At 46.1% G+C, this 576,716-nt stretch overlaps 2 protein-coding genes across 2 annotated transcripts; one reads left to right on the top strand and one right to left on the bottom strand.

The window, feature by feature from the left end:
* Positions 1-219,688: 219,688 nt before the first annotated feature.
* On the top strand, positions 219,689-449,622 carry RNF17 (ring finger protein 17). The gene is made up of 34 exons (XM_044288148.1): positions 219,689-219,809; positions 230,471-230,571; positions 235,239-235,410; positions 248,668-248,741; positions 252,219-252,293; positions 254,032-254,318; positions 261,267-261,329; positions 279,023-279,103; positions 279,215-279,373; positions 304,777-304,966; positions 311,926-312,091; positions 334,763-334,953; positions 338,583-338,712; positions 338,942-339,101; positions 339,847-339,962; positions 360,565-360,682; positions 361,900-362,011; positions 376,417-376,611; positions 382,942-383,089; positions 385,060-385,178; positions 397,696-397,786; positions 398,572-398,687; positions 403,128-403,432; positions 411,004-411,170; positions 417,837-417,956; positions 418,830-418,910; positions 421,210-421,332; positions 427,018-427,074; positions 437,195-437,311; positions 438,114-438,255; positions 438,336-438,471; positions 445,946-446,135; positions 448,041-448,151; positions 449,448-449,622. Exons 3-33 carry the CDS (start codon positions 235,279-235,281, stop codon positions 448,137-448,139), a joined length of 4,260 nt encoding a protein of 1,419 aa, XP_044144083.1. The 5' UTR covers positions 219,689-219,809; positions 230,471-230,571; positions 235,239-235,278; the 3' UTR covers positions 448,140-448,151; positions 449,448-449,622.
* Positions 449,623-461,361: 11,739 nt separating this feature from the next.
* Positions 461,362-527,623, bottom strand: CENPJ (centromere protein J). Its single transcript, XM_044287859.1, has 17 exons — positions 527,518-527,623; positions 522,999-523,468; positions 514,339-514,462; positions 510,382-510,627; positions 510,197-510,287; positions 504,057-504,162; positions 498,106-499,618; positions 496,750-496,882; positions 494,646-494,811; positions 493,886-494,131; positions 483,682-483,772; positions 483,398-483,501; positions 482,532-482,630; positions 481,239-481,379; positions 471,994-472,078; positions 470,940-471,060; positions 461,362-461,715 (listed from the first exon to the last, which is right to left on the bottom strand). The coding sequence occupies exons 2-17, from the start codon at positions 523,401-523,403 to the stop codon at positions 461,523-461,525; spliced, it is 3,864 nt and encodes a 1,287-aa protein (XP_044143794.1). The 5' UTR covers positions 523,404-523,468; positions 527,518-527,623; the 3' UTR covers positions 461,362-461,522.
* Between the last annotated feature and the right edge of the window lie 49,093 nt (positions 527,624-576,716).

The following is a 576,716-nucleotide window of genomic DNA, read 5'->3' as shown; positions in this document are numbered from 1 at the left end:
CGCAGGAAACTCCACTGGCTCCCAGTGAAAGAGAGAGTGCAGTTTAAGCTGTGCTGCTTAACACACAAAGCTCTCTACAAAACAGGTCCCATCTACCTGCAAAAGAAGATAACACGTCACCATCCTCCTAGAGAACTGAGATCCACCTCAGCCTCCCTTCTGTCGTTGCCAAGAACCCGCCTCAAGACAAGGGGGGACAGACGTTTCTCAGTATTGGCCCCAAAAATCTGGAACTCCCTCCCAGAATACATTAGAACAACATCAGATTACCTGGAATTCAGGAGGTTGGTTAAGACCTGGCTTTTTGTGTAGGATGACGAGGGGCCCACCAATATAGCCGTCGACAAGCGCTTCGATCGGATTGAGTTCCTCTAGAGCGCTATACAAGGACTTAGTAACATAATATAACATAACATAACATCCGCACATAGTTGTAACCACTCCTTATGGGAAAGTGGAAACAGTCCCACCTAGTGATGGTATCTAAGGCCTATCAACTCCTTTAGCATCATACATACAGAAAATGCATATATCATATATAACCCTTTGCAATTGAGTACTGCCTTGCAGAGGGAACTTACATGAGTTTATGCAAAAATTATATGACTTTTTGCATTTTTACACCATTCACTCTAGCTTTAAGTAGGTGGAAAATGAGCATGGTTAGCTATGTTAATACATTTCTGACTTTTTTAAAAAGTGGGGAAAAAATCGCTAGCTCACTCCAGTAGAGCATGGAGTAAAAAAATGGAGTAGTATTTCTAGACAACAGTGTAAGGTTTAAAGGCACAGCAAATTTAGCAAACAACATAATAAATTTCATAAATTTGGAGCAAAGTATGCAATGAAAACTCAAGCAAAACTGTCTTAAAATAATACCCCACTATATGTAGTGAACTGACATTTTAAGATAAGACATTTGTTTTGGAAGAATATAATCTAACATCGGCATATCTCAGTGTATACTAACTAATGTATAAATATCCTAAAGGTGCAGATGACGTACAGTAAATGTCTATATTTCACAAATTTTTGCATAACTGCAAATTTGCCGTCCCTTACAATGGGGTCGTATGAGATTAGAAAAAACAAATTTCCTTTCTTTTCCCAGAAATGGGCTCACAAACGGATGTTTCTGGTACTGCAGATCATTCCCAATCTTTTATAACCTCTGTAAATTGAATGTCCTCCTTTTAACCGCATGTAATGTTAACCATTAACACATGATGTTACATAGAAAAAAAGAAATTATAAAATCATGGCTGCCTGTAACCTCAATAGAGCGAGTTTAGGAGCTTACTGCACACCTACTTTAGGGTTTATTCACACGAGCATTGAACGGACAGTGCATGGACTGAACACTGACACAAGTCCGATTTTCTGCATGGACCACCAGTATGCAATAAACTCCGAAGCTCCCTCTAGTGGTGGCCGAAAATAATTTCTATAATGCTATCCTTTACATTGGATTTAACGCAGGAAAAATAAAACATTTCACACTATAAAATATACATGTATGAGGAAATTACAGGGATTGTCAAGCAGAATTCTTATCTTTGGCATGATAGCCTCTATTTCTGACTTGACCGTGTCTGCTTTATTTTCCTTCCTATTATTTTTTATCCTATAACAACAATTTTGCCCCTGTGTGCACCCCAGCAGTTGGGAGTTGTATCTTCACAACAGCTGGAGTGCCAAAGGTTGCTGACCCCTGCGATAGGGGACAAGTATCTGAAAAACAAACATAATTGGTATTGCCATGTCCTTAACAACCAGAAAAAAAAACTACTATTTAACCTGCACAGAGAATACTGTAAAAAAAAATACTATAAAACGAAATAAATGAACACTGAAATTGGTATCTTTTTGGTCAGCTCGCCTCCCCCAAAAAAGTGAATAAAAAATTAACAAAAAGGTTCCATATATCTCAAAATGGTATTAATAAAAATATTTAAAAAATGAGCCCTAACACACCTCCGTCAGCAGAAAAATAAAAAATTATGGGTGTTAGAATATGACCACACAAAGCAATAATAAAAAAAAACTTTTTCAATTTAGTATATAACAAAAACTTACAAATTTGATTATCTCTATCATCATACAGACCCACAGAATAAAGTTAAAATGTCATTATTATCGCTGAGTACCGTAAAAAAAAAAAACTAAAAGCAATGGCAGAATTGTGCTGTTTTTTTTTTAATTGTCACCACAACATTTTTTTTTAAAGCTATACAATTCATCTGATGTACCCCAAAATGGTGCCATTAAAAAATACAACTCACCTAAAACAAACTTTCCTATTGCTATGTCGAGGGAATGGCTTCTGGCTTCTGGAATATGGAATTCAAAAGACCAAAAAAAAAATAATCGCTGAGCCTTAAAGGGTTTCTGTCATCAGAAAAATGGGTATTAACCTGGCTGACATTAGCGATGTGCTAATGTCAGCTGAACATAACTATATTAGTCACATGTCACTATGTGCTGCCGTTATTTAGAAAAACAAACTTTTATAATATGCAAATTAGCCTCTAAGAGCGGGGGGGGGGGGGGGGGCGTTGCACCTGCTCCCAGAGGCTCCGTTCGCTTACCTCTTTCCTTGCCCTTCTACACTTGATTGACAGGACCAGGCCAGCGTTGGTCTCCTGTCTGCCGGGGAAATCTCGCGCCTGCGCCATCCCGTTCGGTATTCGGTGCAGTGAGGGAAGGACGTTTGCCGGCAGCCTCACTGCGACGTTAATGTCAGCCAGGTTAATACCCATTTTTCTGATGAGAGAAACCCTTTAATATGTAACTATCATATTTTTTATCATATTTTTTTTATTTGCTAGTTTATTAGAGCTAGGCATGTATAAATGAGTCAGTCTATCAATGCTTGCCAAAAGATCTGCAGTTACCTTATTTCTAATAGCTTTCATTAATGCCCCCTGTCCCTTTCCACTGGTCTCTTAAAAGACTGTTGCTATGTCTTTTCTGTCTTCCCTTTAGTGTAAACAGAAGACAGAGGGGCGGTCCTCCACACTGCATGCCTGCATTAGGCTTCAGAGTGAGGAGGCGTGTCTCTCAGTAATCTAATCTAATTGGCTGGCAAGGAGCTGCTGGCTACAGCAAATGTGTATGTGAAGTGAGGGAAAGCAGTTTTGGCCTCAGAGAACTGGCAGAGGAGCCATCTTGAGAAGATCCTTATATTGTAGGGTACAAAACAGCCGTAACTAAAGGAAAAACTCAAGGAAAACAGTGGTATGTGAAGAAACTAAAGATGGCTTTATGCATAATGCTAAAATATATAAAAAAAATTATGAAAACATGGCCAGGGGGGTTACGGTATTCTTTTTATTTAATATACTCTATTAAAAAGGTACAAATATACATTTACATTTTCCCAGAATTAAAAAAAATAATCTACTTCTGCATTCAAACCTTACGTTTACAGATCTGACTGCCCTTCATGTAATTTTAAGATATTTTTAAATGCAAAAGAAATAAAGCCTGTCAAAGATACAATGTCAGATGGTTTTAATAAAAATGTATTAAGAACAACTTAGACAAGAGTACAAAAGAGCCATTATGTTCTATTTAAAAGGAAATAAAGTACCGGGTATGTAGGTAAGAAAATACTAACAAAAAAGCCATTATTTTTATTATTCTATAGAGTCAGAATTATTACAATGCTAATAAGAAATAATAAAACTTCTACTTCTAGCTAGGATTTGGAGAAGCCTGTTGAAATTTCTGGAGCTCCTGGTGCATGCAAAGATTCATCACCATCCTCCCCCACGAACTGAGTTCAAAGGACATTTTTCAAATTTTTTCTGTTATAATCAGTGTTATATTACAGAATATTCTCATGAGAGGATTCAATTTCAGACATTTTACAGGAAATGTTTATATAGCTGCAAAAAGGTCTTAAAGGGTTTGTCCTGGATTAGAAAAAGTTGGCTGATTTCTTCCCAAAAAAGTGCCACACCTGTCCACAGGTTCTTCTTGGTACTGCAGCTTCTGCTACTGGTTCATTCATGGTCCTGGATTATGAAGCAGCTTGGCTCGGTCACCACTGTGGCCAATCACAACAGTCACGGCAGATATGATGTAGCATTCAAACCTGAGGCCTCTAATTGGCTGCAGCAGTCACGGGACCAAGCCGATTCCTGGTCCTGCAAAGACTGGTTAGGACCCCAGAGTTTGTCAGCTTCAAGGCCAGACAACCCTTTTAATGGAGCTGATTTGCATCATGTGTTATGGTGGCACTCCATGCCTGCCACCACCCCGCTATCCTGGACGGGCAAGGACGCTGCATCACTCACTTAGCTTCTGCCCAGCCATCAAATTCCTGTGTCCCATGCTGCAGGTCGCAGGCTCGCAGCCTGGCTGCACGTCCTCTTCCTATGTGTGCAACAGCTTGACTAATGAGCTCATTAATTCACCTATATAGCTGTTCCTCTTACCTCACTTCCTTGCCTGTGCGTTTAGGTCTTAGTATCATTAGGTTCTTCTCACCTGCTAGAGCTATTTTCCATTTGTGTTCCTGTGTACTGACCATTGCTTGTCTCCTGGATCTTTTACATCTGCCATGTGCCCTGACCTCTGGATGGTGGCCCCCTGCAGCGAAGGCCAGATCCCCGTATGGGGATAAAGGGTAAAAACCTAGGGACTATTTACATTATGGACAGCAGTTTTGCCAAGTAAAAAGACATGTTTAAGTCTAGGTGTGGCGCTTCAGTGAGTGATATATCTAACCACCAGGGCCGTTTCTACAGCCGGGGCGAGGGGTGCGACCGCACGGGGCGCAAGCGTGTGATAAAAAACTGAATGTGGTACCCAGACCCGAACTTTTTCACTGAAGTTCGGGTTTGGGTTAGGTGTTGTGTAGATTGTATTATTTTCCCTTATAACATGGTTATAAGGGAAAATAATAGCATTCTTAATACTGAATGCTAAGTAAAATAGGGCTGGAGGGGTTAAATTTTTTTTATAATTTAACTCGCCTTAATCCACTTGTTCGCACAGCCCGACTTCTCTTATTTCTTATTTCTTCAGCACCTGGGTCCTTTTCCTCCTGCACCGCAAATAAGAAGAAAGAAGAGATGCCGGCTACGTGAACAAGTGGATGAGGTGAGTTAAATTATTATTATTATTTTTTTAACCCCTCCAGCGCTATTATACTAAGCATTCTGTATTAAGAATGCTATTATTTTCTCTTATAACCATGTTATAAGGGAAAATAATAAAGATCGGGTCCTCATGCCGATTATCTCCTAGCAACCATGCGTGAAAATCGCACCGCATCCGCACTTGCTTGCGATTTTCTCGCAGCCCCATTCACTTCTATGGGGCCTGCGTTGCGTGAAAAACGCACAAAATAGAGCATGCTGCGATTTTCACGCAACGTACAAGTGATGCGTGAAAATCACCGCTCATGTGCACAGCCGCATAGAAATGAATGGGTCGGGATTCAGTGCGGGTGCAATGCGTTCACCTCACCTGCCTGTGGACTTGACAAAGCAGAACTTCCAACAGAGTGTGAAGTACAGTAACACTCAGGAAAAAGGGTGACTGTTTTCTATATGAACTTTTCATGTGTGTGAACGATCACCAAGCAACTTGCGTTTTTGTTTCGCTTTTACGTGTGAATAAACACTGGTGCTTTGAACCAAGAACTTGCACTTTGCCTCTGTGCTGCACCCGCTAATCCTAACTACCAGAGCAAATCTCCACAAGGGGCACAATGGGCATTACTACTATGAAGGGAGCACAATGGGCATTATTAATATGAAGGGGGCACAGAGGACATTACTACTATGAAGGGGGCACAATGGGTGTTACTACTATGAAGGGGCACAATGGGCATTACTGCTATGAAGGGGAGAGCATTACTCATGTGAAGGGGATGGGCATAACTGTTATAGGGCACTGAGTGAGCATTATTACTGTGAAGGGGGCACAATGGGCATTACTAATGTGAAGGGGCACAGAGGACATTATTACTGTTATGGGGGCACAGATAGGGCATTACTACTGTGAAAGTGGCACAAAGAGGGCATAACTACTGTGAGGGGGGCACAATGTGGGCGTAACTACTGTGATGGGGGCACAAAGAAGGGGTAAGTACTTTAAGGGGGCACATTGTGGGCATAACTACTGTGAAAGTTGTACACTGAGGGCATAAATACTGTGAGGGGCCACAGTGTGGGCATAACTACTGTGAGGAGTCACAATATGGGCATAACTACTGTGAGGGGGCACATATCTGGACAAAACTACTGTGAAGGTTGTACAATGAGGGCAATACTACTGTGAGGAGGTACAATTTTTTTAAAGTATTTGGGAGGGGGGTGCCAGAGAAATAAACTTACCCGGGTGCCAAACATCCTAGGCACACCACTGGCTCTGACATAACAATAGGCTTTAAAGACAAACCCCATTTGGAGGTGACTGGAGCCATCACTTACCACAGGAGTCTATTTCTTATAGGGTGACCCACCAGTGGTTTTTGTATTTCTCTGGATCCACTTGGGTTTGTAAGAATTAACTGGCTGAACTTGATGGATTTAGGGGGGGGAGGGGGGGGAGATTTATCATTTTAGGTGTATTTAAATTTATTTCTAAGATTGAAAAAGCTATGCTAACCAAGTACCTTACATTTAACTATTTGACTGCTGTAGACCACCAGGAATTCATACATTAAACCCTTCACTGCTCTAGATCACCAGAGATACTGTGATTAACCCCTTCTCTTTTATAAATACAGCTAAAAGCGACAATCACTATAGGCAATTATTTTCAGTACCCATAGGTGTTGCCACTGCCTTCCCACATAGGAGAGAAGAGGGAATGCAGATCTTCCACTTGGGAGGAGGACCCAACCAGACTAGGAAAAAAATTTTCAGTACTTTACTAATTTCTATTATATCGACTTTTGCCTTTTACATAAGGATGATAAACATTGAAAATGTCATAAATATCGTCTAAAATGAAGTGACTATTTTGTTTTAAAATAGGTAAGGCAAAAATAAGAGCAAGTTGTTCACAAAGCTACATGTTTTCCTCTTGTTTTTCTAGAATTTCATGGTTCCTCTTTGGCATATTGCAGCATTTTTGTTGTGGTAATAGGGGTTTACAGACTATTTGTTCAGTTGCCCCTCTCCTCATCCATATGTAAATGCTTACTAAACATTAGGAAAACCAAGACACCCATTTTAACTAAAGTTCATATAGGCCGTAAACCCCATCCAGTATGGATGCCAGAAAAGCTCTCAAGACTAGAACCCAGAATTATGAATTTCAGCTACTTTGCAAAAAAAATAATTGGCAAAAGTGTCAGCCTCTAGATATGCAAAGCTGGTAGAGACATACCTCAAAAAACTTGCAGCTATAATTGTAGCGAAAGGTGGTCCTACGAAATATTGGGGGCTAAATACTAATGCACGCCACACTTTCCAGATTTATATTTGTAACGGCACAGTTTCAGCAGACAAGGGGTTAAAATCCGTTTAGGCGATATGCCCCTTTCCGAGAGACAGGCACAGCTACTGCAGAACACCAACCTCCCGAACTGGATACAAAATAGCACTCCAAACTGGAACCTTGCGAATAGCTGTCAGGAGAAGAACAGGAAAAGCGTATCAGTCAGCTTACACTCCTGGCAATCAGTCTCCAACAGCATACAGGGAATCCCCCCAATAACGAGACAAGGCTCCGTGTTGAGGGTCAAGCAGTGGTCTGACGTGCTGGCACACCCAGCCTGGTTTTTATTCCAGTTGTTGCAAATACAGAACAGATACAACATATCCCCACAATGCATCATGGTTTCCTCCCCTCTGTCCCGGAGACGACCGAAGACAATCCAATTATCTCTCAGGACAAAAGGGAGATCGCCAATACACATGTGGAGACAACAGGACAGACATCACCATTTAAACATACAATGGGACAATAGAAACACACCCACACAAAATCCTCCCCTCTGCCGATGATGATTATTTGAACACAAGGGCGAATATAATTATCAAAGGCAGAGAAATACAGTTTTATAAAACATATTACAGTAACCCCAAAACATGCAATAACCCCATAACCAATATATCCTCGGAACCGGGGGATCTGGGTGAACCACATGTCCAAAATTCACCCACATCCGTTCAGTAGTTTGGAAGATACAGTTACACTGAAAATATACATGTTATACCGAAAATAGTCACTAATAAATGTGTCCCCTGTTTGGTAGTTTCAAACTACTGAATGATGTCTCTGTGCACCAAATACAGGCAAGATAGCACCGTGTTGAAAAGTCAGAACAGTGTCTGTGAGCTAAAATGGCCGCTATCTATTGTTCTCACCATGTGCTTCATCCAAGCAAGTAAGGCAAAGGATGCAATCCAGGGACAGAGGGCTCCGTCCCAAGTGCCTTAAGACCCAATAACTTAAGGGACCATAATCCCAGGGCAGGAGGCTGGTAAACAGCCCCCTCCAAAACACTGTGGCGAGGTTGGTTTCGCCACACATCTCCCCCCCAGGGAAGACTAACCAGATACCTGACCTCACGCCGGTCGGTACCTGAGTTAGTCTGGCAGGCCACCCACAACAAAATACTGGACCTGCTGAATTTCGTAGCCTGTCTCTGTCCAGTGAATCCACCAAGATTATATTTGTAGCTGGTACTCCCGGTCTCTGAGTTGCTCCCTGGCTTGGAGTGGAGGTTGCTTTGTGGGCAGGGATCAGCGGTACTCTGCCCTGGTGCCAGCGTTACCACGGAAGAAGCCTGGTTGGAGTCTGGTTGTTGGAGGGGGAAACTGACTGTCTCCCCTTTGGCTAAACAGCCCTGTTGCTGGGGGACAGGACCGACTGTCCCTACCCCCTGTGCTGTAAGTGCAGAGACCACGGTCCCATCTGCACAGTTGTGGGGCTTACTGTCTCCCCCTGGTGCGTTAAGCTGCCGCTGGGAAGAGGGGGTACTGTGCTCCTCTCCCATACATACTTCCAGCCGCTGGGGAGGGCGACCGACCGCCTCCGCTCCCAATACAGTGTCCTGCTGCTGGGGAAAGGAGACTGGGCTCTCTATTCCCTGTAGGACACTCTGCCGCTGGGGGACAGGACCGACTGTCTCTGCCCCCTGTAACTCCGCCTGCCGCTGGGGAATGGAGACTGGGCTCCCAATTCCCAAAAAATCATGCTGCTGCTGGGGGGCAGGAACAACTACCTCTGCCCCCTGTAACTCAGCCTGCCGCTGGGGAGGGAGGCCGCTGCTCTCCCCTCCCTGCACTTCACACTGCCGCTGGGGAATGGAGACTGGGCTCCCACTGTCCCGCAACCGTAAATTCCGATGGAGGTCCACCCAACGTGGCAGCTGACCGTCACCTTCTGCCCGGTATAGTAGGGTCTTATGTAGTGTACGGGAGAGTAATACCCCGTCACTACAGAAGGGTCACTTGGGTACTGTCGTTCCCCCTGTATTTATGGGGAGGTTGGTATAGAACATCTTGTCAATGTCATGCTATGTATTTCCCTGTTACTGTGAAACGTGCATGTGCAGGCCGGCTAGGGTGTTATTCCAGCTCTGAGTCACTAGAGGGAGCTAGGGAGCCCTAGTTTATATAAGGCCCAGTCAGGGAGTAGTAAGCAGGCAGACAGTGGGAGAAGGAGTCAGAGATGATCCTGTGTCTGAGTCAAGGCCAGGCCATGGGCCTGTGAGAGTAGAGCAGGCCTGGAGCCTGCCGACTAGGAGAGGGTGTCATAGGCCCTGTAACCGGGTTCCGGATCCAAGGAAAAGGTTCCCCTCCTGAGTCATCATCCGTTTTATCCGAAACATCATAATCAACCAGCCGGGACACAGAATACAACAGAGGCCAATCTGATAAAGCAAGAGGTACTCAAGATAACAGAGGAGGTACTAGATAAAAATAGCTTCAAGGATACGCCAGAGATAGGGCATTAGACCTTGGAGAATAAGTCACATATATTCAGGACCAGTCAGGAATAGAGTGCAAGCCGCCTGTACTGCAACTCCTGTGATTAACACTCTGTAAAGAACATTCCTAAAACCGGCCAGTTTGTAATTTCTATGAAACCACTGTCTACTCCTGTAAAACCAACTGTCTTTCCAAGGAACTGCGCTTCCACCTATGTCCGTGCAAGATTACTACTGACATTCAGTAAAGTTCCGTTTTTGGTTGGCTATCCCGTGGTTGTTCCGTTATTCCACATTACTTTACACGGCGTGTCACCGTTTAATTGACACTGGCGTCACGAATATTTACGAACTGCCTGTTCCAGTCGCTGCCCAGATTGAAGACGACAGTGAATCCCAGGTTAGTGGGTTGCTCTGCACTACAAAGCCCAGCATATCTAAGACTTCACTACTGACCCCCTGGGACACTGCATCGCTCTTTTTGGCGTCACGAACAGGATACGCATACTTCTGAAGTGCAGAGAAGTGTGAACTGTGTGCTTTAACTATTCCACCACCGTATTGCAAAGACTGTAACCTTTATTCCCAAATCTGTGGATTACAATTGTGCCTGGGAGGAATCGGAGGCGCTGGGCTATGCCGCGCTACCCCCAGAGAAAAATTGAATTGTTGGACTGTGACTTATTGGACTTTTCATCAACCTGCTTGCTGTCATTGAATTGCGGCAACAGCACACCCAAGATGGCCGCCGACGCTATGGAGCTTTTTACTGCGCCATCACGATGTACAGAGGCGCGAATATTTGGCGCCAAAACCCTCCAAGAGAAAGGAGGAGATTGCCCTGGAGCGCCGCCCACCTTGAGGAGTGATGATGCGGCTGACTTCACTGAAGAGTTACGCCTGGGAGGCGGGCCTGAGATGGAGGTAGACCAGCCCAGTCAGTGGGAGGAGCCAGTGTGGTCTCTGAACTCAGCGCAAGAGGAGATGGCAATGGCGGGTGCTGAGAGGCCAGAATTTGATGCCACGTGTGAGTGGGGCGCCACTCCACCGGACTGTCCTGCTTTAGAGACATGGGCCCCCCCAGCCTGGGCGGCCGGTTTCCAGGACCAATAGCAAGCCATCGATCTTCGAGTGACCCGTCGCCGGCATGCGCAATGGCCGACCCTAATGACCGAATTAAAAGCCGCGGTCGCGAAAAAAAATACCAGCCGGAAGAAAAGATTCGAAGAGATGGCTAAATCCATTCAAGGGGACTCCTTCCCAGGTAAGCCCCAGCTGGAAAGGCGCCGCGGGATCGTGGTGGCCTTTGATAAGGAGCGGGGGTTCGGATTCATCCAGGAGCTGGGGACTGGCCGGGACTTCTTTGTCAACCGGCGCTCAGTAAAGCGGCACTATCTCCCGGAGCGCCTCCATAACTTAACACTGGGAGAAATAGTGGAATACACCCCAGCGGAGAGCTTAAAAGGCCCCTATGCTACCGCCGTCACTCGCCCAAAGGCGCCGGCTGAAACTTGGGACCCAGAAAAAGAGGAGACAGACCCGAGTGAGACAGAGGAGGCGAGAATTGGGCCGGCCCGAACCACTCACCTTCACAGGCAGATTTATCTAGGCCCCGATGTCTTTTGGGAGCCCATCGTTTTGCAGGGGCCGGAAGAACAATACCCCCCTCCCGATGCGGTGAAGCGGGAGGAAGAGAAAGAGAGGCTGGACAGCTACCAGCGGGCGGAAGACTGCGCCGAGGCCCGGCGTCTAGCAGCAGCTGCCGCAGTTACCCTAGAGGCCACTGTTACCGGACCCCCGGTAGCACCGCTGACCAGCACAAAGGCCGACATAGAGGCCCTGCGCAAGAGAGTTTACTGGGTGGAGGACCTCGGGTACGCAGGATGCGTTCAGTGTATCCCGTTTCCCAGAACTGATGCCGAGATGGAGGCAATGAAAGACAAGCCTCCTCCTGTAAAGATCGTCAGAGGGGACGGATTCCAGATATGGCCGGCTAGGCCAGAACAGTTGCTGCAAGAATCTTTTGTTGAGTCGTCATCGGATGAGGAGTATGACACTCGTCTGTGAGTAGGCCTTGCTAGATGCTTATCTCCAACATGGCCGAGTTGTCCCTCCGGTTGGCAAAGCTGGTGAAGCTCGCTGCCAGTTCTACACGGCCGGTGGCATGATGACCAAGAGAAAGTGCCACTGTATACCACAGCTCCCAGCCTGCCCATGTTGTGTTTGGGACACCCGGCCTGCTGCTACAATATCCCGGTTGTGCCTTAAGTTTGCACCATTTATCCCTTTTTAACCCCCATTTCAGGTTGAAAAGACATTTTTATGTCAGCACTATTTTAAAGGGTAAGCAGGACTTGCCAGGATAACATGGCCCTGGTATTGTTAGAGTCCTGTATTGTCATTTTATATATGTGCTGCTGACTGTATTTAATAACCGGTTTTTATTCACGTCTATGTGCCCAGAGATGGACTTCCTATGTGCAAGCCTCTGAGAGGTTGATTTTATTATGGACTTATTTATTGTCATGGACTATCCTGGTTCTTTAAACATCTCGCTGTGCCAGGTCAGCGCCCCCGTTCCACTCACTATCCTGAGAAGAAGAGAACGACGCCCCTTGTCACCGCACTTCACCTTTGCCAATTGGGTCTGATAAGAGTATAAATGACATATCTGTATGCATACATGTGTCTTTCTCTATTTCAGGTCATGATTCCAGTTGGGCGGGCCCTGATGGAGTACGAGGTCGTACTCAGCTTAAAGCAGCGGGGTATGTAGTGTACGGGAGAGTAATACCCCGTCACTACAGAAGGGTCACTTGGGTACTGTCGTTCCCCCTGTATTTATGGGGAGGTTGGTATAGAACATCTTGTCAATGTCATGCTATGTATTTCCCTGTTACTGTGAAACGTGCATGTGCAGGCCGGCTAGGGTGTTATTCCAGCTCTGAGTCACTAGAGGGAGCTAGGGAGCCCTAGTTTATATAAGGCCCAGTCAGGGAGTAGTAAGCAGGCAGACAGTGGGAGAAGGAGTCAGAGATGATCCTGTGTCTGAGTCAAGGCCAGGCCATGGGCCTGTGAGAGTAGAGCAGGCCTGGAGCCTGCCGACTAGGAGAGGGTGTCATAGGCCCTGTAACCGGGTTCCGGATCCAAGGAAAAGGTTCCCCTCCTGAGTCATCATCCGTTTTATCCGAAACATCATAATCAACCAGCCGGGACACAGAATACAACAGAGGCCAATCTGATAAAGCAAGAGGTACTCAAGATAACAGAGGAGGTACTAGATAAAAATAGCTTCAAGGATACGCCAGAGATAGGGCATTAGACCTTGGAGAATAAGTCACATGTATTCAGGACCAGTCAGGAATAGAGTGCAAGCCGCCTGTACTGCAACTCCTGTGATTAACACTCTGTAAAGAACATTGCTAAAACCGGCCAGTCTGTACTTCTATGAACCACTGTCTACTCCTGTAAAACCAACTGTCTTTCCAAGGAACTGCGCTTCCACCTATGTCCGTGCAAGATTACTACTGACATTCAGTAAAGTTCCGTTTTTGGTTGGCTATCCCGTGGTTGTTTCGTTATTCCACATTACTTTACACGGCGTGTCACCGTTTAATTGACACTGGCGTCACGAATATTTACGAACTGCCTGTTCCAGTCGCTGCCCAGATTGAAGACGACAGTGAATCCCAGGTTAGTGGGTTGCTCTGCACTACAAAGCCCAGCATATCTAAGACTTCACTACTGACCCCCTGGGACACTGCACTTAGACACTAGACTCCTCACGAACTTCACGTATTTCTCAGCTGGATTGGGTCCGAAGAAGTTCAGCCGCAACCACATCATACGGTCAAATTCCTCCACAGAGTATCTGTACTCCACTGCTGGTTCCATCCTGGTGCTTCTAGGGTCGCTGTACTGAGACATGCGTTGCCCTTAAGTTGTAAAATCCAAAGAAATGGTGTCTCCTGTAGCTGTCCTTCTGGCTGTAGGAACGATCCCACTGCTGCCACCAATGTAACGGCACAGTTTCAGCAGACAAGGGGTTAAAATCAGTTTAGGCGATATGCCCCTTTCCGAGAGACAGGCACAGCTACTGCAGAACACCAACCTCCCGAACTGGATACAAAATAGCACTCCAAACTGGAACCTCGCGAATAGCTGTCAGCAGAAGAACAGGAAAAGCGTATCAGTCAGCTTTCACTCCTGGCAATCAGTCTCCAACAGCATACAGGGAATCCCCCCAATAACGAGACAAGGCTCCGTGTTGAGGGTCAAGCAGTGGTCTGACGTGCTGGCACACCCAGCCTGGTTTTTATTACAGTTGTTGCAAATACAGAACAGATACAACATATCCCCACAATTGACTGAGGAAGGGGCGATATTATCCCCCGAAACGCGTCTGGTTTGGCTCAAGACCCCCCTAAAGATGTGCCAGCTTATTGATTGAAAAGGACTCCAATAACGATTATGCCGGAGATACACGACCTGACACGCTGATTCCAACTAACGAACAGAAACACAGCTGAGATCAGACAAGCGTCTGGCTGTAGGAGCGTGAAAGAGGGTACGCTGAGCTCGTAGGACACCGGCTCTATTACTTAGCGGAGCGGTGTCCAGAGCGATTATTCTGAACGGCAGAGTCCTTTTTTCCTTTATTGTGCAGCAGCACCAACACACGGCACCGAAAAACAGCTACAAATAAGCTGACCTCGCAAGGACCCAACAAGACAGCGCTGACTAAAGTGAGTAAAGCGGGACGCCGCAATAACGCTCACCTAAGAACTAATTGAATTGTTCCTGTATCCAGGAATTATCTTCATAGGAACGGACAGATATCTAGTGCCTTTTAATCATTTTACTCTCTACATTATATGAGATTTCCAGAGACTTTTATATTATATATGAGATTTAGTGATTTTAGTCGGGATAACACCATGATGTTTTAATATTGAACAGTGGGTAATAAGCAGATGGCTCACTCCGAATTGCCACAGTTGGTGCGCAGGTTCGAAAAGACACACCCCCAATTCTGTGCTATAAATAATATATAAAGTGGAACCGGCACTCAAACAGTCGGAGTACACGTGGAATTGTTTTGAAACTTTTATTAAATAATAACTATTTGTGCACTTCTTAAATAAATATAAAAGCATAAAAATGGTACACACATTCAGTTCGAGACTTACAATGATCAAAAAGCACTTGCTAATATGCTGTCCTGATAATTCGCTGCACCATATATCACTGCATCCGTATCCCACTTATTTAGTGTGACTGATGAATCGCAGCTATCTAAGGTCAAGCGGCTTGTTTATAGGGCTATTTGTTTAGCTCCTTGTAGATTGACAATTTGAAACCAATAGTTAAATAAAAAATCACTGCAACAGGTGCACAATGTGGTTTTCAAACAATAGTTCGTACTAGACAGTGTATCGGTCCTCTGCCATGATTCCCTTAAGGCTCCAAGTGTGCCACCCAAGCAAGATCAATAGTCCGATATGGTATTTAAAGTCCCACCTGTGTTGGTATCGTCACAGGGGTATGGCGTAGCTCCACATGTATTTCTATCGATTGAAAGTTTTACTCACTGTGTCCCGTATGGTCTCACTATGTGTATCCCGTAATCGGTTGCTGCCGTGGCATCCCACGCTTCCACCTTTCTCCGGTATGTTTGTCTTACTTCCGGCTCTGTCGGGATCTCGCCTTTGATCTCGCGAGAATCTTGTTTCAGATAGTTGTTTCGTGAGTCCCAATAAGTGTGTGTGAGTTGACTAGCGTTCTTCCCGTCTCTGTTAGGATTATCGGGTCTCGGTCCTTTAGTACATGGCCATGCACCGTCTCACAGGTAACACCCAGACGCGTTTCGATATGCTATCTCTTCATCAGTGGGTATGTTTTAATATTGTATTGGATCATTTATCTTAGAATTGTGTACTGTTTTTTAATAATCATATCTTTTTAATGATTTAAGGTATTTTACCAGAATCACTTAATAAACATATGGTAGTCCATGAATTAGAGTGCCCAGTATATTCTTATTTGATTGTATTCTTGTTCAGAGGAAGGGCGAATCCTCTTTACTGAGAGCACCTTTCCAAAGCTTCACCATTCCGGTGCGTCACATATCTAATTACATATCCCCACAATGCATCATGGTTTCCTCCCCTCTGTCCCGGAGACGACCGAAGACAATCCAATTATCTCTCAGGACAAAAGGGAGATCACCGATACACATGTGGAGACAACAGGACAGACATCACCATTTAAACATACAATGGGACAATAGAAACAGACCCACACAAAATCCTCCCCTCTGCCGATGATGATTATTTGAACACAAGGGCGAATATAATTATCAAAGGCAGAGAAATACAGTTTTATAAAACATATTACAGTAACCCCAAAACATGCAATAACCCCATAACCAATATATCCTCGGAACCGGGGGATCTGGGTGAACCACATATCCAAAATTCACCCACATCCGTTCAGTAGTTTGGAAGATACAGTTACACTGAAAATATACAAGTTATACAGAAAATAGTCACTAATAAATGTGTCCACTGTTTGGTAGTTTCAAACTACTGAATGATGTCTCTGTGCACCAAATACAGGCAAGATAGCACCGTGTAGAAAAGTCAGAACAGTGTCTGTGAGCTAAAATGGCCGCTATCTATTGTTCTCACCATGTGCTTCATCCAAGCAAGTAAGGCAAATGATGCAATCCAGGGACAGAGGGCTCCGTCCCAAGTGCCTTAAGACCCAATAACTTAAGGGACCATAATCCCAGGGCAGGAGGCTGGTAAACAGCCCCCTCCAAAACACCGTGGCGAGGTTGGTTTCGCCACAATATTTATAACATTTTTTGAAAAACACGTATCATTTTCTTTTCACTTCATACATACTTGCTAAATACATTAAGGTTTGTGTGTAACATGAAAAAAGTGGAAAAGTTCAAGAGGTATAAATACTTTTTCAAAGCTTTGTAGATGTGCCATCGATCCCCCAATGAATGAGCTCACGCTCAATCATTGGGTGATTATTGATGCTGACACTAAAATCTTTGTTTGTGGGCAGCATATCTAAACGGTGATCTATAAAGGGACAAACAATCACAGAAGTGATCGCTCATCCTTGTACAGTGGAGGTGATTGCTGCATGTTAACGCCATACTCGCCTCCTTTGACAAGCAGGCAATTATCGGAACAGACAGTTCATTCCCAATAATTGACTGCTCATATAAAAGGAATGCATGGTTGCATTTTACTTGTCAAACTGTATAACATGACAGCACTAACAAACACAAAAAGTTTTGGTTAAAAACATCTAATTAAATCTTTCCTAATCGTGCACCATGAGCATGTCATCTGTCCATTTATATCAGGTTTCACAAAGATTACAGTTCGCCTATGATCATTTTTCATTTCTAATAGAAATAAATACCCCGCTGATACCAAAGCCATGTTTGGATGACAGATCAGATGAATGGTCAATGAATTGTTTATTCTGGAAGGAAGATGAGTCAGAGGATTAAATAAGATACGACCAGCTCTCTGCAACTCAAGAACACAGAGATCACTGGGTCCCCATGAACCCGAAACCCTGCTCACTATAAATTGTTGTCCAGTGTGACTTTAGTATACTGGTCCTATGGAAGATGAGAATATGTCTTTACTGCTGACAGTCTGGATCTGTGAAAATAATCTAATTACTAATAGGATGATATACTCCTGGGGGTTCCTAAAATTTATGCAGCATCAATCTTGTCTCTTACCATTAATCCATATTGAGTCTAAATAAATGTGCAGAGTAGTGTTTGTATTCTCAGGCCATAGTATTTGAATACTTCACTTACTGTGACCCTGCCTGGCATCTGTTCTCTCTGCTTTACTGGTGCTGGGATAATGTATCATGGGAATGATGAGATGTGGTTACTTACCCAAAAGCAGTAGTTGTACTAATTACTACCTACACATAGACGACCCTTCACATAACCTTTTTTTTTTTTTATGGCGCTGCTTTTCACACGTTTTCCAAGCGGAATCCGCACAAAAACACATCTAAAAAGCCTCTAATTCAAACAGCGTTGAAAAAAAAAGCAGCATGCTCTATCTTGGAGCCGAATTATGAAGCACTGATTCTTCCATGGAAATGAAAGGGCAGCTAAAAAAAAAAGAAGCTGAAAAAAACACACCGAAACTGCGCAGTAAATCAGCGCAGATTTTTTTTCAGCGCTGATTTTTTAAAAAATTTCTCAAAATCCGTTGCGTAAACATCCCCTTATGGTATGATGTAACCCTAGCGCTACACTACAATTTGAATATGATTCATACATAATTTTTGATTGTCGTTTTTTGCACTTTTGCATTTTTAGTGGCATTTTTTGCCCATACAGTTTTTTATTCCTTTGTTTGTGATAAAACCGCCAGTTCCAGCTGTAGGTTTTCGGGAAATATGACAAAAGCAGGACACACAAGCATTCTCTTTCTGCTACTGGTGTTTTTGTTAGTATGGTTGAGTTTTTTGGGGTCTTATTTATTTATTTTACGCACTTATATAGCACTGACATATTCCACAGTGCTTAACAGACATCACTTGCTGTTCTCAGAGCAGCTCACGATCTAAGTTCCCAATTGGCGTCTCTTCGGCACGGGGGAAGAGACCCACAAAAACACGGGGACAACATACAAACTGTCCATGCAGATTGAAACCTAGGATCCTAGTGCTGGAAGGCACCAGTGCTAACCAGCTGGTGCTGGTGGGGGGAGGGGGGGGGGGTTGGTGTTTTTTTTACATTCCCTCTATAAGGGAAAAAAAATGCCATTAAAAAAGGATCACACAGTCATTTAGGCTACTTTCACATCCGCGTTTTTTCTGGATCCAGCAGGGATCAGCAAAAACGCTTCTGTGAGGATAATGCAACCGTCTGCATCTGTTCTGAACGGATCCGGTTGTATTATCTCTAACATGACCAAGATGGATCTGGCACTAAAACCATTGTAAGTCAATGGGTGCCGGATCTGTTTTCTTTAGTGTCCAAAAGTCTGATCTGTCTTGATCAGTATCTTATGACGCACACAAAAAAGCTGCTCGCATCGGTTTTGTGTCCAGCATGGGAACGCAACGAAACAGAATGGGAGAACTACTACCATCATTGCTACTGCCTATACCCAGCTATTGGGGAAAGCCTACTCTGTGATATACCTATTGCTTCTATATGTACTGCAACTCCCATCATCTATTCAGTAAAGAGAGACTCTTATTATAACCAAGCGGGCTGTTCATTGACTCCACCATTATCTGCAGCCTGTTCTCCTGCCTTGTACCCATCTACCTAACAACAAGGGCACCCCAGCCACCATCAGGCAGGAAGCCCCCAAAAGTCCAGAGTGTGCCCCGAGAGGTGAAAGGGTGTGCCTCCAACCACTGCATGTGCGGCCTGTAGGCAGGCTCGGACTGGCCCACAGGGGTACAGGTGAATCCCCCAGTGGGCCCCTGAGCAAGGTGGGCCCCTAGTCTCCCACCCCCTGCACAAGTGGCACAGAACACAGTAGACTTACTGCACTGCATGCATATATTCAATGTCCATCACCTCAACCAGCCAATGTTCATAAACAAAACTTGATAGATTATTAAAGAAACTCCCCAGTTTATTATATAGCCACGATTAGATAGCTGAGATGACTTCTAGGTATAGAGGAAAGCTAGCCAGTGTCCTCTTCTCCCCAGGTCGTACCTTCTCAAAGTTGCTGCAGGGACCCCCATAATCAATCATCTGGTAGCATCTTGCTGCTGTATGAGCAGGTAATATTTGAATGTATCCGTACAGTGGGCCCCCAAAATAAATTTTACTGTTGCGCCCTATGCACCCCAGTCCGACACTGCCTGTAGGAGTGCTAGAAAGATAGATTAGCCACCATGAGGACTACAACCTCATTACCACTGCCACAACTCCCATCCTCTTTTGCTTTCCAGCTCTATCCACCAGGCCTCCCCTGTGGACTAGCGTGCTGCACAGCGATGTCTCAGCACACGCATAATAAACTGTGATTATATGAGATGCTTACCATGACATAGAAAAAAAAGTGAATAGTGCTCCTCTAAATCAATATTCTCAAGGATTATCTCCATACCTCCCAACTGTTTAGAATAGAAAATGGAATACACTGGGTGTCCAAAGGAAATCTTTTGGTTAAGCCAGACCTCTAACCCCACTAAAGCATGCACCATAGCTCGCTTCTTCTCCTGCTTCTGTCTTTGCCCTCAAACCACTTGACTCCTTCTCTCTCCTTGTGACTGCTGACCAGAACAAGCCACATCGGCCAGGACTCACCTTCCCTGCTCCTCAGGACCTGATCTGGATGATGTGGATGCAGTCATTTATTTGGGCAATGATCTGCTCCTAAAAGGTCCTTAAACAAGCCAATAGACTATATCTTTGATAGCATTCTTCACAGGCAAAAATCTGTCTTAGTAAAGCACCCTTACATTTATGGAGGCAGCTGTAATTTTGTAATATATTTTCCCTTTATGGCTCCTGTCTCCTGTTCTGGGCTGTGGTCACATGATCATGTCCTTGCAGCTCTTTCTTACTTCCTGTGATGTTATGTCCAAGGGCGGGGCAGTGATAGGGGAGTGTCTATGTAAGTAGCTGGGTGGGAGGAGCTATACGCTAGCTGGGTGTTGTTAGGGCCGGTGCTGGAGATGTGGTGGAGCAAAGAGACGTGCATCATGGGTATGGTTGGATGCAGGAACAGGAAGTGCGACATACAGGATGGAAACAAACCAGAGGGATTGGTTTACATGGTAAAAAAGTGTCAGGAGAGTCCAAACTTAAATGGCATCTGTCAGCAGATTTGTACCTATGACACCGGCTGACCTGTTACATGTGCACTTGGCAGCTGAATGTATCTGTGTTGGTCCCATGTTCATATGTGCCCACATTGCTGAGAAAAATGATGTTTTAATATATGCAAATGAGCCTCTAGGAGCAACGAGGGCATTGCCATTACTCCTAGAGGCTCCGCTCTCTTTGCAACTGCTGCTCCCTCTTTACTTTGATTGACAGGGCCGGGCAGTGTAAACATCATAATACCTGGTCCTGTCAATCAAAGTGCAGAGGGCGGGGCAGTTACAGAGAGAGCAGAGCCTCTAGGAGTAATGGCAATGGCCCTGTTGCTCTTGGAGCATATATTATAACATCATTTTTCTCAGCGATGAGGCCGCATATGAACATGGGACCAACACAGACGTCTTCAGCTGCCAAGTGCACATGTAACCGGCCAATAAGCTTCATAGGTACAAAACTGCTGACAAATGCCCTTTAAAATAGGCTGGGGAAGATGTACATGAGGTAAGCAGCTCCATGAACATATCTGTTAAAAAAACATAGTATTCCTGGAAAAAAAACCTCTAATCTTTCCTTTACCTTAACACACCTGCTGCTAATGGTGGTCTTTGCTACAGGACCCCAAGGTTACTTGTCGCATCCCTGGAGCACTGGCTTTCCTCCTCGCACAGAGCTCATAAGAGGTCAGTATGTGGATGACAGCTCCACTCTGTTGGATAGCATATGTCTGACGCACACATTTTATTGCAAATTACATTTTCTATTTCGAGCTTTTGCAGAACCAATTACCAGTCCTGTGATTCCCTCAGGACACGGACTCAGTTTACATAACTCAGAACTGTTTTTCTCAAGAGGCTTTATTATGGCGTAACTCATATATAGCCGTCTAATCAACACATTGCATTACCAGCTCCAAATCCCTGGTTTATTAATGATATGGTTCAAATAGGATACAGAATAAATACTTCCTCTACTGTTTATTTTTCATGTAAATTAGATTGATATACATCAAATGTAACATGTTTTTCTTATGAAGCATGTTTTAAAAGGGTTGTGTCACAAAGCATATTCTACATTTTTCACACCAGCACCTGGATCTGAATACTTTTGTAATTGCATGTCATTAAAAAATTTGTATAGCCAGTGAGCTATTCAATAAAATGTATCTGTATAGCGCCACCTGCTGTTTGTTCTTTTCCTTATTTTTTGGCCATCTCACTAAGCTGGTCGCACACGCTCAGTTTAAATGTTCAACTGCCACCAGCCATATGTTCTGTTAGAAGCTGTGACAGTTATAGAGAGAGAGCTGCCGCAGAAAGGACACGGTCCCTGCACGCCCAGGCTGAAGATAATCTAGCAGAGCAATGGGAGCAGTGAATGTACAGATCTCTGGATCCATGTGAGGTACAGGACTGGTTATAGCTTTGTGAGAAATAGATTGTCATGCCCTATATGATGTCTGATTTTAATTTTGTTTACATCAGTCATGGCATGACCTTCCCAATTATTTGCTTATTGTTTCCATCAGCAATACATGCACCCCAATATCCCCAGACAAGCTAATATCCTCCAATCAAATCTATCTAGGGTATTGTATGTTAGCCATTATTATGCCAGTGTAAGTCATTTATCCCTTTCAGCCCTTTTTGAGTTTTAGTTTTTTACTCCCTTTTTTTTCGGAGCCATAACTTTAAAAAAAAAATTGTTCACATAGCTGTATGAGGGCTTGTGTTTCGAGGGAAAAGTTGTACTTTCTAATAGTACCATTTAAAGTGGTTGTTTGGGTTCACAGCTGAACCCGGACATTCCTCCATTCTCACCCCGGCAACCCCCCTGACGAGCATCGGAGCAGTTCATGCTCCGATGCTCTCCTTTGCCCTGCGCTAAATTGCGCAGGGAAAAGGCATTTTTTGGAGATCCGTTGACGTACCGGGGCTCTCCATGGGGCTTCCAAGAGGTCCGGTGACATCACCGGCACTGATGGGTGGGATTAAAACGGCTAGGGCAGCACTAAAGCCCGCCCATCAGAGCCAGTGACGTCACCGAACACACTGCCGGGCGGAAGCTTCTGCTCGGCAGTGTGTTATGATAAACAAAAGAGCCCATGCCCCGTGCGATTTAGCGCAGGGCAAGGGAGCGCATCGGAGCATCTGATGCTAGCCTCAGGGGGGGCTGCCTGGGTGAAAATAAGGGTATGTCCGTTCAGCTCTGAACCCTGACAACCCCTTTAATGTTGCATACAATATAGTGAGAAATTTGAAAAAATGTGCAATTCTGATATTTTTGGGGGGTTACGTTTTTATGGCATTCCCTATGGGTTAAAACTGACCTGTTTCTTTCATTCTTCTAGTCAGTATAATTACAGTGATACCAAACTTTGGCGAAAAAAAAGCATTTTTCTTTGCATCACTGATCAATATAGGCATTTTTAATAGTAAAGTCTTTTTTTTTTTTTTTTTTTATGGGAGGAGGGGTGATTTGCAGCCAATGCTGTATTATAGTTAACCGAAGATGAGTCCAGGACTCACCTCAAGTGGCATGAAAGGCATACAGGAGAAGCCAACTACATACAGGTCCTACTGCTACGGCAATGATTCCAATGAAAATGGATTTACAAGAAAAGGGCAAAAATGTAATTTGTGATGTAACTATGTATTTTCTGTGCACCAAGAAGTTTAGAGTTAACAGGCCTTGGTGGGGCCATAGGGAGTGGTTAGAGCATTTAGTGTAGAGACAGTGGATGTCTGTACAGTGTGGTGTGTGCTGAGGCAGCAAAACACAGCTCTGAGGAAAACTAGCTTACCAAGAAAGTTTAAACATAAGCTAAAGTGGAGAGAAAATAATTTAGATCTTTGAAAAGCATACCAGTGCCAAAAGGAGGTGTGAGTAGAAGCCCTGTGGAGATAAACTGCTTAACCAGAAGTTCATAGACTAGTTCTATAGCTGACATTGTCCAGAGAGAGGAAAATTGCTTTAAGGAGACAACTTGGTCTCTTAACTGTCCCTGCAGCTGTGTAACCTGTAAGAACTGTGGAAAACTGCACATAGTATAAGAACTGCCAGGTCATGCATGCTAAGAACTGCAACTGATGTACCTGAGTCTTCAGTAAAGAACTTATCTACTGCAAAACTGCCCTATCATTGCCCATGTGCACCCCACAATTCATTACCGTGAAGGGCACCCCGAACCACCACTAGACGAGAATCCCCAGAACCAGGGTGTGCCCCGAAGGGAAAGAAAGGTGCGCTCTTCCCATCACTGCACAGCCCAGGGGATTGTCATAGTGAGGACCAACTACAACCATCATTCTTTCTACTGTCACTCCCTTCCTCTCTGCTTTCCTGCTGGGTTGCTGCATACAGTACATCTGACTTTACTTTACATCTTTGACAAGTTGTAAATTCTTTTACGGTTTTGGTATGAGCATGTTTGGAACTCTATAGCCCTACTGCATTATATCATGCTGGTGGTGGCCCCAAACATACAGTAGTTACAGGTTCCCTTCAATTTTGCCTCTTCCTAAGGTGCAAACACAAATCATATGAAAAATTGGTACTAATGATGAGAGAATCAATTCGTACAAATTGAATTCCATAAAAAAAAATCAGCCTCCTTAAGGAGTAATTGGCTGGCCCCGCTTCTCAAGAGACTCCGAGCTCCCCCTCTATTAACAGGGCTTTACATCTTGCCTATCCGTGTCAATCTCATGCCTGCGCCTTTGCACCAAGATGCCAACTGTGCATGCGCAGCTCACATTTGGGTATAGCCAGAAGTGTAGAGGCACATGCAAATTTGGCATTTGTGCAGCACAGATAGCAGCAACAGAGCCTCTGCATTTGTGCCGGTATTTGGAGCTCCTGCGAGTGCTGAAGTCTTCTCAAACAGCTGATTGACAAGAGTCCCAGGTGTAGGACCCTACCAATCAGATACCGAGGACCTTTCCAGAGGATAGGTTATCAATATAAAGTCGTAATATACAGTACTTACTGCATCTAGATTATTCTATTGTGTACTGCCATTGGTCTTCTTCATAGCGGGAGGTTCACTCAGCCTAAGGCCTCCTGCACACGACAGTATTTTTTAACGTCCCGCAAAACGTGGTTCCGTTGTACCGTGATCCGTGCCCGTTTTTTCTTCTGTGGGTCTGCCGTGATTTTTGGAGGATCCACGGACATGAAAAATGAAAAAAAAATCTAAGTCAAGTTTGCCATTGAAATGATAGGAAAAAACGGACACGGATCACGGACACGGATCACGGACACGGATGCCAATCTTGTGTGCATCCGTGATTTTCACGGACCCATTGACTTGAATGGGTCCGTGAACCGTTGGCCGTGAAAAAAATAGGACAGGTCATATTTTTTTCACGGCCAGGAAACACGGATCACGGACGCGGCTGCCAAACGGTGCAGTTTCCGATTTTTCCACGGACCCATTGAAAGTCAATGGGACCACAGAAAAACACGTTAAACGGGACAACGGCCACGGGTGCACACAACGGTCGTGTGCAGGAGGCCTAAGCATGAGGACATCACGTGGCCAAGTCCTCCCATAGGAGCTGGCCGATGTGTCATTTTTGGATAGGACGTCTATTCTATTTTTTGCTTCTGGGAAGGTTTTTTGTATTCATTATCAAGCTTTCCTAGAAACAGACAAAGGCCCCATGCACACGGCCGTTGTTCTCGGCCGTGTGCGGGCCGTGGAACCGCGGCCTGGATCCCTCCTGAGAGCAGGAGCGCACGGCGTCACTGGTTGCTATGACGCCGTGCGCTCCCTGCTGCCGGCACAGTACAGTAATACACTGGTATGATCTATACCAGTGTATTACTGTACTGTGCCGGCAGCAGGGAGCGCACGGCGTCATAGCAACCAGTGACGCCGTGCGCTCCTGCTCTCAGGAGGGATCCAGGCCGCGGTTCCACGGCCCGCACAAGGCTGTGAACAACGGCCGTGTGCATGGGGCCAAACCCAAGAAACTAGCGAATAGCCTTTTTAACAGCTTGACAGGAGAGGTCAAGTCAAGGACTCATACATATAAGTCAAATATTTGTATTAACCCCCTAAGGTCTGGGCTTGTCTTTTAGGCCTTTGGGAAGCAGCATTTTTTCATCTGCACATTCCAAGAACTAGAAGTTTATTTTTTCTGTCAACATGGACCTATTGATTTGTTGATTTAAAGGGGTTGGTCGGCTTTACGAAAAAAAATTATAGAAGGCATGCAAGGTGTTAAACCAGTAAACGAAGTTATACTCACCGATCCAAGTGATTCCTCTGTGCCAGTGCTACTTCTCTGATATGCCCGACTGGGCTTTGTTTACATGACTGCGGCAGTGATATGTCAGTATATACCGCATGTGACAGCTGCAGCCAATTATTGGCCTCAGTGGTCTTGTTCCATATACTGCTGAGGCCAGTGATTAGCTGCAGCGGTCACGTGCAGTATGCAGAGGTGATGAGGTGGTGGCACTGGGAACAGGTGTGTAGCTTCTTTTATTATTTTAACACCTTCCCATCTTTTGTTAACTCCTTCAGTGTCCTTACACAAATTAATTTACACATGGAATAAATCCCTACCAACCCCCATCCCAGTCCATGAGAAAGTTGTCTTGCATGAAACTGGTCCGTGGTGCAAAAACGGTTGGGGACCACTGCCTTAGATGACTCGGTCAATAGCTACTGACAGCTGAATTTAAGTGGTTATTTGGCTAGGATGACCCCACCATTATTGTGGGAATTGAGCTGTCAAACCCCGCTGAGTAATTATCCTAAGGCCTCATGCACACGACTGTTGTTTGGGTCCGCGGCTGCGGACCCATTCACTTCAATGGGGCCGCAAAAGATGTGGACAGCACTCCGTGTGCTGTCGCATCCATGGCTCTGTTCCGCAGCCCCGCAAAAAAAATATTAACATGTCCTATTCTAGTCCGCGCTTTGCGGACAAGAATAGGCATTTTTATTGCCGGCGCCAGTTCCGTTCCGCAAATTGCGGAAGGCAACACGGGGCGGCTTCCGTTTTTTACGGATCCGCGGTTTGCGGACCGCAAAAAACGACACGGTCGTGTGCATGAGGCCTATAAGGGTACTTTCACACTAGCGGCAGGACGGATCCGACAGGCTGTTGACTCTGTCGGATCCATCCTGCCGCTATTTCGCCATGCCGCCGGACCGCTGCTCCGTCCCCTATTGACCATAATGGGGACAGGGGCGGAGCTCCAGCGCAGCACGGCAGTGCACAGCGAAAGGCCGCTGGACTAAAACTACGACATTTCCAGGTTTTCAGTCCGACGGCCTCTCGCCGTGCACTGCCGTGCTGCATCGGGGCACCGCTCCGTCCCCATTATAGTCAATGGGGATGGAGCGGCGGTCCGGCGGCATGGCGAAAAAGCGGCAGGATGGATCCGACAGGGTGAACAGCCTGTCGGATCCGTCCTGCCGCTGGTGTGAAAGTAGCCTTACACAAGTGATTCCATGGTGCACCAAAAGGTTAAAGGGAGATGCTCTCAGCTGATTTACCATACTGAAATCTTGTGTAAATGGAGAAGGGTGAAGGTGGAGACCGGGTCCATCAGCTGTGATCTACTCCTCTAGTTAGAGAAATCGACTGAAGAGGCAGGAGGTACAGTTGCAGTGAATTTGATTTCCTTACATCCGTCCCACTAGCATCTGAATCACTTCACTGTCTAAGTAGGTCCCTAATATTCACCAAAAATTAGTCTTAACCTTTCAATAGCAATTAAACTAAAAGGCTGTACTTAAAATAATAAAGAGGTTATTTATATTAATTAGCGCTAATTGAAGTGAGAATTTACTGGTTTTATTAATAGAATTAGCAGATATTATTTAATCTCAAGGGGAACGCCATTTAATTGCTTGAGAAATTAAGAAATAGGTTTCCTACACATAGACTTAAAAACGGTACATCCAACTCCAAGGGTAGACATGCAGTTATGAGCAGACGTGGTGGGGCTTAGCCCGATCAGGATTTCTCTCTTTTCCTCAAGGAGACCAATATGAAGTGCTGTAGACACCGAGCTGTGCTTTACTTCTTCAAAAGCAGGGACTTCACGTAGGAGGACACCAATATTTCTACATCACTTCAGGATGGCCACATAGTAAAGGAGAGGTGCAGTATTTGCTATATACAATGGTTCCTGGTTCCTGTGGCAGTAGTGGCTTACCCTCAAATCGGCTTCATTGATGGTGTCATTGAAAGCTCCATGCTGCAGGGGCAATTATGTGTATGTGGAGTCTAGGGATCAGTGAACTTGTGTTTTCAAGTTTGGCGTACAAGGTTCGGGTTCGGATTATCTAAGAATTCCGTTATGCATTCAGCTACCACGGACCATAAGTTATGGTCCGTGGTAGTGGAATCCATAACGGAATTCTTAGATAACCCAAACCTTGTACGCCAAACTTGAAAACACAAGGTCGCTTATCCCTAGTAGAGTCCAGACCTCTCCTGGACAACCGTAGTCTCCTGCAATCTCATGGACCTATCGGCAACCTACATTATTGTCACAGTAGCCTACAGCCAGTTAACACTAGTTTTTGGCACTGATTTTGGGGCATTTTCTCCTCAAAACAGCCTCCTATTCATTTCAATGGGAAGTAGCATGTCCTGTCTTGGGGAGGAATCCACGCTGACTCTTCCATTGAAATGAATATGAAGCATGAAAAAACAGGTCAGAACATGTCCGTGTGGTTTTTGGCACAAGCTTAAAATGCAGTTTTGTATTGAAGTAATCATGCATTGGTTTAAAAAAAAAGCATAAAAAAACACACTAAAAATGCACAAAAAAACCACTTGCGAAATTTGTATCTCCGACATATTCAGGCCTTAGGTCTACTAAAGGGATTCCTTTAGGGAGTAGTAGTAGTAGTGGCTATGATGGTGGTAGTTGAACTTATAGTTTGTAGGGTAATCTCCATCCTGGCGCTCCATGGGGCCATGCAGTGAAAGGAGGGTGCACCCTTTCTTCCCTCGGGACACACCCCAGTATTGGGGCTCCGGTCTGGTGACAGTTGGGGTGCCTTTGATGAATATGTTTGGCTGGGTGCAAGGCAGGACTGGTGATGTTGTAGACAGTGGTCAGACCCGTTGTAATAACTAAAGTCTCTATTTATTAGGTTGATGATAGGGAGTGTAGTACAAATAGCAGCAAGGCACAATTCGAAAGGACATCACAGTGCAATATTTCTCATTAGCAGCGTATGGGCAGAATGATGGTGGTTATAGTACTCCTTCTCACTAAAGACACTTTGCAGTCTTTCAGCAGAACCACAGGTTTACAATAAGGTTCTTGTTAAGTTCTTATGCAATTCCCATACTGAAAGGTACAAAACTGAGATACAGTTGGCCAATCCATCTCAAAGTATGGGGGGATGCTGTAACAACATTCCCTTCTACAGCAGCAAAATCTTTCTGCCATAATCTCCTTCTCTCTGGATTACTTTTGTAGTATGGCTACAAAGGGCAATTGTAGGCTCAGAGACTAGGGTTCTCTGAACTTGTGCCTAGTTGTGCAGGAGGTATCTTAAACACATCTGTCCTCCAAACTGCTTCAGACTAGACCTTCACACTAACTAGCCAAGGGGCGAGCCAGTCCATCACCCTGACAACATAACACAATTTGTTAAATTGTTAATAGTGTTGGGCGAGCAAGCTCGGCCGAACACTAGTTTGGCTCGAGCATCGTGATGCTCGGCCGAATACCGTGTGTGCTCGAGCGCGGTGCTCGAGTCTCCTCCCCGCACATTTGTTGGCTGCTACGCAGCCAATAAACGCACAGGTAAGTACTGCCATTTACTGTAATGCCGTAGCTGCTGACATTACAGGGATTGGCTGGAACGCGTCATCGGGTGCTATATAGCACCCGGTGACACGTGTTCGGCTCAGTATTAGGGAGAGCAGGAGAGCAGAAGGGAGAGATAGTGTATGGATAGAGGCAGTGTAGTGAAATAGCAATATTTTAGTTTTTATACTTGTTATAGACCCAAAAGTCCTTTTAAGGACTATCATTGTGTGTGGCAGCAATATATAGTTTTAGCACAACCTGCGCTAAATTGCTAAAACTTGTTAGAGACCCAAAAGTCCTTTTAAGTACTTTAGTTATATCTGGCAGCAATATATATTTTTAGAGCAACCTGCGCTAAATAGCTTGCAATTGTTTGGCCTCTGCAGACAGCGACATTATCTGCGCTACATCTCCTGTCTAACGTGGGCGCAGCCTAAAAATATCTGTGACATCCAGTGTACTTTTTCCATAGACGGTGTCCACTGCAGACAGTTGCATTATCTGCACTACATCTCCTTTATAACGTTTGCGCAGCCTAAAAATTTCTGTGACATCCAGTGTACCTTTTCTGTAGATGGGGTCCGCTGCGGACCGTTACATTACCTGCGCTACATCTCTTGTATGACGTTTGCATATCCAAAATATCTGTGACATTCAGTCAAATTTTTTTCGCAGCTGGTGACAGCAACATTATCTGCGCTACATCTCCTGTGTAACATGTGCGCAGCCTAAAAATGTCTGTGTCATCCAGTGTACTTTTTCTGTAGACGGTGTCCGCTGCGGACAGTTACATTACCTGCGCTACATCTCCTGTATAACATTTGCGTATCCGAAATATCAGTGACATTCAGTCAAATGTTTTTGCGGCTGGTGGCAGCAACATTACATGCACTACATCTCCTGTATAACGTTTGCCCATCCTAAATATCAGTGACATTAATTCAGGGTAATTTTTTATTAGTCGGTGGTGACAGTCACATTACTTGCGCTATACCTCCTGTTTAACGTGTGCGCATCCTAAATATCCGTGACATTCATTCAGTGTAATTTTTTATTAGGCGGTGGTTAAAGCGACATTACTTGCGCTATACCTCCAGTTTAATGTGTGCGCATCCTAAAAATATCTGTGACAGTCTGTGTACTTTATTTGCGCATACACTAACAAAACCTGCGCTACTGTACATATGACATACTTGCAAGCATATATACAATTTAATATGCGCAAGGAGAGCAGTAAGGGACAGGGAAGTGGCCGTGCTGCTAATAGTGCACGCAGAGGCCGTGGCCCTGGGCACGGTGAAACTGTGCCTGCTGCCAGAGCACAAGAAACACACTCATCCACGATACCTAGCTTAATTTTCCAGTTTTCAGGGTGGCACAGGACACCACTCTCAAAGTCAGACCAGTGCAACCAGGTGGTCGGTTGGATTGCAGCAGATAATGCTTCCAGTCGGTTAAGCACCACCCTGTCTTCCACAAAGTCCAGTCTCAGTAGCCAAGAGTCTGGTCAACAAAATCCTCACCCTGATACTCCTTACACCCTCCATGGAGAGTCTTGGCAAATAGGTGATCCCACACTCAGATTTTTCGAGGAGCTGTTTTCATCGGCATTCCTTAATTTGGGTCTTTCGCCAAGCCCGCTTGAAGAGGGACATGAGGAGATCTTGTGCCCTGATTCCCAAACTCTGGAGCATCCACAGTCAGAAGAAGATGACAGTGGGGAACGGTAATTAGTGTTTCACGAGGTGGATAATGATGATGAGACACAGTTGCCAATAAGTCAACCGCAATTAGTGTCTCAAGAGGTTCATGATGAGGATGAGACACAGCTGTCAATAACTGAGGTTGTTGTTAGGTCAATAAGTCAGGAGGATAACCAGAGTGAGGAAGTGGAAGAGGAGGTGCTGGACGATGAAGTCACTGACCCAACCAGGGAAGGTGGCAAGCCGAGCGAGGACAGCAGCACAGAGGGGTAGGGATCTGCATCACCGCAACAGGCTGGAAGAGGCAGTGGGGTGTCAAAAGGGAGCAACTGTTCCCCGGAGCACCCCCTTGCAACAATCTCCCTTGCCAAGGGGTAGGTGTTCTGCCATCTGGCGCTTTTTTGAGGAAAGTGCGGATGATAAAAGAATTGTCATTTGCAAACTGTGCCGTACCAAAATGAGCAGGGGCGTAAACACTAGCAACCTCACCACCACCAGCATGATCGGCCACATGGCATCAAAGCACCCTAATAGATGGGCCGAACGCCTGGGTCCACAACCAGTGTCTGCTGGTCACACCACTGCCTCCTCTTCCCCTGTGTTACGTGCTGGCCAATCCCCTGTCCAAGACGCAGGCCCGGATGCCTCCCGCCATGCACCTGGACCTTCGCAAGCACCATCAACTAGCACATCCACTTCTGTGTCCCAGCGCAGCGTACAGATGTCTATACCCCAGGCCTTTGAACGAAAGCGCAAATACCCAGCCACCCACAGGCCATAGCACTTAATGCGCACCTTTCCAAATTGCTGGCCCTGGAAATGTTACCATTTAGGCTCTGTCCCCAGCCGCCAATATTTTTCATGGTGTGCCGTCCCAGCCTTACACCAGCATGTGTCCTGTAACATCACCCGTGCCCTGACCAACGCAGTTATTGGGAAGGTCCACTTAACAACTGACACATGGACAAGTGCTTTTGGCCAGGGACGCTACATTTCCCTGACGGCACACTGGCTGAACGTTGTGGAGGCCGGGAGCGAGTCGTACCCTGGGATGGCACAGGTGCTACTGATGCCAAGGAATGAGGGCCCTACTTCCATCAGGGTTTCCGCCAACACCTACGTTAGTGGCTGCAACCCCCCCCTTCTCCTCCTCCACTTCCACCTCTGAATTATCATCTTGCAGCACCAGTCAGACATCAGTCAGTAGCTGGAAGCAGTGTAGCACATGCAGTGGGGAAGCGGCAACAGGCCTAGCTTAAACTGATCTGCTTAGGTGACAAACAGCACATCGTCGCAGAGCTGTGGCAGGGGATAAGTGACCAGACTGAGCTGTGGCTCTCACCGCTCAACCTACAACCAGGCATGGTTGTGTCTGATAATGGCCGTAACTTGGTGGCGGCTTTGGAGTTCGGCAAGCTCGCACACATACCATGCCTAGCCCACGTGTTTAACCTAGTGGTTCAGCGGTTTCTCAAAGCCTACCCCAATTTGCCTGAGCTACTGGTGAAGGTGCGCTGCGTGTGTGCCCATTTCCGCAAGTCATCGACAGCTTCCGATGGTCTGGAAACGCAGCAGCAGCTGATCACCGACTGTTGTGCGACGTGAGCACGTGTTGGTACTCCACGTTCCACATGTTGGACAGGCTTTGTGAGCAGCAGAGGGCAGTAGTGGAATACCAGCTGCAACATGGTCGTCGCCTTTCCAGTCAGCTTCCGCTCTTCACAAGTGACGAGTGGGCATTGATGTCTGACCTCTGTGAGGTTTTACGCAACTTTGAGGAATCAACACAGATGGTGAGCGGCGATAACGCTATTATCAGCGTAACCATCCCACTCCTGTGTCTACTCAAATGCTCGCTGCTCACAATTAAGGCGGACGCTTTGCATGTGGAAGAGGTGGAAATGGGGGAAGACAGTACACAGGATGACAGCCAGACCACCCTCAGTTCGTCTTCTCAGCACAAATTGGATGATGAGGAGGAGGAGCAGGAGACGGTTGCCTCTGCTACAGAGGGTAGTACCCATGGAAGTTTTATTGCATCTTGTTCAGTGTGGATGGGTAGAAGAGGATGAGGAGATTGAGAGTTATCCTCCTGATGAGGACAGCGAAGTCTTGGCTGACTTTATGTTAGGCTGCCTTTCCCGTGACCCTTGTGTTGTACGCATTTTAGCCAACACCGATTATTGGTTGTTCACCCTTCTCGACCCCCGCTACAAAAATAACTTCTCATCCATCATTCCTGTGGTGGAGAGGACGAGCAAAATGGTGCAATACCAGAAGGTCCTTGTGGAAAAATTGCTCCAAAAATTTCCAGCTGACAACGCTGGCTGCAGAGTACGTAGTTACTTGGCCAACCAAGGAGGGGAGACAAGGGGAACACACAGCAATTTCAACAGAGGCAGGACTACACTCTCCATGGCCTGGGACCGTTTTATGACACCCTGCCAGCACCCTCAACCTGATGTGCGGCCTAGTGTCACAAGGAGGGAAAAATTTTGGAAGATGGTGAAGGAGTACGCAGCAGACCGTGTCAGCGTCCTCAGTGATCCCTTTGTGCCTTACAACTATTAGGTGTCCAAGCTGGACACGTGGCACGAACTGGCGCTGTATGCCTTAAAGGTGCTGGCCTGCCCCGCCGCCAGCGTTTTGTCAGAGTGTGTATTTAGTGCTGCTGGGGGCATAATAACTGATAAGTGCATCCGCCTGTCAACTGAAAATGCTGACCGGTTGACTCTTATAAAAATGAACAAGGCCTGGATTGCCCCTGACTTCTCTACTCCACCAGAGGAAAGCAGCTGAACATAAAGGCACTCTAAATGTGGTGTATTGAATAAACTGTATTCCCTTGCACCCCTTCCACCACTAAAAAGGCTACATGGTTAAATCTCCCCTTTCTCATCCTCCTCCTCCATCATATCCACATGCTTATTAGGCTGCCCTCGCTCCTAATGTTTTAGAGGGTCACCAGCAGGCCCTCAACCATAATGTTTTAGAGTATCAGCTCAGCAGCAGACCCTCACCCCTAAATTTTTAGATGGTCAGCTCGGCAGCAGGTCCTCGCCCACAAAATGTTTTAGATGGTCAGCTCGGCAGCAGGCCCTCGCCCACAAAATATTTGAGATGGTCAGCTTGGCAGCAGGCCCTCACCCACAAAATTTTTTAGATGGTCAGCTCGGCAGCAGGCCCTGGCCCACAATTTTTTTTAGATGGTCAGCTCGGCAGCAGGCCTTCACCCATAATGTTTTAGATGGTCAGCTCAACAGCAGGCCCTCTCCCACAAAATCGGAGTGCCTCTTTCTTGTAATTTTTGGCAGCACTTGCACTTTACATACAACTAAATATACAGGAAAGAATGTTTCCTAACAATTTTTCCTCTAAAATAAATGTCATCTTCGGTTTGGTGCGTATTATTGTCAGTCTGTAAAAGTGGCGTAGTACTCGGACAACATCGTTCCCGGCAGCGACCTGGGAGTCCAAGATGCATCCAGACATCCTCCCCATGCTGTTCCCGAACCATTTCAGTGGTGTTTCCATAAATTTCTGACCTTTTCTTATGAACCAGACACCCTCCCCTCTTCAGAGCAGGGGGTGCCTGGTTTAATGCTCTGGTTCTCCCATTGACTTCCATCGTGCTCGGGTGCTCGGTAGAGCACCAGAGCATCCCGAGGTGTTCTACTCGCGCACCCGAGCACTTTGGTGCTCGACCAACACTAATTGTTAACCATATGTTGTTCATACTGCACTTTTACGTGCATGTATATAACAAATCACAACATTTAAAAGGATTTTTTAGGATTATTTACTCCAAAGGGTTAATTACTATCAGCAGAGTTAACCCCGGTGTCGGACCCCCACTGATCACATACTGATGACCTATCCTGAGGACAGGTCATCAGTATATAAATCGGAATCGGAAAACCTCCTTTAACTCAAGAAACTTTAGGTTAACTCTGTTAATAGTAATTAACCCTTTGCAGTAGTCCTTCTGGGGTACTGCACCACCATTCTTGGGACAATCACCTGTGAATTGTCATGTACCAGAGTCTATAAATCCTTACGGGCATTAAGGAGGAAGATCAGAGGATGCCTTACACTCTGTGTCTCAATTTAGTCAGCGTCCAACTGATTCTGGTTTAGAGAATCCACATTCTAGTATGTGACCAAGACAGATAGAAAGTGCTAAAATCAGGTCAAAAACACTTGTTACCCACTTTCCCCACCTACTTAGTCCATTCCTATGATCAGACATAAATATCAGGCCATGTGTGGTCACCTTCAGTTATAAAGCAGTCACTGTGGTGCCACATCTGTAAAGCATTTTATAATCTTCCCACATATCTCAATCTTATGGTTAGGCTGCTGATTCTAAGAAGTTAGACTGAATTAGAAGGAATCAGAAATCTAAACTTTGGATATTGCTGAATAGTTCATATACAGTATGAGATAACCTGATTTTCGCATATGACTCATGGGCTTATGCTTTTTAGTGAAAATCAGATGTATTTGGTTTATGATTGGAGCAAGGTAGGATAGCATAGACCACTGCTTCTCAAAGCGTGAGGTGCACCTCACTGATCAGACAAGGCTTAGCGGCTGGTGAGACGCACTTCCCAGTGCCATTGTCCGCACAAGGTAGGGAATCAGAAACTTCACTAATAATGCAAGTCCTGCATTATCAGTTAGCATAGGTGAAGGCCTTGCGATGACATAATGAAAATCCAATATGGTGCAGAACTCTCTATCGTCAAGTAAATGGGAGCTGAGCTGCAGTACACCGACACCACACAGTGAATGATACGTTCTGCTTCCAGCTCTGCTCACTGTTATTTTTTTTCCGGTGTACTGACCAGTAGGGTTGCAAGCTATAGGACCCCCCACTGATTATATAATGATGATCTATCTTGGTGAAAGACTTGAAAATCCCTTCAATGACAGCAATGCATGTTACCAATCGGGGTGGATCTCTCCTCAACCTTCAATCCAGAAACAAAGTATTCCACACCAAAAGTCCTCGCCAAAATATTTAGAACTTCCCCACTGCTTTCCATGGGGAATCCGAATGTAAATTCTTATGCAGGGCCGTCTTTAACATGGGGCAAAAGGGGCAGCTGCCCCAAGCCCAGTTGCTCCTGGGGGCCCAAGGCATCTGCCTTTTGAGCCCCGCTGGCCACTGGTGACGTGGGGGGTGGCGGCAGGGCACAGGGAGATGAGCGCTTCCATTGTTCAAGCGCTGATCCCCATAGTCATCTGTATCGCTGTCTTCAGGACAGCGATACAGATGGAAGTGCTGCAGCATTAGAGGCAGAGCTTGTTAAGAGCTCATTTGCATCCCTTTGTTCCCAGGATTCCAGAAGAGCATATATGGCCTATAAGTCTCCTCACGCCAATTAAGGTGCTCTCTCCCCAAGGAGAGATAGTACCCCAAAAAAAATGTGGCCTAAGAGAAACAGCAGACAAAAAAATCAAGATTCAAAAATACACTTCTGGTGAACACTATTTTTTTTATATGTGGTGGTAAATAAACTAGGTAAGTGTTTGCATCTGGAAGTCTGCGTGCTGATGACCTTTTGAAAAATTTGGACATAATGGTCACTTGACCATGAGTGCGCAGGTCTTACTCCCAGCAGTTCAGTGGGAGTCTGTAGCGATGTAAGGGAGGAGGGTTGTGTGTAAAATGTTGCTCTTAAGTACATCAAGCCAAATTATCTTCAGAACCCATATCCACCATCCTACAACCGCACTCTAAACCTAATCCACACTAGAGATCACACAGAATCACTTAAAAAAAATATACAGTCTCCAAAAATGCAGCACTTTCCTAAATGCTTTTTTTCACCACCACCTGTCTCAGCATCAAGTAGCCTCCTCATGCGTCCAAAACCTTCTGGGAGCCAGAAGGGCAATGCTACTTCCACTAAGGGAGGGCTTCTCGTGGATTGAATGCTGCTGTGGGACAGAGGGGGAAACTGAAGGGGTTCAATGCTTCTGCCAGTAAAGGTAGTAAGAGGAACAATGCTGCTGCCAGTGGTGCTTCACTAAGGTTATTTTGTATTGCACTATGGTGTTTGGTGCCCCTGGAGAGATATAGTATTTTTTGCACTTTTGTTCTGTACTGGGGTATTTTTTCACACGTCTGAGTAGGTATTTTGTATTGCAATATAATATTTGTTTGGCACTGATGGATAGGTATGTTAAGCTTTACTATGGTATTTGGTGCTACGGAGGTGTATTATGTGAACTGTCTGGGGTGTGTGATAGTTTTTGCTGATGAGACCCCGGCATTATCATTGATTGGCTGTTAAAGCATGAGTAAAAAAAGGTTGAGAAGCTGTTGTGCAGAAAAAGTATTGAGTATCCCTCATTAAACATGAAGAAGGCACAGGACAGAAAATTATTGGAGATGCGAGGAGATAAAAAGCCAAAGGATAATTCCTTCTTTTATGCTTCTTGGCTATGATCACACTTACAACCCCTGTCTATGTGACCAATTAGAAGAAATGGACCTCATGGAGGAGGATTGGGGCTCTCATGCTCAGTTCTGCTACTCTATTGTACAGAGCATAGAGAAAATCTTTTTCTCTGGCAGCACCAAGATTGCTTATTCTCTTGGAGCACAACAACCATCCAAGATATTTTGTCTTTACATTAAACCTTGAAGTGGATCTCAGCTCCTGTGCATTTGAATTGCTATTGATTCTGTATTGAGCTTCCGCCTTGTTCCTGCCTTGTCCTTTGGTCTCTCTGGTTCTTTTTGTGCTTTCCTGCTTGTGGCTCCTCGACTGCTCCTCACTACATTCCTGGTTATCCCCTGGCTTGACTTCCTAGTTATAACCCCTAGCTCCATTTCTGACCACACCTCCTCTCGTCAAGACTATCGCCACCAATCCAAGACTATTTTGGGGAATGTGACCTATGGGATATGTCTTGAGTCAAGTCACACCTACTTGCTGTGATTAGTGTGAAAACCAAAGTATCCCTCAGACTCAGCACCCTAGTGTAGGCTGTGCAAATTTTAGTGAGGCTTTGAGGATTCAAATTTGTGTATGAGATATTAGGCAGACAGTATTCTGCTATTTGACTATTTCTATGTAGGGACCTTACAGTTTATCTTACTCATTTATATAGCGCCAACATATTCTGCAGCACTATACATAGATTGCCATCGCTCACTTTCTCCAGTGAGGCTCAAATTCCAAATCTGGAGGAAACTGGAGCACCTTGAAGAAACTCATGCAAACACAGGGAGAATACACAATCTCCATGCAGATGTTGGCCTTGGTTGGATTTGAACTCAGGACTACTGTAAGGCAATGGTGCTAACCACTGCACCATTGTGGTGTACAAAAGTGTTCCCTGGGGCTTGAGGTCAATGCTATGTGCAGGTCAATCATGTTCGCCCACACCAAACCATAATTTTTGCTCCTAGACGTTTGTCATTATGAAACAGGGATAAGCCTCACAAAACTATTGCCATAAAGTCAGAAGCACAGTTGTAAATAATATATATTAGGGTGGCAAGCTTACTTTAAGCATCTATCAGCAATGGGTTAAAAGGCCTAAACTAGTTTTCACATGTTTTTGGCCACCAAAGTGCCAGTGAACAATGGCAAAAATGCAGATATGAAAGTAGCCTTACTCAAATGTTCTTGTATCCCCCCCACAGAAGTGAAAGGAGGATTCTGGGGGTTGTAGTCTCAGAACAGCTGGAGTGCCGGAAGTTGCTGATCCCTGTCATACAGCATTACTCAAAGACCACCCTCCATTAACTCAGACGGTCCTAATAAGGTGATTAAAAATGGGCTTTCTAAACCAGACAACCCTCCCTTAGGCCTAAGACACACACTACAACATTTCCGCAACCTGATTAATATGCAGGGAGGCCCTTATGAGTTATTCTGTATGTTCCTTTGTTTCCCTATATCAACAGTGAACTTAGACTAACCTTGGCACACACAAAAGCATCCAGGCACAGCGGGATGTCTCCCAGTCATGAGTCAAAGTATGTCCCCTTCTGAGCTCTGCTTGTCCCACACCTAGCATGTTTTTTGACCCGCGGACTCCATGTCCTCCCACAGGCTTACTCACATTTTACTCATCTGCTGGAACATTTGTAACAACCACAATCCTAGCAGTCTTTAAATGCAAATCCCTCATATTTGCCAATTCTTCATACCATTTTTAAAATGTAGAAATATTATGTATTCAGGTCAGACTATTAAAAGGATAAGAAAATACAATTTCATAAACAATAATAAATTTTTTTAATTTTTATATTTTTATTGTTCCTTGCATTACTATGGGCACAGCCATATTGCCCCAGCTGGTAAAGATTTGCTTCACAGCAGACACCTGGACGCAAAAAAAACCCATCATATGCGCTGGCGGACTGGAAACTTAAAGTGGCCCTGGAAAAAAAAAGCTAAAAATGGCCCCATGTTGTAGGGTCCAAATTGACAGAATGCAGGTCCAATATAAGTAGGCAGGTCCAGCAATACTATAGTGCATCACAAAATACTGCCCCAGCAGAGCCAAACACACAGTGCAGCACAAAATACTACTGCCCCCCCGAATACGCATTCAAGTCTATCAACATTCTAAGGACGGCAATACACTTTAATGCAGAAGGGCACTTTCTTCTGCCAGCTAGTACCAGGTGCTCATATCATTAATTCATGTTGAGAGTATCAGATTGCTATTTACCTAATGGGCGGCTGTGAGGAGGCCATGGGTGGCCCTCTGGGCACTGGCCCACTAGGAAATTTCTCTGTAGGGTCTATGGCCAATCGGCTCCTGATCATATGTGCAGTAGTAATTTTACAGGGGGAAGGGGAGTAGGTGTGTCAGTATGGGATCTGCATCTCCACGGCAGGGTGGCAGATCGCTGTCTACACATTGCAGCACTATGGGTCCCAGTACTGGCTTACCTTGTAGGAGACGCAGGTGCCTGCCAGCATACCGTCGCATCCGTCCTCTTTGCCAGGTGTCATCTGATGAGCTATAGCACGCGCGCGCGCACCTCTCCCTTTCTTATAGGAGTAGGCAGCTGGTTCCTGATTACCATCCCCACCCGAAGGCGGGACTAGTTGTATTTAAGGCAGCTTCACTCATCATGAAGTGCCCAAGCGTGGTTGTTGTACCTCTGGACTCCCGCTGAAGCACTCCACTGTGTCTGTTTGTTGGATTTCCTGGATTCTGACCTCCGCTTCATTTGACTACGCATCTGCCTGCTGTCTGTTTATTGGACCTCCTGGATTATAGACCTCTGCACTGCCTGACAACGCATCAGTCCATCTCTTCCAGTAAGTCTGCCTGGATCCAGTCCCTGCGCTGCCTATGAGACTGCTTATATCTGCACTGCCTGATTATGCATCTGCCCATGTAAAGTCTGCCTGGATCCAGACCCTGCGCTGCCTCTGAGACTGCTTATATCTGCATGCTATATTGCTCTGAACTTTGTGTTGCCTGTATCTGTCAAGTGACTTTTTGAATACTGTCTGCCAGTAAAGACCATCTGTTACTTTATTCTGCCTTTGTTGGACTCTGTTCACACTACTGCAGGTAGCTGCATTCAAGGTAACAGGTGCAGACACCAGGGTCCTGTCTCTGAGAGTCAGCAGTCTGCGATATTGGACTAATTCCAGTCCTCTATCAGCTGACACAGAGGATCCACATCCTCTGGTCGTAACAGTACGCTTGGGCCATGGATCCCGCTGGCTCTAAACCAGGAATGTCTGAAGTACTACATGAACTTGAACAACAGCGTACCACCCAGAAACAGGTGATAAATTACTTGCAGCATGTAGCTGCTCGCCTGGACTCCCTTGCTACAGCACAGTCTGCACAGGCTCCTACTGCTCCTGCTGTCCCTGTTGCGGCTGCAGCACTGCCAAGCATTTCTGGACCACGTTTATCTGCTCCGCCCCGTTACAGCGGCAACCCGAAAGCCTGTCGTGGGTTTCTTAACCAGTGTACAATTCACTTTGAACTGCTTCCTCATCACTTTCAATCAGACCGCGCCAAAGTGGCGTTCATTATCTCTCATCTCGAGGGTGAGGCTCTGGCCTGGGCGAATCCAATATGGGAGAGATCTGGTCCTATCACCAATAATGTGGCACTATTCATGGGCTCTTTTAAGAAGGTGTTTGAGGAGCCAGGTCGAGCTTCTTCTGCGGCTTCCTCTCTGCTGCACGTCCGTCAAGGAAGCTGGTCGGTGGGCCAATACGCCATTCAGTTCCGCACCTTAGCGTCTGAAGTTTTGTGGAATGAGGAGGCTTTGGTGGCGGCCTTTTGGGAAGGGTTGTCTGGACGTATTAAGGATGAACTTGCAGGTCGTGATGTGCCTACCTCCCTTGAGGCTCTGATCTCTCTGGCTATTAAAATCGACATACGGTTTTCGGAGCGAGCTCGGGAGGCCCGTCAAGAGAAAAGACTTCCACAACAACTGTTTAAGTCTAATATGTCTCAACCTCCATTACGCACCTCCTTTTCGGATCCTGAACCCATGCAGGTGAATTCCACTCGGCTCTCGGATGAGGAACGTCGTCTTCGCATGTCTTCTGGACTCTGCCTCTACTGTGGTGGTTCGGGTCACCGTGTCCGCAACTGTCCCCAGAAGTCGGGAAACTCCAATGCTTAGGGTCTTTGGGAGAGGCGGCTCTAGGCGAAAACTGCTCCACTCTCCAAATTCCTGTGACTCTGGTTCTTGGGGGCATCAAGGTCTCCATATCTGCTTCCTTGGATTCCGGGTCTGCGGGGAACTTCATACACCAAGCTATGGTGAGTCAATACCACATTCCTGTACGCCTGCTTCAAAATCCCCTGCTGGTGACTGCCGTCAGTGGACAAGTACTGACGGATCCAGTCCGGTTCATCACTGAGCCGTTGGAACTGCAGGTAGGGTGGTTACACGTTGAAAAGATTTCTCTATATGTGCTCCCTGAACTGTCCCATTCTCTTTTGCTGGGGTTGCCCTGGCTTAGGATGCACAATCCAGTAATCGAGTGGAGCTCTGGAGAGGTTCTTCAATGGGGACAGCTGTGCCAAGGCAAGTGCTTATGTTCCATTCAACGAAGGGTCTCTATATCCCCCCCTAAAAACCTGGAGGCCTTGCCAGTGGTCTATCATTCCTTTGCGGATGTGTTCGATAAAAAAGAGGCTGAGACACTACCTCCCCATCGCCCCTATGACTGCCCAATTGATTTACTATCTGGGACTTCTCCTCCTCGGGGTCGTGTTTATCCTCTGTCCCCTGCCGAATCGCAGGCAACAGCAGATTACATTAAGGAGAACCTTGAGAGGGGTTTCATCAGGAAGTCTTCCTCACCTGCAGGGGCAGGATTCTTTTTTGTGAAAAAGAAAGATGGGTCTCTTCGCCCCTGTATAGACTACCGTGGTCTGAATAAGATCACCATCAAGAATAAATACCCTTTACCGTTAATTTCTGAATTATTTGATAGACTCCGTGGGGCTCGGATCTTCTCTAAGTTGGACTTGCGGGGGGCATATAATTTAATACGGATTCGTGAGGGTGACGAATGGAAGACAGCTTTTAATACCAGGGATGGCCACTATGAATACCTCGTGATGCCCTTCGGGCTCAGTAATGCCCCTGCTGTCTTCCAGGAGTTTGTCAATGACATTTTTCGAGATCTGCTCTATTCTTGTGTTGTTGTCTATTTGGATGATATTCTTATTTTTTCCAGAGACATCAGAACTCATCGCAGGCATGTGCAGATGGTCTTACAACGCTTACGAGAGAATCGTCTGTACGCTAAATTGGAAAAGTGTGTCTTTGAAAAGTCGTCCCTGCCCTTCCTGGGGTACATCATCTCGGATCATGGTCTCAAAATGGATCCTGGAAAGGTGGCAGCAGTGCTCGACTGGCCCCGTCCCTCCGGCCTGAAGGCAATACAAAGGTTCCTGGGCTTTGCCAATTATTATCGTCAATTCATCCGTAATTTTTCTACCCTAACAGCTCCTATTTCTGGCCTGACCAAGAAGGGTGCCAATCCCAAACTATGGTCCCCTGAAGCAGAGACAGCATTTTCCTCCCTCAAGCAAGCCTTTTCTTCAGCTCCAGTCCTTAGACGCCCAGAACCCAACAAACAGTTCTTCTTGGAGGTGGACGCATCCTCTGTGGGAGCCGGGGCCGTCCTGTCACAGAAGAATGCCTCAGGTCGTATGTCTCCTTGTGGTTTTTTTTCTAAGTTATTTTCCGCTGCCGAAAAAAACTATTCTATTGGGGACAGGGAACTCCTAGCAATTAAGTTGGCTCTAGAGGAATGGAGATATCTTCTGGAGGGTTCTAGCCTACCAGTCATAATTTACACCGATCATAAGAACCTCACCTATTTGCAGACAGCTCAACGACTTAATCCTCGTCAGGCCCGTTGGTCTCTCTTCTTTGCCCGATTTAATTTTCAATTGCATTTTCGGTCCGCTGACAAAAATATCAAAGCGGACGCTCTCTCCAGGTCCTTTGAAACCACAGATTCAGAAGACGAACCCCAGTTTATCATTGAACCAAATAAAGTAGTCCCAGTGGCTCCAGTTAACCTGTCCAAGGTTCCCCCAGGTAAGATCTTTGTTCCGGAATCTAAACGAAGGAAGGTTTTACAGTGGGGGCATGCATCCAAGATTGCCGGCCATCCAGGTCAACGGGGGACCTTGAATCTCATCTCCAGACATTACTGGTGGCCATCCATAACAGCGGATATTGTAGACTTTGTGGCTTCCTGTACCTTGTGTGCCCAGAATAAGTCTCCCAGACTGAAACCTGCAGGTTTATTATTGCCTCTTCCGGTGCCTGAGGTCCCCTGGCAGCATATTGGTATGGACTTCATAACCGATTTACCTGTCTCTGAGGGCTGTACAGTCATTTGGGTTGTCGTTGACCGTTTTTCTAAGATGTCGCACTTTATTCCGCTTCCAGGTCTGCCATCTGCTCCTCGTCTTGCTGAGCTATTTATTTTACATATCTTCCGCCTTCATGGATTTCCCCTCCATATCGTCTCGGATAGAGGAGTACAATTCACCTCCCGGTTCTGGAGATCTTTATGTAAGTCTCTGAATGTCTCTTTGGACTTCTCTTCTGCCTATCATCCACAGACTAACGGCCAGGTGGAACGCATGAACCAAATATTGGTCAGCTTCCTGCGACATTTCACCAATGCCCATCAGGATGACTGGGTGAAGCATCTTCCCTGGGCAGAATTTGCTCATAACAATAGAGTCAACCAAGCCACAGGTAAATCTCCATTTTTTGTGGTCTATGGACGACATCCAAGTGTTCCTCTTCCTGTGCGGCCTTCTTCTGGAGTTCCTGCGGCAGATTCCTGTGTGGAGCAGCTGTCTCGGGTCTGGTCTGACACTAAAGTATCGCTTCGGAGAACAGCGGACCAGATGAAAAGGTCTGCGGATAAGAGGCGCAGACCTCCTCCTCAGTTTGCCATTGGAGACAAGGTATGGCTTTCTTCTAAGAATATCCGTCTCAGACTTCCCTCTTACAAACTGGCTCCGCGATTCTTGGGACCTTTTTCTGTGATCAAGAAAATTAATCCTGTTGCCTACAAGCTCAAACTACCTGCTACCTTGCGGATTCCCAACTCATTTCATGTTTCATTACTTAAGCCAGCTGTCTTTAACAGGTTTTGCAAAGGCACTTCACAGAACCCTCCTCCTGTCACTATGGATGATGAGTTTGAAGTTAAGGACATTCTAGACAGGAGGATTATCAGAGGTAAGACCTTCTATTTGGTGGACTGGAAGGGCTACGGGCCTGAAGAAAGGTCATGGGAATCTGCAGAGAATATTCATGCCCCTCTGTTGCTGAAGAAATTTCTCTCCAGGTCAGCCGTGTGGAGGAGGGGGCGTAAGAGGGGGGGTACTGTCAGTATGGGATCTGCATCTCCACTGCAGGGTGGCAGATCGCTGTCTACACATTGCAGCACTATGGGTCCCAGTACTGGCTTACCTTGTAGGAGACGCAGGTGCCCGCCAGCATACCGTCGCATCCGTCCTCTTTGCCAGGTGTCATCTGATGAGCTATAGCACGCGCGCGCGCACCTCTCCCTTTCTTATAGGAGTAGGCAGCTGGTTCCTGATTACCATCCCCACCCGAAGGCGGGACTAGTTGTATTTAAGGCAGCTTCACTCATCATGAAGTGCCCAAGCGTGGTTGTTGTACCTCTGGACTCCCGCTGAAGCACTCCACTGTGTCTGTTTGTTGGATTTCCTGGATTCTGACCTCCGCTTCATTTGACTACGCATCTGCCTGCTGTCTGTTTATTGGACCTCCTGGATTATAGACCTCTGCACTGCCTGACAACGCATCAGTCCATCTCTTCCAGTAAGTCTGCCTGGATCCAGTCCCTGCGCTGCCTATGAGACTGCTTATATCTGCACTGCCTGATTATGCATCTGCCCATGTAAAGTCTGCCTGGATCCAGACCCTGCGCTGCCTCTGAGACTGCTTATATCTGCATGCTATATTGCTCTGAACTTTGTGTTGCCTGTATCTGTCAAGTGACTTTTTGAATGCTGTCTGCCAGTAAAGACCATCTGTTACTTTATTCTGCCTTTGTTGGACTCTGTTCACACTACTGCAGGTAGCTGCATTCAAGGTAACAGGTGCAGACACCAGGGTCCTGTCTCTGAGAGTCAGCAGTCTGCGATATTGGACTAATTCCAGTCCTCTATCAGCTGACACAGAGGATCCACATCCTCTGGTCGTAACAGTGTGAGCTGTCCACATCAGGGGTTCACTCAGACATTTAACTTGCAGGGAAGTTTCTGAGGGATGTACCTGCCAGCTGCTGGCCTCCACCACTGCCTGCCCATTTCTTAATTTCTCTCTGTCCACCTCGGTGCCCCTTGTCAGCAGCCACTGTCCATCCTACTCTTGTCTAGTAAGATGTAAGGGGTGAGTAGAAAAGTGGATACATACAGTGGAGGAAATAATTATTTGACCCCTCACTGATTTTGTAAGTTTGTCCAATGACAAAGAAATGAAAAGTCTCAGAACAGTATCATTTCAATGGTAGGTTTATTGTAACAGTGGCAGATAGCACATCAAAAGGAAAATCGAAAAAATAACTTTAAATAAAAGATAGCAACTGATTTGCATTTCATTGAGTGAAATAAGTATTTGAACCCTCTAACAAAAAAGACTTAATACTTGGTGGAAAACCCCTTGTTTGCAAGCACAGAGGTCAAACGTTTCTTGTAATTGATGACCAAGTTTGCGCACATTTTAGGAGGAATGTTGGTCCACTCCTCTTTGCAGATCATCTCTAAATCCCTAAGGTTTCGAGGCTGTCTCTGTGCAACTCTGAGCTTGAGCTCCCTCCATAGGTTTTCGATTGGATTAAGGTCCGGAGACTGACTAGGCCACTCCATGACCTTAATGTGCTTCTTCTTGAGCCACTCCTTTGTTGCCTTTGCTGTATGTTTTGGGTCATTGTCGTGCTGGAACACCCATCCACGACCCATTTTCAGTTTCCTGGCAGAGGGAAGGAGGTTGTCGCTCAGGATTTCACGATACATGGCTCCGTCCATTTTCCCGTTTATGCGAATAAGTTGTCCTGTGCCCTTAGCAGAAAAACACCCCCAAAGCAAAATGTTTCCACCCCCATGCTTGACGGTGGGGACGGTGTTTTGGGGGTCATAGGCAGAATTTTCCTTCCTCCAAACACAGCGAGTTGAGTTAATGCCAAAGAGCTCTATTTTGGTCTCATCAGACCACAGCACCTTCTCCCAGTCACTCTCTGAATCATTCAGGTGTTCATTGGCAAACTTCAGACGGGCCTGCACATGTGCCTTCCTGAGCAGGGGGACCTTGCGAGCCCTGCAGGATTTTAATCCATTGCGGTGTAATGTGTTTCCAATGGTTTTCTTGGTGACTGTGGTCCCTGCTAATTTGAGGTCATTAACTAACTCCTCCCGTGTAGTTCTAGGATGCTTTTTCACCTTTCTCAGAACCATTGACACCCCACGAGGTGAGATCTTGCGTGGAGCCCCAGAGCGAGGTCGATTGATGGTCATTTTGTGCTCCTTCCATTTTCGAACAATCGCACCAACAGTTGTCACCTTCTCTCCCAGCTTCTTGCTAATGGTTTTGTAGCCCATTCCAGCCTTGTGCAGGTCTACAATTTTGTCTCTGACATCCTTGGACAGCTCTTTGGTCTTTCCCATGTTGGAGAGTTTGGAGTCTGCTTGATTGATTGATTCTGTGGACAGGTGTCTTTTATACAGGTGACTAGTTAAGACAGGTGTCCTTAATGAGGGTGACTAATTGAGTAGAAGTGTCTAACCACTCTGTGGGAGCCAGAACTCTTAATGGTTGGTAGGGGTTCAAATACTTATTTCACTCAATGAAATGCAAATCAGTTGCTATCTTTTATTTAAAGTTATTTTTTCGATTTTCCTTTTGATGTGCTATCTGCCACTGTTACAATAAACCTACCATTGAAATGATACTGTTCTGAGACTTTTCATTTCTTTGTCATTGGACAAACTTACAAAATCAGTGAGGGGTCAAATAATTATTTCCTCCACTGTAGCTCAGAGGCCGCCCATACTCACTTGGTCAGCCCGTTTCTCTCTGTACTGAAATCTCTGCCGGCTTGCTGCTCTCCTCTGCAGACTCTGATAGCTGGCTCCCCCTCTACTGTGACATGCTACCTCCAGGGCCCCTTTAAATCTAGACAGAGGGGGTTAGCCGGGGACACAAACCATGTTCCACACACAATATGAACTAATCATGGCCAACAGTCCTCATAATCCATGCAGTTCCATTAAGCGCATCTCCAAAACGTATACTAGAATGTGTATTCCACAAACCGATATTTCATATATATTTAGTAAATCCTAAATGCTTTATTCATTTTTTTGTAAAGGCAAAACCATTTCATTCTGTCAGTTCCGCGTCAATGTTCATTCCAATTCACGTGCACTCCTTCGGCATCCTACTGACCACAATTCACAAGCGTAGGAGCAGCATACTGCATTCAGATTCACAACATTTTGGGGGACATGCCTTTGTCATGCATATGAGCCACATGAGAAGAAAATGCGGAATGGGGCATGGGAGGCCTCCATCCCAAGCAGACCATGAATACAACTAAGACTCCAGGTCCAAAGGTATTTCAGACTTAAAGGGGTTATCCTCAGGATAGGTCTTCAAAATTAGATCAGTGGAGGTCTGACACCCAGCACCCCCACGAACAGCTGTTTCAGGCAACCACGATACTGGAAACTATACTGTGTACGGAGCACGGCTCCATACACAGTCTAGTGGCCATGCCAGGATACTGAAATTCAGCTCCTATTCAAGTGAATGGAAGCTGGGCTGCAGTATGCCAGCACCAGAAGCTATTTCGTATACAAAGCCTTCCTCTTTCACTCCGAACCCCTTTACATCCAGACCCCATACCTCACTGAGATCTCAGTCCAAACCTCAAAATAAAATCAACTGAGACTCCAGACCATCCAGTTTTACTTACCGCTCCTCATCCCCCCCCTCCTCCGTCCAACTCATTGATGTGCAATGCTGCACACAGGGTCCTAACGCCGGTTACTATCTGTTTGATTTGATTTACATTAAGCAAATCAAAGCCATTAGATAAAAGCTGACTGATAAAAAAAAATCTTCATTGAGTTAGAGGTAGGTGGTCTTGATTTTGATAGATCATGAGTGTGCTACTAGTCCCCATCGCCTATCATCAATGATGGGATCCTGTAAGGTTATATCGGGTTCACTCTTCTTTTGTTGGAGGTTTACTTTTAGAATATTTATTTAATCAAAAAGAGACATGGAACGTGTAACACCGTATAATTAAATATAATTAAAATAGGTCCATTAATATCATCGGTGGGCGCGTGGCACCGGGTAACCCGTAGATCAGCTGTTCCCTGCAGCCATAACAGTTCCTCCAGAGACTTTCCTTGTAGCTCCAAAATTTTCTAATAGGGAATTTCAAAATGGGTTTTTATAAGCGAGATATTTGATATTAAACTTAGAAATGCCCATTTCCTTGTAACACTGGTTAATATAATACTTATCAGGGTAATAGAACAGTTTCCCCATCTAGCTGTCTTTGTTGCAGTCAGCCCAGGAGAGGCCAATGAAGGATGAGAGTGCTAGTTGTGGCCCAGATGGTGAATGTTGTGCTCAAAGATCACATTGGCAATCTCCCCTGCAGTTATAAGAAGGCACCTTTTTGTCCCTAAGGGCACCCTGATGTTGGGGCTCCTGACCGGTGGTTGTTGGGGTGCCCCTGGTGTTATGTTAAGCAGCTGCAATGTCCAGCGAATGGTGGAGTCAGTAACCAGGCCAATTGGTGTTTAGAAATAATCCTTTCTTTACTGTAGTGCAGAAGAGGAGTAGTAGTACATCCAATGATGACAAAGCACAGTTCCAAAGTAGATCACAGTGCAAATCCTTCCCCAATAGCAATGAATGGACAACAGCAATGATGGGGGTTATATTGCTCATTCTCTCTGTCTCTCTAAAATCTCTCTGTAGAACCTTAGGCATGCGATGAAGTTCTCAGCAAACAATGCTGCAAATTCCCGGACTTAGGGATGCAGATTTAAAATACGGTTGGCTGGACCATCTCACAGTGTGGGCTAGCAATTTTCTCCTTCACAGCAGCAAAGTTTCTCGGCCATAAACATGCACAATACCTTGCTGAATTAATCCAATGCACAGCCTTGTAGATTCCGAACTGTCGGATTTCTCTTTCTCTGAAGCACTTTTGGGTAGCACTTGGCTGTAGATTGTCTCAAAGACAAAGGTTCTCTGAGATCAGGTCTAGCTCTGAAGAGCTTATGCACGTAGACAATCAACTTGGCTATCTCATACATAAATCGTACTTGCAACTATTTAGCATATGATTAGTTATGCAGATTCTTGTCACGTAACTGCATTGTTACTGTTTCCCTCCTAAAATTCTAAATTTTAATTTCCATTATTTTGTAAATTCACATTTGGCTTTCAATACTGCCTGAATCCTTCAGATTCAAGCATGTCTCGACCGAAATCTGTTCCCAGGTCTCTTCTACACTTTCCCAATGTTGGTACATACTGGTCGACTCACTTGGGTACGAATACAACTTTTTCTTAGACTCTACTCACAAGTGTTCAATTGGGTTAAGGTCTGGGGATGTCAATCTAGCACCTTTACTCCATTGTCATTGAACCATTCTTGATGTATGCTTTGGGTCGATGTCCTACTGGAACACCATGTCATCCTTTTCATACCCATAGAAGTAACTCATCTTGTAGATTACTCACATATAGCTCAACATTGAGACCACCATCAATCCTAGTCTAGTATCCAGTGCATTTGGCTGTGAAACAACCCCATATCATCAGGCTTCCAAATTTCTCGATCTATTAGCCCCCTGTTCCCTTGTTTCTTCCAGACCAATTTGCACCCATCAAAGCCCAGTCTAGGCTTCTTCACCTTTTTACAGCCCACCATTCCAGACTTGTGCAATGCATATCACACGGTTCTTGCGTGGATGTCTGTGATCTCACTATTACGAATCATACAAGCCACCTCCACTGCCATGTTTGTTGTGCCATAACTGATAGACCTTGTGATGAGCTGACATGATATTTTGCCTGGATGGACAGACTTCATTTTGTATTCTTCTAACGGTCATGACACTCACATGATGGAGTTCAGCAATTTTCTTGGCCGAGAAACTGCTATCGATGAGCTGGATGATGCTGTTTCTCTTTTCTTGGGAAATCTTCTTCATGGCTGCTCCTGGATTCGAACCAGTGACTTTTCACTTGGGAATCAACCTACTAACACACAGAGCTCTTAGGGAATGTGAGAGAAGGTTGTAATTTGTAGCATAAAAGAAGTAAAAGGTTGTTCCACCACCAGGAGCAAAACAGTAGCAATGCAGTTACATGACAAGAATCGGCATAACAAATCATATGCTAAATAGATGCAAGTCCAATTTATGTATGAGATAGCCAGGATGATTGTCAAAAAAATGATGGTGGTCTCACGTTCAAAGCTGTAGTGGATGGTGAGATATGGAGCCTGAAAGTCAAAAGTTCAAAACATTGTTACCCTTTTGCTCATCAGTGTATATGTACAAACACAGTAAATCAGAACATTTTACGTAAAGGGGTTATACCATTAATAATAAAAATAAAAAAATGAAAATCAGACATCATATAGTTCATGACAATCTATTTCTCACAAAGCTATAACCCATCCTGTACCTCACATGGACCCAGAGATCTGTACATTCACTGCTCCCATTGCTCTGCTAGATTATCTTCAGCCTGGGCGTGCATGGACCGTGTCCTTTCTGCTGCAGCTCTCTCCATGTAACTGTCACAGCTTCCAACAGAACATATGGCTGGTGGCAGTTGAAAATTTTAACTGGGCACGTTCGACCAGCTCAGTGAGATGGACAAAAAATAAGGAAAAGAACAAACAGCAGGTGGCGCTATACAGATACATTTCATCGAATAGCTCACTGGTTATACTAAATTTTTAATTACATGCAATTACAAAAATATTCAGATACAGGTGCTGGTTTGAAAAATGTAACATACCATAGTACCGTCGTTTATAAGGCTGAAAAAAGACATCTGTCCATCCAGGTCAGCCTGTTATCCTGCAAGTTGATCCAGAGGAAGGCAAAAAAAAAAAAGGTACAATATGTTTTGTGACACAACCCATTTAACAATAAAAGATTACAACAATAACTGTTTTACAGTAACCCTATTCTGGGGTGCTGCACCTATATATAAGCAAAGTAAAATATTCATCCATCTCAGTTGTCAGGTATTATAGATATATAATAGCCTCCAATTTTCTTATCGTTATACATCTGTGCATGCTCTAAGATTTCCTTGACCTGCCGTCTCCCGTCTCCTTCCTTTAGGTTCACCTTTGGTTGACCTACAGTACATGAATGTATATTATGTATTCTCTAATATTATTATGTGAATCATTCCCGTTAGCTGTGGGACTGTTTCAATAATAAATATGCAGGTCCGCAGTCAATCTCAAGTTAACCATGGCTGTAGTCCAAACTCGAGCCCCACCGCCCTGCATGAACATGATCAGAATGGCACCAGGGAGTGATTCAAATAATAAGCACACTAGGGAGCTGTCACTTGTGCGATTACCTAAATTATTTCTGTAGGTTCACCAAAGGCCAACCCATGGCAGTACCTTGACGGTCCTGTGCACCAGGGCCCTCCAAAGATCACGTGCCATGGTAGTACTGTTGATACAGCAGAAGGACTGTCAGGTCCTCTAAGGTACCAGAGCCCGGGTGTAATTGCAGCATCTGCACCTCCTCCGTGCCCCTGAGTCAACCTATACGTCAGTATTATTTGGAGACATTCCCATATTTTGTTCTTAACTATCTTCTTATTTTTCTATTTAATTTCTAATGTACAGTAAAATTTCGTATATTATTAAAGCTTGTCAAATATCGAAATGTATTTGAGAAGCTGCAATGTCAGATTTAGGAAATACTTCCAGCTCCAATTTTAGTTCTGGCACAATGTGTAAATCCTTTCCTAACTCCACTTATACGTATAATGGTTACCATCCCCAACATCTGCAACTTGGCTAGAATATTACACATCGCCGTTATCTGCAATGACGTATGACGTAATGCTGCATAATGTGATTTAGCAAAGCACACTTTTAATTTTCATAAGCCAAAAAAAACCTTGGGGATATTCTAATACCCAAGGCTGGGATTTTGTAAGACGGTAAAAATGTCATTCATCCATTAGCCGACATTTCTGCAAGATCAGCTGGAATGTTTGCATTACATCATGGATATTAGGATATAGTCGAGGGGAAGTTTTCCGAATGTCCACATGTCACTATATTCACTTATTAGGCGTATGGAGCATTACTTTGTTCCTTTAAAATCAATGGACTATTCGAGTATCGTATGTGCAGTGAGCCCGAGAGAGGGAGAGAGGAGAGGATAGGAGCGGAATTAACAAGAATGGTGGTTGTAGTGGTTACTCACTTTGATACTTCCCTGGGCTGTGCAGTGATGGGAAGGGTGCACCTTTTTTCCCTTCAGTGCACACACTGGTTCTGGGGTTTCTCTTGCTTGATGGTAGGTCAGGGTTCCCTTGAGGGTAATGAATTGTGAGGTCCCTTTGCAGCTGCAGATGTCAGTGCAGTGTGGCAGTGCAGGAAACAATGAGGCCAAGTTAACAGTAGAATGGTTCTTTACTGAAAAATCTAGTTCTGGTACGTTAGTCTCAGTTCTCAGCATGCATGGACTGGCAACTCATACACAAATGAAACTTTCGACAGGTCTCACAGATTAGACAGCTGCAGTAATAGTAAACAGGCCCATTTCTGTCTCTGACGCAATACTCCTCACACTGTACTTCTCTAGCAGTCTTTTGCATAAGCATCCAGAAATAGGGGTGCAACACTCTTTCACTATGCAACCACAGGGCAGCCCCCAACATCAGACTAAGTTCTGAACCTCTTTTACAGGTTGTCATGCTCACAGTAAGTGGTTCCACAATGTCCTTAGCGGGATGTGGATCTTTAGCAACATCCACAGTTGCTTATAAATTATGTCCAGTTAAACATTTGTAGTCAGCTCACCTGGCTTCTTCTATTGTAGTCCTCTGGGTGCACAGAAAATAGCTGGAAAGCTTCAAACATGAAGAAAGGAATATCCAACACTCCTGTGAGGGGTGTAGGTAGGCGCAAGGGCCCGTCGTTGACGGAAGGTATGTGTCACCGAGGTTCCTGGTGAAGTAAGAGCCGGTAACTTCAGGTGTCAGCGGCAGCTAGTGCTGATTGACACTTTTGCTATTGTAGTATGGCTGTATAGCTGGTCCGGGACGGCTCTTACTGGGAGTATTCAAAAGTGCTGGGTGGGTGACTACTCCCCATGTTCCAGGCCGGGTCTTGACTAGCTTATATCAAACCCAGCCAGCAGTGTCAGCTGGGTGTGGATTACTCCTCTCTGACAGTGGAGCGCTGTCAGTCTCTGTATTTGGGATCTGAGGCTTTGTGCCGTGCTGGAGGGCTGAGAGACACACGCTGGGAAACAGGCCCCCTAAAGCCTGCTGTGGACCGCTGGCGATATAACTGCAAACAAGGTGATTTTTTGTTCTGTGGACTTTTTATTGTGTGAACTAACACCAAGACTGAAAAGTGTTGTTTTGTTGTGGCCTTATGTGTGAATAAACACTGAAGTTTTGCTTTACAAACTGTTTTATTTGCCTCTGTACTGCGTCCGCTTACCCTGCCTACCAGAGTGAATCACCACTATTGGTGGAGGATGCGGGCAAACGCATTGAGGCTGGCCCGAAGGTCGAAAAATCTTAGTTTTTCCGGGAACGGTTGCATGTCTTACATCAAACCAGCGAGATTACAACCCGTGTCCCTGGACAAAATGGAAGCTGTCATGAAAGCTCTCATAAGGACTAACTTGCAGCAGCGGGAGGCTAATAAGCAGCAGCAGAAAACCAACCAGCTGCTGTTGCAGCATTTGATGGCTTTACAAGCAGCAGGAGCGTCCCAGAACGTCCACGATGCCTGGAAAGCGGTCCGTGCGGCGATCCCTAAGATGACCCCCTCGGGCAACATGGAGACCTATCTGGTGGTGTTCAAAAAGGTGGCCGTGAAGGAGAATCTACCCCGAGATCAATGGGCTGAGGTCGTCGCTCTGTTCCTAGCATCCAGACCCCAGCAGGTGTGTTTCGACTTACCAGATGATCAAGCGGCCGATTACACGACAATAAAGGGTGAGATTCTGGCAAGACTGGACGTGAATGTGTTGGTCCGGGCCCAGAGGGTGCATCAGTGGGAGTTTTACCCGGCTGAACCTGCGAGACCTCAGTATTATGATCTGTTACACCGGTTGCAAAAATGGCTGAGTTCCACTGCTATGTTGGACCGTCTGTTGGCTGATGTCTTCTGGAGGGCTTTGCCATACCCTCTCCAGCACTGGATCGGCCAGGTGTCTCCTGGTAATGCCCTTGAGATGGTCGACCTGGTGGAGTGCTATGAGGCTACCAGGAATCTACAGGGGGGTTCTTTTGGGAGGGGGCCAGTCAAACCCCGGAAATTTCCACCCCAGACCTGGCTGCTGGTGCCAGGAAAACCTGACCGAGATGTACCCCTGCAGACCTATCTCCGATGGTCTGCTGGCGGTGTCAGGAGCCTGGCCACATAAGGGCCGACTGTCCCCATGGGGGCGAACCCATGGATACTAACTATGGCTACCGCCACTCATTGTATGCCAGGAAGCTGTGTGCAACAGGTACCCCCGAGACTATAGACAATAGCCACCTGTGCCAGGTGGAAGTGGGAGACACTCTGGCGGTGGCTCTGCTGGACTCAGGGAGTCTGGTGTCCCTGGTAAGAGCTTCCCTGGTGCTGCCCGCTGAGTATACTGGCCGAAAATTCGGGGTCATGTGCATCCATCGAGACTAAAGGACTATCCCACCACCCTGGTGTCTCTGTCCATGGTGGCCAGCAGATAGACTCACGAGGTGGCCGTCGCTACCAATCTACATTATGAACTTTATAAATTGGAAGACACTTCCTGGGTGTCCCGGCACTGTGGCCTGATACGAAAGTTACTGATACCCGTGAGACAGGTGTAACCCTAGTAGAGTGGCCTTGCTAAGGGGGGAAACCGGAACCCTGGGAACCTGAGACCAAAGGGCAAGCTGTAGGGGTGACCATCACTTCGGTGGAAGAGGGGGAGACAACCCCGCTGAGTGTAATGGTGGGAGACGTGGAGGATTTGCCGCCAGTTCCTGAATTGGCAGACCTCAATGTCCCTGGTGAAAATTTCGGAATCGCACAACACCGGGACCCAACCTTATCCCGGGCCTGGGAGAATGGGGTAATAATTGATGGTGAACCACAAAAAACAGGAAATGCTGTATCGGGTAAACCAACTACGGGGTGAGCATATTGAACAGCTGCTGGTGCCCAAGGTGTATCGCAAGCTCATATTGGAGCTTACCCACCAACATGTTCATGGGGGTCACCTAGGGTGGCAGAAAACGCAGGACCGGATACTACAGCGGTTTTACTGGCCCAGTGTGTTGAGAGAGGTAGAAGAGTTTTGTAAATCTTGCCCAACCTGCCAGATAAATAGCCCCCAGTCACATTTCTGTAGTCCCCTGGTACCTCTCCCGATTATCGAGGTTCCATTCGAGCGAATCGTTATGGATCTCATAGGCCCAGTACTGAAGTCCGCTAGAGGGCACCAACACATCTTGGTCGTCCTAGACTATGCCACTTGGTACCCGGAGGCGGTGCCCCTGCTACATACATCAGCTAAACTCATAGCTAAGGAGTTAATGGAGATGTTTTCCCGAGTGGGACTACCTAAATAGGTTATGACTGACCAAGGGACCCCTTTTATGTCCAAGGTCATGAGGGAACTGTAAGTTCTATGTTTAGGTACTGCGCGATGCACTCCTGTTTCCCTTCCTGAGTAGTAGGTGCCAGAAGAAGACAACAACCACAAGGTACACTTTGGCTTTACAAGCTTCAGATCGGTATTTACCTTTTCTTGGGTTCTTGTCTGTTTGCCTGTGTGTCTGTGGTGTCCTCTTTATTTCTGCTCCTGCATCCAAAGTGAAGGGGATATTGGGAGGCTGGACCCTATTGTGATTAGTTTTGCTCAGCCTGCCCCGGCCGGCGGCAATGCTCAGTTTCAAACTCAGCTCGCTCGCGCTCGCACGGCGCGCTTGTGTGACATCACAGTAAGAGCTACGGATAGCTAGGAGGACCAAAAAGAGCTCCAACACGTTTCGAATAAGACGTTATTCTTCCTCAGGGATACTGGTATGGATTCCTAGTGCTGTTTATGTAGGTCCATGTCTCCTCCTTCATTTAACCCCCTCATATCTTCTACGCTTTGTGGTATGTTTACTCAAAGGCAAATAGTTCAATTTCTGAATTTAACCCTATTGGTGCCAGTGTGTTTAGATTAAAGATCCAGCGGGTCTCTGCTCTCGAATTTTTTTTAATGAAATCCCCCCCTCTTTTGTCTTTCTTCACTATCTCTATTCCACTAAATGTGGTGCCATCACTATTACCCCCATGTTTATCCTTGTAATGTCTTGAAAGAGGGTGACTTTCATATTTTCTCCTACAATTTTATATATGTTCCCCTACCCTCTTGCTTAGAGTTCTTTTGGTACGACCCACGTATAGTTTCTTGCAGTGACATATTTTTACATATATAACCCCCTGACCTCTACATGTAATATGGTCTCTTATCTCCTGAGTGGATACATTGGCTCTCCATTTGTTGTTTATTTGCGTGATAATATGCTGTTTTCTACTTATTTTTAATTTTTTACAAACTCCACATGTACCACATGGGAAAAAACCTGCTTCTAATTTTGTTCTTATATCCCCAATTTTTGTCTGACTCTCACTAATTTAACTTTTTTTGCTTACACATTTATTAGTGGGGGCTATTAGGCTACCCACGTTTCTTGCCTTTCTATATATAAATTTCGGGTTATTGGGGATGTGGTCTCCTAAGATTTTATCTTCTTTCAAGGTTTCCCAATGAATTAACCCCACCAGAGCGTTTAGCTTGGGGGGAAGCATGGGGGCAATGACACCATAGGTATTACATAATTAGGATTGAAGTAGGATCCATGTCTCTTTCCCCTGTTTGTCTTTTCCCGCCCTTTTTCTATTACAGGTACATTTACCTCAGAAAAATGTGTTACCTGTAGTCTAGAAGATTCCTGCTGTACAAGTGAAGAGTGCAGCTGATTGGTGCTAACTGTTGCTGGGGGAGATTTCCAGCCCTCTGATTTGTTGTTGGTTTAGTGGCGGGAAGCTGTTCCCCTTTATATTTACAGGTTCGGCGGAGCTGGCTCAGATGTGCCTGAAGAACTGACCAGCGTGGGACATGGAAGAACTCCTGCAGCAGCTGATGAAGAGAGCGGGGTCCGCCGGCGGAGAAGAGTGGCTGCGGAGCTGTTTGAAGATGCCGGCGCCGCTGCTATCAAGCCCACCTGAAGTGCTGACATCGCCGCCGAGCTCGTCTGTACCGCCGCTGGGGTCCCCGATGTTACCGCCGCCGTCTCTGGAGCCGCCGCCAGCTGATGAAGAAAGTCCGGTGCCAGCATGGGGAAGCCGTCCGGAGCTGCGCACCACCAGAGGATCCAGCGGCCGTTTCCGGGAGGAGGAGGCTGCAGCGCTACCCAGCAAAAGAGCTAGAAGTGCAGGGAGCGCTTGTACTCCTCCCCCGGGGGCGGGGCGTCGGCGCAGCACCAATCGGAGAAGAGCAGCTTCTCAGAGTGGCCGGCAGTCCTCCAGGATCAGAGAGTCTGGAGGGCAGAGCGGCAGTTCCTATACAGAAGCTGTTCTCACTGGTGTGGAACGTCATCAGGATGCTGCCACTGAGGAGCTGCAGCAGGAAGTGGAGCAGCAGATCCTGCAGGATGATTTACAGGGGCTGCCTGTTGAGAGGCTCCCACTTCTGCTGGTTGAGCCATCTCCGGGCCCCCTGGGAAGATCACCACACCTATCATCTGCTGCCTATGGTCCACGCCAGGAAGGACAGCCAGTGGGTGAGAACATCAATGTTGTTCCCTTGTCTGAGTCGTCTGTGTTAAATGGTCTGGTTAAGCTGCTAGATGAGTTTTCTAGCAGGCATATGGTTCATGCTGCTTCAGATGTCTGGAGCAGTGGTCAAAGTACGGTGGTTATTCCGTCTGGTGTTAGTAATGCTGGTGGTAATGCTGGTGGTAATGCTGGTAGTAATGCTGGTAGTAATGCTGGTAGTAATGCTGGTAGTAATGCTGCTAGTGTGGTGCCTGTGCTGGAGAGAGGCGCAGGGGTTAAGGAGACTTGTTTAAAGGAGGCACTAGCTTGTGAAGTATCTCCTTTAGGTTATCATCTTAGTGCGACTATGAAGGAGCGTATTTGGCGGATGGAATACGTGGAATTAATGGCGTTATTACCGTCCGCCAAAGATAGTGCTTTCAAGAAAGATGAGAAAATAGAAGATGATAAGAAACGCTTTCCCCCTAGATCATTTAATAATTGGCTTCAGGCATTTTGTGTTTATGCTGCGGTTTTGGGGGAGAAGCACTCTGAGCTATGTTCAGGACTTTTCCAGCATTTGGATATTGTTACTGAAGCCTATAGGAATTTTGGCGGGATGGCTTGGTTTCATTACGATGAGACATTCCGCCAAAAGTTAGCTGTCCATCCATCCCTTAAATGGAGTGTGAAGGACATTGGGCTATGGGTAAATTTAATGTTGCCGCAAAAAACTATACCGGCAAAACCGCCGGCGTCGGCTCAGACTGTTATGAGGAAAGGCGTTTGCTTTGCTTATAACGAGTCTACCTGTAAATGGTTAAATAATTGCCGTTTTAAACATGAATGTTCTTTTTGTGGGGGGTTCCATCCTATGTCCCGTTGCTTTAAAAGGAACTCCCAGTCAGGCCAGCAGCAGCCAAACGTCAGGGAACAGGTGGCAAAAAGCGTGGAGTCCAGTGAAGTTAGCAGAAATGCAGCCATGGCTCGCTCTTTATCCAGACCGTCAGAAAGCTGATTTAATTTTCTATGGGTTTTTATATGGTTTTGAAGTTCCACTTTTTTCTGGTGTTGGCTGCTGTTGGGTTGAGAACTTAAAATCTGTGAGTTTACATAAAGAGGTAGTTCATAGTAAGATTCAGAAGGAGCTTGATTTGGGGAGGATTGAGGGCCCCTTTTTAGAGCCGCCGTTTGCTAATTTTAGGCTTTCTCCTTTGGGCGTTGTGCCAAAGAAGGAGCCTGGAGATTTCAGGTTGATTCATCACCTGTCGTTCCCAGAGAAAAGCTCTTTGAACGATATGGTGGATAAATCTAAGGCCTCTGTTTCATATGCCTCTTTTGATAATGCACTAGCTTTAGTCAGGACTTTTGGTAAGGATGCCCTGTTAGCTAAGGCTGATATTAAATCTGCATTTCGTTTATTGCCTGTTTGTCCAGACAGCTTCAACTCACTAGGTTTTCATTTTGACGGTTATTTTTATTTTGATAAATGCCTGCCAATGGGTTTTTCGTTGTCCTGTTATTACTTTGAAGCATTTTCTTCTTTTATTCAATGGGTTGTTGAGTATGATGTAAGTTTTAATGGGGTTCTTCATTACTTAGATGATTTTTTATTTGTTGGTTCTTCTAATTCTAGTACTTGTTCAGATTTGTTAAGTAGGTTTTTGGATATTTGTTCTTGTTTTGGGATTCCAGTAGCGGAAGAGAAGACGGTTGGTCCGTGTTGTTGTTTAGAGTTTCTTGGGATAGTTATCGACTCTAGTCGCATGGAATTTCGACTGTCAGAGGCGAAATTGGAAAAAATGCGGGTGTTACTTTTGCTTTTGTTAAGTAAAAAAAAATTTACTCTTAGAGATATGCAATCTCTTCTGGGGTCACTTAATTTTGCTTGTAGGGTTATCCCCATTGGTAGAGTTTTTTCTAGTAGATTATATTTTTCAACTAGGGGCCTTAAGTCTCCTAATTCCCACATTCGGTTGACTAAATGTTTGAAGGAGGATATGGGTGTTTGGTTAGAATTCCTCCAGGAATTTAATGGTTCTAGTTGTTGGCAGGAGGAATTTTCGAGTTCTGACGCTTTGGGTTTATTTACGGATGCGGCCGGTAGCTGTGGATATGGGGCTTTCTGGAATGGTAAATGGTCGGCTGAGAGGTGGCCTGCTTCTTGGGTTTTTAATGGTCTTACAAGGAATATTGTTCTATTAGAGCTTTTTCCAGTAATTGTTGCTGTTGTTCTATGGGGATATGATTTTAAGGATAAGAGGATATTATTACACACGGATAACAAAGGGGTTTGTTTTGCGATCAATACTCTTTCGTCCAAATGTGATGTAGTTGTAAAATTATTAAGGCATTTAGTTCTGTTGTGTATGAAGTTTAATATATGGATCAAAGCGAAATATATTGTAGGGTCATCTAATGTGTTGGCTGATTCTTTGTCTCGTTCACAGTTCCTGAGGTTCCGGGAATTGGCTCCGGAGGCGGATCTGGATGGAAGCCCATGTCCTCAACATCTGTGGGGCTTGATTTGGGACTGATGTCTGAAGCTATTGAGAGGTCCTTGGCCCCGAGAACATGGGCAGCTTACTCTGCCGCATGGCGGGATTGGTGGTATTTTTTAAATGCTTGCTCAATGGATATTAAAGGGGATGTTTTAAGTTGCGGTGTATTGTTTGTTACTAGCTTATTTAATAGGAAATTGGCGGCTTCATCTGTGGCGAAAGTAGTGGCTGGTGTTTCATTTTTTCAGAAACTGCGGGGTGAGAGGCCGTTATCGTCCTTTTTTCAGATTAAGGAGGCACTGAAGGGTTACAAGAAAGGTATTGTTAAGTTGGATGCTAGGAGGCCAATTTCTATCTCTTTACTGGGCTATCTTTGTAAAGTTTTGTCTGACGTGTGTAGGGACCAGGGTGAAATATTGCTTTTTCGTACAGCTTTTGTGTTAGCCTTTTTCGGGGCTTTTAGGGTTAGTGAGTTAGTTGCGGCAAGCCGTAATAGTGTGTCAGGTTTGGGTTTTTCTGATGTTATGGTGAGTAATTATAAAGTTGAGATTCTTGTTAGGAAGTCAAAAACTGATCAGTATGGTAGGGGTCAGGTAGTTAGTTTACATTCTTGGGTGGGTTCTGAATTTTGTCCGGTTAAATTGGTAAGGTGTTTGTATGAGATGCATCCCGCTAAGTGTGGTTCCTTTTTAATGCACCAGGATTCCTCCCCTCTCACTAAATTTCAGTTTAGCGCAATTTTTTAAAAATGTTTGGGGAAATTGGGCCTTAGTTCTGCAAAATTCTCGTCACATTCTTTTAGGATAGGTGCTGCGACGGAGGCTGCCAGGTTTGGGCTGGATGATTCAGTAGTTAAAAGAATTGGGAGGTGGGAATGTAATAGGTTTAAAATTTATGTTAGGCCGAATTTAATGCTGCCAGTCTGAATGCTTTTCTATTTTTGCAGGAAGTCAGTTTGTGATTTGGATTGTGGGACATTCATTTGTGTTTTGGGCTCAGAAGCGAGCTGAAAAAAGAATATACTCAGAGAATTTGTCGCTTAATACATCTGACGTTCTTATTCTTTGGCAAGGTGTTAGAGGGTTGTGTTGGAAAGGGTTAATGGATGAAATTAATAAGCTTATTAAAAAATGGCCTGTTCCTCATTTGGTTATCATTCATCTTGGGGGGAATGATTTAGGTAGGATAAGGACCTGTGAGTTATTGTGGGTCATGAAGAGGGACCTGGCCTTATTACATCATAGTCTTCCTAGTACTAACTTAGTTTTTTCAGAAATTGTCCCTCGCTTAGTTTGGTCCGGGAGGGATGGTAAATTTATGGAAAAAATCCGGAAAAGAGTGAACAGGGCCCTTGAAAAATTTCTCCCTTTAGTGGGCGGTTTTAGTTATAGGCATTCAGACTTGGAGGGTTTTTTGCCTGGCCTTTTTAGATCCGATAACGTTCATCTTTATGAGGTAGGGATTGATATTTTTAACTTGGGTTTTCAGAATATAGTGGAGAAATGGCTGCTGTCTTGTGGGGGGCCTCGCCTATGTTAGGCGTGGCTTGTGGGGTAGTGTCGCTTAGCTCATGCTGAGTGGATCTTGGTCTTTATATGGTTAATTTATTATTGGTCTTTTGGTATCGGTTATTATGGTATTTTTTAATTAATTAATTTATTTAATTTATGGTTGTTAAATATTTTAAGTGACCCTTAATAAAGCTCAGCGGCCATTTCCTCCACTATGTTGTTGTTGTCAATCATTTATTAGCGTTAAGTTAGTATTAGAGTGTGTCATTTGCCCCCATGCCTTTTAATGATATTCCTCAATATTCCTGTCTGCCCGTTGTACTGCGTGAAAATTGATGGCATTTGAAAGGATTCGTCTTTTCCATCCTTATTTTCCTGATTTTTTATCTTTTTGTTCATTAAATCCTGTCTGTTTACCTTCCCTACCAGTTCTTTTTGATATGTTAGTTTTTCTTTATTATAACCTCTCTTTTCAAATTTCTGTTGCAATTTGTCTGCTTCTGCTTGGTAATCATCCTTTTTTGTACAATTGCGTCGGATCCTCATGAACTGGCTTTTTGGGATGTTTTCTAACCATTGTGGCAAATGACAGCTATCCCATGAAATGAAACTGTTGGTATCTCCGGGTTTGTTTTATGTTCCTGTATTTTGCCATCTTCTATATAAATGGTAAGGTCCAAAAAATGTATTTCCCTATTGCCGAATGCCGGTGTAAATTCTAAATAAAATTCATTTTTATTAATTTCATTAAAAAACATATTTAGTTCTCCCCCCCCCCCCCCCCCCCAAATGAATACCACGTCGTCTATAAATCTCTTCCATAGGACGAGATTCGCCCGGAGCTTGCCATTCGGGTGGATAACCTGCTGTTCCCACTGACCTACGTATATATTAGCGAACCCTGTAAGTTGCTCCACATAAAACAGCTACTGATGTCCGTGTATCATCCTCAAACGGATGGCCTGGTAGAGAGGTTTAATCAAACATTAAAAACATGTTGCACATAAAAGCCCTTTTGCAGGTGATCACTGCCATAAGCAGTGGGACATTGCGTATGGGCATATGTAGCTGCTCTTCACTGATGAGGGTACTGAATGTAGGAGCTCAAATTTTTACCACAAAATTTCCTAATAGGTAATTTCCAAATGGGTTTTACAAACCAGTTAATAGATTAGCAAACAAGAAAGGAGCTAATCTAAGGGACCCTAATGTGAGCCGTTTAACAATATAACAAATCAATCATCTAAAGGACCTGTCACACAGGCCAATGTAAACTGGAAGGTGGACTAACCATCATTTGTCCCCATTCAGTGTGTATATTGCTAGCAGCACATCCCCTGTTTACAGGCGACCAGCAAGCATTTTTATGCTCTCATAAAAGACCCAATCAACTAAATAAACAATGTTTGCTCATTTGTTGGGCGATTACTGCCTTCTTTACACTGGGCAATGATCTCAAATTGGCCTTGTAAGGAACGCTCAAAAACATGAAAGTGAAGAAAAGACAAAATAGAACACCACATCTTATATATTTGTGAAAGACACAAAATAAAGTGCACAAAATTTTAAGAGTAGACCATGTCTCAAAGACGTTCGTGCACTGCTAGCAAAACACTGCTAGCTTGTGCGCGCGACCCGCCTCCTCCGGACCGGGGGACGGGCACGCACATGCTGGCGCTTTGGCAGAGATTCATGCGCCATATAACGAGCGGCGCCTATTAGTAGTCTATCTACAGGTGAGAGGGGGTTGTTCACAGGTGGGTTGGGGCTAGATTATCAACCTCTCACCTATCCCATGCGCCGAGCTATCATGTCTAGAGGTTTGGGCCAATCCATGAACATCATTGTCATCTGTTTGGTTAAATGTGTCTCCTATATATACCCAATGTCGACACCATTGTAGCCACTTCCCTTGAGAGAGCAGCACGCGAAACGCGCGTCGGGGAGTGGACTGGTGGTGCCTGGTTTAAGGTCTGGATTGTGGTCAGTATACTGTATATTCTAAGACTGTCTTCATTGATTTTTCTCTGTGCAGATATTATAGTCTGCTGATGATTTGTACTAGTTTTATCTAGTCTTCAGTCTTTCCCTATATTGCACTATTATACTGTATATTTTGTGTGCCACATTGTGGCGCCAGTGGTACACACTGTGTTTGTGCATATACCATCTATTCTTTCTTTATATAGACCAAATTAATGATTCTATCACTGTTGATGAACAATATTTTCTCTGCTGATCGCATTTTGCACTTGCACTTTATTTCTTGACCCGCCAATCATGCACCACCAGCCCTAGAGCTTTTTTAATAGTGTTTTTTAACCTTGTGTTTTGTCAATCGTGAGTATTTATGTGATTCTAATAAAATTGTGTATGGTTTCATTATATCGTGTAGTGGTACATTATTTTATATCGTATCTTTTTTGGTTAATTATGCTATTATATATGGATCCGTTACATTTATATAGGAATTAGTTTTGGTTGTTCTACAAATTACAACCTGTTCTCACATTCCCTAATAGCTCAGTGTGTTATTAGATTGATTTCCAAGTGAAAGGTCACTGGTTCAAATCTAAGGGTTAGCCATGAAGAGGATTTCCCAAGAAAAGAGAAACCGCATCATCCAGCTCATCAATAGTGTTATCCCGGCCAAGAAAATTGCCAAACTGCATCATGTGGGTACCATGACAGTTGGAAGAATACGAAATGAAGTCCGTCCATCTATTCCAAAGCCAAGAGGTGGATGTCTAAGCAAAATATCGGAGTCAACAAGTCGGCTCATCACAAGGTCTATCAGTTCTGGTGCAACAAACACGGCATTGGAGTTGGCTCGTATGCTTCGCAATAGTGAGATCACAGACGTCTATGCAAGCACCATGCGATACTCGTTACACAAATCTGGTATGGTGGCTCGAAAAAAGGTGAAGAAGCCTCAACTTCAATATCATCATAAGAAGTGTTGACTCGAGTTTGCAAAAAAGTATGAACAGTGGACAGTAGAAGATTGGAAACGGGTGATTTGGAGCGATGAGACGAAAATCAATAGACTGGGCTCTGATGGGTGCTAATGGGTCTGGAAGAAACAAGGGAAAAGAGGCTAACGGATCGAGAAATTGAAGGAACTGTCAAGTTCGGTGGAGGAAGCCCGTTGATATGGGGCTGTTTCACAGCCAAAGGCATTGGATACTTGACCAACATCGATGGTTGTCTCAATGCTGAGCTGTATGCAAGTATCCTACTAGATGAGTTACTTCATACACTTAAGTACTATGGGTATGAAAAGGACGACATAGTGTTCCAGCAGGACAACGACCTGAAGAATATGTAGAGATTGGTGAAGAAATGGTTCAATGATAATGAAGTAGAGGTGCTGGATTGGTCCCCACAGTCCCTGGTAGGGTTGTTTCGATACCAAAATTTTTATTCGGTTTCTATACCATAAAAAAGTAATGCGATACTCGATACCATTCAATACCAAGCGGAAAAAATAAAACACCCAAAAAGCCGCGTGCATTCCGCATTTTATGTAACATCCGGCCCATAATTCAACAGTCCTATCCTATTTTTGGGGGGAAAAAGGTGACTAAAAAAAATTGCGAATCGTGCGGTTTTTATTTATTTATTTTTTCTGCATAGGAGTTTTTTTTTATATTTTAATAGTTTGGACTTTTTAGACGTGACTATATGTAATCTGTTTATTTATTGTTTATATATTTTATATGTAAAATTGGGAAAGGGGGCGATTTATACTTAAAGGGAACCTGTCATGTGGACATTTGATTATAATCTAACTAATTATATACAATCATTAACTACTAAAAAGTGCCTTTAGATGTATTCACTTACTGGTGTGACAGATGGTTACCTCTTAATATACACACAAAGATGCCACATGCCGCATGCTAATAAGCTGATTTGAGTCCAGCGTGATGTCAGTGAGTCTAGCGTTTTTTAAATTCAGAGCTATAGCCACTCCCCTGCCCACCTGCTGCTGATTCATATGGAAAAAAACTTCAATCAGCAGCAGGTAGGCGGGGAGAGTCAGGAACTCATGAATATTCAGGACTCATAATTATGAGCTGGAGCTTTTCAATACAAGATGTTGGCAGATTGACTGGGTCAATTAAAGAAAGTGACCCAGCATTTTGCTAAGAGAATCAGTCACTTATTTATGTTGCCCTTAGTTAGGACACTATAAAACTGGTGACAGGTTCCCTTTAACAATTTTTTTTATTTTTTTTACTTTTTATTTATTTAATAACTATTGCCCTTAGGGGCTAGATCTTTTAATCCCTTGTCCTATTCACCCTAATAGATCTCTATTAGGGTTAATAGAACTTTACACTGTCCCTGCTGCCCTGTGCATAAAGCACACAGCAGCAGGGAGCTTACCATGGCAACCGTTTGGAGCCCCAAGATTACACTGCTGGAGCTTCGAGCACAAACTGCCACTGCAACTAATAAAGAGGGGATCCTGTGGCCACTGCCACCAATGATTTTAATACTGCGCCACCAATGACTTTAATACTGGAGTTTGGGGGGCGCACTGCGCCACCAATGATTTTAATATGTGGTGGAGGGCGCACTGCGCTACCAATGTGAATTAACCTTTAATACAGATACAGATACCGCTGGCACCTGCCTCCTGTATTTGTATTAAAGGTTAATTATCATTGGACGATGCTGCTGCCGCTGCCGGTCGCCGAGCTCACTAGCTCAGACGGCACAGCAGTGTATTCCCTTCCCCTTCCCGCCTCCTGCTTTAATTAATAGCGGCACATTCATTGGTGCCAGTGGTGTGGGCAGCATCATTGGGCTGGGCGCGGCCGTGTCATAGGAGGGAGGGACTCCCTCCCTCCTTTTCAACTGTCTGCGCGCGCGCCGAGCGCATGAGAGGAGGATCTAGTATCGAAAAAATGAACATCCTGATATTGAATCGATACTGGCATAAAAGTATCAATTGGGTATCGAAAGTTCGATACCCGAAACAACCCTAGTCCCCGGACCTCAACCCAATCGAACACTTGTAGGCAGAGTTAATGAAAAAGCTGTATTCGTACCCAAGTGAGTCGACCAGTATGCACTAACATTGGGAACGTGTAGAAGAGACCTGGGAACAGATTTCGGTAGAGACCAGGGCCAGACTGGCCATAGGGCAGACCGCGCATTTGACCGGCGGGCCGGGCCGAACACAATCCGCTTGGCCGCCGGCTGAGTTTTTTTAAATTTTTAATTAATGTGGCAGCAGCCGGGCAGGAGTGGAGATGAGCGCTTCCATTGTGGAAGTGCTCATCTCCATATTCATCTGTATCGCCGTCCTCAGGACAGCGATACAGATGAATGGAGCAGGGGAGAGACGTCTCCCTTGCCCATTCCTCTAATAGGCTACAGGCACTAGGCCTGTAGCCTATCAGAGGCCGATGCAGGCGGAGCGATGACGTCATCGCGCGCCGCCCGAGCCGTACAGCGCGGGACACAGGCCGGAAGAGGCCTGCATAGCATCGCTGACAGCAGCATGGAGGTAAGTATATGAGTTTATTGTTTTTATTATTTAATTTTATACTATATTGTGGCAAGAAGGGGGGTGGGGGCCCTATATACTGGCACAATATAGGGGGGGTTGGCACTATGGAGAAGAGGGGAAGCACTATGAGGCCATATATACTGGCGCAATATGGGGGGCACTATGGGGCCCTATATACTGGCACAATATGGGGGGACACTATGCAGAAGAGGGGAAGCACTATGGGGCCCTATATACTGGCACAATATGGAATATGGGGGGGCACTATATACTAGCACAATATGGGGGGCACTATGGAGAAGAGGGGAAGCACTATGGGGCCCTATATACTGGCACAATACGGGGGCACTATGGAGAAGAGGGGAAGCACTATGGGGCCCTATATACTGGAACATTATGGGGTGGCCCTATGGAGAAGAGGGGAAGGATCACTATGGGGGCATCTACTGGGGGCCCTATATACTGGCACGCATTATAGGTGGGCACTATGGAGAAGTGGGAGACAAGAGCACTATGAGGGCATTATATAGGGGCATTTAACACTGGCACCCATTTTGATGCCACTATGGGGAAGGGAGGAAAGGAGCATTATGGGGGTATCTATGTGGGGCAGTCTATAGGGGCATTTTATAGTGCCACATTATGGAGGGCACTATGGAGACGAGGAAGGAGCACTATGGGGGCATCTTCTGGGGGGACTATACAGGAGTATTTTATACTGGCACAAATTATAAGGTCACTATGGGCACCTAAGCTCAACTGGTGGCACTAAGTGTTTTTTGTAGTGGAACACAGTACGGTCATTGGAACACATGAGGGCACTCTGGGGACATTGGCTCTACTGGGGGCACTAAGAGGAGGTATTTCTTTTTTTTACTGCCACACAACGGGGCATTTTTTGTACTGGTGCACATTATAAAGGGGGGTTCTACTTTCACACACTATAAAGAGAATTATTACTATCGGGGCATTATGGTGGGCTTTATTACAACTGGGGGACTATGGGAGCATTATTACTTGTGGGACACAATTACTGTTGGGGACACTGTAGGCGCACAATTACTGCTAAATGCACTCTGGCAAAGAAATAATTACTATTGTTGGGACTTTGGGAGCACCATTACTTTGGGGGCATCAGCTTAGCACAGTTCTTTTTGCAGTATAGTTTTGGGGAGCACAGCTTCTCAGTATTGGGGGTACATGATGGGATGTTAATTGGAGGATGATGGAAAAGTAGGAAACTAAGATGTCTGTCAAACTCTGCAGAGACGTGAGATGGCTGAAAGAAATTATCATGGCGGTCTGGTCTGAATGGAGAAGATGAAGAAAGAGAACATCTACATCAGAGGAGACGTCACTGGATATAAGAGGTATGGGGCACTGTAAGAGGCTACTTTCACATCTGCGATAGTGATCCTGGCAGGCTGTTCCAGCAGAGAATTCACTGGATCCGGCACTGCTGGATGCTGACGGAATGCCCGCCAGCCCCATTAACTATAATGGGGTACGGCAGGGGTCCGGCCACAATCTGGGAAAAATGCAGAGAATCAGCGGGACATAAACCGCTGCATGCTGAGCTTTGTGTCCAGTCGATTCCTTGCATTTTCTGCCGGATTAGGTGGCCAGATCGTACTAAGACCCCTAATGTCACCTGGGGACCCCCAAAGAAGCTTGTTTGTTGGCTGAGGCCTTCCTATCTTACTGGTGGCTGGCCCTGCCTCTCAATTGTGCTTCCGGTTTTGGCTCCGCCCCTAGACTGCAAGGGGGTGGGGCCTGTTGGGGGTCATAAGATTGGGCTGCTCAGTCAAAAATGCCCGGGCCTATTTTTTCGCCCAGTCCGGCCCTGGTAGAGACGTGCTTGAATCTGATTGAGAGCATGCCCAGAAGGATTCAGGGAGTGCTAAAAGCCAAAGGTGGATTTACAAAATGCTAACATAAAAATTTAGAATTTTAGGAGCAAAACAGTAGCAATGCAGTTACATGACAAGAATCTGCATAACTAATCATATGCTAAATAGTTGCAAGTCCAATTTATGTATGAGATAGCCAAGATGATTGTCTATAAAATGATGGTGGTCTCACATCCAAAGCTGTAGTGGATGGTGAGATATGGAGCCTGAAAGTCAAAAGTTCAAAACATTGTTATCCTTTTGCTCGTCAGGGTATCAATAGCTCTCTAGTAATCCAGAATATTTGCTAATTCAGCATTTGCCACTTCCTAAAGTATTGAAATGAAAAGAAGTTTACTGTACATTGTACTAACTATGTCCACTATTACACTGTATACCCCCTCCAAATCTAGTAATATTATCACTAGGGGTGAAGTCCTTCGAGAATGTAATTTGTTCATTATCTGTCTTCACATTTCCCTTGCCGTATTATGATAAATTACAGCAGAATTTGAGCTTACTCATTAAAGGAGAAGAAGGATATGAAAATCTGTTACAGGAAAATGTGGGTTTCAAATTCCGAGAGCCTATTTCATAGGATGTCATAATATTTTTCTAAGCGGGTCCCTCAGCATGTTAAGGTTTTCTTGTATAAGTTGTAAAATTGAGGCCGAGGGAGATACAATTGCTGATAGATTTTCGGGAAAGTTGCCAGTCACAGTGTTGTGCTCAGTATTATGCAGGGAATTCAGCAATTAATGTATCATGATACAATGTCCTGTGAATGTTGATGATGTGCAGGAAATGTGCTCTTTCTTTGGGCTTCGGGCACTATTACTTTGTTTAAAAATCCTTTATTCGCATTTTATTTCCACTTTGAAACCATATGTATAGCAATAGAGGAAAAGGCTATAAAATATCACCATCAGTCCAGCTCCATACACAGACAATGAGTGCAGTTTTTGATACATTTAGGATACAAGTGGATACAAGAAATAAAAAGTATAATGTATTCTATTATACCACATTTCTTTAGGAATTGGCAAAAAAATTATAAATAAAGTATTCTGAAGGGTCCAGTGTGAACCAAGCCCTAGGAGTCTTTGATAAAGAAAAGGATAGCTAAAAGATGAAACAAATAAAGTGAAGGGGTTGTGCACTGAATAATATTTGACATTATCTGAATACTTTTGTAATTGCATTTAATTTAAAATGTAGTATAGCCACTGAGTTGTTGTTATTATTATTATTATTATTATTATTATTATTATTATTACCACCTATTTTAAAGCACTATTAATTTCATGGCGCTGTACATCCAATAAATAAAAACCACAGTAAACATATTCAATAAAATGTATCCGTATAGCGCCCCCTGCTGTTTGTTCTTTTCCTTAAAGGGTATACTGTCCTCATAGCACGGTGTGTAATCTGACATGTAGCTAAACCTTCTCTGTCTTGATAAGAAGAGAACACTGTACTGCTTTAGCTTTCTCTTTATTGATAGTAGATTGACAGGAAAGGTGAAACTACAGAATAAAACAGTAGTATTTTAGAACATAAATATCGATGGTACATGGCATAAGACACAGAATAATCTGCTATACATACAGTACATGAGCTCTCAGATAAATGTCACATAGATAGTGTCCTTACCGACTATGCTTGAAAACAGGCTGAATAGCAGATGATGGGGCAGGAAACCAGTGAGAGAGTGTGGCTCCTGAGACATAAGATGGTTGCTGCTTGCTGTACCAGCACAAGTCTAGAAATAACCAGGAACTACCCACAATGCCCTGGGACTCCCATAATGCATAGGAAAAACAGGCTGGATGAGATACATGAACTCATCAGTAGATGGTGCTGTTACCATACAATATAAGGCAAATGAATTACAACACAGTTCAATGCAATGTCAAACTGAAAACAACTGGATCTGCATCTGGGGACAGAACAAAGGGGGTGTCTCACTTCAGCAAGTGGCATTTATCATGTAGAGAAAGTTAATACAGGGCACTTACTAATGTATTGCGATTGTCCATATTGCCTCCTTTGCTGCCTTTATTGCCTCACTTTATCATTTCATTATACACTTCTCGTTTACATGGTTACTACCACCCTGCAATCTAGCAGCGGGGGCTGTGCTTGGAAAATATAGGAAAAAATGCTGGCCTACTGTATGAGCGCGCCCACTATCCCAGCCACAGAGAGACCGGCACTTTTTCCTGTAGTGTGCAAGCACAGCCACTGCTGAGTGGTCATAACCATGTAAACAAGCAATATATAATGTGATGGGAGAATGAATGAAGCCAGTAAAGGAGGTAATATGGACAATCACAATACATTAGTAAGTGCCTGTATTAACTTTCTCTACATGATAAATGCAATTTGCTAAAGTGAGACAACCCCTTTAATTCTTGCCCCCCTCACTTTGGTGGTCGCACATGCTCAGTTTGAATCTTCAACTGTCTTCTATTAGAAGTTTTGGCAGTTAAGGGAAAAGAGCTATAGCAGAAAGGGGATGCCCCCTGAGCTGCATCAGAAAGGACACACCCCCTGAGCTGCCAGCTTGAAATAAATCTAGTAGAGAAAGTGGAGCAATAATTGGGGAGATTTCTGGATCCATGTGAGGTACATGGCTAGTTCCAGCTTTGTTAGAAAGGTGTTGTCATGAACTATATGTCTGATTTTCATTTTTTACATCAATCATGACATAACCGCTCTTAAAAGACATTGCCAACATCCCAATTATGCCCCATTATACCAGTTATGAAAAGTCTTTATTCATTGCAAATAGCATCATTCATCCAAATTGGATTTTCCAAAGGTTTAATCCCCGAAATACGCCATCTGATTGTTGATTTTACCTAGTAGTCCTCCTTCTAACAGGCTGTGCATGCTGTAGGAAGGCGCAAGGGACCGCCGTTGACGGAAGGTATGTGTCACCGAGGTTCCTGGCCTCGGTGAAGTAAGAGACAGTTTTCATGTGTCAGCAGCAGTTGCTGTTTGACACCTTGCTATTTAGTATAGCTGTAATAACACCCACTAAAATATAAATGTTAGCCCACCAACATGTTCTCGGGGGTCATCTAAGAATGCAGAAAACACAGGATCGGATACTACAACGGTTTTACTGGCCCAGTGTGTTTAGGGAGGTGGACGAATTCTGTAAGTCTTGCCCGACCTGCCAGGCAACTAGCCCCCAGCAGTTTTTCCGCAGTCCCTTGGTACCTCTCCCGATCATCAAGGTATCATTTGAGCGAATCGCTATGGACCTCGTAGGCCCAGTACTTAAGTCCGGTAGAGGACACCAACACATCTTGGTCGTCCTAGAGCACGCCACTCAGTACCCGGGGGCGGTGCCACTGCGACATACATCAGCTAAACTCATAGCTAAGGAGCTAATGGATATGTTCTCCCGAGTGGGACTACCTAAAGAGATTCTGACTGACCAAGGGACCCCTTCTATGTCCAAGGTCATGAGGGAACTCTGTAAGTTGCTGCATATCAAACAGTTAGGGACGTCCGTGTACCATCCACAAACGGACGGTCCCGTTGAAAGGTTTAACAAAACACTAAAAACCATGTTAAAAAGGGTGGTGTCTAAAGACTCGGACTTTCTTCTGCCCTATCTCATGTTCGCTGTGCGAGAGGTACCCCAAGCCTCTACTGGGTTCTCGCCCTATGAATTGCTATATGGCAGACATCCTCGTGGTTTGTTGGAAATAGACAAAGAGGCGTGGCTACAGCAACCCACTCCGCATAAAAGTGTCTTTGAGTATGTTACCAAGATGCAACAGCGGATAGAGACCGTTTTGCCTCTTGTCAGGGATTATATGGAGGCCGCTCAGCGAGCCCAGAGTCGGATCTATAATCGGCAGGCTGACCGTGGACAGTAAGGTCCTGGCCAGGTGGCAGGGGCCCTATGAGGTACTTGAAAAAACTGGAGTGGTAAATTACAAGGTACACCAGCCAGGAAGGCGAAAGCCGGAGCAGGTCTACCATGTGAATCTACTCAAACCGTGGAAAATAGGGAAACCTGTACTGAAGACAGCCCGTGGCCAGGTTTTCTAGGGGAAGCGGTTTCGGCCTCTCTGTCTGAAGCAAGGGAAGCGGCTGCCACAGTAAAAGTTGCTGACAGCCTCTCCTTTAAGCAGGCTCAGGAGGCCAGGGAGTTTATTAGCCACAACACGGATGTGTTTTCGGATCTCCCTGGACGCACTTCCACAATTCGGCATGACATTGTCACTGAGCCTTAGGCGAAAGTCCGGCTAAAACCATACCGGGTACCCGAGGCTTGGCGACGAGCCATCTCAGAGGAAGAGCAGATGATGCTGAGTAGTGTTGATCATGAACAGTCTAATCATGAATTTTTATCGCGAATATTGGAACCTCGAGAATTCGTGAATATCTAGAATATAGTGCTATATCTTCGTAATCGCAAATATTTTTGATTTTTTTTTCATCAGTACCCATGATCCCTCACTGCTTCTTGCCTGTGGGCCAATGAGAAGGCTGCAATATCTTTGACTTTAGGAGTAGTGTTGATCGCAAATTTTTGTATCGCAAATTTTCCGATTGCCGATTTTCGCAATCAAGAAAATAATGACTGGAGATCACAAATTCTCGAATTTGCGAATATATGACGAATATTTGGTCAAATATTAGCAAAATATTGCGAATTCGAATATTGCCCCTGCCGCTCATCACTGATGCTCAGGCTAGATGTCATTGAGGAGTCTAAAAGTGAGTGGGCTTGTCCTATAGTGCTAATACCCAAGCCAGACGGGACACTCCGGTTTTGTAACGATTTCTGAAAACTAAACGAGATCTCTAAGTTTGATGCATATCCCATGCCTCGGATGGATGAGCTTATTGAGAGGTTAGGCCAAGCCCGGTATTTTTCTGTTTTGGACCTCACCAAAGGGTACTGGCAGGTACCAGAGGGGCTGTACCAATATAAGGTGTTACCCTTTTGTCTGCATGGCGCCCCTGCCACTTTTCAACGGCTCATGGACATTGTACTTCGTCCACATCGTCTGTACGCTTCGGCTTACCTGGACGATATCGTCATCCACAGTACTGACTCCCTTAGGAAGGCTGGACTGACCACTAACCCAAAGAAATGTGCGATAGGGTTAGAGGAGACTAAGTACCTGGGGTACATCATTGAATGTGGAGTCATCAAACCCCAAATGAATAAAATAGAGGCGATACGGAACTGGCCCCGACCTGTCACCACTAGGCAAGTAAAGTCGTTCCTGGGAATAGTGGGCTATTATATGAGGTTCGTTCCCGATTTTGCCACTTTAGCTGCTCCATTAACAGGGCTCTTGAAGGGACGGAAGTCCGTGATGGTCCGCTGGAATGACCAGGCGGAAGAGGCTTTCTCCGTGTTGATGTTGGTCCTGTGCGGGTCACCTGTTTTGGTGACGCCCGACTTCAAGAGAGAGTTTGTGGTACAAACCGATGCCTCTGAAGTAGGCCTTGGAGCTGCACTCTCTCAGGAAATCAATGGGGAGGAACATCTCGTTGTTTTCCTGAGCTGCAAACTCACCCCAGCCGAGACCAGGTACAGTATAGTGAAGAGAGAGTGCCTGGCCATCAAGTGGGCACTCGAGTCTCTCAGCTATTATCTGTTGGGGAGAAAATTCTGTCTGGTGACCGACCACTCCCCTCTCAAGTGGATGAGCCAGGTTAAAGAGAGGAATGCTTGGGTCACCAAATGGTTCTTGTCATTACAGAACTTCAAGTTCTCAGTGGAGCACAGGGCAGGCCGCTTGCAGGGAAACGCGTATGCCCTGTCACAGGTACACTGTCTGGCAAGTGTTCACCCCCTCAGGGTTGAACAAAGGGGGAGGTATGTATTAAGGCGCAAGGGACTATCGTTGACGGAAGGTATGTGTCACTGAGGTTCCTGGCCTCGGTGGAGTAAGAGCCAGTTTTCATGTGTCAGCAGCAGTTGCTGTTTGACACCTTGCTATTTAGTATAGCTGTAATAGCTGACCCGGGACGGCTCTTACTGGGAGTAGTCAAAGTGCTGGGTGGGTGACTACTCCCTACGTTCCAGGCCGGGTCTTCACTGGCATATATAAAAAAAAAATGCCAGCAGTGTCAGCTGGTGGTAATTACCGCTCTCTCTGACAGAGGAGCTCTGGCAATCGCTGGATTGGGATCTGAGCCAATTGCTAGGCTGGAGGCCTGAGTTTGGGAGGTCTGCTCTGTCCTGAGCAATGTTGATCGGGTGTGAACTAACACTAGGATAACAGGTGACTGTGTTGCTGTATGAACTGTCTAGCTGTGAACGAACACCAAAACTGCAAATGGACTGTCGTACTGTTTTGTTGCCATAAGTGTGAATAAAACACTGAAGTTTTTGAGTTACAAACTGGTCTTTGCCTCTATACTGCGTCCGCTTATCCTGTCTACCAGAGCGAATCCCCACAATGCTCATTCATTCTCTGCTATTCTGGAATAGCAATTTACTTCCCCTTCTTTTGCTCTTAGCGCATGCAGGGTTTTGCCACTCTCACAGCACCAAACAGCAATTGCTCTTGCTGTATTTACTCCTCTCCTTGATGCAGCCTCATCTACAATCAGATGTAAGTGGCCATGGTGGTCTGCTGTGCTGGACTGCCCATTTTAACAGTGGCATGGAAGCGTCAGGAAGCCACGGGATGCTGATTTCCAAATGGACAAAGGAAAGGTAGGAGGTGAGTGAAAGCACATTTAGTATGCATCTTTTTTATATAGGGACTAGTTGCAATAGTTTACCCCCTTAAAGGGGTTGTCTCATCTCAAACAATGGGGGCATATCGCTATATTATGCCCCAACTGTCTTATAGGTGCGGGTCCCACTGCTGGGACCCGCACCTATATCGAGACCAGAGCCCCGTGGCTGGAGGACTCTGGTCCGGCCACCACCAGGCCGGCTCCCCATAGAAGTGAATGGGAGCGTACCGTGCATGACTGGCAACCGCTCCCAGCGCTCGGCTATTTTCGCCAGCCCCATAGAAAATGAATAGAGGGCGGCTGCGCATGCGCAGTGCACCCTCCTTCCCTTTCGGGGCTCCGTTCTCTATATAGGTGCAGGTCCCACACCGATAAGACAATGGGGGAATATACTAGCGATATGCCCCCATTGTCTATGATGAGATAACCCCTTTAAGGACAACGGTACACATACAGTGGAAGTCTGAGGTTTAAACATGGTGCCTGCTCAGAAGCTGAGCGGACGCCACAACTGCTGGGTTTATGATGTTTTAAACAGCAGACACCCAGAGGCAATGTCCATTATCAGCACTATCACCAATCACAGACACTTAACCCCTCAGATCTGAGCAATGAAACCCTAGGAGTGCTGTGCTCCCGGGGCCGGTACTGATCCTGCACACTGAGATCGAGGGAGTTATTTGATTGCTATGGCAGCCTCGAGCTATAAAGGATCCAAGACTTGCTGCAGCAATGTTCTTGTGGAGCCCTGCTTTATAGCAAATCTCCTATTGGCTGCAAACATAATTCATTTCAGTCTATCAAAGAAGCGACCAGTTGATCGCATGTACACTAGTTAAAAATAAGTGAAAACATTTGTGAAAACTATATAATCATTTAAATTACTCCCTTTACCCATATTAAAAATAAAAATAACAAATAATAATAAGCAATAAAAAATAGACTGCTGCATCCCAAAATTCCAGAACTACTAAAATTTAAATGTATTAATAATAATGGTAATAATAATATTCCGCAGCGTTTTACAAAATATTAGGGTTCATGTACAAACCAAAAGACCACATCACAGCATAATTAGCTAATATACAGGGTAGGCCATTTATATGGATACACCTTAATAAAATGGGAATAGTTGGTGTTATTAACTTCCTGTTTGTGGCATATTAGCATATGTGAGGGGGAAAACTTTTCAAGATGGGTGGTGACCATGGCGGCCATTTTGAAGTCGGCCATTTTGAATCCAACTTTTGTTTTTTCAATAGGAAGAGGGTCATGTGACACATCAAACTTATTGGGAATTTCACAAGAAAAACAATGGTGTCCTTGGTTTTAACATAAATTTATTCTTTCATGAGTTATTTACAAGTTTCTGACCCCTTATAAAATGTGTTCAATGTGCTGCCCATTGTGTTGGATTGTAAATGCAACCCTCTTCTCCCACTCTTCACACACTGATAGCAACACCGCAGGAGAAATGCTAGCACAGGCTTCCAGTATCCGTAGTTTCAGGTGCTGCACATCTCGTATCTTCACAGCATAGACAATTTCCTTCAAATGACCCCAAAGATAAAAGTCTAAGGGGGTCAGATCGGGAGACCTTGGGGGCCATTCAACTGGCCATTCAACTGCTATCAGTGTGTGAAGAGTGGGAGAAGAGGGTTGCATTGACAATCCAACACAATGGGCAGCACATTGAACACATTTTATAAGTGGTCAGAAACTTGTAAATAACTCATGAAAGAATAAATTTACGTTAAAACCAAGGACACCATTGTTTTTCTTGTGAAATACCCAAAAAGGTTGATGTGTCACGTGACCCTCTTCCTATTGAAAAAACAAAAGTTGGATTCAAAATGTCCGACTTCAAAATGGCAGCCATGGTCACCACCCATCTTGAAAAGTTTCCCCCCTCACATATACTAATGTGCCACAAACAGGAAGTTAATATCACCACCCTGTACAACTGAAACACTAGGAGTAAGGGCCCTGCTCACAAGAACTTACCATCTATGATGAAATTGATGGATTAGTGGTCACGACAATGCTGATTTGTTCTATTGCAATTTTGCTGTATTTACATTATTTATGTTTTGTGTCTATGGCATGATTTTAGGTCATTTTGAAAACTTAATAGAAATGGATTGTTGAAAAAATAAACAAATGTATTTATCCTGTATGATTCATTGTTTTTTCTTCACTTCACCTCCCCAAAAAATTGAATAAAAAGTGATCAAAAAGTCATACACATTCCATAACTGCAATAGCAATATATTACTATTGTGCACATTATAAGTACACCTACGTTGATATTGTGTATATCCTGAACAGTAATTAATAGCTGTACCTACAACCCTGCTAGATATATAGTAACATAGCCTTTTGGATTTTTATATGTGTGTTGATTTTTAATTCAATTTTGAATATAATATTTTAGACCAATAAATACGTTACTCCATTTGCAAGAGTGCCTGCTAATATATTCATTATACATTCCAAAATGGTATCAATAAAGACTACAGATTCCCCCACAAAAATTAGCCCTCATAAAGTTCAGTAGATGGTATTATACACCAGTAAAGCTGCACAAATTTTACAATACATGTTCAAATATGTGTTGGAGGAATTGTAATCAATGTGGTACCCTTTTCCACATCTTTTGGACATGCCCAAAGCTAGGAAAATTAAAAAGGGATTTACATGAATTAACCAACATGATAGCAAGCAAAAATATTTTGCTTACTCCGGAACTAGCCTTACTGAATATGGGAATGGAAGCGATAGATCCATTAGTCAAAACACCCTTAATGCATATTTTCATTACCTATCGCACGCTGTTAGCAAAACATTGGAAAACAAACATAATTCCAAAAATCACTGAAGTTACAGAATTGGTATCTAAAAATTACATAAACGAACATATACATGCAACGATTAGGGGAAAAAGAGATATTATAGAAAGAAAATGGAATACATGGCTATTTCACTACCCAAAATAAAAATCATATACATGAAAGATGTCAAGGACTGGTCAAAAACATCAAATATGTCAAACAACAAATGTGACATACAAACACGAACTCACAGCAGAGGATTGTTAATAATTGTTTATAAAATGTTTCTACTTTGTCTTTATTTTATATATTAACTTTCATAATTTTCTTTGTAATTTTTTATTTATTTCTTTTTATATTGAACTAATTAACGTACTTGATCAGTAACAATACAACTGAGACCTATTGTACGTAAAGTTAACTATAATACATGTAATAAGTATTATTCACATGACCTGTTAACAAAATTTTCACTCACTGTGATATTGAACAGGTGTGCAAGAATTGTTCTCTTTACTAATGATAAAAAACCACTAAAAATGTATTATGACTAAAGTTCAGTAGACTAGGGTCAGAATATGGCGATGCAAACAAAGAGAGAATCTTTTTTTAAAGTATTAAAACAGAAGAAAAACTATATAAATGTGGTATCACTGTATTTGTACTGACCTGGTTGAACCACCGCCAATCTGATATTGATGACCTATTCTAAGGATGGGTCATCAATATTAGAAACCAGACAACCCCTTTAACACATTAGCCCACATTTACTAACATCAGTTCACCAAGACACTGTAGTAAACAGCTCCAAAAACTCATTCGATTTGGCGTGTTTTTGGCTCATCTAGTTTTCGAGAATTCCTCTGTACCCAGCTTGGCAAAGGGGCATGGTTTACCTGAAAAGAGGTAGGGCTTCCCAGGACATTAGGCATGGCCGAATATGCTACAATTAGCACCAAAATGGAGCCACAATTCTGGTGTAAAATTCTAAAAACAAAGACAACCAATAGTTGTTATAGAATTAGATTTATAGGATTAGTAAATCTGACTCATTGTGTTCGTATATAAACTCAAGACAAGGGTTCCTGGAGATCTTCGCTTACCTGTGTTGGTAGGAGCACCACTGATTAGAAAGATCTGAGTTTTCCATTATTGTGTAGCAGTTGCTACAAACAAAGGCACAGTATACAACACTTCCATAGGATTCCGGTCTTAAAATTGTTCCAAAGCACATTACCCACAAGGAACGGAGATGATTCATACCCCTGAAAAATAAAGATGCATCACAAACTCATCAGAGGAGCAAAAATATTTGCAGAACCTCATGGTGACCTGTTCCTCATTAGCATGATATTTCTTATCTAACAGGTCTATTCCTTAGCTGTGTTTACTGATTCAGAGGGTTGGAATGTCCATCTAGGAGAGTATAAAAGTGGTCCTGTTCCAAGGTGCTCTTGCCAGTCACGTAGGAAATATTATTTTAAAACATCTGATTAAAAATAGTTTGTACAAAGAAGTCATTATAGCTCTTATCCCACAGGAACTCTTGAGATTTTGCAGAATGAATATTTGTTATTCAAAGTGAAATTGAAACCATCTTTATCAAGGTACTAACTAATTTAACATTGTTTAAACTGAACAAACAATTCCTCTGACATATTACCTTCAGGGTATCTATTCTAAGGTGTTGTATAAAGTAAGTTTAACACTATTAGACATAGACGGAGATACAAATAAACTTTGCCTTGTGGATGAATGGATGAATCATCATAAAAGTACATACTATTGCCAAACATGCAGGATATTGAAATTCAACATACCCAACCCTTCCCCCCATGAGATAGGCAGAATATCTGATATACTTTAGACGGTCGGACATTCCCACCGAAGTCGTTGGTTTTGGATGACATAAGACTAATGTGTATGGACACCTTAAGATTCAAGTTTCCAATTTAGAATGAATACATATCAGAGCTCCATTCACTTGATATTATCCATTCATTTCAATATGGAGTAGTGTAAGAAGAAACATGAATTACAACAGCCCTTTACTTCTTTCTTGCTGAAATTGATAGATTTTCTTAAAATAACCATAATATCTTGCCTGAACAGGAAATTGTACTATGCCTGTATGTCTATAGAGCAAACTTACTAGGTAATAAAATCCTGTGATCACAGCAGCATCAACACTGACTCAAGGAGGCAGTCTCTGAAGTGTGAGAGGGGAGGCGAGTAGTGTGGTAAGTACAGTGTGAACTAGCAGGAATATAGAAACTGGTGATCAGGCTTCACCTTCACTTGGCAGAGAATAACAACTTCCTGTAAATGATTTAGGTCGAAAGAAAGGTAAGTAACACAACGGATGAGCTTTGAATGAAAAAAGCTTACAAAAATACTACACATGTGTATCTAAATGCACAGTGACTTGAAAGACTAAAGGGGTTGTGTCACTTCAGCAAATATCATTTATTAGGTAGAGAAAGTTTAGACAAGCCACTTACTAATGTATTGTGATTGTCCATATTGCCTCCTTTGCTCGTTTCCATTGTTTATGACCACCCTGCAATCCATCAGTGGTGGCCATGCTTGTGCAATATAGGAAAAAGTGATGGCCCTTTCTGGTGGCTAGGACCATGCTTTTTCCTATAAGTGTGCAAGCGCGGCCACCGCTGATGGATTGCCGGGTGGTCGTAACCATGGAAACAAACAGCGTATAATGTGTTGGCAAAATTAATCCAGCCAGCAAAGGAAGCAATATGGACAATCACAATTTGTGCCTTGTAGTAACTTTCCTCACATAATAGTGACACAACCCCATAAAGGTGAGTGATTAAAGAGTAGAAAGTCTTGAAGTGTTAGGAGAACAATTGTAATACAATGTGTCACTGTGTAAAAACATGCTAACTTAACTTAGAACTTTCGGAATCATATTTTTCTTAAAAAAGAAAATTCACAATTAATCATACGCCGTTGTTGACATTACCATATTTCGCTTCCCTGCAAGGGCTCCTTTGTTTTTGATGGAAAAATTGGTGTACAATTGCCAGAACTAATTGACAGCTCCTGTAAGAACAGTGATTGAAGCCACTAGTGGTTGCCACTTTTGGTAATCTGTTAAAAGCAACAGATATCTCTGGCTTGTTTCTTACTAACTTGGTTCTATTATCAATTTGCTTATTCTGGTGTTTGCTGGGAGTTTTTTTTTTTTTCCATTTCTATGTCTTTAAATAGCTTTAGTTTCTGTGCCTCTTTGTCAGGTGTAGTAAATGTTCTCTGCAGCTGTTTTAAGAGTCTGGAATTCTCGTCCATTTCCTTTCTTTCAGCTCATCCTGTGATTTGTGGTTCCATTGTCTTTTTGTTAGCTGTATTGGATTTATGTGTACTTCAGCTTTCGGCTGCTGTCTAGTTAGACTTAGGATACTTTCACACTTGCGTTGTTAATTCCGTTATTGAGATCCGGCAGAGGAGCTCAATACCAGAATTAAACAGATCCGTTTTGATTTTGTACATCAGGATGCATCTGTTCCATTAGGATGAGGTTGTGAGAAATTAAAACAAAAAAAACTGATTTGTCACACAAAAAAATCATCATAGACTTACATTGTTTTCAGTGACGGATCTGTTTTTTTCCGTTTTTATGACCGATAAATCACAGTTCTGATCAATACGAACATCAGAAGTCCAAATTCGTCACTACTGTCGTTTTATTCAAAGAAGTCACAAAGCACCTTGCAGAGGTTTTGTGTCCGGTCACAAAACGGAATGCTGACGGAACGGAAGACATCCCGATGCATCCTGAACGGATCTCTTTCCATTCAGAATGCATGGGGACTAAACTGAAACATTTTTTCCCGGTATTTAGATCCTCTGCTGGATGTCAATATCGGAAAACAACAACGCAAGTGTGAAAGTAGCCTTAGCAGTTCAGGGTCAGATTCTACAGTACACCAGAACATGGGCACTCTAAAGGATTATTGATGCAATGTTATATTGTTAAGTGAAATGTTCTTATTTATTGTATTTGTATACCTAATATCATTGTATGAACGGTTTAGGGTTAACAACCTTGGCTCATCCCCTTAGGATGCCAGGAGATGGACCTGGGTCTGCCCCCTGGTGAGTTAGAGAGTTTTTTCTTAGCTACCTACATGTGCAAACTCCTCAGAGCTAGGCCTGGGCTCAAAAAATGTTCATCTCCGAGACATCAACAGCAAGGTACCTACTTTATTATCAAAAGCGCTCCACAAAGAAGTTTAGAAGGTCAAGAATTTACAAGGCCATGGATTTTGAGTCAGTCAGCAAGGTATTATGCACATTTATGGCAGAGAGAGACCTTACTAGTGTGAGAGGGAATATTGCCAGCGCACTCTTGCACACTCTGAGTTGCTTCGGCCAACCGTATCTTAAATCTGCTCCCATCAGTCCGGGAATTTGAAGAAACATTTAACAAGAACCTCATGGCATGCGTAAGGTTCTGCAGAGTGAGACTTTAGGAAGGTAGAGCGAAGGAGTATTATAATCCCCATCACTGCTGTTATCTATACAGTCACCTAAAGAATTATTAGGAACACCTGTTCTATTTCTCATTAATGCGATTATCTAGTCAACCAATCACATGTCAGTTTCTTAAATGTATGTAGGGTTGTGGTCCTGGTCAAGACAATCTCCTGAACTCCAAACTGAATGTCAGAATGGGAAAGAAAGGTGATTTAAGCAATTTTGAGCGTGGCATGGATGTTGGTGCCAGACGGGCCGGTCTGAGTATTTCACAATCTGCTCAGTTAATGGGATTTTCACACACAACCATTTCTAGGGTTTACAAAGAATGGTGTGAAAAGGGAAAAACATCCAGTATGCGGCAGTCCTGTGGGCGAAAAATGCCTTGTTGATGCTAGAGGTCAGAGGAGAATGGGCCGACTGATTCAAGCTGATAGAAGAGCAACGTTGACTGAAATAACCACTCGTTACAACCGAGGTATGCAGCAAAGCATTTGTGAAGCCACAACACGCACAACCTTGAGGCGGATGGGCTACAACAGCAGAAGACCCCACCGGGTACCACTTATCTCCATTACAAATAGGGAAAAGAGGCTACAATTTGCACAAGCTCACCAAAATTGGACTGTTGAAGACTGGAAAAATGGTTTCTTGAACATGACAATGAGTTCACTGTACTAAAATGGCCCCCACAGTCACCAGATCTCAACCCAATAGAGCATCTTTGGGATGTGGTGGAACGGGAGCTTTGTGCCCTGGATGTGCATCCCTCAAATCTCCATCAACTGCAAGATGCTATCCTATCAATATGGGCCAACATTTCTAAAGAATGCTATCAGCACCTTGTGGAATCAATGCCACGTAGAATTAAGGCAGTTCTGAAGGCAAAAGGGGGTCCAACACCGTATTAGTATGGTGTTCCTAATAATTCTTTAGGTGAGTGTATATTGCTATTAGGAAGGATTTGCACTGTGATCGACTTGGAACTGTGCCTCGTCACTGTCGGATATACTACTACTTCTATTCTGCACTTTAGTAGATAGACTTATTTATTGATATCAACTGGTCTGGTTACTGACTCCTTCACCATCCTCTGACCATCAACTAACATCAAGGGCACCCCAACCACCACCAGGTTGGAGGACCAATACCAGTGTGTGCCCGAGGGAGAAAAGGGTGTGCCCTCCAGTCACTGCGCGGCCCTAGGGAGTGCCAATATGAGGATTTCCAGTGTGATTTATGAATACAACTACCACTTCCAGAGCCACTACCACTCCCATCTTCCATCTGCTTTCCGTGGGCCACTGAATTTCTGCTAGGTTTTATCCCTCCTACCCTCCATTCATTGGTCTTTACCTGTATGCCATTGCCATCTGTTCCACTGTCAGGCTCTTTCATATCCGTTCCAATCTTCATGCAGTATTCTGTCATCTATCAGTTAGTTTATTGTTCTATATTTGTTGTCTGTCAATCTGCCTCGTACATCTTTTCTGGCGACCGCCCAGTTATTAACTTATTCTGTTTTGCTCACATAAAAGTACTGACCGCCAGCTCACAAATAACAGACCGCTGAAATCAGTGGATCTGTCACTATAGTACAGGTGACAGGTTCCCTTTAAATAAGAAAAGTGTGAGCAATTTTTAAAAATAATTAAACATAAGAGGATAGCAGAACTGTTTACAGTATTTGGTGGTCCTCACAGACAGACTACATTTGTTACCGATCCACATTGGCAGTGGTATACTTATTATAGATTTAAAGGGAACCTGTTATTCACTTTATTCACTGTCCTCACTCAGGGCAGCATACCATATAGTAGTGATGGACACACTGATTTCAGTGAGCTGCTACGTATCTACTATTGTAAAGTCTGCCAGAGAACAATCCTGCCCACCGCCTATATTCTTTCCGTAGAAGAAAACTGTCAGTCAGCGGCAGGTGGGTAGTGAGATCCAGAGCTCACCAATAAGCCAGACTCTTCTCTAGTGCATGCTGGCAGCATTATACAGTAAGATCTGCAAAACCACTTTACAAAGGCAGATAAGTGACAGACTGCTGAAATCAAGAATGTCTGTCACTACTATATGTTACCCTCATTGAGAGCAGCATAAAGTAGAGGAACGGTTCCCTTTAAAGGCTATGTACACCTTTGAGGGGCAATTTTTAATTAATGCATTGTACCCAATTTGAGCTAAAAATCCTTTTTTTCAATTGGTCTTTAACTAAAAATTTTGATCCCCTTTCTCTGTGCAGCCTTGAAATTTTCTAGTAGCGGGATCTGAATTTTACTGTGTTCCGTCAGGCAGCTCAGCTGATGGCTCCTTATCTTTGATCTGACATTATAAACAGTATAGACATCATAGCTTAGTTCTTATCTTACTGATAATAATGGGGCTTAGGTTGCATTTACACGAGCCAATAATTGGGAAAGACCGCCTAAACGTGCCGCTGATCACCCGATAAACAAGCAAATCGCTCATTCATTGTGTAATCCTGTTCTTCATGCAGACACTGACGATCATGGCTTCTGGGAAGATCGTCCCTTGTAAATCCAGCTTTTTAGTTTATGTTTATGACCTTTTACTAATTTATAGATAATGTTTATTAGATGACCGTCACAAAGTGGAATTGCAAGTACAATTCACAGAGCTAGACAAACAGTTAAGCCTTTCAGACAGAACAGCTCAATATTTTTAATAAAGACCAATTAAAAAAAATATATAATTTGAAGCCCAAAATGAGTAAAATGCAATAAAAAAAAGATTGCACCCAAAGGTATACATAGCCTTTAACCTCTTGGGGACACAGGGCGTACCTGTATGCCCTGATGTCCCGGTACTTAGGGCGTACAGCGACGGTGGTGATCGTAACACAGTGCCTGCTGAAATCATTCTGTGACAATGCCAAGGGGTGTCCTGTGACCCCCCCCCCCGTATTGGCGACCTGCGGTTTGCTGCGTTTCCGGGTTTTTCGGGTCTCTAGTGACCCGATAACCTGGAATAGGATGGTGATCGGTGGTGTGATAATTTGATATTGGCTGCACGGGCGAGTGGGGGTTGACTTCCCCCAGCTCAGCTCTCCTCCTCTATTCTGTGTCCTGGAGTGAAAGAGAGAGCAGCCCGTCGAGCTCCTGAGCCCAGCACCCCCAGCACCCCCACTGACCCACCACAGTGCCATCACGAAAAAGGTACCTAGGGACAGGTTAGGGAGAGCTTAGATTAGGCAGGGATACTCGGGGAAAGTTTAGGGGGGAGAAGTTTTATTTTTGCATCACCCTGATCGGGTGTCTGGGGTCCACAGCACACTCAGCTGTGTGACCCTAGACCCCCCCCCCAGGGGTGCTGCAGCTTGCCCCCCCCCCCCCCCTCCACACACTTTTTTGGGGCCCAAGCACTTATTCTTTTTTTTTTGTGTCCATACGCTGACTGTGGTCGGCACTCTTAGCGTCCGGCCACTGTTAGCGTCCGGCCACTGTTAGCGCATCGCCCACACCACCGCTGATCAGCTTTGGACTGCTGATCAGCGAGTTTGAATCTTTTTTTTTTTTCTGTTAGGTTTAGGGTAAGTATGTGAACGCCCATGCCCCCACACACACGCACACTAAATAAAGTTTTCCACACATGCACACACACACACACTCCCCTATGGCCCTGGCAGAGCAAGGGGACCCTGTGGCCCACACTAGTACGAGCAGCTCTGGGGCTTGTACTAGTTTTCCAGCCCACCAGATTAGTCCACCTGAGCCCCCTACCAGTGAACTTGCATTGTGTACCCCAGAGGATTTTGAGCCTGTGATTCCTGATTTTGTGATTCCAATCAGAAATCCAGATTCCCACAGTGGGCTTCACTGAATATGACTATTTTAGTTTTTTTTTCAGTGACCACTTTGGGAATCTGATGGTGGAGCAAACAAACTTGTTCGCCCAACAGTTCATTGCTCAACACCCTGGCGCCTTTTTGGCTAGGTCCGGTGGCTGGACTCCGGTCAGTGCAGCCGAGATTAGGATGTTTTGGGGCCTCGTGATGCACATGGGCCTAGTCCAAAAAAAACTGTGTCAGGCATTACTGGAGTGAGGACGTCCTCTACCAGACCCCACTCTACTGTATGGCCATGACACGTTCCCGTTTTGAGGCCACCCGGAAATGCCTGCATTATGCAGATAATGCAGCATGTCCCCCTGTACAAAATCAGGCCGGTTATCGATCACTTCAAGGCCAAATTTTTGGAGGCCTATGTACCTGGAAGGGAGGTCTCTCATTGCTTTCAAGGGGAGACTCATTTTCCGCCAGTATGTTCCCTCTAAGCGGGCGAGGTATGGTGTGAAGCTGTACAAACTTTGTGAGAGTACCTCAGGGTACACTTACAAGTTTTGTGTGTACGAGGGGCGAGATTCCCGTATTAAACCCCCAGAATGTCCCCCCACTCTGGGTGTTAGCGGGAAACTTGTGTGGGACCTTATGCACCCACTGCTAGATAAGGGTTACCACCTGTACATGGATAACTTTTATACTAGTATCCCCTTGTTCCAGTCCCTCGCCGCCAGATCCACGTCCGCTTGTGGGACCGTGCGGAAAAAGCAACGCGGCCTCCCTACCCACCCACTCCAGGTACCTATCCCCAGGAGTGAGACCCGTGGCCCTTACCAGTGGAAACCTGTTGCTGGTCAGATATAAGGACAAGAGGGATGTCCTTGTACTGTCCACAATTCACGGTAACGGCATCACTCCTGTTCCTGTGCGAGGTACCGCGGCAACGGTCATCAAGCCCAAGTGTATCATCGACTACAATCGGTATATGGGAGGAGTTGATCTCTCTGATCAAGTCCTCAAGCCATATAACGCCATGCGCAAAACCCGGGTATGGTACAAAGAAGTTGCGGTCTACTTGGTACAGGTTGCCTTGTACAACTCTTTTGTGCTGTCCCGGAGCGCTGGCAACACAGGGACATTCCTTCAGTTCTATGAGGCAGTCCTCAAGGCCCTGATCTTTTCTGACCGGGAAAGAGCAGGCTGGAGTACCTCGGGAACTGGAGGCGCCTGGATCGTCCCTGGCCAACACTTTCCAGGTGTGGTCCCCCATACTGGAAAGAAGGGACGGTCCCCAAAAAAGTGCAGAGTGTGCCACAGGAGGGGTATACGGAAGGACACCACCACTCAGTGTGACACGTGCCCCGATCATCCGGGCCTCTGCATTGACGGTTGCTTCAGGGAGTACCACACTTTTTATGGAGTACTAAATTTATAATCCCCTTCCCCAATTTTAATTCTATTTGGACACAGACAATCGCCCAGAAAAAAATAAAAAAAACTATGGCTCTCGTGACCTAACCCTTCAGATGAACACTTTGACTTTGTTTACACCGTTTTTATATTTTTTGTGTGACTGTGTTCATCTGAGGGGTTAGGGCGTGTGCTATTTTTATAGAGCAGATTCTTACGGACGCGGCAATGCCTAATATGTCTACTTTTTAAAATGTATTTAGGTTTTACACTATAATATCCTTTTTTAAAAAAAAAAAAAAACATTTTAGTATCTCCATAGTCTGAGAGTCGGTTTTTTTTAAAAAATTTTTGCCAATTATCTTAAGTAGCGGCTCATTTTTTGCGGGATGAGAGGAAGGTTTTATTGGCACTATTTTGGGGTGCATATGAATTTTTGATCGCTTGCTATTACACTTTTCGTAATGTAAGGTGACCAAAAAATAGGTTTTTTTGTCACCTTACATCACAAAAAGTGTAATAGCAAGCGATCAAAAAGTCATATGCACCCGAAAATAGTGCCAATAAAACTGTCCTTTCATCCCGCAAAAAATGAGCCCCTACTTAAGACAATAGGCTAAAAACAAAAAAAAAATCAATCTCAGACAATGGAGATACTAAAATGTTTATTTTTTATTTTTTTAAAAGGGATATTATAGTGTAAAACCTAAATAAATTTTAAAAAGTTGACATATTATGTATTGCCGCGTCAGCACAAATCTGCTCTATAAAAATAACACATGACCTAACCCCTCAAATAAACACAGTCAAAAAAATAATTTAAAAAAAGGTGCCAAAACAGCTATTTTTTGCCAAATTTTAAATTTTAATCCATTTTTTCAAGTAACAAAGCAAGGGTTAACAGCCAAACAAAACTCAATATTTATTGCCCTGATTCTGTAGTTTTCAGAAACACCCCATATGTGGTCGTAAAATGCTGTATGGCCAAACGGCAGGGCGCAGAAGGAAAGGAACACCATATGGTTTTTGGAAAGCAGATTTTGCTGGACTGTTTTTTTTTGCACCATGTCCCATTTGAAGCCCTCCTGATGCACCCCTAAAGTAGAAACTGCATAAATGTGACCCGGGCCCCCAGGCATGAGGCTACTTTCACAAGAGCAGCTGTGCTCTCCAGCAGGTTATTCCGGCATAGAATGCTGGGAATTGGCTGGACAAAAAAACGTTGTGTGCAGCATTTTTTTTCTGGCCAAATCCCGAATTGCGTCCAGATCTTCGCTGGACCTCATTATAGTCAATGCGGCCAGTGGGCATTTTCCAATAACTTCCGGCAATGACGGATCCAGAGAACTCTGACAGGCTGTTCTCTGCAGGAGCAGCCTGCCGGAGAACACAGCTGCAAATGTGAAACAAACCTTACTCGATGATTACTCTGTAAGCCAGCCTAGTATCTTCCTGACGTCACTGTCCTCTGAATCTGAAATCCTGCACCTGCACAGGGCCCGCGCATGCACCATATAATACCGAGCACATATTTTCCCCAGATCTCCCTCTGCAGAGAGTTCTTCCCCATCCTCACTGCATAGGGAGAGCATGCACAGTGAATGCTGGTGTATCTCTGCCAACATCCTCTGCATTCACTATGCACTACTCAGCTACAGCTGGACATGTACAGAAGAACATTCAACAGAACCACCAATGAAAAAACTCCACATAAATAAAGTCCATGCATATTTATTATTTATGCCACATATCGCCTATTGGCAGCATACAGCTGAGAACAAGGAGGGTCCTTCAGCCAAGAGGAGATGCAAGGCTCTTTGGGTTATGATGTTAGAAATAGTGGTCACGTGGTCAGAGCAACAAGACTGGCCTGTCTGTTCTAAGAAGAAAGCCTCATGATCGTAAGAAAAGGGATCAAAGTACATAGAAACGGCGGGACACTTATGTGGCCGTTCGTTGGCCATCAGCAGTGATATCACACGAGTGTAGGCAGTATGACATGCTTCCAGCTCAGTGGGGACCGGAAGTGGTGAAGAAGAGAGCTTGGAGCTGGAACGAGATCCCCCAGGTGAATGGTGATTCTTATTTTTTATAATACCTGCACCTTGCCTATACATATCAAAAAGGGTTCTCAAGTCTCAGAAAACCCCTTTAACGCTAACTATATAAATCTATGGAATTTAGTGCCCTCTAGTGGTGGCTGCATGCTGTCAGAATTATATCTTTATCAATAGAGGACAACAGAACTTCCCTATACAACTAGATTACAAAAACTGATCAGTACAAAATTATAGCAGTGATCCCCTATGATTTCTGTATACACCCCAGTACATCGACGGTGAATTATAACACTGTATTATGGAGCAATATAATTCTTAGCTTAAAGGGGTTGTGCCGTAAATTACTTTTCACTCTAAAGTGTATTTTCATCAAGTACTGTAGCTCCCATTTCAATTTGGATTGTTTGTTTGTTTGTTTTTAATTTACCTCATTTGCAGTTTTCTCTTATCTTTCCATGCTTAATGGGAGCCTGTTATCTAGCTTACTCATGTAAAACTGTTCAAATCAAACCGTATGTCACAAACACAGTTCACAAATGGTACTTTTTTTTATTTTTTATTGTCTGTTTTATTTTATTGAAATAGTGTAGTGGTAAATAAGTACATGTTAGCATTTCTTGTCATTGTTCACAGAGTACAGAGGACATAAGCGAATTAGGAAACTTTTGAACAATACAATATTCAAACATTGAAAATAGGGATTAAGAATGCTAAAGGCAGTGTTAGGCTACTTTCACACTAGCGTTCGTCGGTCCGCTCGTGAGCTCCGTTTGAAGGAGCTCACGAGCGGACCCGAACGTTTCCGTCCAGCCCTGATGCAGTCTGAATGGATGCGGATCCGCTCAGACTGCATCAGTCTGGCGGCGTTCAGCCTCCGCTCCGCTCGCCTCCGCACGGACAGGCTGGACAGCTGAACGCTGCTTGCAGCGTTCGGGTGTCCGCCTGGCCGTGCGGAGGCGTGCGGATCCGTCCAGACTTACAATGTAAGTCAATGGGGACGGATCCGTTTGAAGATGCCACAATATGGCTCAATCTTCAAGCGGATCCGTCCCCCATTGACTTTACATTGAAAGTCTGGACGGATCCGTCCGAGGCTATTTTCACACTTAGCTTTTATATGCTAAAATAATGCAGACGGATCCGTTCTGAACGGAGCCTCCGTCTGCATTATTATGATCGGATCCGTTCAGAACGGATCCGATCGAACGCTAGTGTGAAAGTAGCCTTAGCCACACGGTATATACCCAGGTTCACATATAGCGAAGGTATACATGCCATTAGCTATCTATCAATTCCCTCTTGTAAAAAAGGAGAGAGGGAAAGAAAATAAAAAATAAATAATAAGTAAACGACAGGGGTATCAACACTTTACACGACACATAAGGGAAGGTAATCAGGGCTAGGTACCATAATCTCTATGGACTTGGCTCAAGGAAGTCATCCCATAACTGCCAAGTTTTGTTAAACTTATCTATCCTGTTAGACAAACTAGCTAATAGATACTCCATTTTTCTGACCTCGATTATATTTGTGAAAAGGTCAAGTTAGGGTAGGCGGATTTGTTTTCTTCCAAAATCTCGCTATAAGGCGTCTAGCTGCTGTCAAAATGTGTAAAGTTAGGAGCAGAAAATGCTTCCTCAATGGCATAAAGAAAAGGATCAAGTGGGAGTCTGATATTAAGAAGACCGAAAAGAACCTCCTGTACCATTTGCCAAAAAGGCCAAATCAAAGGACATTCCCAGAAAATATGTATATGAGACCCTTCACCCGTAAGACATCTCCAACATCTATCTGAGATATTAGAGTTAAGGTGTTTCAGTAATTTTGGGGCGTGGTACCAGAACATTAGCACCTTGTAGGAGGTTTCTCTATTCGCAATGCAAGAGGAGGTCTTTGCTGTCCTATCCCATATCAGCCTCCACTCCGCAAATGAAACAGAACGGTTAAGGATCATTTCCCATTTAGTCATTTAGGAGTGCTTGATAGTTGAGGACGATAAAATAGAATATACGTGTATCTGTGATATAAGACCCTTGGTTGTGTTTGATAGCTTACATAATTTCTCAAATGATGTGGGAGTAGAAATGCTTGAAGATTTAAAGAGGGTAGAAAACAAATGCTGTATTTGTAAGTATTGATATCCAGAAGATTCTGGCAGCTGGAAGGACGACTGTAATCTATCTAATGGCAGTATTCGAAGGGTTCTATGATCTATTATATCTACAAAGCGAAATAGTTTATTGGAGAACCAGGGCCTAAAAAAAGAGGTTTGCATACCCATCGGAAACAGAGGTTATATAAAAAAAAAGTCATGGAAGACTTTTCAGGGGCTAGGGAGAATTGACGGTTACATCTTTGCCAAATATGATAAGTAAGAGACATTGCTCCTAACATCTCTGGTATTAATGTAGTTGGTAGTGTAGACCATATAAGTGAGTTGGGGTGAACAGGGGCTATCCATAGTTTTTCAATTTCCAACCATCTAGAGTAGGCATATAGGTTGGCCCAGGCTGGAATTCTTCTAAGATGCGTGGCCCAGTAATATCTCGTAATATCTGGAGCTGCTAAGCCTCCCTGAGTTTTAAGTGCTGTGAGGGTTGCGCACGCTATTCAATGTCTCTTCCCATTCCATATGAATTTCAGCATACATATTTGAAAGGCCCGTAATTCCTTTCCAGGTACAGGGACTGGAAGGGTCTCAAACAAATATAGTAGTTTAGGCAAAATGGTCATCTTGACTGCTGCTATGCGACCTAATAAGGATATGGGAAGAGGCATCCATTTGTTCAAAAGAACCCTGAGTTCACGAAACGTGGTTGGGAAGTTTTGAACATATAGGGAGCCATAGGTCGGAGTTAAGTTGATCCCAAGATAGCGTAGCGCTGTGTCTTTCCACCGAAAAAGAAAATTAGCTTTCAGTTTGTTTAAACTATCAGGGGGGTAATTAAGGGGAAGAGCTTCTGTTTTAGCTGTATTAACTTTGTATCCCGACAATCTCCCATAAGTCTCCAGTAGGCGAAAGAGATTAGGAAGTGAAATATGTGAGTTTGTCAATGTAAGCAGAATATCGTCTGCAAACAAGGACAATTTAAACTCCACCCTATTTACCCTTACCCCATGAATGTCAGAGTGGGCCCTAATGACCGCTGCAAGGGGTTCAATACAGAGAACAAAAATCAATGGGGACAGCGGGCACCCCTGACGCATACTGTTAAATATGGGGAAAGTTGAAGAATGGGCATGGGACATTTTCACTGTAGCCATGGGTTGGGCATGGACCAACAATGCCAAAGGCCCCAAGAGTGGAGAACATGAATGGCCAATTTAGGCGATTAAAACGCTTTTTCAGCGTCAAGACTAAGCAGTAAGGCTGTGTCATTGCGTTTGTTAACGATCTCTATTAAATCAATAGTTCGTCTTGTATTATCTCCTCCCAGTCGGTCTCTGACAAAGCCCACCTGATCTTTGTGTATTAAATAGGGAAGCCAGTTAGAGAGTCGGTTGGCTAGAGTTTTGGTGAATATTTTTAGGTCCGAATTAGGGAGAGCAATAGGACTATAATTGGCACATTCTAATGGATATTTTCCAGGTTTTGGAATTACTGTTATATAGGAGTGTGAAAGTGAGGAAGGTATTTGGGGGCCCTGTAGGAAGGAGTTGTACAACAATAATATATGGGGTAGTAGGATATCTGAGAAAGTCTTATAATACACGTAAGGCAGAATGTCAGGTCCAGGGAATTTGTTATTAGGAAGTTGCTTCAGCACCTCTTGTAACTCCTCAGATGTAATAGGAGCATTTAATGAGGAGAGAGTCTCATCTGACAGCTTTGGGAGATTACATTGAGATAAGAAGGTATCAAAAAGGCGCTGACGCTTCTCCTGATCAGACGGTGTCTGTTGTGGGATAGAGTAAAGTGATTTGTAAAACTTTTGAAATAGTTCCGAGATGTTCATATATCAATGTTTCAACTGCTGCCCTCATAGCCGTTGAGTTACCCATTATGTTGGACTCGCGTAGCTAATGCGCTAAAAGGGTGTGAGGTTTATTGCCCCATGCATAGAATCTCTGCAGCGAATATAGTAAAAGCTTTTCGGTTTTTTGGCATACTATGTCACGCAATCTAGCCATAAGAATAACTATACGGCGGAGTAAATGCCGTGAGCAACGCAAGTCCAAATTTTCCAAGTCTCTAATTTGAGCAGTAAGGATAGCCTGTTGTTTATTACGATCTTTTTTTAGCCTAGAACCCATGGCTATACAATTACCCCTGAAAACTGCCTTATGCGCCTCCCATAGCGTGGAAATCGAAGGGACAGAAGACTGATTTAGAGTGAAATATTCTACAATACTATCTCGAAGTTCCTGTCTAAGCCGCAAACTATTTAGAAAGGTCTCGTTTAAGCGCCAATGACATATTTTTGTTTGGTAACCCAAGCTTCTAAGGGTAATAGTAATTGGCGCAGGATCCGACCATGTAATATGGCCTAGGTCAGCATCATCTAACATTCAAAGGATTGAGACATTACCAAAGAAATAGTCAATGCGAGTGTGAGTGCTATGAGGGTGAGAAAAAAAAGTGTATAATTTTGCAGAGGGATAATTTACTCTCCAAAGATCATAAAACGCATACCGTCGGATGAGGCGAAATTCTGCATTGTTCACGCTAGGGTGGAGAATTATTTGGAGGCAATCTGTCCATATGTTCAGAGAAGGAAATGTTGAAGTCTCCACCTAGAATCATAGGGGGTGGGAGGTACTGGGACAGTTTCAAAAACACTTTGTTTAAAAAGGGGATTTGGGCCGAGTTTGGTGAGTATAGATTACACTAAATAAGTGGGTGCCCATTGAGAGTAGCTTTGAGTATGACATATCTGCCCCCTACATCAGAAACACAGGGCTCTACATGTAATGGACATTTAGCGGCTAAAAGGATAGCTACACCCGCAACTTTTTTCCCTGAGGTTGCAGAATATACACAGTGAAATGACCTCTGTGCAAATTTAAAGGTACCCTTTTGGTCAAAATGAGTCTCCTGAAGGAGACTATGTCTGCTTTTTGTGATCTGCACTCATTAAGCGCTAACCGCCTTTTAGTGTTAGAATTAAGGCCTTTCACATTTAACGACATACACTTGATCACTGATAAGTGAGTGTGAGAAGAGATACTTGCTATGTTCAGGTTTTTCAACAGGAATCTCAGATCAGGGGTAACTTCCACATTCCACAGTACAGAACAGATATACCCATGACACCTAGCTGTAAAAAACATAAAAGGGAAGACACATAAGGGAGGGGGGGGGGGGGAGAAACACAAGAGACTTCACAAATAAAATCCATAATCACAAAAAATTGTCATAACATTGGACAGAATTGCCCAGACAGGGATCAGTAAGATATAGCAAACATAATCTGCATCAGATTGAAACCATCTCTCGATCCCAAGAAAGAGAAAGGATAGAGAGAGGGTCAAAGTACTCATCCCTTGTATTGTGACTGAGCGTCCTCAAAAACACCACGTGTGGAGGACAGCTGGATAGTAAAAGGAGTAATAGCATCGGTGAAGAAACCAACAAATATCTTGGAGAACCAAACATGGTTTCCGGAAAGAGAGAGCATGTACGCCGCATAATAGCGGAATTAAGAACAGGAGACGTGAGTTTTAAAGCACTGTTCAGTACATTACTCAAGGGGGTGCATCTTGGGACTCAAGGTTGGACGGGACGTCCTTGTGGGGTGACCTTCTTCTTTTCTGTCTTGCAATCTGCCAGACTGGATCCAGAGCAGGATTCGGATCTTGAATTTCCCAGTCTGCAATAGGAGGTACCTCAACGTCTAAGGCTAAGCAAAAAGCTGGAAGGTCCGCATGTTGACGCAGGATGGAAGTCCTGCCATTTTTTGTAGCTATCAGGGCGAATGGGAATCCCCAATCTATATCGTATTTTCTTTTCTCTTAGGAGATTCAGTAGAGGCTGTAGCACTCTCCTTTTCTGGAGTGTCCACCAGGAGAGGTCTTGATATAATTGGACGGTTTGACCGTGAAAATCAATAGACCGCATGGATCTGGCTTTGGCCATTATACTTCTCTTTTAGCTGAAAGTTATGCACACAGCAGATCACATCTCGCGGTTGTGCAGCAGAGGACTTGGGGCGCAGTGCTCTGTGAGCCCGGTCTAGTTTAATAGCTTGCGGCGTCTGGGACCCCAATATTGAGTTGTAGAGATCTGACAATATGTCTTGTAGATTTTCATCTGCGTCCAACTCAGGCAGGCCTCTAATGCGAATATTGTTTCTACGCCCTCTATTATCCAAATCTTCCAGATGACGAGTGTTTTCTCTGATAATTTGAGACTGAGAGGTTATGATAGATTGTAGGTTGGCGACACTTCTGCGTGTGTCGTCATGTTCTGTTTCTATGGAGTCCATGCGACCAGACAACTGTTTAAAATCTTGTCTGAGAGAAGATATTTCAGACTTGAAAGTACTTCTCACTTCTGCTATTAACACTTTAAAGTCTGCTTTGGTGGGTAGATGCTGCAGGGTCTGGTGGAGAAGTGCAGAGGATTGCGTGGATGGCATGGATCCCTCCTCCCCTTCATCCATAGAATCTGATAAATGATTCCAAGCAGTAGCGTCTCCTTCAACTCCTGGCCGGTGGTGACTTGGTTCACTAGGGTCCCCAGGGGGCTCATTCCATTCCCGGCGCCGCTGGGATGGTGTAGCTGTCTGCCTAGTATGCTTAGGTGCTGCTTTAGGTGCATAATGGCGGTGCGATCGGTCACTGTGTTGTCACCTTATAGTCGCCCCTAACAATGTCCTCTATAGGGGCACCCAGGAAGTCTGGGAGTAAATACCATCACCGATGGGGATAGGGAGGTGAAGGTGAGTCCCTGGGAGCGCTCACTCGTCTCACTCCGAGACGGGAGGCCTAGTGCTGCCGCAGGTCCGCACTCACCGCGCGCTGTAAGTAGTCTCTCCGGAGGTCGTCGGAGGTAGGCATCAAGCGTGTAGTTTGCCTTGATGGGAGCCTGGGAGCTGCCTGGGTGCTTAGGGTGCAATTTCTTCCCCATGAGCTGTTTTAACGAAGCATGTAAGTCTCCTTTTGTAAGCCCAGGCCACGCCCCCACAAATGGTACCTTTTAACCTCTTGTCTGCTGCTCTGATGGTCCAAAAATGAACTTTGAAGCCATAGGTAAATGAGCTTGCAAGTGCCCAAGGGTATTGTTTATTACTGTAAGTGCCTGGGCCCTCAGGAATTACTCGGTGATAATTCCTCCCCTGTCTGGCTGTAAGCCAACCTAGTATCTTCCTAACGTCACTGTCCTCTGAGCCTGAAATCCAGCGCTGAGGCATGCGGTGTCCCTTCACTGATGCTGCTGCCCACAATCGGTATTATATGGTGCATGCGCGGGCCCGGTGCAGGATTTCAGATTCAGAGGACAGTGACGTCAGGAAGATACTAGGCTGGCTTACAGAGTAATCATCGAGTAAGGCTTGTTTCACATTTGCAGCTGTGTTCTCCGGCAGGCTGCTCCTGCAGAGAACAGCCTGTCAGAGTTCTCTGGATCCGTCATTGCCGGATGTTAACGGAATGCCCACTGGCCGCATTGACTATAATGAGGTCCAGCGAAGATCTGGCCGCAATCCGGGATTTGGCCAGAAAAAAAATGCTGCACACAACGTTTTTTTGTCCAGCCAATTCCCAGCATTCTATGCCGGAACAGCCTGCTGGAGAGCCTCACGCCTGGGGGCCCGGGTACTTGCAGCAATGGACAACGCCCCTGGGCACTTGCGAGCTCATTTGCGTATGGCTTCATGGCAAGTTCATTTTTGGACTATTAGAGCAGCAGACTAGGCAATAAAATGTACCATTTGTGAACTGTGTTTGACAGACACAACTAAGGCCTCCTGCACATGAATGTGTGTGCCCTGTAGCCATGCTCTGTCTATTTTCTATCTGCCTGTCTGTCTGTCCATCCATCTATCATGCATAACTGACATTGCACATAGAGGAGCAGTGATTGAAGAGAAGGAATAGAAGCGCTGTGAGCATGTGCGTCCTGTATTACGAGGCTCCACTACAGGACATAATCAACAGCAACTGAAATGAAAACTGATTTGCCACAGAGTTCAATGGTCAGCTAATAAACTTAGAATAAGGGCTCATGCACATGACCAGGTGTATTTTGCGGTCCGCGAAACACAGATTCGCAAAAAGTACAGATGACATCTGTGTGCATTCTGTATTTTGCAGAACGGCTGGCCCCTAATAGAACAGTCCAATCCTTGTCCGTAATGCAGACAATAATAGGACATGTTCTATTTTTTTTCCGGAATGGACATACGGAAACAGAATGCACACGGAGTAACTTCCATTTTTTGGGTGGACCCATTAAAATAAATGGTTTTGCATACGGTCTGCAAAAAAAACAAAAAACGGAATGGACACAGAAAGAAAATATATTCATGTGCATGAGCCCTAAGGCAGTTTGGATAAATGGTATTTGGGGAAAGTGATATAATAGCCATGTCTGTTGGGCGGAATACATTTCTATTATTGGCCTAACCCCTTTAAAGAAATTGATTGATGTCTGTCTGTTTAATAATATAATAATCTATTGTTGGATATTAACATGTCCTAACAATGCAGTCCCTGGAGACAATGTGGGATTCATGCCCAGCATGTACTTGGATTTCATCAAGGAATAATAAAAAAGTGAATGGGCAATTCATTTGGACAATAAAATCAGGAAATATGCCTGGAAGAATTACAAACAGCATATTTGTCATTTATATTAGGAAACTTTACACATAATGTTGCTTAGCACCAAAGGAAGGCCGGATGTTGGAAAGTAATTAGCGCTAAAATTATACTTCTGCTACATAATATATATAAGGAAGATGCTAACCTTTTCAATCTGCAACGCCAAGTGTATCAAACATTGTGCCCAAGAATATTGTTTTTAATACCGTATCTTTTTCATAGGCTTCGCTTCCTATTACTGATTAGAACGCCCTAGAATTTACAAAGCAAACACTTCTTAATTGTCAGGTTAAATGTCAGTTCTTATACCACCGATCAAATAATGACATTCCTGTGCAAGGACCAAGGGGGCATTTACTAATTTACGCCATTTGTGCAGTAAAACTTTTGACTTTTCCCCACTCATGCCACTTTGATTGACGGAGCCAAGCAGTGTAAAGGTCATTATGCCTGCCTGGTCCTGTCAATCAAAGTGGAAGGCGCTGCAGTTGCAAAGGGAGCAGAGCTTCTAGGTGTAACAGTAACGCCCCTGTTGCTCCTAGAGGCTCATTTGCATATTTTAAAACTTTATTGTGCTCAGCAATGCGGGCACATATGAACATGGGACCAACACAGATGTTTTCAGCTGTAACAGGTCAGCAAGTATCATAGGTACAAATCTGCTGACAGATGCCCTTTAAATCTACGCAGCAGAGGGCTGGTGCAGAGCCAGTCTGTTGCATGGCCTAATGGACGAAACCCTAAATGTATGTAGAGGGCTTCCCCCGGATCTCTACATAATGTTGCCGCTTACTCCGATAGTGCAGAGGGACTTGAGAGTAGTGTGGGAAACGCATCTTAATAAATGTCCCCCCAAATGTATATACCATTCAGTATACATGGACTCTATGAGAGGAATTTACAGCGTCGCTCTTAATGCAATTACTTTTGCATAAGTCATTAGTACATATATACATATATACTGACCTTTTTTGAACTGACCAAATTTGCACAGAAAAATTGTGTTTTTTGAGGGTGTTCCTCTCAAAGAAAAAAGTATACAAAATGGTCACCTAGCATAGGGCACTAATGGCCCAAGCCGTACACCCTAGGGATGCTGTGTGGTTCTCTGCCTTACATTCTAGGGGCCCGGTCCAACCTCCAGAAAGGATAAGAACAGATACTACACTTGATCTTAGCCAAAAGGCCGACACATTCTGGTTTAAAAAAAATGATATTTTTTTCTCAAGAAATTAAAGAAAATGAGGGTATTGAGGCCTTCAAATAAGGGGTCTTAAATGATCTAGGGAAGATTGAAACTAGCAAACTTAAAACACTGAATCTGAATGGAGATCAAAGGGTGTCATTGTAATAAAGCCAGTGGATAAGGGGGCGGAATAATGGTAAGGAATAAAGAGAAATACAATCAAGAAATATATTATTGTCAGATCAAAACACCTATAGTGTCTTAAAAATTGTTCCAACAAGTAGCTATTAAAAAAGTGCTAGAGATATTGTTAAAATAGTTATAAGAATAATGTTTTAAATAAGAGTGAATTTAAATATTTACCAAAAATCCACAAGGATTCAAATAATCCACACCCTTTCCCCCCAAGACCGCCAGTAGAATCTGGCATCAACTCTTTCACCAGCAGAGTGAATATATTAATTTTTATTTATAGACATAAGCACCCGGCGCCCTCATTTATAAGAAATACGACATCTTGAATATTTTCATAATTTTTACTGATGACATGTTTCTTATTGCTGATGATGTAGCATCACTGTATACAAACATTCCAATACTAAAAGGATTTGAAGCATTTAAATTCCGTTTAGCTAAGGATGATACAATAGACCAAAGCCAGGTTGTGTTTATTTTGGATAGTTTGTATAAATTAAGATCATTTTTGGTTTGCGGATACTTTTTATTTACAGGGAATCGGAACAGTGATGGGGGGAAAATTTACCCACAGTTTCACTAATACAGTCCTGATCAAAAGTTTAAGACCACTTGAAAAATGGCAAAAAATCATATTTTATATTGTTGGATATTAACAAGGTTCCAAGTAGAGCTTCAACATGCAACAAGAAGAAATGAGTGAGACAAAACATTTTTTAAGCATTCGATTAATTGAAAATAACGATTAAACTGAAACAGGCTGTTTTTCAGCTGATTAAAGGTTAGGATCACAGGCCTTTAAAAGGCCAAATCTGTGCAAAGATGTGGATTCATTGTCATTTTCTGTCAGGTAGTCACACGTTGTGATGGCAAAGGCAAAAAAACTCTCCCTTTTTGAACGTGGTCGGGTTGTTGAACTGCATAAGCAGGGTCTCTCACAGCGCGCCATCGCTGCTGAGGTGGGACGCAGTAAAACAGTCATTTGGAATTTCTTAAATGATCCTGAAGGTTATGGAACAAAAAAGTCAAGTTGAAGACCCAACAAAAATTTCACCAGCACTGAGCCGGAGGATCCAATTGACTGTCCGTCAATACACTGGACGATCCTCGACCCAAATTAAGGCCCATACTGGTGCCAACTGCAGCCATCAGACGGCATCTGAGACTGAAGGGCTTAAAAAACAAAAAACGTCTTCAAAGACCTCGTCTCCTTGAACGCCACAGAACTGCTCGTTTGGACTTTGCAAGTTTACAAAAATGGACAACAGTTCCAGACAGTAGATGGCCTTCGTGTGGCCGTCTTCACCACTTGGAGAAATGTTCCCACTCACCTCATGGAAACGCTTGCATCAAGCATGCCGAAACAAAGGCAGTGTAAAGTGATCAACAATAACGGCGGAGCTACTCATTACTGAGTTCATGTTTGGAAGTTGGATTTCTGTTTTGGGGGGGTTTAGTTTTTTTTTTGGAGGTGTGGTCCTAAACTTTTGATCAGCTGAAAAACAGCCTGTTTCAGTTTATTTGTTGTTATCATTAAATTGAATGCTCAAAAAATGTTTTCTCTCACTCCCATTTCTTCTTGTTGCATGTTGAAGCTCTACTTGGAACCTTGTTAAGATCCAGCCATGCTAAATATGATTTTTTTGCCATTTTTCAAGTGGTCTTAAACTTTTGATCAGGACTGTTCTTATACTTGACATAAAAAGCTGCCATTATTCTTTCTGGATTCGTAATATACCGTAGGGACAAATACTAAGAATATATAGATATTGTACTAAGAAGGAAGGCTAGCTAAAATAAAGTATGGTAGTGAAAGATAGTTCTCTGGGACAGGAGTATAATCAGGGAGAACTGGAGAAATCTGTAGAGGAAGGAGAAGGGATTAAATCACATGAAAGAAAAGGAAGAAAAGTAAAATGACTACAAATTTGAATTTTAAAACAATTTAGTGTGCAGGATGGTCTTAAAAAACTATCCAGTTTTAGGACAATTATTACCCACAAAGCCCCAATTTAAAGAGCAAGTTGGTAGATATGTAATGCCCCAGAGTGGCATTACCACCTTTGCACCTCGCTACTGTCTTTATTGGTTAACCTCATGTCATTATGTGTATTTCTTTCAGGTCCAAGCACTGTGCATTTCCTATTTTGCAACTATTATGTTCTTGTGTAATGTGCCTGGTTCACCAGCAGATGGCAGCAAACACAGCAGAGCTACAGTTAGGTAGGATCATCTCTCCATTCCATTCTATCCCCCTCTGTGGAGGAGTGGGCGAGTCCCATTTCCTGCAGGAAGGGTGGGGACTAGACTCTAGGAGCAGTTTAGCTTACCCCTCCTAGGGGAAGGAAGCAAGTGCTGGGCACGTCTCTGCTGGACGTGCCCAGGCCAAGCCAAGCCCAAGCCAGGCCAGGCCAAGCCAGCCAGAGCACTTTCAGCTCTGCTGGACATGGAGGCCACAGCTTGGAGCCTCAGGAGCCAAGAGGAAAGTTCCCTGGCCTACCCAAGAGTCAGACTACACAGAGAGAAGTTGCAGCTTAAAGAAGAAGCTAAGTTATACAGCTAGCTTGTCAGTACAGCAGAGCCAGAGAGCAACAGATGTAGCAATGACGAGTTTGCCTGCCAGAGTTTTAATGCTTAAGCCTGCTGGGACCAAGATCAAGTTTGAAGATTGTCTTGGATGAACGTTTACCAAAGTAAAGCTGCTATTCAACTGCATCACAAGGTATAGACTCAATTATTTCTTCGATCCCTCAATAATTTACCCCTATTTGTCTGCTTCAGAACCAACGCCAGGGGTCCAGCTGTATCCAGGTAGGAACGTGACACTTATACAACAGAAAGGGACATTGTAGGCCACCCTATACCACTCAGCCATTCCTACACCTGGGCACCCCAAAACACCTAATAGGGGCCAGGGGGCGTCCCGCTGCAGATAGTAGCCTAAAGAAAATGAGGTTATAAGGGGCATCAGTTGACATGGTACAGATTCTGTACTGGTTTACACTTGTGGAGGCTAAAGAAGATCAACTGTATGCATTCCACGAGTGAAGGGTAACATCAGATTGGGGTGATCTACATGCTGGAGTACCTGTGCAGCCTCCAGTATGTGGGTTGAACCCTAATAAAGTAGAAAACCAGGATTCAACAACATATTGGAAACATTAAAAAGGGAGTGGAAACACAAGGGGGGAAATTTATCACGAGGGGAACATTTAAAGTTTATGCCACATTTATTAAATGCCATGTGTTGTTTGATAAATTTGTCTTATCCTTAAATCTAACATTTTTGTCTATAAAAGCTCGCTCCTCCAGTTTTCCTTCTCCACCCTCCTACCGGAGTGAGAGTGTGACTTTTTTTTTTGCGACTTTTTAAAAAAGTCTCAGAGATAAGGCTGAGTTCACACGAGTGTGTCCGGATTAGGTCCGGATGCGTCCCGGTGCATTGCGGCAAACCTGTGCGAGTAGGTACGCAATTGCAGTCAGTTTTGACTGCGATTGCGTTCCTGATGTTCAGTTTTTATCGCGCGGGTGCAATGTGTTTTGCACGCGCATGATAAAAAACCGACTGTGGTACCCAGACCCGAACTTCTTCACAGTTCAGGTTTGGGTTAGTTGTAGTGTAGGTTGTATTATTTCCCCTTATAACATGGTTATAAGGGAAAATAATAGCATTCCGAATACAGAATGCATAGTACAATAGTGCTGGAGGGGTTAAAAAAATAAAATAAAAATTTTAACTCACCTTAATCCACTTGTTCGCGCAGCCGGCATCTCTTCTGTCTTGTTCTGTGAAGAATAGGATCTTTGATGACGTCACTACGTTCATCACATGGTCCGTCACATGATCCATCACCATGGTAAAAGATCATGTGATGAGCGCAGTGACGTCATCAAAGGTCCTACTGCTCACAGATGAAGACAGAAGAGATGCCGGCTGCGCAAACAAGTGGATTAAGGTGAGTTAAAAATGTTTTTATTTTTTTTTTAACCCCTCCAGCCCTATTTTACTATGCATTCTGTATTCAGAATGCTATTATTTTCCCTTATAACCATGTTATAAGGGAAAATAATAATGATCCGGTCCCCATCCTGATCGTCTCCTAGCAACCGTGCGTGAAAATCGCACCGCATCCGCACTTGCTTGTGGATGCTTGCGATTTTCACGCAATCCCATTTATTTCTATGGGGCCTGCGTTGCGTGATAAACGCACAATATAGAGCATGCTGCGATTTTCACGCAACGCACCAGTGATGCGTGAAAATCACAGTTCATGTGAACAGCCCCATAGAAATGAATGGGCCCAGATTTAGTGCAGGTGCAATGCGTTCACCTCCCGCATTGCACCCGCGCGGAAATCTTTGGCCGTGTGAACTCAGCCTAAATCTGGAGTGAAACTCATTAACATAGCTAACCATACCCACTTTTCCCACCCATATTTCAAAACTGGAGTGAGTGGTGTAAAAAGTCTCAACATTTTTGCGTTTTTTTGAAGTCAGAATTCTGAAGTGAAAGCATAGTGTCTGCCTGCATCTTAACCCCTTAGGCCTCTTTCACACGAGCGTGTCCAGATAAGGTCCGGATGCGTTGCGGCAAACCCGCGCGAGTAGGTACCCAATTGCAGTCAGTTTTGACTGCGATTGCGTTCCGTTGTTCAGTTTTTATCGCGTGGGTGCAATGCGCTTTGCATGCGCGTGATAAAAAACTGAATGTGGTACCCAGACCCGAACTTCTTCACAGAAGTTCAGGTTTGGGTTCAAGGTTCTGTAGATGTAATTATTTTCCCTTATAACATGGTTATAAGGGAAAATAATAGCATTCTGAATACAGACTGCATAGTACAATAGGGCTGGAGGGGTTAAAAAAAAAGTTAAAAAAATTTAACTCACCTTAATCCACTTGTTCACGCAGCCGACATCTCTTCTGTCTTCATCTGTGAGGAAAAGGACCTTTGATGACGTTACTGCGCTCATCACATGGTCCGTCACATGATCTTTTACCATGGTAAAGAAGAAGACAGAAGAGATGCTGGATGCGTGAACAAGTGGATTAAGGTGAGTTAAATTATTATAAAAAAATTTTAACCCCTCCAGCCCAATTGTACTATGCATTCTGTATTCAGAATGCTATTATTTTCCCTTATAACCATGTTATAAGAGAAAATAATAAGGATCGGGTCCCCATCCCGATCGTCTCCTAGCAACCGTGCGTGAAAATCGCACCGCATCCGCACTTGCTTGTGGATGCTTGCGATTTTCACGCAGCCCCATTCACTTCTATGGGGCCTGCATTGCGTGAAAAACGCACAATATAGAACATGCTGCGATTTTCACGTAACGCAAAAGTGATGCGTGAAAATCACCGCTTATGTGCACAGCCCCATAGAAATGAATAGGTCCGGATTCAGTGCAGGTGCAATGCGTTCACATCACGCATTGCTCGTGTCAAAGAGGCCTTAGTGACCACCAATACGCCTTTTTACAACAGTAACCAAGGGACCATAAGGTGGACTGCTTTTTACAGCAGAAAAGTCTTAATGCTAAACAGTTCTCAAAACACCTCAATGTTTAAATTCTGAAATGTCATCTCCATTTGCCAATAATTCTTGTGGAACACCTAACAGGTTAAAAAAAAGTTAGTAAAATCAGTTTTGAATACCTTGAGGGGTGTAGTTTCTTAGATGGGGTCACTTTTATGGAGTTTCTACTTTAGGGGTGCATCAGGGGGGCTTCAAATGGGACATGGTGTAAAAAAAAAAACTGTTGAGCAAAATCTGCCTTCCAAAAACCATATGGCGTTCCTTTCCTTCTGCGCCCTGCCGTTTGGCCATACAGCATTTTACGACCACATATGGGGTGTTTCTGAAAACTACAGAATCAGGGAAATAAATATAGAGTTTTGTTTGACTGTTAACCCTTGCTTTGCTAACGGAAAAAATTAATAAAAATTGAAAATTTGGCAAAAAATAGCTGTTTTGGTAGTTTTTTTTTTGTTTTTTTTTACTGTTTTCATTTGAGGGGTTAGGTCATGTGTTATTTTTATAGAGCAGATTCGTACGGACGCGGCAATATCTAATATGTCTACTTTTTAAAATGTATTTAGGTTTTACACTATAATATCCTTTTTTTTATTTAAAAAAAAAAACATTTTAGTATCTCCATAGTCTGAGAGTCAGTTTTTTTTTATTTTTAGCCTATTTTTTTAAGTAGAGGGTCATTTTTTGCGAGATGAGAGGACGGTTTTATTGGCACTATTTTGGGGTGCATATGACTTTTTGATTGCTTGCTATTACACTTTTTGTGTTGTGGGTAAACAGTTTGAAGGTTTTCTGAGAGATGCTATGTTAGAGCATCTTAACGGAAATAAGCAAATAACGTCATATCAGCATGGCTTTGTGAGGGATCAGTCATGTTAAACTAATTTAATCAGTTTCTATGAGGAGGTAAGTTCTAGACTTGACAGCGGCGAATCAATGGATGTCGTATATCTGGACTTCTCCAAAGCATTTGACACTGTACCACATAAAAGGTTAGTATATAAAATGAGAATGCTCGGACTGGGAGAAAACGTCTGTATGTGGGTAAGTAACTGGCTGAGTGATAGAAAACAGAGGGTGGTTATTAATGGTAAATACTCAGATTGGGTCACTGTCACTAGTGGAGTACCTCAGGGGTCAGTATTGGGCCCTATTCTCTTCAATATATTTATTAATGATCTTGTAGAAGGCTTGCATAGTAAAGTATCAATTTTCGCAGATGACACTAAACTGTGTAAAGTAATTTACACTGATGAGGACAGTATACTACTACAGAGCGATCTGGATAGATTGGAGGCTTGGGCAGATAAGTGGCAGATGAGGTTTAACACTGACAAATGTAAAGTTATGCACATGGGAAGGAATAATGCAAGTCACCCGTACATACTAAATGGTAAAACACTCGGTAACACTGACATGGAAAAGGATCTAGGGATTTTAATAAACAGCAAACTAAGCTGCAAAAAACTGTGTCAGGCAGCTGCTGCCAAGGCCAATAAGATAATGGGTTGCATCAGAAGTGGCATAGATGCCCGTGATGAGAACATAGTCCTACCACTTTAGAAATCATTAGTCAGACCACACATGGAGTACTGTGTACAGTTCTGGGCTCCTGTGAACAAGGCAGACATAGCAGAGCTGGAGAGGGTCCAGAGGAGGGCATCTAAAGTAATAACTGGAATGGGGCAACTACAGTACCCTGAAAAATTATCAAAATTAGGGTTATTCACTTTAGAAAAAAGACGACTGAGGGGAGATCTAATTACTATGTATAAATATATCAGGGGTCAGTACAGAGATCTATCCCATCAGCTATTTATTCCCAGGACGGTGACTGTGACGAGGGGACATCCTCTGCGTCTGGAGGAAAGAAGGTTTGTACACAGACATAGAAGAGGATTCTTTACGGTAAGAGCAGTGAGACTATGGAGCTCTCTGCCTGAGGAGGTGGTGATGGTGAGTACAATAACGGAACTCAAGAGGGGCCTGGATGTATTTCTGGAGTATAATAATATTACAGGCTATAGCTACTAGAGAGGGGTCGTTGATCCAGGGAGTTATTCTGATTGCCTGATTGGAGTCGGGAAGGAATTTTTTATTCCCCTAAAGTGAGGAAAATTGGCTTCTACCTCACAGGTTTTTTTTGCCTTCCTCTGGATCAACGTGCAGGATGACAGGCCGAACTGGATGGACAGATGTCTTTTTTTCCTTATGTACTATGTTACTATGTTACTATGTAAGGTGACAAAAAAAGCTATTTTTTTTGTCACCTTATACCACAAAAAGTGTAATAGCAAGCGATCAAAAAGTAATATGCACCCCAAAATAGTGCCAACAAAACCGTCCTGTCATCCCGCAAAAAATTAGCCCCTACTTAAGACAATAGGCTAAAAATAAAAAATAAACTGAAAACGGGTTGCTGGTGGCTCATCTGGCCAAAACAATGTGTAGGTGCTCTAGGTTTAACTGATTCACACAAATCAGGAATGGAGAGTATACAATAAAAATGTATGTGGAAAACCGGCATTCTTCACCTGGTGGAGATATTAAAATGTTTTTTTTTTTGTTTAAAAAAGGATATTATAGTGTAAAAACTAAATTTTTTAAAAGTAGACATATTAGGTATTGCCAAGTCAGTAAGAATCTGCTCTATAAAAATAACATATTACCTAACCCCTCAGATGAACACAATCAAAAAAATTAAATAAAAACGGTATTAAAAAAGCTATTTATTTAATTTATTTGACTGTGTTCATCTGAGGGATTAGGTCATGAGAGACTTTTTTTATTATTTTTTTGTGGGCGATTGTCTGTGGCCAAATAGAATGAAAATTGGGGAAGGGTATTATAAATTTTGTACTCCATGGAAGTGTGGTACTCCCTGAAGCAACCATCAATGCAGAGGCCCGGATAATCTGGGCACGTGTCACACTGAGTGGTGGTGTCCCTCCGTATCCCCCTCCTGTGACACACTCTGCACTTTTTTTGGGTCCGTCCCTGCTTTCCAGTATGGGGGACCACACCTGGAAAGTGTTGGCCAGGGACGATCCAGGCACCTCCAGTTCCCGATGTACTCCGGCCTGCTCTTTCCCGGTCAGAAAAGATCAAGGCCTTGAGGACTGCCTCATAGAACTGAAGGAATGTCCCTGTGTTGCCAGCGCTCCGGGACAGCGCAAAAGAGTTGTACAAGGCAACCTGTACCAAGTAGACCGCAACTTTTTTGTACCATGCCCAGGTTTTGCGCATGGCATTATATGGCTTGAGGACTTGATCAGACAGATCAACTCCTCCCATATACCGATTGTAGTCGACGATACAATCGGGCTTGAGAACCGTTGCCGCGGTACCTCGCACAGGGACAGGGGTGATGCTGTTACCGTGAATTGTGGACAGTACAAGGACATTCCTCTTGTCCTTATATCTGCATGCTGCATCCGGATGGCCTCAAAAACAGGAACGTGTCATGGCCATACAGTAGAATAGGGTCTGGTAGAGGACGTCCTTACTCCAGTACTGCCTGACACTGGATTTTTTGACTAGGCCCATGTGCAGCACAAGGCCCCAAAATGTCCTCATCTCGGCTGCACTGTGGGGTCCACACCAGTCATTAGAACAGGGGCCCGTGTTTCCCCTCTCGACTGGAGCAGCAGACACACATGCATGTCCAATGCTCCTCTCAACTCTATAGAGCTGCTGGAGATGGGAAAGTGCAAGCGCTCGGCTATCTCTGGCAGTCCCATAGAATTGAATGGAGCAACAGACACCCATGCTTGACCGCCGAAATTGGGTGCATCACATACCGGCAATAGCAAACACAATACTTAGAGTTACTAGATTTTACTAACCAAACCGTGGGGTACAACGTCTCAGTGTGATCTCACAACCCTGCCAACATAAAGCTGCGATAAAACAGTAACGTATAGAAATAGTATCAATATATTTATTTTTGTATTCGTAATTTTATTTATTTTTTATAATAGCAAACTGATATTTTGAAAACACAAACAAAGGCTAAAACCACAGGGAGGGCTTGTCATCTTGAAAGGCTGAAGCTGCAATGCACACTGAAGAAACTAACACTAAGGCCTCATGCACACGACCATTCAGTTTTTTGCAGTCCGCAAACTGCAGCTCTGCAAAAAACGGAAGCCGCCCGTGTACCTTCTGCAATTTGCGGAACGGAACGGGCGGCCCATTGTAGACATGCCTATTCTTGTCCGCAAAACGGACAAGAATAGGGCATGCTGAGAAGTTGAATCCGGGGGGGCGGAGCTAGCTGCCGAAGCGAGCGGACGTCTGTAGCTGGAGCTACCGCTGCAATTTATCTAATCCACTAGCATCCAAACCTTTAAAAAAAACACAAAAGCGTTTATAAACGCTAGAAATAAGCCCGACACACAAATATAGCAGAGGGAGCCACCTACTCCCGGATGGGAGCTTTTCTCTGCAAAAACCCAGGTTATGGCCTAGTTGAGCCTCCGGAGCAAGGGACAGAGATACTCCGCAAAGAAAATACCCACAGCTACATTTAAAGAAGGGAAAAGGCATCTCCGATATACAGAAGAAACCCAGACGGAGGTTCCGTAAGCCACAGGTGAAGAGCGGTGGCTGTGGTCTACTAGGACCGAAAGCACCGTATTGGATTTGGAGGCCGGCCAGCCAAACATTGGATGCTGCCGACCCCTGACAGCAGCCACGGGCAGAACGGACTCAGATTCTGGTGCTGGGGTCGGGCCTCTGTGGAACCGCGATCTTGGAAAGGAGATATAGAAGCTGCGGCCCACTACTTACACCGGAAGTGCCGGACTGAACTGAAGGCATGGGCCAGACAGGCCAGCCGAACACCCACCACTTATTAGATCCGCGACAACTACGGAGGAAAGCCCGAGGCTCTGGCAACGAGATCCCGCCCCTGGAGAAACACAGACCGAGACTGAAGGTACGGAGGTAGGAGTCTGTTGGGGCGGGGAACACCGGATTGAGCCGAGAAAAAACGGGATGAACACTAGGCACTGCTGATCAGACACTAGCACAGCGGAGGGACCGCAGACCCAACATAAGCCCTAGTGCCGAAAACCTAACCCCTGTGAAGCCCCCAGGCTGAGACAGGAGATACGCAGATTGCCGCTTGTCAGATGACTGCCGTACCAGTATAGGTCCCTTCATAGTGAGACGATACCCAGCAGGTCAGTGCCTGCACTAAATATACCTGTAGTGAGGTCCCACCAGTAGCTAACTGTGTGAAAGGCTGTGATCTATTAGATAAAGGATTGGAAAGAGTGGAGGTGTGATATAAAGCCGTGCAAGAAAGTAAACACACAGTCCGACACATCACTACACCCAATACAAGGTAAAGGAAATTCCTACAGAAGAGTGACTGACTATGCCTTAAAACAAGGTAAACATTAACCAACTAAAAGAAATATACCTATCTTGAACTGAATGCATGTAGTGGCCATGAAGTCATGTACCCACTGATTTAATCCAACAAACATCTCTCCCATGATGTAATATTTAGCTGTCTTCTGCCTTCTCTATCTAACAAAGCTGTGCATAAACTTGATCAAATAAAGCATTTATTACATTATCTACTCTACATAAAGCATGAAGAAAGCGAAAAGCCTAATTGAAGATAACAAAACTGTCAAGACACCCAAAAAAATATCTGAAAACAGTAAAACCCCAAAAGATACGTCTAGTATCTCTGAACACTTTAATACAAATATGAAGTCGAAAAATAAATTCCCTCCACCTCAAACAACAGGTCTGGAAGTTGAGAGCGAAGAGGAAGACTACGATCAAGAACAAGAAGACCTAACTGACCTTAAAGGATACATCAAATCACTTCCTACCTCTAAAAACATGAGGGATATGTTCCAAGAATTAACAAGCACCTTAAAGTCTGAACTTGCTGATATTAAGACAGACATCAATCAAATATCAACAAGGGTGAACACCTTTAGAAGATTCCTCTGAGAGAACCATTCAACATGCCACCTATCTCGAAGGTCAAATCAAGTCGCAACAAAAACAGTTATATGAACTAAACATGCATATAGACGACCTAGAAAACAGGTCAAGGCGCAACAACCTTAGAATAAGATGCATTACAGAAAATGTTGAAGACAAAGATCTATATGAAGTCTTGACACAAATCTTTTCAGAGCTCCTAGGCAAAGAAGGCACCCAAGATCTAGGACTGGAAAGAGTTCATAGAGTATTCCGCCCAAAGAATGCACCTAAAGATGCACCAAGAGACATTCTCTGCTATATCCTTAGCTTCCGTCTGAAAGAGGAGATACTGAGAAAAGCTCGTATTGCCAAGAGAATTGAATACGAGGAAAGAGAAATCATGATCTTCCAAGACGTCTCTAGATTACTCTTGAAAAAAGAAGGCAGCTACTACCATTCACAAAAGCCCTCAGAGAAAACAACATCAGATATAGATGGCTCTACCACTTTGGAATTCTAGTAACTCACAATAGCAGACCCTTTACCATAAGAGGACCTTTACTTAGTGATACCCAAATTGAATATTGGACATGTGGATGTCCCAGACTGGACTTTTGATGAAGGCGCAGATAATGTTCCAGAGTTACCAACAACAGACAAGTGGGAGAAGTTCACCACCCCCAAGCAAAGAAGGAAAGAAATGCGCGAATCTCCCCGCCCAAGATTGAATAGAGAAAATGAGAGAGGCTACGCACCTGGCTGATATCTTCTCTATATCCTTTGCTACACATTGTTCTATTAACAATCTGTTTATAAAAGGTTAGGGCGCATGAAGCCACTGCTTTATTCATAAGTTAATGAGCGACTGGGTCAGTGATTTTGGCCCTTACCGAGGGCCGGGATCGCTCACCCACTCAGGCTAATTTAATACCTTTTATGGCATTAATCAGTTCTACCATACGTTGTACTTTAGACCAATTAGTTGGTTTCTTTCCCAGTTCACAGACTTTCAACACTAATACTGATAACACCCACCCCTCACTAGTGGTGTGTATTTAACACCGTAAACTCTGTGTTACAGGAAGGTCTGTTTCTGGCCTCCCCTGTGATCCAGACACTGTTTTAGTGTTCACCCCTCAGTACCACACTCAAGAATATATTGAGGTGTACTGACAACTTATATTCTAGTTCTTAAGTTTTACTGTTTCATTAAGTCACACCAGTCAGAGAAATCTATATCCTAACAATAACACATTTGTGTCATAACCGTCACTGACAGATCTTACATGTGCTACGTACAATACAAATGGTCTAAATATCCCCTCAAAAAGGAGTCAAATCCTAAAATTATTTCAAAAGAAAAAAATAGACGTGCTCTTCTTACAAGAGACTCCTTTTTTAAAAAAAGTATACCCCAATACAAAACACAGATATTATACTAGGTGGTACAATGCTTGCACACCCTCTCAAAGGAGGAAAGGAGTGTCTATAGTATTTAATAAACATGTACAATTTATACACAAAGACTCTCTAGTAGATCCAGATGGGAGATTTATCTTCATCAAAGGACTCATAGAAAATAGATTATACACATTTGTTAATCTATATGCCCCAAATGAAAAACAGTCCTTTATTTTCAAAATGGTCTTCAACAAGCTAGATCCCTTTTTGGAAGGTTCCTTAATAATGGGGGGAGACTTCAATGTAGCCATGGATCCGAAAATAGGACACTTCCCATGGTAAATCAAGCATGCCCTTACTGAGGCTTAAAAATATTAAAAAGTTACTCCAACAATATCAATTAATTGATACGTGGAGAATGATCCATCTGTAGTGTCCCACTAGGTAAATGTGGGCACTACACAAGGGTCAATTGGGCCACGTGGTACTCCTACTCCTAAGGGACAGTGGCAGTGTATTTTGCAGTCCATTTTAATGCATTTTCATATGTATTTATGTGTAGTCTCCCCTGTTAGCTATGCAGCAGGCCTATTGGGGTGTACTTTATCATTCCTAGACACTAGAGGGAGATAGGGAGCCCCTAGTATATATATTTAGGCCCAGACAGGGAGGGGTCAGTCTATGTAGTCAGGAGTCTGTGGAGAGACAGAAGTGAGAGTGCACCTTAGCCAGAGAGAAGCTGAGGGCCTCCTCCTGACATGCAGCTAGACAGCCCAGGCTTCTAGTTGCCACCAGGAGGCTAGGGGAAGGAGTCTAGCCTGCCTGAAGTCCTTGCGCCTAAGTTAGCTCAGAAGATTCACCCCAGGAGAAGGGTTTGCCTCCTGGGAGAAACCTGCAGTTCCCACAGAGCAAAGAGCAGAGCAGAAGAGTGTTCCAGCCAGACAAGTAAGCTGAAGGGCAGAAGTATTATTAACTCCAAGCAAGGGATATATACCTGAGGAGGATTGCTACTAAGGATTAATGCCAGCATTAGGGCATACGGGCCTTGGGATAAAGACAGACAGGATATCTGAGGAATAGTTCAGCCTGGTCTGTGAGTGTTGATTTTACCCTCTCCGTATCTTGCAAAGAACCTTACGTGCCATTGACATAAATCCTGCTATTGATTGCTGCTGCAAATTGGAACTGAATTCAAATTGTATAAAGTTGAACTGTTTCCAGTAAAGAAAAGTTTGGTTCACCACAACCTGTGTTCCTCACTTATTACAACTATAAACCGGCGTGCCACCGTTACAGGCACTGGCATCACGAATCTTAAAGGGACATTGCCCCAGGCACATTAAACACCTGCAACATCCAGGGCACCTCATCCACCATCAGGCCTGGTCTCTGAATACAGAGAGTGCCCCAAGAATAGATTACATATTTATAGGACAAAGAGACATTGACAGTGTCAAGAAAGCAGAATATGACCCCATATTGTTTTCGGACCATGCCCCTCTTTGGATCAAACTACAGTTTTATCCCCCGCAAAAAACGTATACATTATTTTGTGAATACGGTATAAGTTATTGTCATAAGGGACAACCCCCTAAAGTACTTCTACTGAAGCCTAAGCTGCGGCTATACTTTGCTCAGAATTAGAAAAAATATATATATTTGCGATTTTCAATTGAAGTTTACAGAATATAAAATACTTCTCTACAAAAGCTTCAAACTAATAAAACATTTCCCTTTATTCCCTGTCCTTGGCAGGGAAATTCTAGTGTTTCCATTAACCCGGGCCAGGTTATTGCGACCTACAGTAGTACACGCTGAACCTTCCAGCATGTGAAAGATTTGCGGAATGCTAAAAATCAACGCTTTCCCAGCACAGATATATCCATGAATGAACCAAACCCGGTCCTTCCAATAGCCAAAGTCAAAATCAGCATATACTTGGGTTCTATGGCGTGACCTCCATACGGCTGTAATGATAAGGCTCATGTGGCGCTCATGCAGGCCTGGCTATTATGGAATATGGTCAGACTGTACCGTATTGCTTTCTTGTGTGTGGAAATTGTACATCTGCCTGATACAGAACATTTTATTGGAACAATATATATGAAAAGAAATACAAGATGAATACCTGAGATACAACAGATCCTATGCACAAAGAAATATGTCTGGCACCTAAGAGACCGGGTAGCACATTCTTCTGACACTGTACATGGAAGGGAGGTTCCCTACGTGTTACGTGTCATAATTTTACCATGAGTCATTAGATCTGCAGATTGTTATCCTTCCTATAATATAATGTGTGCAAACTCAGCCTTATCCCCAGATTAGATTTTCTGTGACAGAAACATAGGAGACAATATGACCTTATACTGTACATATTCAGGTCAATTTTACTTAATTTTAATTTACAAGAAAAAAAATTCAACTAAATCCAAACCTAAATTATTCAGATACTTATCACGAGTTCTCCTCTGAACAACATTGAGGTTCAGGAAAACTTTGAGTAAGGGATCATGCACACGACGTGTGCTGGCTGGGCCCGTGCTGCGGACCGCAAATTGAGGTCCGCAGTGCACGGGCACTGACCGTGGGGGCCGCCCGCCACATGCAGATCGCGATCCGCATCCGACGGTCTGCACTTCAAAAAAGTAGTGCATCCACAACTTTTTTGTGGTGCCGAGGCACAGACAGGAACCCCACGGAAGCACTCCGTAGTGCTTCTGTGGGGTTCCATGCCTCCGTTTCACACCGACCTTCCGGATTGCGGACCCATTCAAGTAAATGGGTCCGCATTCGTGACACTGGGAGCACGCTGCTGGTGCCCGTGTATTGCGGACCCGCTGTTTGCAGGCCACAATACAGGCACAGCCGGGCAACGGCCGTGTGCATGAGCCCTGACTTTAACATGGCCGGGCTTCTGACCTGTGTCAGAAACCCACAAGATCGGTCATCAGAACTTGTATTATATTGATGCCCAACACCCTGTACCCCCAGAGCTGCAATCTCATTACCATTCCAACCTCTGGAATGAACTATGGTCCCTTCCATTTGCACTGTGGTCTCCAGTGGGCCATTTACTAAAGTGTTACTAAATGGACGTTTACTAAAGTGTTTACCCCACTATTGTGGAGTAAAAATGTCGCAAATTATGGCGCTAGCTTTCTGTCTCATTACTTTTTAAAAGTGGCAAGATGAGTGAGCTGGGGCTTAGCAGGAGGGGGGTGGCCTCTGCTGCACGCCGGAATTACTATTAATTACGCCAGAAACTGTAATAAATGATAATTGAAATCAAGCATAGATTTGAAAGTTTGGCGCACGACTGCCTGGAAATTTGCCAAACTTATTAAAAGGCCTATGCCTCTGAATAAACTTGGTGCATTGTGCACCGACGGACAATATACTTGACTGGACTGGTGTTTCTAATGTTTTGGTATATCTCCCCCAATGTGCTGTCATTAAAGGGAATCTGTCACCAGTTTTTGTTGCCCTAAGTAAGGGTAGAATAAGCTGGTGACAGATGCCCTTAAGTTGATCGGTGCTCGTTAAAGGGGTTGGCTCTTCTCATACATTGGGGGCATATCGCTAGGTCCCGCACCTTTCTCTAGAATGGAGCCTGCAAAGTGAAGGAGGGCAGACCACTCATGCCACCCTCCATTCATTTCCATGGGAGTGCCAAAAATATGCAAACGATGGCTTGGCTATTTCCATCAGCCCGATAGAAAATAATGGAGAGGTGGCCAAGCTTGCGCAATGCGCCTCCCATTCATTTCTATGGGACTTCGGGTATTTTCGGCACTCCCATAGAAATGAATGCTTTTCACCTAGACATAGGTGCGTCTCCTAGAGGTGGGACTCGCACCTATCAGACATTGGTGGCATATAATGTACACAATGGGCCAACCCCTTTAAAGACCCTTCACATTGGCCAATGAGCACGTCAATCGTTAGCCCCCACCTCCCCCTCTACACATTATATTATGTCCTCTGTTTACAGGGGAAGAGGTGCCGCTGACCAGCAAGCATTTCCTCTATTCTCATAAACGATCCATTCAGCATCTTTCGGCCGATCGATGACCTGTTTACAGGGGGCAATGATTGGCAATGGGCATTTGAATGAGCGCTTGCTCAGCAGATGACGAGTCTGTGTAAACAGGCCCTTACATGAGCAGAACTGATTTTTAGAGAAATTTGTATATTCGTTATACAATGAATATCATTTATTTGCTGAAACCATAATACCCTTTTCAGAGAAATACTGTCATCTGCCGGGGGCAGTTTCTACCCCTTTAATCTACCTCCGCCGGTGTCCATGTATGAAAAGAAATATGTGTGCGCATAATCCCGAAACTATTTTCCCCATGCTGTGCGGCTTCAAGTACCGCTCCAGACTATTGTTTGATACCAGTAAGCAATATCTGAAGTTAGATAAACACGAGGGAAGATGAACTGAATTAAACTGATTACAATTCCTTTGATTGCAGCAGCATAAGTCTCTATGTAATGCCGTCCCTTAGCCAAAAAAGCATGTTTGCGAGCGATATGAAATGGATGTAATGTAATATCCTACATTTTTATACCATGTACAATTATTTATTTTCATTCTATTCCGAAATCCTAGGCAGATTGCCTCACGAGATGAATGAGTTTTGTCCCACAATCTGTTTTTATGAGACAAGAGACATGGAATCCATAAAAGGATCAGAAATTAAAATGTTTATGTAACCCACCACATGAACTTAGTCTCAGTATTCGGAAGGATAAAGGACGGGCTGATTGCTCGCTGGTTGAATGAAGTAAATTGCAGTCATTTCGTCTTTCAATAAATATGTGATTAGCAATGCAGAGAGGAAATATCCTATTTGATTTCAATATTAATTCTTGCTTTTTGTGGTATTTTCAGCTTAGTAGGAAAGAAAAGCACTTAATGTCTGGGGTTTATGTTGCTGGGGTCACGCTCACATACAGTGCATTTACAGTGATTTTTGTGTTACAGCTGCTTAGTGATCACTGGCCGGCCATTACTGCTGTATATCATCTTGTGAAGTGCCCATATGCCTTCTATTCCTCTTGAATATGTTTGGTTCAGATATCAGTGGTGATGCTGGGCTAATGTCCTTCTATGGACTAAGTCCTGTCCAGCTCTCCTTGTGTCACGGCCCATGTTCTGGTACCGTCTCCATGTTCTTGAGACAGTGGTGGCAAAAATGGCATGTATGGATCTGCTATACTGGAGGAGCAGGACTTACCTGTGCAACCTGATTGGGCTGCAGTTACCTCCTCATGCTACCAGTAGTCACAAGGACACAAGCACAACACAAGATCAGAGAAGAATCAGTCAGAGAAGAAGAGTGTAAAGGTGGATTTAGATGGACCGACTGAGCGGCTGATTGATGCTAAGGAAGCGTTCCTTCCCGATAGTCGGCTGCTCGTTCAGTGAAGAAGACCACGCATTTAGATGCAGCGATCTCCTTCACTGTATGAGGACGATGGATCGCTATAGCGAATTATGGCTTCTGAGCCGCAGATCGCTGTTTAGACCACACGATCTGCTGCCCAAACCCCATGATCGGTGGTGCCTGCAAGAATGACAGGATCATAAAATGCTCATTCATCGGGTCATTGGCAGCACATTTAGATGGCCAGATGAATGATGATTGCTGTTTCTAAATTCACCATAATTGTCTATAGCAACCTTCGGCCAAATCCAATCGGGGGAGGATTATCGTCTGCCAGAACAAAAAGATCAGGCACTGAAATTCAACTTGACTAATCCTTCTATCCCCTTATCTGGAATAGAGTTGGTACATAAGGGCCCTTTTATACGGGCCAAGAATCCCACAGATAATTGCTAACGAGCATTCATAAGAGCGCTAGTTAACAACTATCTGGCGGAATGTCGGCCAGTACACTGGATGATGCAAGAGGCTTACAGGGCGGGCCAAGCAATAGGCTGGTGAGGGGTCATGTGAGAAGAAGACAGAGCGGCCTGGGCACTTACAGCCGGAACGCCACCCCTGGGCACTTACAGCCCGAACACCACCCCTGGGCACTTGCAAGCCCTCATTTACATATGAATAAGGCTACATGCACATGACCGTTCTGTTTTTTGCAGTCCGCAAACCACAGACCTGCAAAAAACGGAAGCCGCCCGTGTGCCTTTCGCAATTTGCGGAACGGAATGGGCGACCCATTGTAGAAATGCCTATTCTTGTCCGCAAAACGGACAAGAATAGGACATGCTATATATTTTTTGCGGGGCCACGGAATGGAGCAACGGATGCGGACAGCACACGGAGTTCCCTGCCCCCTTAACAGTGACCTCCACAGCAGCCCGCCCCTTTAACAGTGACCTCCACAGTGGCCGCCCCATTATTAGTGACCTCCACATCTACCCTATCTCCTTAACAGTGATTTCCACAACACCCCGTCCCCTTAACAGTGGCCTCTACAGCAATCTGCCCCTTTACACTGACCTCCATAGCGGTCCGTCCCCTTAACTGTGACCTCCACAGCAGCCTGACCCTAGGATGGCCAGAGGTCCGGTTTTAGGCCGGACAGTTCGGCTTTCAGACTCCCTGTCCTCCGTCCGGCGCAAGGCCTGGACGGACACAGGGATGTCCTTTTAAACAGCTTACTCTCAGACAGCAGAACTGTGCTGTCTGAGCGTGAGCTGAAGGGAGAAAGTCACCGTCCCTCCCACCCCTGCAGCTGACAGAAGTTGATTTTTACCTTCATTTTTTCAATCCCTGTCGGCTGCGGAGTGGGAGTGAGCATAGCCTAACTGGTTTGGGGGCGTGGCTTAGCGGGGCCTGGGGACGGAGTTTTTAAGTCCATCTTTTGAAAGTGGCCTGAATGGCCACCCTACCTGCTCCCTTAACTGTGACCTCCACAGCACTCTACTCCCTTAAGAGTGTCATCCACAGCGCCCTGCCCCTTTAAAGCTGAACTACAGCAGTGAAGAAAAATGGCTAGGTTGTTATGAAAACCTGGTGTAAAACTGTGTGCATGTGGAGACTAAGGGCCTGCGAGCTTCTATTGGCTGATAAGGGTCATGTGACCAGGCTTCTATTGGTTAATGCATTTTTGGGGAATATCTCAGGAACAGCACATGCAAGAGAGCTGAGACCTGAGGTACCTGTGTGCCAAATTTCGTGATTGTAAATGCGATGGTGTGTATTCCTTTAGCGGACATACACACATACATATACTCAGCTTTATATTTCAGATTGATATCACTTTTTTAGTAAATTTTTTGGTAAAAAAACAGTAAATCGGCCATGGTAATTTTTTTCCAATACATCATTCACCGTATGTAATTTTTTTCTATATTTTAATAGTTGTATTATTTTCTAGTTAGCAGCTGTTCCTGACTGGTATATGTAAGCATCTATGCCTTCGTTATCTGCCTATTTTTCTTAAATCTTCATTTTATCTTATCTTGGATGACATTTTTAAGGCTTTGGAACCAATTACTCAACTTACAATGGTCATCCTGGAACCAATTAACATTGTAACTTGAGGTACCACTGTATTTAATTTTGGGGAAGGAGGTGATTTTAATTTTATATATATATATAAGTTTTTACATATTTTTAAACATTTTTTAGTCCCACAAGTGGACCACAAAATGCAATCAATTTTGCATACAGTAAAGTAATTTTAACCATTACCATATACAAAGATAAGCATATTCCAGCCTTCCCCGATCACAGCCAGGGGGAGGCATTCCTGCCCAGGAAGAGCATGCTTCCGTGTTTCTTGCCTTTCAGATGTCATCGTTACATTTGACTATGGCATCTGAGGGGTCAAATGTTCGCGATCGGCATTACCACCAATTGTGGACATTAGTCCCAGGTGTCTGCTGTTTGAACGGACACCATCTTTAAAGACCCAACATATGACGTACTATTACATCACATGTAGGGAAAGGGTAAATGGAAGACCCTTTCCATATGTTCTAATTAGAACATATGGGCACCACAGAGAACAGTCTCCCACCAAGGACGCTCCTCTGTTAGTAGGCCCACCGGTATCCGCACTGTTTACATATGCCGCAGCATGGGCATGGTCACATGCTTCGTTGCAGCCAGTGACTAGCTTCAGCAGTGACATGGCCAGAAGCACCAAGTCACCACTGAAACCAGTCATTGGCTGCAGTGGAGCATATGACCATGCCCATACTGGGGCAGATGTAAACACTGCACAGGGACCAGAACATGAACATGCAGGAGGCAATGTGGAGAACTGGAGCAGCAAGGAGCAGGTGTGAATTTTCTGTTTACAGAGACAGGCTGGGACACTTGCAAAAAGATCACGTCACCATTTTACTACAGTAAACTCATTACTAATTATTATGAGCCACTTACTGTGGCTGTGCGACTCCAGAGTCCTGCTCTTTTTGGTGCAATTTGTGGATTTTTAGCTTTTGCCCCAATGGTCACTGTAAACCAAAAATTCTACTACAGTGGTGTTTTTGAAATCAGATCAATTAGCGCTACTTTGTACTCAGGGTTAAAAAAAATTCAAGTCAATAGGGCAGATTTACTAAACATATATTAAACTTATACAGGCTGTCATGAACCAAATGTATCACAGGGTCTCGGGCTGGATGATAAATGTGGTGCAGGGATGGACACTTTTGTTTAGGGCACACGACACAGAAAAAAAAAAGACACTAAAAAAATGTCTGTTAAAACAGATCAACTGTCCATTTTTAACAGACTTTTTTTTCACTGATGCCTTTCTGAGAAACGGACGTTAAAAACGGACCCATTCAATTGTATGGGGGTAGTCATCAGTAAAAAACTGACAAGACAGAACATGTTCTATTTTTTTACATCCATTTTTCACTGACCATCAAAAAAACTGCCGTGTGAATAACCCCATAGACTACCATTGGTCTTAAAACAGACGTGATGGCCGTTAAAAAAACGTCCATCACATGTACGTTTTTCACTGTCGTGTGCCTGTTACCTAATTCTCTATTTGTTTGCTTATTTTGTGACAAAAACAGCACATCTTAGGTCCCGCCTGCAAAACAAGAAAATGTAAAAAACCATAGTTGCGGCAAACTGCACCCCTCTTTAGGCTGGGACAGTGATTGAAGGTCTGAAAAAAAAAGAAGAAAAAGAAAAAAAAAAGAAAAAAACTAGCAAACTTTTATTACGACTTAGCACAGGCCAGAGGATCAACTTCTTATTAACTATATTGAACTTAAATCTGAATACGGTACGACCGTTCCCACAATTTCCCGGTCACCAAACACAACATTATAATGGTCTCATAAATACAAACACAACTTCTTATCATAGTTCATAATCTGTTGATCCATTTGGCTTTCTCACTAGACAGACAAGGTTTATACTTAGACGAACAATAAGTAAGAAATGTTTGCTCTATATGTAACAAAGCTATTTTAAGTATTTTAACATAGCCTGCAGTGATGGTTGTGATGTTTAGCCAGCCGCACGAGAATGCAGTGTACTCTCTACGTTATAATGCACTGTGTGAGTCAATTTAATGTTCTGCTAGGATCAAAGTCCAGCATGATTGCACAGTTTTATATTACTATAGCATATCCTTATTTAACCCCTTTGTGCACCCCAGCATACACATTCATCTTAGGTGATTGTAACATGAGGAGGCAGTAGAGATACCTCTTCCCTCATATCCCTGTTGATTCTTTTCTTAATTCGGGGAATACTACAGTATAAAGTATCTCCTTATGGATGATATTGTATCCCCAAAATCCTGACATAGGCCTCTCAGCCAGTTAAGCCAGTACTCTGGCAGAGGAGATGCTGTTTAAAGAGTAACTAAACCTTTGTAAAACTTTTTTTTAAATGTTCTAAATAGCTGTTTTCCTGCTCAAATAGGCACCCAAACTCCTGGGTGCTAATGTAGTACCCCACAGCGGGCACTACCATTCCAACACCCTGCTACCATCTCTAATGGCTAACAAATAATGTCATCTGTGTATTTGATTTCATGTCCTTTTATATTGTGCTTTAATAATATTGTTATCAACTGTTATTACATGTAATGTGCCTGGTTCACCAGCAGGTGGCAGTGTATCTGTCAAGCAGAGATCTTTAGATAGAATGAAACTTACCATTCCCTCATCCCGTTTTTTGGGCAGAAGTGGGCTAGTCCTGCTTCCTACCAAGGGATGAGTTGTAGGAAGCTATAGTTAGTCAAGAGTGAAATTGAGAGTTTGGGAGAAGAGACATGTGGCATTGAGGGGAGCGCCCCCCTCCCCCCCTTTTGCAGGAGTCTTCCAGGAGAAGCAGCTTGCAAAGCACCCTGACTCTTTGCAGTTCATGGACTGAGTATTGCGAGGGGGTCAAAAGCAAAAGGCACCTGTGACACAGTGAGGGAAATGGTCTCGGAAAACAGGTATTTTGCTCCCAGCGTGTGCTGCTGGGCTGATTTGCAGCCAGGTGAGGTCAAATACCGGACTGGATTTTAATTGCCGGTCCGGGTTTTTGGCAGCACCTGGCTGTCCTTAAATAGGCAGCTGGGCTCGGCAGCAGGATCTCTGTGTTGGAATCTGAGGCTTGGTTCCAGGTTGGAGGGCTGAGACCCATGGGCCGAGGAAACAGGCCCCCTAAAGCCTGCCGTGGACTGCTGGAGGCAGTACTGACATCAAGCTGACTTGTCTTATATAAACTTTCCAATTTGTGTGAAGTAACACCAAGATGTACTTTCCATTGTGTATGAAGTACAGTCAGGTCCATAAATATTGGGACATTGACATAATTCTAACATTTTTGGCTCTATACATCACCACAATGGATTTGAAATGAAACGAACAAGATGTGCTTTAACTGCAGACTGTCAGCTTTAATTTGAGGGTATTTACATCCAAATCAGGTGAACGGTGTAGGAATTACAACAGTTTGCATATGTGCCTCCCACTTGTTAAGGGACCAAAAGTAATGGGACAATTGGCTTCTCAGCTGTTCCATGGCCAGGTGTGTGTTATTCCCTCATTATCCCAATTACAATGAGCAGATAAAAGGTCCAGAGTTAATTACAAGTGTGCTATTTGCATTTGGAATCTTTTGCTGTCAACTCTCAAAATAAGATCCAAAGAGCTGTCACTATCAGTGAAGCAAGCCATCATTAGGCTGAAAAAACTAAACAAACCCACATCAGAGAGATGGCAAAAACATTAGGCGTGGCCAAAACAACTGTCTGGAACATTCTTAAAAAGAAGGAACGCACTGGTGAGCTCAGCAACACCAAAAGACCCAGAAGACCACGGAAAACAACTGTGGTGGATGACCGAAGAATTATTTCCCCGGTGAAGAAAACACCCTTCACAACAGTTGGCCAGATCAAGAACACTCTCCAGGAGGTAGGTGTATGTGTGTCAAAGTCAACAATCAAGAGAAGACTTTAACAAAGTGAATACAGAGGGTTCACCACAAGATGTAAACCATTGGTGAGCCTCTAAAACAGGAAGACCAGATTAGAGTTTGCCAAACAACATCTAAAAAAGCCTTCACAGTTCTGGAACAACATCCTATGGACAGATGAGACCAAGATGAGACCAAGATCAACTTGTACCAGAGTGATGGGAAGAGAAGAGTATGGAGAAGGAAAGGAACTGCTCATGATCCTCAGCATACCACCACATCATCAGTGATGGTCAGTTCGCAGTGTTCGCCAGCGAACACATGCGGGCTGCCATCTTAAGTAAGGTAGACTCACCCGTCCAGCAATGCACAGGTAAGCCCTTACCTGTGAAAAATACCAAGGTTAAACCAGGCACTCAATGTGGAGTTAATTGATCAAACTATTTATTAAGGGAAGGTGCCCACAATAACAATAAAATATACCAAAAAAATAATATAAAATACCATAAAATCACATATATTCACATGAGAGAAAACACTGATCAATAGCAGCAATGGTAGTCATATACTTTAAGGCAGCGATGCGGCTTGAATTTTAAATACCGCAACCCTTATTCCAGTCTGGAAGAAATCGCAATTCCATATATTGTATTAAGTCTTATGAACATTCGTCGGTCTTAAATCGGTAGTCACAAAGTGCAACTGTGCACCAAGGTGGCGTCCGACCTATTTGAGCAACTATGTTGCTTTGTTTTACCTGGCCGGTATGTCCTTATCCTACGTCCGGACCTAAGGAGATGCGCTGTGGGCACGATGTCACCTGGATATCCGCTCACGAAACTATGTTTGTGGCTTTTTGTGCAGGGATTCCGCCAGTGTTCGTCGCTCTCGATCACAGCTGTTCGGTTTCAAAGTCCAGGGGAGCTACTGTCCCAGCATGCCGGTACAAGGTATTAACCATACGCGTTTCGGGGTTGTCTAGATGACCCCTTCCTCAGTGGTAACCTTGAAGTGCTTCCCCACATCCTTTTATATAAAATCGTGGAAAAAGGCAAAGTCCGGACAAGGATCTCGTCATACCAAAAACATGGAAAACTCGGATTATCCGGTATAGTCATTGTATGCGATTTTTCTTGTACAGTTCTTAAAGTGCGATTTTTTAGAAATTGTGTTTTATGCTCCATTGCTGCTTAAATATAAATTAAATAATATACCATATCATTTTTATTACAATATGATTTTTAAAATAAGTTAAAAATGTAAAAAACACAATTATATCACAAAGTCAACAATTCTTTCTATTCCTATTCATCAATAGTGTTATAACTTAGAATATTTTGATGAATTAATATCTGGGTTAAAAAGGAGGGGAGGGGAGAATCGAGAGTCATGGGATCACAAGAAGCCAAAAAGTTCCCAGTCGGCATTCAGTCCCTTCGGAACTAGGGAACCAAAATCAAATATGAATTTGGATTCCACCCTTGACATCTTTTTTTATCAAATCACCTCCCCTCCACTCTGGCGTCACCGTTGTTAAAGCTGTATAAATAAGACCTGTTGGGTACTTATTTTGACATAACTTAAAGTGCTTTGAAACTGTGTGATTTTCATAACCTTTGCGAATATTCGCTACATGTTCCGAGATCCTTGTCTTGAGGCACCTCTTAGTGCGACCAATATATAGTGCTTTCTACAGGGACAGGTTAACAGATAAATGACATTCTTACTGTTACATGTCAAAAAAGTTTTAATTTCATACGAGTATTCATTACTGGTCGAAGATGCTTTCATTGTTTTCCTCGGGAAATTCGTTGTTTTACAATTTGAGCATGTTCTACACCTAAAAGAGCCCTCAAAACACAACCTTTGGTTATCCTTTTTTTAAAATTATTTCTAGATGTTTTTATCGTAGGTGCTATTTTTAGACCCAGATTATCGGAACATGTAGCGAATATTCGCAAAGGTTATGAAAATCACACTGTTTCAAAGCACTGTAAGTTATGTCACAATAAGGACCAAACAGGTCTTATTTATACAGCTTTAACAACGGTGACGCCAGAGTGGAGGGGAGGTGATTTGATAAAAAAGATGTCAAGGGTGGAATCCAAATTCATATTTGATTTTGGTTCCCTAGTTCCGAGGGGACTGAATGCCGACTGGGAACTTTTTGGCTTCTTGTGATCCCATGACTCTCGATTCTCCCCTCCTTTCTAACCCAGATATTAATTTATCAAAATATTCTAAGTTATAACACTGTTAATGAATAGGAATAGAAAGAATTGTTGACTTTGTGATATAATTGTGTTTTTTAAATTTTTAACTTATTTTAAAAATCATATTGTAATAAAAATGATATGGTATATTATTTAATTTATATTTAAGCAGCAATGGAGCATAAAACGCAATTTCTAAAAAATCGCACTCCAAAAAAACGCACTGTAAAAGAAAGAACTGTACAAGAAAAATCGCATACAATGACTATACCGGATAATCCGAGTTTTCCATGTTTTTGGTATGACGAGATCCTTGTCCGGACTTTTTCCACGATTTTGTATAAAAGGATGTGGGGAAGCCCTTTAAGGTTACCACTGAGGAAGGGGTCATCCAGACAACCCCGAAACGCGTATGGTTAATACCTTGTACCGGCATGCTGGGACAGTAGCTCCCCTGGACTTTGAAACCGAACAGCTGTGATCGAGAGCGACGAACACTGGCGGAATCCCTGCACAAAAAGCCACAAACATAGTTTCGTGAGCGGATATCCAGGTGACATCGTGCCCACAGCGCATCTCCTTAGGTCCGGACGTAGGATAAGGACATACCGGCCAGGTAAAACAAAGCAACATAGTTGCTCAAATAGGTGGGACGCCACCTTGGTGCACAGTTGCACTTTGTGACTACCGATTTAAGACCGATGAATGTTCATAAGACTTATTACAATATATGGAATTGCGATTTCTTCCTGACTGGAATAAGGGTTGCGGTATTTAAAATCCAAGCCGCATCGCTGCCTTAAAGTATATGACTACCATTGCTGCTATTGATCAGTGTTTTCTCTCATGTGAATATATGTGATTTTATGGTATTTTATATTATTTTATTGGTATATTTTATTGTTATTGTGGGAACCTTCCCTTAATAAATAGTTTGATCAATTAACTCCACATTGAGTGCCTGGTTTAACCTTGGTATTTTTCGCAATCTTTTCCGTGACTGGGTGGGTCACATAAACCAAGAGCACCTTGAATCCATTACCCAGCTGTAGTGATCCACAGACACTTTATTCTGAAGCCCTTACCTGTGCCTGTGCCGGGAGCCAGTCTGAAATCAAATGCAGTCACCGTGAGCAGGCAGTTCCAAGAACAGCTGCTGGGGACCTTCATCGGGCTGTTCTCGGAACTGCCTGCTCCCAGTGACCGCATTGGATTTCAGACCGGCTCCCGGCACATGCACAGGTAAGGGCTTACTTGTGCATCGCCGGACAGGTGAGTCAAGATGGCAGCCCGCATGTGTTCACTCGCGAACACTGCGAACTGACCATCACTGCTCAACAGTGAAGCATGGTGGTGGTAGTGTCATGGCGTATGGCTGCCAATGGAACTGGTTCTCTTGTATTTATTGATGATGTGACTGCTGACAAAAGGAGCAGGATGAATTCTGAAGTGTTTCGGGCAATATTATCTGCTCATATTCAGCCAAATGCTTCAGAACTCATTGGACGGCGCTTGACAGTGCAGATGGACAATGACCCAAAGCATACTGCAAAAGCAACCAAAGAGTTTTTTAGGGTAAAGAAGTGGAATGTTATGCAATGGCCAAGTCAATCACCTGACCTGAATCCGATTGAGCTGCATTTCACTTGCTGAAGACAAAACTGAAGGGAAAATGCCCCAAGAACAAGCAGGAACTGAAGACAGTTGCAGTAGAGGCCTGGCAGAGCATCACCAGGGATGAAACCCAGCGTCTGGTGATGTCTATGTGTTCCAGACTTCAGGCTGTAATTGACTGCAAAGGATTTGCAACCAAGTATTAAAAAGTGAAAGTTTGATTTATGATTATTATGTCCCATTACTTTTGGTCCCTTAACAAGTGGAAGGCACATGTGCAAACTGTTGTAATTCACCTGATTTGGATGTAAATGCCCTCAAATTAAAGCTGACAGTCTGCATTTAAAGCACATCTTGTTTGTTTTATTTCAAATCCATTGTGGTGGTGTATAGAGCCAAAAATGTTAGAATTGTGTCGATGTCCCAATATTTATGGACCTGGCTGTAACACCAAGACTGCAAAGTAACGCATTGTTTTGTGCATTTGCCTCAAGTGAGAATAAGCACTGAAGTTTTGCGTTAGGAACTTGTCTTTTGCCTCTGTACTGCGTCGCTTACCCTATCTACCGGAGCGAAACCCCTTACACCCCACTTAAAGTTACCAGAACTTTTATAAAGTCACATAACCAGACTGAAGCCAGAGATAAGCACAGCAGAGAGATAAAACCAAGTAGTTAAGTTCACCTGCCAGTGCACCCTAAAACCTGCTGGAGCCAGAGAAAGATCAGATATTGGGTGGAAGTTTATTCAAGTAAAATTGTTGAACTTTATCAAATCTGGACTTGGCTTAGGCCTCATGCACACAACCGTTGTTCTGGTCCGCATCTAAGCCGCAGTTTTTGTGGCTCGGGTGCGGACCCATTCACTTCAATGGGGCCGCAAAAGATGCGGACAGTACTCCGTGTGCTGTCCGCATCCGTTGCTCCGTTCCATGGCCTCGCAAAAAAAATATAACATGTCCTATTCTTGTCCATTTGCGAATAAGAATAGGCATTTCTACAATAGGCCGCCTGTTCCTTTCCGCAAATTGCAGAAGGCACACGGGCGGCTTCTGTGTTTTGCGGATCCGCAATTTGCGGTGTGCATGACGCCTTATTCTCCACCAACTACAACTCTCTTCTTTGAATGCTACGGAGCCTAACCCCAGGGAGCGACGGTATTCAGGTATGAGTACCGTGATACACAAACTATTCGGGCTGCATCACCATTCGGCATTACTGAACACTGGGACCCGATCAGACCTGGGGGCAGCACGTTGCACTGTCGGGCTGTAAAATCATTATTCTAGTAGTTTTTTTAATACCGTATATATATTTAAAAAAATCTGATTTGTGACACAAACAACAACATAGTCTAAAAATTTATGAAATATTACAATATAACTAGGGATGAGCGAATTGACTTTGGATTAAACATCCGAAGTCGATTCGCATAATACTTTGTTTGAATACTGTATTGAGTGAGCACTCCGTACAGTATAAGAATGTATTGGATCCTTGGTACCTTGGAACCGAACCCGAATGTTCAGGTTTTTTTACAGTAGAAATTGATTTATGAAGTTATTATGCGAAGTCTCGCGAGACTTCACAATGTAATAACTTCAGCTCAAAGGAGCCAATACATTCTAATACTGTACGGAGCGCTCGCTCCGTACAGCATTCAAACAAAGTATTATGCGAATCGACTTAAGATGTTTCATCCGAAGTCGATTCAGTCATCCCTAAATATAACATTATTTCTCTCGCATGGTGAACACTCTTGAAAAAAATAAAAAAAACAATGCTAGAATGCAGTTTTTTCATCACCCCCCAAAAGTAAAATAATGATCAATAGTTCAATGTACTTCAAAATGGTCCAAAAGCAAAACAAAAGTAGATCACCCACAAAAAAACTGGATCTCACAAAACTCAACTTACACAAAAAAATGTAAAAAAATTAAGTGTGTCAGACTATGTCAACACAAAACAAATTTTCTAAATGTTTCCACTTTTTTTTAAAAGCAATAACACATAGGAAAAACTTGAACACATTGGTATCAATGTAATCATACTGGACTGCAGAAAAAGCTAACGTTATATTTACCACATAGTGAACACTATAAAAACAAAAAACTAGATACAATGGTGGAATTGCAATTTTTTTCCACTCAACCCCACAAGTAATTTTTTTAAACATTTTTGCACATTACTTTGAACATTAAATGGTGCCATTAAAAAGTGCAAACAGTCCCATAACAAAAAGCTCTAAGCTATGCTGATGAAAAAAAGTAATGGCTCCTGGAAATTCCTCAGTGCCAAAATTGTCTTGGTCCCGAAGGGGTTAAAAGGAACCTGTCACATTGAAAGTACAGTCTTATCTGTAGTCACATCGGATGTCTAGGCATTAGTCCAGTTCTGTCAAGACACATTCCAGCATATGCTCGGATATGGACTTTACTTTTTCAGTAATGCTTTATCACCATCATTCAGATCCTGCGGCTGGGGGTCCAGATACACTAAGTTCTTGATGTGGCCCCACAGAAAGAAGTTGCGGGGTGCCACAACAGTGGTGAATAATTTATTCTGGCATGGACAATCTAACAGTCTTGATTAGTTTCATTCAGATATTGGCAAACATCCAAATGAGGAGGACCATTCTGCTGATAGATGACAGTATGTTTGACAGATCTTCCTCTATGTGTGGCATAAGCCATTTTCTTAAAATTTCCAGGTAGAAGTGGCCAATGAGGGTATTTTTGGCCAAAAAAATAGGGAACTGTACACCTTATTCCTGCTCACTGCACTAAACACATCTAGTCCTTCAGAAAAAAGACGAGTGGGTTCTCCAAGCCCCAGATTCTAACGCTGAGGTGATTGACCTTCCCACTGAAGGTAGCCTCATTGCTGAACACCATCCTGTGAGCGAATTTGCCCTCTTCCAATCGCCCTTGCAAGTCAATACAAAAGTCACTGCGTTACGGTTTGTCGTCTGGTTCCAGCTCCTGGAGAATTTGTAATCTGTATGGCTTACAAGATGGACATTTTTGTAAGATATACCATAGTGTGATTTGTGGCACTTGTAGTTCCACATTAATCAGCCTGGTCAACTTTCCAGGACTGTGCTCGTACACGTCTCAAATCCTGTTCGCCGTCTCCTCTGAAGTCTTTGGGTGGCCCAGACTTTTCCCAAGACAATAAGTTTTGAATTGCCAAATTTATACAGAAAATTTTGCTGTACTGTTTCAACAGACCCTGTTCTTGCAAATTCCAACACACAAAAAAGCTTTTTCTTGCTGCAATGTCTCCATTTTAAATCTGCTCCTTTGTGTACAGGTTAAGGGTCCATTCACACGTCCGCAATTTCATTCTGCATTTTGCGGAACGGAATTGCGGACCCATTCATTTCTATGGGGCAGAACAATGTGCTGCCCGGATACGGAATTGTGGACCCGCACTTCCGGGTCCGCAATTCAGTTCCTGAAAAAAATAGAACTATCCTATTCTTGTCCGCAATTGCGGACAAGATTAGGCATTTTCTATTAAGCGCCGGCGATGTGCGGTCTGCAAAATGCGGAATGCACATCACCGATGTCCGTGTTTTGCAGATCAGCGGAGGCCGACACCTAAGAGGTATTATATAGTGTGGGTTCGGCATGCATGAGGAGCCTGCATCCCCTGACTATAATGGAGGCCATTTTGGCACCATAAGAGGCATAATATAATGTGGGCTCGGCATGCATGTGGAACCTGCATTCCCTGAATGTAATGGAGGCCAGTATGGCACCAGTTAATGTGGTATTTAGTGTTAGGTTCCCGGCTTACTGAGATCACCTTGACGTTTGGCAGACGGGCTTAAAATATTTTGTACAAAATGATTTGCCAAGCATCTCAAATTTATTAGTGTAGAATTTGCACCAGAATACTTTCTATTATTTTGGCATTATTGTACTTTATTTGGTTTGCTGTTGCATTGTATATATTTTTTGCCTTTGTGCTTTCAGCCATGGCAACGCGCGCCTGCGCACTGGATGTGCTGACTGACCCCCAATTTTTCTTTGCTATTCATGATACCTAATCTGAGAGTAGGCTTGACTCCTAAATTTCGCTCACAATAAGTGATAGAAATAACTGACCAAATAACTGAAGTGTGAAATCAGCCTTACAGATCAATGTTAGTTTCAGGTCTAATTTATCGGCATGGACTAAACTGTGCAGTGGCCCATGATTCAAGTAGTGGCCCCATGACAGTGGTGAGGGTGTCAGCAGTAAGGCTGTGTTCACATCACTGTTTATTTTCCCATTCTTGTGATCCATCAGAACAGCACGAAAAAGCGGATCCTGCATTTTGAGCATCTGCCTTCGTCAGTAGTTAGTCAGCATTTGATCAGTATTTGCAAGTCAAAAACAGGAGTGGGTCCAAAACAGAGATAAAATGTTATTAAAATATTTTCATCTATTCTATGTTTTGCACCCACTCCTGCTTTTGACTTTCAAATCATCATCAAATCCGGATGTAAAATACTCACCATGTGATTTACGCCTCATGCTCAATTTGCATTACTTTTAGTCATTTGTATCTGAAATTGGTTTTATTCAGATTGAAAAAAATTCTTGCATACAGGAATTTAATGGCCTCTATCACACTGTCAGTATTTGGTCAGTTTTTGCATCATTATTTAATCAGTATTGGTAAGGCAAAAACAGGAGTGGGTCCAAAACAGAGATAACATGTGATGGAAGTATTTGCATGTCTTCTGTGTTTTGGACCCACTCCCACCTTTGGCTCCCAAATCATGATCAAATCCTGATGCAAAATACTGCCCATGTGATAGAGGCCTTATGGACGCTCAAACGACAGGACTTTTTTTGTTTTGTTATTTTTCTGTTCTTCTGACGGATCATAATAATGGAAAAATAAACGGTGATGTGAACATGGCCAAACCGGGAAACTAGTGTGGCAACAGCATGAAGAGTCACAATAGTAGTCCCGGAACAGAGTGGGGAGGATGGCAACAGCATGAAGAGTCACAATAGTGGCCCAGAACAGAGTGGGGAGGGTGGCAACAGCATGAAGAGTTACAATAGTGGCCCCGGAAAAGAGTGGGAAGTGTGGCAATGGCATGAAGGGTCACAATAGTGGCCCCAGAACAGAGTGGGGAGAGTGTCAACAGCATGAAGAGTCACAAAAGTGGCCCTGCAACAGAGTGGGGAGGGTGGCAACAGCATGAAGAGTTACAATAGTGGCCCCGGAAAAGAGTGGGAAGTGTGGCAATGGCATGAAGGGTCACAATAGTGGCCCCAGAACAGAGTGGGGAGAGTGTCAACAGCATGAAGAGTCACAATAGTGGCCCAGGAAAAGAGTGGGGATGGGGGGGCAACACCAGTGGCAGTAACAGCACAAGATGGTGGCAGATCGCAGTAGTAACAGATGGCAGTAGAGGCAGCAGGCGTGTGGCAACATCAGAGTAGTGGCAGCAGCACATGTAGTCAGGGGTCAAGTCCTGGGAAAAAAGTGTCGAAACTCACCCAAGATTCACTGCCACCAAGATTCACTGCCACCCCTCCCCCCTCCCCCCCCCAAAAAAAAATATCCAATGCTGCCCATAATTATTCATACCCCTGGCAAATTTTGAATTAAAGTTACTTTTATTCAACCAGCAAGTAATTTTTTGACAGGAAATGACATAGGTGTCTCCCAAAAGATAATAAGACTATGTACAAGAGGAATTATTGTGAAAAAAACCCAATTTCTCAGCTTTTATTAAGGCCTCTTTCACACTTGCGTTGTCCGGATCCGGCGTGTACTCCACTTGCCGGAATTACACGCCGGATCCGGAAAAACGCAAGTGTACTGAAAGCATTTGAAGACGGATCCGTCTTCAAAATGCTTTCAGTGTTACTATGGCACCCAGGACGCTATTAAAGTCCTGGTTGCCATAGTAGGAGTGGGGAGCGGGGGAGCGGTATACTTACAGTCCGTGCGGCTCCCGGGGCGCTCCAGAGTGACGTCAGAGCGCCCCATGCGCATGGATGACGTGCCATGCGATCATGTCATCCATGCGCCTGGGGCGCCCTGACGTCACTCTGGAGCGCCCCGGGAGCCGCACGGATGGTAAGTATGCTGCTCCCCCGCTCCCCACTACACTTTACCATGGCTGCCGGGACTTTAGCGTCCCGGCAGCCATGGTTACCACTCTAAAAAAGCTAAACGTCGTATCCGGCAATGCGCCGAAACGACGTTTAGCTTAAGGCCGGATCCGGATCAATGCCTTTCAATGGGCATTCATTCCGGATCCGGCCTTGTGGCAAGTCTTCAGTTTTTTTGGCCAGAGCAAAAAGCGCAGCATGCTGCGGTATTCTCTCCGGCCAAAAAACGTTCCGTTCCGGAACTGAAGACATCCTGATGCATCCTGAACGGATTTCACTCCATTCAGAATGCATTAGGATAATCCTGATCAGGATTCTTCCGGCATAGAGCCCCGACGACGGAACTCTATGCCGGAAGACAATAACGCAGGTGTGAAAGAGCCCTTACATTTTAGCAAAAAGTGTCCAGTTCAAAATTATTCATACCCTTCTCAATAATCAATAGAAAAGCATTTATTGGCTATTACAGCAATCAAACTCTTCCTATAATTGCAGACCAGCTTTTTGCAGGTCTCCACAGGTATTTTTGCTCATTTTTAGCAATGCTCCCAAGAGCTCCAAATCTATCAGGTTGGAGGGTCTTCTTGTCATCACCCTGATCTTTAGCTCCCTCCACAGATTCTAAATTGGATTCAAGTCTGGACTCTGGCTGGGCCACTCCAAAACGTTAATGTTGTTGTCTGCTAACCATCTCTTCACCACTTTTGCTGTGTGTTTTGGGTCATTGTCATGCTGAAATGTCCACTGGTGCCCAAGACCAAGTTTCTCTGCAGACTGCTTGATGTTGTCGTTGAGAATCCTCATGTATTGCTCTTTTTTCATGGTGCCGTTTACTGTGATTAGGTTCCCTGGTCCATTGGCTGAAAAACACCCCCAAAGCATTAGGTTCCCACCACCATGTTTGACAGTGGGGATGGTGTTCTTTGGGTTGAAGGCTTCTCCTTTTTTACGCCAAATGAAGGAAACATCATTGTGACCAATCAATTAAATTTTTGTTTCATCTGACCATAACCCAGAAGACAGATGTCTTTTTCTTTGTCCAGATGAGCTTTTGCAAAGGCCAAGCGAGCTTTTGTGTGTCTGGTCTGCATCCGTGGAACCCAGCAGTGTGCAGTGTCCGTTGGAGTGTCTGCCTTGAGACAGTGCCACCAGCAGAGCCCAGATTCACCAGGATGGCCTTGGTGGTGATCCTTGGATTCTTTTTCACCTCTCTAACTATCCTCCTGGCCAGCACAGGTGTCACTTTTGGCTTCCGACCACGTTCTCTGAGATTTTCCACAGTGCAGAACATCTTGTATTCCCCCCCCCCCCCCCACAATAATGCCTCTTGTACATCGTCTTATTTTCTTTTGGGAGACACCTATGTCATTTCCCATCAAAAAATTACTTGCTGGTTGAATAAAAGTAACTTTAAGTCAAAATAATGAATAATTATGGGCAGCACTGTATATATTTTGCAGAAAATTCAGTGCAACATAAAACTTAAACAAAAACTGGCATTTGCGCTATGTCTGTTCAGGCGTAATTCGTCTCTTTCATATTATAAGCTCCCCTTATATATAATTTACTTACAGTTCTGAAGACTCAGGGGTGCTAACAGGCTTAGCCTCAGGGGTGCTGACCTGGCTTGGCCTCAGGGGTGCTGGCTGGCTTGGCCTCAGGGGTTTCTGGCTGCCTTGGCCTCAAGGGTGCTGGCTGGCTTGGCCTCAAGGGTGCTGGCTGGCTTGGCCTCAGGGGTGCTGGCTGGCTTGGCCTCAGGGGTGCTGGCTGGCTTAGTCTCAGGGGTGCTGACAGGCTTGGCCTCAGGGGGGCTGACAGGCTTGGCCTCAGGGGTGCTAGCTCTCTTGGCCGGGCAGGAGTGTGGGAGACTGTGAGTCCTTTATTCTCCAAGCTGCTCCGGAAAAAAAATATATGTTTCATTACACCTCAGGTCAGACCACCAATCAGACCCCCAATGTTAATCAGACCTCAGCTAACAGCCCCAATAAGATCCACAATGTTAATAAGACCCCAATAAGACCTCAGATAACACCTAAGCTCAGACCCCAATATGAATGACCCCCAATCAGACCTCAGATAAGAGCTCCATGCCTCATAGCAGCCCCCAGTAGCTGTCACGCTGGGTAGAATACAAGATACAATAAACACACAGAAAACCACAAAACAAGCGTCTAGGCCAGAAGCTGGGAATAAAGGTCATCTACTGACAATTCCCTACCAGCTCTCCCTGGACTTCTGTGCCCACATTCAGACCCTAAAGGTGGCAATCAACGTGCCCCCGTGCCTAAGGCTGTAGATTCCCCAAAGTCCCTAAGATAGTGGAAAGGGGGAAAGAAGCAGCCTGCTTCCTCAGGACCTGGCGGAGGCAGGTGTCTCTCTAACAGCCTAGACAGGACACACAAAAAGGAACTTATCTTGTAGCTGAGCAGAAACAGTGAATCCACCTTTCCTCAGAGCAAAATAGAAGCTATAACCCGCACAGGACACTGGGAAGGGGTGTAATTTAAACTCACACAAACGACCACACCCAGTGCACCTGAAGGGAGGCGGATACAGCTCAACTTCAAACCCAAAACAAACAAAAAACTACACATGTGCTGCTAACCTGGCAGACCTCCGCACATAACCTGAGCAGGGCATGACAGTAGCCTCATAGCAGCCCCCAGTGGCCTTATTGCAGCCCCCAGTAGCATTATAGCAGCCCCAGGTAGCCATATATCAGCCCCCAGTGCCTCTCCATCAGTCCCCAGTGCCTCTCACCAGTCCCCAGTGCCTCTCCATCAGCCCCCAGTGCCTCTCACCAGCCCCCAGTGCCTTTCCATCAGCCCCCAGTGCCTCTCCATCAGCCCCCAGTGCCTCTCCATCAGCCCCAGTGCCTCTCCATCAGCCACCAGTGCCTCTCCATCAGCCCCCAGTGCCTCTCCATCAGCCCTTAATGCCTCCCCATCAGCCCCCAGGCCCCTAAATGCCTCTTCATCAGCCCCCAGGCCCCCCAGTCAGTGCGTCTCCATCAACCCCCAGGCCCCCCGGTCAGTGCCTCCCCATCAGCCCCCAGGCCCCCCAGTCAGTGCCTCTCCATCAGCCCCCAGGCCCCCCAGTCAGTGCCTCTCCATCAGGCCCCCAGTCAGTACCTTTCCATCAGCCCCCAGTGCCTCTCCATCAGCCCCTAGTGCCTCTCACCAGCGGCCCCCCAGGGCCTCTCCATCAGCCCCCAGGCCCCCCCAGTCAGTGCCTCCCCATCAGCCCTCAGACCCCCCAGTCAGTGCCTCCCCGTCAGCCCCCAGGCCCCCCAGTCAGTGCCTCCCCATCAGCCCCCAGACCACCCAGTCAGTGCCTCTCCATCAGCCCCCAGGCCCCCCAGTCAGTGCCTCTTCATCAGCCCCCCCAGTCAGTGCCTCTCCATCAGCCCCCAGGACCCCAGTCAGTGCCTCTCCATCAGCCCCCAGTCAGTGCCTCTCCATCAGCCACCTCATAGAATAAAAAAACACTTACCCTCTCCTGCTCCTGGACGCCGCCGCAGCTCCTCTCCTCCTAGGCGATGATCCTGCTGTCGGCTGTGCTGTAAAGGATGCGCACAGCGTGACGTCACAGACCGGCTCAGCCCTCATGCCTGTGTGCAGCCCTGCACAGCCAACAGCCGAGGACCAGGAAGCGGCGAGCACAAAGCCTTCACCGTTTCCCGGTCCTTTTGCCTGGCGACCAGCGTTTAAGACAAGCGGCCCTGAAAGGGAACGGCGTTCCTGCTATGAAAAAAGTGCAGGAATGCCGTTCCCACACGTTCCCGCAGGACTCGAGCCCTGCGTGTAGTAATGGGCTATTTGTCACAATGTTCCAGTGTGGCAGCACACTACAGTCAAATCATTACTGCCAGAGTGATCTAGTCTATTATATCAGGCACCGGTGTCAGGAAATCCCGGTTGATCCACGCCTGATTCATTTTTATAAAGCTTAGTCTCTCAACATTATGTGTTGAAAGGAAAGTTCTCTTTGGGGTAACTATGCCACCCGCCACACTAGTTATTTACAAACCGGATTCCCAAAAAGTTGGGACACTAAACAAATTGTGAATAAAAACTGAATGCAATGATGTGGAGATGGCAAATGTCAATATTTTATTTGTAATAGAACGTAGATGACAGATCAACCGTTTAATCCGAGTAAATGTATCATTTTAAAGGAAAAATACGTTGATTCAAATTTTCACGGTGTCAACAAATCTCCCAAAAGTTGGGACAAGTAGCAATAAGAGGCTGGAAAAAGTTAATTTGAGCATAACAAAGAGCTGGAAGACCAATTAACACTAATTAGGTCAATTGGCAACATGATTGGGTATAAAAAGAGCTTCTCGGAGTGGCAGTGTCTCTCAGAAGCCAAGATGGGTAGAGGATCACCAATTCCCACAATGTTGCGCAGAAAGATAGTGGAGCAATATCAGAAAGGTGTTACCCAGCGAAAAATATCATCATCAACTGTGCATAACATCATCCGAAGATTCTGGAACAATCTCTGTGCATAAGGGTCAAGGCCGTAAAACCATACTGGATGCCCGTGATCTCCGGGCCCTTAAACGACACTGCACCACAAACAGGAATGCTACTGTAAAGGAAATCACAGAATGGGCTCAGGAATACTTCCAGAAACCATTGTCAGTGAACACAATCCACCGTGCCATCCGCCGTTGCCAGCTGAAACTCTACAGTGCAAAGAAGAAGCCATTTCTAAGCAAGATCCACAAGCTCAGGCGTTTTCACTGGGCCAGGGATCATTTAAAATGGAGTGTGGCAAAATGGAAGACTGTTCTGTGGTCAGACAAGTCACGATTCGAAGTTCTTTTTGGAAATCTAGGACGCCATGTCATCCGGACCAAAGAGGACAAGGACAACCCAAGTTGTTATCAACGCTCAGTTCAGAAGCCTGCATCTCTGATGGTATGGGGTTGCATGAGTGTGTGTGGCATGGGCAGCTTGCATGTCTGGAAAGGCACCATCAATGCAGAAAAATATATTCAGGTTCTAGAACAACATATGCTCCCATCCAGATGTCATCTCTTTCAGGGAAGACCCTGCATTTTTCAACAAGATAATGCCAGACCACATTCTGCATCAATCACAACATCATGGCTGCGTAGGAGAAGGATCCGGGTACTGAAATGGCCAGTCTGCAGTCCAGATCTTTCACCTATAGAGAACATTTGGCGCATCATAAAGAGGAAGGTGCAACAAAGAAGGCCCAAGACGATTGAACAGTTAGAGGCCTGTATTAGACAAGAATGGGAGAGCAATCCTATTTCTAAACTTGAGAAACTGGTCTCCTTGGTCCCCAGACGTCTGTTGAGTGTTGTAAGAAGAAGGGGCGATGCCACACAGTGGTGAAAATGGCCTTGTCCCAACTTTTTGGGGATTTGTTGACACCATGAAATTCTGATTCAACATATTTTTCCCTTAAAATGGTACATTTTCTCAGTTTAAACTTTTGTTCCGTGATTTATGTTCTATTCTGAATATTAGAAGTTGGCACCTCCACATCATTGCATTCAGTTTTTATTCCCGATTTGTATAGTGTCCCAACTTTTTGGGAATCCGGTTTGTACAATTGATCACTAGGGACCAGTGGTTGTCTCTGTGTTGACACGTGTTATAACTTTGTATTTAAAATATAACATTTATTTCTCATCCCTAAAAAACTTATTATCAGCTGCGTCTGCACTACCGCTTTGAATGGCCTAGTTTAGCAATGTAGCTGGCTGGAGGGCTGCACTACACTTGGATCTGCCTGATTAACTCCTCTGTTTAGACACGGCAACAGCCGTGTACGATGTGGTGTGTACTGTTTGTTCACAGTCCGCTACCCTGAGATCAGTGAGTGCACCTCCTAGCACTCTCTATACACTCATTCTCATTGCTTGGCCATAGCTTGGCAGAATACTGGCTGGCTACAGGGCCGGCGCTACCATAGAGGCAAGGGGGGCAATTGCCCCCGGGCCCCCGACTCCTTAGAGGCACCCAGCGCCGGCCCAGCCGCAACTACTATATTATCTATAATTGAATAATTCTATTGTGTGCCTGTGTCTGGAGACAGGGGCCGGCGCCGCTCCGCAGTAATGTAATTAAAACTAACTGGGCTGGAGTCTGGAGTCAAGTGGAGGGGCAGGCATGGCACAGGCAGGCACGGCACAGGCAGGCACGTCTAGCGTCTGGCTGACGTACGTTGCCACAGGCTCCGCCCCCCCCCCCCCCCCGCCCAGAGCAGAGAACTTGGATTGAACTTAAGGAGGCATTGAGGCAAGGAGCAAGCAAAGCAAGCAAGCGCCATTGGCATTTGGCAGCCAGTCAGCCACAGCCCAGAGCCCAGTCTGACTCTGCCAGCAGTGCCAGGGAAGGCCCGCCGCCCACAGTCATAAGGCAGCCAGCCCACAGCCAAGTTCCAAACTTCCACTGACTGGTAGGTTCATAATTCATTGGTTATATTGTTTTGTTGTTAATTAAACTGGATCGGATCCATGATCCATCCATCCATTCCCAGTGTTTCCCACTCACTGACTTACTTAGTCCGGCACCATCTCACCCGTCCGGGCCGTCCCAGTGTACTACTAGCCCGCCCTGCGGCCCTGGTTCTGTCTGTGTTTGGAGTCAGTTGGACTGGAGAAATGTGCATTGGGGGGGGGGGGCAGTTACTGGTACTACCAGTAACTGCCCGGCCCCCCCCCCCCCCCAAATGCACATTTCTCCAGTCCAACTGTCCAAACAGAACCAGGGCGGGCTAGTATACTGGCACTGGGACGGGTGAGATGGTGCCTGAGATGGATCCGACCCAGTTTAATCAACCAACCTACCAGTAACTGGCCCTCTCACACCCCCCAAATGCACATTTCTCCAGTCCAACTGTCCAAACAGAACCAGGGCGGGCTAGTACACTGGCACGGGTGAGATGGTGCCTCGGATGGATCCGATCCAGTTTAATCAACCAACCTACCAGTAACTGGTTGGTTGATTAAACTGGATAGGGATCCATCCCAGTCTGGTAGGTTGGTTGATTAAACTGGATCGGATCCACCCAGGTACCATCTCACCCATCCCAGTGCCAGTATACTAGCCCGCCCTGGTTCTGTTTGGACAGTTGGACTGGAGAAATGTGCATTTGGGGGGGGGCAGTTACTGGTAGGTTGGCTGATTAAACTGGATCGGATCCATCCCAGGCACCATCTCACCTGTGCCAGTGTACTAGCCCGCCCTGGTTCTGTTTGGAGTCAGTTGGACTGGAGAAATGTTGCTTTGCCACTTGCATTTGTTTACAATACGGGACGTTAAAGTCAGCAAGTGTCATGTGGGGGGGGGCCTTATTGTTTTCCGCCCCAGGGCCCCATTTCACCTAGAACCGGCCCTGGCTGGCTAAAACACATTGATTACAAACTGCCCCCCGACATGTTTCGCCAAACACTTGGCGTCTTCAGGGGTTTGGGCAGTGAACTGTGAAGGGTGTGGGACCAGGCTTTTAAAACCTGCCACTTAGTGTCATGATTCTGTTAGCTAATGTGTAACTCTTTTGTTACTGACTATGTTTTTTGACCAATCTATATCCACTTCTTAGGATCTCCTTATCCGATGGTACTTCCCACAGTGATATTGTCCAATTAGTATCGGCTTTGCTACTACGCTTGCGTTCGCGCTTAGTGCGTATCGGGATCAGTGGTTAATAGTGCGCATGTCTGGGCACTTAATGCTAATAGCGGTCATCAGTGCTACTGCGCATGCGTTAGTAGTTTGAGTTAAAAACCTCACTGTCTCCAACGCATGCGTGCATATGGCTTATGCATTGTTAAATGGCTAAGTGTTAGTCTCCAGTGCGCATGTCTATACACTTAGATGCTGACTAGGGGGTTCCTACCGATCTGCGCTTGCGTCAGGTGACAGTGCGGGATCACACTCTCTCCTTCCACGCATGCGTCGGGACTTAAGAAATCCTGAGTGACTCCATGACCTCCACTGCATATATTTGCCTCCCCATTTGGATATTGGCGTTGTGCCGTATCTCCAGTGCGGATGTCTGGGCGCTCATATCTGCCAAAGATTATTTCTTACATTCTATGCTTGCGTGAGGAGACAGGGACCCACTCTTATCCCCTACTGCGCGTGCGTCATGCCTTAGCCGTTTACTAGGTGGCATATCCACTGATGCGCATGTCTGGCCACTTAAATATTGGCTGGTTGGGGTCCTACCGATCTGCGCTTGCGTCAAGTGATGGTGTGTTGACATACTGTATCCTTCTGCGCATGCGTCGGGACTTTGCCGCTCTAGCGGCTCCGTGACCTCCAGTGATCTCGTAAGGACTTTCCACTATTCTACGCTTGCGTGATGTGACATGGCTTTATGGATTATTATATGACTACACATGCGTTAGGGGCCAGATGTTCTTACTCGAATTTCGTGTAGCGTGGACATTATTGTATGACCTGGTGTTACCCATAAGGCTGGCTCCAATTACTGGGTCACCTTTGTTATTAATTTCCAGTTAGTCCCCGAGTGCATACTTACTATATCTTCTGTATTTCCCTATATGTTCCACTATTGTGGGTCTGCTGAGTCTTTCATCTTGTTTTTATTTCCTGTTGCGCATATACCAGATGTTAATTCTTTTCTACCATAACCATTATCTATTATTTCATGCGCTTGTAGTTGATGATGGACTCTTAATACCTACTTATTATGATATTCGTGTACTTTTTTTACAGATGGTCCTGGGTCTCATCCTACCATTTTGGATTGGTAGGTATATATGTATATTTATTAGTATTTTACCTGCAATGCATTCTTATAGGTTCCAACCGATGTCATAAGGGTTGTCCTCAAATAATGAAGTGGATTTTCTTGGTCGTTTAACAGGTTTTAAAACTGGTTTTCCGCCTTGCTCTTACTCATTACATAGTTCAATAGATAGTATATCTCTATTCTAATTTGTAGTTTTTAATTCCCGAATTTTCGGAATCTATCTTTAGAGGAACGACGCATATGTAAAGCCCTCATTCAGACCATGAGGGGCCAGACTGCCCAGACGGTATATCCATCGATTTTCCTTCTGTTGTAGTCTCTTGTCCAGGTTCCCCATTCTTGGGCCTAACTTCACTTTTTTAATACCCCATATTTTTAAAGTCTGGGTGTTCCCATTATGTTTAGTTTGTATATGTCTTGAGAGGGGTGTATCGCCAGTCGTATTTATTGTACTGAGATGTTTAGAGATACGCCTCCTTAATTCCTGTGTTGTCTTACCCACATCGATTTTGGGGCAACCGCATTGTATGGCATATACTACTCCCGTAGACTTACAGTTGATATATTCTTTGATCTGATACTTTTTATTATCAACTGGATTAATGAATTATTTTTTTTGGTATAATTTTTTCGCAGAAAATGCAGTCGCCACATGGGTAGGATCCCACTGTGCTCAGCCAGGTAGGTTTATCTTGTTTTTCACCCTGCGTGAAATGACTATGCACAAGCTTTTCTTTTATGTTCTGCCCCCTTCTATATGTAATAGCTGGGTTCAGGGTAATGATCTCTTTTAATTCTTCATCCGCTAGTAGTATATGCCAATGCCGTCTTAGTATACTCCGTATCTTTTCATGTTGCCCGTCAAAGTTTCCTGCACCGTACTACTTTCTCATTTTTATTTTCTGATTGTTGTTTGCTGTCACGTAGCAGAGTGGTTCTGTTGCTTTTTTTGGCCCGATTATACGCGTAGTGCAATTTTTTTTTAGGGTACCCTCTGGATATAAACCTATCATATAGAAGTTTGCACTCTTCCTCAAACCCTTCGTTTGTCGAGCAATTCCTTTTTGCTCGAAGGTATTGTCCAATTTGGATTCCTTTTTTTGAGGGTTATGGGGTGATGACTTTCCCAGTGGAGTAGATTATTTGTAGAGGTAGGCTTTCTATATATAGTGGTTTTGACACTTCCATCCTCCTCCAGGGCAATCGTAAAGTCCAAGAAGTTTAGTGTTTTCTTGTCTATTTCAGCTGTAAATTTTGTAGATTATTATGAAGTTCCTTGACAAAATCAAGAAAGTGTGTGACCCGCCACACTAAACACCCACTCTAATGCCACACTACTGGCTGGGCAGGAAAGCTTCTCCAGGGCAAACTCGACCAGTTGCAGCCACAATTCAAGTTTGGCTTCCCAGTAGTCCAGGGGATTTTTGATCTGGGGTGACAGGGTGAGGCCGAGTATTCCACCACCTGCTGGTTCAGGTTCTGCTCCATGTCCTGCTACTGCTGGGTGGTTTCTTCAGTAGGGGGCTGAAGAAAACTGCTCATCAGAGACTCAAGACTTAATTTTCTGCTGATGGAGCTGGAGCTGGTGCTGCTCCTGCCCCCCCCCCCCCCCCCTCCAGCAGTCATGACAGTGGTGACAGTGGAGCGTGAGCTCGGAGGGTCGCCTGGTTAGAGATTTGTGAGAATGGGCGATGGTGCACATAGGCAACGATCAACCGACTGCAAAGTATGTCTTGACAGTAGTTAAGTATTTTATCCCTCTCAAAAGGTGTAAAAAAAGGCACCCATTTTGGACAGGTTACATCCTTCTCTCGAATAGTGATAATGTGGCTGTCACTACACCAGCAATTCAGCATGCATCTGGCCTTTTGCACAAAGGACTCAGAGGAACTCCCTGCCTCCATCTCCACTGCATACTGCAACAGTCTTTTGGGGTTATCTGCATCCTCTTCATCATCACCCTCTAGGCTAGCTCCTCTCCTGTTGCTTGGGCAGAGAAACCACCTAGTACTATATAAAATTCCTGGTTGTTTATGTCCTCCTCCTTGTCCTCATCCTCCTCCTGTGCCAGTTCAGCCTCCACAGGGCTCAAGTGGCCGTGAGATGTAGGTGCCATGTCTTCTGTCCCCTCACCAGTCGGATTTATCAGTATCCCCTCCAGGACGTGAAGGACTGGAATGACATCATTCATCCCGTAGTCCTGGCAACTGACAAATATAGTGGCCTGCTCAAAAGGCCTGAACAAACAGCAAATGTCACACATGAGCTGCCACTGTTTAATGTCAAAGTTACATCGGGGAGTAGTCCTGTCCATCTGCATCATCAAGAAATCATTCACGTGTTTCTTCTGCTCATACAGTTGGTCCAACATGCGGAGCGTGGAGTGCCAATGTGTGGAAACATCGCATATGAGGCAATGTAGAGCAACACCATTCTGACTTTGCAGGTCAAGGAGGGCCTGTTTTACATGGTAAAAGTGGCTGAAATGCATGCACAATGTTCTTAACATTTCCAAGATGTCTTGCAGTTGGCTGGAAGACTTCAGGAACTGGGTGACAACCAGATTAAATACGTGCGCCATGCAGGGTGCATGGGTCAGTTCTCCCTAATGCAGCGCAGACAGAATGTTCTTCCCGTTATCGGTGACCATGGCTCCTATCTCCAGTTGGCAAGGAGACAGCCAGGATACCATTTCTTGGTTGATGAAGCTGAGCAGTTCCTCCCTGGTGTGACTCAGTTTGCCCAGGCTGACCAGGTGCAGAACTGCGTGACAATCCCATGATTTGCATAGGTGGTAAGCTAGAGGACCACTCTGAACTGTGCTTATAGTGGAGACTGAGGACAAAGTAAAGGATGAGGAGGTAGAAGAGGACATTGGCGCAGAAATCCCACGATTAGAACACGGAGGCAGCATTGCCATCACCTGGCCAAGTTGCTGGTGTGCCTGGGCCAGAGGCACATTTACCCAATGGCTGTAAAGGACATATATTGTCCTTGACCATAGTTACAGCTCCACACATGAGCGCTGACATGAACTGTACCAGATGCCAACAGGCTAAAGGACTGGCCCACCTTCTGCTCAACATACGTGTGCAAGGCTGGTACAGCTTTTTTTAGAGAAAAAATGATGGCTTAGGACTCTCCACCTTGGGTGGGCACAAGCCATCAGTTCTCTAAAAGCTGTTGCTGCGTCAGGCTGTACCACTACATTAGTGCAATGGTTTTTCCAGGCCAGTTTCTTGTGACGCTCCACACTGCCGAGTATGGCATTTTACCCCCACCACTCCGTGCTGACCGCCTGCTGTTGCCTTTATGAACGCGTCCACCGCTAGTTGTTTCCTGACAGGTAGGCTACTAAGTAGTTTGGCTCCAGATCTCCCACCCTGTTGGCTTATCGGCCTGCTGCCACCCTCACGCCCTGATGATGATGCCTCCTCTTCACCCGGCTCCCACGATCAATTGGCTACATCATTTACCACTACTGTATGTTCGTCAGTTATGTCACCCTCACCAGTCTCATGGCCACGTCCATGACCATTAGCAACACGTGCTCCGAGCCAACTGTTTTATCACTAGTTGCATGCCTAAGGGAGGATGCAGAGGACCTCTCCTCCAAGTCTGTGCTGGCCTGTAACTCCTGACTGTCCTCACTAAGCTCTTCCTCGCTGAAAAGGGGAGAAGAGCTGGTGGCATGCATTACTTGCCAAGCAGAAGGAGCAGCAAAATAAAGAGGCAATTGAAGGACACAGAGGTTGATCCTTGGCCATACCAACTAAGGAGGAACCCACCAATTCCTGGCTGTGAGTATATGTCGTCACGTAAGATGATGTTAAAGAACGAGTCAACCATTCGAGTACAGCTGGACTGTTGGTCAAAACACGACTGCTGGAGGACACTGACAGCTCTGGCCTGTTGCTGAGGCTGCTGCTACCACCACCCCTTCTTCTGCTGCTACTTGTGCCGGCTACAGCAACATTTTTACCACTGCCAGTTCCTTTTGAGTGTTGGCCATAGTGTACAGTAACTGAATCAGTAATGTCAGTGGCGTACCGCCAATATAGGCAGACCACGCCGTTGCTATGGGGCCCGCAGCACAGGGGGGCCCGGAGCACACAGAAGGCCCCGCCCCCTTAGTTTATTTTAGACAGTACACAGACTTGTGGTGCAGGCGCAGCAGGCCCTCGGCACTTGCGTTTGATCGGCGGTTCCCGCACCCCCCCCCCTCCAGACCCCTTCCCCAGCGTCTGGAGTCTTTTCTGACCTGCCTCTTAATTCATCCGGCCGAGCTGTGTGCGTGTTTTGGTTCACACTGGTCAATCAGCACAAGGAGGCTGAATTAAGTATTGCAGGCAGCAGGAGCGGGCGCTGCTCATACATACAGAGCGCGTGAGCGAGGCAAGTAGGCGACGCACAGGGCCCCCTGCAAAGCCATGCTGAAAAAGTCATCTGCCACTGCCCTGCCGTTTCCCGGCGACAGCAAGTGCAGTGACACTAGTGAGTGAAGGCCAGACTGAAGGACTGCCCGCTCCTGACCAGACACCGACGGTGGTCTGTTGATTGATTGGTTGGTGGTTGTGTTGTGTATGGGAAGGGATAATGCAGCATTGCCAGCAAGAGAACTCCTAGGGAGGGAGGGGAGGCTCATAGAGGACAGTATGCTTTCCTCCTACACTGTCCTCTATGAGCCTCCCCCCCATGAGTCCCCTAACCCCTAATGCCCCCCCAAAATGCCCAGGGGGGTGGAGTAATAGGAGGAAAGCACACTGTCCTCTATGAGCCCCCCAACCCCTAATGCCCCCCAAAATGCCCAGGGGGTAGAGAAGTAGGAGGAAAGCACACTGTCCTGAGAATTTTGGGGGGCATTAGGGGTTGGATGGGCTCATAGAGGACTCAGGAAACCCCTTGCTGCTGATGCTAAGTGTGCACATAGCCACCAATCACATTCCCCCAAGCCACCCATCCCCCAACACATCAGTCACCTTTGGGGGGGGGGGGATATGATTGGTGACTATGTGCACACTCAGCATCAGCAGCAAAGAGTCAAAGGGGTTTGGGGTAAGAGAAGTGATGACAAAATGGCGCTGGTAGCAAAGGGGTTAAGATGTGGGGGATGGGCTACATCTGGCTTTAGCACAGTGGACACAGGCAGGAGGAGCGATGTGTATGCGGGCTCCGGCCCTGCACTCGTTCAGCTATGCTCGCATACATATCGCGCCCTGTGTCCACTATCCTGTGCCCACTCTGCTAAAACCTGACATAGCCCATCTATGCCCGGCTTTACCAAAGCAGACAGGTATGTATGTGTGTGTGTCTGTGTTTGTGTCATTATCACCATGCCCACAATGTTCCTATGTCTTGACGCAGCTGCATCAGGACGTTCTGTGCGGAGCAAGAAGATGGGAGAGGAGGCAGCGCCGCCAGCATGGATTCCATGGAAGAGACACAGGGAGGAACACTAAGGACACAGGTAAAACTACCACATGATCTACTCTAGTGTTATCTGTGGTTTTCCATAGGACTGCAGGTAACACTACCACATTATCATCACTAGTGTTATCTGTGGTTTTACATAGGACTGCAGGTAACACTACTAAATTTTCGGTAATCAGAGAGCCATCACTGTGTTATCTGTATTCAGAAAGCTATCGCTGTGTTATTTGTGCTGTTACATAGGACTACAGTTGACCTCTACTACATTATCTGTACTCAGAGAGTTATCACTGTGTTATTTGCAATGTTACATAGGACTGCAGATAAAACTTTTATGGAATATCCACAGTAGTCCCATAGATTCAGATACCACAGGGTTTTGTTCCTACGGCATTCCCTTTGCCGCAAAAATGACCTGTGCCCTTAATTCTCTGGGTCAGTACGAATACGTACGAATGTATGTATACATTTCTTAATTGGCAAATGGGGGGGTGGCGGGGAGGAGCCAGGACAGGAGGTGGGATGGACCAGGGGTGGGTAGTGGGCGGGGTTAGGGGGCCCAATTCAGATTCTTGCTATGGGGCCCAGTGATTTCTATGTACGCCCCTGAGTAATGTAACTATGTAACTAAGTATAAATGGTGCAGCAGGTGAACTACATAAATGCACCTATATATTAGATGACCTGTTGACGCTGAGACTGATGCACAGTAAGTCTATGTATAACAGAACAGATTAATTATAAATGGCGCAGCAAGTGTACTAGATAAACACGCCTATATATTAGACTGAATGTTGACTCTGCATTTGTGTCACGGCTGAGGATGGGGGAAAACCCTCAGCCGTGCGATGCCAGAAGATGTTAGTGGCTGCTCGGCCAGGACTACAGAATTAGGAAGCAGGTCACCTCCTATCGCGTCCCTAATCTGACCCTGACTCCTAACCATATGAGCCATCCCTGATGGTGTGAGGGCTCATACACCGGAACCTAATATTCCTACTCGCCCTCAGGGTGGCCCTGGAACAAGGAGCAGGGTAAGACGACCTGTTCCTTCTGGACACGGAGGAACAGGAGTCTCACTGGCCAAGCTGCAAGGAGATGGGGTACATAAACAGACGTATGGATATGGCAGGAGAACTACTCTTGTTCCCACCTAACTGCCACAGCCTTGCTGACTGGATCCCGTGCTCACAAGCTGATGTCCAGACCAAACATAAATTGACACAGCAAACACACATACATACACAGGAACCCAGATCCATAGCTGCATTAAACATGAAAGGAAAACAACATCAACTTAACATCACATACAGTGGCGGAAATAATTATTTGACCCCTCACTGATTTTGTAAGTTTGTCCAATGACAAAGAAATGAAAAGTCTCAGAACAGTATCATTTCAATGGTAGGTTTATTGTAACAGTGGCAGATAGCACATCAAAAGGAAAATCGAAAAAATAACTTTAAATAAAAGATAGCAACTGATTTGCATTTCATTGAGTGAAATAAGTATTTGAACCCTCTAACAAAAAAAGACTTAATACTTGGTGGAAAAACCCTTGTTTGCAAGCACAGAGGTCAAACGTTTCTTGTAATTGATGACCAAGTTTGCGCACATTTTAGGAGGAATGTTGGTCCACTCCTCTTTGCAGATCATCTCTAAATCCCTAAGGTTTCGAGGCTGTCTCTGTGCAACTCTGAGCTTGAGCTCCCTCCATAGGTTTTCGATTGGATTAAGGTCCGGAGACTGACTAGGCCACTCCATGACCTTAATGTGCTTCTTCTTGAGCCACTCCTTTGTTGCCTTTGCTGTATGTTTTGGGTCATTGTCGTGCTGGAACACCCATCCACGACCCATTTTCAGTTTCCTGGCAGAGGGAAGGAGGTTGTCGCTCAGGATTTCACGATACATGGCTCCGTCCATTTTCCCGTTTATGCGAATAAGTTGTCCTGTGCCCTTAGCAGAAAAACACCCCCAAAGCAAAATGTTTCCACCCCCATGCTTGACGGTGGGGACGGTGTTTTGGGGGTCATAGGCAGCATTTTTCTTCCTCCAAACACAGCGAGTTGAGTTAATGCCAAAGAGCTCTATTTTGGTCTCATCAGACCACAGCACCTTCTCCCAGTCACTCTCTGAATCATTCAGGTGTTCATTGGCAAACTTCAGACGGGCCTGCACATGTGCCTTCCTGAGCAGGGGGACCTTGCGAGCCCTGCAGGATTTTAATCCATTGCGGTGTAATGTGTTTCCAATGGTTTTCTTGGTGACTGTGGTCCCTGCTAATTTGAGGTCATTAACTAACTCCTCCCGTGTAGTTCTAGGATGCTTTTTCACCTTTCTCAGAACCATTGACACCCCACGAGGTGAGATCTTGCGTGGAGCCCCAGAGCGAGGTCGATTGATGGTCATTTTGTGCTCCTTCCATTTTCGAACAATCGCACCAACAGTTGTCACCTACTCTCCCAGCTTCTTGCTAATGGTTTTGTAGCCCATTCCAGCCTTGTGCAGGTCTACAATTTTGTCTCTGACATCCTTGGACAGCTCTTTGGTCTTTCCCATGTTGGAGAGTTTGGAGTCTGCTTGATTGATTGATTCTGTGGACAGGTGTCTTTTATACAGGTGACTAGTTAAGACAGGTGTCCTTAATGAGGGTGACTAATTGAGTAGAAGTGTCTAACCACTCTGTGGGAGCCAGAACTCTTAATGGTTGGTAGGGGTTCAAATACTTATTTCACTCAATGAAATGCAAATCAGTTGCTATCTTTTATTTAAAGTTATTTTTTCGATTTTCCTTTTGATGTGCTATCTGCCACTGTTACAATAAACCTACCATTGAAATGATACTGTTCTGAGACTTTTCATTTCTTTGTCATTGGACAAACTTACAAAATCAGTGAGGGGTCAAATAATTATTTCCGCCACTGTATAAACATTTATGACCACAAGGGTGGCCCTCACTGGCAGATGGTATAAGGAACCAGGAGGGTGCTTCCAGCTTACAAACAAGGCCAGGCTTTATAGCTTTATAGCCCATGTAGCCACACCCACACACAGACACACCCAGTGCACACACACTAGGAAGGAAGTTAACCCTTCCAACACAAGGCAAGGGAAGACGGCCACTTAAAGGGGAAGTACACACATAAACACACACTTCACCTGTTGCCGCGGGCAATGGCATGCGTGGAAACCATGTCCTGGGGATCATCCAGAAGGCTGAGACACTGTCACCACATGCATACAAACACCAAACGTAGTCACGGGCAACCAAGTGAAGGAAAATGTCACTACGCACACTATAGGCCGTGACAATTTGACACACAATTTGTCTATGTATACCAGAACAGATCAAGTTTTAATGGTGCAACAAATGAACTAGATAAATGCAACTATATATTAGACTGCCTGTTGACAATGAATCTGACGCACAGTAAGTGTATTTATAGCAGAACGGATTAAGCATTAATGGCACAGCAAGTGAACTAGATAAACGTGCCTATATATTAGACTGCCTGTTGATAATAAGCCTGACACAAAGTAAGTCAATGTATAACAGAACAGATTGTCATGTTCCGTAGGCCAAAGGCAGACCTCCGGGATGTCTTGCAAACAAGAAGAAGGCAAGATACAGACCAGGGACCAATAGAGTACTTTATTACACAAGTAATAAAAGAACATGACAGTACATATCAAGTGCTCCGGCAGACCAGAGGAAAACCCAGGGGGCGGAGAGCCAGTGAGCCCTGTTCTTCACAGAGCCCCTGGTGGAGGGGTTGAACTGGGCCGAGGGCTCACTGGTTGAACCTCCAGGAAGATCCCGACACACTTGGCATCTGCCTGCAAAGAACCACAGAAGCAGATGCCTGGATCCCAAGCGGAATGGAAGCATGGCGGTCTTAGGCAGAGCTGCACACAGACTAGAGATCCTCCTTCCGGAGAACCCAGGGACCCTCTCATGAAGGCAGGACAAACACAGGAACAGAAGCAGTAAGGCACTGCAGGACAGACAGGGAACAAACAAGATCAGAAGCAGTAGGCACTGCCAGGCATGACATAGCACAGGATCAGAAGCAGTTTAGCACTGCCAGGCTATCAGACGCAGTTAGAGCACTGCTAGGCTAGACATGGAACAGAGCGGATCCAGACAGAGAACAGGTACAGAAGAACAGGCAAGGCATGGACAAGGATAACAACATCTACAGTACATTGTACAGGACAAGTACAGGAGATCAGACAAGGACATAACATCAATGCATTAACAGGCGACACCACAAAAAAGGGGAGATGGCAAAACCCCCTGGGTCAGCAGCAAGGGGCTGCACCCAGTAAGGCACTGGACAGAACTGACCCCCTGGGTGAGCAGCAAGGTGCACCCAGCAAGGCAAGATAGACTGACCTCAAGCCCCACAGCTCACAGGTAGATATAGCTTCATAATAAGGGCACCTAATAAGACACAACCAGGAACAGATCAGGGAATGTTAACCCCATCTGAACCAAACAGGGAGGGGAGCCTGCATGAACAGAGAAGTGAACACAGGCTGCAGTGCTGAACGTTGCCCCTGGCAACCAGCATACACGGAGACACCCGCAGCCAGTACGCCAGAGCACAAACAACCCGACACACAAACAGAAATGCATCCATACTAAGGCCATGTTCACACACAAGGCCGCAGCCAGCACGCATCACAGAACCAGCATACATGGGGACATCCACAGCCAGTACACAAAGCGCATGCAGCCAGCCTGCACGGCACCGGTGACCGGAACCACAGAGATGCCAACACGGGGAGTGCACACATACACGGGCATAGTTCACACAAGACACCGCAGCCAGCACGCAGCCCCAAGCAGCCAGCATACACAGGTTTCAGACAGTACACAGGAGATCATGCAGCCAGCCTACACGGCCAAAACTGTCACAGTGAACCACACATTGACAAAGGTTAAGTATTAATGGTGCAGTAAGTGAACTAGATAAACGCACTTATATAATAGACCACCTGTTGATGCTGAGTTTGATGCACATTAAGTCTATGTATAACAGAACAGATTAAGTATTAATAGTGCAGCAAGTGTACTAGATAAACGCGCCTATATATTAGACCACCTGTTGACAATGAGTCTGATGCACAGTACGTCTATATATAACAGAACAGATTTAGTATAAATAGTGCAGCAGTCGAACTATATATTTGACCACCTGTTGACAATGAGTCTGATGTGCAGCAAGTGTATGTACAGTACAGACCAAAAGTTTGGACACACCTTTTCATTCAAAGAGTTTTCTTTATTTTCATGAAAGTTGTAGATTCACACTGAAGGCATCAAAACTATGAATTAACACATGTGGAATTATATACATAACAAAAACGTGTGAAACAACTGAAAATATGTAATATTCTAGGTTCTTCAAAGTAGCCAACTTTTGCTTTGATTACTGTTTTGCACACTCTTGGCATTCTCTTGATGAGCTTCAAGAGGTAGTCATCTGAAATGGTCTTCCAACAGTCTTGAAGGAGTTCCCAGAGATGCTTAGCACTTGTTGGCCCTTTTGCCTTCACTCTGCGGTCCAGCTCACCCCAAACCATCTCGATTGGGTTCAGGTCTGGTGACTGTAGAGGCCAGGTCATCTGGCGCAGCACCCTATCACTCTCCTTCATGGTCAAATAGCCCTTACACAGCCTGGAGGTGTGTTTGGGGTCATTGTCCTGTTGAAAAATAAATGATGGTCCAACTAAATGCAAACCGGATGGAATAGCATGCCGCTGCAAGATGCTGTGGTAGCCATGCTGGTTCAGTATGCCTTCAATTTTGAATAAATCCCCAACAGTGTCACCAGCAAAGCACCCCCACACCATCACACCTCCTCCTCCATGCTTCACGGTGGGAACCAGGCATGTAGAGTCCATCCGTTCACCTTTTCTGCGTCGCACAAAGACACGGTGGTTGGAACCAAAGATCTCAAATTTGGACTCATCAGACCAAAGCACAGATTTCCACTGGTCTAATGTCCATTCCTTGTGTTCTTTAGCCCAAACAAGTCTCTTCTGCTTGTTGCCTGTCCTTAGCAGTGGTTTCCTAGCAGATATTCTACCATGAAGGCCTGATTCACACAGTCTCCTCTTAACAGTTGTTCTAGAGATGTGTCTGCTGCTAGAACTCTGTGTGGCATTGACCTGGTCTCTAATCTGAGCTGCTGTTAACCTGCGATTTCTGAGGCTGGTGACTCGGATGAACTTATCCTCCGCAGCAGAGGTGACTCTTGGTCTTCCTTTCCTGGGGCGGCTCCGCATGTGAGCCAGTTTCTTTGTAGCGCTTGATGGTTTTTGTGACTGCACTTGGGGACACTTTCAAAGTTTTCCCAATTTTTCGCACTGACTGACCTTCATTTCTTAAAGTAATGATGGCCACTAGTTTTTCTTTACTTAGCTGCTTTTTTCTTGCCATAATACAAATTCTAACAGTCTATTCAGTAGGACTATCAGCTGTGTATCCACCTGACTTCTCCACAACGCAACTGATGGTCCCAACCCCATTTATAAGGCAAGAAATCCCACTTATTAAACCTGACAGGGCACACCTGTGAAGTGAAAACCATTTCAGTTGACTACCTCTTGTAGCTCATCAAGAGAATGCCAAGAGTGTGCAAAGCAGTAATCAAAGCAAAAGGTGGCTACTTTGAAGAACCTAGAATATGACATATTTTGAGTTGTTTCACACTTTTTTGTTATGTATATAATTCCACATGTGTTAATTCATAGTTTTGATGCCTTCAGTGTGAATCTACAATTTTCATAGTCATGAAAATAAAGAAAACTCTTTGAATGAGAAGGTGTGTCCAAACTTCTGGTCTGTACTGTATAACAGAGCAGATTAAGCATGAATGGTGCAGCAGTTGCACTGTGATTACACTGAGTCTGCACTGCTCTTTCTACAGTTTGTAAAAACTCTTCCTACGATCTTCCTACACTGTCCCTGCACTGTCCCTTCACTCTCTCTATCCAATATTTTACAATTAAAAGCTTTCTAAAACACTGTCCCAAGCGCTTCCCAGGGCTATCTCCCTATGCTCAGTTCACAGTGAAATGGTGGCGACCACGCTGGATGAGGCTTTCACAGGGCTGTGACATCACAAGGGATGGCTATCTGCTGATTGGCTGGCTACACGGCATTGAGTCATATTGTGTTCCCGGGCTTCTTACTTTCACTTTTTAACACATATAGTGGCCATTTTAGGAAAAAAGACAATTTGTTACTACGAAGCGTGAGAAAATTCAGATTCATGGCGAACGGAATTTTTCATGAAATTCGGATCAAATTCCACTTTGTTAACTTTGATTCGCTCAACACTACCTGTCAGTATGGTACTAATAATATAATACACTGTACTGCATAAGCAGTGCAGTGTTTTATACAAGAGATCAGAATAATGTTTGTGAGACTAATAAGTAGTAAAAAAAAAAACATTTTACCAAAACTTCAAGGTAAAAAATACACATTTTTCCGTTCAAAAATTACAAAAAAGTTGCAAAAATAAAATCCCCTTCACATATTTGGTATCACCACATCTATAATGACCCACACTACACAGATTGCCTTCTTCAGGTAAATCCTTCTTACCTGAAAAGGAAGGTGATTCGCCTTCGAAATAGTGATCTATAACTGCACCATTCTAGTGATCTGCATCACACACAGTACTACTTATCTATTATATTACTGCACAATACTAGTGACCTGCTACATCAACACACGGCACTAGTGATCTATTATATTACTGCTCAATACTAGTGATCTACTACAGTACATCAACACACGGCACTATTGATCTATTATATTACTGCCCTATACCAGTGATCTATTAAATTACTTGGCAGAAGTCACGTTTATCCTAAAATTTTGAATATCTTTCTACTTTGCAGTGGTGCTGCACAATACTAGGGATCTGCTACATCAACACATAGTACTAGTAGTGATCTATTATTGCGCAGTACTAATAATCTGCACAATACTACTGACCTGCTACATCAACACACAGTACAAATAATCTATTACTTTATATTACTGTGCAATATTAGTGATCTACTACAACAGACAGCACTAGTGATCTAGTATATTACTGCACAATACTAGTTATCTGCGAATCTGCTACATCGAAGCACAGCACTAGTGATCTATTTATTGCACAAGACTACTAATCTAGTACATCAACCCACAGTACTAGTGGTCTATTATATTACTGCACAATATTTATGCACAGTTCTGGCAGTCTATTATATAATTGCTCAGACTTTATATGGGCAATCTTTTAGAGGTCATCTGCATAGTAAATACTTTTTACAAATACCAGCCGCCAAGTACTGTTAGGAATGATGGAACGAGCTGTCAGGTCCTAAATATAAACTGTCCTCAGATACACCCAGCGTAATAACCACAGAACTGTTGGACCGTATTATAATTAGGTGACAGTTATCCGTGCATGAGACACTTACTCATATATCGGTATACCGTCACATTCCGCGCTCGTCGTCCATAGATACAGGAAGGTAACTTCAGTCCTGCATCTAAGAAGCAGCAGGTGAAACCAGCCATCTGTAAAAAAACAAGTAGAAAAGATAGAAAAGAGAACATAAAATATCACAGAGCGTTTCCACCTGACACTGTCGTCCTCCCTGACACTTTTCAGCCACCAGTTATATCTGTTTCTTTTCTTCAAACGTGACACAACCACGTGACAACCTGCAATGCCAAATCTGCCTAGTTTTTTCCTAACATAGAGAAAAAGATATCTCCCATCATATAAAAAAATGTTGCGAGTGAACACATATTTGAACTGTGGGATATGTATTGCCCAGATATACTGCAGTACCTCAGACCTGGAGGTATCTGCAATTGCTGTATGTTTTATTATGTAATGTTATATATTGTATTGTTAAGTCTTGGTTGGCTGTGTGTTCCAGCGGAAGAGGGTATGGTTGGCAATGGTTGGCAGGAACAGGTCTAACCACCCTGCTCCTCCCCTCTTGGTAGGAGAGGGCTGGTCCTACTTTCTGCCAGGAGGGGGAGTTGGAGTCCAGACAGCAAGGAGTAAGAAGCACATGTCAGAGCTCCTACTTCCAGTTCTCCTAAAAGACTATTACTCCAGGACATTGCCAGAATTGAGAAAAGGACTTGCCAAAAAGAAGCTACAGCGTACAGTCAGCAGACTGATCAGTAAGATTCAGCTTCACAGACCCTGCTGCAGGTGAGGGAAAACAGGTCAGACACCCATCACCTAGAACAGCGATGGCGAACCTTTTACAGACTGAGTGCCCAAACTGTAATCCAAAACCCACATATTTATCACAAAGTGCCAACACGGCAATTTAACCTGAATGCTACAGTCCAATATAGTATATTTTCCATGTACTTTATCATTTAGCTATAATAACCTGCCTATACTCAGTGCCCTGCCCAGGGGCATTGCTAGGGTCTCAAAAGATCTGGGGCCCAAGCCCTAATGAATTTGGCCCAGTTCTCGAACCCTCCCCCCGCATTTTGCTGTACTTGCCATACAGCAGCACATAGCTGTCACATCCAGGGCCTCCCAGGTGGCGTCTCCTCCAATGTAGATCTTCTCATCATCTTCTCCATACGGTCCGGACAACTTCTGTCAGCCGCGCCAAGTCTCTGCAGCATGTGACACACGGACATCTTAGCATCCTCACTTTTCTATCATCATCCCCCAACCTGGAGCCCCCACAGTGTTATCCTGCTGCTCGCTGTGCTCCCCAATACCCCCAAATACTATCCTGAAGAAAAATGAGTGCCCCCATAGTAATAGTGCTCCTCATAGTCCCACCAATAGTAATCCCCTTCTAGAATACCCTCATTAGTAATACTGCCCCCTACAGTGCCCCCAACTGTGATAACGCTCCCCAAGAATGCCCCCATTAGTAGAAGAGCCCTCCAATATTAATAATACCCTCACAGAGCCACCAGTAGAAATAAGACCCCCTATGTTCCCCCAGTAGTAATAAAGCTCACTACAGACCCCTCAGTAGTAATAAGGCCCCCATAGTGCTCTTAGCAGAAATAAAGCGGATCTATAAGTCCCTCCTATAGAGCCCCCAGTAGTAATAAGAACGTCTATAGTGTCCCCAACAGTGCCCCCAGCATTTATACTGCCCCCTACTGTTATAATGCTCACCCTGAAGTGCCCCCAGTATTTATATTCCTCCCTCCACCATACAGTCCCATGTAAATAACATCACACCATCTCTCCTGCCCTCTCTAAAACACAGTCCCATGTAAATAACATCACCTCCTCCCCAGCCGCCTTCAACATACAGTCCCAAGTAAAAAATATCACCTCCTCCTCAGCCGGCTCTAACATGCAATCTCATGTAAATATCATCCCCTCAACATTCAGTCGCATATAAATAACATAATTCCCCCCCCACCAGCCACTTTCAACATACAGTCCCATGTAAATAACATCTCCCCTCAACATTTAGTCCCATGTAAATACCATCACTCCCTCCCACAGCCACCATCAACATACAGTCCCATGTAAATAACATCGATTCCTCCCCAGCCATTTCCGACATGCAGTCTCATGTAAATAACATCACTCCCTCCCAGAGCCGCCTCCAACATTCAGTCCTGTGTAAATAACATCATCCCCTCCACCGCCACCTTCAACATACAGTCCCATGTAAATATCACCACCCTGCCCCAGCTCCCTCCAACATTGAGTCCCGTGTAAATAGTATCACTCTCTCCCACAGCCGCCATCATTATACACTCCCATGTAAATGACATCACCCTGCCCAAGCCCCCTCCAACATTCAGTCCCATGTAAATAACATCACTCCCTCCCACAGCCCCCACCAACATACAGTCCCATGTAAATAACATCAGTCCCTCCTACAGCCGCCATTAACATACAGTCCCATGTAAATTACATGACCCCTCCCTCCCCAGCCACCTACAGCATACAGTCCCATGTAAATAACATCCCTCCCTTCATTCCTCTGCCTCTCCCTTCACTTAGCTCTCCTCATGTAGCAGACATCACCACAGCTTCTTCCCCCAGGTATTCTCCTCCTCACTGCTGTCCTCTCCTGCACTGGTCACATGATGGTGACATTATCGCAGGTCCTTCTCAACCACAGATCCTTCAGAGCTTCCACTGCATTAGATTCAATTGTATTGCCGTCCTGAGGACATTCGGGCCTGGGACAAAACATCAGGGGCCCAGGCCCCGAATGTTTTAGCCTAGCAGCGCCTCTGGCCCTGCCCGTGCTGTTCATAGTGCGCGCTGCGCTGATGAATGGCAGGAAAAGTCTAAGGCATATTGGTACAACATAGACTTTTTCCAGGGTGCGGGTGCTCTGAGTGCCGCCTCTGGTACCCGTGCCATCGGTTCACCACCACTGCTCTAGAATAACCGCCAGGCCATACTAACTGCAAGCCTGAATCTCTCAGTGGACTACTACAGTATATCCACACATGTCTGCAAGTGCTATTTACAGCCACCATATCTCCTCACCTGGCGGCAGAAACTGCACTTTGTACTTACTACTGCTGGATGTGTCACAAGTTATATTTTGCACTAATTAAAGAAAGACTTTTATACATTTACTTCTGGCCTGAATCTTCAAACTGCTATTCCACTGCACCGATTCCCAGGGAGAAGCGGTCTGAGGAAGCGCACTGTGACACATCTCATCAGGGCTACTACCACTCCCATCCTCTGCACCGGCTCCTCAAGGGCTCACTGCACAGGCAATCAGAATTGTATTATTTGCCATTTTTCCCCCTAGGTTATTCCTTGCATCCCCCCCCCCCCCCCCCCCCGCTGATTTCCCGCCCTTCCCCTTTAAAATGTAACGCTAGTCTGGCCCCATGGCCCGGCGGCGGGCGATCCGAAACATCACACACTGACGTGACGTGGGTCACACGAACACGCTGCCTGCAGATTTGCGCGCCCGGCCGCCGAGCCGCCAGTCAATTCTGGTTTGCAGGCGGGAAGTGTATGGAAGCCAGGACTAGGAGGAACAGAGCAGGACTTGAAGCGCGGCAGCCGTGCTGAGCTAAGGCTGCTCCTGGCGACTGATTGCTCGATTGCTGCTCTCTGTGGAAGGTGGGAAACACACAGGCAGTTTAGTTTAGTTTCCTGCTTAGTGCTTCCTAAGGGGAAGGGGAAAAACTGATCATTGACAATGACAGTCAGAGTCAGCAGCACAGTGACTGCACTGGCTCATACAGAGGGGGTACTGTGCAGAGCTGCCCCCCTAACACTGTCACTGACCCCGACTCACGACACAATGATCCCCCAATGTGCTCTTGGATTGAGAGGAGGGGCCTGAGTGCAGCTTGCAGGATCATTGTGAAGGGGAGGGGGTGCTATTAATTGGTCTGGCAGGACTGGGGGGGGGGGGGGTACAGTTAGGAGATCGCTTTGCATCACTGTCCATCACTTATTAACCCCTCCCTTGCCAGTCCACCCAGCCCCATTGCTGTGTGTTATGCTTTGAACTTATTTTTTGTCCATGAAGGGGTAAATTAAGTGTGTGTGGGAGGGGGGGGGGGTTATTGTGCATATTGTGTTTGTGTCCCCCATAACAGTGTGTCATCCACAGATCCCCCATAACAGTGTCATCCACAGATGTCCATAACAGTGTCATTCACAGATCCCCCATAACAGTGTCATCCACAGATCCCCCATAACAGTGTGTCATCCACGATGCCCCCATAACCGTGTCATCCACAGATGCCCATAACAGTGTCATCCACAGATCCCCATAACAGTGCGTCATCCACAGATCCCCCATAACAGTGTCATCCACAGATGTCCATAACAGTGTCATCCACAGATCCCCCATAACAGTGTCATCCACAGATGTCCATAACAGTGTCATCCACAGATGTCCATAACAGTGTCATCCACAGATGTCCATAACAGTGTCATCCACAGATCCCCATAACAGTGCGTCATCCGCAGATCCCCCATAACAGTGTCATCCACAGATGTCCATAACAGTGTCATCCACAGATGTCCATAACAGTGTCATCCACAGATGTCCATAACAGTGTCATCCACAGATCCCCATAACAGTGCGTCATCCACAGATCCCCCATAACAGTGTCATCCACAGATGTCCATAACAGTGTCATCCACAGATCCCCATAACAGTGTGTCATCCACTGATGTCCCCATATCAGTGTGTCATCCACAGATGCCCATAACAGTGTCATCCACAGATGCCCATAACAGTGTCACAGTGTCATTCACTGATGCCCATAACAGTGTCATCCACTGATGACAGGACTTTGTTTTCCGTCTTGCATAACGGGACCCAGACGGATCCGTTATGCTTTCTCTTTAACTTCTATTAGGACAGAGCAAAACGGAATGCCTCTTAAAGGCTTCCGTTTTGCATTCCATTATATTCCTCTTGAAACGGAACCTATAACGTAATGGCACAACGCAGATGTGAACCCACCCTTAGCAATAGATTGTTCCTGAATACTCAAGCGTACCGAGGAATAAAAAAAAAACTCTTGAAAGCTTGTCTTTTAAGTATTAGGTTAGTACAATAAAAAGGTATCCCTGTATACCGCAATACTCTCGTATTTTGTTATCTTATTTATATATACTTATTTAGTTTTTTTTCAGTAGTATGATTAAGTCGTGAAAATTATTAGTGCCCCCCCATTTTTGACTGTGGTATCTTATGTGCCCCCCCTATATATTGTTCCTAGAGTCGCACTGGCTCAGCTCATATCTTACACACTGGTTTCATAGTCCTCATGCATGGTACACTTTTCTTGTGGAAATCTGCTCCTCTAAAACTGAGAAATGTTTCTTTTAACTTATATGCAAATAAGGTTTTTGGTGCACAGTGGGCAGGGCTGTTCCATTTGGTGCACCACTGATCAACTAGTAATGGTGCCATCACCTCCCTTCAGCCCTACTGTTAGACATACTTGGAAAACATTACATACACAGCTACAAAACATACAGGGTAATACAGCTCTGCATACCCCGCCATAATAATTTCTTTTAGCCGTCTGTTGTCTCTGCAGAGTTTGACGGACATCTTAGTTTCCTACTTTTTTATCCTCCTCCTGACCTTCTGAACACCCCATCCTGCCACCTCTAATACTGTGCTCCCCTATACTATACTGCAGAAACAGATAATCCCCCTGAACATAGTACTAGCACACAGATAGTTCCCCTTCAATAATTATTGGCACACAGTGCCCCAAAAAATAACTGTGCCCAGCGAATAGTGTCCCTCAAATGTATAGTTCCGTAAATATAGTGTCCTCCAAAAATAATTGCGCTAAGCTGATACTTTGCCAGGGTACCTCTCAATGTAACAGTCCTCCCAAAAGTCCCATCAATAGTAATAATTCTCTGCCAGAGTGCACTATGTGGTAACAGTGCACCGAATAGTAATAATGTCCCTCATTTTGCCACCAAAAGTAATAATGCCCCCATAGTGCCACCAGTAGTAACAATTCCCCCTATAATGTGTGCCAGTAAAATAATTCCCCCTTGCAATGCATGCCAGTACAAAATGCTCCCTTATAATGTTTGACAGTACAAAAATACACCCTTATGTGCAAATAAGAGTCCCTCTTAAGCATCAAATGGACATTTCATGCTGGGTGCTGTGAGCTGAGAACCCCAGAATGATTAGAGGGGCTGCCGTGTTCCAGTAAAGCTTGCAGGATATTACAGTCCCATTGAAATGTCTGCAGGTGACATGAGGGCAGAGTTTTTTTTTAACACCTCAAAAATGCTCTCTGTAAACCAGGCCTTAAAAATATTCTTTCTCAGTTGGAGTCATACAGCGAGAGGCTGACAATCTGAAGGGTACAGCACCATCTTGTGGTCATGTTATACACGTACTCCTCTACCATAATGCTGAAGAATAATGCGAGGGCATACAGCAGGGATGTCAAACTCGTGGCCCTCCAGCTGTTGCAAAACTACAACTCCCATCATGCCTGGGCATACTACAGCTATCAGGAAATTATGGGAGTTGTAGTTTTGCAACATCTGGAGGGCCATGAGTTTGACATCCATGGCATACAGGATACGTAAATCCATTTATTGACCTGCAAAACCAGGAGCCCAATATGCAAATCGGTTCGCAGCGTTCCTCTCAAGGTGTGATGATGGAAGTTTGGAGAAGACTTGGGAATTTGTGTTGTACATACCCACATGTTTGGTTTGTATTTGAATGGGCCCCCATGGGTCTCCAGCCTTTCATTATTACCAGAGCCATGATGCCTTTCATTGACTTAGGCTTTGTTCACACTGGTTTCCATTAATAATGGAAGACATGAAACACAGCTGGATCCGATGCCATGTCTTACAATGGGGGTCCATTGTGGTTTCTTTAGTTTTGACAGGAAGAATAGCACTCGGTGTCTATCCAAATCTGCCATGACTGCCGGTGGGGCCTGTACACAGCAATGTCAACAGAGTAATAAGCTGGGGCATCAGAATATGGTGACATGAAAGGGTTTTATAGGGGTTGTCCATTCATTTTATATTGATGGCCTATCCTCAGCATCGGTCAATATCCGATTCACCATGCTGAATTGCATCCTGCAGAAGAGATGTGGATCCGTACATACCATGTCTGATGATATCTACCAATACATCCACTGCCTGAAAAAGCTGCTCCTGGACTCCAACCAATTCCAGGATCTGCCAAAGGCAAGAGTTTAGGGGTAACTGGGTACGGACAACATTGATGCTGGGAGGACAATATAGGCAGCCGGCATGACAGTGGGAAGTAGGGTAAGGGGTGTCTGGCAGCAGTGGGGTACGAGTGGGTGGTTAGCATCTACAAGGGTTAGAGAGGGCTGGCATTGCCTTCTGCAGAATGTGGAGCTGGAAGTACTCCAATGACAGAAGGCTAGGGGTTGGGTGGACACTGCTGGGGCCACCACTGGGGTGATTAGTCACCGACGACACACTGTCAGGAAGCTCTGACTGCTTGCTTCTTCTGAATGGAACACCAGTGAAGGAGCTAACTTAGTATCTCAGAGTCAGGCACAGAGACTGGGGCAGGGCACAAGCGTGGGCTCTGGGGCAAAGTTGGGGCATTGTGGTGCCAGGCTGATTGCTGCTTTTTGCGTCTGTATGATGTGTCTGCTGCCAGGTATTATGGGCATGTGATTTACCTCGCAATGATATAAAGTTCTGGCTGGGCAGCACAAACGACTCCTGTCTGTTGCGATCACACACATCGATGTATCAGTAACAGGAAACAAATATAGAAAATATTCCACCATTTTTTAGTTCAGCGCCTGGATCTGAATACTTTTATAATTGCAAATAATTAAAAATGTAGAATAGCCACGGAGTTATGCACTAAAAATCTATCTGTACAGCGCCACCTGCTGTTTGCTCTTTTTCTAGTTTCTCTGTCCTCCCCGAGAACGTGCTCAGTTCCATCCTTGAACTGCCACTAACTGCAGTAGACAGGACACGCTCCCTGAGATTTTCAGTTTCACACTAATCATGGGATAACCCCTTTAACAGAAGTCTGTGATGGATGCCATGAAGTGGCATCTGCCACCCATAGAGTCCCACTGTAAAAATAATATACATAATGACATCCTGACAGTAAGGTATAATGACAGTAAGGTATAATGACAGTAAGGTATAGCGGCCAGACAAAAGCCTAAAGGTCAGTCTTTCCCAGCATATGTTCTAAATGGTCACCGCAACTGTGATGCCAACATAGCCTGACTTACATTAAAGGGGTTGTCCCAATACAACACCGCATCCTTTATGCACAGAATGGAGGATAAGTATCTGATCTGCAGGGGTCCATCCTCTGGGGCCCCCATCGATCACCAAAATGATCACCAGCAGCGGTCACACATGCAGACACCTGTACTCGGCTATGTCTGGGGTGAGGACAGGGATGTTACGACTGTGACTGGGCCCAGAGGGGAAGGGGCCCACCAAGATCGTCAGTCAAAGAGCCATTTGCAACTGCATCCGCAGGATGGGGGATCCAGTTGATAACTGTGGCAGAGCATACGGCTACAGGCTCTGTGCTCCGCCATTTACAGGCTGCTGTCTGCCACAGGTCGGGGGGAGGCCGGGGACGGGATGGCGTCACTACACTGTACTGCCTGCGCAGAGCCCAACACATCGGCAGGAGGAAGTAGATCAAGTCCAGGCAACAGGATTAGGCGGGTTTCAGCTTTTCATTTTATTTGATGCAAAGGGGGCATGAAATGGGACAAAAGGGGTCATCAATTGGGTCAATACTAATTCAGGAAATAAAGGGGACAATATTATTGTATGGGGGCACATAGAGGACATTATTATTATATTAGGGCACGCAAAGCAGATTATTATTCTATGGGGGCACTTGAAGGGCTTCTGTCAGCCCACTAAACCGTTTTTTTTTTTGGGGGGTTAATAATAATCCCTACACTGCGAGCTCCCTATACATAAGCTAAATATTCATTTGGTTCTGTAGATTTTGTTAAAAAGCTATTTTTATAATATGTAAATTACCTTGCTACCAGCAAGTAGGGCGGCTACTTGCTGGTAGCAGCCGCATCCTCCTCTCATAATGACGCCCCCTCCGCTGTGTGAGTGACAGGGCCAGGGAACGGGATCGTCCTCTGCTGGCCCTGTTTGAATTCAAAATATTGCGCCTGCGCCGTACCTGTCTTTAATCGGCGCAGGCGCACTGAGTCTTGGCCGCTCCATCCTCAATGCGCCTGCGATGATGACGTCACATCTACACCCGGCGCAGGCGCATTGAGGATGGAGCGGCCGAGAGAGCGGCCGCCTCTCAGTGCGCCTGCGCCGATTAAAGACAGGTACGGCGCAGGCGCGATATTTTGAATTCAAACAGGGCCAGCAGAGGACGATCCCGTTCCCTGGCCCTGTCAATCACACAGCGGAGGGGGCGTCATTAGCAGCGGAGGATGCGGCGGCTACCAGCAAGTAGCCGCCCTACTTGCTGGTAGCAAGGTAATTTACATATTATAAAAATAGCTTTTTAACAAAATCTACAGAACCAAAATGAATATTTAGCTTATGTATAGGGAGCTCGCAGTGTAGGGATTATTCTTAACCCCCCCAAAAAAAAGAACGGTTTAGTGGGCTGACAGAAGCCCTTTAAGGGGAATATCATTATGGTTGGGGCACATATGGAGATAATATAATTAAATGGGTCACATAGGGAGACATTATTAGGGCACTTTCACACTAGCGTTATTCTTTTCCAGCATAGAGTTCCGTCCTAGGGGCTCAATACCAGAAAAATGCATTCTGAATGGAGAGTAATCTGTTCAGGATGCATCAGGACGTTTTCAGTTCAGTCTTTTTGACTTTTCAGGACGGAGATAATACCGCAGCATACTGTATTTTTCTCTCCAGCCAAAAATCCTGAACACTTGCCGGAATGCCGGATCCGGCATTAATTTCCATTGAAATGTATTAGTGCCGAATCCAGCATTAAAATTGCCGCATTGACGGATCCATTATTCCAGTCCGCGCATGCGCAGACCTTTAAGTCTGTAAATGAAATAAATACCGGATCTGTTTTTCCGGATGACACCGGAGAGACGGATCCAGTATTTCAATGCATTTGTCAGACGGGCCTGACAAATGCCATCCGTTTGCGTCCAGATGGCCGGATCCGGCAGGAGGTTCCGGCGACGGAACTGCCTGACGGAATCCTATGCCCTTATGGTACTACATGGGGACATGAAGAGAACATTATTATTGTATGGGGGCACATGGGGGACATTATTATTGTATTAGAGCATAGAGTAACAAATTATTATTGTATGGAGGCCATTTTTATTGTATTGGGAGAAAGGAGGGGGGACAATATTATTGTATGGGGGCACATATGGGACATTATTATTATTGTATAGGTCATTATAGAGGACATTATTATTATACACTACGTGCAGAATTATTAGGCAAATGAGTATTTTGACCACATCATCCTCTTTATGCATGTTGTCTTACTCCAAGCTGTATAGGCTCGAAAGCCTACTACCAATTAAGCATATTAGGTGATGTGCATCTCTGTAATGAGAAGGGGTGTGGTCTAATGACATCAACACCCTATATCAGGTGTGCATAATTATTAGGCAACTTCCTTTCCTTTGGCAAAATGGGTCAAAAGAAGGACTTGACAGGCTCAGAAAAGTCAAAAATAGTGAGATATCTTACAGAGGGATGCAGCACTCTTAAAATTGCAAAGCTTCTGAAGCGTGATCATCGAACAATCAAGCGTTTCATTCAAAATAGTCAACAGGGTCGCAAGAAGCGTGTGGAAAAAGCAAGGCGCAAAATAACTGCCCATGAACTGAGAAAAGTCAAGCGTGCAGCTGCCAAGATGCCACTTGCCACCAGTTTGGCCATATTTCAGAGCTGCAACATCACTGGAGTGCCCAAAAGCACAAGGTGTGCAATACTCAGAGACATGGCCAAGGTAAGAAAGGCTGAAAGACGACCACCACGGAACAAGACACACAAGCTGAACGTCAAGACTGGGCCAAGAAATATCTCAAGACTGATTTTTCTAAGGTTTTATGGACTGATGAAATGAGAGTGAGTCTTGATGGGCCAGATGGATGGGCCCGTGGCTGGATTGGTAAAGGGCAGAGAGCTCCAGTCCGACTCAGACGCCAGCAAGGTGGAGGTGGAGTACTGGTTTGGGCTGGTATCATCAAAGATGAGCTTGTGGGGCCTTTTTGGGTTGAGGATGGAGTCAAGCTCAACTCCCAGTCCTACTGCCAGTTTCTGGAAGACACCTTCTTCAAGCAGTGGTACAGGAAGAAGTCTGCAAGGTAAGAAAAACATGATTTTCATGCAGGACAATGCTCCATCACACGCGTCCAAGTACTCCACAACGTGGCTGGCAAGAAAGGGTATAAAAGAAGAAAATCTAATGACATGGCCTCCTTGTTCACCTGATCTGAACCCCATTGAGAACCTGTGGTCCATCATGAAATGTGAGATTTACAAGGAGGGAAAACAGTACACCTCTCTGAACAGTGTCTGGGAGGCTGTGGTTGCTGCTGCACGCAATGTTGATGGTGAACAGATCAAAACACTGACAGAATCCATGGATGGCAGGCTTTTGAGTGTCCTTGCAAAGAAAGGTGGCTATATTGGTCACTGATTTGTTTTTGTTTTGTTTTTGAATGTCAGAAATGTATATTTGTGAATGTTGAGATGTTATATTGGTTTCACTGGTAAAAATAAATAATTGAAATGGGTATATATTTGTTTTTTGTTAAGTTGCCTAATAATTATGCACAGTAATAGTCACCTGCACACACAGATATCCCCCTAAAATAGCTAAAACTAAAAACAAACTAAAAACTACTTCCAAAAATATTCAGCTTTGATATTAATGAGTTTTTTGGGTTCATTGAGAACATGGTTGTTGTTCAATAATAAAATTAATCCTCAAAAATACAACTTGCCTAATAATTCTGCACTCCCTGTATTAGGGCACGCAAAGCACATTATTATTGTATGGGGACACTTAGGGGGAATATCATTATGGTTGGGGCACATATGGAAGAGACATTTTAATTGAATGGGTCAGATAGGGCGACATTATTACTCCATGGGGACACATGCGGGACATTATTATTATTGTATGGGGACACAGAGTAACACGTTATTATTGTATGGGGCACATGGGGGACATTATTATTGGGCATAGAGGGACATTCTTATTGTATGGGGTCACAAACATTGGGTGGCTGCTCGCCTTTTACTTCCTGTAAACAGCAGAGCAAGGAGAATGTGGGTTTCTTGGACACACGGAGCACTGGCTGGCACTCTCCCGGGGAGACTTCCAGGACTAGACTTGTTTTTTTCCCGGATTCAGTGATGGCAGTAGGGTTCAGCGTTTGTCCCCGTCGTTGCATGTACTTGAGTCTGTCTGTGCAAACTATGTCCTATATACAGCAGAACCACCAATCACATCACGGCCGCCCTAGGTTAGGGAATGTGACTGGCACTTTTATAGGGGACACTAGCTTTAGGAGGATGATCCGCGGTGACATGTCACAAGCAATATAACATTCAGAACAAATCAATTGATTTAATAAAATATAATAACATAAATTGCCTTAAAGGGGGCGCTATGGAGGTCACTATTTTGGGAAAAGACCTTTCACTTTTGCTACATAAAGTAATGTCTCTGATGCAAGCTAGCATGGGCACAATGTTTAAGAGGCTCCCTCCTGGGGGCGCTGTTGCTGCGTGTGGGGGGAGGGGGCTGAATAAAGATGTCTACCATTTCTATAAAGACGTGATTGGTGATTCACGTGGACACCGTCGGGGCCTAGAGCATCTACCGCTCATAAATAACATAAAAATAAAAAAATCCCGTACATAGCCACGGGATGGTCACGTGACACCGCGTACTCGACAGCAGGGGAGGACCGAAACCGCGCTAACGCGCATCACGTGATATCAGGGGAGCTGGAAGCCCCGCCCTCGGTCACAGAGTCGGCTGCGGAGCCGTTCGGAGTGGCGCGAAAGCGGACGGAGGCTGTCAAAATGGCTGACGGCGTGGAGAAGTGTGCTAGCTGCCACAGCAGCGCGGGTAAGAGCAAAACAGTGACATGGCGGCACACCCTGCCTGTGCACAGTGGGGGCGGCCTAACAGCTGGTCGTGTCTGTGTCAGGCCTCATGCACACGGCCCTGAGTGCGGCCTGCATATGGCGCGGTGCGCTGTCCTCCTCTTTTGAAGCACCATTGAGATCAATAGTTCCGCATCCGATCCGCAAAAAATGCATGTGAACTGAAAGCAGGCTGTGTGCATGAAGCCTAATAGCATGACTCCAAGTGTGTGTCCCTCATCTACTCAAAGGGGTATTCCCATCTCAGACACTGGATGGACCCCATTGTCTGATAGGTGCGGGGCCCACCTCTTGGAACCGCACCGACACCTACACCGACAATGGAGCCGTGAAAATTGTGGAGGCGCTGGCAGCAGCACCGCAGCCCCAGTGACGCCACAACTAGTATCAACTGGCCTGGGCGCGGCTAAGCCCTGCTCACTTGAATGGAGCTTAGCCGCGCCCTAGTCGTGACGTCACTGGGCCTGCGGTGAACAGCGAGAAGGTCGCGGCACTACTTCTCAAACAGCTGATCGGTGGGGGTCCCGGGTGTCGGACCCCCGCCGATTAGATCATCAGTTTAAACAAACTGCAGAACCCCTTTTATGGAATCTTGTGGTGCCCCCCCCCGTTCACCTTAACATACACAAAGAGGAAAACAATATTTGTAACATTTTTTTTTTATTACAGATAATTTAAGTGCAAACAAGTACAATCATACCCAGTGTCACCCATAGCCAGTCCCCTGCCCCCCTTAATCATACCCAGTGTCACCCATAGCCAGTCCCCTGCCCCCCTTAATCATACCCAGTGTCACCTTTACCCAGTCCCCTGCCCTTCTTAATCATACCCAGTGTCACCCTTACCCAGTCCCCTGCCCCCTCAATTAGACCCTGCCCCCCTTAAATTAAGGGTGACAGACACTGGGTATGATTAAGGGGGGCAGGGGACTGGATAAGGGTGACACTGGGTATGATTAAGGGGGGCAGGGAACATGGGAGGAGAGAGGCACTTGATACTGGCACATGATGCTGGCATTTGATAATGGCACAACTCCCCATTGTCTGATAGGTGCGGGTCCCACCTCTGGGACCCGCACCTACAATGAGAACGGAGCGGGGAAGGTGTTGGCTGGAGGAGCCCTGGTTTCCCAGGGTCCGGTCACCACCAAGTGCTCTCCCCATAGAAGTGAATGGGAGCGTACTGGGCTTGCATGACCACGGGTCCCATTCATTTCCATGAGCGAGCCCTCGGCTATTTTCATCATAGAAATTAATGGAGGGCGGCTGTGAATGAAGTGTCGGACCCCTGCTGATCAGATGCTGATGATCCATCCAGAGTATAGATCATCAGTTTAAACAAACTGCAGAACCCCCTTTAACTATAAGAGATCCGCTACCTGGAAAATATGCCAAGAATCAGCCGGATGAAAGCCATTGCGCGCATATTTGCCTGGTTGCAGCTAGGTCTCCGCCGGTCCCCTTTATAGTTAATGGGCCTGGACGACAACGCTTGTGCTTCCGGCAATGCCAGAATGCAGGGAGGTCCGGCAGGCCGTTTCCTGCTGGAATAGCCTGCCAGATATTAAAGGGGTTGTCCAGGATAAGAAAAATATTGCTGCTTTCTTCCCAAAACAGCATCACACCTGTCCACAGGTTGCACATGGTATTACAGCTCAGCTCCATTCACTTCAATGGAGCTCAGCTGCAGTACCACACACAACCTATGGACAGGTGTGGTGCGCTTATTAGTAAGCAATGTTTTTCTTATCCTGGACAGACCCTTCAAGCGCTAGTGTGACTAAGTTTGGGCTTACGGAAACACCTGAGCGGGCAGGCTATGGGGTTTGCGTAGCTGACATTAACTACTGTAGTAGTTACGGAAAAAATTTAAGCTGGTCCGGTTGGCTGTTTCCCTAAGCTTAGCCGCCTGAGGCCCAAGCTTCGTCCTATCTTGCTGTTGAGATGGGACAACCCTTTTAATAATAGTAAAAATAAAAAAATATTCCAATACATTTTTTTCTTTCTTTTTTCCACTGATGACCTGTCCTCAGGATAGGTTATCAGTATCTGATCGGTGGGCGTCCGACACCCCCGCTGATCAGCTGTTTGAGAAAGCACCGTTGCTTACAGTAGCGCCGCGTCCTTCTCAAGCACAGCGCCGTACATTGTATAGTGGCTGTGCTTGATACTGCAGTTCAGTCCCATTCACTTACATGGGGCTGAGCTGTGCTTAGGCCATGTCACTGATGAACGTGATGTCACATGGTTTAGACTAAGCTGCAAAACCTATAGGTCATCAGTATAAAAATAAAAAGTCTTGGAAAACCTTTTTAAATTTCTTGCTGGTCCCCACCGCTTCTATCCCCAGTGGGTATGCAGTGGTCACATTTCTGTGCATCATTCATGTGACCGTTGCTGTCAGTCACTGGCCTCAGCGGTCCCATGTGCATAAATGTTATGTGGCAACTGAGGCCAGCGCCGTACATGTACTGCACAACCGGACGTGACTTAATGCCCAACACCGTACATGTACGGCGCGCTGATTGGGCGGGTGTAGGAGCTGCTGGAGTGACTGCCGGACCCCTGCCGTATGCGCCGGAATTGGTGAAATCACCGATGCTGGCTCATTAACCCTTGCACTGCCGCGGTCACCGCTGACCGCGGCACGTGCAGGCTTTAGACGTGTGTGGGTTGTCCATCGGGTCCCTGCGCTGCTGTGACGGGGACCCGGTGGCAGGGAAGGTAGCCCGATGCCTTCCTTAGGCATCGTGACTGCCTTCTGGGAGAGCCCGTGAGATGGCGGTGGATGGCTATGGCATGGGGCTGATGGCTCTGGCTGGGGGACATAGATGATGGCCATGTAATTTGTATACATACAGAAGAAAATAATATATCGCAATATATTGTTATATCGCGATATAGATTTTAGGCCATATGGCCCAGCCCTACAGTGTACTATAGGAATAGTGTATTTTACAAGTGATCAAAAGGTTGACTGTAAGGGCACATGTTCAGGATTCATGTGCGGAGAATCTGCACTGAAATCCCCAGGTGTTCGCAGGCAAATCCGTGCCGTCAAGTGAATGGAGAAAATCCAGACAGGAAAAATAAAATAAATTGACGTGCTGCAGATTTTAAAATCCGCACGGAAAAAATTTGCATCGTGTACATTAAATTTCAAATTCTCATAGAATATAATGTACATGATCTGCGGTACGGATTTTCCGCACGGAAAATCTGCACGCAAGCCTGATCGTGTGCATTTAGCTTTATAGTCCCCACGTCGGACTTTTAAATGATTACAAAAATTTATTAAATAAAAAATTCCAATAGACGCTCTTCAATGGAAAAAATTCTAAAAATAAAATCTCCCCCACCATATTTTTGGTATCGCTGCTTCCTTAACGACCCGCGCTACACAAATATCATGTAAATCATCCTGAGCGCTGTAAAAAAAATTGCTGCTTTTTGCTTAATTGCCACCAAAAAAGTAATAAAAAGCGATCAAAAGATGTTATATCCAGGGTTGTGGAGTCGGTAGATAAATGCAATAAGTGTATATTTATTGGTTTGGGTAAAAGTTATAGCGTTTACAAACTATGGTACAAAAATGTGAATTTCCGCTTTTTGAAGCAGCTCTGACTTTCTGAGCACCTGTCATGTTTCCTGAGGTTCTACAATGCCCAGACAGTAGAAAACCCCACAAATGACCCCATTTCGGAAAGTAGACACCCTAAGGTATTCGCTGATGGGCATAGTGAGTTCATAGAACTTTTTATTTTTTGTCACAAGTTAGTGGAAAATAATGAGATATATATATATATATATATATATATATATATAATATTATTTTTTCTTACAAAGTCTCATATTTCACTAACTTGTGACAAAAAATGAAAACTTCCATGAACTCGCCATGCCCCTCACGAAATACCTTGGGGTGTCTTCTTTCCAAAATGGGGTCACTTGTGGGGTAGTTATACTGCCCTGGGATTTTAGGGGCCCTAATGTGTGAGAAGTAGTTTGAAATTCAAATGGGGTAAAAAATGTCCTGTGAAATCCTAAAGGTGCTCTTTAGAATTTGGGCCCCTTTACCCACCTCGGCTGCAAAAAAGTGTCACACGTAGTACTCAGGAGAAGTTGGGCAATGTGTTTTGGGGTGTCTTTTTACATATAACCATGCTGGGTGAGAGAAATATCTCTCTAAAAGTCAACTTTTCCCATTCTTTTATACAAAGTTGTCATTTGACAGAGATATTTATCTCACCCAGCATGGTTATATGTAAAAAGACACCCTGGTGGAGTGGGAATCCCAAAATCCCTGGGTCTCCAGAATAATCTGAACAGGTTATCAAATAGAGTGGTTTTCAAAACCCCCAAACAAATTTTCGCTAACACAATTCCAACCCAACCTTTGGCAACATTATTCCTAGTCAGGAAAAAAAAAAAAGGCACATTTCGAACAATCCTAAACCTGAAACCTTTAAACAAATTCATTCTTTACCAGAAATTTAGGATGGAAACCCTTGCATCCACAATACCACTCCTAAACAAAGACGTCTTCATGTGTACAATAGACCTGCGAGACGCTTACTACCATATTCCTATTCACGTCGACTCCCAGATTTTTCACTGGTTCGCAATCCAGGATGTAACGGGGAAAATTCATCATTATCAGTTCAAAGCCCCCCCCCTTCGGGGTCTCATCGGCCCCGAGAATCTTTACCAAAATGGTGGTGGAGATGGTTTTCCTTCGTCAGGAGAAAGGGACTTATGGTGGTACCCTACTTGGTCGACTTTCTCCTGATCAGCGATGGTCTCTATCAGATCAACTCGGAGCTGAAATATTTTCTCTCCATCCTAAACAACCTCGGTGGATTATAAACGAAAACAAGTCCGTCCTCACCCCCTCAAGAAAGGTCCGTTTTCTAGCCATGACCATGGACTCCCGAAGGGAGTATGACCCTGGACTCCCGAAGGGTATTTCTACCTCAAGACAAGATCTGGATTCTTCAGCAAAGAATCAAATCCTTTCAAAAGAAAAGATCATGCTCAATCAGAGAAGCAATGAGTCTGCTAGGTCTGTTAACATCAGGTATTCCGGCAGCTCCCTGGTGCCAGATTCACTAAAGACCTCTTCAGTCTTGGATCCTGGGCGTCTGGAACAGGCGTCAATCCTCACTGGATCATCGAGTAATCCTACCATTTTGGGTACTTCAGTCCCTAAACTGGTGGAAGAATTACTAGAACTTATCCAAGGGGACTCCCTGGTAGAAATCTCCTCTAATACAAATAGTAACGGATGCAAGTCTGTCTGGCTGGGGCACAAAGGTAGGAGATCATTTTTTTTCAGGGCACCTGGCCACAATCTATCAAATCCCAGTCGTCAAACTTCAGGGAACTGAGAGCAGTTTGGGAGGCATTGAAAGCAGCAGAGGAAATACTACGTCTTCACCATATGAGTGCTATCGGACAACACTACTGCCATTGCTTACCTCTCCCATCAAGAGGGAATGCGGTCAGCAACTCTTCAAACGCTGACAACTAAGATTTTGTCATGGGCAGAGCAGAAAGTGACCTCCATCTCTGCAATTCATCTGAAGGGAACGCTGAATCTGGAAGCGGATTTCCTCAGCCGCCACAGGATTGATCATACGGAATGGTCCCTAAGCCCAGAGACATTCAGGCTAGTGGTAGAAAAGTGGGGGATGCCCGATGTGGATCTATTCGCCACCAGGGTAAACTCAAAGGTGGAGACATTCTGTTCCTTAAACCCCAGGGACAGACCTCATGCCTTGGACGCCTTTGCCATCCGTTGGCATTGGAAGCTATGCTATTCCTTCCCTCCACTTCCTTTAATTCCGAAGGTAATTCAGAAGATTCGCCAGGACAAGGCCACAGTAAACGTGATAGCTCCCCTGAGGCCGAAGAGGAGCTGGTTCGCATCTCTCCAGAGATACTCCCTCCAGGATACCAGGCCCCTTCCTATATGGGGGGATCTACTCCATCAGGATCTGGTTCTACACCCAAACCCACAGCTTCTGAAACTAGCAGCATGGATCCTGAGACCCAGGCTCTAAAACAACAGGGCTTATCAGATAAAGTTATTACTACCTTGAAAGCCTCCAGGAAGAAAGTAACATCCGCAATCTACCTTAAAATCTGGAAGCGCTTCTGCTCCTGGAGTGGCGAAGAATCTCCACACCTGCATAGACCCAACATTCAAAGAATCCTGGATTTCCTGCAACAGGGTCTCGACCTGGGACTTAGACCCTCTACCCTGAAGGTCCAAATCTCAGCCCTAAGTTGTTTTTTTTACCAAGATATTGCTAGTCATCGTTGGGTCAGAAGGTTCATTAAAGCAGCTACCAGACTTCGTCAAACAATCACCTCCCGTGTCCCCTACTAGGATTTAAATATTGTCCTTATGGGTCTCACTTTACCACCATTTGAACCCATTACCGATTGTCCAATAAAATTGTCCCTAAAAACTGCCTTCCTAATTGCAATAACCTCGGCCCACAGATTAGGCGAGTTACAGGTACTATCCGTTAGGGAACCCTACTTTCTTGTCCTGGATGATAGGATCATTCTCCGACTTGACCCAGGTTTTCTCCCTAAAGTTGTATCCAGTTTTCATCGGAGCCAGGAAATTACACTGCCTTCCTTTTGTCAACACCCCTCTAATGACTCTCTGGACGTTAGACGGGCAACTTCCACTAGGGCCATGTCTTCCTCTCAGGCAGAGGGAGCTGGCGCCTCCCTGGAAGAAATATGTTGAGCTGCCACTTGGTCCAGCATCCATACTTTTATAAAACACTACCACCTGGATCTTTCTAGATCCTCTGATCTGTCCTTTGGATGGAAAGTCCTCCAGGCCGTAGCCCCCCCCTTAACTGATATATTTTGTATATCTCCTTGTATGCCGTCGTGATGATGCTATGGAAAAAACGGAATTAGACTTACCGGGACTTCTGTTTCCATGAGATCATCACGACTGTACGTTATTCCCTTTCCTACATATATTTCAATTTTTTTTTACTTTTGGAGGGTCTCCAGAAGGTATGAAGTAATACCCCTTACATGACTGTCCTCTGGATAGATCATCAGCATCTGATCGGCGGGGGTCCGACACCCGGGACCCCAGCCGATCAGCTGATTGAGTAGGCAGCGGCGCTCCAGCAGCGCCGCGGGCTTCTCACAGTTTACCGCTGGCCCAGTGACGTCACTACTAGTATCAACTGGCCTGGGCGCGGCTAAGCTCCGTTCACTTGAATGGAGCTTAGCCCCACCCAGGCCAGGTGATACTACTCGTGACGTCACTGGGCCAGCGGTAAACAGTGAGAAGGCCACGGCGCTGCTGGAGCGCCGCTGCCTACTCAATCAGCTGATCGGCGGGGGTCCCGGGTGTCAGACCCCTGACGGTCAGATGCTGATGATCTATCCAGAGGACAGTCATGTAAGGGGTATTACTTCATACCTTCTGGAGACCCTCCAAAAGTAAAAAAAAAATTTCCACAGGTCACAAGAAATCATTTTGTCCTCCTTCTGCTAGAATCCCAAAAATGAAGGTGAGGAAAAATTCCATACGCTAGATGTAAAGTGATGCGTGTGTAAATACTTAAACTCAACGGTAGTGTGCGGTCCGCAAATTGCGGATCCGCCAAACACGGATGGTGTTCGTGTGCGTTCCGCAATTTGTGGAACGGCACGGACAGCCATTAATATAACTGAGTATTCTTGTCCGCAAAACGGACAAGAATAGGACAAATATATATATATATATATATATATATATATATATATATATAATTTATTTTTTTGCGGACCACGGAACGGAGCATCGAATGCGGACAGCACACTGAGTGCTGTCCGCATCTTTTGAGGCCCCATTGAAGTGAATGGGTTCGCATACGAGCTGCCAAAACTGCTGCTCGGATGCGGACCAAAACGGTCGTGTGCATGTAGCCTTAACGAAAGAGTGGAGGAAAGCCCCCTCAGTTATTTGTTCAGTTCCAGGGCCCAAACAAGGGTTTAAAAGTTACTAACCGTACGATTGCTCGATGGATAATGAGAACTATAAGTCTAGCCTACTCTTCAGCAGACCTTCAGGTTCCTTCAGGGTTCTCGGCCCACTCCACAAAGGCTACAGCGGCTTCGTGGGCAGAAAAAGGCTGTGCCACAATTGACCAAATCTGTAGAGTAGCTACCTGGAGCTCTCCAAGCACGTTTTATAAACATTATTAATTGGATATATCTTCTGCTCAGGACTTAGCCTTTGGGAGAAAAGTCTTGCAGGCAGTAATCCCACCCTAAAAAATTATCTAGTCTGTTGCTCTCACAGGTGCTGTCATGGGGCGTAATGGAAATGCATTTATTACTCTTACAGGTAATCTGTTTTCCATGAGCCCATGACAGCACCTACATTATTCCCGCCCTATATATAAAAAATATATATTATATATAATAATAACAAATATGTATGTTTATGTACATAGTGTTAAAAGTGGTCTTAAAGAGGACCTTTCACCTGTAAAAACAATGTGAACTAAGTATGCTGACATGGAGAGCGGCGCCCGGGGATCTCACTGCACTTACTATTATCCCTGGGCGCCGCTCCGTTCTCCCCTCCGGTACCTTTGCTCTGTAAGTTATAGTAGGCGGTGTCTGCCCTTGTCCTGTGGGCGTCTCCTAGGCTGCAGCGCTGGCCAATCGCAGCGCACAGCTCACAGCCTGGGAGAAAAAAAACTCCCAGGTCCTCTTTAACCACCTCCGGACCGCCTAACGCACGGATGCGTCTGGAAGGTGGTTGATTCATTCCTCCTGGACGCATCCGTGCGTCATCTCGCGATAGCCGAGATTTCCTGTGAACGCGCGCACACAGGCGCGCGCGTTCACAGGAACGGAAGGTAAGCGAGTGGATCTCCAGCCTGCCAGCGGCGATCGTTCGCTGGCAGGCTGGAGATGTGATTTTTTTTAACCCCTAACAGGTATATTAGACGCTGTTTAGATAACAGCGTCTAATATACCTGTTACCTGGTCCTCTGGTGGTCCCTTTTGTTTGGATCGACCACCAGAGGACACAGGCAGCTCAGTAAAGTACCACCAAACACCACTTCACTACACTACACCCCCCCCTGTCACTTATTAACCCCTGATCACCCCATATAGACTCCCTGATCACCCCCCTGTCATTGATCACCCCCCTGTAAGGCTCCATTCAGAGGTCCTTATGATTTTTACGGATCCACGGATACATGGATCGGATCCGCAAAACGCATAGGGACGTCTGAATGGAGCCTTACAGGGGGGTGATCAATGACAGAGGGGTGATCACCCATATAGACTCCCTGATCACCCCCGTCATTGATCACCCCCCTGTAAGGCTCCATTCAGACGTCCGTATGATTTTTACGGATCCACGGATACATGGATCGGATCCGCAAAACTCATACGGACGTCTGAATGGAGCCTTACAGGGGGGTGATCACCCATATAGACACCCTGATCACCCCCCTGTCATTGATCACCCCCGTAATTGATCACCCCCCTGTAAGGCTCCATTCAGACGTCCGTATGTGTTTTGCGGATCCGATCCATGTATCCAAATGCGTAAAATTTTTTAGACATTTATATTCCAGACTTCTTCTCACGCTTTAGGGCCCCTAAAATGCCAGGGCAGTATAAATACCCCACATGTGACCCCATTTTGGAAAGAAGACACCCCAAGGTATTCAATGAGGGGCATGGCGAGTTCATAGAATTTTTTATTTTTTTTGGCACAAGTTAGCGGAAATTGATTTTTTTTGTATTTTCTCACAAAGTCTCCCTTTCCGCTAACTTAAAAAAAATATGTAATCTTTCATGGACTCAATATGCCCCTCACGGAATACCTTGGGGTGTCTTCTTTCCGAAATGGGGTCACATGTGGGGTATTTATACTGCCCTGGCATTTTAGGGGCCCGAAAGCGTGAGAAGTAGTCTGGGATCCAAATGTCTAAAAATGCCCTCCTAAAGGGAATTTGGGCTGCTTTGCGCATCTAGGCTGCAAAAAAGTGTCACACATGTGGTATCGCCGTACTCAGGAGAAGTTGGGCAATGTGTTTTGGGGTGTCATTTTACATATACCGATGCTGGGTGAGATAAATATCTTGGTCAAATGCCAACTTTGTATATAAAAATTTGAAAAGTTGTCTTTTGCCAAGATATTTCTCTCACCCAGCATGGGTATATGTAAAATGACACCCCAAAACACATTCCCCAACTTCTCCTGAGTACGGCGATACCAGATGTGTGACACTTTTTTGCAGCCTAGGTGGGCAAAGGGACCCACATTCCAAAGTGCACCTTTCGGATTTCACAGTTTTTTTTTTTTTTACAGATTTTGATTGCAAACTGCTTCTCACACATATGGGCCCCTAAATTGCCAGGGCAGTATAACTACCCCACAAGTGACCCCATTTTGGAAAGAAGACACACCAAGGTATTCTGTGAGGGGCATGGCAAGTTCCTAGAATTTTTTGTCGCAAGTTAGTGGAATATGAGACTTTGTAAGAAAAAAAAATCAAAAAAAAAAAAACATTTTCTGCTAACTTGTGACAAAAAATAAAAAGTTCTATAAACTCACTATGCCCATCAGTGAATACCTTAGGGTGTCTACTTTCCGAAATGGGGTCATTTGTGCGGGTTTTCTACTGTCTGGGCATTGTAGAACCTCAGGAAACATGACAGGTGCTCAGAAAGTCAGAGCTGCTTCAAAAAGCGGAAATTCAAAGTGAAAAATGTCATATTTTTTGCAAAAAAATCGTTACATTTCGATTAATAACAAAAAAAGTTAAAATGTCAGCAGCAATGAAATACCACCAAATGAAAGCTCTATTAGAAGAAAAGGAGGTAAAAATTATTTGGGTGGTAAGTTTTTGTGTGGGGGGGGGGCTTTTTTCGCTACTAAATTGGTGAATGAATGAGCACTTTGTCCTTCTTATTATCCTCAGAACTAATCAGAAAATGTATGTACTGGATACGGGGATAGCTTTGCTTCTCTGTAGTGATTTTTGTCACCCCCAACTTGTTACCACCCCTCTGTAGTAACCCTCTCTTGTACTTTTATATTGAAGGGATATTAACCCCTTAGGGACCGAGCTCATTTTCACCTTTAGGACCGGGCCATTTTTTGCAAATCTGACCAGTGTCACTTTATGTGGTGATAACTTTAAAACGCTTTGACTTATCCAGGCCATTCTGAGATAGTTTTTTGGTCACATATTGTACTTCATGACACTGGTAAAATGAAGTAAAAATTTTTATTTATAAAAAAAATACCAAATTTACCAAAATTTCTGAAAAATTAGCAAATTTCCAAGTTTCAATTTCTCTACTTCTATAATACATAGTAATACCTACAAAAATAGTTATTACTTTACATTCCCCATATGTCTACTTCATGTTTGGATCATTTTGGGAATGCCATTTTAGTTTTTGGGGACGTTATAAGGCTTAGAAGTTTAGAAGCAAATCTTGACATTTTTCAGAAATTTTCAAAAACCCAACTGTTAGGGACCAGTTCAGATCTGAAGTCACTTTGTGAGGCTTACATATAGAAACCACCCAAAAATGACCCCATTCTAGAAACTACACCCTCAAGGTATTCAAAACTGATTTTTACAAACGTCGTTAACCCTTTAGGTGTTGCACAATAGTTATTGGCAAATGTAGATGAAATTTGAGAATTTAAATTTTTGGGCAAATTTTCCATTTTTTCCAGTAACAAAGCAAGGGTTAACAGCCAAACAAAAGGCTATATTTATTGCCCCGATTCTGTAGTTTGCAGAAACACCCCATATGTGGCCGTAAACTACTGGACTGGCACATGGTAGGGCGTAGAGGGAAAGGTGCGCCGTGTGGTTTTAGGAAGGCAGATTTTGCTGGACTTGTTTATTTACACCATGTCCCATTTGAAGCCCCCCTGATGCACCCCTAGAGTAGAAACTCCATAAAAGTGACCCCATTTTGGAAACTACGGGATAAGGTGACAGTTTTGTTGGGACTATTTTTAGGGTACATATGATTTTTGTTGCTCTATATTACATTTTTGTGAGGCAAGGTTACCAGAAATATAAATTCAGAAATTTCATCTCCATTTGCCATAAACTGTTGATGAACACCTAAAGCAGGCATCTTCAAACTGCGGCCCTCCAGTTGTTGTAAAACTACAACTCCCACAATGCCCTGCTGTAGGCTGATACCTGTAATCTGTTCGGGCATGCTGGGAGTTGTAGTTTTGCAACTGCTAGAGGGTCGCAGTTTGAGGATGCCTGACCTAAAGGGTTAATAACGTTTGTAAAATCAGATTTGAATACCTTGAGGGGTGTAGTTTCTTAGATGGGGTCGCTTTTATGGAGTTTCTACTCTAGGGGGGCTTCAAATGGGACAAAAAAGGCCATCAAAATCTGCCTTCCAGAAACCATACGGCGTTCCTTTCCTTCTGCGCCCTGCCGTTTGGTCATACAGCAGTTTACGACCACATATGGGGTGTTTCTGTAAACTGCAGAATCGGGGTAATAAATATTAAAGGGATTCTGTCATGACATTTTAGGGCTATAAACTAAACATATGGCCAGGTCCGTACTAATAACCTGAATCCGAAACTGTCCTTATTAAATCTGCCTGTGGCTCTATTAGCACATAAAACAGGTTTTTATAACCTGTCCTTCACCTACCTGTGTCCGGAACAGGTTAAGCACGAGAAAGACTACTAACCTGAAGGTTTAGGCATTTTTCACAAGCTGTTATTCTTTGACACTAAATTGCATGAAGGCATCCCTGATTATAAAGCTGAGTGAGGTTTTCCCAATGTGCCAGAAAATGGATTCCCTAGGATTTGAGTGTGGTTCACAACCTGCTATTGTTAATGGGTAATGACCTAGAGGGATATGCTGCAGATATCCACAAGGCTAGGCAGGTCGTTAAGAACCATAAAATAAACCCAGATGAATAACCGCTTTTATTTTTTGTTGTTCAGGTGACTGTATAGAACCCCTGCCATGTGGACATTACCTGTGTGGCTCTTGTAGGATGGAGTCCTTAACCATCATGTGTCCTGTGTGTGAGGTAAGATTGTTTAGCTGTGTGTTTCCAATGCCTTTACTTTTCCTTACCCCCTTTGCCCGATCATTAGTTATCTGCTCTCCATCTTAAAGTGGCTGCACATGGTGCAGATTGGTGTGCAGAAAATCTTCAAGAAATCTGCACCAAAGACGCAAACAAATTTTCAGCATTTATTGCAATTTTGGTGCTTTTTGTGCAGTTTTTTATGCACTTTTTGGTAAGAATGTAATGCAGGTTTTCCACAGATCTCAACCTTCCATTGAAAAGGATGAAATCTGCACACTAAGGCCTCATGCACACAACCGGTTTTTTAAGGTCCGCAAAAACGGGGTCCGTAGGTCCGTGATCCGTGACCGTTTTTTCGTCCGTGGGTCTTCCTTGATTTTTGGAGGATCCACGGACATGAAAAATGAAAAAAAAATCTAAGTCAAGTTTGCCATTGAGATGATAGGAAAAAACGGACACGGATCACGGACGCGGATGACAATCTTGTGTGCATCCATTTTTTTTTACTGACCTATTGACTTGAATGGGTCCGTGAACCGTTGGCCGTGAAAAAAATAGGACAGGTTATATTTTTTTCACGGTCAGGAAACACGGATCACGGATGCGGCTGCCAAACGGTGCATTTTCCGATTTTTCCACGGACCCATTGAAAGTCAATGGGTCCGCGAAAAAAAACTGAAAACGGCACAACGGCCACGGATGCACACATCGATCGTGTGCATGAGGCCTAAAGCTGCAAAAGCAATTGACATGCTGCAGATTTCTAAATCTGGTTAATTTCTGCATCTAAGAAAAAAAAACATAATGTATATGATATTTTTCTTTTCTCATACACTTTGCTGCTACTGTATTACGCTGTGTAATCTACATCGTGTCCAGGCTCCCTTATTGGTCCAGCTATGATGTTAAGATGCAGTTAATGTCTGAGAAGACCTCTAAGGGTACCACCACGTTGTGCAGTTGTGTCACAGTTGCTATGCAACCGCTTAGCGGTCAAGTACCATGCGGCCATACGGGCTGCAGCATGCTCTGATTAATCTAGTGAAGACTGCACAGTTTAGCTGATCTGCGTTAATAGCCACGTAGCACCTTCAATAATGTACCCCTGTTAACGATGTAGAGCGACTAAACAGTGTGGTGTTCATTAGTGCAACATGACTTTGATGTGTGGTTATACTCTTGTAGGGACATTGTTATAAAGGATATACCATCGTATTATGATCTGTAAGGATCCGACCTCCTAGACCAGTGATGGTGAACCTTTTTAAGACCGAAACTGCAACCCAAAACCCACTTATTTATCGTAAAGTGCCAACACGGCAATTTACCCTGAATACAAGAGTCCAATATAGTATATCTTCCATGTACTTTATCATTTAGCTATAATAGCCTGCCTAAATTCAATGCGCTGCATGTGCCTTCATAGTGCGTCCTGCACTGATGAATGGCAGGAAAAGTCTAAGGGTACTTTCACACTTGCGTTGTTTGATTCCGGCAGGCAGTTCCGTTGCCTGAACTGACTGCCTGATCAGGCAAACTGTATGCAAACGGATGTCATTTTTTCTGACTGATCAGGCATTTTTTAGACTGATCAGGATCCTGATCAGTCAGAAAAATGCCTGATCAGTCAGAAAAATGCATTGCAATACCGGATCCGTTTTTCCGGTGTCATCAGGCATTTTTTTTTTTTTTTAAAGGTCTGCGCATGCGCAGACCGGAAGGACGGATCCGGCATTCCGGTATTTTGAATGCCGGATCCGGCACTAATACATTCCTAGGGAAAAAAAATGACGGATCTGGCATTCAGACAAGTTTTTTCGCCGGAGATAAAACCGTAGCATGCTGCAGTTTTCTTTTTTGCCTGATCAGTCAAAACGACTGAACTGAAGACATCCTGATGCAAACTGAACGGATTGCTCTCCATTCAGAATGCATGGGGATATGCCTGATCAGTTCTTTTCCGGTATAGAGCCCCTGTGACGGAACTCTATGCCGGAAAAGAAAAACGCAAGTGTGAAAGTACCCTAAGGCGTATTGGTACACCATAGACTTTTTCCAGGGTGTGCATACTTATGTTGGAGCACTGCTTCTTGACTGCTTTCGGCTCTTTCTTTCCTTTCTCTCAGTTTTAGAGATAGCAACAGGAAGGGGGAGAAGGTATTAGATGGTATAGTAGGCTAAATGTGAGGGAGGAGAGGATGTAGGATCTGCAGGGTTTAGAGATCGCACAGGATGTTTAGTGAGAGGGGAGAACTCGCAATAGAATCTGCAGCAGAAGTGTGGAGGGATCGTGCACACAGGCTGTGTAGAGAGAGAAGCTACTGCAGAATCTGCAAGGGGAAGTGAGAACTAAAGCCTCTTTCACACTTGCGTTGTCCGGATCCGGCGTGTACTCCACTTGCCGGAATTACACGCCGCATGCGGAAAAACGCAAGTGTACTGAAAGCATTTGAAGACGGATCCGTCTTCAAAATGCGTTCAGTGTTACTATGGCATCCAGGACGCTATTAAAGTCCTGGTTGCCATAGTAGGAGCGGGGGAGCGGTATACTTACAGTCCGCGCGGCTCCCGGGGCGCTCCAGAATGACGTCAGAGCGCCCCATGCGCATGGATGACGTGCCATGCGATCACGTCATCCATGTGCGTGGGGCGCCCTGACGTCACTCTGGAGCGCCCCGGGAGCCGCACGGACGGTAAGTATGCTGCTCCCCGCTACACTTTACCATGGCTGCCAGGACTTTAGCGTCCCGGCAGCCATGGTAACCATTGAGAAAAAGCTAAACGTCGGATCCGGCAATGCGCCGAAACAACGTTTAGCTTAAGGCCGGATCCGGATCAATGCCTTTCAATGGGCATTCATTCCGGATCCGGCCTTGCGTCAAGTCTTCAGGATTTTTGGCCGGAGCAAAAAGCGCAGCATGCTGCGGTATTTTCTCTGGCCAAAAAACGTTCAGTTCCGGAACTGAAGACATCCTGATGCATCCTGAACGGATTTCTCTCCATTCAGAATGCATTGGGCTAATCCCCGACGACGGAACTCTATGCCGGAAGACAATAACGCAAGTGTGAAAGAGCCCTAAGCCGGAAAAAAACCGTGGTAATTCCTGACAGCTAGTGAAGACATCATCATCCTGGACAGATCTCGCATTCAGCGTGTGTTACTGGGAGGGACATGAAAACATGAGGGAAGTCTGAAACTAGAAGCAGGTTGTAAACAAAATATGAGGGAGTCTAATTGATCTACAGCAGATTGTTGAGAAGTTTGTGTAACAACCATAAAATAAGTTTTCACTCATTTGTTTTCTAATATCCTGTCCTGATAGGGGTGTGAACCAGAAGACTGCGAAATCTTAAGTTGTTCTGAAGACCTCTCCATCCAAAGTAAAATTCCTGCAAAGTAAGTTCTTATGTTAAATTAATTTTTTTTTATTTTTGTGGTCCAATGTTTATAAATTCTATCAAAACATTCCCTAGTTATGAGGAATGAAACATTCACCTGAACATATCACTGGGTAACTGAAGATGTGGTATCTGAGAAAGCCATAAAGTGAGACATACTGACCGAGCTTGACTGTGATAAGCAATTATGTGTATTATATTCGGCAGGGTGCCACATATGGCGAGTTTTTTTTGTTTTTGTTTTTTTCCTGAGTTGGACACAACTGGTATATGTGTATGTGCACTTAGTGAACAAGTCCAGTGTCTATGGACTGACAGACATATATCGTGCCGTTTTTTTTTTTTTTTTTGGGTCCAGTTGAAGTGCTGGGTTATTCCCATAAACTATGCACCACACCAGGGTAAAACTGAGCAATATTGCTAAATAAAATGTGCCTAAGTAGTATATTCTTACGTGTGTGGAATCAAAGGACACACTCTCCTCATCTTGGACATAATTAACCTGTCTTGCTCTTCTGTTCACGTTGAATTCAGTGAAAACGATATTACAAGTGGGTATCAAAGAATCCTCTTGTCTTACTTTTATTTTTATAACTTAATTTGGGAAAGATTTTGTGTAAAATATTTACATGAACCACTAGTTTTCCTGGAGGAAGAGTCATTTTTCCAGCCATCCTCCCTTTTAGATAGCTGTTTCATTCTTGTAAAGTTAGAGAAATTTTATTTTTTTAAAGGAATAGAAATCCTGCTACTCCTGTTGCCACCTTGGAGGAGGAAATTGTGACACTTTCTGTGTCTTCCAAAGAATGTTCACAGTCTCCTTGCAGGTAAGAACGCAGTATGAACATCCCGCTGAAGGCTCATGCACATGGGCGTAAGTGTTTTGCTGTCCTCAAATGGTGGATCTGCAAAACACGGATCCCGGCTGAGTTCATGCCGCCATTTTTTTTGTTAAACTTCTATAGAAATGTCCTATCCTTGTCCACAATAAGGAGAAGAATAGGACTTTTTTTATATTATTTTTTTGCATGGCGTGTGGACGTGCGGGTGCGGATGCGGACTCCACACGTTGTGCTGGCCAAATCTTTTGCGGCCCTGTTGAAATGAATGGGTCTGCATCTGATCAGCAAAAAATATGGATCGGGTGCGGACTGAAACTACAGCTGTGTGCATGAGCCCTGACTGTGAATTTCAATTGTAAAATAAGATATTTGAATGGTGCTCATTTTCCCATCTGATAACCTTTGTTATCTATTCAATTATAACAGTTGTTTGCATTTAAGTACAGCAGAATACAACATGTCCATGACCTAAGCTCGCTAACAAAAATTTTGCATTTTAATAAAAGGCTAAAATTTATGGGTTGCTTCTGCTCCAGAGAGTGGACTTGGGTCAGCATGCCTGAGTCGTAGCAGGGAATTCATCATACAACTTTCTGTAAAAAAAAGTCACAAATTTCAATGCCCCTATACAACGGATGTGTGCTGTGAAGAGGCCAGAGTGCTAGTCAATCACTGCTGCCCCTTGGAATAGCTCATTGTCAGGGGTACTGGGGGTCAGACCCCGCCAATCAGATTTGGTGGACTAAAGCAATACGGCAGAGGAACGGCCTACTGGAGTTCTCCAGATCCGGCCTAGCTGTATACGACGTTCACCTCCAAGCCCATTGTCTCTAATGGAAGCCGTCAGGGATCTGGCTGCTCCCCGGCATACATGCTGGGATTCAGCCAGACAAAAACTGTTGCATGCAGTGATTTTTGTCAGGCTAAATCCCAGCATTCATGCCAGTGAGTGACTGGATTCCTACTGGATCCCATTATAGACAATGGGTTCTGTGGGAATGCAGCACTATTTGGCCACGCCGGATCCGCAGAACTCCAGGTTATGTTCGTTGTGGTTTTCTAATTGTTTGTAGGGTTTTGTCTGGCTGCCGGAAAAGAGCCGTTTCACTAGCAAAATCTAGCGAGTTGTTAGATTTTTAAAAGCCGTGTGGTTTTATTTGTGACACAGCAGTTTTTTGTCAAAATCAATGCAGCCAGACATGTAGAGTCAATTAGAAAGCCACGATGAACATCTCAATCATACCTCAGCAACGTATTGATTTGGTATAGGTATCGTGACAGCTCTTTCATTCTAAGGCCAAGAATGTGATTGCTGTAATACTGTTTAGCATCTTCAGATCCGCTCGGTATTAGAATTCTCAGTTTGCTGGTTTCTTGAAGGCTTTGCATAATGCCATTCCCTTTCTTTACAGTGTAGACTCGCGTATGTCAGTTGAAGATGGATCACAGATGAAAGAAGCGGTAAATGGTAAGTCTGAAGTAATGGGCTGAGAGGACCACACGGTTCTAACATGAGTCCTATGGTTTTTGTAGTTGTGTATTTACAGTACATTTAAGGGTAACTTCACACCTGCAATAAATACTTCTGTTCGGCACGGTTATAGGAGCAGAACAATGAAGATAATGGAAGAGCCAGTGCATTACACAAACGGACACAAACAACACCTGATGAACCCTGAGTTTCTGTCAGGGGACCGGCAATCTTATTGTGTAAAATAGCCTTGACAGAGGCTCCTAAAGACACATTTGAATGAAACCTAACTGGATAGTTCAGATTTGCAACCCTGTTTTATTTTTCCATTGCTTCTAGAACGTGAAATGCATTTTGCAAATAGTCTTCATTAAAACACAAATCTAGTTTCATGTCTGTTTACAGCTTTTGGGCAGGCGTTTTAAAGGGAACCTATCATCACTTTTTGCCACAAACGTCTGAAATGTCAGACATTCGAGTGAGGTGGGTGGGCTTGCGGCTGTGACTTGGTGAATCCAGCTATACGACCCCGTCACTGCAGGTCCTAAACCAAGCTTGGGTCAGGCACAGTTTGTATATCCCCCACCCCCTTACCCCGGGAAACATGTTTTTTTTTACTGTTTTAATAAAAACAGATTTAAGGGCACTGTAATGTTCCCAGCAGCCACATGCCATCCCTTTCACCATTTGCTGAATATGCAAAATGTGATTACAGGTTCCCTTGAATGCTAGCAGACTGCAGACAAAGCCTGTATGGTCTGATCTTGCAGCCTTATCTCCTTTCCCATGTCCTTCATTTCTTGCTGACTTTTTAAATGTGTGTTAGTAAGTAATAGAGGATAGGTGGATGCCAATGTAACTACAGGATCAGAGTATACAGAAAAAAGTTGCATATGATGGGATATTTTTAATTCAGACCATTTGTAAAGATTCTTCATTTTACATTTTAGATGCTTTTTAACAAAAAAAAGCACCTTTGGATTAGATGTCTGTGTTTGATATAGGGTCTTTGATATTGGTTAACATTTCTTTAAAGTATTAATGTGGCTTTCCAGAAGCAGATTATTGATGACCTGTCACTGATAGGTCATCAATATCAGATCGGTGGGGATCCGACTACTGGCACCCTGACGATTAGCTTTTTGAAGAGGCCGCTACCTTTTCCTGGGCCAGTGACTCCATGTTCATCGGTCACATGGCCTATTGCAAATCAGTCGCATTCAAGTGAATGTAAAATGTACGGCGCCATGCTTAGTAGCTGTGTGGGGCTGCCACCTCTTCAAGCAGCTGATTAGTGGGAGTGTTGAGTGTCGAACCCCCACTTATCTGATATTCATGACCTATCCTGAGGATGGGTCATCAATGTTCTACTCTCGGAGAACCCATTTCCACAGGTTTTCCAGAGGAGTAGTTTTTCTCTCTCGAGTCATTGGGGACACAGAAGTTTGTGGGTATAGCTGCTGTAACTAGGAAGTGACACTAGTTTCACATCTGCGACAGCTATTCCCGGTGTGCCGGAATTCTCACTGACGGATGCCGCCGGCCCTATTAACTATAATGAGATGGCAAAAATGGCAAGAATTAGCGGGACAGCAACTGCTGCACGCTGCGGTTTGTGTCCGGCTGGTTCCTGGCATTCTCTGGTGGTACTGGTGGCCGGATTACGATGCCGCAGATGCGAAAGTAGCAGCTCCTCCTATTGGCTATCTCTCTTCTGCAGACTCTGAACTAATCAGTTTTAGCTTGGTGTCTGTAGGAGGCAGAGATATGCCTGCTTGCAAGTCTCCTCTTTATTTCTTTTTTTTTTTTCCTTTTTTAGTTTTCACATACGAATAGCCAGGTAGCATCACACCCTGCTTTTAACCTAAAAGAAGGAAGATCAGCTTGGTTACCAAGCCCGCTGCTTGTTCCCCAGAAGACAAGGAGGTGTGGTGCACCATCAAATCCGCCGTTTCCCATCAGCTCATGATCACTTTGTTTTAAGACCCTCTTTTCCAGTGGAGCTTCCCCCCACAAGGGTCAGCCCTAAAGTTGACCTTTCTCCCGCCCCCAAACTACCAGAGGTTCCCAGAGCTTATCGTCCACCATGAACTTGACTGTTTTATGTCTAGTCACTGAGCAGCAGCCTCATGGTTTTGTTCTTTCTCTTTCTATTGGTTTGTACTCCGGCCTTGGTATTGCCAGTCACTGCACAGTATTTGGTTCATGACTGCATGGTCTGAAATGTCTGCACACATTCTCTTTTACATATGTGGGGTAATATGACAAGCACTAGTCACCGTCTCTGATATGGGTCTGCAGTTGTTTCACCTTTTTTGTATGCTGCCAGTAATCACCTCCCCTGCTATAGGCAACTACAAGATATGGCAGCTTGTCCTTTTTCCGTTACACAGCTTCTGCCATCTGGTGCTGTCTTCGCCGTTACCAGACCACCATTTTAGCACCTCACATGGAGCGGTTCCTGGCACCATGCTTAGTACATGGCTGCAGCTAGCAAAGGATAGTGTTCTTCTAGTCTAATTTGGAAAGATGAGCTGGGTTCTGACTGGGATATGATTCTCCTGTCTGCTCTCCACTGCAGCTCTCAGTTTTTGTTATTTTTCTTTGTAGTATCACTTCCTCTTACATACTGCGCAGGTGGTTGATGAGAGTATTTCTCACCCATTCCATTGGGGGACACAGACCATGGGTATAGCTTAGGCTACCACTAGGAGGAGACACTATGCAAATAAGAAAAACCAGCTCCTCCTCCACTGGCTATACCCCCATGCTCCAACAGGAGGACCTTTTAGCTTAGTGTCGGATAAGGAGGTGACTCCTGCAGGGTTGTCCCTGTAGTTTTTTCTTCTCCTGTTTGTTGTTTTTCTAAACAGAGGACGCAGGGTCGCATGGTGTGTCCCTGGTCTCTCAGCGGAGCGAGCGCCGGGGTCGAATGACCCGTCCTAGGCTACCTCCCTTTTCCCCCCCAGAAGATAAGTGGAACCGGGCTCGACCTGCAGCTCCGGTGGCCTACCAGATCCGGGGTCACCTAGTCCTGCCCTCTTTCCAGTGCACTGCCACTCCTCCTTGTGCCAGATGACTGAAGAGGTGACCCCCCTGCTGGTCCGGAACAGAGGGTGAAGACTGCAGGACTCAGATAAGTACAGCTCCTGCAAACTCCTTAGGGCTTACCTATGGAAGGGCCTGCTGGGTGAGAGGGAGGAGGGATTCCTTCTTGGGGCAGTGGCTATTCGCAGCGCCATGCTGCTGTGCCTTTTCGGTTTTGTTCAGAGGGCTCCTTATCTGCACGGCGGGCGCCATTTTGGAGTAGGGGGCTGCCTTCTTTCATGTTTTCCTGCGCGCGCTGCTACTCCAGCTCCTCACAGGTCACGGTAGGACAAATAGGAGACCCTGACTCCGGGATTGCCGCCGTCATGCCTAGACTTGGGGCCCCCCAAAAATCTAAAGCGACACTTCAGCTCCCACTGGGATCCTGTAAGGTTTGCTGCTTGCCACTATCGGTTACAGGCTCCTGTAACTCTTGCCTTGCCTCGGACAGGATCATCCACCAAGCCAGCTAAGTCCCTCCTCCGCCCTTTCGGAGCCCGCAGAGCCCTCCTGGGCCTCTGCCATAGCTAGGGCGGCCACGGACTTGGGCCATGTCTCGCGCGTGGCCATGGCCTTTATGGAACGCATGGCGGCCACGGATCCACCGCCTGCGGTGCCTGTGGTTAGCACCGCTCCAACCTCCCGGTGCCCCCCACAGAGGACGCTCGACCGTTAAGAGGCAGCGTACGCAGCAGCATCCCTCCTTGGGTGACTGATTCTCCCCCTCGCCTGGAGGCGTGTTCAGCCTTTCCCCCTCGCGTGGACTGCAGGTCTGAAGGGGAAAGGTCCGGCTCGGACGAGGACACGGAACCGGATCCCTCGTCTAAGCTCTCCACCATGGTGGCAGACTTGGTCACGGCGGTCCGTAACACCTTTGACATCCAGGGGGAACCTCCTTCTGCTAGTAGCCAGGAATTCCCCCTTTTCCACTTCAGAAGGGGTGGTGCACCTGAGGCAGTCAAATTCCCCATTCATGGAGAGTTCGCCAAGGTCCTTTCAAAGGCTTGGGAGCGCCCTAATTACCGTTTTTCTGCCACAAGGCGCATGGATACTCTGTATCCTTTCCCAGCAGATAATGTGCAGCAGTGGTCTTCTCCTCCTAAGGTCGACCCGCCGGTGGCCAGATTGTCTAAAAATACAGCAATACCAGTCCTGGACAGGTCCTCCCTACAGGACTCCGTTGACAGGTGTTTGGACTCTTTCCAAAGCCATCTTTACTCTGGCGGGCACAGGTCTGCGGCCCGCGTTCGCCTCGGCCTATGTAGCCAGGGCGCATTCGGTGTGGTTGCAGCGCCATCATCAGGACCTCGTGGAGCAGGATGCCTCTGCGGACACCCTGAACTTCATCCTCCAGATGTCCCAAGCGACAACATTCCTCTGTGAGGCCTCATTGGACGTCAGCACTCTCTTTGCGCGGGTTTCGGCCCTCGGTCACGCAGCGCAGGGAGGTCTGGTTGAAGGTCTGGGACTCCGACGCTTCCTCCAAGCGCTCTCTCACTAACCTCCCCTTTGCGGGCTCCAGGCTCTTCAGTGCTAAGCTGGACGAGATTATCTCTGACGCTACGGGGGGCAAGAGCACACACCTGCCCCAATCTAGATCCAAGCGCGCCTTCAGGGCTCGCCCCTTTGGCTCTAGAAACCAGTCCTTTCGGCGCTTCTCCTCCTCCAGGTCTGCGTCAGCCCCCTCCTCCGGCGGCTCTCAGGACTCCTGCAAGAAGCCTTTCTTTAAGCCTCAACCTTCCTGGCGCCCGTGGGCGCAATTCCAGGGGAGTTCTGCCCGCCCCGCGGCTCTCAAGCAGTCCTCCGCCTGAAGGGTGGTGGGGGGCTGTCTGTTCTCCTTTCAGCAGGTCTGGAGAGCTCACATTCAAGACGCCTGGGCCCTGGAAATAGTAACTTCCAGTTACAAGATAGAATTCGCTTCCAGACCTCCGGAACGTTTCTTCCCTTCTCGGGTTCCGGGGGATCCGGCCCGAGCCTCGGCCCTTTTACAAGCGGTCTCTTCCCTTCTCGACCGGGGAGTAGTTGCCCCAGTTCCTCTGGAGGAACAGGGTACAGGGTTCTACTCAAATCTCTTTGTAGTGCCAAAGAAGGAGGGATCAGTGCATCCGGTCCTAGACCTGATGCTCTTAAACAAGTCCCTCCGCTCAGTTATTGCTCCTCTTCTTCCAGGGGAGTTCAGTGGACATCCGGGACGCCTATCTGCATGTCCCTATCGCAGAATCTCACCACAGATTCCTACGTTTCGTCATTGGCGGCCGTCATAATCAGCTCGTCCCCCTTCCCTTTGGGCTGGCGACAGCCCTGCGGGTATTCACAAAGATCTTTGCGCCGCTCATGGTGCTTCTTCGCACCAGGGGTATATCTCTGTTGCCCTACCTGGACGACATACTGATAAAGGCTCCCTCTCGTCCCCAGGCCGAAGACAGCGTCAGGATCACTGTTCAGACTCTACAGCAGTTCGGCTGGCTGATCAACTTCCCGAAGTCCTCTCTCCAACCTTCCCAGAGGGTGACCTTCCTGGACACCACTGCAGCCCCGTGTATCTCCATCAAGGAGTGCATGCAGGTTCTGGGGCTTATGATGGCCTCCTTCGAGGCCGTCCCCTTTGCCCAGTTTCACACTCGGCCTCTGCAACAGGCGATCCTGTCCTTCTGGGACAGGACATAGAGGGGTCTGGACTCTCAGATCCACCTACCTCCTCGGGTTCGCATGGAACTCCCGTGGTGGCTGTCCACTCAGAATCTGGCTTCAGGGAGATCGTTGCTTCCAATCTCCTGGACAGTCGTCACCACCGATGTCAGTCTCCTGGGTTGGGGTGGCGTTCTCCGGGCTTGGGCGGTTCAGGGGGTGTGGTCAGAGGGGGAAGCCCGCCTTCCGATCAACATACTGGAGCTCAGAGCAATTTTCCTCTCTGTCTCATTGGACCCCCCTCCTAGCGGGTCTCCCGGTAAGGGTCCAGTCGGACAATGCCACAGCTGTGGCCTACATCAATCATTAGGGCGGAACCCGCAGTCGGACGGTGATGCAAGAGGTGAAAAGGATCCTCCAGTGGGCGGAAACTCATGTTCCAATATTGTCTGCAGTGTACATCCCAGGGGTCGAAAACTGGACGGCAGACTTTCTCAGCCGCATCAGGTTGGATCCGGGAGAGTGGTCTCTGCATCCGGACGTATATTAGAGGACGTCTGTCGCCGTTGGGGCTGCCCTGGACGTGGACCTGATGACGTCCAGGCTCAACAACAAGGTTCCCATGTTCCTGGCCTGAGCTCAGGATCCGGAGGCATACGGGGTGGACGCTCTGGTGTCTCCGTGGCAAGACTTCGCGCTCCTCTGTCTTCCCACCACTGCCTCTACTCCCAAAGGTTCTTCGCAGGATCGCGGCGGAAGGGATCCCGACCATACTCATTGCCCCCGATTGGCCTCGCCGCGCCTGGTTCTCTGAGGTCACTCGGATGCTGGCAGACGTTCTGTGGCCTCTTCCTCTCAGGGAGGACCTGCTGTCTCAAGGACCGCTCTAACACCAGAATTTACCGTCGCTTCGTTTAACGGCGTGGCTGTTGAGACCTCCATCTTGAAGTGGAGGGGCTTCTCAGACTCTGTCGTGAGGACCATGATAAGAGCCAGGAAACCAGCTTCCTCCCGGATATACTATCGTACCTGGAAGGCCTTTCTTGCCTTTTGTGAGAAGTCAGGTGTTTTTCCCCTTCACTTCTCCGTTCCGGTGGTCCTCTCCTTTCTCCAGTCGGGTTTTCAGATGGGAATGTCCCTGAGCTCTCTGAAAGGTCAGGTCTCTGCTGTGGCCATTTTCTTTCAGCGGTCTCTAGCTCTGCTCGGTCCGGTGAGGACCTTCCTAAATGGGGTGGCGCATTCGGTCCCTCCGTATATCCCTCCCCTGCCCCCCTGGGATCTGAACCTGGTTCTGTCTTCTCTCCAGACGGTGAGTTAAAATGAACTGTAAAAGCTTCTTCCTGATACATGAGAAAACACGTATTGGTCTGGAATACTATCACAATGGTTAGATTTACTGGGTGTGAGTTCCTGGGTTTCGCCCTGTCCCAGGATTTTTTCAGCTTGGTTTCTTTTTATTGTCCAGTAGGAGGAGGTATAACTGGCTGAAAGAGCTGACACATTTTGGTTTCTTGTCTGCCTTCTAGTGGCAGATGCTATACCCACACTCCTGTGTCCCCCAATGAACCTAGTGATAGAGATTTTTCAGATAAGTACACAAAAACAAATTTTATGGTGTTGTCTCCAATGTGAACTGACAGTAGTAGATAAGGCATGAATGAATGACCTAAAACGGAGTGCAGAAGCCTACTTGAGTATGTGACATTTACATTGCACATATCAGCTCTTGCAGTTTGGTAGTTCCCAATAACACATTTTTGCTCATCTATTTAACAGCCTGTGTCACAAGACAGATCGGCAGTTAGCAGGAAAAGTAGGAATGCTTTTAACAATGCATGATCCAGATACCATACCCCTTCTCATACCATGGAGTTCTGGGTCTCCAAACTACTGATGGCTTGCCCATCAAAATCAATAGGGCTGTAATGCAGATGTCTTATATGTCAATTACACATATTCAGGGTTGTGCCTTTGCCTGCATTAATTAGAAATGTATTTTCTTTCCCTTACAGAAGATAATGCCACACACATGATGGATACTGAAAATGCCATATCTGGCGATTTGAAGGTACATATTATTAAGCAAGATATGTATATAGGTAATCTTGGTGTACCTGAGTTTACAAAAAAAGTTTGCGTAATGGCTGGGATTCTTTGTACAATCATAACTGTGAGGGAACAGTTATGTTTGAGCTTCCCTAAAGTCTTTCACCCATATTATTCCCTGTTTTAGCAGCACAGCTAAATGCATTTCTCTCACAAGCAGTGGGTGTCTCCCTTCACTTGAACGTGCCAGCACTGTATGCAGTGACCTCACTTTCCTTACTGCCCTCTGTTTTCTTCTAGGAAGCTCAGAAAGCTGATATTTATAAATCACACTTACAGAAAAGCAGGAGGCTACTACCGTATGATGATCGTAATCAGTGTAGAAGCAGTTCTTCTCAGGATCTCAGCTAGCTCTGACACGCCTCCATTTCCTTTTAAACAAAAAAGAGTGGTAGGACAGCACCACTTACTTGAATTCATTCAAGAGGCTTTGCGGCGGTGCTCGTGACGTCAGGTCCCGGCCTCATAGACCCCACAAATACCAGAAAAAACGAAGAAGGTCACGGCACTCCAAAGGCTATTCAGTGTTTTTATTACACCACAAAATCAGCAGCAACGTTTCGACAATAGTCTTTTTCAAGCTACAAGCATGTTCACAAATGACTCACAATATATAAGGGTACTAATTCATACCAATTACCCAGTGAATGTGCATTAACACAAATCCCACCCCTTCTCAGGTACATACAATCATATAACTAATTAATCAACCATCGTGCGTATTTAATATGAGGCTTACCAAGCGTTCACATGTGCGGCTGTCACTGTGTAATGCATCCATGGCGAGCGGCGTCTTCCGCATACATATGCGCCTGCGCGAACATCCTAACGGGATTCACAAACATCTCAACGTCATCTGGACAGTCACATGACCATCGACGCTGTTCTCGGTCATCTGACTGGTGACGTGTCTAAGCGTCTACTCGCTGTCATAGTGACCACAGGTCCTATAAGGGAAAACTTTCCTATCCTGTAGATTCCTTCTTTGGATATTATTTTTGATACACACTGAGGATTACACAGACGCCGGTCACCATGGGCGCAACATCAGAGAGACAGCCTCATTAAACAACAATAGAGAATAAACAAAAACAAAAACAGCGACGAGAGAACCGATCTCAGCAGGCCATCTATAAGACCTCAGTCATAGCTAAATTGCGGTTCAATTCACCAACTATGAATATGTCCGGCGGAGACACATGATCTCACACATAAATATGATCACATAAAAAGAGATCAAAAAAAGGAATCAACATGAGATCCCATTGGAGAAATTTTAGAAAAGATCCTACTGGAAAAACAACACAGGGCTGTGCAAACAGTGTAGTCCTCTTAATATTTATTTAATTGGAAAAATATTATTCAAGTGTAGCATATAGGTTGAGATCCCGTGTTATACACGGTGCAAAGTAATCAGACCCACCCGAGTGCTAATAGCCAGGGGTGTAGCGGTACAATATGATAGATCATACTGTCCACCGCTGTTGGACAAGGAGTACTGGGGCCACAACCATCGTCCCCCCTCTGTCAAAAGAGGGACCACCGATGTGTGCCCCCGCCTGGTCTGGGCCCCACCGTCAGGTGGACCCCTACCATGCTTACCCCCGAGGTCTCCTACAAAGATCTAAGAACTCCAATAAAAAACAACCTATGTCACCAGCCATCTAAATTCTTCTGTCTGCATAAAGCAGCCTCCGAGATGGATAATGTAGGATCTAGTCAAATTGTCAGTTTAATGAATAATGTATTTCCGCCACACATAATCAGTTAGTGGAACCTAATGCACAACACGTGCAATAATATAATAACCTGCTGGACGGCTCCCAGGTCACTGTTCCCATCTCTCGCGCACATCCCGCGTGGATGCCTCATCTATTAGTGAAAAACACAAAAATACAACAAGAAGAATAAAATTTAAAATTTATAATCTCGATTATATATCGGGTACTGTTACTTATTACATATAAAAACCCTTACTTTTCACATCCTGTTAGACGACTCAGAAGAGAGAACCCACCTTGAACTCCCGATTGAGTCCCTTAGGCTCAATGGTGTCCAACTCAAAGATCCATCTGAGTTCCAGACGTTTCAATAGTCGTTCCCGATCGCCCCCTCTCTGAGGCGCGGGAACGCCATCAATAACCCTAAACCTCAACTGTGCAACGGTGTGCTTGAATCTGTAAAAATGTTCCGGGACCGGGAGTTCACTCTCCAGGATTAAGTTAAAAGTTTTTTTCAATGGTCAGACTCAGAGACCCAGGGAGGGACCTCCTCCCGGGGCCTCTGATGACACTGAGCACAGTATTTTAAGATTGACTGATTTGGGGCTACACATTAAGAGTGATTTCCAACCCCCGATATACCACAAAGCAATAGACACTTTTATATCCTTGGTCCGGTCGGATGTCACTAGATTGAGACAACAGAATGATGGTGTCTCCGGTTCTAACCTGACCAAGGATGAAAAGGTTGCATTGACCTCCCTTGGTCGGCGTAAAGAGCTTACGATTAAGGCAGCCGACAAGGGAGGGGCAATTGTGGTTATGAATACTACACAATATGTCAGTGAAATTGAGAAACAACTGCAAGACACAGAAGTGTATAGACAAGTCAATGAAGATCCGAAATTCGGTGTGATGAAAAGAATAAAAATACTGGTAGATAATGCTTATGCTAATAACATCATAGATGTAAAACTCCATAGCTATCTGATAGAGAAACATCCAGTGACGCCCACCCTGTATGTCTTACCGAAGATACACAAAGACTTATACAACCCGCCAGGACGTCCCATAGTGGCGGGCATAGATTCCGTCTTTGCCCCTGCGGCTGTGTTCATCGACAAATTGTTGAGGTCTGCGGCAACGGGGGCGAAGTCATATGTGAGGGATACGACTGAATTCCTCAACAGGATCCAACAGTTGACGTTCGGTGCGGGTGATAGACTGGTGTCCTTCGACGTCACCAGTCTATATACCTGCATTGAACATAAAAAAGGCTTGGAAGCGGTGCAGTGGGCCTTGCAACAAACTGACCATCCCGCTACAGTATGCGAATTTGTCAGCTCACTGTTGGAGATCCTGTTGACGTGTATCTATTTTAACTTTGACGAAAAGTTTTATATCCAAAATCGTGGGACTGCCATGGGGTCTAATATGGCCCCGACATATGCCAACATCTATATGACATATGTGGAGGAGTCGTTTATATACCCATCCACCCTGTTCCAATTTGTGTCCGGGTGGATGAGGTATATAGACGACATCTTCCTCATATGGTCAGGGACTGATGTGGAGTTGGGAGAGTTTCATGACTTAATCAATAGTGTCCATACACAACTAAAGTTCACTAGGGTGGATTCGTTGCACTCTATACAATTTCTAGACACATCAATCTATGTGGCTGAAAGTGGTCTCCAAACAGACATTTTTGTCAAACCAACGGATCGAAATAGTATGTTACGCTTCGACAGCGCCCACCCTAAGAACATGCTGAGTTCTCTTCCATATAGTCAACTTCTAAGGGTGAGACGCATCATCTCAGATGATAAAAAAATGGATGAGGGATTGCAGGCAATGAGCTCTAAGTTCATAGCCAGAAGGTATCCCAAAAAGTTGGTTCAGAGACATCTTGACAAAGTCAGACAACATACAAGGACGCATTTGTTGACCTCGACTAGAATTAAAACTGAGAATAAGAGATTACCCTTTGTGTCTACACAATCGGTTTTGAGCAAACAAATAACGGATTCGCTCAGACGAAATTGGTCGATCCTGACACGTTCTTTCCCAGACATTGCCGAGTTTCAGACACCACCGCTTATGTCCTACAGAAGGTCTAAAAATCTTGGAGATCAGTTGGTGCATTCCTTTCTGCAGAGGCCTGATAAGTCACGCCTCTCCAGAAAGGGATGCTATCCCTGCCTCAACTGTTGCAATTGCAATAATGTACAGAAGGGACAAACCTTTTTCCATCCACATAGTGGGAAGAGGTATGATATAAAGGGTTTCTACACGTGTTCTTCTGAATTTGTGATCTATACATTGCAGTGCCCGTGTGGTCTCATCTATGTGGGTGAGACCACACAGGCCTGCAAATTGAGAATTAACCAACACAGGTATTCCATTCGGAAACTGTTTACGAAAATGGAGAACACGTCTGGAAATCTGGAGAGTGAACTCCCGGTCCCGGAACATTTTTACAGATTCAAGCACACCGTTGCACAGTTGAGGTTTAGGGTTATTGATGGCGTTCCCGCGCCTCAGAGAGGGGGCGATCGGGAACGACTATTGAAACGTCTGGAACTCAGATGGATCTTTGAGTTGGACACCATTGAGCCTAAGGGACTCAATCGGGAGTTCAAGGTGGGTTCTCTCTTCTGAGTCGTCTAACAGGATGTGAAAAGTAAGGGTTTTTATATGTAATAAGTAACAGTACCCGATATATAATCGAGATTATAAATTTTAAATTTTATTCTTCTTGTTGTATTTTTGTGTTTTTCACTAATAGATGAGGCATCCACGCGGGATGTGCGCGAGAGATGGGAACAGTGACCTGGGAGCCGTCCAGCAGGTTATTATATTATTGCACGTGTTGTGCATTAGGTTCCACTAACTGATTATGTGTGGCGGAAATACATTATTCATTAAACTGACAATTTGACTAGATCCTACATTATCCATCTCGGAGGCTGCTTTATGCAGACAGAAGAATTTAGATGGCTGGTGACATAGGTTGTTTTTTATTGGAGTTCTTAGATCTTTGTAGGAGACCTCGGGGGTAAGCATGGTAGGGGTCCACCTGACGGTGGGGCCCAGACCAGGCGGGGGCACACATCGGTGGTCCCTCTTTTGACAGAGGGGGGACGATGGTTGTGGCCCCAGTACTCCTTGTCCAACAGCGGTGGACAGTATGATCTATCATATTGTACCGCTACACCCCTGGCTATTAGCACTCGGGTGGGTCTGATTACTTTGCACCGTGTATAACACGGGATCTCAACCTATATGCTACACTTGAATAATATTTTTCCAATTAAATAAATATTAAGAGGACTACACTGTTTGCACAGCCCTGTGTTGTTTTTCCAGTAGGATCTTTTCTAAAATTTCTCCAATGGGATCTCATGTTGATTCCTTTTTTTTATCTCTTTTTATGTGATCATATTTATGTGTGAGATCATGTGTCTCCGCCGGACATATTCATAGTTGGTGAATTGAACCGCAATTTAGCTATGACTGAGGTCTTATAGATGGCCTGCTGAGATCGGTTCTCTCGTCGCTGTTTTTGTTTTTGTTTATTCTCTATTGTTGTTTAATGAGGCTGTCTCTCTGATGTTGCGCCCATGGTGACCGGCGTCTGTGTAATCCTCAGTGTGTATCAAAAATAATATCCAAAGAAGGAATCTACAGGATAGGAAAGTTTTCCCTTATAGGACCTGTGGTCACTATGACAGCGAGTAGACGCTTAGACACGTCACCAGTCAGATGACCGAGAACAGCGTCGATGGTCATGTGACTGTCCAGATGACGTTGAGATGTTTGTGAATCCCGTTAGGATGTTCGCGCAGGCGCATATGTATGCGGAAGACGCCGCTCGCCATGGATGCATTACACAGTGACAGCCGCACATGTGAACGCTTGGTAAGCCTCATATTAAATACGCACGATGGTTGATTAATTAGTTATATGATTGTATGTACCTGAGAAGGGGTGGGATTTGTGTTAATGCACATTCACTGGGTAATTGGTATGAATTAGTACCCTTATATATTGTGAGTCATTTGTGAACATGCTTGTAGCTTGAAAAAGACTATTGTCGAAACGTTGCTGCTGATTTTGTGGTGTAATAAAAACACTGAATAGCCTTTGGAGTGCCGTGACCTTCTTCGTTTTTTCCTCCATTTCCTTTTAGCCGTCTTCTGTGTCTGTTACCAGGGATGGTTCTTGCCTGAAAGCAGGTTGTGGACTGCAAGTTATATGGAAGTGAGACACCTAGTGGCCATGACTTTACATCTTTTTTTCAGGTGGATAGAGGCAGATTTTTTAAATGTAGTAATTTTAAAATTTGTTAGTTAGACTATTGTCTATTAAATGAAATTGTGTAAAAGTACAAAAACTCTTTAACCTCCTCAGGACCGCCGTACGCAGGATTGCGTCCTGCCGCCGGCCCTGCTCTTCTGGGTGGACGCATATACGCGTCCTCCCGCGAGAGCCGAGATTTCCTGTGAACGCGCGCACACAGGCGCGCGCGCTCACAGGAACGGAAGGTAAGCGAGTGGATCTCCAGCCTGCCAGCGGCGATCGCTCACTGGCAGGCTGGAGATCTGATTTTTTTTAACCCCTAACAGGTATATTAGACGCTGTTTTGATAACAGCGTCTAATATACCTGCTACCTGGTCCTCTGGTGGTCCCTTTTGTTAGGATCGACCACCAGAGGACACAGGTAGGTCAGTAAAGTCGCACCAAACACTACACTACACTACACTACACCCCCCCCCCCGTCACTTATTAACCCTTTATAAACCCCTGATCACCCATGATCACCCCATATAAACTCCCTGATCACCCCCCCCGTCATTGATCACCCCCCCTGTCATTGATCACCCCCCTGTCAGGCTCCGTTCAGACGTCCGTATGATTTTTACGGATCCACGAATACATGGATCGGATCCGCAAAACACATGCGGACGTCTGAATGGTACCTTACAGGGGGGTGATCAATGACAGGCGGGTGATCACGCATATACACTCCCTGATCACCCCCCTGTCATTGATCACCCCCCTGTCATTGATCACCCCCCTGTAAGGCTCCATTCAGACGTCCGTATGCGTTTTGCGGATCCTATCCATGGATCCGTAAAAATCATACTGACGTCTGAATGGAGCCTTACAGGGGGGGTGATCAGTGACAGGGGGAGATCACCCATATACACTCCCTGATCACCCCGTGTCATTGATCACCCCCCTGTAAGGCTCCATTCAGACGTCCGCATGATTTTTACGGATCCATGGATACATGGATCGGATCCGCAAAACACATGCGGACGTCTGAATGGAGCCTTACAGGGGGGTGATCAATGACAGGCGGGTGATCACCCATATACACTCCCTGATCACCCCCATGTCATTGATCACCCCCCTGTCATTGATCACCCCCCCGTAAGGCTCCATTCAGACGTCCGCATGTGTTTTGCGGATCCGATCCATGGATCCGTAAAAATCATACGGACGTCTGAATGGAGCCTTACAGGGGGGGTGATCAGTGACAGGGGGGTGATCACCCCCTGTCATTGATCACCCCCCTGTAAGGCTCCATTCAGACGTCCGCATGTGTTTTGCGGATCCTATCCATGGATCCGTAAAAATCATACGGACGTCTGAATGGAGCCTTACAGGGGGGGTGATCACCCTGATCACCCCCTCTCATTGATCACCCCCCTGTAAGGCTCCATTCAGACGTCCGCATGTGTTTTGCGGATCCGATCCATGGATCCGTAAAAATCATACGGACGTCTGAATGGAGCCTTACCAGGGGGGTGATCAATGACAGGGAGGTGATCAGGGAGTCTATATGGGTGATCACCCCCCTGTCATTGATCACCCCCCCCCCCCCCTGTAAGGCTCCATTCAGACATTTTTTTGGCCCAAGTTAGCAGAATTTTTTTTTTGTTTTTGTTTTTGTTTTTTCTTACTAAGTCTCATATTCCACTAACTTGTGTCAAAAAATAAAATCTCACATGAACTCGCCATACCCCTCACGGAATCCAAATGCGTAAACATTTTTAGACATTTATATTCCAGACTTCTTCTCATGCTTTAGGGCCCCTAAAAAGCCAGGGCAGTATAAATACCCCACATGTGACCCCATTTCAGAAAGAAGGCACCCCAAGGTATTCCGTGAGGGGCATATTGAGTCCATGAAAGATTGAAATTTTTGTCCTAAGTTAGCGGAAAGTGAGACTTTGTGAGAAAAAAACTAAAAAAATCAATTTCCGTTAACTTATGCAAAAAAAAAAAAATTTCTATGAACTCTCCAGGCCCCTCATTGAATACCTTGGGGTGTCTTCTTTCCAAAGTGGGGTCACATGTGGGGTATTTATACTGCCCTGGCTTTTTAGGGGCCCGAAAGTGTGAGAAGAAGTCTGGGATCCAAATGTCTAAAAATGCCCTCCTAAAAGGAATTTGGGCCCCTTTGCGCATCTAGGCTGCAAAAAAGTGTCACACATCTGGTATCGCCGTACTCAGGAGAAGTTAAGCAATGTGTTTTGGGGTGTCATTTTACATATACCCATGCTGGGTGAGATAAATATCTTGGTCAAATGCCAACTTTGTATAAAAAAAATGGGAAAAGTTATCTTTTGCCAAGATATTTCTCTCACCCAGCATGGGTATATGTAAAATGACACACCAAAACACATTCCCCAACTTCTCCCGAGTACGGCGATACCAGATGTGTGACACTTTTTTGCAGCCAAGGTGGGCAAAGGGGCACATATTCCAAAGTGCTTAAAATGAATAAACAGGGCACTCAAGGATAACAGAGACCAGGTACTATAAGCAAATATTAGCTTTTATTACTACAACGAAAAAAGTTGATAAAACAATGTAGCACAATGTATCACAAATATAACAGATAAAACTATGTATCATAAGGATTGTAACATGGGTAAGCTGTAGACAGAGTAAATTGTGTTTGATGACCAGCTGATAAATATTCAAAAATGCGATCTAAATAGGCCTCTTAGTCCAATGGGAATGACTCCGAAAATAATGTCAGTATTTCATTAACTGCAGTATTTCAAATAAATATGGCGACGTCACGCCAAAGCAATCTAGGTAGCGGCGTCCCGCTCCTGAATAGCTTGCAAAGAGAGATAATCCGTTACCTTTCCTTCGACCTGTTGTTCATCCGATGATATTACTTTGAGCCTTCAGGTGTTTTTACTCCCAGAATATGCCTTTAGTTGTTTTTAGCACTATTCCATCAGGATATTGGGGTCGGCTCGTTTTTTCGGTTGCGGTCGGTTGGTTGGTAAATTCAATGTTTCAGTACAGCAATGGGGTGTAGCACCAGACGCGTTTCGGGGTTCAACCCCTTCCTCAGTGGCATTGCCACTGAGGAAGGGGTTGAACCCCGAAACGCGTCTGGTGCTACACCCCATTGCTGTACTGAAACATTGAATTTACCAACCAACCGACCGCAACCGAAAAAACGAGCCGACCCCAATATCCTGATGGAATAGTGCTAAAAACAACTAAAGGCATATTCTGGGAGTAAAAACACCTGAAGGCTCAAAGTAATATCATCGGATGAACAACAGGTCGAAGGAAAGGTAACGGATTATCTCTCTTTGCAAGCTATTCAGGAGCGGGACGCCGCTACCTAGATTGCTTTGGCGTGACGTCGCCATATTTATTTGAAATACTGCAGTTAATGAAATACTGACATTATTTTCGGAGTCATTCCCATTGGACTAAGAGGCCTATTTAGATCGCATTTTTGAATATTTATCAGCTGGTCATCAAACACAATTTACTCTGTCTACAGCTTACCCATGTTACAATCCTTATGATACATAGTTTTATCTGTTATATTTGTGATACATTGTGCTACATTGTTTTATCAACTTTTTTCGTTGTAGTAATAAAAGCTAATATTTGCTTATAGTACCTGGTCTCTGTTATCCTTGAGTGCCCTGTTTATTCATTTTAAATAATTTACTGTATTGAGAGAGTGGTCTCAATTCACAGGAGCACCTGGTGTGGTTTCAGTGTCTTAGTGCGACATTCCTTAATTTATATTCCAAAGTGCACCTTTCGGATTTCGCAGGCCATTTTTTACACATTTTGATTGCAAAGTTCTTCTCACACATTTGGGCCCCTAAATTGCCAGGGCAGTATAACTACGCCACAAGTGACCCCATTTTGGAAAGAAGACACCCCAAGGTATTCCGTGAGGGGCATGGCGAGTTCCTAGAATTTTTTATTTTTTGTCGCAAGTTAGTGGAATATGAGACTTTGTAAGAAAAAAATAAAAATAAAAAATAATCATCATTTTCCGCTAACTTGTGACAAAAATAAAAAGTTCTATGAACTCACTATGCCCATCAGCGAATACCTTAGGGTGTCTACTTTCCGAAATGGGGTCATTTGTGGGGTTTTTCTACTGTTTGGGCATTGTAGAACCTCAGGAATCATGACAGGTGCTCAGAAAGTCAGAGCTGCTTCAAAAAGCGGAAATTCACATTTTTGTACCATAGTTTGTAAACGCTATAACTTTTACCCAAACCATTTTTTTTTTTTTGCCCAAACATTTTTTTTTTTATCAAAGACATGTAGAATTATAAATTTAGCGAAAAATTTATATATGGATGTCGTTTTTTTTTGCAAAATTTTACAGCTGAAAGTGAAAAATGTCATTTTTTTGCAAAAAAATCGTTACATTTCGATTAATAACAAAAAAAAAAGTAAAAATGTCAGCACCAATAAAATACCACCAAATGAAAGCTCTATTAGTGAGAAGAAAAGGTGGTAAAATTCATTTGGGTGGTAAGTTGCATGACCGAGCGATAAACGGTGAAAGTAGTGTAGTGCAGAAGTGTAAAAAGTGCTCTGGTCATGAAGGGGGTTTCAGCTAGCGGGGCTGAAGTGGTTAAAATGTATTTGTTACAAAGGTACTTTTCAGCCACTGGTTATTCTTGGACTTGGACACTGGATATTGTATTCATAATACATTGCGTCTTTCTAGCTCTTTTAATTTAATTTAATTTCATTTTATTTTTTAGTTTACATAAGTACCTTCTCCACTGGCTGTGATTCTCTCCGCCCTGATTGGATCGCGGCACAGCCAGGGAGAAGGAGACGCCCATTGAGAAACCCTGGCGCCTCCTACTCCCTGTACCAATGCTCAGTATTAACATACTGAGTGGGAAAACTGCAGGGGGGCACAGCGGAGTGTAGGAGCGATATTTGAAAAAACAAAAAAAATGGGCAGGGTGGCAGCATCAGTGAGGGGTGCCCGGCAAGAAAAGGTATTTATCTAAACAAAAAAAAAAAAAAACATGAAAGGTCCCCTTTAACCCATTCGCTACCAGTGCTGTACAGCTGTACGGCGTTGCAAACTAGGTGCAAAATACCAGCGCGGTACAGCTACGGCGTGCTGATCGGGTGGGTGCAAGAGCTGCACCCGCCAGATCAGCGGCAGGGGTCCGACTGTCATTGATAGCCGGCCCCCTTCTGTATCACAGATGACATCACAGATGCCGATGCATTAACCCTTGCACGGTCACGGCACGTGCGGTATCCTAACGGGTGCCTGTGTCCATGGGGTCCCAACGCTGCTGTGATGGGGACCCCATGGCAGGGAAGGCTGCCTTCCAGGAGAGCCTGTGAGATCCAGCCCCCTGGATCTCACAGGCAGGAAGCTGTAAGTGTTATTACACTTACAGCCAATGCATTACAATACAGAAGGCGTTTCCCGATGCCGTGCAAAGCATTGGGCAGCCTCTGCACGGCATCGGGCTGCCTTGTTGCATCGGGTCCCCGCCACAGCAGCCTGGGGACTCGATGCGATTACCCACCCGCCACAAACCACTTCTATGTCGCGGTCAGCGCGGACTGCGGCATAGGAGGGGTTAATCCCCCGGCATCGGCTTTTACAGCGATGGTGGTGGATACAGCAGGGGGCCGGCTACCACGGACTGCCGGGCCCCTGCAGGTATCGCGCGCACTGCTCTGGTGCCCGCGCGATCACTATGACGTACTGTTAGGTCAAATTGCAAGCTCCCATGACGTAGTAGTACGTCATAGGTCGGGAACGGGTTAATGTAAAAAGTATTAAAAAATTAACATAACTGGTATTGCCCTTTCCACAACGACCCAATCTATTAAACTATACCGCATTTAACACTGTACCACATATAAGGTTAGTATATAAAATGAGAATGCTCGGACTGGGAGAAAACGTCTGTATGTGGGTAAGTAACTGTCTCAATGATAGAAAACAGAGGGTGGTTATTAATGGTACACACTCAGATTGGGTCACTGTCACTAGTGGGGTACCTCAGGGGTCAGCATTGGGCCCTATTCTCTTCAATATATTTATTAATGATCTTGTAGAAGGCTTGCATAGTAAAGTATCAATTTTCGCAGATGACACTAAACTGTGTAAAGTAATTTACACAGAAGAGGACAGTATACTACTACAGAGGGATCTGGATAGATTGCAGGCTTGGGCAGATAAGTGGCAGATGAGGTTTAACACTGATAAATGTAAAGTTATGCACATGGGAAGGAAAAATGCAAGTCACCCGTACATACTAAATGGTAAAACACTCGGTAACACTGACATGGAAAAGGATCTAGGAATTTTAATAAACAGCAAACTAAGCTGCAAAAACCAGTGTCAGGCAGCTGCTGCCAAGGCCAACAAGATAATGGGTTGCATCAGAAGGGGCATAGATTCCCGTGATAAGAACATAGTCCTACCACTTTACAAATAACATGGAGTACTGTGTACAGTTCTGGGCTCCTGTGAACAAGGCAGACATAGCAGAGCTGGAGAGGGTCCAGAGGAGGGCATCTAAAGTAATAACTGGAATGGGGCAACTACAGGACCCTGAAAGATGATTAAAATTAGGGTTATTCACTTTAGAAAAAAGACGACTGAGGGGAGATCTAATTACTATGTATAAATATATCAGGGGTCAGTACAGAGATCTATCCCATCATCTATTCATTCCCAGGACGGTGTCTGTGACGAGGGGACATCCTCTGCGTCTGGAGGAAAGAAGGTTTGTACACAAACATAGAAAGTGATTCTTTACGGTAAGAGCAGTGAGACTATGGAGCTCTCTGCCTGAGGAGGTGGTGGTGATGGTGAGTACAATAAAGGAATTCAAGAGGGGCCTGGATGTATTTCTGGAGTGTAATAATATTACAGGCTATAGCTACTAGAGAGGGGTCGCTGATCCAGGGAGTTATTCTGATTGCCTGGTTGGAGTCGGGAAGGAATTTTTTATTCCCCTAAAGTGGGGAAAATTGGCTTCTACCTCAGTTTTTTTTTTTTTTGCCTTCCTCTGGATTCAACTTGCAGGATAACAGGCCGAACTGGACGGACAAATGTCTTTTCTCGCCCAGTTTCCTTGGGGGACACAGAAGACCTTGGGTATAGCTCATCTCCCTAGGAGGCGTGACACTAAGTGAAAACTGTTAAGCCCCTCCTCCACAGCTATACCCTCAGCCTGGAGAGAGAGACTGCCAGTTTTTGCTTAGTGTCCAAGGAGGCAAGACACTCCCTGCTACTGCAGGGCTGTTTTCTCCTGTTTAGTTTTAGTTTTGCTTTTTACTTTTTTCTTTTCTTTTTCTTCAGATCATCAGGGACAACAGAGACGCACTAGACCTCTCTGTTTCTCCCGGGGTTGAGCTGCGCCAGTGCCGGCATCCGCACTGCTGCCTCCCCCACAGAAGACAAGGTGGACCAGGGCAGCCTAGCTCCCCTGCATCCCGCCAGCGTAAGGGTCGCCCGCACGCCAAGTCCCTCTTCCAGCGTCCTGCCACTACGGTGCCAGTAGCTGAAGGGGCGACCCTGCTGGAACAGACCGAGGGTGAAGACGGCTATGGTGAGAGATTGGCTTCTCCAGCCCTACGTCCCCCCCCCTCACCCCTCACCCCACCCCGGTCTCCTGCGTGCCTGACCCCCATACTGGGCCTCTGGACCCTTCTGTCCCTGCTAGACTAGGCTGGCCCCTGGGCTGCCGCAGGGCGACATTCTGCTCCCTCTCTCCTGGTCTCCATAGGACATTAGCACCTTCTCTCTGCAAGAAGGATGCCTAGGGAGCTGCAGAGGTCCGCACCTAGCTGCCCCTGACGGAGGGGTTATGCAGGCTTCCCACCCTCACTGGCACCCGGTCTCAGGTCTCCCTCTCTTACCGGCCACTGCTTCAGGGCCAGGGGGCCCGCGCCTTGCTGCCCCTGACCCTCCTCTACCCTCATGGGCACCGGTCCAAGGGCAAGGTGGTTGTGGCTGCCGGCCATATGGTGCAGTGAAATGGCTGCCGGGCGCAGGGTCCTCGCTTCCGGGCAGCGGGGTGGGCACCCGCGGCCTGCAAATGAGCGCTATGCTTCAAGCCCCCGGCCGACCGTCGGAACATTCCGGTCGGCCGGGCGCAGCGAAATCAGGGTCCCCGGCTCTTCCGGCCCGCGGGGTGGGCATCCGCGGCCGGTATGTGCAGGCGCCGCTCCGTAGGCCCGGCCGGTATTTGAATACTGTGCGGCCCCGGTCAGCCGGGCGCCGCTACAAATTTAGGCCCCGGCTTCACGGCCTGCTAGGCCGCAAAATTCCGGCCTCTGTTGGAGGGGGCTGGAACTTCTCCAGGCGCGAATTCTTCGCGCCTGGAGGTTCCCCCGCCCCCAGGGGATCGCAGCGCCGCCCCCCAGGCCGGATCCCTGTTAACCCTTTGGGTACAGGCCGGCTTCGGATGGGCCTGTGTGGCTGCCCCCCCCTTTTTTTCCCTGCTTCTCAGGGATTCTGTGCCCCTATAGGTGGCTCACCTTTCTGCCTCAGTGAGGCTGTTATAATAATAAAAAAAAAAAAAAAAAAAAAAATATATATATATATTATTTATTTATCTATTATATATACCTTGTGGGCTGCGCAGGACGCTGCAGCCTGATCTCAGTAGTGCTGCCTGTATACATGCCCCCCTTCCATAGGCGGCATGTCGCGCTCCCCGGCTGCGGCGCTGCCAGGGTCATTTTCCCCTTCTAGGCGTTTTTCTTGCCCTCTTCCGCGATACGGCGCTGGTCAAGTGCATGCGGCCCTTTCTGTAGGCAGGATTCGTCACCCTCTCCAGTTATGACGCCTGCCATGTGCAGGACCCCCCTCCTCGGCGGGATACTGCACTCTCCCTGGCTGCGGGTTGGCCTTGTGCATGAACCCCTCTTCATTGGCAGACTACGGCAGTTTCTCCGGATACGGTGCTGGCCATGTGCACGGCCCCCTTCCACAAGTGGGACGCTGCCTCTCACTGGTTTCGTTGCCGATGATGTGCATGACCCCCATCATTCTTAAGCGGAATACTGCACTCACCGGATACGGTGCTGGCCATGTGCACGACCCCCTTCCATAGGTGGAACGCTGCACTCTCACTGGATTCGCTGCTGACCATGTGCGTGACCCCCTTCCATAGGCGGAACGCTACACTTGTGCGTCGCTGACGCCCATAGGCATGGCTCCCTTCCGTGGACGGCATTCGGCACTCTCACTGGATTCACTGCCAGCCATGTGCATGACCGCTTTTCCATAGGCGGTACGATGCGCTCTCATTGGATTCGTTGCCGGCCTTGGGCATGCCTCCTTCCCTGTGGCGGCATACATACACTCCCTCGGTCAGTGGTTGTTCTCTAACCGGTACGTTGTTGGCCATGTGCATGAACCCCATACGTGGCGGGGTGCTTGCACTCTCACTGGATCCGCTGCCGGCCGTATGCATGACCACTCTTCCGTGGGCGGTGTACGCACTCTCACTGGTTTCGCTGCCGGCCATGGGCATGCCTCCTTCAGGTGACATACACACATTCTCACCGACTGCTCGCACTCTCCCTGGATGCGATGCTGGCCATGTGCATGACCCCCCCCCACCCCCCCCCACTTTTTTCTGGGCGGCATACTACACTCTCACCGGATACGTTGCTGGCCTTGAGCATGGCCCTCTAACATGGGTGGAACGTTTACGCTCCCATTGTATACGGTGCTGGCCTTGTGCGTGACCACCCCTCATTCCTGGGCGGAAATTTGCACGCTCACGAGGTTCAAGGCTGTTCTTGTATGTGCTGTGTTGGACTTGCACATGTTTCCCTTTATTAGCGGAGTTGTTACACTCTCACGAAATTTCGGTGTTGGGTGGATTGTTGCACACTCACTTAATGCTAGGATAGCCCTGTGCATGTCCCCCTTTCACTAGGTGGACTTCCTGCTGGATACTGTGTGGCTATGTGCATGGCCCCCTTCTGGGCGAAGTATGATACGCCCTACTTCTCTGACGTAGGTACGACCTTGGGCATCCCCCCCCTTTTTGGGGCGGGCCTTTGCACTCTTACAGACTACAGTTTGCCAGGTACATTTCCCCCCTTTCGGGGCGGTCAGTTTGCGTTCCATCGCATAAAATACTAGTCTTGTGCATAACTCTTTTTCAGTTTGCACTTTGCACTTCCGTAGATTCTGTGGCGCTCTGTGGCTGGCCCTCTTCGCTGAGTGATATTTTTGCAGTGAGCGGACGCTCTCGTGCGTTGTTCGGGCCGCGTATGCCTCCTCGTTCCGTAGGTGGGTTGGCCTCACTGCTTACGGGGCTACTCGTACGTATGCCTCCTTTCCTCCTGCGACATATTTATTATCTTGGGAGTCGGTGGTTGCAGCAAGACTTGCATTATTCTCTACAGAGATCATTCTGTCCACCTGTGTGAGCCTCAGGTGTTGTCCAATGAACAACAAATGAATACCTTTTATATATATAAGTAAACGGGCTCTACCTGCTCGCTACTGCACCGAGCTGGGCGGTGCTCATTCATTTCGTTGGCCCTTCCGCCCGGGGAGTGTTCGTGGTTCCTAGATACGTACCCATTCGTCCTCCCGTGGCATTGTTTCCCTGCGCTGGTGGTTACATGGTCGAGAGTGCTGTCTGCAGCGCCCGTCGCATTCTATGTTGGCTCTGGCGGGACTACAGTCCCCTCACCTACTACTATTTCCTCCTCTGCGAGTGCGGTGTGGTATGATTCTTTCTTTCCGGTTGGCGCCCTCGGCGTTCAGTCTGCTCTGCTACCAGGTTCGGCCACTCTTCTTGGGAAGGTCATCCAACTTCTCTTGGGTGCTCGCTTACCCAGGTCCGGAGGACCTCCACCTTGGGTTCTTCAGGGTATTCGCCTTCTGCGAGGCGGTGAACCGGGCGTCTCAGTGTAGCGGGGTTCTGCCTTTGAGCTGTCCTATGGCTTCTCTGTTACCCACTCCTCCTTTCGTTTGGAGGGTGTTATGCCGGCCTCTTTCTCGACTGCCTTTTCTCGCCGTCTCTGTTTGGCTCCCACTCGGTACGGATCACTCCGAATGTGGCTTCTGTTCCGGCCACGCTTCAGAGGCTTTTCCTTCACTGCCCTCCCCTCTGGGGAGAGCATGGTTGTTCATGTTGATGGTTCTGGTGTTCCTTTTGGCCTCGTACTGTCCCCCTTGTTCAAACTGGCTGTACTTGCTGTGTGCCTATTTACCGGGTCTACCGCGTTCTGTCCTCCCGCTGGGTGCAGATTGCGTTTTTTCCATTCTAGGCAACGTTTCTGCTATGGGCTTACCTTCTCGGTAACTTGGGAGGACTACCATTTAGTCAAGATTGTCTTTAGATCCCCCACATCGGGACTGTAGTCCGTCTTCCTGTGGTGGCTACATCGGCTTGGGCTTTAGCCTGTCTTGTACTGGCATCTGGCGGTTGCTGGACGGACCCTTTGGTCCCTGTCTGTCTGTCCTTCTGCTCCCCCACTCCGGTGGATACGGAACACCTTTGTTCGGGGCCGACGGGACCAGTTCTACGACCGTTCTGCCCGGGTTACTGGTCTGCGCCTGTTCATTGGGTTTTCGCCCGCTTGCCCAGGCGACTATTGTGGGCTCGCTAGTGTCACTCCTGGCCGTGTTTTCGTCCAGGATCTGTGGTAGGAATTAGGGCTTTCCTTGGGGTTCTGTGGGAAGCTGGGCGTTCCCCCAGCTCTGCCTTTCTCTCTCCATGGTTCTGTCTTTCTCCAGTCCGGCCTGGACCTGGGACTGGGACTCTGTTGCTTGAAGTATCAGTGTCTGCGCTGTCCTTCCTCTTTCAGCGTTCCCCGCCCCTCTGGGCCTGTCAGGACCTTCTTCCGTGGAGCGGCTCTTGGTTTCCTTTTGTACTGCCCTCCGGTACCGCCCTGGGAACTACATACTGGGCTCTTGGCGCTCCAATCTTTCCCTTGGAACCGTTACAGCAGTTCTCTCTACTCCTTCTGTCCTGTACGGTTGTGTTTCTGTAGTCATCGTGTCTATGACGGGTGCCTGAGTGGCGGCCCTTCTTGTTCCGAGCCTTCTGTCTTTCCCCAGGACAGGGCTGTTCTCCATTCTGTCTCTTCCTTCCTTCTGAAGGTGGTGTTCGTCTTTCCTTTCATCAAGGCAGTCGTCCTCCCCTTCTCACCCCCGGGAACGGACACTTCACCGTTTTGGACGTTGTTTGGGCCTTGCAGTTTTTCCTTGGGGATCTCCGACTCTTGTCGACGTTTGGTCTCTTGTGTTTCCAGGAGGTCCGCGCAGAGGGTGGATGGCCTCCAGGGTGGCTTTCCTCCGCTTTCTCGGAGTGGCTTTTGCTGTGGTTGCCGCACCAAGGGCAGGGTTCTGCTTTTGGTGTCGCCATTCATTTCACCAGAGCTGTCGGTTCCTCCTGGGCCGGAGACATTAGGCTTCGGCCATGCATTTGTGCAAGGCGGTCACTGGTCTTCCTTGCACACCTTACCGAGTTCTGCAGGGTGCATACTCGGGCTTCGGCGTATGCTGCCTTGGGCCGCCTGGTCGGCAGGCGGCGGTTTTTTGATGCCTTCGGGTGCTTCGCCTTGGTGCTGTGGTCCCTCCCCTCTTGGACTGCTATTGAACGTCCCAAGGTCTTCTGTGTCCCCCAAGGAAACTGGGCGAGAAAACGAGATTTTTGTATAACTTACCAGTAAAATCTCTTTCTCGCTCTTTCCTTGGGGGACACAGCACCCACCCATTCTTTGTTTTTCTTGGCACGGTTTCCGAGTTGTTTTACCCTTTGGGTAGTTGGCTTGTTGGTTCCACTTTTGGACTTTGCCTTTTTTTCACTACTTGGACACGCAACTGGCAGTCTCTCTCTCCAGGCTGAGGGTATAGCTGTGGAGGAGGGGCTTAACAGTTTTCACTTAGTGTCACGCCTCCTAGGGAGATGAGCTATACCCAAGGTCTTCTGTGTCCCCCAAGGAAAGAGCGAGAAAGAGATTTTACTGGTAAGTTATACAAAAATCTCGTTTTTTCGGCCTCATGTACTATGTTACTATGTTACTATTTAACCTGCACAGTGAAAGCTGTTTAAAAAAAATGGCAGCATTATTGTTTATTTATTTTTTCAAAAAAGAATAAAAAAATTATGTAATAGCATATCCCAAGATGATATCAATAAAGCTATAGTTTGCTCAGAAAAAGTGAGTTATAAGTACCTTCAATCTCTCTTGCGGAAGTGCCACGATTGGAAATTCACCATGGTGGCTTAATCTGAAAAGAGGGTTGTCTGAACTTTCAAGGGGTTGTCTGGGCTTAATATAAGATCGGTGGGGATCCGACACCTGGCACCCCGCCGATCAGCTTTGAGGAGACGGAGCGCGCAGTGTCTCTCGTCCTGCTGCTATGTCTATTGCGAAACGGCGGCACGCAGGAAGAAAGAAGGGAGACGGCACGTGCTATTTTAAGTTATTTATTAGTTAAAGGGTTTTTCCGGGCGTTTAATATTGATGACCTATTCTCAGGATAGGTCATCTATATCAGATCGGCGGGGGTCTAACACCCGACACTTTAAACTTTAAATGGCATAAGTAATTTGTACTTCCTTATACACTATATAGACATGTAGCACACAACGTGCAGATTTACTGAAGAAAGTCTCCGCATGTAAATTGACGTGGTGCAGACTTAAAAGTCTGAAGCATGTGTATTTGTTTTGTGGATTTTACACTGTGGATTTTACCGCTTTCAATGTGTGGGGTGAAATCCACTGCAAATCCATGCAAACTCGGCATTTAATCTGTCTCGTGTGCAGGTTCCCCTTTTAGCAACTCTTTCCATAAATTATAATGTATTTTCTTGCAGTAATATTGAACCACACACATAAGCCCACACGTGTACTGAGTGCTCCCCAAATGTAATAAATCCACGTCGCCTAGCTTCACAATAGGACATGACTTAACGGCAAAGGGGCATAGTCTAAAGGCCTACACACACACACACACACACACACACACACACACACTATCAGAAAAATTGCGACATTTCCTTCCATCCTGCCTCCTATTTATAAATCAGCGTTTTCCTTCACTGCAGAGGACAGAGCTCACTGGTTATTACCATCTCCTGCCAATCCAGTTATAGGCGCCACTTTACCTTGCTGGTGGGGAAGGCGCCTATTGGTTAACGCTTGAATGACCAGGCCCGAAAAGGCCTTAATGAACAGACACTTTTTTGTCATTTAGTTGTCATTTTGTTCACGTGAATGGTAATGGTGACGGTTTTGATTGATGTGGGTGCTTTTTCTTTTATGTATTATTTTTTTTAACTTAATATATTTCTGCTACATAATATGTCCCCCAAGAGGTCATAAAAAGACCTTGGAGGACACTGTCACTTTTCAAAATTTTTTATTTTTTACTTCTATTTGAATTTTATTAATATTTTATTGTATTTTTTTTATAATTTTATTTTTTAGAATTTTCAAAAAAAAAAAGTAAATATATTTTTGCCACATAATATGTCCCCAAAGGGGGGGCTACTGTCCCACTTGCGTTGTGTGAACTAAATGTTTGTTTAGTCCTCATGCAGGGCTGTGGAGTCTGTAGATAAAGACTGTTGTGGGACAGTGAACACTCTTTTATTTAGCACTTTTTCCTTTTTATTGTATTTTTTTTTGTTTTATAATTTTCTATTTTATTGTGCCACATAATATTTTATTTCTTTTCTTTTATTTATATTTTTATTTAGTTTTCAAATTTTTTTAAATCATTTTTTTTTACTTTTTTTTAAAATATATTTTTAACACATTATTTGTCTCCCGTTTGGAGCCCCAGTTACAGTGAAACCAGCCTGCTGCGAGGGCTTTGTACCAGGACAGCGCTCCTCTGTTCGCCAGGTCCACGTGATCGACGGGTCCACACTGCAGAGCGCTTATAGAGGAGAAGACAGAAGCGCTAATAAAGCGCTTCTGTCTTCTCCTCAGCTTCCCCACTCTCACTAATAGCCGGGAACCCTTTCCGCTTCTGCTACAGTGAAGGAGCAAAACCTGTGATCCATCTGCTGTGCGGCTCTCTGCAGAAACACAGCTTATTGCAGGATCAGCTGTGTTTCTGCCCAGCAGGGTGGGGGCTGCAAACCATGGCTCTGGGGGCCAGGTTGTGCAGCCCTGGTATAGAGTAAGAGAGAAGTGTCTGTCCCTGAACCACATGTATCATCCAGCCTGATTGCCTGTGCAGGCCTAGACGGCCTCTCTAAACGTACACCATCTATACAATTGCTAAATTGACCCTATTGTGTTTTTTGTATTTTCAGGACAATGTTTTTCTCAAGATCGATGAGGCATTGATCGTTGCACATGACACTCTTCATCATCTAAACTCGGACTTCCAGGTACACAGCAATATCATACGGCTTAAAGAGGACCTTTCATCGGTCCAAACATTGTGAACTAAGTATCATGATCTGTACAGCGGCGCCCAGGGGTCTCACTGCACTTACTATTATCCCTGGGCGCTGCTCTGTTCTCCCGCTATGCCCTCCGGTATGTTCGGTTACTTGGTTATAGTAGGAGGAGTCTGCCCTTGTTCTCCTTGGCGTCTTCTTCTCCTAGAAAAAAAACTCTGCGATTGGCCAGCGCTACAGCCTAGGAGAAGGAGACGCCCAGGAGAACAAGGGCAGACTCCTCCTACTATAACTGTTATGGACTATTGATACAAATGGATACTTGCTTGTTGAGGACTATGTTTAGCTAAGATGGCGGCCAGACATTCAGCCTACACCTATAAACTAGAATCTTACTTTGTGTTTTTATCATGTGTTTCTTTGTGGTTTCCGTTCAGCTCAAGCAAGCAGTTACAAAGAAAGAAGTAGTAACGGTTTCACCCAGGGGGGAGGGAGAAGGAATTTCCTCTGGCCGTCAAGGTTACAGAAAAGTAGAGAGTTCATAGCCAATAGAAAATATATACTTTATCTTTCACCCCCCTCCCACTCCATCCTCTCGTGAAACCCATGTTGTTTTCAGAAATAAACCAGAGATACTGATTAACTCCATGTAGTGAGTTGTCTGTCTGATCTCTCCGTGCACGTATCTTAATTAATTAATTTGGAGCAGTACATCAACTGAACTGGCAGCTTTGTCAGAACCAGAACAATTTTGGCACCCATCGTGGGGCTCGAGGATTGGACCCTCTGTTCCCGTACCCCCAGAGACCAGACGAGGAGAGGCGCACTAACGGACACCGGGATCGCAACCCGTGATATGAGGTAGGAAAATTGAGTCATCTTGCCTATAAAGTGTCCCCTGGTGTAGCCTCTTGGTGTTCGTCTGAGGGAGGGGTGCGGAAGCAGTCTGGGACGTCCTCGAGGGCATGAAAGTAAGAACCCCATATGTTTTCTTAAAGTCTTGATGTACTGTGTTGTGCCTATAAGTTGTGAAGACCCTGTTGACAAGTATCACTGACGGAGACACAGAGTTCTCCTGTGTTCCTGTATCGGAGTTCAGCCCGGTGTCTGACTCGAATCTCCATAAAGGGGACGATCACAGATGGGTGGAGAGCGGTTCGCGGTAGCCCAGAGTGTGCTGACCGGGACTCAAAGGTCTTCACGTCCAGTGATTACTCTATGCAGAGGTCTTTAGGCGGCTTCAGTAGGTACGAGAGATAATGGGAAATGAGGAAAGTGTCCCGAAGGGTTACTGTTCACCTGAACAGTACGTGGCGGACAGGAGAGGCAAACGTTTCATAAAAGGATTAAGTAAGTTGGAGAAGAGTTAAAGGTGTCTGTAAAGGAGGCATCCTCATAAAAGGATTAAGTAAGTTGGAGAAGAGTTAAAGGTGTCTGTAAAGGAGGCATCCTATGTAGTGCTACCTGGCAAGTGTTGTTAAACGAGAAGAGAGGGAAGTTAGAAGATGATGAATTGACAGACATGGTCCGTGTGTGGTTGGACTGTAGTAAAGAATTTGAACAGACCGGGGGGAACTAAATTTTGATGAGAAAAGACAGAGATATTTCTGTAAGCCTGGTGTTGCATTGATACATGACTAGCCACCACCCTATAATGGCGCCGGGAAGAAAGCAGGTGGGTGGACCTGCAAAACATGTGGTCAACAGAATCCCTCCTCCCGTGATACGTGCCTTCCCTGTGGGGTTCCCCACCCACAAAACCACACCTTGGTAACTACTCCCCGGCACGTCCCATCACTTCCCGTGTTAGCTACAGCGCCATCTTGTCCCCAGGCAACGCCCATGAACGGACCTTTAATATCATTCGGTCCGGACCCCCCCCGTCACTCCTATGTCACCCTTGCCCCTTCCTACTACCTTGTACCCGATGATAAACCCGGACGGTACATTCATGCTACCCCACTCACCTGCCACCCTTACTCCTATAATGGTAGGGGGGCAACCTGATGAAGCAGAACAGGGGGATGCAGACGGTGCTGCAGAATCCACAATGGGCATACAAAATGCACCGGGTAATATGCAAACTCCTTCGCGGGGTACCCCGACAGACTACGGTGATCCGCCAACTTTACCCCTGGCACCACAGTGGACTGTACCCATGACCGTGCGCCCATCACGACGTTCACAAGATCAAATACTGCAGGGTCAGATTACAGAGTTACAAAAGAACTTACAGAAAATTGAGCAGGGAAACCTTGAGACACTGAAAGAAGCCCTAGCACTTAACCGGCCACAGGGACCACCAAAATATGTGTCTTTCACCCCACAACAGTTATTCACCATAGTGAATTTACTGCCTGACCCTGAGACCCATCCCATGCCCTTTTTCAGGAAACTGTCCCAAGTGCATCAAACCTATGGGTGCACATGGTCGGACCTGCAAAGTATAGTGGAAAACAAGACAGGTGAATACTCCACACTGATAATGGATCAAATCCACATCCCTAAACTTAAAGGTGCTAACTTTGACCCCCAAGATCATGAGTCTGGAGAATTCTTTATAGAACAACTACAGAAATGGACAAAAGCTAAATTTGCAGATCATTTCACCACACTGCAGGACAGCTGCGGGGGATCAGTTGACCCCCACCTTTTTTCTTTTCACAGAAATGTTAGTTTCTGCTGTGTTAGTTTAAGCTCCTCTTTCTGATAAGAAACTGTCTCGCTTCTTGGTCTTTGTGGTTTTCACTCAAATTATGTGACACCCACGGCTGCCGGATGTCTGACAATAAAATTCTGCACTGATTTATATGAGCAAGGGGATTCGCTGCAAACCATTTTGCACCTCATCCCCAATACTCTCTGGGCCAGAGGACCCCAGGATATTGGATACCTCAGTGTCCCACCAGTCACTGTGACCCTGAAGGACCCCAAAGTCCTACCATACAAAGAGACTGGACCCAGTAGCCAGAGAAGCCCCTTCCTGTGTCAGAGCTATCCATGCTGCCAGCTCTCTTCTAAACGTCACATCTGACGTTGTGCTGGGTCATCCCCTCACTATTCTGGCTCCCCATGACATTTCTGCCATCCTCCAGCAGACTCAACCTAAACACCTCACTGCACAGCGCCACATCCGGCTTCCATGTAGTTTGCTTCTGCCAGATAATGTCACCATTCAGAGGTGCCGCATCCTCAATCCTGCTGCACTCCTTCCTCTTCCAAGGGGGGAGTACACTGGAGAATCTGAAGATTTTATTGATCTACAGGCACACTCGAGCTGACACCTCTGAGGCCAGAGGAAACACCCTAGCTGATCAAGCAGCAAAGGAAGCAGCAGTGAAAGAGGAAAGAGTCCAGTCAGACCAGATTATGATAACACAGGAAGACCTGGAACAAGAAGAAATCACATGGGACCTCCTGAAACAAATACAGAAACAGGCCACGCCACAAGAAAAATTGGATTGGCTAAAAGAGTCAGCCCAAGAAGAGAAAGAATCTGGACTGTGGACCCAAGGAAAGAGAGTATCTCTGCCCAAAGCTCTCTATCCTCTGATAGCTTCAATAGCTCATGGGCCCACCCACCAATCTAAGACCATCATGAAAGAACTAATAGACAATGGCCCCAGGGATAACCCCTGTCCTGGTGAGGCATACTCGGTCTTGCCTCATCTGTGCGCAGTGCAACCCGGGAAGACCTGAGCCTACACCAACCAAATGTCTCCCCAAAGCCTAGTACCCGTTCCAACGGATTCAAATTGACCACATCCAGATGCCAATGTGCCAAGGGTTTCAATATGTGCTAGTAGTGGTAGACTTGTTCTCTGGGTGGCCAGAAGCCTACCCCGTCCGAAACCAGACAGCAACCACTACTGCAAAAAAAAACTGATGCAGGAGCTTGTCTGTAGGTTCGGAGTACCTGAGGTCATTGAGAGTGATCAGGGCCCAGCATTCACTGCTAGATTAACCCAAGAAGTCTGGAAGATGGTAGGGTCACACTTAGCCTATCACACACCCAGACCAAATGGCAAGCCACATGTAGTAGAGACGAGCATTACCAACAAAATTGTTAGTTCCATCTTCATATATCCCATGATAGCGCAGATGTGGGATCATCTGGTAGTAGCAACAGACTACCTGGATGACCAAATATGGGAAGTGATGAGACTTATGAATACCTCAAACATTGTGCAAAACCAGTTAATCATTGTCACCAACCAACACACATTAGTTCTAGATTATGTTACAGCTAAAGATGGAGGTATGTGCCAGGTTGTGGGACCCTCTTGTTGCCATTACATAGACCCGCAGGGTAATTTGCAAGTTAAGGTGGGTATAGAGAAAATGGCGGATTTAAGAGATAAATGGCTGGATGCACATAAAGCTGATAAAGATACATGGTGGTCTGATACCTTCTCTTCCCTTAACCCCAATAACTGGTTCAAAGGTATTGGGGGTTGGCTCATGGGAATTGTCCAGGTAATATTGCAGGTAGCCCTAATAATATTGGTGATATATGTAGTGATTAAGCTCGTTCTTATTTGTGTGACTCGCTTTTCAAAAAGAATGAAGAAAACTGATGAACGACCTATTATGCTCCTCTACGATGAGGAAGGACAGAAGGAAACATCGTTCAACACAGCTCCCCCTCCTCACAATGATGCCTGGCTGAGATAGGGTGAGATGAATCCCAGGGTATTACCACAAGTCCGAGCAACCGGGAGCCTACCTATAAGGGGTAGGTTGTCGCCACTGCGGGTGAAGAGGATACGAATGGTATGCCCAGGGGATTCGCTAGGCGAAGGGAAAGTCTACAATCAAGTCTCCAAGGGGGGACTGTTATGGACTATTGATACAAATGGATACTTGCTTGTTGAGGACTATGTTTAGCTAAGATGGCGGCCAGACATTCAGCCTACACCTATAAACTAGAATCTTACTTTGTGTTTTTATCATGTGTTTCTTTGTGGTTTCCGTTCAGCTCAAGCAAGCAGTTACAAAGAAAGAAGTAGTAACGGTTTCACCCAGGGGGGAGGGAGAAGGAATTTCCTCTGGCCGTCAAGGTTACAGAAAAGTAGAGAGTTCATAGCCAATAGAAAATATATACTTTATCTTTCACCCCCCTCCCACTCCATCCTCTCGTGAAACCCATGTTGTTTTCAGAAATAAACCAGAGATACTGATTAACTCCATGTAGTGAGTTGTCTGTCTGATCTCTCCGTGCACGTATCTTAATTAATTAATTTGGAGCAGTACATCAACTGAACTGGCAGCTTTGTCAGAACCAGAACATAACCAAGTAACCGAACATACCGGAGGGCATAGCGGGAGAACGGAGCGGCGCCCAGGGATAATAGTAAGTGCAGTGAGATCCCTGGGCGCCGCTGTACAGATCATGATACTTAGTTCACAATGTTTGGACCGATGAAAGGTCCTCTTTAAAGAAATGTTATTTTTAGTTTTTATCCAAATCAGGCTTGAACAAGGTAATAAATACAATTGCTGTGTGCAATGTTTGTCGCAGCTCCCTTGTCTATTAAAGGGGTGATGCCAGTAATATATATGTATAGCTGTGTCGCTACAATGTAGCACAAGTCCCAAACTAGGGGACTATACCTGGCTTGTCTGTGGGATTCAAATTGGTTAATGGTCTTCGCCTGTGCCAAGCTAAGTCACCCGGCCTAAGGCTGCATTCACATGTCCGTGGAACACGGTCCGTGTGATACCGGCCTGGATTTCTTCAGAGAGCAGGAGCGCACAGTGTCATTGGTTGCTATGACGCCTTGCGCTTCCTGCTGTCGCCGCCGCTGTACAGTGATACACTAGTATGATCTATACCAGTGTATTAATGTACTGCGGCTGCAGCAGGAAGCGCACAGTCATAGCAACCAATGACGCCGTGCGCTCCTGCACTCTGAAGAAATCCAGGCCGGTATCACACGGACAGTGTTCCACGGACGTGTGAATGCAGTCTAAGTATCAAAAATGTAGACAGCTTGCTGTGTAATGGATTTGGGGGGGGGGGGGGGGGAATGGGTAAACACCATACTAAATTGTAATTCACTTTTGAAATAAAGTTTCCAGAGCTAAAGCATTGATGGGTAATCTCTGTGCAGACAAGCTGTTGTTACTGGGTAAACTGTAAAGGGCTTGCTGGAGCGTTCTTATCTTAAGGCTACTGTCCCACTTGCGTTGTGTGGACTAAATGTTTGTTTAGTCCTGATGCAGGGCTGTGGAGTCTGTAGATAAATGGTCCGACTCCTCAGTTTTTGGTACTTCCGACCCGACTCCTCTGTATTTAATATGCGAATGTATTTTATACATTCCTTGAAGGAAAGAAAGGCAACATACATGTCATTACCACAGAACTACTGGCCAGGAAGCCGCTGCCTTCTCCTGTGTGTGCTGATCTTCTGCTGAAGATAGGGCAGCCGGAGGATCCAGGAAAGGGCATTTAATGTTTTAAAGTTTAAGCTAACAATATGAGTTTACAAGTTTTTATAGCCTTAGCTGAATGACAGCAGTATTTCTAATGGTTTACAGCTTCAGTCTTGAGCTATTGACTATCCATTCCCTTCACTTATACAAGTGTCTCTAGTCCTGCAAAAAACATATTTACTTAATCGGTTATCAGCGAGAGGCTCGGTTAACCACGGGCGTTGCGTTCCCTGTAACAGCGGAACACAACACAATGGAAAGTATTGCCGCTCCTTAACTGTGCATTGCGTGCCATATAGTGAAGCATATGAAAAGCATCGGTCACTTAACGTGTTCGTTTTGCGGTAACGTGACGCACTGCATGCATTGGCCTTTATTCTTACAGTAGAGAAGTACCGTATTTTTCGCAAAAGTGGGGGAAAAATAGCAGTGCGTCTTATGGGGCGAATACTGCGACCGTCCAATGAATAGGCTGAGAGGGAGGAGGGGCCGGGGGCCGGCATCTGTTTCTGTAATGGCAGCGGGGCCCGGTGCAGTCACTATTCTACTACACCGGGCCCCGCTCACTGTAGTATACGGTAATCATATCTAACTTGTGGGTATTGTTAAAGTATTCCAATTATCTTAAATCTAGCGCTGTACTACTTACTACTAACTTCTTGACAGTCAGGAGGCCGGGTGGGCGCTCGTAGCGTAGCTCGCTACGTCACGCGCCTGCTCCGCCCACTTTATGAATGAAGCAGGCATCGGGCGCCGCTGCCATTACAGAAACAGATGCCGACCCCCATTCACTACACAGGGACACTGTTATGGGGGGGTCTGTGGATGACACATAAGATAAGATGCTGTATATGTGTCATCCGCAGTTGCCCCCATAATGATCCCCCATAACAGTGCCACCCACAGATTCCCCCATAACAGTGCCACCCACAGATGCCCCCCCATAACAGTGCCACCCACAGATGCCCCCATAACAGTGCCACCCACAGATGCCCCCCCATAACAGTGCCACCCACAGATGCCCCCCCATAACAGTGCCACCCACAGATGCCCCCCCATAACAGTGCCACCCACAGATGCCCCCATAACAGTGCCACCCACAGATGCCCCCCCCATAACAGTGCCACCCACAGATGGCACCCCCCCATAACAGTGCCACCCACAGATGGCACCCCCCATAACAGTGCCACCCACAGATGGCACCCCCCCATAACAGTGCCACCCACAGATGGCACCCCCCCATAACAGTGCCACCCACAGATGGCACCCCCCCATAACAGTGCCACCCACAGATGGCACCCCCCCATAACAGTGCCACCCACAGATGGCACCCCCCCATAACAGTGCCACCCACAGATGGCACCCCCCCATAACAGTGCCACCCACAGATGGCACCCCCCCATAACAGTGCCACCCACAGATGGCACCCCCCCATAACAGTGCCACCCACAGATGGCACCCCCCCATAACAGTGCCACCCACAGATGGCACCCCCCCATAACAGTGCCACCCACAGATGGCACCCCCCCATAACAGTGCCACCCACAGATGGCCCCCCCCCCATAACAGTGCCACCCACAGATGGCCCCCCCCATAACAGTGCCACCCACAGATGGCCCCCCCCATAACAGTGCCACCCACAGATGGCCCCCCCCATAACAGTGCCACCCACAGATGGCCCCCCCCATAACAGTGCCACCCACAGATGGGCCCCCCCCATAACAGTGCCACCCACAGATGCGCCCCCCCCCCATAACAGTGCCACCCACAGATGCGGCCCCCCCATAACAGTGCCACCCACAGATGCGGCCCCCCCATAACAGTGCCACCCACAGATGCGGCCCCCCCATAACAGTGCCACCCACAGATGCGGCCCCCCCATAACAGTGCCACCCACAGATGGCCCCCCCCCATAACAGTGCCACCCACAGATGGCCCCCCCCATAACAGTGCCACCCACAGATGGCCCCCCCCATAACAGTGCCACCCACAGATGGCCCCCCCCATAACAGTGCCACCCACAGATGGCCCCACCCACAGATGGCCCCCCCCATAACAGTGCCACCCACAGATGGCCCCCCCCCCATAACAGTGCCACCCACAGATGGCCCCCCCCATAACAGTGCCACCCACAGATGCGGCCCCCCCCCATAACAGTGCCACCCACAGATGCGCCCCCCCCATAACAGTGCCACCCACAGATGCGCCCCCCCATAACAGTGCCACCCACAGATGTGCCCCCCCATAACAGTGCCACCCACAGATGCGGCCCCCCCCCCATAACAGTGCCACCCACAGATGCGCCCCCCCCCATAACAGTGCCACCCACAGATGCGCCCCCCCCCCATCCCGTTCCATAACAGTGCCACCCACAGATGCGCCCTCCCCCATAGCAGTGCCACCCACAGATGCCCCCAGCATTCAGTTTTGTGACCGGACACAGAACTGCTACAAGCTGCGGTTTTGTGTCCGGTCATAAAAACTCATTTGGCACTGAAAACAATCCATGTCAAAAGGATCCGTCACACATTGACTTTTAATATATTTAGTGACCGATCCATTTTTTTTTTTCTTTCGATTTCACAAAACCGCATCCTGATGTGTAATAGACTAATAATATTTTAGTCCCATAAAATACATTTAAGAAACAATAAATCTCAAAAGGAATGATTTAGAAGTAAAAATTTCCTCAGATACATTTTTTCAGTTTTTCAGCCAGCAGGATCTTCAGCATTTTCTGGAAACTAACAGTCTTGTAGATATCATGCAGAAAACAAAGGGGGTCAATTTCCTGCTGATCAGTTAAATTTTTGGCTGAGTGGTGATTTTGGGTGTTTCTTCTCCCCCCCCCCCCCCCCCCCCCCCTCCCCACACACACTTTTGACCAGGTAGAGAGGGGTTGCTCCTGCTGCAACCAGTTGCCTTACAACCAGACACAAGAGCAGGATGGGGACATGGCTCATCTCCTTGGACATGAAAACTCTGAAGTTAGAGCACCAAAATAAAATCTTCAACTTTTATTTCTTTACATTAAAATGGCATCCATCACTTAGGCATTTTGGGTTGTTGCGCTCTTCCCGGCAACCCTGCCAATCGGCTATCTGAAGAGGTTACAGCACTCATACGCCTCTTCAAAGTTTACCTGCGTATCGTCTGCTTTGTAGCGGCGGTGCAGTGTAATTACAACTGCTAAGTCTCATACAAGTGAATGGGATGAGCAGTTGTAATTACACAGTGTGCAGGTAAAGTTTCAAAAGGACACAGTGCTCGGACAAGTGCCGCAACCCTTTCAAACATCTGAAGGGGTGACGGGAGTAGCAGTTTTAGGCTACTTTCACACTAGCGTTCGGGGCTCCGCTTGTGAGTTCCGTTTGAAGGCTCTCACAAGCGGCCCCGAACGGATCCGTACTGCCCTAATGCATTCTGAGTGGATGCGGATCCGCTCAGAATGCATCAGTCTGGCACCGTTTATCCTCCGCTCAGCAGGCAGACACCCGAATGCTGCTTGCAACGTTCGGGTGTCCGCCTGGCCGTGCGGAGGCAAACGGATCTGTCCAGAGTTACAATGGATGTCAATGGGGGCGGATCCGTTTGAAGGTGACACAATATGGTGCAAATTTCAAACTGATCCGCCTCCCATTGACTTTCAATGTAAAGTCTGGACGGATCCGTCTGAATGCAAATTACACTTAGACTTTTTTCTGAAATATAATGCAAACGGTTCAGTTCTGAACAGATACCATTGTTTGCATTATAGGAGCGGATCCGTCTATACAGATACCAGACAGATCCGCTCCGAACACAAGTGTGAAAGTAGCCTAACCTGTGTGCGGTCTTCACAGTGGTGCAGTGTAATTACAACTGCTTTCCCATACACTTGTATGGAACATAGCAGTTATAATTATGCTGCATTGTCGCTATAGTGGGGACGACATGCAGGTGGTTTTAAATAGGAAGCGGCGCTCGCATGATCACTGTCACCCACCTTCAAACAGCTGATTAGTGGGAGAGCCGGGAGTTGGACTTCCACCAATCAGATATGTCATCAGTATTATGACGCTGCGCAACTCCTTTAACTTCTGCAGAGCTAATTATTGTATTCAGTGATCATTTTACACTGTATGCATGTCATGTTGAGAATGTCGAAGAATCACTCACTTTTGACTAGAAGCTGTTAATGACTGAGTTTCTTTTGTTCTCTTCCTCGAGTTTAGACTTTAAAAGAGCTGGACACAAGAAATAAGCTGCTGCAAAAGCACATATCTTATACGATTCATGATGCGTTTGGTAAACTTGTGCTTGCTCTAAAAAAAAGGTGGGTTTTGTTCCGTTGTTTAATGTATTCATTTGACCGGTATATAGAAAGCAATGTTTACCTAATGCAAGACCAGCTTTGTGGTTTAAATACATTTATAAATGTGGTATTCTGTCTGAGTGGAGGTTTGAACCTCTCTACTGTCGGGTATTTATTTAATATAAGATATGAAATCCTAAAAATTATGATTTCATATTTTTATGAAATATGAAAAATTTAATTGGCGGACATATAAACGCCAGTTCTTTTATTGATGAGATCTAAAGTTAATTTGTGCAGCTAATGAAACAGGGTGCAATTAATTAAATAAAATATAATTTATTACAAATAGATACATGCAGTAAAAATGGCATACAAATGAATACAAGGATAATATCAAAATTGACCACAAGATGGTGCTCCACTGTTTATGCCGGACTCACTTAACCGCCTCCGGACCGCCTAACGCAGATGTGCGGTCAGGAGGCGGCAGCCCTGCGCAGAGTGACGCATATACGCGTCATCTCGCGAGAGCCGTGATTTCCTGTGAACGCGCGCACAGAGGCGCGCGCGTTCACAGGAACTGAAGGTAAGCGAGTGGATCTCCAGCCTGCCAGCAGCGATCGCTCGCTGGCAGGCTGGAGATGTGATTTTTTTTTTTAACCCCTAACAGGTATATTAGACGCTGTTTTGATAACAGCGTTTAATATACCTGCTACCTGGTCCTCTGGTGGTCCCTTTTGTTTGGATCGACCACCAGAGGACACAGGTAGCTCAGTAAAGTACCACAAAACACCACTACACTACACTACACTACACTACACCCCCCCTGTCACTTATTAACCCCTTATGAACCCTTGATCACTCCATATAGACTCCCTGATCACCCCCCTGTCATTGATCACCCCCCTGTCAGGCTCTGTTCAGACGTCCGTATGATTTTTACGGATCCACGGATACATGGATCGGATCCGCAAAACACATACGGACGTCTGAATGGAGTCTTACAGGGGGGTGATCAATGACAGGCGGGTGATCACCCATATAGATTTCCTGATCACCCCCCTGTCATTGATCACCCCCTGTAAGGCTCCATTCAGATGTCCGTATGATTTTTACGGATCCACGGATACATGGATCAGATCCGCAAAACGCATACGGACGTCTGAATGCAGCCTTACAGGGGGGTGATCAATGACAGGCGGGTGATCACCCATATAGATTCCCTGATCACCCCCTGTCATTGATCACCCCCCTGTAAGGCTCCATTCAGACGTCCGTATGCGTTTTGCGGATCCGATCCATGGATCCGTAAAAATCATACAGACGTCTGAATGGAGCCTTACAGGGGGGTGATCAATGACAGGGTGGTGATCACCCCATATAGACTCCCTGATCACCCCCCTGTCATTGATCACCCCCTGTAAGGCTCCATTCAGACATTATTTTTTTTTTTTTTTTTTTTTTTTTTTCTTACTAAGTCTCATATTCCACTAACTTGTGTCAAAAAAAGACTTTGCCTATTACTGGACCCTACCACGGTAATTCTGAACTTACAGACATTCTATTCCCTTCCACCTCTAACTATTTCTATCCAAACCAATCTGTTCACCTGGCAGGTATATTTATCTGTCAGCTTTAATATATATATTTTTGTGTGTAGTTTTAGAATAAAAACTAACGATTTCATCGTTCCAGTTTTGCCCTGGTTACTTGATGACCTGATCTATGCTAAGAACTCTGTCCTCAAAAGACATACTACCAAATTGTTTTATTTTTATAAATTGTTAATGTACTAGCTAGGTTGCAAATAACCGTTTCGTCCCTTTAGGATTAGCTAGCCGGGGTCTCTTCGCCCCGATTCAATACGAAGAGTGGTGGCAGCAAATTAATTTGATTTCCAGCGTGAAATCAGTAATTTTATTTTTACCGATTGTACATACAATCCTGATTGCATCCTGTCTGGGCCCACCAACCAATCTTAAACGTCTTCTGTGCTCACAGTGGATTCGCCTCCAGAAGTCTCTAGTGGAGACCTGTATGGCAACTGTGGCTTAGTACGACGGGATTGGCGGGTGGTCGTCACAAAAATAAAATCTCACATGAACTCACCATACCCCTCACGGAATCCAAATGCGTAACATTTTTTAGACATTTATATTCCAGATTTCTTCTCACGCTTTAGGGCCCCTAAAATGCCAGGGCAGTATAAATACCCCACATGTGACCCCATTTCGGAAAGAAGACACCCCAAGGTATTCCGTGAGGGGCATATTGAGTCCTTGAAAGATTGAAATTTTTGTCCCAAGTTAGCGGAAAGGGAGACTTTGTGAGAAAATACAAAAAAAAAAAATCTATTTCCGCTAACTTGTGCCAAAAAAAAAAAATTCTATGAACTCTCCATGCCCCTCATTGAATACCTTGGGGTGTCTTCTTTTCCAAAATGGGGTCACATGTGGGGTATTTATACTGCCCTGGCTTTTTAGGGGCCTGAAAGCGTGAGAAGAAGTCTGGGATACAAATGTCTAAAAATTCCCTCCTAAAAGGAATTTGGGCCGCTTTGCGCATCTAGGCTGCAAAAGAGTGTCACACATGTGGTATCGCCGTACTCAGGAGAACCTGGGGAATGTGTTTTGGGGTGTCATTTTACATATACCCATGCTGGGTGAGATAAATATCTTGGTCAAATGCCAACTTTGTATAAAAAAATTGGAAAAGTTGTCTTTTGCCAAGATATTTCTCTCACCCAGCATGGGTATATGTAAAATGACACCCCAAAACACATTCCCCAACTTCTCCTGAGTACGGCGATACCAGATGTGACACCTTTTTTGCAGCCTAGGTGGGCAAAGGGACCCACATTCCAAAGTGCACCTTTCGGATTTCACCGGTCATTTTTTACAGATTTTGATTGCAAACTACTTCTCACACATATGGGCCCCTAAATTGCCAGGGCAGTATAACTACGCCACAAGTGACCCCATTTTAGAAAGAAGACACCCCAAGGTATTCCGTGAGGGGCATGGCGAGGTGAAAGTAGTGGAGTGCAGAAGTGTAAAAGGTGGCCTGGTCATTAAGGGGGTTTCAGCTAGCGGGGTTGAAGTGGTTAATTTACTACACCAAGTACAATACAATACTACTCTTATTTCTTTTATCAAATTATTACCGATTAGTGTACTGGTTATCAAAATATTATAATGCAACAACAAAAAAAACAATAGAGATGAATCTGTGGAAAATCCCTTATGCTCAAAGAATATGGCAGTAAGAGACACCTTATAAATACGCCCGTTGGCCTAACTACGAATAATAAAATCCAATCGGAGATCCCACTCTTATTACAATAATGTAATTACAATATTACAGGAATTCTAATGATGTGCACGTTCATTAAAATTTCCCATAAAATTGTTTTAACACTATTGACCCACTAATAATGGGGTCTCAACTATATGCCAATTGGAGCGATTTTATAATTACTGCAAATGAAATAAATTATACATTACCCCTGGCTTTGGGATAAAGAGCTTTTAGAAGGGACCCAGCTTTCCAAGATTTAGATCTGTCCCGTCCTGTGGTACGTTCCTGACGTGTGAAGTGATGCTGATGTATGAATCTCCAAGTGATTTCCTGATCTCCAAAAACTGGATCAGATATTCTAATCCTTATCTATGCCCATCCCCTCTTGGATTAGGTATTTCCAATTAGATGAGGTGGGTGTGACGTATGGTAATCGTGGGGATGATGTCATTTAATTGGCATCTCTTAGAAACTTCTGCCCATCTACCACTTGATGGCACTGTTGTATCATATAACAATTTTAAATATTTTAAGAATTAACACATATATATTGCTTTATTACACCACTTAAACTTTGACCTTTTCCACCTTAAGTTCTTCAGCTTCCCTTCTTTACTTTAATCGGAAGAAGATATGGTTTGCATCCTTCAGGAATTTCAACTTTCTCAGCAACCATGATACTTACGGCATAGGGCATATGTTGTCCCCATCGTAAGGCTTGTTCTACATCCTGGAACCCCTCTGAGTTTCCTGGCAATCTGGACCATAAGGTGTTATTCACCAGGTCAATCTGTACGGCAAATCGGTGCAGAAGGTCATTACCTATATACATTTGATTTGATTTAAATGTGCTCCGTAGTTTTACTTCCTATGGAGATAGACAAAATGCATCTTGCATCAACATTATGACTCTGGGAATCTCCATCCAGATCATGAACCCATTGGTCCTGTGGAGAGGAACTTTTAATAATTTTAGGATTGGTGACCATAGAGGTGGGGTTAGGGCAAGGGAGTTACAGCCTGGAGTGAGGGAAGGGCTACCCCCTTGACTTCTATCGTGACTTGTGGAGCTGGAGAAGAGTACTTTATAAGGCGATTTTTTTTCATGCATATACATGGCAGAAAAGCGGGACAAGACTGTATGATAACACAATGAGGATGATCTATAAGGTACTTTTGATAGTTTATTAAGTGAAATGCAGGTGAAAGGTTTGCTTTAAGCTTTATTCACATAAAATAAATGTCACAAAAAAAAAAAAGCTAAATATTATAAAATATAATCACTACTATTGTCCATGGTCTTTGATTGGTATTGCAGGCAAACCATTTAGCTTATTCACTATATGGAGTCAGTTTAGATATTTTTATTTTTTTGTTATTTTTCTTAGGAAATCTGATCTACTTACTGATTTAAGAACAAAAAGTGAAATGTATACTGCAGAGCTGCAGAATGCTGTAAAAACCCTAGAGAAGCAGAAAAAGTGTTTGGGGACTAGAGTTGCATTTGTTGAAGGACTGAAAGGGTCACCAATAATGACAGCGTATTGTAATCTAAATCAAGTAAGTATGCTTTGTTTAAATGTGCCGTTTTAACAAACTTTGCATAAAGCAATAGTACAAGCAAAATTACTAAACTTTGTAATATTTCTTTTTAGAGAAAATACTACTTTCCTCCTTCCTGCATTTATCAGTCACTGTTAATTCACGTAAAATCTATCCTGACAGAGGTATAGAGAAACAAGACAGGTTGTAAAAGTAAATTTACCATCAAAAATGCCCTGTCTGACGCAGGAAAAAATGCAGCCTTAAGATTAAAATAGACAAATCGCCAGGACCAGATAGCATACACCGCTGTATCCTAAGAGAATTAAGTAATGTCATAGCCAGACCCTTTTTTTCTGATATTTAAGGACTCTATACTGACAAGGAGTGTTCCACAGGATTGGTGCTTAGCAAATGTGGTGTCAATATTCAAAAAGGGTCCAAAAACTTTTCTAAGAGATGCTATGTTGGAGTACCTCAATGAAAATAAGTGAATAACGCTGTATCAGCATGGCTTCATGAGGGATCGGCCATGTCAAACTATTTTAATCAGTTTCTATGAGGAGGTAAGAAGCTGTAGACCAAAATGTTTGAATATTTTTTTAACAATTTGCAAAATTTCATTTTACTGTACAAGATATTGGTTGCGAATTTTATTTCCCTGGTGGAATCTGGTACTTTTGAGATAAATATATGAAGTCAGGTCCATAAATATTGGAACATCGACACAATTCTAACATTTTTGGCTCTATACACCACCACAAGGGATTTGAAATGAAACAAACAAGATGTGCTTTAATTGCAGACTGTCAGCTTTAATTTGAGAGTATTTACATCCAAATCAAGTGAACAGTGTAGGAATTACAACAGTTTGCATATGTGCCTCCCACTTGTTAAGGGACCAAAAGTAATGGGACAATTGGCTTCTCAGCTGTTCCTAGGCCAGGTGTGTGTTATTCCCTCATTATCCCAATTAAAAGGCCCAGAGTTTATTCCAAGTGTGCTATTTGCATTTGGAATCTGTTACTGTCAACTCTCAAGATGGGATCCAAAGATCTGTCACTATCAGTGAAGCAAGCAATCATTAGGCTGAAAAAACAAAACATCAGAGAGATGGCAAAAACATTAGGCGTGGCCAAAACAACTGTTTGGAACATCCTTAAAAAGAAGGAACGCATCGGTGAGCTCAGCAACACCAAAAGACCCGGAAGACCACGGAAAACAACTGTGGTGGAGTCACCAGCGCTTCCTGAGGTTTGCAATAGGAAACTATCATTACCAGTTTGTCGCCCTCCCGTTCGGACTGGCAACTGCGCCTCAGGTCTTCATAAAAATTCTGTCCCCTTTTCTCGCCCTGCTCCGTTCCAGAGGCATCTTCCTTATGCCTTATCTGGACGACATCCTCATCAAGGCTCCCTCTTTCGCTCAGGTGTCGAGCAGCGTACGGATAACGCTGGAAGCCCTTGCACTTTTCGGGTGGCTGGTCAATCTGCAGAAGTCATCTCTGAGTCCCTTCAGACAACTAGTCTTTCTGGGTATGCTTCTGGACACTGAAGCGGCACAGGTTCGCCTTCCTCTGGACAAGCGACTGGCCTTGCACCGTTCGGTGAGGGTTCTTCTCGATTGCAGGCTTCCGTCCATTCGTCTCTGCATGAGGACGTTAGGGAAGATGGTCGCCTGTTTTGAGGCGATTCCCTTTGCCCAGTTCCACTCTCGCATGTTCCAGAGAGCGATCCTGTCCTCCTTGGACAAATCGTCCGAGAGCCTGGACTAGCTCATCCGCCTCTCTCCCCAGGTGAGGTCGTCCCTTTGTTGGTGGCTGTCGGTTCCAGTTCTGGGAAGGTCTTGCATTCCGATATCCTGAACTGTTACCACCGACGCCAGTCTGCTGGGTTGGGGAGGAGTTTTCCCTCCCAGGACAGTCCAAGGCACATGGTCTCCGTCAGAGTCTAAGCTTCCCGATCAATATCCTGGAGCTCAAGGCGATTCTTCTTTCCCTCCAGCACTGGACCCACCTCCTGAAGGGTCGCCACGGTGGTGGCGTATATCAACCACCAGGGGTGAACACGCAGCCTCGCGGTGATGCAGAAATCTGCTAAGATCTTGCGGTGGGCAGAGGCCCATGTTCCGTCAAGCCTGCGTCGTCCAGAATCTATTACAGGACCTGGAGGTTCTTCCTGGGTTTCTGTGAAAGCCGAAATATGCCACCACTTTGTTTTTCTCTCCCCCACGGTCCTGTCCTTCCTTCAATCAGGGTTGGACCTTGGTCTGACCCATAGTTCTTTGAAGGGTCAGGTGTCGGTGCTTTCAATCCTTTTCCAGTGCTCTCTGGGGCCTTTAAGGACTTTTCTTCAGGAAGCGGCTCATACGGTTCCTCCATACCGTCCTCCTTTACCACCTTGGGATCTGAATTTAGTCCTATCAGCGCTCCAGGCTTCCCCCTTTGAGCCCTTGCGGGAGATTTCTCTATGATGCCTGTCCTAGAAGGTAGTTTTTCTTGTCGCTATCACTTCCATCAGATGGGTGTTCTGAGTTGGCCGTGCTCTTTTGCAGAGAACCCTGCCTGGTTATTCATAGGGACAAAGTGGTTCTCCGGCCTGGCCCTTTTTTCTTCCGAAGGTGGCCACGGACTTCCATATTAATGAGGAAATTTTCCTTCCCTTACTGTGTCCATCTCCTTCACACCCTAAGGAAAAGGAGTTACACCATTTGGACGTTGTCAGAGCTCTGAAGATCTATTTAGCAGCCTCCTGTACCTTCCCCCGTACGGATTCCCTTTTTGTCATTCTGGAGGGTCCTTGCAAGGGATTGCTATTCTCTCTCTCCTGTCCGGAGTGGGGGGAGAAGCCTCTGGTACTCAATGCCCCCTTTTTCCCTCGGGGCCCTTCCCCCTTCTCGGCGTGCCCAGTCCTGTGCTCCACCAGGGCCGCTTCTAATTGAGGCCCCGGCTTCTCTGCAGCCTACTCCCACTTCGGCTCTTCACAGGTTCTTCTATCCCGGTCGGCATCTCCGTTCGGCCGGGGCTCTGGGCCTCTTTAGCAAGGACAGACGGATTGGGCCTGCGCTTCCCTGCGTTTTCGCTGGGGACAGACTACATTTTGGGGGCGGGGCATGAAGATCTCTCCGCTCCTCCTTCTCCATCTGTATTATGGCACGAATCTTGGCACCTTTTCTGCCTCCACCCACCTCCTGTTTAAAGAGGACCTCTGTGGGACTCTGGCTCAAGGCACCTTCGGACAAGCTGCATTAAGGGAAACGGGCCTGGTAAGCTCTGTCTCCCCTTCCTACAGGGTTTAACCTACCCCCTCATCCTCCTACTTGTCACTACAGGGTACTCATCATGTCTGAGCCCAGGCCCCAGGCCCCAAAGCAGGCGGTCACTTCTACGCGCCATTTTGCTTGTGCTTCTTGCCGCTGAAAATTTTAATCCGCTCGGTTAGATTCAAGTGGCTCGTCCCCTGACCCAGTCGCCCCTACTGCCCAGCCTAATGGTATAGTCGGAGTGGGCGCGCTCCCTGTCAAGGATGGTACAGGACATCTCCCATACCAACAAAGCCATTGTGGAAATACTGGGGCGTTTTTCCTCAAGGCCGCCCTTTGACCAAATCTGACTCTGGGGATCCTGGGCCTCATTGCTATCACGGCCGTCCCACTAAACAGGCCAGACCTCCCTCCCTAAGAAGGGTGTCTGCGTCCCCCGTTTCCTCTGCCTCTCCACCACCTGCCAGAGAGTCTCACTCGAATGTGTCCTCCTTGGAAGAGGGATGTTCCGAGGAAAGGTTTTTAGATGCGGACTTTGTCTCTCCTCAGAGCCAGTCTTCAAAACTGTCCTCAATGGTGGACAATCTCATTAGTTGTTAGAGTCCTTACAGGTTCAGGACCCATCACCCTCATCGGCCGGCTCGAATTTTTCCTTCAGGCAGTCCCTTTGCTCGCCCAAATGTTTCCCCAACTACCAGTATTTTGATTCCTCTCTAATCCATTTCCGGAGGATTTGACTATATGAAGTGGTCGTCCTCACCTATTGTTGACCCACCAGTATCCCGCTTGGCAAAACATACCACTTTGCTGATGGCGGATGGGGCTTCTTTCTCTATCAGGGATAAAAAATGTTTTATCTTTCGCAAAATCATCCTTTGAAGCAGTGGGCACAGCACTGTAACTGTTTTGTACCTCTACATGGGTGAGCATGAGCAAAGCTATCGGTGAGTGGGCAAACAAACTGCGTCAGGGTCTCTCCTCTGAGGACTTTCCGATATTGCCCTGCAGCTCTCCCATGCTAGTGCATATATTTGTGAAGCCTCTCTTGACAAGGCCAGAATAATGGCCCGCTCCCCAGCCCTTTTGGCGGCTATTCGCCGTACCCTGTGGCTCTCCTGCTGGGTGCCAGATAATGTTTCAAAGCGGACCTTGACAGCCCTCCCCTTTTTAACTGCAGCAGACTTTTTGGCAAACGCCTGGACGAGATCATTTTTGACGCTACAGGTGGTAAGAGCACTCATTTACCACAGAACAAGTCAAAAAAGCGTAGACCTCTTTTTTGCCCCCTTTCAGAGCTTTTCCAGCCCCAACCAGCCAACCGACAAGTCTGCCCCGGATCAGAAGCGCAAGCCTTCCTTCAAACCTCGCCCTTCCTGGTGTCCCCATCAACAGGGCTCCAAGTCCTATACCCCAAAGACCTCATGTTCCTCTCCTTTCTCCCTTAGACGCCCGGCTAAAACCTCCTAAAATGGGGGTCCCTTAGCCTCCCTCGCCCTTCTGGTACCTGTCGGCTATGTGGCTGAATTCCAGGTTGGAATATACTGCGGCGGGCGGGGGATTGGTAGCCGCAACCCCGGTGGGGCTCTGGGCTCCAGACTTGCTCCTCTTCATTGCTGGAGGCCGCAGGTGTCGGGAACGCAGAGCGTCTGACATCACTTCCGCCAACGTAAGGGCAACCTGAAGTAAGATGGCGGCACCCATAGTAGTTGGAGCGCACGTGCGTTCCACACAGATACCCGAAATCAAGATGGCGGTGCCCTACAGCCGTTCTCATGGCGTGGGACGCATCCCATCCGGTTGACTCTCTTAGGATGAGTCCCGGAAAGGAAGAGGAGGAGCATCACGGCAACAGTAGGGGTATGTGCCGAGGGCATTTAAACCTGAAGGGGGTTAGCAACATGGTCCTTACAGATGGATTCCTCCAGCTCTATTAGGAGAGAGCAGTCCCCAGAGCCTCCTGTCCAGGGTCATGGGGAAAAAGACTACTCATAAGGTGGAACCTAAAAGGAAGCCTAAAAGATGTGCTACTTGTAACAAAAGGCTTCACGATGCATAAGCAAAAAAATTATGCTTGGATTGTAACAATAAAATAATTAAAGGACAGCCTTCTCTCTTAACAGACCTTATAGCCATTATTAGGGAAGAAGTAAAAGCATCTGTGATCCCTTGTTGCCCTTTCCTGTTATCGGTCATACCCTGAGAGCCAAGAGACCTAGAGAGATCTTAGATTCCGACTCATAGGATGTGGAGGTACAATATACGCAGTCGAACGATGGGAATGAAGAGGATTAGATTATTCACCCTCCACATCCTATGATGAATAGTGGAATTACTGCTTCTCATCAGATGATATGGATTCTCTTCTTCTTGTGGGAGGAAATCCTGAAAATGGATACTCCTGTGGCTAGAAAAACGGCTTTTCCCTTTGAGGATTCATCTCTGCTAAAAGAACCAATGGATCGTAAGGCAGACTGACTCTTGAGAAAAACGTGGGAAACATCAGCAGCCTTAGTCTCGAATAACATTGCCGCTACCTCAGTGGCAAGGTCCATGCTTTTATGGTTGTCCCAGTTGGAAAACCATTTAAAAATGGGTACTCCCAGGGAGGATATACTGGAATCTATTTGTCTCCTAAAAATGGCGACTGCATTCGTAGCAGATTCGTCAGTCAGGTTTGTGGCAAAAAACGGTGCACTTCTGAATACGCAAAGAAGAGCCTTATGGTTAAAAAATTGGTTGTGTGACCTAGCATCTAAAAATAAATTATGCGCGATTCCTTACTCAGGGTCTTATGTTTTCGGCCCAGTATTAGATAAAATCGGGAAGATGGTCCTATCAGAAAGGAAGAAAAGGCTTTTTTTTTTTTTTTTTTTACTTAACCCCCAACACCCCCCAGAACAAACAATGACACCAGGCAGGTGGGAGGAAGACTAATATTATTTCTCCCAGTATGGCGCCAGATAACGAAAAACCTGTGGGTGCTTCAAATCATACAAGAAGGCTACAGAATAGAATTTTTGTCAGTTCCTCAACACAAATATGTGCTGACTTGGTATGGAGAAAATACAGCTCAAAGAAACATGATGGAAGACATTACAAAATAAAAAAATTTGGGTGCAGTGAATCGGGTCCCAAAACATCAGGAAGGCAAGGGGTATTACTCAAGACTGTTTCTTGTAAGGAAACCAGATGGTTTGTTCAGAACCATAATAAATTTGAAACCTCTGAACAGATCAATAAAATATTGGCGCTTCAAGATAGTCAGATCGACCAGAAATACTTAAGATTTGCGATAAGGGAAGAAGGCGGAGTGAATCATTATCAATTTGGGTGTATCCCATCAGGCCCCTGTGACTTATTTGTAGACTCGAAATTGCAAAAAGCCTTCCGGAGAAAAGACAGTAAAATCTGATTTTTTTAAAGAAATCAGTTTTTGTACGATCAGAGAGGCAATGAGCATCCTAGGCCTGATGACAGCTTGTATCATGACTGTGCCATGGAGCCAGTATCACACAAGATCACCTCAGAAGATTATCCTCTCTGTTTGGGATGGGAACTATCAGTCCCTAAATCAGAAAATTCTCATAAAAGATGATGCTCTGAAGTCTTTGGAATGGTGGCAGAAGCTGGACAACCTGTCAAAAGGATTTTCCTGGAACCCAAGCCCCTATACTGTTGTAACAACAGATGCCAGTCAGCAGGGTTGGGGGGCAAAGATTGGAAATCATTGCTTCCAAGGAACTTGGAATCAAGCCATAAAGGGGAGATCCTCACATTACCGTGAACTCTGAGCAGTCTGTGGAAACTCTGCAACAAGGTCAGGATCTTCTGTTGGGCCAGCCCATAAGAATTTTGTCAGACAGCATGACGACGGTGGCGTTTCTCAAACAGGGGGGACAAGATGCCCTCTACTTCAGAGTCTTTCCAACAGGATTTTCTCTTGGGCAGAGGGAAAAATCCTATCAGTTTCAGCAGTTCACCTAAAAGGGTCAAAAAAACAATTGGCAGATTTCCTCAGCATGCATTACCTAGACCTAAGCGAGTGGTCCCTTAACAAACAGGTTTTATTGGATTTTACAGCAAAGCGGGGATATCCCAAAATAGACCTTTTTGCAACACGAACAAAATGCTCAAATTCCTTCTCCCGGGATCCAGCAAACCATCCGACTGTGGTAGATGCCTTGTCCCAGAGATGGAATATGAAGCTAGCTTATGCTTTTTCCCTCTTCCCTCTAATTCCAGCTATTCTCAGAAAAAGTAATCAAAAGTGATTTTTATAGCCCGTTCTGTTCGAAACAAGCGTGGTTTCCTGTTCTAACCTCGTTGGCCTTGGAAGATAACTCTTCCCTGGGGACCAGATCTGCTGTCTCAGGGTCCAGTTTGGAACCCGGAAATAAGCAGGCTAAAGTTAACAGCGTGTCTTCTGAAAGAGACTTATTAAAATTACAGGGGTTTTCGGACGATGTGATATCAACCCTTCAAAAAGGCCATAAACAAGTAACCGCTGCCATCTATAATAAAATTTAGAAGAGATTCTGCTCATGGATAGCTTTGAGAAATGGAAATCTGCTGCTTCCAGGTTTGGGGGAAATTCTGAAGTTTCTACAAGATGGCTTTGATAGGGGTCTTAGACCAAGCACCCTAAGGCTGGTTTCACACTGGCGTTGAGGGAACAGGTGCGAGTGCATTGCGGGAACACGCGCGATTTTTCTGCGCGAGTGCAAAACATTGTAATGCGTTTTGCACTCGTGTGGAAAAAAATCGCGCATGTTTGGTACCCATACCCGAACTTCTTCACAGAAGTTCGGGCTTGGGATCGGTGTTCTGTAGATTGTATTATTTTCCCTTATAACATGGTTATAAGGGAAAATAATAGCATTCTGAATACAGAATGCTTAGTATAATAGCGCTGGAGGGGTAAAAAAAAAAAAAAAAAAAACATTTAAAAAATTGAACTCTCCTTAATCCACTTGATCGCGCAGCCGGCATCTCCTTCTGTCTTCATCTTAGCTGTGTGCAGTAACAGGACCTGTGGTGACGTCACTCCGGTCATCACACGATCCATCACATGATCTTTTACCATGGTGATGGATCATGTGATGACCGGAGTGACGTCACCACAGGTCCTGTTGCTGCACACAGCTAAGATGAAGACAGAAGGAGATGCCGGCTGCACGATCAAGTGGATTAAGGCGAGTAAAAAATTTTTATATATTTTTTTTTAATCACTCCAGCGCTATTGTACTGTTAACTTCTGTATTCAGAATGCTATTATTTTCCCTTTATAACCATGTTATAAGGGAAAATAATAATGATCGGGTCTCCATCCCGATTGTCTCCTAGCAACCGTGCGTGACAATCGCACCGCATCAGCACTTGCTTGCCTGCGTCACGTGAAAAACGCACAATATAGAGCATGCTGTGATTTTCACGCAACGCATAAGTGATGTGTGAAAATCACCGCTCATGTGAACAGCCCCATGGAAATGAATGGGTCGGGATTTAGTGCGGGTGCAATGCGTTCAATTCACGCATCGCATCCGCGCGGAATACTCGCTCGTTGTTGAAGGGGCCTAAAAGTCCAGATAGCAGCCTTGAGCTGGTTTTCTAAACTGTTCCCTGGCAGAAAATAGATGGATAAGCAGGTTTATTAAAGCAACAACACGGATTAGGCCAATTCTAAAATCCTCAGTCTCACCTTGGGACCTGACAATAGCTCTCAATGGTTTAATAAAGAAACCCTTTGAACCTATGCAAGACAGCTCTTTGAAACATCTATCCCAAAGAACGGTCTTCTTAGTGGCAATTACATCGGCCCATAGGTTAGGTGAAATTCAAGCTTTAACCACCCGAGAACCTTACCCTAAAATTTTAGTCTAGAGCCAACTTTCTTACCAAACATAGTTTGCTTTTATGTTCCATCTAAATCAGGAAATTATACTGCCTACCTATTGTGCGGATCACAAAAATGGCAGGGAAAAAAAGCTTCCACTTGTTAGATGTCAGACGTTCTCTTATCTATTTAGAAGCTTCCAGTGGATTTAGACGGGACTCTAATCTGTTCATACAATTTGCTAGCCGAAACGAGGGCAAGAAAACTTCAAGACAACGTTAGCCAGGTGGATAAAATCGGCAATTAGGGACTCCTACCAGCTGCAGGGAATATCCTATCCTCAAGATTTCAGAGCCCATTCCACCAGAGCAGTTGCAGCTTCATGGGCAGAACACGTAGAAGCTTCTATTGACCAGATTTGTAAGGGGTCTACATGGTCAAATTCATTCATACCTTTTGCAAACACTATAGATTAGATATTGCAGGAAACATGACCAGAGGTTTGGATGGAAATTTCTCCAAGCCGTGGTCCCTCCCTAGGTCTGTGTATTAATCTGGTATTACTCCATGTGGTGCTGTCATGGAGGACGTTGTGGAAAGTAAGAATTAGTCTTGCCGGTAATTGTATTTCCAGGAGCCAGACATGACAGAACCCGGAGTTCCCTCCCTATTTTTCCCTTAAGATTATATTTATTATTCTACTATTATTTTGTTTAAGGGATTACTGTAAGATATCCATTATTGGGTGATAATTTAGAAAACACTGGTGTGTGTGGGGTGGTGGGGAACTTTAAACCTCTCTCTGTTTCGTGGGGAGACATCCTCCATGTGGTGCTGTCATGTTGGACTCCTGGAAATACAGTTACCAGTAAGAAGACTAATTCTTACTTTTCAGGCTATCCACACACTTCTGCTGCAGGGAGTGATCGTCCCGATTCCTGCGCAAGACCGTTTTCGCGGTTTATACTCCAATCTCTTTGTGGTCCCCAAAAAGGAGGGGACGTTCCGTCCCATTCTGGACCTCAAAGCACTCGACCGCTTACTTCGGCTCCGCTGCTTCCAGATGGAGACCCTGGGATCGGTCATTACGTCCATGGAATCGGGGGAGTACCTGTCCTCGATTAGACATCAAGGACGCTTATCTCAATGTCCCCATCTGCGTCAGTCACCAAAAATTTCTTCGGGTCTCTTTCACTACCAGTTTGTGGCCCTCCCGTTTAGCCTGGCCACAGCTGCTAGAGTCTTTATGAAGATTCTGGCGGCGGTCATGGACCTGCTTCTTGCCAGGGGTATAGTGGCGATTCCATACTTGGACGATATCCTGATAAAGGGTCAGTCATTCCGGGCAACGGCGGACAGCCCTGCGCATAGTCCTGGACACCCTGGAACGCTTCGGATGGATCCTGAACCGGCCAAAGTCAAGTCTTTATCCATATTAGCGATTAACCTTTCTGGGATTGTTACTCGACACCAAGGTACTCTTGCTCCCCGGAGAAGCTATTCACTCTCCATCTTCAGATTCTCCCATTGTTGCGGCCCCGTCCTCTTCCCATTCGTCACTGCATGCGGGTTCTGGGTCACATGGTCTCTGCCTTCGAAGCAGTTCCCTATGCTCAGTTCTATACCAGGACTCTTCTGCGAGCCATTCTAACCAATTGGGACCGTTCTCCAGCCTCCCTGGATCGGCTCATACGTCTCCGCCCTCAGGTGGTGGTTGGTTTCCCCGATGCTGACGTCGGGCCGCTCTTTCCTTCCCCCTCCGCTGGATGGTGCTGACAACGGACGCAAGCCTCTGGGGTTGGAGGGGAGTGTTGGAAAATCTATCCATTCAAGGCGTGTGGTCACGCGAGAAGCGCTCCTTGCCAATCAACATTCTGGAATTGAGAGCGATTTGTCTCTGCTTTGTTGGACAAACCATCTCCGGGGACCTCCGGTTCGAGTTTAGTCTGTCAACTCCGCGGCTGTGGCATATCTCAATCGGCCAGGGTGGCAGCTGGAGCCCGGCAGCCATGGCGGAAACGGCACTGATTCTCAGCTGGGCGGAGAGCCATGTTCCGGTCCTGTTGGCAGTTCACATGCCCGGCGTCGACAACTGGATCGCACACTTTCTCAGCCGGCGTCTAGATCTCAGCAAATGGGCTCTTCACCCGCAAGTTTTTCTAGTAGTCTGTGAGCTACAGGGTCAGCCGGACGTGGATCTCATGGCCTCCCGCTTCAACCACAATGTCAAGAACTTTATCGCATGGTCCAAGGTTCCCATGGCCCTGGCATATGACGCCGTTGTGATTCCGCAGAGTCAGTTCACATTTTCTTACGCGTTCACTCCTCTTTTCCTCATTCCGCGTCTCCTCTGGAAAATCAGGTCCGAAGGTCTGCCCGTCATTATCTTGGCCACGCCTCTTGTGGCACGCATGTCTAGTCGCCCTCCTCGCCCACTTCCCCTCCGGGAGGACCTCTTGGCGCAGGGACAGATTTTCCACCCGAATTTAGGGTCTCTACATTTATCAGCATGGCAGTTGAAGCTGCCGTACTAAGGGCTTGGGGTTTCTCGGATGCTGTTGTCCAGACCATGATTTGTACCCGGAAGCAGTCGTCCTCCCGAATCTACCACCAGACCTGTAAGTCCTACTTTAGTTGGTGTGAGCGTCCCATTTGTTTCTCATTGCCGCAAATCTTTTTTCCTGCAGTTGGGCATGGACTTGAGGCTGGCTCTCAGCTCCCTCAAAGGGCAAGTTTCGGCTCTTTTTCCATTCTTTTTCAGTGGAACTTGGCTTCGCTTTCTGCGGTTCGGACCTTTCTGCAGGGGGTTACGAAATCTGCGCCTCCCTTCCGTCCTTGGGATCTTAATCTAGTTAGCGCTCTACAGTCTTCACGGTTTGAGCCTTTGCAGCAGGTGTTGCTTCACTTCCTGTCCTACAAGGTGGCCTTTTTGGTGGCAATCACTTCCATCCGTAGGGTGTCGGAACTCTCATCTCTTTCTTGTCGGTCACCCTTCCTGATACTCCATCAGGACAAAGTAGTCCTTTGCCCTGTTCAGTCCTTCCTGCCGAAGGTTGTCTGCATTCGATCTCAATTAAGAGATCATTCTACCTTCCTTTTTGTCCTGCCCTGTCTCATCCTTGTGAGCAGTCGCTCCACACTCAGAATTTGGTACGAGCTGTTCGCATCTATCTGTCCCAGTTGTTATCTTTCCGATGGACAGATTCCCTGTTCGTCATTCCAGAGGGGCAGAGACGAGGGCTGGCTGCGTCTAAAACTTTCATTTCCCGATGGATCAGTTTGGCCATTGTGTCATTGCATCAGTGACCAGGCCCCACCCTTCCGTGTTACTGATCATTCTGCTCGCGCAGTGGGGGTCTCTTGGGCATTGCTTCATGGGGTTTCGGCCCTTCAGGTATGCAAGGCGGCTACGTGGTCGTCTTTGCACACCTTTTCCAAAATTTACAGAGTACACACCTTTGCGTCTTCTGACGCCTCTCTAGGGCATAGAGTTTTGCAGATGGCGGTTCTCTAATTGGCCGGAGGGTTCTTGTTTATGTCCACCCTTGGGACTGCTCTATAACGTTTCCCTGGTCAAGCCTGTGTCCCCTAATAATACGGATGAGAGAAACTAGATTTTTGTTCTTACCGTAAAATCTTTTTCTCTCCCGTTCATTGGGGGGGGGGAGACCGACGACAGCTGTTACCCGTTCTTACCCGTTCTCTCTTTTACGTGCCTCTTCTGGCCTACGTGGTACATGGTTTGGTTTTCCTGTTTTTGTCTTGCTTCTCCTACAGCTTTTGCACTAACTGATTTAGCTTAATCCCTGTAGGAAGGGTATAGCTGAAGGGAGGAGCTCACACTTGTGCTTAGTGTCCGCCTGCTAGTGGCAGCAGCTGTACCCATGGTCAAGCCTGTGTCCCCCAATGAACGGAAGAGAAACAGATTTTACTGTAAGTACAAAAATCTAGTTTTTTATCTTTCTGGGTAATGTAGTTCACCCATTCCAGTTATTACTTTAGTTTCCCTCCTCTGTACCCCCGCTGGCTTTGCTGTCTGCCTTGTTAACAGGAGCCCTATGGTATACTGCTCATACACTTCTGCCTATGGATGTCGTGTGACATGACAAATGTAATGTTATCCAAGTACATAGCATGGTATCATATTCCCCTGTAGTATGGTTATTTGTATTGTTTTACAGCTTGTTGCAGACCTGAAAATGAGTTTTAAAAATGAAGCCATGCTTGATTCTCTGAAAGCTTCTCCTGATTTAAGGTATTTTTATTTTATTTTATTGAATTTGAAGTAGAATTGTAGTAAAAGTGGAGACCCTAGCTTCTACCGCTAGGGGGAATCCTGTTATGAGTATTAGTTGCCAGTCTTAAAAGGGTTGTCTTATCTCACTGTTACTAAGGCTAAGGGATCAGGTTATACAGGTGCCTGAAAAAATATTCATACCCCTTGAACTTTTCCACATTTTTTTCACTGTACACCCACAAATTTGAATGCATTTTATTGGGATTGTATGTGATAGACCAGCACAAAGTAGCAAGTATGTGTGAAGTGAAAATAAAATGATAAATCCAGTGCGACCAATTGCCTTCAGAAGTCATTTCATTAGTAAATAGAGTCCACCTGTGTGTAATTTATTCTCAGTAGAACTACAGCTGTTCTGTGAAGGCCTCAGAGGTTTGTTGCAGAACATTAGTGATCACACAGCATCATGAAAACCAAGGAACACACCAGACAGTTCAGAGATACAGGGATAAAGTTGTGGAAGTGTAAAGCAGGGTTAGGGTATTAAAAAAATAAAAATAATATCCCAAGCTCTGAACATCTCACAGAGCACTGCACAACTGCAAATTTACCAAGACGTGGCCATCCACTTAATCTGACAGCGCAGGCAAGGAGAGCACTAATTCGAGAAGCCACCAAGAGGAGGCCCATGGTCACTTTGGAGTAGCTGCAGAGATCCACAGCTCATGTGGGAGAATCTGTCCACAGGACAACTATTAGTCTTGTACTCCACAAATCTGGCCTTTATGGAAGAGTGGCAAGAAGAAAGCAATTTTTGAAAGCAAGCCATAAGAAGTCCCGCTTGCAGTTTGCCATGTGGCAAACGTGGAAGAAGGTGCTCTGGTCAGATAAGAGCAAAGTTGAACTTTTTGGCCTAAGTGCAAAACGCTATGAATGGCGGAAAACTAACACTGCACATCACCCTGAACACACCATCCCCACCATGAAACGTGTATTGTGGCAGCCACATGCTGACAAAAACCTGGTGGAGGCTGCAAAAACTTGAGACTGGGATGGAGATTCTCCTTCCAGCAGGACAACAACCCTAAACATACAGCCAGAGTTACAGTAGAATGGGTTAGATCTGTGATGGCTATCCTCTGGCACTCCAGCTGTGGTAAAACTATGACTCCCAAGATGTATACTTGCTTGGCTGTTCTCAGAACTCTACAGAAATGAATGGAGCGTGCTGGAGGTTAGCCATCACTCGGATAGATCAAAGCATATTCATGTGTTAGAATGGCCCAGTCAAAGTCCAGACCTAAATCCCATTGAAAATCTGTGGCAAGACTTGAAAATTGCTGTTCACAGACGCTCTCCATCTAATCTGACTGAGCGTGGGCTATTTTGCAAAGAAGAATGGGCAAAAATGTTAGCATCCAGATGTTTAAAGCTGGTAGAGACGTACCCCAAAAGACTTGCAGCTGTAATTGCAGCAAAAGGTGGTCGTACAAAGTATTGACTTGTGGCTGAATACAAATGCACGCCACATTTTTTCCAGATTTTTATTTAATTAAAATGTTAAACTATGTATCATTTTTTATCACTTTACACATACTTGCTACTTTGTGTTGGTGGGTGTAATGTGAAAAAAAAGTAGTAAAGTTAAAGGGATATGAATACTTTTTCATAGCACTTTAGCTGCTACCAATAGAAGTCTATTGCATGTGTAGGGGGAGGAGGAGGGAACAGCTGCAGAAAGAGACACCCGGACACTGCTTCTTCTAGTAAATGTTTTGTGATCTCACCCCAGTACTGAATTCACAGAAACATGACTTAGTACTGCTGTATAATGTATAGATATGAATTTAGAGGATAAGGGATCTCCTCTGTATAAGTTGTGTATGGCATAACGTTGCCAACACAACTGCTGACCTATTTAAAGAGGACCTTTCATCAGTTTTGACATAGGCTAATTATGGTATTACCTTGTAGGGCAGCCACTACTGATGCCATGGGTGATCGCGCTCACAGCCATTGCGAGTTTAATGCTCATTATAATACAGTGCGCCAAATCATCGGGGTGCCACAGCGGACAAATGGGGGGGTTGGAAAAAAATATATACACCCATGGCATCATAATTAGCCTATGTCAAAACTGATGAATGGTCCTCTTTAAATGATAAAAGTTTCAGTGTCATAGTTACATCTTAGAAGTTTTGATCTGTGGGTGTTCTGGTTCTAAAATCCTCACTAATCACTTAAACAAAAAAGTAGAAGAGCTCAGTCTTCGCTTGTGATTGACTTGGCTATTCTTGGAGAATGGAATGAGCTGTATACAGGCTTATAAATTGTCTAAGTTCTTACGCCACTTGGTCAGCCACACAGAACAGATCAGACACAGAGACTGGAGCAGCTAGTAAGTGTTATACCTCACCTAAGTGCTTTATTAATATCACTACTACTTAGTATTTCTCTATAATGTCCTTTATCAGTGGTTGAAACATATGGCATGGGTGCCAGAGGCAGCACTCGGAGCCCTCTCTGTGGGCACCCACACTCTGGAAAAAGTCTAAGGCGTACCGATATGCCTTAGACTTTTTCTTCCATTCATCAGCGCAGGGCGCACTATGAACAGCACAGGCAGCGCACTGAATGTATGCACGCTATTATAGCTAAATGATAAAGTACATGGAAGATATATATTGGACTATGGTTTTCAAGTTAAATTGCCTTGTTGGCACTTTGTGATAAATAAGTAGGTTGTAGGGTTGCAGTTTGGGCACTCCGTGTCTGAATGGTTCACCATCACTGGCCTATATGCTGCTTCTGAGTGACAGAGCAGAATCTCCTAACTCCATGTGTACTATATAGGCAGACATTACACCTAGTCTCTCCCACACCAGTTAAGGGGCAGCTAAAATTATAGATGTAGTCTGCAGAGGAGAAAACTGATAAAAATGCAAATTATACACCATTTAATAGCCAGAAATAGTGTTGGCACTTAGATATGCACATATCGCAGCTTATTCTGAAAAGTCATCTGATATGACAGGTACTCTTTATGCATTACACATTGCTCATTTAAATGTAAAGGTGTAGGCAAAATGACTATATAGCACTTACTAATATAGCCATTGTATTTTCTGTGCTATTAGGCAAATCGGCCTCCTCCATTCAAATACACAGTGTGTTTGAATGGAAGAGACATCACATGGAGGTGATTTGCCTGGTTACATGACTATCAGCAGCCATTTTACAAAGGGCTTGGCAAACCGGGGGGGGGGGGGGGGGGGGTGTATATACCTTACAAAATATAGAAAATAGTGCTCAATTTCAACAAACTGTATTAGTGTCATATAATAATCTCACAAGCACATTGATCAACTGTGGCCAACCTCCTGACAAAACCTGTCAAGATAACCGCTAATTTCCAGGGGCCCCAACAGGTTGGCATTTGTGATCTGCTCATTCTCAAGGGAAGAGCTTTATTGTGATTTACTTTATATTCCACAGATTCACTATAGACAGTGAAACAGTGCTGGAAACCTTTGATAATATGGGAGCGATTTACTGTGTTGGCAGTCCGAAGTATGTACAACTTTTTTTTTTCTTTTAATGTATTTCATTGACTATTGCCCATTCATATGACTTGTACAATAAATGTGGAGTCTGTAGTAATGGTGCACATGCACAAATTTTATTATATATATATATATATATTTTTAAAGCCATTGTGTAAAAAAATTAAATAAAATGTCATCAATATTAGATCACCCTGGTTCCAACACCCCTGCAGATCAGCGGTTTGGGAGTTGCTCTGGATACAAAACTGCACAGTTCTGTCTATCGTGTAGAGCAGGCATGCTCAACCTGCGGCCCCCCAGCTGTTGTAAAACTACAACTCCCACAATGCCCTGCTGTAGGACTGATACCTGTAGGCTGTTTGGGCATGCTGGGAGTTGTAGTTTTGCAACAGCTGGAGGGCCGCAGGTTGAGCATGCCTGGTGTAGAGGACAGAGCTGGTTACAGCAGTACTGCTCTCATTCGCTTCAATGGGAGCATCGCTGCAGTAACCAACTCTGTCCATTACACAAAGCTACTCCTGATCAGCAGTTTGTAGGACCTACACCTGTCTGATGTTGATGAACTAGCCTTAGGATAGTCCCTGTGACTTTCCATTTTTGCATTTTAATTTCTTAATCCAGGCCTTTCCGAGCAATAACTTTATTTTTCCATTCACATAGCTGTACGATGGGCCTGTTATGTCTGGGGATAAGTGTCACTTTCTGTAAGCACAATCGACTATCATACGTTGTAGTGGAAAGCAGGAAAAAAAACATTCCAAATGGGATGGAATTGAAAAAGAAAACACAATTCCGCCATAGTTATAGTAATTTAGTTTTTACGGCATTCCTTGTGGTACAACTGACCTGTTAGTATCATTCTTCGGGTCAATACAATTACAGCGAGGCAACATTTTTATGTTTTTTTTCTTGTGTTTTAATATTTAAGAAGTAAAAAGCATATTTTATTTATTTTTTGCATCGCCATATTCTGACCCCAGTAACGTTATGGTTGCGTCTAGGGAGCAGTGTGAGGGCTTATTTGTTGTAGAGCCATCTGCAATTTTTTTTTATTTTTATTGATGCCTTTTTGGAGTGTGTATAACTTCGTGATCACTTTTTATGTAATTTTTTTAAATTTTTTTTTTGTGGAGGTGAAGTAACAAAAGGGCATATTACGACGTTCACCATATGGGATAAATAAGTTTATATTTTAATAGTATGGGTTCAGGTAGTGCAAATCTTTTATATATTTTTTGTTTATTTTTATTATGGGGAAAAGAGGATTTGAAATTTATATACATTTTTGTCTATATTAAAACATTATTTATTATTATTATTATTATTTTTTTTTTTAACACTAATATTACATCCCCTTTTGAATTGCCATTGCTGTCTGCGATCGCTGTCATAGCCACAGAGCCTTTAAAAGGTGCAGAGGAGCAATTCGTGACCCGGGAACGCAGTGCTTCTGGGGAAAAGCCTCTCAGATGCTGTGGTCACAATTGATCATGACACCTGAGGAGGGGTTAAAAGTCTGTGATCAGTGTTATCGCCAATCAGACATTAGTCCCAGCGGTTATGGCACCCACGCCGCTCCTGAACGGGAACCATGTTGAAAGACCCAGATTCCTCCTTACTTGTATGGTGGAGGTATTTGCCATCTGACAACTTCTGTACAGCTACACAACTGTTTTCCCTTTGACTCCTGATGAGAATTGCAATATTGTATATGTTGCTTATTATGCTTTTTTTCCTGACAGATGCCAGTCCACATCCAGTGGGAATGAGGCGTTTAAGAAAACTCACCATTTAGCTTTCAGGCCAGAAGATGGAAACCCTGAGGTTCATCTTAATGATTGCAGAAAAGGTTTTATTTATGAACAGTGTGAATCTGATTTTGGATTTACAAAAACAGTTGAACACAAAATGGACACAACCAATCAGCTGACCCCAGGAAAGGACTTTCATGCCTTTCAAAAATCACAGTCCCGGACTACCCCTGATGTCATCATTGAAGAAATTATCGAGGAAGACCAATCTTGTAATGGTGTGTGTGATTTTTTTTTTTTTTTTTTTTTAAGAGGAATGAGAAATTTTAATTTTTTAGGGTGGGCTGATTTATTATGAAAGTCTACATTTTGCCAAACTTTGGAGGGAGTCGGGCTCTTTAGTCGTGATTTATGCAGTAGAGGTTTGCCTACTGCTGCTAGCTTGAGTAAGAACTGAAAGGCTGTATTCCCAGAAGAAATGCCCAATTTTAACAACTTTCCTTAAAGAGGACCTTTCACTACTCTACAAACGAAAAACTAACTATACCTGTGGGCAGAGCGGCGCCCAGGGGTCCCCCTGCACTTACTAGTTAGTCTGGGCGCCGCTCCGTTCGCCCGGTATAGGCTCCGGTGTCTGCGCTCCCTCTGACTGATTTCTTGTAGGAGGCGTGTCCCTTGCTGCACTGCTGGCCAATCGCAGCGCACAGCTCATAGCCAGGCTATGAGCTGTGCGCTGCGATTGGCCAGCAGTGCAGCAAGGGACACGCCTCCTACAAGAAATCAGTCAGAGGGAGCGCAGACACCGGAGCCTATACCGGGCGAACGGAGCGGCGCCCAGACTTACTAGTAAGTGCAGGGGGACCCCTGGGCGCCGCTCTGCCCACAGGTATAGTTAGTTTTTCGTTTGTAGAGTAGTGAAAGGTCCTCTTTAAGTAAGTGGCATTTATCATGTAGAGAAAGTTAATATAAGGCACTTACTAATGTATTGTGATTGTCCATATTGCCTCCTTTCCTGGCCGGATTTATTTCTCATACTTTTTTCCATTGGGGGACACAGACCATGGGTATAGCTTAGAGGTATTAGTAGGAGGGACACTATGCAAATACAAAAGAGCTGCTCCCCCTTGGGCTATACCCCCCCGACTCCACCAGGAGGAACCCAGTCTTTGCTTAGTGTCTGGTGAAGGAGGTTGACACTTTTTTGATTCGTCTCCTTTTTGTTATTTTCTTCTAGATGGGGACGCAGGTCGGCATGGCACCTTCCTGGTCCCCCATGGAGTGCCCGCCGCCTTCTGTTCCACGCTGCCTGGCTGCCTCCATTATCCCCCCCAAGAAGGCAAGTGGATCCGGGCTCGACCTGTTAGCTCCGGCATCCCACCAGCTCCTGGGTCACCTGTTGCTGCCCTCCATCCAGAGCACTGAACTCAGGTGAGTCAGATGTCTGAAGAGGTGAGCCCTGCTGGTACAGGACAGAGGGAGAAGACTGCAGGAGCAGATAAGTATGGCTGCAATCCTCTCCCTTCCCTCCCTCTCTGCCTCTGCACTATGACCTATGGGCCGCCTGGGTGAATGGGGAGTGGGGTGTTTTTCCTTCTGTCTGGGGTGCTGTTCTTTTTTTTTATCAGGGCAGGTGCACTACAAGAGAGGCCCAGCTTTACTGGCTCTCTTTATTTCAGGCGGCATGTCTGATACCAGAACGGCGTCGGCGCTGCTACTTACTTTTGCAGCACTCTCACCAGTGGCGGATCTCTGCCTTATCTAGGTCCTCCGTCTCTCCTGCCGGGGGCGACATGTTTGTTATTAACCCCCGCTACACTGGACGGCTCCGGGGACCATTTTTTTCACTCATCTTCCATGAGAGGGAGAGCGCGCTTTTTTCGCGCTTCTATGACTCGGCTGGGGGCGGAGCCTAACTCTGCGCTCCGGCTCCTTCTTCCGTCTGCTGAGAAGCTCCTCAGTTCAGGTGGCCGCTCTCCTGCTCCTCTCTGGTGTTGTCTCCAGTGCTGTTGCTGGGTGGTAGGACTATACAGTTATTGCTGCATCTAGACCCCCCCTTTTTTGTGGAGCCATCATGCCTAAGCCTAAGTCAGTTATGACCTCTTCTCAGACCCCAATAGGGTCCTGTATGGAGTGTCTTCTTCCACTTTCGGCCACTGGTACCTGTGCCTCCTGCCCTGCGCCTGGACAGAATCCCCCTTCTCTTGTACAGCCCAGCCCCCTCCCGGTCTCTGCGGAGTCTGCGGCTCCCGCTTGGGCATCCGCCATGTCCAGTGCGGCTGCTGATTTGGCCTTATTCGCCAGGACAGCCATGTCCTTTATGGAACGAATGGCAGCCTCCAATACTGCGGCGCCAACCACTCCGTCTCCTCACAGTGGTTCCCGCAGAGGACGCCTGACTACTAAGAGGCAGCGTGAGCGACAGCATCCCTCCTCGGATGACTCCCCCCCCCCCGCCTTGAGGTGTGTTCGGACGACAGCCCCCACCCCCCTCCCTAGGGTGCGCAAGTCTGAAGGGGAATTGTCTGGCTCGGACTAGGTCATGGACCGGGGCCCTCCGCCTAAGATCTCCACCATGGTGGCTGACTTAGTAGCGGCTGTCCGTGACGCCTTTAATCTCAAAGGGGATTCTCTTCCTTCCACTAGGAGGGAGTTCGCCCTTTTTCCTCCCAAAAAGCCGGAAGCTGCTGCCTTTCCGGTCCATGAGGAATTTTCCGCGGTCATATCCAGGGCCTGGGACCGTCCTAATCAAAAGTTTTCTGCCACCAAACGCATGGATACTCTTTATCATTTTCCTGCGGACAGTGTGGAGAAGTGGTCTTCTCCCCCTAAGGTGGATCCCCCGTTAGCTAGGTTAGCCAAAAACACGGCCCTCCCTGTTCTGGACGGCTCCTCTCTGCAGGACGCTGTGGACAGGCGCCTAGATTCTCTGTCCAAATCTATTTTCTCACTGGCGGGCTCGTCCCTGCGACCTGCCTTTGCCTTGGCATGGGTGGCCAGAGCTCTCTCGGTCTGGTTGCAGCGCCATCACCAAGACCTGGCAGAACAAGATGCGTCTACTGACACACTGGATTTGATTCTCCAGATGTCTCAGGCTTCCAATTTCCTCTGCGAGGCTTCCATGGACATTGGTTCCCTCTTTGCCCGTATTTCTGCCCCTCGGTCATTCAGCGCAGGGAGGTCTGGTTGAAGGTATGGGACGCCGACGCTTCCTCCAAGCGTTCCCTTGCTAACCTCCCCTTTGAGGGTTCCAGACTTTTTGGGGCTCAACTGGATAAGTTAATCTCTGCTGCTACTGGGGGCAAGAGCACTCATCTTCCCCAGCCTAGGTCTAAACGCCCCTTTTGGACGAGGACTTCCGGTTCTCGGTACCAGTCCTTTCGCCGCTTCTCTTCTAACAGGACGTCGCCTGCTCCCTCTGCAGGGGGGTCACAGGACTCCCGCAAGAAGCCCTCCTTCAAGCCCCAGCCTTCCTGGCGCCCGAGAGCACAGTCGGCCCGCCCTGCTGCTCCCAAGCAGTCTTCCGCATAAAGGGGCGCCCCCACCCTCAGTGGTGGGGGGCCGCATGCTCGCATCAGCGGGTTTGGAGGGCTCATGTTCAGGACGCATGGGCTCTAGAGATTGTAACGTCTGGTTACAAGATAGTTCGCGTCCAGACCGCCGGAACGTTTTTTCCCTTCTCGCGTTCCGGGGGATCCGGCCCGAGCCTCGGACCTCTTAATGGCAGTATCCTCCCTTCTAGGACCGGGGGGTTATTACCCCAGTTCCCTCCGAGGAACAGGGCACAGGTTTCTATTCAAACCTGTTTGTGGTCCCAAAGAAGGAAGGGTTGGTGCGTCCAATCCTGGATCTAAAACTGCTCAACAGGTTTCTGCGGGTGCGGAGGTTTCGCATGGAATCCCTCCGCTCCGTTATTGTTTCTCTTCTTCCAGGGGAGTTCCTTGCGTCCGTGGACATCCAGGACGCCTATCTGCATGTTCCGATCGCAGACTCTCACCAACGATTCCTGCGCTTCGCCATTGGTGGTCGACACTATCAGTTTGTCGCCCTTCCTTTCGGGTTGGCAACCGCCCCTCGGGTCTTTTACCAAGATCCTGGCACCGCTCATGGCGCTTCTTCGGACCAGGGGCATTCCTTTGCTGCCCTATCTGGACGATATCCTGATAAAGGCCCCCTCGATTCTGCAGGCCGAGGACAGCGTCCGGATCACTGTTCGAACTCTGGAACAGTTCGGTTGGCTGATCAATTTCCCAAAGTCCTCTCTACTCCCGTCCCAGAAGCTCTCCTTCCTGGGGATGATTTTGGACACCTCGACCGCCAGAGTGTTCCTTCCAGCCTCCAAGTCCTCCCAGATCCAGGGGGCAGTGTCGCATCTGCTGCGCTCCCCGTGCCTCTCCATACGGGAATGCATGCGGGTCCTGGGTCTTATGGTAGCCTCTTTCGAGGCTGTTCCATATGCCCAGTTTCACACTCGCTTGTTGCAACAGGAGATCCTTTCCTTCTGGGACAAAACCTCTCGGGGTCTGGACGATCGCATCCGCTTGTCTCAGCGGGTTCGGGCAGCTCTCCCTTGGCTGTCCCCACTGAACCTGAGGTCGAGGAGATCCTTTCTCCCAGTCTCCTGGACGATCATCACCACCGGTGCCAGCCTCCTTGGGTTGGGGCGGCGTTCTCCAGTCTCGCACGGTTCAGGGGTTTGGTCGGCGGCGGTATCTCGCCTTCCGATCAATATTCTGGAGCTGAGGGCGATTTTCCACTCCCTCTCCCATTGGACTCCTCTCCTTGCGGGCGTCCCGGTGAGGATTCAATCGGACAATGCCACGGCTGTGGCCTACATCAACCATCAGGGCGGGACCCGCAGCCGGATGGTGATGCAGGAGGTGACGAGAATTCTGACGTGGGCGGAGTCGCACGTTCCGGTGTTGTCAGCAGTTTACATTCCAGGAGTAGACAACTGGACAGCGAACTTTCTAAGCCACAACAAGGTGGATCCAGGCGAGTGGTCTCTGCATCCAGATGTGTTCGAAGACCTCTGCCACAGATGGGGCCGTCCGGATGTGGACTTGATGGCGTCCAGGCTCAACAACAAGCTCCCTGTGTTCCTAGCTCGCGCCCGGGATCCGAAGGCGTACGGGGTGGACGGGCTGGTGTCTCCATGGCAGGACTTCAGCCTTCTCTGTCTTCCCTCCGCTTCCTCTACTACCAAAGGTTCTTCGCAAGATCGAGGCGGAAGGGATTCCGACCGTTCTCATCGCCCCAGAGTGGCCTCGCTGCGCGTGGTTCTCAGACGTGGCTCGGATGCTGGCGGACGCCCCATGGCCTCTTCCCGACAGAAAGGACCTACTGTCTCAGGGCCCGCTCTTCCACTGGAATTTACGGTCTCTTAGTTTAACGGCGTGGCTGTTGAAACCGCCATCCTGAAGAAGAGGGGGTTCTCGGATTCGGTGATTAGAACCATGATCAGTGCGAGGAAGCCGGCTTCCTCCTGGATTTCCTATCGTACCTGGAAGGCCTTCCTGACTTTTTGTGAGAACTTGGGGTTCCCTCCCCTTCGCTTTTCCATCCCGATGGTGCTAGTCTTTTCTTCAGTCCGGACTTGAGATGGGACTGTCGCTGAGTTCCCTAAAAAGGGTCAGGTTCCGTCTTTTTTCAGAAGTCCCTTGCTCTTATGGGTCCTGTGAAGACTTTCCTTCAGGGGGTGGCACATTCGGTTCCTCCGTATGTTCCCCCTTTGCCTCCTTGGGATCTCAATTTGGTCCTGCGCGCTCTGCAGTCGGCCCCCTTCGAGCCTCTGAGAGAGGTCTCCCTGACTTTTCTCACCTGGAAAGTAGTCTTCCTTGTGGCCATAACTTCCATCAGACTGGTGTCAGGGCTGGCCGCTCTTTCCTGTTAAGAGCCTTTTCTGTTTTTTCACCAGGATAAGGTTGTGCTCCGTCCAGTTCCCTCCTTTTTGCCCAAGGTGGTCTCTCCCTTCCACCTTAACGAGGATCTTGTCCTGCCCTCCTTTTGCCCTTCTCCAGCAAACCCCAAGGAACGCGCTCTGCATTCCCTGGATGTCGTACAGGCCCTGAGGGTCTATCTCAGCGGCTACCGCTTCCGCTCGCCGGTCAGAATACCTCTTTGTGATTCCTGAGGGACCTCGTAAGGGTCTGGCGGCCTCCAAGGTCACTGTGGCGCAATGCATCCGCTCGGCTATTTCCGCAGCTTATCGCGCTCGTGGTAGGGTTCCCCCGGCTCGGATTACCGCTCACTCCACTAGGGCGGTGGGGGCTTCCTGGGCAAGGCGCAGTCGTGCCTCTGCGTCTCAGCTGTGTAAGGCGGCCACCTGGTCGTCCTTACATACCTTTACGAAGTTTTATCAGTTGCATTCTCTGGCTTCGGCTGATGCTGTCTTTGGCCGCAGGGTTTTGCAGGCTGTGGTTCCTGTTTGACCGTTGGACGTTCCTCCTAGCGGTGCTGGTATTTTTTCCCACCCCATGGACTGCTTTAGGACGTCCCATGGTCTGTGTCCCCCAATGGAAAAAAGTACGAGAAAAGGAGATTTTTTGTGAAACTCACCTGTAAAATCTTTTTCTCGTCTTTTTCCTTGGGGGACACAGCTCCCACCCATTCTGCCTGTTGCAAGAGGGGTTTTCAATTCAGTTTTTTTGTGGTTGGATCTTATGGCTTGGTCCGATGGCTTCCATTATTTTTTATTGTCTCCTTCTCCTACTGCTTTTGCAACGCCTGAGTTCCTCCTGGTGGAGTCGGGGGGTATAGCCCGAGGGGGAGGAGATCTTTTGTATTTGCATAGTGTCCCTCCTACTAATACCTCTAAGATATACCCATGGTCTGTGTCCCCCAATGGAAAAGACGAGAAAAAGATTTTAAAGGTGAGTTTCACAAAAAATCGCCTTTTTTCCATCACATTATACACGGCTAGTTTTCATGGTTACGACCACCATGCAATCCATGAGCAGTGGCTGTACTCTGGTGGCCTGAATGTGGGAGTGTGCATAAGCATTAATATCTGCGCTATAGCACTGGCTGTAACATCTGAAAATGAGCAATGTATAATGTGTTGGAAAAATGAATCGAGCCAGCAAAGGAGGCAATATGGACAATCACAATACATTAGTAAGTGCCTTGTATTAACTTTCTCTACGTGATAAATGCCATTATAAAGTGAGACAACCCCTTTTAATTGCTTTTCTAAATTTGTATATCTACTGTTGTTCATATCATTTCAGGTTTGCCTGAGGCTCAAAATAATACTCCTCTTGACTGTACTAATGTAAAACCTTTGAAGAAAGGTAAGATCTTAAGATGAATAATCAATGCCAGTTGGATATACTGTATATTTAATATGAAATTGAATAAGGAGCACTTGCTAACAGAAAATTCCTTGGACAGATGTCACTGTATATGCATGCAGTGCTATCCATCGTCCATAGGCTCCCATGTTAAATTAAGTTACACGAGCCCAACAAGGGTAGAAGGAACCCCCTTTCTGCCTCTGTCGGTTGCACTCCCAGAGGTGTTTTTCAACAGCTTTTTTCTCTCTGCCGTTGAAAACAAATGCATACTCAGCAAATCCCAGCATACATGCATGTGGAGGAATAGCCATCAATTGAACGAACATTCAGCCAACAGCTGTTTCCCCCTTAGTTCTTGTTGATAGTAGAGAGGATCCGTCAGCTCTCTGGACACTTCTGTTTTAGTAAATTCTTGTGTTTCCCATAAATTTGAAGGATATTTTCTCAGAACCTTGCTTTGTGGTATTCCTTATTATGTTCATCCTGGAAATGTACTATATGCCTACATTGATAACTCAGCGTTACAGACAATGGTTTTAGCCGACCGATGACAGAGCATTATTGTCTGAAAAGAAGTCGGCCATGTTTAATATTTTTGTCCGATAGTCGGTCAAAAGATCTTCCTAGAAAGCTTTTTCGTCCATCGTCCGGTATTTTTGAGCATGTAGGGGCGGTTTGAACAACAGTAACTGCTAATATGGACTAAAATGTGTATGACTGTCTGCGAAATGAACGTTCACCAGATGTTTGTTTGTTCAGCCATCAACCAACTGTGTGTCTGTGTATGGCCACTTTGCAAATCTGACCAGTGTCACTTTATGTGGTGATAACTTTAAAACGCTTTAACTTATCCAGGCCATTCTGAGACAGTTTTTTCGTCACATATTGTACTTCATGACACTGGCAAAATAAAGTCAAAAAATCATTTTTATTAAAAAAAAAATACCAAATTTACAAAAAAATTGGAAAAATTAGCAAATTTTTAAGTTTCAATTTATCTACTTCTATAATACATAGTAATACCTCCAAAAATAGTTATTACTTTACATTCCCCATATGTCTACTTCATGTTTACATCATTTTGGGAATTATATTTTATTTTTTGCGGATGTTACAAGGCTTAGAAGTTTAGAAGTAAATCTTGAAATTTCTCAGAAATTTCCAAAAACCAACTTTTTAAGGACCAGTTCAGTTCTGAAGTCACTTTGTGAAGCTGACATGATAGAAACCACCCAAAAATGACCCCATTCTAGAAACTACACCCCTCAAAAACTCAAAACTGATTTTACAAACGTCGTTAACCCTTTAGGTGTTCCACAAGAGTTATTGGCAAATAGAGATGAAATTTCAGATTTTTTTGGGGCAAATATTTTTTTTCCAGTAACAAAGCAAGGGTTAACAGCCAAACAAAACTCAATTTTGGGGCTCTGATTGTGTAGTTTATAGAAACACCCCATATGTGGTCGTAAACCGCTGTATGGGCACACGGTAGGACGCAGAAGGAAAGGAATGCCATACGGTTTTTGGATGGCAAATTTTGCTGGACTGTTTTTTTGACACCATGTCCCATTTGAAGCCCCCCTGATGCACCCCTAGAGTAGAAACTCCATAAAAGTGACACCATCTAAGAAACTACACCCCTCAAGGTATTCAAAACGGATTTTTAGAAATGTTGTTAACCCTTTAGGTGTTCCACAAGAATTAATGGAAAATAGAGATACAATTAAAAAATTTGACTTTTTGGGCAGATTTTCCATTTTACTATTTTTTTCCAGTTACAAAGCAAGGGTAAACAGCCAAACAAAACTTATTATTTATGGCCCTGAATCTGTAGTTTACAGAAACACCCCATATGTGGTCGTAAACTGCTGTACGGGCAAACGGCAGGGCGCAGAAGGAAAGGAATGCCATACGTTTTTTGGAAGGCAGATTTTGCTAGACTGTTTTTTTTGGACACCATGTCCCATTTGAAGTCCCCCTGATGCACCCCTAGAGTAGAAACTCCAAAAAAGTTACCCCATTTTATAAACTACGGGATGGGGTGGAAGTTTTGTTGGTACTAGTTTAGGGTACATATGATTTTTGGTTGCTCTTTATTACACTTTTTGTGAGGCAAGGTAACAAGAAATAGCTGTTTTGGCACAGTTTTTTTTTTAGTTTTTTTTGTTATTTACAACATTCATCTGACAGGTTAGATCATGTGGTATTTTTATAGAGCAGGTTGTTACGGACGCGGCGATACCGAATATGTATACAATTTTTTTTATTTATTTATGTTTTACACAATAATATCATTTTTGAAACAAAAAAAAAAATCATGTTATAGTGTCTCCAAAGTCTGAGACCCATAGTTTTTTTTTTTTTTTGGGCCATTGTCTCATGTAGGGGCTCATTTTTTGCGGGATGAGGTGACTGATTTGTACTATTTTGACGTACAGTACTTATCTTAAAGTGGACCCTTTTAAAATTCGCTTTTATTGATTTCATTTAAAAAAGCATAAGTATAAACACCCATTGATAACTGGATGCCCAAAACAAATAATAGGACAAGGTGTTGTCCAGCTATCACCGTGAATTGGTGCAAAAAACTATTAATTTAGAAAGATACGTAACAAATTCCTGTGGCGTTATTGACTTTTTAGGCTTGTGGTTGGGTGGAGGGTAAAACACCTCTGCCCAAGGCATATGGATCTGGGTATTCGGGATAGTTCTTTCCCTGTACCCGCCCTATGATAATCCTCTGCCCAGGGATGAACCCTAATGGTGGGATCACCCTGTCCCCGTGCCTTCCCTGTCTGGCCCTGTACAGTGGGAATTCGTTACCAATGATGTCTTGAGAATTTTATATTTTTACCCCGACGCGTTTCCCCACTTCTGGTTCGTCAGGGGGTCGTTATAAGATACAAATTAGAATTAACATCATGCAAGATAAAGTAGATATTAGATAATATATAGTTACTGTGTCCTGCTTGATGCCATATTCGGGCAGTCCATTATGGAGGAACCGTGGATTCCCCAGTGGAGGGAGAGTCACCTAGGGATAATACATTATACATGAACCTGCTGTCAGCCTCAATATTATTGCCATAAAAACGGAGGTTCATATTCATACATATTCCCACTCCATGGCGACTTACATATATGCGTCCTCCTGTCACTTAGACTGCCGCCTGCCGTTTCCAATGGGGCAGTGAGGCATCCCTGTGATCCTGCTGCTTATGAGGGGACAGTCAGGGAGCGCTTTCTCCGTTCGGAGCCGCATTTCCGGTGTGTGGAACGCACGCTCCACCACTTCAGGGCCTTTGGAACGCACCCTCCACTTCCGGTTTATTGGGACGCAAGTACTGCTTCCTGTCTGCTGAACCGCAGACGTCATTTCCGGCTAATCGCGATAACGGAGCGCTCCCAGCATGTAATGCCTATTATGATGAATTCGAAATTGCGCCCTTGAATATTCCTTTATTTATCACCACAGGTAAATCGATCACATGTTCGGCCACTCAAAAGGTATTTACAATCAGGGATTTTATCAACTGTAAAAGCAAAGGGGTAATTTATATTTGCCGCTGCCCCTGTCCTAAGGACTACATTGGAAAGACCTTGAGAGAACTAAGAAAAAGAGTGGGCGAGCACATAGGCGACATTAGAAACAACAGAATTACGCCGGTGGCAAGTCATGTGTCACGGCTGTTTAAGGGTAACAAGAGTATACACAGTAAAAAGAGCTACTGACCGGACCCCAAACTAGGGAAGAGAAAGGGTGACCCCTGTCAGACCCTCAACACTCTCCCTATGCTGCTAAAGCACATGCCCGGATCCAAATGGTGGAACGAGGCATGCCCGCGTACCTTAGACTGATGAGTCCTGTAACCCCTACAATAGTGGAAGGGGCACGGCCACCGATGCCCTGCTCAGAATATGGAGGGAACCGGAGCCACCTCAGATCCAGTCAGGAAATCACCAGGTACATAACAAAGTCTGCACACTTAGCTGATGGAGCTGCAGCCGCAGAGAAGACGGATCCAAGGACCGCTGGCAATATCCGGAGTGCTTGCAGCAGCAGAACACAGGTCCAGAGAACTAGCAGCTAAAGAAGTGCAGATACTCAAGGCAGAGCTACAACTGAAAAGAGAAATATAATCCACGCCCTGCAATAGGAGGAGGGGTGATTTAAAGGCAGAGAAATCAAACGCAGGAGAGACAGCTGGGAGTAAAGACCTCATCACAGGGGCGGAGAAACAGAACAGTGAGAAAACCTCGAACCCTAAGTGACATCATCACAGGGGTGGAGACACAGAGCTGTGAGAACGTCTCAAAGCTCTGGTAGTGACATCATGTACATGAATACCATTCAGGAGATCCTCGTTCACTCAGCTTCTCTGCGTTAGAGCTTGTACCCATGTCCCCAAGGAGGGGGGATTGGGATAACAAGGTTCTGCGCAGGGAAGCTGAATGGATCTATAGATGTCATTCGCAAGCACCTGTTGGCCTTAATGAACGATTGACCTTTACGTGTTTTTTATAGGGGTCCGTCACACCTCATGAAATGGAGAAAATAGCCAAGTGGGCTCAGGAACTCTTTTTCTCTGATATTTACCTCTAGTCTCCGACATTTGTAACAACGGTCTCAAACTAGTCATGGGCACATAAAGTACCCAATATAATAATATTAGAAGGGTTTATGTTTTATCATGCATTACCCAGCTAAATCATCCATTAATTAATCTTTTTAAAAAAATTCTTTCTGTTCAGGTGTATATGCCGACTACACACTTGTTTTCTACTGAAAGGATAGCTATAACCCAAAAAAATGGTCCTGCCACTGTGCTGCTGGGCGTGATTTGATAGGGTCCGGCTGATCATAATGGGACTATGTATGAATGACCCCAAAAGGCTGCCCCATCTGGCATACAAAAATTTGCCATTTAGGACATACTAAAGGTATTAGAAGAATGTATTTTATTTGAATAAAATATCTATGCACTTCTCAGATGCCAGATTATAATAAATATTAGGAATATTCAAGGGCGCAATTTCGAATTCATCATAATAGGCATTACATGCTGGGAGCGCTCCGTTATCGCGATTAGCCGGAAATGACGTCTGCGGTTCAGCAGACAGGAAGCAGTACTTGCGTCCCAATAAACCGGAAGTGGAGGGTGCGTTCCAAAGGCCCTGAAGTGGTGGAGCGTGCGTTCCACACACCGGAAATGCGGCTCCGAACGGAGAAAGCGCTCCCTGACTGTCCCCTCATAAGCAGCAGGATCACAGGGATGCCTCACTGCCCCATCGGAAACGGCAGGCGGCAGTCTAAGCGACAGGAGGACGCATATATGTAAGTCACCATGGAGTGGGAATTTGTATGAATATGAACCTCCGTTTTTATGGCAATAATATTGAGGCTGACAGCAGGTTAATGTATAATGTATTATCCCTAGGTGACTCTCCCTCCACTGGGGAATCCACGGTTCCTCCATAATGGACTGCCCGAATATGGCATCAAGCAGGACACAGTAACTATATATTATCTAATATCTACTTTATCTTGCATGATGTTAATTCTAATTTGTATCTTATAACGACCCCCTGACGAACCAGAAGTGGGGAAACGCGTCGGGGTAAAAATATAAAATTCTCAAGACATCATTGGTAACGAATTCCCACTGTACAGGGCCAGACAGGGAAGGCACGGGGACAGGGTGATCCCACCATTAGGGTTCATCCCTGGGCAGAGGATTATCATAGGGCGGGTATAGGGAAAGAACTATCCCGAATACCCAGATCCATATGCCTTGGGCAGAGGTGTTTTACCCTCCACCCAACCACAAGCCTAAAAAGTCAATAACGCCACAGGAATTTGTTACGTATCTTTCTAAATTAATAGTTTTTTGCACGAATTCACGGTGATAGCTGGACAACACCTTGTCCTATTATTTGTTTTGGGCATCCAGTTATCAATGGGTGTTTATACTTATGCTTTTTTAAATTAAATCAATAAAAGCGAATTTTAAAAGGGTCCACTTTAGGATAAGTACTCACGTATATGGACACTTAGAATATATGTAATTCTTTAATAAAGTACTATTTTGACGTACATGCAATTTTTTTTTTATCACTTTTATTACCTTTTTTTGGATGTAAGGTGGGCAAAATGTCAATTTCCTCATAGTTCTTATTTTTTTTATTTTTATGGAGTTCACTGTGCGGGGAAAGTAACATGAACGTTTTATAGATCAGGTCGTTACGGACACGGCAATACCTAACGTGTAGTGTGTATATATATTTTTTTTTTATTAAGTGATGTGTTTTTTTTTTTTACTTTTTTTTTGTCGCTTCTATTTTTGACCCAGACCCGCTTGGTTCTTGAAGATCCAGTGGGTCTGATGTCTGTATAATACAGTACAGTACACTATATAGTGTATTGTACTGTATTTTACTTTTTGTCTGAACAGATCTATGCCTTTAGCACAGATCTGTTTAGCACCATGGACAGCAGGATGCCTGAGAAGGCGTCCTGTTGCCATGGGAACCTTCCCCGTCTGCCACAACTGAGCAGACTGGGAAGGGGAACGAGGGGAGCTCCCTCCCTCTGTGACCTCATCCTATCTGGGGGCTGCAAAGGCACAGCAGCCCCCCGATGGGAGAGGGAGGGAGCTCCCTGACTGTTGACCCTTTCCTTACCGCGGTCCGTACGGACCGTGGTATGGAAAGGGTTAAAGGCTGACATCGCAGCACAGATCTCTGCCGTTTATACCAGTGTCAGCAATGTGTGGACCGCACATTGACGGCACTAATAGAATAGGACATGTTCTATTTTTTTCGGTAACGGAATTGTGGACCCGGAAGTGCGGATCCGCCATTCCGGATCCGGGCAGCAAAATGCGGAAAGAAATTGCGGACATGTGAATGGACCCTAAGAGGTTAATTGTTGTTCCATATCTGGTCAACCCCAGTCCCCCTCAGAATACAATCACAACAGAGTGACAGTCATGACCCTGTTCATCCCATGGGGCCGTGAGTTGCCATTGTTTGACTCTGATCTCGAACCAAAGTCGCCTCTATGGTAGATAATATGGTTATCTGTGAGACTTTACATATTCAGGACGCCATGCCTTACACCAGCCACAAGGATTTTTCACTCACAGGACCAGACATGGTCTTCCCCATGAACAGTTTCCTTTCTAAGGAAGGGGAGTAACCATTTAGGCATTTTGATGCTTCTAAGCACCTAGGACCTTTAATATCCCATCTAAGAAGGAAGGTCGATGCAGACGATTTGTTATTATTTATGGATGATTGGAGGGTGTCTCTCCCGGCGGCAATGGAAGTTATTAATGGGTTTGGGAAAATGTCGGGTCTATGTATTAATTGGACTAAGTCCGTGCTGATGCCATTGAAGGAAGACATTGCTAACATTATCTCCTGTGTGGAAGGCTTACAGGTTGTTCACTCTTTCAAATATCTGGGCATTCAAGTTTCCTGCAATGATCTAGATTTTGAGAGACTGAACATCTCCCCTCTACTCCAGAAGTTTAAACAGAAGGTTAATGCCTGGACAAAACTACAATTATCCATCATAGGTAGAACGAATCTAGTAAAAATTATACTGATGCCACAGCTTCTTTATGTGCTACACAATGCCCCTGTGTGGCTTCCCCTGAGGATATTCTATGTAGTTAATGCAATTTTCAGGGATCTTATATGGAAGAAGGGAGCGCCTCGCATCAAGTTGGCAACTCTGTGTAGGCCAAAGACGAATGGGGGTCTGGGTGTTCCGGATCCATGGATTTATTACCTAGCGGCACAAATGCAGCATATAAGAGGATGGGAGTCGACGGATGGCTTGGGTACTGCCAGAAAAATTATTCAGTCATTGGTGGGGTGTCAAAACTTGAGGTCTGCTCTGGAGGAGGGTACTTTCCATGCAATGGGTAGTACATATCTGATATTGCGTTCCATTCACAATACTTGGTGGAAAGTCAGGGAAATAATAGGTGTACAGGGTTACTCTGATCTCACTCCTATTTGGCCGAACTATATGTACGCAGAGGTGGACAAAGTCAGTGGAGTCAAGGTATGGTCTGCTACGGGGCTTAAATATGAGTCAGCTGTTTGATAATGTCCTCAGAGTTTTCAGGGTTGCAGCAGGAATTCGGGTTGCAGAAGTCCCAATTCTATCTTTATCTGCAACTCAGGCACTCTCTACGTGCTCAGGGACAGGTAGCGGCTGTATGCCCTGCGCAGAAAAATTCAGTATTAGACTTGGTGAAGTCTGGTGGAGGTACAGCAGGAGTGATATCTCTAAACTACGCATGTCTAATGGAAGCGCAATTTAAAAAGCAGGAATTCCCGTTATATGATAAATGGAAGGATGCCCCTGATTTGACTGAGGAGCAATGGGACACTGTCCTGGAGGAGTTCACTCAGGTAGCGGTGATTGAAGCTCAAAGGGTGTCTCAACTCCTGCTGTTACACAGAGTATACAAAACGCCTGTTCTATTGAAAAAAATGGGGTATAGAACGGATGATTGTTGCCCGAGGTGTGATGTGGCGAATGCAGACCTCATTCATTTGATGTGGAATTGCCCTAGACTGAGAAGGTACTGGATATTAGTGGGTAGTTGGGATAGTGAGAACTGTCTTTGATGTTGAGCTCAGTGTGGAGGTTGTGACGTGTATATTGGTTTGCGTGGATGTACCAGGATTGGTGCCTGAAAAAAGACTGGCTATCATTAGAGTGCTATATCAGGCTAGGAAGGTAATTGCATTCCACTGGTTAGATGCTCAACCCCCATCAGTGGGTGAATTAGAAAAAAAAGTGCATGTGCTGATCAGTCTAGAAAAATATGTCTACCAAAAGAGAAACTGTTTGAAAAAGTTCGAAAAGATATGGTCACTTTGGATTCAACATTATAGTCTGCAAGTGTAAGGGAATGAATGAAGGAATGTATGAGGGATGTAAAGGAATGGGCGGAAGGGTGAGCGAAGAAATATAAGGGGAGTGTTCACTTAAAAAGGCAGCCTTGAACGAGTTCGGGGATAGGAGTGTTCCATAGTATGTATACCTGACTGTTAAAGAATGTACCACATTGCTCAAAAATTTACTGTACTGATTTGATACATTGTGATATGTAAGATTAATGTGCTGATATGTCAGATCATATGATGTGATATCATCTAACTGCTCTTGTCCCAAGGGGTTATGTTGGGGGGGAAGGGGGAGGGGGGATTGGGGTGACAGTGTTCTGTCTGTGGTTAAAATTGAAAATCTTTAATAAAAAGTATCTGATTTAAAAAAAAGGAAGGTCGACCCACCTGCATCTTCACTCACCAGTAACACTACTGTTTCCACTGCAAATGGTTCTTTGTTCTGGAGCCCTTCAGGGGTGGATTGGGAAATTAAAGTGGCCCTGGAAAAAATAAGTGGCCCCATTTTGTAGGCAGGTCCAAATTAGCAGAAGACAGGGCAACATGAGTAGGGGGTTTGCATCAGCCTACCTAAAGAAATTTCCCTGTAGGGTCTATGACCAATCCGTCCCTGGGCCCCTTCCACCATGGTCTGAAAGCATTTGCAAACTATGCTATTTTAGGCTGGCAGTTTAGGCCAGTTTTTACCTTTTGCTTGTGTTAGAAAGAAAATCAAGTTCTTCATCTCCACAAAGTCATCTGATCCAGAATCCTCTAGGAAGACCCTGATGCTTTGGATCTGCAAATTTTGCAGACTCCTGCTTGTTCTAACCAAAACAAGTACTTCCAGTCCTTTCTGTGTTTCTTTAACATGTCTCAAAAAATAGAAGGGACAGCAGGCGTGAAGGTGTCTTCCTTCAAGCCCTTTTCTTCCTGGCACCCACTCTCTCTGGCTTTTAAGAATGGATCCAGTATAATTCTAATCCTAATTCTTGGTTCATACCACCTGAGCCCTCAAAATTGTTTCCTCCTAGATCGAGTTCATTTTCAGGCAGTCAAATCTGTTTGTGGCCACCAAGAACTACACTGTGGTCACCCAATTCTTGACTTCAGTCTCCTCAACTGGTTTGTCAGAGCTCAACAGATCAGGATAGAATCTCTTTATTCAGTCATTACCTCAGTGGAATTCCATGTGTTTGTCTCTTCTTTGAACTTCAAGAATGCATCCCACATCCTAGTTGCACCCTCTCCCAAGTGCCTTCTCAACTGAGGGGTCCACGCTCAACTTTATCAATTTGTAGCTCTAAGGCCTAGCTACAGCCCCTAGTGTTTTCACAAAGGTTCTCTCTCCACACTCATGTCATTTCTTCGATCCAGGAAGATCTCTCATCTTTTACCTACATTGTATGCAAGTGAAGGCCCCTTCCTTTTTCCAGATTCTGGACACTGACTTGCTATGGATGGATGATCAACTTCTAGAAATCCTGCTCTCCCCTTCCAGATGGAGTTCATTATGGTATCAACCTTCCTCAATTCTTCCTCAGGACAAGTGCTTGTTGCTTCAGTGGAACATCTTTTTCAGGAAATTCCCTTTTGAGTCTGCTTGAGGGTCCTAAGCTTTATGGTCTCCTCCCTGAAGTCCTTTCCTTATGGCCGGTTCACACTCGTACCTTTTTTAATTCTGTCTCATTGAGATCTTTTTTTTTAAGTTTCTGGACTGCCTCATTCTTCTTCCTCTGAAGTTTTACAAGGCTCTCAAGTGATGGCTTTCCGTCATTAAAAATCCTTGCTCTCACTCCACTGGACAGTCATCACAACCTACACGTGTCTTCACAGCTGGGGTGGTGTCTTCCAGTCCCGGACAGTTCAGGAAATGTGGTTATCTGAGGAGACCTGTTATTCAATTAATCTTGGAAATCAATGGATAGAAAATGTGAATGCAGCAAAGTGCCATCCAGTTGACAGTAAATAATCGCAACAAGGCCTCATGCATAAAGCCATGTTGTACAGTGCTGTAATACAGAACCATGAGGACCTGTTATACTTCGTCTGCCATGGGATCTTAATCTGGTTCTGGACACTTTGCAGATGGCTCCCTTTGAGCCTTTCAGGCTCAGTTGTCTTCCGCTTAGTCATCTGGAAAGTGCCCTATTATGGAATTCACCTCCATCAAGTGACATGATTATGCAGGTGCAACCTAGCACTCTCAACCAAGTGCATAAGAAAAGGGAGGGGATGGCAGAGGACGCAGGCAGATCAAGGGTTCACAGTCTATTGGACCTACCCTCAGTGCACTTAACTGCTCATTTGCATAGGAATTAAAACTTTTTCTCCAGAAAATATATCATTGCATTTAACTGAGTTAGCCCCACAAGGTATTGTGCCTGGTTTACCAGTATATTTCCCGATGACAGTCCCTTTAAATAAACAATGTGTAAGGCTATATTCACATTATCTTTTGTGTCACGTCTAATGTATACACATGGCATACATGTTAAATAGATGGCATACAGTCACTATATGGTTCCATTTAAAACAATTAAAAAAAATCAATTTAAAGTTTTTGTCACAATAGACAAAATCTTATTGTGGATTAAAAATTTTATGTGAAGACAGGCTTACTACTTTCACACTCACGTTTTGACTTTCAGTTAGTGAGATCCGTTCAGGGCTCTCACAAGCAGTCCAAAACGGATCAGTTTGCATGAAAAGGATCTGCTCAGAATGCATCAGTTCAGTCTCCATTCAGCTTTGGAGACTGACATTAAAACACTGCTTGCAGCGTTTTGGTGTCTGTCTGATGACACAATCTGGCACAATAGAAAACGTATCCGTCATCCATTGACTTTCAGTGGTGTTCAAGATGGATCCGTCCTGGCTATGTTAAAGATAATACAAACGGGTCCGTTCTGAACGGATGCAGACGGTTGTATTATCTGTAGGGATCCGTTCACGACCGATCCGCAGAAAACGTGTGATAGTAGCCTTATTCTGAATCTTCTCCCACAAAACTACAGGGAGTGCAGAATTATTAGGCAAATGAGTATTTTGACCACATCATCCTCTTTATGCATGTTGTCTTACTCCAAGCTGTATAGGCTTGAAAGCCTACTACCAATTAAGCATATTAGGTGATGTGCATCTCTGTAATGAGAAGGGGTGTGGTCTAATGACATCAACACCCTATATCAGGTGTGCATAATTATTAGGCAACTTCCTTTCCTTTGGCAAAATGGGTCAAAAGAAGGACTTGACAGGCTCAGAAAAGTCAAAAATAGTGAGATATCTTGCAGAGGGATGCAGCACTCTTAAAATTGCAAAGCTTCTGAAGCGTGATCATCGAACAATCAAGCGTTTAGTTCAAAATAGTCAACAGGGTCGCAAGAAGCGTGTGGAAAAACCAAGGCGCAAAATAACTGCCCATGAACTGAGAAAAGTCAAGCGTGCAGCTGCCAAGATGCCACCAGTTTGGCCATATTTCAGAGCTGCAACATCACTGGAGTGCCCAAAAGCACAAGGTGTGCAATACTCAGAGACATGGCCAAGGTAAGAAAGGCTGAAAGACTACCACCACTGAACAAGACACACAAGCTGAAACGTCAAGACTGGGCCAAGAAATATCTCAAGACTGATTTTTCTAAGGTTTTATGGACTGATGAAATGAGAGTGAGTCTTGATGGGCCAGATGGATGGGCCCGTGGCTGGATTGGTAAAGGGCAGAGAGCTCCAGTCCGACTCAGACGCCAGCAAGGTGGAGGTGGAGTACTGGTGTGGGCTGGTATCATCAAAGATGAGCTTGTGGGGCCTTTTCGGGTTGAGTATGGAGTCAAGCTCAACTCCCAGTCCTACTGCCAGTTTCTGGAAGACACCTTCTTCAAGCAGTGGTACAGGAAGAAGTCTGCATCCTTCAAGAAAAACATGATTTTCATGCAGGACAATGCTCCATCACACGCGTCCAAGTACTCCACAGCGTGGCTGGCAAGAAAGGGTATAAAAGAAGAAAATCTAATGACATGGCCTCCTTGTTCACCTGATCTGAACCCCATTGAGAACCTGTGGTCCATCATCAAATGTGAGATTTACAAGGAGGGAAAACAGTACACCTCTCTGAACAGTGTCTGGGAGGCTGTGGTTGATGCTGCACGCAATGTTGATGGTGAACAGATCAAAACACTGACAGAATCCATGGATGGCAGGCTTTTGAGTGTCCTTGCAAAGAAAGGTGGCTATATTGGTCACTGAATTGTTTTTGTTTTGTTTTTGAATGTCAGAAATGTATATTTGTGAATGTTGAGATGTTATATTGGTTTCACTGGTAAAAATAAATAATTGAAATGGGTATATATTTGTTTTTTGTTAAGTTGCCTAATAATTATGCACAGTAATAGTCACCTGCACACACAGATATCCCCCTAAAATAGCTAAAACTAAAAACAAACTAAAAACTACTTCCAAAAATATTCAGCTTTGATATTAATGAGTTTTTTGGGTTCATTGAGAACATGGTTGTTGTTCAATAATAAAATTAATCCTCAAAAATACAACTTGCCTAATAATTCTGCACTCCCTGTATATATTAATGTACTCTGTTTCTGCTGCTCTATAATGTGCTTTCAGCAGGTTGGATTGTTTTCAATAGGACAGTTTGCTTTAAAGTTCATCAGTGCTGCCCAAAGGTGCACAAATAAACATGCAAGAATCAGGGTCAACTCTTTTCTCTTCCGAGATATTGCTAACAGTAACCAATTAGTGCAAAAGTGAATTTTTGGGGAAATGTAGGATAACTTGTCTCACCTTGGAAGTCCCCATACCACTAAAGCCTAAACAGATAGTGGATTCTTCACCCTGCTAAGGCTGACACCACACCTATACCTGTAATTTTAGGAACCTCTACAATAGGTTGGATGGGATTGCAAAATATTGGCATCAGCCTGCAGTCCCACTGTTACTGAGAGCAGTGGGGGATTAAGTGGTCTGTATATGTCTTATATAGGAGGTATATTGTTTTATCACTTTTGGGGGCTTTGGGATGTTTTTGAAATAAGTCAAATAACTCTTCTTGGTTATATAGGCTTAAAGGGGTTGTATGGAGTACAGATATTGATGACCTGTCGTCAGAATAGGTAATCATATTATTGGTAGTGGTTCAACACTCAGCACCCCCTACTGTTCAGCTGTGGCACTGTCAGCTATACAGTGTATGGGGTGGAAGCAGAAGGCTCTGCATACTGTGTATTTTTCAGCGTAGGGTAGTGCAGCTCAGAATGGGAGCTGGGCTGCAGTTCACAGACATGGTCACTACACAGTGTAAGAAGATGTCTCCTTCCAGCACTTTACACTAAAAAGTCTCTCGTGCTGCAGCTGCCTGAAATTGCTGATAAGCGAGGATACCGGGTGTCAGGGCCCACCGGGCAGCATGGTAGCTAAGTGGTTAGAACTGGTACCTTGCAGCCCTGGTATTCTAGGTTTGAATCCAATCAATGACAATATCTGCATGGAGTTTGTATGCTCTTTTTGTGTCTGTGTGGGTTTTCTCCAGGTACTCCTGCACACACTCCCAAGATATACTGATAGGAAATTTAGATAGTTTTACAGTGGATTGTTAGGGACGGCATTAAATAGGCTTAAACAGGTTGTCTCATCTCAACCATTGATGACATATCGCTAAGATGTTCCACCAGTTTCAGCGTCCGATCTTAGAGAAGCTCCTCGTTTACCCTGCCAACCAGTGCCCAAAATGGTATCCACAAGAGGTAAGGTAATGTTCTCACAGACGTCTTGTTTGGAGCTTACTTTGTTACATGTAAAGCTCCTTTATACCCCCAGTAGTATCCCCTCCTAAGAATCTTCCAGTGTGCATTATGCATATACAGTGAACTCGGCTCTTAGTTATGCAGCATTGTGCTCATCTGTAGAAGCCACAGAATAATAGGGTTTTGTATCTGTTTACTTCATTCTGAAGTAATAAAGAGAGAGAACCACTAAAATGAACCGTAAAGCACAAAAGGGCTGTGGAACGTCAGTGTTGTATAAGTAAAAATAATCCTGAGGATAGGTCATCAATATCGTAGCCCTTCTTGAGGTATTAGGCTACTTTCACACTTGCGTTTGGGGTTCCGCTTGTGAGATCCGTTTGAGGGCTCTCGCAAGCGGCCCCGAACGGATCCATTCATCCCCAATGCATTCTGAATGGATAAGGATCCGTTCAGAATGCATCGGTTTGGCTCCATTCCGCTCTGGAGGCGGACACCAGTGTTTTGGTGTCCGCCTGGCCGTGCAGAGCCAAACGGATCCGTCCTGACTTACAATGCAAGTCAATGGGGACAGATCCGTTTGACGTTGACTAGGGATCGACCGATATTGATTTTTTAGGGCCGATACTGATAATTTGTGAACTTTCAGGCCGATAGCCGATAATTTATACCGATATTCTGGGAATTTTCATTTTTGAAAAAAAAATTAAAATTCCCACAAATCTGCTGAAAATTAATGTTTATTGTTAATGTGTATTTTTTTTTTGTAAATCTTTCTTTTTCATTTATATTTTGGTGTTTTTATTATTTTTTTTGTAATTTTTTTTTTTTTAACTAACTTTTAGCCCCCTTAGGGACTAGAACCCTTGTCCTATTCACCCTGATAGAGATCTATCAGGGTGAATAGGAGCTCACACTGTCCCTGCTGCTGTGTGCTTTGTGCACACAGCAGCATGGAGCTTATCATGGCAGCCAGGGCTTCAATAGCGTCCTGGCTGCCATGGTAACCGATCGGAGGCCCAGCATTACACTGCTGGGGCTCCGATCGGAGGAGCAAGGGAGAGGGGATCCTGTGGAGGGGCGCACTGCGACTGGGGTGGGGGGCCCTATGCGCCACCACTGCTTAATACTGGGGGGGAGGGGGGGGCGCACTGCGCCACCAATGCTTAATACTGGGGGGGCTTGGGGGGCGCACTGCGCCACCAATGTCTGATACTGGGGGGCTTTGGGGGGCGCACTGCGCCACCAATGAAGCTTAATTTCATATACAGGAGGTGGGAGCTGGCTGCAGGATCACATAGCCGGCTCCCGACCTCTATGAGCAGTAGCTGCGATCCGCGGCACCTGAGGAGTTAACTACCGCAGATCGCAGCTACAGCTCATAGAGGTCGGGAGCCGGCTATGTGATCCTGCAGCTCCCGCCTCCTGTATATGAATGAATGATAGATTAATCTTCATTGGTGGAGCAGTGGCCATAGCTCCTCCCCTCCTCCTGTCCCCTGTCCTCTCATTGGCGGCAGCAGCAGCAGCACAGGGGGAGGAGACACTGCTTCCTTCTCCCCTGTGCTGCTAAGGGGAACACGGAGAGCGCTGTCAGCAGCGCGATCTGTGTTCCCCATACACTATCGGAATATCGGCAAAATAGATGCCGATACCGATAGTGTTCAAAATCCTGAATATCGGCCGATAATATCGGTAAATCCGATAATCGGTCGATCCCTAACGTTGACACAATATGGTGCAATTGCAAACGGATCCGTCCCCCATTGACTTTCAATGTAATGTCAGGAGTTTTCTCCAATCCGATGGTATATTTTAACTTGAAGCGTCCCAATCACCATGGGAACTCCTCTGTTAGAATATACCATCGGATTTGAGTTAGAGCGTGAAAACTCAGATCCGACAGTATATTCTAACGCCTAAAGTTAGAATACTAAGAACTGTGTACATAACTGCCCCCTGCTGCCTGGCACGACCCGATCTCTTACAGGGGGCTGTGATCCGCACAATTAACCCCTCAGGTGCTGATCGGGTGGTGCCAGGCAGCAGGGGCCAGAACCCCCATCCTTCCCCAGTATTAAAAGCATTGGTGGCCAGTGCGCCCCAGTATTAAAAGCATTGGTGGCAGTGGCCACAGGCTAACAACCCCCCCAAAATCATTGGTGGCAGCGGAGCAGCATTTCCGATCGGAGTCCCAGTTTAATCGCTGGGGCTCCGATTGGTTACCATGGCAGCCAGGACGCTACTCCAGTCCTGGCTGCCATGGTTACTTAGCTTATACTTACCTGCGCTGTCTGCTTGGCGGCTGGCGCTCCTCCTACTGGTAAGTGACAGGTCTGTGCGGCGCATCGCACAGACCTGTCACTTACCAGTAGGAGGAGCGCCGACCATGGCAGCCAGGACTGGAGTAGCGTCCTGGCTGCCATGGTAACCGGAGCTTCAGCGATTAAACTGGGACTCCGATCGGAAATGCCGCTCCGCTGCCACCAATGATGTGGGAGGGGGGTTGTTAGCCTGTGGCCACTGCCACCAATGCTTTTAATACTGGGAGGGGCGGGGGCACTGGCCACCAATCCTTCTAATACTGGGGAGGGAGGGGGGTCTGGCCCCTGCTGCCTGGCATCACCCGTTCAAGGGGCTAAGATCCGCACAATTAACCCCTCGGGTTAATTAAGCAGGGGGCAGTTATGTACACAATTCTTAGTATATTCTAACTTGAAGCGTCCCCATCACCATGGGAACGCCTCTGTGTTAGAATATACTGTCGGATGTGTGTTTTTACGATTGTGAAAACTCAGATCTGAAAAAGATGTTATGCAGACGGATCTGCACTGAACGGATACCATTGTTTGCATTTATAGGTGCGGATCCGTCTGTGCAGATACCAGACGGATCTGCACCTAGCGCAAGTGTGAAAGTAGCCTTTAATGTGTACTTAATACTGTTCTGTTGAAAGTTTGAATATTGTATGTAATTTATGCATTTCCATTGTATGCTCATTGATTTATTTTTTTTTTATTGTATTTACAGAATTCAGTAATTGTAAGCCAAAGAGAGTCAAGAAGAGCCAAAAGATGACGGGCACCTGTGCTCCATTTTCTAAAAAGAAAAGTCAGTCCCTCTAATTAAGAGTTTCCCTTTCTTCCTGTCTGTAATTTTGTCTGTCATCAGGTATGCATGCATTTAATATTAGAATAACTTTTATTTTTATTTTTTTTGCAGTCACACAGGAACACGTATACCTAACTCACGTGATAAATCCCTCCAACATTTACGTCCAACGTTATTCCCAAAAAATGCAGCTCATCATGCTTGAGCGAATGCTAGATATGTTAAGTAAGACGGGCAGCCGATGTCATCCTGCTGACATCTTGGAGCTAGGTATTTATATATGTTCTGACTTGTATAAGTTAAGCATGCAGCGTTCCTTCCTGTTAATTTCCGTAAAATCCTTTTCTGTTTGTTGAGGTACACAAGCCAAACATGGGTATAGCTGCTGCCAGTAGGAGGCAGGCACTAAATACAAAAGTGTTCTCTCCTCCCCCCAGATATACCATTCCCACAGGGACTAAGTTAAATCAGTACATGCTAAAGCAGTAGGAGAATTAAACCAAGAGAGAGTCATGAAAATCTAATAAAAAGGCCAGTGAACCTGGAAAAGACATAAGCAACTGAGTGGGAGCTGTGTCCACTAATAAATGGAGGATAAAGGGATTTTTACAGTAAGTCACAAATATCCATTTTTGTCAACCATGTCTTTAGGGGACACAGGCTGACCATGGGACATTTTTGAGTCGTTCAAATGGTGGGTAGACAGAACCGGGCTGCAGCACCTTGCAACCCACATCTGTGTCAGCAGATGCAATGGTATGCACCCAATAAAGTTTTGTGAGGCTGGGACTAGCCCCAGCCTAAAGATGTGGAGAGAGGACATCATATAGGGCATGACAACCTCTTTCTATCAAAGCTAGAACCAGCCCTGTACCTCACATGGATCCAGAGATCTCCTCATTCATTGCTCTGCTAGATATATATCAAGCGGACAGCTCAAGGGCAGTGTATTTTCTGTTGCAGTTAAGGGGACGTGTCTCATCTCTCCCTATCACAGCTCAGGAGGCTGCTAAAGGATGAAACTGAGCATGTGTGACCATCTCAGTAAGCAGGAAAGAGAAATAATAAGAAAATAAACAGCAGGTGGCGCTATACAGATACATTTTATTGAATAACTCAGTGGCTATGCCAAATTTTTAGTTACATGCAATTGCAAAAGTATTCAGATACAGGTGCTGGTTTGAAAACTGTTGCATATTTATTTTTCATGTGACAACCCCTTTAACCACCTCAGCTCCCCTAGCTAAAACACCCTTAATGACCAGACCACTTTTTACAATTCTGCACTACACTACTTTCACGGTTTATTGCTCGGTCATATTGCTCGATCATGCAACTTACCACCCAAATGAATTTTGCCTCCTTTTCTTCTCACTAATAGAGCTTTCATTTGGTGGTATTTCATTGCTGTTGACATTTTTACTTTTTTTTGTTATTAATCGAAATTTGCCGAAATGTTTGCAAAAAAATTAAACTTTTCACTTTCAGTTGTAAAATTTTTCAAATAAAACTACATTTCTATATAAATTATTCTCTAAATTTATTGTTCTACATGTCTTTGATAAAAAAAGTGTATATTTATTGGTTTGGGTAAAAGTTATAGTGTTTACAAACTATGGTACAAAAATGTGAATTTCCGCTTTTTGAAGCAGCTTTGACTTTCTGAGCACCTGTCATGTTTCCTGAGGTTCTACAATGCCCAGAAGTAGAAACCCCCCACAAATGACCCCATTTCGGAAAGTAGACACCCTAAGGTATTCGCAGATGGGCACAGTGAGTTCATAGAACTTTTTATTTTTTCTCACAAGTTAGCGGAAAATTATGATTTTTTATTTTATTTTTTCTTACAAAGTCTCATATTCCACTAACTTGTGAAAAAAATAAAAACTTCCATGAACTCACTATGCCTATCACAAAATACCTTGGGGTGTCTTCTTTCTAAAATGGGGTCACTTGAGGGGTAGTTATACTGCCCTGGCATTTTAGGGGCCCTAATGCGTGAAGTAGTTTGAAATCAAAATGTGTACAAAATGCCCTGTGAAAACCTAAAGGTGCTCTTTGGAATGTGGGCCCCTTTGCCCACCTAGGCTGCAAAACAGTGTCAGACATGTGGTATCGCCGTACTTAGGAGAAGTTGGGCAATGTGTTTTGGGGTGTCTTTTTACACATGCCCATGCTGGGTGAGATAATTATCTCTGTCAAATGACAACTTTGTATAAAAAAATGGGAAAAGTTGTCTTTTAGAGAGAGATTTCTCTCACCCAGCATGGGTATATGTAAAATATACGCATTAGGGCCCCTAAAATGCCTGGGCAGTATAACTACCCCTCAAGTGACCCCATTTTGGAAAGAAGACACCCCAAGCTATTTCGTGATGGGTATAGTGAGTTCATGGAAAATTTTATTTTTTGTCACAAGTTAGTGGAATATGAGACTTTGTAAGAAAAAAAATTAAAAAAATAAATCATTTTACACTTGTGACAAAAAATGAAACATTCTAGGAACTCGCCATGCCCCTCACAGAATACTTTGGGGTGTCTTCTTTCCAAAATGGGGTCACTTGTGGGGTAGTTATACTGCCCTGGCATTTTAAGGGCCCTAATGCGTGAGAAGTAGTTTGAAATCCAATAGTGTTAAAAAGGCCCTGTGAAATCCTAAAGGTGCTCTTTAGAATGTGGGCCCCTTTGCCCACCTAGGCTGCAAAAAAGTGTCAAACATGTGGTATCTCCGTACTCGGAAGAAGTAGGGCAATGTGTTTTGGGGTGTCTTATTACATATACCCATGCTGGGTGAGAGAAATATCTCTCTAAAAGTCAACTTTTCCCATTTATTTTTTTTATACAAAGTTGTCATTATAGAGAGATATTTATCTCACCCAGCATGGGTATATGTAAAAAGACACCCCAAAACACATTGCCCAACTTCTCCTGAGTACGGCGATACCACATGTGTGACACTTTTTTGCAGCCTAGATGCGCAAAGGGGCCCAAATTCCTTTTAGGAGGGCATTTTTAGACCTTTGGATCCCAGACTTCTTCTCACGCTTTAGGGCCCCTAAAATGCCAGGGCAGTATAAATACCCCACATGTGACCCCATTTTGGAAAGAAGACACCCCAAGGTATCCAATGAGGGGCATGGCGAGTTCATAGAAGATTTTTTATTTTTTTGGGCACAAGTTAGCGGAATATTTTTTTTTTTTCTCAGTCTCCCTTTCCGCTAACTTGGGACAAAAAGTTCAATCTTTCATGGACTCAATATGCCCCTCAGCGAATACCTTGGGGTGTCTTCTTTCCGAAATGGGGTCAAATGTGTCGTATTTATACTGCCCTGGCATTTTAGGGGCCCTAAAGCGTGAGAAGAAGTCTGGAATATAAATGTCTAAAAATTTTACGCATTTGGATTCCGTGAGGGGTATGGTGAGTTCATGTGAGATTTTATTTTTTGTCACAAGTTAGTGGAATATGAGACTTTTGTAAGAAAGAAAAAAATAAAAAAAAAATAAATTTCCGCTAACTTGTGCCCAAAAAATGTCTGAATGGAGCCGTACAGGGAGGTGATCAGGTAGTCTATATGGGGTGATTAGGGGTTAATAAGTGACCGGGGGGTGTAGTGTGGTGCTACTTATTACAGAGCTGCCTGTGTCCTCTGGTGGTCGATCCAAGCAAAAGGGACCACCAGAGGACCACGTAGCAGGTATATTAGACGCTGTTATCAAAACAGCGTCTAATATACCTGTTAGGGATTAAAAAAAATCGCATCTACAGCCTGCCAGCGAACGATCGCCGCTGGCAGGCTGTAGATCCACTCGCTTACCACGCGTTCACAGGAAATCTCGCGAGATGTTGTGTAGATGCTTGACTGTGCCTGAGTGAGCCGCATCCGGAACGCGATCCTGTGTTAGTCGGTCCGGAGGCGGTTAAGTAAAGATTTGAAGTGTATCAAAGGAAGTATCTGAATAAAAATGGATATGTTTAACAGATGGAAATGTATTGTCTTACATTTCCATCCGTCTAATATAGAAAAAGTATATATTTCCATTTCACCACCATGACGGCACACGAGAGAGAGATTGACCCCTGACCTCTGTAGGGGCAGGAACAGGGGTTAAATTGACCCCTCCCACCACCATACACCAGTGTGTTCCTGCCCCTACAGTGGCCACGACAGAGAAAGTCCTCTTTGCCAGTCAGGGAGGTGAAACGTATTATGTACCCCCCCCCCCCCCCCCTTTTTTTTTTTTTTTATATATAGTACCTGGCAGCTACATCGGGAGCTCGGCACTTCCCTTGCAGAGATCTCGTTCCGGGTACGTCCCCTGCTTTCCGGAGGCGCACGCCAAAGCTGACAGGGAGACTGCAGGGTCACTCTCCCTGTTAATCAGGTGCCTTCCCTGCGACTGCCACGGGCCTCCTATCTCCTAGTGAGATCAGCTGGCCGAGACGTCGCACGTATGTGGGCGTCTGATGTCACTTCCGTGTCAAGGAGTATACCCGGAAGTGACTCTCAGGCGGGGAATTTAAAAAAGCTCCGTACCTTGCTGACAGTCACAACATGTCGGACCAGGAGCTACAGCAGCCAAAAGAGCATGACTCTCCAACACTTCAAACCGTGAGTGTACACTTTTTTGTGTAGTGGCAGCAGACCCACCAATGAAAGGGTCCATAGTGGGGATTATAGGAGGTAGTTTGGAATAACTACTATGGAATGCCTCCCCTTGGGCTAGTACCCTACATTGATATACTATACATTGAATCCTGCATTAACCTCCTTGGCTGTATTCCTGAGTGTGACTCAGGGTTAATTTTCGCTGCCAGGAGTGGTAACCCAGAGTCACACTCGGGGTAACATTGCAGAGTCCCCCTCACCTTCTGCCGGCGATCCGGCGATGTCCTCCGCTGTGATCGCCGGAGAGCGCATTTGACTTCCTGGTTCCGTTCCCTGCGAGCAGCAGCTGCACATGGGAGCGGAACTGAGCGGGATATTCAAATAAATATAAACACAAAAAGTCCCACGCATAAAATAGGTTATACATTGTAATCTGAGAGGATTACACTTTATAACCTCAGATCTGACTGAACAGTGCCCCTTGCCTGCCATTTTACTGTCATTTTACTGTCATTTTTGCCCATAAAATAAATTTATAACATGACATCAAAAAAGCGCAACTTTACTATAAAAGCGCTTTTGGACCAGTTGAGCGACAGTGACGCGGAGGTGCTCGCAGAACTTAGCGATAGTGAGTTGTGGTGAGATTTGTCGTCTGACCTGGCAAGTGACAACGGCGATGATCCTGCACCTGACCTCAGCCATATGCACACTTGGTGCCCTATTGACTGCGATATGGACCAGATAGCGCCCCCAAGATTCCTGTTCACTGGATCACCTAGGATGAAGGTAGATGTTGAGCGTGACAACCCTCTGGCATACCTGCAATTATTCCTCACTGAGGAGGCAATTCGAAAAAATTGTCACGGAGACAAATTGCTACCAAGAGCAACAATCCGCTACGCTGCATGCCACCTTTTCCAGAAGCAGAAAGTGGGAACCGGTGACCAAAGAGGACATGTGGCAGTTTCTGGGACTTATCATTCTTCAGGGGGTGATGGGGAAACTGCTCCAGAAATGGTACTGGACCACCAATAAGTTACTGGATACTCAATTTTTTTGGCACCATGATGTCAGAATACGGGTTTTCCCTCATCATGAAGTATTTCCACTTCACAAACAATGAAGAATTTGATGAGGCCACGCATCCTGCGCCCAAACAAAAAAAAAATCTGGGAGGTATGGCAAATTTTTGCGACCAATTTCCAGCGGACCTACGTGCCAGAAAGGGACGTCAGCGTGGATGAAAGTTTGATGGCCCACAAGGGACGCTTAAGCTGGATACAGTACCATGCATCCAAAAGAGCGCGGTTTGGCATCAAATCCTACATGCTCTGCGAGTCATCCACTGGGTACATCTGGAATTCGGTCATTTACACCAGTAAAGGCATGAAGTTCAACCCCAGGTACATCTGTCCTTACACTGCTAGAGCCATTGCTAAACCAGGGATATTGTGTGACCACGGACAATTTCTACACATCTCCGAAACTGTATGAGGTTTTGCTACAAAACAAGACTGATGCATATGGTACCGTTAGGCCTAACCGACGTGACATGCCATCTATGTTTGCCAAGAAAAAACTCAAAACCAGAGAAATGGTTGCCTGGCAGAAAGGTAAGATGATGGCAATGCGATGGCGAGACAAGGAGGATGTGTGTCTCATGGTACTGTGCACAATACTTCTACTGCCATGGTCCACTCAAAAGGTGGAAAAGATGTGCTGAAGCTGCAAGTCGTGATAGACTCTAATAATACCATGGGAGGTGTCGACAGAGCTCATCAGGCAATGACATTTTATCCGGCTAGGCGCAAACAGCAAAAAAAATATTTTAAGAAGATCTTCAGGCATCTTCTGGAACAATGCCTTTGGAATGCATATATCCTGCACAGAGCAAAGAGTGACAAGCCTCTTGTTCATTCTGAGTTTATATGGAAGGTGGTTGAGCAGATTTTTGTCAACCACCAGACGCCATCAGTAGCTGTGAACAGACCTGGACGTCGTGCTGTTGACGTTGTCAGCCCAGAATTGCCTGACTGGTCGTCACTTTATCGACTACATCCCGCCAACCGCAAGAAAGGCAGCACCTACCAGGATGTGTGTGGTTTGCTGCTCCAAGAGAGATGGCAATAGAAAAAGTCTGAAAAGAAACCAGGTTCCATTGTCCCGATTGTGATGTCGGACTTTGTGCAGTCCCATGTTTCAAAATTTATCACACTCAGGATGTTTATAGAATTTTCTGTGTTTGACAACTTTAATTATTTTTCTTACATTATTAAATAAAATTATATTATTTATTAGATTATAATTCATGATTTTGTGTTTGAAATTTCTAAAGTCTTGTTTGGTCAGGTTTAAGTAAGTTATTATTGCTGTAAACAATATCCAGCTCACCTGCTGCCTCTACCTGATGCACGGAGACCTTGGTAAGACCGTGAAATAGTAGGAAATAAAGCGATGAATCCAGCATCGAAGTTAGAAAATATTGTGGGTTCCTTTTATTCGGTGTAGTACAGATCCATACAGTGACAGCATCACCTCAGTGTTCCAAATAAACGTCTACACGTTTCGAACAAACATGTTCTTAGTCGTGACCGATCAAAAGTCCAAATGGCCATGTCTATATAGGCTACTCGCAACCTCTTTACTTTTTGGGAGAGATGATGGGGCAGGGAAGGAAGGAAACACAGCAGTTGTGAAAAATCTCATTATTCCACCCACTTTTGGTTCTTACCTACAGTAATCAATTTCAGCAGGTCAAACGGGTAGTATCGGAATGTATATCAATTCTATATGATGACGATATTTTACATGGTTTACTGCAGGATGGTTACAGAGTGGCAGCTAGACTGTCTTCCACGCTAGCTACATTCCTGTCCCCTTCATTATTTAAATTAGCTTCGAGAAGAACCCAGACCAATACTTGGCTTAAATACACCGGGTTCACATGGTGCGGCAGCCATCCCTGCAAAACTTGAGGCTATGTTGTGCCTACCAAAATCTTCGAGGATTCAGAGCATATTTCAACCTTCCCTATTAAATCTTATATAAACTGCAATACCACTGGGGTAATTAATGTTATTAGATGTACTCTGTGTGACCTTCTTTATGTGGGAAGCACTACAAGAAGGTTGAAGAACAGAATCCTGGAACTGGATCTGGTCCATTCCTGGTGTGCTTATATACTCAAATATATTCTTATTGTGTTGTTCCATCGAGATTAGCAGCGATTAGTATACTGTCGCCATGCTTGATTTGCATTTTCTGTTTTTAACATTGTAAGCTACTATTCAGACCATGCGGTTTTTTCAGAACATATATATATATATATATATATATATATATATATATATATATATATATGTGTGTGTGTATATATATATATATATATATATATATATATATATATATATATATATATATATATATATATATATATATATATATAAAATTTTTTTTTTTTTTTTCTTTTCTCGTACATTCCATTGGGGGACACAGACCATGGGTATAGCTTAGAGGTATTACTAGGAGGGACACTATGCAAAAAAAAGAAGCTCCTCCTCGGGCTATACCCCCAGGCTCCACCAGGAGGACTTCAGTCTTTGCTTAGTGTCCGGTAAAGGAGGTTGACGCTTACTCTTCTCCTGTTTATTTTTTTCCAGATGGGGATGCAGGTCAGCATTGCGCTTTACTGGCCCCCATGGAGTGTCTGCCACCGTCTTCTGACATTCCCAGGCTACCTCGCATTCCCCCTACAGAAGAAAAGTGGATCCGGGCTCGACCTGTCAGCTCTGGCATCCCACCAGCTGCTGGGACACCTGCTGCCACCTTTCTCTGTCGCTGGTACCTGTGACTCGTGCCCTGCTCCTGGACAGGATCAGCCTCCTTCTCTTGCTCAGCCCAGTCTCCCCTCTGCCCCTGCGGAGCCAGCGGTACCAGCCTTGGCCTCCGCCCTGTCTAGTGTGCCCGCGGATCTGGCCTTAGTTGCCAAGGCAGCCATGTCCTTTATAGAGCGTATGGCAGCTACTAATCCCGTAGCATCCACCATTCCATCTCCTCTCAGTGATTCTCACAGGGGGCGCCTGACCACTAAGAGGCAGCGTGAGCGGCAGCATTCCTTCTTGGATGACTCCGCTTCTCCCCCCCGCCTTGAGGCATGCCCGGATGACTCTCCCTCTCTCAGGGATCGCAAATCCGAAGGGGAATTGTCTGGATCGGACGAGTTCATGGATTGGGAACCCCTGCCTAAGCTTTCTACTATGGTAACTGATTTGGTGGCGGCTGTCCGTGACACCTTTAGTGTCTGTGTTCCCCGTTCATGAGGAATTCACTGCGGTCATATCAAAGGCTTGGGACCGCCCTAATAATACATTTTCGCACACCAAGCGCATGGATACGCTTTGCCCTTTTCCTTCTGACACTGTGGAAAAGTGGACTTCTTCCCCTAAGGTAGATCCTCCGGTGGCCAGGTTAGCCAAGAACACGGCCCTTCCCGTCCTAGACGGTTCTTCTCTGCAGGATGCGGTGGACAGGCATCTGATTCGCTTTCCAAGTCCACTTCTCTGCGACCGGCCTTTGCATCGGCTTGGGTCGCCAGAGCCCTTTCGGCGTGGTTGCAGCGCCACCACCATGAACTGGCGGAGCAGGATGCCCCTGCAGACACTCAGGCTTCCAAATTTCTCTGTGAGGCTTCAATGGGCATCAGTTCCCTCTTTGCCCGTATTTCGGCCCTCTTTGGTCATTCAGCACGGGGAGGTCTGGTTGAAGGTGTGGGACACTGATGCTTCTTCCAAGCGTTCCCTCACTAACCTCCCTTTCGAAGGGTCCAGGCTCTTTGGGGCCCAGTTGGACGAGTTCATTTCTGCCGCAACGGGGGGTAAGAGTACTCATCTGCCTCAACCAAGGACCAAGGGCCCTTTTCGATCTCAGGCTTTAGGTTTCTGGGTCCAGGCACTTCGTCGCTTCTCCACTGCCAGAACGTCGGCATCTTCTTCAGCCGGGGGATCCCAGGACTCCCGCAAAAAGCCCCTCTTCAAGCCCCAGCCCTCTCGGCGACCGCGGGCGCAGTCAGCGTGTCCTTCTGCTCCCAAGCAGTCCTCCGCATGAAGGGGTGCTCCCACCTCTCGCGGTGGGGGGCCGCCTGCTCTCCTTTCAGCAGGTTTGGAGGGCTCACGTTCAGGGCTCTGGAAATTGTAACGTCCGGTTACAAGTTAGAGTTCGCGTCCAGACCACCGGAACGTTTTTTCCCTTCTCGCGTCCCGGGGGATCCGGCCAGGGCCTCGGACCTCCTTTTGGCCGTCTCCTCCCCTCTGGACCGTGGTGTTATTTCCCCCGTTTCCCTGGAAGAATAAGTCACAGGTTTCTACTCAAACCTGTTCGTTGTTTCAAAGAAGGAGGGGTCGTGCGTCCGATCCTAGATCTGAAACTTCTCAACAAGTTTCTACGGGTGCGGAAGTTTCGCATGGAGTCCCTCCGCTCCGTTATTGTTTCTCTGCTTCCAGGAGAATTTCTCATGTCTGTGGACATTCAGGACGCCTACTTGCATGTCCCTATTGCAGAGTCTCACCTTCGTTTTCTGCGTTTTGCTGTCAGGGGTCGTCATTACCAGTTTGTCGCCCTTCCTTTCAGGTTGGCGACCGCCCCTCGAGTTTTTACCAAAGTCCCAGCGCCTCTCATGGCGCTTCTTCGCACCAAGGGCATCTCTTTGTTGCCTTACCTGGATGACATTTTGATAAAAGCCCCGTCACTTCCACAGGCCGAGGACAGCGTCCGAATCACTGTTCAATTTCTGGAACGGTTTGGTTGGCTGATCAACCTCCCCAAGTCCTCTCTCCGCCTCTCCCAGAGACTCTCCTTCCTGGGTATGGTCTTGGACACTTCGGTTTCTTGAGTGTTTCTTCCGGATTCCAAGTCCTCCCAGATTCAGCTGGCAGTGTCGCTCCTTCTACGATCCCCGCGTTCCACCATTCAGGAGTGCATGCGGGTTCTGGGCCTTGTGGTTGCCTCCTTCGAGGCCATACCGTATGCCCAGTTCCACACTCGACCACTGCAACAGGTGATCCTTGCCCTCTGGGACAAGACCTCTTGGGGTCTGGACGCTCCCATCCGCCTGTCCTGGCAAGTTCGGGCGTCTCTCCCTTGGTGGCAGTCCCCCCTGAACCTGTCGTCGGGAAGGTCCTTCCTTCCATTCTCCTGGACGATAGTCACCACGAGGCCAGCCTCATTGGTTGGGGTGGCGTTCTCCGGAACCTCACAGTTCAGGGGGTCTGGTCGGCGGAGGAATCCCGTCTCCCGATAAACATTTTAGAACTGAGGGCGATTTTCCACTCCCTCTCCCACTGGACTCCTCTCCTTGCAACTCGTCCGGTGCGTGTTCAGTCTGACAATGCCACGGCTCTGGCTTACATTAATCATCAGGGCGGAACCCGCAGTCGGGTGGTGATGCGGGAGGTGGAGAGGATCCTCCTATGGGCAGAGTCTCATGTTCCAGTGTTGTCGGCGGTGTACATTCCAGGAGTCGACAACTGGACGGCGGATTTTCTGAGTCGCACCAAAGTGGATCCAGGCGAGTGGTCTCTACATCCGGAGGTTTCCGAAGACATCTGCCACCAATGGGGCCGTCCGGACGTGGACTTGATGGCGTCCCGGCTCAACAACAAGGTGTCGGTGTTCCTGGCCCGCGCTCGGCACCCGCAGGCGTACGGGGTAGACGCGCTGGTGTCTCCGTGGCAGCAATTCAGCCTCCTCTGTCTTCCCTCCACTTCCTCTGCTGCTGAAGATCGAGGCGGAGGGCATACCGACCATTCTCATCACCCCGGATTGGCCTCGCGGCGCCTGGTTCTCGAACGTCGCTCGAATGCTGGTGGACGTTCCATGGCCTCTTCCCGACAGAGAGGATCTCCTGTCTCAGGGACCACTCTTCCACAAGAATTCACGGCCGCTGTGTTTAATGGCGTGGCTATTGAGACCTCCATCCTGAGGAAGAGGGGGTTCTCTGATGCGGTAGTGAGAACCATGATCAGGGTTTGAAAGCTGGCTTCTTCACGGATCTATTATCGCATCTGGAGGGCCTATCTGACCTTTTGTGAGAACTCTGCTTTTCCGCCCCTTCGTTTCTCTGTCCAAGTGGTGCTGTCTTTTCTCCAGTCCGGCCTCGAGAGGGGGCGGTTGCGGAGTTCTCTGAAGGGTCAAGTTTCGGCCCTGGCTGTCTTTTTTTCAAAGGTCCATTGCTTCCTTGGGTCCTGTGAGAACCTTCCTGCAGGGGGTGGCGCATTCGGTTCCTCCGTATGTTCCTCCCTTGCCCCCCTAGGATCTCAACTTGGTCCTGCGCGCCCTTCAGACGGCCCCCTTGGAGCCTCTGAGGGAGGTCTCGCTGACCTTACTCACCTGAAAGGTAGTTTTCTGGTGGCCATAACCTCCATCAGGCGGGTTTCGGAGCTAGCCGCACTTTCCTGCCAGGAGCCTTTTCTGTTTTTTCACCAGGAAAAAGTGGTGCTCCGGCCGGTTCCTTCATTTTTGCCCAAGGTGGTTTCTCCCTTCCACCTTAACGAGGATCTTGTCCTACCCTCTTTTTTTTTTGTCTTTCTCTGGCAAACCCCAAGGAACGTGCTCTCCACTCCCTGGACCTAGTCAGGGCCCTGAAGGTGTATCTGGGGGCTACCGCCTCCTCCCGCCGTTTGGACTCCCTCTTTGTGATTCCCGAGGGGCCTCGTAAGGGTCTGGCGGCTTCCAAAGTCACTGTGGCGCGGTGGATCCGCTCCACTATGGCTGCGGCCTATCGCGCTCGTGGCCAGGTTCCCCCGTCTGATTACCTCTCACTCCACAAGGGCGGTGGGAGCTTCTTGGGCTAGACGCAATCGCGCCTCCGCGTCCCAGTTGTGTAAGGCGGCCACTTGGTCGTCCTTACATACCTTCACGAAGTTCTATCAGTTGCACTCGCTGGCCTCGGCTGATGCTGTCCTTGGGCGTAGGGTATTGCAGGCTGTGGTTCCTGTTTGACTGTTGGATGTTTCTTCTCCTGGCGGTGTCGGGTTTTTTATTTTTCCCCACCCCATAGACTGCTTTTGGATGTCCCATGGTCTGTGTCCCCCAATGGAATGTACGAGAAAATGAGATTTTTTGTGAAACTCACCTGTAAAATCTTTTTCTCGTCTTTTCCATTGGGGGACACAGCTCCCGGCCCTTTTTTCGTTTCCGCCTCATGGTGTGCTGTGTGATGGTTTCCATTGTGTTTTCCATTATCTCCTTCTCCTACTGCTTTTGCAACGACTGAAGTCCTCCTGGTGGAGCCTGGGGGTATAGCCCGAGGAGGAGGAGCTTCTTTTTTTGCATAGTGTCCCTCCTAGTAATACCTCTAAGCTATACCCATGGTCTGTGTCCCCCAATGGAAAAGACGAGAAAAAGATTCTACAGGTGAGTTTCACATGTCCCGCTTATTATATAATTTTTCGGAGACTGGAGTATTTTGCTATTCCAGGTTCAGAACCAGGAGCCTGAATAGTATATATTTTATGTGCACACATTTGGTTTTTATAGATGCTTTTGCACCAATGTTAATTTTAGCTACTCCTAAAATTGTACCACTTTTGGTACAAAATTCCTGACATAATCATACCGCCAGGGAGGTTAATACAGCTGCTCTCACATAGGTCTCTAAACAAACCTTGAAGAAACCCAGGAAGACTATGAGATGCATCCAATGCTGTGCTAAACTTCCTGATATACTAAAAAGCTCTGTAAGGAGTGTATTACAAAAATTGTGAGCGATGAACAGCCGTCTATCATGCAGGAATTCAAGTTCAGGATCCAAGAGGAAGTTAGATCTTCATTGGCATCCTTTCGCGAAGAAGCCCTTGCAGTACCTTCTCAAACGCCAAAAATTGATACATATCCTCCTCAGACTGAAGGGTTGGAGGACGAGGCTTCCTCATCTAAAAGAGATTAAGACGAGCATCCCTTATCTGAAGGGGAAATAACAGATGAATCAAAAAAAATTATTTTTCTCCACGACTGAGATGAATGATCTTTTAAAGGCGGTTAGAGTTACTAATGGGAGTAGAGGATGTCCAAAAACCTCACTCAATTCAGGAGATTGGGGGATTAAAAACGAAACGCTTTAGAGTGTTTCCCATGAATGAAAACATTAAAGAAATGATTATGGATGAGTGGCATTCTGTGAGAAAATATTAGGCATTTCTAAGGAATTCAAGAGCAGATTATTTGACCGCACTGAATCTAAGGTATTTAATATAATACCTAGAATTGACATCCAGGTAGCAAAAGTAAGTAAATAAAAAAACTCGCTACCTTTTGAGGACTCTTCCCAATTAAAAGATACTATGGAAAGGAAGACGGATAGTCTCATGAGGAAGTCTTGGGAAGCGGCAATGTATTGCCTTAAGACGAATATCACCGCAACCTCAGTGGCTAAATCGATGTATCTCTGGTTGAATGAACTAGAGAGACATTTTATTAATAAAACATCACAAGAACAGATATTAGATTCAATTCCATTATTGAAATCAGCTACAGCTTCCTAGCTAATGCCTCAGCAGAAACTATCAGTTTTTCAGCTAAAGATGTGGCTTTATCCAATGCCGCCAGAAGAGCTCTTTGGATGAAATCCTGGGGGGGAGATATAGCATCCAAAATTAAGTTATGCTCAATAGCTTTTTCTGGGGAGTATGTATTTGGCCCCGTTCTGGACACGATCCTAGAAAAAGCTACCGACAAGAAAACAGGTTTTCCTGAAGAAAAGCTGACTAAAAGGAAATTGCCCTTTCGTCCCCAGTTTAATCAAGGGAAATCCTTTCGGGGAAAAGGTAAAACGGGCCGCTGGAGCTATTCAAAAAGGGGGCAGGGTAGAGGATATCTTCTTAATCCCCAAAACAAATCCAGCGACGATGACTCCAGGATAGGGGGAAGACTACCCGCAGTGGAAATCCATAACTTCAAATCTTTGGGCTTTAAACATAATAAAGGACGGTTACAGGATTCAAAATCTCTCATCATCCGGCACAGTTACCATTAATTTGGGAAAGAATTCAGGATCTCCAAAAATTGGGAGTAGTAATTCCAGTCCCTCTATCTCAACAGGGTCAGGGCTATTACTCAAACCTGGTCCCGAGTGTTAAAAAATAAAAATAAAAATGGGGGTGCCTATCGAATGATAATAAACTTAAGGGACCTAAACAAGCATGTTACCTACAGGAAATTCAAGATGGAATCCCTGAGCTCCACCATCCTTCTAATAAAAAAAAAACGCCCTGATGTATACAGTCGACCTAAAAGACTACTAGTCGCACTACCACGTTCCGATCCGTACTGAGTCTCAAAAATATCTGAGGTTCGCCATAAAAGATTACTCGGGGAACCTATCCCATTTTCAATTCGTCGCCCTCCCCTTCGGGATATCATCTGCCCCCAGAAAAAAATTAGGCATTTCTAAGGAATTCAAGAGCAGGTTATTATTTGTCTTACATTCGTCCCCTACTTAGACAACTTCCTAATCATATCAGACTCCGAACAACAGATAAAAATAGATCGAGACAGGTTTTGCGATCTTTTAAAAAATCTAGGATGGATAATAAACTTAAACAAGTCCTGCCTATCACAAAAAACAAGGGTAAAATTTCTGGGAGTTCTTTTAGACTCCACAAAACACTACAGAACCCTCCAGGCTTGGCTTCTGAAGAAGTGGGACAAGCACAAGTCATCACTAGACCAAAGGATTCGGATCCCAGGACACGTAAAAAGCTCCACACTCTGGTGGTTGGATTAAAAAAATCTAAGGAAGGGCGTAGAATGGCAGAAAACACCAGCAATAATTATCCACACCAACGCAAGCGGCATGGGATAGGGAGCAAAGGTCAACACAAACCTCTATCAGGAAATCTGGTCTATGGAGATAGCAATGCGATCCTCGAACTATCGGGAACTCAGAGCAGTATGGGAGACCTTGAAGCCGGCCTCGGCAGAAATGGTAAACAACCACATAAAGCTCTTCTCAGACAACGTAACAACCATATCCTACCTAAAACATCAGGGGGGTACAAGAGCAGTAAGACTACAGAATCTATCCGCAAAAATATTCTTCTGGGCAGAGGGAAAAAGTAAAATCTGTCTCTGCCATTCACCTAAAAGGAGAACAGAACTTAATAGCAGATTTTCTGAGCAGGACCACGATAGATCAGTCAGAATTGTCCTTAAACAGCGAGATATTCAACCTGTTGGTAGAAAAGTGGGGTCTCCCATCGATAGACCTATTCGCGTCCAAACTAAACGCAAAAGTCTCATTATTTTGCTCCTTGAACCCAAGGGACAATCCTTAGGCAATAGATGCGTTTTCCCAAAACTGGAATTGGGGCCTCGCTTATGCTTTTCCCCCATTCCAGCTAATACCCAGGGTTCTACAGAAAGCCATGCAAGAGTCGGCAAAACTAATCCTAATAACCCAGTTCTGGCCCACGAGAAGTTGGTTCTCCATACTAATGAAACTATCTCCACAGGAACCTTTAACTCTTCCACTCAGGAAGGATACCTTGGTCCAGGGCCCGATCTCACATCCACATCCGGAACTCTTCAAACTAACAGCATGGATCCTGAATCCGACATCCTAAGACGCAAAGGCCTTTCTGAGAAGGTAATATCTACTCTCAAGGCAAGTAGAAAAAAAGTTACCGGTGCCATTTACCTCACAATATGAAAAAATTCTGTATCTGAAGTGAAGAGGACACACCTAACCACTCAGAGCCCAATATTCAGAAGATCCTAGACTTTCTTCAAAAGGGTCTAGAACTGGGCCTCAGACCATCTACCCTGAAGGTTCAGATTTCAGCCGTAAGTGCCTTCTTTGACATTGAACTGGCCAGTCATAGATGGATCAGGAGAATTATTAGATCCACATCTAGACTAAGACCTTCAGTCAGACACCGGATGCCTTCCTGGGACTTAAATATGGTTCTTAAAACAGGGGCTCCATTTGAACCTTTAGAATACATCTCTTTAAAGGACCTTTCACAGAAAACTGCTTTCAGCCCTTTCAATTCGTGATCCATACCTCACTATACAAGAAGACAGGATAACCCTCAAACTAGATCCAGGGTTTTTACCTAAGCTAGTAACAGATTTCCATAGAAACCAAGAAATATTACCTTCCTTCTGCACAAACCCCAAAAATCCTGGGGAGAAGCAATTCCACTGCCTAGATGTCAGAAGAACGGTCCTCAAATACCTGGAAAACACCAAGGATTTACGCCAAGTGGCATAATTAACTTATCCAATTCCGAGGAAGAAATAAAGCAAAGCAGTATCCAAAGCAACAAACACTAGATGGATCAGACTGACTATTTCAGATTGTTACAATATTCAGGGTATTAGTTGCCCTGTAGGAGTTAAAGCCCATTCTACCAGGTCAATTTCCTCATCATATGCTGAATGAGCACGGGCTTCTCTGGAACAAATATGCAGAGCAGCCAAATGGTCTAGTATGAATACTTTTGTAAGACACTATAGATTGGACTTATCCAGATCCTCAGATCTTTCTTTTGGGAGGAAAGTTTTACAAGCCATAGCCCCCCCCCCCCCCCCCTTTAATGTTGGTAATCTAGTAGGTCTCTCATGTGTGCCGTCATGGTGGTGAAATGGAAAACTGGAATTAGACTTACCGGTAGTTCAGTTTCCATGAATCCACCATGACTGCACAATATCCCACCCCCAAAAAAATTCAAAATAATTAAAATATGTGCTGGTATGAGGAAATACAAAAAAATAAAATAAAATGCATGTTACACTTATAGTGGGTCGGAGCACTGTAATCTGGAACTCACTGGTGTAGGGTGGTGGGAGGGGTCAATTTAACCTTTCTCTGTTCATGCCCCTACAGAGGTCAGGGGTCAATTTCTCATGTGTGCCATCATGGTGGATTCATGGAAACTGAATTACCAGTAAGTCTAATTCCTGTTTTCTATACTTTTTTATTTTATTTTTTCTGTCCTGCAAAAAAAAAAAAATAAAATATGCTGCGTTATTCAGTCCTGACAAAAAAAAAAAGTACAACTACGTTAACTGCAAACAGTCAGTCAGAAGTATGCACTTCTGATCTAGCTTTGTCCAACTATAGTCAATGGGTACTTCAAGCCATACATTTGTTTTATCTTTTTACGAAAGTATCTGCTTGATGTACAGCAAAAATGAGATTTAAACAACCTGTAATTTTAAATAGCTTACCGCCACAACGTATAAAGTCATGCGGTGGTAAGCGAGTGTGCATCTTGGGGGTCGTAGTTTTACTACAGCTGGAGTGCCGGAGGTTAGCCATCACAGCCCTAGACTATTAGCTGCTATAATATGTCTGGTACTCAAGGTAAGGGGTCCATATGGCTTTTATCAGTGGTTTTTCATGCTGTGTGATGACACCACGGAAGTACATATTATAGTCTGGGTCCGTGAAAACCGTACACAAAACATGAATCTGTTAGCCCAGTGGTTTTCCTGGACTATTGGTAGGTGCTCTGGAAATTTAATTTTCAGCCTATCAGTATCTGTGGAATATAGATGACGCATGGAGGGCAAAAAAAATAAACCTGACTAAACGCTGATACTTAAAGGGTTTGTCACCACAATTATCCCTATTAAACAGGCTGACATTATACATGTGCAAATATCAGCTGAATCTAACTGTGGTATTATTTTTCTTAGGTATGTCCCCATTTTTGTGCAATTTTATGTTTTATTATATGCAAATTAGCCTCTAGGAGCAGAGGGGGGTGGACGGCCTTGTTCCTACTCCTAGAGACTCCCTTCTCCCACCTCGTGTCACGCCCTTCCATCCTTGATTGACAGGGCCAGACAGCGTTCACCTCCTCCTGCCGGCCCTGTGTGCTGGGGAAATTTTGGTCCTGTGCCATGCCGTTCAAAATTAGGCACAGTGAGGGAAGGGCGCTCGCCGGCTTCCTGCCTGCGCTGAATACGTCACATTGCTCCCGGCATTGCAGAGGAGGAGAGTTCTGTGATGTTGCTGGATCCTCCTATGTGGTATTTTCCTAATTGGCCAGCGCTTTATTCCCATTTGATACCACCAGTAAAAAATAGAAAGCTGTACTAATAATTATTATATTTATGAACACTATCACCAACGAATCAAATTTATTTATATATAGATATAGATTATTTATATATAGATATAGTGTGTGTATGTATATATTTATATATCTAATATATAAAGTTGAGTTGACGTATATCCGCTAAAGGAATCCGCACCGTCGCATTTACAATCACGAAATATGCCACATAGGTACATCAGGTGTCTGGGAAGGTTTTGGACTAGGTCTAAGCTCTCTAGGACGTACCGTTCCTGAGAGATTACCAAAATATACATTAGCCAATAGAAGCTTTGTCACATAACCCTTATCAGCCAAAAGAAGCTCGAAGGCAGTTGGCCTCCGCAAACAGTTTTACTCCAGGTTTCATATGTCACCAGGATGATCGCTGTTGATGTAAAGTCAAAGCCTAATAGCACTAGTACCTTATTTCAAGATGTGCTTTTGTTCCAGCAATAAATGTTTTTATCCTTTGAAAATCCAGTTTATTTGGTATGCAAATGAGCCAGTAAGGTGTAGAGGGGAATCACTAAAGGGGTAAGACGAACCTAAAAGGGTTCTGCAGTTTGTTTAAACTGATCTATCCTCTGGATATATCATCAGCATCTGATCGGCGGGGGTCCGACACCCCCCCCCCATCAGCTGTTTGAGAAGGCAGCAGCGCCGCAGCCTTCTCACTGTTTACCACTGTGCCAGTGAAGTCACGACTAGTATTAACTTGCCTGGGCACGGCTAAACTCCGTTCACTTGAATGGAGCTTAGCCCTGCCCAGGCAATTTGATACTAGTCATGACATTACTGGGCCAGCGGTAAAGAGTGAGAAGGCCGTGGCGCTGCTGGAGCGCCGCTGCCTTCTCAAACAGCTGATCGGTGGGGGTCCCAGGTGTTGGACCCCCGCCGATCAGATGCTGATGATCTATCGAGCGGGTATAGATCATCAGTTTAAACAAACTGCAGAACCCCTTTAAAACCTCTGCCCCCAGGTCCCACTAAGCCACACCCCTGATTCGTTTAGGCAACGCCCTCTCCCACTCGTCAGCCGACAGGGATTGAAAAAATGAAGTTAAAAATCAACTTCTGTCAGTTGCAGGGGTGGGAGGGAGGGTGACTTTCTCCCTGCAGCTCAGGCTCAGACAGCACAGTGCTGCTGTCTGCGAGTGAGCTGTTCAAAAGGACATCCTGTCCAGGCCCTGCATCAGACAGAGGACAGGGAGTCTGAAAGCTGGACTGTCTGGCCTAAAACTGGACCACTGGCCATCCTAGGGGCAGGCTGCTGTGGAGGTCACAGTTAAGGGGATGTTCCGCTATGGAGGTTAGTGTTAAGGGGTAGATTGCTGTAAAGGCCACTGTTAAGGGGGCGAGCCCCTGTGGAGCTCACTGTCAAGGGGGTGGTGTGCTATGAAACTCACTGTTAAAGGGGAAAGCTGCCGTAAAAATCAAAGTTAAGGGGGTGGGCTGCTGTGGAGGTCCAATTTTAAGGGACGGGCACTGTGGGGGAAGGGGTCATTGTTAAGCGGTGGGGGGGGGGGGGTTGTGGAGGTCATTGTTAAGGGGTGGGGGGCTGTGGAGGTCATTGTTAAGGGGGTGGGGTGCTGTAGATGTCACGGTTATAGGGTCAGGCACTCAATATAGAGTTCAATGCAAACAATGTAGACAGAATATTTCCTTACATGTCAATGTCCCTTTCAGTGTATCCTGATTTTACTGGAATTTTAAGGTCTATATATATACATTTGTGTAATACACCCCTTTTATTCACTTCTTATATAATAAGAACCGATTTATTCACACCACCTATATGATCACTTGCTCCACAATAGACATGAAGTGCAGTCATTGGGCTTGGACTCCCATATTGTTGAATGGATTAAGCAGTGGCTGAGGGACAGGCAACAGAGGGTTGTGGTCAATGGAGTATATTCAGACCATGGTCTTGTTACCAGTGGGGTACCTCAGGGATCTGTTCTGGGACCCATATTGTTTAATATCTTTATCAGCGAAATTGCAGAAGGCCTCGATGGTAAGGTGTGTCTTTTTGCTGATGACACAAAGATTTGTAACAGGGTTGATGTTCCTGGAGGGATACACCAAATGGAAAAGGACTTAGGAAAACTAGAGGAATGGTCAAAAATGTGGCAACTAAAACTTTATGTTGATAAGTGCAAGATAATGCACCTGGGACGTAAAAACCCAAGAGCAGAATATAAAATCTGTGATACAGTCCTAACCTCAGTATCTGAGGAAAGGGATTTAGGGATCATTATTTCAGAAGACTTAAAGGTAGGCAGACAATGTCACAGAGCAGCAGGAAATGCTAGCAGAATGCTTGGGTGTATAGGGAGAGGCATTACCAGTAGAAAGAGGGAGGTGCTCATGCCGCTCTACAGAGCACTAGTGAGACCTCATTTGGAGTATTGTGCTCAGTACTGGAGACCATATCTCCAGAAGGATATTGATACTTTGGAGAGAGTTCAGAGAAGAGCTACTAAACTGGTACATGGATTGCAGGATAAAACTTACCAGGAAAGATTAAAGGACCTTAACATGTATAGCTTGGAAGAAAGACGAGACAGAGGGGATATGATAGAAACTTTTAAATACATAAAGGGAATCAACAAGGTAAAAGAGGAGAGAATATTTAAAAGAAGAAAAACTGCTACAAGAGGACATAGTTTTAAATTAGAGGGGCAAAGGTTTAAAAGTAATATCAGGAAGTATTACTTTACTGAGAGAGTAGTGGATGCATGGAATAGCCTTCCTGCAGAAGTGGCAGCTGCAAATACAGTGGAAAAGTTTAAGCATGCATGGGATAGGCATAAGGCCATCCTTCATATAAGATAGGGCCAGGGGCTATCCATAGTATTTAGTATATTGGGCAGACTAGATGGGCCAAATAGTTCTTATCTGCCGACACATTCTATGTTTCTATGAATGCTCACTATTTTATAGATGTTTTTTTTTTATATATAGCCATCTGTCGTCCACACTAGAATAATATTGGGTGTAAATGGCTCAACCGTGTTTTACATATATGATTGAGGACATCAACAATTGATTCTATTGTCCATTTTGGATCTGGACCTGACTAAGATACATATGGGACATACAGTTGCAACAAAAAGTATGTGAACCCTTTGGAATGATATGGATTTCTGCACAAATTGGTCATAAAATGTGATCTGATCTTCATCCAAGTCACAATAGACAACCACAGTCTGCTTAAACTAATAACACACAGAGAATTAAATGTTACCATGTTTTTATTGAACACACCATGTAAACATTCACAGTGCAGGTGGAAAAAGTATGTGAACCCCTAGACTAATGACATTTCCAAGAGCTAATTGGAGTGAGGTGTCAGCCAACTGGAGTGCAGTCAATGAGATGAGATTGGATGTGTTGGTTACAGCTGCCCTGCCCTATAAAAAACACAGGGATCGACCGATTATCGGATTTACCGATATTATCGGCCGATATTCAGGATTTTGAACGCTATCGGTATCGGCATTTATTTTGCCGATATTCTGATAGCGTATGGGGAACACAGATCGCGCTGCTGACAGCGCTCTCCGTGTTCCCCTTAGCGGCACAGGGGAGAAGGAAGCAGTGTCTCCTCCCCCCTGTGCTGCTGCCAATGTAAGGACAGGGGACAAGAGGAGGGGAGGAGCTATGGCCACTGCGCCACCAATGAAGCTTAATCTCTCATTTATTCATATACAGGAGGCGGGAGCTGCAGGATCACATCGCCGGCTCCCGACCTCTATGAGCATTAGCTGCGATCTGCGATAGTTAACCCCTCAGGTGCCGCGTATCGCAGCTACTGCTCATAGAGGTCGGGAGCCGGCTATGTGATTCTGCAGCTCCCGCCTCCTGTATATGAATAAATGGGAGAGGGGTTGTCCAAGTTATATTTATTGATGACCTATCCCCAGGATAGGTCATCAATATCAGATCGGCGGGGTCCGACACCCGGCACCCCCTCCGATCAGCTGTTTGAAGAGGAGACTCACACGGTGTCAGCGCTGCCTTCTCTTCACTGTTTACCTTCTAGCCGTTGCATCTGCAGTGGTGAGCAGGTGTAATTACACCCAAGCCGTCCCATTCATTTCAATAGTAAGGCTTGGGTGTAATTACACCTGCTCACCACTGCAGATGCAACGGCTAGAAGGTAAACATTGAGGAGGAGGCAACGCTGACACCGTGCGAGTCTCCTCTTCAAACAGCTGATCGGAGGGGGTGTCGGGTGTCGGACACCCTCTGATCTGATATTGATGACCTATCCTGGGGATAGGTCATCAATAAATATAACTTTGACAACCCCTTTAATCTTCATTGGTGGCGCAGTGCGCCTCCCCCCCAAGCCCCCCCAGTATTAAGCATTGGTGGCGCAGTGCGCCCCCCAGTATTAAAAACATTGGTGGCGCAGTGCGTCCCCCCCCCCCCCCACAGGATCCCCTCTCCCCTCCTCCTCCGATCGGAGCCCCAGCAGTGTAATGCTGGGGCTCTGATCGGTTACCATGGCAGCCAGGACGCTATTGAAGCCCTGGCTGCCATGATAAGCTCCATGCTGCTGTGTGCACAAAGCACAGAGCAGCAGGGACAGTGAGAGCTCCTATTCACCCTGATAGATCTCTATCAGGGTGAATAGGACAAGGGTTCTAGTCCCTAAGGGGGCTAAAAGTTAGTAAAAAAATACAAAAATAAAACACCAAAATATTAAGTATAAATGAAAAAGAAAGATTTACAAAAAAAAAAATACACATTAACAATAAACATTAATTTTCAGCAGATTTGTGGGAATTTTTTTTTTTTTTTTTTTCAAAAATAAAAATTCCCAGAATATCGGTATAAATTATCGGCTATCGGCCTGAAAGTTCACAAATTATCGGTATCGGCCCTAAAAAATCAATATCGGTCGATCCCTACACCAGTTCTGGGTTTTGTTTTCACAAGAAGCATTGCCTGATGTAAATGATGCCTCGCACAAAAGAGCTCTCAGAAGACCTACGATTAAGAATTGTTGAAAAGTATCTACAAAAGCCTTGCTGTTCATCAGTCCACGGTAAGACAGTTTGTCTATAAATGGAGAAAGTTCAGCACTGCTGCTACTCTCCCTAGGAGTGGCCGTCCTGTAGTTTAAGCAGACTGTGATTGTCTATTGTTGTGACTTAGATGAAGATCAGATCACATTTTATGACCAATTTGTGCAGAAACCCATATCATTCCAAAGGGTTCACATACTTTTTCTTGCAACTGTATTTGTACCTTTTGTAGTATTGTTTATATACATAATTGTGGTCGATCTAATAGATCTATCATTTTTCTCTTGCGGCGTTCCAGGACCTTTTGCGGGTCAGGTGAATGTCACGTGACTGATGGCGCGCCAGACATGTGACCGGTAACAGTGACTCTTACTGGTTCACATGCGGTGCTTATGCATAATTGGACACAGCCTTCTTGCTGTGTGAGGCGACGGTGCCTCGCCCCTGCATCGACGCGATGACATCACAGACATGCACAATACGCCTATGGAGACGCCGACATGTATTGGTAACATGAGGACGCAGCTGGAACCTACTTAGTGAGCATCAGGTACATTTGATTGTTGGAGCAACATTTTTATTGGTAGCAGTGATCATTTTAATTAATACACAGGTGTTTTTGAATATTAGTTTGTGCTCATTGGCTATATGTTGTCACATGGGGGGCCGATTAGGGTATTTATATGTTTGATTGATCTTGTACTGGTATACTTGAGAAAGGCTACTGCGTAGCCGAAACGTCGTACTTGTGTGTGCACTCTGGTCCCCAATAAAAGTCACACTGGACATGCTGCTGTGATATTTTCTGTTAACCATTTATATCTGTGGGGGAAGGGGTCATTGTTAAGGCGTGGGGGTCATTGTTAAGGGGTGGGGGGGATGTAGATGTCACTGTTATAGTGGATAGTGTTGATATCTTTTAACGACACACAAACATTAAATTAAATAGATTAAATATACCCGAGAGAAGGGTCCTTCAGCTGGTGTATGTATATGTGTGTGTGTGTGTGTGTGTGTGTGTGTGTGTGTGATATAATGTAGTGTGTGTGTGTGTGTGTGTGGCATCCTTCCCTCGCTCCGCCTGTGCCAAATACTGAACGGGGCGGCGAAGGCGCGAGATTTCCCTTGCACATGGGGCCGGCAGGAGAAGGTGAACTCTGCCTGGCCCTATCAATCAAGGATGGCAGGGTGTGACATGAGGTGGAAGAAGAGAGCCTCTAGGAGCAGAAGCAACACCCCCCTGCTCCTAGGGGCTAATTTGCATATAATAAAACGTAAAATTGCACAAAAACTGGAGCATACCTAAGAAAAATTAATACCACAGTTAGATTCAGCTGATATTTGCACATGTATAATGTCAGCCTGTTTAATAGGGATAATTGTGGTGGCAGAAACCCTTTAAAGGGGGTTTTCAATGAGTCGGGTAGTTATCTGGACCTGTAAGGGGAAACACTGGCTCCCCGCTCCTTCTCAAGGCCTATGATGCTCCACTGGCCTTGATGTCAGCAGCTGGTTTGACATCACATGCAGGCAATCACTGGCCCCAGTGGTGACCAGCTCCACTTGAGTAATGACAAATGGTCACATGATGTAAGGGGATCTGGTCTCCACCACAACCAGTAATTGGCTGTGACACTATCAAACAGGACATTGACATCAATGGAGCCCACTGGAGCATCGAAGGCCTGGAGGAGTAGGGATCCAGTGCTAGGAAGCAGGTAAGTCCTGTCAAGTGATGGGGTTTGCAATAGCATCATCCTCACAGATGAACCACTGACCATCTTGTTAGGAATTTCCGCATTGACATGTGGATGAAGACTTAATTCACATGCATTTCTGCCTGATAATAAACAGTTTTGACAGAATTATAAAACATTCACATCTTAAAACTGTTGTGTTTAGGATTTTGCTGTTTCTCTTTCCTAGGAGAAATAATTGCTTTCAAAAGTACTGTGCGTCAAAGATTGTGCCGTGGAAGCATTACTGAGTTGACTCCTCTGGAGAGCAAATGCATAATAAAACCTTGCGGTCCAACAAGATATATAATAAAAGACATTGCAAGTCTGACACTCTTATTAATTGATTATGGAGGATCCGAGACTTTTGTGGCAACAAGGTATGTTTTGTCTGTGGTATATGGTCCTCTTTAAGGAGTCCATTCACCTCGCCTGACAAGCCTGTTATAATTGCTTTATGCATCCCCCATGTAATAACCATTGTGGAGCATCTATTCTTATGGTTCTATTTTGATGCCATTCCTTTATTATTTCAAATAGAAGTTGTGAATGAATTGCTAGATGTCTGCAGTAAGGGTACAGAGAGGTGTTAACCAGTTGGGGCGGTTTACCTGTACAGTCTGACAGTATCCAGTTAGTGCTACCATTGTCAGACTGACTGCAGACTGCTAGTAATTCATTCATAACTTCTAGTAGAAATAACATAAGCAGATAAGCATACTGGAAGTTGATGGAAGACAGAAACTTGTCTACCTTTAGGGAAGCAATTACCGACCTGAGGGATTCAATGCGAAAGTGACAGACCCAGATGAAAAAATTCAGTGCAGGGCATGGGGGAGCATCGGAGTGTGAAATGCTCCGATGCTACACGTTTTCATGCTGAATGAGGGAAGGAGTTATCAACTTATAACAGAGTCCTTTTGTGAACAGTTAAACAAGTTGAAGATGAAATGATCTCCAAAAGACATAAAGGTAAAGATTAAACACACTTTCTCGTGCATGGCATTGGGGGACACAGCACCATGGGTATATGCCCAGCTGCCACTAGGAGGCTGCCACTAGAAACAAAAAAAAAGTGTTGGCTCCGCCCAGGTGTGCTATACCCCTCTGCCAGAGCCGAGAGAGATCAGTCTAGTTCTAGTGTCCGTAGGAGGCAGACATGACCTGCTATCTTTTTTCGCAGGTCATCCTCCTAATTTTATTTTTTTATTTTATTTTTCTCTTTTTTTCTCTGCAGGTTTCTGCCTGCTGCAGGGGTGGCTCCATCATGTTTCACTTTAGTTGCCCCCCTGCGGGCACGTACTCGGGTACCTAGCAGCTCACCCAGTCCCCGCTTGATCTGCTTCCGCAGTGGAATTCCGGTGGACCCACGGCTCCCGTGTTGAGTCCGCCGAGGGGGTGGTCATTGCTGACGTCGGAAGGTGAGTAGGGATCCGGATCCATTCCGGGGATCCTGTAGTCCCCTTCCCCTTCCCTCCTTCTCCCTGAGCCCCTTAGAGTAGCTGTTGAGCAAGGGGGCACTGCCTGTGGCACTTCTCATCTCCAGGGGGTCATTTTTGGGCCGGGACTCCTGCAAGGGGGCACATGTTTTTTTTTCTTGGGCCTGTCCCTTTATGACGGCCGTTATCGCGGTGATCGGAGCCTTCCTGCACTGACTGATCTTTTTTCTGCATCTACCTGGACGTCACCGCGATCGTCCGTTCTCGCTCTGGCACGCTGTCCCGCAAGCGACCTCGTACGGTCTCGGCTGGGTCCCGCTCTTCCTCAGCTTCCTCGGACCATTCCCTGGATAAGTCTGAGACAGTCGAGATTTCTTCTTCAGCCGCTTCCGCCGCTCCTGGAAACTCCTCTGCTTCTGATTCTGAATCGGAGCAGTGCTCGGCGATGTCTGCGGCCATACAGGATCTCATCAAAGCCGTCCGGGACGCGCTCCATGTGCAGGACGATCCTTCTTCCTCCTCCAAGGAGTCGGTGTCCTTCCGCCATTCTAGATGGTCCACTGTGGTTTTCCCGAATCACGAGGATCTTGACGCACTTCTGGCTAAGGAGTGGCGTCACCCTGACTGGCGCCTTCACCTTACCAAGGCCTCTGATGTCCCTTATCCTTTTTCTGAGAAATCCGTCAATCTCTGGACGGTTCCTGCTCAGGTAGACCCTCAGGTTGCTCGCCTGGTGAAAGCTACTACCCTTCCCCTGGCTGACGCGGCTTCCTTGTCGGATCCCACTGACAAACGGGTCGACTCTTTGGCCAAGTCTGTTTTCGTGGCAGCGGGTGCCGCCATCCGTCCTGCGTTTTCTGCCTCCTGGGTGGCTAAGGCCTGCGCTATCTGGGCTAAACAGCTTGTCCGAGCCTTACCTCCAGACTTGGTCCAGGGGGAACTGGCGGTGCTTGCCTCTCAAATTTACCAGGCGTCCAAGTTTCTGCGGCCGCTAACTCTGTGGCCATCTGCCGCACCATCTGGCTTTGTTCTTGGGCAGCGGATTCCACCTCCAAGAAGGCTCTAATTTCCCTTCCCTTTCTCGGTGGGAAGCTCTTTGGGAAGCGTTTGGAGGAGCTCATCTCTGAGGCCACTGGCGGTAAGAGTTCTCTTCTTCCCCAGAACCAGCCTCGCCGCCGTCGCTTCCCTGGGTCGTCTTCTCGGGCGCAGTCCTTTCGTTCCTTTCGGGCCCCTCCCGCCCGATCAGACAAGAAGTCCACCAGGCCTTCCTTTAAGGCCAAGCCCTCTTGGCATGCTAAGCCCAAACCTGCTCGCCCCCAGTCCACTAAGCCTCCTTCTGCATGACTCTGTCAAGGTGGGAGGGCGCCTGCTCGCCTTTCAGAATGTTTGGCAAGCAAGTGTGGAAGACGCTTGGGTTCTGGAGGTGGTTTCCTCCGGATATAAGATCGGAAAATTCGATCTTCCGTCTGGACGGTTCTTCCTGACGTCGCCCCCCAGGTCTCCTGCCGGGGCAGAAGAGTGTTTTCAGGCCATTCGTTCCCTTCGCTCTCTAGGGGGTCATCGTTCCGGTTCCGGAATCAGAACGTTTTCAGGGGTTTCTACTCTAACCTGTTTACGGTTCCCATGAAGGACGGTTCGCTCCGCCCAATCCTGGACCTGAAGGCGCTCAATCACTTCGTCCGGGTCCGTCATTTTCGCATGGAATCCCTCCGGTCGGTGATCGCCTCCTTGGAGGCGGACGAGTTGCCTGTCGTCCATAGACATTCAAGACTCTTATCTGCATGTCCCCATTGCCCTCTCCCATCAAAAGTTCCTTACTTCGCGGTAGGGTTCTCTTCATTTTCAGTTCGCCTGCCCTTAGCCTGGCCTCCGCTCCGAGGGTTTCACAAAGGTGCTAGCGCCTCTCGTGGCCCTTCTCCGTGCCAGGGGTGTCACCTTTGTGCCTTACCTGGACGACCTTCTGATTCGGGCCCCGTCATTGGAGGACAACCTGTCCAGCCTACGCATCACTCTCTCGGCTCTTGCCCAGTTCGGGTGGCTCCTCAACCACTCAAAGTCCTCTCTCGTCCCATGCAGGAGGATGCTCTTTCTGGGCATGATCTTCGACACTCGCCTCGGGCGGGTGTTCCTTCCCCCAGAGAAAATTGCCTCTCTTCAGGCGGGGGTGACTCGTCTCCGCGGCCCGTCCTCTCTGACAATCAGGATGTGTATGCGCGTCCTGGGGAGGATGGTGGCCTCATTCGAAGCCATTCCCTATTGCCAATTCCACTCCCGGGACCTTCAGTTGTTCATCCTATCCAGGTGGGACAAGTCCCCGGCAGGCCTCGATCGCTGGACTCGTCTCCCTCCCCAGCTTCGCCAGGATCTCTCCTAGTGGCTGAATCCTCGGACAGTGTCCCTGGGTCGGTCCTTCCTTCCCCCCAGTTGGCGGGTGATCACGACGGACGCCAGCTTCTCGGGTTGGGGGGCGGTCTTCGAGTCCCTCACTGTCCAGGGTCTTTGGTCTGCTCAGGAGTCCTCCCTGCAGATCAATGTTCTCGAACTCATGGGCAATTATCCTGGCACTGTCTCACTGGACCCCACGTCTCCGCAGTTTCCCGATCCGAGTTCAGACTGACAATTCCACCGCCGTGGCCTATCTGAACCAGCAAGGGGGCACCAGGAGTGTGATGGCCCTACAGGAAGCCTCCCATATCCTGCGGTGGGCGGAGAGGCACATTCCCGTCCTCTCCGCCGTACACATTCCCGGGGTCAACAATTGGGCGGCAGACTTCCTCAGTCGTCAGCTCGTCGACCCGGGCGAATGATCTCTCCACCCAGAAGTGTTCCTCCAACTTTGTCACCGTTGGGGAACTCCAGGACGTGGATCTCTTCGCGTCGTGCCTCAACCACAGGCTCCTGTGCTATGTCACGCGGTCCAGAGACCCTCAGGATCTCGCGGTCGACGCCGTAGCTCTACTTTGGTCTCAGTTCGACCTTCTGTACCTGTCCCCCCCCCCCCCCATTCCTCTCTTGCCCCGAGTACTCAAGCGTCTCAAGGCAGCCCGTGTTCTGGCGATCCTGGTTGCTCCGGATTGGCCCTACAGAGCGTGGTACGCAGATCTGGTGTTTCTGCTCGCCGACGTTCCGTGGCAACTTCCTCTGCGCCACGATCTCCTTTCTCAGGGCCCTCTGTTCCACCCGAATTTACCTCCGCTTCGTTTGACGGCGTGGCTGTTGAGACCGCGGTCCTGAAGTCCCGTGGCCTCTCGGATTCGGTTATCCAGACGATGCTTCACGCTCGCAAACCCCAGTCGACCCGCATTTACTACCGGACCTGGAGAGCGTATTTTGCCTGGTGTGAGTCCGGGCGTTTTCGCCCTCTCCGTTTCTCCATCCCTAACATTCTGGCCTTCCTTGAGGCCGGTTTTGAGAAGGGTCTTCACCTGGCTTCTCTCAGGGGGCAGATTTCGGCCCTCTCGGTCCTTTTCCAGCGTCCTGTGGCCTCGCGGGCTCAGGTTAGGACTTTTCTACAGGGTGTTGCTCGCCGAGCCCCTCCCTTTCGTTTTCCGGTGGAGCCGTGGGACCTGAATCTCGTCCTCGACGCCCTTCAGTCTTCTCCCTTTGAGCCCTTGGCAGAGATCTCTGTCTTTTCTCGTTTAGGGTCGCCTTCCTCGTGGCCGTCACCTCCATCCGCCGGGTCTCTGAACTGGCGGCGCTTTCTTGCCGTTCGCCTTTCCTGGTGTTCCATCAGGACAAGGTGGTTTTGCGCCCCGTTCCCTCCCTTCTCCCGAAGGTGGTCTCCTCGTTTCATATTAATGAGGAAATCGTCCTTCCTTCCTTCTGCTCTAATCCTTCTCACTCTAGGGAGAAATCCCTCCATTGCCTGGATGTTGCTCAGGCTCTTCGCCTGTATCTTCGCCTCACGGAACCCTTCCGTCGTTCGGACTCTTTGTGGTCCCGGCGGGCCCTCGTAAGGGTTTGCCTGCCTCCAAGACCACCATCTCTTCGCTGGGTTCGGTCGGCCGTCAAGGAGGCCTATGTCGCTAAGGGCCGTGCTCCCCCTTCCAGGTTGACCGCTCATTCGACTAGGGCAGTTGGGGCTTCCTGGGCGGTGCGTCATCAGGGATCGGCTTCCCAGGTCTGCCGGGCCGCCACCTGTGCGTCAGTTTACACTTTCTCTAAGTTTTACCATATTCATTCCCTGGCTTCTGCTGACGCCAGCCTGGGGCGCAAGGTTCTGCAAGCAGCTTTGCTTTAGATTGGCGGCATGGCGTTTTTTTCTTCCCTCCCTCGGGGACTGCTTTTGGATGTCCCATGGTGCTGTGTCCCCCAATGCCATGCACGAGAAAAATTAGATTTTTTGTACTCGCCGTAAAATCCTTTTCTCGTAGTAGGCATTGGGGGACACAGATCCCACCCTTCTTGAGTTTCTTCTTGTTTGTGGTCCCGGCGTTTGCCTAAGTGGTCATCTGGTTTCCCCAGTTGAAGGCTTGTTGGCTTTCAGTTTTTCTTTTTGGTTCCGGTGTGGCGTTCCTACTGCTTTTTGTACCGACTGATCTCTCTCGGCTCTGGCAGAGGGGTATAGCCCACCTGGGCGGAGCCAACACTTTTTTTGTTTCTAGTGTCAGCCTCCTAGTGGCAGCTGGGCATATACCCATGGTGCTGTGTCCCCCAATGCCTACTACGAGAAAAGGATTTTACGGTGAGTACAAAAAAATCAATTTTTTCCACATTTTCAGCAATGTCTGTGTTTTATAGTGGTTTTGTACAATTTTAGATTGAAAAAGGAAAGGAGTACCTTGCAAAAGTATGGGAACCCAAGGAGATTTGAGCCCTCAGATAAGTGATTGAAGTCTCAGACCTTAAATGGCCTGTTAGGGTTAAGGCTCGTTTACTATCATCGTTAGGGAAGGCTAGGTGATGCAAATTTCAAATCTTTACATACCCAGACTCCTTTAACCTTGTCCCAAAAAACTGCATCCATGGGTTCTCCTAAGCAGCTGCCTAACACTCTTAAAATGAAAATGGTTAAGGCCCACAAAGCAGGAGAAGGTTATAAGAAGATAGCAAAGCGTTTTCAGGTTGCCATTTTCTCAGTTTGAAATGTAATTAAGAAATGACAGTCAACAGAACAGTGAAGGTCACTCAAAGGTCTGGAAGACCAAGGAAAATTTCAGACACATCTGCTTGTAGGCTTGTTAAAGGGGTTGTCTCATCATAGACAATGGGGGCATATCGCTAGGAAAGTGTTTGCTTCAAATAAAAAAGGAATGTGTCATCTTTAACTTGCTTAACTGTTCACACTAAGGCTACTTTCACACTTGCGGCAGGACGGATCCGACAGGCTGTTCACCATGTCGGATCCGTCCTGCGGCTATTTTGCCGTGATGCCGTACCGCCGCTCCGTCCCCATTGACTATAATGGGGACGTGGCTGAGCTCCGGCGCAGCACGGCGAAAGTCGCCGGACTAAAAAGCCTTACATGCAGTAATTTTAGTCTGGCGGCCTTTCGCCGTGCTGCGCCGGAGCCCCACCCCCGTCCCCATTATAGTCAATGGGGACGGAGCGGCGGTCCGGCGGCACAGCGAAATAGCCGCAGGACGGATCAGACATGGTGAACAGCCTGTCGGATCCGTCCTGCCGCAAGTGTGAAAGTAGCCGAACAGTAATTTTGACCAAGGGTACCAAATTTGTATATACGTTTCATGCTTCACCTGTGTAATGGAACAGATGCAGTTTTTTATTTTGGGTAGGACCCCACAGTGCAGCTGTCCAGACGCAGCCAAGCCACACTATCTGTGGCAGCCACTGGGTGTACGATTTTGTGTGGAACTTGGTGTGTAGGATTTTACCTGAAATCTTTTCATGTAATGAGTATTTTTGTGATTTAAGTGTGTCTGTCTGGTTTTTTTTTGAAGGTTTGCAGGCAGCTATCTCGCCAAGAGTGACCCGGTGGTCTGTGAAACTAAAGTTGATGCTTTGGATAAAATCCTAATAAAACTGACTTCAGCTGATGAAGAAACTATAAGGTTTATGCCACCCTATGCCCTTCATTGCTCATTGGGTATTGTTCCACCAAGTCCAGTAAGTGAAACATTGCATATTTTCTTTCCGACATTAACCCCTTATGGACATGGCCATTTTTCACCTTATAGGGGTTCTCCAGGAATTAAAAAAATAAAAATACTTAAATATTTTATAATAAATATATTCACATATACCTTTCATTACTTAGAATGGCTTTTTTTGTCCAGGGAGCCATCATTAGGAGAAATAAAATGGCCGCCTGTCCTGGGCAGGGAACGTGTGGACCCCAGATAATTGTCCCTGCATCACGTCGTTTTTGTTGAAGTCTGGAACAAATGTGGGACACTGGACGTTCACCCAATGGCGTCCACATTGTACATCAAGATACCACGCTTTGTGCCCAGATCCCGAACACCAGAGCGGTAGCGACCGACGCCCTAGTGGTTCCCCGATGCAAGTTCATGCTCCTGTACATATTTCCCCTCTGCGCCCCAGGGTTCTCAAAAGGTCAGCAGAGGGCGTCCCAGCAATCGTCCTCGTTCCGGACTGGCCCGGACAGTGGTTGCATGCTGATCTGGTGGCTCTGCTAGCAGACGTCCCATGGCCACTAACCTCCACGCAAGATCCCCTCTTCCAAACTAAGTTATTCCACCTGCATTCAGAAACACTTCGTTCAACGGAGTGGTGGTTGAAACAATCATTTTACGGGATCATGGTTTTTCAGGACCCAGTGGTCCGAACACTGATAAGAGCTAGGTAGCCGACTTTTTCCAAGATGTGCTATCGCACATGGAGGTCTTTCTTTTGCAGGTGGGAGAGTAACCACATTCATCCTTTTTAGTCTTTCCATTTTCTTAAACGCCCTTTAGCTTACAGTAGCAGTATGTACTTCTACCCAGTGGGGTTATGCAACTGGTACCCCCATAACGTCAGCCTACCACTCCTTGGGACCTCACTTTAGTTCTCCTTCAGGGAGATTCCTCTCAGCCTTCTCTATTGGTAAGTCGCCTTTCTTGTGGCCATCACATCCATACAGTGAGTGTGTGAGCTTGCGGTGCTCTCAACTAGGCCTCCTTTTCTGATTTTGCATAAGTTCAAGGTCGTCCTGAGACCAATGCCCTCCTTTCTCCCCAAGTTAGTAGGATGGTCCTCTCTTCTGTTTGTGGTCCCTAAACGAAGTCACTGGATCAAGGTGTTGATCTGCGAGACTTGCTTCTCTTTCAAAGGTCTTAGCGCCACCCCTACGGTGATGGCTCATTCTACCAGAGCGCTTGGTGCATCTAGAGTGATACGCACGAGGCCGCTGGGCAGGTAATTGGTCCTCCTTACACACTTTCTCGTAGTTCTATAGGGGCATGCTTTTGCATCCTCTGATGCGCCTCTTGGTCACAGGGTGCTGACAGCACTCATCCTTTGTCTTCCTACCCATTTGGAGTGCTCTAGAACATCCCAAGGACTTTTCTGTGTCTTCCAATGACACGGATGAGAAAATTAGATTTCTCAGACTTTTATCCATTGGGGGACACAGACCATGGGTATAGCTTAGAGGTAGTAGTAGGAGGGACACTATGCAAATACAAAAGAGCTCCTCCTCCTCGGGCTATACCCCCCGACTCCACCAGGAGGAACCCAGTCTTTGCTTCGTGTTCGGTGAAGGAGGTTGACACGCTCACTATCTCTACACCGGTTTGTTATTTTCTTTTCTAGATGGAGACACAGGTCAGCATGGCGCTTTCCTGGTCCCCCACGGAGTGCCCGCCGCCGTTCCTTGGACGTTGCCTGGCCGCCTCCATTCCCCCCCCCCCCAGAAGAAAAGCGGATCCGGGCTCAACCTGTTAGCTCCGGTATCCCACCAGCCTTTGGGTCACCTATGCTGCCCTCCACTCAGAGCACTGCACTCCTGGAGTCAGACGTCTGAAGAGGTGAACTCTGCTGGTCACTTTCAGAGGGAGAAGACTTCAGGACAGATGAGTACTCCTCGTTGTCGTCGCGCCCCCCTACTCTCCTCTCCCCCACCTATGGGCCGTCTGGGTGAATTGGGAGATGGATGTTTCATGTGGGGGATGGGCTTGGCGGCACAGGGGTTTTATCTTGGGGTTGCTCCCTGCTCGACCGGGCATCTTACTTGGGCAATGATCTCTTGCTGCAAGAGCCTGGGACATTGTGAAGGCATAGTGAGTTGTCTTCTTTCTATTGCATCTCGGGGGCGCTGATGCAGACTCCGCCCCCCGCTCCTACCTTCCTGGGCAGCGCTTTGTCAGCGGTGGGTTCCCGTTTTCATAAGGGGTTTCCGCCACCCGCACTCAGCTTTAACCCCCGATACGCCATTTGCGGCGTCCGGGGAAGGGGACAATTCAAATAGCGTACACGTTTTTTTCCCCGCCATTGACGTCATTTTGGGGGCGGAGCCTCGCACTCCGCTCTGACTCCTTCCTGCTGACAAGCTGTGCACATCGCACTGCAGTTCCCGGCTCCTCTGCTGTTAACTCTGCGTTGCCTGGGTAGTAGGACGTATTTATCCTTTTCTTCAGCGATTTTTGTGCTGCCATCATGCCTAAGCCTGGGGCCCACCCTAAGTCTGCCAAAGCCGCTTCTCAGACCCCAATGGGGTCCTTTAAGGAGTGTCTTTTGCCTTTTGGCTGTCTCTGGTTCCTGTGCCCCCTGCCCTGCCCCTGGACAGAATCACTCCCCCCCCCCCCCTCTCTTTCCCAGACCAGCCCCCCTCTGGTCACTGTGGAGTCAACGGCCGCCGCCATGTCTAGCGCAGCCGCCGATTTGGCCCTATTCGCCAAGGCAGCCATGTCCTTTATGGAACGTATGGCAGTTCCCAATCTTGCGGCGCCAACCACTCTGTCTCCTCACAGTGGTTCCCGCAGAGGACGCCTGACTATCACGGAGCGGGACCTTCCGCCTAAGCTCTCCACTATGGTGGCTGACTTAGTAGCGGCTGTCAGGGACACCTTTAACCTCCAAGGGGATTCTCCTCCTTCCACTAGGAGGGAGTTTGCCCTTTTTCCTCCCCAAAAAATGGAGGCTGCTGCCTTTCCGGTCCATGAGGAATTTTCCGCGGTCATATCCAGGGTCTGGGACCGTCCTAATCAAAAGTTTTCTGCCACCAAACGCATGGATGCTCTCTATCCCTTTCCGGCGGACAGCGTGGAGAAATGGTCTTCTCCCCCTAAGGTGGATCCCCCGGTGGCCAGGTTAGCCAAGAATATGGCCCTCCCGGTCCTGGACGGCTCATCTCTGCAGGACGCTGTGGACAGGCGCCTAGATTCTCTGGCAAAATAAATTTTCTCCCTGGCAGGCACGTCCCTGCCTTTGCCTCAGCATGGGTGGCCAGAGCTCTCTCTATGTGGTTGCAGCGCCATCACCAGTACCTGGCGGAACAAAATGCGTCAGCTGACACACTGGATTTGGTCCTCCAGATGTCTCAGGCTTCCAAATTCCTATGCGAGGCTTCTATGGACATTGGTTCCCTTTTTGCCCGCATTTCAGCCCATGGAGGTCTGGCTGAAAGTATGAGATGCCGACGCTTCCTCCAAGCGTTCCCTTGCTAACCTCCCCTTTGAGGGTTCCAGACTTTTTGGGGCTCAACTGGATGAGTTCATCTCTGCCGCTACTGGGGGCAAGAGCACTTATCTTCCCCAGCCCAGGTCTAAGCGCTCCTTTCGGCCTAGGACTTCCGGTTTTCGGTACCAGGACTCCCGATAGAAGCCCTCCTTCAAGCCCCAGCCTCCATGGCGCCCGAGGGCACAGTCAGCCCGCCCTGCGGCTCCCAAACAGTCGGCCGCATGAAGGGGCGCCCCCACCCCTCGTGGTGGTGGGGGGGGGGGCCGTCTGCTCTCTTATCAGCAGGTGTGGAGGGCTCATGTTCAGGAAGCATGGGCTTTAGATATTGTAACGTCCGGTTACAAGATAGAGTATGCGTCCAGACCGCCGGAACGTTTTTTCCCTGCTCGCGTTCCGGGGGATCCGACCAGAGCCTCGGACCTCTTAATGGCAGTTTCCTCCCTTCTGGACCGGGGGGTTGTTACCCCCGTTTCCCCGGAGGAACAGGGAACAGGCTTCTATTCAAACCTGTTCGTGGTCCCAAAGAAGGAGGGGTCGGTGCGTCCAATCCTGGACCTAAAACTGCTCAACAAGTCTCTACGGGTGCGGAGGTTTCGAATGGAATCCCTCCGCTCCGTTATTGTTTCTCTTCTTCCAGGGGAGTTCCTCGCATCCGTGGACATCCAGGACGCATATCTGCATGTTCCGATCGCGGAATCTTACCAACGATTCCTGCGCTTCGCCATTGGTGGTCATCTCTATCAATTTGTCGCCCTTCCTTTCTGGTTAGCAACCGCCCCTCGGGTCTTTACCAAGATCCTGGCACCGGTCATGGCGCTTCTTCGTACCAGGGACATTCCTTTACTGCCCTATCTGGACGTTATCCTGATAAAGGCCCCCGCGCTTCAGCAAGCCGAGGACAGCGTCCGGATCACTGTTCAGACTCTGGAACAGTTCGGCTGGATAATCAATTTCCCAAAGTCCTCTCTCCTCCCATCCCAGAAGCTCTCCTTCCTGGGCATGATTTTGGACACCTCGTCCGCCAGAGTGTTCTTGCCAGCCTCCAAGTCCTCCCAGATCCAGGGGGCAGTTTTCCTCTCCATACGGGAATGCATGCGGGTCCTGGGTCTTATGGTGGCCTTTTTCGAGGCCGTTCCATATGCCCAGTTTCACACTCGCTTGTTGCAACAGGAGATCCTTTCCCTCTGGGACAAGACCTCTCGGGGTCTGGACGATCGCATCCGCTTGTCTCAGCGGGTTCGGGCAGCTCTCCCTTGGTGGCTGTCCTTGGTGAACCTGAGGTCAGGAGATCTTTTCTCCCGCTTTCCTGGACGATCGTCACCACCGATGCCAGCCTTCTGGGTTGGGGCAGCGTTCTCCAGTCTCGCACGGTTCAGGGGATTTGGTCGGCGGCAGAGTCTCTCCTTCCAATCAACATTCTGGAACTGAGGGCGATTTTTCACTCTCTCTCCCATTGGACTCCTCTCCTTGCGGGCCTCCCCGTGAGGATTCAATCGGACAATGCCACGGCTGTGGCCTACATCAACCATCAGGGCGGGACTCGCAGCCGGATGGTGATGCATGAGGTGACGAGAATTCTGACGTGGGCGGAATCGCAAGTTCCGGTGTGGTCATTGGTTTACATTCCAGGAGTGGACAACTGGACAGCGGACTATCTAAGCCGCAACAAGGTGGATCCAGGCAAGTGGTTTCTGCATCCAGAGGTGTTCGAAGAAATCTGCCGCAGATGGGGTCGTCCGGATGTGGACTTGATGGCGTCCAGGCTCAACAACAAGCTCCCGGTGTTCCTGGCTCGCGCCCAGGATCTGAAGGTGTACGGGATGTGTCTCCTTGGCAGGATTTCAGTCTGCTGGTGTCTCCTTGGCAGGATTTCAGTCTGCTCTATGTTTTCCCTCCGTTTACTCTACTACCGAAAGTTCTACGCAGGATCGAGGCGGAAGGGATCCCGACCGTTCTCATCGCCCCAGAGTGGCCTCGCCGCGCGTGGTTCTCAGACGTGGCTCGGATGCTGGCGGACGCTCCATGGCCTCTTCCCGACAGAAAGGACCTATTGTCTCAGGGCCCGCTCTTCCACCAGAATTTACGGTCTCTTCGTTTAATGGCGTGGCTGTTGAAACCGCCATCCTGAGGAAGAAGGGGTTCTCAGATGCAGTGATTAGAACCATGATCAGGGCAAGGAAGCCGGCTTCCTCCCGGATTTACTATCGTACCTGGAAGGCCTTCCTGACCTTTTGTGAGAGCTCGGGGTTCCTTCCCCTTCGCCTTTCCATCCCGGTGGTGCTGTCTATTCTTCAGTCCGGGCTTGAGATGGGACTGTCGCGGAGTTCCCTGAAGGGTCAGATTGCGGTGCTGGCCGTCTTTTTTCAGAAGTCCCTTGCTCTTATGGGTCCTGTGAAGACTTTTCTTCAGGGGGTGGCGCATTAGTTTCCTCCGTATGTTCCCCCTTTACCTCCTTGGGATCTCAATTTGGTCCTGCGCGCTCTGCAGGCGGCCCCCTTCGAGCCTCTGAGAGAGGTCTCCCTGACTCTTCTCACCTGGAAGGTGGTCTTTCTTCTGGCCATAACTTCCATCAGATGGGTGTCAGAGCTGGCCGCTCTTTCCTGCCAGGAGCCTTTTCTGTTTTTTCACCAGGATAAGGTCGTGCTCCGTCCGGTTCCCTCCTTTTTACCCAAGGTGGTCTCTCCCTTCCACCTTAACGAGGATCTTGTCCTGCCCTCTCTTTGTCCTTCTCCGGCAAACCCCAAGGAACGCGCTCTACATTTTCTGGATGTCGTCCGGGCCTTGAGGGTGTATCTCACGGCTACCTCTTCCGTCCACCGGTCTGAATCCCTCTTTGTGATTCCTGAGGGACCTCGTAGGGGTCTGGCGGCCTCCTAGGTCACTGTGGCGCGATGGATCCGCTCTGCTATTTCCGCGGCTTATCGCGCTTGTGGTAGGGTTCCCCCGGCTCGGATTACCGCTCACTCCACTAGGGCGGTGGGGGCTTCCTGGGCAAGGCGCAATCGTGCCTCTGCGTCTCAGCTGTGTAAGGCGGCCACCTGGTCGTCCTTACATACCTTTACGAAGTTTTATCAGTTGCATTCTCTGGCTTCGGCTGATGCTGTCTTTGGCCGCAGGGTTTTGCAGGCTGTGGTTCCTGTTTGACCGTTGGACATTCCTCCTGGCGGTGCTGATATTTTTTCCCACCCCATGGACTGCTTTAGGACGTCCCATGGTCTGTGTCCCCCAATGGATAAAAGTCCGAGAAAAGGAGATTTTTTGTGAAACTCACCTGTAAAATCTTTTTCTTGACTTTTCCATTGGGGGACACAGCTCCCACCCATTCTGCCTGTTGCAGGAGGGGTCTTCAGTTCAGTTTCTGTTTGTGGTTGGACCTTATGGCTTGGTCCGATGGTTTCCATAATTTTTTTCCTGCTCCTTCTCCTACTGCTTGTTCAACGCCTGAGTTCCTCCTGGTGGAGTCGGGGGTAATAGCCCGAGGAGGAGGAGCTCTTTTGTATTTGCATAGTGTCCCTCCTACTAATACCTCTAAGCTATACCAATGGTCTGTGTCCCCCAATGGAAAAGTCAAGAAAAAGATTTTACAGGTGAGTTTGACAAAAAATCTCCTTTTTTTTTAATTTTTATTACTCACTGTTAAATCCCTTTCTCGTCTTATTCATTGAGGAACACAGCACCCACCCCTCTTGTATGTTATGTTACCTGCATTATGCATGGCTACCCTTGTTGGGTTGTTTTCCCGTTGGTTTGGATATGTTATTTGAAAAGAACCCATCGGCAGGGGGTGGCCGAGCTGATGGTCCTCTCAACCATAGATACAATAGACTATTTGGGAATCCGGATAAGTACTGCTACCCAGGATTATTGTAAATGAAATATTTTGCCTATTATGGAAAAAGTCGAGGGTAAAATCTGAGCGTGGCAAAAACTCTATCTAGCCAAAGCAGATAGAATAGCATTGATAAAAATGATTTGCCGAATATGGATAGAGGACAACTTATTTAACCAATTTGAATTTGAACGTCTCTTCAATGACCTTTCTGGGGCCGCTCTAGAGTGCGTATAAAGCAGAAATACCTCTGGCTTTCCCATGAAGATGGAGGGCCTATCTGTGCCCTTTTTTTGCAGGGTTATTATTTAGCAGCTCAGATACAGTGGTTGAGGAGTTCAGACCCGATTAATTAATATGTAATCACTAAGTATGTAGAATGTCATGGTAACATCCTTTAGTATATTGGAGACCGTGTATATGGGAGTAAGAGGTAAGAAATGCCTCTTTTGGCGTGGTTTGGACGAAGCTTAAAAAACTACTGGGGATTTCTTGTGCCATGAATAACCTCAGAGAGTTTGTTAATCAAGGATTATAGATATTGGGAGATAAAAGGTCTTACACTGGTGGAACATATTCACTAATGGTCATCCTAAAAAAAAAAAAAAAAGAGGAGGACATAACAGGGGAACAAGTAAGATATCATATGTTTAGATATCAAATAAAGCATGCTTTTTTTATGCACGATAGATAAAAAATATTTACAAGTTAGGGCCCATAATTTTATGGATTTCTGTTACACAGTTAAGGATGGTAGGGTATCCACTGCACAAATTTATAGGAAACTAATAAAAAGTTTAGCTAATGTTACTAAGTTTAGGAGTAAAATAAGGTGGGCACAAGAACCTGGTATGAATAGTATTATTAATTGGAAGCAAATTTATAGAAAGATTAAGAAATCTTAGTTATCGAACAACCATGGGCTAGTACAATTTAACCACCTCCCGTCTGCCCATTGAATATAAACGTCCGGGAGGTGGTTGTCTCTCTCCTAATGGACTTATTAAAAAGTCCTTTCAGGGATCGCAGCTGCAGGCTAATCGTGCAGCTGCTTATCGGATTTCCCGCTGTCAGTGACAGCAGGGCAACCCTTAGAGAAGGCAGGGACAGTGCCCAGGTGTCCCTGCCTTCTAGATCGCTGTATACACAGCGCTTACCGCTCTGCGCTTCCTGTTTCCGGCCCGGTGGTCATGTGATCGCCGGTATCGGAGAGTGCAGGAGCTGTGTGAGGTCTTTCAGAGACCTCGATCAGCCTCTCTGGGGGGGGGGGGGGGTGGGGTGTATTTCTTCTGTAACTGGGGCTACTATGTCAGCCCCTGTTACAGGAGAAATCAAAAGTAAAAAAATAAATTTAAAAAAAGTTAGTTAAATGTCTCCCAGAAGTCTTGTATATAAAAAAAAAAAATATCTTTTTTTTTACATTTTTAAAATAAAATAGACATATTTGGTATTGCCGCGTCCGTGACGGTCGGCTCTATAAATATATCACATGATCGACCCAGTCCGATAAACACCATAAAAAAATAGCCATTTTTGTGACCTTGCATCACAAAAAGTGCAACACCAAGTGATCAAAAAGGCGTATGTCCCACAAAATGGTACCAATAAAACAGTCACCTCATCCCGCAAAAAATGAGCCCCTACATAAGAAAATCGGTTAAAAACAAAACTATAGCTTTCAGAACATGGACACATTAAAACAAAAATTTTTTGTTTAAAAAATTATATTATGTAAAACTTAAATAAATAAGAAAAAGTATACATATTAGGTATCGCCACGTCCGTAACAATCTGCTTTATAAAAATGTCACTTGAACGCTGTAAAAATAAATAGAAACTGTGCTAAAACAACCAATTTATTTGTCACCTTGCCTCATAAAGTGTTATAATTAATGATGTGTTTTTTCATCACATATTGTACTTCATGACCGTGGTAAAATGAAGTAAAAAAAATTCATTTTGATTAAAGAATACCAAATTTAACAAAAATTTAGAAAAAATTGCAAATTTCCAAGTTTCAATTTCTCTACTTCTATAATTCATAGTACCGTATATACTCGAGTATAAGCCGACCCGAGTATAAGCCGAGGCCCCTAATTTTACCCCCAAAAATGGGAAAAATTAGTGACTCGAGTATAAGACTAGGGTGGGAAATGCAGCTATAATGCAGAGTGTATGTGTATATAATGCACACACTCTACATTATATACACACATCTGCAAGAGGGTGACTCAGATTGATGGGAGTCTGACTCTGACTCCCTGTATTTAATGCAGTGTGTGCATTATATACACACACACTCTGCATTAAATACAGGGAGCCATCCACAGATCTCCCCCCTAAACAGTGCCATCCACAGATTCCCCCCTAAACAGTGCCATCCACAGATCCCCCCTCCCCTAAACAGTGCCAGGATGGCACTGTTTAGGGGAGGGGGGATCTGTGGATGGCACTGTAGGGGGATCTGTGGATGGCACTGCCATACACAGATCCCCCTACAGTGCCATCCACAGATCCCCCTCCCCGACGCTCACAGCAGTATATTTATAAAGTAGTATTCATCAGTATTCTTTAACTTTGGATATCTTACTTTGTCTTTACTCCGGTAATAGCAGCCGCAGGCAGTGCGGGGAGCGGCGCTCACTCACTGACGTCACGCGCCTGCTCCCACTAGGCGGCGCAAGCGCGTGACGTCAGTGAGTGAGCGCCGCCCCCCGCACTGCCTGCATTACCGGAGCAAAGACAAAGTAAGATAGTAGACTCGAGTATAAGACGAGGAGGCTTTTTGAGCACAAAAATTTGTGCCCAAAAACTCGTCTTATACTCGAGTATATACGGTAATACCTCCAAAAATAGTTATTACTTTACATTCCCCATATGTCTACTTCATGTTTGGATCATTTTGGGAATGACATTTTAGTTTTTGGGGACATTACAAGGCTTAGAAATTTGGAAGCGAATCTTGAAATTTTTCCGAAATTTTCAAAAACCCAATTTTTAGGGACCAGTTCAGGTCTGAAGTCACTTTGTGAGGCTTACATAATAGAAACCACCCAAAAATGACCCCATTATAGAATCTACACCCCCTCAAGGTATTCCAAATTAATTTTACAAACCTCATTAACCCTTTAGGTGTTCCACAAGAGTTAATGGCAAATGGAGATAAAATTTCAGAATTTCAAATTATTTTTTTTTAGCAAATTTTCCATTTTAATCCATTTTTTCCAGTAACAAAGCAAGGGTTAACAGCCAGACAAAATGCTATATTTATTGCCTTGATTCTGTAGTTTTCAGAAACACCCCATATCTTGCCGTAAACTACTGTACGGGCACACAGTAGGGCGTAGAGCAGGCATGCTCAACCTGCAGCCCTCCAGCTGTTGCACAACTACAACTCCCAGAATGCCCAAACAGCCTGCAGCTATCAGCCTACAGCAGGGCATTGTGGGAGTTGTAGATTTACAACAGCTGGAGGGCCGCAGGTTGAGCATGCCTGGCGTAGAGGGAAAGGTGTGCCGTATGGTTTTTGGAAGGCAGATTTTGCTGGACTGGTTTATTTACACCATGTCCCATTTGAAGCCCTCCTTATGCACCCCTAGAGGAGAAACTCCATAAAAGTGACCCCATTTTGGAAACTACGGGATAAGGTGGCAGTTTTGTTAGGACTATTTTTATCGTACATATGACTTTTGGTTTATCTATATTACATTTTTATGAGGCAAGGTTACCAGAAAAAAATCTGAAATTTCATCTCCATCTGCCAATAACTCTTGTGGAACACCTAAAGGGTTAACGACGTTTGTAAAATCGGTTTTGAATACCTTGAGGGGTGTAGTTTCTTAGATGGGGTCGCTTTTATGTAGTTTTTACTCTAGGGGTGCATCAGGGGGGCTTCAAATGGGACATGGTGCCCAAAAAAAAGGCCATCAAGATCTGCCTTCCAGAAACCATACGGTGTTCCTTTCCTTCTGGGCCCTGCCGTTTGGTCATACAGCAGTTCACGACCACATATGTGGTGTTTCTGTAAACTGCAGAAAGAGGGTAATATTAAGTTTTGTTTGGCTGTTAACCCTTACTTTGTTATTGAAAAAAAAACTGATTAAAATGGAAAATTTGCCCAAAAATAGCTTTTTTGGCACAGTTTTTTTTTTTACCGTGTTAATCTGAGAGGTTGGGGGGGGGGGGGATATTTTTATAGAGCAGATTCTTATGGACGCGGCAATACCTAATGTCTACTTTTTTTAATTTATTTATGTTTTACACTTATCTTTTTATAAAATTTATGAACAAAAAAAAATAACATTTTAATATCTCCATAGTCAAAGTAATTATATATATATATATATATATATATATATATATATATATATATATATTTAGTATTTATTTTTTATTTTTTTGCCGATTTATCTTTTTGCGGGATGGACTGTTTTATTGGGACTATTTTGGGGGGCATATCACTTTTTGATCGCTTGCTATTACAAATATTGTGATGTAAGGTGACAACATTTTTTTGTTCATCTGAGGGGTTAGGTCATGGGGTATTTTTATATAGCAGATTCTTATGGATGTGGCGATACCCAATGTCTACTTTTTTTTTTAAATTTATTTTAGTTTTACAAAATAATATTTTAGAAAAAAAATTTAGTTTCTCAAGTCTGAGAACCAGTTTTTTATCCGATTTGTCAGTGGCTAAATTGGGATATAAATTTAATACTCCATGGAAGTGTGGTACTCCCTGAAGCAACCGTCAATGCAGAGGCCCGGATGATCGGGGCACGTGTCACTGAGTAGTGGTGTCCTTCCGTATCCCCCTCCTGTGACACACTCTGCACTTTTTTGGGGGTCCGTCCCTTCTTTCCAGTATGGGGTCCACACCTGGAAAGTGTTGGCCAGGGACGATTCGGGCGCCTCCAGTTCCCGAGGTACTCCGGCCTGCTCTTTCCCAGTCAGAAAAGATCAGGGCCTTGAGGACTGCCTCATAGAACTGAAGGAATTTCCCTGTGTTGCCAGCGCTCTGGGACAGCACAAAAGAGTTGTACAAGGCATCCTGTACCAAGTAGACCGCAAATCTTTTGTACCATGTCTGGGTTTTGCATATAGCTTAAGGACTTGATCAGAGAGATCAACTCCTCCCATATACCTATTGTAGTCGACGATACAATCAGGCTTGAGGACCGTTGCCGTGGTACCTCACACAGGGACAGGGGTGATGCCGCGTTACCGTGAATTGTGGACAGTACAAGGACATCCCTCTTGTCCTTATATCTAACCAGCAACAGGTTTCCACTGGTAAGGGCACGGGTCGCACCCCTGGGGATAGGTACCTGGAGGGGGCGGGTAGTGAGGCCTCGTTGATTTTTCCGCACGATCCCACAAGCGGACGTGGATCTGGCGGCGAGGGACTGGAACAAGGGGATACTAGTATAAAAGTTATCCACGTACAGGTGGTAACCCATATCTAGCAGTGGGTGCATAAGGTCCCACACAAGTTTCCCACTAACACCCAGAGTGGGGGGACATTCTGGGGGTTGAATACGGGAATCTCGCCCCTCGTACACACGAAACTTGTAAGTGTACCCTGAGGTACTCTCACAAAGTTTGTACAGCTTCACGCCATACTTCGCCTGCTTAGAGGGAACATACTGGCGAAAAAGGAGTCTCCCCTTGAAATCAATGAGAGACTCATCAACCACGACCTCCCTTCCAGTTACATAGGCCTGTACAAATTTGGCCCCCAAAGTGATCGATGACCGGCCTGATTTTGTACAGGCGGTCATGGCCGTACTGTAGAGTGGGGTCTGGTAGAGGGCGTCCCCACTTAGTGTTAAACCGAATAAATTCCTAATGGGTAGTTTTATCAAAGAATAATGTCACTGGGGCCAACTACCTAAAAAATAAGTTTTAATGGTAAATACTAAAAATATACGCACAGAGGTCCCTCACATGGGGACTAATAGACATACGACAAATACAGACAGACAAATAAGAGCCAATTTGAGGATCAGACAGGGAGGCTAAATTTGGTGGTTCACCGGGGTAACAACCATATGGGTCCCTATGGTGTCCCTGACCTTATCTCAGCCCAGAGATGCACCCTAGTGGTGGGAGCACTCCGTCCCCGTACCTAACCTGCCTGTCCTTAAAATGCCCTTATAGCACATTGACCCATATGGATGTCCGGGTCCTGCAACAATGAATTAACAAAATATTACGCCTTAATTGAAGAACCAAATAAATATCTGGGTCTATCAACAAAAAGCCACAGTTAACAGAGGTAGTTATAATACTGTGAATTAAGTCTGTCTCTTGACCCATATAGATGTCCGGGTCCAGCAACAATGATTAACGAAATATTACGTCTTTAAATGAAGATCCTGATAAATATCTGGGTCTATCAATAAAAAGCCACAGTTAACAAAGATAGTTTTAATACTGTGAATAAAGTCTCAGTCTCGACGCGTTTCCCCTTAATGATGTGGTTCATCAGGAGACCATAAAAGAATATAGACAAGTACGTTGCTGCTACAGTCTAGCGGCGTACGTTGCTGCTACAATCTAGCGGCTACATGACAACGGTTCAAGCAGACCCATGATCCAAGTCCAAAATGAAAAAAAAAAAAGATTTCTGGAGCACTCCGAGGCGGTGTTCCACTGTCAGAGACCAGACATCCAACACATGAGCAATGAAAGTACTAACGATAATTATAATGTACTTATCCGGTCCTGTCGATCCTCTCCATACAGTGGTCCGCAGTCAGGGGTGCTCCAGGGGGCAAAAAAGATAAGGCTCCAACTTGCAGACCGATAATGTGACTAGTTATACCCTAAAAGGGGCGGTCCCCCATTCTCGTGCACCAACCACCATGCCTCATTACATCATGTGACCCCAAATACAGATATCGGTATGTGGGGCCTAAAAAAAAATATATAATAGCCTAGCTTGTTAAACATCCCCATCAGTGTATATGTTGGACGGTCATTATCACATAAGGATTAATAAACAATTATAGGCCTCATTATTATTATTATATATAAGAAATGTAATAAAAGGTGTACTTGGCTGGTTATTATCAAATAGGGCCCGGGCATGGTGCACAGGAGTCTTATTAGTGAGCAACCATAGACAGGGGATATAAGTCATGGTGAGATCACTAATGGCCACTCCATGGTGATACATATGGAGTAGGAATAAGTCACATATCGGATTACAAACTGTCTGCAATTGACGAGACGTAAATAAATAACTGATACAGGAAGATGGGTGATCAGCGGACCATCCTGGTGTAGATTAGTCCTAAATTCTATATGTTGACACTTCACGTGTCGATAATCTTATTATTTCTGTCATACGAGGACGAAGTAGCGGGTAAAAACAAGGATAAAAATACCGGGGGGCCAGATGCATTATAAGAAGCAAGAAAACGTAAGCTGTTCGTTCAGTCCCGCTGGAGATTGCGACTGGAACCGGAAGATCCATTCCGATTCCTTCTGGAGGATCCTGCGGTCCCAGTCGCCCCTCCTTGGTGAGGGTCTGACCAATTCCAATGCGGAGAACCTAAGAAGTCTAGGATCTCCGTGATGGACTTCCCACATATGATTCGCAAGTGGAGTGTCCTTTTTATTCTTGATATCATTCAGATGTTCAAGTATGCGCCTCCGAAATTCCCTGAAGGTTTTGCCCACATAGTCTTTCGGACATGCGCATTGGGCTAGGTAGACCACCCCCTCGCTGCGACAGTTGATAAAATCCCGAATATCAAAAATTTTCCCTGTCACCGAGCAGACATTCAGTTTGGTGTTATTGATATTCTTGCAGGCCAGGCAGGATCCACAGCGAAATGTGCCCAGTGGTTTCCGGTCTAGCCAGGTTCCTTTGGGAATAGGTCCCGAATAATGGCTATGAACTAACCTATCACGGAGGCATCTGCCCCTTCTAAAAGTTATACTGGGGCGGGGGGAAAGTCTATCCGATACGTCTGGATCCATTAAGAGGATAGGCCAGTATTTGTTGATGATATCCCTAACCTCCTGACTCATGGTGTCAAAAGTTGAGATGATCCTAATAACGTCATCTTTCCCTTTTGATTGTCTTGGTATCAGGAGAGTATTACGTTCACATAGGGATGCGTTCTGGAAGGCCGCCTTAAGGACACGTTGTGGGTAGCCCCTAGTGGAGAATCTCTTTTGTAGTTTTCTAGATTCGTGGTGAAAACTCTCACGGTCCGAACAATTTCTTCTCATGCGTAAATATTGTCCGCGGGGTATACCCTTCTTGAGACTAACTGAATGGTGGCTGTCCCAATGTAGCAGACTATTAGTGGCAGTGGTCTTCCTGAAGGTGGAGGTGACAAGACCGCCCCTGGTCTTTGTAACCCTGACATCCAAAAATGTTAGTGATTCAGGGTGAAATTGGGGGGACATTCTGGGGGTTGAATACGAGAATCTCGCCCCTCATACACACAAAACTTGTAAGTGTACCCTGAGGTACTCTCACAAAGTTTGTACAGCTTCACGCCATACTTCGCCTGCTTAGAGGGAACATACTGGCGAAAAAGGAGTCTCCCCTTGAAATCAATGAGAGACTCATCAACCACGACCTCCCTTCCAGTTACATAGGCCTGTACAAAATTTGGCCCCCAAAGTGATCGATGACCGGCCTGATTTTGTACAGGTGGTCATGGCCGTACTGTAGAGTGGGGTCTGGTAGAGGGCGTCCCCACTCCAGTAATGCCTGACAGTAGGTTTTTTGACTAGGCCCATGTGCAGCACAAGGCCCCTAAACGTCCTCATCTCGGCTGCACTAACCGGAGTCCAGCCACTGGCTCTAGCCAAAAAGGAGCCCGGGTGTTGAGCAACGAACTGTTGGGCGTACAGGTTCGTTTGCTCCACCATCAGATTTACAAAGTGGTCACTGAAAAAAAGACTAAATTAGTCGTATTCAGTGAAGCCCACTGTGGAAATCTGGATTCCTGGTTGGCCTTAAAAATCAGGAATCGCGGGCTCAAAATTCTCTGGGGTACACCAGACAAGTTCACCGGCAGGGGGCTCCGGTGGACTTAACTGGTGGGCCGGAAAACTAGTACGAGCCCCAGAGCTGCTCGTGCTAGTGTGGGCCACAGGGTTCATAGCATGGCGGTCCCCTTGCTCTGCCGCCTTGGGGGCTCATCATCGCGCATTGACCCAAGGTGCCTGCTCAATGCCGGGCAGCGGTGATGATCGGAAATACACATGACGTACCGGTATGTCATGTGTCCAGAAGAGGTTAAGTTCCGGGACATCTTGCCGTACCGGTACGCCATGTGTTCCTAACAGGTTAAATAAAAATAAATACTTCCAAGTTTGCAGAGCCACTACTTGGCCCTCCATCTACACTTTTTCATGGAACGTCACCGCTGCAGCCACGAAAATGTCAACAGAAGGGAGGACTTGACCACAGCGCTGGAATTGGCAAGGAGAAGAAAGGCAATCCTAAAGAAGGCATATAGTAAATATTTTTAGCTATTTTGACCACCCCTTAAAAAAGGATACATTCAAATTTGAATAAATTGCTAATTTTGTTAGGATTAGTTTTTTTTTAAGGCGGAGTCTGCCCTGTTTCACCCTGGGCGTTCCTACTCCCAGGCTGTAGCGCTGTCCAATTGCAGCGCAGATTTCACAGCCTGGGAGGGTTTTTTTATTCTCCCAGGCTGTGAACTCGCTGTGATTGGACACCTTCCTGGGAGAAGGAACCCCCAGGGTGAAACAGGGCAGACTCTGCCTAGTAAAACCCATTCGGTGAAGATACTGGGAGACACAGCGGGCGAACGAAGCGGTGCCCAGGGATAATAGTAAGTGCAGTGAGATCCCTGGGCGCCGCTCTATGTAGCCTGATAATTACCTATCTTACAATGTTTGGACCAATAAAAGGTCCTCTAACTCCGAAATGCTTATGGTAAAGTCTTTTCATGGAAACAGACAAGTAATCTTTCCCACAACATAATCTCTGGATTGCTTCAGCAATAACCCCAAAACAGGCAAAGGGATCGGTGACCTTACAATCACGTGGAACGTAGATGTAAAAACGAGCAGCACAGATCCGAGCAAGACCGATTCGAAGCAACTTAATCGAGTGAATCAGAATTATTCCTACTGTCCAATTAATACATCATCTGTTGTCGTTCAAAAAATCGGCACACCAGCTACTTAGCAACTCACCGAAGATCCCTAGAGCCGTCATAAAGTTTACTCACTGGGAGAGCTAGCGAAGTGCGGATTACGACCCTCCGTTCCGCAACACGTGGGACGCCACAGTGTACGCTGTGAAGTTGGTGGACTCTTATGAAACGGTGAGTAGAACTACACCTGAGTAATAAGAAACAGGACAATATCTGTCACGGATACACAACGATTGTATGGGTACAGAAATCTTGTGCTCAATTATTCAAATATCGCAATAGGTCAATCGAGAACAATAGGACGTTGAATCGATAGTACATTAACTTGTTTTTTTCCGGATAGAACAAGATAAGAACAACACAAGTGAAACTGTTTATTATCTAGCTGCTAGACAGAAGCGCTGATCGATTTTTATAGCTTTGAACATTTACACGAGTGGTATCATCAGTGTGCACTTTATGCTTGTTTTTAACCATCACGTATTTTAAGTATACAAGTAGTGTTTTTATATGTATATTTAGATTATGTCATACTTTTAGCAACAATTAAATTTGAAATTTCTCGCTCATATCATTGGGGGACACAGGACCATGGGTATAGCTTGCTGCTGCCACTAGGAGGCGACACTAGGCTGAAAGCTGTTTGCTCCTCCCCTGCAGGCTATACCCCCTCCAGCCTGGAGAGAGCATTTCAGTTTTTAGCTTAGTGTCGTAGGAGGCAGACCTCCTTAGTGTCGTAGGAGGGTGGCCCTGCTGGTGATGCATCTGAGGGTGAAGACCACAGATGAAGATAGGTAAGTGACTCCCCCTCTCAGTCAGCAGTCACTTTCCCCCAGGCTCCCACTCTCGGTGTGACAACATGCCCAGGCCCGTCCGATGAGCCGGACATCCCACAGCACCAGGGCCCCCTTCCCCCCCGCGCCCCCACCCCCCCGCGTGTGCGCGTCCGCCGGCGCCTTGTCAGCCTCGGACTTGACCGCCGTCCGCTCCGTCTCCCTCCGTTCCTCGCCGCTGCATCGCACACAGCACTGGGTTTCAGTGCGATCGCAGCCGGCACTTGGATTTGCGCAGGGCAGATGATCCATTGGCGGGTCGCCGCGATCCTCGTTAGCCGCACGGCCGGTGTTGGGGACTGTCTCTCTCTCTGCGGGCGGACATATTAGTCGGGAACATTAGGCACGCTGGCCGCGGCTGCGGTCACGTGCACAGGGGTGGGCGGCGCTAGATTCCCTACTTCAATTAGTCTGCCGCTCCCGGGCTTAAGGGGGTGGGGCTTATTATCCCGCCCTGCTGAAACTTCCTCTTCCTCCCGGCGCAGCGTGGTGGACACAGGACCGTGGCTCTCGCTCCGTTCTGGTAGGAGATAGATACCCCGTCCAGCAGGAGATCTGACCATGTCTGACCCGGCCACTGACCCCCCTCAGACAACCTGTAGGACCACTTACTATGCCTGTTCCGTGTGTTCAGCTAAATTCCCTCGGGGCCAGTCACTATCACTGTGCTCGGCTTGTCAGAAGCCTGCGCAGAGCAATCCCCCCAGACCACTGCAGCCCACAGAAGCCTTAGATCGTCCTGTTCAGGGGGAACCAGACTGGGCTAGGTCTCTGTCACGGGCAGTGGAGGACCTCTCTAAGATCTCCCATTCCACCCTTTCATTGCTGGGTCGTTTAGTGGAGAAATCGCCACCGGTGCAATCCGCGCAACCGCATTGCACGCAAACCAGAGGCAGACCTCCTAGTAAGCGCCCCAGAGCAGGCAACCGTTCCTCCTCTGACGCCTCAGCATCCCCCCCTGCTCCTGGATCCCAGTCACAGGCGTCCTCCCTGTTAGGCGACGCACTGTCTGAAGGCGAGCTTGGGGATTCGGATGCGGATATGGACCTGGAGCACTCTTCTCAGATTGCTTCCATGGTGGATAGCCTGATTTCGGCGATAAGGGACACCTTCCGGGTTCAGGAGGACCTTCCCTCCACTAGCCAACAAGGGGTGTCGTTTCTGCGTGCGAAACAGACCTCCAAGGCGTTCCCGTTACACGAAGATTTTTCTATTGTGGTTAACAAGGCTTGGGACCAGCCGGGTTTGCGTTTTGTTATCCCAAAACGTCTAGACCTTCTTTACCCCTTTCCACGCGAGACCGTGGACCAATGGTCCTCCCCGCCGAAGGTGGACCCGCCGGTGGCTCGCCTGGCGAAATCTACGACCATTCCGGTAGCGGATGGTTCTTCACTCCAGGATCCGGTGGACCGTCGCGTAGAGTCGCTCTCCAAGTCAATCTTTATGGCGAGCGGTTCGGCACTGCGTCCGATTTTCGCATCCGCCTGGGTAGCCAAGGCGGTTTCGGAGTGGTCCCTCCGGTTGAGCCAGGACATTTTGTCCAACCTCCCGCCTGCTGAACTAGAGTTGTCTGCGCTCCAAATTTCCCATGCGGGGAAATATATCTGTGAAGCGGCACTGGATGCTGGGTCGATGGTTGCCCGTGCCTCAGCTCTCACCACTTCGGTCCGCCGGGAGTTATGGCTCAAGGCCTGGAAGGCTGATTCTTCCTCTAAACACTCTCTTAAAGCTTCCATTTTCTGGGGCTCGGCTTTTTGGCCCGAAACTGGATGTAATAATAACTCTGTCGGAGTCCAAACTGCCCATCAATATCCTGGAGCTCCGGGCCATCTACCTCTCCCTTTGCCATTGGACCACCGATTTGCGGGGCCGTCCGGTCAGGATACAGTCGGACAACGCCACAGCGGTTGCCTACATCAATCACCAGCGGGGGACGCGGAGCGGTGATGGACGAGGCCGCGAGGATTCTGCAGTGGGCGGAAGCCCATGTCCCAGTGGTATCGGCGATCTTCATCCCGGGCGTGGACAATTGGACGGCGGATTTCCTCAGCCGTACGACGGTGGACTCGGGGGAGTGGGCTCTCCACCCGGAGGTGTTCGAGGACCTTTGTCTCCGGTGGGGTCGCCCGGAAGTGGACCTAATGGCATCTCGGTTGAACCACAAACTCCCGTGCTTCCTGTCTCGCGCAAGGGATCCGATGGCCTACGACGTAGACGCACTCGTGGCACCGTGGGACGACTTCAGTTTTCTGTACGTGTTCCCGCTGCTACCGCGGATTCTTCGCAGAATCAGGATGGAGGGTGTTCAAACGCTCCTGATTGCCCCAGACTGGCCGCGCCGAGCTTGGTACTCGGAGCTCGTTCTGCTCCTGGGGGACGCGCCGTGGCCTCTTCCACTCAGGCCCGACCTGCTCTCACAGGGCCCAGTCTTCCACCAGGGTTTACATACGCTGCGTTTGACGGCGTGGCTATTGAAACCTTCCTGCTGAAGAAAAGGGGTTTCTCGGATGCGGTCGTTCGCACGATGATTAGGGCTCGGAAGCCCTCCTCCGCGAAAATCTACTATCGTACGTGGAAGTCGTTCCTAAAATTCTGTGAGGACCGGGACCTCCCCTCTAGGAGGTTTTCCCTCCCTACGGTGTTGGCCTTTCTTCAGGCGGGTTTGGAGCTGGGTCTGGCCCTGAGTTCGTTGAAAGGACAGGTTTCGGCCCTTTCCATATTTTTCCAGCGTACGCTGGCGGTGCTGGGCCCGGTCAAGACTTTCATGCAGGGTGTTGCGCACACCGCGGTTCCATATCGGCCACCGTTGCATTCCCGGGATCTGAATTTGGGGCTGGTGGCACTTCAGTCCGAGCCGTTTGAACCCCTGCGAGAAGTCTCCCTCCGCAGGTTGTCATGGAAGGTCGCATTCCTAGTTGCCATTACGTCCATACGTCGGGTGTCAGAACTGGCGGCACTGTCGTGCAAGGAGCCCTTCTTGGTGTTCCATCAGGATAAGGTGGTGCTCCGGACGGTGCCGTCGTTTCTGCCGAAGGTGGTGTCGGCGTTCCATGTCAATGAGGACATTGTCCTCCCTTCGCTTTGCCCTAAGCCTTCCAATCCTAGGGAAGTGGCGCTTCATCGTTTGGATGTGGTGCGGGCCTTACGGATCTACCTGGCCGGGGTGGCCTCCTTTAGGCGAGCGGACTCCCTGTTCCTGGTTCCGGAGGGTCCTCGTAAAGGTTTGGCGGCATCCAAGGTGGCGATTGCTCGGTGGATTAGTTTGGCCATCCACGAGGCCTACCGCTCCAAGGGCAGGGTTCCTCCACCTGGTATCACGGCTCACTCGACCAGGGCGGTCGGGGCTTCTTGGGCACACTTTCACCACGCTTCGGCGTCTCAACTGTGTAAGGCAGCAACTTGGTCTTCATTGCACACCTTCACCAAGTTTTACAAAGTGCATTCGTTCGCATCGGCGGATGCTGCTCTTGGCCGTAGGATCTTACAGGCCGCAGTGTAGTGTCTCACCTGTGGGATGTGGAGTCAGTGGTTTCCCACCCCGGGGACTGCTTTAGGACGTCCCATGGTCCTGTGTCCCCCAATGATATGAGCGAGAAAACTAGATTTTTGTGAACTCACCTTGTTAAAACTCTTTCTCGCTTTATTCATTGGGGGTCACAGCACCCACCCATTGTTGTTAGTTTCTACTGAGACCAGTGGTCCAAGTTGCCGGTTGGGACTGGGGTCCGGTTCGGTTGTTTTGTTGGACTGTGGTCTTCCTGTTTTTGTTTTGTTTCGCTATGTTTCTCCTACTGCTGAAGCACAAACTGATATGCTCTCTCCAGGCTGGAGGGGGTATAGCCTGCAGGGGAGGAGCAAACAGCTTTCAGCCTAGTGTCTCCTCCTAGTGGCAGCAGCAAGCTATACCCATGGTCCTGTGTCCCCCAATGAATAAAGCGAGAAAGAGATTTTACAAGGTGAGTTCACAAAAATCTCGTTTTCTATATAGTTTGTCCCCATGTGTCACTGAATGTAGGTGTACCCTACTATATTACAACAACTTCTCACATACTAGCGAAGATTGGGTGAATCCTTTTTTAGTAGGTGCACCCTTCCCATATACTGAACAATAGGTGAGCCATTTCCTACCAATTACTCTTGATATAGTAAATATTAGCTATTTTGACCACCTCTCTTAAAAGAGGACACATTCAAAGTTGAATAAATTGCTAATTTTGTTAGATTTAGTTTTTTTCAATACATAAAAACTAAATATATTGACGACCAAAATTCACCACTACTGAATAAACACGGAGAGTCATTTGTTTATTTTGACAGTTTTTTGTTACTTTTATAGGATGCATTATGGGGAAAGGAAAGCAAAGATTACATTTTAAGAGTGGTCGGCAAAAAGTGTGTTTTAATGAAAGTCTACAGGGAAGAAGACAATAAGTGGATTGTTGACTTGAAGAAACCTTTTGACAATAAGATCTATAGTGAGATGCCCGTATCTCTTCGTGATGCCCTCGTTTTCATGGAGTTGGCAAAGTGAGTATTTCATACATGCTTAGTATCTATCCATTAAAGAATAACTAAACTTTTAATTAAATTTTTGTTAAAATGTCCCAAATGCCATAATAATACTCTTTGTAATATACTTTATTACGGCTTTTTGTATTTTTAATAGACTTTTCCCTCTCTAAAGCGCACAGGGAATCCACTTTTCTGTACACTGCTGACTGCACATTGCTGCTCCTGCCCGTGCCAGTTTTTCCTTTATCCACAGTTGTGGATAAATGGAAATACAAAGCCACCCTTAACTCTTCCTCCTTGGGTGAATCGAGACAGCTTGGAAAGGACTCATTACATGGCAGTTCCTGTTAACCCGCTGGGGCTCCACCTGTCTGACTTGGGCTTCCCCTTAGGGGCAGACTAAGAACCCTCAGGGCCTCCGGACAAAATAAATTAAGGGCCCCCTTACAGTTCCCACCCATGTTCTGCTGCAAGCCCCACCTTTGTCCCGCCTCCATGCCCCACCTCCAGCCACACCCTACACAATCTTTAATAAGCAAATTTTTGTATGGCCCCCCCCCAAGAAAACTACTGATCGTTACACAAAAACAAGCCCTCACATAGACCGAAATATAGAAAAGTAATTTTTTAAAGTAATTAAACCAAATAAAAACTATACAAGTTATTGAGCCGCAGAATAAAGACGTCATTTTTAGTGAACGCCATGATGTCAAAACCTCAAAAACCTTGGCGGAATTGTGTGTGTTTTTTATTTAATTTTTTTTAACCCACAAAGAATTTATTTTTTTCCTGCTTTCTGATACAAGACATGGTAAATTAAGTGGTGACATTTAAAAAATGCATCTTGTCCCACACAAAAAAAGCCCTCATGACTATGTGAATGGAAAAATTAAAAGATTATGGCTAATGTAAAAATGAAAATGGGCCCGGTCTTTAAGGGATAAAAGATATCAAACTACAATGTTTTATATTGCTTGCTCTTTTTGAGAGCATCAGGGTTTTACACATTTTACATACACAGCTCTGCTACACACACAGCTCTGAGTGGCACATTATATATCATTGTGTTGCACATTTTACATACACAGCTTTGCTACACACACAGCTCTGAGTGGCACATTATATATCAATGTGTTGCACATTTTACATACACAGCTCTGCTACACACACAGCTCTGAGTGGCACATTATATATCACTGTGTTACACATTTTACATGCACAGCTGTGCTGTGCACATTATACATGCCTGTCGCATACAGCCCTGCTACATACACCACACACACTACTGTGCTGGATTCACACTATACACCTATCTAGGCCCCAGCCCCCCCCCCAGGAAAATTTTGCATTTCTGCCCCTCATGATTTATGTCCATTTCTTGCCCCCCCCCCCATGTGCCAATATCATAGTGCCATCCTCTCCCCCAGCCTCCTTATGTGCCAGTATCAAGTGCCTCTCTCCCCCCCCATGTGCCAGTATCATAGTGCCACTGTGCCACCCTCTCCCCCTGCCCCCTAATGGGCCAGTATCAAGTGCCTCTCTCCCCCCCCTTTATGTGCCAGTATCATAGTGCCATCCTCTCCCCCTGCCCCCTAATGTGCCAGTATCAAGTGCCTCTCTCCTCCCCCCCTCCATGTGCCAGTATCATAGTGCCATCCTCTCCCCCTGCCCCCTAATGTGCCAGTATCAAGTGCCTCTCTCCTCCCCCCCTCCATGTGCCAGTATCATAGTGCCATCCTCTCCCCCTGCCCCCTAATGTGCCAGTATCAAGTGCCTCTCCCCCCCCCCATGTGCCAATATCAGTGCAATCCTCTCCCCCGCTCCCTAATGTGCCAGTATCAAGTGCATCTCTCCTCCCCCCTCCATGTTGCCCCAACACACCCAGCTCTGCTACATCCATACACCACAGTGTGCTGGGGCAGCTGTCATGTGTATGTACACTAGGTATCAAAGTTACCTACAGTAGAAGTCTTATATTTTTTATTTTTTTTAAGTAACTGGTAATACAGCTGTCATAGCTGTGTGGGTAAATGCCTTGCCTCTGATGTGTGAAGGTCGCGAGTTCGAATCCCAGGAGAAACTTTTAGACATGCTAAATGAGATTTAAATACACCAGGGTCTCGTAGCTCAGAGTGTGTGCCTGTCAGCCCGGGCCCCGAAGCAGTCGCTTCCCCGTCACTGCACAATATGTTATTCTGCGGCAGGCCCCCATCCCGACCGGGCCCTCGGACCATGTCTGAAGTGCCCGACCGGTCAGTCCGCCCCTGGCTACCCTATTAGCCTGACCACCTCTCACCTCATCAGATTGTCCCTCTTCTCCTTCCTCCAGTGTGGATTCACCATAGACTCTGATCCTGAGTCAGATCCTGCACTCTTCCATAATGGTAGACATATAGACAGCCTTATCCTGTCTGTTAGTCATACCTTCTATTCAAGTATAAATGCCCTATAGTCAACAGCCCTTGTATTGCCCATCAGTCTTAGTTAAAATATGCACTGCCAGAAAATGTAACAAGAACACACTGAACACTAAGGGCTTTTTCACACGAGCATGTCCCTTGCGGTAATCACGCTCTGTGTGAGAGAGGGATTGTGCTTTCTGGACTTAGGAAATGCACAGCATTATCATAATTGATAATGTTGTGTGCCTCTGCCTGACCTTTCTGTAACAGAATCATATTGACAGCTTTAGGCCAGTAATTCCGTTACAGAAAGGTCAGGCAGAGGCACACAGCATTATCAATCATGATAATGCCGTGCGCTTCCCAAGTCTAGAACGCATGATCCCTCTCTCACACGAAGTGTGGTTCCCTAAAGGGACATGCTCGTGTAAAAGGGCAATTGAGCTGGGATTGACAAAGTGTAAACTGCTAGTGGTGCTTGGTCAATGATCACACAACCAAGGTTCTGCAGCAGGATATATGTTAAGGCAGGGTCACAATAATACCGGATAGCATGTCTCCTTGCTGTGATTACAGGCTGCCACTTTGGACCCGAAGTTCAGCCAAGGTGGTTAGCTGCCTTGCATGGGAGATCTGTTGTCCCATCATGTCCCAGACATTCTCAATGGGTGAGAGATCTGGTGATAGAGCTGGCGAGGGAAGCTGCTGGATACCCTGAAGAGCCTATTGTGTAGCGTGGGCAGTATTTGGGCAGCTTTGTCTTGTACGAACACCACGTCTCCCGAGTCAAAAAAGGCAGTAGGATGGGTTTAATGATGACCTGGACATACCAAAGGCTGGTCAATGTTCCCTTCACGAATACCTGATGGGAATGGGCATGGTGGCTAATGGTGCCCACACCACAACACCTACTGTTGGACTTGTGTGTCTCAACATTATGCATAATAGCAGTACTGGTCATCATTACTACCAATGCAGAACTTGCTTTCATCATTGAGCCTACCATTCATTGATGGTGATGATCACAGTTTGCTCCTATTTGGCCTATTTTTCCAGTTCTAGGAGACACACTGTGAGGGGAGTGGGGCTGCTGTCTTATGTACTGAAAGGAAGAGTACGGTGTAGTAGCTGTCCAGGCGGTAGTGGCTCATCAAGCAGTTTGTGTGGACTCAACAGTGTGTCTTTTGCTGGCTCCTTAAGATTTGTCCACGCCTATTTCAAACTGTGTTGACATATTTCCAGGTTTCCCTCTCACGCACTAAGAACCAAAAACGTCATTTATTACAAAGATCCAATTTTACCCAAGGACATGACCGAAGATATTGTCGTCGTTTGCCATTTTAATGATCCATCAGACTTTTATGTCCATCTGGTAAGTTTAGTAAATGAGGGGGGGGGGGGGGGGGGGGGGGAAGAGAGAGAGTATTTGGGTGAACACTTGTGCCTCCTTGTGTTTTCAGTCGGTGGGGGTCTCGGCACCCGCACCCCGCACATGATGTGTCTAAAGTTTTTGAGACTGCAGTCACCCTTCAAAAACAGCATGATTTCGTTCTCTTGTGGTTTTATTGATTCCTATTATTTCACATCTTGACCGTCTTTAGGTGGGTGGAACAGATTACTTAGACGTTGTGAGCAGGATTCAGGAAGTGTACAACAGCAAAGATGCCGAGGACTGGCAAATTCTGTACCCAGTGGAGGGTCAACCTTGCATTGCTAAATATGATATTGAAGATGAATATTGGTACAGAGCAGAAATTGTTGGTAAGATTATCTTTGCATAATGTAGTCGAGCTCATCAGAGCACAAGTAAGCTGTCATTTTTCTCAAGACTAAAGTTATATGTATTAGATACAGATATTAAAATATAGCCACTGTGGGGGCATACTCTTCTTGCTTAGACGGTGATGATTGGGAAGATCTACAAGCAGTAACTCAGGCTTGTGGTACTTTACCAAATAATATGATGAAAATAAAGCCGTTCTGCAGGTGTCATGTGATCTCTACCAGTGCTGCTGATTGGATGAGGACGACAGTATGATCCTTTTTATGACTCCTGCTTTCTGACACCAGACAGTACCACATGATCCTTCACCACCAAACCCCAGCGCTGGCAGAGGTCATGTGACTGCAGAAACAGGTAGCGCTTTACGTTCAGTCTCTTGCTTGGCAGTCTAGGGGCTTTTTACTGATAATGCTACCCGCTATTAGATTTTAGTATCACATTGATGCCTTTATTTTAAAAGATCTTAGACTACAGTTCCCAGTATGCTCCTTTCACTTCTGTGAGAGTTCTGAGTAGAGCAGAGCAAGTGGGCTTTCTGGGAGTTGTAGTTTCACAACAGATTGGAGTGCTGGAGGTTGCCTACCCCTTTTGTAGAGCGTGTGTTTTTAAATTATATTAAGTACTTTGTGATCCTATACAGTTGGGGGTGGGGTGAATGCTATTGGGTATTTCCAGTTTCGTTACAGGGATTTTAATTTTTTTATTTTTTATCTTTTTTTCCAGCTTTACCTAATTCTCAAGAAGCTGTCATAAGGTATGTTGACTTTGGCAATATTGCCAAAGTTGATGTTGCAGGTTTGAGACCTTTTATGGAAGAATTCATGGCATTACCACGCAAGGTAAATACTGTTTGTTCTGAGGAAACACTCTAAAGATGAATCTATTAATGTCTATTATGTATTAATTAAGGTTACATTTATACATATATTTAAAGATATGCACCTATGACACTGGCTGACCTGTTACATGTGCATTTGGCAGCTGAAGGCATCTGTGTTGATCCTATGTTCATATGTGTCCGCATTGCTGAGAAACATGTTTTGATATGTGCAAATAAGCCTCTAGGAGCATCCGTGGCGTTGTCGCTACACCTATAGACTCTGCACTCTCTGCAACTGTTACGCCCTTACGCACTTTGATTGACAGGGCCAGGTTTAATGATGTTTTCACCAAAGTGGAGAGGGCATGGTAGTGGCAGCAGTAATGCCCCCGTTGCTCCTAGAGGCTCATTTGCATATATTAAAACATCATTTCCTGAGCAATGCGGGCACATATGAACATGGGACCAACACAGATGACTTCAGCTGCCAAGTGCACATGTAACAGGTCAGCCAGTGTCATGGGTACAAATCTGCTGACAGATGTGCTTTAAACGGGATGTCCAGGATTTATTAATTGATGACCCATCCTCAGGATAAGGCTACATTCACATGACCGTATGTGTTTTGTGGTCCGCAAATTGTGGATCCGCAAAAAAAAAAAAAAAAAAGGGATTATATTCCATATGGCATCCTTTTATCTTTTTCTTTTTTTTTTTTTTTTTGCGGATCCATTGTAAAAATGCCTATCCTTGTCAGTAAAACGGACAAGAATATCTTTTTTGTGGGGCTAAGAATGAACATACAGATGCGGATAGTACACAGTGTGCTGTCTGCATTTTTTCTGGACCCTTTGAAATGAATTGGTCCGCATCCTATCCACAAAAAAAAAACCGGAACGGACACGGAAACAAAATATGTTTGTGTGAATGTAGCCTAAGTAATCAGTATCTGATTGGTGCGGATCCGACACCTGGGACCCCCACCATTCAGCTGTTTGAGAAGTCACCAGCACTCGCAGTAGCGCCGTGGCCTCTCGGCTCACCAAGCACGGCGCTGTACAGTGTATAGCAGCTGTGCTTGGTAGCGCAGTACATAACTTCAATGGGGCTGAGCTGCTCCTAGGCCATGTTTCTCATGAATGTGTCGTCACATTGCCTAGACTGAGCTGCTGCTGCGAGCATCGGTGTCTACTCAAACAGCTTATCGGCAGGGGTCCCAGGTGTTAGTCCCCCACGATCAGATACTGATAACTGATCCAGAGAATAGGTAAACAGTTAAATAATCACAGAAAAACCTTTTCTTGCCCATATTCTTTGGGGGACACAGGAACCGTGGGTATAGCTATGTCCCCTATGAGGCGTTGACACTAGGCAAAAGCTGTTAGCCCCTCCCCTTGCAGCTATACCCCCTCCAGCCTGGAGAGAGAGCTTCAGTTTTAGCTTAGTGTCATAGGAGGCAAGACCTCCCTGCCTTATGCAGGGCGGCTTACTTAGCCGTTTCTTTATTTTTCCTTTTTCCCTTTTAGGTTTGAGCAAACAGAGTCGCCTAGCCTCTCTGTTTTCCCGGGGAGCGAGGCCTGTGTCTGAGTCCCTCACCGCTCGACCTCCCCACAGAAGCAAAAGGAGGATCCAGGGCAGCCTCGCTCCCCTGCTTCCCGCCAGCCATGGGGTCATCTAGGTCCGTCAAGAAGAAGACCCTCCCGCCATACCAGACTCTTGCCACTCCGGTGCCAGCAGCTGAGGAGGTGACCCTGCTGGAAGAGGTGACCTTGAGGGTCCACTTGGGGAGGGTGAAGTGAAGAGGATGAAGATGAGGTGAGTACACGGGACTAGGTAAGTATGGTTAACCATCTCCCTCTTCCCCTTGGCAGCATTCTTTTTCAGGTCTGTAGGGTTAATGGGCACTGGGCCCCACTTAGTAGCCCAGGACCCCTAAGGACAGGCTCCTTCACTCCCCCTCGGTGTTCATGGTATCTAGGCACATAGGGGGTTAATCCTCCCCGGCTACTTGCCAGGGGGCTTGGAATAATCGCGCTTACCAAGGAGGACTTCCTCAGTACAGCATAGGCCCAAAATGGCTCCCTCATTCCCTCGGTGCCAATGGCTTGGGCACATAGGGGGTTAATTTCCATGTCCCCCGCCTAACAGGCGGCAGAACAGGCAAGGAGGGGAGCGGATAAATATCCTGCTCCCCGATATCAGACGCCATGATTCGCCCTTTCCGGAAGCGGGCGCCAGGCGCCGCTCCGAAAGAGGTTAATGCCTGCACCGGACGTTATCTCGGCGCCGCGACCCTTATTGTCATGGGGCCGCGGGGTGTAGTTCAGCCGGGCGCCACAGGGCAGCGCATTACACCTTATTCGTTCGGCTCACATAGGAGGTCCTCCAGGTTCCCGAAGGGGGAAGCGTTTTTCTCCGGCCCACGGGGTGGGCTCCCCCGGCCGGTGTGTACAGTCCTGGCCAAAAGTTTTTGAGAATGACACAAATATTCGTTTTCACAAAGTTTGCTGCTAAACTGCTTTTAGATATTTGTTTCAGTTTCTGTGATGTAGTGAAATATAATTACTCGCACTTCATACGTTTCAAAGGCTTTTATCGACAATTACATGACATTTATGCAAAGAGTCAGTATTTGCAGTGTTGGCCCTTCTTTTTCAGGACCTCTGCAATTCGACTAGGGCATGCTCTCAATCAACTTCTGGGCCAATTCCTGACTGATAACAACCCATTCTTTCATAATCACTTCTTGGAGTCTGTCAGAATTAGTGGGTTTTTGGTCCCCGAGCCACTTAGAGCACCGTGCCATAAGGCAAAAGTGATAACTATCGTGCTGGAAAATGCATTGTTCTTCACCAAACTGTTGGATTGTTTGAAGAAGTTGCTGTTGGAGGGTGTTTTGGTACCATTCTTTATTCATGGCTTTGTTTTTGGGCAAAATTGTGAGTGAGCCCCACTCCCTTGGATGAGAAGCAACCCCACACATGGATGGTCTCAGGATGCTTTACTGTTGGCATGACACAGGACTGATGGTAGCGCTCACCTTTTCTTCCTCCGGACAAGCCTTTTTCCTGATGCCCCAAACAATCGGAAAGAGGCTTCATCGGAGAATATGATTTTGCCCCAGTCCTCAGCAGTCCATTCACCATATTTTCTGCAGAAGATCAATCTCTCCCTGATGTTTTTTTTGGAGAGAAGTGGCTTCTTTGCTGCCCTTCTTGACACCAGGCCATCTTCCAAAAGTCTTCACCTCACTGTGCGTGCAGATGCGCTCACACCTGCCTGCTGCCATTCCTGAGCAAGCTCTGCACTGGTGGCACTCCGATCCCGCAGCTGAATCCTCTTTAGGAGATGATCCTGGCGCTTGCTGGACTTTCTTGGATGCCCTGAAGCCTTCTTAACAAGAATTGAACCTCTTTCCTTGAAGTTCTTGATGATCCTATAAATTGTTGATTGAGGTGCAATCTTAGTAGCCACAATATCCTTGCCTGTGAAGCCATTTTTATGCAACGCAATGATGGCTGCATGCGTTTCTTTGCAGGTCACCATGGTTAACAATGGAAGAACAATGATTTCAAGCATCACCCTCCTTTTAACAGGTCAAGTCTGCCATTTTAACCCAGTCAGCCTGACATAATGATCTCCAGCCTTGTGCTCGTCAACATTCTCACCTGAGTTAACAAGATGATTACTGAAATTATCTCAGCAGGTCCTTTAATGACAGCAATGAAATGCAGTGGAAAGGTTTTTTGGGGATTAAGTTAATTTTCATTGCTAAGAAAGACTATGCAATTCATCTGATCACTCTTCATAACATTCTGAAGTATATGCAAATTGCTATTATAAAAACTTAAGCAGCAACTTTTCCAATATTTATGTCATTCTCAAAACTTTTGGCCACGACTGTACATCTGTGCACCTCTGCTGGTCCTTCGGCCGACCGGTAGGGCTCCTTCCCTGTCGGCCCCGCATTCACTTGGACCCGGCTTCGCGGCATGCATAGGCCGCAAAGTTCCGGCCCAGATATGGGGGGGAGCAGCGCACTAACGCGATTTTTCTCGCCTAAGCGGTCCCCCGCCTGACCGGCTACTACTGTATAGGCCAGTACAGGTTTTTTTGTGGGGTTTAGAAATGCAGCATCAACCCCTTCCTTCTTATCCAGCCTTATCACGCTGGTAGCTCTGTGGTAATGCCTTACACCATGTCCAGGGTATCTGTTCAAAATCCCCTTTCAGCCTTAAAATATGTAACATTAACTATGCGGTACCAGAGTGGGTCCGTGCACCTTCTGGACTCTGGAGGAGCAGCTGTCGGGTTGATATCCCTCCACCAGTGCAATACGGTAAAGGACCCCTGAAGGTTCCCAATCCGCCCTCCGGGACCGCTTAGTTGATAATCCTTCACCTGCGCAATCTAGTTCCCAATCCACCCTCCTTGGTCGTTTTGTTCATAATTCTCCATTTGGCGGACCTCTGGATGTCCCAATCCACCCTCCGGGGTCGCTTGGTTGATAATCCTTCACCTGCGTAAATCGCAATCCGATGGATGGGCCTCTAGAAATTCCCATCCCACCCACCGGGTAGTTTGGTTGATAAGTGTCCGCCTGCGCAGTCCGCAACTGCCAGAGGCGAGATTCTGAGGGGTAAACCTACGTGCAAGCGGGCCACAGCGGGTCGTCTTTGTTCCTTGAATATCTCGCACCCCCACCCTTCCTCCCTGGGTCACGCTCAGAGCACCCTCCCTCCTGGAGAAAGTCAGTCCGAGAGAGGGGGGAATCACTGATTCAGACCCTGACATCAATCGTCTATGGTGGCCATCAGTACTGTCGTATACATTACCCCCTTCCATAAGCGGAGTTATTGCACTTCTACGGGATACAGTACTTGCCTTATACATTCCCCTGCTATTGGTGGACTAATTACAATAACACGGGTTCAGTGCCGGACGTATTTGTTCCCACTTCTGTAGGTGGCAAAATGGCATCTCTGCTGAGTTCAGTACCTGCTGTATGCATTACCTTCCATAGGTGACGTGATGACATTATCACTGGTTACAAGGTGTGCTGTATGCATTACCCCCTTACTTAGGTGCAATAATTGCACTCCCACATGGTACAGGACTCGCCATATTCTCTAGTTCCACCGTGGGCATTAATCCCCCTTCATAGAGCATTCCACTTCTTAGGTGGAGTAGTTTCACTACCATTGGATACAGTCCCGACTGTCGTACTATCCTTTACATAGACGGAGTGTTGCACATCACCGTGCTTCCTGTTGCATTACCCTCTTCCACAAGTGATCCACTAGTGGGGGAACTAATTAATCATCTTATGATGCCTTAGCTTATTCCAAGTGGGACGTAGCATCAGTTGGTATCCGTGAGTGCCCGATACTCTTCATCTAGTAGTATATGGATGCTGCAAGTGGATACGGTGGCTATTCCACATTGTATCCTTCTTTCTTTGGTGCTGGTTTTGGGCAAGATTATATCTTCCTTTGCCTTCTCAGGTGGTTACCTAGCATCACCTATGTGTCCTGTGGGACCCTCATCTCCATTGGCCTCCTCTGTGTTAGTCGGTCATGATATTGTTCGCAGCAATGCGTAGTGCGTGCACCATTGCACATAATATGGTGTTTACGTTCCATCGAGTCGAGTGTGTTTTCACTGACCTCTATATTCTCTATCCACCACTCCTCCTTCTCTGGAAGTTGGTTCTGCTAGCACTCTGGTTTAGCTACTACAGCGTGTTCTCCACAGGTGCAGCTTACGCTAATGCTAGAGTTCGTGGTCGCTGCAGTGGGGTGTCCCCCTCAGGTAGGGGGTCCATCTCTGGCGCTAGCTTTGGCAGTTGCTCCTGTTCAGCGCCCTTCCAGGTAGTTTTTACATTAGCTCTACTTCTCTGGAGCAGTATGGTACATGGCTTCTACGGGAAAGTCAGGCCTCCCCCCTCAGTTTTGCACTGTCGGGCGAGCGCTAGCTACTACTGGGGGATTGGTATTGCCTTACCACTCCATACTAGGGTTCTTACTGCACAGCTCCTTCGTCAGGTGGTGGACTCTTCTAGCACTGCATTTGGTGGCTTATACGGGTGGCCCCTCCTCTGCTGAGGTATAGGGCTAGCAATACAGTGGACTCCCCTTGCCTGGCTTCCTCCTCAGGCGGAGTTTTTTGCACAGCCATCATATCCTGGCTACTTCTGTATAGCGCCAGTCTCAGACGGGGAATGAGCTTAGACCTAGCCTATTCCTCTCCTTCTGTCTTTTCCTCATCTGGCTCATGGTTCATAGCCACCCCGCAAGCCTTGGTAGCCTCTGCGTTACTTCCTTCCCTCATCCGCATGCACGAGGCATTCGTTCGTTGGCCGTCCATTTCCAGACATGCTCCGGTCCCGACCGCTGGACTGTGGTGCCCTCCACATCCCTCCTTCTACAGGGAATCCCTCCCACTATGCGAAAGCTTCCCTCCTCTCCTGAGTAGGAGATCTTGGCAGGAGTTCTCACTAACTTACGTGTCTCCCCTAAGTTGGAGGGCATTCCGATAATCATAGTCTCTCCTGAATGGCCCCGTCGCTCGTGGTACGCTGACCTCGTTCTCCTTCTAGAAGACATCCCTTGGTCACTGCCACTCAGAAACTACCTTTTTTTTTTTCTCAGGGTCCGGTCTTCCATCTGCATTTAAGGTCTCTACGTTTGACGACGTGGCTATTGAAACCACCATTCCGTATTTTTTATATATTTTTTTTTCCTCTTCCCACGGTCCTGTCCTTCTACAATCAGGGTTGGACCTTGGATTAGCCCTTCGTGCCTTGAAGGGTCAAGTGTCGGCACCTTCTGCCCTAGGGGACACAGCTTTTCCAGAGTCCCCTGGGCCATAAAACCTTCCTTCAGGTACTGACCCATACGGTTCTTCCGTACCGTCCTCCTCTACTGCCTTGGGTTCTGATTATAGTCTTCTCAACGCTCCAGACTTCTCCCTTGAGCCCTTGCAGGAGATCTCACTCCGACTCCTGTTCTGGAAGGTAGTATCTCTCGTAACTGTCACATCCATCTGATGGGTGTCCGAGTTGGCGGCGCTGTCCCGCAGAGAACCCTTTCGTGTTTTTTCACAAGGATAAGGCGGTTCTCCGACCCATTCCTTCTCCCGAAGGTGGTCTCTGACTTCCATATCAACGAGACATTGCCCTTCCCTCATTGTCCCTCTCCTTCACACCCTAAAGGAAAGGTGTTATGCCATTTGGATGTTGTCAGGACTCTGAAGATTATAGCAGCCTCCAGTTCCTTCCGGCGTACGGTTACCCCCTTTTTTTTTGTCATTTTGGGAGGTGCTTGCTAGGCATTGGTGGCCTCCGCGGTGGCAATCTCACGTTGGATTTGGGCTGCAATTGCGGAGGCACACCGTTTTCAGGGCAGGTCCCGTCCTTAGGTGTCACGGCTCACTCCACCTGACCGGTGGGCGCATCTTGAGCTCGGAGGAATCGCGCTTCGGCTGCACAGTTGTGCGAGGCGGCTACTTGGTCCTCCTGATGCACATTTACAAATCCTACCAGATGCATACTTCTGCATCGGTGGACGCTGTCTTGGGCTGCGTGGTCTTTCCAGTGGCAGTTCTTAGATGCCTGCAGGGCGCTTGCTTCCATTGGCCTAGTGTCAACGCCTCCTAGAGGACATAGCTATACCCACGGTTCCTGTGCCCCCTCCAATGAAGAGCGAGAAAGAGATTTTACTGGTAAGTTATACAAAAATCTCCTTTCTCGTGCTTTTTTCCATTGGGGGACACAGACCATGGGTATAGCTTAGAGGTATTAGTAGGAGGGACACTATGCAAATGAAAGAGCTCCTCCTCCTCGGGCTATACCCCCAGGCTCCACCAGGAGGAACTCAGTCTTTGCTTAGTGTCTGGTGAAGGAGGTTGACACCCTCTGATTCTACTCCTTTTTGTTATTTTTATTCTAGATGGGGACACAGGTCGGCATGGCGCCTTCCTGGTCCCCCGTGGAGTGCCCGCCGCCGTCTTTGGGACGTTGCCTGGCTGCCTCCATTTCCCCCCAAGAAGATAAGTGGATCCGGGCTCGACCTGTTAGCTCCGTCATCCCACCAGCTGCTGGGACGCCTGCTGCCTACCCTCCTCCAGAGCACTGTTCTCCTGGATTGGAGTCAGAAGTCTGAAGAGGCGCATCCCTGCTGGTCTGGACATCGAGGGAGCATGCTGAGCAGATAAGTGTTGCCCAATCCCTCCCCCTCCCTCTGTGTCTATTTGTCTGTGGCTACCTGGGTGAACTTGAAGAAGGATCCTGATGGGGCATTTTCTTCATTTTGGCACTGGAGTACTGGCATCTCTTCCCCCTTAAACTGTGGGCTTCAGCGCTTCTCTCGTCGGGCCTTGGCTGCTGCGCTCCCTCAGCGCCCGCCGGCAGGCCGCTCCTCCACGTGGTGTTTGTTTAAATCACGCGCGCGCTTATTTCCGCGCGCGTGCGCTTATTTTCGCGCATATTTTCGCGCGTGCGCTTATTTTCGCGCATATTTTCGCGCGTGCGCTTATTTTCGCGCATATTTTCGCGCGCGCGCTTATTTTTCGCGCGCTTTTTTCGCGCCATAATGACGCGTTCGGGGAGGCGGAGCCTCGGCATGCCGCTCTGACTCTCCTTACACCGGAGACTCTGTTTGCTCATGGCCGTGCAGCTCCTCATCACTCTACTCCGTTTTGTGCCAGGCAAGCTGGTAGCTCAGTGGTACTGCTGCTGCTGCCCCATGTCCAGGCTTTCTGAGTTCAAAGCCCCTTTCAGCCTTCAAAAATTGTTTATATTATTCTAGATGGAGACACAGGTCGGCATGGCGCCTTCCTGGTCCCCCGTGGAATGCCCGCTGCCGTCCTTGGACGCTGCCTGGCTGCCTCCATTGCCCCCCAAAGAAGACAAGTGGATCCGGGCTCGACCTGCAGCTCCGGTATCCCACCAGCTACTGGGTCTCCTGCTGCCACCCTCCACCAGAACACTGCACTCCTGGACAAGGAGTCATAAGCCTGATGAGGTGCATCCCTGCTGGTCCTGGAGTCGAGGGAGAAGTTCTGCAGGAGCAGATAAGTATTACCTGCATCCCTGCCTTACCCCCCTCCTCCACCCCTCCTCCACGTCCCTGGGGGCCTGCGGTCCCCGCTTGGGCATCTGCCATGTCCAGCGCGGCCGCTAAATTGGTCTTAGTCGCCAAGGCAACCATGTCCTTTAATCCTGTGGCGCTAACGACTCCATCTCTCTCAGTGGTCCCCACAGTGGGTGACTGACTACGAAGAGGCAGCGTGAGCGGCAGCATCCCACCTCGGATGTCTCCGTCTCTCCACCCCCCTCACCTCGCCGGTGGCGCTTGCGGACTGCTCTTCCCCCTCCCTAGGGAGAGTAATCCGAAGGAGAATTATCCGGCTCGGACGAGCCAGGTCCTTTTTGGACTATAGGGCATTTTCAAATCCTGTGACGCCAACCACCTCTCTAAGTGGTTTTCCACAGAAGACGCCCGACTACTAACAGGGAGCGTGAGCAGCAGCATCCCTCCTCGGATGGCTCTGGCTCTCCCCCCCCCCCCCCTCGTCTAGAGGCGCGTTCGGGCGACTCTCCCCTCCCTTAGGGAGCGCAGGTCTGAAGGAGAATTTCCGGCTCTGATTAGGTCATGGAGCGGGACCCCTCGCCTAAGCTCTCCACCAGGGTGGCTGACTTAGTGGTGACTGTCCGAGACACCTTTATTCTCCAAGGGGATTCTCCTCCTTCCACTGGTCAGGAGTTCCCCCTTTTTCCGTCCAGGCAGTCGGAGACTACCATGTTCCCGGTCCATGAGGGATTTTTCCGCGGTCATGTCCAGGGCCTGGGGTGGTCTTAATAAGGTTCTCGACCACCCAGCGCATGAATATACTTTCCTTTCCCTGCTGACGGCGAGGAGAGGGGTGTCCTCCCCCTAAGGTGGATCCTCCGGTGGCCGGATTAGCCAATTATGTGGCCCTTCCTGTCTTAGTCAGTTCCTCTTCCCAGGATGCTGTAGACAGACGCATAGACTCTCTTCCAGGTCCTTTTTTCGCTGGCAGCGCGTCCCTGTGACCTACCTTTCACTCAGCAGGGGTAGCCAGTGCTCTCTCGGTGTGGTTACAACACCACCACCAGGAACTGGCGGTACGAGATGCGGCTACTAACACACTGGAGTTGGTTCTCCAGATGTCTCAGGCTTCTAAGATTCTTTGCGAAGCTTCTTGGGACATTGTTTCCCTCTTTGCCCGCAGGTTGGCCATCTCTGTCACTCAGCGCGAAGAGATTTGATTGAAGGTGTGGGATGCTGACGCCTCCACCAAGCGTTCCCTTGCTAATCTCCCCTTTGGGGTTTCCAGACCTTATGGGGATCAGCTGGACGAGTTCATCTCTGCATGCCTTTTGCCGTTTCTCATCTGGTAGGCCGTCGCCTGCTTCCTCCGCTGGGGGTCTCAGGTCGCCCGCAAAGAGCCCTTCCTTTGCACCAGCCTTCCCGGCACTAGAGGGCCCAGTCAGCCCGCCCTGCTGCTCCTAGGCCTATCACATGTCCCGATTGCGGAATCCCACCATCGATTCCTGCGCTTCGCCATTATGGGTCGACACTGTCAGTTTGTCGCCCTTCCTTCGGGTTGGCGACCACCCCGCGGGTCCTTGCCACGGTCCTGGACCGCTCATGGCGCTTCTTCGTACCAGGGGCATTCCTTTGCTGCCCTATCGGGACGATATCCGGATAGAGGCCCCCCTCTCTACCGCAGACCACGGACAGCGTCCGGATCACTGTTCAGACCCTGGAACGGTTCGGCTGGCTGGTAACTTTCCCAAACTCCTGCCTCTTCCCGTCCCAGAGGCTCTCCTTCCGGAGGGTGATTTTGGACACCTCGGCTGCCTAAGTATTCTACCAGCCTTCAAGTCCTCCCAGGTCCAGGGGGCAGTGTCGCATCTGCTGCGCTCCCCGTGCCTCTCCATTCGGGAATACTTGCAGGTCCTGGGTCTTATGGTAGCCTCTTTCGAGGCCTTCCATATGCCCAGTTTCACACTCGCCTGGCGCAACAGGAGATCCTTTACCTTTCAGCGGGTTCGGGCAGCTCTCCCTTGGTGGCTGTTCCCAAAGAACCTGAGGTCGGGGAGTTCCTTTCTCGCATTCTCCTGGACGTTCGCCGCCACCGATGCCAGCATCCTGGGTGGGGGGGGGCGTTTTCCAGTCTCGCACAGTTCAAGGAATTTGGTCGGCGGCAGAGTCTCGCCTTCCAATCAACTTTCTGGAACTGAGGGCGATTTTTTCCGCTCTCTCTCTCCTATTGGACCTCTCTCCTTGCGGGCCTCCCAGTGCGGGTTCAAACGGGCAATGCCGCGGCCGTGGCCTATATCGACCATCAGGGCGGGACCCGCAGCCGGATGGTGATGCAGGAGGTGAAGAGAATTCTGACGTGGGCGGAGACGCACGTTCCGGTGTTGTCAGCAGTTTGCATTCCAGGAGTGGACAACTGGACAGCGGACTTTCTAAGCCACAACACGGTGGATCCAAGCGGGTGGTCTCTGCATCCAGAAGGGTTCGAGGAAATCTGCCACAGATGGGACCGTCCGGATGTGGACTTAATGGCGTCCGGGTTCAACAACAAGATCCCAGTGGTCCTGGCTCGCGCCCGAGATCCGGAGGCGTACGGATGGATGCGCAGGTGTCTCCGTGGCAGGACTTCAGCCTCCTCTGTTTTCCTCTCCTACCAAAGGGTCTACGCCAGTTCGAGGCGGAAGGGACTCCGACCGTTCTCATCACCCCAGAGTGGCCTCGCCGCGCGTGGTTTTTTCGGACGTGGCTCGGTTGCTGGCGGACGCCCCATGGCCTCTTCCCGACGGACAGGACCTACTGTCTCAGGGCCCGTTCTGCCACCGGAATTTGCGGTCTCTTCGTTTACCGGCGTGACTGTTGAAACCGCCATCCTGATAAAGATGGGGTTCTCGGATTCAGTGGTTAGGACCATGATCAGTCCGGGGAAGTCTTCTTCCTCCCGGATTTACTATCGTACCTGGATGGCCTTCCTATCCTTTTTTGAGGGTTCGGGGTTCCCTCCCCTTCGGTTTTCCATCTTGATGGTACTGTCTTTTCTTCAGTCTGGGCTTGTGCAGGGACTGTCGCTTAGTTCCCTGTAAGGTCAGGTTTCGGCGCGGGCCGTCAGAGGTCCCTTGCTCTTAAGGGTCCGGTGGTGACCTTTCTTCGGGGGTGGCGCATTCGGTTCCCCGTATGTTCCCCCTTTGTCTCCTTGGGATCTCAATTTGGTTCTGCGCGCTCTGCAGTCGGCCCCCTTCGAGCCTTTGAGGAGGGTCTCTCTGACTGTTCTCATCTGGACTTCCTTGTGACCATAGCTTCTGATACAGCTACATAGCGTGGTGATTAAAGTTCTGGGCTATTATGCAGTGACTGTGAGTTCACGTCCCATCACGAGCTTTTAAGTCAGACTGGTGTCGGAGCTGGCCGCTCTTTCCTGTCAGGAGACTTTCTGGTTTTCCACCAGGATTAAGTTGTGCTCCGTCCAGTCCCCTTCTTTTTGCCCAGGGTGGTCTCTCCCTTCCGCCTTGATGAGGATCTTGTCCTGCCTTCCTTTTGTCCTTCTCCAGCTATCCCCAAGGAATGCACTCTGCATTCCCTGGATGTTGTACGGGTCCTGGAGGTGTGTCTCGCGGCTACTGCTTCCGTCCGCCGTTCTTGGCGCTCTGGATCTGCTTGGCTATTTCCGCGGCTTGTCACGCTTGTGGTGGAGTTCCCCCGGCTAGAATTGCCGTTCTCTCCATTGGGGCGGAGGGGGCTTCCTGGGCAAGACGCAGTCGTGCCTCTGCGTCTCAGCTGTGTACGGCGGCCACCTGGTCGTCCTTGCATACCTTTGCAAATTTTTGTCAGTTGCATTCACTGGCTTCGGCTGATGCGGCTTTGGCCGCAGGGTTTTGCAGGCTGTGGTTCCTGTTTGACCGTTAGGGCGTTCCTCCTGGCGGTGCTGGTATTTTTTCCCACCCCATGGACTGCTTTTGGACGTCCCATGGTCTGTGTCCCCCAATGGAAAAAAGCACGAGAAAAGGAGATTTTTGTGAAACTCACCTGTAAAATCTTTTTCTCGTCTTTTCCATTGGGGGACACAGCTCCCACCCATTATTCCTGTTGCAGGAGGGGTCTTTAGTTCAGTTTTTCTGTTTCTGGTTGGACCTTATGGCTTGGTCCGATGGTTTCCATGATTTTTTCTTGCTCCTTCTCCTACTGCTTGTGCAACGCCTGAGTTCCTCCTGGTGGAGCCTGGGGGTATAGCCCGAGGAGGAGGAGCTCTTTCATTTGCATAGTGTCCCTCCTACTAATACCTCTAAGCTATACCCATGGTCTGTGTCCCCCAATGGAAAAGACGAGAAAAAGATTTTACAGGTGAGTTTCACAAAAATCTCCTTTTTCATCCTACACAGTTATATTGTAGGCATAAAGACCTATATGCAAATCAAAAGGTCACTAGCAATACGTTATAATATGCTTATTGTGAGGCCTAAGACCTCTTTCACACGGGCGAGATTTCCACACAGGTGCAATGCGTGAGGTGACCGCATTGCACCCGCACTGAATCCAGACCTATTCATTTCTATGGGGCTGTGCACATGAGCGGTGATTTTCACGTATCACTTCTGCATTGCCTGAAAATCGCAGCATGCTCTATATTGTGCACAACGCAGGCCCCATAGAAGTGAATGGGGCTGCGTGAAAATCGCAAGCAAGTGCAGATGCGGTGCGATTTTCACGCACGGTTTCTAGGAGACGATCGGGATGGGGACCCGATCATTATTATTTCTCACCCATTTCTTTGGGGACACAGGAGACCTTGGGTATAGCTCAGCTCCCTAGGAGAAGTGACACTAAGGGAAAACTGTTAAGCCCCTCCTCCAGCAGCTATACTCTCAGCCTGGAGAGAGAGACTGACAGTTTTTGCTTAGTGTCCAAGGAGGCAAGACACTCCCTGCTCTGGCGCCTGCGCCGCGGCCGTACCTGTCTTCAATTGGAGCAGGCGCACTGAGAGGCGGCCGCTCCATCCTCAATGCGCCTGCGCCGGGTGTAGATGTGACGTCATCGGCGCAGGCGCATTGAGGATGGAGCGGCCGAGCGAGCGGCCGCCTCTCAGTGCGCCTGCGCCGATTGAAGACAGGTACGGCCGCGGCGCAGGCGCCAGATTTTGAATGCAGACAGGCAGGGCCAGCAGAGAACGATTCCGTTCCCTGGCCCTGTCAATCACGATGCGGAGGGGGCGTCTTTAGGGTCGGAGGATGCGGCTGCTACCAGCAAGTAGCCGCCCTACTTGCTGGTAGCAAGGTAATTTGCATATTTTAAAAGCATGTTTTAATGATTAATTAGATCATGTAGCCATAAATCGCAGTGTAGGGATTATAAGTAAGCAAAAAAAAAAAAAAAAAAAAGGTTTAGTGGGGTGACAGAAGCCCTTTAATCTGGATCTTTTATTTTTTCAGGGACAACAGAGACACCTGGACCTCTGTTTCTCCCAGGGTCGAGTTGCGCCAGTGTCGGTCAACCGCACTGCTGCCTCCCCCACAGAAGACAAGGTGGACTAGTGCAGCCTAGCTCCCCAGTCGCCCGCACGAAAAGTCCCTCTTCCAGCGTACTGCCACTGCGGTGCCAGTAGCTGAAGGGGCGACCCTGCTGGAATGGACCGAGGGTGAAGACAGCAGGATGGTGAGAGGTGGCTGCTCCAGCCCTATAACCCCCCTCCCCTCCCCCACTGGCTACTTGGGGTCTGCTAATTCCGGAGCTTTTTTTTTTGTTGTTCTAGGGACCTGCAAGGTTCCCTTTCCCCCTCTTTATCCTTGGGGGCCTCCCAGCTACTGCGCTACCCCACTCTTGCGCTTCTCTAACCTGGCTATCGGCGCTGTACTATAAGGGCCTTGAAGATCACCGGCGCTGCGGATGTCCGCATCGCTTCTACTTCCCGGCTGGCATCAAGAAATGCGTCTGCGGTCCTTACATGCATCCGCATTTACTTCCGTCCGTTCGAGCGCACATCCCCTCTGCTCCGCCATTATTCCGGCGGGCTGCCTGCTTTCCTGGCGGGCTCATGGGCGACGGACCTCATATAATCAGCACTGCAGGTCCAGCGCGTGTTTCATAGGCGGGGGAGGGGCGCCAGCGCGGTTCATCAGGAGTTGATATAGTCAGCGCGCGCGGCAATTTCCAGCATCGTCGGCGGGGCTTATCTTCCCGCGCTTCGCTCTCTTCCCGCCTCTCTGCCAACCACCGCAGTCTGAGCACAAGGAGCCTGCTAGCCACCGCTGCTGCCTCCTTAAGGCTACTTTCACACTTGCGTTCGGGGATCCGCTTGTGAGTTCCGTTTGAAGGCTCTCACAAGCGGCCCCGAACGGATCCGTACTGCCCTAATGCATTCTGAGTGGATAAGGATCCGCTCAGAATGCATCAGTCTGGCAGCGTTTGTCCTCCGCTCCGCTCAGCAGGCGGACACCTGAACGCTGCTTGCAGCGTTCGGGTGTCCGCCTGGCCGTGCGGAGGCAAACGGATCCGTCCAGACTTACAATGTAAGTCAATGGGAACGGATCCGTTTGAAGTTGACACAGTATGGCTCAATTTTCAAACGGATCCGTCCCCCATTGACTTTCAATGTAAAGTCAAAACGGATCCGTTTGCACTATCATGAACCCAAAAAAATATATATATATTTATTTATTTATATATTTTTTTTTTTGTTCATGGTAATGCAAACGGATCCGTTCTGAACGGATCTAAGCGTTTGCATTATAGGGGCGGATCCGTCTGTGCAGATACCAGACGGATCCGCTCCGAACGCAAGTGTGAAAGTAGCCTCACCTCTGTTGGCCTCCAGCGTCAGATCTGCTCTCCTGCTACTGCTGCTCCTTGCTTCCTGAGGCTCACCTGGTAGGACTGTTAACCCCCTTCTAGCGCCAGCTGCCCTAGCCTGGGTATAGTCCTCTTTTCCTGGGTTATTTTAGCGTCATCACCAACATGTCAGATCCCACAGGGGCCCCTAAGCCCTGGTACCATGCCTGTAGAGAACCTTTTCCACAGGGCACTCTGATCCGCATTGCTCTGCATGCCAGGCCTCAATGCAGGGTCCGCCAACCGCCATGCCGCCCCCTGTTCCCTCTGGTCCACCTGACTGGGCTAGGTCCCTATCCCAGGCCGTGGAAAGTCTCACCCACATAGTAGGCCGCCTTGTAGACCAACCGCCTATCCCGCAGGCTGCCACACCCCCGTCACACCCTCCGGGTCTACTGCTTCTGCCGCCCCCTCTGATTTTCTCGCTCCCAGTGAAGCCTCCAGGGCCCTGCACTCTCAGAAGCGCTCCAGGGTAGAGTGTGTATCCTCCTCAGATGCGTCTCTCTCTCCACCACGCTTGCGGACTCAGTCGGGCCTCTCCTCCTCACAGGACATGCCTTCTGAGGGAGAATTGGCGGATTCAGATTGGGACATGGACTCGGCACTGCCGTCCAAGCTAGCCTCTGCAGTGGGTCATCTCATCGCTAACATTCGCGATACCTTTAAGATACACTACGACCCTCCCAGCACTGACCAGGCCGGCGTGTCCTATTTCGGCCCCAAAGAGGCATCCAAGGTTTTTTCTCTCCACGCCAACTTCTCTTCGGTGGTCTCTAAGGCTTGGGCTCGCCCTGACGTCCGCTTTACCGCTCCCAAAAAGCTGGACATATGTTATCCATTTCCAGCGGATTGTGTTGCCACCTGGGCGTCCCCACCTAAGGTTGACCCTCCCGTGGCCCGCCTGTCTAAGAGCACGGCCATTCCTGTGTCAGACGGCTCCTCACTTCAGTCCACCGAGGACCGTCGTATGGAGTCCCTCTGTAAAGCCATCTTTGCTGCCTCCGGGTCAGCCCTCAGACCGGTCTTTGCCTCCACCTGGGTCGCAGCTTGAACAGGAATTCGGTTCGGACGTTCCCATTGAGGACCTCCGATCCTTAGCCCAACTGATGGTTCAGGCAGGAAAATTCATTTGAGAGGCTTCTCTAGATGCGGGTGCCCTCATAGCCCGCTCTTCTGCCCTAGCTGTTTCCATCAGAAGGGAACTTTGGCTGAAGGTTTGGGTGGCGGACGCCGCCTCCAAGCACTCCCTTGCTGGGCTGCGATTCACGGGCTCCCGTTTATTCAAGACCCGTTTAGACGAGATTATTTCAGAAGCCACGGGTGGAAAGAGCACCCATCTTGCCCAGAACCAAGGGCACCACTTGAGGCCGCTCTGGTTCATCTAATTTTCGGTCCTCCTGCAGGTCCTCCGGGCCTCGACCCGCAGCCGATCTCGTTCAGGATAGGTGCTAGAAGCCCTTTTTTCGGGCACAGCCCATCTGGCGTAAGTCGAAAGCTGTTCGCTCCTCCACGGCCAAGCAGCCCTCCTCCTGAAGGTGCGTCCCCACCCACCCGGGTGGGTGGGTGGGCCTCCTCCTCCTTTTCAGGGACATCTTTCGGACTCACGTCTCCGACGCCTGGGCGCTTGAAATTGTGTCCTCCGGATACAAAATAGAGTTTGCGTCACTCACTCCGGATCGCTTCTTTCGGTCCCGTCCTCCCCGAGACCCCGAGTGTGCGGCCGCCTTCTCCGTAGTTATTGCTCCCATGCCTCAGGCGGACAGATTCAAAGGACTCTACTCGAACCTCTTTGTGGTCCCCAAAAAAAGAGGGATCGGTGCGGCAATCTCAAACTGTTAAATTGTTTTCTCCGCCTTCGGCGATTCCGGATGGCTTCCCTGGAGAACGGGGATTTTATAATGTCAATCGACATTCAGGATGCCTACCTCCATGTTCCGGTCGCTCAGTGTCACCATCGTTTCCTTTGCTTTGCGGTGGGAAACGATCACTATCAGTTCGTCTCCCTTCGGCCTGGCGACGGCTCCTCGGGTGTTCACCAAGGTCCTAGCCTCTGTCCTGGCCTTGCTCCGCTCCAGGGGTGTTTTTCTGCTGCCTTACTTGGACGACGTCCTCATCAAGGCGCCCTCCTTTTCTCAGACGTCCGCCAGAGTGGACCTCACTCTGGAGACCCTGGCACGGTTCGGTTGGCTTATCAACCTTCGCAAGTCTTCCCTGGCCCCCTCCAGACATTTTCCTGGGGATGCTGCTGGATACGGAGGCGGCGGAGGTCTGTCTTCCACTGGACAAGCGCCTGGCCCTTCACCGTTCGGTTCGCAATCTTCTTCTCCACTCCGTCCGTCCTTCCGATCCAGCATGCGGCTATTGGTGCAAGTGGTTGCCTGCTTCGAGGCGATTCTGTTCGCACAGTTTCATTCCTGCACCTTTCAAAGGGCGATCCTTTCTGCCTGGGACAAGTCGCCGGAGAGTCTGGACAGGCCCTTTCTTCTACCTCAAGTTCGGGCCTCCCTCCTCTGGTGGTTACAGACCCCTCTCCAGGGGAAATCTTTTCTTCCAATGACCTGGCTAGTGGTTACCACCGATGCCAGTCTGCAAGGTTGGGGTGGGGTGGGTTCATCCTTGGCACTTGGTCTCGATCGGAGTCCAAGCTACCGATCAACATCCTGGAATTGAGGGCGGTCTTCTTGTCGCTTCGACACTGGACTCATCCCCGGGCCATCATAAACCACCAGGGGGGCACTCGCAGCGCCACGGCGATGCGAGAGGTTACCTGCATTCTCCTCTGGGCGGAAGCTTACGTTCTGGCCCTGTCAGCTATTTATATTCCAGGGGTGGAGAACTGGAAGGCGGACTTCCTCAGTCGGACCGCCATCGACCCGGGCGAGTGTTTTTTCCGCGGATGTGGTTCGTACCACGATCTGCGCCCGGAAGCCTGCCTCGTCCAGGATTTATTATCGGATTTGGAGGTCTTACCTGGGATTCTGTGAGAATCTGGACGTTCTCCCCTCTCCATTTCTCTCTCCCCACGGTTCTGTCTTTCCTACAGTCCGGCCTGGGCCTCAGTTCCTTGAAGGGTCAGGTTTCGGCGCTGTCCATCCTCTTTCAGCGTCCCCTGGCCCCTCTCGGGCCTGTCAAGACCTTCATCCAAGGAGTGGCTCACTTGGTTCCTCCATATCGTTCCCCGATTTCCTCCTAGGACCTGAATGTTGTGCTTCCCCCTTCGAGCCGTTGCGGAAGATCTCCCTACGACTTCTGTCCTGTAAGGTCATGTTCCTTGTGGCCATCACGTCCCTCAGACGGGTGTCCGAATTGGCGGCCCTTTGTTTCGAGCCTTTTCTGGTCTTTCACCAAGATAAGGCCTTTCTCCGTCCAGTCCCTTCCTTCCTTCCGAAGGTGGTTTCCGCCTTTCATCTCAATGAGGACATCGTCCTCCCCTCTCTGTGCCCATCCCCTTCCCACTCCAGGGAACGGTAACTACACCGCTTGGATGTTGTTAGGGCCTTGAAGATTTACTTGGAGATCACCCGCGCCTTTTGGTGCACGGACTCTTTTTGTGGTTCCGGAGGGTCCGCGCAAGAGGTTGGCGGCCTCCAGGTTGGCTATCGCCCACTTCATTAAATTAGCTATTGCTGAGGCTTACCGCGCCAAGGGCAAGGGTTCCACCTTTCGGTGTCACCGCTCATTCCACCAGAGCGGTCGGTGCCTCTTGGGCCCAGAGACATCGGGCTTCGGCTAAACAATTGTGCAAGGCGGCCACTTGGTCTTCCTTGCACACCTTTACCAAGTTCTACAGGGTGCACACTCATGCATCGTCGGATGCTGCTTTGGGCATCCTGGTCTTGCAGGCGGCAGTTTCTTGATGCCTACGGTGGCTTCGCCTTGGGCTGTGGTCCCTCCCCTTTTTGACTGCTCTCGGACGTCCCAAGGTCTCCTGTGTACCCCAAGGAAATGGGCGAGAAAATGAGATTTTTGTATAACTTACCAGTAAAATCTCTTTCCCGCTCTTCCTTGGTGGACATAACACACACCCATCGTTGTTTGTTCTACAGGTTACAGTTTGGTTGCCGCTGTCGGGTAGTTGACTTGGTTCCATTTTGTTGGTCTTTGCCTTATTCTCACTACTTGGACATGCAACTGGTAGTCTCTCTCTCCAGGCTGGCTGCGGTTGACCCCGGCACTGGCGCAACTCGACCCTGGGAGAAACAGACAGGTCCAGACGTCTCTGTTGTCTCTGAAAAAATAAAAGATCCAGATTAAAAATAAAATAAAAAATAAGGAGAAAAAACAGTCCTGCAGAGCAGGGAGTGTCTTGCCTCCTTGGACACTAAGCAAAAACTGGCAGTCTCTCTCTCCAGGCTGAGGGTATAGCTGCCGGAGGAGGGGCTTAACAGTTTTCACTTAGTGTCTTGCCCCCTAGGGAGATGAGCTATAACCAAGGTCTCCTGTGTCCCCTAAGGAAGAGCGAGAAAGAGATTTTACTGGTAAGTTTATATAAAAATCTTGTTTTCTTTTATTTATTTTTGTATACTGACGTACAGCTTATGTCTCAGTAATAAATTAGCAGGATGGTGATTGTGACTGGGAGGAAGTTGCCACATATCTGTATTTAATGGCAGGTTTTTGTCTTTTTACTCTATTTATTTTTAGTAATGCTAAAACATTTTTGTTACAGCAGCTTGTACACTGTTTTTAATTTTAGAATTTTATCGGCGTTTAATATTTGTATTTTAATATGCATAGGCAATTAGCTGCAGGCTGGCTTATATTCAGCCTCTTAATGCTGGACTCTGGAGCTCAGAGGCATGTCTACTGTTTGAAGGTCTCACTTCCTATAAACATCTGAGATGTACTTCAATAGGTACGGTATTCAATCAATAATGTTATTGCATATGGGTTATTGCTTAGTTAATTGTCTTAGTTCTTGATACTAAAATGTTTGTGTGTCCAGTGCCGGATTTACACCAGACAATTGTCGGGCCGATTATTGGGAATGAACATTAGTACGAACACTCATTCCTGATAATAGTCCTGTGTAAAAGTGCCGCAGATGAAGAAAGAAGAAAATTTGTATCGGCTGAATTAATTGTTTATGCAACATATTAAATTGTTTCTGGGCAGCAGATTGTCCTGTGTATAATAATCTGCTGCCTAAAAACAATGAGTCTGTATGAAGATGAGTGACTGCAATAGCCCTCACTCATCTCCCCTCAGTGGAGGTGATTACTGCGTGTAAATGCTGCTTCTCGCCTCCACTGACAAGCAGGCAGTTCTTAGGAAGGAATGGTTCTTTCACCATAACTGCCTGCTCCGTCGGCACATGTAAAAGGGCCTTAACAGCCCTGAGTTTCCTGTAATAAAATAAATGAAAGGTGCAGAAATTGGTGCAACGCATGACTCTCATTAACCGTATCTTTGTGAAGCCTTTCCCATCAAAGCTCAGCCATTTGTGCGGCAGACCTTTTCTTTATCCCGATTCTCTTACAGGAACTTGTTCTCATTGCCTCCCATGTTGCCAATATAGTCAAGTTTCAGCTTGATCCTTGCATCTCCTCCCGTTCCCCTTTTAGTACACTCCCTTCTAATTGTGCAAAGACAGTGTGCTTGAATCGGTGTTGATGCTTCTGTGATCACAGGACTTTATTAGCTAGGAAGTTACATTGTTCACTTGCACGGAGCTATGTTGCAGAATCTCATGCACAACAGATGGCAGGGGCCATTTACACAACCTTTGTCATGTACTATATGGTGTCTAATTTTCATTTTTTCATTACTCCTGGTTACCCAACTTAAAAAGTCAGCAGCACTGAATCAGCTCTGGACTCTCTTCATTACCGTTGGAGGTTCCAGAGGTCAGAGCCCCATATCCTAGTGATAAGCCATCACTTTAAGATGTTAATACCCCCTTAATGGAGCAAATGGCAGCGTTGAAATTATATCCAGACCGATCTCACTGATCTACAATGGGTGGCTTCTGTTTTATGACAATACACTATTCCTGCTTTCAATAGGCAATGGAAACATGACAGAATGGAGACCAGCACTTTGATATTTACCCTCAGTTATTTGTTAATGTAGGTGTTCTGCATGAGAACAAGCTATCTGTGGAGCTGTTTGATGTTAACCTAAACAAAGTGAATAGCATTAACAATATGCTTGTTGAGAAAAATGTTGCGTCTTTTATACTGTGGTAAGTAAATTCTGTATTGTGTGGTTTTTTTTTTTTTTTTTTTTTAAACATTTGAGAATAGTTATACAATGTGGGGTGCTGAAGTATTTTTTGTAAAGGGTCCCATACCTAGGAGTATTTTTTGTAAAGGGTCCCATACCTAGGTCTGCCGTCGGGTCATGGTCCGAGCGGAACAACCCCAGAGGTGTTCAGATCACTGCGGCAATTATTTTTCTTTCTTAGGCCACAACGCTAATCCCACGCAATCCCCTTTGTGCTACTCCCCTATTAATGGCTCCCCCTTAGTGCCTTCCCACCCTGAAAAAATTACCCTTTAATGTGTCCCCTTAGTGCCACCTCACTGTAATGATGCTTCTTAGTGTCCCTCAGACAGCATGATGCGCCTTTAGTGCCTCCCCAAGCAGTATGATGCCCATAAGTACTTTCTTCCAATAAGATGTTCCGTTTGTGGCCCCCTTCAGAGCGGGGTGATTCCTTAGTGCCGCTCACAGTATAATGTTCCTTTAATGCACTTGACACAGTTTGATGCCCCTTAGTGCCTCCCCCACAGTATGATTCCGGTACATGCCCACATAGGCCCTTAAGTGCCTCCCGCATAGGCCCTTAAGTGCCTCCCGCATAGTAATGCCCTTAAAGAGAAATCCTATAGTGATGTCCTTTAAATGCCCCCATGCAGACTGATACCACCTTAAGTGTCCCCCACAGAGTGAAGCTCCTTATTTCCTCCAATTAATACTCGCCTACTCCATGTTCCCCAAACAGAGGACAGCTAGTGCGTACTGTAACTCTGCACAGCAGGAGCGATGACATCACTGCACTGAGCCTGCCTGCGCTGAACCACCGATGGCAGGAGAATGGTGAAGAAGGGAGTAACTGCTCCCTGATTCACTATTGTATGCCACTGTATCTTCCTCCTGAGGATGCAGATACAGTTAGTCAGGACATGCTGGGATTTGGACAGTGGTCAGCCAGTTGTGTCCATGTTATAGATACTATATATTCTTGATTTCCATGTATATACGACAGGATATTTTTTTCATGCTTATTAGGAGTGGCTTTAGTTAGGCTTTCTCGCCCATATTCATTGGGGGACACAGGAACCGTGGGTATAGCCAGTGGCGTAACTACCGGGAAAGCAGGGGAAGCGGGTGCTTCGAGGCCCTGTCTATCCCTGCACAGCTGACTTTAGCATGTCTTTCAGAAAAGTTTCTCCTGGGATTCGAACTCTCAACCTTTCACATCAGAGGCAAGGCATTTAACCACACAGCTATTAGACCTGTAATACCAGTTACTTAAAAAAAAATAATATAAGACTTCTACTATAGGTAACTTTGATACCTACTGTGCGTACACATGACAGCTGCCCCAGCACACTGTGTATGGATGTAACAGTGCTGGGTGTGTTGGGGCAACGGTCATGTATATGGTTGTACACTAGGTATCAAAGTTATCTACAGTAGAAGTCTTATATTATTTATTTATTTTTTTAAAGTAACTAGCTATACAGCTTTCATAGCTGTGTGGGTATGTGCTTTGCCTCTGATACAGAAGGTCATGGGTTCGAATCCCATCATAAACTTTTCTGAAAGACAGGCTAAATAAGAACACGAGCACCAAATCTTCAACACTAGAGGCTGGTGGGAAGAGGCCTGCATCGCATCGCTGACATGGAGGTAAGTAGAAAAGTGTTTTTTAAATACCGGACTGTTACTTTACTGCCACGGGGGAGGGGATAGGGGGGGGGGGGCTATTGGCGCCATGATACTCACATGAAGGGGGGAGGAGAGAGGCACTTGATACTGGCACATTAGTGTGGCAGGGGGAGAGGATGGCACTATATTGGCACATGGGGGGGGCAGAATGGACATCAATCATGAGGGGCAGAAATGTGAAATGATGGGGGGGGGCAAGAAATGGATATGAATCATGAGGGGCAGAAATGTGAAATGATGGGGGGGGGGGCAAGAAATGGATATAAATCATGAGGGGCAGAAATGTGAAATGATGGGGGGGGGGGGCAAGAAATTGATATAAATCATGAGGGGCAGAAATTTGAAATGATGGGGGGGGGGGGCAAAAAATGGATATAAATCATGAGGGGCAGAAATGATTGGGGGGGGGGCAAGAAATGGATATAAATCATGAGGGGCAGAAATGATTTGGGGGGGGGGGGGGGGGGGGAGAAGAAATGGATATAAATCATGAGGGGCAGAAATGTGAAATGATTGTGTAGATTCGCTTGTGTTGACAAAAATCCTTGCACCGGCCCTGGATAGGTGTATAGTGTGAATCCAGCACAGTGGTGTATGTAGCAGAGCTGTATGCGACAGAGAGGAATGTATAATGTGCACAGCACAGCTGTGTATGTAAAATGTGCAACACAGTGATATATAATGTGCCACTCAGAGCTGTGTGTGTAGCAGAGCGGTGTATGTAAAATGAGCAACACAGTGATATATAATGTGCCACTCAGAGATGTGTGTGTAGCAGGGTTGTGTATGTAAAATGTGCAACACAGTGATATATGATGTGCCACTCAGAGCTGTGTGTGTAGCAGTGCTGTGTATGTAAAATGTGTAACACAGTGATATATAATGTGCCACTCAGAGCTGTGTGTGTAGCAGAGCTGTGTATGTAAAATGTGTAACACAGTGATTTATAATGTGCCACTCAGAGCTGTGTGTGTGTAGCAGAGCTGTGTATGTAAAATGTGCAACACAGTGATATATAATGTTGCACCCAGAGCGGTGTATGTAAAATGTGCAACACAGTGATATATAATGTGCCACCCAAAGCTGTGTGTGTGCGCATGTAGCAGAGTTGTGTATGTAAAATGTGCAAAAACCCTGATGCTCTTAAAAAGAGCAAGCAATATAAAACATTGTAGTTTAATACCTTTTACCCCTTAAAGACCGGGCCCATTTTCATTTTTACATTAGCCATAATCTTTTTATTTTTCCATTCACATAGTCATATGAGGGCTTATTTTGTGTGGGACAAGATCAATTTTTTAAATGTCGCCACTAGGGATGAGCGAACCCGGACTGTATAGTTCGGGTTCGTACCGAATTTTGGGGTGTCCGTGACACGGACCCGAACCCGGACATTTTCGTAAAAGTTCGGGTTCGGTGTTCGTCGCTTTCTTGGCGCTTTTGTGACGCTTTCTTGGCGCTTTTTGAAAGGCTGCAAAGCAGCCAATCAACAAGCGTCATACTACTTGCCCCAAGAGGCCATCACAGCCATGCCTACTATTGGCATGGCTGTGATTGGCCAGAGCACCATGTGACCCAGCCTCTATTTAAGCTGGAGTCACATAGCGCCGCCCGTCACTCTGCTCTGATTAGCGTAGGGAGAGGTTGCGGCTGCGACAGTAGGGCGAGATTAGGCTGATTAACTCCTCCAAAGGACTTGATTATTGATCGATCTGCAGCTGTGGGTCATTGAGCTGCTGATACTCAATTGCTCACTCTTTTTAGGCTGCCCAGACTGTTTGTCAGTCACTTTTTTCTGGGGTGATCGGCGGCCATTTTGTGTCTTGTGGTGCGCCAGCACAAGCTGCGACCAAGTGCATTTAACCCTCAATGGTGTGGTTGTTTTTTGGCTAAAGCCTACATCAGGGTGAAGCTGTCACACCAAGTGCATTTAACCAGCAATAGTCTGTTTATTTTTTGGCCATATACTACATCAGGGGCAAGTTGCGCCCGTCACCAAGTGCATTTAACCCTCAGTAGTGTGGTTGGTCAAGCTGTCACACCAAGTGCATTTAACCAGCAATAGTCTGTTCATTTTTTGGCCATATACTACATCAGGGGCAAGCTGCGCCTGTCACCAAGTGCATTTAACCCTCAGTAGTGTGGTTGGTCAAGCTGTCACACCAAGTGCATTTAACCAGCAATAGTGTGGTTATTTTTTGGCCATATCCCAGTCTAATTCTGTCAGTAAATCTATACCTGTCACCCAGCGCCTAAATACTAGGCCTCAAATTAATATCCCGCTAAATCTGTCGTTACTGCTGTACTGTTGTGGCTGGGCAAGTTATTTAGTGTCCGTCAAAGCACATTTTTTGTTCTGGGTTGAAATACAATTCCCAATTTAGCAATTTCCTAATTTAGTGGTTTCTGCTATATCAGAGCTATTTGAAATCTATCCCTAAAAGGGTAGATCATATTCAAGGTGCACATAGGGACATTCAGAATAACTTCACACACCCGCTACTGTGCATTTCCAAGTCTAATTCTGTCACTAAACCCATACCTGTCACCCAGCGCCTAAATACTAGGCCTCAAATTTATAGCCAGCTACATCTGTCGTTAGTGCTGTAGCTGGGCGAGTTATTTAGTGTCCGTTCAAGCACATTTCTTGTTCTGGGTTGAAATACAATTCCCAATTTAGCAATTAAAAAATTTAGTGGTTTCTGCTGTATCAGAGCTATTTGAAATCTATCCCTAAAAGGGTAGATCATATTGAAGGTGCACATAGGGTCATTCAGAATAACTTCACACACCCGCTACTGTGCATTTCCAAGTCTAATTCTGTCACTAAACCCATACCTGTCACCCAGCGCCTAAATACTAGGCCTCAAATTTATATCCAGCTGAATTTGAATACAATACATTGGGCCAAATAATATTTTTGTTGTTGTGGTGAACGATAACAATGAGGAAAACATCTAGTAAGGGACGCGGATATGGTCGTGGTGGTGTTAGTGGACCCTCTGGTGCTGGGAGAGGACGTGGCCGTTCTGCCACATCCACACGTCCTAGTGTACCAACTACCTCAGGTCCCAGTAGCCGCCAGAATTTACAGCGATATATGGTGGGGCCCAATGCCGTTCTAAGGATGGTAAGGCCTGAGCAGGTACATCAATTGGGTGGCCGACAGTGGATCCAGCACGTTCACATTATCTCCCACCCAGTCTTCTGCAGAAAGCGCACAGATGGCGCCTGAAAACCAACCCCATCAGTCTGTCACATCACCCCCATGCATACCAGGGAAACTGTCTCAGCCTCAAGTTATGCAGCAGTCTCTTATGCTGTTTGAAGACTCCGCTGGCAGGGTTTCCCAAGGGCATCCACCTAGCCCTTCCCCAGCGGTGAAAGACATAGAATGCACTGACGCACAACCACTTATGTTTCCTGATGATGAGGACATGGGAATACCACCTCAGCATGTCTCTGATGATGACGAAACACAGGTGCCAACTGCTGCGTCTTTCTGCAGTGTGCAGACTGAACAGGAGGTCAGGGATCAAGACTGGGTGGAAGACGATGCAGGGGACGATGAGGTCCTAGACCCCACATGGAATGAAGGTCGTGCCACTGACTTTCACAGTTCGGAGGAAGAGGCAGTGGTGAGACCGAGCCAACAGCGTAGCAAAAGAGGGAGCAGTGGGCAAAAGCAGAACACCCGCCGCCAAGAGACTCCGCCTGCTACTCACAGAGTTCCCTGGCATGGCACTTCTTCAAACAATGTGCTGACGACAAGACCCGAGTGGTTTGCACGCTGTGCCATCAGAGCCTGAAGCGAGGCATTAACGTTCTGAACCTTAGCACAACCTACATGACCAGGCACCTGCATGCAAAGCATGAACTGCAGTGGAGTAAACACCTTAAAACCAAGGAAGTCACTCAGGCTCCCCCTGCTACCTCTTCTGCTGCTGCCGCCTCGGCCTCTTCCTCCGCCTCTGGAGGAACGTTGGCACGGGCCGCCCAGCAAACAGAGGATGTACCACCAACACCACCACCACCACCTCCGTCACCAAGCATCTCAACCATGTCACACGGCAGCGTTCAGCTCTCCATCTCACAAACATTTGAGATCCCACCTAGCCACCCTCGATCCCTGGCCCTGAATGCCAGCATTTCTAAACTACTGGCCTATGAAATGCTGTCATTTAGGCTGGTGGACACAGACAGCTTCAAACAGCTCATGTCGCTTGCTGTCCCACAGTATGTTGTTCCCAGCCGCCACTACTTCTCCAAGAGAGCCGTGCCTTCCCTGCACAACCAAGTATCCAATAAAATCAAGTGTGCACTGCGCAACGCCATCTGTGGCAAGGTCCACCTAACCACAGATACGTGGACCAGTAAGCACGGCCAGGGACGCTATATCTCCCTAACTGCACACTGGGTAAATGTAGTGGCAGCTGGGCCCCAGGCGGAGAGCTGTTTGGCGCACGTCCTTCCGCCGCCAAGGATCGCAGGGCAACATTCTTTGCCTCCTGTTGCCACCTCCTCCTACTCAGCTTCCTCCTCCTCTTCCACCTGCTCATCCAGTCAGCCACACACCTTCACCACCAACTTCAGCACAGCCCGGGGTAAACGTCAGCAGGCCATTCTGAAACTCATATGTTTGGGGGACAGGCCCCACACCGCACAGGAGTTGTGGCGGGGTATAGAACAACAGACCGACGAGTGGTTGCTGCCGGTGAGCCTCAAGCCCGGCCTGGTGGTGTGCGATAATGGGCGAAATCTCGTTGCAGCTCTGGGACTAGCCGGTTTGACGCACATCCCTTGCTTGGCGCATGTGCTGAATTTGGTGGTGCAGAAGTTCATTCACAACTACCCCGACATGTCAGAGCTGCTGCATAAAGTGCGGGCCGTCTGTGCGCGCTTCCGGCGTTCACATCCTGCCGCTGCTCGCCTGTCTGCGCTACAGCGTAACTTCGGCCTTCCCGCTCACCGCCTCATATGCGACGTGCCCACCAGGTGGAACTCCACCTTGCACATGCTGGACAGACTGTGCGAGCAGCAGCAGGCCATAGTGGAGTTTCAGCTGCAGCACGCACGGGTCAGTCGCACTACGGAACAGCACCACTTCACCACCAATGACTGGGCCTCCATGCGAGACCTGTGTGCCCTGTTGCGCTGTTTCGAGTACTCCACCAACATGGCCAGTGGCGATGACGCCGTTATCAGCGTTACAATACCACTTCTATGTCTCCTTGAGAAAACACTTAGGGCGATGATGGAAGAGGAGGTGGCCCAGGAGGAGGAGGAGGAAGAGGGGTCATTTTTAGCACTTTCAGGCCAGTCTCTTCGAAGTGACTCAGAGGGAGGTTTATTTCAACAGCAGAGGCCAGGTACAAATGTGGCCAGCCAGGGCCCACTACTGGAGGACGAGGATGAGGAGGAGATGGAGGAGGATGAGGATGAAGCATGGTCACAGCGGGGTGGCACCCAACGCAGCTCGGGCCCATCATTGGTGCGTGGCTGGGGGGAAAGGCAGGACGATGACGATACGCCTCCCACAGAGGACAGCTTGTCCTTACCCCTGGGCAGCCTGGCACACATGAGCGACTACATGCTGCAGTGCCTGCGCAACGACAGCAGAGTTGCCCACATTTTAACGTGTGCGGACTACTGGGTTGCCACCCTGCTGGATCCACGGTACAAAGACAATGTGCCCACCTTACTTCCTGCACTGGAGCGTGATAAGAAGATGCGCGAGTACAAGCGCACGTTGGTAGACGCGCTACTGAGAGCATTCCCAAATGTGACAGGGGAACAAGTGGAAGCCCAAGGCCAAGGCAGAGGAGGAGCAAGAGGTCGCCAAGGCAGCTGTGTCACGGCCAGCTCCTCTGAGGGCAGGGTTAGCATGGCAGAGATGTGGAAAACTTTTGTCAACACGCCACAGCTAACTGCACCACCACCTGATACGCAACGTGTTAGCAGGAGGCAACATTTCACTAACATGGTGGAACAGTACGTGTGCACACCCCTCCACGTACTGACTGATGGTTCGGCCCCATTCAACTTCTGGGTCTCTAAATTGTCTACGTGGCCAGAGCTAGCCTTTTATGCCTTGGAGGTGCTGGCCTGCCCGGCGGCCAGCGTTTTGTCTGAACGTGTATTCAGCACGGCAGGGGGCGTCATTACAGACAAACGCAGCCGCCTGTCTACAGCCAATGTGGACAAGCTGACGTTCATAAAAATGAACCAGGCATGGATCCCACAGGACCTGTCCATCCCTTGTGCAGATTAGACATTAACTACCTCCCCTTAACCATATATTATTGGACTCCAGGGCACTTCCTCATTCAATCCTATTTTTATTTTCATTTTGCCATTATATTGCGAGGCTACCCAAAGTTGAATGAACCTCTCCTCTGTCTGGGTGCCGGGGCCTAAATATATGCCAATGGACTGTTCCAATGTTGGGTGACGTGAAGCCTGATTCTCTGCTATGACATGCAGACTGATTCTCTGCCGACATGAAGCCAGATTGCTCTGTTATGGGACCTCTCTCCTCTGCCTGGGTGCTGGGCCTAAATATATGACAATGGACTGTTGCAGTGGTGGCTGACGTGAAGCCTGATTCTCTGCTATGATATGAAGACTGATTCTCTGCTGACATGAAGCCAGATTGCTCTGTTACGGGACCTCTCTCCTCTGCCTGGGTGCTGGGCCTAAATTTATGAAAATGGACTGTTGCAGTGGTGGGCTGACGTGAAGCCTGATTCTCTGCTATGACATGAAGACTGATTCTCTGGTGACATGAAGCCAGATTCTGTGTTACGGAACCTCTCTCCTCTGCCTGTGTGCTGGGCCTAAATTTATGAAAATGGACTGTTCCAGTGGTGGGTGACGTGAAGCCTGATTCTCTGCTATGGGACCTCTCTCCAATTGATTTTGGTTAATTTTTATTTATTTAATTTTTATTTTAATTCATTTCCCTATCCACATTTGTTTGCAGGGGATTTACCTACATGTTGCTGCCTTTTGCAGCCCTCTAGCTCTTTCCTGGGCTGTTTTACAGCCTTTTTAGTGCCGAAAAGTTCGGGTCCCCATTGACTTCAATGGGGTTCGGGTTCAGGATGAAGTTCGGATCGGGTTCGGATCCCGAACATTTTCGGGAAGTTCGGCCGAACTTCTCGAACCCGAACATCCAGGTGTCCGCTCAACTCTAGTCGCCACTTAATTTACCATGTCTTGTATCAGAAAGCAGGAAAAAAATAAATTCTTTGTGGGTTAAAAAAAATTAAATAAAAAACACACACAATTCCGCAAAGGTTTTTGTGGTTTTGACATCATGGCGTTCACTAAAAATGACGTCTTTATTCTGCGGCTCAATACGATACAAAACTTGTATAGTTTTTATTTGGTTTAATTACTTAAAAAAATTACTTTTCTATATTTCGGTCTATGTGAGGGCTTGTTTTTGTGTAACGATCAGTAGTTTTCTTGGGGGGGGGGGGGGGGCCCCCATACAAAGATTTGCTGTGGGGCCCAGTCACTTCTAGTTACGCCCCTGGGTATAGCTATGTCCTCTAGGAGGCGTTGACACTAGTAAAAGCTGTTAGCTCCTCCCCTGGCAGCTATAACCCCTCCAGCCTGGAGAGAGAGCTTCAGTTTTTTCTAGTGTCAATAGGAGGCAAGACCTCCTAGCTCCTGAAGATTTTTTATTTTAGTTTATTTTTTTCTCTCTCTTCTTTTAGGTGGGAAACAGTGGTCCCCTCGCCTCCCTGTTCTCCCTGGGTCGAGTTGCGCCAGTGCCAGTCTCCTGCACTGTTGCCTCCCCCAACAAAAGACCAGGTAGAACAGGGCAGCCTCGCTCCCCTGCATTCCGCCAGCCAAGGGGTCACCCGTCCAAGTCCCTCAATTACAGCCTCCTTCCAGTCGCTGAAGGGGTGACCCAGCTAGACCAGAGGAAGGGTGAAAATGGCGGCAGGTAAAAGGAAGAGGATGAAGATGAGGTGAGTAAACTGGACTAGGTAAGTATTTTTAACACCCCCCGGTGCTCCGCCGGCCCACGAGTTTCCCTGCTCGGCCCGCTTTAGAGGAGTTGCGGACGCATCGCACTGCTCCGGTCCCTCTGCACCCTTGCCAACATGCGGACCCTACCACCTCCGCTGCGATCCGGGGGCATGCGCCGGCAGACAAACAGGGAAGGTAGCGGGGAGGCTCCCCCCAATGTAGGATCACAGGTGTCAGGGCACTAGGGGGATGCAGGGGAGCGAGGCTGCCCTGGTCTACCTTGTCCCACCTTGAAGTGCTTGGCCCTGCCCTCTTTCTCAGGGCAGCTTAACCCCTTTCTGGCCAGTCAGCTCCAGATATTCTGAGGATTCTGCCTTCAGTACAAGGTACCTGTAAATTAACAGTTAACTCCCTTCCTACCTCTGCCCACTTGTCGTTTGGGCATTCTAGAACGAGGTAGATGCGTTGTCATAAGGGCCCTCCCTACTGGGACGGTATTGCATTCCTCTGCCTCATCACCGCAGGCCCCCCCCCCCCTTCCCAAGTACAGTTACACTGGGTTTAGTGCTGGACGTATGCATCCCCCCCTTCTGTACGTGGCGTCATTGCATCTCAACTGGGTTCTTTACCTAGCCATCACTGTGCTTCCTGTTGCATTCCCCTTCCACAAGTGATCCGCTTACAGGGGAATATCTGAGCAGCTTAGATTGCTACAGTTCATCTATGCTACGGCTATAGCTGCCTTAGCTTCTTCGGGGGGCGTGGCAACAGTCGATACCCGCGGATGTCGGTGCTCTGCATCTGTGGTGTATGGGTGCCGCCAGTGGATACGGTCGCTGTTTCCACTTGTTAGCCTTCTTATCTTTCGGTGCTGGTTTGGAGCATGGTTGTGACATCCTCTGTCTCTGAGGGGTTGCCTAGCAACACTTATGTGTCCTAGAGACCACCCTTCTCCATGGGCCTCTTCGGTTGCAGTCGTTCAGGACATTGTCCTCATCAATACATAGTGCATATGCCATTGCGCATATTCTGGGGAGTACGTTTCAGCGGTTCTACCCTGACGCTAGATTGCTGTTGCTCCTGTTCAGAGCTCTTCCATGTAAAGTGTTAAAGCTAGCGCTTCTTAACTGGGGCAGTATGGTGCCATGGCTTCTACGAATGGACTAACGGCTTCCCTTTAGTTTTGTGCCGACGGGGCAGGCGCTGGCTACTTCTGGGAGAGTGGTATTTGCGTTACCACTACATACTATGTTTCTTACTGCATATTACCTCTCTTGAGACATCACTTTTGCACTGGGTATTCTTTAGTGGCCTTCTATTCCAGAGTTTCGGACCCGGCTGGTGGGATATGGCGCGCTCCACATCTCTCCTCTCCTTTTGCAGGTGAATACTTCCCATTGGTCCTGGGTACGTTACCTGTCTATATTTCCTCTCTTGAGACATCACTAATGTCTAGGTCCCGTCAGCCCTCTGGTGATCATACTTCCCACCGACCATTCCGGGGGTAGACTGCGAGACTCCCCACACCAGACGGAGAGGGGTTGCTGTCACGTCTTGCTGTGTTGATAGACGTTCCAATCCTGGTACGGAACACCCGTCTATTCCTTCTTCCCCCTCGAACAAACGGCTGACGGCCTCTCTCTTCTGTATTCCTGGACTGCGGAAGGTGTTCGAACCCGGACGTGTGGACTTGATGGCTTCGAGACTGTCTTGGAAGCTTCCCACCTTTCTCTCCCGAGCAGAGATCCGGCAGCTTGCGGCGTGGACGCCCTGATTCCCTTGGTAAGGGTTCTCCCTCCTTGCGTTTTCCCCCTTTCCCTTCCTACCCAGAGATCAGGATGGAGGGTATTCCGACTAGCCTAGTCGCCCTGGGGATTGGCCGTCGCACGTGGTACGCTGACCTAGTCTCCTTATAAGGGGACATCCTGGTCACTGCCACTCAGAGATGTCTTTCTTTCCTTCGCAGAGTCCGATCTTCCATTAGTATTTTAGGTCTCTTTGTTGCCGGTGTGGCTATTAAGACTGCCATTCTATGCAAAGAGATTTTTTTCGGCGGATGTCATCCGCAGGCATGCATCGTCCAGGATCTATTCAGGACCTGGAGGTCCTTCCTGGGTTTCTGTGGAAGCGGAAATGTTCTGCCACTTCGTTTTTCTCCCTCACGGTCCTGTCCTACAATCAGGGTTGGACCTTGGTCTGGCCCTTAGTTCTTGCAGTCATGCGTCGTCTCCTTCTATCCTTTCCAGCGCTCGCAGGTTCCCTGGAGCCCTTGTGGGAGGTTTTTTTCCGACTCCTGTCCTGAAAGGTATTTTTTTTTGGTCGCTATCACTTCCATCAGACGGGTGTCTGATTTGGCGGCGCTCTCTGCAGAGAATTCTTCCTGGTTCTTCATAGGGTCAAGGTGGTTCGCTGGCCTGTCCCTTCTGTTCTTCCGAACGGGGTCTCTGACTTTCATATTAACGAGGAAATTGTCCTTCCCTCACTGTGCCTGTCTCCTTCACCCTAAGGAAATGGAGTTACACCATTGTACGTTGTCGGAGCTCTGAAGATCTGTTTAGCAGCCTCCGGTCCCTTCCGCCGTACGGATCCCCTTTTTGTCATTCCAGAGGGTCCTCGAAGGGGATTGGCGGCTTCCAAGGTGGCAATCGCTCGCCGAATTCGGTCTACATTTGCTGAATCATACCACGCCCGAGGCAGGGTTCCGACCCTAGGTGTCACGAATACTCCACCAGAGCGGTGGGTGCATCTTGGGCTCGGAGGAATCTCGCTTCGGCTACACAGTTGTGTAAGGTGGCTCCCTGTCCTCCTTACACATGTTCACAAGAAATTACCAGGGGCATACTTATGCATCGACGGTCGCTGCGTGGGCCGCTTCGTCTTTGCAGGCAACAGTTCTTAGTTGCCTGCAGGAGCGCTTGCTCCATCGGTCTGTGGTTTTCCCTCCCTGTGGACTGCTCTTGGACGTCCCATGGTTTGTGTCGCCCAATGATTATGGGTGAGAAAACGAGATTTTTGTAAAACCTACCAGTAAAATCTTTCTCGCTCTTCATTGGGGGACACAGCACCCACGCAGTATTGTTGTTTGGCCACAGTTGTGGCTGTTGCTGGTTAGAACCTAGTTCGGTTCTTGGCATTGTTGCTGTTACACATTTTTTTCGTTGGTTTACTTGCTTCTCCTACTGCTTCTCACAAACTAAAGCTCTCTCTCCAGGCTGGAGGGGGTATAGCTGCCAGGGGAGGAGCTAACAGCTTTATCTAGTGTCCACGCCTCCTAGAGGACATAGCTAAAACCACGGTTCCGGTGTCCCCCAATGAAGATCGAGAAAGAGATTTTACTGGTAAGTTTTACAAAAATCTCGTTTTAGGATCATTTATCTAACATAGGAACCTACTAATTAATGATATTTCTAAGGGTGCATGCACGTTACCATATGTATTTTGCCTCATGTGGTCCATGTGGCAACTGCATTTTTTGCAAACCCATCGACTTCAGTGGGTCCGCATTTTGCAGCAAAGTATAGGCACTAGTATAGTTCTATCTTTTATGTATATGGACAGCATTGTATTTTGCAGAACTGGGATTTGCAGGCTGCAAAACTGATATGGTTTGAATGCACTCTTGGGGCCCTTGCACACGACCGTATGCCTTCTGAGACATACAGTCTGTGAGTGGGCCATATGTCCCGGAGTGGCATTGAACGTGCGCATGGGAGTACACGGCATCATACATTACAATAAGGCTGTGCACGTTGGGCCGCCCGCGGGGCTGTTGTTCCCCACTCATAAAATCATATGAGTGCAGGACAATAGCACCGTGGGCGGCCTTCACAGCATTAATGTAATCTATAATGCTGTGTACTCCCGTGCGCACGATCAATGCCGCTCTGAGACATATGGCCCGCTCACGGACCATATGTCTCGGAGGGCATACCATCGCGTGCAAGGGCCCTTAGGGTGTATGGATGGTAATCTAAATTCTCCCAGATTTATGCTCTTTAAGCTACTTACATTCACACGAACGTATTTTGTTTCCATGTCTGTTCCGTTTTTTGGGGTTTTTTTGTTGTTGTTTTTTTTTTATGGGATTTAATGGGTCAGCAAAAAATGCAGACAGCACACTGTGTGCTGTCCGCGACTGTATGTCTGTTCTGTAGCCCTGCAAAAAATATAGTGCATTTCCTATTCTTGGGCAAGGACAGGCATTGTTACAATGGATCCTCAAAAAAAAATGGATGCAATACGGATGCCAAAAGGACGTCATCCATACTTTGCGGACCGCAAAACACATAAGGTCCTGTGAATGGACTCTTAGGCTGTGTGCAGTCTAGGAAACATGGCCCGTCTTTCTGCCACATCTCCAATACTGACAGTGGCTCCTATTCCATCATAGTGATGCAGTGAGTTTCTATCTGACTGTGGATCTATTGTACAGTACTCATCTGATTGTACTGTACTCCCATGAGGAGTAGAGTACAATAGACCAATGGTCAGATAGGATTTCACCGGATCATAAATCAGTACAATGCAGTAAGTTCGGGTCAGATGAGCCGCAGTCAGTCGAAGAGATGTGGCTGACGCATGAGCAGTGTTTCTCAACACTGTGGATGCGGACTAATCAAGAAAAGTTGTTCTGTCTGAACTGGGTCACCAGCTGTTATTTCACTAGTGGACCTGAAGGATGTATTCGCTGGTTGTTTCTTCTGTATTAAGCACATCAGATACCGGTGAGCATCATCTGCCTTTGAAGGAAGTATGGGATCCGGACATATTATCGGACACGGTGGAAATGTGCATGGATAACGCTTCTTCCTTTGAACGAAAAGAGCTTGATGTGTTCATCAGTCATGTCGTATCTCCCTGCAAAATCTACGTGCAGTGTTTAACTTCCCAGAACATTCTCGAGAGGTAATGTCTACAAGGGAATTACTTGTGCACAGTTTAAAAAAAGCCAGCTGCATACATTAGATTCCATATTTAGCGTGTGTGCCTTGCAATGTTCTTTTCAAGACAGTGTAAGGCTCTTTACATATTTATTTACAAATAGTCATTAGACTAATAATGCCTTTTTTTTTAACCTATATCTAATTCATTAATAAAACTTAACTTTTAATAATAGGTATAAAACATCTCAGTTTGGCAAAGGAATCAAATTAAAAATATCAGTTGTGTCTCCTTTCTTTGCCTTTTTTGTTTAGTATAAGCGCTGTTAACCCAGGACAGATACATAAATGACAAGCCATAGGAGACTGGTAACCGCGCGTTGGTTCCCGCTCTTCTCTCTTATTGCCTTGTCTCTAGTTGCTAGGTTTGCATTTAGTATTACTGATAACCTTCAGAAAAGGGTCATTCCTGTTCTAAAAATCCACTAAACTCTGCCCCCCGACGAGTATCTCTGGCGTCTTCAGGGGAACGGGCAGTGAGATATTTTATACCTGTTATTAAAAGTTAAGTTTCTCGCTCGTATCATTGGGGGAACCAGGACCGTGGGTATAGCTGCTTGCTGCCACTAGGAGGCGACACTAGGCTGAAAAGTGATAACTCCTCCCCTGCTGGCTATACCCCCTCCAGCCTGGAGAGAGCATATCAGTTTTTAGCTTAGTGTCGTAGGAGGCAGACCTCCCTGCTTTTGCAGGGTGGCTTCCCTTTCTTATTTTCTTTTTTGTTTTATCTTTTCCCTTTTATGTAGGGGAAACGGAGGCGCTTGCCCCTCTGTCTACCCCGGGAGCTAGGCTGGTGTCTGATTCCCTCACCGCTCGCCCTCCCCAAGAAGCAAAAGTGGACCAGGGCAGCCCAGCTCCCCTGCTTCCAGCCAGCGAAAGGGTCACCTGAATCTAGCGAGATCCTCCGCCATTCCAGTCTCCTGCCACTTCGGGTGCCAGCTTCTGAAGAGGTGACCCTGCTGGTACTCTGAGGAGGGGTGAAGAGAAGAGGATGAAGATGAGGTGAGTAGTCCGGATTGGGTAAGTATTCTCTGCTCTCCCCCACCCCTTGGTCAGCTCGTTCTAAAATTGAAGAAAAAGGTCTTCCAAGTGGGCCATGCCCTGGTGAGGGCCCCACGTTACCTCAGCCCCCAATGTACGTTTTGGGGCCTCTGTCCATATCTGGGGGCCTGGGTTCCCCTATCTAGTTCTTTAAGTCCGACGGCTTGCGCCTATTCGTCCCGGCCAACTCCCTCTGTTTGAAGCTGACTGGCAGTACGTCCCAGTTGGCCGTGCGCTGAACTTTATGTCCCGGCTTTGCGGCCTACAGGGTTGCAACTTTCATTCCAGTTATGGAGGGGGCGGGTTTGTCCCTCAGGCGCAAATTCTTCCGGCCTAGCTGTCCCCCTCCCCCAGGTGCCCTCTGAGCTACTCCTCCGGTCCTCTAAGCTGGGTTAACCCTTCATGGTAAGCCGCATCTTTGCAGCCGACACTGGATTATCCGGTGTTTCCTCTCTGCAGACCAAATACCTTAAAGGGAACCTGTCACCGGGATTTTGTGTATAGAGCTGAGAACATGGGTTGCTAGATGGCCGCTAGCACATCCGCAATACCCAGTCCCCATAGCTCTGTGTGCTTTTATTGTGTAATAAAAACAATTTGATACATATGCAAATTAACCTGAGATGAGTCCTGTCCCTAAGATGAGTCACATGTACAGGACTCATCTCAGGTTAATTTGCATATGTATCAAATCATTTTTTTTACTCAATAAAAGCACACAGAGCTATGGGGACTGGGTATTGCGGATGTGCTAGCGGGCATCTTGCAACCCATGTCCTCAGCTCTATACACAAAATCCAGGTGACAGGTTCCCTTTAAGCTTAAGGAATTTAACCCCTTCCTGCCTCTTGTCCATTTGGCGGGGGCATCACAGGTAGTCCTGCTCCCCTCAGCCCACATCTCCGCAGGACCACCCTAATGGTGTGGTACCAGACTGGGCCCATTTCCTATCCCAGACAGTGGAGTATTGTTCAGTTTCCCAATCTGCCCTCCAGGGCCGTTTGGTTGATAATTCTCCACCTGCGCAAATTCAGTGGACGACATCTGAAGACTTCCCAAGCCACCCTTCTGGTTCGTCTGGTTGATAGGTCACCACCTGTGCAATCCAATAGTGGACCTCTGTAAGTTCCCAATCCACCCTCCGGGGCCGTTTGGTTGATAATACTCCACCTGCGCAAATCCAGAGGAACACATCTGAAGGATTCCCAGTCCACCCTCCTGGGTCATTGGTTGATTAAGTACTGCCCACACAATCCAGTGAGTGGTCCTGTAGAGGTTCCTATTCCACTCCCTGGGTGGTTCAATTATTATCTCACCACCGACACTGCCTGCAACTGCCATGGCTAGATGCTGGGAGGTAGAACTGCGCACGAGCGGGCCAGAGCAGGACATAATTCCTCCTTGGTCACCTCCGCACCTCCTCCCTTCCTCACTAGGGTTACATTCAGAACCCCTTCCTTCCTGCAGGAGTTGGTTCTGAGGGAGGGGGGGGGATCCGTTATTCGGACGCTGATATGAATCCAGTTCAATCTTCCAAGACTGCATCCATACTAGCCAGCAGTACTGATTGTATGCATTACCCCCTTCCTTAGGTGGCATTTGCACTACTACTGGATACAGTACTTACCTTATGTATTCTCTCCTACCATAGGTGGACTAACTGCACTAGCCCTGGTCTCAGTGCCAGCCATAGGCGTTCCACCTTCCGTAGTTGACGGAATTGCTGTTCCACTGGGTACAGTACTGGCCGTATGCATTAGCCTCTTTCATAGGAGGCGTTATAGCATTATCACTGGTGGCAGTGTTTACCGTATGCATTACCCCCTTACATAGGTGGAGGAATTTCACTTCCCACCGGGTACAGGACTAATCATATGCATTACCCCCTTCCATAGGGGCGTAATTCTCTACCATTGGATTCAGTTCCTGCTGGGTGCATTACTTCCTGCCATAGGTGAGGTACTTGCACTACCTCGGGATACAGTACTTCCTGTATATGTTTCTCCCCTTTATAGGTGGAGTAATTACACTACCACTAAGTGCAGTGCTTACCATAGACATTACCCCCCTCCATAGGTGGGGTAATTACACTACCGTTGGATACGGTTCTGATTATCTCGCTACCCCCCTTCCTTAACCGGAGGATTGCACTACCACTGAATGCTATTTAACAGTCGTGGCATTACCCCCTTCTACAAGTAACGGGGGAGTCACTAAGCATCTTTGCATGCTTTAATTCAACTACGCCACGACACTAGATACCTTGGCTTCCTTCACAGGTGGGCCGTGGTAACAGTCTGTACCGTTGGTGTCTTGTACTCTTCATCTAGTGGTATATGGATACTGCCACTGGATACTGTGGCTACTCCTATATTGTATCCTTCTTTTTCTTCCGGTGCTGGTTGGGGGCGCAAATATGTCGATCTTTGTTCTCTCAGGGGGGTCACCCAGCAACAGTTGGTGTCCTAGAGACCCCCATCCCCATGGGCCTTGGCCGTTCAGGTCAGTCATGAATTAGTCCTCTGCAACGTGTGGTGTGCACGCCATTACATAAAATATTGTGATTACGACCCAGCGAGCCGAAGGTTGCACTGACTCTGTATTCTTTGCCACCACTATTCCTTATCTAGGTGAGGATGTTTTAGCCGGCACTCTGCAATGGCTACTACAGCGTGTTCTTCTCACCAGGGGAAGTTTTCACACTAGGGCCGGAGATCGTAGTCGCTGCAGTGGGACAGCCCACCTTAGGTAGGGATTCTACCCTGGCACTGCTTTGTCGGTTGCTCCTGTTCAGCACCCTTTTTAGGCGGAGGGCCTAAGTCTGGCTCTACTTAACTGAGACCGCATGGTACCATGCTTCTTCTGGGTATTCTTAGGCTTCCCCCTCAGTTTTACGCTGGCGGAGCATGCTGTAGCTCCTACTGTACAAGGGGTATTTGCACCTCCACTACATACTAGGTTTCCTACTGCACAGTTCCCTTGTCGGGTGACGGATTCTTCTGACTCTGGAATCGGTGGCCTCCTCAGCTGGAGTATGGCATTAGCATTACTCTTGTGGCTTCCCTTGTATGGCCTCCTCCTCAGGCGGAGTATTGCATTACCAATAGATTCTGTAGAGTACCAGTCTCTGATTGCACTGGGCTTTAGCCCTGGACCCTTAATGGTCTACACTACTGATAATTGACCGTTGCTCTGACAACTGTTGTTCTTGTGTCGTCAACTCGGGCTTTGCAATGGCGTAAATGCCATGGCTATCAGCACCTACCTTTTGGGTGCGCTCTACTGGGTAGCTTAGTCCCTGCGGCACTCGTCTACCACTACAGTGATACCTTTCTTCAGATAGGATTACTGTCTAGGTCACCTCAAGCCAAGGGTGGTCATTCATTTCACTGCTCATTCCGGGGGTTGACTACAGGTCCCCCACGCCAGGCAGGGCGGGTGTCTGTCACTCCTTGCCACCACTAGTAGGGGTTTCGTTCCTGGAACGGAACACCCTTTTCTTTCCTGTTCCTCCTCGAGCTGGATGGCTGACCACCTTCCCCCTCTGTCTAGTCGACCATTAGCCATGGGTTGTACAGCTATGGAATCCAAGCTCTATTTTTTCCACGTGACCAGGGTTCCGCGGGTACGGTGAGGGCGTTGGACGTAGTAATCACACTCCACCAGGCAAGAGTATTTCTCTCATCTTGGTCATCTGCCCTTCCAGGCAGTGTTTCCGCATTGTACATGATATGTCACTTACGGGGCTTCCCATCACCGGTGATGCTCACATCGGTTTTGCTTTTACCTTTGTCCGAGGTATTGGTTCTTTGGCCTTTAGTTGGGCATGCCTCGCTCAGGAATTTTTTTTCTTAGTTTCTCAAGCAGCTTCTCTCGCTAGAAGTTTCATCACAAGCCTCTACGGCTCTAGGGGCATTAGTCTACTAATTTACCGCTTCCTAAGGGGTGTGCTCTTAACCAGAGGAGGATTCTGCGTACCTGGATTTTGGTTCTGCTTCCACAGTTGTGGTCAGCAGCCAGCTTCGTCCCAACGACCTGTGGATCGTTGGAGGCGTTTCAGTGAGAAACAAGTCCTCCCTCTGGGACTTCTTCTCATTTTTATTTCTGGAAAGGCAGCATTCCGGGTAGCGGGATCTTCCACGTGCATTTTTCTTTTCTCATTAGCATTAGGCAGTGCTCCGCCCAGTATCTTCTTTCTTTGCAGAAGGTAGTCGCTGCTTTCCAAGTCATCTTAGACGTTGTATTCTCTTCTTTCTCCCTCGCATTTTAGAGAGCGGGCTCTCAATCAGCCATCTAATTTGGCCTCTGAGGTTTTCTGGTCCATAACTAGCGCTTTCCGCTCTACTGACTTTTTTACCATTTTTTTTCCTGGAGGTCCTTGTCATAGCTGACGACCTCCAAAGGGGATGTTTTCCAGGTATATCTGTCTGACAGTTGCTTGGGCATTCCGCTCCTTAGACACGGCACCGCCCCGCGGAGTTATGGCCTACCCGACCGGCACTTCTCGGGTTCATCTACTCCAGGCATTAGCTTTCTAGTGGTAGAAGGCAGTGTCTTGGTCTTTCGGCACGTTCACAAAGTGTTACCGGGTGCTTTCCTAGGCATCGACAGATGCTGCTCCGGGCAGCAAGGTCTTGCAGGCGGCAGCGGATTACGCATCCTCGAGGGCTTTTTATCTCCATGGGCGTGTGATTTGTTTCCCTCCCCGTGGACTGCTTTAGGACATCCCACGGTCCTGTGTCCCCCAATGATACGAGTGAGAAAACAAGATTTTTGTAAACTCACCTGTAAAATCTTTCTCGCTTAGTTCATTGGGGGACACAGCTCCCACCCAGTGGTTCTGTTTGCCACGAGTGATGGTGGTTGGTGGGCCAGTATGGTCCTCGGTTCTGGTTCGATCCGACTGGCATTGGTCAGTTATTGGTTGTTTACTGTATGGATTTTTCTCCTACTCCTATTGCTTGGGCACAAACTGATATGCTCTCTCCAGGCTGGAGGGGGTATAGCCAGCAGGGGAGGAGTTATCACTTTTCAGCCTAGTGTCGCCTCCTAGTGGCAGCAAGCAGCTATACCCACGGTCCTGTGTCCCCCAATGAACTAAGCGAGAAAGAGATTTTACAGGTAAGTTCACAAAAATAAAGTTTTTATTAATAAATTAGACCCGTTAAAAAAGGCATTATTAGTCTAATGACTATTTGTAAATAAATTTGCAATGTTTGACACTTTTTTTTTTTCCTCTCTTTGGGGGTTTCAGTTTGCAAGCAAACATGTTTGACCGCTACGAGAACTCAGAACCAGAAGCTATACAATGGCAAATCGATATGCAAGTCGCAGTTCATCTTCAGGATTATAAACAGTGGAGGCGTGGGACGATAACAAATATATCAGACACTCTGGTTGAGGTAAGGACATTGAGGGTTCAGGGGTGTGGAAATCGTATTGCCAGACGCCCGGGACATGCAGTGCCGGGCTGCTAGTTGGTAGTAGAAATGACAGAGCTGGAGGGGTGGAGCAATAAAAGGTTCTGTCACGTCTCCGGCTCGGGGGGGGAGCAGTTACAGAGCCAGGGGCATTGATAGAACTCTCAACTCTGCCAGAGTCCCTCAGAGGACCCCCTTTATGCAGGTGTTGTCAAACTGGGAAGGTGAGAGGGGTCCTTTCCATGCCAAATCAGCAGCTAATTTGCCTAAACCACCTAAAGGTACAGTACACTGCACCCCATTGCGGACGGCTAACTATATTGTGGGGCAGGAGGGGGTGTAGTGGTCTGTTGAAGTGATTGGCACCATAACCATGCCCATCGGCTGCACAGGATCACAAGGCACATTATGCCTGCGGTCCAGTCCAAACAAAATGCTGCAAGCAGCATTTTGACCGGACCTCAGACATATTTGTGCCTTGCGACCCCGTGCATCCGATCGCCTGCGGCTGTGTCGTCACGCCCCTTCCTGCCCCATAGTGAGCCGGCCGCGATGTAGTGCATTCTGGACAGAATCATCTGGTGTGAACGAGGACTAAACTTAGTCATTTCACACCACAAAGACTGGAATGCAAGCCAGCCACCTCCCTGCATAAGGAAGCGTGGCGGTGCATTGAAATACGGTTTTGATTTAAAATTATTTTTTGTATCAGGACAAGTAGATTGTCATGAGGGACAAGTAGATCGAGCCCCCGCTTTAGTCTTTCGACAAGTCATTTTTTTTTTTTTAATTTCCACACCCCTGGGGTTACATAACCTCAGTATTTCCATAGTAAAACATTAAAGGGGTTGTGCTTGTTTGGAGGGTTTTTGGAACAGATACAGCGGAGCATATCCCACTTGAGCCTTTCCGTAGTCCTGACCACCTTTGCCCACCGCATCCAGACAGGACAAGAACTGGTAGCCCGTTCTGAGATGAGAATACCCATGTACTGGTCACATAGTACATAAGGCCGAAAAAAGACATTTGTCCATCCAGTTCAGCCTGCAAGGAAGGCAAAAAAAAAACCCTGTGAGGTAGAAGCCAATTTTCCCCACTTTAGGGGAATAAAAAATTCCTTCCCGACTCCAATCAGGCAATCAGAATAACTCCCTGGATCACCGACCCCTCTCTAGTAGCTATAGCCTGTAATATTATTACGCTCCAGAAATACATCCAGGCCCCTCTTGAATTCCTTTATTGTACTCACCATCACCACCTCCTCAGGCAGAGAGTTCCATAGTCTCACTGCTCTTACCGTAAAGAATCCTCTTCTATGTTTGTGTACAAACCTTCTTTCCTCCAGACGCAGAGGATGTCCCCTCGTCACAGTCACAGTCCTGGGGATAAATAGCTGATGGGAGAGATCTCTGTACTGACCCCTGATATATTTATACATAGTAATTAATTAACAAAAGGAATTATAGGTGATATTTAATGCCTTAAAGGAGTTGTCCGCTTTTTACTATTGATGACCTATCCTCAAGATAGATAATCAATATCAGATCAGCGGGGTCCGACTCCCACCACACCCGCCGATGAGCTGTGTAAAGAGAAGGCAGAGGCTTCTATGGGACGGCTCTGAATGGGGACACCACACTTCTAATTACACCTGCTCACCACTGTAATTGCTGCTCTTATGAGCTCTGCCTCTCTTCAAACAACTGATTGGTGGGAATGTTGGACCCCGCTGATCTGATATTGATAGGTCATCAATAGTAAAAAGTGGACAACTCCTTTTCATACAAGGAAGTTATTTGATTTGAAAGGAAAGGAATAAAAAAAGTGACACTGTACAGCAGGATACGGCACTGCGCCGATTATATTTTAAGGCTTGTTTTGTGTCTTCGCTCTTTTGAATACGTTCATGTTGTCAGGTCACACTTTGTTTATTTTGTTTTTGTTTTTTTCAGGTGTTTTGTTATGATTTTGGTAAACAGGAAGTGATGGAGAGCACCAATTTAAGAATTCTGGATGAAAGCCTTATGATATATGGTACCCTGTGTCTGGAGTGCTCCCTCATGGATATACAGTATGTTTTATAAATAAATGTGGTTATCAGACAAGGTCCAGAGGGGATCACTTATGTTTGATTTTGTGTAATAGATTTGTTTTAAAGAGCTTACTTGATTTTGAAAGTCCATTTCTCGCTCGTATCATTGGGGGACACAGGACCGTGGGTATAGCTGCTGCTGCCACTAGGAGGCGACATTACGTTAAAGTGTTAGATCCTCCTGCCAGCTATACCACCTCCACCTTGGAGAGAGCATATCAGTTTTTAGCTTTGTGTCGTATGAGGCAGACGTCCCCATTGCAGGGTCAATTCTGTTTTATTTCCTTTTTTCTCTTTTCTCTATAGGGGGAACAGGATCGCTAATTTGGGCCCCGGCTTCAATGGCCTACTAGCCCGCAGTTATCCAGACCCTGCCTCCTCCCCCTGCATTTAAGGGGCGGGGCTTTTCTTCCCACCGAATGCTCCTGGGGGAGGAGCTTTCATCTTCTTCCCATGCTGGCTCCTGCTCTCCTTGTCTCACTCCAGCAGGATGCTGCCACTGAGAGACATCAGGACCTGGGATCACCTGCCTCTTCAGTCTCTGGTAGGACAGTCTCTATTCTCTCTCCCTCCAGCCCTAAGACCAGCTCTTAGTCTCCATTCAGTCGGCCACGAGCGACCTCCGCCCGCAATCAGCCCCCAACCCACTACGCGTGCGCAAAATGCGAGCTCAAGCTCAAGTTCCCCCGCACACAGCCGGACTTTTTGTGTACTGCATGCTGTGCACCCAGACCAGTCCTAGCCCTCCCGCTTGAGCAACCGCATAGCCCTCCCCCGGCCGCGTGGAACTGGATTGGGCCCATGCCCGGTCCCGGGCAGTGGAGGACTTATCAAAAAATTTCCAATCCTCCCTCATGGGTCGATTGGTTGACCAGTTTCCACTTGCGCAACCCGCTCCTTCCTCAGGTGACCAACCCAGGGGCAGACCTTCACACAAGTGGGCCAGAGCAGGACATTGTTACTCTTCTGACGCCTCGGTGTCCCTGCAAATCTCTCAGGCTGGGAAGTACCTTTTTGAGGCTTCTTTGGACGCGGGCACGCTTGTTGCCCGCTCCTCTGCTCTCACGGTCGCCTTACGGCGTGAAGTTTGACTTAAAGTATGGGCGGAATCCTTGTCGAAACGCTCTTTTACAGGCCTTCCCTTTTCTGGCTCTCGACTGTTCGGTGTCCGATTGGATGAGATTCTCTCCGAGGCCACATGCGGTAAAAGTATTCTCCTGCCACAAAGCAAGTCAAAGTGCCCGTTTCGCTGTAAGCCCTCAAACTCCAGGTTCCATTTCTTTCACCGCTTCTCCTGCACACGCCCGCCAGCAGAGCCTCCACACAAGAGCAGAAGAAAAAAAAATAACATTGTACATTGTTTAGGCCTCAACCGGCCTGGCGCCAGCGGGCACAACCTACCCTCCCCTCTGCCAACAGACAGTCCTTTGCATGAAGGGGGTTGTCTCCTCCTTTTTCAGGAGGTTTGGCAGGCGCACAATTCCGACGCATGGGCATTCGATATTGTAACCTCGGGTTACAATATCGAGTTTGACTCCTGTCCGCCGGAGTGTTTCTTCTTGTCTCAGCCACCCAGGGTTCCGAGTCGGGCCACCGCCTTTTTTCAGGCATTACAGTCCCTCCTCACTCAGGGGGTGATCTCCCCGGTTCCCCTTGCGGAACAGTTCACAGGTTTCTATTCAAACCTGTTTGTCGTCCCCAAGAAGGACTGATCCGTTCGCCCAGTGCTGGACCTCAAGTTGCTGAACTGTTTCGTCAGAATCCTGCACTTCAGAATGGAGTCCTTTCGCTCTGTGGTTGCCTTTCTGGAGCGTGGCGAATCCCTTTCCTCGGTGGACATTCGGGATGCATACCTGCACGTCCCTGTTGCCCCCACGCTCCAGCACTTCCTTCGCTTTGCGGTAGGGTCTCATCACTACCAGTTCGTGGCTCTACCCTTTGGCCTGGCAAAAGTGCTCGCACCTCTCCTTGCCCTTCTTCGTTCCAGGGGCATCACCCTGACCCCCTATCTGGACGACTTCCTCATCAAGGCAGCGACCTTCGGTCAGAACGAGGACAGTCTACCCATCACCCTAGACGCCCTGGCATGCTTTGGCTCGCTGGTGAACTTCCAGCAGTCGGATTACCTTCCTTGGCATGATCCTCGCCACGGCGTCAGTCTGCCTCCCTTCGGACAATCTGCTAGCCCTGCAGTCGGTTCGTCTTCTCCTGGCGCAGACATCCAACAATCCGATTTTGCTTGCGGGTGTTTAGTAGAATGGTCGCTTCCTTCGAGGCGCTTCCATTTGTGGTTCTTAATTCTGGGTTCAGACCCACTGGTGGTGGTTCTGTTTTTTCATTCTTTTTTTATTTTATTTTTATATTACTGCTTGTGCGCAATCTGATATGCTCTCTCCAGGCTGGAGGGGGTATAGCCAGCAGGAGGAGCTAGCACTTTAGCCTAGTGTCTCCTCCTAGTGGCAGCAGCAGTTATACCCACGATCCTGTGTCCCCCCCAATGAACTCAGCGAGAAACAGATTTTTCAGGCGAGTCCACAAAAATCTTGTTTTTCGGATATCTTAGTATCACCGCTTTAATTTAACTTTAAATGCGGTGTAATTCTTCTTTTCTACAGTGGTGGCGCTGCAGGGGAAAAGAACGCTTGTTTCGCGCACTGTTCTCAGCTGATTACTTGGGTGTATCACTAGTGGGGCATCTTATTGTCAGGCAGGAGTTTACAATGGGTTTATTGGGACTTAAAATATTAATAATAATCTTTCTGTGTAAAGGAGTATGTTGCTGTCAAGTATTTGGAGTTCGGCTGCTGGGCCAATCGCCAGAACAGGTGATTCATGTTCCCATCCCCAAAACCTGGGCGAAGAGCACTGGGCAATTATCGCCAGTGCCTTAGACTTTAAGGCCCCTGCGATTTTCATGCAGCACTATTCACTTCTATGGGGCCAGCGTTGCGTGAAAATCGCTGAATATGGAACATGCAGCGATTTTGACGCAATGCACAAGTGATGCGTGAAAACCAACGCTCATGTACACAGACCCATTGGAATGAACGGGTCTGGATTCCGTGCTGGCGCAATGTGTTCGCTTCACGCATCGCACCTGTGCTGAAAACTCGCTTCTGTGAAAGGGGACTAAATGTAGAAGCAAGATACATGTTTGACCACCCTCCATTCAAAGCTCTTGGTGGTCCAGCAGCTGGCGGGACCAGGATCCCTCATTCTGGAGATTGGTGCTGGACCCAGCAGTCGGCCCCACACTTCTGGGTAGCGGTGAATGCACAGTCACTGCTCTAATAGCAGCAGCAGAGCCTCATTCCCTCGTCTCCTACCCCACATCCATCTACCTTTTCTCACATACCAGATGGATAGGTGAAAAATGCTTAAGCCTGGAATGACCCTTATTCTGCCACAGATGTACGTTAGAGAAAATCCCCTGATTGGTTGTGAGTGATAGCCCCTGTACAAGCAATGGTAGATAGCTGAAGTCACTAATATCTCCAGATATAGGCACCAGCTGAACTCACTAATATCTCCAGATATAGGCACCAGTTGCATGTGATAATCCAGTGAGGAGAATACAATGGTGAAGCTTTGATAATTTATTGATTGCTTTGCTTGGAAAACAAATGCAGAGAATCAGGTATGCTAGAGGATATTAGGGATATTAGAGGTCAAAAAGAATTGCTCTCACCACCTTGAAGTCTGCAACAAAGAGGAAGTACGAAGGAACTTCCAGAGGATGTGATGTCACAAAAGAGGGAGGAGAGCATTGCAATGGGAATTTACATAACACACTATAAATGAACTATAAGAATAACCACAGGGTGGCAGCGTTACACAACATAATAAATGACAGGATAATGCGAACACAGCAATTAGTAAAATAGAAGAATAAAGCTGGAACAGCACACTCCCTGTCTGAAATCCTTGGATTTCACTATATATGCAACTACAAAATGTCCATGAAATCTTGGAACCTGAAAGACAAAACTAACAAAAAACACACTGGCTATGGTGACTGGAACAGTCCAATGCCTTGAGTCTTCTGGTTCCCAGGAATAAAGTTCCTCAAGTAAAAGAATCATTCCTCTACGGGTAAGAGGAGAACAATCTCAGATGCAGGCCTGATAAAGGATTTGGGATGGCCTTATTTTGCGATGGTCACTCCCACCTTGCGAACTTTGCCATCTTCACTGGTGAAGACCTTTGAGATGAGTCCCATGGGCCAGGAGTTTCTTTCCACGTTCTGGTCTTTCATGAGTACAAGATCTCCTATTTGTAAGTTTGGCTTGACCTGTTGCCACTTTCTACGTGCTTGCAGAAGCGTTGAATACTCCTTTTTCCACCTGCTGCAGAAACAGTCGGCCAGATGTTGAACGTGCTTCCACTGTTTCAGATATATGTTACTAGAAGAAGACTCTTCAGGTGGATTAGGAACAGATCCAAACTTCTGAGTGAGAAGAGTTGCTGGAGTGAGAATGGCAGGGGATAATGAGGGGATTCATTTCTAAAATCTCTAGCTTAGCCTTGTTTAGGCGACCACCAACTCTCAGCATGCCACGATCATCAATTACTGGTTTCAAGTTGACAATGGGGCTGCCTTTTGGTATATCTTGCTTGTCATGTATACATTTCAGTTCCATTTTAAAGGCACTCTGCTGTACGTTACGTATCACAAGCAATTCACTTAGAATAATGTCTTCTGCCGTGAGAGGTTTATGGCACAAGTGCCAACTGCGACAGTCAGTGTTATGCTTCTCAGCATGAAAACAATGAACAATGTGGACTAACCTTGCAATAATGTGAATGAGTCTTGACCATCTAGAGAAGCGTTCAAAGCGATGACAGCCCAAGCCAGCCCTCCTTTCAGACTTTGTGACGAAGGTACTAACTTCAGGCCGAATCTCTGGATCTTGATGAGGGTCCTGGAGACTGAAGACGTCTTGAGTAGGAGTATCTTCATTCTGGTTTAGCAGAAACGCTGGACCTGTTAACCAAGAAGAAGTTGCAGAGACTCTACCAGATGCCGGTCTGGTGGCGCAATCTGCGGGATTAAGATGAGATGGAACATAGTGCCACTGTTCAGGTTTAGAGGATCTTCTAACCCTTTCAATGCGGTTACTGACAAAAACGTAGAAGCGTTTTGACTGGTTGTAGATGTAACCCAGGACAACCTTACTGTCTGTGTAAAATTGAATGTCATCCACCTGAATATCCAGCTCACGTTGTATAAAGTCTGCAATCTCTACGGCTAGCACAGTCCCACAAAGTTCGAGTCTAGGAATGGTGTGCTTAGGTTTTGGAGCTAATTTTGCCTTTCCAAACAGAAATCCAACATGTGCTTGATTGGAATAGTCTATTACTTTTTAAATAAGCAACAGCTGCGATGGCTTCAGTAGACACATCTGAGAAGATGTGGATTTCTCTCCTCCGAGTGGCTGTAAGGGATGTTGGAGTGTAACACCTTGGTATGTGAATCCTGTCTAATGCATGCAAGCATTCCTTCCACAACTCCCACTTTTGTAGTTTGTCAGAGGGCAGTGGAGCATCCCAGTCAGATACAGACTCTGAGAACTGTCTTAACAGGAATTTGCCTTGTACGGTCAAAGGTGCCACAAATCCCAGGGGATCATATAGGCTGTTCACCACTGAGAGAACTCCCCGTTTAGTAAATGGTTTATCTGCACAGTTAACTTGAAATCCAAGGGAGTCATTTGCGAAGTTCCACCTCAGGCCCAGACTTTTCTGTACTGGTGGATTGTCTATCCCTAGATTCAAATCTCTGAATTCTGTGGCATCATCACTGGGCTGGAAGGCTTTGATTACGGCAGCACAGTTAGAGGCTATCTCATGTAACCTTAGACAAGACTTTGAAAGCATACCTTGTGTCCTTTTGAGCAGATCTATGGCCTCCTCCGCTGTAGGGAAGGACCTTCATGCGGCATTCAACCATTTCTTTGCTGGTGTCATTGTCTCTGTGCCAAAAAAACCTGAGGTAGTTTCTATGATCTTGCCGCACGATAAAGCAATGGAACATTTGTTCAATGTCAGCAGTAATGGCTACTGGCTCCTTTCTGAATCTCATGAGCACTCCCACCAGATTATTGGTGAGGTTCGGACCGGTGAGAAGGACATCGTTCAGAGATACGCCGTTATGTTTGGCACTTGAGTCGAATACCACTCTTATTTGGTTTGGTTTCCGTGGGTGATATACCCCAAAGGATGGAAGGTACCAGCATTCTTCATGCTCTTGTAAGGGTGGAGCCGGCTCTGCATGATCATTGCGAAATATCTTTTCCATAAAGGCCACAAAATGACTTTTCATTTCTGGTTTGTTTTTTAACGCACGTTGCAAGGAGATGAATCTGGAGAGTGCTTGTTCCCGGTTGTCAGGGAGTCTGGGTAAACGTTGCACAAACACACCTTTGCACAGCACTTAGAATCAGCCTCCTTGCCACATATCGCCATACAGGAAGAGGAAACAGTAGTTGTAGCTAATCCTTGAGCCGGTGGCTCCCCGCCATGAAGTGCGATGGCATTGGTCGCAGCTTGAGATGGTGCGTTGTCTGAAGGCAAGGTAGGATGCATTGCTGTAACGTGCTTGTCGCTGCTGCATTCTGCACACTTGATAATAACATTACAGTCTTTCGCCATATGATTTGATAAGGCACAACACTTGTAACACACTCCAAGCTCTTTGAGTATCTCTCTGCGTTCTTGCAAGGTCTTTGCCCTGAGCCCACGACACTCCTTTACAGGATGAGGTCTTTTATGGATGGGGCACATGCGGTTAGGGTCCTTTTCCTTGAGAACAGGTTCTTCCTTCCTTGAACATGAGGATGAAGCAGGTAGAGTGGATTCAGTGAAGTCAAAGCGGGGGTCATTCTTCTTCCAAGCTTGGTCACTGATGAATCTGGTAAAATAAGAGAAAGAGGGAAAAGACACATTGTGTTCTCTCTTGTATCTGGAGCCCTGGTCTGCCCATTTCTCTTGCATGCCATGTGGTAGTTTAGACACTATGGGATTGACGCCAGTGGGCGGTATCAAGGTAACTCAGTCCTGGCAGACGTGGGTCCATTTTTGCCAATTCAAGTTTTTAGTAGGTCGCTCAGATCCTGGAGTTTGCAATTGTCTTTGCCAGTTATCCTTGGGAAGGCTTGAAGTCTCCTGAATAAGGCACTTTCTATAGCTTCTGGACTGTCATAGGTCTGTTCAAGTCTCTCCCATGCTGCAGCGAGACCTTCCTTTGAGTGGCCAGCATGAACCACTCTTAATGTCTTTATGCGTTCTGCAGATTCTGGGCCTAACCATTTGATGAGCAAGTCAAGTTCCTCCATGGCAGTGAGGTTTAGATCACTGATTACTGCTTTAAAGGTCCATTTCCAGGCCCTGTAGTTTTCGGCACGGTCATCATACCTTGAGAGACTAATGTTAATCAGCTCCCTGCGCATCCTGTATCTGGCAAAGTCTGACATGTCTGATCTCCCATTCCATATTGCTGTATTGCATTGTGGTGTCTCTAGAGCATGTAGGGGCTCTGTCAGATAAGGTTGAGATTGATCAGGATGGAATGATGTGGCATAAGGATTAAGCTGCGGTTTAGTCTCTGGATGGTCAGCCCGCTTGGTGCTAGATATTACCTTATTACTGGGGTGTGACGATTTCTGGTACTCTGGGGGTTCGTCCAGTTGGTGAGTTAGAAGTGGCGTTGGTGCATGCGATTTAACAGGAGTAGGCGATGGTTGCCTTAGCACATACCTGGCAGTGCGGTCGGCAGGGTCTTCCTCTTCTCCTGGGACGAAACAGTCTGGGTCGGTACCTTGGCCTAATGCTTGCTCGAGGATCTTTAGTTTAGCTAAGGTAGCTGCTTCTTCCCTTTCTGTCTGAAGGATCTTTAGCTGGGCTTCTGTCTCAGCCTCCATTTCTGCTATCATAGCCTCCATTTCTGCTTTCTTAGCCTCCATTTCTGCTTTCTTCTTTGTAATCTCCGCCTCCTTCTTAGCAAAGGAACTTCTTACGCTAGCTTCCTCTGCTTCTGCCCGGACTTCTATAAGCTTGTCATGCAAGGCTGACCTTCCGGAACGAGAGGTTTTGGAAGATGAAAGGGTATATTTTGTATGTTTACTTGAAGTTGATCGATGGGATCTTGCCTCCTGTAAGTGTGCGATGCGGAGTTCTGCCTTGCTCTTAGCATCTTGTACTAGGGCATCCTTCTCTTCAAGGAGATTCTTTCTCTCACTCAGCTCCTCTGAGGCTTCTTCAAAATCAGAGTCGCTCAGGAAAGTGATGTACTTAGCAGAGAGTCGCTGATAGCGGACATAGGAGTTAGTTAAGCGATTCAACGTTGTGGTTAACTTTGTTGGGTCGTTGTTATATCGTAAAAGAGCTGCTATATAGTGTTCAGTTCTCTGCCATAAATCATTTAAATGGTCACTGAACTCTTCTTTGGTTGCCTCAAAGTTCTCTCTGATCTTTTGTGTTGGCTTGATAACACGTTTAGATCGTACGGCTTGTTCTTCAGTTAACATGGACTCTGCTTCCTGCATATCTGAGTTTTTGGGAGCAGGGTTACTTTCTGTATGTTCAGTTACTGAGAGATCCGCTAAGCCTCTTGTGAACATGTTTTTTCTGTTTAAGCGGTACTGTCTCTTTAAGAGGGTATTCCAGCTTGTGCACTGTGCTTATGAAGCCACGTGCGTGTAAGATGGCGGACTGTGTGTAGACATGCAAGACTGTAGATTTAAGCTTCTTTTTGACTATTCTGCCACAGATGTACGTTAGAGAAAATCCCCTGATTGGTTGTGAGTGATAGCCCCTGTACAAGCAATGGTAGATAGCTGAAGTCACTAATATCTCCAGATATAGGCACCAGCTGAACTAACTAATATCTCCAGATATAGGCACCAGTTGCATGTGATAATCCAGTGAGGAGAATACAATGGTGAAGCTTTGATAATTTATTGATTGCTTTGCTTGGAAACAAATGCAGAGAATCAGGTATGCTAGAGGATATTAGGGATATTAGAGGTCAAAAAGAATTGCGCTCACCACCTTGAAGTCTGCAACAAAGAGGAAGTACGAAGGACCTTCCAGAGGATGTGATGTCACAAAAGAGGGAGGAGAGCAATTGCAATGGGAATTTACATAACACACTATAAATAAATTATAAGAATAACCACAGGGATGGCAGCGTTACACAACATAATAAATGACAGGATAATGCGAACACAGCAATTAGTAAAATAGAAGAATAAAGCTGGAACAGCACACCCCTTTAACTTACCATTCAAATTCTCGCCTGGTCTCCTGTTTAGAATAACGTGCAAAGACGTAGCATCAGTGGCGATTAAACACCCTTTTGTCTTGAAGGGTATTCCAGTTACTTAGCATTATCTCCTGTCCACAGGATGTTAGATCAGTGAGGGTGCAACTGCGGGGACCCCACCGATCAGGAGTACAGCTACCCAGATGTGAATAGAGTAGCAGGGTGTACATGTTTATCTCTATGGGACAGCCAGAGATAGTCAAGTGCTTGTACTGTGCTATAGAGATGAATGAAGCAGCAGTGCGCGTGCTTAACCTGTCACTACATTAATTTTGTTCATGTGATTAGTGGTGGTTCCAGCAGTTGGACTCCCACTGATCTAATAGTCTTCTCCTTTTTTTCCCTTCATTCCTATGACAATTGGCTATTTATACTGCACATAAACTATTAGAAGCTATTATAGGTGGATAACAGGAGCCTCCATAATCTGTAATTCATACATATGGAAAAATGGTCTCTATTTGCTAGTTTGCAGTCAGACACTGGGTGCTGATACTATAAGGACCAGTTCACACTGGGTGTTTTGGCTCTGAGTTTGGAGCGTTACTGCTTCAAAATCAGCTCCAAAAAAAACACCTCAAAACAGCCTCCCATTTATTTCGATGGGAAGCAGCACTTGTGTTTTGTTTTTGTACATGTGTAAAAAAAGAAGCAGCATGTCCTATCTTGAGGCAGAATCAGTGCTGGATCTCCTGTTGAAATGAATGGGAAGCATTAAAAAAAACAGCTCCATGTGCATTCTCCGCATTTTCATTTATTTATTTTTGCAGACCCGTTTCAAAAACCTCAATCTGAAAATACAGCTCAGTATTAAGTGAACACACATTGGTCAAAACACTGCATGAAAAACCGCACACAGATTCCGCGCTTAAAGGATAACTGTCTTATTATTTTTTTTGCTAAAGTGTAGGGCAAGTGATAGGTCACAATTTTGCAATGGACTTTATTTAGCCAAAACGTTTATTTTTGGTAGAAAACTGGCTGAAATGGCCCTTAGCAGCACTCTTCAAATGAGCGTTGCAAAGGGCCATCCGTCCATTAGAAAAAACGGGCTGTGCAGACGCTGTGCTTCTGACTCGTGCTTCCCTGGGAGACAGAAGGCTGGGCACAGGAGTCTTAGGAGTTAAAATTGCATTTATATTCCCCCTTTCTATGCAATCTAATGCTCCGTTACATTCATTGACCTGCGATCCCTGTGATAATAATTCATGTAGCCGCCGGCTCACTGCACACAGTGCTTCTACTTAAGGTGGCTGCTACATTAATTATTATCACAGGGATCGCAGGTCAGTGAATGTAAAGGAGCATTAGATTGCATAGAAAGGGGGAATATAAATGCAATTTTAACTCCTAAGACTCCTGTGCCCAGCCTTCTGTCTCCCAGGGAAGCACGAGTCAGAAGCACAGCGTCTGCACAGCCCGTCTTTTCTAATGGACGGATGGCGCTTAACAACGCTCATTTGAAGAGTGCTGCTAAGGGCCATTTCAGCCCCAGTTTTCTACCAAAAATAAACGTTTTGGCTAAATAAAGTCCATTGCAAAATTGTTACTCATCACTTGCCCTACACTTTAGCAAAAAAGTTATCCTTAAAAAAAAAATTGTAAGCATGGTTTTCAAAACCAGTCACGTGAACTGGCCTTAATTCTATGTACTTCTCCAGCTCTCTAGTGTTTCAAAATCGTAAGCCGTCCTAGTTTGGTAGAAGTACAATATTATGGTATTATAATCCCAAGTGTTCGCTTATTGGGTTCAGAGTTTAATTTTCTAATTATTATTTATTTAGTTTTTTTGACCCTGCTACATTAAAGGAGAACTGTCACACTTAGACCCTAATTTCAATTTTCATATGTGTAGTTACTAATAACATGATATTCCAGAATCAGTTACTATTAGACTGACTTACTCCATATTTAATAAGATTCAGCCCTTAGCAACCAGTCTGCATAAAACTGCAATTTCTCTATTTAGTTAAGATGGCCGCCACTGCCCTCACCCTGAGGCTAATCCCGCCTACCCTCACTAGCCAGTAACAATAGCCCCCCAAAAGTGTCAGTAACCAGAGCCCTCCCCCTAAAGGGTTAATCTCCTGCAGCAGAAAGGGGTCCTCTTACCACATGTTGCTTTCATTTATACACTGAGCAGATGGCAGATCTCCCTTCCCTTCCCTGCTCTGCGCTGCTTCAGCTCTGCATTGTCCCAGTCTGCTGAGTGAGGGAGCGTCTGCCAAGCGCAGGGACAGGGAGAAGTGCACACAGCCCAGGCACTGTTATCAGCTGCTGGGGAGGACCTGGCTTTAATCATTTAGACACAGTCCCTGGCTGTCTGTAATCTGACCTTGCACACAGCCTGCTTCTTCTGCCTTCTTCAACACATAGGGCCAGATTTATCATTCCTCTGACAGCTCACTCCACTTTAACATATGGCTAAAGTCAGTTTTAGCCAAGTCAGATTTATGATTGGCCCTTAAAGACTGTAATGAATGTGGTTTGACTGTAGCAGTTTATCCATCAGTAAGCAGCTTTACAAAAGTCGCAAGTTTTTATGAAAAAGTCACACGTTTTTATGTAAAAGTCGCATGTTCTATTAAAAAGTCTCATAAGATAAGCATGGTCCTCACTGGAGTGAAATTGCAACTTTTTAAATAGTCCCAATAGTAAATCTGTCTAGAGATACATTTACATAAGAAAACACGCCCACTTTCAGAAAACTGGCGAGCATAGTGCAGAGCAGCAGAAAAAGTCGCTAATTTGTGCGCAGTTTTAGCGTTTGGGACTTTTTTGGGGACTTTTTCACTCCATTATTCTGACCTGAGCTAATGATAAATCTGGCCCATAGTCTTCAGCACATAGACGGACATGCATAGCAACCTAATTTTAAGCAGAGGTAAAAGTAGGCAGTGCAGGGAACAAAACTGTGGAATTAAGGGGTAATTGAATACACAGTGAAAAGTTGAAATAGGGCCACCAAGGAGATATTAATCACCACAATCCAATACTCCAAAAAAAAAAAAAAAAAGATGACAGTTATACTTTGAAAGGAATGGATATACTGAGGAATATATTTGAATACCAGTTTCGGGTATTCACGTGTATTTCTCTGGCAGAAAGCTCAGCGAAGACATGATTTGAACCGACCCGTAACTAATAATTAGATGCTTTTTCTATGTTTTGCAGGCCCGCTGGAGGAAGTCAGAACTGGACTGCAACAGCTTGTGATTTTCTTTCCTGTTATCTTAGCGAAGCCACAGTCCGAATGATAATTGAAGTCAGTGCTGTGAACGGTTTCTATTTGTTACACACACATGCTGTAGTAATGTGCCCCACTAACCCCCCTTTGTCAGGTTTTCTTTCATGTGTTATGGGCTGATCACTTTGACAGTTAAATCTGCATTTGTCCATGGCACAAGCAAGAAAAACTGGCAAGTAACACGGCTGGCACATGGACATGTGGACATAGAAACAAGTCACAAAAGTTAGATCAATTGAATTGAATATAGAGTTAAGAAAACCTAGAGAGAACTTGTGAGCTTTAGTGACCAGTATTCATGTTCTTGGAAAGGGACCTTGCATGAAAAAGGCAATTGTTACGAGGGGTTTCTCGAGTAGTTCCCCTTTAAAAAAATAAATAACAATTGCACTTTACAGTAGTACAGCAAGCCTAACCCTTTCATACAGGGAGTGTATGGAGTGGGCTCAGGAGCTGACAACCACCTACAGCAGCTGGCAATCCTGGCTGGTTAACCCCTCAGATTCCATATTAATACTAAAGGCTCCTTTCTATCAGGAGAAGGCTCATACATGGCAGTCAGCACTCATGTGCGGTCCCTTTCTATAAAAATGCAAAGGTTATAGAGTGACTGCACACATGTACATTTACTTTGCCACGTATGTAGCACCCCCTGGTTCACTGTGGTGAAAGCTTCTATTATCTCCTCAGAAGAAATGACTATTAATGTATAAAGGCGAAATGATTGCATGTCAAGGTATTTTATAGATAAGTTGTTTCCGTAAATATGAGACAAGTCTCAGTTTTCTTGTTTTCCTCTATAGGACGATGCGTCAGTATGGCCTTTGCCAGTTAGAATTAAACTTAAAAATGAAGCTCAGAATATGCTTGATATCTCTGATGTCTTGGTGAAGAAAGGATTAGCGCTGAGAGACAGAAGGTGTGTACGGGTAACCCGACTTATATCCAAAACCAATAGAAATCTGGAATAGGCAAACGTTTCTGAATGTTCAGCTTTGTTTTGAGACATTTTGAACGTGCGATTGCCTAAATTTTGGATCACTGCGGCTTTGGCCAATTGACACTAAACGTTAGTTTTTTAGGTGAAACGATGTGGTAGTGTGCATGTGTGACTACTGCCCTGTCAGTGGAACTGCCAAATACAGTGCTCAGCTATCCCCATCCATCCCATAGACAGTGAATGGAGTTGTGGTCATGCATGTGCACTACTGCTCTATTTCCACGAGAGACTCAGGGTTTAGTGGAGGTTCCAGTGAGTATACCCCCAGCAAATAGGTGATAAACATTGTTTAGGGATTAAAGGGCCTCTGTCAGCAGATTGGTACCTGTGACACTGACTGTTACATGTGCACTTAGCAGCTGAAGACATCCGTGTTGATCCCATGTTCATATGTGCCCGCATTGCTGATAAATATGATGATTTAATATATGCAAATGAGACTCTAGGAGCAACGGGGGCGTTACCATTACACCTAGAGGCTCTGCTCTCTCTGCAACTACTGGCTGGAAACCACCTTTTCCCAGTATCTGCACAATGTCTGTGTGACTTTTCTGTGTCACTTTATTAAACCACAGTAATTTTGCATAAGTCCCGGTGGAGTTCTCCTTTAAATAAACCTTTTGGCCATTTTGTTCCTAAGGCATTAGTTGTCCTCTTTAAAGGTGTTGTCCCATCTTGGACATTGGGTGCATGTTGCTAGGGTATGCCCCAAATGTCTGGTGTGGGTCCCAATGGAATGGAATGCAGGAGAGCACATCGCACATGCATGGCCACTCTCCATTCATTTCTATGGGACTGCCAAAAAGCCAGAGCTCTTCTTTTTCTGTAAGCCCATAGAAGTGAGAGGTGGCCCCCTTTGCTCGGTGCGCTTACCATTAATTTCAATGGGACAGTCCCATAGAAATGAATAGAGGACGGGTGCGCCCTCCTGCACTTTGCAGGCTCCATTCTAAGGATTGACCAACCTTTGGGACCCGCACCTACCAGACACTGGGGGGTGATGCAGGCTTTGAGGAAGCACTGATCAGCGTGAAACAGCTGCTTCCTGGGCACCGCGCGTCCTACTACAGTGTCTGCTTTTAATAAAGAAATAAAGATGATTTCATGCTGGTGAGTGCTGTAACAGTTTTTTTAGTTTGGATATTGGCGGTATAGCCTAGCAATATGCCCCTAATATCCAAGATGGGACGGCCCCTTTAAGGTGTGTCTCGTATGAACCATATCTGTATAGATCAACAACAAAAATTTCCCCCTAATTGAGTGTCAATGATTCTATGCAATGAGCAGGACCGTGGTACGGTTACACGGACGCCATATTATGCAGTGGGTCCGGATATGGGTATATAAGTCTATAGTTTTTGTTCGTGACGCCAATTGCAGCGTGCGCAGGGTACAGTCTTAGGGCCCTTTAAGGTGTTGCAACTCACGTACCAGGTTAGGAATGCCAGAGGGGGTAATGTCTCTGTGTAGTAATAGTGTCAATGGTGTCTCCTACCTTTGGACTCCTGGATCCTGGCTCATTTGCAATAAATGAGTGTGTTGCTAGTAGGAGTAATTGAGGAATTTCGTAGTAATGAATGAGATCCAGACTTGGAATACAATTCAACTTGTCTTTACTGGAGGCAGCATTAATCCATATGAGATACATCATTAGTCTTGGGTCCCAGCAGGTATTGGCAATGTATGGCAGGGATCAATATCTTTTCTGCTTCTATCATATGCCTGGAGAATATGGCAGGAATCTGTCTTCTGCTCTGTCTATCTTCTGCTGTGTATGGAACTGACTAGCTGAGGAGGAATTTGGCTTCTCCTGGTCTCTGGATAGTTAATCACAGTTGGCTCACAGGGAATGGCTTTTCCTGGAGATCTGGAGGTGGCAGCTTGCTTTCTACCAGCTGAGGCTTAAGGCTCAGGCTGAGGATGAAGATCTTTGGTCTTAACCGAGACAAGATCCTGGGTTGGGATCCCTAGAACTGGGAGCTCCTTCCTGCACAGCCTTCCCCTAGCCGGAGGTGGCTTGCACACTCCCTGAACTTCCTTCTCCTCCTCATGAGGCAGGACATAGGCCAACCCGCTTCTGCTCATAGAGGGGGAGCTAAACTGGAATAAACTATTCCAGTCTAGATATGCTAAACTGAACTAAGACCTTACTAAACATTGCTGCCACCTGCTGGTGTACATGGAAATTACAGCAAATGCATTCAACAAGGGTTTCAATATGCACATTTGTGAGAATGTGATGTTAAATTACACAGGATGACAATGCAGATACACTTAACAGGTTGTAGCGGGGTAAAATAGTTTAGTAACATAACTCTGGAATGTTAAATTCTACTTTTTCGTTTTCTTGATGAAATTTGATCAGTGATGCATGTAAATATACAGAGACCAGCAGGGACCATCAGATCAGCAGCTGGGGCACATCTTTATTATTTAATGTTTTCGGTGCCTTTTGATACCGTTTGATGAGACTTTGGGTCCATTCACACGTCCGTGGTGTATTGCGGATCCGCAATACACCCGGCTGGCACCCCCATAGAACAAGAATAGGACATGTTCTATTTTTTTTGCGGAGCCGCGGACCGGAAGTTCGGGGCCACACTCCGGAGATGCGGAGAGCATTCCATTCTGCCCCATTGATAATAAATGGGTCCGCACCTGTTCCCGATATTGCGGGCCCATTTGCAGACGTCTGAATGGAGCCTAATGCCATCTGCTTTCAGTTTGTCTTTGATACGTATTTTCTGCTCATGAGAATACAGCATTATTTTGGCACCTGAAATTCGCATGGAACAAGCTCCGCCTCTCCAACCGTAGATTTTCAACTGACAGAGGTGGGCTGTTGCTAGGGCAACCCGTGGGAGGGGTTATCGGGGAGAGGTCAGTTGGGTAGGGGCCATTTTGAGTGAGAAGGAGTTGCTGGTGACTCAGGAAGGGGTGAACCTCTGGGAGAGGTGACGGGAGGGGGCTGCACCTAGACTTTTAGATGGGTGGTTTTACACATTTCAGTAGTGTGCTGCATAGCAAAACCACTCACGTTTTATTGCCACAGTGTGGTGTGGTTTGCAAAATATGTAAAAAAATAAATAAATGTTTTACCTGTTAGAACAAATGTACTGCATAGCTGTAGTAAGATACATGCATGAATATGCATTACATGTATAGGAAAAAAAAAATATATAATTTGTTTTCGGAGGGGGGCATATAAATGTCAGAATAACTGCACGTGGTTTTTTTGTACAGCACCTTCATCTTTTTTCGGCAGTTTTTGCAAACAGCGGGAGAGATTTATCAAGACTGGTTATTTTCTGCGCCAATCTTAATATCCCCTGCACTGCCGAAGGATGTGCCTGAATTATGGCGAGCCCAGACCTCTTAATAAATTGGGTGCATCCTCTGGCAGTCTGTGCGACTAAACTGAAATCCACAACAGCTTGGAGCTGCCATAGATTTCATGTTCATTTACTCCAGAAAACGTACGTAAATGAAGATAAACGCGCTGGACCTGTCGTCATGCCCCCTTTTGGAAAATTGCCAGGGCGGTATTCCAATGCCACTTGAAGCTATATTTTGCTGCAGTCGACAGAAAATTGGCGTAGCTAGGTAATAAATACCACTCAACGTGTTTGACCAATTGCATTTGTTTCTTGTCCTTTTTCCACCTATAGAAAAGGTGATGTCAAAACACCTAAAAAATAAAAACGGCAAGAGCTACAGCATGCTGTGATCTTGAAAACAAAAACACCACCTAATGAACCAAAACTTTTTTTTTTTTGTGCTATATATATATAGTCTTAGCCTTAAAAATGGGAGTCTTGAGTCGCCTGTGTGAATGACTTAGTCATGTGCTTGTGTGACCACTGCTCCATTCACTTCTATTTGAAAGAGGTTGTGCCAAGTACTGAAGTGATCCTCTGTCCACTGGATAGGTGTCAACTAACTGGGCTGACCGCACCGATCCCGTTCCGGTAGGGCAACAGGCTGAGCGTACTTCCTACTAACTCTCTTAATTCTCTGTGGAGCTGCTGGAAGTAGCCTGGACAGTCCCGTAGATAATGAATGGAGCAAAACGGCACATGTGTGACCAGCCACTCCATTCATTCTAAACCCCAGGACGGGTGAGAATGTGAAGTAGTCATGATGAAATGTCCCACTAAGTTTTGTGGCTTCTGTTAATCTCTTATTGGTACACGTCGTGCTTATTCTGTGGGGCTACAAATAGGTCACCCATCTAGTTCTCAAGGGAACTAGGTAAAAGATGGTGACTAGCCATCGACTGAATCTGCTGAAATCTGTGGGTTTGGCTGATACACCTCTAATGTGCATAGCCAGCTTCAGCATCCTATGTTTCATTCACAGGATGAACAAGCTGAATCCCGTGCTACCCGTGCTAGAAGCTCACGATAAAAGAACACCGCTGTCTGCCAAGAGTTGTCTTCAAGAGCAAGATCCAGTAGAAGAACGTGCAAGAGATTCAAATCCCGAGTGTGCCAAGATAGTGACAAGTGAGCCAAGTAACATTGCAGTGCCTGAAGAAGCAGCGGTGGAGCCGATGGTTGCTGAACCGTACTTGCCGCCCTTGCTGCCTGATGAGAAGAAATTTTCAGCTAAAGTCCTCCATGTTGCTGAAGATGGAGCAATATATGTAATCCAGGAATGTTTGGGTAATTTCATTTACAAGTTACTAGTAGATACATAAATATATGTGTGGATAATTACTCTGTAAGGCCCCATTCAGACGATCGTATTTTTGTTCCGCATCCAATCTGCAAAAAACGGGGATCAGATGCGGAACAAAAATGCGTTAATTTCAATGGGGCCGCAAAAGACGCAGACGGCACACCATGTCTGCATCTGTATGTCCGTTCCACAGTCCCGATGTCCTATTCTTGTTCGTTCTGTGCGCAAGAATAGGCATTTGTTAAATAGTTCAGGACCTGTGGAAGGTGGGACTGCAGGATGCACGTGGCCAGTGTCTGTGTTTTGTGGATCCGAGGTTTGCAGTCTGCAAAACAGGCATGGTTGCATGATGGAGTTGCCTGAAGTTTTGGTAATATATTTTTTTTTATCAGATTTTTATTAAACATTTTTCTTGAAAAACAACAGGATACAAGCAATCAGGCCCCTGCCTGGTATAGAATGTGTATAATAGCTACTTTCCTCCCTGGTGTCTTCACATAACCCATAATACATATCAGTGCTGACAGATTACTCCAACAACGTCTGTCTAGTAGTGTCTTAGCCGTGGACAGTTCCACATGAGGTGTATTAAATCCGCATTTGGCTCATCACATCTCAGACACAAGTCATCTTCTCTATCCTATTTTCTTCTTCACTACTCAATGGAGCAGATATAATTGAGAGACCCTGTGAGCCTCACTTACTTCCACCTCAGGGAAATCCTGTAACACTTCCTCCGACATCTGCCCGGTCAAGTCTGCAACGTCTAGCTTCCATTTCTCATGAAGCTGCATGGGAGGTTTCTAATATTGCATTTCCATAAGACTTTAGTGGTGTAATCTCACTCCATTGTGTCTCCATGCGTGGCAGTGAGGTCTATGATGGTGTGTTTTGCCGCAGGTGTTATAGCAGCCTGTTTCTCTTGGGACTTTTTGACATGTTCTACTTGCAGGTATGAATAAAAGAATGTCTTAAGTAGGCTAAATTCCTGTTGTAGCTGAGTAAACGCCTTAAGAGTACCATTAGCAAATAGTTGGGTGTTACGTATACCTCTCATGCCTGCACATTTGACACTTTAGCTAGTTCCCAATACATACGGTTGAGATGCCGTACAATCCGTCCAGTTGTGTTGACCTTATCCCCATCTCACCATCCCCTAAGTTGTTGTAATTGGGCCGCCAAATAATATATCCATGGATCCGGTACCGTGAGTCCCTGCGTTGTGAATTTTATAGATCTGTGAAGATCACATTTATTTTATAGAAAAATTGAAGTGGTATCCAAATCGGGGCATTATGCAACACGTATAGAAGCTGGGGCATGAGAATCATTTTTAGTAGATTTGTGCAGCCGACTAGAGTGAGGGGCAATCAGGTCCAGGCCTGTACCTTGCATCTGAATTTATCCAGCAAAGGGACAAGATTCAACTTCCCAAAGTCCTGGGTCCTGGCCGACACCTGAATTCCCAGGTATTTAAAAGATGTGACTACCTGTAGCCCTGCAGTGGGGTTAACGTCACTTTTTGTATTGGTCAATTGCATCAATACCGACTTTGTCCAGTTAATGTCCAAGCCAGACAGCTTACCAAAATGGTTTATTATCGACATGGCCTCTGGAAGAGAAGAAGCCCATTCATCTAAAAACAGTAGTAGATCATCTGCATGTAAGGCAACCTTTTCTGATAAGGACCCATATTAGAAGCCTCTTGCTGCTGCTGCGCTAAGCGCCGCCGCCAGAGGTTCCATCACTAATGCAAATAGTAGCAGCGACAGAGGACAGCCTGTCTAGTCCCTCTGTGCAAGGAAAAGGAGTCTGAGAATTTTCACCCATATTTGGGCCGTGGGACAGGCATAGAGTAGTTGTATCCATTTAATAAACTCAGGTCCAGAGCCCATCTTTCCCAGCACTGTCCACAGGTATCGCCCTTCCACGTTGTCGAATACTTTGCCTGCATCACGGGATGCAACCCCCGCATTCAAGGCGTGGACCTGGCTAGCCTGAATATTTAAATATAATCGCCGGATATTTACTGCTGTGGACATGTTCGGCATAAAGCCAGCCTGATCAGTGTGAATAAGTGACATTACTACTGAGTTTAAGCGAGTTGCCAGTACTTTCGCTAATATTTTAACATCTACCTGGAGTAGAGATATGGGTCTATAGGACTCCGCTACCAGAACGCCTTTACCCGGTTTAGGGAGTACCACCACTATGGCTTCATTCATGGAGGTTGGTAATCTACCCTGCTTTTTAGCCTCATTATAAACCTCTAGTAAATGGGGTAAACGGATTGAGGAATAGGTTTTATACATCTCCGCTGGCAATCCATCTCCCCGGGGCCTTTTTAGACATACTATCCACCGCCTCCTCCATTTCTTTTAGATTGATAGAGAAATATGCTAGATGCCCCTGTTCTGTAGTAAGGGTATAAAGTCTCCACTTCAGATGTAGAAGTTTTAGATATATACAGGGAGGAATACAACAAGTGCATATTTTAGAGCATGTTTTCAGGAGCTGTACAGAGTTCTTCAGTTGCAGAGAGCAGCTATATAGGCTGATTGTTGCTGAGCCCTAGAAACCGTAGCCAGTAATCTACCTGCCCTTTCTCGTTCCTCACAATACGTCTGTTTCTGAAAGAAACGTTTATTTCTTGCGTTCAGTAGCAAGCGTTCATTCAGCCTGTGTTGTGCTCCTCGCCATTCTTCCTCTTGTTCAATAGATGGGTTTACAATATAACTGGCTTCAGCCCTCTCTACATCTAGTAGGGGGCCTTTTACTTTGGCCCTAGTGTTTCTTTTTTGGTTTACCTCTGCAATTAATACCCCCGTAGGAAAGCCTTCATAGTGTCCCAAACTACGAGCTGGGGTGCCGAGGGGAGATTATGCATAAAGAACTCTTTCAGTTTGTCCCATATACCCGCCGCATCCGACCGCACATTAAGCCAGTATGGGTTAAATTCCCACACCATGCATCCCCGCAGTACAGGAGGAAGGAAGTTGGCTGTGACAAGCACGGGGGAATGGTCTGATATTCTACGGGGAAGATATTGTATGTCCCGAATTAGTTGTCCCATCAGGGGTGATGCCAAAGATTAAATCTGTCCTGGATAGTGACCCATAAGTACTAGAGTAGCAGGAGTATTATTTTATCTGTGGGTTCCTCAACCTCCAATAATCCAGGAGGAGGGCTTCCTGCAATAATCTCCCAAATGGGGTAATTTCCCCAGATGTTGGTTGGATATTAGGACAGAATCGATCTAAAACCGGGTGAATTACATTGTTAGTCCCCAAGTAATATTACCGGGATGTCTGGTAACTTAGCCAGAAAATAGAGAACCCTCCTAATCACCAGTGGTGAATATGGCGGCGGAATATAGATGCCTACTATAATACAGGGGATCGTCAATATTCTGCATTGCAGACATATATATCGCCCCTCCTCATCTATCTTTTTAGATATACATTAAATGCTATGTTCCTATGGTCTCCTCTTGCATAGGTAGAGTATGTGGCACGATAGTAGTGCCCTGCCCACTGGGGAGTGAGTAAATGGGTCTGGTCCTCCACTTAGTGTGTTTCTTAAAGGCAACATATCAGAGGTTGGTATTGTTTCATACTTCCATAATAGCCCTCCTTTTTATTGGCTTCCTTTATCCCCCTGACATTCCAGCTCAAAAGCCTCAGCGAATTAGCAACATAAATGAACCCCTCGTGTAACTCCACAAAGTCAGTGGCAGGTACTATATAAGTTGTGCTCTCGGGTTATAGCACGAACCCTTATTCTACTTCTCAAAACCTCATATATCATAGTTGCAGTCCCCCAGGTTGTATACCAATAATATACCAAAACCAGTGCTGATCTTCTCAGCAGGCCCCCACTAAGGCACCTAGTTGTAGGTCTGTGGGACCAAATAGTACCTGCTGGCACCAAGACTGGTTAGATAGCCTCCAGAAAGAGGGTGGTGCTCCTTATACAGATGTCAACAAAACAGTATTAAAAACAGAATATATAACCACGATTAATGAAGCCGTCTACGCCTCGGCTTCCTGCATGTCTCTCGGCAAGCCTTTGAACAAGGCAATCCATTCCTATATACTCCCTGCTGTAGTCGGTTATATCCATACTCTCCCTTTACATGACCCTGTCAGCATACCATGTTAACCCTACACAACAACCCTCCTGCCCAATCATGCGCACTCAGTCTCATTGTGGGTGATCATGGTACTTGCGCTTGGATGTGAGTGTTTATTTAATCCTCCTGGTTCCTGTCTTCTCTCAATTGGCGTTCATGCCGATCCAGCCATCAAATCGCCTCTTTCAATTCTTCAAAAAATCTGGTGGAACCTAGGGCAACCACCCAAGTTTTGCTGGGTACAGCATGGAATATGGGATGTTGAGCGCCCTCAAGCGACGCTTTATGTCTCTGCTCTTTTCTCTTCTGTACCTCTAGGGAATAATCGTGAAAGAGCGACACCTTGACCATTGATGGAGAGTTCAGGCAAGTCTCTAGCTTTTCTTAGAATAATGTCCAGATCTCTGTAGTGTAATATCTTCATTAGCACAGGCTGTGGTGGCGTGCCCGGTGGTAATGGACGAGTTCGGACTCTGTGGGCTCTTTCAACAGCAAATAGTGGGGTCAAAGTCTCCACTCCGGCACCCCTACCATCCGGCACATTGTTCTGGCTTCCACTGAATCCAACCTTCGTGTATGTTCCACTACATCTCTTTTGCGTGGTTGTATTGCATCCTCCACATCTCCCAGGGCTGTTGTGCATTCAGCGAGTTTCTTTAAAGGGAACCTGTCACCGGGATTTTGTGTATAGAGCTGAGGGCATGGGTTACTAGATGGCCGCTAGCACATCCGCAATACCCAGTCCCTATAGCTCTGTGTGCTTTTATTCTTGAAAAAATAAGATTTGATACATATGCAAATTAACCTGAGATGAGTCCTGTACGTGAGATGAGTCAGGGACAGGACTCATCTCAGGGTAATTTGCATATGTATCAAATCAGTTTTTTTACACAATAAAAGCACACAGAGCTATGTGGACTGGGTATTGCGGATGTGCTAGCGGCCATCTTGCAACCCATGTCCTCAGCGCTATACACAAAATCCCGGTGACAGGTTCCCTTTAAGTCGTGTCTAACAATGTTTTTTTTTGTTTTGTTTTTTATAATCTTTTTTAGTAAATTCATAATACAATCCCTTCAAAAATAATAATAAAAAAAAAATAATATATAATAAATCTAGTTTATAATAACCCCTTGGTACCCCTATCCCACCCAAACTACCCTGTCAACCCCCGTTTGCGATGCGTCTCTGGTAGGGGGGAAAAAAGAGGGGCAGGGAGAGGAGAAAAAAGGAAGCGACTGGAAAATCTTCTTAAAAGTACAAACTCCCTCTATTCCCTAAAACCTCCAGGGTAACCAAATCCTCTTCCACTTATCCTCATTTTTTTTCTTTGCTTATATAAAATGCTTTCATATCTTTTGACTTTATTCACTATATTAACCCACATCTTTACATTGGGGGAGTTCCTAGAGAACCACAATCTTGTAATCATTAAGCAAGCCAATGTTAACTGTGCTCTTTTATTGCTCCCATCTGTACTGTAAGAGTGTTAAACGATTTGCCACATATGGCGATGGCATGCATTACATCCTTAAGGGTTGGCTCCTCTGAGTCCGATTCCTGGGCCCACGAATCCACTTCTGCGCCACGTGTCTGCAAGAGGTTAGGTCTATTGGGGCTACATATGGCCTCTGCTCTGGCACCGACTGTCTCATTATCTGAGTCCAGGCCTGACTCATCTTGTCGAGGCTGCTGCTTCTTGTGAGGTCCTTTTGCAGCTAGTGTTTAAGTCCAGCGGGCCTATTTTTCAAACTTTGCCACGGCCTCCTGTTGCACCTCCACTGCGCGGCCCAGGAGTTGCCGCTCCGGCGCCATCTTATCAGCACCTTTCGTCTCTTTTTTTCTTAGTCATGGCGAGGAGGTTTTGTTCCTGCCAGGTACCAGAGGGATCCTTAGGAGGTCAGGAGCAAGGTAAGTACTTTTGCAGCAAGGGGATTCAGAAATTTCCGGATATACAGCCGAGAGTGCACAGGAGCCCAGCAGACAAGCGGCCGCTCACATCCCTGGCTAGCCCCCCAAGTTTCAGTAATAGAAGTCTACTTTCACACTGGCGTTTTGGCTTTCGGTTTGTGAGATCCGTTCAGGGCTCTCCCAAGCGGTCCGAAACGGATCAGTTTTGCCTTAATGCATTCTGAATGGAAAAGAATCCGCTCAGTTCAGTCTCCATTCCGCTTTGGAGACTGACACCAAAACCATGCTTGTGGCATTTTGTTGTCCGTCTGATGAAACTAAGCCAAACGGATCCGTCCTGACACACAATGTAAGTCAATGGGGACGGATCCGTTTTCACTGACACAATCTGGCACAATAGAAAACTGATCCGTCCTCCATTGACTTTCAATAGTGTTCAAGACGGATCCGTTTTGGCTATGATACAGATAATGCAAACAGATCTGTTCTGAACGGATGCAGACTGTTGTATTATCTGAATGGATCCATCCATGACTGATCCGCACAAAACGAGAGTGTGAAAGTAGCCTTAGTATTTGCCATTTGTTTGTCAATTTGCACTCCTGAGAATTATAATAACTGTGGCATGTATAGTAAAATACGCCCACTTTGTTTTTATAATGACTGAGCAGAACATTACATTTCACCCAGAGGTCAGCATCCAGACTGCAAAAAGACAAGAATACCTGGCTAAGATTCTCGTCAGTTTGCACACAGACCTAGTCAGTCGTCATTCCATCCCAGCCTTCATAAGAACGGTTTTGACCGATCTCCAGATCTAAGATTTCTCTGGGTCTAATAGCCTAGATGTTGCTCCCTTTGGCATGCTCACCTTGATAAATAGGGCATGTAAGGTCTCCCGGCATGTTTTAGTGCACACTTATTCCCCAATGACATAAGAGTTCAGGGGCATCTTTTGTTATAACTCTGCATTATGCTGCATCTCTTATTACTTCTAGAAATGTAGGAATAAATTGTCCACTGGGTGTTACCATTTTCCTTGTCGAAAGGATGTACCCCTACGACATGTCAGGAATTACAGCAGGTCCCCTTAACCTCCTAACAGTTTCATTAAAATAGAAAAAAACACTTTCCCAAAAATGTCCCTTTTTTATTGTAGATTTTGAATATATATATAATATATATATTGGCACGGCATCGCTTTAACTACTGCGCATTCGCCAGCGAACGGCGCGAAGCCAGCGGCAATGTGACGTTTGCCGGAGCATGTTGTAGCGCACTGCACTTGGATGATCATGATGGCTGTATGAGGTCAACGCAGAATACAGTGGTCCCTCAAGTTACAATATTGACTGATTATATATATTTTATATTTTTTTATATATATTTATTTTTTAACCCTAATCCTCGTGGTGCTGAAATGGCAGTAATTCCATGTATGTTTGAACTGTCTGAGCTCTGGGACCTGCTCTAAAGTGACATCATTTTCTCTTTTTTTTCTTTTTGTTTTAGAAAACGAGCTTGGTGTGCTTATGCTTGATATCCAGGATTCATTTAAGTGCCTAGGTTTGATGGCACCCTACTCTTGGAGGAAAGGTGAAGGCTGTCTTATTAAGGGATCTGATACCTTGACATACCGAGGAAAGGTTCTCGACATTCTCAGTGGAGATATGATTACAGTATGTTCATATTTTTGTGTTCATTATTATTTTTATTTTGGCATCTTAATCTTATGAGTGCTTTTGCAGTTGTATTCTAAATCTGCACAACAAGTTGAACTTGAGTAACTCGGGCAGGACAGAGAAGAACAAACTCGTGGCAACTCTTTTGTGATCTTCTTCCTAAAGTCTCCTTCACACATCAGTGTTTCACAGACGTGTGCTGTACGTGTTCTCCATGGGCACCACACGTCTCCATTCATTTTAATGTGTGCATTCAGACATCAGTGTTTTAGCACGGAAGCATGCTCTATTTCGTCCGTGTTCCTTGATCCATCACTCCCATTATAGTCTGTGTCCGTGAAAGCTACGGATGCCATCCGTGTTTCATGGATCATTAGGAAGACACAGTTCAGTGTCAGTATAAGGCCTCATGCACACAGCCGTTGTTTTCACTTCAATGGGGCTGCAAAAGATGTGGGCAGCACTCTGTGTGCTGTCCGCATCCGTTGCTTCGTTCCGTGGCCCCGCAAAAAAATATATAATATATAATATGTCCTATTCTTGTCCGCACAGTTATATTAAAGGCTGTCCGTGCCGTTCCGCAAATTGCGGAACAAGCACTGACGCCATCAGTGTTTTGCGGACCGCAAAACACGCCACGGTCGTGTGCATGTAGCCTAATACAGATGGCACACGGACAGCAAAAAAACAGACACAGACCCAACACTGATCCATCATGGACAGCTTCACGGGTGCATCACTGACCATCCTCTCACGAATTTCAGCACAGACACTGACGTGTGAATGAGGCTTAACTTGTATTTCTTGTGAATGGCATTGGGGGCACAGCACCATGGGTATATGCCCAGCTGCCACTAGGATGCTGACACTAGAAAGAAAAAGTGTTGGCCCCACCCAGATGGGCTATACCCTCTGCACACTAAACTAACCAGTTTTAGTCTAGTGTCCGTAGGAGGCAGACATGACCTGCTCTGTTTTTTAGAGCAGGTCTTGCTGCTTTTTTTTTCTCTTCTCTTCTGCAGGTCTCTGCCTGCTGTGGGATGGGGCCCCATCGTGGGTATCCACTTTAGTTGCACCCCCTGCAGGCACGTACTCGGAGTACCTCGCCAGTCACCCAGTCCCCCTTACTGCATCCGCATTGGCATGCCGGCAATCCTACATCTGTGATTAATTTGCCGACCGCACCATTTCTTTGCATAGGCCGCTTCCTGAGCTTTTTCCTTGGCCCCTCCCCGCTTCCCTCGGCTCTTGGGTGGGGTCTCCCTTCCTTCCTATCCCAATTTTGCGCTGACTTTTGCTGTAGGCAGAGTTTTTGTCTACTTTTTGCTTGGTTTTATTATGGGTCTCCATCTTGTCGGCACTCATGAGGGACGCTCTCCAGATCTCCCTGCAGCCTTCCTTGCACTCTCCTGCGACTGCTGCAGCACCTCTTTGGGAACTCGGCACCTGGGATCCGGTAGAACAGCCTCTGGCTGGCTGCTTTTCCTTTTTTTCAGGCTCCCAATTAGTCCTCATGTCCTCTTCCAGAGAAGACTCCCATCCCCAGCCACCCCTCGGGTTGCCACGTATTATATGTGCGCCTGTTGTAATAAAAAGTTGCCATGCGGTCAACCTGAGCCTGTTTGTGTGCAGTACCTTGCCCCCAGACCCTCTCAGGACGCCCCGACTACCCCTTCTGGGTCGGTTCCTCCTGAATGGGCTGCCTCCCTGACCCAAGCCATAGGGAACCTTGCCTGACTCTCCCAATCCATGGTTGAGTCGCTGGACCGCTTGCCTGCCCAAATTGCAGCCGCCTCTGTCCCTCTCAGAGACTCCTCAGCGGAAGGGGCACGCTAATGTTTAGACACCAGGTCCCGCTAATGACCTCGGGTTGTCACAACCATGTCCCGCTCCTCTTCGGCATCCCCGGGTCACTTTCAAGACATGTCTGAGGCTGGCGCCGAATCCTTCCCTGCCACACCTTCCGCCGTCTCGGGGGACACCTCTGACTCTGATTCCGAATCGGAGCAGAGCACAGCTCTGTCTGCGGCCAGGCAGAAACTCATCAGGGCAGTTAGGGATGCTGTCCACGTGCAGGAAGACTCCTCCTTTTCGGCTCCGGAATCTTTCTGCCGTCCCAGGCGCCCCGCTTTGGTTTTCTCTAACCATGCGGATCTGGACACACTCCTGGCAAAGGAGTGGTGTCATCCGGATAGGAGTCTTCAGCCCGCCAAGAGTTCGGATGTCCTATTTCCCTTTTCCAAGGAGTCCATTACTATGTGGTCTGTCCCTCCTCAGGTAGACCCGCAAGTGGTCCGACTTGCTAAGGCTACCACCCTTCCTTTGGCCGACGCGGCATTGTCTGATCCGTTGGACAAGAAGATAGACTCATTGTCAAAGTCTGCTTTTGTCGCCGTGGGTTCTGCTATCCGTCCCGCCTTTGCTGCATCATTGGTGGCTAAGGCCTGTGTGGTATGGGCCAAACAGCTTGTTCTGTCCTTACCCCCGGATTGGCACGCCGCTCTAGCAGGGTGGTAGCCATCCGCCGCACTGTTTGGCTTCGTGCCTAGGCAGCAGATGCCGCCTCCAAAAAGGCACTCATATCTCTCCCCTTCCTGGGTGGTAGGCTTTTTGGGAAAAGCTTGGAGGAGCTTATCTCTAAGGCTACAGGTGGGAAAAGTTCTCTCCTGACCCAGAACTGTCCCCGCCACCACCGTCCTATGTTTGCATTGCGATCTCGGCGCTTTCGCTCCTTTCGGGATTCCTCTTCTTGTCAGGACACAAAGACGGTTCGGCCTTCCTTCAAGGCCAAGTCCTCCTGGTACGCCCGCACTAAGCCTTCCAAACCCCAGTCTGCAAAGCAGTTATCTGCATGACTGGTTTCCCCCGCTCGAGTTTGCCCCCTCGAGTGGGGGGTCGGTTACTTTCAGGAGCAATGGAGCACAAGCCTGGACGACGCCTGGGTTCTAGAGGTTGTGTCCTCCGGATACAAGGTGGAATTCTCCACCCTTCCCACGGTTCTTCCAGTCATCACTGCCCAGGTCCCCCTCCCGGGCAGACTTATTTTATTTGTTTTGAAGCCATTCATTCACTTCACACGCACAGAATATTTGTTCCTGTCCCGACCTCGGAACGTTTTCAGGGGTTTTACTCGAACCTCTTCACCATTCCCAAGAAGGACTGTTCCCTTCGCCCCATTTTGGATCTGAAGGCACTCAATTACTTTGTCCGTGTCCGCCACTTTCGCATGGAGTCCCTCAGGTCGTTGATTGCTTCCCTTGAGGTGGGCAAGTTTCTGTAATCCCTCGACATCCAAGACACCTACCTGCATGTCCGCATAGCTCAGGCTCATCAGAGGTACCTTCGCTTCGCAGTAGGTTCTCTGCGTTTTCATTCGTGGCGTTGCCCTTCGGCCTTGCCATCTGCCCCGATGGTCTTTACCAAGGTGTTGGCTTTCTTTGTCGCACTTCTCCGTGCCAGGGGAGTTTCCATAATACCCTACCTGGACGATCTTCTGGTGTCCTGGGAGGAAAATGTGTCCAGCCTCCACATCACCCTGTCCGTGCTGTCCCAGTTCGGCTGGCTGGTGAACCGCTCCAAGTCCTCCCTTGGAATTCCTAGGCATGGTCCTTGACACTCTCCTTGGCCGAGTGTTCCTTCCTCAGGACAAGGTATTGGCTCTCCAGTCAGGAGTGACTCTCCTTCATGAGCAGTCTCCTCTGTCCATCAGGGTGTGCATGCGCACCCTGGGCTGGATGGTTGCCGCCTTCGAGGCAATTCCTTACACCCAATTCCAGACCCAGTCCCTTCAGCTCTCAATCCTTGCCTGGTGGATCAAGTCTCCGTCAGGCCTCGATCACCTGATCCGTCTGTCCCCTCAGGTCCGCCTGGACTTGCGCTGGTGGCTGAACCCGCTAACCGTATCCCTCGGCAGATCCTTCCTTCCCCTCCGTTGGCAGGTGATCTCCACAGATGCCAGCCTGGCAGGTTGAGGGGCAGTCTTCGGGAGGGTTCCCTACAGATCAGTATTCTGGAGCTCAGGGCCATTTACCTAGCCCTGTCCTGTTGGACTCGCCTCCTCCACGGTCATCCTGTCCGGATTCAGACGGACAACTACACTGCGGTGGCTTATTTGAACCACCAGGGGGGCACCAGAAGCGCGCCAGTCCTGAAGGAAGCCTCTCGCATCCTGTTGTGGGCAGAGGGACACGTTCCTGCTGTTTCCGCGGTCTTCATCCCCGGGGTCGACAATAGGGCAGCTGACTTTCTCAGTCTCCAGCGCCTCGACCCGGGTGAGCGGTCTCTCCATCCAGAGGTGTTTCAACATCTGTCATCGTTGGGGAATCCCAGACGTGGATCTTTTCGCCTCCTGTCTGAATCACAAACTTCCGCTCTACGTCGCCAGGTCTCGGGATCCTCAGGCTTTGGCGGTAGACGCCTTGGTGGTCCCAATTCAGTCTCTTATATCTCTTCCCTCCCCTTCTTCCTCGGGTACTCAAATGCCTCAAAATGGATCGGATCCCGGCAATATTGGTGGCTCCGGACTGGCCCCGCGGGCGTGGTATGCAGATCTGGTCTTTCTGCTCGCCGACGCCCCATGGCGACTACCTCTGCGTCATGACCTCCTTTCGCAAAGTCCACTATTCCACCTGAGTTCACCTCTGCTTCATTTAACGGCGTGGCTTTTGAAGCCGGGGTTCTGAGATTCTGCGGTCTCTCAGTCAGTCATCCAGACTATGCTTCATGAACGTAAACCCCAGTCTGCCAGGATTTGCCATCGTACCTGGAAGGCTTATTTTACTTGGTGTGAATCTGGCAAAGTTCACCCTCATTTTTTCGGTCCCTAGGATTCTTGCCGTCAGGCCGGCCTTGATAAAGGTCTCCGCCTGGCCTCTCTCAAAGGTCAGGTCTCGGCCTTGTCTGTTCTTTTCCAAAGGCCCTTGGCTTCTCGTTCCCAGGTTAAGACTTTCCTTCAGCGGGTGGCTCATCGCGTCTCTCCCTTCCATTCCCCGGTGGAACTTTGGGATTTGAATTTGGTCCTAGATGCTCTTCAATCCTCTATCCTCGAGCCCTTGAAGGAGGTCTCCCTTTCTTATGTCTCCTTTTAAGGTTGCCTTTTTAGTCTCGATTATTTCCATTCGCAGAGTCTCCGAGCTGGTGGCGTTCTCTTGTCGGTCCCCCTTTCTGTTTTTTCACCAGAACAAGGTAGTCCTGCACCCAGTTTTCTCCTTTCTTCCCAAGATGGTTTCCTCCTTCCACATTAATGAGGAGATTGTCCTGCCTTCGTTCTGTCCCAACCCCTCTCATCCCAGAGAGCGTCTCCACCGTCTGGATGTGGTTCGGGCGCTCCAGCTGTATCTCCAGTTAACTGAGTTCTTTTGTTGTTCTGACTCTTTGTCATCCCTGAGGGCTCACGTAAAGGTTTATAAGCCTCCAAAGCTACCATCTCCCTTTGGATTAGGTCGGCTGTCAAGGAAGCCTATGTGTCGAAGGGTCGTAAACCCCCTTCCGGTTGACCGCTTAAAAAAAGGCACTCATATCTCTCCCCTTCCTGGGTGGTAGGCTTTTTGGGAAAAGCTTGGAGGAGCTTATCTCTAAGGCTACAGGTGGGAAAAGTTCTCTCCTGACCCAGAACTGTCCCTGCCACCACCGTCCTATGTTTGCATTGCGATCTCGGCGCTTTCGCTCCTTTCGGGATGCCTCGTCTTGTCAGGACACAAAGACGGTTCGGCCTTCCTTCAAGGCCAAGTCCTCCTGGTACGCCTTCCTAAGCCTTCCAGGTTTATAAGCCTCCAAAGCTACCATCTCCCTTTTGGATTAGGTCGGCTGTCAAGGAAGCCTATGTGTCGAAGGGTCGTAAACCCCCTTCCGGTTGACCGCTTACTCCACTAGGGCGGTCAGGGCATCATGGGCGGTCCGGCATCTAGCCTCTGCTTCCCAGGTCTGCAAGCCCGCCACCTGGATCTCAGTTCACACCTTCTCCAGGTTCTACCATATACATTCCTTGGCCTCTGCTGATGCCATTTTGGGTCGCAAAGTTCTGCAAGCGGCTGTGCGCTAGGTTCTATGCATGGCTGTTTCTTCCCACCCTCGGGGACTGCTTTGAGACATGCCATGGTGCTGTGTCCCCAATGCCATTCACGAGAAAAATTTATTTTTGTACTTACCGTAAAATCCTTTTCTCATTGGATGCATTAGGGGACACAGATCCCACCCTTGTTGCTTTTTTTTATTTGTTCAAGTTTTCCGGGTTTCCCGGGACTCTTTGATAATGGTCCTCTCTCTGGTTTAGGACATGGCTTCATTTTTCACTCTGGATTCTGGTTCTCCTACTGCTTTAGTACCAACTGGTTAGTTTAGTGTCTGTGCAGAGGGCATAACCCATCTGGGTGGAGTCAACACTTTTCCTTTCTAGTGTCAGCCTCCTAGTGGCAGCTGGGCATGTACCCATGGTGCTGTGTCCCCCAATGCATCCAACGAGAAAATGGATTTTACAAAAATCCATTTTCTCTGATATAATGGGGGGGAATTTACCATGCCGTAAATGGGCAACAGCTCTCCAGTGATCCCAGTGCCCCATCATCCTGCTGGTTGGTGGGGTTCCCAGTGCCCCATCATCCTGCTGATTGGTGGGGTTGCAGGTGTTTTTGTTGTATATTATTTAATTGTGTCTAACACTTACAGGTGAAGTATGCAGATTACGGCTACACAGAGAAAATACCCAAGTGTCACCTCTACCCATTTGTGTATAATCCACATATTCCACGGTTCTGTATACCTTGCCAGCTGAATGATATTGTACCTGTAAGTAACTGGTTCAGTTTCCATCTTTTTGCTTTGATTAATAGTATTGAAAATGTTGCTTTACTAGAGACCTTATTTATTACCTAGTGATATAAATCCTTATTATGTGTCCATTAGAGACTGCTGGTTGGGGTTGAAGGCTATGGACACTGAATATTTTCTCGTTTTTATTGCTTTTCATGCATAAATAAGTGAATTTTATAGTGTAAGCTCAAATCTTGTTATAAATCAGCGAGCAGAGAAGAGGGGCTGCAGATGCTAACAGGAATGTACAGACATATACTATTTGTTTGGATCATCTGTCCATAAGTCTTTTTATTAGCTTCCATATAGCATGCTAGACAGAAACCCATCAAACCTGGGAACATTACATTACTTGATTTGTACATGTGAAAGAGTTTAAAGGGGTACCTGTGTTGGTGTTTCACAGTATAGGGGATAACTATTAGATCGGTGTGGCGCCCCAAAATGAATGGAGGGGCTGGTCAAGCACATCGCTATGGGACTGCCAGAGATAGCCAAGTACAATTACTGGGTCCCATTCTTATGATTGGTGGTGGTCCCAGCGGTCGGACCCTGACGGATCTAATAGTTATCCCTTGTTCTATGGATAGGAATAATTTGGTACAACTGGAATACCCTTTTAGACCTCATGCACATGATCATATGTATTATGCAATTGACTTCAAAGTGTCCATGGTCTGCATTTTGTTGGTGTGCTTTCTGGATCCGTATGTCCGTTCCGCAAGAATGTCTGCAAAAAGCCAGCGGGTCTGCAAATAAAAAAATATATATAAAATGCGGGTGGACACTGTCGTGTGCACAAGGCTTTAAGTGCATAATTTGATATATTACGTTACTAATTAATTTCAGGTTGGTGACCATTGGCAACAGGATGCAATTCAGTTACTGAAAGAACTTCTGCTGAAGAGACTAGTCACCGTTCACATCGTGGTATCTTTTTTTATTTTTGTCTTCTAAAACTTAATTAGGAAAAAAAGGAAGATCACCTTTTGTCAGTACTAGGGATGAGCAAACCCGAACTTCACCAGGTCCGGTGTTTCGGTGGGTTAGGAAAACGGAATTTGTAGACGGAATGCATAACGAAAGCCTTTAAGAGGCATTCCATTTTGATCCGCCATAATAGAAGTCTATGGCTAAGCATAACAGATCCGTTATGCTGCCCATAGACTTCTATTATGGCGGATCAAAACGGAATGCATCTTAAAGGCTTCCGTTTTGCATTCAGTCTACAAATTCCCTTTTTACTAACCCACACAAACCCAAATCCGGTGAAGTTCGGGTTTGCTCATCCCTAATCACTACTTTTAATATTCTAGCAATGCTTCAGAAAATGTGCCTTCTGTATTTGAGCATACATTTTAGGGTACTTTCACACTAGCGGCAAGGAACTCCGGCAGGGGAACTGCCTGTCGGATCCGTGCTGCCGCTACTGCATGCGTGCGCCCGGACTACCGCTCCGGCCCCATTGACTGTAATGGGGGCGGGCCTGAGTTCCGACAGCAGCACAGCAAACATGACGAGAGTTTTATTCCAGCCGCCTCTTGGCATGTTTGCCGTGCTGCCTCCGGAACTCCAGCCCCGCCCCTACTATAGTCAATGGGGCCGGAGCGGTAGTTGGGGGGCACGCGTGCACTAGCGGCACCGCAGATCAGACAGGCTGTTCACACGTCGGAACAGCCTGCTGGAGTTCCTTGTGTGAAACTAGCCTAAGCCTGGTACAGCAGCTCATTTCTATACAGTCTTTAAGCAATGACAGGCCCTTTTATTTCATTGATTGGCTGGGTTCCCAGAGGGCGGACCACCACCAGTCAAACATTGATGGACTGCCCTAAGGATGAGCCATCTATATTATAGTCCCAGGGAACCCTTTAATTCCAAGTGAGATGCAAACTGCCATCTTTGACATGACAAAGTGTGTGTACACACTACGCGGGACAGGAAAGCATATACATGACTCTGCGTACCATCATCAGAATTATCAGGACAGCCAAAGTACCGTAATCCTGTGGCCTACATTTTCGGGAATGAGGTGGCCACATATGGTTTGTAAGTCTCTATTAATGTAATGGAGGTATACAGAAAAGCAGGTGTAAACTTAGACTGTCTAGACCCGCAACAGATTTATCACAGGGGTTCAGGCTGGTTGATACATGTGGTGCAGGAAGACACTTTTCTCCGACTATACCAACTACTGGTTGGATTACTTTGAGACAGATTTTGTTTCACAGACTGTCACCTCCTATGCCTCACCCCTTTCCCACAAAGCACCGCTCATTAACAGTAAGCCCCACACCCTTGTTGGCCATGTCTGAAAAGGTGTAGAAACCTTTCCTGCCCCAGTTTACTCCACTTCTTTATAGGCAGATTAGTAAAATTGGGCCAATGTGTTGATCATCAAGATTTGTCTTTAGACTGTGTATGTACGTTTTTTTTTTTTTTAAAAGGGATTCTGTCACCTTGTTTTAGCCTATAGAGATGCGGTCATGCACGGCTAGATCGCTGCTAGCATGTCCACAATATACCTGTCCCATAGCGCTGTGTCCTCTTTATTGTGTTTAAAAAAAGATTTTATAGATATGTAAATGACCCTGGTAAGGAGCCCAAGGGGCTGTACTAACCTTCTTGGAGCCCAGCCACGCCCCCTGTGAAGGAGCCCAGCATCGCCTGCGTCCTCCGAATCTCCTCCTTGCTCGCAGTTAGATTGCCGTAATCTCGCAATGCGCAGTTCCTTCCCTGAGGCTGATGCCAGGACAGGGAAGGAACACTATGCCGGCACTGCGCATCGCGAGATTACGGCGATCTAACTGCGAGCAAGGAGGAGATTCAGAGGACGCAGGCGGTGCTGGGCTCCAAGAAGGTTAGTGCAGCCCCTTGGGCTCCTTACCAGGGTCATTTACATATCTATAAAAAATGTATTAATTTTTTTAACAATAAAAGGACACAGCGCTATGGGACAGGTATTTTGCGGATATGCTAGCGGCGATCTAGCCGTGCATGACCGCATCTCTATAACCAAAAACAAGGTGACAGAATCCATTTAAGCTGCAGTGCTAGACACAACTATGGATAAGTGGTGCTTCTTATGGCGATAGAAAGCGGACACCTCTTTTCTAATCCTGGAAGTTATGATAGTTGAGTGGGTTATAACAGATCATTAACAGTAGGCTTTGGAAATCATTTCAGTGCTTACAGTCTGATGCCTTTGTACATAACCCTTTACATTCAACAGGAGCCTGCAAATTATTCTGATGGTGTTGCATCTGTTCGTATATATTGTGGAAATGCTTCAGTCTCTTCTATTTTGGAGCAGTATGACCATGGTATTCCCACAGGTTGTGAGAAAGACAACGTGGTAAGTGTTTGACAAGTGTATATCTAGATGTAGTAGTAGTAGTAGTAATAATGATAAATTGGTAATTTTGTATCTTACACATTTACAACCTTCTTAAATGCGTGACAGGTGCTGATCCCCTACGGGACCCTAACCGGTCAGAGAACAATCCCCTTGGGACCCCCCCATACACCAGTTCTGCGTGGCTGCTGTTCCCAGACATTTATGGACTTTTATGTACCCGTGAATATTCCATAAGTGTGTGGGATGGGAATACCCCTTTAAAAGTCTGTCCAAAAATCTAATTCTCTTGTACCATACACACAATTATTTCCAAAAAATAAATAAATTTCATCCTGACCTGAAGATTTCTGCCTGAGCTACTATCTTGCAGCAGGGTTTCAGCTGAAAGTTACAGCTTGGCACCCACTGCTTTTCCCAACTCTGCCAAAACGGCAGCCATATTGCAGAAGATGCACCAAATTCATTGCTGTAGTTGTTAGTTACTTGTTTTTTCATTTGAAGCCAGAACCCAATCCACACCCCTCTGTGCTACGCCGCACCATTTTTTGAGATACTGTCTTGTGAGGCACAACAAGTGTCTACAACACAACGGCTCTGATTTATCATACCTTCGCTCCAAAATTCGGGCTCCAAAAAGTTGCAAAATGGGGCTTTTGCGACTTTTTCAGTTCACGCACAAAAGTTTTCTAACTTTCTGCATTTTTATACCACTCTAGTTTTGAACGTGGATGTGGTTAGCTATGTTAAAGGTTTTCACTCTAGATTTATCTCTGAGACTTTTTTTTTTTTTTTTTTTTTAAGAAATCTCACCCCAGTCGGAGGGTGGAGTAGGAAAACTGGAGCAGCTTTTCTAGACCAAAATATCCGGTTTAAGGATAAGACAAATTTATCAAACACATGACATTTGATAAATCTGGCTTAAAGTATTCCAACGCAGACTCAAGCAAAACTGACTTCAAATATTCTCCTCATGATAAATTCCCCCCAATAAATATAGGCACATGAACTCCAGTTTTGAGTTGCATTGAGACAGAATTCTGGCATATTTAGCTTACTAAAGTTTTTAGTAGTTATTTCCCTGGCCATTCCAGATTGAAGCCACAAATAATGACACTGACCATCAGCAGCACATGTAATTGACTGCAAGATCAAGGTAATCATCATGGGCATTTCACTGGTAATCACCTGTGTTACTGAAGTGTATTCACTTACTGGCTGTCTAGTAGCGCCCTCTACAGTACAGTTTGGTACTACGTGTTCTGTACTGCTTTCTACCTGTGCCAGAATGAGCTGCCCCTTTGTACACCAGTGTCCCGGCCTCGGAGTGCAGCTGGCCTAGAGAAGCGAGTGGGCACACTGACAAAGCCCGCTGCAGTGGCCGCTCAGAACACTGGAGGCAAGAATTGATTCTACTGTGCAGACGCCGAACACTTGTTGAGGAGTCTGTGCAGTAGAAAACAGGACAGGAGCGCGCAATGACAGCAGGACAAGGAGCCTATGAAGCCATATTCAGTGATGTCATGTAAAAGTGCCCGAACTGCAAAAAAACAATGCACAGGCAGCCAGGTCAAAAACCAGCAGAAGGAAAACAATAGATGAAAGTTAATGAAGGCCACAGGAGCAGGGACAGAAGTACAGTGAGCTGCCACTAGAAGGCGGACACTAAGCAAAAAGTGTTAACTCCTCCCGCCTGCTACCCCTCCTGCAGGCACTGAGCCAATCAGTTTTAGCTTAGTGTCCGTAGGAGGCAGACATCTGCTCTGCAGGTGTTGCTTTTTAGAAACAAACTTGGGCCCAGGGTGGAATTATCCCCTGGTTACTCCCCTGGCAGAAAAGCAGGATGCCCTCTAATATCCCCAGTAGCCAGGACAGAAGAAAGGGTGGCACGGAGGACCACCAAATCCTCGGTCGCCCACCAGCCTTGGGCCTTCCCCACCAAATTGAGCGATTTGGTATTCATAAGTACCCTGCTGGAGCCAGGGCTAGCGATGGCCTTATCCTTCAGGGAACGGGAAGAGGTAAGTATGCGAGCACGCTTCAAGATGCCTCCCCTTTTTACTAGCCAGCCCAGTCCTTTCTGCAGCCCTGCCGCAGCACCACATGTCCCAGCAAGCCCAGGGACGACACAGGAGGGAGGCGCTGTACACTAACTTTCTGGAGTATCTCCTGCCTACCTCTGTCACATGTGTCCTCCAATTCCACCATTTTGCACCCTCATTCGACAGCCCTGACCGCAACCCCTGGAGCCTTGTCTCACCCGCATCCTCCGTCCTGGGACCTTTCAGGCGGCCTATACTCTCCCCTCCTCCAGGAGCCCACTAAGATTCGCCCCCCACTTAGACTATCTAGGCTCCTTACTTGCGGCCGAATCCCCCATGTTTAGCCATTTCTTGCTCTACACTTAAAGAGGACCTTTCATGGGCTTGTAGTAAGTGAGATAAATATCTGTACCTATGTGGTACAGATGCTGATGCTGCCACCCTGCCTGTTTTTTATTTTTAAATGGCGCTCCGTTATGGCCCCCCCTCAATTTTCGTGCTCAGTATGCTAATACTGAGCATCGGAGCAATGGGGAGGAGACGCATCTATGGTTGTCTCCTTCTCCCCTGGCTGTAGCGCTGTCCAATCGCAGAGCGTTACAGCCAGGGAGGTGTTCTCTCCCTGGCTGTTACGCTCTGCGCTGCGATTGGAAATGGAGACCTCTGCCTTCCTTGGGTGTGACCCCACAACATGATTTTTCTCTCGCTCTGAGTCCCTGTGAGGCAAACGCACTACTATCTTAGTCATCATCATTGACACCTTCAACAGGTGGTGCATCTGCACAGGTTGCCAGCTTCCTCATTCCTAGGTCGAGTATTATCCTTAGGTGGAATATTAATTTGCATTGGCTCTAGATACTTGGCTACTATGGTATGTCTATTGTCTTCCTTCTCAGGTGCAGTATTTGCTCATGCCCTAGATATTGTGTTTGCTACGGAATCGCCTCACGTTTTTATATTTGCACTACTACTGTTTCCATGTCTATTACTGTATGACCCCTTCTCAGGTGGCGTATTTGGTTACCCTAAAAATGGTGATCCTAGGTGTTGGACTTCTGTACTTCTAGCAATGGGTGCTGTGGCTCCCACAGGTTTGGTGTTTATGCTGGCTATTGATACGATTGCTGATAAGTCCAATCACTCCTGATGGAACTGCTCATCTGCATTACTTCCCTCACCAGTACAGTTATTTGCAATACTTTGGGACGCTGTAACGGTTTTCTTTTGCTGGCATAACCTACTAGTTTTTGTGGCACTCGTCTACCCTATTGTTCCGTCACAGCTGGGGCATTGGCACTACCAGTTAATTCTGTGATGATATCGGCATAGCCTCTCTTAGGAGATTGAGTAGTCACATACACGGTTCGCATATGTTCCCCGCACCAGACGAAGTGGTGGTACTGTCTTTTGGTGTCACTGCTAATTGTTTTTGTTGCTAAGGCGCAACACCCAATCAACATCTTGGAGCTTGGGCGATTGTCTAGCTTTCAGACACTGTACTCAGCTGTTGATGGGCTCGCCAGTCTGGATTCAATCCGACAGGGCAACCATGGTGGCTTCCCTATATCACCAAAGTGGAACTCGTAGCCAAGGTGTAGCGGAAGAGACGGCAAAGAACTTCAAGTGGGCGGAGAAAGCAATTCCAGCGCTGTCAGCAGTACGTATCCCGGGAGTGGACTGCTGGATAGTAGACCTCCGGAGCAGGGAACATGTGGACCCCAGAGAATTGTCTCTCCATCCTGACATTTTCAACAAAGTCTGCAACAAATGGGGGACACTGGACTGTCGACCTGATGGCATTCAAGTTGGACAAACAGTACCACTCTTTGTGGCCCGATCCCGGACCCCCAAGCGAAAATGACAGACTCCCTAGTGGTTCCCCAGCGCAGGTTCCCCATGCTCCCCAGGGTTTCAAAAAGGTCAGTAGAGGGTTTACCAGCAATGATCCTCAGTTGGCTCAGACAGTCGTGGCACGCTGATTTGGTGACTCTGCTAGCAGACATCCCATGGACATTATCCTCCTCTCCCAGGGTCAGTTCTTCCACCCACATTCAGACACTCTTCGTTTGACTGTGTGGTGGTTGGAACCACCATTTTACAGGATCGCGGTCCCTTTCCATTTTCTTCAACACCCCTTGGCTTACATCTTGGCAGTACGTACATCTACCCAGGTAGTTACACAACTGGCACCCATATACTGTCGGCCTACTCCTCCTTGGGACTTCTGCAGTTGTCCCCCTTCTAACCCCTCTAAGCCTTCTCTATTGGCAAGTTGCCTTTCTTGTGGCCATTACATCTATATAACATGTCTGAGCTTCCTGCGCTCTCAACTAGGCCTCCCTTTCCGATTCTGCATCAGGGCAAGGTTCGTCCTGAGACCCGTTTCCTCCTTTCTGCCAAAGGCTGTGTCCTTGTTCAGATGGAGTTCAGGTAGTCCTCTCTTCTGTCTGTCCAACCCTAGCCCGCCCTCAGGAGGAAGCACTTCACACCTTGGGCATGGTCCATGCACTCAAAACCTATCTGGACAGGATGGCACCCTTTTGCAAGTTGGACCTTCTCTCCCTGGTCCCTGAACTGTCAGATAGACTAGATCTAGACAGGACATTGATCAGCGAGGCTTCTGGTTCCAAGGGCACGGCGCCACCCCTTCGGGTGGTGGCTCATTTCACCAAAGCGGTTTGTGCCTTTTGGGCGATAAGGCACAAGGTTTCCCCCTTTGCAGGCAGGTACTTGGTCCTCCCTACACACTGTCTCGAAGTTCTCTAAGGGCATACTTTTGCATGGTCTGAGGCGGCTCTTGGTCACAGGGTGCTGCAACCAATGATGCATTGACAGCACTCATGCTTTGTCTTCCCACCCATAGGGACTGCTCTAGAAAGTCCCAAGATCTTTGCTGTGTCCCCCAATGACATGGACGAGAAAATTGAATTTTTTGTTACAGTAAAATACCTTTCACATCTCATTCACTGAGGGACACAGCACCCACCCCTCATGTATGTTATCTGCATGGTGCATGGTTGCCCTTGTTGTCCCGTCCCGTCCCCCCCCTACCCCTTGGTTTGGGTATGTTATTGGTTTCATGGGGTCATTTTCCTTATTACTCATGTTATGTCTCCTATTGCCGTACAAACTGATTAGCACAGTGTCTGCAGAAGGGTTTTTGCTTAGTGTTCTCCTCCTAGTGGCAGCAGCAGCTATACCCCAAGGTCTTTGCTGTGTCCCCCAGTGAACTAGACGAGAGGGATTTTACGATGAGTAACAAAAAATCAAATTATTGCATAGTGGTCAAACCCTCCAACACAATTGATAGATACTTTACAGCATCCACTATAGGCCATAGATACAATGCTCAGGAGGGACCACACTGTTGTCTATTGGAGAGTTTTCTAGGAATGCTCTGTGCAGAGGTCATTGTATGCATTTCTTTTTTTTGGTTTTGTTTTTGTTTTGCCGTCTGCAAAACGCATCACCTCTGCAATGTGTTTGCTTTCATTTTACTTTACCATTATGAAGGGTGATGGGGGGGGGGGTGAAGGAACGATTGTTCTTGCAATTGTTAAAACCCTTCACTCATAGAATTCGATTTGTCAACAGCAGGTAGCGTGGAAACATTCAGATATTTTAATGTTTGTCTTTATTTCAGGAGACAAACTGCATTACAGATATTTCTTATGAGAAAATTTGGCGAATTGACTTTCAGGTAAATGGTGACTTTTCATTTTGTGCATGGCTGCTGTGGGAACCTGTATAAAAATATATGTACCAATTGAATCCATTTTAATTATGCATTCTCAGCACAATAGAAAATAATTATTGATGCACTGTGGCCCCCAGACTACTCTAGCAATCCATAATTTACATGTATTAGAAAAATATAACTCATTCTGCAATAAAAATCTTCATTTGGCTACATCAATAGGTAAAAACACAAGTTATGGCTTGTGAAATGTACATAGACAATATACACATTTGGCATCAGGATAAATGTACAGACCCATAGATCAAAGTAACAAGTTCTATTTATGCAACATAGTGAATGATGTACATGTAAACCACAAAAGAAGTGTGTGTTTGTGTGTATATACACACATATATATATATATATATATATACAGTGATGGCCAGTTTGCAGTGTTCGCCGACTAACACATGCGATCTGCCATCTTTATTCCCAAGCCCGGCGATGCAGATGTAAGTCCTTACCTGTGCCTGCGCCGCGAGCTGCTCTGAAACACGGTCACCGGGACTTACCTCTGCATCGCCGGGCTTGGGAATAAAGATGGCAGATCGCATGTGTTAGTAGGCGAACACTGCAAACTGGCAATCACTAACTATATATATATATATATATATATATATATATATATATATATATATATATATACAGTTAGGTCCATAAATATTGGGACATTGACACAATTCTATCCAAATCAGGTGAACGGTGTAGGAATTACAACAGTTTGCATATGTGCCTCCCACTTGTTAAGGGACCAAAAGTAATGGGATATAAAAATAATCATAAATCAAACTTTTACTTTTTAATACTTGGTTGCAAATCTTTGTAGTCAATTACAGCCTGAAGTCTGGAATGCATAGACATCACCAGACGCTGGGGTTTCATCCCTGGTGATGCTCTGCCAGGCCTCTACTGCAACTGTCTTCAGTTCCTGCTGGTTCTTGGGGCATTTTCCCTTCAGTTTTGTCTTCAGCAAGTGAAATGCATGCTCAATCAGATTCAGGTCAGGTGATTGACTTGGCCATTGCATAACATTTCACTTATTTACCCTAAAAACCTCTTTGGTTGCTTTTGCAGTTTGCTTTGGGTCATTGTCCATATACACTGTGAAGCGCCGTCCAATGAGTTCTGAAGCATTTGGCTGAATATGAGCAGATAATATTGCCCGAAACACTTCAGAATTTATCCTGCTGCTTTTGTCAGCAGTCACATCATCAGTAAATACAAGAGAACCAGTTCCATTGGCAGCCATACATGCCCACGCCATGACCCTACCACCACCATGCTTCACTGATGAGGTGGTATGCTTAGGATTATGAGCAGTTCCTTTCCTTCTCCATACTCTTGTCTTCCCATCACTCTGGTACAAGTTGATCTTGGTTTCATCTGTCCATAGGATGTTGTTCCAGAACTGTGAAGGCTTTTTTAGATGTCGTTTGGCAAACTATAATCTGGCCTTCCTGTTTTTGAGGCTCACTAATGGTTTACATCTTGTGGAGAACCCTCTGTATTCAGTCTGGTGAAGTCTTCTCTTGATTGTTGACTTTGACACACACACACCTACCTCCTGGAGAGTGGTCTTGATCTGGCCAACTAGAATTCTTCGGTCATCCACCACAGTTGTTTTCCGTGGTCTTCCGGGTCTTTTGGTGTTGCTGAGCTCACCGGTGCGTTCCTTCTTTTTAAGAATGTTCTAAACAGAGCAGCACTCCAAATTGTAGTCGAAAAAAAGAGGATGTGTTTATTCACCCATAAGTGACGCAATGTTTCTGCTCCAACATGAAGCCTTCTTGAGAAAGGCTTATGTTAGAGCCGAAACGTCAGGTCACTTATGGGTGAATAAACACATCCTCTTTTTTTCGACTACAAATTTGGAGTGCTGCTCTGCTTTTTATTTATTTTTATATTCTGGGCAAGCTTTTTCCCCTTGGAACTAGCACCCATCTTTAAATATAGGTTGGTGCTGCTGCCATTATTTTTATTATATATAATATATATATGAAATTTATTGTGTGTGTGAAGTCTGAGTCTTGGATAACCCCTTTAGGCTAGCGCAACATTTTTTGTAGTGATAGTCAATGGTGTCGAACTGCAACTGCTGCGACAGTCGCACAAAAATCCATCCAAGTTGTATTTTTGTGCGACTGTCGCATCACAGTCGCAATGTGCCACTATTGACTATCAGTACAAGACATGTCGCAGTATGTTATACCCTTAACCCTGTTTAATTTCTGCTGTATTATACAGGCGGCACCAGCTGCAAATGGAGCAAGCTCAACGCAACAGCCCACTCTATACAATTGTGGATGCATATTGCCATAGATGTATGGCTTTATGCGTTAAGGGGTTAAAACAAGACCAGGAGTATAGTGCTAACTTTCATAAAAATGGAAATACAGCCTTTACAAATCATTTTTATAGCAGAAAAATTACAGAAAAAAACTAAGATAAAAACATCCTATACGATGGATAAATGGGTGGATGTCCCTGGCCACGTTCATGAAAAAAAATTACAGAAAAAAGATAATAATGCACTTAATAAAATAGATGCAAGCATTACAGACGTGGACAAAATTGTTGGTACCCTTTGGTCAATGAAAGAAAAAGTCACAATGGTCACAGAAATAACTTTAATCTGACAAAAGTAATAATAAATTAAAATTCTATAAATGTTAACCAATGAAAGTCAGACATTGTTTTTCAACCATGCTTCAACAGAATTATGTAAAAAAATAAACTCATGAAACAGGCATGGACAAAAATGATGGTACCCCTAACTTAATATTTTGTTGCGCAACCTTTTGAGGCAATCACTGCAATCAAACGCTTCCTGTAACTGTCAATGAGACATCTGCACCTCTCAGCAGGTATTTTGGCCCACTCCTCATGAGCAAACTGCTCCAGTTGTGTCCGGTTTGAAGGGTGCCTTTTCCAGACTGCATGTTTCAGCTCCTTCCAAAGATGCTCAATAGGATTGAGGTCAGGGCTCATAGAAGGCCACTTTAGAATAGTCCAATTTTTTCCTCTTAGCCATTCTTGGGTGTTTTTAGCGGTGTGTTTTGGGTCATTGTCCTGTTGCAAGACCCATGACCTGCGACTGAGACCAAGCTTTCTGACACTGGCTAGTACATTTCTCTCTAGAATTCCTTGATAGTCTTGAGATTTCATTGTACCCTGCACAGATTCAAGACACCCTGTGCCAGACGCAGCAAAGCAGCCCCAGAACATAACAGAGCCTCCTCCATGTTTCACAGTAGGGACAGTGTTCTTTTCTTGATATGCTTCATTTTTTCGTCTGTGAACATACAGCTGATGTGCCTTGGCAAAAACTTCGATTTTTGTCTCATCTGTCCACAGGACATTCTCCCAGAAGCTTTGTGGCTTGTCAACATGTAGTTTGGCATATTCCAGTCTTGCTTTTTTATGATTCGTTTTCAACAATGGTGTCCTCCTTGGTCGTCTCCCATGTAGTCCACTTTGGCTCAAACAACGACGGATGGTGCGATCTGACACTGATGTTCCTTGAGCATGAAGTTCACCTTGAATCTCTTTAGAAGTCTTTCTAGGCTCTTTTGTTACCATTCGGATTATCCGTCTCTTAGATTTGTCATCAATTTTCCTCCTGCGGCCACGTCCAGGGAGGTTGGCTACAGTCCCATGGATCTTAAACTTATGAATAATATGTGCAACTGTACTCACAGGAACATCTAGTTGCTTGGAGATGGTCTTATAGCCTTTACCTTTAACATGCTTGTCTATAATTTTCTTTCTGATCTCTTGAGACAGCTCTTTCCTTTGCTTCCTCTGGTCCATGTCGAGTGTGGTACACACCATATCACCAAACAACACAGTGATTACCTGGAGCCATATATATAGGCCCAATGGCTGATTACAAGGTTGTAGACACCTGTGATGCTAATTAGTGGACACACCTTGAATTAACATGTCCCTTTGGTCACATTATGTTCTGTGTTTTCTAGGGGTACCATCATTTTTGTCCATGCCTGTTTCATGAGTTTATTTTTTTACATAATTCTGTTGAAGCATGGTTGAAAAACAATGTCTGACTTTCATTGGTTAACATTTATAGAATTTTAATTTATTATTACTTTTGTCAGATTAAAGTTATTTCTGTGACCATTGTGACTTTTTCTTTCATTGACCAAAGGGTACCAACAATTTTGTCCACGTCTGTATATATGGACCAAGCCCTCATTCTGATGTAAAAAAAAAAAAAAGTTATGTAGTATATGCTTGAGGGAGTGGCACCTTCAAGTGTGAATGCGCTCCTATTTTATCTTGGGAGTAGCATTCTTTTGCACTTTTGCTCTTCCTATCCAATATACCGCCTTGATTAGGTGGTACATGTAGGAGTGCTTGCTCCTCCTCCCATTGGTTCCTCGATGCACATGGAGGTGACTAGGAGCCACACACCATATGTGCGGTGTCTGCGCTCCTGAACATAGAAGCCCAACGGCTTAGGTAGGTTTAGCGTAGGACCCGCCTGACCTGGTACCACCTCGGTGCTTGGTAGGCGGCCACAGATGTGTTTTGATCAAAATATATTGGCTAAGTGTCTCAGATTTTATTACATCAGAGTGAGGGCTTGGTCCATATATACAGGGAGTGCAGAATTATTAGGCAAGTTGTATTTTTGAGGATTAATTTTATTATTGAACAACAACCATGTTCTCAATGAACCCAAAAAACTCATTAATATCAAAGCTGAATATTTTTGGAAGTAGTTTTTAGTTTGTTTTTAGTTTTAGCTATTTTAGGGGGATATCTGTGTGTGCAGGTGACTATTACTGTGCATAATTATTAGGCAACTTAACAAAAAACAAATGTATACCCATTTCAATTATTTATTTTTACCAGTGAAACCAATATAACATCTCAACATTCACAAATATACATTTCTGACATTCAAAAACAAAACCAAAACAAATCAGTGACCAATATAGCCACCTTTCTTTGCAAGGACACTCAAAAGCCTGCCATCCATGGATTCTGTCAGTGTTTTGATCTGTTCACCATCAACATTGCGTGCAGCAGCAACCACAGCCTCCCAGACACTGTTCAGAGAGGTGTACTGTTTTCCCTCCTTGTAAATCTCACATTTGATGATGGACCACAGGTTCTCAATGGGGTTCAGATCAGGTGAACAAGGAGGCCATGTCATTAGATTTTCTTCTTTTATACCCTTTCTTGCCAGCCACGCTGTGGAGTACTTGGACGCGTGTGATGGAGCATTGTCCTGCATGAAAATCATGTTTTTCTTGAAGGATGCAGACTTCTTCCTGTACCACTGCTTGAAGAAGGTGTCTTCCAGAAACTGGCAGTAGGACTGGGAGTTGAGCTTGACTCCATCCTCAACCCGAAAGGGCCCCACAAGCTCATCTTTGATGATACCAGCCCAAACCAGTACTCCACCTCCACCTTGCTGGCGTCTGAGTCGGACTGGAACTCTCTGCCCTTTACCAATCCAGCCACGGGCCCATCAAGACTCACTCTCATTTCATCAGTCCATAAAACCTTAGAAAAATCAGTCTTGAGATATTTCTTGGCCCAGTCTTGACGTTTCAGCTTGTGTGTCTTGTTCAGTGGTGGTCGTCTTTCAGCCTTTCTTACCTTGGCCATGTCTCTGAGTATTGCACACCTTGTGCTTTTGGGCACTCCAGTGATGTTGCAGCTCTGAAATATGGCCAAACTGGTGGCAAGTGGCATCTTGGCAGCTGCACGCTTGACTTTTCTCAGTTCATGGGCAGTTATTTTGCGCCTTGGTTTTTCCACACGCTTCTTGCGACCCTGTTGACTATTTTGAATGAAACGCTTGATTGTTCGATGATCACGCTTCAAAAGCTTTGCAATTTTAAGAGTGCTGCATCCCTCTGCAAGATATCTCACTATTTTTGACTTTTCTGAGCCTGTCAAGTCCTTCTTTTGACCCATTTTGCCAAAGGACAGGAAGTTGCCTAATAATTATGCACACCTGATATAGGGTGTTGATGTCATTAGACCACACCCCTTCTCATTACAGAGATGCACATCACCTAATATGCTTAATTGGTAGTAGGCTTTCGAGCCAATACAGCTTGGAGTAAGACAACATGCATAAAGAGGATGATGTGGTCAAAATACTCATTTGCCTAATAATTCTGCACTCCCTGTAATGCATGCATTTGTTTTATTAAGTGCATTGTTACCTTTTTTCTGTATTTTTTTCCTTTTTATAGCAGCTGCAATTCTGGCCTTGTCTTAATCGCTTGCAGCCACTGTAACGCCGATAGGCGTCCGGGCGGCAGCGCTCTCAGGTCTCAGCGACGCCTATTGGCGTCATCTCGTGAGACCTGATATTTCCTGTGAAGGATCGCACAGTAAACAAGTTGAACTACAGCCTGCCAGCGCTGATCATTCGCTGGAAGGCTGTACATGTTTAAAAAATCGCATCAGAAAGGTATATTATATTTTTGCGAAACGGAAGTGCGGACCCGGAAGTGCAGATTTGCAATTCCGGATCCGAGCGGGACAAAGTCTGTCCCCATAGAAATGAATGGGTCTCCAATTCCGTTCCGCAAAATGTGGAACAGAATTGCGGACGTGTGAATGGGGCCTAAGGGTCCCTTATCACCGCCAGGTAGTTAGCTACTTGTTAGCACCCAGCCCATCGCAGTCGCTGATTAGCGTAATCGCTGTCGCTAATCAGCACTAGTAGTACTATATAGTATCTGTAAGTGATCAAGACTGATCGCAATTAGATCTATATTAATACATTAGGATCACCTTAGGCTCTACTAAAAACACAGTGTTCGCCCGATCAGGCCTGATCTTGTGCGCAAACTTGCGTTCAGTCCGCCCTACCGCAGTGACAGAATTGATTTTTTTTCTGATCACTGCAAAAACACAGTAAAATTGCTGCGGCGCTATAAAGATCACTTTTGAGCTTTCTGGATCTTTATTAGCGATCGTAGCTTTACTTCGCAAGCACTCCTATGTCCTTTCTCCTCTTTTTTTTTTTTTGCACATTTTTTGGCAGAGATTTTTTTTCATCCACATTGATCGATGCGAATGAAGAAATCTGTGCCGTTCATTTTTTCTTTCAGCCCCGTATGCTCAGTATAAGGCCTCATGCGCACGACCGTGCCGTTTTTTGCGGTCCGCGGATCCGCAAAAAACTGAAGGCACCTGTGTTGCCTTCCGCAATTTGCGGAACGGAATGGGCGCCGGCAATTTAAATGCCTATTCTTGCCCACAAAGCGCGGACAAGAATAGGAAATGTTATATTTTTTTAGCGGGGCCGCGAAACGGAGCCACGGACGCAGACAGCACACGGAGTGCTGTCCGCATCTTTTGTGGCCCTATTGAAATGAATGGGTCCGCATCCGAGCCGCCAAAACGGCGGCTCAGATGCGGATCCAAACCACAACCACGATCGTGTGCATGAGGCCTAATGAGAATAGCAGAAACTCCTATTGCTGGCCATACATGTAATTATTGCGGAGACCCTCAAATGCCAGGGCAGTACAAACACCCCACAAATGACCCCCTTTTGGAAAGAAGACACCCCAAGTTATTCGCTGAGGGGCATATTGAGTCCATGAAAGATTGAACTTTTTGTCTCAAGTTAGTGGAAAAGGAGATTTTTTGAGATTAAAAATAAATAAATCAATTTCCGCTAACTTAAAAAAAATCTATGAACTCGCCATGCCCCTCACGGAATACCTTGGGTTGTCTTCTTTCCAAAATGGGGTCACATGTGGGGTATTTATACGGCCTTGGCATTTTAGGGGGCCCTAAAGCGTGAGAAGAAGTCTGGAAGAAAAAAAACGCCTAAAAATGCCCTCCTAAAAGGTACTCGTTGGACTTTTGGCCCCTTTGCGCATCTCGGCTGCAAAAAAGTGTCACTCATGTGGTATCGCTGTACTCAGGAGAAGTAGGGCAATGTGTTTTGGGGTGTCTTTTTACATATACCCATGCTGGGTGAGATAAATATCTCTGTAAATTGACAACTTTGTATAAAGAAATTGAAAAAGTTGTCATTTACAGAGATATTTCTCACACACAGTATGGGTATATGTAAAAATACACCCCAAAACACATTGCCCTACTTCTCCTGAGTACGGTGTTACCACATGTGTGACACTTTTTTTGCAGCCTAGGTGCGCAAAGGGGCCCAAATTCCAATGAGTACTTTTAGGATTTCACAGGACATTTTTATGCATTTGGATTCCAAACTACTTCTCACTCTTTAGGGCCCCTAAAATGCCAGGGCAGTATAAATACCCCACAAGTGACCCCATTTTAGAAAGAAGACCCCCCCTCCCCCCCAAGGTATTCCGTGAGGGGTATGGCGAGTTCATGTAAAATTTTATTTTTTTGTCACAAGTTAGTGGAATATGAGACTTTGTAAGAAAAAAAAGAAATTCCGCTAACTTGTGCCACAAAAAAAATTATTCTATGAACTCGCCATGCCCCTCACGGAATACCTTGGGGTGTCTTCTTTCCAAAATGGGGTCACTTGTGTGGTATTTATACTGCCCTGGCATTTTAGGTGCCCTAAAGCGTGAGAAGTAGTTTGGAATCCAAATGTGTACAAAATGCCCTGTGAAATCCTAAAAGTACTCATTGGAATTTGGGCCCCTTTGCGCACCTAGGCTGCAAAAAAGTGTCACACATGTGGTCTCCCCATACTCAGAAGAAGTCGGGCAATGTGTTTTGGGGTGTATTTTTACATATGCCCATACGGTGTGTGAGAAATATCTCTGTAAATGACAACTTTTTAATTTTTTTTATACAAAGTTGTCAATTTACTGATATTTCTCTCACCCAGCATGGGTATATGTAAAAATACACCCCATAACACATTGCCCTACTTCTGAGTACGGCGATACCACATGTGTGACACTTTTTTGCAGCCTAGGTGCGTAAAGGGGGCGAAAGTCCAACGAGTACTTTTTAGGCTTTACAGGGTTGCTCACAATTTAGCCCCGCCCAAAATGCCAGAACAGTAAACACACCCCACAAATGACCCCATTTTGGAAAGTAGACACCCCAAGGTATTTACTGAGGGGCAAAGTGAGCCCGTGGGAGATTATTATTTTTTTTTCCCAGAAGTTAGCAGAAATGGAAACTTTATTTTTTTTTTTTATTCCTCAGAAAGTGTCTTTTTCCGCTAACTTGTGTAAAAAAATGTAGTTATACGTGAGCTCACCATGCCCCTCTGCGAATACTTTGGGGTGTCTTCTTTCTAAAATGGGGTCATTTGGGGGGTATTTATACTATCCTGGCATTCTAGCACCTCAAGAAACATGACAGGTGCTCAGAAAGTCAGAGCTGCTTCAAAATGCGGAAATTCACATTTTTGTACCATAGTTTGTAAACGCTATAACTTTTGCGCAAACCAATAACTATACACTTATTGGATTTTTTTTTTTAATCAAAGACATGTAGCACAATAAATTCTGACACAAACCTGTATAGAAATGAAATGTAGCTATATTTGAACAATTTAACCAGAGAAAGTTAAAAATACACTTTTTTTTGAGAAAATTGCGGTCTATTTTGATTAATATCAGAAAAACAAAAAATCTCAGCAGCTATCAAATACCACCAAAAGAAAGCTGTATTTGTGAGAAGAAAAGGAGGTAAAATTAATTTGGGTGCCAAGTTGCATGACCGAGCAATAAACCGTTAAAGTTGTGAAGTGCCGATTTCGTAAAAAGGCCTGGTCACTAGGGGGGTATAAACCTGTGGTCCTTAAGTGGTTAAAGCTTAGATTATCTGCTTTCAAACGAGACTACAATCGTGGCTGTAGCTCAATTGTAGCCCAAGAGCGAGCCCTCAGAAATGCGCCATCTCTGCAGCCACACAGCCCAAACACAGTTCATGCAAAACAGTAATGTCATTTTCAGGAGGACCGGTAAGATAAGGTAACTTTTTATTGTAACCTTTTCAAGAAAAAAAGATTCAAGACAATCCCTTTAAGTAGATTTCTAGAAAGGGCCATAGTCTGTCAAATCCAGGTATGCAATGACATTGGTTGGAACAATTTTCAAAAAGTTAATAGTTTGCATCTTTTTTCTAGGAATTGCTTCTGAATGGTTTGGAAACACCTTTATTGCCTAAATATTCTTCAGAATCTTTGCCTCGCACAGGAGAACTTTTTAAAGTGGTAGTCACTCACTTACAAACACCTAATCTTGTAAGTACTATATATATAAAAAAAAAAAAATATATATATATATATATATATATATATATATATATATATTTATATAGGCCCATTAATGCATTAATGAAGTGGGCGGGGCCAGAGCGTGACTGAGCGACAGATAAGGGATTACTGCAAGTTTAGCAAAGCAGCACTGCTAGGGGCTGCTGCATACACTTTATATGTGATGGCTGCTATGACTTGGGCCCAATTTTATGGGGTCAGATCCCCCCATAACAGAGTCCTCCCCAGATCCCCATAACACTGTGTCCTCCACAGGTCCCCATAACACTGTGTCCTCCACAGGTCCCCATAACACTGTGTCCTCCACAGGTCCCCATAACACTGTGTCCTCCACAGGTCCCCATAACACTGTGTCCTCCACAGGTCCCCATAACACTGTGTCCTCCACAGGTCCCCATAACACTGTGTCCTCCACAGGTACCCATAACACTGTGTCCTCCACAGGTCCCCATAACACTGTGTCCTCCACAGGTCCCCATAACACTGTGTCCTCCACAGGTCCCCATAACACGGTGTCCTCCACAGGTCCCCATAACACGGTGTCCTCCACAGGTCCCCATAACACGGTGTCCTCCACAGGTCCCCATAACACGGTGTCCTCCACAGGTCCCCATAACACGGTGTCCTCCACAGGTCCCCATAACACGGTGTCCTCCACAGGTCCCCATAACACGGTGTCCTCCACTTTTTAAGATACAGCGCTAGTTAGATTGAATGTTTTCTGTATTATTATTATTATTATTATTATTTTTTTTAATTTTTTTTGCAGGGCTTCATTTGTATTAAGAATGAAAGTGGAAAATCCCAGATCAGTGGCTGTGGTGATGGAGTCTTGGAATCTCTTCAATCCATCCTTGAGAAAATCAACTCTGAAAGGACTGAATTGTCACACTTGACGGATTTTAGAACAGGTTCTGAGTGAATGTAATAGTTCCTGTCCGCCGCAGATGTTTACTTAGAAAAATGCTGATTTTTCTCCTTTTCTTTACAGATATGCCATGCCTTGCTGCCTACTCAGACAGTTTGTTGCATAGAGGGAAATTACAGTCCATTAAATCTTACGACCCTGTCTCCTGTGTAGTGGAATTTGTTGATTATGGAGCTACAATGGTGGTGGATACCAGCAGGTAATAAAATAAGAATCCATTTTTAAATTCTATAAGATTATTTTAGACATATTGAAGGCCCAATAGACAGTATTATCAGTATAATACATCCTCTTAAGAAGGACTTGTCACCACGAAATACAATGCACTTTAGAACAGCATGTTATAGTACAGAAGATGAATATATAGTTTTGTGGGGGATCTGTAAAACTTGTTATTTATAAATTTAAAATGGTAAGAGGGACAATCAATGGGAAATCAAAATAGTACAGCCGCAGTATTCATATCCTGTAACACATTCCCCTGACGAAGCACATTTGCGAAACACGTTCGTTGAGTGAGGGACACTGGTGGGGATAGTTGTTCCTTTATCAAGCCACTTTTTGTCTCTTACTATTTTTCACCACTGTTATGTGGATTCCTTCACATGCTTTTATGTATGACTTTTGAATATTATCAAATAAAGGATATTTTTAGTGATATTGGTCTATGACTTGGTTTGAACCCATTTTTTATGGGATTTTTATGTGTTCAAAGGGGTTAATGCCCTGGCCCCTCACACTGTTTATACTTACCTTGCTCCCTGGCACCCACGTCGCTCCTGATGCCCGCACCGCTGAATCTCCCTGTCGCGCGGATCGAAACGTCCAGAGCCTTTCATACAGCGGTGGCCGTGCGGGTATCGGGAGCGATGCAAGTGCTGGGGAGCAAGTATAATCTATATGAGAGGCCCGGGCATTTTGGTGGGAATTATAAAGGGGTTGGATAACCCCTTTAATATTTAATGTGACCCATTTTTAGGTCTAGTTAGTTTGCGTTAATTAAAAATGTAGTATAGCCACTGAGCTTTTCAATAAAAATGTGTCTGTATAGCGCCAGACAGGGAAAGGGCTACAGCAGAAAGGACACACCCCTGAGCATAATCTAGCACAGCAGTTGAAGCAATGAATGTGGAGATCTCTGGACCCATGTGAGGTAAAGGGCTGGTTCTAGCTTTGTAAGAAAGACTGTCATGTACTATATGATGTTAATTTTATACACCAATCGAGGCTTAACCCCTTTAGGTCCATCGCCATGTACAGCTATTGGTGACTGACAGCTATCTCTGTATACACACTTAAATGAGTTGTGTCATGAAGCATATTCTACATTTTTCACACCAGCCCCTGGATCTGAATAGTTTTGCAATTGCATGTAATTAAACATTTTGTATAGCCAGTGAGTTCAATAAAATCTGTCTAGCGCCACCTGCTGTTTGTTCTTTTCCTTATATTTTGTCCACCTCACTGAGGTGGTCGCACACTCTGTTTAGATCTTCAACTGACACCAGCCATATCTTCTGTTAGAAGCTGTGACATTTACAGGGAAAGAGCTGCAGCAGAAAGGGGACACCCCCCCTCAGCTGCCAGCCTGAAGAGAATCTAACAAGAGCCGTTGGAGCAGTGAATGGGGATGTCTCTGGATCCAGCTAGGGCTGGTTCTAGCTTTGTTATGCTACTTTCACACTCGCGTTTGGTGCGGATCCGTTCAGATAATACAACCGCATGCATCCGTTCAGAACGGATCCGTTTGTATTATCTGTAACATAGCCAAGACGGATCAGTCTTGAACACCATTTAAAATTCAATGGTGGACGGATCCGTTTTCTATTGTGCCAGATTGTTTCAGAGAAAACTGATCCGTTCCCATTGACTTACATTGTGTGGCAGGACGGATCCGTTTGGCTGGGTTTCGTCAGACGGACACCAAAACGCTGCAGGCAGCCTCCAGAGCGGAATGGAGACGGAACGGAGGCAAACTGATGTATTTGGAGCGGATCCTTTTCCATTTAGAATGCATTAGGGCAAAACTGGTCAGTTTTGGACCGCGTGTGAGAGGCCTGAACGGATCTCACATACGGAAAGCCAAAATGCCAGTGTGAAAGTAGCGTTAGAAAGGTCTTGCCATGTACTATATGATGTCTCAATTTAATCTTTTACATCAATCATGGAAAAACCCTTTAAACAGAGAAATCTATCAGTCACTGATAAAGCCGCCCTTCCCCCCCATGGACTAAAAACAGAGATATAAATGTATAAATTACAAGATTTACTGAATATTTTTCCATAAGACTATATATTAATCTCCGCCTCATCTATAGCATGCTACCTGCAGATTGCACAGCATTTATTGGTGACCGGTCCTCTTTAATATATTTTAGCAAATAGTGATCAAAAGCAAGGCTCTATTATTACACTTGAGATAATTGTCTGTGCAGTTAAAGTTTACCTTAGTTGACTTGAGGGGAATCTGTCACCAGCAAACTGTTTGCATAGACCTAGTAAAACTTTGTTTTTAGTTGATCCGAGGCTCAGTTCCAGATTTAGTAGGCCTTTGGTGCAATGAGGGTGTCACCATTGCTCTTGTTGCAGCCAAGCTCCTCCTTTCTGTGCCCAGCCCCTCCCTGCCTGTTTTGCCCCCACCACTGCCTGGCCCTGTCAGTCAAAGCAGTGAGGGAGGGGGCTGACCACAGAAAGGACTGGAGCTTGGGTGCAACAAGAGCAATGATGAGACTCGTTGCACCAAAGGCTTAAAGGGAGTCTTTCACCTAAAATGACCATTATACACCCCAAACATGATGATATCCATTACATTCCCCATTTTATAATCTTACCTTTCATATTGCTGTCCGTCGCCTATTCGCTCTTTTATTCCATATGCTAATCAGGTTCTGAAGGTGCCCAGGGGCGGCGTTTATGCGGCCGGTGCCCAGGCTCCACGGCGCTGTTCAAATCAAACCCCTCCCCTTTCACCCCTCTGGCCCGCCCTCGGTTCTTCAGATACCATCCTCCAGTCAATGACAAATCCGGCGCCTGCGCACTCCATTACTCACTAGGGCAGAGGCAGCAGAGCGTTTAATGCGCATGCGCCGGCCCGTACATCCCGATATTTTGGCAGTTTACTTCCGCCGGCTAGATCGGGATGTACGGGCCGGCGCATGCGCATTAAACGCTCTGCTGCCTCTGCCCTAGTGAGTAATGGAGGGCGCAGGCGCCGGATTGGTCATTGACTGGAGGATGGTTTCTGAAGAACCGAGGGCGGGCCAGAGGGGTGAAAGGGGAGGGGTTAGATTTGAACAGCGCCATGGAGGCTGGGCACCGGCCGCATAAACGCCGCCCCTGGGCACCTTCAGAACCGGATTAGCATATGGAATAAAAGTGTTTTTAAGAGCGAATAGGCGACGGACAGCAATATGAAAGGTAAGATTATAAAATGGGGAATGTAATGGATATCATCATGTTTGGGGTGTATAATGGTCATTTTAGGTGAAAGACTCCCTTTAATTTGCATATTGAGAAGAACTATCATAACTCGGTAATGCCGCCTCGGATCAACAAAAGGAAAACCGCGTTTTAATCAGGTGAACCTCAGCAATGTGTCGGTGCAAACAGCTGAACAGGGAGGTCGCTGGTGACAGTTTCCCTTTATGGGCTCCTTTGAATACATTCTTTATTACATGAACTTTTACAGATATGATACAATAGTGTGTCTTCTGCAGCTTGCATTTAAAGGGGTTTTTCAAGCACCTAATATCAATGACCTATCATTATCCCATCTGCTTATCCCACCTGCCGAAATGGAGGCCTCAGGTGGAGATAAGCAGGCCTCCATGGGGGATATTCTGCCTATTCCCAGACTTTCTCTAATAGCTCAGTGTGTTATTAGGTTGTTTCCTAAAGAATAATACCCTAGTATCTGGTGATTAACCTGCATGTGCATTTGGAAGCTAGGCAGGATGTGTTGATGAGAGTCCAACCTGGTGTAGTAATTGCTCTAGCCCCACCAGCTGCCAATAAGCTCCGCCCCTGCCTTCTGCTTAACCCCTTACTTGCCTCAGTGCTACTGTGCTGAGGAAAGTGCCTCTGGGCTCTCTGCTGAGGCTTGTGCTGGTTATTAGTACAGATGGATGTGGGTGCAGCTCCCTTAGGTCTGTTTGGTTAGAATTGAGCTATATATATATGTCTATATATTTATATATTAACCCTTGGAGCTATTTGGTCTGTCTGAACCTAGTTCCCATGCCATTCTGTAGGCAGAATTTATTTTCCCTACTGCTGGATACATACGTCCTATAGCGTAAGCAGATTCCTGGCTCTACCGCTGGATACCACACTCCCTGTAGCTTGCTCTCTTTCTATAGGTGGAGTAGTTACATCGTAGCATACCCTCCTTCCATAGGCGGAGTAATTGCATGTGCTCTGGATACCGTGCAGCCTGTAGCATTACCCTCCTTCCATAAAAGGCGGAGTAACTGCATTTGCACTTGATACTGGGCAGCTTATAGCATTACTCTACTTCCAGATGCGGAGTAATTGCACTTAGACTCGATGCTATACTACCTGTAGCATTACCTCCTTTCATAGGCAGAGTAATTACATTTGCACTGGATACTGTACAGTCGGTAGCATTACACTTCCTTCTTAGGCGGAGTACTTGCCCTTCCATTGGGTACTGTATAGCCTGTACCATTACCCTTCTTCCATAGACAGGGTTATAGCACTTCCATGGATACAGTACAGTCCGTTCCATTATTCTCTTTCCATAGGCGGGGAGTAGTGCCACTAACTCTGGACACGGTGCAGCCGGTAGCTTTACCCTCCTCCCACGGGCGGAATAATTGCAATTCCATTGGGTGCCGTTCGGCTGGTAGCATTACCCTCCTTTTTTAAAGGACGGAGTGTTTGCACATTTGTTAGGCAGAGTATTGGCACCTTCCGTGGGCTCCTGTCCATCAGGTAGCATTGTTCTCCTTCCATAGGTGGACTATCTACACCACCACTGGATACCAGAAGTCCTGTAGCATTACCCTCCTTCCGTGGCGGAGTAGTTGCGCGATCACTGGATCCTATGCTTCCGCTAGCATTTCTCTTCTTCCGTAATAGGAGTATTTGCACTTACTCTGTATACTGTACGTTTTGTGGTATTAACCTCTTTGTATAGTGGTTGCTCTACCACTGGTTCCTATACAGACTATCCCATAACCCTCCTTCATTGGGCAGGTAACTGCACTTCCGCTGGATACCATACGTCCTGTTGCAGTACCCCCTCCGCAGGCAGAGTAATTGCACTAATACTGGTTGTCATCTGTCCTTTCGGTTTTACCTCTTCTATAGGTGGATTAGTGGCGTCACAATTGCATACTGTAGATCGGGTAGCATTACCCTCCTTCTATTGGTGGAGTAGTTGTACAACCAGTAGTGCTTACACTACCAGTGGACCCGGTACATTGTGTCGGGTTTCCCTCTTCAGTCAGCGGAGTGATGCTCTATCACATTTTCTGCCTGTCTTAGGCTGTGGACTCAACACAATCGACATCCATTCTCTGTCAGTAGGTGGAACAGATGCGCTGCTTGTCAGTTTCCTTCCCTCTCAAGCACCATATTCTGGGTGTTTACTGCTGTTTGGCCTCATTCTCAAGGGGATCCTCTCCTCCGGTCCTGAAAACCATAGTTTGGCTATGGCCTCCCCCCTATGAGGCAGCCTTGCACTGGCCATAGATTTAATGGCTACTCTTGTTCCGTGCCCCTACTGTGGGACTCCGTTCCAGGGGGAGTATTTGTGTTCATCGTCCCCCTTCTAGGGGTGGAACAGTCTCGCTAGTTGTAGCTGTGATTGTAGCTACATTTCCTTATCACAGGTGGCACTGTGCTCATGTTCTGCCATCACCGGGTGCGATAGATCCTCCAGGTCTTATATGTATGGGTTTGCTCACTTCTCGTGGGTATTAGTACGGCTTTTGGTGCATTGTATAACCTGACGATTTCTAGGGCGCGGGCTTCAAGCCTTCACATGTAGTGCAATGCCTCTACCTTCTACTACAGTGACAGCATCAGCGTTGCCTCCATGTGTTTTGGGTATGCACTTATTCATTTTGCATATGTGTATTGTTTGCATGGCTCCCACTGTCCTTGTTGTCACCCCTAGATGCTGGTTCCCTACTGAGCCGCATCAGCCTCTTCTACTTCTCCCCTTTCGCAGGGCGAGTAGTTGCACTTTCTCCACATAGTGTTACTGCTTGCTTGGCTAGTTTTCATAGCCATTGGGGGCTCGTATGCCCCCTTTCTGCTGTGGGATGCCTGCACGGGTGGTGTTAGTCCAGGTTCTCTAGCCCTGACTTGTTTGTCATGGTCCCGCTGGAGTGTTCTTCTCTTTTGGCAGTCCGGTATGGTGTGTGGGGCCTCTGCCTTCAGGCATACCTACTTCCTCTCCCATGACGGACAAGTTTTGTCACATCTGCAGTTCTTTGGCCCTTGATATGTAGAAGACATTTTTTTTCAGCGGAATTTGGCTTCCCTTTCTGCGGTTCGGACCTTTCTGCAGGGTGGGCCCTCTTGGGGCCTTAATCTCCTGCTCAGCGCTCTCCAGTCCTCTCACTGAACCTTTGCAGCAGGTGTCTCTTCGCTTCCTGTCCTGCAAGGTGGCCTTTTTGTTGGCACTTTTCCATCTGTAGGGTGTCGGATCTAGCTGCTCTTACCTCTCGGTCGCCCTTCATCATCAGCGGGCATCTGGTTTGGATTCGCATTTATCTTTTTCCGACAGACGGATTATTCGGCATTCCGGAGGGACCAAAACGAGGGCTGGCTGTCTCCAAAGTTTCCATTTCCCGATGGATTTGTTTGGCTATTGTGGAAGCGTACCGCATCAGTGGATGGGCTCCACCCTTCCAGGTTACTGCTCATTTTGCTCGGGCAATGGTTGGGCAGTACATCATGGGGCTTCAGCCCTTCAGGGTTGCAGGGCGGCTGCCTGGTAGTCTGGGCACACTTTTACAGAGTGCACACCTTTGCATCTTCTGACACTTCTCTGGGACGTAGAGTTTTGCAGAAAGTGGTCCTCGGATTGGCAGGATGGTTCTTCATTTATGACCCACCCCGGAGACTGCTCTGGTACGTCCCAAGGTCAAGACTGTGTCCACCAATGATACGGATAAGAAAACTAGATTTTTGTACTTACCGTAAAATCAGTTTCTCTACCGTTCATTGAGGGACACAGCTCCCACCCTGTATGTGCATTACTGATTCTCCTAGATGGGTTCTTCAGGATGACCCATCTCTGGTTTTCTTCCTTTTTATTATTTGCTGTTGGCTTCTCCTGGCTGCTCCTGCTCAGTGTCTGCAGGAGGGGTATAGCTTAGAGGAGGAGCTAACACTTTTTTTGCTTAGTGTGGCCTCCTAGTGGCAATAGCTATACCCAAGGTCAAGACTGTGTCCCCCCAATGAACGAAATAGAAAAATATTTTACAGTAAGTAGAAAAATCAAGTTTTTACTGACCTGTACCTGAGTGTGAATGCATCCTCCTTTTTTTTTTTTTTTTTTAAAGGTTGGAAAAAAGAGCCAAGTTTTCATAAGGACGGTGTAAAATGAGAAAGTCACACATCTTTGTGCCAAAATTTTAAACTTTTTAACGCCAGTAAACATGCAGAACTTCATCCGTCCCCTCCTGTTTTTTTTCTAGTTTATTTCAGCTTCCCGCTATACTTATCCAGTACCCGGCAAAAGCTATCAAAGTTGGACTGGCTGGATTTAAGGCTCCAAAAGAAGACTTTGAAATCCGGAGACTTCAGTATTGCCCAGAGTGGAGTTGCAAAGCATTGATTGAAATGGTGGACATAGTGGGAGGAAAGACACTCTCTGCAGCATGTCGCGTGAGAGCATTTTACACTTCAGTGTGTTATATATAAATTGCCAGTTATTAACTTTTGTCTTGATATGTCTTTAAAGCTGATGGAGCTTTGTTTATGTATTACATATTTCCAAATTCCCATATATAGATTTAGCATCTTAAAGGGGTTATCCAACTGCTAAAATGCCTCCCTTCCTGCACGGGCCCTTCACACTGGTTGCACTTACCTTGCTCCCCGGCACCCGCATCGCTTCTGTCGGCCCACATGGCCGCCACACGCCAATAGCAGGCCGGGACTAGCATCGCAGGTGATGCTAGGGAGGCTCGTCCCTGTCACAGCCTGCTATTGGCTTCTACCCCCGTCACCGGATGTTTTCATCTCCATCAGACCCCAGCCAGCCTTTGCACACATCGGCACCCTGTGATCGCATTTGCGGGGTGCCGATGGGAGACGGAGGCAGTCCGTTCCCCTTTTATGTTGAGAAATATTGCACTGCATATTTCATATATCAGCAATCATGCTTACTTTTCTGGGACTGAATTTTTAATTTTTTTTAAATGCATAAATCTCCCCGCCCCCAACAAAAATGATTTATGTGGAAACAAATATTCACATGGTATCGCACCAGTAACATGAACTATAAAAAAAATATTTGTTTAACCCTCATGGTGAAATAAACTTGACAAAAAAATAAATAGAAATGCTTTTTTTCATTTCGCTTCCCAAATAAAGTAATAGAAAGCAATAAAAAATCTGTACGTACCCCAAAATCGTAATAATGAAAAGGTTTAACTTATCCCGGGGGAAAAAAAAAAAAAGCCTTTACACAGCTTTGGACAGAAAATAATTAAATAAATGATACGGCTCTCTGAATAAGGAGCTAAAAACATATTTTTTTTAATGTTTTATAATGTTAAATTGTTAAAACATAAAAACAATATAAATTTGGTATCCTGATAACTGTATTGACCCGCAGCAAAAAGTTAACATGTCATTTATACCACATGGTGATTGTCGCAAGAACGACCCCAGCCCACCCCAAAAATGCTTTCTTCAATACATTGGGGCAGATTTACTAATCCTGCCTAAAAGGTAGAGAAGATACTCATGCAATCTAAAGGTCCACCAAATTTATCAGGGGCACACGCATGATCTGGCGCAAGGCTACATATTATGTCTAACTTTACACCTCCTATTGGTTAGTCAACTTTTCACCAAAATTGTAGTACAATTTTTTTTGTGCATGGTGGTTTTTTTTTACATTATCCCTTCCGAATCACAGTGGAATTTTTTTGCCACAAGTGATTTTATAAATAGGTCTGCCAAATTTTTCTACATTTTATTTCAAGGTCCGGGTTGAATCACAATAGTAAGGCCTCTTTAAGAAGACCATGTCTAGTGCAGGAAAACACGCTCTGTGTGGGAGCAAGATTTCTTGTTATGGACACTGCTGGTTTCACAGGATCACACAGCATAAGGGCTCATTCAGCTGGCCGTATGCTGTCCGCAAAAATGCGGATCCATTTGTGTCTCTGTATGACCTGTATCTACTGAATTATACTGACATAATGTTGTGAGCATAATTCTGTAGAAGCAAGATCATGCAGAGACACACAGCATTATAAATCAGTATAATGCTGTGCGATCCTGTGAAACCAGCAGTATCCATAGCGAGGAATCCCGTTCACACAGAGCGTGATTTCCACACAGGACACGCTCGTCTGAAAGAAGCCTAAATCGGCCGCATTTATGTACCTCAAAATGGTACCATTAAAAATACAACTCATAAAAAACGGGCTGATATGTTAGGGGAAAAATAATAAAAAGTTATGACAGGTATAAGAGAAAAATAAAATAAAAATTGCTACCTCTTGAGAGCCAATATGCATAAACATGATTGACTTAAAACAACCCTTCCTTTCCTAGGCCGGGACAGAAAATACAGTCTTCTTGTACGACGACAATCAGCAATTGGTGCACAAGCCACTGATCACCATGGGACTGGCAGATGTAGATGAGATTTGAGTGTGTATGAAGGTATGGTTTTTGTTTCCAATGAGTACTTAAACATTCAATGAATTTGTTTTATAGCTCTTGAACTCTTGCAGGAAAGCTTCCCTTTAGGCCGCCTGCACATGTTGCGGAATATGCACGTTTTTTAATCCGTGCTGATTCCCGTGTGGAAAAATGTCAGTGTATTACAGTACCAGCGTAGTGTATGAAATTGCACAAATCTCGTGTAAACTTTGCAGATTTTTTTTTTTGTGCGGAAACTGACCTGCCTATTTTTGCAGTTTTAGCTTTGGATTTCACACTTTTCCAATGAAGGGTGAGATCTACGGTAAAACCACTTCTACTCCGTGTTTAGAAATTGCAGATTTTGCTGCGATATGTGCAGAAACGCACAGAAATCCGCACAGAAATGTATGCGGATCTTATGTTCGATTACTCGCATCATGGAAATATAATGTGAAACAGTCACTGCTGTTAAAATGAAGTGTGTAGGTTTTCACAGGCCAGTTACTGGGAACGCTTGACCCCAATAATTGCCCTTTGTAAAAGTGCCCATTCAGCAGGTGATCGCATCTGTCATGTAGCACCCAAAAAGGGAAACTATATAAGGACGAATTATCTTACGAAGTCCATCACCATACAGCCCCCAGCGGCGTGAAAATGAATGTAGCCAGTGTAAAGGGGCCCTGATCAGTAACTGTGAATACAGCAAACAGAGATTGCACAGCGGGCTTATAAATACAGGGTGTTTGAAAAAGATGGGCCTGATTTGAAATTGCTTATGCAAGATGGCATTGGTGATCCCACAGCACAAGGCATTCTGCAGTTCAGCAACACTGAATCCACAATTGCGGTGCAGTGTGCGTTTCAGTGGGATTTCGGCATTGTTCTGCCAGTGCCAAAGAGCATTCTTTGTTGGCACAGACAATTTGAGGAAGCGGGTGGTTTGGAAGAGGAAGAGCACAGGGCAACCAGTACTTTAGAGGAACACGTGAGAAGATATAAAATTTGATAACTCCTAAAACTGTTTGTAACTTTTTGGGTAATCGCAACTCGTTGCCATCAAGCAATATACTGCTTTGAAATCGGGTCAGTCTTTTTGAAACACCCTGCTTTTTACCTCCTCATGCACACGGACGTTTTTTTTTTTTTGCGGTCCGAACTTCTGGGCCGCGGCTCTGCACAACAGCTACTAAAGTTCCAAGGCTTCCCAGTCCTTGAACCAGTTCTGAGACCTCGATATTAAAAGTGTAAACTGGTATATGATTTATTTTTAATTCAATAAATCTTTTACGTTTTAATGTTTCTTTTTCCTTCCAGGTAACCATCTGTCTTTCCCAGTGAGAAGTTTCCTTAGTTTATGGGTTATTGTATCATCCGTTCTACATGTTTGCTGAGCAACTGCAAAGTGGCAGTAGAGTTTTTGTTACATGTGCAAATTAAAGTTGTGCGCTTTTTTTTTTTTGGCACGCCATTAATATTAAAGTATGTCGATCCCAATTAAAGAAAGTTGCTATGTTTCATTGAGTATCTTGCATCAATCACATTAGGGCTTTTAATGTGTAATACCATGTATAGGTGTTGGCCACAATTAGAAACGGCTCATCCGTAGTGCTGTGTCCAGTGTCATAGTTCATTCAAACAAATATAATTTAAAGGATCACTAAAATTGAAAAAGAGAGAAAAGAAATTACATGCAAAGTATAGTTTGTCTATAGCTCTTTCTGTATGGTCATCTGCAAGCTGCTGTAGATGAGAAAGCAGTTTTCTCGCTCATATCATTGGGGGACACAGGACCATGGGTATAGCTTGCTGCTGCCACTAGGAGGCGACACTAGGCTGAAAGCTGTTTGCTCCTCCCCTGCAGGCTATACCCCCTCCAGCCTGGAGAGAGCATATCAGTTTTTAGCTTAGTGTCGTAGGAGGCAGACCTCCCTGCTTTGCAGGGTGGCGTTATAATTTTTTGTTTTTTCATTTTTATTTTTTTCCAGAATCCGGTTGGGGATCCAGAGTCGCTTGCGTCCCTGCATCCCCGGGAGGCTGGCCGGTGTACCTTGTTCACCGCCTTGCCACCCCAAGAAGGAAAAGCGGACCAGGGCAGCCTCGCTCCCCTGCTTCCCCCCAGCTACAGGACCACCCTCTCTTCAGCCCTCTTCTGCCCGGACCCCTGTCGCCTGGTGCCAGCGGTTGTAGGGTGGTCCTGCTGGTGATGCATCTGAGGGTGAAGACCACAGATGAAGACAGGTGAGTGTCTCCCCCTCTCAGTCAGCGGTCACTTTCCCCCAGGCCGTCCGATAAGCCGGACATCCCACAGCACCAGGGCCCCCTTCCCGCCCGTCCATAATCCTTCCCCCCCCCCCGCGTGTCCGCGTCCGCCGGCACCTTGTCTGCATCGGACTCGACCGACGCCCGCCCCGTCTCCTTCCTTTCCTCGCCGCTGCATCGCACACAGCACTGGTTCAGTGCGATCGCAGCCGGCACTTGGATTTGCGCAGGGCAGTTGATCCATCGGCGGGGCGCCGCGATCCTCGTTAGCCGCACGGCCGGGTTGGGGACTGTCTCTCTCTCTGCGGGCGGGCATATTAGCCGGGTACATTAGGCACGCTGGCCGCGGCTGCGGTCACGTGCACAGGGGTGGGCGGCGCTAGATTCCCTCAATTAGTCTGCCGCTCCCGGGCTTAAGGGGGCGGGGCTTATTATCCCGCCCTGCTGAAACTTCCTCTTCCTCCCGGCGCAGCGTGGTGGACACAGGACCGTGGCTATCGCTCCGTTCTGGTAGGAGATAGATACCCCGTCCAGCAGGAGATTTGACACCATGTCTGACCCGGCCACTGACCCCCCTCAGACAACTTGTAGGACTACTTACTATGCCTGTTCCGTGTGTTCAGCTAAATTCCCTCGGGGCCAGTCACTATCACTGTGCTCGGCTTGTCAGAAGCCTGCGCAGAGCAATCCCCCCAGACCACTGCAGCCCACAGAAGCCTTAGATCGTCCTGTTCAGGGGGAACCAGACTGGGCTAGGTCTCTGTCACGGGCAGTGGAGGACCTCTCTAAGATATCCCATTCCACCCTTTCATTGCTGGGTCGGTTAGTGGAGAAATCACCACCGGTGCAATCCGCGCAACCGCATTGCACGCAAACCAGAGGCAGACCTCCTAGCAAGCGCCCCAGAGCAGGCAACCGTTCCTCCTCTGACGCCTCAGCATCCCCCCCTACTCCTGGATCCCAGTCACAGGCGTCCTCCCTGTTAGGCGACGCACTGTCTGAGGGCGAGCTTGGGGATTCGGATGCGGATATGGACCTGGAGCACTCTTCTCAGATTGCTTCCATGGTGGATAGCCTGATTTCGGCGATAAGGGACACCTTCCGGGTTCAGGAGGACCTTCCCTCCACTAGCCAACAAGGGGTGTCGTTTCTGCGTGCGAAACAGACCCCCAAGGCGTTCCCGTTACACGAAGATTTTTCTATTGTGGTTAACAAGGCTTGGGACCAGCCGGGTTTGCGTTTTGTTATCCCAAAACGTCTAGACCTTCTCTACCCCTTTCCACGCGAGACCGTGGAACTATGGTCCTCCTCGCCGAAGGTGGACCCGCCGGTGGCTCGCCTGGCGAAATCTACAACCATTCCGGTAGCGGATGGCTCTTCGCTCCAGGATCCGGTGGACCGTCGCGTTGAGTCGCTCTCCAAGTCAATCTTTACGGCGAGCGGTTCGGCACTGCGTCCGATTTTCGCATCCGCCTGGGTAGCCAAGGCGGTTTCGGAGTGGTCCCTCCGGTTGAGTCAGGACATTTTGTCCAACCTCCCGCCTGCTGAACTCGAGTTGTCTGCGCTCCAAATTTCCCATGCAGGGAAATATATCTGTGAAGCGGCACTGGATGCTGGGTCGATGGTTGCCCGTGCCTCAGCCCTCGCCACTTCGGTCCGCCGGGAGCTATGGCTCAAGGCCTGGAAGGCTGATTCTTCCTCTAAACGCTCTCTCTTAAAGCTTCCGTTTTCTGGGGCTCGGCTTTTTGGGCCGAAACTGGATGTCTCAGAAGCTACAGGTGGGAAAAGCACCCATCTGCCCCAACCCAAAGCGAAGCGGCCCTTTCAGTCCAGGTCGGCGTCTTCGCGCTTCCAGTCCTTTCGCCGTTTCTCGGGCACCCGTTCAGTTCCCACCTCCGCGGCGGGAACACCCAACCAGGATCGGCGGAAAGGCCCGTCCTTTAAGCCCCAGCAGGCCTGGCGTCCGCGTGCCCAGCAACCTCGCACAGCGCCAAGTAAGCAGCCTTCCGCATGAAGGTTTGTCCCCACCCGCTCAGGTGGGGGGGCGTCTTCTCCTGTTCCAGGACATTTGGCACGCCCACATTCCGGACGCGTGGGCGCTCGAGGTAGTTTCTTCGGGCTACAAAATAGAATTCAGGTCCCTTCCCCCCCAACCGTTTCTTCCTTTCCCAGCCTCCCAGGGATCCCGTCCGGGCCGCGGCTTTCTTGAACGCCGTCCAGTCCTTACTTCTGCGGGGGGTGATTTCCCCGGTGCCTCCGGAAGAGCGTTTCACAGGTTTTTATTCCAACCTGTTTGTGGTCCCCAAGAAGGAGGGCGATGTGAGACCGGTGCTGGACCTCAAACTTCTGAACCGCTATCTACGGGTTCAGAGGTTCAGGATGGAATCTCTTCGTTCCGTTGTGGCCTCATTGGTGCAGGGGGAGCACATGGCATCTTTGGACGTGCAAGATGCGTATCTCCACATACCTATCGCTACCACGCACCAACGTTTCCTCCGATTTGCCATCCAGTCGGATCACTTCCAGTTCGTCGCTCTGCCATTCGGTCTGGCGACGGCCCCGCGGGTGTTCACGAAGGTTCTGGCACCCCTTCTGGGGATTCTGCGGTCCAGAGGCATTACCCTTCTCCCATACCTGGACGACATCTTAGTCAAAGCCCCGTCAGCGTCGCAATGCGCAGACAGCCTTCGGATTACGATGAGCACGCTCGCTCTCTTTGGTTGGATTCTCAACCGAAGGAAGTCATGCCTGTCTCCGACCACTCGGATCAGGTTCCTGGGTATGACTCTGGATTCCGGGACTGCCGTGGTGCGTCTCCCTCTGGACAAGAGATCGGGCATTCAGAATGCGGTGGTCCTGCTCACCCGGCGTCGCAAGGTATCGATTCGCAACTGCATGCGAGTTCTGGGGATGATGGTGGCCTCATTCGAGGCGGTACCGTTCGCCCAGTTCCACACCAGGGAGTTTCAGCGGCTCATCCTGTCCTCCTGGGACAAGTCCCGGGATTCACTGGACCTCAGGATCTCGCTGTCTCAGCCTGTTCGCGAGGCTCTCGCCTGGTGGTTGGTTCCGGACCACCTGTCGTCAGGGAAGTCGTTCCTGCCAGTGTCATGGACCGTGATTACGACCGACGCCAGCCTCCGTGGTTGGGGAGGGGTCTTCGGTACTCGGACAGCCCAAGGAGTCTGGTCTCTGTCGGAGTCCAAACTGCCCATCAATATCCTGGAGCTCCGGGCCATCTACCTCTCCCTTTGCCATTGGACCAACGAGTTGCGGGGCCGTCCGGTCAGGATACAGTCGGACAACGCCACAGCGGTTGCCTACATCAATCACCAGGGGGGGACGCGCAGCGGAGCGGTGATGGACGAGGCCGCGAGGATTCTGCAGTGGGCGGAAGCCCATGTCCCAGTGGTATCGGCGATCTTCATCCCGGGTGTGGACAATTGGACGGCGGATTTCCTCAGCCGTACGACGGTGGACTCTGGGGAGTGGGCTCTCCACCCGGAGGTGTTCGAGGACCTTTGTCTCCGGTGGGGTCGCCCGGAAGTGGACCTAATGGCATCTCGGTTGAACCACAAACTCCCGTGCTTCCTGTCTCGCGCAAGGGATCCGATGGCCTACGATGTGGACGCACTCGTGGCACCGTGGGACGACTTCAGTTTTCTGTACGTGTTCCCGCCGCTGCCGCTCCTACCGCGGATTCTTCGCAGAATCAGGATGGAGGGTGTACTCGGAGCTCGTTCTGCTCCTGGGGGACGCGCCGTGGCCTCTTCCACTCAGGCCCGACCTGCTCTCACAGGGCCCGGTCTTCCACCAGGGTTTACATACGCTGCGTTTGACGGCGTGGCTATTGAAACCTTCCTGCTGAAGAAAAGGGGTTTCTCGGATGTGGTCGTTCGCACGATGATTCGGGCTCGGAAGCCCTCCGCGAAGATCTACTATCGTACGTGGAAGTCGTTCCTGAAATTCTGCGAGGACAGGGACCTCCCCTCTAGGAGGTTTTCCCTCCCTACGGTGTTGGCTTTTCTTCAGGCGGGTTTGGAGCTGGGTCTGGCCCTGAGTTCGTTGAAAGGACAGGTTTCGGCCCTTTCCATTTTTTTCCAGCGTACGCTGGCGGGGCTGGGCCCGGTCAAGACTTTCATGCAGGGGGTTGCGCACACCACGGTTCCATATCGGCCACCGTTGCATTCCTGGGATCTGAATTTGGTGCTGGTGGCACTTCAGTCCGAGCCGTTTGAACCCTTGCGAGAGGTCTCCCTTCGCCTGTTGTCATGGAAGGTCGCATTTCTAGTTGCCATTACGTCCATACGTCGGGTGTCGGAACTGGCGGCACTGTCGTGCAAGGAGCCCTTCTTGGTGTTCCATCAGGATAAGGTGGTGCTCTGGACGGTGCCGTCGTTTCTGCCGAAGGTGGTGTCGGCGTTCCATGTCAATGAGGACATTGTCCTCCCGTCGCTTTGTCCTAAGCCTTCCCATCCTAGAGAGGTGGCGCTTCATCGTTTGGATGTGGTGCGGGCCTTACGGATCTACCTGGCCGCGGTGGCCTCCTTTAGGCGAGCGGACTCCCTGTTCCGGAGGGTCCTCGTAAAGGTTTGGCGGCATCCAAGGTGGCGATTGCGCGGTGGATTAGATTGGCCATCCACGAGGCCTACCGCTCCAAGGGCAGGGTTCCTCCACCTGGTATCACGGCTCACTCGACCAGGGCGGTCGGGGCTTCTTGGGCACACTTTCACCACGCTTCGGCGTCTCAACTGTGTAAGGCAGCAACTTGGTCTTCGTTGCACACCTTCACCAAGTTTTACAAGGTGCATTCGTTCGCATCGGCGGATGCTGCTCTTGGCCGTAGGATCTTACAGGCCGCAGTGTAGTGTCTCACCTGTGGGATGTGATGTCAGTGGTTTCCCACCCCGGGGACTGCTTTAGGACGTCCCATGGTCCTGTGTCCCCCAATGATATGAGCGAGAAAACGAGATTTTTGTGAACTCACCTTGTAAAATCTCTTTCTCGCTTTATTCATTGGGGGACACAGCACCCACCCATTGTTGTTGGTTTCTACTGAGACCAGTGGTCCAAGTTGCCGGTTGGGACTGAGGTCCGGTTCGGTTGTTCGGTTGGACTGTGGTCTTCCTGTTTTTTGTTTTGTTTCGGTATGTTTCTCCTACTGCTGAAGCACAAACTGATATGCTCTCTCCAGGCTGGAGGGGGTATAGCCTGCAGGGGAGGAGCAAACTGCTTTCAGCCTAGTGTCGCCTCCTAGTGGCAGCAGCAAGCTATACCCATGGTCCTGTGTCCCCCAATGAATAAAGCGAGAAAGAGATTTTACAAGGTGAGTTCACAAAAATCTCGTTTTATCAGATATCCTGCAGTCACAAAAGCCTCCTTCACCTCCAGGACGTCCATCTTTTGCTGAAAACATGCTGTCATCTCTAACACCAAACCAAGTTCAGGAAAGGGGTGTCACTTAATACACATTCAGGCCTCGTTCATATTTCCATTTTTCACTGACGTGCGCCGTCCACATTTTCTGCGGACAGCACACATACCCATGGATTTAAATGTCTGCTTACATTTCAGTATTTTATTTTTTTTTTTTATTTACTGTGGGTCATTAAAAAAACAAAACACTGGGACATGCACTACTTTGATCCGTGGTGCGGACCAAGCCCCCCCCCCCCCTGAAGTCTATGTGTCCGTGAAAATCACTGACGCACATCCGTGTTTTCCCTGAACAATAATAGGAGATTCTTTGGAAAATAATTTTCAGCTGAGCAACGTCGGTAAATTATGGATGACACATGGACCAACCACAGATCCTTTACAGATGATACGCGTATGCTTTTTTTCATGCATGTGACACTGACACAGAAATGTGAACAAGGCCTCTCTCCAATAGACATCCAGGGCGAGAGATGGAAATTTGACATTCATTAGTGTAATCGGCTGGATTACAAATCTTGTGGAGTTGTACACAGTGTCCAGTTAATGAAACTCTTATGTTGTTCAGGTCATCCAGTTTTACTAGATTCCTGAAAGGCAAATCTGCCTAACTGGCATTGTTTAGGAGTAGGGATGGGTTTTTTTCCTGTATATTTCATATTCTGCGGTGTCGATTACAGCTGTATATGCTTGCAGCACTGCTTTTTCCATGAAAGGTAAATCTGCTTAGCTATGGCACCATTTGTGAGTGAAGGAATTTATGTAGTCTTAGTATTTTTGTATTTAGCAGTCCCTATTACAGGTCCATGTAATTTGTTACTCAACTCTCCTGGGACCCGGAATGTTACATCTGTCTAGTTATGTCACAGTATGAAGGATTTGTCACTGGGAATCTTACTTTGCTCTTCCAGGCTCCTGACTAGCAAATCCAGCTAGGTGTTCTACTGGAGACTTAATTCATACCTAGACTGATCTGGCATTCTGTAGTATGGGAAAGCTGGGTAGCAATATCTGTAGGGCATTAGGTTATATACAATATGGGACCAGGGCAAAATAATTGTCAGCAATGCAACTGTATTGTGTTGTCTTTTCAGCTTTCTCAGGACCCTGAACGACAAGTTGATCTAGCTACACGTCCATCTAAAAAAATTAGCATATTGTGATAAAGTTCATTATTTTCTGTAATGTACTGATAAACATTAGACTTTCATATATTTTAGATTCATTACACACAACTGAAGTAGTTCAAGCCTTTTATTGTTTTAATATTGATAATTTTGGCATACAGCTCATGAAAACCCAAAATTCCTATCTAAAAAATTTAGCATATTTCATCCGACCAATAAAAGAAAAGTGTTTTTAATACAAAAAAAGTCAACCTTCGAATAATTATGTTCAGTTATGCACTCAATACTTGGTCGGGAATCCTTTTGCAGAAATGACTGCTTTAATGCGGCGTGGCATGGAGGCAATCAGCCTGTGGCACTGCTGAGGTGTTATGGAGGCCCAGGATGCTTCGATAGCGGCCTTAAGCTCATCCAGAGTGTTGGGTCTTGCGTCTCTCAACTTTCTCTTCCCAATATCCCACAGATTCTCTATGGGGTTCAGGTCAGGAGAGTTGGCAGGCCAATTGAGCACAGTAATACCATGGTCAGTAAACCATTTACCAGTGGTTTTGGCACTGTGAGCAGGTGCCAGGTCGTGCTGAAAAATGACATCTTCATCTCCATAAAGCTTTTCAGCAGATGGAAGCATGAAGTGCTCCAAAATCTCCTGCTAGCTAGCTGCATTGACCCTGCCCTTGATAAAACACAGTGGACCAACACCAGCAGCTGACATGGCACCCCAGACCATCACTGACTGTGGGTACTTGACACTGGACTTCAGGCATTTTGGCATTTCCCTCTCCCCAGTCTTCCTCCAGACTCTGGCACCTTGATTTCCGAAGTACTTTGGACCACTGAGCAACAGTCCAGTACTGCTTCTCTGTAGCCCAGGTCAGGCGCTTCTGCCGCTGTTTCTGGTTCAAAAGTGGCTTGACCTGGGGAATGCGGCACCTGTAGCCCATTTCCTGCACACGCCTGTACACGGTGGCTCTGGATGTTTCTACTCCAGACTCAGTCCACTGCTTCCGCAGGTCCCCCAAGGTCTGGAATCGGTCCTTCTCCACAATCTTCCTCAGGGTCCGGTCACCTCTTCTCGTTGTGCAGCGTTTTCTGCCACACTTTTTCCTTCCCACTGAGGTGCCTTGATACAGCACTCTGGGAACAGCCTATTCGTTCAGAAATTTCTTTCTGTGTCTTACCCTCTTGCTTGAGGGTGTCAATGATGGCCTTCTGGACAGCAGTCAGGTCGGCAGTCTTACCCATGATTGCGGTTTTGAGTAATGAACCAGGCTGGGAGTTTTTAAAAGCCTCAGGAATCTTTTGCAGGTGTTTAGAGTTAATTAGTTGATTCAGATGATTAGGTTAATAGCTCGTTTAGAGAACCTTTTCATGATATGCTAATTTTTTGAGATAGGAATTTGGGGTTTTCATGAGCTGTATGCCAAAATCATCAATATTAAAACAATAAAAGGCTTGAACTACTTCAGTTGTGTGTAATAAATCTAAAATATATGAAAGTCTAATGTTTATCAGTACATTACAGAAAATAATGAACTTTATCACAATATGCTAATTCTTTGAGAAGGACCTGTATATGAAGGGATTTATAACTACATAACTAGGCAAATTTGGAATGCAGCAGTATGGGAAAGCTGGGTAACAACCTCTGCAGTGATGTAATAGAGGCCACACTTGGCAAATACATTTTGTATACACTACATCAATCAACTAAGTATAATACAGTATAACTCCAGATGCTGCCCAGTATTATCCCAACCAGTGATGGGTGGTATTATCGCTGCATAACTTGGCAGATTACCTATTCAGCTGTCTAGAAAAGTTGAGTGACTGCATGTAGAGCTGTAAGAGACACAATTGGCTGTTTAAACACTGGTACTATGGTTACCACTGTTAACAAATGTATCTAGTACTGGGATATTCTTTCCGATAGAGTGGCCATGCTCACTGCATAGACAAAGTATGCAGCCTAAACCTTCCTGACTCACAAGCAGTATTAGAAGGCGAGGAATGCACTGCTTTTCTAGTCTTCTTTTCATGGTCTGTAATTGTGATATCTGATGCAAAGAGGAAAAAAAGATAGTTTTGTTTGCATTTTTTGGACTTTATATTTTTGTGGTGGCACTGTTTCTGGAAAGATGGGTACCATTTTTTCTAAACCAGAACAACCCTCATTAAATATGATTGTTCATAGTTAGGCCTCTTGCCCACAAATGTAAGGGCACCGTGCCCATGCTGCGGCCCGCATGCGGCAGTTCCACAATACACGGGTCACCAGCCGTGTGCATTCCTCATCACGGATGTAGACCCATTCACGTGAATGGGTCCACAAATCCGGAGATACGGAACGGAAGCACTACGGAGTGCTTCTGTGGTGGTCAGTTCCACAAAAAGATAGAACAAGTTCTATCTTTTTGCGGAACAGACTGATCGCGGATCCCATTCAAGTGAATGGCTCTGCGATCCGCATGCAGCTGCCCCACGGTCGGTGCCCGTGCATTGAAGACTGCAATTTGTGGTTCACAGCACGGGCAAGGAGCCCTTATGTTTGTGGGCAAGAGGCCTTACTCTTCCTTACCTTTGGCCTTCCAACTGAATAAATCTGTCCCTCAAAAGAAAAATACAAGTAATTTGTATATATTTCTCATGCATTAGTATAGCCTTTAGTCCCTTGTCGTTTAGATTTGTTTTATTTTCCTTCCAGTTAGGGCTCTTTAACACAAGCGTGTCCTTTGCAGGAATCGCGCTCAGTGTGAGAGATTGTGCAGTCTAGACCACGGCATTATCATGATTGATAATGCTGTGTGCCTCTGCCTGACCTTTCTGTAACTGAATTACAGTGACCGCTTTAACAGTATGATTCAGTTACAGAAAGCTCAGGCAGAGACACACAGCATTATAAATCATGATAATGCCGTGCGCTTCTGTAGTCTAGTTTGCACAATCTCACATGGAGCATGATTCCCATAAGGGCCCTAACTGTTACTCTGCAGGATCACTGAAGAGGTAGTGTATCTTTTTATGGTGAAGAAATAAGTAATGAATTATGAACCAATTTCCTCCATCAGTATACTATTTACTAGAGCCAGCTGAATTGATCAGAAATCTTGCATACTGCTCTTTTTGGAATATAAAAGAGAGATGAATACCAACTTTGGTACAAATTGCAGCATTTAGGGTGCTTTAGAGCATGCTGCAATAAAAAAAAGTCTTCAATTGCCACTACAGAAAAATGTAATGGGAATGCATCAAGATGGGACTTAGTCATTTTTGCTTAAATTTTGCACACTTTTCTTAAACTCCAAAGTCTATCAAAAGCCACACAATGTTAAGTTTGACACATCGTTAAAGGGAACCAGTCACCAGGATTTTGTGTATAGAGCTGAGGACATGGGTTGCTAGATGGCCGGTAGCACATCCGCAATACCCAGTCCCCATAGCTCTGTGTGCTTTTATTGTGTAAATAAACCGATTTGATACATATGCAAATTAACCTGAGATGAGTCCTGTATGTGAGATGAGTCAGGGACAGGACTCATCTCAGGTTAATTTGCATATGTATCAAATCGGTTTATTTACACAATAGAAGCACACAGAGCTATGGGGACTGGGTATTGTAGATGTGCTAGCAGCCCATGTCCTCAGCTCTATACACAAAATCCTGGTGACGGGTTCCCTTTAAAACTTGTACTTCTGTGTAGAAATATTACTCCAGTAAACCACAGTGGCAAGGGTGGCTTTAAGCTACTTTCACACTAGTGTTTTGCTGGATCCGGCCAAAGCTTCTGTTACTGATAATACAACCGATCTGTTCATAATGGATGCAGATGATTGTATTATCTGTAACATAGCCAAGACGGATCAGTCATGAATTCCATTGAAAGTCAATGGGGGACGGATCAGTTTTCTATTGTCAGTTAAGCGGATCTGCCCCCCGTTGACTTGCATTGTTAGTCACGCCCGATCAGTCTTGCTCCGCATCTCATGACGGAAAGAAAACCGCAGCATGCTGCTGTTTGCTCTCAAGTATGGGAACGCAACGGAATGCATTTTGGAGCATTCCGTTCATTTGTTTTCTCCCCATTGACAATGAATGGGGACAAAACTGAAGTTTTTTTTTCCCCCCGGTATTGAGATTCCATGACTGATCTCAATACCGGAAAATAGAAACGCTAGTGTGAAAGTAGTCTTAAACAGTACTTTGCCTAAAATCCATGACAGTTTTATGGCAGAAAACTTTAGCACAAACTTGGTGCATCTGACCACTGCTTTTTATTGCTCCTTATTAAAATCCTGGGTGGAGATTTGTTCAGACCCTTCCTACACTGGAGACCTTCTACACTTACCAAGCAAGAGCCTCCCAGCATCATTCAGCCTGTGCAGTTCTAGATCATTTGTGTAATTGACAGTCACACTTCAAATCTTGTTTTATTATATTAAGAATTGTATTTTACAGACATTCATTAAAAAAATAAAATGCTTATGTACAGCTCGTATATACAGTAAGTACAGTGTGACATTCTGCTTTTACAAAACTTATATACATGCTGAGTGCAGACATAACAATCCTTCACAGCTTAGTGTCCATGATAATGTTGCCGTCTTTGTCTTTAACCCTGACTCTCCCTGAGGCATACTTGGTTTCCTGTTGACCGTTGGTGTACACAGTTTTGACTGTACCGTCTGGGTATTCCCGCCTTTTAAACTGAGCTGTGTGCAATTCTCGCTGTCCATTGTCAAATTCTATTACTTTGGTCCCATCTCTGAAGTATAAGAAAATAAAAAAAAATTGAATTAAGAGGAGGAGGGACACAAGAGTGTGCAGGAAATGGATATATTACTGCAATACCGAACAACACGATGGGCATGAGGAAATGTCTTTTCTAGTCTGAAGACTTTTACAAAGCTAAGCAAATAATGTGGTGGGTAACATACAAGATGAATTTCCCATATAGGAAACATGTGACCTCTGCAACCAGTTGTAGGCTTTAGTGGTATACAAGACCATTGATTGGCTTCAGCTGTCACATGTTGTATACAGGCGTGTCCCTGCTGCAGTCAGAACAACAAAGGCCAGCAGCTTTTGATGGCAGTATGCACACAAGCCCTCCTGTGATGGCCATCATTAGTACCAAGGCAGAACCTGTTTTCATCACTGAACACCATTATTTACCATTGATGGCTGCAACAGAGCTTGCGTGAGAGCTCACAGCACCCACACCAGGGGTCATGGTGTGGGGGGGGGTGCTACTAGCTACCATGGCTGCTCCTGTCTGGTATTTGTGGAGAGAACATTGACCAGCCTTTGGTAGAGCCAGGATATCATAGAACCAGTTCTGCTTTAAAAAAAAAATATCTGGTAGGAGATGTGGTGTTCAAACAAGATAATGCTTGTCCACACACTGCCCACTCTACACTAGGGCTGAAACCATTGCTTGATTGAATAGAGTAATAAAAAAAAAACCTCAATGCTTTTACTTACCGCTCTGTGGTCACCCACCGGCCGGTACCGCACCGAACAGTATCCTGACAGTGCAGCGTGTGGATAAAAAGATGGAGGAGCTGTGGAGCAGCACCCTTACAGGAGAGGCAAGTATTTTATCGCTAGGAGGGGGAGATTGTGGCACAGGGGGATGATGAGTTTTATAAAGAAAAAAAAAAATGTTCTCTTAATTAGTTTTTTGTTATTAAAGTACTCGATTAATCGATAGAATACTCCATTACAAAAAATTGTCAATAGCTGCAGCCCTACTCTACACAATGTGCTTTTCAGGGGATCCAGCTCGATTGCCAAACCTCTCCCCCATAGAGAACATCTAGGCCCAAATCCAGAGACACCCCATGCACAGCAACCAACAACCACCTTGACTGAACTTCGGGTCCAAGTTGAAGACATACCACAGGAAGAGATACAGAATCTGTATGCCTGACACCATGCCTGAGTGGCAGCCTGGAACATAGCAAGAGGAGATGCCTCAACACATACCCTTCTGCAGAACCCAAAATAAAGTGTGCACCACCTTGGTTATACAAACATTGACAAAGCGCTATTAAGTTTATACTTAGTTAATTGCATTAAGGTTTCCAGGTGTTCTCTTTCATTTTCTGGTAATGTATAATCTAGAACACATACCTCTTACAAAAATAATAAAGATGACCTGATTTCCAGATGCAAGTGCCATCTCGGCAGGTCTATTTCTAGCTTGTGTATGACACAGGACAGTGTCCTGATGCAATAAAGAAGGAGGCTGGTTTGGCTACTGAAATAAGCCCCTCATTAATACACACAGCACCAGTCTTGTGAAGACACTGGAAACACTGATACGTGTTTAACATAAGCTGGAAGTGGACGTCCCAAAACTGGAGCAGCTGTGCCATTATACCAGAGTTAAGCCTGAGCCCACAAAACGCTATCTCTGTCCATTGACCCTAATGTACGAGGGAGTGCCCTTTTATTTTCCTGTAGACGACCAGGGATGCCCAACCTGTGGCCCTCCCGCTGTTGCAAAACTACAACTCCCAGCATGCCTGGACAGCCTACAGCTATTAGGGCATGCTGGGAGGGCCGCAGGTTGAGCATCCCTGCTCTAGACAATGAAATGGATCTACATTTGATCAAAAATAATATATGGGAATGCAGATGTGCTAAGTTGTCCCTTATCTATGAAAATTTCTGAACAGTAGGGGCCTGATCATAGGGACATTCAAGAGAACAAGGGCTCCATTACCTCAAAAGAATGGAGTGTCAGAGTAGCACATGACTGCTGTTACTCTATTCATTCTGTATAGGACTGCCAAAGAAACATAGTACTATGTCTACCTGTCTGTAGCCTTATAGATATTGAGTGGCATTGTCATGTGGGACCTGTTCCATTCATTCATGCAAATGGGATCCCCATTCCTGTGAAAAAAACATAGGGGTTCCAGTGTCGAACCCCCACCGATGGTTATCCTCTATCCATAGGACAGAACTTTGAACAAAAATGGAATCTGATTAGATGCTACGGGAAACCTCCACTTTTGCATTGCACCTGTTTTGATCCCCTTTCCCACTATTATATACAGTTGTGTTCAAAATATTGTGTTTAAAAAAGTGAATAAAGCTCAAAATCCTTCTAATAGCTTTTATTTCCATACACACAAATGCATTGGGAACACTACACATTCTATTCCAAATCAAAACTTTGAAGAAAAGTAAATATTAAACTGTTCAAAAAAAAAAATAGCAGTGTGTATTCTTTACAAACTCAAACATTCACTATAAAAACTGAAAAATGTTTGAAGATTTTGCTTTCCTTTGAATCACTTCACTAATAATTAGTTGTATAACTGCTGTTTCTGAGAACTGCTGGACATCTGTGTTGCTCGGAGTCACCACCTTCTGGCCCTTGTGACCAGGTATTCCAGCCCACAGCAGCAGAAAGAACTACAGCCAAAGGACAATTCTTGTTTGTTATGGATATCTATCTTATAACGATTGACGAAAGTCATAGGGTTGGCCCATGTGGCTGCCTTGCAAATTTGATCCAATGAGACGGATGCAGATTCCGCCCATGAGGATGATATCGCTCTAGTAGAGTGAGCCCTTATACTGGCTAGAGGAACAAGATCCTTTTGAATATAGGCAGAGCTAATAAATTTCTTATCCATCTTGCAATGGAGGATTTGCTGGCTGCTCGTCCTTTGGACATCAAGGTAGGATAAAACGCTTCTTCTGACGTCCAGATTATGGTACTTTTTTTCCTTTTCTGAGGATGGAGATGAAGGAAGGTAATGAGACTTCTTGTTCGCAGTGAAACCTGGAAATGATCTTTGGAAGAAAAGAAGGGCAGTGTCCGAGTACCTATGCGATCTTCTAGAAATAACAGATGGAGGTTTGCAGGAAAAGGCTTTTATCTCCCCCACTCTTCTGGCAGTTGTAATAGCGACTAGAAAAACAGTCTTCAAGGTAAGAAGTTTAAGAGAAAGATTTTTCAACAGGTTTCAAACGGAGGTTACATCAGGACCGAAAGAACCAGGTTAAGATCCCAAGATCGACTGGGAGATGGGCATACTTCTCATAGCACGTTTCAAAAAGCGATAATGAAGCATCAGCAAGCTTTATGTCTAAAAACGCGCTTAAGGCTGATACCTGTACCTTAAGTGTTGCAGGTCGTAGGCCTTTATCCAGTCCTTCCTGTAAAATAAGTTGAATTTTTGGAATTTCTGAGGAAACGACATTACCAGAGAAGGATAGGAAAGTGTTCCAGGTTCTTAGGTAGATTTTTTGATGTTATGGGTTTTCGACTTAACATTAATGTGGAGATTACGGCATCAGATAGGCCTGTCTTTTTTAAAGTGAGGCGTTCAGTCTCCAGGCTGTCAAATTTAGTTGGCTTACTTTGGGATGATGTATCGGCCCTTGGTGGAGAAGGTCTGGTGATGACGGGAGAGTCCAGAATATTCCTGCCGATAGTCTAAGTAGGAGTGGAAACCACGATCTTCTTGGCCAGAAGGGAGCAATGAATATTACATCGGCCCTTTCCTCCTCTATCTTCATCAGTGACTTTGGGATCAAACTGAAGGGAGGGAATCAATAAAGAAGAGACTTCGGCCATGGCTGGGAAAGCGCATCCACCCATAGTAGCTGATCCCGTCGGGACAGGGAACAAAACCTCATGGTCTGTCTGTTGTTTTTCGTGGCAAAAAAGGTCTAAGTCTGGAACTCCCCATCTTTTGCAGATCTGTTGAAAAATCTGGTGATTCAGAGACCATTCTCCTTCTCTTAATGTCTAGCGACTGAGGAAATCGGCTATTGTATTTTCTTCTCCTCTGACATGTATTGCCGATAGAGAGGTGATGTTTTTCTCCGCCCAAAGAAAGATGTTTCTTGCCACAGCTGCTAAGGAACGACTTCTGGTTCCTCCCTGCTTGTTTAAATAGGCGACTGCCATGGTATTGTCTGAGAATACCTTTATATCTTTTGGAGATGAAGGAAGACTATGACATGGTAAATGGCTGTAAGTTCCATTAGGTTGGATGAAGCGTCTTCCATGTCTTCTCCCCAAGTACCTTGAACTATTCTCCCTTCTGACTGACCCCCACCCACCCTCCCTCCCACCCTGACCTGCTGGCATCCGTGGTAACAATCTGTCTTTCTTGACGCCAATACACCCCCGTTTGCAGATGTTTTTTGTATTCTCAGGGATTTCTTTACTGACCTGGGAATGAAGACACGTTTGTCCAGCATAAGTTGGTGCCGTCCCAGGAGAACAGAAGGAACGATTGGAGGATCCTGGTGTGGCTTTGGGCCCATCTGACTGACGGGATTGTCGCGGTCAGGAGACCTAGGATGGCCATAATGTTCCTTATGGAGGAGGTCTTCTGGCTGCAGAATTGTGAAACTTTCTGAAGACATTTCTGTTTTTCATGGGGAAGAAAAGACATCAGATGACCGGAGTCTAGGAGTACTCCCAAAAAGATTTTTTTCTGGTCTGGAACCAAGTCTGACTTTTTGAAATTTATCACCCAACCCACGGTGGGACTGTAGAATTTCCTGTGATTCTGAGGCAATCAGAAAGTCGTCCAAATATGGAATTATTTGGATACCCTGTAAGTGTAGGCATTTTGTTACCTCAGACATAATTTTTGAGAATACTCTCAGGGCAGAAGAGAGCCCGAATGGGAGGGCTGCGAATTGGAAATGGCATAGTTGATCCTTTATGAAGACAGCGATTCTCAGAAATTTTTGGTGGTGGCTGTATATTGGGACGTGATAGTATGCATCCTGAAGATCTAAGGTCGCCATAAAGCAGTCCTGTGGGAGAACGTTTATTGTTGATTTTATTGATTCCATCTTGAATCTTTTGTAGATGATAGATTTGTTTAAGGACTTTAAATTTATTATTAAACGGAATGATTCCGATCGTTTTTTGTATAAGGAATACTGGAGAATAATACCCTTTTCCCTGTTGATCTTTTGGAACCGGCTGGATTACATTTTTGTGTACCAGGGATAGTAACTCTGATTCCAGACAGGCTTGCTTTATCTTCTAAGGCTATTTTTTTGTTTACCAAGAATTGGTCTGGGGGATAAGATAGAAACTCTAGTTTTAGGCCTTGTTTTAGAGTATTTACCACCCATGGGGAGGCTCTGATACTTTCCCAGATGGGAGCAAAAATTTTTAGTCTGCCCCCCACCTGGTGTATGGAATCATTGCTTGGAGCTGGAGGAATTTTCAGGGTTAAAAAGGAATCCTCTTCCTCTGCCCCTGAATGGTTGCCACTTCCTTGACCCTTCTTTCTTCTTCTGATCCAACTTAGATCTTTTTTGGTTTTAAAAAGGCCCGTCTCTTATGAAAGTAACGGTTTTCCAGTGGAAAACCCTTTTTTTCTTATCAGAGGCTCTATGAAGAACATCATCCAGGGTCGAGACGAATAATCTGTCTCCCTCACATGGTATTGAGCACAAGCGGTTTTTAGAACTTGCATCCCCAGACCATGAACAAAGCCAGATAGCTCTTCTGGTTGCATTAGACAAAGCGGCAGATCTAGCCGAAAATCTGACTAAGTCCGCTGATGCATCTGCTAAGAAGTTTGATGTTTTTTTTGTTTTTTTTTTTTTTATGTGGGTAAGGAGGCTAATATTTCCTCGCTAGGTGTTCCTCTAATTGGTCTAGCCAGACAGACCAGGTTCTAGCTGTACAAGTAGATGCTATGCTAGGACAAAAAAATGGCAGTATTTGTTTTCCATGATTGTTTCAATACATTTTTTTATCCATTAGGAGACCCGTGTCTTTAATGACAGGGAAGTTCTTTTAGAAATACATGCCACTGGGGCATCTACTTTCGGTGTTTTATCCCACAGATTAGAGTCAGACTCTGAGAAAGGGTATTTTCTTTTGAAGGAATTTTTTCTGGGTCCCTCCATTCTCTGGATATAAGGGCTTTAATATGGTTATGTATGGGGAAAGGATCTTTTCTTTCTCTCACCTAAACCCTGAAACATTTGATCCTGGATGGAATGGGTCTCTTTGATCTCTTCAATATTCATGATGGCTCTTATTGTTTTTAGAAGCCCTTCTGTTTCTTCCAGAGCCATCAGAAGAGGAGGAATCCGGATCGGATACTAACTCCCCTGCATCTATATCAAAGGCTGAGTCAGAAACAAGAGACCTATGAGGGGTGGATGGCCCAGGGAACTGTGGCATGACTTAAAGGGGTTGTCCGAGTTATGAAAAAAAAAATATATATATATATAGCACTGAAAATCTGATGGGCAGCAATATATGACTAAGCTAAGCAAGTTTTATGCAAAAAAAATATATCTATTTCCTCATTTCCCTGGTTCTCTTCTGGCCCTTAGTTTACTTGCAATAACAACAATCTCTGCCCCTCCCCCTGCACTGCTAAGGGAGTTTATACAAGAGCTGCCCTGAGTGACATGTCTGCCTGCTGGGAGACTCAGCAGCATGTTGTATGTATAGAACTACAAGTACCAGCTGTATAATGACACTGCTAAGGGAGGGAAAACAAGTGCTGCCCTGAGTGATATGTCTGCCTGCTGGGAGACTCAGCAGCATGTTGTATGTGTAGAAAGTCCCAGCTGTATAATGACACTGCTAAGGGAGTGGATACAAGAGCTGCTCGGAGTGCTGGGAGAATCAGCAACAACTTGTAAGTCTAGAACTACAAGTCCCAGCTGTATAATGACACTGCTAATACCTTATTGTGCAATGCTCTCTAGTCTGTCAGCTCCTGTTGCCAGAATTGTCACTGCTGCAGCTACCCAGTCTGTGCAGCTGAAGGGGTTAAGAATCCTAGGAGAGAGCAGAGGGCAGTGAAGGGTGGCGTGGCCAGGACAGTTACGTCTCGTTTAGAGGCTTGTAAACAAACTTTATCAGAGCAGGGAGAGAAGCTGACATCACAGGTCATGTGACTAAGTCAAATCTGATAAACCAGGCACTGCAGATAAAGCGAGTTAATTGTAAAGTTGTTATATTTGCCTAGTTAGGAACATAGAACAAAAAAATAACTCGGACAACCCCTTTAAGTCCACCACTGCATTAACTTCTTCCTTTATCATGGCTCTCATGGTTTCAAGGAAGGAAGTTGACTCTTTTGTAACTACATTCTCTGTGCATTTAGGACACAAAGGTTTTTGGGATTTTGAGGAGAACGACTTGCGGCATATGGCGCACTTTTTGCGGCCTGGGTCTCCACTTGCTGGTCTAGGCATGAAGGTCTCCCTGCCCTAGAAGGATCAAAATAAAACTTTTATAGGGCCAAAAGGAGAGATAAGGAGACTAGTCCACACCCTGGTCTAGGTGTCAAAGCACACAGTGAAGCCAAAACAGTTGAACCCAAGGTCATAAAGAGGAAAAGGTTGGTAAAGCATAAACGCCAAATACAACACTGAATAGTAGGCTCAACACCCCAATCACAGTTAAGTGAAAAACACCATGTACCCTTCTCAAGGGAGGAGGCTTACTGGGCTAAGGCAGTGGGATCCACAGGTTTCTTAGCGATGTCAGCATCTACCGGAGTGAGCATGGCTGCAAGTAGAAGGAGAGGACAGCTTGTGCAAATTCCTCTCCGCTTTTAATTCTGAAAGCCGCGCCATCAGAAGTGCTGCAATATCGCGAGATTCTCTTGCCCAAGAAGAATCTCGCCTGATGACGTAATAGCGTTGGATCCTGCACGAGTTAACCTCAGCTAGGAACTACGTGCGCACGCCCGGGGAAGCCTGCAAGCAGGGCTTACTCCTAGGAGTAAGTAAGGGAGGCCATGCGTCCCCGGGGTAGTCGCTCCCTGCTCCAGCCCTCCCACTTATCGTGGCGCGATACAAAGATAACCACAAGGCTGAGCGGTAAAGAGGTGTTCCTGGCGCTCCAGGAGAGGCTTCCACGCATACCCGAGGACAGGAAACAACTGAATAGGTAAGGGGAGGCGGCCTTCTAAATCTTGAGCTTCTACGTTGTTTCCTGTCCTGGGGGCGGGGACACCCTCCTGTGAGTGCAGTTGTGGAGGTGCAGGGGAAAAGAACAATCTTACTTTCATCAGTCCACAAAATGTCTCTTTAGGCCGTCAATGTGCTCTTTGGCAAATTGTAACCTCTTCAGCACGTCTTTTTTTCAACAGTGAGACTTTGTTCAGAGAAACAGCGTACCTTCATTAAAAAGTTGATTGGACAGGGGAAAACAATGTCTGGAACGACCTATTTTCCTCAGAATTTCAGAGAGAAATGCACTGAAAACGGCATGTACAACATTTGATGCCTTCCTTTCTTAAATAAGGGCAATAATTGCCACCTGTTTTTCAAAGAATAAATGACCTCACTAATTGAACTTCACACTGCTATTATTTTGAACATGCCCTTTTCAATAAGTGATTGAATTACAGAAAATCAGCAGCATGCATGTCATGACTGTTGGGTTGGTCTCGCTCATATATATATTTATTAGTTACAGGAATGACAGGTAAACCCGTCAGGGGTAGGAATGCTGCGGGTGAGCTGACATTATATACCAAGATGTAATTTCCACTTCTAATGACACAAGAGCATACAAACCTGCAGCCATTTTTACTAAATGGTAATCAGAACATATTCTTACAGACAACCAGAGAGAAGGTACCATTGCTTATTAGGAAGTAGACGATGTAGCAGTGTGTAGTACAGTTCACTTACATTATAATCTGCACACTGTAAAATTATTATGCGCTGTCATCAGGTTGGGGCCCCGTGGTAGACATGAGATTTCCCCATAATGTAAAATGGGGGGAAAAAATTCTGTAACATTTTTGATAACTGATAAACACGCGGTGTTATTATGTGTGATGCATGAGTGCTATATGTATATAGGGCTGCTGTAACCTTGAATACATCCCTGGGAGCATAGTTTGCATTGTCATATAAATATTTGTAGTTTTATCATAAAGCGTGAGCTACGGTCAGCACTGGGCGGGGCAGCGACTATGAACACAGGAGAAAACAATGCATCTAACTTACAGATGAGTGGTTATGATTGTTCCATCGGGGAATATGCTCTCTTCTCTTCCATCACGGTAAAGATTTTTTATTGTTTGATCTGGAAATGTTATCTCTTTCTTTCCATCAGGAAAATGTTTTTCTAAAAATACATTGTAAAAAATAAAATTAAAAAATTTAAATACTCTGGATCAAACAGATCATTTCAAATTAAAGAACTGGAGAAGGCAAAGCTATTTAGGTAAGAAAATAAATTACAGGAGAATGTAATTATTTTTACAGAAACAATGCCTATGTGATCCATGTACCAGCTTTTTCCTCCAATGTGTCCAATGACAGACACAGATTCAAGTGGTTCTATTAATAAAAGTTTTTCCTTTTTTATTTTTCAAAAGTACATTATTACTTCCAGGCTGAGTTTGCGAAACACTAGTTTAAAGGAGGCAGAACCTGTATCTTATAAAGTTCAATAACAGCAACATTTTGGTAGGAAATATTTAAAGCGGTTTGCCAGGCTCCTGATATTAATAACATGTCCAAATATTCGATCGGTGAGGACCTGACATCCCACACCCCCACCTATCTGCTGCTGTACAGTCCCAAACAAAATGTAGTGGTCATGCTGGGTTACTGCAGCTCAGCTCCCATTCACTTTAATACTAAATAGGCGAAGGCACTACACTATCTTGAAGATGGGTCATCAATATTAGGAGCCTGGAAAACCCCTTTAAGACGCAAACCCACATCAATTTGCGTTTTTTTTTTTTTTTTACATTTTATTCAAAAATAGTGTCATCTGCTGTGAGACACATTTATTAATCATCTTCACCAGAAATTAGTTATTGCACCGTGCTCATCAGTTTTTAAAAGTGAATGTGACTTGACCAGGATTAAGACATCAATGCAACTGTTATTTATCAGCATTGTTCAAAATTTTGACAAATGTGTTACAAACAACGGTAACATTGTGTCCAGCAAAACAGACTTCAAAAATACCCCCCAATAGTGGGGAATGTACTTGCAACCTTTCACTATTCATTTCTAAACAGAGTCAACAGCACAAGTAATCTCTTACCTATCTGTCCATTGGAAAACTGAAGTATTTCGAGGCCATCGGGGTATGTTGTATGAGTAGTCTGGGCATCAGCGTAATAATAAATCTACAGTGAGAATGAAAAATTGTGAAAATTACCACAAAAGAACTAGAATGCATAAGAAGCCAAACATGACAATTCTAACTGCAATCACTTACCACTCTCTGAAGTTAGAAGCAAACAATGCAACAGCACTCTGCAAACATGAATACATGAGCTAATGCTATATTCAATGCATAAAATGAAAGCTATACTTTTGATAAAAATAATTTGTGCCCATCAACCACGGCTAGATGACCTCTTTCTAGATGGGAGCCTGCTCTATGAGATCTGTGTCTGTGCCAACCAGCTTCAAATTAATATAAAGGAGAGCAGGGTCCACATGAATATTGTGTCTGCTCTATCCTACCTCTAAGGCCTCTTTCACACAGGCGAGTTTTCCGCATGGGTGCAATGCGTGAGGTGAACGCATTGCACCCGCACTGAATCCGGACCCATTCATTTCTATGGGGCTGTGCACATGAGCGGTGATTTTCACGCATCACTTGTGCGTTGCGTGAAAAATCGCAGCAAGCTCTATATTGTGCGTTTTTCATAGAAGTGAATAGGGCTGCGTGAAAATCGCAAGCATCCGCAGGCAAGTGTGGATGCAGTGCGATTTTCACGCATGGTTGCTAGGAGACGATCGGGATGGAGACCCGATCATTATTATTTTCCATTATAACATGGTTATAAGGGAAAAGAATAGCATTCTTAATACAGAATGCTAAGTAAATTAGGGATGGAGGGGTTACAAAATAATTAAACTCGCCTCATCCACTTGTTTGCGCTGCCCGGCTTCTCTTCTCCTCTTTGATGATCTGGGAGGAAAATGACCTTTGGTGATGTCACTGCGCACATCACATGGTCCATCACCATGGTGATGGACCATGTTACGTCACCAAAGGTCCTTTTCCTCCCAGGTCATCAAAGAGGAGAAGAGAAGCCGGGCAGCGCAAACAAGTGGATGAGGCGAGTTTAATTATTTTTTATTTTATTTTTTTCATCCCTCCATCCCTAATTTACTTAGCATTCTGTATTAAGATATTAATGCTAATATAAATAATAAAATCTGCACAACACCTAACCCTAACCCAAACTTCTGTGAAGAAGTCCAGATTCGGGTCTGGGTACCAAACATGCAGATTTTTCTCACGCGCTTGCAAAACGCATTAAAACGCTTTGCAATCGTGCATTTTCTCGCAACTCATCTGCATCCTATCAGGCCCTCACACACGACGCCCGTGTGAAAGAGGCCTAACTCTGTGCCTTAAGGCCTCAAAATGAATTTAGAGACAGCAGAATACAGCTATATATATATATATATATTGCACTAATAAAAAACAGCCTGTGTAAAAACGAGATTTTTGTATAACTTACCAGTAAAATCTCTTTCTCGCTCTTTCCTTGGGGGACACAGAAGACCTTGACCTTGGGTATAGCTCATCTCCCTAGGAGGCGTGACACTAAGTTTAAACTGTTAAGCCCCTCCTCCACAGCGATACCCTCAGCCTGGAGAGAGAGACTGCCAGTTGCGTGTCCAAGTAGTGAGAAAAGGCAAAGCCCAACAAGTGGAACCAACAAGCCAACTACCCAACGGGTAAAACAAACTCGGAAACCGTGTAGAGAAAAACAAAGAATGGGTGGGTGCTGTGTCCCCCAAGGAAAGAGCGAGAAAGAGATTTTACTGGTAAGTTATACAAAAATCTCGTTTTCTCGCCCAGTTTCCTTGGGGGACACAGAAGACCTTGGGACGTTCAATAGCAGTCCAAGAGGGGAGGGACCACAGCACCAAGGCGAGGCACCCGAAGGCATCAAGAAAACCGCCACCTGCAGACCAGGCGGCCCAAGACAGCATCCGCTGAAGCCCGAGTATGCACCCTGTAGAACTCGGTAAGATGTGAAAGGAAGATCAGTGACCGCCCTGCACAAATGCATGGCCGAAACCCAATGCCTCCGGACCAGGGGGCACCGACCGCTCTGGTGAAACGAACAGTGACACCAAACGCAGAACCCTGCCCTTGGTGCGGTAACCACAGCAACAGCCACTCTGAGAAAGCAGAGGAAAGCCACCCTGGAGGCCGCAACCCTTTGCGCGGACCGTCCGGAAACACAAGAGACCGAACATCGACAAGATTCGGAGATCTCCAAGGAAAAATGCAAGGCCCAAACAACGTCCAAACGCTGAAGCGTCCGTTCCCGGGGTGAGAAGGGGAGGACGAATGCCTCGCTGAACTGAAGGACAAACACCACCTTCAGAAGGAAGGAAGAGACGGGATGGAGAACAGCCCTGCCCTGGGGAAAGAAATAAGGCTCGGAACAAGAAGGGCCGCCACTCAGGCACCCATCAGAGACACAATGGCTACGGAAACACAACCGCACAGGACAGAAGGAGTAGAGAGAACTACTGTAACGGCTCCAAAGGAAAGACAGGAGCGCCAAGAACCCAGCATGTAGATCCCAGGGCGGTACCGGAGGGCAGTACAAAAGGAACCCAAGAGTCGCTCCATGGAAGAAGGTCTTGACAGGCCCAGAGGGCCGGGGAACACTGAAAGAGGAAGGACAGCGCCGACACTTGACACTCCAAGCAACAGGGTCCCAGTCCCAGGTCAGACTGGAGAAAGACAGAACCATGGAGAGAGAAAGGCAGAGTGGGGGAAACGCCCAGCTTCCCACAGAACCCCAGGTAAAAACCCTAAGTCCTACAACAGATCCTGGACGAAAGCACGGCCAGGAGCGAACACCAGCGAGCCCGCTAGGGTCGCCTAGGCAAGCGGGTGAAAACCCAATGAGATCAGGCGCAGACCAGTAACACGGGCAGAATGGTCGGCAAAACTGGTCCCGTCGGCCCCCGAGCAACGTTGCCCCGCATCCACCCGGAGTGGGGGAGCAGAAGGACAGACGGAAGGAACCGAAGGCTCCGCCCAGCAACCGCCAGATGCCAGGACAAAACAGGCTAAAGTCCATGCCGATGTAGTCACCACAGGAAGACGTTCTACAGTCCCGGTGTGGGAGATCTAAGGGAAATCTTGCCCGAATGGTAGTCCTCCCAAGTTACCAAGAAGGTAAGTCCCTAGTAGAACCATTGCCCAGAATGGAAAAAACGCAATCTGCACCCAACGGGAGGACAGAATGCGGTAGACCCGGTAAATAGGCACACAGCTAGTACAGCCAGTGTGAACAAGGGAGACAGTACGAGGCCAAAAGGAACACCGGAACCATCCACATGAACAACCATGCTCTCCCCAGAGGGGAGGGCAGTGAAAGAACAGCCTCTGAAGCGTGGCCGATACACAAAAGCCACATCAGAGTGATCTGTACTGAGCGGGAGCCAAACAGAGCCGGCGAGAAAAGGCAGTCGAGCCAGAGGCCGGCAGAACACGCTCCAACCGAAAGGAGGGGTGGCCAACAGGGAAGCCACAGGACAGCTCAAGAGCAAAACCCCGCTACACCGAGACGCCCGGTACACCGTCTCGCACCAAGGTGGAGGTCCACCGGACCTGGGTAAGCAAGCACCCAAGAGAAGTTGGGTGACCTTCCCGAGAAGAGCGTCCCGAACCTGATAACAGATCAGACTGAAGCGCAGAGGGTGCCAACCAGAAGGACTCATACCACACCGCATCCGAAGGGGAGGAAATGGTAGTAGGCGAGGGAACCGTAGTCCCGCCAGAGCCAACGTAGAATTCGAGGGGCACTGCAGACAGCACTCTCGACCATGTGACCACTAGCGCAGGGAAATGCCGCGGGAGGACGAATGGGTACGTATCCAGGAACCACGAACACACCCCGGGCGGAAAGGCCAACGAGAGGAATGAGTACCACCCAGCTCGGTGCAGTAGCGAACAAGTAGAGCCCGTCTACTTATATATAAGGTATATACCTTTGAATACATTGGGCATTCATCTGCTGTTTGTTGAACACCACCTTAGGCTCACACAGGTGGACCGAATGAGCTCTTTAGAGAATAGTGCAAGGCTTGCTGCAAGCATCGTATCTCAAGAGAAAAAAGTATATCTCAGGAGAAAGGGAGGCATACGTACGAGTAGCCCTGTAAGCAGTGAGAAGGCCAACTCACCTATGGGAGGAGAAGGCATACACGGCCCAAACAATGGACAGAGCTCAGAAGAAAGTCCGCTCACTGCAAAAAATAGTCACTCAGCGAAGGATCAGCCAGAGTCCAACCGTAACAACGGAAGTGCAAAGTGCAACCTGAAAGGTAGTCATGCACAAGACTAGTACGGCATGCGATGGAACGCAAACAGTCCGCCCAGAAAAAGGGGGGAAATGTACCTGGCAAGCACTGCAGTCGGCAAGAGTGCAGAGGCCTGCCCAAAAAAGGGGAGGATGCCAAGGCCAGTACCTACTTCGGAAAAGCAGGACATACCATATTCCGCCCAGAAGGGGGCCATGCCCATGGCCACACATATCCAGCAGAACGCAGGAAGGTCCACTTACTGAAAGGGGGCATGCACAGGGTTACTATCATTAAGTGATTGTGCAAAAATCCACCCAACACCGAATTTCGTGAGAGTGCACCACTCCGCCAATGAAGGGGGACGTGTACCAGTCCAGCACAACATAAACAAGGACAGCCGTGGATCGCGTGAGCGTGCAAAATGCCGCCCATGGAATAAGGGGTGGCCAAGCACAAGACCAGCACCGTATCCAATGGGAGTGCAAGCATTCCACCCAAGTTAGAGGGCATGCTCAGGACCGGCAACGCATCCAGTGAGTGCAGTATTCCGCCCAGAAATGGGGGTCATACACATGGCCAGCATCGCATCCAGTGAGAGTGCCGCCATGGATGGGGCCATGTACATGGCCAGCAACGTACTGGCAAGAGAACAAACACTGTCAGTGAGAGTGTACGTATGTCGCCTGAGGAAAGGAGACATGTCCATGGCCGGCAGCGAATCCAGCGAGAGTGCGGCACACCGCCCACGGAAGGGGGGGGGGGGGGGTCATGCCTATGGCCTGCAACGGATCCAGTGAGAGTGCAGTGTACCTCCTATGAAAGGGGTTCACGCACACGGCCGGCACCGTATCCGGTGAGAGTGCAGTATTCCGCCTATGGAAGGTTTCATGCACATGGCCGGCAGCGAATCCAGTGTTCCGCCTATGGAAGGGGAACGTGCCGGCACCGTAACCGGGGAAAGCGCAGTATACAGTGGCGGAAATAATTATTTGACCCCTCACTGATTTTGTAAGTTTGTCCAATGACAAAGAAATGAAAAGTCTCAGAACAGTATCATTTCAATGGTAGGTTTATTGTAACAGTGGCAGATAGCACATCAAAAGGAAAATCGAAAAAATAACTTTAAATAAAAGATAGCAACTGATTTGCATTTCATTGAGTGAAATAAGTATTTGAACCCCTACCAACCATTAAGAGTTCTGGCTCCCACAGAGTGGTTAGACACTTCTACTCAATTAGTCACCCTCATTAAGGACACCTGTCTTAACTAGTCACCTGTATAAAAGACACCTGTCCACAGAATCAATCAATCAAGCAGACTCCAAACTCTCCAACAGGGGAAAGACCAAAGAGCTGTCCAAGGATGTCAGAGACAAAATTGTAGACCTGCACAAGGCTGGAATGGGCTCCAAAACCATTAGCAAGAAGCTGGGAGAGAAGGTGACAACTGTTGGTGCGATTGTTCGAAAATGGAAGGAGCACAAAATGACCAATCAACCTCGCTCTGGGGCTCCACGCAAGATCTCACCTCGTGGGGTGTCAATGGTTCTGAGAAAGGTGAAAAAGCATCCTAGAACTACACGGGAGGAGTTAGTTAATGACCTCAAATTAGCAGGGACCACAGTCACCAAGAAAACCATTGGAAACACATTACACCGCAATGGATTAAAATCCTGCAGGGCTCGCAAGGTCCCCCTGCTCAGGAAGGCACATGTGCAGGCCCGTCTGAAGTTTGCCAATGAACACCTGAATGATTCAGAGAGTGACTGGGAGAAGGTGCTGTGGTCTGATGAGACCAAAATAGAGCTCTTTGGCATTAACTCAACTCGCTGTGTTTGGAGGAAGAAAAATGCTGCCTATGACCCCCAAAACACCGTCCCCACCGTCAAGCATGGGGGTGGAAACATTTTGCTTTGGGGGTGTTTTTCTGCTAAGGGCACAGGACAACTTATTCGCATAAACGGGAAAATGGACGGAGCCATGTATCGTGAAATCCTGAGCGACAACCTCCTTCCCTCTGCCAGGAAACTGAAAATGGGTCGTGGATGGGTGTTCCAGCACGACAATGACCCAAAACATACAGCAAAGGCAACAAAGAGTGGCTCAAGAAGAAGCACATTAAGGTCATGGAGTGGCCTAGTCAGTCTCCGGACCTTAATCCAATCGAAAACCTATGGAGGGAGCTCAAGCTCAGAGTTGCACAGAGACAGCCTCGAAACCTTAGGGATTTAGAGATGATCTGCAAAGAGGAGTGGACCAACATTCCTCCTAAAATGTGCGCAAACTTGGTCATCAATTACAAGAAACGTTTGACCTCTGTGCTTGCAAACAAGGGTTTTTCCACCAAGTATTAAGTCTTTTTTTGTTAGAGGGTTCAAATACTTATTTCACTCAATGAAATGCAAATCAGTTGCTATCTTTTATTTAAAGTTATTTTTTCGATTTTCCTTTTGATGTGCTATCTGCCACTGTTACAATAAACCTACCATTGAAATGATACTGTTCTGAGACTTTTCATTTCTTTGTCATTGGACAAACTTACAAAATCAGTGAGGGGTCAAATAATTATTTCCGCCACTGTACCTCCTATTAAAAGGGGTTCATGCACATGGCCAGCACCGTATCCGGTGAGTGCAGTATTTGCACATAGCCGGCAGCGAACCCAGTGAGTGCAACGTCCCGCCTGTGGAAGGGGGTCGTGCGTATGGCCAACACCGCATCCGGTGAGAGTGCAGCAGTCCGCCTAGAAAAGGGGGGGTCATGCACGAGGCCAGGCCGCAGCCAGGGAGAGTGCAGTATTCCGCCTAGGAAGGAGGGTCATGCACCTGCAGCCACCAGAACTAAGGTGGGCGACGAATTCTGGCCAGAAAAAAAATTAAATAAAATAAAATCTGCATGCACTTGGCCAGCGCCGTATCCCAGGAGAGGGCAAGAAAACACCTGGGAGGGGGAACATGCCCTGGCCAGCGCCGCAGCCGGGGAGCACGACATACCGCCTAAGAGAGGGGGGCATGCAAACAGACAGCAGTACTGAATGATGAGGCTGCCGCGTCCTGCGCAGCCCACAAGTCCAGTTATTTAAACAAAATTATAATTATTATTATTATTTTTTTTTTTTTTTTTTTTTTTTTATTATTTATTAATATCACAGCCTCCCTGAGGCAGAAAGGGCGGCCACCATACAGGGGCACAGGCCGTACAGGCCCGTCAAGAGCCGGCCAGTACCCAAAGGGTTAACAGTCATCTGGCCTGGGGGGGGCGGCGCTGCGAACCCCCGGGGGTGGGGGAACCTCCAGGCGGGAAGAATTCGCACTTGGAGAGTTCCCGCCCCCCCTCCCCCCCCTTCCCAGAGGCCTGAATTTTGCGGCCTAGTAGGCCATGAAGCCGGGGCCTAAATTTTAGCATCGCCCGGCTGACCGGGCCGCAAGTATTTAAAGTACCGGCCGGGCCTAAGCTGGCCGCGGGAGCCCCCGTACCGGTCGCGGGTGCCCACCCCGAGCGCCGGAATTGTGCCAGCAGGCCTCGAAGCCTGAACAAACTATGCAGCGCCCGGCCGGCCGGAATGCACCGACGGCCGGCCGGGGCCTGTTGGAGCACAGCTCTAGCCAATGCCGGCTGCGGGAGCCCACCCCGCGGCCGGAAGAATCAGGGACCCGAGAGGAGCGTGGAGGTGCGGCCCAGCAGGCCGCGATGCCTGGGCCCAAATTTGCGGCGTCCGGCCAACCGGACCGATGGTCGGCCGGGCCTAGTTGGAGCATAGCTCGCACATGCAATGCAGGCCGCGGGTGCCCACCCCGCGGCCCTAAAGAGTCAGGGCCCGGGAAGGAGCACCGGATGGTGCGGCCCAGCAGGCTGCGAAGCCTGGACTAAATTTTTGCGGCGCCCAGGATTACCCATGCCGTCAGGAGCGGCAGCAGGTCCTGAGCAGCGCACCGGTAAGCGCCCCCTCTTTGCGCGCGTCCTGCAATCAGCGGTATGATCTATGGAGGGGAGGAGAGGGAGCAGATTGCCGCCTTGTGGCACCCCAGGGACCAACCTAGGTCCAGCAGGGCCACCCAATAGCCACTCTGCTCGGATAGGCTACCAGTATGGGGGTCAGTCACACAGGAGACCGGGGAGGGAGGGGGCGTAGGGCTGGAGAAGCCACTCTCTCACCACAGTCGTCTTCACCCTCGGTCCGTTCCAGCAGGGTCGCCCCTTCAGCTACTGGCACCGTAGTGGCAGGGCGCTGGAAGAGGGACTTGGCGTGCGGGCGACCCTTGCGCTGGCGGGATGCAGGGGAGCAGGGCTGCCCTGGTCCACCTTGCCTTCTGTGGGGGAGGCAGCAGTGCGGGTGACCGACACTGGCGCAGCTCGACCCCGGGAAAAGCAGAGAGGTCTAGTGCGTCTCTGTTGTCCCTGATGATCTGGAACAAAAAGAAAAGAAAAAAGTAAAAATCTAAATTTAAACAAGGAGAAAACAGCCCTGCAGAACAGGGAGTGTCTTGCCTCCTTGGACACTAAGCAAAAAACTGGCAGTCTCTCTCTCCAGGCTGAGGGTATAGCTGTGGAGGAGGGGCTTAACAGTTTAAACTTAGTGTCACGCCTCCTAGGGAGATGAGCTATACCCAAGGTCAAGGTCTTCTGTGTCCCCCAAGGAAACTGGGCGAGAAAGATAGGTTAATTAGGAGTACACATCCAAATATACTTTGATCAAAACCATAAAACTGAGGCCATTCACCACAGAAAGAGAGGCATCATATAGAGTAGGTTCCCATCCAGAAAGAGGTCACCTTGCCGTGGTGAATGGGCACAAATTCATTTGATCAAATATATTTTCCCAGTACCTCATATTCATTTTATAAAGGGAATATAGCATTAGGTCATATATGAGTGCTGTTGCATTGCGTTTGTTTTCAGTTTTGTAGTTTCAGCCATGACTATGTCCACCTGCGCATTCACTACATTTTACAGGATGTGCAGACTAACTTTGTCTTTTGTTTTTGGACTTACCACTCTCTGATCTTCCATCACTTGTTTAACATCCCCATTGAAGAAGGTCACAGTTGTAGACTTTCCATCAGGGCTCACTTCTTTACGTGTCCCATTCGCAAATAAAATTACATGACATCCGTTTCTTAAAATCCGCTCTACCTGCAAAGAGAGGAAGCAAACACAGGTTACTCACAACAAAACTATACGCATGCCCAAAACCAATAATGGGCAACATCACTACCCCTCAAAAAGCCCACTCAACATGGAACAGATATACCTATACAAAAATGGGGCCCCCAGATGAAGGTGTTGCCGAAAACGCGCGTCGGGGTATACGGTTCTCATGAGGTGACTTCACTACTGATGAATATTTGATGCATTAATCTTAAATTTCATATGAGGGGTGTTTCTTCTGTATAATTCCATTTACTGTGATGCACTAGCATTTAACTTCCATGCTTTGACTATTTTTGCATTTGTGGTTTAGGGATGTTTGCTACCTTTTGCATCCCCTCCCCCTCTATGTGAGAAACTTCCCTCAGGTGTTTACCGCACTTGTTTTGATGTATTTCTGTCATTATTTTGACCATGTTTTATATATACATTTAATAAAGAGCATTATTTATTTGAGGCCTTCTTAGACACAGCTTTTTTGTATAGGTATATCTGCAAAGAGAGGAAATAAAGTTTTAATGGAGTTTGAGGCTCTATCAATAGATTTCACAATCTGAACTTAAGATTAGACAGATCTCTTACACCTGATGAGACTGGAATACTTACTTCGACGATTCATGTCAGAATGGCTATATAATACTACTAAGTTTTCCACCTTGATAGTAAAATGAACATTTGAATACAAGGATTATACAGCAAGTTTGACATTGATTTTCCAAGTATGCACAAACAGGCCCATCAGGTTTAAGACATCCATTTATAATATATGCAGGTTGTATAGTGAAATCTGGAGATGGCTTTTTCTTTTAAAAAAAAAAAAAAGGAGGGGGGGGGGGGATGGTTTCAGGCTGCCATTATGGACCTCCTAAAGCACTGTTCCTCAACTCCAGTCCTAAGAGCCCACCTACCGGTCACGATCTGAGAATATCCAAGAGAATGAATACCTGAGTTCATTCCTGATGCACCGACACCAATTATATAACCTGCTGAATACTAAGGAAATCCTGGAAACATAACCGGTAGGTGGGCCCTGAGGACTGGAGCTGAAGAACACGGTCGTAAAGAACTTCAATTATCATAGAATCCTATATGTTAGTAAGATAAATAAGTCCTATATAAATTAAGTAATTATTTCACCTTTCCATCTGGATATGTAATTTCTCCCTGGACGTCATCATTGTCTTTCACTGGTGAGCTGTCATTTTTGGGTTCTGTAGGTAGCACCTTGTCAGGAACCTGCAGAGAAACATAGTGATGAACATGTCAGATCCCTAGCACAAAGGATACAAATGTCACTCAACAGACCCTACAGAATATACTGGTGTCTATCGGGTTTCATTATGGGGCCCACACTTTTTCCTGACTAAATAGCGCAGAATCTGTGACTGTACAAAGCCTAAATGATCTGGAGCATTTTCCTCATTCTCACTCATTTTTTTCCAGCTACTGTTCTCTCATTTCCTTTGAAACCTATACAGAGATCAACTTCCTAGTGGTGGCAACAGGCATCCAAGAAGTTTACAAGTAGGACTGTGGGAACAAAAGAACCATGTACCAAAGAAAAAGCCTATTAAGAGAAAGCTCCAAATCATTTGTGCTGTTTTTGCCTATGGAATCTTCCAGATATAAGTTAGGAACTAAGAAGGAATTGCTGGAGCTCAAAGAGATGGACTTCTAGCCAGGTACTAAAAGCATAATGTTCCCCAGATTTCTAAACCATGGAAGGTTGCACAGGGCAATTAGATGGCAGATTGGTCATTTTCTACCCTACATAGGCCCAGTTTACATTCACAAAAAAATAAAATAGAACTGGATCTTTGAAGGACACCTTGTTATATTTACTAGAGTAGGGTCTCTTCTCTATGACTTCTGTTACTTTGCCCTATATTTGAGCACTGTGACAATATTTCTTATCACATACATTTTGCAAGTCAATTATAGCAACTAAACACAGATGTAGCACCCAAGTGACTGTTAAGATGGTCCATGATAAAATGTATTACCTGTGGAGTAGTGCTGGTCACAGGCTCTGTTGCTTTGGCTTTTGATGCTTCAGAATTACTGGAGTCGCTGAGTGACATCTGTCTGAAACTTCTGGAGGATAGTCCTAAGAGGACAGAAGATGGATGATGCTATTACAACTCACCCTTCCTGTAGTACTGGACTGTATTACAGTGAACTAGATGACAGGAAACTCAATGTCTTAGTTTTTTTATTCAGCATAGACATATAACGGATAGAGTAAGGGGTGGAAATTAGACAATTACCAATCTTTACTTTAGCATACCTTTAATGGGAGAATGGCTTCGGAGAATCTTAGTGCTCTTTTCTGGTTCGGGAGCAGACGTCCGTCTCTGTTTTAACATGTGCAGGGGACTCTGAAAGTTAAGATAGGAGGGTTTTAAAGGGGTTGACCCATCTGGGACATAGATGGCATGTCACTAGGCTATGCCATCAATGTCAGATAGGAGTTTTATCTCAGGGACCCACTGCTATCTAGAGAACAGGGCCCATTCTGTAAGGTTGGTTGAAAAGCAGTTTCTGTTTGACCAGCATTGCAAGATAAAAATCCAACTTGATCGGCGAATCACATTAAAAGTCATCGGGCAGCAGGAACAAATATACATGTTTCTGGAGCATCCCTCTCAGCCCCTGAACAAGTGCTAATGCGCTTGCACCATCAAGCTACTTCTGGTCCATCAACACAATGTGGAGGCATTAAGGGGCACCCAGAACATCCTTGCAAATGATAACATCAGTCGCTCAGCTATAGGATACCAGCAGGAGACAATCCAGCAGCGAAAGGTCTCTCCCAGAGCTTCACAGCATCAGTAGCAGGAAGAGGCCAACTAGGACCATAGATGTATGTTATAGTATACACCACTTTTCCGGTGTACACTGTAAAATTGTTTCACCTTACTCTTAGTTCATATCTGCGTCTGAAGTTCTGTTTGGAACCTCCGGAGCAGTTCTAGTTGTAAATGGCTGACACCTATTGAACTATTGTTGTGCATGTGACCCGAATCCGGCAATTCCATTTTATTATTTTTTTGTACAATGACGATGTGCAGGTAATTCTGAAGCGGAAGTATTTTAAAGGTTTTCTTATGGAGCCTTCAAATCTATGACCTGTACAATACATCCATATAGGATAATTCAACTAGTGCATTGGACACAAAGTACATATCGAGTGTTGCCGTTAATAAATTGAGTAATAATAGGATTTTTTGTGCTTACCTGTAAAATCCTTTTCTCGCTGAGTTCATTGAGGGGAAACAGAAGACTATGGGTATAGCTATTGAAACTACAGGTGACACTAAGCAAAAAAAGCGTCAGCACCTCCCCTCCGCTATACCCCTATTGCAGACACTGAGCTAATCCGTTTGTACAAAAGCAGTAGGAGCAGCCAGGAGAAGCCAACAGAAAACAATAAAAAGGAAAGGCGAAGATGGGTCAGAATTAGAGATGAGCAAATCGAAGTTGACGAAGTGGAATTCGATCCGAATTTCAGGAAAATATTTGATTCGCACCGAATCCGAATTTCCTCACGCTTCGTGGTAACAAATCGCATTTTTTCTTAAAATGGCTGCTGCACGTGTTTGGACATGGAGAAAGGAATAATGGGAACGAGGGAACACCCACAATGCCATGTATGCAGCCAGTCAGCCCCTGTGAGGTCACAGCCCTATAAATGGCCTCAGACATTTTCCAATGTACTAAGTGCAGGGAGAGACATCAACAGGCATTAGGGACAGTGCTAGGAAAGACTTTAAAACTTTTATTTTGCTGTATAGAAGTTCAGGGAAAGGATAGGGAGGAATTATTCCACAGTATTGAAGCAGAACAGGGTTCAGTAGGGGAGGTTATTGACTGGGTAATAGTAACAATCCTATTACACCTTGCTGCACTGACTGGGGATCCAAATTGCCATTATACAGCTCTGTAATTCCAGCAAACCGTTCTTGTTATTGGGGTGCAAGTGCTGTTTGATACAGCCATTAACAGGGTTTATTACAAGGAAATATTTCTGTCTTATTTGCCCTTGTGCGGTGCAGTTATATGTTCTAAAGCATTTTTTTGGCTTGTATTAGTGGGAAAAAAAGTGTTTATTAGCCGTTGTGTGGTGAAGTGAGAAAATTACAGCCCTTTTTTGCATGTATTAGTGGCAAAAAAATATATACACATTTGCCGTTCAGCTATGCAGTTATATGTTCTAAAGCCTTTTGTGGTGTGTATAAGTGGAAAAAATATATATATATATTATACATTTGCCGTTCAGCGGTGCAGTTATATGTTCTAAAGCCCTTTTTGGCTTGTATTATTGGAAAATAAAAAAGGGCTTATTAGCCGTCGTGTGGTAAAGTGAGAAAATGACAGACTTTTTTGAGCTGTTTTAATTTCCTTTTTATTTATTTGATCTAACAGTATGTCAGACAGAGAAGCGCCAGGCCCTGCACAGGGGAGTGGCAGAGGCCCAATTGTTTCTGGCACAGGTCGCAACGGAGTAAGGGGACGTGGCAGCAGGAGTCGCAGTGAGAGGCCTAAGCTCCCGGTGTCATCTAGTGGTCATGTCTTGACCAGCAGTCCAGCGGTTTTTGAATGGTTGACTCGGTTATCCACTTCGTCCCAAGTGACGTCAGACACCCCCAGCCAAGAGACGGCGGGTTCGTCAGACACAACCCTTAGTTAGCATGGCCCGGGAGCATGCCCTGTGCCCTCACCTGATCTCATCCTGCCTCTGTCCTTTTCTGTTCCCGCAGCCAGAGAAGTATTATATGCTGTGGGATCAGCTCCACTATACAGCGAGGAAAGTCAGCAGCAACTGGCCAGCCAAGATGTGGAGGAGACAGACGCCGCTTCCTCCGGTAGGCGGGCAAGTAGTAATGAGGAGAGTGGTGTGGGAGTTGGTGTTGCGAGAGGTCGGGAGCCAAACGTGCCCAGGGTAGACCACCTGCTTCGCAGGAGCCTACCTGCCTGGAAAGTAATGGTGCAGGGGTTCACGGAAGCAGCGGCGGTAGCAGTCAGTGCGGAGTGTTGGGGGCAAAATCACCTACTCGGCTCCACCACCTCAGCCGAAGGGAGCTGTCTGTCCTTCCCATCATCTGTCCTTCCCATGGTCCTGATGCTCCTGCTCCTCATCAGTCATTCGATCAGCAATTGATCAATGAAGCGATTACCAAAGGACAACAGTATGCGTGCACTCATCCTACGCTGAAGCTGAATGTGCTCCTGGCCAAGTTGCTGGTGCTGCAGTGTCTCCCTTTTCAAGTGGTGGACTCTGCACCTTTCAGAGAACTGATGGCTTGTGCTGAACCGAGGTGGAGAGTCCCAAGCAGTAATTTCTTTGCCAAAAAGGCAGTACCAGCCCTACACACACATTTAGAACAGAAGGTGGGCTAGTCCTTGAGCCTGTCGATGTCTGCCAAAGTGCATGGCAGTGCCGACGTGTGGAGCTGTAACTACGGTCAGGGACAGTACATGTCCTTTACGGCCCACTGGGTGAATGTGGTTCCTGCACAGCCACACCAGCAATTTGGCCAGGTGACGCTGCTTCCACCATGTTCTCACGCCGTTGGTCCTGCCTCTGCCTCCTCATGTCCGCCTCTGCCTCCTCATCCTCCACCATGTCCTCAGTCTCCACTGCAGGGACAATTCACAGTGCTCCTCCGGCATACGACATGTGCAGGACACGGCGGTGTCACGTGGTTCTGCACATAGTTTGCCTGGGTGAACGGAGTCACACAGGGGAGGAACTGCTCTGTGTCCTTCATCAAGAAATCGAATCCTGGCTTTCTTCGCGACAACTCAAAATCGGAACCATCATCTCTAGTCAGAATCAAGAACCGAAGTGACCCATCAAGAAGAGCCAGCAACTTACTCATGGGGTGGGAGCTGTGTCCCCCCATGAACTCAGCGAGAAAAGGATTTTACAGGCAAGCACAATAAAATGCTATTTTCTCGCTCGTATCATTGGGGGACACAGAAGACCATGGGACATTAAAGATTAGTACCATGGGGAGGGAACAAGAACAGAACGAATCCAAGGCCTGCACAGAGATGTGGGGGAGGACACACCCGGAACCCTTAAAAGGAAGGCCAGCAGAGCGGCTGAACACACAGAGGCTCGACCTGGGCAGAAGAAGAACAATACAGGGAATATAAGTCATGGCTTAGGAGACTGCTGAAGATACAGGAGAGAGACCTAGCCTGGATTCAGAAGACTTCTGAGGAAGTGATATTCATGGGTAGGGACCCCAGGAAAAAAAGGGAACCACTCAGTGGAAAACTGATTGGAAGAAGATTAATTAAAAATGCCATCTGGATATCTGGGGACGAAGTAGGGGTTCCAGAAGGCAAGACCCCAAAACCATAACTGGCTGCCAGAAGAGAAAACCACTTTAGCTGGACCATGACGAACAAGGCAGGGCTAGAGAACCTGGATTGCAGGCATGAAAATGGCCGACAAAAGTTCTTAAGGGAGTGAAGAACGTCAATGGGAACAAGGCAGTGAAACCGACCCAAACCACAAAAATGAAGGGGAGTAACCTGGCAGGAAAAAAATGTCCTCTGTGAGCAAAAATGTCCGCTTCAGACCTACGGCCAAGAGGTTTGCTGCATAAGAGTGTTCCACCAAGGGGAACGCCAATGTGATAAGTAGAGGTAGGTAGAGGAGGACCTTAAATTCCAGAACAAGAGAGGAGAGAAGCCGTCAGATACGCCATGGTAGGCTGCCTGAACTGGCAGACCTAACCGGAAGCTGAAGGGAAAAAACAGCTACGCCAAAGGGACGAAAATATGAAGGTTGTGTAAAATCAGACAGACAGACACTGTCGAGCGCCACTGTGGAACAACCCTGCCTAAAGAAGAAAAGAATGGGGTTATCCGAGGAATGCACAAAACGGGCCGAAAGGAATCAGAGATGGCATAAATACTGCGCCAGAAAGGGAGTGTGGACACCTTATGTCACAAGTCCCAGAAAAAAAAAAACTGGTAACAGAACCAATACCACCCACAGCAGGCACTCTACAGCAACAAGGAGGCATATGAGAACTCAATGGCTATGGAAACTGGCCGAGCAGGCAGAAACAGTATCTGGAGAAAGTGCAACTACTCGCCCTGCGTAAAGGGGAGAAGTAGAAGAGGCTGATACGGCTCAGTAGGGAACCAGCATTTAGGCGAGACAACAAGGACAGTACGACCGCTCTACCCAGGGAGGGGAGCCATGCAAACAATTCACATATGCAAACTGAATAAGTGCATACCCAAAACCACAAGGAGGCAACGCTGATGCCGTCACCGTAGTAGATGGTAGAGGCAATGCACTACCTGTGAAGGGAAGAAGGCGCAAAGCCAGCCCCACAGAAATCGGCAGGTTATACCACGCACAGAAAACCGTACTAATACCCACAATGGGTTAAGCAAACCCACCAGCTGCAGCATGTCATGGTATGGGCAGATGACAGCACTATAGGAAATAAGAGTACCTGTCAGCCAGCGCCTCAGGAGAAGGAGTCACACAGTAGTGGCCACGGAACAGGAGTAGCCATAAAATCTATGGCCAGTGCAAGGCTGCCTCATAGGGGGGAGGCCATAGCCACAACTATGGTCTCTAGGGCCAGAGGAGAGGCTCCCCCTGAGAATGAGGCCAAACAGCAGTAGTCACCAAGAAAATGGTACTAGCGCAATCCACCACTTGAGAAGGAAGGAAGGAAACTGGCAAGCAGTGCAGATGTTCCACCTACTGACAGAGAATGGACGCCGAGCATTTTGAGTAAACAGCCTGTCAGCTACAGTCCTACCTGGAAGACAGAGGCACCCGACACCAATCCAATTCAAACAATGAGTACCTGAGGAAGGGTATAGTGTGGTGTAGTCACAGTATCCAGTAGAAGTGCCAAAATACCACCTATGACAAGGGATAAGGCGACTGTAGGGACCGAGTCTAGCAATAGGCCATCCATGGAACAGGATGCAATGCGACAAGGAAGAAGTGAGAGTAGTTGCGGTAGTCAACATTCAGGCGATTACTCCACCAAAGAAAGATAGAAAATGCGATAGGATGGACAGCTTCCAGAGATTGTGAATTAGGGGTGGGCAGTATAGGCGATATAAATTTGCGCCACGATATGGATTTTGTACATATTGCCGGACTGCGATATGACCACGGGGTAATGCAACATGACGTATGGTATCCGGTGGAATTGCAGTTACCCGCATAATGAAGGAGGGTTATGCAATAGTCTGTATAGGAACCAGTGGTAGTGCAACTACCAGGGAACCCGACAAGATGTACCGGGTCCACTGGTAGTGTATGTAAGCACTACTGGTTGTGCAACTACTCCACCAATGGAAGGAGGGTAATGCTACAGGATCTACAATATGCAATTGTGGTGCAACTAATCCACCTATAGAAGGGGGAAATCCGAAAGGACAGATGATAACCAGTACTGGTACAATTAGGTCGCCTGCGGAGGGGGTAATGCAACATGACGTATGGTATCTGGTGGAATTGCAGTTACCCGCATAATGAAGGAGGGTTATGCAATAGTCTGTATAGGAACCAGTGGTACTGCAACTACTCTATGGAAAGAGGGTAATACTACAAAATGTACAGTATCTGAAGTAAGTGCAAATACTCCTACTACAGAAGGAGGGTAATGCTACAGGCTGTACCATATCCAGTGGTAGTGCCATTACTCTGCCTATGGAAAGAGAATAATGGTACGGACTGTACTGTACCCAATGGAAGTGCTATTACCGTGTCTAAGGAAAAAGGCTAATGCTACAGGCTGTACAGTACCCAGTGGAAGTGAAATTACTCCGCCTATGGAAGGGGCTAATGCTACAGGCTGTACAGTATCCAGTGCAAGTACTCCGCCTATGGAAGGAGGGTAATGCCACAGGATGTACAGGGTCCAGTAGTAAGGGCACATATTCCGCCTAAGAAAGGAGGGGAATGTGACAGAACCTACAGAATCCAGTAGTAGTGAAACGACTTCGACTATGGAACTACAGGGAATGCGGTATTCCGCTGTAATGAAAGACTGCAGCTTATGGAAGGAAAGTAGCCCTACCGGACGTATGTATCCAGCGGTAGTGCGAGCATCCAGCTGTAGTGGCAAGAACTCAGACTATGGAATGGTGGTGGGGACTAGGTCCAAACCAGGACCAGATAGCTCAGAGGGTTAATAATATATATAGTTTTTAATTACATACAGCTTAAATCTAAACCGCAGCTGTCTCGAGTCCAGGAAGTATTTTGCCCAGCGCAGTAGTACTGAAGGCAAGGAAGGGGTTAAGGCCAGGGGCGGAGCTTATTGGTCACTGGTGGGAGGAAGAAATGGCGCAAAAATTTTCCGCCCCCGAAACAGTCTTGAAGATGTGGCCTATGTAGGCCGCATAGCCGAGGCCACGAGTACAGGCGGGGCCAACCGGAAGAACTTCTGGTTGGGATGGCAAAGCAGGGAAGGAGGAGGAGAGCAAACCTGTGACATACCCCAGCTGGACAATAAGCCGGCCGGGATCTAGGGAACAGCCGCGGGGAGCCGGATGGGGGTAGGCCAGAGAGAAGCCGGGGCCTCGATTACCAGCGGCCCCGGCGGAAGACATGGAACTGAACGCTGGGAATAAGAATAAGGTGGCCTGACATGAAGTCTCCCGTCCCCCACACACCGCCGGGGAAGGGACACCTGCCGAAACTGAGGCCTCGAGGGAAAGTAAGCAGGCCTCCGTGGGGATATTCACATGGAAAAACCTGAGAAGGGGGAGGGAAGAGGAATGGGGCCTTGGGGGACTGAGAGAATACTCGCCCGTCTGGTATTTTCTGCCCTCCTGGCTTCAGCCGGGTCACCAGATTCGGTGTTACCCCTTGGTCAGGGCAGCTACACCAGTAACAGAGGGGACTTAGCAGAGGATGAACCTGGTGACCCGAAAGCTGGCGGGATACAGAGGCTTTAGGAACCTCTCGTCCTCCTTGCCTTCTGGAGACCGGGAACAAGCAGCGGGCTTGGAGACCCCCTGGACTCCCGTCTCTTGGGTGGGAACGCAGGCAGCTTGGAGACTGCCAACAGAAGAAAGAGAGAAAAAATAAAAATAAATCCAGCAGACCTAAAACAGATTAGGTCAGAGTCTGCAGAAGGGGTGTAGCTGAGGGGAGGAGCGAACACTTTTTTTTGCTTAGTGTTACCTCCTAGTGGCAGCAGCTAAACCAGGCATCCTCAAACTGCGGCCCTCCAGCTGTTGCAAAACTACAACTCCCAGCATCCCCCAACAGCCTACAGGTATCAGCCTACAGCAGGGCATTGTGGGAGTTGTAGTTTTACAACAGCTGGAGGGCCGCAGTTTGAGGATGCCTGAGCTAAACCCATGGTCAAGCCTGTGGTTTTTTTTTTTTTTTTTTTTTTCTTACCAATTAACCCTTCTACAATTTTAGTTTGGTCCTCATCTTTATAGCACATTTTCTTGTGCCACATTTGTAGAACCATGTTTTAGTGGATCCAAGTTTCTGATCTAATCTGGGGGACATTATGGATTGTACTATGGGAGGTTTCCTAGATGAAAATTTACATCCCTGACCAGTGTCCGACTGGTCCACCAGAATACCAGAGGGTCCGGGAGAAGAAAAAAAAATTTGGAACGACCTTTGGAGCCAATAACTCACAACTAGGGTCTATTTCTTTGAATTAAAATCTCTCTTTACTGATATGGGGTTTGGTCCATGAGAATAATTTATTCTGGTGGGCACAGGAAACCCTAGTCTGACCCTGTCCCTGACCTATAACATTTTTCAGATCTTGTAGAGGATTCCCTGTTCTATATTTTTCCTGTCATTCAGATGATTTCTAATGTGATTCACTAATAAGGAAACTACATTTTTTTTCTTGGAGTGTTAGGATCTGCATCAGTATTGCTGTGGAACCACCTCCACCGTCCACCTACACTTTAGCAGGGCTCCACATGTAGAGCATTTCACGTGGAAAAACCATAGCATAATAAAGTATTAGCAAAGTGTATGAAATTATACAAATCTCATGTAGGTGCGGAAATTGAACTGTAACTTGGGCGGATTTTGAAATCTGCAGCGTGTCAAATTTTTGTTGTGCAGTTTTGATGCAAATTTAATTGGGATTTTCTGCACCATATGCATCCACCATAAGAGGGGGACTGTTTCTTTCCAATTTTTGTTGCCCATACTATGAGCTAGAGGGCTTTCGCACTCTTACATCTCTATTGCGCCATATTATGCAGCTTTATATAGAAAGAATATATTTGGAATACAGCATACAATGGAACCTGCTGCAATTTTTCTGGCTTAAAGGGAACCTGTCACCAGGATTTTGTGTATAGAACTGAGGACATGGGTTGATGGGTTGCTAGATGGCCGCTAGCACATCCGCAATACCCAGTCCCCATAGCTCTGTGTGCTTTTATTGGGTAAAAAAAACGATTTGATACATATGCAAATTAACCTTAGATGAGTCCTGTAAGTGAGACGAGTCCAGCGTGAAGGAGCCCAGCACCGTCCCCGCATCCTCAGAATCTCCTCCTTGCTCCCCGACGTCAGAAAGTTAGAGCGCCGTAATCTCACGATGCGCGTGCTAGCGCATGCATAGTGTCGTCCCAGTGTACTTTCCCTGTGCTGGCATCAGCCTCAGGGAACGAACTGCGCATGCGCTAGCTCACGCATCGAGAGATTACGGCGCTCTAGCTTTCTGATGTCGGGGAGCAAGGAGGAGATTGTAAGGATGCGGGGCGGTGCTGGGCTCCTTCACGCTGGACTCATCTCAGGTTAATTTGCATATGCATCAATCTTTTTTTTTTTTTTTTTTTTTTTTTTTTACACACAATAAAAGCACACAGAGCTATGGGGACTGGGTATTGCGGATGTGCTAGCGGCCATCTAGCAACCCATGTCCTCAGCTCTATACCCAAAATCCTGGTGACCGGTTCCCTTTAATGAAAAACCCTCTGTATGAAATTGGATTATGGCCGCATAGACTTCTATGACTGCAAAGCCTGTACACTCTCAGGCTGCAGATAAAAAAGCCATAATATTGTTGGTAACACGAGGCCTTAAGGTGGATTTAGACAGGGCAATAATGGGGCATGAATGTTCTGTGAACGCTCACTCCCGACAATCTGCCTGTCTAAAGGTGCCGCCAATCACCCGATGAACGAGAAAAATGTGCGTTCATTGGGTGATCCTGTCGTTCGCGTGCAGGCACCACCAATCATCGTTTCTGGGCAGCGGATTAAGCTGTCTAAACAGCGACCTGCTGCCCAGAAACAATGCAGCTCTATTAGGACGAGCGATCGCAATAGCCATTGCTCATTCCCATACTGTAGAGGTGATCACTACATGTAAATGCAGAGCATCACCTCCAGTTAACGAGCAGTCGACTGTTGGGAAGAAACGCTTCCTTCCCAACAATTGTCTGCTCCTCAGCTCGTGTAAACGCGCCTTTAGTTATTACTCAAATTAGGTCACTTACTACAGATTCTGATCTCTTCACTTGGGTTGTAGGAGCTTCACTTGTCTTCTTTTTGCTTTCCACTGCCTCAGCTTTCTTCCAAGTTTCCAACCGAACTTTTTCCATAAACTTGATTTCTTCCCGCAGTTCCCCGTTTTCTTTTAACAAGGTTTCTATCTGATTTCGGAGACGCACATGGGTAGTTGACCACTTTGTGTCCTTTTTCTTTAACTCCTCTTGTAAGTCTTTGATCTGTTGCTTTAAAGTCTTCGGAGATAAAAAGAAAATGAAGTGTAAACTATATACAGTATTATGGTAGAATTCATACAACCCTAAAAGCATCTTGCTCTGCTCACATTCCTGTTTTTATGCTGCACTAAGCACATGTATCATTTACCAACGGTGAAATAGAGCATAAGGTCCACGTACATGTGTATTGTTGGCTGAAACCACCATTTTTAGTGGGACGAGCCAACAGTCTCATATGTATCGGGAGCCCCCAACTCTCCAAAGACTGATGTTAAGGGAGACAGGGTTGGGGAAATTCAACTTTTTAACTGATCAGTTTGTTCAAGAAAAGCCACCAACAGAGGCTCTGTCTTCTCTCCACATTGAAAACACAAACACTCGGCAGAACAGAGTTTACGTGCATGGGCGAGTCAGGATATACAGCTGTCGACCGACAGCTACTGAAGGTGGGCCCCCGATATAACTATTGATCGCAAGTAGTATGAGAACATCTAAAGTTGTATGGATAGAAAGTAAACTATTCTGTCCCCACCTGGATTTCCTCCCGTTCTTTCTTGTCCGGTATTGCTCGTGCAGCACTAGCATACTTCTCAAACACTTTGCGCTCTTTTTGGAGCTTCTTCATTTCTTCTTTTTTATACTCCTCAATCCTGGCCAGTTCTTTTGCTTTCTGCTGTTCGAAGTCTGTAACTTCTTTCCTGTGAAAATAAATCATAAAATGTTCATACAGATTAGAGAAAAAGAAATAAAACGGCAGTGAGAACCGTACAAGCAATATGAATAGCACACCAACAAATGCTAAAAATCTACTCACCGTCCTGACCCCTGGGGCCGCCTCCAACATCCCATATAATGCGTTAGAATATCTCCATGCAAAGCAAACACCACAAAGGAGAGAAGCCCATCAGGGGGGAATGGGTATCCCAGTAATATTAGAAAAGATGGTTGCACATCGCTGGGGCTTTCTATCAGAATTCACAGACATACATGCGGGACCCCTGGGGGTCAGGACAGCGCAAGTCCACAGTCATACAACCCCCACTTTAATTTTACGGAAGGAGGATATAAAAAGATAAGAAATATCAGGACATTTAGATATAAAGTCAGGAGACATAGACTGGAAGATCACTTCCTAGTAAGGCACTCTGGATACCATGTGGTTAACATAAATGAAAGTTTAGAGCAAGTGTCCTCGGGGAAGCAATGTCATGTATTTTTTATAATAAAAATTTTTTTTTCAGAAAAAAGGTTAAATGAAAGGGGAGAGGTTATTTCCAGAATTGGAATATTGCCTTTTTTTGCTGCGGCAGAGACCATATGAAGTAGCTTAAAGGGATATTGGTGCGAACCTATGGCATGGGTGCCAGAGGCGGCACTCGTAGCCCTCTCTGTGGGCACCTGCACCCTGGAAAAAAAAAATCGAAGGTGTACAAATACGTAGGGCGCACTATGAACAGCACAGGCAGCACATTGAATGTAGGCAGGCTATTACAGCTAAATGTACATGGAAGATATATATTGGACTGTAGTATTCAGGAATTGCCATGTTGGAATTTTGCGATAAATAAGTGGGTTTTGGGTTGCAGTTTTGGCACTCAGTCTCTAAAGGGTTCACAGTCACTGCACTAGGATATATGTGAGATAGATGTGCGTCCCAAAGAGAATTTGTATAGGAGCGCCAAAATAGCAAAGCGCTGGCTCGGCTATTTCTGGAAGTCCCATAGAAGTGAACGGGGTGCTGCCTGCGCTTGTGCGGTGTGCTCTCTAATTCATTTCTATGGGACTTCAAAAAACAGCAGAGCGTGGCTCAACTATTTATGGCACTTGCGTAGAAATAAATGGAGGGCAGTCACGCATGCCTGATGCCCTCTTGTTATCTTTGGATGCACATCCTAGCAATAAGTCACCAATGTTCCAGGTGAGGCAACCACTAAATATGGTGTTTTGTCTATAAAACCAGTGATTGCCCATGTAGAGTTTAAAGTGTATCTGTCATTTTATTTTTTATGTTTGTAATGTGAAGGGACAGCAATATGGACCATATTTGTAATATACATTACTGAAATTGTACATTTCTAAAAAATACCTCTAAAGTGGCCCATTTTGAGCCTTAGCAATGCTCCTCTGTCTTCTGTTTACTTAGCATAGCCAGTGTTGAGAAAGTCTCCACAGTTATGTAAACACAAGACAAAGGAGCGTTTCTAAGGCTCAAAATGGGCCACTTTAGAGGTATTTTTCTAATAGAAATATACAATTTCAGTAATTAATGTATACTACAAAAATGGTCAGTATCACTGCCCCTAAAAAAAAAAAAAAAAAAAAAAAAAAAAAACACAGGGGGGTGTGTTCGGGTTTAGGTATGGAGTGGCAAATTTTTGTACTTTGATCCAGAACCACTGTACATGTGAGCATTGACAAATGCAATGGTATAGAGAAGTGGAAAAAATATACGGTACCTATTTTCTATCCCCAGATGGGAGTGATCTACACCCTCAGGCCATACACATCAAGCATTACTGCAGAATTGAGGGTTTACCCACAGTAATAACTACTGCTCAGCGTCAGGAGGCCTTTCACATGTAAAGGGTATGTCAAAAGTGGTAACTGGTAATTTACAATACAGTAACGTATCCTACCTTAGATTCTCTAGAGTTTTTTCTTTGTCTTCACGGAGCCTTGCCAGGGAGGCATTCTCCATCTTAAACCTTTCAATTTCAGTTTCTAATTCAACTAGTTTCTCCTTCAAAAGCTGAGACCGCGCAGCATCCCCTGGAAAACAACGAATATAGTAGGCGGTGTAAAAAAATACCGGAAACAGTCAGACGATACTAATCGTAAGGCTAAAAAACTGAGTTTATTCAATACAAAGTGGAAGGTCACTAAAACATGAAGAATATTAAAGAAATAAAAAAACTCCCATAAACAGCCAGTCTATAATTTTCCAGAACATCGTAAAATTAAAGCAAAAATCATCCTGACATGTTTGTTTTAGAAACTACTTGCATTCCCCATGTAGTAACAATTCTGGAGCATTTATTCATATTCACCATGCTGTGCCATTCCGTGGGTATTCCTACTAGAAGTTTATTAATGAATCTGTAACGGAGTGTTACCAGAGGGAAGGGGGGATCCCTGCACAGTCTCACACTGGCAGTAGCAGCATGTGCAAGCACAACCCTATAAGTGGTAAAACCCAGATTCAGATTCATTAATAGACCACCAGTAGCAATAACTGAGGTCAACTGAAACAAGCAATAAAATGGACATTAAAGGTCCAGGATGGCGACCCAAAAGGTGCCGACCCTGCAACAGGAACAGCAAAGAGTTATATGAACAAATGCTCTAGAATCGCTAGTGCATGGGGAGTAAAATCATTTAGTAAACCAGAGATGTCAGGAGAGGCGACTATTTAACTTGGTGAAAATTATTCCAGTGTACAATTTTATCATAAATTTAAAGGGCATCTGTCAGCAGTTTTGTACCTATGACACTGGCTGACCTGTTACATGTGCACTTGGCAGCTGAAGGCATCTGTGTTGGTTCCATGTTCACATGTGAGAAAGATTAAGCTTTAATATATGCCAATGAGCCTCTAGGAACAGGGGGAATTGCCATTACTCCCGGAGGCTCTGCTCTCTCTGCAACTGTAGAGTCCCCTGCACTTTGATCGACAGGATCAGGCATGATGATATTTTTACTGCCTGGTCCTGTCAAAGGGCACAGCAGTTGCAGAGAGAGTAGAGCCTCTAGGTGTAAAGGCAATGCCCCCGTTGCTCCTAGAGGCTCATTTGCATATATTAAAACTTAATTTTTTTCAGCAATGTAGACACATATGAACATGAGACCAACACAGATGCCTTCAGCTGCCAAGTGCACATGTAACAGGTCAGCCAGTGTCATAGGGGCAAATCTGCTGACAGATGCCCTTTACGGTATTTATAGGGAACCCATTATCTTGTATGCACTATTAAAATCAATTCAGATGTTCTTACCTGGTCCCTCTTGACTTGACCCAGGTTTAGTTGCACTTGGCGCCTCTGGTTTTGCTTTTGGCTTAAGAGCTGGAAACAACTTCATCATCAGTTCTGAAGCTGGAGGAGTATCTGAGGTACTAGTATTTGTAGCTTGAAGCTGATCTTTTTTGGATGCCACTTTTCTTGTGACGGCTTTGTTCGATGCATCGTTAGGACTGATGCTGGTGTACTCGGATGGGATAAACTGCTTGGTGGCAAAATGATTTTCATAAACGCCCTGCAAGCTTTGCACATTACCAAGGTCATCCCAAGTCCGTTCATCATCAAACCCTACTTGACTTGAGTCAGACGATGAAGAACTATGGTCATCTTTCAAGGATGCTTTGCTGGTGTCTGCTAATAGTGTTTTATCCTTACTTTCATTATCTTCACCATCTGATAAGTCTAGATCGAAATCCCTGCCCTTACTGCCCCTGTTAAGTCTTTGAGAAGGACCCTTGAGGTCTTCAGTGTTAGGGCCGTGATCCCTGGTGCTGCTGTCAGTATCATCTTCATTTTCACTGGAAACCGAGTTACTATGTTCATCTCCAGAGGATGCATAGTCCCCTTCACTTGATACAGGGTCAGAAACATGAGATTTTTTTGCTTTCTCACTAGTCCTTTGTAACTCACATGAGTTTTTTCCACCCTGTTCTGGAAGTTTAACATTAGAAACGTTTTCTGACAATGACCCGGACACCTCCATTTTCTGAAACAACTTTCCACCACTTGCATTCCTCATGGTGTTACCTACTTTTTCTTGGTGCTTTTCTGACGATTTAACTGGTGTAGAAGACAACCTGCGGCTGTCATTCTGGAAATTCTGATCAAGGAGTTTCTGGACAAATGAAGAGTTGCTGGAAAATGAGAGGTCCTCGGCAGCTTGCTCCAGAAGCAAAAATTCACCTAATTCATAGTGTTCCTTCTGTTTATCCTTCTCCCAGTTCACCACCCGTTTTTGGAATGAAACTTCGAAAGACAAATTTGCAGGGTTGGCACCCTTTGGGTCACCATTCTGGGCCTTAATGTCCATTTTATTGCTGGTTTCGGTTGACCTTGTGTTATCCACATTTTCTTTATCAAGCTCTACCATGGCTTTTCTCTCTAGAATAACAGAATTTCTCCCACTTAAGGTGGTCTTGTCTTCCAGCTGCCCGTGTGCCGTGGCGGAGGACACACTATGCTTTCGGTTGTGGTTTTTAAGGACAGCTTTTCTCTGTGCTGACTCGCTCTTCTCTCTTGCAGGCAGAGCTGTGATTTTTGTTACCCCAGATCCATTCTCAGACGCCGGATCCTTGCTAAATGGTGCAATTTTTCTTTGAATGTGAACTTTCTCCAATTTCTGAGGAACAGCCACTTCTGCAGAATTTGCTTTGTTTTCCTGAGGTTTGATTCGTTTAGTAGGTGCATTTTTAAATCTAGCAATCCCCTCTCCTCTACGAAGAAATGGTCTTTTCACTGCTAGTTTACTCTTTGACTGTTCTTCAATGGCCTTTAGCACAAGAATGAAAAATTATTCCATATTTTATGTTTAACAGCATATGAAAAAATAATGATTAAATGTTATAGGCATGTTAATAGTTACCTTGAGTTCAAACAGTTGCACTAAGTTTTAGTCTAAAATCTTCATTCCTTTATGTATATTTGGATTCCCCGATATGCATTTTACAACCTGCTCCTAGTCTCAGACTTCTCTTATTTGGACATGTCCATCCCAGCAATACATGTGGGATGTGTGGTCTGTGGGACCAGGATGTTGCTATCTTCACTAGCTCTCATGCATCAGCACAGCTTCATTCTTGGATTGTTTTACTCCTTAAAACAGACCCAGAGGGATCTGCTCTACCCTGTGCTGATACAGGCCCTGCAGAGTCTGCTGTGGGTTCTCTCCACCAAGATAAACTACCTGTGTGATTCACCCCCTTCGGACTTTTAAAGTATGAATCTGACCCACTGTAAACCAAGGAGTCCTACCAGAAACTGTTTCTAAACTCTCCCATCCTGGTATCTAGACATAAATCAAGTCCCAAGGTAGCCCACAACAGATGATTTTCCTACAACTGCATACATAGATTACTAGGATTACACACTTTGTTGTTCAATTATTTTTATTACGGAAGTCGTAAATAAAGCAGCATCATATCTGACATACAATATTTCTGACAGAATGATAACAAAATACATGTAGACTACTGTATATGACGTAGAAATTGTACAGCATGACTCTGCAATAACTTCTTATGAAATAGATAATGAAAAGACAACTATCCCATAAAACAATAACATTGAAGACGGTGAAAAAAACAAGATGACAAGGGAAGGGAAACACAAGAGGATAGGTAACACTATGTTAAGGTGGATAACTGACAAATTTACCCGCAACTATCTGCCTGAGCTAACCAACTAAAGAACGCCGGAGTGTCCCTGAACAAGATCCAGGGGGTCCAAGTCTTAACATACTTCCTATCGGAACCTTCATCTTCAGCTATTAGTTCCTCCATTCTACGTATGCTTTCAAAAGTGTCTAACCATTCTTTTGTTAGGAGCTTCCTGAGACTTCCAATGTCTATGTACAAAAAAATCTCAGAAGGCCTTTCTTTAAAGTTTGAATGGAACCAGGGAGCATAGATAGCAGACTCCCCTCCAGGGACCACTTTGCTGAGGTACCTGTGACCTGGTTATATAGACCATTCAAAGCCTCCCAAAATGGGGATACTTTAGGACAGTGCCACCAAATGTGGGACATGGTACCCTTCTCCATTCCACATCTCCAACATAAGTCCGAGCAGGTAGGGTAGAAGGAATGCAAGACGGCAGGAGTCCTGTACCATCTGAATATGATCTAGAAGTTTTTTTCTTGCAAACCACAACTAACAGTGGACTTATGGGACAGGGTGAATGCTTTTATCCACTGCTCCTCAGAGAAATTTTTCCCCAGTTCCCTCTCCCAAGCCTTAACATATGGCAGAGAGGATAGAGGTCCCCCACTCTCCTGCAGCAGCCCATAGACCAAAGACACCAAATGGGTAGAGGGAGACTTCTGAAGACACAGAGATTCAAAGGCTGTAAAGTCCCTAGATAGATTGGAAATGGGCCCTAGAGAGGATATGAATTTTTTATGCACATATATTGGAACCAGGCCCCCCTGTAATTCTGCCCAAGGAAAGAGTTTAGGGGACGGATTACTGTTTTAAGTACTAAGTCGCGTACTTTTACACTCTCCTCCCTATGCAGGCCCAACAGCGTCTGTTGACACATTCCCAACGGAAAGCTAGGATTGTTGAATAAGGGAGTCATGGGACCCGGAAAAGTAGTGCAACCAGGTATACGGCATATTTGTCCCAGACATGCAGCACCCCCTCCGTGAGAAATGGGATGTGTTTAGGTCTATGTGACTTGGAAGTCCACAATAGGTCCTGAACCGGGAAACCCATCTCCTGCCTCTCAAACTGGACCCACCTCTTAGAGGAGATACTGTGAAACCAGTCCAACACATAGGAGAGGATCGACACTCTATGGTACAGCTGCATATCTGGGACTCCGATCCCCCCCCCTCAATTTGGATCTAGTTAGAAAACGCATCCCCAATCTAGGAGACGAGCCAGCCCAGATGAAATCCAAGAACTGCGTTCTGAGGGACCTGAAGGAGGCACATTACACAGGTATGGGGATGGTTCTGAAGAGGTACAAAATTCTAGGCAGCACGTTCATCTTTAAAGTGTGCAATCTCCCAAACCACGACAGAGGAAGCTTCCTCCAGGATGCAAAGTCTTTCCTAATGTCCTCCAGCAGCGGAACACAATTCCTCTAATGCAAGCTGGCCAAGTGAGACGGGATGGCAGTCCCTAGATATGAAATGTAGTCCTTTTTCCATTGAAAAGAGAATGAAGCTCTTAAGGACGAGACTGTAGCGGGTGGTATATTAACATTCAATATCTCGGACTTGTGGAGGTTTACTTTGAAATTGCTTAAGTCCCCGAAGAGTGAGAACTCTTTCAGGATGTTGGGGAGACCAACTACCGGATCGGAACTGTATATTAAGAGGTCATCAGCGTAAATGGCTATTTTAGAATCTAAGGCTCCAATGTTTAAGACCCTTAATGGAAGGATTGGCCCTTGGGGCCCTGGCCAAGAATTCCATGACCATAATATACAGTAGAGGGGATAGGGGGCACCCCTGCCTCGTACCGTTAAGAATCGGAAATGAGTCAGAAAGAGCCCCGTTCACCTGCACTTGCGCTCTGGGATTGTGGTATAAGGCAAGGATCTAATGTGTCATGTTGGGACCTAGACCAAAAGCCCCCAATCTACCCGATCAAAGGCTTTTTCAGCATCAGCCGAGAGGAGGCATAGGGAGGATCCGGAAGAGGTGGACCGCGCGATATTGGCTATAGATCTAATAGTGTTGTCTCTTGCTTCCCGCCCAGGGACAAAGCCCACCTGATCTGCATGAATCAGAGACGGCATATGAACTTTCAACCTGTCGGCGAGGATTTTGGCATATATCTTCACGTCGATATTGATCAATGAGATTGGGCGGTAGTTGCTACACACCAAAGGGTCCTTCCCCTGTTTGGGAAGCACGCAAATATGAGCCGTCAAAGCCTGGGCTGGGAAGCAAGAGCCATTTGTTATAGAATTGCACATATCGGTGAGGGGGTGAGATGTATCATCTGGAAATGTCTTCTAAAAGCGAGGGGTAAAGCCATCCGGACCCGGGCATTTACTAACCACTAATATTTTAACAACCCCCTGGTTCTCCTGAAGGGAGAAATCCCTCTCTAAATCGTCCCTCTCTTCCGCCGATAGCTTAGGGCCTAGTAATTGAGACATATAGTGCTTCATTTTCTGAACTTTCTGTTCCGGAGCCAAGTCAGCGTACTTCCCTTTCAAATTATACAGGCTTTCGTAATAAGATTGAAACTCTTGCAGAATATCCCTGGTAGAATGGACCTTACTCCCCACTCCTGCAATTAATTGAAGAGACGTAGGTGACTGGCTGTCTCGCCCGTAGCATTCTGGCTAAAAGTCTACCACTTTTGTCTGCATGGCCATAAAAAAGCTATCTATAATTTTCCGTAGAGCAGATCTAGTACTGCTGAGCACATGGAACACCAGCAATGAAGGGTCTTTTTTATGTTGTTGCTCTAGATCAGTTAATTTCCGCAGGAGTTCAGAAATCTCAGCAGAACGCGGATCACACACTTTGCAAACACTGGAATTTGATTTCTCATCAGATGCGCAGTCCATCAGCAGACACATTGGCTGAATACAGACCTGAATTCTCAGCTTTTGCCTAGATCAGTCATCGGAGTCCCTTGTAAAGGGAGCCATTGCAACATTGCAAAATAATATAAAATACGCTAAATACATCTACACCACAATGCCAGATTTACAAGGGGCAAATGTCGGGGCAATTATCGGGAACAACTGTTATTACAAACACTCGTTCCTGATAACCAGCTTGTGTAAAGGTAGTGCAGATCACCAGATGAGCAAAACATTTGGGCATGGTGTGAAACCATTTTAGGGCAGCAGATCATGCTTTGTGATCAGAGATGTGCTGGCCGGAAACAAAGAATCTATATGACGACTGACTGCAGTAGCCATGACTCGTCCCCATACAGTGGAGGCGATCACTGCGTGTAAATGCAGCTCTTTCCTCCACTGACAAGCAGGAAGTTCCTTCCAGATAATTGCCTGTTCAGTCAGCGTGTGTAAAGGAGCTTTAAAGAGTAGATTCAGTAAAAGTCAACTTGAGGAACAGCCCAAACAAAGTAAAAAGGTATGGTACTGTGTCACACCTCAATTTGCCTTTGATCTCCTTTTACTCTATCCCCTTGTTCAAAAGAGTCCTAGGAAGTCAGACAAGTCACTAATAGAAACTGGTTTAGCACCAAGTAGTAGGAAAGGGGCCCGAGAAACGTTACCTGTTGTAGGTTGGTTTGTTTAAGTCTTTGTTCTTCAATCCTCATCTGTTCCTCCAAGAACTCTTCAAATGATTTCTTTCTTTCCTTGATACCAGACACAATGGGCCTATAGGATACATTTAAAAGACTGCACTCAATGTATTTCTCAACATATCTTTTTCGGTGTTAAAGTCTATGTCACCAGGTGGAGCACAGGAACAGCAGGCATTTTTGGACTGGGTGGTGTCAGACTATTGTTCTATGTAAAGTGTGTGGGCTTATAAAGGGGTTTTCCTATAGGGGTTTGCCATAAATGTCATATGTGAGGAACCCAGGAAATAAGACCCCATGTACATGTGCACAGCTCTCCCCATTTAAGTGTCCATGAAAGCTCTCCGTTTAAGATTTGATAAAGGGGTTTTCTATCCTGAATGGGGGGTAGAGCTGATCTGCAGTGTGCCAATACGGCCATTACAATACGGCTTCTGCCTCCAGAGCCATCGTCTGTTTTGTTTCCAGCAGCTGGGAAGTGAATGGGACGGCTTGTAATTACACCTGCTCATCGCTGCGATGTCGATGGCGAGTGAGTAAAAAAGGGGGAAGGCTGCACTCACACAGAGCGCGTCCTTCTCTTCAACCAGCTGATCGGCGGGTGTCAGACCCCCCACCGATCTCATATAAATGACCTATCCAGAAAATAGATCATCAATATTAAAATCCCAGAAGACCCCTTTAATCCAGCATCTCATCTGCAGACAGCTGTTTAGGGGCGACTGCCACTCATCAGTGTAGACCAGAGAGTACTGGCTTAACTAGGTGAGAGGCCCAACTCAGGATTTGGGTACTACAAATTCTCCTTGTGGAGAGAGCCTTAACCGCCTCAGGACCGCCGTACGCAGGATTGCGTCCTAGCGGCGGCCCCGTTATTCCTCCTGGACGCGCCGGCGCGTCCTCTCGCGAGAGGCGAGATTTCCTGTAAACGCGCTCACACAGGCGCGTGCGTTCACAGGATCGGAAGGTAAGCGAGTGGATCTACAGCCTGCCAGCGGCGATCGTTCGCTGGCAGGCTGTAGATGCGATTTTTTTTTACCCCTGACAGGTATATTAGACACTCCCTGATCACCCCCCTGTCATTGATCACCCCCCCTGTAAGGCTCCATTCAGACGTCCGTATGTGTTTTGCGGATCCAATCCATGGATGCGTGGATCCGCGAAACACATACGGACGTCTGAATGGAGCCTTACAGGGGGGTGATCAATGACAGGGAAGTGATCAGGGAGTCTATATGGGGTGATCAACCCCCTGTCATTGATCACCCCCCTGTAAGGCTCCATTCAGACGTCCGTATGTGTTTTGCGGATCCAATCCATGGATGCGTGGATCCGCGAAACACATACGGACGTCTGAATGGAGCCTTACAGGGGGGTGATCATCCCATATAGACTCCCTGATCACCCCCTGTCATTGATCACCCCCCTGTAAGGCTCCATTCAGATGTCCGTATGTGTTTTACGGATCCACGCATCCATGGATCGGATCCGCAAAACACATACGGACGTCTGAATGGAGCCTTACAGGGTGGTGATCACCCCATATAGACTCCTTGATCACCCCCCTGTCATTGATCACCCCCATGTAAGGCTCCATTCAGACATTTTTTTGGCACAAGTTAGCGGAAATTGATTTGTTTTTTCTTACAAAGTCTCATATTCCACTAACTTGTGTCAAAAAATAAAATCTCACATGAACTCACCATACCCCTCACGGAATCCAAATGCGTAAAATATTTTAGACATTTATATTCCAGACTTCTTCTCACGCTTTAGGGCCCCTAAAATGCCAGGGCAGTATAAATACCCCACATGTGACCCCATTTCGGAAAGAAGACACCCCAAGGTATTCCGTGAGGGGCATATTGAGTCCATGAAAGATTTTAATTTTTGTCCCAAGTTAGCGGAAAGGGAGACTTTGAGAAAAAACAAAACAAAAAAAAATATATTTCCGCTAACTTGTGCCAAAAAAAGAATAATTTCTATGAACTAGCCATGCCCCTCATTGAATACCTTGGGGTGTCTTCTTTCCAAAATGGGGTCACATGTGGGGTATTTATACTGCCCTGGCTTTTTAGGGGCCCTAAAGCGTGAGAATAAGTCTGGGATCCAAATGTCTAAAAATGCCCTCCTAAAAGGAATTTGGGCCCCTTTGCGCATCTAGGCTGCAAAAAAGTGTCACACATGTGGTATCGCCATACTCAGGAGAAGTTGGGGAATGTGTTTTGGGGTGTCATTTTACATATACCCATGCTGGGTGAGAGAAATATCTTGGTCAAATGCCAACTTTGATTAAAAATAAAATGGGAAAAGTTGTCTTTTGCCGAGATATTTCTCTCACCCAGCATGGGTATATGTAAAATTACACCCCAAAACACATTCCCCAACTTCTCCTGAGTACGGCGATACCACATGTGTGACACTTTTTTGCAGCCTAGGTGGGCAAAGGGGCCCACATTCCAAAGAGCACCTTTCGGATTTCACAGGCAATTCTTTTTTTTTTTTTTTACACATTTTGATTTCAAACTACTTCTCACGCATCTGGGCCCCTAAAATGCCAGGGCAGTATAACTACCCCACAAGTAACCCCATTTTGGAAAGAAGACACCCCAAGGTATTTCATGATGGGCATAGTGAGTTAATGAAAGTTTTTATTTTTTGTCACAAGTTAGTGGAATATGAGACTTTGTAAGGAAAAAATAAATAAAAAAAATTCATCATTTTCCGCTAACTTGTGACAAAAAATAAAAAGTTCTATGAACTCACTATGCCCATCAGCTAATACCTTAGGGTATCTACTCTCTGAAATGGGGTCATTTGTGGGGGTTTTCTACTGTCTGGGCATTGTAGAACCTCAGGAAACATGACAGGTGCTCAGAAAGTCAGAGCTGCTTCAAAAAGTGGAAATTCACATTTTTGTACCATAGTTTGTAAACGCTATAACTTTTACCCAAACCATTTTTTTTTTTAATCAAAGACTTGTAGAACAATAAATTTAGAGAAAAATTTATATATAGATGTCATTTAAAAAAAAAAAGAATTTACAACTGAAAGTGAAAAATTTCATTTTTTTGCAAAAGTTTTGGTAAATTTCGATTAATAACAAAAAATGTCAGCAGCAATGAAATACCACCAAATGAAAGCTCTATTAGTGAGAAGAAAAGGAGGTAAAATTCATTTGGGTGGTAAGTTGCATGACCGAGCGATAAACGGTGAAAGTAGTGTAGTGCAGAATTGTAAAAAGTAGTCTGGTCATTAAGGGTGTTTAAGCTAGGGGGGCTGAAGTGGTTAAAGGGAGTCTGTCACCTCCATATGGCCATATACAGTGCTTACATGGCTCTGTAGCACACCTATACAGGATTGTAACGGTACCTTTGTCTTTAGACTTGCACCAGCAGGAAAAACGGGGTTTAATTCATATGCAAATGAGCACTCGCAAGTGCCCAGTGAGGAGTTCAGTGTGTAGGTGCCCAGGCTGCTCTGCCTTCTATTCACTTTACTCCTCCCCAGTCTCTGCCTTTGCCCGCCCTCAAGTCCGGACCTATCGATGAGGCAAGAGACTTGGAGGGCGGGCAAAGGCAGAGACTGGGGAGGAGTAAAGTGAATAGAAGGCAGAGCAGCCTGGGCTCCTACACACTGAACTCCTCGCTGGGCACTTGCGAGTGCTCATTTGCATATGAATTAAACTCAGTTTTTCCTGCTGGTGCAAGTCTAAAGACAAAGACAAAAGGTACCATTACAATCCTGTATAGGTGTGCTACAGAGCCATGTAAGCACTGTATATGGCCATATGGAGGTGACAGACTCCCTTTAAACGGAGTGAGGAATCTTCTAGGCCAGGCAAGGCTCCTGGGAAGGATGCAAATGAGCTCTTGACAAGCTCAGTTCACAAAAGCATCATGCTTCTCCACCATCAGTTTTCCAGAACGTACAGAAAATTGTACAACTTTTCATTACAAAAACAACAACATTTGCAGATACAATAACTTCCCTTTAGGCTTCATGCACACGACAGTATTTTTTCACGGTCCGCAAAACGGGGTTCCGTTGGTCCGTGACCGTTTTTTCGTCCATGGGTCTTCCTTGATTTTTGGAGGATCCACGGACATGAAAAAAAAGTTGTTTTGGTGTCCGCCTGGCCGTGTGGAGCCAAACGGATCCGTCCTGAATTACAATGCAAGTCAATGGGACGGATCCGTTTGACGTTGACACAATATGGTGCAATTGCAAACGGATCCGTCCCCATTGACTTGCAATGTAAAGTCAGGAGTCCCTTTTATACCATCGGATCAGAGTTTTCTCCAATCCGATGGTATATTTTAACTTGAAGCGTCCCCATCACCATGGGAACGCATCTATGTTAGAATATACCATCGGATTTGAGTTACATCCCCCCTCCCTCCCTCTATTGAGTGTGCGCCCCCCCTCCCTCCCTCTATTGTATTTAACTCATTGGTGGCACAGTGTGCGGGCCCCCCCCCTCCCTCCCTCTATTGTATTAACTCATTGGTGGCACAGTGTGCGGGCCCCCCCCTCCCTCCCTCCCTCTATTGTATTCAACTCATTGGTGGCACAGTGTGCGGCCCCCCCCTCCCTCCCTCCCTCTATTGTATTCAACTCATTGGTGGCACAGTGTGCGGCCCCCCCTCCCTCCCTCTATTGTATTTAACTGATTGGTGGCAGCGGAGTTCCGATCGGAGTCCCAGTTTAATCGCTGGGGCTCCGATCGGTAACCATGGCAACCAGGATGCTACTGCAATATTAGAAGCATCATACTTACCTGCTGGCTGCTGCGATGTCTGTGACCGGCCGGGAGCTCCTCCTACTGGTAAGTGACAGGTCTGTGCGGCGCATTGCTTAATGATCTGTGACTTACCAGTAGGAGGAGCTCCCGGCCAGTCACAGACAGCGCAACAGCAAGCAGGTAAGTATCATGCTTCTCCGCTGCCACCAATGATCGGGGGGGGGGGGGGGGGGGAGGCCGCACACTGTGCCACCAATGAGTTAAATACAATAGAGGGAGGGGGAGCCGGGGGTGGGGGGACGCACACTGTGCCACCAATGAGTTAAATACAATAGAGGGAGGGAGGGGGGGCCGCACACTGTGCCACCAATGAGTTAAATACAATAGGATGGAGGGAGGGGGGGCCGGACTTGCCACCAGTGATATAAATACAACTGAGGGGTTTATTGTACGGATCACAGCCCCCTGTAAGAGATCGGGTGCTGCCAGGCAGCAGGGGGCAGTCATGTACACAGTTTGTAGTATATTCTAACTAGAAGCGTCACCATCACTATGGGAACGCCTCTGTGTTAGAATATACTGTCGGATCTGAGTTTTCACGAAGTGAAAACTCAGCTCTGAAAAAGCTTTTATGCAGACGGATCTTCGGATCCGTCTGTATGAAAGTAACCTACGGCCACGGATGCCAATCTTGTGTGCATCCGTGTTTTTTCATGGACCCATTGACTTGAATGGGTCCGTGAACCGTTGTCTGTCAAAAAAATAGGACAGGTCATATTTTTTTGACGGACAGGATACACGGATCACGGAGGCGGCTGCAAAACGGTGCATTTTCCGATTTTTCCACTGACCCATTGAAAGTCAATGGGTCCGCAAAAAACAACGGAAAACGGCACAACGGCCACGGATACACACAACGGTCGTGTGCATGAAGCCTTAGTTTTTCAAGAAGACAACAGATAAATGGTTCTGTTTCCTCCACAGTCCACCATCATACTCCATGTTGGAACATTGCCAATAAAAAAAAAAAATATATATATATAGCGACAGGTGGCAGGGGTTCTGCCAATTATAACTAATCATGCTAAACCTCAGACTGGAAGGTGGCCATTTCATAAGCACATACAGTCTCGGATTACAGGTGTGCTTCAGGACAGGTCATATTAATCACAGCTTCATGACGTCCTCCTGAGAAAGAGCTTTGACAGCTTTGTTGCTGAGATGTGTTAGGATTGAGCTTTGACCCCCACCTTGTGCCCAGCACCATATGTGCAGATAGGTGGGACCCTAGCAATTATGAATGACAGATACACCGCACTAATAATTATCTCAGCTTTACACCCTCCTGGGGGAGTCAAACGCTCACCTGTCCTCTGCATTGTTCTTAGTAAGTGGTTCTGGCGTTACCCTGGAGGAATCTTCTCTGTGTGAAGAATCTTCTGTTTCATACTCATCCCCTATGGTAATATTTTACATTATATAAACAAATACATGTAACCCCCCCCCCAAGATATTGATTGTCAAGCACAGAGTTGGACTAATATTACTTACCCGAATAATCTTCAGTGTCCTCCTCGTTTAATAGCTCCTCTAGCGTTTTGGATTTTTCAGGACTAAGCTCCCGAACAGATACGGAAGGGGGTCGGGATGGACTTCTGTCCTTGGTGAGCAGTTCTTGCTTCATGTATGGGGAGTCTCTGGGGATGTTCCCACTGACAGAGGACATAAGGTGTGAAAGATGTTTTTGGGACAAAGAGCTACTGAGATGTCCCGATAGGAGGTTCTGCTGCTCCTGTTCTGTAATAAAGTAAGACTTGAGTCATTCTGTAGCAACAACTTGCAACCTGAGATATTTAAAAATGACCAGCCAACATCTAATGAAGGATAATGTTTTATGTTGCTGATATTAAAGGGAATCTGTCATGACTTTGGACTATTATCTACAGTAATACATGAGTAGTGCTTATCCCAGTTCCCCCACTGTCAGCGCTCAAAGCTGCACTGAAACACAGTCCAGACCGCTGTGCTGTTCTAACATAATGGTGGGGACTCCTGTGTGCATGAACAGCAGTCCTGACAATGTATTTCAATGCAGCTTTGAGCACTCATAGTGGGAGAACGGGAAAAGGAATTTTAAAATAGTGATCTGCACTCCTCATCTGCCTTACTACTCATGTATCACTGTAGATAGTAGGGTAATTAGAAGGGGTTGTCTCTTGCTAGCACAAACCCCCTTCTCCAAAAGACATTTATATGCATTAAAGGGGTTGTCCAGGTTCAGAGCTGAACCTGTACATACCCACATTTTCACCCAGCCAGGGCCTCCGATATGAGCATCGCAGCATTTCATGCTCCCATGCTCCCCCTTGCCTGTGCTGTATTGTGCCCTTTATATTTTTTTACACTGTTAGGCCTTATGCACGCGGCCGTGTTCCGCAGCCGAGAGCGGTCTATGGTAACACGGCCTGGATTCCTGTTGAGAGCAGGAGCGCACGGCGTCATTGGTTGCTATGACGCTTCATGCCGCCACTGCGCTACAGTAATACACTATACGAGTGTATTACTATAGTGCAGCGGTGGCATGAAGCACACGGCGTCATAGCAACCAATGACGCCATGCGCTTCTGCTCTCAACAGGAATCCAGGCCGTGTTACCATGGACCGCTCTCGGCTGCGGAACACGGCCGCGTGCAAAAGGCCTAACAGTGTAAAAAAATATAAAGGGCACAATACAGCACAGGCAAGGGGGAGCATGTAGGCTTATGTGCTTTCATGGTTGCACAATTATTATAATTTTTTTAAATCATCAGTCATGTTCCAGTCCTTGAACACACTAGCACTGCGAACTTATGGCACGGGTACCAGAGGCGGCACTCAGAGCCCTCTCTGTGGGCACCCACACCCTGGAAAAAAAGTATATGGTGTACCAATACGACTTAGACCTTTCCTGCCATTCATCAGTGCAGGGCGCACTATGGACAGCTCACTGAATGTAGGCAGGCTGTCATGGCTAAATGATAAAGTACATGGAAGATATACTATATTGGACTGTAGTATTCAGGGTAAATTGCTGTGTTGGCACTTTGCGATAAATAAGTGGGTTGTAGGGTTGCAGTTTGGGCACTCTGCCTCTAAAACCTTTGCCATAACTTCACTAGCGTCCTTTTAGCTGAACCCACAGTTTTTTCAATACTTTCCTTTATACTGTGTGTGTGTATATATATATATATATATATATATATTACTGCTATACATGTGTTACCATAGAGAGACGTGTAGAGTTGTGGTCTCTCTTGTTTATCCGGCTAATCTACACAGACGTCGTACCCTGCTAGGAGCTTAGCCCGTCAGCCTCAGGCATACTAGTCATTTCTAGCAGGCTTTACTGCACAATGTGCATGTCATCACATTGCACAATGGGAAATATAATACTGACACAGGGTGAAGGGCAATGTAATCAGATAGACATTCCTTGACTTACAGGGGTTTTCTGTATTGATGGCCCATCATCCTCAGGATAAATAACTTATTGGCAGAGTCTAACTCCTGGCACCCCTGTTGATCAGCAGTTTGAAGAGGCCATGGCGGCTCCGTTGATCACTGTGGCCTCTTCACAGCAAACCAAGCACAGCGCCGTACTTTGTATAGTGGGTGTCCCTGGTACTGCAGCCAAAGGTGCAGTCACTTTAGCGGGAGGGAGCCAGTTACAAATAGGTTATGTGACCAAAGAACGTCCCGTCAATGACCTAGGAGGAGGTCAGGGCATTGACCCAAGAGCAGCGGTCTCTACAAACAGCTGAGTGGCAGGGGTGCCGGGAGGCAGACCCCCACCAATCAGACATTGACATCAATATCGAACTTACAGAGTGTAGAACAGACAGCGCACGGACTGAGCACTGACAAACTGAAGCCAATGGGCCTATTCACATGTCTGATTTTCCGCATTGACTATTGGACCAGGCAGAGAAAAATCGCAGCATGTGCTACTTTGTTCCAACTCTTGCCCCATTCAAGTCAATGAGCCTGTGATAAAAAATTAAATAAAAAAGTCGTATTTTTCTAACAGACGTGAAAACGGAACGCAGTCAGAGACCATACTCATTCCACATGGATGGAAAATCATTATAGGGCAACCATAGAGTTTTACTACTCTCATCTAAATAAGCCCTTAGCAAAGTGATTCCCCAACCTGTGGCTTTCCAGCTGTTGCAAGAGTACAACTCCCAACATGCTTTATATCTGCCAGTTACCAGAGTGTGTTGACAGTAGTTTGTTGGAGATCATGGCCAATCTATTATAACAAGTCTCCAATATATGGGTTTCAGGTCCTTTTATATAGATGACCTCAGGATAGGCCATCAATATCTTATATGCAGGGCTCTGAAACCTCGCACCCCCTGCTGATCAGTTTTTCTGCAGTAGCTCCGGCGCTGGAAGTCATGCAATGTGTGCGGTGGTAGAGCTGGATACTGCAGCAAGGCTCCCATTCACTTCAATAGGAGCGGGGCTGCAGTAACAAGCGACATTCCAGCACCAGAGCTGCCGCAGAACAGTTGAACAGATATTAATGGCCTATCCTGGAATGTATGAGGTCTAAAACGTATTTGCTACTGAAGCCTTGCAGCACTGTCTAGAGGGAGTCTGACGTAATCTGTAATCCTCCTGCACCATCAGAGTGTACAGCAGTTGCTCTGCCTCTCCCCATGCTTTACACTGCAGCTCTGCATAGGAAAACTCATTACAAAACCAGACCATAAAAAAGGAGTTGGGTTTCCTTACTATAAAAACAATAATTGTGACCAACATAGTAAAAATCACAGGGCAAGTGGAGCACTACACAATGCCCATTAAAAATCAATGGGCTTTCCCTCTGATGCCTGAATGTGCTGGGTCCTCCTCACAAGGCCATGGTACAGCTCTGTTATGTATGAAGCTATAATAGGGCATCCATAGAGGTGCATGGCTCTGCATGTACACACCCCCCCCCCCCCCCCCCCCAGCCCATTTCAGCCAGAAATGTTATGAGTTTGTCCCAAGAAAAATTATTCCACAGCTTTCAAACGAGCACCTGGATCTGAATATTTGTGTACATGAATGCAATTAGCGTAGACACTAGAGTTATTCACTGAATTCCATTGGTATAAACACCACCTGCTAATTGCTCTTTTTCCAATTTCTCTGTCCACCTCACTGAGTTGGACGCACATGCTCAGTTCCATCCTTCAACTGCCTCCAGTTGAGAGGACACACCCCCTGATCTTCCAGCTTGAGATAAATCTAGCAGAACAATGGGAGCAGTGGATGGGGAGATCTCTGGATCCATGTGAGGTACAGGGCTGGTTCTAGCTTTGTAAGAAAGATATGGTCATGTACTGTATGATGTCTGATTTTACATTAATCATGGGATAACACCCTTCAACACTGGCATTAAAAGGCCTTAGGGGAAGAATGTGTGGGAAATACTGAACGGGAGCACTTTCATACACAGAATACAGGGCGGATACATACCGGAGTATGATGGCTGCCGCGATACCAGGTTCAGCAGCATTTTCTGCTCCTCCATGAGCTTATGGAGCTGCTCCATCTGCTGCTGCTTTAACTGCTCTTGTTTCTGCTGTTGTATTTCTTTAAGCTACAAAGCAAATACACAATACACTATGAATGTCGGGTTTATCAACGCATTGCACAATCCAGACTGCTGAATAGAAGGACAGACCGAAAACAAGTGTCACAGTTTACTTACACAAGTAGCTGGACAATACACCGAAAGACTCATCTACATGTACTGTGCAATGGAAAGAAATCCAGTGTCTGTAAGTGGCCTTACAACTAGTTCAGCCACCCGCCCCCCATACAAGTGCATGCTCTGCCCCAGGCGAGTATGCATGTGTCCTGAGTGGGAAGAGAGGAATGAACTGCTGACAACCACCTCTGGGAACTGCTTATCCCCCTTGAAAACAAAGGATTGGGCATGTTGAAATCTATCAGCCTGATCCTTCTCTTACCAGACATAAGCTCTGTTCAAAGTGTAGTGGCCGTCCCATTAATTTCAGTGGGAGCAGAGGTGCAGTAACCCAGTGTGACCACTACACTTTGAACGGAGCTGCGTTTCCTGTTCCATTCATAGTGCTAGCTGTCACCAGTGGCTGCAGGGAACAGCTGATTGGTGGGGGTGCAGACTCTGACCAATCGAATATTAATGTTCTATTCAGAAGATAGGTCATAAATATCAGGGGACTGAAAAACTCTTTATAAGTAAATGACAAAAATACTTTTAAAGGGAACCCGTCATCAACTTTATGCTGCCCATAATAATGGAAGCATAACGTAGAGACAGGCGAGTCGATTTCAGCAGGCTGTCATTTATAATTTATAAGTTAAAAAAGTAAGTGGTTGCCGAGAACCAACATCACAATCATTGCAGACTGGGCCTGGAAAAGAGTCACGGCCACCTGAGAAGAGTCCTGGTTATTCCTGAAGTCCTGCTCTCCTGCTGATGACTGACAGTCTTCTACCTAGTTGTCTCCCTTTCTCTCTAGGAGAGAACTGCCAATCATCAGCAGATGGACGGGGAGAGCAGGAGATTAGGAATAACCAGGACTCTTCTCAAGTAGATTTGACTCTTTTCCAGGCCTGGGCTGCAATGATTATGATGCTGGTTCTCAGCACCCACTTACTTTTAGCTCATGAGTGACACACCGCTGACATCAGCATTTCTGTCACTACTTTATGATGCCCTCAGTGAGATCAGCATAAAGCTGATGACAGGTTCCCTTTAATAACATTTCCTACAAATTAAAAACAGTTGAACATTGCCTGGGGATAGCTGGGATGTCGGGGACTGCACGGAGGGGGGTGGGGAGGGAAGGACGGCTATACGGGGTTTATGTTGGGAAGGTGGTTCTTCCACCGTTTTGTACTTTTTGTATTTAGTGTGTCTTTGTATGTTAAAAACCTTTAATAAACAGATCTGAAAAAAAAATAATAATAAAAAAAAAAAAATACAGTTACAGTTGAACAGCAGTCTCCTTCACTGATGAGCAGGCGATTCTCGGGGCAGAACGCTTCCTTCTTGACAATTGCCTGCAAATTTGGCCCGAGTAAAGGGACCTTTAGGAAGAGATGCAAAAATTTACATCTGCATCATGTCCTGACCTTGAATGAGGATTGCTTGTTCTTTCTGTTGTGCTTTCACAAACCTTTTATCTTCCTAGGCAGGAGAAACAAGGCGATCATGCCAGCGACACCATCGCATGACCAAGGATTGCTGTGTCGCAGTGCAGCCTCTGAACTGAATGTTGTGTCGCAGGATAACTCACTAGTTGTCATGACCGTAACCCCAGTATCGCAAAAAAATAAAAAATAAAAAAATCCTACACTGATGGACTTTGTAATTCTGGGGTCACGCCAACTTGCGAGTCACATAGTAACCCCAATCAATCCAATGACCCCATTCAGTCCAACGACTACAGTGCTACACAGCGCAACAGGTGTCACAGCCAAGATCACTGTAGCCCCAGATGTTCGGTCTGCATCTGATCTGCATTCTTTTAGGTTCGGATGTGGACCCATTAATTTCAATGGGGCCGCAAAAGATGCAGAAGGGACACTGTTTGCTGTCCGCATCTGTATGTCTGCTCCGCGGTTCTGCAAAAAAGATAGAACATGTCCTATCCATTTTGAAGACAACATGTGCTCCCAGGTTCTCACAGTTTACAACCGATCACTGGGGTATCCAAGTACTGCGTCACCATCTGAATAGCTTATCGGGGAACCTCTCCAACTAAAGACCCTTGTACATGAGCAGACTGACCAGGCAATTATTGAAAACAAACCATACAGTGCTGCCACGCATTCAGGTTTTTTTATGCAGTTTTGGAAGCCAAAATCAGGAGTGGATCATAAAAGGAGAAGTATTAAGGACAGATATGACCTCCTCTTTTTTGAATCCATTCCTGGTTTTGGCTTCCAAAATTGCATAAAAAAACTGAAGGCGTGGCCGTACCCCTAGCTGCATTTACATGCAGCAATCACCACCTCGGTATGGAAACGAGCGGCTGTTTGATCTGCTGCCGGCAAACAATGATTTAACGTGCCACCAGAAAGACGCCATCACCCAAGGAACAAGCGTTGGCTCCTTCATCTGGTGATCCGTGGCAAGGTTACACAGGACGACCAATTATTCCTGGGAATGCTGGTTTCAGATAACTGTTCTGATCGTCAAGGGCCTAAACTTCCATTTTAGGTTTGGAGTTGCCCCAAAAAACGAAGACCATCAACCTGGGAAACGGTCAACATAATAAGAAGTTTAGTGCCAGAAACAGCTCTCAAGGCGCCAACAGCATCTTAATAAATGCACGGAAGAAGAATAAAACAATTAACATGACGCAATCCGTCAAGAAGTTCCCCCACGCATGACCGCCTGAACACATACGTCTTTATTTTACACGACTAGACAAAGAACAGACTTAAGAGTTATGACTTGCTAAGTAGAAGGCTTGGTCTAAAAGTAGGGGAAAAGAAAAAGGTTCCGCTTTTCTTCCAGAAATTGCGCCTTCCTTGTCCATGTGCTGTGTACTGCTGAGCAATTCAGGTCAGCTCATAAACAAATGTGGAGCCATTATGAAAAAGAAATGCAGACCTTTTTTTGTAGTCCTGGGCAAACCCTTTAAAGTGTAACTGACGTTTCATATATATATTTTTTTATACCCTAATGGTATAGTACACCCTGCTGTATAAGTGCTTTTGTGCTTTATAATTTAAAGAGGACCTTTCACTAGTTTAAAAACTAAAAACTAACTATATCAGTGGGCAGAGCGGCGCCCAGGGGTCCCCCTGCACTTACTAGTATGTCTGGGCGCCGCTCCTGGGAGTCCCAGGCTATGAGCTGTGCGCTGCGATTGGCCAGCGCTGCAGCAAGGGACAACCCTAATACAAAAACTCTGCCCAGTACAACAGAGGGAGCTGCAGACACCGGAGCCTATAACGGGCGAACGGAGCGGCGCCCAGACATACTAGTAAGTGCAGGGGGACCCCTGGGCGCCGCTCTGCCCACTGATATAGTTAGTTTTTAGTTTTTAAACTAGTGAAAGGTCCTCTTTAATCTTTTTCAGTTTCACCTCATAATAACACCCAGAAATGCGTGTCACTTTCCCATTGAGCAGCCTCTTCTCACAGCATTGTCATGTGCAGGCCATCTCCTCTATCATACAAACAACAGACGGGGAGAGCACTGGGAGGGGGAGCACAGCCCCGAGTACCGGGGGAGAGCACTGGGAAAAGGAGAGGGGGAGCACAGCCCCGAGTACCGGGGGAGAGCACTGGGAGGAGGAGAGGGGGAGCACAGCCCCGAGTACCGGGGGAGAGCACTGGGAGGGGGAGAGGCGGAGCACAGCCCCGAGTACCGTGGGAGAGCACAGCCCTGAGTGTCTGGGCTCGGGCAAAAGAAATGGAGGGGGAGGGCTGCTTTACATGCTGCTATCTCCTGAATGGTAGCAGCTAGAAACATGCAACATGGTCTTGTTTGAAAGCTGACATTCCAGGCTTTCATACAAGACCAGAATGACACTGTGGATGACACAGAGATGCTATACACTACGTGCAGAATTATTAGGCAAATGAGTATTTTGACCACATCATCCTCTTTATGCATGTTGTCTTACTCCAAGCTGTATAGGCTCGAAAGCCTACTACCAATTAAGCATATTAGGTGATGTGCATCTCTGTAATGAGAAGGGGTGTGGTCTAATGACATCAACACCCTATATCAGGTGTGCATAATTATTAGGCAACTTCCTTTCCTTTGGCAAAATGGGTCAAAAGAAGGACTTGACAGGCTCAGAAAAGTAAAAAATAGTGAGATATCTTGCAGAGGGATGCAGCACTCTTAAAATTGCAAAGCTTCTGAAGCGTGATCATCGAACAATCAAGCGTTTCATTCAAAATAGTCAACAGGGTCGCAAGAAGCGTGTGGAAAAACCAAGGCGCAAAATAACTGCCCATGAACTGAGAAAAGTCAAGCGTGCAGCTGCCAAGATGCCACTTGCCACCAGTTTGGCCATATTTCAGAGCTGCAACATCACTGGAGTGCCCAAAAGCACAAGGTGTGCAATACTCAGAGACATGGCCAAGGTAAGAAAGGCTGAAAGACGACCACCACTGAACAAGACACACAAGCTGAAACGTCAAGACTGGGCCAAGAAATATCTCAAGACTGATTTTTCTAAGGTTTTATGGACTGATGAGTGAGTCTTGATGGGCCAGATGGATGGGCCCGTGGCTGGATTGGTAAAGGGCAGAGAGCTCCAGTCCGACTCAGACGCCAGCAAGGTGGAGGTGGAGTACTGGTTTGGGCTGGTATCATCAAAGATTAGCTTGTGGGGCCTTTTCGGGTTGAGGATGGAGTCAAGCTCAACTCCCAATCCTACTGCCAGTTTCTGGAAGACACCTTCTTCAAGCAGTGGTACAGGAAGAAGTCTGCATCCTTCAAGAAAAACATGATTTTCATGCAGGACAATGCTCCATCACACGCGTCCAAGTACTCCACAGCGTGGCTGGCAAGAAAGGGTATAAAAGAAGAAAATCTAATGACATGGCCTCCTTGTTCACCTGATCTGAACCCCATTGAGAACCTGTGGTCCATCATCAAATGTGAGATTTACAAGGAGATGGTGAACAGATCAAAACACTGACAGAATCCATGGATGGCAGGCTTTTGAGTGTACTTGCAAAGAAAGGTGGCTATATTGGTCACTGATTTGTTTTTGAATGTCAGAAATTTATATTTGTGAATGTTGAGATGTTATATTGGTTTCACTGGTAAAAATAAATAATTGAAATGGGTATATATTTGTTTTTTGTTAAGTTGCCTAATAATTATGCACAGTAATAGTCACCTGCACACACAGATATCCCCCTAAAATAGCTAAAACTAAAAACAAACTAAAAACTACTTCCAAAAATATTCAGCTTTGATATTAATGAGTTTTTTGGGTTCATTGAGAACATGGTTGTTGTTCAATAATAAAATTAATCCTCAAAAATACAACTTGCCTAATAATTCTGCACTCCCTGTATAGTGCCATCCACAGATCCATCTCCCCATAACAGTGCCATCCACAATTTGTTTTAATATGGCCTTTGAACATAATTTTTCAAGTAAAATCATTAGGGCTGCAACAATTAATTGACTTTATCGATAATATTCGATAACTGGATTTGCTGTCGACGAATCCAGTTATTGAATAATCGACGATTTGTTGCTATGCGGGCGGTTTACTTTAAAATCACTGCATCTTTATTTTACCTTACAATGAAGCTCCAGTAACAGGCAGAGCGGACGGCGGCGTAACGTCACTTACTCACATGACGCGCCTGCTCCGCCTCCTTCATTCATAAAGTGGGCGGAGCAGGTACGTCACGTGAGTAAGTGACGTTACGCCGCCGTCAGCTCTGCCTGTTACCTGAGCTTCATTGTAAGGTAATAAAGATGCGCTGAAGCTGAGTAAAAGTTACTGCCGGAATAGTCTGCTGTGAGGGGGGACCTGTGCACGGCGCCGTCATTGGGGAGGGGGACCTGTGCACGGCGCCGTCATTGGGGAGGGGGACTTGTGCACGGCACCGTCATTGGGGAGGGGGACTTGTGCACTGTTATGAGGAGGGGGATCTGTGCACAGTTAGGCCGAATACACACGGCCGTGTTTCACGGCTGTGAGCGCTCCGTGGGACCACGGGCTGGATTCCTGCTGAGAGCAGGAAAGCACGGCGTCATTGGTTGCTATGACGCCGTGCGCTTCCTGCTGCCGCCGCAATACAGTAACACACTGGTATAGATGCATTCGGACTTATGGGGAGGGGGATCTGTGGATGACACTATATAGCATCTTATGCTATGTGTCACCCACAGATCCCCCTCCCCATAACAGTGCCACCCACAGATCCCCCTCCCCATAACAGTGCCACCCACAGATCCCCCTCCCCATAACAGTGCCATCCACAATTTGTTTTAATATGGCCTTTGAACATAATTTTTCAAGTAAAATCATATAAACCTCTTTGCTTAGTAGTTTTGGTGTTTTTTCCCGATTAATTTATCGACAGCTAATCGATTATTTAAATAATAGTTAGCTGCAGCCCTAATTTTTACCACACAGTGAACGGCGAAAAAAAATTCCACTAAATAATGTAAAAATTGCTTTTTTTTTTATCATTCCCCCTAAAAATAAAATAATAAAAAAAGTCATTTAATACACAATATATACCCCAAAATGGTTCCTAAAAAAAAACCTTTTAATATAAATATTAAGAGGCTATAACAAGTGCTTATCTGATTTCATGTAACTGCTGGGCTTGTCTCTGGTTAGCTGCATGTGAGAGGATACACACTGCTCTGGGGTAGTGGGGGAGGGTATCTGCATTCTGAGGCCCCTTTCACACAGGCGAGTTTTCCGGGCGGGTGCAATGCGTGAGGTAAACGCATTGCACCTGCACTGAATCCGGACCTATTCATTTCTATGGGGCTGTGCACATGAGCGGTGATTTTCACCCATCACTTGTGCGTTGCGTAGAAATCGCAGCATGCTCTATATTGTGCATTTTTCACGCAATGCAGGCCCCATAGAAGTGAATGGAGCTGCGTGAAAAGCGCAAGCATCCGCAAGCAAGTGCGAGTGCGGTGCGATTTTCACGCATGGTTGCTAGGAGACGATCGGGATGGGGACCCGATCTGTATTATTTTCCCTTATAACATGGTTATAAGGGAAAATAATAGCATTCTTAATACAGAATGCTTAGTAAAATAGGGATGGAGAGGTTAAAAAAATAATAAAAATTAAATAAAAATTAAACTCACCTTATCCACTTGTTCGCGCAGCCAGCTTCTCATCTTTCTTCTTCTTTGATGACCTGGGAGGAAAAGGACCTTTGGTGACATCACTGCTCTCATCACATGGTCCATCACCATGTTATGGATCATGTAATGAGCGCAGTGACATCATCAAAGGTTCTTTTGCAAGGTCCTGAAGAAAGAAGAGGAGATCCACGCGACCAAGTGGATGGGGTGAGTTAAATTTGTTAAATATTTTTAACCCCTCAATGGACATTTTACTTTGTATTCTGTATTAGGAATGCAATAATTTTCCCTTATAACCATGTTATAAGGGAAAATAATGAAATTTACAGAACACGTAACCCAAACGTGAAGAAGTCCGGGTTCGGGTCTGGGTACCAAACATGCCGATTTTTCTCATGCGTGTGCAAAACGCATTAAAACGCTTTGCACTCATGGGGGAAAAAATTGTGCATTTTCCCGCAACACACACACACACATCTTTACCCGCAACGCCTGTGTGAACCCAGCCTGATTGGTCTTGTCTGTCTCTAGTTAGTCATATGTGAGAGGATACACACTGCTCTGGGGTAGTGGGAGAGGGTATCTGCATTCTTATTGGTCTTGTCTGTCTCTGGTTAGCTGTATGTGAGAGGATACACACTGCTCTGGGGTAGTGGGAGAGGGTATCTGCATTCTTATTGGTCTTGTCTGTCTCTGGTTAGCCATATGTGAGAGGATACACACTGCTCTGGGGTAGTGGGAGAGGGTATCTGCATTCTTATTGGTCTTGTCTGTCTCTGGTTAGCTGTATGTGAGAGGATACACACTGCTCTGGGGTAGTGGGAGAGGGTATCTGCATTCTTATTGGTCTTGTCTGTCTCTGGTTAGCTGTATGTGAGAGGATACACACTGCTCGGGGGAGGTTATCTGCATTCTGATTGGTCTTGTCCGTCTCTGGTTAGCTGTATGTGAGAGGATACACACTACACTGGGGAAGTGGGGGAGGTTATCTGCATTCTGATTAGTCCTGCTAGTTCATGTAAGAAGAGCAAGGGGTTATGGGAAGTGAGGGAAAATACAGGATGGCCTCAAGGACAGGGCAAAGATCAGCACAGGAAGGGCAGCAGAGGCCATCTTAGGAAGATGCTGAAATAGAGGCAGAGAGGAATAGGGCCGAATACAGACATCAGAAAGGTAAAAGTAACTGAAAAATAAAAGCTTCATGAATCACATATGTTAGAAATTTCATTTTTGGTAGTGAAATGGCAGTTACACTCTAAGAAGCTAGCAGCGTGTAATAGGAATCACCAAACCAATGGTAAATCCACATCTGAGTTACCTGTTCGAGTTTTTTAAATAGTGGATCATTTAGTTCTTCTCTTAAAACGTCCTCCTCTCTGAAAAGCGGCCTGCTGTGCGGCCGACTTCTGCTCCCTTCCCAGTCAGGGTCCTTATGTGCCGACATCTGCCCTGCATGGTCCAGCTTATGGTGCGGGGGTTTATGAACCGCATTTTGGTGTTCAAAAGAGTCCTCACTTAACAGGCTGCTGCTGCCGGAGAAAGGCGTGGGAATCCGCGTTCCGGAAAGGGCGCTAGGAGGCCTCGGCGTCTGCCCATCTCCACCCAATTCCAGGTTCGGGAAAGCAGAGTTCACGATGACGCCGGCACGTGCAATGTTGGACATGTACTGTGCCATGAAATCAGTTTCACTGCTGAAATCTGGTGAGGAAATCATTTCTGGCATATTTTTCTGGTTAGCAGAGCTCTACAGGAACTGCGGGGTTAATTCCATGCTGATGGGGTAGATCACTGGAATAAAGAAGACATGTTACATTGCTGAGTAGTAGAAGACATTTATAGGCAAAAAAATAAATAAAAATTCTGGTAGAAAAATTTCTGTTACTGTGCACATGGACAAAGCTGTCAATCAGCGGCAGGAGGGGGGGCGAGGGGGTCCCCTCACTAACACACAGCACAGTGCAAGTGTTACAAATAATGAACTGTATATTTCACAAGTATACCCCAAGTGTGTGTGTGTGTATATATATATATATATATATATATATATATATATATATATATATATATACACACACACACACAGTACAGACCAGAAGTTTGGACACACCTTCTCATTCAAAGAGTTTTCTTTATTTTCATGACCATGAAAATTGTAGATTCGCACTGAAGGCATCAAAACTATGAATTAACACATGTGGAATTATATACATAACAAAAAGTGTGAAACAACTGAAAATATGTCATATTCTAGGTTCTTCAAAGTAGCCACCTTTTGCTTTGATTACTGCTTTGCACACTCTTGGCATTCTCTTGATGAGCTTCAAGAGGTAGTCACCCGAAATGGTCTTCCAACAGTCTTGAAGGAGTTCCCAGAGATGCTTAGCACTTGTTGGCCCTTTTGCCTTCACTCTGCGGTCCAGCTCACCCCAAACCATCTCGATTGGGTTCAGGTCCGGTGACTGTGGAGGCCAGGTCATCTGGCGCAGCACCCCATCACTCTCCTTCATGGTCAAATAGCCCCTTACACAGCCTGGAGGTGTGTTTGGGGTCATTGTCCTGTTGAAAAGTAAATGATGGTCCAACTAAACGCAAACCGGAATGAATAGCATGCCGCTGCAAGAATGCTGTGGTAGCCATGCTGGTTCAGTATGCCTTCAATTTTGAATAAATCCCCAACAGTGTCACCAGCAAAGCACCCCCACACCATTCACACCTCCTCCTCCATGCTTCACGGTAAGAACCAGGCATGTAGAGTCCATCCGTTCACATTTTCTGCGTCGCACAAAGACACGGTGGTTGGAACCAAAGATCTCCTCAAATTTGGACTCATCAGACCAAAGCACAGATTTCCACTGGTCTAATGTCCATTCCTTGTGTTCTTTAGCCCAAACAAGTCTCTTCTGCTTGTTGCCTGTCCTTAGCAGTGGTTTCCTAGCAGATATTCTACCATGAAGGCCTGATTCACACAGTCTCCTCTTAACAGTTGTTCTAGAGATGTGTCTGCTGCTAGAACTCTGTGTGGCATTGACCTGGTCTCTAATCTGAGCTGCTGTTAACCTGCGATTTCTGAGGCTGGTGACTCGGATGAACTTATCCTCCGCAGCAGAGGTGACTCTTGGTCTTCCTTTCCTGGGGCGGTCCGCATGTGAGCCAGTTTCTTTGTAGCGCTTGATGGTTTTTGTGACTGCACTTGGGGACACTTTCAAAGTTTTCCCAATTTTTTGGACTGACTGACCTTCATTTCTTAAAGTAATGATGGACACTCGTTTTTCTCTACTTAGCTGCTTTTTTCTTGCCATAATACAAATTCTAACAGTCTATTCAGTAGGACTATCAGCTGTGTATCCACCTGACTTCTCCACAACGCAACTGATGGTCCCAACCCCATTTATAAGGCAAGAAATCCCACTTATTAAACCTGACAGGGCACACCTGTGAAGTGAAAACCATTTCAGGTGACTACCTCTTGAAGCTCATCAAGAGAATGCCAAGAGTGTGCAAAGCAGTAATCAAAGCAAAAGGTGGCTACTTTGAAGAACCTAGAATATGACATATTTTCAGTTGTTTCACACTTTGTTATGTATATAATTCCACATGTGTTAATTCATAGTTTTGATGCCTTCAGTGTGAATCTACAATTTTCATAGTCATGAAAATAAAAAAAACTCTTTGAATGAGAAGGTGTGTCCAAACTTTTGGTCTGTACTGTATATTACACATACATATACACAAACATAGAGCTGAAATCCGCATCTCTGCCACTACTTCACACTGAGAAGATGGAATCAATGTGGTGACAAATTCCCCTTTAAAGGACATCTGTCATCAGTTTTGTACCTATGACACTGGCTGACCTGGTACATGTGCACTTGGCAGGTGAAGACATCAGTGTTGGCCCCATGTTCATATGTGCCCGCATTGCTGAGAAAAATTATGTTTTATTATATGCAAATGAGCCTCTAGGAGCAACGGGGGCGTTACCATTACTCCTAGAGGCTCTGCTCTCTCTGCAACTGCCGCCCCCTCTGCACTATGATTGACAGGACGTGGTGTGATCATGTTTACAGTGCCTGGCCCAGTCAAAACGCAGAGGGCGCAGCAGTTGCAGAGAAGGAAGAGCCTATAGGTGTAATGGTAACGCCCTCGTTGCTCCGAGAAGCTCGTTTGCATAAATTAGAACATCCTTTTTCTCAGTAATTAGGACACATATGAACATGGCACCAACACAGATGTCTTCAGCTGCCAAGCGCACATGTAACAGGTCAGCCAGTGTCATAGGTACAAAACTGCTGACAGATGCCCTTTAACATACTGCTCTATACCAGCTATTGGTTGGCTGACTCCGAGACAGAATTCATGCCATAACCGTGGCACAACCTTAGGCCCCACTCCCTTATCAAGCATGTCAAAAAAAGAGTGGCGCTATATTGTGCCACTTTTTTTGGCAGATTTTTGGCGCATTATTAAATCTGGGCCACAATTTTTAAATTCAGTTTACAGATATATATTTCAGTTCCAAATTTGACACATTTATTGAACCAACCAAACTGGCACTTTCTTGGGTTTAGGAAATATTGCTCAAGGGGCTACCGCACAAGAAGTATTCCCTACATAGATAGGTGTCCCGTGGGGACGTGTCAGCCACCCACTCCATTGACTTCTATGGGTGTGATGGAACACGGTCTACGTCAGTCCCATACAGGTGAATGGAGCAGTAGAACGGCATCCACACTGTGCCAATCAAGCGGGGGTGTTCAGGGACCCCCAGAAGTGGAGACCATTTCAGAAGTTCCCCCATGGTAATCAGGTGAGAATCCTGCACCCAGAATAGGATCCGGTCATCGGGACTTAGGCCCCTGGTATGTGCGGGCGTCACAGTGATGTCCTTCTATAGTCTGGGCAACTTCATGCAGTATTCTAATGCACGTCAGGAGTCAAGGGGGTGGAGCCACTGCATGGAAGAGTCACAGGCCAGTTCCCCTTTTGGCTTGATTGAGAATGGCACCTGGCACATGCGCAGTGAAGCGAGGTGCGCTGGCCTCGGGGGGGATTTACTACCATGATAAATATACGGTTTACACGGGTGGGACTAAGAACTATTTTTAGCCCCAGCCAAGACATTTTTTTAAAGGGGTTGTCCAGGACTAGTGAAAGATGGCCGTTTTCTTCCAAGAACAGCACCACACCCGTCCGCAGGTTGTATGTGGTATTACAGCTCATCCCCACTCACTTCTATGGAGCTGAGCTGCAATACCAGACACAACCTATGGACAGCGGTGGGGCTGGTTTTTTTTTGTAATAAGGCAGTGTTTTTCTAATTCTGAACAACCCCTTTAAGGATTCCCAACGCCACACATCAGAAGTTATCATTGACAACATTGTGACACATAAGCCGGTTTAAAGGGCACGTCCACTGGGGACAACCATAGTCCATATGTCCTAGTAGAGCCCACGCGGACATCACACAGGGGGTCCCCTCCTGGAGGACCCCGCTGACATTGCCATAAGCTGGTACTATGTGCATCCCACTCAGGAAACATTGGGACATTTGTCAGAAATGAAGAGGCAGCACAGATTTTTGTAACTATAACCCATCACCCGTGATTCACGAGACAGTTTTACTAATATGTCCCACAGCTGCGACAATTGGGCGACACATCCTACATGAGACATTTGTATGTACTGCATGTATCCCAGCTGGCACACAGCGCTACATAGCAACATCACTACAACTCTGCAGCGCAGCAACAAGCTAAAACTTCAGCGACAAAGTCAGAAACGCGCGTCCAGAGCCATGAAACAAGAAAAAGTCGCACGGTTTCTCCTTCGGCCATTACCTGCACGTCCAGCGCTGCAGCAGTCACCCGGGTGCCAACGACTCAAACAAATATTAAATACCCGGCTGCTTGCGCTTCACTCCTGCCAAGCCCTCTGCAAACAAAGCTAGTCCAGCAGTGAGGGCGCAGAGGACGACGGGAAACGTAGTGCAGCCTCGCGGCAGAGCAGGGCGACACAGACTGGAAGGGACTACGTTTCCCAGCAACCCTTTCGCAAAGTACGTTGGTCGCCTCAAGGGCTGTCGGGAGAGCAGTGAGCGGCGGGAGCCGGGGAAGCTGTGGCGCACTGGGCTTATCTCGTCAGGGCTGCGGGTTTATACGTTCACCTGTCTCAGGGCAAACACTGTCACCCCGGGCGTTGTAAGACCGGATGGCGACGTGTAAACAGGCGCACGTTGGTGCTAGGAGATTAGAGTAGGGCGGGTTTTTACCTCAGGACGTTTGTCTGTGTGTGGTGGGGCATGGAGGGCCATTCCTATGTGTATGGGGCGCCCTCTCCACAGGAATAGGACATTCAGGGTGGGTATATGAAGCTTGTGGGGTTAGAGAGAAGTCTCTGGAAGGTTATGGTGGTGTCAGACAGAGTGCCCCCATAAACACAGGCCTCTTTCTCGTGTCCGAGCTGACATCCCATGGTCAGCGGTTCGTCCGTTTTTGCCCTTCATGTGTCTTCTATGGACACTTCTATAGTGTTGAGTGAAGTGAGCTTCGTCCGAAATCACTTCATTCAAAACTTCAGAATAATACGGTGCGGAAACTTGCCTCCGTACAGTATTAGGGCTCACGCACACGACCGTGTTCTGGCCGTTCCGTGCATGCGGCCCCCAATGCACGGCAGCATCCGTGCGGCGGCCGGACAACTCAAATGGGTCCGTGCACCACTACTTTTTTGCGGTGCGGAGGCACTCCGTAGTGCTTCCGTTCCGCATCTCCCGGATTTTGGACCCATTGAAGTGAATGGATGCGGGCAGCACACGGTCATGTGCATGAATGAGTCCTTAGAATGTATGGGCTCCAATGAGCCGAAGTTAGTTATTCGTTAAGTCGCGCATGACTTCGTTGAATAATTTTGGTAGTTGATTTTTAAAGTGGTTTTCCACCAACTACCGAAGTTATTCAATGAAGTTACACGCGACTTTGTGGATAACTAACTTTGGCTCATCGGAGCCCATACATTCTAATACTGTACGGAGACGAATCTCTGTACAGTATTATTACAAAGTTTTGAACGACGCTACTTCGGATGAAGCCTCTGAAGCGCACTTCGCTCAACACTAGACAATATAATAGAAAATTATATTTCCAGATCCCCTGCTACCAATGGTCCGTGAAAATCTGACACGGCTACCTAGCGGTAAATCTCTCTGGCCCTGACGGGCTTTCATACGCCAATTTTAAAATATTTTGGGGAATTACTAATCCCTCATTGGTTACGTTGCTTAACGGATTCCTAATAGGTCACAAAATTCCTGACTCCATGCTGCGTTCCTACATAACTGTTATCCCCAAACCCTGTAAAGATCCTACAGATTGCTCGAGCTATCGCCCCATTAGCTTATTAAATTCAGACTTGAAGATATTTACAAAGCTGCTAGCGAAACTGTTGAATTTCTGGCTCCATCACCTAATCTACAAAGACCTGGTCGGCTTTGTTTGTTTCAGACAGGTCGGAGATAACACTAGAAAGGTCACTGACTTGATAGACTTGGCGGATAAGGGAGGAGTGGAGGCCCTTCTGCTCAGACTTGGTGCAGAAAAGGCCTTTGACCGCCTAAACTGGGCGTTTATGTTCTGTACCCTGCATCACTTTGGCTTTAAGGGCCCCTTTGTAGCTGCCTTGAGGGGCCTCTATTCCTAGGTTACCACACACCCCCTCTTTCGATCTATAATGGGACACGTCAGGGGAATTCCGCCTTACTGTACGAGCTTAGTATTGAACCTCTGGCTGCCCTAATACGTACTAGCTCAGACATCCAGGGTTTCCCAATTAGAGAGCAATCAATTTCCATTTCTCTCTTTACAGATGACGTGTTACTTTAACAAAAAAAAAATTCTCCCTTCCCAACCTTCACGCGGTTTTAGACCTTTACAGTAGGCTATCTGTCTATAAACTCGACACTACTAAGACCGAGGCGTTAATATCTCTCCCGACAGGCTTCATCTTCTTCAAAACTGGTTTAAATATACCAGGTGTACTCCATTGAATATCTGGGAATACATTTTACTGCTAACTACTCCTCCCTCTACAAAGCTAATTTCCCACCATTACTGTCGGAAACCTCTCCCAATCTCACTCCTCGGCCGCATTGTGGTGATAAACATTTATACTCCCCCTAAATTCCTATACTTGTTTGAGACGCTTCCAGTGAGGGTGGCTGCCGCGGTCCTTAGTTCTATAGAGTCAGATTTTACTAATTTTGTTTGGAATTATAAACGCCATAGGTTCTCCCAACAGATTCTAATAGCACCTGTTTCCAATGGAGGACTGGCCCTCCCTAGTATTACCTTATATTATCTAGCTACCCATTTGAGACCTCAGCCGTGTTAGGCCCCCCCATATCAACACTTTTGAACAAAACATATGCAGTTGGTTAGATCTTTGTTAGATCAGGTTAGATCTACTTCACACAGAAGTAAAGATATTAACAGTTATTTGCAGGGGGGGCTAACCCGTCATCAGCCGCCCCCCCCCCCCCCCCCCCTCAAAAAATTGACCAAACAATTAACTATTTTGGAAGATATTTGTTAGATCAGGTATGATCAACTTGTTGTTTTGTTAGAGCTCACATAATTACAGACTTATTAACTCCTTAACGCAGAACGCCGTACATGTACGGCGAGCTCACATAATTACAGACTTATTAACTCCTTAACGCAGAACGCCGTACATGTACGGCGGGATGATCGGGCGGGCATCGGAGCAGTGCGCGCCCTATCACTGCAGTGGTCCGGCTGTATCCGCCGGCATTGCTGTTTACAGCGATGCCGGCGGATTAACCCCTTCTATGCCGCGGTCCGTGCTGACTGCGACATAGAAGTGGTTTGCGGCGGGTGAGTGATCGCATCGAGTCCCCGCGCTGCTGTGGCGTTGACCCAATGCGTGACAAGGCAAGCCAGATGCCCTGCACAGCATCTGGACCTGCCTTCTACGGGAGCCGAGGAGATCAAGCCTCAGGCTGTGTCTCCTAGGCAACCTGTTAGTGTATGACTCAGTGTCATACACTAACAGGCAATTCATTAAGATACAGATGTAATGCATTGCAGAGGGGATCAAACCCCCAGAAGAGTGGAACAGTAATAAAGTTTAAAAAAAAAAAAAAACACGCCCCTTTCCCCTGATTTTCTAATAAAAAAGAAAAACCGCACATATTAGGTATCGCCGTTTCCGTAACGAACGGCTCTATAAATATATCACATGATCCACCCTGTCCGATAGACACCATAAAAAACAAAAACTGTGTAAAAAAAAAAAAGCTATTTTTGTCAACTAAAAGTGCAACACCAAGCGATCAAATAGGCATATGCCCCCGAAAATCGTACAATCTAACCGTCACCTTATCCCTCAAAAAATGAGCTCTACATAAGACAATAGCCCAAAAAATATAATTAAACTATGGCTCTCAGACTATGGAGACACTAAACCATAATAAAAAAAATGCTTTTATTGTGTTAAATGTGAAAAAAAAATGTATGTATGTATGTAAAACTGAAACAAACCACCCAAATAAAGTAGTCATATTTCATAATGTTGCGTCCGTGACAACCTGCTCTATAAAAATACCACATGATCTAACCTGTCAGATGAATGTTGTAAATAACAAAAAATAAAAACGGTGCCAAAACAGCTATTTCTTGTTACCTTGCCTCACAAAAAGTGCAATATAGAGCAATCAAAAATCATATGTACCTTAAAATAGTACCAACAAAACTGCCACCCTATCCCGTAGTTTCTAATGGGGTCACTTTTTTGGGAGTTTCTACTCTAGGGGTGCATCAGGGGGGCTTCAAATGGGACATGGTTTCAAAAAACCAGTCCAGCAAAGTCTGCCTTCCAAAAACCGTATGGCATTCCTTTCCTTCTGTGCCCTGCCGTGTGCCCGTACAGCAGTTTATGAGCACATATGGGGTGTTTCTGTAAACTACAGAACCAGAGCCATAAATATAGAGTTTTGTTTGGCTGTTAACCCTTGCTTTGTAACTGGAAAAAAATTATTAAAATGGAAAATCTGCCAAAAAAAGTGGGTTTTAGAAATTTTCTGAAAAATTTCAAGATTTGCTTCTAAACTTCTAAGCCTTGTAACATCCCCAAAAAATAAAATGGCATTCCTAAAATGATCCAAACATAAAGTAGACATATGGGGAATGTAAATTTAATAACTATTTTTGGAGGTATTACTATGTATAATAGAAGTGAAGAAAAAGACTCCAGCGTAATTTGGATTAACTTGATTTATTTTTATTGTATCGTTACTGCGACTTTAAATATTACGTTTCGGCCATGTGGCCTTCTTCAGACTAATGCTGCTGGTGATGAGGAGAGATCAAGCGCAATGTAGGGTAAATTTGCGGAAGTACCGCTAGTGGAGACAGCGCTGTCTCCACTAGCGGTACCTCCGCAAATTTACCCTACATTGCTCTTGATCTCTCCTCATCACCAGCAGCATTAGTCTGAAGAAGGCCACATGGCCGAAACGTAATATTTAAAGTCGCAGTAACGATACAATAAAAATAAATCAAGTTAATCCAAATTACGCTGGAGTCTTTTTCTTCATTTATAATTGGGGCGGGAACCCTACTCAAAGCAAATCAGAACAGAGTGCGACAAGATTGCAACAAGAATATGTATTATAGAAGTAGAGAAATTGAAACTTGGAAATTTGCAAATTTTTCCCAATTTTTGGTAAATTTGGTATTTTTTTTATAAATAAAAATTTATTTTTTTGACTCCATTTTACCAGTGTCATGAAGTACAATATATGACGAAAAAACAATCTCAGAATGGCCTGGATAAGTAAAAGTGTTTTAAAGGGTTTCTACCACTTCGGTTTCACATATTTAGCTGTCAGACACTAGCGATCCGCTAGTGTCTGCTCTGCCCAACCATCCTAATATAATTGCTTTTGGGGCAGCCGTTTTGCTAAAAAAAGAACTTTTATTAACCACTTCAGCCCCGCTAGCTGAAACCCCCTTCATGACCAGAGCACTTTTTACACTTCGGCACTACACTACTTTCACCGTTTATCGCTCGGTCATGCAACTTACCACCCAAATGAATTTTACCTCCTTTTCTTCTCACTAACAGAGCTTTCATTGGGTGGTATTTTATTGCTGCTGACATTTTTACTTTTTTTGTTATTAATCGACATGTAACGATTTTTTTGCAAAAAATGACATTTTTCACTTTCAGCTGTAAAATTTTGCAAAAAAAACTACATCCATATATAAATTTTTCGCTAACTTTATAGTTCTACATGTCTTTGATAAAAAAAAAATGTTTGGGCAAAAAAAAAATCGTTTGGGTAAAAGTTATAGCGTTTACAAACTATGGTACAAAAATGTGAATTTCCGCTTTTTGAAACAGCTCTGACTTTCTGAGCACCTGTCATGATTCCTGAGGTTCTACAATGCCCAGACAGTAGAAAAACCCCACAAATGACCCCATTTCGGAAAGTAGACACCCTAAGGTATTCGCTGATGGGCATAGTGAGTTCATAGAACTTTTTATTTTTTGTCACAAGTTAGCGGAAAATGATGATTTTTCTTTTTTTTTCTTTTTTCCTTACAAAGTCTCATATTCCACTAACTTGCGACAAAAAATAAAAAATTCTAGGAACTCGCCATGCCCCTCACGGAATACCTTGGGGTGTCTCCTTTCCAAAATGGGGTCACTTGTGGGGTAGTTATACTGCCCTGGCAATTTAGGGGCCCAAATGTGTGAGAAGAACTTTGCAATCGAAATGTGTAAAAAATGACCGGTGAAATCCGAAAGGTGCACTTTGGAATATGTGCCCCTTTGCCCACCTTGGCTGCAAAAAAGTGTGACACATCTGGTATCGCCGTACTCAGGAGAAGTTGGGGAATGTGTTTTGGGGTGTCATTTTACATATACCCATGCTGGGTGAGAAAAATATCTTGGTCAAATGCCAACTTTGTATAAAAAAATTGGAAAAGTTGTCTTTTGCCAAGATATTTCTCTCACCCAGCATGGGTATATGTAAAATGACACCCCAAAACACATTCCCCAACTTCTCCTGAGTACGGCGATACCAGATGTGTCACACTTTTTTGCAGCCAAGGTGGGCAAAGGGGCACATATTCCAAAGTGCACCTTTCGGATTTCACCGGTCATTTTTTACACATTTCGATTGCAAAGTTCTTCTCACACATTTGGGCCCCTAAATTGCCAGGGCAGTATAACTACCCCACAAGTGACCCCATTTTGGAAAGAAGACACCCCAAGGTATTCTGTGAGGGGCATGGCGAGTTCCTAGAATTTTTTATTTTTTGTCGCAAGTTAGTGGAATATGAGACTTTGTAAGGAAAAAAGAAAAAAAAAGAAAAATCATCATTTTCCGCTAACTTGTGACAAAAAATAAAAAATTCTAGGAACTCACCGTGCCCCTCACGGAATACCTTGGGGTGTCTTCTTTCCAAAATGGGGTCACTTGTGGCGTAGTTATACTGCCCTGGCAATTTAGGGGCCCAAATGTGTAAGAAGTACCTTGCAATCAAAATCTGTAAAAAATGACCGGTGAAATCCGAAAGGTGCACTTTGGAATATGTGCCCCTTTGCCCACCTTGGCTGCAAAAAAGTGTCACACATCTGGTATCGCCGTACTCAGGAGAAGTTGGGGAATGTGTTTTGGGGTGTCATTTCACATATAACCATGCTGGGTGAGAGAAATATCTTGGCAAAAGATAACTTTTCCCATTTTTTTATACAAAGTTGGCATTTGACCAAGATATTTTTCTCACCCAGCATGGGTATATGTAAAATGACACCCCAAAACACATTGCCCAACTTCTCCTGAGTACGGCGATACCACATGTGTGACACTTTTTTGCAGCCTAGATGCGCAAAGGTGCCCAAATTCCTTTTAGGAGGGCATTTTTAGACATTTGGATCCCAGACTTCTTCTCACACTTTCGGGCCCCTAAAAAGCCAGGGCAGTATAAATACCCCACATGTGACCCCACTTTGGAAAGAAGACACCCCAAGGTATTCAATGAGGGGCCTGGCGAGTTCCTAGAAATCTTTTTTTTTTTGCATAAGTTAGCGGAAATTGATTATTTTTTTTTTTTCTCACAAAGTCTCACTTTCCGCTAACTTAGGACAAAAATTTCAATCTTTCATGGACTCAATATGCCCCTCACGGAATACCTTGGGGTGTCTTCTTTCCGAAATGGGGTCACATGTGGGGTATTTATACTGCCCTGGCTTTTTAGGGGCCCTAAAGCGTGAGAAGAAGTCTGGAATATAAATGTCTAAAAATGTTTACGCATTTGGATTCCGTGAGGGGTATGGTGAGTTCATGTAAGATTTTATTTTTTGACACAAGTTAGTGGAATATGAGACTTAGTAAGAAAAAACTAACAAAAAATTTCCGCTAACTTGGGCCCAAAAAATGTCTGAATGGAGCCTTACAGGGGGGGTGATCAATGACAGGGGGGTGATCACCCATATAGACTCCCTGATCACCCCCCTGTCATTGATCACCCCCCTGGTAAGGCTCCATTCAGACGTCCGTATAATTTTTACGGATCCATGGATCGGATCCGCAAAACACATGCGGACGTCTGAATGGAGCCTTACAGGGGGGTGATCAATGACAGGGGGGTGATCACCCATATAGACTCCCTTATCACCCCCCTGTCACTTCTCACCCCCCCTGTAAGGCTCCATTCAGACGTCCGCATGATTTTTACGGATCCATGGATCGGATCCACAAAACACATGCGGACGTCTGAATGGAGCCTTACAGAGGGGTTATCAATGACAGGGGGTGATCAGGGTGATCACCCCCCTGTCACTGATCACCCCCTCTGTAAGGCTCCATTCAGACGTCCGCATGATTTTTACGGATCCATGGATCGGATCCACAAAACACATGCGGACGTCTGAATGGAGCCTTACAGAGGGGTTATCAATGACAGGGGGTGATCAGGGTGATCACCCCCCTGTCACTGATCACCCCCCCTGTAAGGCTCCATTCAGACGTCCGCATGATTTTTACGGATACATGGATCGGATCCACAAAACACATGCGGACGTCTGAATGGAGCCTTACAGAGGGGTTATCAATGACAGGGGGTGATCACCCCCCTGTCACTGATCACCCCCCCTGTAAGGCTCCATTCAGACGTCCGCATGATTTTTACGGATACATGGATCGGATCCACAAAACACATGCGGACGTCTGAATGGAGCCTTACAGGGGGGTGATCAATGACAGGGGGTGATCAGGGTGATCACCCCCCTGTCACTGATCACCCCCCCTGTAAGGCTCCATTCAGATGTCCGCATGATTTTTACGGATACATGGATCGGATCCACAAAACACATGCGGACGTCTGAATGGAGCCTTACAGGGGGGTGATCAATGACAGGGGGTGATCAGGGTGATCACCCCCCTATCACTGATCACCCCCCCTGTAAGGCTCCATTCAGATGTCCGCATGATTTTTACGGATCCATGGATCGGATCCACAAAACACATGCGGACGTCTGAATGGAGCCTTACAGGGGGGTGATCAATGACAGGGGGGTGATCAGGGAGTGTATATGGGTGATCACCCGCCTGTCATTGATCACCCCCCTGTAAGGCTCCATTCAGACGTCCGCATGTGTTTTGCGGATCCGATCCATGGATCCGTAAAAATCATACGGACGTCTGAATGGAGCCTTACAGGGGGTGATCAATGACAGGGGGGTGATCAGGGAGTGTATATGGGTGATCACCCGCCTGTCATTGATCACCCCCCTGTAAGGCTCCATTCAGACGTCCGTATGCGTTTTGCGGATCCGATCCATGTATCCGTGGATCTGTAAAAATCATACGGACGTCTGAACGGAGCCTGACAGGGGAGTGATCAATGACAGGGGGGTGATCAGGGAGTTTATATGGGGTGATTATGGGTGATCAGGGGTTCATAAAGGGTTAATAAGTGACGGGGGGGGTGTAGTGTAGTGTTTGGTGCGACTTTACTGACCTACCTGTGTCCTCTGGTGGTCGATCCTAACAAAAGGGACCACCAGAGGACCAGGTAGGAGGTATATTAGACGCTGTTATGAAAACAGCGTCTAATATACCTGTTAGGGGTTAAAAAATTCGGATCTCCAGCCTGCCAGCGAGCGATCGCCGCTGGCAGGCTGGAGATCCACTCGCTTACCTTCCGTTCCTGTGAGCGCGCGGGCCTGTGTGCGCGCTTTCACAGGAAATCTCGCGTCTCGCGAGATGACGCGTATATGCGTCCAGGAGGAGTAAAGCAACCACCTCCCGGACGCATATCTGCGTACAGCGGTCGGGAGGTGGTTAATATGCTAATGAGCCTCTAGGTGCTATGAGGGCGATGACGCCATAGTGCTCCGAGGAACAGGCGCAGTGGAGATGTCTGAGCAAGGAAGCGGTCAGACATTCACTGCGCATGCGCAGAATACATACGCTCACAAGGAGGATCGCATTCAGGAGGAGATGGGCGGGCTGGAGGGACGCGCTGGGCGGCGGCAGTTTCTGAAGGTAGACGGAGCCTCTAGGTGCTAATGACGCCCCCATAGCACCATTAGCATATTAATAAAAGTTCTTTTTTTAGCAAAACGGCTGCCCCAAAAGCAATTATATTAGGATGGTTGGGCAGAGCAGACACTAGCGGATCGCTAGTGTCTGACAGCTAAATATGTGAAACCGAAGTGGTAGAAACCCTTTAAAGTTATTCACACATAAAGTGACACTGGTCAGATTTGCAAAAAATGGCCTGGTCCTTAAGGTGAAAATGAGCCCGGTCTTTAAGGGGTTAAATGATTGAGGGGGGGGAGGGGCTAGCCACCCACCCATGCAATTTTAAGGTAAAATGTTATGCAGACTAATAGGCCTTTGTTAGATCCGGTAAGATCAAGTGGTTTCACCGTTCGATCTCATAATTACAGAGATATTTCACATAAACAGAAATATGAGGTAATATTACATAGGAGGGGTAGCTTTTCAAAAAGTACAGTATCAGCACCAATTCAGAGATGATTGGAGGATATACAGCCGAGTGATACACAAAATACATTTCCCTAAATAGTTGGTGTGCTTGAATGCATTATTAACAGTTAAGGGTACTTTCACACTAGCGGTTTTCTTTTCCGGCATAGAGTTCCGTCACAGGGGCTCTATCCCGGAAAAGAACTGATCAGGTATATCCCCATGCATTCTGAATGGAGAGTAATCCGCTCAGGATGTCTTCAGATCAGTCATTTTGACTGATCAGGCAAAAGATGAAACCGTAGCATGCTACGGTTTTATCTCCGGCAAAAAGAAAAAGGAAGACTTGCCTGAATGCCGGATACAGCATTTTTCCCTATAGGAATGTATTAGTGCCGGATCCGGCATTCAAAATACCGGAATGCCGGATCCAGGCCTGCGCATGCGCAGACCGGTAAAAATGTGAAAAAAGATACAAAGATATGTCCGCATGACAAGCAGATCCGTTCTTGCAATGCATTTGTGAGACGGATCCGAATCTGTCTCCCAAATGCTTTCAGTCACAGCCATATCGGCGGATCCGGCGGGCAGTTCTGACAACGGAACTGACCGCCGGATCACACTGCTGCAAGAGTGAAAGTAGCCTAACTCCTGAGTTTAGTGTCACTTTAAAGTAAAAGTAGGGCTTGTAAGTGTAGCATAGAATACCGAAACATCACTGAGATATATTCAAAACAGTAACAGATAACACACAACTTTTCTATGAACATTAAAGTTCTTGTCAATTATGTTTGACTTTTGAGCTATAGTATGAAAACCATATTCTTTCTAGATCCATATCTAATTCCTGTGTATCTTAGGGTACCACGACTTTTCAAATGTAATTCTGTTAATAATAGATAGATGGATAGAATTCGGTTATAGATTTGGTAGGAGGTGTCGTGGCAGTCCAAAGTATAACGATTTCCAAGACAGCTGATATCAAAGATATGGTAGAACAAAATGCTTCCATTGGCTTTACTATGTTTTGTAAAGTCCATTCAGAAGCTGTGTTATTTTTAAGACCAAGAAAGAGGTTTGATGTTTGCAATAAGGTAGAAGTACCGTATTTTTCGCCCCATAAAACGCACTTTTTCTCCCCCTAAAATGGGGGGGAAATGCCCCTGCGTCTTATGGGGCGAATGCTGACAGTTTTACGAGCGAGCGGGGAGGGACTGGGAGGAGGAGCTGGGGGCCGGCAATAGCGGCGGGGCGGTGCAGTCACTGTACTATAGCCCCGCCGCTCCAGTGCTGCACTATTCAAATATAAAATGTCTTATTCAATCAAAAGTGATGAAACATGCCCCCCCACGTTTAATATTACTGTACATCCAACACCTGTAGAACGCAGGCAGGCAAGCAGGGCGGGAGGCAGCGTAACTCCCTGATGTCACGTGCCTGCGCCGCCTACTTTATGAATGAAGCAGGCAAGTGACGTCAGTGAGTGACGCGCCAGCCGCCTGGCCTGCCTGCCTGCCTGCGTTCTACAGAAGGTGTTAGGATGTATGGTAGTATTAGGAGTGAGGGGACATGTTTAATCACTTTTAATTGAATAAGACATTTTATATTTGTATACTAGAGTGCGGAGGGGGGATCTGTGGATGAAGTTTTATTGGGAACATCCTTGGATGGCACAGTTAAGGGGTGGGGGGTCTGTGGATGGCACTGTTATGGGCTGGGGGGGTCTGTGGATGGCACTGTTATGGGGTGGGGGGGTCTGTGGATGGCACATATATAACAGATCCCCCATAACAGTATCACACACAGATCCCCCCTCTAACAGTGCCATCCACAGATCCCCCCTCTAACAGTGCCATCCACAGATCCCCCCCTCTAACAGTGCCATCCACAGATCCCCCCTCTAACAGTGCCATCCACAGATCCCCCCTCTAACAGTGCCATCCACAGATCCCCCCTCTAACAGTGCCATCCACAGATCCCCCCTCTAACAGTGCCATCCACAGATCCCCCCTCTAACAGTGCCATCCACAGATCCCCCCTCTAACAGTGCCATCCACAGATCCCCCCTCTAACAGTGCCATCCACAGATCCCCCCTCTAACAGTGCCATCCACAGATCCCCCCTCTAACAGGGCCATCCACAGATCCCCCCTGTAACAGTGCCAGTCACAGATCCCCATCCCCCCATAACAGTGTCAGTCATCCACAGATCCCCCCCATAACAGTGTCCGTCATCCACAGATCCGCCCCATAACAGTGTCTGTCATCCACAGATCCCCCCATAACAGTGTCTGTCATCCACAGATCCCCCAATAACAGTGTCTGTCACCCACAGATCCCCCCATAACAGTGTCCGTCATCCACAGATCCCCCCATAACAGTGTCCGTCATCCACAGATCCCCCCCATAACAGTGCGTCATCCACAGATCCCCCCATGTGCATCATCCACAGATCCCCCCATAAAAGTGCGTCATCCACAGATCCCCCCCATAACAGTGTCCTTCACAGATCCCCAGTAATAGTGCCATCCACAGACCACCATTAGTTCGAAACCCACCAAAAGCACACCTTTTGGTTAAAAATATATTTTTTCCTATTTTCCTCCCCAAAAACCTAGGTGCGTCTTATGGGCCGGTGCGTCTTATAGGGCGAAAAATAGTACCTATATAATAGAGGTATTTAAAACAAATATTTTAAATTGGAAAAAAAAATCTAAAAAGAATAGTGAAAGTGTTGTAAATATTTTTCTGTTTTTTTATTTATTAAAGAGCTAACATATCAGCATATAAGAACAATTGTCAGTATCCATATTGTGTAGAGTATCACAGAATAGGCAATGTAAAAAATATCTTATCACCAACTGTATAGGTACAAAATCCATGCATAACTAAAGTTACAATCCAACAGAATACTTAGGTGCTAACCTATAGAAGCAATTTAGGGGTTCTTACAGAGAAGATTCCAAAGTACAGTCAGGTCCATAAATATTGGGACATCGACACAATTCTAGCATTTTTGGCTCTATACACCACCACAATGGATTTGAAATGAAACTAACAAGGTGTGCTTTACCTGCAGACTGTCAGCTTTAATGTGAAGGTATTTACATCCAAATCAGGTGAACGGTGTAGGAATTACAACAGTTTGCATATGTGCCTCCCAATTGTTAAGGGACCAGAAGTAATGGGATACAATAATAATCCTAAATCAAACTTTCACTTTTTAATACTTGGTTGCAAATCCTTTGTAGTCAATTACAGCCTGAAGTCTGGAACGCATAGACATCACCAGACGCTGGGTTTCATCCCTGGTGATGCTCTGCCAGGCCTCTACTGCAACTGTCTTCAGTTCCTGCTTGTTCTTGGGGCATTTTCCCTTCAGTTTTGTCTTCAGCAAGTGAAATGCCTGCTCAATCGGATTCAGGTCAGGCGATTGACTTGGCCATTGCATAACATTCCACTTCTTTACCCTAAAAACCTCTTTGGTTGCTTTTGCAGTATGCTTTGGGTCATTGTCCAGCTGCACTGTGACACGCCGTCCAATGAGTTCTGAAGCATTTGGCTGAATATGAGCAGATAATATTGCCCGAAACACTTCAGAATTCATCCTGCTGCTTTTGTCAGCAGTCACATCATCAGTAAATACAAGAGAACCAGTTCCATTGGCAGCCATACATGCCCGCGCCATGACACTACCACCACCATGCTTCACTGATGAGGTGGTATGCTTAGGATCATGAGCAGTTCCTTTCCTTCCCCATACTATTCTCTTCCCATCACTCTGGTACAAGTTGATCTTGGTCTCATCTGTCCATAGGATGTTGTTCCAGAACTGTGAAGGTTTTTTAGATGTCGTTTGGCAAACTCTAATCTGGCCTTCCTGTTTTTGAGGCTCACCAATGGTTTACATCTTGTGGTGAACCCTCTGTATTCACTCTGGTGAAGTCTTCTCTTGATTGTTGACTTTGACACACATATGCCTACCTCCTGGAGAGTGTTCTTGATCTGGCTGAAGGGTGTTTTCTTCACCAGGGAAAGAATTCTTCGCTCATCCACCACAGTTGTTTTCCGTGGTCTTCCAGGTCTTTTGGTGTTGCTAAGCTCACCGGTGCGTTCCTTCTTTTTAAGAATGTTCCAAACAGTTGTTTTGGCCAGGCCTAATGTTTTTGCTATCTCTCTGAAGGGTTTGTTGTGTTTTTTCAGCCTAATGATGGCGTGCTTCACTCATAGTGACATCTCTTTGGATCTCATCTTGAAAGTTGACAGCAACAGATTCCAAATGCAAATAGCAGACTTGAAAAGAACTCTGGACCTTTTATCTGCTCATTGTAATTGGGATAATGAGGGAATAACACACACCTGGCCATGGAACAGCTGAGAAGCCAATTGTCCCATTACTTTTGGTATTTTAATAAGTGGGAGGCACATATGCAAACTGTTGTAATTCCTACACCGTTCACCTGATTTGTATGTAAATACCCTCAAATTAAATCTGACAGTCTGCAGTTAAAGCACATCTTGTTCGTTTCATTTCAAATCCATTGTGGTGGTGTGTAGAGCCAAAAAAAATTGAATTGTCGATGTCCCAATATTTATGGAACTGACTGTATATGGGGGGGGGGGGTAAGGAGAGGGAGTACAGATTGGCACAGGCATACAGATTGTTTTTTGGTATTACTCACTAAGGAAAGTTTCTAGATTATTAAGCACTGACCAGTATTATGTAGTCAGAATTACTTAGCCTTTAAAGGGGTTCTTCACTTTCATTTAACTTATGATCAATCCTCTGGATAGATCATCAGCTTCTGATCGGCCGGGGTCCGCCACCCGGGACCCCCGCCGATCAGCTGTTTGAGAAGGCAGCGGTGACGTCAGTGGGCGGGCGGCCCGGCGGTAAACAGTGAGAAGGCCGTGGCGCTGCTGGAGCACCGCTGCCTTCTCAAACAGCTGATCGGCGGGGGTCCCGGGTGTCGGACCCCGGGCCGATCAGAAGCTGATGATCTATCCAGAGAATAGATCATCAGTTAAATGAAAGTGAAGAACCCCTTTAACATATATAACAACCTCTATTAGTCTACATACTTTGTTGGCGTCAACAGTTTTTACAGAGTGGTTCATATCATTATATTCTTCCCACACATTGTTTTTTCTTTTACAGTAGGACACATAGTGGCATCCTTGAACATGTATTATAACTGCTCCTAGTGCATAAAGTGTAACGGATATTGTTATTTCACTTGGAAATTCAGAGAGAAAATATTTTGTTAAAGGTAAACCAACACGTGGCTCAATTATTAGATGTGGGCCCGGCCTACTGATGATTGTAGTACGTTGACCGCAGGTGGGTGAACTTGGTCTATTGATCTTAGACGAACTTCGCATTGCATAGGCAAAGCCATGTTTCAGGTTATTTGTGTTTATTGGCCAAAATATACTACAGCGTTCACTATTATTTTTACATGCTGCATTTTGACAAACTGAAGTTTCGACTGCACTTAGAACATTTTTCAAATACAGATAACAAAAAAAAATATTACACCCATATAGTATGAACTCATTCTTTGTTTAAAAATAGAAATTAAATACATATTACAGCAAAAAATGCATATAGTGGTAGCAGTGCAGGAAAATACTGCGACAAGTATAAAACCACCATCCCTCCAACACCAATAACGCCTATGCTTCGTTTTGCACAGTCAATTGAGAGATTACACACCAAAAACTTAATGCAAATATTGTGTAACAATCACATATAAAAGTATAAATAGTAGACATATAACCATACCCATTAGAGTATCATTGCATATTAATTAGACATGGAGTCTCCAAAGGCATACTCCAAGTGCACCATAAATGTGCAAAGGTGGATGATGATAGGCATGAAACAAGCAATTACTGACCCGGAATGGAGAGGGGATGATGGCACCAACCCGACGCGCGTTTTGCCTCGCTTCTTCAGGGGGCGTGTCCCTCCACCTTACCCAACAGTCATATATATACCCCCCCCCCCCCCACATACTCAAATCAGATTAGATTAGTGGGGCCCTCGATGACCTACACCTGTGTATTAAACATTCACTTGTATGCGTGCACAACATACCAAGATGGCCGTCAGAGTCTCCCGATGTGTTTTCACATGACGCAATTGCGCCACATCATTAAACTGTGTCCGCCCAACAAGCAGCGATGACGCGCCCCCAGTCCCGTGAGATCCCATGGAATCATGTGACAGTGGTCACGTGACCACTCCTGCAACTACGCATGGATAATGCGCCTCGATCAACGGCTTAAGCCCAACAGTTGTGCAAAGGGACGAGCGACCACACACGATCCACAGGAGGAGGGAACAAAACAATCACACGAAACAATCTCCAGCTCGCTCTCCCGGCTGGAGCTGTCATGTGAGCGGCCAGGAGAAACCACCCGCGCCATCTTGGTTATGGGCAAAACTTGTCCTTTGCCCGGACACCCGCAAAATGGAGGAAAATGATGTATGGCCAGGCTCCAAAAGCTTCATCTATCATACTACTATACCAGACCTATAATACGATCCAATAAGTTCATAATCACAATCAGAACAGGGGCATGATTTTTGTATCTATCTAAAAACAGTTTCAATCCATAATAATAAAGTGCATATAGTGAGAGATCAATCAATTAATTTATAGCATCCTATACGACAACAAAATAAAGTGCATATCTAGTTTGTAGTTAAAAATCAATCATTTAGACAATTCATAATGTTACCTTGTCAAATCACAATAATAAAAGCAATGAGTGTTGCATCATAAGGAGTAATTCATAATCACAGTGAAAAACTATAAAGCAAAAGTGATAATAAAAAACACAATACATAATGTGAAACAAGTGAACAGTGAAGTGCAAAGTGCAAAACAGTGACATGCAGTGCAAGTGAGACATAAATGATATATGAATCAAACTATCACAGGCCCTATAAAAAAGCATTTGAGACCCACTGGGTCTACACTGTAGCCTCTGTCATAAACATTAGCATCCCCTGACCCTATGTTACTGTGCGCTCCGTATCAACAATAGAGATCAAGATCATTTCCCCTCTTATGGACTGGCTGATCATCACACAGGATGCATAAGTCCCTTCCAGAGAACTCCCTTCATGGTTTGCGTGACACACAATATCCATTAAAAAAGAAAGTCCGATAATCCAATATTCTAGAAGAAAAAAAAATGGTTTAACACATGACTGTTAGTGAGAGGAAAACAATACACAAATAAAACACCAGTTAAAATCCCATGATATTACACTTAAAAACATGGAAAACTGTTAAAAATAATCTACATATGCCGACTCTGAAGACACTAGACCAGATGGGGCACCACAGAAGCCTGGGCAAGCCACATGCGCACAGAAGGAGAGTATCTAATCCATTTTAGAGAAAGGGGACAAAACTATTCCCCTCATTGAGTCCAAAGGGGGCAATAGTATTAAGAATGTAAATCCACCTTGTTTCCTTTTGTCCCAGTATCCTTTTCCAATCCCCTCCCCTCGGGGAAATGATGACCCGGTCAATTCCCCTAAAGCGCAGAAGGGATCCATCACAATTATGTCTTTCTTTAAAATGTCTCGCCACAGTCTTAAGCTGTGTTAGGTCATTCTCATCCCTCGCTGCTTCAATTGAGAGGATGTAAACCCTAATCCTTCTCCTAAACTCTCTAGAGGTTAGACCAATATAGATCAATTCACATGGGCACATTGCCCAGTAAATCGGATACATGATTTTATACTCCTTAGTGTGGGCAGAATCCCAAAAACTTGTGGCTCTGTCTATATTGGTACAGGCCACACATTTGCCACATTCTCTATTTCCCCAAGGTATGCCCTTGGTGCCAAAGAGACCCGGAACCTTCTGGACATAATGGCTCTGAACCAAATGGTCCCGAATGTTCTTCGCTCTCCGGTATGTAATACATGGGTATTGTGGCACCATTGTTTGCAATTGGGGATCCAAACGCAAGATCCCCCAATATTTAATAAGGGCCATCCGTACCTCTTTCCATTTTTTGTGGAATCCAGTGATCAGTCATATTTCTTCAGTCTCAGGCTTCTTCTCTCTTTTATAGAGGAGATCTGATCTTTTTGAGGATCACACTCTCTGATATGTCCGATCTATACAATGCACCCCATAGCCTCGCTATTGGAACCTATGTCGCAGATCCTCCGCCTGCAATTCAAAAGATCCACCTAGCACGCCAGAACTGGCCAACTGGTATACTCTTAATGAGGTTACCTGGGTGCGCCGATTGTGCACTTAAAAGGGCATTTACTGAGGTCTCTTTCCTGTACAGGTCAGTCCCTGCGAATCCACCCGAAAGACCACGTCCAGCAACTCCATGTTCGTTCGACCCACCTTAAAGGTAAGTTTCATGTTCTTGTTGTTTTTGTTCAATTCACGTATGAAAAGCCCAAACTCTTCCTCAGTTCCCTGCCAGATGATGAGGACGTCATCTATGTAACGTCCCGAGTACTGAACCTTGCTCATCATCGACAGGGGATCAGTTTGGAGGATCTCCCTCTCCCACAGCCACAGGAACAAATTTGCATATGAGGGCGCACAGGACGCCCCATTTCTGTCCCCTGGAGCTGTAGGTAGTAGGACCCCCCAAACGTGAAGAAGTTGTGAGTAAGAACATACTCCAAGAAAGATAACACAAATGTACATTTTGCCTTACCCCAATTAGTTGTATGTAGAAAGAATTGCACCGCCTCGAGTCCATCCTGATGTCTAATAGAGGTGTAGAGCGACTACATCGCACGTGGCGATCATCATGTCGGGCTCCAGATGGATATTCTCTACTTTTTTTAAAACATCCATTGTGTCCTTCAAATATGAGGGTAGCTCTTCTACCAATAGGTGCAGGAAATGTTCCACATATCTGCAGATGGGATCGTTCATTCCATTGTTCCTGAGACGATCGGTCTCCGCGGGTGATTCGACAGGTCCTTGTGCACTTTGGGAAGAAAGTAGAGTGTTGGAGTGACCGGATGGGCAAGCAAAAGGTGGGAACACTGTTTCTCAGTTATGACACCTGACTCCACCCCTATACGCAGTAGACATTCCAGTTCACCTCTGAATTTAGCGAGAGGATTGAAGGTCAGTTTTTTATAACAGTCACCATTATTGAGCTGTCTATATGCCTCCTTCTGGCCATATCACAATGTTCCCACCCTTATCCGCTGGCTTCACCACCACATCCTTCCACTGTCTAATATTTCTCCAAGTGCTAGTCTCTCACCCCTTGTACAATTATCCCTTCCACTCCCATTGGAGATCTTCCGCAACTCTTCCTCAACCAGCTGGACGAAAAGTTCCACATTAGGGTATAGGGATAAGGGAGGATATTTTTTAGATTTGGGGATGAGACTCTTTGGAAACTTACCGGTTTTGTGTGTCACTTCTTGCTCCTCCAAGAGTGCAGTGAGTGTAGCGAGGGCCTCCTGTTCGGATCGGGTGGGAAAATTCGGGTCTGCTCTACCACTAAAAAGTTTCTTAAAAACAAGCTTCCTTGCAAAGAGGTGAAGGTCCTTTACTGTAGAAAAAAGATCAAAGTTGCATGTTGGTGAGAAAGAAAGGCCTCTTCCCAAGATCGCAATTTAATCCTGGGTGAGGACATTATTTGAGAGGTTAATTACCTGCAACTGTTGGTTGCCATTCGGACGTCGTTTTCCTGCTGGTTGGTGGACAATCCCCATCTTCCGTTTGGTGAACCTCTTTGGATACCTATGTCCACTTGGTCCTGGAAGGTTACCATCTTCACTCACAGATGTGTTTGATGAGATAGATGTAGAGTGCATCCTTGTTTGCAGTGTCATATTTCTCCAGCGATATACTTTATTGTTCTCCATGTCTTGGAGGTCCCGCTGGAACTTCTTCGTTTTGACCGCCTTAATTTGTCTCTCCCATATTATGAAAGCATCATCTATCTCCTTCTTAAATTCCTCTAGTTCCCTAGTGGATAATTTTTGAGATAGTTGTTCCTTAGTGATGCCAATTTCTGACTACAACTGTATTAATGTTTTCGTATTTAATTCAACAATCAAATGCATAAGGGAAACTGAGCATGAGCAACAGATCACCTCCCATTTTTTTTCAAAAATCTTCATCATCTCTCCCATATGACGGGAAGGTCTGGACCCGTAGATCCCTCGGTTTCAGCCCTTTTGTAATATATTTGTCCAGTGTGGCTTTGTTCCACCATTACTTCATCCTCCTGTGCAACATGTGTTTTAACTGTGCCCTAAGCTCCATAGTGCTCCTCTGGCCTGGATCTGCTACCGCCGCAGTACCCCCTGCAAATACTGCATCAACCTGGGAAGACCAGGAGATATCCCGTGAACGAAAATCCATTTGCCTTGACAAGGACCAACCTTATGTAAAAATACAGGAAAGAAAAGTAAATAACAACCAATACGTTAATATCAATAGTTGAATATGTGTGTCACAAAACAGATAACCAAAAAATAATAATATTACACACATATAGTATGAACTCAATCTTTATTGTTTAAAAAGAGAAATTAAATACATATTACAGCAAAAAATGCATATAGTGGTAGCAGTGCAGGAAATTACTGCGACAAGTATAAAACCACCATCCCTCCAACACCAATAACACCTATGCTTCGTTAAATTAAATTGAGAGATTACACACCAAAAACTTAATACAAATATTGTGTAACAATCTATATAAAAGTACAAACCGGATTCCAAAAAAGTTGGGACACTATACAAATCGTGAATAAAAACTGAATGCAATGATGTGGAGGTGCCAACTTCTAATATTTTATTCATAATAGAACATAAATCACGGAACAAAAGTTTAAACTGAGAAAATGTACCATTTTAAGGGAAAAATATGTTGAATCAGAATTTCATGGTGTCAACAAATCCCCAAAAAGTTGGGACAAGGCCATTTTCACCACTGTGTGGCATCTCTCCTTCTTCTTACAACACTCAACAGACGTCTGGGGACCGAGGAGACCAGTTTCTCAGGTTTAGAAATAGGAATGCTCTCCCATTCTTGTCTAATACAGGCCTCTAACTGTTCAATAGTCTTGGGCCTTCTTTGTTGCACCTTCCTCTTTATGATGCGCCAAATGTTCTCTATAGGTGAAAGATCTGGACTGCAGACTGGCCATTTCAGTACCCGGATCCTTCTCCTACGCAGCCATGATGTTGTGATTGATGCAGAATGTGGTCTGGCATTATCTTGTTGAAAAATGCAGGGTCTTCCCTGAAAGAGATGACGTCTGGATGGGAGCATATGTTGTTCTAGAACCTGAATATATTTTTCTGCATTGATGGTGCCTTTCCAGACATGCAAGCTGCCCATGCCACACGCACTCATGCAACCCCATACCATCAGAGATGCAGGCTTCTGAACTGAGCGTTGATAACAACTTGGGTTGTCCTTGTCCTCTTTGGTCCAGATGACATGGCGTCCCAGATTTCCAAAAAGAACTTTGAATCGTGACTCGTCTGACCACAGAACAGTCTTCCATTTTGCCACACTCCATTTTAAATGATCCCTGGCCCAGTGAAAACGCCTGAGCTTGTGGATCTTGCTTAGAAATGGCTTCTTCTTTGCACTGTAGAGTTTCAGCTGGCAACGGCGGATGGCACGGTGGATTGTGTTCACTGACAATGGTTTCTGGAAGTATTCCTGAGCCCATTCTGTGATTTCCTTTACAGTAGCATTCCTGTTTGTGGTGCAGTGTCGTTTAAGAGCCCGGAGATCACGGGCATCCAGTATGGTTTTACGGCCTTGACCCTTACGCACAGAGATTGTTCCAGAGTCTCGGAATCTTCGGATGATGTTATGCACAGTTGATGATGATAGATGCAAAGTCTTTGCAATTTTTCGCTGGGTAACACCTTTCTGATATTGCTCCACTATCTTTCTGCGCAACATTGTGGGAATTGGTGATCCTCTACCCATCTTGGCTTCTGAGAGACACTGCCACTCTGAGAAGCTCTTTTTATACCCAATCATGTTGCCAATTGACCTAATTAGTGTTAATTGGTCTTCCAGCTCTTCGTTATGCTCAAATTTACTTTTTCCAGCCTCTTATTGCTACTTGTCCCAACTTTTTGGGGATTTGTTGACACTGTGAAAATTTGAATCAACGTATTTTTCCTTTAAAATGATAAATTTACTCGGATTAAACGTTTGATCTGTTATCTACGTTCTATTACAAATAAAATATTGACATTTGCCATCTCCACATCATTGCATTCAGTTTTTATTCACAATTTGTTTAGTGTCCCAACTTTTTTGGAATCCGGTTTGTATAAATAGTAGACATTACTGACCCGGAATGGAGAGGGGATGATGGCATCAACCCGACGCGCGTTTTGCCTCGCTTCTTCAGGGGGCGTGTCCCTCCACCTCACCCAACAGTCATATATATATATATACTCCCCACACATACTCAAATTAGATTAGTGGGGCACTCGATGACTTACACCTATGTATTAAACATTCACTCGTATGCGTGCACAACATACCAAGATGGCCGTCGGAGTCTCCCGATGTGTTTTTACATGACGCAATTACGCCACATCATTAAACTGTGTCCGCCCAACAAGCAGAGATGACGCGCCCCCAGTCCCGCGAGATCCCATGGAATCATGTGACAGTGGTCATGTGACCACTCCTCCCACTACGCATGGATAATGCGCTGCAATCAACGGCGCATGCCACAACAGTTGCGCAATAGGACGAGCGACCACACACGATCCACAGGAGGAGGGAACAAAGGGGCGCGTCATCACACAAAACAATCTCTAGCTCGCTCTCCCGGCTGAAGCTGTCATGTGAGCGGTCAGGAGAAACCACCTGCGCCATCTTGGTTATGGGCAAAACTTGTCCTTTGCCCGGACACCCGCAAATTGGAGGAAAATGATGTATGGCCAGGCTCCAAAAGCTTCATCTATCATACTACTATACCAGACCTATAATACGATCCAATAAGTTCATAATCACAATCAGAACAGGGGTATGATTTTTGTATATATCTAAAAACAGTTTCAATCCATAATAATAAAGTGCATATAGTGAGAGATCAATCAATTCATTTATAGCATCCTATACGACAACAAAATAAAGTGCATATCTAGTTTGTAGTTAGACAATTCATAATGTTACCTTGTGCAAATCACAATAATAAAAGAGCAATGAGTGTTGCATCATAAGGAGTAATTCATAATCACAGTGCAAAACTATAACGCAAAAGTGATAATAAATAACACAATACATAATGTGAAACAAGTGAACAGTGAAGTGCAGAGTGCAAAACAGTGACATGCAGTGCAAGTGAGACATAAATTAAATATGAATTAAACTATCACAGGCCCTAAAAAATAGCATTCAAGACCCACTGGGTCTACACTGTAGCCTCTGTCATAAACATTAGCATCCCCTGACCCTATGTTACTGTGCGCTCCGTATCAACAAGAGAGATCAAGATCATTTCTCCTCTTATGGACTGGCTTTGAATAGTATTGCCGATGTAATCTTCTGCATTTAAGTTTACAATTCCACCAGGAATTTGGACACATGGGTAAATCTTCAGTAGCAATTGAGCTCTTTGTTTGTAGACATATTGATTAGGACAATTTTCAACAAAATACTTAACAAAATTGAGAAAAGGGTTTTGGCAACTAGCTACAAAGTTTATGTATAACTCATAATCAATGTAGATGGAAAACAAACTGTGCAGCAGAGATTTAAATGGACAAGTGTTATTTAGCTTATGCAATCAAGTCCATAAATATTGTGACATTGACACAATTCTAACATTTTTGGCTCTATACACCACCACAATGGATTTGAAATGAAACTAACAAGATGTGCTTTACCTGCAGACTGTCAGCTTTAATTTGAGGGTATTTACATCCAAATCAGGTGAACGGTGCAGGAATTACAACAGTTTGCATATGTGCCTCCCACTTGTTAAGGGACCAAAAGTAATGGGACAGAATAATAATCATAAATCAAACTTTCACTTTTCAATACTTGGTTGCAAATCCTTTGCAGTCAATTATAGCCTGAAGTCTGGAATGCATAGACATCACCTGCGCTGGGTTTCATCCCTGGTGATGCTCTGCCAGGCCTCTACTGCAACTGTCTTCAGTTCCTGCTTGTTCTTGTTCTTCCTCTTCAGTTTTGTCTTCAGCAAGTGAAATGCATGCTCAATCGGATTCAGGTCAGGTGATTGACTTGGCCATTGCATAACATTCCACTTCTTATCCTTAAAAAACTCTTTGGTTGCTTTTGCAGTATGCTTTGGGTCATTGTCCAGCTGCACTGTGAAGCGCCGTCTAATGAGTTCTGAAGCATTTGGCTGAATATGAGCAGATGATATTGCCCAAAACACTTCAGAATTCATCCTGCTGCTTTTGTCAGCAGTCACATCATCAATAAATACAAGAGAACCAGTTCCATTGGCAGCCATACATGCCCACGCCATGACACTACCACCACCATGCTTCACTGATGAGGTGGTATGCTTAGAATCATGAGCAGTTCCTTTTCTTCTCCATACTCTTCTCTTCCCATCACTCTGATACAAGTTGATCTTGGTCTCATCTGTCCATAGGATGTTTTTCCAGAACTGTGAAGGCTTTTTTAGATATCGTTTGGCAAACTCTAATCTGGCCTTCCTGTTTTTGAGGCTCACCAATGGTTTACATCTTGTGGTGAACCCTCTGTATTCACTCTGGTGAAGTCTTCTCTTGATTGTTGACTTTGACACACATACACCTACCTCCTGGAGAGTGTTCTTGATCTGGCCAACTGTTGTGAAGGGTGTTTTCTTCACCAGGGAAAGAATTCTTCGCTCATCCACCACAGTTTTCCGTGGTCTTCCGGGTCTTTTGGTATTGCTAAGCTCACCGATGCGTTCCTTCTTTGTAAGAATGTTCCAAACAGTTGTTCTGGCCATGCCTAATGTTTGCTATCTCTATGATGGGTTTGTTGTGTTTTTTCAGCCTAATTATGGCTTGCTTCACTGATAGTGACAGCTCTTTGGATCTCATCTTAAGAGTTGACAGCAACAGATTCCAAATTCAAATAGCAAACTTGAAACGAAAGCTGGACCTTTTATCTGCTGATTGTAATTGGGATAATGAGGGAATAACACACACCTGGCCGTGGAACAGCTGAGAAGCCAATTGTCCTATTACTTTTGGTCCCTTAACAAGTGGGAGGCACATATGCAAATTGTTGTAATTCCTACACCGTTCACCTGATTTGGATGTAAATAGCCTCAAATTAAAGCTGACAGTCTGCAGTTACAGCACATCTTGTTTGTTTCATTTCAAATCCATTGTGGTGGTGTATAGAGCCAAAAATGTTAGAATTGTGTAGATGTCCCAATATTTATGGACCTGACTGTATATAGCCTTGCTTAATTTAACAGGGTTTAAAAGATTTCCATTCCTCAGTATGCCTAATGGCTTACTTGAGCAAGGTTTGTCAATTATTTGACTTATGTTTGGAAATGGTGTTAAGTATGTCTGTCTTTTATTAAAGAGTTACATTCAGTTTTGTAAGGCTTTTAGTTTTTTCCCCGCCAGGACTCTTCTTCTAGAAGCTCTTGGACATTCTCCTCCATGTGCTTGATTTCTTCTATAGGCTCCAGGATATTTCCCTCCATATACTTGTTTTCTTCTATGAGCTCCAGGGTATTCTTCTTCATGTGCTTATTTTCTTCAATAGGCTCCATGATATTCTCCTCTATATGTGTGTTTTCTTCTATGAGCTTCAGCAAATTCTCCTTCATGTGCTTGGCTTGTGAAGTAGGCTCCTTTCAGAAGTTGAGTAGAGTCCTTCAACACGTGTAACTGTTGACTAACCTCTTTTTCTTCTTCCAGAGGTTTGGTTTGTCCAAACTCATTTATGACATCTCCCATAAACGCTTTGGCACTGATTATTGTAGGAATGGGCCCAGCAGCTGCTATTTTAGAATTTCCAGAAAGAGCTGTTAAATGGCATTCAACAAACTTGTCAACTCCGAGTGGTTTTTGATTGTGCTTAAGAATAGCATTCTTCAGAAGCCCAAAATCACCCTCAACTGATGCAGAAGAGGCTGTTTTATTAGGAGATTGAAATGCTGGTTGCATGACTGATGTCCAGATAGGGAAATACTTGATCAAACGCAGTAGTTTCTGAGAAAAGTCGACACAGAAATAAGGGTTTGGTTGATCACCCTGTTCTCTACTTGCTTAATCTGCTTCCTGGACAATGTCTCTTAAAGGGGTATTCTCATCTTGCTATTTCAGCCTCACCTGCAGCAGCTCTGCATTTCACTTCCTGCTTTCCAAGCTTCTGACTGGACGGGCTTAGGGCTCTTTCACACTTGCATTGTCCGGATCCGTCGTGTACTCCATTTGCCGGAATTACACGCCGGATCCGGAAAAACGCAAGTGAACTGAAAGCATTTGAAGACGGATCCGTCTTCAAAATGCGTTCAGTGTTACTATGGCAGCCAGGACGCTATTAAAGTCCTGGTTGCCATAGTAGTAGTGGGGAGCGGGGGAGCAGTATACTTACCGTCCGTGCGGCTTCCGGGGCGCTCCAGAATGACGCCAGAGCGCCCCATGCGCATGGATGACGTGTCCATGCGATCACGTCATCCATGCGCGTGGGGCGCCCTGACGTCACTCTGCAGCGCCCCGGGAGCCGCACGGACGGAAAGTATACTACTCCCCGCTCCCCACTACACTTTCCCATGGCAAACAGGACTTTAGCGTCCTGGCAGCCATGGTAACCATTCAAAAAAAGCTAAACGTCGGATCCGGCAATGCGCCGAAATTACGTTTAGCTTAAGGCCGGATCCGGATTAATGCCTTTCAATGGGCATTAATTCCGGATCCGGCCTTGCGGCAACTGTTCAGGATTTTTGGCCAGAGCAAAAAGCGCAGCATGCTGCAGTATTTTCTCTGGCCAAAAAACGTTCCGGTCCGGAACTGAAGACATCCTGATGCATCCTGAACGGATTTCTCTCTATTCAGAATGCATTGGGATAATCCTGACGACGGAACTCTATGCCGGAAAAGAACAACGCAAGTGTGAAAGAGCCCTAAGGCAGTTCAAGTGAAGGCCAGCCATGCCTCCTTATTACATCACACTGAGAGCTCAGTCCTTGTGTGCTGCTGGTTCATGAGGAATGTATGACTCCTCACTCTGGCAGCCTGCGGTCTATGTGAAGCAGCTTATGCCGTTCAATCCTCACTCTCAGAGCAATGCTAAGTTTTTCTTACACAGTAAAAGGTCACTGTCCTCCCCCACAAGCAAAGGTTACAGCTCTGCTACATCTGTCTATTCCCCTCTCCCAGCCAGCAATATGGCTTTGTGCATATAGTTCTACTGCCCTGATGTATGTCATAGATTGAAACCAACCCACTTATACTAGTATAGTGAGCTGCTACATCAGCATACACATTAGGGTACTTTCACACTTGCAGCACACCGGCTCCCACCAGCTGTTTAGCCTGTCGGATCCGTCGTGCGGTATTCGGCCGTGCCCGCTGGACGCCGCTCCGTCCCCATTGACTATAATGGGGACAGGGTCGGAGCTCTGGCGCTGCACGGCAGTGTGCGGCGAAAGGCCGCTGGACTAAAAGTACTTCATGTCCGACTTTTTAGTCCGGCGGCTTTCGCCGCGCACTGCTGTGCAGCGCCGGAGCTCCGACCCCGTCCCCTTTATAGTCAATGGGGACCAAGCGGCGTCCGACGGGCACGGCGAAATAGCGCACAACGGATCCGACAGGATCCGGCGTGCCGCAAGTGTGAAAGTACCCTAACTGCAGCATTTTGTGTATGTCGATGTAGCGCTTTACTTTAGTTATTGGGGTATATTTCTGTTTCTGTCTACTATATACAGCAGGGCAATGTATGTAGCTAAACAGCCACATTGCTGGTGGGGTAGGGGAATAGACCGATGTAGTAGTGCAGTATATCAAGCGGTTCAGTTGCTTTGCCTCCGTCAGCCCCCATATGCCTCCATACTGTATTTTTCGCCCTATAAGACGCACTTTTCCCCCCCAAAAGTGGGGGGGAAATAGCAGTGCGTCTTATGGGGCGAATGCTGCTGATTTTGCCGAATTTTCAACGATACACCCGCCGCGATGCCACGTGGCGGGTGTATCAGCTGTGAGGGAGGAGGGGCTGGGGGCCGGCATCTGCTTTTAAAATGACAGCGGGGCCCGTGCAGTGACTGTATTCTACTACACGGGCCCCGCTCACTGTATAATCATATCTTTAATAGTTAATTGTTATGTATATACCGTAATCGCTTAATCAGCGCCTGTATACTTACAAGCGCTTGGTAGGTAGGAGAGAGGAGGGAGGAGGCAGGCCGGGAGGACATCACGCACCTGCGCTGCCCACTTTATGAATGAAGCAGGCGGTGTGGGCGCATGACGTAGTGACTTACGCTGCCAGTGCCCGTCCTCCCGGCCTGCCTCCTCCCTCCTCTCTGCTACCTACCGAGCGCTTGTAAGTATACAGGCGCTGATTATGCGATTACGGTATATACATAACAACTATTAGAGATATGATTATACAGTGAGCGGGGCCCGTGTAGTAGAATACAGTCACTGCGCGGGCCCCGCTGTCATTATAAAAGCAGATGCGACCCCCACCCCCTGTATTGAGGGTCATTCACTACAGGGACACTTATGGAGGGGATCTGTGGATGACACATAGCATAAGATGCTATATATGTGTCATCCACAGATCCCCCCCATAACTGTCATACACAGATCCCCATAACAGTGCCATCCAGAGACCCCAATAAGAGCCACCCACAGATCCCCCATAAGTGTCACCCACAGATCCCCCCATAAGTGTCACCCACAGATCCCCCCATAAGTGTCACCCACAGATCCCCCATAAGTGTCACCCACAGATCCCCCCATAAGTATCACCCACAGGTCCCCCCATAAGTGTCACCCACAGGTCCCCCCATAAGTGTCACCCACAGGTCCCCCCATAAGTGTCACCCACAGGTCCCCCCATAAGTGTCACCCACAGGTCCCCCCATAAGTGTCACCCACAGGTCCCCCCATAAGTGTCACCCACAGGTCCCCCCATAAGTGTCACCCACAGGTCCCCCCATAAGTGTCACCCACAGATCCCCCCATAAGTGTCACCCACAGATCCCCCATAACAGTGCGTCACCCACAGATCCCCCATAACAGTGTCATCCACAGACCACAATTAGTTCAAAACCCACCAAAAGCACACCTTTTGGTTCAAAATATATTTTTTAAGATTTTCCTCCTCAAAAACCTAGGTGCATCTTATGGGCCGGTGCATCTTATAGGGCGAAAAATACGGTACATATCACCAGCGGTGGACTTTTTACATATCATACATACATGTTACCAGTGGTGGACTATTTACATATCATACATACATGTTATCAGTGGTGGAATACTGACAGATGAGCCATACATATCACATGCACAAATCGCCTCTGGTGGGATTACTGATATATCATTCAAACATGTCTTCAGTGTCGGACGAATGACACATCATCTGTATATGTACTACATATGTTAGTTGTCTCACCACTGGCAATATCAGCGGTACATATAACCAGTGCTGGAGCCTGGTAAAGAGAACTGTCCAAAGATCTTTACTTATAGCTATAAAGGGAGGGATTTCAACCTTTTGGAATGAGCAGAGCCTGACAGAAGTGTTCTTTTTCTGCCCTAGTTTGGAGATAACCACAGCGTCTGGTTGGCATCGTACTGGGGGCAATTGGCATACAGGAGCATAATGAACAAATGGCTAACCAGCAGCAAAAGTGGGAACTATTGACAGCTAGTTTCTGGCACCATGAAGGAAGTGCCCTAGACAAGTGCAGCCCCCAATATGCCTCCATCAGCCACCCCCAGTGCCTTCAATACACCTTCAATACCCCTGCCCGCAACAAGCCCTGCCCCCCGCCGAGCCCAGCGATCGGAGAGCATATGGCAGCAGGCACTTACTTGCGTCTTTGCTTTGCCATCACGTCTGTTGCCCCTGCAGCTCCGATCCTCTCCCTAGCTGATGCGGCGTGAATGTTCTAATGCGCATTCGTGGCAGCCGGCGTGCGCGCTCCCGAGCAACAGACCGGCCGTCTGGGTGAAACAAAGGTCCTCTCTGCGCAGCCGCGGCCTAGAGATGCGGCAGAGGAGCGGGCCGTGTCCTTTGGATACAGGATACAACTGTGGCACTACATAAACAGAATAATTAGAACATGGGTACGTTTTTTTTTATGACATTAAATTTGAAAAATTACGGAGGGCATCAGTTGGATCATATGAGATATGATCTTAAAGATGAGAATACCCCTTTAACCACTCTGGCAGTGGCTGAGAATTTATTTCCTCTTCATCATTTAGTTCTTCATTATCATCTTGTTTAGCGACATAGGCATCAATAATTTCTAAATCTCCTGTCTCAATGCAATGACAAAGGTATGACTTTGATGTTTCATATTTAGAGATTTTGGGCCAGATTTATCATTAGCTCAGGTCAGAATAATGGAGTGAAAAAGTCCCAAACGCTAAAACTGCGCACAAATTTGCGACTTTTTTCTGCTCTGCACTATGCTCGCCAGTTTTCTGAAAGTGGGTGTGTTTTCTTATGTAAATGAATCTCGAGACAGATTTACTATTGGGACTATTTAAAAAGTCGCAAAAAAGTCGCAATTTCACTCCAGTGAGGACCATGCTTATCTTATGAGACTTTTTAATAGAACATGCGACTTTTTCATAAAAACATGCGATTTTTTCGTAAAGATGTGCGACTTTTGTAAAGCTGCTTACTGACGGATAAACTGCTACCGTCAAACCACATTTATTACAGTCTTAAAGGGCCGATCATAAATCTGACTTGGCTAAAACTGACTTTAGCCATATGTTAAAGTGGAGTGAGCTGTCAGAGGAATGATAAATCTGTCCCTTTGTCTTTTGCCATTTCACCAGTTGTCTCACACCTGGAAAGGATAAGTGTACTGAGAACAAGGGGCCAGATATATCATTAGGCAAAGTCACTTTTGTGGAGTGGAAAAGTCGCAAAAAAGTCCCAAAGGCTAAAACTGCGCACAAATTTGCGACTTTTTTCTGCTCTGCACTATGCTCGCCAGTTTTCTGAAAGTGGGCGTGTTTTCGTATGTAAATGAATCTCTAGACAGATTTACTATTGGGACTTTTTTAAAAAGTCGCAAAAAAAAGTCGCAACTTCACTCCAGTGAGGACCATGCTTATCTTATGAGACTTTTTAATAGAACATGCAACTTTTTCATAAAAACGTGCGACTTTTGTAAAGCTGCTTACTGACGGATAAACTGCTACCGTCAAACCACATTTATTACAGTCTTAAAGGGGCGATCATAAATCTGACTTGGCTAAAACTGACTTTAGCCATATGTGAAAGTGGAGTGAGCTGTCAGAGTCATGATAAATCTGGCCCAAGGTGTTTTAGAATCTGAAATGATGCGCAGTTGATCATTAGTCCAACACAAGTTGTGCCTTTTTGGGATAGCATTTCCATCGGCAAACTGTTTTAATTAGATGGGCGACATCTACCTGAATAAAGCATGCTAGTTTTTCAGTATTAAGACTCTGTAAGATTTATGAACACTTTTTGAGATAGATGTTAAAGGGAACCTGTCACCTCTACTATGCTACCCTCACTGAGCGTTTCTAAGTGTTCATTGTGTTACCCTAAACATATAAATTACACTTTTAATTTCATTTGCAGACAAATTCAATAAGTATTATGCTTTTTTGTACTTCCCGCCTTTTATGCAAATTAACATAAAAGTGGCATATGTTGTGTGACCAGAGAAGAGTCATATTTTCAAGCTCCGACTCATCTCAGGTTAATTTGCATATGTATCAAATCGTTTTTTTGATCACAATCTCATATAAGAATATATGAGCTGACAATCCATTTGCTCTTTTTAGTTTTTGAACCAAACTCCCAGTGGCAGCTACTTCAATTTTTAAGAAAGAGTGTTTTGAGCAATACCTTTTGTAAATGTATGTTTGTTCCTTTGACCAATAATGCACAAAAAAATGATCATATGAGATAGTGTGAATATCACCTGCATATTTTGGGGTACTTTTCATTTCTACAAGAGACAAAACAGGATCTTTTAACTTTGGTGTACCAAACTTCATGTGGACTGCTTCCTGTCTGGCATCTCTACAAATTCTTAAAGACGGTATGTTGGGTGGCTCTTTTTTCCCAAATGTAATTTCCTTATTAAGTTTTTCTCTTCTCCAGTTGCAGGGTAGTGTTTTTAACATCTCCTCACCAACTTTCCTTCTTTTCTAACCTCTCAATTGACATTTCTTGTGTCAGGAGCACGAATATGAAGGATTAGAGGGTTTCCAACACAAGGCTCCTTTTCTGCATAAGCATAAACTGCTGCTTTGCACTCTTTACACTGTTCAGTTGCAGTTCTAAATTTTCTTGTCTGATCATTGCTGATACGAACTTTGTTTCTCTTAAAAGAAAATACACAAGGAATCCCATGTTGTTTATAAAACACATCTGCAATTATAGTACTCCATGCATTTAAAGTATTCTCCGTCAGTTCTTGCAGCTACCCTCATTATAGATTACTGTGTTAGGTCTCTTTCACACTTGCGTTGTTAGGATCCGGCGTGCACTTCCGTTGCCGGAAGTTCCCGCCGGATCAGTAACACCGCAAGTAAACTGAAAGCATTTGAAGACTGATCCGTCTTCAAAATGCGTTCAGTGTTACTATGGCAGCCAGGGCGCTATTAAAGTCCTGGTTGCCATAGTAGTAGTAGTAGAGCGCCCCATCACATGATCCATGCGCGTGGGGCGCCCTGACGTCACTCTGAAGCGCACTGGGAGCCGCACGGACGGTAAGTATACTGCTTCCCCGCTCCCCACTACACTTTACCATGGCAAACAGTACTTTAGCGTCCTGGCAGCCATGGTAACCATTAAGAAAAAGCTAAACGTCGGATCCGGTAATGCGCCGAAACAATGTTTAGCTTAAGGCTGGATCCGGATTCATGCCTTTCAATGGGCATAAATTCCGGATCCGGCCTTGCGGCAAGTGTTCAGGATTTTTGGCCGGAGCAAAAAGCGCAGCATGCTGCGGTATTTTCTCCGGCCAAAAAACGTTCCGTTCCAGAACTGAAGACATCCTGATGCATCCTGAACGGATTTCTCTCCATTCAGAATGCATTGGGATAATCCTGATCAGGATTTTTCCGGCATAGAGCCCCGACGACGGAACTCTATGCCGGAAAAGAAATACGCAAATGTGAAAGAGCCCTAAGGCTCAATTTCTAAATAAGGTATGGAATAGAGTTAACACACCTGTTTTCTGAGATTTCTGAGTTGTTATGTAATCTAAGCAAACACATTCAATTGCTTTTCAATGGCTTTTGTCTCAAGATAACTCGATGAGTTAAGAAATTTGAGTTAAGAGCTGGAGTGCTAACCCTGCTGCATCCATAACACTGTTGGTTGCCTTCCCTGTGACTCTGCCAAGCAGTTCTCCGAAGAGTCTTCATCTGTAGTGCTTGAGTTAGATGAGGACTCTTGCACTGTATCTCCTGCCTGAGGTGAGATAAGCCTGAACTGTAGGCGCAGGAATGTCTGCAGACCATACCTATTTTGATAAATATAATCATGGATCTGTTTTGGCTTAGGCTACTTTCACACTGGCGTTTTGAATTCCGCTTGTGAAATCCGTTTCACGGATGTCACAAACGGTTCAAAACGGATCAGTTCAGCCCCAATGCATTCTGAATGGATAAGGATCCGTTCAGAATGCATCAGTTTGGCTCCGTTCAGCCTCCATTCCGCTCTGGATGCGGACACCAAAACGCTGCTTGCAGCGTTTTGGTGTCCGCCTGGCGATGCTGAGCTTAACGGATCCGTCCTGACTTACAATGTAAGTCAATGGGGGCGGATCCGTTTGACTTACATTCACTGACACAATGGTACAATTGAAAACGGATCCGTCCCCTATTGTCTTTTAATGTAAGTCAAGACGGTAAGTCAAGACGTCAAAACGTTTTGACTTTGTTCTTCATAATGCAAACTGATCCGTTCTGAACAGATACAATCGTTTGCATTATAGGTGCGGATCCGTCTGTGCAGATACCAGATGGATCCACACCTAATGCAGGTGTGAAAGTAGCCTTAAAGGGAGTCTGTCACCAGCATTTCACTTTTTTAGCCCTTCCCATAGCACCCTAGCATGCTTACAGTTAATAAAAACGTTACCTCTGGCATCAATCCTGGACTTATGGAACCATCAAAAACGATCTTTATAACATATGCAAATGAGGGCATGCGTGGCAGCCTTTTCATTGCGTCCCCCTGCCCCTTCCTACCTTCCACCCGCCCATCATTTCCCACTGACCGCCTTTCTACTAGCTTGTTATTCCGCCGAGATCCCGCGCCTGCGCACTCATTCCTTTGGCCGGTGCATGAGCACTGCGATGCCCATTCCTTGTATGGCATCACAGTAACTATTGCGCATGCACCGGCTAACGACGCGAAAACACAACAAAGGAGGCGGTCCATCGGCGCATGCGCATTAATTACTGTGATGCCGTACAAGGAATGCACCGGCCAAAGGAATGAGTGCGCAGGCGCGGGATCTCGGCGGAATACCAAGCTAGTAGAAAGGCGGTCAGTGAGAAATGATGGGCGGGCGGAGGGTAGTTGGGCGGGGGGACGCAATGAAAAGGCTGAGCAAGCAGGGCACCTACGAGGGTAACGCCACCCATGGGCACTTGCGAGCCCTCATTTGCATATGTTATAAAGATCATTTTTGATGGTTCTATAAGTCCAGGATTGATGCCAGAGGTAACGTTTTTATTAACTGTAAGCATGCTAGGGTGCTATGGGAAGGGTTAAAAAAGTGAAATGCTGGTGACAGACTCCCTTTTAAATACACGCTGTGAGAATTCTGTCTCAGAGGCTTTCTTCTGGAAAGGCCTCATGCACACAACCGTTTTGTTCCGTGTCCGTTCAGTTTTTCGTGATTTTCTGCAGACCCATTGACTTTCAATGGGTCCGTTGAAAACTTGGATAATGCACTGTTTGTTATCCGCGTCCGAGATCCGTGTTTCCAGTCAAAAAAATATGACCTGTCCTATTTTTTTCACGGATAACGGTTTGCGGACCCATTCAAGTCAATGGGTCCGTGAAAAAACACGGAGGCACACAAGATTGTCATCCGCGTCCGTTGTTTTCCTATCATTTGCAAGGCAAACTTGACTTAGATTTTTTTCACTTTCCTTCATGTCTGGTGATCCTCCAAAAATCAAGGAAGACACACGGAAACAAAAACGGATTACGGAACCACGGAACCCAGTTTTGCGGACCGTGAAAAAATACTGTTGTGTGCATGAGGCCAAAGAGGAATGAGAACATACATCCCTCCATACTGGATCAGAAGCTGGCTTTAACTCTCCCTCAGCATTGAAAATGGTTGGATAACATTTTAGGGCTTCTTTTAAGAACTCACTATCAACTGATGGTTTTCGTGGCATCTACAATCGGAATCGAAAAACCAATGTAATTTCAATAGAACAACTTATATAATGTTATATATATACACATACATGCATAAGGGAATCCCTTAAAACAGTGGTCTTAAAGTACCGGCCCGCAGCCAGCTCAGAAGTCAGGTGCGCGGTCACGGACGTGACGTGATATTATTACATTCGGCTAGGAATCAATCACTCTCCCTGGACACAATGATTGTGCATCCAGAGAGAGTGTTTTCCAACTGCATGTAATAATGTCACATACCATTACATGCGGTGTGCAGGTGTTTACATGCAACTGCTCTCACCTGATCAGTAACTTCAATGGGTGACAGCGGCTGCTTGTAAACGCCAGATTAGTGATTCCTGCTGCAGGAAATCGCAAGTTTCTGATGCAGGAATCGCTAATCGCACCTAAACCTACATATATGAATGGGACCTTATTGTGTGTGTATATTAGTATACCAAACCGGATATAGTTAAATTTTATTTTAAAGTATGAAATTTGGCGAGCGGTTCCATGAGAGAAAAAAATGTGTCGAGTGGCTCCCGGGTGAATTGAGTTTGAGACTCCTGCCTTAAAGCATGCTTTCATGTATATGAACAGCAACATATGTTATTCTTTTAGTTCATTCAAGCCTTGACTATCCCTATACCCCTTTCACTGCCAAGCCCTGTGTAACATTTTTAACCTGAGCTGGACAGACTATTTTGCAATTTTTAACCTTTTTTTAAATTTTTTAAAATAATGTTTATCAAATCAATATTAAAAATACATAATTAGATTGATTAAAAAAACAAAACACTAAAATCAGTATCAGCTGGTCTGCACTGTAGCACATGTGCATAATGTACACTACAATATGGTGCACACTATTGCATGAGTATATTATATGTGTGCGTTGCCTTTTATTTTAGTTTTCTTTTTACCTTTAGGGGGCTTTGGGGAAATATTAGGGGTCTAAACAGACCTCTGACATTTCCCTTTTAAAATAGAAAAATAAATTGAGAATACAGAGTCCTCAATCTCTTTTTCTGGAGCCACAGCAGTGAATGAACAGGAAACACTCAGAACAGAGTCACAAACTGAGGAGCCATAGTACTCTCCCTTACGCTGGGTTCACACCTAGGCGTTTCTCAAACGCGCGTTTCTATGCGCGTTTTTGTCGCGCGTTTTATGCGCGGTTTTTTTAATAGTGAACGCGCGTTTGACGCGCGTTTGGGTGATTGACAGCAGTGTTGTCCAAAGAGTCTATGGCCCAAACGCGCGTCAAACGCGCCAAAAAAAGCTCCTGTACTTGTTTGAGCGTCGGGCGTTTTACAGCGCGATCGTACGCGCTGTAAAACGCCCAGGTGTGAACCCTTCCCATAGGGAATCATTGGTTCTTGCCTGTTGTGCGTTTTACAGCGCGTAGGAACGCGCTGTAAAACGCTCAGGTGTGAACCCAGCGTTAGGCTACTTTCACACTAGCGTTCGAGCGGATCCGTTCTGAACGGATCCGCTCATATTAATGCAGACGGTGGCTCCGTTCAGAACGGATCCGTCTGCATTATATTGTCAAAAAATGTCTAAGTGTGAAATTAGCCTGAACGGATCCGTCCAGACTTTTACATTGAAAGTCAATGGGGGACGGATCCGTTTGAAGATCTTCAAACGGATCCGTCCCCATTGACTTACATTGTAAGTCTGGACGGATCCGCACGCCTCCGCACGGCCAGGCGGACACCCGAACGCTGCAAGCAGCGTTCAGGTGTCCGCCTGCTGAGCGGAGCGGAGGCTGAATGCCGCCAGACTGATGCATTCTGAGCGGATCCGCGTCCACTCAGAATGCATTGGGGCTGGATGGAAGCGTTCGGGTCCGCTTGTGAGCCCCTTCAAACGGAACTCACAAGCAGACAGCCGAACGCTAGTGTGAAAGTAGCCTTATTAATGGACATGAAGCCTCTGTACTGAGTGCTCTTCTGTATTCAGAAACTTGTGAATGAACAGGAAGTGATGTATAGCCAGTGGCGGAACAATCGCCGATGCAGCCGGTGCATGCGCACCAGGGCCTCAGCCTGGGGGGGCCCAGCACAGTGCCTGTGCATAGATGGTGGGACTTGCCGGCCGCTAGATATTTTATCTGTTATAAAACCTTGTTTACCTTTTAATAGTTTTAAACTATTTATTTTTTAATTGTGTTCATTATCATCATCTATAAGTATGAATAGTGTCAGTGCATTTAAAGTAACCCAAAAGTGGTCCTCCTAAATTGGGCTTAAGTCAGGGTAACCTAGTAGACAGAAAACACAAAGAGAGGAATTTATTAAAGAGGACCTTTCACCAGGAAAAAGTATGTAAACTGACTATACCGACGTGTAGAGCGGCGCCCGGGGATCCCCCTGCACTTACTGTTATCCCCGGGCGCCGCTCCGTTCTCCGGTTATAGCCTCCGGTATGTTCCTACTTAGGCTCCACCCAGGGGAACCTGCCGCGGTCTCTTTCTCCTATGCTGTAGCGCTGGCCAATCGCAGCGCTCAGCTCATAGCCAGGCTTTTATTCCAAATTACATTATGATTATTACTTTTTACCACCATGTGCATGCTCGGCCTAATAAAAAAAAAAAAACCTAACAATTATTAGCTTGAATGTCTTTTTGCCCGAAAATTGCATGTGGGGGGGGCTAGCCCCCTTATGTAATACCACCTAATATCCAGGTTTTCATGTGAAATATCTCTGTAATTATCTGAGATCTAACGTTGAAACCACTTGATCTTACCAGATCTAACGAAGGCCTATTAGTCTGCATCAAATCTTACCTGAAAATTGCATGTGGGGGGGTAGCCCCCTCATTAATCACTTAATAAGTCTGTAATTATGTGAGATCTAACAAAACAACAAGTTGATCATACCGGATCTAACAAATATCTTCCAAAATAGCTAATTGTTTGGTAAATTTTTTTGATAAGGGGGGGGCTGATGACGGGTTAGCCCCCCAGCAAATAACTGTTAATATTTCTACTTCTGTATGAGATCTAACGCAAACAACAATTGATCTAACCTGATCTAACAAAGATCTAACAATTGCATATGTTTTGTTCAAAAATTTTGATATGGGGGGGCTAACACGGCTGAGATCATTTAAGGCATATTGCAACTTGGTCTATGCTTCATTCATACAATCACTGGACTGAGATTGAGCGGCTGTGGCTGGCACCAACTCACCCGGGGACTATGATCTGGGGCTCTGACATATCAAAAGATGTGATACGAATCACTCCTGAGGAATAGTATAATATAACACAGATGTATATAAATGGAGGCTTGTAATAAAACGCAAAAACGTCCCTGGAGGTAGAAGGGAAGATAAGTGATCAGATGGGGCTGCCATAAAAAAAACAGAAGTTGTCTTGTTAGTGTTAAATCGCAAGGTAGCAATACAAAGAGGTAGTGCAAAACAAAGGTAAAATATATATTAAACCCTTAATTAACGGAAAATGTCAAAAAGTATATGCAACTACCTAAATTGTATATAAATGTAAAAAACGACAGACAATAAACTGGCAGTGACGGTGAATAACTATCAATGCTACGTTTTCCTCTTACTTTATTTCTTTTTACTCCTCAACACTCGGAAAGCTTAGGAGCAGAGATGATTACACCGTGGATGGCTGCAGGGATTTATCGCTTTGTCGACCTGAAGGACCCCTTTCTGCTCGGATCTTGTCCTTTGAGGAAGTTCAGACTAAATTCTCCCTACCAAGCACTTTAGCTTTTCAGTACCACAGAATACTTCACTACTGTAGGAATGCTTTGGGATCATCAGATGTCCCAACTCTCTCCTCTTTTGCACATGTCTGTATCCATGGCCCCTCATCTAAAGGTTTTATCTCTCATATTTATCAGATGCTAACACATTAAGACTTTAAATACTCATACTGGGAGGAATGGCTGCAAAGAGAGCTCTCCCCAGAGACTTGGCGAACCATATGTAGGAGAGCACACTCTAGCTCTTCTTGTATAACTTACAGGGAGAACCAATTAAAGATTTTAATGTTCTGGTATCATACATCAGAAGTACTACATACCCTGAACCCTGAGTTGTTGGATCTCTTTTGGAGATACTCTCAGCCACAATCCTCCCTATTTAAGGTTTTCTGGTCCTACCCAGTGATAGAGCCATTTTGGTTATAGGTGATTCGACTAGTGCTATGTTTTTAACATCCGTATCTCTGGAGACCCTTTAATACTTCTTATGAATGTGGTTCCAGCGACACTTAGGGGCCGGGGCGCCAGGCTGCTCCTCCATATACAGGGAGTGCAGAATTATTAGGCAAATGAGTATTTTGACCACATCATCCTCTTTATGCATGTTGTCTTACTCCAAGCTGTATAGGCTCGAAAGCCTACTACCAATTAAGCATATTAGGTGATGTGCATCTCTGTAATGAGAAGGGGTGTGGTCTAATGACATCAACACCCTATATCAGGTGTGCATAATTATTAGGCAACTTCCTTTCCTTTGGCAAAATGTGTCAAAAGAAGGACTTGACAGGCTCAGAAAAGTCAAAAATAGTGAGATATCTTGCAGAGGGATGCAGCACTCTTAAAATTGCAAAGCTTCTGAAGCGTGATCATCGAACAATCAAGCGTTTCATTCAAAATAGTCAACAGGGTCGCAAGAAGCGTGTGGAAAAACCAAGGGGCAAAATAACTGCCCATGAACTGAGAAAAGTCAAGCGTGCAGCTGCCAAGATGCCACTTGCCACCAGTTTGGCCATATTTTAGAGCTGCAACATCACTGGAGTGCCCAAAAGCACAAGGTGTGCAATACTCAGAGACATGGCCAAGGAAAGAAAGGCTGAAAGACGACCACCACTGAACAAGACACACAAGCTGAAACGTCAAGACTGGGCCAAGAAATATCTCAAGACTGATTTTTCTAAGGTTTTATGGACTGATGAAATGAGAGTGAGTCTTGATGGGCCAGATGGATGGGCCCGTGGCTGGATTGGTAAAGGGCAGAGAGCTCCAGTCCGACTCAGACGCCAGCAAGGTGGAGGTGGAGTACTGGTTTGGGCTGGTATCATCAAAGATGAGCTTGTGGGGCCTTTTCGGGTTGAGGATGGAGTCAAGCTCAACTCCCAGTCCTACTGCCAGTTTCTGGAAGACACCTTCTTCAAGCAGTGGTACAGGAAGAAGTCTGCATCCTTCAAGAAAAACATGATTTTCATGCAGGACAATGCTCCATCACACGCGTCCAAGTACTCCACAGCGTGGCTGGCAAGAAAGGGTATAAAAGAAGAAAATCTAATGACATGGCCTCCTTGTTCACCTGATCTGAACCCCATTGAGAACCTGTGGTCCATCATCAAATGTGAGATTTACAAGGAGGGAAAACAGTACACCTCTCTGAACAGTGTCTGGGAGGCTGTGGTTGCTGCTGCACGCAATGTTGATGGTGAACAGATCAAAACACTGACAGAATCCATGGATGGCAGGCTTTTGAGTGTCCTTGCAAAGAAAGGTGACTATATTGGTCACTGATTTGTTTTTGTTTTGTTTTTGAATGTCAGAAATGTATATTTGTGAATGTTGAGATGTTATATTGGTTTCACTGGTAAAAATAAATAATTGAAATGGGTATATATTTGTTTTTTGTTAAGTTGCCTAATAATTATGCACAGTAATAGTCACCTGCACACACAGATATCCCCCTAAAATAGCTAAAACTAAAAACAAACTAAAAACTACTTCCAAAAATATTCAGCTTTGATATTAATGAGTTTTTTGGGTTCATTGAGAACATGGTTGTTGTTCAATAATAAAATTAATCCTCAAAAATACAACTTGCCTAATAATTCTGCACTCCCTGTATTAATTGCTGCTAAATGCCTGATTGCTCTATACTGGAGACGTCCTGTACCTGCCGCGTGCATTCCGTGTTGTGGATGTGGACAGATTGACTAGAATGGGCCAGCGATCTGCAAGATACAGCCAAAGATAGAAAATGGCTTATCTTTTGCGGTGCGACCTGAAAGCCCATTGAAGATAATGTCCTAATTAGACTATGAAAAATGGTTTAGGAATTGTTTGAGGAACATAACAAGGAGTTTAAGGTGTTAACTTAGTTCAGAATTATCCAGGTCTCAATCTGATCAAGCATCTATGGGATAAGCTGGAATAACAAGTCCAACCCATGGCAGCCCCACTTACAGGTCTTGTGTCATGATTAAATGTTATCCCTATTCACAGTATCGGATCCCTAGCAATCCAGAGAACGGAGGTCCGCTTTCCATGTGTTAATAGAATGGCAGGTGCCAAGGGCTGTAGCAAGAGAATGAATGCAGGGTGCATGCTTGACCTGCCATTCCTTCAGTGCGAGGGGATATGGGATCCCTGCTTTCTGTATCATTGGAAGACCCAGCAGTCGGACCCACTCCAAACAGTAATCTGTCCCCTATCCTGTGGCTAGTGCATAACTTTTAATTATGGCACAACCCCTTTAAGGCATCTGCTGCTAGAATCATGGTGCCTCCCATGCCGCTGTACAGCTCCAGTACCCGCAGCGGCGCCATCACCAGATCCCGCGGTCTCTGCGGCCTGCACGATGCTCCCTCCTCTTCCAGAGCCCGGGCACTTCTGCGTGAGGCCGCCCAACGGAGGACTCGCTCCCCGGGGCTCAGCTCTGAGGGGAGTTTGGAGGAGGATGTTGTGTATAGAGGCAGCGGCGTCAGGTGCTGAGTGCAGGGGGCTGCCGCAGGCTTATAGTATGTGCCTCCAGTAGTAATAATCCTGATCTAGTGTCCATCCATTAGTGATCCTGCCCCTGCTCCAGGTAACTCCCATCAGTTGCCCCTGCTTCAGGTAACTCCCATCAGTTGCCCCTTCTCCAGGTAACTCCCATCTGTTGCCCCTGCTTCAGGTAACTCCCATCAGTTGCCCCTGCTCCAGGTGCTCTGCTGTCTGCTCCAGCTTCCCCCTTTCTGCTGCAGGTGTTCCCCAGAGCCCCTACTCTCCCTGCATCCAGGACCCCCCTTCCCCGAGTACCCCTGCTCCAAGTGCCTCCCCTATAGTTCCAGGTGCCCCTTCTTCAGTTGCCTCCCCTCTGTAGTGCCCCTGGTCCAGATGCTCTTCCTCCCTCTGGTGCCTGTGCTCATGCCACCTCCTGTCGTGCCCCTGCTGAGGTGGTCTCTTCTCCAGGTAACCCCCTTGTGATGATGGGCATTCAAAACCATGTCCCCTTACCGCCTCTTTCACCATTTAGCTGGAAGTGCTTCTTTCTCTCCGATTCTGTTCTCCTGGCACGCTAATGTGGGTGGTGCAGGCCGCGTGTGGTGCGTTGCGATTCTACTGGATAGTGTGCTGAGCATACGCATTTAACATCGTCACACACGCACGGACAAATTGCAGGCACAGAGGGATTTTATTATAGAGGATTACTTTTGTTTCAACTTATTTCAGTGACCATTGTGGTTTTTTATTTATTTTTTATGGAAGGGTACCAACAATTTTGTTTGTGTGTGTGTATTATAGATGAGCGAATTTTTCAAAAATTCTATTCGGCCTCTTCGAACGAACTTTTAGAAAAAATTCAGTTAAAAAATAGATATTTTTCTGGCTGCAGAAAGACTGTATGGTGGTGTAGAACACTGTGCCTTGCAGTATCACGCATAGGGAGTCTGCTGTGGTAGTAAAATAATACTGTGAGTCAGTATGACATGTAGATGACAGGCGTCCCTTTTAGAATCATTGCACACTTCACATATTTGGGCAGTCACGGGGCCAAAACTAACCAAATAACTCAAGTGGGAACTCAGCCTTACAGGTCGATGTTAGCGCCAAGAAGAAGTGCACTCCTTTGACACCGTCGTCAGCTGATTCCACATAGATGTCTACAGAACCTGTTCTATTACACGCTTATACAAGGAGAGCGCCCCTGACAGAGTGGAGAGGGTGTCAGCAGTAAGTTTGTGTTGATGTCACTGATTATTTTGCCCTTCCTCTGATCCGTCAGAACAATAACCCCCCAAAAACTGATCCTGTCTGTTGAGCATCCGCCTTCATTCGGTCAGCATTTGGTCAGTAATCCATCAGTATTGCTAATGCCCAAAAAAAACAGGAATGGATCCCAAACAGAGATGACACGTGAATGGAATATTTGCATGTCTTCTGTGTTTTGTACCCACTCCTGCTTTTGGCTACTAAATCACAAGCCAATTCTGATAGGACCATACATGCCTTACAGCTGCTACACAGACAGGATCCGTTGTGCGTCTAGTTTTTCCTTCCTTCTGACAGGTCATCAGAAGGGTCAAATAAATTATGATGTCAGCCAGGCCGAAAGGCAAAATAGTGGTCCAGTCATGAAGTGGGAAGGGTGGGAACAGCATGAGAAGTCCACAGAGTCGCACTATGACATAGTGGTGAGGTGGAAGCAGCATGAGGAGACCATAGAGTGGCCCAATGAGAGTCTGGAGGTGGCAGCAGCATCAGGAGGCCACAGAGTGGCACAATGACAGTGTGGAGGTGACAGCAGCATCAGGAGACCAGAGTGGCAAGGTGACATAGTAGGGAGGTGGCAGCAGCATCAGGAGACCACAGAGTGACCCATTGACAGAGTGGGGAGGTGGGTGGCAATACGAGTACCAGCTGAAGATGGTGGGTGAAAGAAGAAGCACTTGGCATCAGATGTGTGGCAGCATCAGAATAGTAGCTGAGGCAGGTAGCCAGAAGAAACCGATCTCTTTTGTCAAAGTGTTGGTGCGGTTCCATGGATGATCTAGTCTGATGCATCAGGCATTGGTGGGTGGAAATCCTGGCTGATCCATGCCTGATTCATCTCTTGGGTGGACAGGCGATTTCTTCTTGGGGTAACTATGGCCCCCGCCGCACTAAACACTTGCTCTGATGCCACACTACTGGCCGGGCAGGACAGCTTTTCCAGGGCAAACTCTGTTAGTTGCGGCCACAAATCCAGTTTGGCTGCCCAGTAGTCCAGCGGATCTTCAATGTGGGGTGGCAGGGTACTGTCCAAGTATGCCACCACCTGCTGGTTCAGGTCCTGCTCCAAGTCTAGCTGCTGCTCCTGGTAAGTAGTTTCTTCACTAGGTGGGTGAAGAAAGCTGCTCATCAGCGACTCTAGACTCAAGTTGCTGATGGAGCTGGAACTGCTCCTACCCTCCACCCCACCCTGCTACAGCAGCCATGGCAGAGGAATGTGCAGAGGCCTCTCCTCCCCCGGTCAGACCTGCGAGAGGATGGACGATGGTGCAGATAGGCAGTGGCCAACTCACAACATAGGATTTCTATATAGTAGTTCAGTTTGTCCTCCCTCTCAGTGGGTGTACAAAAAGGCCCCCATTATGGACCAGGTATCGAGGGTCCAAGAAGGTGGAGAGCCAGAAGTCATCCCTTTGCTGAATTGTGACAGTTCAGCTGTCACTACACAAGCAAGTGAGCATGCATCGGGCCATTTGTGCAAACAACTCAGAGGGACTCCCTGCCTCCATCTCCACTGCATACTGCAATGGTGTGTTTGGGTCCTCTGCTTCATCTTCCTCATCGTCCTGTAGCTCCTCTGGATGCTCCTGCTCCTCCTGTCACCTGTGTGTAAAAACCACCCATTTCGCTACACATTGCTTGTGCTCCAATGTCCTCCAGTTCAGCCCCCACAGGGCTCATGTGACCGTGAGGTCTAGGCGCCACGTCTCCAGTCCCCTGACCAGACAGATTTACCAGCATCTGTTCCAGGACATGAAGCAGTGGAATGACGTTATTCATCCCGTAGTCCTGGCGACTGACAAATAACGTGGCCTCCTCAAAGGGCCTGAGCAAACGGCAGGTGTCACGCATGAGCTGCCACTGGCTGACATCGAAGTTACACAGGGGAGTACTCCTGTCCACTTGGATCATCAAGAAATCATTTATGGCCTTTCTCTGTTCGTATAGTCGGTCCAACATATAAAGGGTGGAATTCCAACGGGAGGAAACATCGCATATCAGCCTAAAGCTGCAGCGGCAGAATGGAATGCCGTTCTGCCGCTGCAGATCAAGGAGGGTGTGCTTTTCGGTGTACGAGTGGGTGAAGTGCATGCAAAGTTTCCTGGCCATTTTTAGGATGTCTTGCAGATGGGTGGAAGACTTCAGGAACCTTTTGACAACCAGATTGAACACGTGTGCCATGCAGGGAGCATGGCTCAGCCCTCCTTGACGCAGCGCCGACAGCATATTCTTCTCGTTGTCGGTCACCATGGTTCCGATTTTGAGTTGTCGCAGAGAATGCCAGGATTCGATTTCTTGATGAAGGACAGAGCAGTTCCTTCCCTGTGTGACTCCATTCGCCCAGGCAAATGAAGTGCAGAACAACGTGACACCGCCGTGCCCTGCACATGTGGTATGCTAGAGGGGCACTGTGAATTGTCCCTGCAGTGGAGGATGATGAGGCAGAGGCGGACATTGTCGCAGGACCAACGGCGTTACAACTTGGAGGCGGAAGCAGCGTCACCTGGCCAAGTTGCTGGTGTGGCTATGCAGGAACCACATTCACCCATTGGGCCGTAAAGGACATGTATTGTCCCTGACTGTAGTTACAGCTCCACACGTTGTCACTGCCGTGCACTTTGGCAGACACCGACAGGCTCAAGGACTTGCCCACCTTCTGTTCTACATGTGTGTGCAGGGCTGGTTCTGCCTTTTTGCCAAAGAAATGACAGCTTGGGACTCTCCACCTTGGGACAAGCCATCAGTTCTCTGAAAGGTGCAGAGTCGACCACTTGGAAAGGGAGGGACTGCAGCACCACAACTTGGCCAGGAGCACATTAGGTTTCTGCGCCGTTGGATGAGTGCACGCATACTGTTGTCTCTTGTCAATCACTTCGGTGATCGATTGCTGACGGAATGACTGACTAGGAGGAGCAGGAGCACCAGGACCAGCAGATGATGGGAAGGACAGACAGCTCCCCTCGACTAAGGTGGTGGACTGCCTGAAACCAGGGGGAGTGCCACTGGGTGATGTAGCGATTGCTGCGGCAGGCCTGGACCACCACATCAGAGCCACGGTTATGGTGACACTGCATATGTTGACGCAGGGCCATGGTGCCAACATTGGCACCCTGGCCACGCTTCACCTTTTGCCCACAGATTCTACATATGGCCATGTTCACCTCCTCCGGTGGCTTAACAAAAAACTGCCACACCTCTGAGTAGGTGATTTTACCCCCAACATTACGCACTGACTGACTGCTACTGCCGCTGCTTCCGTTAACCCTGTGCACCACTACTTTCCGGGCAGGTAGGCTCCTGCGAAGCGGGTGGTCTACCCTGGGCATGTTTGGCTACTGACCTCCCACTGCTGACTCCAGGCCACGCTAGCGACTTGCTGGTTCCACCGCTGCCTCACAGGCAAGCTGCCACCCTCTTCTTCCGATGATGATGAAGACCCCAATTCACCTGGCTCCCAAGTGCGATCAGCTACATCATCATCATCGAGTACTGTCTGCACATCACTGATGTCCTCCTCAACGGTCTCTGGGTCAGAAGCCTCACCGCTCGCAACACCAGCTCCCACGCCGCTCTCCTCATCACTGCTTGCCCTCCTAGTGGAGGAAGTGTTGGATGTCTCCTCCACATCTTGGCTGGCCAGTAGCTGCTGACAAGTCCTCTAGTAGCTCGTCCTCGCTGTATAGTGGGGCTGAGCCCACAGCATATAATACTTCTCTGGCTGAGGGAACAGAAAAGGACAGGTGGGGGTACAGGGCCTGCTCCCAGGCCATGCCAACTAAGGGTTGTGTCTGACGAACCCACCGACTCTTGGCTGGGGGTGTCTGATGTGACTTGGGACGAAGTGGATGACCGAGTCAACGATTCAAGAACCGCTGGGTTTCTGGTCAAGACACGACCGCTAGATGACACCTCTCGCTGCGACTCCTGCTGCGACGCCCCCTTACTTTGCTGCAACCTGTGCCTGCGCCAGGAACATTTAGGCCTCTGCCACTCCCCTGTGGAGGGCCTGGCACTTCTCTGTCTGACATACTGTTAGATCAAAAAATAAATAAAAAGGAAATTAAAACACCCCAAAAAGTCAGCAATTTTCTCACTTCACCACACAACGGCTAATAAGCCCTTTTTTATCCACTAATATACACTAAAAAGGGCTGTATATTTCTAACTTCACACAACGGCAAATACTTTTTTTGTGCCACTAAGGCTACTTTCACACTTGCGTTCGGAGCGGATCCGTCTGGTATTTGTACAGACGGATCCGCTCCTATAATGCAAACGATGGTATCCGTTCAGAACTGATCCGTCTGCATTATATTTTACAAAAAAAAAGTCTAAGTACAATTTGTATTCAGATGGATCCGTCCAGACTTTACATTGAAAGTCAAAGGGGGTCGGATTCGTTTGAAAAATGCACCATATTGTGTCACTTTCGTACGGATCTTCCATTGTAACTCTGGACGGATCCGTTTGCCTCCGCACGGCCAGGCGGACACCCGAACGCTGCAAGAAGCGGAGCGGAGGACAGACGGTGCCAGACTGATGCATTCTGAGCGGATCCGCATCCACTCAGAATGCATTAGCGCTGGACGGATCCGTTCGGGGCCGCTTGTGAGAGCCTTCAAACGGAACTCACAAGCGGAGCCCCGAATGCTAGTGTGAAAGTAGCCTAATACACACAAAAAATAGCTTTAGAACATATAACTGCACCACTGAACGGCAAATATATTTTTCTTTTTTCCACTTATACACGAAACAAAAGGCTTTAGAACATATACCTGCTCTGCTGAACGGCAAATATTTTTTTCTTGTGCCACTAATACATGCCAAAAAGGGCTGTAGTTTTCGCACTTCACCACACAACGGCTAATAAACACTTTTTTCCCACTAATACAAGCCAAAAAATGCTTTAGAACATATAACTGCACCGCACAAGGGCAAATAAGACTTAGAAATATTTCCTTGTAATAAACCCTGTTAATGCCTGTATCAAACAGCACTTGTACCCCAATAACAAGAACGGTTTGCTGGAATTACAGAGCTGTATGATGCCAATTTGGATCCCCAGTCAGTCCAGCAAGGTGTAATGAACCCTGTTGTAGAATGGTCCTTTCTTTTAGCACAATGAAGTCTTTCCTATCACTGTCCCTAGCGCCTGCTGATGTCTCTCCCTGCACTAAATACACAAGAAAATGGCAGAATCCAAGATGGCTGAGGCTATTTATAAGGCTGTGACATCACAGGGCTGGCTGGCTGCTAATTGGTTGCATGCATGGCTATATGGGGGATCCCACGTTCGCAGAGTTCCTTGCTCCATGTCCTCACACGTGCAGCAGCCATTTTAGGAAAAAATGTGATTCGTAATCACGAAGCGTGAGGAAATTCGGATTCTGTGCAAATCAAATTTTTCTTGAAATTCGGATCGAATTCCACTTCGTCAACTTCG

This window comes from Bufo gargarizans, chromosome 3 (genome assembly GCF_014858855.1).
Source record: "Bufo gargarizans isolate SCDJY-AF-19 chromosome 3, ASM1485885v1, whole genome shotgun sequence".
Taxonomy (NCBI): domain Eukaryota; kingdom Metazoa; phylum Chordata; class Amphibia; order Anura; family Bufonidae; genus Bufo; species Bufo gargarizans.
Note: the sequence above shows the minus strand (reverse complement) of the source record. Positions and strands in the feature narration are given on the sequence as shown.

Excerpts from the sequence above, each read along its gene's own strand:
- CENPJ (XM_044287859.1), bottom strand. The coding sequence starts at position 523,403 with ATGCCAGAAATGATTTCCTCACCAGATTTCAGCAGTGAAACTGATTTC. Across the intron at positions 494,132-494,645 it reads AAGAACGGGAGGAAATCCAG|ACTTTAAAGCAACAGATCAA; the intron begins GTGGGGACAGAA and ends TTATCTCCGAAG. Across the intron at positions 482,631-483,397 it reads TGACCAGCACTACTCCACAG|GTTCCTGACAAGGTGCTACC; the intron begins GTAATACATTTT and ends GTTTCTCTGCAG.
- RNF17 (XM_044288148.1), top strand. The coding sequence starts at position 235,279 with ATGTATACTGCAGAGCTGCAGAATGCTGTAAAAACCCTAGAGAAGCAG. Across the intron at positions 376,612-382,941 it reads TCCCAGAACATTCTCGAGAG|TTTGCAAGCAAACATGTTTG; the intron begins GTAATGTCTACA and ends TGGGGGTTTCAG. Across the intron at positions 417,957-418,829 it reads AGCTGAATGATATTGTACCT|GTTGGTGACCATTGGCAACA; the intron begins GTAAGTAACTGG and ends AATTAATTTCAG.